This window comes from Phyllobates terribilis, unplaced genomic scaffold (assembly GCF_046119375.1).
Source record: "Phyllobates terribilis strain yellow unplaced genomic scaffold, ASM4611937v1 Scaffold_3__8_contigs__length_932513732, whole genome shotgun sequence".
Classification (NCBI taxonomy): domain Eukaryota; kingdom Metazoa; phylum Chordata; class Amphibia; order Anura; family Dendrobatidae; genus Phyllobates; species Phyllobates terribilis.
In genome coordinates, this window is record NW_027362763.1 from 223848072 (window position 1) to 224418220 (window position 570149).

At 45.6% G+C, this 570149-nt stretch overlaps 5 protein-coding genes across 8 annotated transcripts; 3 read left to right on the forward strand and 2 right to left on the reverse strand.

Annotated features, from left to right (window-relative positions):
- The first annotated feature begins 40944 nt into the window (after window positions 1-40944).
- Window positions 40945-60013, forward strand: TM4SF18 (transmembrane 4 L six family member 18). Its single transcript, XM_073673047.1, has 5 exons — window positions 40945-41236; window positions 54271-54366; window positions 54584-54726; window positions 57853-58033; window positions 59804-60013. The coding sequence occupies exons 1-5, from the start codon at window positions 41060-41062 to the stop codon at window positions 59816-59818; spliced, it is 612 nt and encodes a 203-aa protein (XP_073529148.1). The 5' UTR covers window positions 40945-41059; the 3' UTR covers window positions 59819-60013.
- Window positions 60014-74439: 14426 nt separating this feature from the next.
- CP (ceruloplasmin) lies at window positions 74440-197481 on the forward strand. The gene is made up of 20 exons (XM_073674642.1): window positions 74440-74576; window positions 123486-123735; window positions 126645-126889; window positions 138455-138667; window positions 138798-138968; window positions 144490-144744; window positions 149827-149998; window positions 152312-152451; window positions 166378-166524; window positions 168235-168446; window positions 170363-170513; window positions 171877-172089; window positions 174859-175063; window positions 178589-178728; window positions 179649-179777; window positions 186179-186285; window positions 191388-191607; window positions 193203-193342; window positions 195800-195956; window positions 197316-197481. Exons 2-20 carry the CDS (start codon window positions 123536-123538, stop codon window positions 197390-197392), a joined length of 3294 nt encoding a protein of 1097 aa, XP_073530743.1. The 5' UTR covers window positions 74440-74576; window positions 123486-123535; the 3' UTR covers window positions 197393-197481.
- A 3266-nt stretch (window positions 197482-200747) lies between these two features.
- HPS3 (HPS3 biogenesis of lysosomal organelles complex 2 subunit 1) lies at window positions 200748-270342 on the reverse strand. Of its 3 annotated transcripts, XM_073674644.1 has the most exons (19): window positions 270300-270342; window positions 258653-258803; window positions 250762-251084; window positions 245749-246228; window positions 243343-243523; window positions 243047-243132; window positions 241442-241640; window positions 230611-230692; window positions 227497-227648; window positions 226599-226707; window positions 223035-223216; window positions 220211-220385; window positions 217804-218034; window positions 211975-212160; window positions 210748-210939; window positions 210536-210640; window positions 210048-210254; window positions 203156-203246; window positions 200748-201648 (listed from the first exon to the last, which is right to left on the reverse strand). In XM_073674644.1, exons 3-19 carry the CDS (start codon window positions 250976-250978, stop codon window positions 201521-201523), a joined length of 3003 nt encoding a protein of 1000 aa, XP_073530745.1. In that variant the 5' UTR covers window positions 250979-251084; window positions 258653-258803; window positions 270300-270342; the 3' UTR covers window positions 200748-201520. The 3 variants fall into 3 exon arrangements, with proteins under 3 accessions (XP_073530745.1, XP_073530744.1, XP_073530746.1); XM_073674643.1 differs by lacking the exons at window positions 258653-258803; window positions 270300-270342 and adding an exon at window positions 251155-251447; XM_073674645.1 differs by lacking the exons at window positions 210048-210254; window positions 258653-258803; window positions 270300-270342 and adding an exon at window positions 251155-251446.
- A 290-nt stretch (window positions 270343-270632) lies between these two features.
- On the forward strand, window positions 270633-374476 carry HLTF (helicase like transcription factor). Its single transcript, XM_073674646.1, has 24 exons — window positions 270633-270770; window positions 278643-278853; window positions 286310-286476; window positions 289044-289177; window positions 291934-291995; window positions 295426-295500; window positions 300751-300942; window positions 302038-302127; window positions 302218-302272; window positions 319201-319252; window positions 321087-321160; window positions 321282-321380; window positions 334306-334400; window positions 338754-338897; window positions 340624-340756; window positions 349049-349184; window positions 352832-353011; window positions 355181-355305; window positions 357298-357476; window positions 358097-358216; window positions 359121-359233; window positions 361726-361906; window positions 363806-363886; window positions 366573-374476. The coding sequence occupies exons 1-24, from the start codon at window positions 270754-270756 to the stop codon at window positions 366723-366725; spliced, it is 2868 nt and encodes a 955-aa protein (XP_073530747.1). The 5' UTR covers window positions 270633-270753; the 3' UTR covers window positions 366726-374476.
- A 34838-nt stretch (window positions 374477-409314) lies between these two features.
- On the reverse strand, window positions 409315-422629 carry GYG1 (glycogenin 1). Of its 2 annotated transcripts, XM_073673048.1 has the most exons (8): window positions 422470-422629; window positions 415841-415973; window positions 415572-415746; window positions 415306-415468; window positions 413147-413273; window positions 411779-411998; window positions 410222-410275; window positions 409315-409985 (listed from the first exon to the last, which is right to left on the reverse strand). In XM_073673048.1, exons 1-8 carry the CDS (start codon window positions 422474-422476, stop codon window positions 409812-409814), a joined length of 1053 nt encoding a protein of 350 aa, XP_073529149.1. In that variant the 5' UTR covers window positions 422477-422629; the 3' UTR covers window positions 409315-409811. The 2 variants fall into 2 exon arrangements, with proteins under 2 accessions (XP_073529149.1, XP_073529150.1); XM_073673049.1 differs by lacking the exon at window positions 410222-410275.
- Between the last annotated feature and the right edge of the window lie 147520 nt (window positions 422630-570149).

A 570149-nucleotide genomic window follows, 5' to 3' on the forward strand; every position in this document is an offset into this window, starting at 1 on the left:
CCCTGCAGTCCGAGGGTACAACAGTGTCAACCCGTACTATCCGTCGGCGTCTGAATGAAAAGGGACTGTATGGTAGGATACCCAGGAAGACCCCACTTCTTACCCCAAGACATAAAAAAGCCAGGCTGGAGTTTGCCAAAACTTACCTGAGAAAGCCTAAAACGTTTTGGAAGAATGTTCTCTGGTCAGATGAGACAAAAGTAGAGCTTTTTGGGAAAAAGAATCAACATAGAGTGTACAGGAAAAAAAAAGAGGCATTCAAAGAAAAGAACACGGTCCCTACAGTCAAACATGGCGGAGGTTCCCTGATGTTTTGGGGTTGTTTTGCTGCCTCTGGCACTGGACTGCTTGACCGTGTGCATGGCATTATGAAGTCTGAAGACTACCAACAAATTTTGCAGCATAATGTAGGGCCCAGTGTGAGAAAGCTGGGTCTCCCTCAGAGGTCATGGGTCTTCCAGCAGGACAATGACCCAAAACACACTTCCAAAAGCACTATAAAATGGTTTGAGAGAAAGCACTGGAGACTTCTAAGGTGGCCAGCAATGAGTCCAGACCTGAATCCCATAGAACACCTGTGGAGAGATCTCAAAATGGCAGTTTGGAGAAGGCACCCTTCAAATATCAGGGACCTGGAGCAGTTTGCCAAAGAAGAATGGTCTACAATTCCAGCAGAGCATTGTTAGAAACTCATTGATGGTTACCGGAAGCGGTTGTTCGCAGTTATTTTGGCTAAAGGTTGTGCAACCAAGTATTAGGCTGAGGGTGCCTTAATAACAATGCCAGTTCAGCGCCACCACTGTTTCTGTAGGTGGAATTAATATCTCCCTGAATCTATTCATGACTTTTCTCTCTCTCCCAGGATGATTGGATTCTGTAGATTTGGATTCTATGAGGTTTGCTTGTGTAGTAGAGGGGAAGGAAGTAGCTTCCCTCTGGCACTAAAAAGATTAAAGAGAATGTTCCCGACAGTTAGATCACTCTCGGCTGCTGTTAGGTCCAGTTATGGGGTTAGCTGTGATAATCCAGCACAGTAGAGGAAAGGGGAACCCAGTGCTATGGCTGAGCATAGAATGTGAATAAGGTTTTGTTTCTAATATGTTTCCTTGTGGGCTGTAGTATTGGTAACCAGCCACAAGATGCCACTGTCCCGGATACAGATGACAGGTTAAGTCTGCCAGTAGTATTGCAGACATTTAGGACAGTGAGAGAGTTAATTGTGTGTGAGGACAGCCCATAGAGGGTGGGCACTTTAGGAAATTTTTGGTTAGTTTCCAAAAGCAGGAAGTGAAGAGTCAGTGAGAGATAGTTCTTGCGACAGTACGGGCAGCCTCAGTATAGTGGCTGCTAGGGCAGACGTGAGCCCCATACCCCAGACTGTGGATCCCCAATGAGAAGAGTCCCTTCACAAGAGTCCCCTTAGCCGGCCTGGGAACCTCAAACTCAAGAGAGTCATTGAGGACCCGGGGCACATTCTGTCTGCAGGCTGCAGAAGAAGATAGGACTCAAGTCTAGGACGTGGGGAGAACTACAATCCAGATATACTGTCACTGGTGAGGAAGATTCTCTAGGGCTAGAGAATAAGGCAACAGAGATGCTTAACCTATAGAGGGAACCAGGGCTGAAGTTGTATCAAGTACCTGTGGGAAAGATGACAACCCGTTGAGCCTTATCCATTATATCTGCCTGTAAATATTGTACATAATCCTCTTCCCAAGTAAAGTCCCAGTTATTGTTATGAACCTCGTGTCCTCTGAATTTATTGCTCCCCTGGTTCCAGAAGAGAAATGCCTGGATTCAGACGCGACCGGCTGGTCTGAAGTAAGTGGAAAGCACCACATACACTGCAGCACATCAGAGGAAGGACACACCTTGTCTGTAGCGTGCCAGAGCAAGCAGGTAAAATCCCTTTGTCCTTTACAATATCTCTACTGGCATTTGTGAAAGACTTCCCTGCTTTCCCCGCATCGATCATACACCATCTTGGCAAGAAATATATAGTCAAGACTGTTTGTGTGTAAATGTCAACATATCATAATTTGCAATGTAAATATATGGGGCAAATGAAAGTTACCTTTTAAAGGTATACAAAAATATAATCCAGTCTACTCCACTCCTGATTTATAATATGATTCCTGCAGATTGGACTACATTTTCATGGTGACAGGTTCCCTTTAATCTCTAGGAATGGAACCATTCACAGTGGTCTAATGGAAGGCAGGTCTGAGACAGATACTTGGGATTAGCACTACAGCTCTTAGAATTGCTTTCAAGGAGTAGGCCTAAGCAGTGGGAGTGGGAAGTGGACATTTCTCTGACCCAGCAGCGCCAGCACTCCAAGCTTGAAGACCACTGTACCCTGTGTTAAAGGAATTCTGTCAGAAGGGTTTTCCTATGCAATCTGAGAGCCGCATGTTGCGGGAGCAGAGAGCCTGATTCCAGCGATCTATCACTTACTGGACTGCTTGGTGCAGTTTTGATAAAATCCTTGATTTCTCTGCTGTAGATGTAGCAGTGCTCAGAATGCTGAGCTGTGTATTGTCAGCAAGCTGTAAATCAGTGGTGGGGGTGAGTTTATGACGCGCCCCCTGGGACATATTCCTTTTTGAGGGGAATACCCGGCACCGGATCAGATGGGGGGTTGTAGTCTCCGAGCGGCTGTGACCCGGCCCCGTGCCCAGGGCGTCAAGCTCAGTGTTATGTGGCAGCTTTACAGATGTTACTAAAGTTCTTTTGTGTCGACTACGCCACCCGTTGTGATGCGGTCACTGTGGCCGCCGCTGCAGCAGGGTCCGCTGAGGCTGATGGTGGATGCGCAGCTTGGTGGGATAACCCCCAACGGGAGGGGTATAACCTCAGAGGGGACAGGCGCAGAGGATGGGGGTTGTGGTGGTGCGGTGCAGCCGGCAATGAAGACAGACTCGGGTTGTGCAGTTAAGGGTGTTTACTTACTGCTGATGTTCCAGTCACTCCAGCTGCTAGTGACCACCCGAGCCGTGCTGCGTCCACCAGGTCCTGGATCCAGCCAACCCCCAAACAAGTCCGGAGCGTGGCCCTGAGCTCTCCCTCTGTCCTTTCTTCAGCCGTCCCCACCAGGGATTCACCTAGGTCCAGCTCCCTCGGGCCTTCTTTTGGGACACCCTTGGCCCTGGGTTCCCTGACCCTGCATGTGGTGTGCCTTCGGGGTGAATATGGTGGGTGACCGTGGCAAACGCTGCCCACGATCTCCGGTCTCTGGCTGGGGATTGTTTTTACCCCCACCAGCTTGGGTTCCGGTACCCTGATGCTGACTCCTCACCCGGTGCTCTAATTTGGGTTCTTGGGTCCCTTCAGTCTTCCCCCTCTGGGTATTTCTCTGCTCCACTCTCTCTCTCTCCAGGGCTGCTGTTTCCTGCTCTCTGCATCAGACTTGTCCTCTGCAGCTGACTGACTCTCTGCGTCTGACAGGCTCCTCTGCGTCTGACCCTGATTCTAGTTGGTGCCCTCCTTATATATCCCTCTATGTGTGAGCTCAGGTGACCAGCACCCAATGAGCTCCTATCACTACCCAGACTGCTCCCCCTATCTGCCCCTACACTACATGGGATGTACCACCCCCCTCCCACTCCAGCCAGGAACAGGCTCGGTTGTACCTGCACATTTCTAAGTGGGAGTACCGTCGGCCTGCTCCTCTGAAATGGGATGTATGTAGTGCATGCAGTCTATCTGAGCTCAGTTCCACACTCCATCCTTACCCGGGAGTGGAATATCACACCTCTGGGTTGAGGTGCAATACCCCTGTAGCAGCCGAATCCTCAGGGTGCTACATTTACATAGAGCAGGAGGACTACATGGCAAACAAAAGCTAGACCTCTAGTGAAAATATCCTGTTTATAAAACACTGATTGTATTGAAACTTCAGCACACAGCCTAATAAGTGCCACATCCCTATAATCAGGGTATCTGCCCCTACATTATGCTGCTCTCAGATTAAATAGCAAAAAAGCTTCTGAGAGATTCTCTTTAAGTAACTTGTTTACTCACATTCAGAGACCCACCAGCCTCTGTGTAAGGTGGCGGCCCCACTATCGGTATTTGGTCAGTATTCGGTCAGTATTTTTTTCTCAGGAGTGGGAGACAAAACCAGGAGTCGGTGATAAATACAGAATTGGTGACTTGTTTCTATTATACCTTTTCTCTGATTGTTCCTCACCTGGTTTTGGCTTCCACTCCTGAGAAAAAATACTGACCGAATACTGACCAAATAATGATAGTGGGGCCGTGGCCTTACTTGGTTCCTGAGGGTGCTCATTGCCTATCTGCAATAGTAAAGGGCACTATACTACTAGTATGGCTTCTTATCTGGGGGGGGGGGGGTTGCTCTTAAACTTTTTTTTGCACCACTTTGTAAACACTCCTGTACACAATCGTTCATGGTGCCCTGTCCATTTTGAGCACCTGTTGTATTTTATAACAACTTGTTTTCGTCCAGACATAAATGCATAACAAGAGATGTGAATGGTTAATGCTTGACTGTTACGCATACTAGGTGTAATATGAAACAATGGATATCTATTCAACATGTGTATAAAAGTCTTGTGATTGCACCAATATTCTGCATTTTCCCACTTGTATGCTTGACAAAGCATAAGTCAGTAAAAGACCGAGGGAAAAAGGGATTTGACATGTTGAAATCCCACAGGCCTGATTTTTGTAGTCAATGATGGCTGAAATTCGGGATAGTCAGGCTGCCCTAATGCTTTATAGATTGCTGACTGCAAAACCACCAGAATCCATAGACATCAATGAATGTACATAGCCATGTTTAGGCCAGTCTCACAAATTGGGGGAAGTTTATGCAGCGAAGTGTCCCAGAATTCATCACAATTTGTGCAAGAAATACAACAACTTGTCTTTCACGATGTAGACAGTTTCTGTGCCTTGTCAGATAAGGCATGGCTTCCAAGAAAGAAGCATGGCTTATTGGCTAGGGACAAAACAGAAATCAAGAAAGGGGTATGTACACTACTCAAAAAAATAAAGGGAACACTTAAACAACAGAATATAACTCCAAGTAAATCAAACTTCTGTGAAATCAAACTGTCCACTTAGGAAGCAACACTGATTGACAATCAATTTCACATGCTGTTGTGCAAATGGAATAGACAATAAATGGAAATTATTGGCAACTATCAAGACACACTCAATAAAGGAGTGGTTCTGCTGGTGGGGGCCACAGACCACATCTCAGTACCAATGCTTTCTGGCTGATGTTTTGGTCACTTTTGAATGTTGGTTGTGCTTTCACACTCGTGGTAGTGTAGCACCCCGAGGGTTTGGTTGCTACAGGGGTATTGCACCTCAACCAGAGGTGTGATATTCCACTCCCGGGTGAGGATGGAGTATGGACCAGGGCTCAGATAGCTGCATACACCACACACACCCCATTTCCGGGGGACAGCTCGACGGTGCTCCCATTGATAAATATGCAGGCACAACTGACTATGCCCCTGGCTCCCGTGGGGAGTAATACTATTCTCTGCTGCACCCACAACACCAGCCTCAGCGGTCTGCCCTGCAGCGGCGGTTCACTCTGACCGCAATCCACGGGTGGCGTAGTCGGACATTCACAAAACACTGATAAATAGACTGCCACCACTTTGGTCTGACCACCCTGAGCCACGGGATCGGGTTGCCACTACTACCCCCAGCATTGCACAGAAGCCCGGTTCCGGGTGCCCCACGGCCCAGGGGACGAGTCAGCTTTGGCGTGGTCAGCATGATTGTGACCAACCCGCCACAAACGGGTATTGCGTGCCTCAAAAGACTGTATACGAACCTTAAAAAGAGATTTCCCGCCATCCGGAGCCATTTCCCGCCATCTTCAGCCATTTTACCGCCATCGGACGCCATCTTCAGGACGCCGCGCGGGAAGAAGAGGGGCGTGGACGTCAAAAACGCGCGAAGTCCGAAGCCCCGCCCCACGCGCTGACGCCGCACAAAGTCCTGGAAGGAGCCCAGCGAGCGCTGACGTCAGCAGCGCGCGACGCCAGGTCCTCAAGGCAGACCATCATCAGCGGAGCCGCGGCCTACAGAAGAGGATCGCCGGAAGGTAGGCCATGGTTAACCAGGGGGGAGGAAGACATCAGGAACGGAGAGCAAGATGGTGGACCGGCAGCAGACTAAGTTGCCCAGCATCAGCAGTGCCCCAGCCGTCGCGGGTCCCGACCAGCTCCAGGAGAAGACACGTGACGCAGGAGCGGTCGCGGGAGCAGGTAAGAGGGCCCCCTGGTGGAGCCGCCGATCCCAGGCGTCATCAACCGTGGCCCTCTCCAGGCCCCGCCGCAAGGCCCACTGTACCGCGGCGCAAGGGGCTGGTATGCCGTCAACATCCACCGGGTGGGCGCGGAGAGTCACACTTCAGAGGACCCGGACGGGTCTGAAGAATATGGCGAGGAGGAAGAAGGTGCGCAAGGAGGACACCGCTACTGAAAAATGGCAGCGCACAAATGTACATAGTTGCCCGTCAGGGCAAAAGGAACTGTTTGTGTGATACAGAATTGATCCTGATTGAACTGTTACCAGGCTGAGGACTGAGAGCAGCCATTCCCCTTTCCAACCGGCCGAGGACTGGGAGCTGCCAATCCCCTGTAAATAGTTGCACTTCCTAAAGCGCCCCCTATTGGTTTTATAAAAGGACTACAACGTTTATCTTAGTTAGACTTTGGCACCCTTAAGAAGAATGAACAACTGGTCGCAAGTTGCACCACGGCCAGTGCACAAGAAAATGTTTTACTTGAAAATGTTTTATATGACAAAAGAGTTCCGGTAGTATTAACAATGTCTTATACAGAAAAGTGTTGGGAAAGAGAACGAGGTTTCCCATAAAGGGAAGTGAACCATGTCGTCTGTTTTCTAATGTAAAAAAGTTTTGAAAAAGTTTTGCATGTCTTGTAATCAAATGTTTTTGCTCTTTTCCAGCCCGAGGACGTGCTGTGGTTTACCAGGGGGGAATGTAGCGCCCCGAGGGTTCGGTTGCTACAGGGGTATTGCACCTCAACCAGAGGTGTGATATTCCACTCCCGGGTAAGGATGGAGTATGGACCAGGGCTCAGATAGCTGCATACACCACACACACCCCATTTCCGGGGGACAGCTCGACGGTGCTCCCATTGATATATATGCAGGCACAACTGACCATATCCCAGGCTGGAGTGGGGAGGGGGGAGAGAACCCAGTGGTGTAGGAGCAGAAAGGGATGGTTTCTGGAGCATAGGAAGGAGCTCATTGGTTGCAGGTCACCTGAGCTCAGACACAGTGAAGCAGATAAAAGGTGGGGGCCATCTTAGGAGGGAGTTCAGTGAGTGGAGAGAGAGAAGGAGTTCAGCCAGAGAGGGCTGACAGGGAGCTGTGGCTCAGCCTGAGCTCAGCTCCACGAGGCAGGCCTAGGGTGAAGGCCGGAGCCAGAAGGGAGAAGAGGAGAAGGAGAAGGAAGAAAGGTGGAGAGAAAGAGGAGTAGAAAGGCTCCAGAAACAAGAAGGCAGAATGGACCCTAAGAACCCACGAGAGAACGGGTGAAGGGTCGGGCAGAATAAGGGTACCGGATTCCCAAGTTGGTGGAGGTAAATCATCCCTCAGCCAAAGACCGGAGGTCGTGATCATCTATTGGTGTGACCCCCTGCTACACCCACTAGGAAGGCATCACATAGGGTCAGGGAAACCGGTGACAGGTTTCACCCAGAGAAGGCCCGAGGCAGCTGGACAGAAGTGTGGTTACTGGTGGGGCACGGCCAGAGAAAGGATAGAAGGGAGTTCTGTGCCCTGCTCCTGAATTGCCTGGGGGTTGACAGAGCCCCTCACCTGGTGGACGCAGCACGGCTTGGGCAGTCATTCCCTGCAGAAGTGACTCGGATAACAACTGTTAGTAAAAGTCCCTGGACTGCATCACTGACTCTGTGTTTCTTACCGCGCTAGCACTAACGGTACTGGGACGCCCGGCACCACAACACCCACCATCTACGCTCACTGCGCTGAGGCTACACTCCTCCCATGGGGAGTTATACTATTCCCTGCTGCACCCACAACACCAGCCTCAGCGGTCTGCTCTGCAGCGGCGGTTCACTCTGACCACAATCCACGGGTGGCATAGTCGGACATTGCAAATCATATAAATAGACTACCACAATTTGGTCTGACCACCCTGAGCCACGGGATCGGGTTGCCACTACTACCCCCAGCATCGTACAGAAGCCCGGTTTTGGGTGCCCCACGGCCCAGGGGGCGAGTCAGTAGCATGAGACGGACTCTACAACCCACAGAAGTTGCTCAGGTAATGCAGCTCATCCAGGATGGCACATCAATACGAGCTGTGGCAAGAAGGTTTGTGTGTCTGTCAGCGTAGTGTCCAGAGGCTGGAGGCGCTACCAGGAGACAGGCCAGTACACCAGGAGACATGGAGGGGGTCGTAGGAGGGCAACAACCCAGCAGCAGGACTGCTACCTCCGCTTTTGTGCAAGGAGGAACAGGAGCAGCACTGCCAGAGCCCTGCAAAATGACCTCCAGCAGGCCACAAATGTGTATGTGTCTGCACAATCGGTTAGAAACCGACTCCATGAGGGTGGTATGAGGGCCCAATGTCCACAGATGGGGGTTGTGCTCACAGCCCAACACCGTGCAGGACGCTTGGCATTTGCCACACAACACCAGGATTGGCAAAGTCGCCCTGGCGCCCTGTGCTTTTTACAGATGAAAGCAGGTTCACACTGAGCACATGTGACAGACGTGACAGAGTCTGGGGACGCTGTGGAGAGCGATCTGCTGCCTGCAACATCCTTCAGCATGACCGGTTTGGCAGTGGGTCAGTAATGGTGTGGGGTGGCATTTCTTTGGAGGGCCGCACAGCCCTCCATGTGCTCGCCAGAGGTAGCCTGACTGCCATTAGGTCCCGAGATGAGATCCTCAGACCCCTTGTGAGACCATATGCTGGTGCAGTTGGCCCTGGGTTCCTCCTAGAGCAGGACAATGCCAGACCTCATGTGGCTGGAGTGTGTCAGCAGTTCCTGAAAGATGACGGCGTTGAAGCTATTGACTGGCCCGCCCGTTCCCCAGACCTGAATCTGATTGCGCACATCTGGGACATCATGTCTCGCTCCATCCACCAACGTCACGTTGCACCACAGACTGTCCAGGAGTTGGCGGATGCTTTAGTCCAGGTCTGATATGGTGTTCTATCATGTAGCATATAACTTACCTTAACAAGCAGCAGTTACAGTGCACAAATAATAGTTATAATAGTTTTACATTTTGACTGAATAGTGCTTCTATACAGTTGCCTCAATAACAATGCCAGTTCAGTGCCACCACTGTTTCTGTAGGTAGAATTAATATCTCCCCGAATCTATTCATGACTTTTCTCTCTCTCCCAGGATGATTGGATTCTGTAGATTTGGATTCTATGAGGTGTCCTTGTGTAGTAGTGGGGAAGGAAGTAGCTTCCCTCTCACACTAAAAAGGTTAAAGAGAATGTTCCCGACAGTTAGATCTCTTTCGGCTGCAGTTAGGTCCAGTTATGGGGTTAGCTGTGATAATCCAGCACAGTAGAGGAATGTGAATAAGGCTTTGTTTCTAATATGTTTCCTTGTGGGCTGTAGTATTGGTAACCAGCCACAAGATGCCACTGTCCCGGATTCAGATGACAGGTTAAGTCTGCCAGTAGTATTGCAGACATTTAGGACAGTGAGAGAGTTAATTGTGTGTGAGGACAGTCCATAGAGGGTGGGCACTTTAGGAAATCTTTGGTTAGTTTCCATAAGCAGGAAGTGAAGAGTCAGTGAGAGATAGTTCTTGGGACAGTACGGGCAGCCTCAGTATAGTGGCTGCTAGGGCAGACGTGAGCCCCATACCCCAGACTGTGGATCTCCAAGAAGAAGAGTCCCTCCACAAGAGTCCCCTTAGCCGGGCTGGGAAACTCAAGAGAGTCATTGAGGACCCGGGGCACATTCTGTCAGCAGGCTGCAGAAGAAGATAGGACTCAAGTCTAGGACGTGGGGAGAACTACGATCCAGATATACTGTCACTGGTGAGGAAGATTCTCTAGGGCTAGAGAATAAGGCAACAGAGATGCTTCACCTATAGAGGGAACCAGGGCTGAAGTTGTATCAAGTACCTGTGGGAAAGATGACAACCCGTTGAGCCTTATCCATTATATCTGCCTGTAAATATTGTACATATTCCTCTTCCCAAGTGAAGTCCCAGTTATTGTTATGAACCTCGTGTCCTCTGAATTTATTGCTCCCCTGGTTCCAGAGAAATGCCTGGAGTCAGACGCGACCGGCTGGTCTGAAGTAAGTGGAAAGCACCACATACACTGCAGCACATCAGCGGGAGGACACACCTTGTCTGTAGCGTGCCAGAGCAAGCAGGTAAAATCCCTTTGTCCTTTACAATATCTCTACTGGCATTTGTGAAAGACTTCCCTGCTTTCCCCGCATCGATCAGACAACATCTTGGCAAGAAATATATAGTCAAGACTGTTTGTGTGTAAATGTCAACCTATCATAATTTGTAATGTAAATGTATGGGGCAAATGAAAGTTACCTTTTAAAGGGAACCTGTAACCATGAAAAAGTAGTCCAATCTGTAGGCACCATGTTATAAAGCAGGAGGAGCTGAGTAGATTGAGATGTAGTTTTGTAAGAAAACATCCTGTATAACTTGTGTTTTCATCATTTAAACCTCTGATCTTTCTGAGATTATCGGCCCTGTGGGCGGTCCTCTCAGTGACTGACAGCTACCTCTGTAAGCACACTTATACAAAGAAAGCTGTCAGTCACTGAGAGTCCTGCCTACTGGACTGAAAATTATTCAGAGTGTAGAGGTTTAAATGATTAAAACACAAGTTATACTTAAGCTTTTGATACAAAACTATAATCCAGTCTACTCCACTCCTGATTTATAATATGATTCCTGCAGATTGGACTACATTTTCATGGTGACAGGTTCCCTTTAATCTCTAGGAATGGAACCATTCACAGTGGTCTAATGGAAGGCAGGTCTGAGACAGATACTTGGGATTAGCATTACAGCTCTTAGAATTGCTTTCAAGGAGTAGGCCTAAGCAGTGGGAGTGGGAAGTGGACATTTCTCTGACCCAGCAGCGCCAGCACTCCAAGCTTGAAGACCACTGTACCCTGTGTTAAAGGAATTCTGTCAGAAGGGTTTTCCTATGCAATCTGAGAGCCGCATGTTGCGGGAGCAGAGAGCCTGATTCCAGCGATCTATCACTTACTGGACTGCTTGGTGCAGTTTTGATAAAATCCTTGATTTCTCTGCTGTAGATGTAGCAGTGCTCAGAATGCTGAGCTGTGTATTGTCAGCAAGCTGTAAATCAGTGGTGGGGGTGAGTTTACATAGAGCAGGAGGACTACATGGCAAACAAAAGCTAGACCTCTAGTGAAAATATCCTGTTTATAAAACACTGATTGTATTGAAACTACAGCACACAGCCTAATAAGTGCCACATCCCTATAATCAGGGTATCTGCCCCTACATTATGCTGCTCTCAGATTAAATAGCAAAAAAGCTTCTGAGAGATTCTCTTTAAGTAACTTGTTTACTCACATTCAGAGACCCACCAGCCTCTGTGTAAGGTGGCGGCCCTACTATCGGTATTTGGTCAGTATTCGGTCAGTATTTTTTCTCAGGAGTGGGAGACAAAACCAGGAGTCGGTGATAAATACAGAATTGGTGACTTGTTTCTATTATACCTTTTCTCTGATTGTTCCTCACCTGGTTTTGGCTTCCACTCCTGAGAAAAAATACTGACCGAATACTGACCAAATAATGATAGTGGGGCCGTGGCCTTACTTGGTTCCTGAGGGTGCTCATTGCCTATCTGCAATAGTAAAGGGCACTATACTACTAGTATGGCTTCTTATCTGGGGGGGGGGGGTTGCTCTTAAACTTTTTTTTGCACCACTTTGTAAACACTCCTGTACACAATCGTTCATGGTGCCCTGTCCATTTTGAGCACCTGTTGTATTTTATAACAACTTGTTTTCGTCCAGACATAAATGCATAACAAGAGATGTGAATGGTTAATGCTTGACTGTTACGCATACTAGGTGTAATATGAAACAATGGATATCTATTCAACATGTGTATAAAAGTCTTGTGATTGCACCAATATTCTGCATTTTCCCACTTGTATGCTTGACAAAGCATAAGTCAGTAAAAGACCGAGGGAAAAAGGGATTTGACATGTTGAAATCCCACAGGCCTGATTTTTGTAGTCAATGATGGCTGAAATTCGGGATAGTCAGGCTGCCCTAATGCTTTATAGATTGCTGACTGCAAAACCACCAGAATCCATAGACATCAATGAATGTACATAGCCATGTTTAGGCCAGTCTCACAAATTGGGGGAAGTTTATCCAGCGAAGTGTCCCAGAATTCATCACAATTTGTGCAAAAAATTGCACCTCAACCAGAGGTGTGATATTCCACTCCCGGGTGAGGATGGAGTATGGACCAGGGCTCAGATAGCTGCATACACCACACACACCCCATTTCGGGGGACAGCTCGACGGTGCTCCCATTGATATATATGCAGGCACAACTGACTATGTCCCAGGCTGGAGTGGGGAGGGGGGAGAGAACCCAATGGTGTAGGAGCAGAAGGGGATGGTTTCTGGAGCATAGGAAGGAGCTCATTGGTTGCAGGTCACCTGAGCTCAGACACAGTGAAGCAGATAAAAGGTGGGGGCCATCTTAGGAGGGAGTTCAGTGAGTGGAGAAAGAGAAGGAGTTCAGCCAGAGAGGGCTGACAGGGAGCTGTGGCTCAGCCTGAGCTCAGCTCCACGAGGCAGGCCTAGGGTGAAGGCCGGAGCCAGAAGGGAGAAGAGGAGAAGGAGAAGGAAGAAAGGTGGAGAGAAAGAGGAGGAGAAAGGCTCCAGAAACAAGAAGGCAGAATGGACCCTAAGAACCCACAAGATAACGGGTGAAGGGTCGGGCAGAATAAGGGTACCGGATTCCCAAGTTGGTGGAGGTAAATCATCCCTCAGCCAAAGACCGGAGGTCGTGATCATCTATTGGTGCGACCCCCTGCTACACCCACTAGGAAGCACCACATAGGGTCAGGGAAACCGGCGACAGGTTTCACCCAGAGAAGGCCCGAGGCAGCTGGACAGAATTGTGGTCACTGGTGGGGCACGGCCAGAGAAAGGATAGAAGGGAGTTCTGTGCCATGCTCCTGAATTGCCTGGGGGTTGACCGAGCCCCTCACCTGGTGGACGCAGCACGGCTTGGGCAGTCATTCCCTGCAGAAGTGACTCGGATAACAACTGTGAGTAAAAGTCCCTGGACTGCATCACTGACTCTGTGTTTCTTGCCGCGCTAGCACTAACGGTACTGGGACGCCCGGCACCACAACCCCCACCATCTACGCTCACTGCCCTGAGGCTACACTCCTCCCATGGGGAGTTATACTATTCCCTGCTGCACCCACAACACCAGCCTCAGCGGTCTGCTCTGCAGCGGCGGTTCACTCTGACCGCAATCCACGGGTGGCGTAGTCGGACATTGCAAATCATATAAATAGACTGCCACAATTTGGTCTGACCACCCTGAGCCACGGGATCGGGTTGCCACTACTACCCCCAGCATCGTACAGAAACCCGGCTCCGGGTGCCCCACGGCCCAGGGGGCGAGTCAGTAGCATGAGACGGACTCTACAACCCACAGAAGTTGCTCAGGTAATGCAGCTCATCCAGGATGGCACATCAATATGAGCTGTGGCAAGAAGGTTTGCTGTGTCTGTCAGCGTAGTGTCCAGAGGCTGGAGGTGCTACCAGGAGACAGGCCAGTACACCAGGAGACATGGAGGGGGCCGTAGGAGGGCAACAACCCAGCAGCAGGACCGCTACCTCCGCTTTTGTGCAAGGAGGAACAGGAGGAGCACTGCCAGAGCCCTGCAAAATGACCTCTAGCAGGCCACAAATGTGTATGTAGAAAAACCGACATATGATCCATTTTGAAAAGAGGAGATTAGGTGTGAGGGAAAACCAACCCTAATTACACCTATAGTCTCTGCCCACTAGTCAGTAGCCCAAAATGACAAAAAGGGATTAAGTATCGTAAAATATATAAATTTTATTAGACAATATTTGTAAGATCATACATATATAAAGGATAAGATTGAAGAGTATATAAAAAGAGTGGGGAAAGGGGTTTGAAAAGAGAGGACAGCTATAAAGCAGGATGAGGTGGAAAAAATCCTGCAAAGAGACTACACCCCTAATCAGCATTAATAGAATATCTGGTGTAAATATCAGTAGCCAACTAGGAGATGCAAAATAAGAAAGTCCTAGCAAAGACCAAATTAGTCCATGTATCGAAGATCTATGACATGAAAGAACAGAAGAGAGATAGTCAATTTAGAATAAATGCCATAGTGAATTCATTCTCATGTCATAGAGGTAACAACTCTATGAGAAAAATCATTTACAATAAGAAATCTGTATATTAATAGAGTTTAAGTTACCTTGAGTCATGTTAAATGTGGTCAGGAGCGGCACAAACTGAAATGCTGGGGATGTGAAGCGGCCTAGACGCGCGTTTCACCTGGAATGGCTTCGTTAAGGTAACTTAAACTCTATTAATATACAGATTTCTTATTGTAAATTATTTATCTCATAGAGGTGTTACCTCTATGACATGAGAATGAATTCACTATAGCATTTATTCTAAATTGACTATCTCTCTTCTGTTCTTTCATGTCATAGATCTTCGATACATGGACTAATTTGGTCTTTGCTAGGACTTTCTTATTTTGCATCTCCTAGTTGGCTACTGATATTTACACCAGATATTCTATTAATGCTGATTAGGGGTGTAGTCTCTTTGCAGGATTTTTTCCACCTCATCCTGCTTTATAGCTGTCCTCTCTTTTCAAACCCCTTTCCCCACTCTTTTTATATACTCTTCAATCTTATCCTTTATATATGTATGATCTTACAAATATTGTCTAATAAAATTTATATATTTTACGATACTTAATCCCTCTTTGTCATTTTGGGCTACTGACTAGTGGGCAGAGACTATAGGTGTAATTAGGGTTGGTTTTCCCTCACACCTAATCTCCTCTTTTCAAAATGGATCATATGTCGGTTTTTCTAGTTATATAGGGATTACGGACCATATATCATATGGTTGGCTGATAGGTTTTCACAAATGTGTATGTGTCTGCACAATCGGTTAGAAACCGACTCCATGAGGGTGGTATGAGGGCCCAATGTCCACAGATGGGGGTTGTGCTCACAGCCCAACACCGTGCAGGACGCTTGGCATTTGCCCCAGAACACCAGGATTGACAAAGTCGCCCTGGCGCCCTGTGCTTTTTACAGATGAAAGCAAGTTCACACTGAGCGCATGTGACAGACGTGACAGAGTCTGGAGACGCTGTGGAGAGCGATCTGCTGCCTTCAGCATCCTTCAGCATGACCGGTTTGGCAGTGGGTCAGTAATGGTGTGGGGTGGCATTTCTTTGGAGGGCCGCACAGCCCTCCATGTGCTCGACAGAGGTAGCCTGACTGCCATTAGGTCCTGAGATGAGATCCTCAGACCCCTTGTGAGACCATATGCTGGTGCAGTTGGCCTTGGGTTCCTCCAAAAGCAGGACAATGCCAGACCTCATGTGGCTGGAGTGTGTCAGCAGTTCCTGCAAGATGACGGCGTTGAAGCTATTGACTGGCCCGCCCGTTCCCCAGACCTGAATCTGATTGAGCACATCTGGGACATCATGTCTCGCTCCATCCACCAACGTCACGTTGCACCACAGACTGTCCAGGAGTTGGCGGATGCTTTAGTCCAGGTCTGGGAGGAGATCCCACAGGAGACCATCCGCAACCTCATCAGGAGCATGCCCAGGTGTTGTAGGGAGGTCATACAGGCACGTGGAGGCCACACACAATACTGAGCCTCATTTTGACTTGTTTTAAGGACATTACATCAAAGTTGGATCAGCCTGTAGTGTGTTTTTCCACTTTAATTTTGGGGGTGACTCCAAATCCAGGCCTCCATTGGTTAATAAATTTGATTTCCATTGATGATTTTTGTGTGATTTTGTTGTCAGCACATTCATCTTTGTACAGAACAAAGTATTCAATGAGAAAATGTCATTCATTCAGATCTAGGATGTGTTATTTAAGTGGTCCCTTTATTTTTTTTGAGCAGTGTATATATGGAGGATCACTAATAATATGTAACAGATAATTTGTTAAATAAATCTAGAGACAAATATTTATAAAAATACTAAATAAGTTCAAAAGCTAAACAGGAATGAAAATGGCATATGTAAAAATTAGTGTTGAGCGAGCACTAAAATGCTCGGGTGCTGGAAGCTCAGGCCGAGCTCACCGTGATACTCGGGTGCTCGACCAATGTTAGTCTATGGGAGACCCGAGCATTTTAGCGGCTGCAGTCTGTAGAAAGCCTAAAAAGTGCCCAAAACGATAGTGACAGTGCTCAAATGACATGGGGACAGCATGGGGATCGCCCCAGGAAGCATTTCTGACCCCCTGGTCACTGTTGTCAAAAACGTGGTCAGAGGTATTAAGCCACTTTTACGGGCTCACAATAAAACGTTCAAAAACTAAACTGAAACTGTTTTCCTGTGAAATATGTTAAGGAAGTTCCTTTCCAGGGTAAAGACTTGTGTATAAGGTAAAATAAATAACCAAAAACAAAAATACTCCTCCACACCTTGGGCTATGTTCACAAGTAGCATTTTTTATGTGTTTTTGCACTTTTGTATTGCTTTCAACCGTGACAAATGCATTCACCGGGAAATGTCATTTTAACATTTTACAACCTTATCTGGCCATGTGCTGTGTGACACATGCATACAGTGCTGAAAAGACATGGGAACGGCATGGGGAAGACCCCTGGAAGCATCTCTGACACCCAGGTCACTGCCTAAAAGTGAGGCGCGCTATCAGCTCTCTCCTGACAGCATCTACATACCGCAATTAACATGTCACAAGGTAATTTAATATTGTCATACATGTGAACATGTTAACAAAATAGGCTTATGCGGCCCCAGTCTATGCATGCACCCTACATGGATTTAATTGAATGCATGTTTAGAATAGAGCACCTTTTGATCTTATGCACAGGGACTCATTGGCAGTAGTTGTATCAGCAGATTATATATGTCCCTTATTTATAGGCTCTGCTATTATTTTCAGAATATCTTTTATATGCGATACTATGATTTGATCATATCATAATATCCAATCTAAATTGTAATCTGCTAATTATTCCCTCTGCAGACTTTTTCTATCTATATATATATATGTTGGTGCAGCAGTTATTACCTTCCCTATGGGTATTGTGGATTTTTTTGCCATGAGGGATATGGTCTTGTTTCTCCCTGGTGTTTTCCACCTGCCAATTTGGTCATATCTCTCACACTAACCAACACCTATTTAATATAATGTCTTATCCTTTCTATTTATAGCTCAATAAATATATATTTTCATTAAGAGCTTTTTCTCTGGCTACTTTTTGGGGGACTTGTGCTAAGTAAAAGCATAGCTGATATTTTTGCTACAATTCTCTTTCCTTGGGTTTAACACTGCCTAAAACTGTGCCCATCACAAGTGATCCTTGCCGCATCAGAAGATGCAGACTTGCAACTGTCCATAAATGGCCTTTTAGGCATGAGGAGGCGGAATCTGGCCACCACGCCATGGCTGCGTCGGCGGCCTGGTATCCATACTCAGTCCCCAGCCGCACGGCAGCCGTGTGTCCACGCTTAGTCCCCTGCCGCCAAGGGGCGGCCGGGTGTCCATACTCGGTCCCCAGCCGCCCAGCGGCCGGGTGCCCACACACGGTCCCCAGCCGTCTGGGGGCGGCCGGGTGTCCATAAACGGTCCCCAGCCGCCCCTATTTGTCCCGGTGCGCCTTATACACAAGCGCGCATACCAAAACATTACCTGTGCCCTCCCCAGTGCATTTAGTGGCAAGGACAGCCTAACCACAAACACGTGGACCAGTGAATGTGGCCAGGGATGGTCCATCTCACTGACGCCTTCACACTGGGTTAATATTGTGGAAGCCAGGACACAGTTGGACACTGGGATGCAGCACGTCCTCCAGACATAGAGGATTGCGGGTCCTGGGTCAATCAGGCTTCAACACAAAGTTTAGAAGGTAGACAGCAGCAGTTGTCGGCCTCCTACACAACGAGTAAATTATTCATGATCATGAGGCCATCCATCTCCTTAGCTTTCTGTTCCTTGGAATGCAAGCGCATGTATGTAGTAGCGGCTAGGCCTGAGGTGGTCAGCGTTTGGCGCATATCCTACCTCCTCCGAGGATTGCTGGATGTTTTCCTGCTACTATCCCAGTTCTATGACTCCTGTTAAAACATAGCTTCAGGTGATGAATGATGGATGAGGTGGTGGCAAAGGAGAAAGAGCAGGAGGAAGAGGGACCATTCACATCAATATCAGGCCAGTCAACCACACATGTCTTGTAGGATATGTTTCTGTACCAAAAGGAGCAGTTCGGCTACACAGTTATAGGGCATACAGTGAGTGCAATGCCTACCAAAAATTTCGAGGCACTCCAATGCCCCTTGGAAGTGACATGGAGGTCAGAGGGCCTTAACTAAACCGTTTTTTCCATTTATAGCAACTGGGTCTCCTGTACACTATTGGCCTAAGCAGTGAATGGAAGGCTTTCCAAAAACACTGGAACTGCAATGCCCCTTGAAACAGACGTGGATTACAGCGTACTAATAACCTTCTACCCATTATTGGGGAGTGGGTCTCCCTTAGTGTTCGCCTATGCATTGAAAAGCAAAAGCTGACTAAAATTAGGAGGAAATGCAATGCCCATTGCAAGAGTCGTGGAGGTTAGAGGTAATTAAAAACAACATTTCAATGCCCCTTGGAAGAGCTGTGGAGTTCAGAGTGGTTTAACCAGACGGTTTTAATGCCCCTTGGAAGAGACGTGGAGGTCACAGTAGCTTAACAGGACGGTTTTAATGCCCCATGGAAGAGTGGTGGAGGTTACAGTGGATTAAAAAGACAATATAAATGCACCGTGGAAGAGACGTGGAGGTCACAGTAGCTTAACAAGACGGTTTTAATGCCCCTTGGAAGAGTGGTGGAGGTCGCAGTGGAATAAAAAGACAATATCAATGCCCCTTGGAAGAGTCCTGGAGGTTAGAGTGGAATAAAAAGACAATATCAATGCCCCGTGGAAGAGACGTGGAGGTCACAGTAGCTTAACAAGATGGTTTTAATGCCCCTTGGAAGAGTGGTGGAGATCGCAGTTGAATAAAAAGGCAATATCAATGCCCCTTGGAAGAGACGTGGAGGTCCCAGTGGAATAAAAAGACAATATCAATGACCCTTGGAAGAGACGTGGAGGTCACAGTAGCTTAACAAGACGATTTTAATGCCTCTTACAAGAGCCATGTAGTACAGCATATTAAAAACATTATTCCCATTATTGGGGAGTGGGCTTCCCATAGTCTTTCCCTATGCCTTCCAAGCAAAAGCTGCCAAAAATTAGGACGGAGGAACTTGCAATGCTGGCAACACGGACATGGTCACCCTGGTGGTATAGTGGTGGTGGAGGCTGAGGATAAGGAGAAGAGCAAAAAACAGCCGAAATGAGGAAGCGTATACCCATGTGTGGGTGTGAAGTGGTGCGTGGGAATACACCTCCCGAAATAACACAGTGGATTTGACTTTATGTTACTCTGCTGTCATTTGATGGTGATGAGAAGTCTGGCCCAATCCAGCCCTTGTTCATTTTGATAAGGGTCAGCTTGTCAGCATTGTCAGTTGACAGGCGAGTGCGCTTATCAGTTATAATTCCCCCAGCGGCACTAAAAACTCGCTCCGATAACATGCTAGCGGCAGGGCAGGCCAGGACCTCCAAGGCGTACAGAGCGAGTTCATTCCAAGTGTCCAGCTTGGATACCCAATAATTAAAAGGCACAGAGGAATCACGGAGGACACTGGTACGGTCGGCAAGGTACTTCCTCACCATCTTTTGAAACTTTCCACTCCTTGTGAGAGTACCCCGCGCCTCAGGGCCTGTAAGCTGGGCGGGTCTCAGAAAACTGTCCCAGAATGTTTACAGTGTTCCCTTTCCTCTGCTGGATTGGAGTTGCATCTCTATCGCCTGTACACCTTGGTTGGGCAACAAACTGTGACCTCTGCCACTAGCGTGTTCAGATGGGAATTTTTTTTAACAGGTCTGCAGCAAGGGCCTTCTTGTACTGCCCCATTTTTGTAGACCTCTCCACCTCAGCAATAAGACAGTAAAAGTTCTCCTTGTAGCGGGGATCTAAAAGCGTCATTAAACCAGTAATGACTGTCACCCAACATTTTGACAACGCAAGGATCACGGTTAAGGCAGCGTAACATAAAGTTAGCCATGGTAATGGGCAAGACTTCCGTGTCCTCACTAAGATGACAACTGACCATGCTCTCCGCCTCCTCCCCCCTGTCCTCAGGCCACCCAAGCTGAACCGACGGTATGACAGTTGTACAGGTACTACCGTCTACAGCGCATGATACCAGCTCTTGTTCTTCCTCCTCCTCCTCCTCTCCCTCATTGTCCCCTAATGCACGTTGGGATGAGATGAGGCTGGGCTGTGTGTAATCGGCTTCTTGATCCATCTCATCATACTCTGGCTGCAATGCCTCCTCTTTAATTCTCTGCAGAGAGCGTTGCAAAAGACAGACAAGTGGGATGCTGACGCTAATGATGGCGTCATCGCCACTCACCATCTTGGTGGACTCCTCAAAGTTTGTCAGGATGGTACATATGTCAGACATCCAGGTCCACTCCTGAGGTCTTATGTGTGGAGTCTGACCTGAATATCGACGGCCTTCTTGCAGCTGGCACTCCACAACTGTTCTCTTCTGCTCACAAATCCTTGGCAACATGTGGAGGGTAGAGTTCCAACGTGTGGGGACATCACACACCAGTCGGTGTGCCAGAAGCTGCAAATGCTGCTGCAACACAGCAAGGGAGGCGGAAGCTGTAGCCGACTTCCGAAAATGAGCTGACAGGCGGCGTACTTTGACGAGCAGATCTGGCAACTCGGGGTACGATTTAAGAAACCGCTGAACCACGAGGTTAAGCACATGAGCCAGACATGGTACGTGTGTGATCTCACCTCGCCTCAGAGCCGCCACCAGGTTATGGCCATTGTCACACACGACCATGCCTAGATGTAGGTTCAGCATCTCAGCCACAGATCTGCCTGCTCTTTCACAGCTGTCCACAACTCACAAGCAGTGTGAGGTTTATCACCTAAGCTTATGAGTTTCAGCACAGCCTGTTGCCGCTTGGCTTAGGCAGTACTGCAGTGCTACCAGCTTGTAACTGATGTGGTGATTAGAGATGAGCGGTGTTCGACTAGAACTGTTCGCCAATCTCAAATTCGAGCTGTTTTGGGCGGTGTTCGAGTTGTTCGACGAACCCGAACGATTTGCAAAAAATTCGGCTGTTCGAGGTTATGTTCGATAACTGTTCGTGCACCAAAAGCGTGTCCTGCATGTCTGGCGCTATTTAGAGCACCAATCATGCAGGGATTGTCTGCCACTCACTGTAATGCCACAGCCATGGTGGTTGTGGCATTACAGTGATTGCCCAAATCGATGGGAACAGTGCCAACAGTGAAACATGAAAAGCCGGCAATTCAGCAGCGGCATACACCGGTACCCGACAATTTAGAACCGAAAGAATAGAGCTTCACACATAGATTAGATAGACATAAACATGTCAGCCACATATATACGAAGTACAGTGACAGTGTTGCTTACTGTACTTGTCATTTAGCGTAAAGGATTTATCAAAAAAAATAATAGTGTTTTCATGCACCGTCTCTTTAAAAAAGCCGGCCAGCAATTCAGCATCTGTACCCGACAATTTATAACAGACAGAATAGAGCTTCACACATAGATTAGATAGATAGAAACATGTAAGCCACATATATACGAAGTACAGTGACAGTGTTGCTTACTGTACTTGTCATTTAGCGTAAAGGATTTATCAAAAAAAATAATAGTGTTTTCATGCACCGTCTCTTTAAAAAAGCCGGCCGGCAATTCAGCAGCGGTACCCGACAATTTATAACAGACAGAATAGAGCTTCACACATAGATTAGATAGATAGAAACATGTCAGTCACATATATATGAAGTACAGTGATAGTGTTGGTTACTGTACTTGTCATTTAGTATTAAAATAAAGGATTTATTATTAAAAAAATTGGCGTGGGGTTCCCCTTAATTTTAGGCTCTAGCGGAGGTTAAGCAGACGGCTGGGGCAGATGTTTGAAGCCTGGGAAGGGGGCAATACCCACGGAGCTTCCCAGACTACTAATATCAGCCCCCAGCTGAATACATAGCCTTTACTAGCTATTAAAATGGGGGACACCCCAAAAAAAATGACGTGGGGTCCCCCCTAATTTAATAGCTAGCAAAGGCTAGGCAGACAGCTGGGGGCTGATATTAATAGCCCAGGAAGGGAGCCATGAATATTGGCCCCCTCCCAGGTTAGAAACACCAGCCGTCAGCCGCCCCAGAAATGGCGCATTCATAGGATGCGCCAATTCTGGCACTTAGCCTCGCTCTTCCACGCTGCCCTGGTGCGGTGGCAGGGGGTAATAGGGTTGGGGTTGATGTCAGCTTATAATGCCAGCTGACATCAAGCCCAGGTTAGTAATGGAGAGGCGTCTATAAGACACCCCCATTACTAACCCCATAGTCAAAGTTAAAAAAAACACAAACACCCAGAATAAAGTCCTTTAATTGAAATAAAGACACAATCCTTTATTGTTCTAAATTAAACCATACTTACCGTCACGCCCATTCCAGCTGAAGCCAACGATCTCCTGCAATAAAAGAAAAATAATAAAGCAACCTCATCCTTACCTTTCCATGGTTCCCACGACAGCTTCAGCTCTGCTACATCGAGATGACAGGCTGGACCGCAGCAGAACGCTGCCATCCAGCCTCTCATCCCGCAGACACTGAGAAGCGCAGGCTTGCTTGCGCTGCTCAGCGTCTCTCTGTGACGACATCCAGATGAGCCGAGTTCATGTCCAATGAACTCGGCTCACCTCATGCACGTCACTGACAGCGTGGGAAAATTCTCACGCTGAAGCGGTGAGTGCAGGAGAATTCTCCCACGCTGTCAGTGACGTGCATAAGGTGAGCTCATGTCCAATGAACTCAGCTCACCTCCTGCACGTCACTGACAGCGTGGGAGAATTCTCCTGCACTCAGCGCTTCAGCGTGAGAATTCTCCCACGCTGAAGCGCTGAGTGCAGGAGAATTTTCCCACGCTGTCAGTGACGTGCATAAGGTGAGCTCATGTCCAATGAACTCAGCTCACCTCCTGCACGTCACTGACAGCGTGGGAGAATTCTCCTGCACTCAGCGCTTCAGTGTGAGAATTCTCCCACACTGAAGCGCTGAGTGCAGGAGAATTTTCCCACGCTGTCAGTGACGTGCATGAGGTGAGCCGAGTTCATTGGACATTAACTCGGCTCATCTGGATGCCCTCACAGAGAGACACTGTGGAGCGCAAGCATGCCTGCGCTTCTCAGTGTCTGCGGGATGACAGGCTGGATGGCAGCGTTCTGCTGCGGTCCAGCCTGTCATCTCGATGTAGCAGAGCTGAAGCTGTCATGGGAACCATGGAAAGGTAAGGATGATGTTGCTTTATTATTTTTCTTTTATTTCAGGAGATCGTTGGCTTCAGCTGGAATGGGCGTGATGGTAAGTATGGTTTAATTTAGAACAATAAAGAATTGTGTGTTTATTTCAATTAAAGGACTTTTTTCTGGGTGTTTGTGTTTTTTTTAAATACTTTACTAGAAATTCATGGTGGTCATGTCTAATATTGGCGTGACCCCATGAATTTCGGGCTTAGGGCCAGCTGATAATGCCAAGCTGGCCCTAACCCCTTTATTACCCAGTGAGCCACCGCATCAGGGCCCTGGATGAGTTGGGTACAGCGCCAGAAGATGGCGCTTCTATGAACGCGCCATTTTCCGGGGTGGCTGCGGACTGCAATTTGCAGCGGGGGTGGCCCAGAAAGCTTGGGCCTCCCTGCGCTGCGGATTCCAGCCCCCAGCTGCCTAGTTGTACCTGGCTGGACACAAAAACAGGGCGAAGCCCCACGTCAATTTTCTTTAAATTATTTCATGAAATAATTAAGAAAAAAAGGGCTTCCCTATATTGTTGTGTCCGGCCAGGTACAAATAGGCAGCTGGTGGTTGGGGGCAGCCCGTTCCTGCCTGCTGTACCTGGCTGGACACAAATATAGTGCGAAGCCCCACGTCAATTTTTTTTAAATTATTTCATGAATTTCCTGAAATAATTTAAAAAAATTGAAGTGGGGCTTCGCACTATATTTGTGTCCAGCCAGGTACAGCAGGCAGGAACGGGCTGCCCCCATCCACCAGCTGCCTATTTGTACCTGGCCGGACACAACAATATAGGGAAGCCCTTTTTTTCTTAATTATTTCATGAATTTCATGAAATAATTTAAAAAAAAGTACGTGGGGCTTCGCCCTATTTTTGTGTCCAGCCAGGTACAACTAGGCAGCTGGGGGCTGGAATCTGCAGCGCAGGGAGGCCCAAGCTTTCTGGGCCCCCCCCCGCTACAAATTGCAGTCCGCAGCCACCCCGGAAAATGGCGCGTTCATAGAAGCGCCATCTTCTGGCGCTGTACCCAACTCATCCAGGGCCCTGGTGCGGTGGCTCACTGGGTAATAAAGGGGTTAGGGCCAGCTTGGTATTATCAGCTGGCCCCAAGCCCAAAATTCATGGGGTCACGCCAGTATTAGACATGACCGCCATGAATTTCTAGTAAAGTATTTAAAAAAAACACAACACCCAGAATAAAGTCCTTTAATTGAAATAAAGACACAATTCTTTATTGTTCTAAATTAAACCATACTTACCATCACACCCATTCCAGCTGAAGCCAACGATCTCCTGCAATAAAAGAAAAATAATAAACCAACCTCATCCTTACCTTTCCATGGTTCCCACGACATCTTCAGCTCTGCTACATCGAGATGACTGGCTGGACCGCAGCAGAACGCTGCCATCCAGTCTGTCATCCCGCAGACACTGAGAAGCGCAGGCATGCTTGCGCTCCTCACTGTCTCGCTGTGACGGCATCCAGATGAGCCGAGGTCATGTCCAATGAACTCGACTCACCTCATGCACGTCACTGACAGCGTGGGAAAATTCTCACGCTGAAGTGCTGAGTGCAGGAGAATTCTCCCACGCTGTCAGTGATGTGCATGAGGTGAGCTCATGTCCAATGAACTCAGCTCACCTCCTGCACGTCACTGACAGCGTGGGAAAATTCTCCTGCAATCAGCGCTTCAGCGTGAGAATTTTCCCACGCTGTCAGTGACGTGCATGAGGTGAGCCGAGTTCATTGGACATGAACTCGGCTCATCTGGATGTCATCACAGAGAGACGCTGAGCAGCGCAAGCAAGCCTGCGCTTCTCAGTGTCTGCGGGATGACAGGCTGGATGGCAGCGTTCTGCTGCGGTCCAGCCTGTCATCTCGATGTAGCAGAGCTGAAGCTGTCGTGGGAACCATGGAAAGGTAAGGATGAGGTTGCTTTATTATTTTTCTTTTATTGCAGGAGATCGTTGGCTTCAGCTGGAATGGGCGTGATGGTAAGTATGGTTTAATTTAGAACAATAAAGGATTGTGTCTTTATTTCAATTAAAGGACTTTATTCTGGGTGTTTGTGTTTTTTTTAACTTTGACTATGGGGTTAGTAATGGGGGTGTCTTATAGACGCCTCTCCATTACTAACCTGGGCTTGATGTCAGCTGGCATTATAAGCTGACATCAACCCCAACCCTATTACCCCCTGACACCGCACCAGGGCAGCGTGGAAGAGCGAGGCTAAGTGCCAGAATTGGCGCATCCTATGAATGCGCCATTTCTGGGGCGGCTGACGGCTGGTGTTTCTAACCTGGGAGGGGGCCAATATTCATGGCTCCCTTCCTGGGCTATTAATATCAGCCCCCAGCTGTCTGCCTAGCCTTTGCTAGCTATTAAATTAGGGGGGACCCCACGTCATTTTTTTTGGGGGGTCCCCCATTTTAATAGCTAGTAAAGGCTATGTATTCAGCTGGGGGCTGATATTAGTAGCCTGGGAAGCTCCGTGGGTATTACCCCCTTCCCAGGCTTCAAACATCTGCCCCAGCCGTCTGCTTAACCTCCGCTAGAGCCTAAAATTAAGGGGAACCCCACGCCAATTTTTTTAATAATAAATCCTTTATTTTAATACTAAATGACAAGTACAGTAACCAACACTATCACTGTACTTCATATATATGTGACTGACATGTTTCTATCTATCTAATCTATGTGTGATGCTCTATCTTTCTGTTCTAAATTGTCGGGTACCGCTGCTGAATTGCCGGCCGGCTTTTTTAAAGAGACAGTGCATGAAAACACTATTATTTTTTTAAATAAATCCTTTACACTAAATGACAAGTACAGTAAGCAACACTATCACTGTACTTATTATATATGTGACTGACATGTTTCTATCTATCTAATCTATGTGTGAAGCTCTATTCTTTCTGTTCTAAATTGTCGGGTACAGATGCTGAATTGCCGGCCGGCTTTTTTAAAGAGACGGTGCATGAAAACACTAATATTTTTTTTAATAAATCCTTTACACTAAATGACAAGTGCAGTAACCAACACTGTCACTGTGCTTCTTATATGTGTGACTGACATGTTTATATCTATCTAATCTATGTGTGATGCTCTATTCCTTCTTGTCTAAATTGTCGGGTACCGGTGTATGCCGCTGCTGAATTTGCCGGCCGGCTTTTTTAAAGAGAGTGTCTTCTGAGCAGTTTGTCAGCTTTTGGACACCTTTGCAGGTGTTTTCTATGTGTTTCTATGTGTTTTTGTTTGCCTGCCATTGGTTTTAACGGTGTTCGACAGTGTTCTAAGGTGTTCGACGAACAGTTCGACGAACAGTTCCTCGAACATCCCGGTGTTCGACGAACCGAACCGAACCCGAACACTACGGGGGTGGCTCAACACTAGTGGTGATATCTGAGATGGAGGCTGAACATGAGGAGGAGGAGGAGGATAATGCGCAGGAGCTGTACACTGTGGGGGGCAACTCTGACTGACATAGGGCCTGCAATCCTCGGTGTGGGGAGGATGTGTTCCGTCCCAAGGCCCGTCTGGGTCCTGGCTTCCACTATGTTTACCCAGTGTGCCGTCAGGGAGATGTACCGTCCCTGGCCACAAGCACTTGTCCACGTGTCCGTTGTCAGGTGGACTCTCCCAGTAACTGCGTTGTTGAGGGCACGGCAGATGTTTTGGGACACGTGCTTGTGTAGTGCGGGGATGGCACACTGGGCAAAATAGTGTCGGCTGGGGACAGAGTACCGAGGGACGGCCACTGCCATAAGGTTGATGAGGACGTGGACGTTGATGCTGTTTCTTGAGAAACTGCCATAACAAGTGAAGACTGAGAGGAGGGGGCATCTTTGCATGCAGTATGGACAGGGGATTGCCTTGCACGCACAACAGGGGGTTCTCTTACACGCACAACACCGGAAGAAGCAGTGGTGACACCCGCTGACACTGGTTGTGGACCCTGGGGTTCGCCCAACAAAGTCGGGTTCTTTGCTGCCATGTGCCTGATCATGCTGAGGAAGGTCAGGCTGGTAGTTTTGTCACCCCTGCTGATGCTGGCCTGGCAGGTGGTACAAATGGCCTTTTTGGGGTTATCAGCAGAGTCTTTAAAAAAATTCCAGACTCTGGAAGACCTACCGGTTGTACTGGCAACGTCCCTCGTGTTGGTGTTACGGGGAACGGTTGCCCGCCTTCTGTCTGTGGCCACCACACTGCTTCTTCCTGCCTGTTGGGGTACTCTGCCTCCCTCCCCCTGTGTGCTGCTGGCCTCGCTCTGCCTGTGCTCCTGCCACGTTGGGTCAGTTACTAGATCATCCACCACCTCTTCCACTTCCGCACCACTGTCCTCCTCCTCACTTCGTGGCAATTGTGTCTCGTCATCGTCCGCCTCTTGTGACAAATTGCCAGTGTCGCCTTCCTGTGGCCGTGGCTGTTCAAATATTTGGCCATCTCTACATGGGATCTCCTCTTCTACCACTTCAAGCGGAGCAGGCGAGGGGCCCAAATATGGAAATGTACAAGTGAACAGCTATTCAGAGTGTCCAACTGTGGGATGAGTTGCTGTCTGACGACACTCGGCATGGTGGGAGGAAGGAGCATCAGGGTGAGGAGGAGTATGCGGTCGAGACTCACTGCTACTAAGACTTGACCGTGTGGAAGACAGACCGGAGGTGGTGGTGCCCAGGTGACTGGAAGTATTATCTGCTATCCAATTAATAACCTGTTCACACTGATCAGTTCGCAATACTGGTGTTGTTGTGTGCTTCCATAGTAATTCGGTCAAGAACTGGGAGCAAGAAGATGTGGCTGTTGGTTGTGGCACATTTTCACCTTGGCCACGGCCCCGTCCTCCGCACGCACCATCACCAGAACGTCCAGTTCCACGTCCCTTGCCACGCGCCTTGCCCATTGTAAATGAAGTAAAATAGCTTACATTCGCACTATCAATGGCAAAAGGGTAATAAAAAGGAGATTTGAACCGTGGAAGAGGAAAACCACAGTTCTAGTTCTTTGGCCTACACCAGAATCTTTTAAACAGATATATTTGTGTCTGAACAGTCAGCGAGACACTCAAACTGTTTTTTTTTTATGTAAAAAAGGCAAAAAGGTGGATTACACCCAGATTTGAACCGTGGAAGAGGAAAACCACAGTTCTATTTCTCTGGCCTACACCAGAATCTTTTAAACAGATATATTTGTGTCTGAACAGTCAGCGAGACACTCAAACTGTTTTTTTTATGGAAAAAAGGCAAAAAGGTGGATAACACCCAGATTTGAACCGTGGAAGAGGAAAACCACAGTTCTAATTTCCTGGCGTATACCAGACTTTTTTAAATAGATATATTTGTGTCTGAACAGTCACCGAGACACTCAAACTGTTTTTTTTATGGAAAAAAGGCAAAAAGGTGGATAACACCCAGATTTGAACCGTGGAAGAGGAAAACCACAGTTCTAATTTCCTGGCGTATACCAGACTTTTTAAAATAGATATATTTGTGTCTGAACAGTCAGCGAGACACTCAAACTGTTTTTTTTTATGGAAAAAAGGCAAAAAAGTGGATAACACAGAGATTTGAACCGTGGAACTGCAAAACCACAGTTCTAGTTATCTGGCAAAAACCAGACTCTTTTAAACAGATATACAGTGGTGGCCAAAAGTATTGGCACCCCTGCAATTCTGTCAGATAATACTCAGTTTCTTCCTGAAAATGATTGCAATCACAAATTCTTTGGTATTATTATCTTCATTTAATTTGCTTGCAAGGAAAAAACACAAAAGAGAATGAAGCAAAAATCAAATCATTGATCATTTCACACAAAACTCCAAAAATGGGCCAGACAAAAGTATTGGCACCCTCAGCCTAATACTTGGTTGCACAACCTTTAGCCAAAATAACTGCGAACAACCGCTTCCGGTAACCATCAATGAGTTTCTTACAATGCTCTGCAGGAATTGTAGACCATTCTTCTTTGGCAAACTGCTCCAGGTCCCTGATATTTGAAGGGTGCCTTCTCCAAACTGCCATATTGAGATCTCTCCACAGGTATTCTATGGGATTCAGGTCTGGACTCATTGCTGGCCACCTTAGAAGTCTCCAGTGCTTTCTCTCAAACCATTTTATAGTGCTTTTGGAAGTGTGTTTTGGGTCATTGTCCTGCTGGAAGACCCATGACCTCTGAGGGAGACCCAGCTTTCTCACACTGGGCCCTACATTATGCTGCAAAATTTGTTGGTAATCTTCAGACTTCATAATGGCATGCACACGGTCAAGCAGTCCAGTGCCAGAGGCAGCAAAGCAACCCCAAAACATCAGGGAACCTCCGCCATGTTTGACTGTAGGGACCGTGTTCTTTTCTTTGAATGCCTCTTTTTTTCCTGTACACTCTATGTTGATGCTTTTTGCCAAAAAGCTCTACTTTTGTCTCATCTGACCAGAGAACATTCTTCCAAAACGTTTTAGGCTTTCTCAGGTAAGTTTTGGCAAACTTCAACCTGGCTTTTTTATGTCTCGGGGTAAGAAGTGGGGTCTTCCTGGGTATCCTACCATACAGTCCCTTTTCATTCAGACGCCAACGGATAGTACGGGTTGACACTGTTGTACCCTCGGACTGCAGGGCAGCTTGAACTTGTTTGGATGTTAGTCGAGGTTCTTTATCCACCATCCGCACAATCTTGCGTTGAAATCTCTCGTCAATTTTTCTTTTCCGTCCTCATCTAGGGAGGTTAGCCACAGTGCCATGGGCTTTACACTTCTTGATGACACTGCGCACGGAAGACACAGGAACATTCAGGTCTTTGGAGATGGACTTGTAGCCTCGAGATTGCTCATGCTTCCTCACAATTTGGTTTCTCAAGTCCTCAGACAGTTCTTTGGTCTTCTTTCTTTTCTCCATGCTCAATGTGGTACACACAAGGACACAGGACAGAGGTTGAGTCAACTTTAATCCATGTTAACTGGCTGCAAGTGTGATTTAGTTATTGCCAACACCTGTTAGGTGCCACAGGTAAGTTACAGGTGCTGTTAATTACACCAATTAGAGAAGCATCACATGATTTTTCAAACAGTGCCAATACTTTTGTCCACCCCCTTTTTTAGGCTTGGTGTGGAATTGTATCCAATTTGGCTTTAGGACAATTCTTTTTGTGTTTTTTCATTGAAGACAAATTAAATGAAGATAATAAGACCAAAGAATTTGTGATTGCAATCATTTTCAGGAAGAAACTGAGTATTATCTGACAGACTTGCAGGGGTGCCAATACTTTTGGCCACCACTGTATGTGTGTCTGAACACTCACAGACACACTCAATTTTCTTTTGGGGGGGGGGCACCAAAAGGTTAATAAGACGGGTATTTGTATAGTCTGACTGAGGAAAAAAAAAAAAAAAAGAGGATTTAGATGAAAAAAAAGAGGATTTTTCCAGGCCCCTGAGACCTGGGGCAATTGAGCAGCAGCAGCACGCAGGACTGTAATGCCTTGTTTGTTGGTATAACCACTGCATCTCCTATACAGCATGCCTGCCTGATATCTGGGATGGATTTTAGTCCTCAGAAGGACTGTTTGTTTGATTTTGCAGGCTTTAGAGACCCTACACTACCTATTTCGCAGTATAAATCTCTCCCTAGCTCAGCAGCACTCTCCCTACACTGTCTGATCCGGAGCAACTGTGTCCAAGATGGCGGCGCCTGGTTTTAAATACTCCAGGTGACGCTGTGCGGCCAGCCAATCACTGTAATGCCCACAAACAACATGGCTGCGGCATTACAGTGACTGGCTGGCAATCCCTGCATGGTTATTGGCTCTGTAAAGAGCGCCAAACATGCAGGGCGGAGACCCGAGCTCCCGCCCGAGTAACCCGGAAATGCTCGGTGCTCGCCGAACATCCCGAGTAGTGAGATGCTCGGGCGAGTACCGAGCAGTGTCGAGCATGCTCGCTCAACAATAGTAAAAATGTATAAAGGATCATGCCAACACCCACTCTGATGAACAATATTAGTGATAAGGTACAAACTCTCTCTCATAAAAACAGATCTTTGTAATGAATGACTAATAGAATAATAGAGAGTGAGAGTAGTGTGAAAACAGTGCAAAAAATAGTCTAAAAGTGCCAGCATGTAAACAGCGTATACATTTTTAATTATCTCACTTATAAAGCACCATTAATTCCACAGCGGCTAAGAGACATAATCATCACTTTCCCCATTGGGGCTCACAATCTAATTTCCCTATCAGTATGTCTTTGGCATGTAGGAGGAAACCCACACAAACACAGGAAGAACATACAAACTCCCTGCAGATATTGTCTTTGGTGGGATTTGAACCCAGGACCCCAGCACTACAAAGCTACAGTACTAATGTAGCACCCTGAGGATTCGGCTGCTACAGGGGTATTGCACCTCAACCCAGAGGTGTGGTATTCCACTCCCGGGTAAGGATGGAGTGTGGGACTGAGCTCAGTAGGCTGCATGCACTACATACATCCCATTTCCGGGGGACAGAACAACGGTACTCCCACTAAGTAAATGTGCAGGAACGACAGCGTCTGTCCCTGGCTGGAGTGGGAGGGGGGTGGAACATCCCAGTAGTGTAGGGGCAGATAGGGGGAGTACTCTGGGTAAAGCTAGGAGCTCATTGGGTGCTGGTCACCTGGGCTCACACATAGAGGGAGTATATAAGGTGGGCACCATCTTAGATCAGGGTTCAGTTCAGGCAGGAGGAGAAGAGGAGGGGAGCTCAGCCAGGAGGGCTGACAGGGAGCTGTGGTTCCGGCTGGGCCCAGCTCCAGAGCAAGGCCTGCAGAGAGAGAGGAGTAAGAAGGACCCAGAGAGAAAGACAGAGGGAACCCCAAGAACCCAGAAACAGACCAGAAAGGGTGAAGGGTTGGCGGACACGGGTACCGGAACCCGAACTTGTGGAGGCCACTAATCCTCAGCCAGGAACCGGAGGTCATGGTCAAGATTTGCCACGACCCTCACCAAATCCACCAGAAAGGCACACCAAGCATAGGGTCAGGGAACCCAGAGGAGGTTTGACCACCAAGAGACCCGAGGGAGCCGGCCAAAGGTGGATCCCTGGTGGGAACGGCCAGGAGGAAGAGAGAGAGACAGGGAAGCTCAGGACCATGCTCCGGACTGCCTGGGGGTTAGCCGAGTCCAGGACCTGGTGGATGCAGCACGGCTCGGGTGGTCACTCAAGGCCAGAGTGACTAAAGCAACATCAGTGAGTAAAAACCCTGAAACTGCATCTCCTGACTCTGCCTCTCCTTCCTGCATCATCACAACCCCCATCATCCACACCTGCTGCCCTGAGGCCATACCCCTCCTGTTGGGGGTTATACCATCACTGCTGCACATATACCACCGGCCTCAGCGGACTGCTCTGCAGCGGCGGCTTCAAAGCCGCACTCAACGGGTGGCGTAGTCGACATCCAAGTTAACATCTATTGTCATAGACTGCCACTTAGTTTGACACCCTGGGCACGGACCGGGTCACCGCCACAAGGACTACTACCCCCATACAGATCCGGCTCCGGGTATCCCTTGAACATGGCCCAGGGGGCGCGTCAACTTTGGCGTAGTCGGCAGGATAACGTGCCCGCAACCACCGGGTACTGCGTGCCTGAAGAAAAGTTCGCATTTACCTCAAAAAGAAGTCTCCCGCCGATTCCGGAGGGTCCCCGCCATCGGACGCCATCTCGGATCGGTTCCCGCCGTTTGCCCGCCATCTGCGGTCTTTTCCCGCCGTCCACAGAGTTTCCCGCCATTGGGAAGCGGTTCCCGCCATCTGAGAAGATTTCCCGCCTTGGCAGAGCGGACGCCATTATGGGCGTGCCAGAGGGTGGCAAGAGGCCACCTCCCATCGTGGGCCAGGACCAAGAATGGCGCCAAAAACGAAGACCGCCCCCACCAGCAGAGACTGTGATGCTTGAGATGTCCATCAGCGTGAGGGGACTGCCCCTGGGACTGACAATCACCAAGTTGCCCCGGGACCACCCTCAGTGTGGGCGGACCAAGAACAAAAGAGAGAAGATGGGTGCAGCCTGGAGGAGTCTGGAGAAGCCGTACCCGGAGATGGAGGGAGAGTCAGGCAGCACCGACCCTGTGGTCAGGAGCCTGTTGCAAGCTGCCACTCCACAAGAACTGGTGGAGATCCTGGCACAGCTCCCCCGAGACCGGGAGTGTGCGCAGACCGAGCTGGAGCGCCTCGCACGGAGGATGGCCCAGGTGCAGCGAGAAACGCTGACGGAGTGGAGCAGAGAGATGGCCCTGCAGGCTGGAACCCGCCAACGGAGCACGCCACCCAAGACGAGGAGTCAGACCGCCTCTGAGGATGGTGCAGGAGGAATTAAGGCCGGAGACGACGCCGAGGAAGGAGCTAAAGAAACGGAGGCAGGTAAAGGGGACGTCACTACCCCGAGCCGAGAAGCCGTGAGCCTGCCCCAGCTCCCCGTCGCAGAGCCCGAAATTTCCCCTGCCGTGCCCGTCGTTGCACCGTCACCGCTCACGACTAGGCCTCAAACAGAAGCCGCGGCCACGCCCCCTGTGACGTCACGCGCCTCAACCCTGAGTGCGGCCAAGCAGGAGACGCCACCGGCCTGGTCGCAAGGTCAAGTAACCCCGGGCGCCGCCGTCTTCACGGTGCCCTTTACGTTCAGGGTGCCCCAAGCCTGGTCGCAAGGCCTGGTAAACCTGGGTGCCGCTACCACCACCGTGCCCTCAACTTCCACTGTGCCGCACCTGGGTGAGGACTTGTTGGCCCAGCACACTTGCCCGGATGGGCAGCCCTTTGTGTGGCCACCGGAGTACCACCATCCCCGACTCCGGAAAGAAAGACCCCTGTGCGAACCCCTGATCCCGGCTCCGGCGCCCGTCAAGATGACCCCGCTCTTGTTAGAGGAGGCGCAGTTTGAGTGGGACCCCGCAGGAGGAGACCTCATCGGGTTCACTCAGGAGACCCGGGCGGCCGCAGCTGAGCGTGCGGAGTGCTGCCGGCAGCAGCTAGCGGTCTTTGACAGAGAGAGGAAAGAGAGACGGGTCCGCGAGGAGCGGCTGCAAGTAAAGAGTGCAGAACAAAAGAGCCGGACCCGAAGGAACCCCCGTGCAGCCCACGGTCCCCGTGCCACCGGGACTGTAATTAAATTCCAACTGCTGCACGGTTGGGGCTTCATCAGAGATCATCACACCCCCGGCGACGTCTTCGTGACCAGAAGAGATGTCGAGTCCCACCTGCCGGAGGGACACAGAGGTCGTGACCTGTACCTGGGTGACGAGGTCACCTTTACCCGGCACCAATGTGCCAAAGGACCCTATGCCCTTCATGTACACCGGCTGACAGAGGAAGAGCTGAGGTGTCAGGAGGAACAAGAGGACCCGGACGGGTCTGAAGGGTACACGGAGGAAGTATTAGGAGGACGCCGCTACTAAAGTACGGTAAATGGAACTGTAAAATAGTTACCCGTCAGGGTACAGGAACTGTTACCATTATAGTCCCCGTTGGGACCAGCAAATTAAACTGTTGCCCGTAAGGGTATATGCCATGCTGCTTAAGTAAGATATAGTCCCCGTTGGGACCAGTGAACTGTTCCAGTGTGTCCCATCTCCCCACAGGCTGAGGACTGTGAACAGCCATTCCTTTTCCCCACTGGCCGAGGACTGAGAGCGGCCACCTCCCCTTGTATATAGTTGCGCTTTCTAAGGCGCCCCCTACTGGTTTTATAGGAAACTGTTGTTTTTGAACTGACTGTTGCACTTCTACCTGGTCACAAGCGCACAGTGGCCAGTAACTCAAAGAACATTATTATGAAAGAGTTTGATATGAAAGAAAAAGTTTATCTTGTTTAAATCTGATAATGTTTAATGTTTGATATGTTCTTGTATGTTTTGAAAAAAAAAAAATTGTATGTTTTTGGATATTTTATTCTTTTACAGCCCGAGGACGTGCTGTGATTTACCAGGGGGGAATGTAGCACCCTGAGGATTCGGCTGCTACAGGGGTATTGCACCTCAACCCAGAGGTGTGGTATTCCACTCCCGGGTAAGGATGGAGTGTGGGACTGAGCTCAGTAGGCTGCATGCACTACATACATCCCATATCCGGGGGACAGAACAACGGTACTCCCACTAAGTAAATGTGCAGGTACGACAGCGTCTGTCCCTGGCTGGAGTGGGAGGGGGGTGGAACATCCCAGTAGTGTAGGGGCAGATAGGGGGAGTACTTTGGGTAAAGCTAGGAGCTCATTGGGTGCTGGTCACCTGGGCTCACACATAGAGGGAGTATATAAGGTGGGCACCATCTTAGATCAGGGTTCAGTTCAGGCAGGAGGAGAAGAGGAGGGGAGCTCAGCCAGGAGGGCTGACAGGGAGCTGTGGCTCCGGCTGGGCCCAGCTCCAGAGCAAGGCCTGCAGAGAGAGAGGAGTAAGAAGGACCCAGAGAGAAAGACAGAGGGAACCCCAAGAACCCAGAAACAGACCAGAAAGGGTGAAGGGTTGGCGGACACGGGTACCGGAACCCGAACTGGTGGAGGCCACTAATCCTCAGCCAGGAACCGGAGGTCGTGGTCAAGATTTGCCACGACCCTCACCAAATCCACCAGAAAGGCACACCAAGCATAGGGTCAGGGAACCCAGAGGAGGTTTGACCACCAAGAGACCCGAGGGAGCCGGCCAAAGGTGGATCCCTGGTGGGAACGGCCAGGAGGAAGAGAGAGAGACAGGGAAGCTCAGGACCATGCTCCGGACTGCCTGGGGGTTAGCCGAGTCCAGGACCTGGTGGACGCAGCACGGCTCGGGTGGTCACTCAAGGCCAGAGTGACTAAAGCAACATCAGTGAGTAAAAACCCTGAAACTGCATCTCCTGACTCTGCCTCTCCTTCCTGCATCATCACAACCCCCATCATCCACACCTGCTGCCCTGAGGCCATACCCCTCCCGTTGGGGGTTATACCATCACTGCTGCACATATACCACCGGCCTCAGCGGACTGCTCTGCAGCGGCGGCTTCAAAGCCGCACTCAACGGGTGGCGTAGTCGACATCCAAGTTAACATCTATTGTCATAGACTGCCACTTAGTTTGACACCCTGGGCACGGACCGGGTCACCGCCACAAGGACTACTACCCCCATACAGATCCGGCTCCGGGTATCCCTTGAACATGGCCCAGGGGGCGCGTCACTAACCACTAAGCCACCATGCTGAATATAAGAATACATAGTAAGATAAATGGAAAAAGTGAAAAGCCAAACTTAGGAAAACAACACAATAAATACAAATGAATGAGGTTGCTGAGATTTTGATCAACTAAGAAGTAAATCAAGTCAAAAGGTGTTAAGGTAAAGACCTCTCACGTATCGCAACCTGAACAGTGGCTTCTTTAGAGGCGAAGTGTCTGCTGGATATTGCTACTGATTTATATAGAGGTTAAATAATAAAGCAATGGCTGTATGAAGAAACAAGGGATGCATTAAAACAAAATGTTCGACTATGGATGGAAGAAGGTGTATGACGTATGCTCTGCTGGAGGGGAGACTTCACAAGGTATGCGCAAATGCTTGTATTACAGGCAGGCATAAAAAGTCAGTATATGACCTTAGTGCATGTTATAAGCAATACATCAAGTCCACTGAATCAAGCCAAGGTGTTTCAAATGTTTAGTTCTGAATCATGGCCTATGTGTGCCAAAGAATGCACCAACATTTTAGCGCAAGTTTCTGGCACAAAATAAGCTAACAGGTGAAGTAAGTTATGATAATCTAAAAATGTACTAGGTTTATCAAACACCATAAGCCAGTATGATAAATCTGCTGCACTTTAAAGGGAACCTATCATATGCAGAAAACACTATTTACCTGCAGATATGGGGTTAATCTGCAGATAAAAGTGTTAAAATGCTACCTGGCCGCCTTATCTGAAAGTGCGGCTGCTGGGTGGAAATGAACTTGTATCCTCCCAGGAGCCCTGATGCGGTTCATTACAGAGAAGATACAGGGAGCGCTTAGGCTATGTGCACACTATGCGTTTTTTATGCGTTTTCGCAGCGTTTTTTTCCGTGTGGAAATGCACCAAAACCGCTAGGTAATCCATCTGCCAGCTAATGCAATGACAATCCTGATGTGCTGTGCACATGATCAGGAATTTTCCGCTCAGGATTGTCATTGCGTTTAAATCCGCAGCATGTCCATTCTTTGTAGCATTTCTGCAGCGTTCCCTGCCCATTGAGGTCAATTGAACCGCAGCAAACCCGCAGGTATAAATATATCTGCGGATTTGCTGTGGATGTTTGCTGTGCATTTGACTGACTCAATTCAAGTCAATGAGTCAAATATGCCACAAAAACACACAAAAAAATGGTACCCGGGTCGGGGAAGAAGACTACTCCTCCCATCATCTGACCGCTGCTCCCACTGATAACAGCGAGAGAAGCGCAGCTGAGGGGAGAAGTAGTCTCTTCAGCCGGAGTCTGTGCGCGGTGGTTAAAAAAAAAAGTAAAAATCTACATTAAAATAACAAACACCTTATTCTCACCTGTCCGCCGCCCTCCCGATGTCCCCCGGTGACCCGATCACCTGGTGGCCATCTGTACACTGACGGGAGCATGCTCGCTCCCGGCAGTGTACATAGCTGCGCTGCTGGCAGAGTTCACCGGAGCTCATCAGCTGGAAATCAGCTGAGACCTCCGGGACCTCACTTTACGGCACGGGTGCTGTGTGGGAATATTCCCACGCAACACTGATGCAGTAAATGAGGTAACCAGAGTTGATCAGCTGATCTCCAGCTGATGAACTCAGGTGAACTAAGCCCCGGCAGCAGCTACGTACACTGACAGGAGTGATTACCCTCCTGTCAGTGTATAGTGCTGTCTTCTACAGCAGTCACATCAGTGATTGATGTGGCTGCTGTAGAAGTGACCCCGATCTCCGTGGGACACTGGGATTAAGTCATGACGGCGGACAGGTGAGGGATATGGTTGTTTTTTGTTTTTTTACAGGAGACGAGAGATTCGGGGATCAGGCAAATAATAAATAAATTATTAAAACCGTGTGTAATTTTATTTCGATAAAATACTTTATTTTGGCTGTGTCATTATTGAAAAACCGTCGAAAACCTTACTACGGGGATAGTAATGGGGGTGTGTTATAGATGCCTCTCCATTGCTAACCTGGGCTTCATGTCCGCTGCCAATACAAGGCTGACTTAAACCCCAACCTTATTACCCCACTTGCCACCACTACACGGCAGTGGGAAGAACGAGGCTAAGTGCCAGATTTGGTGCATGTTATGGATGCGCCATTTCTGGGAATGCTGAGAGCTGATATTAGCTGTGGAGCATCCTAGTATCCATGGCCCCTTCCCTGGCTATTAATATCAGCCCGCAGCTGTCCGTTTAGCCTTTGCTGGTTAGATTTTATAGGGGACCCTACGTAAATTTTTGTCGGGGGTTCCCCAGTAATCTAGCCAGTAAAGGCTAAGCAAACACCTGTGGGCTGTTATTAATAGCCAGGGAACATTTTGGGCTAATGGCTGCTTCCCCGACTACTAATATCAGCTCACAGCGATCGGCTTTCCCTCTGCTGGTTATGAAAATGACGCGGGAGCCCATGCCATTTTTTTTAATATTAGGCTATTTGCCCACGATCCGGACGTAGCAGCGCTTTGGAAGCAGCATATTTTTTCTGCGTCCAAAACACTGCGTTCTATTGAATGCAGGTAAATCTACGTGTTCACTGAACCATGTGGATTTACCGCATTCAATACATTCTGGTGGTCAAATTTCTGTTGTGGTGACTAGCGACACCGCAAGAGAAATCCTGAAAGACGCACCGCATGTCAATGTCCGCGGGTGATCTGCAGCCTCAGATGCACTGATAGTGGACATACGATTTCTAGAAATCCCATCCACTGTGCTGTAACATCTGGACACTGCAGGTTCAATGCTGTATAAACATGCAGCTTCAAACCTGCAGCAGCTCCTGATCGTGGGCACATACCCAATCTCACTCGCAGCATGTCAATTTCTGTAGCAGAGATGCAAGTCTCCGCTGCAGATTTTGACCAATTGAAGTGTCATTACATGCAGTGGATCCGCATATATTGACAACAAAAGTGCGGCATTAGAACACAGCGTTTTGGACGCAGCTAAGATACGCTGCATCCAAAGCGCTGCTGGTTGCTGATAGTGGGGACGTAGCGGCTAACAAAACAGCTGTGAGCTGTTATTAATAGCCAGGGAACATGTTTGCCTAATGGCACCTTCCTAGGCTAAAAATAGCAGCTCTCAGCTGCCCCAGAAATTACATGAATGGGAATGTTAATGAGATTGGGTTTAGCTGACACCTAGCCCTTTTGTTTAGTAATGACAAGACCCTTTCATTACTAAACCTAATTAAAGTAAAGTAAAGAGTTAAATAAACACACGCACTGATAGTAAAACACTTTATTTGAAATACAACAGACTCATTCTTTAATCATTTAAATTAACCAATATACTAGCCCCACGTCTGACAGTAATCCAAGGGTTAAAGTGATGTCACACTTTTTTTCAAATATCTTTATTTAGCTCCAAAAAGCATTCATTGATGTACAAAAACGCATAAAAAAAAAACACATTAAAAAATGCATCAAAAAACATGACAAAAATGAGTCAAAATCGTGGCAAAACACAGGGTTTTTTTCTGCCGCATTTTTCCTACCAAGAGATGCAGAAACATTAAGGAATTTTCTGCATTCAAATCCAGCACGTGCGCACATAGCCTTACATTCACCGGTCACTACACTATGAGCGCCGGTTCTAATCACTTCCTGACACTTTGATTGACAATTGACTAAAGCACTGAGGCCATATGTACAGTAATTTACATGTCTATAGTAGTAAATATTTTTAATTTCCAGTAATAATGCGTCAATTTGGAACAGGCATTTTCCTGACATTTTTACAGTTTTATTGAAATCCTATAAAATCACCAACAACACATACTTTACTACACGTATCAAGTTCTATGACAAAGAGGAGAGGTTTTTTTTACAACTTTTGATACATTTCATTATGCAACTATTTGAACCACAGCTTTGTGTGAAACGCTGCATCATGTGTGAATCCACACTAGGAATTATTTCACTTTTAAGCATTTGCAGTTTCTTCCAGAAGTCTGACCGCCTTCAGCCCAAATCTCCATAAATACTGCTGTCACTTATGTGTCCTCAAGTCAACAATTGTGTGTACTGGTTCATCTCCCAGCAACTTGTCAGTTCAGCTGCTGCTTTGTCCACTTACTCAGCCACTTGCAGAAACCATAGTGATGTTATACAAGCCCAGCCGCTCTCTCTATTAGTTACTTGCTATTCAAAGATGTTTCTTAAGAATTGCTCAGAATATTCCATTCTTGCTGTTATTCCTTTGGCCGTATGGAGCATTGTTGTGAATATCCTGCTATACTTTCCAAATGGGGAGAACACGTACGCTGCCAACAATCAGCTCACAAATTATGTCTGGTATTTCCAAGGGATCTGTTTTGGGGGCATTATGGTAAGTATCGTATTATGTGTCTCATTGCGTTCAGTGCGGGGTACACTTAATAATGTGAAACTATGTGGGGATATAGAAGGTAGGGAAGACTAGTGAGCCAGCCGGGAAGTTTTCTATAAGATTAAGACATTACACATACCACTGCTACCAAATAACATGCACTTGTTGGCCTCTGTCTATCTATCTATCTATCTATCTATCTATCTATAAATCTATCTATCTAGAGAATGTCAATGTCAATGCTTAACATTCTAAGGTTCTGTTCACATGTCTGTGTGGGAGTTCTGTATTTCCCTTCTGGATCCTTTAGGAATTCATTGCCTAAAATGCATCTGCTTACTAACTGATGCAAAAGGAAGCAGAAGGTCTTTAGCACGTTGGGGGGCATTCAAGAAGGGTTGGCCAATAGTAAACAAGCCCTTTAACTCCTTTGCGACTTGCCAGTTTTTCATTTTTGTAGTTTAGTATTTTCTTCCCCCTCCTCCAATAGCCAGAACTTTTTTATTTTTCTGTTAAAATAAAAAAATGAGGGCTTTTTTTGCCAGGATGAGTTGTTAATGCAATGAACCATTAATTTCTGGAAAAACAAGTAATGAATTCCAAATGCAGTAAACTTGTAATAAAAGAAATGCTATTTCCCCATTGCATTATGGGGGATTTTCTGGCGTTCATTGTGCAGTAAAAATGACCCAACATTATGATTCTCCAGGACAGTGTGATTCAGGCAATACCAAGTTTGTATAGTTTTTTGTTATTTTTTAGCATTATTGTCTGTGTTGCCATTTACTGAGAGCTGTAGCGATGGAGCCGTGTAAGGGCTTCTTTTTTGCTCACCGAGTTTACAGTTTTATTGATATCATTTCAGAGTACATACAATATATTGATCGCTTTTTATTGCATTTCTTGGGGAAAGTGCAGCAACTTAAAAAAAAAAGGAAATCTGTTTTGATGTAATTTTATTTATTGGTATTTAATGTATGGTTTAAATCAGGGATGTCAAACTAAAAGACACAGGGGGCCAAAATGAAAAACTTGGACAAAGTCGCTGGCCAATCAGTATACAGTATATTGGGCCCCACAGAGTCCTCCATGCAGAATAATGGAACCCACAGAAGAGTGGTGGTTCTGGTGTCGCGGGCCAAATAAAACTACCCTGGAGGGCAAATTTGGCCCACGGGCCACAGTTTGCCATATATGGTTTAAATAATCAAATATGTTGATTTTTATACACTGGGAAAAGGGGGTCATTTAAGCTTTTAATTTGTTTTTATTTGTTTAATATATAAAAAAAACATTTTTACTTGATTTTTTTCAATTTTCTTAGGATATTTGAAAATGCATCTGCCCACTATGCTCAGTGTAGAGCTTGCTCCATACATATACATAGAGGCAGGCTGGACCAGGGAGCAGAACAGCATATACCCCTGGGCCGCTCCCCCAGTAGCTGTGCAGGGTCGGAAGATTGTCTGCCTCTTCTCTGGCTGTCAGTGCGCCTTTAACCCTGTTTGTGCGCCGGCCCAGTTGTGACATCCTGTTCTATGTTCTATCTAGTTATCTCTTAGGTAAATGACTATTAATATCTTTCTGCCTTAGCTCGACAGGCATCACTCCCAACAATAGGCCCGTCACCGTAATATGCTCTCCAAGCGCTTTTGAATGTTATGCAGGCACTAACCGGGGTCACCGGTATTTCCCGCTAGGCCGCAAGTCCTAAACAAGCAAGTCACCCTTCTGGAGCGTGGTCACTCTCTGTACCGTACGTTTACGCTGGAAGTAATGGTCCGGTTTACTCGGGTCTCCTCATCACCACGACAGGTGTCCGACCTTCAAAGCTTGACCTACGGCATTCCGGGTGTCGAGTCTTGACTGGTGAAGGCTGGGCTTGGGGTCTTAACCAACGTAGTCTGGGTCTTGGGTCTTGAACAGCGAAGTCTGGGCTTCAGTCACTCTTCGGATGCTCTGCCTCTGCGTTCCACCACTCACATGTCCTCTCTGTCTCGCTAGCTGTTGCCAACTGCTTTCCCACCTTACTACCATGTCATTTTATATTTGATAACTGCGCCACAGCTACCACCTGACCCAGCATCCCCTTCAAGTTCTTCCCTTCAGAAATGCTTTCTTCATCTTTTGGTTCGAGCCTACTCGGTTCACTCAGCAGATGGTGACATTTGGTCGTAAGTGCTGTAGGATGTTGATGAACCACATCTTCTGCTCTCCACTACCTTACATATATTGGTGCATATGTTTATTTTATTAATTTTTTTGTGTATGTCTTCAAACATGTATATGACTGTATGGGTATATATCTGTTTGTGTCTTTGTACATGTATGTGTGTGCCATATGTATGCCTGTCTGCGTACTGTATGTGTGCTTGTCTGCGTACCCTATGTGTGTGTACTGTATGTGTGCACGTCTGTGTACCGTATGTGTGCATGTATGTGTGCATGTCTGCATACCATATCTGTGCATGTCTGCGTACCGTATGTGTGTGTACTGTATGTGGGCATGTCTGCGTACCATTTGTGTGCATGTATGTGTGCATGTCTGCATACCATATCTGTGCATGTCTGCGTACCTTATGTATGTGTACTGTATGTGTGCATGTCTGTGTACCGTATGTGTGCATGTATGTGTGTATGTCTGCATACCATATCTGTGCATGTCTGCGTACCATATGTGTGTACTGCATGTGTGCATGTCTGTGTAAAGTATGTGTGCATGTCTGCGTACCATATGTGTGCATGTCTGTGTATAGTATGTGTGCATATTTGTGTACTGTATAGCTGCATGTGTGCTCATGTCTGCATGTGCGCACTTGTCTGCGTACCGTATGTCTTCCTGTTTATGCATGACTGCGTGTGTATGCATAACTTGCATGAGTGTGCATGTCTGCATATTGTGTGTACATGTTGTAATGCAGCGGCTTGCTTGGCATTACTGTAATGGTCCAGGGTGTGTTCTGGGCCGACCATGTACCTCCCCCGCAGGTGACTGGTCACATGACTGTGACATAGCAAAGGTCCTGTGACATAGCACAGGTCCTGTGCACACAGAATGTCTGATCACATGACTGTGACATCAGCACAGGTCCTGTGGGTGTGTACTACAGGATATATAAACCCTGGTAGTCTTGAGACAGGGTGTGTAAGGCGTGAGGCCTGCTCCTGTGTGGGACACCGCTAGAGTGTGAGGCCTAGTGAGGCCTATTGAAGCCTGGTGAAGCCTGAAAGGCAGAGGCTGGATCCTTAGCTGTGTAAGCGATCCCAGTAGCCTTGGAGGGCCAGAGGCTTGGAAGGCAAGAGCCTGAAAGGCAGAGGCGGGATGTTGGCTGTGTAAGCATACCAGTAGCCTTGGATGGTACGAGGGCTGGAGACCCCCAGTGGTGGCAGAATAAGTCTGAAGCAGCTAAAACCCGGCGAAGGTAAAAACACTGATTGATGTGGACATTTCTATAAGTGACTTTGCTTGGGGCTGTAACTGGAGCCAAGTGGGCCTGTCTGCCACTTGAGAGGCTCCTGGACATTATATGTAATATGTCGGCGAGTCACTGAGTTGGACTCGATTATAGCAGTTATGATGTATAATAAACTGCTGGAGTGTGAAAACTGGAAAAAGGTGGCTGGTGTGCTTTAATTGACCTGGTGCAGCGAGTATCCCCCAGTATGATGACTAGCGCTGCCTTACATATGGTTGGAGAATGCGGGCAACTGCAGCCCGGTTGCTAGGGGCAACTGCAGCCCGGTTGCTAGGGGCAATGGCACAGGACGACGAGTGTGGATACAAGCATCTTGCTGTGACTCGGCGGGGTCACGAAAATTAAAGCGTCTTGCTGTAACTCGGCGGGGTTACGAAAATTGTCTTCGCACTCAAACCTGGTTTGCTGTGGCTCGGCGGAGTCACGAAAGTTAAAGCATCTGGCTGTAACTCGGCGGGGTTATGAAAATTGTCCTCGCACTCAAACCTGGTTTGCTGTAACTCGGCGGGGTTATGAAAATTGTCCTCGCACTCAAACCTGGTTTGCTGTGGCTCGGCTGGGCCACGAAAATTTTTCCGGGGAAAGCAGTGAAGTGTCTAGTGTGAATAGTGTACCGCGATGGCTGTGAACGGAGCAGCAAAAGCAAATGAAGCTATTGAGCGATTAAAGTGCCGGTTAGGACAGGAGCAGGTATTTGGGAAACTTCTACTGGACATGGTGCAGGAACCACCGGAGCTGTGGGCACCGTATAGAGTGGCGGCAGTGGACCATTCTGTGAACTCTCCGGGGGCGCCAGTGTTGTCCCAGAGTGCCCGGGGAGGTGGTAAGAGATGTTGTGAACTGAGTCCTAAGACTATTGCTGATTTTTTTTTTGTATAAATCCCCCTACAGGTGTGGGTGTCCAAAAGGGGGTGGAGTCCCAAAAGGGGCGGATTTTCACAAGAGCGTAGAGTATGGAAAACCAAAATTTGTTACTGGCTGTGGGTTGGTAATGCCTAAAAATGACGATTTGACCGTTAATAACGGGGTAGCTCCAGTAGAAGGGGTTGACGTCAAAGTGGGAGGTGACCTGTTAGTCCACAAAACCATGGGAAGTGACACAGACCCCGTAGCTGACGGTGACACTATGAAAGTAGAAAGAGAGGTCAGTCAGGAGGGGCTAGACGAGGGGAGAGAGTCCCCCTCTCGTCATCGTTGGCGCAAGGGCCACAAAAAGGTTGCTCCTGTAGTCTTTGCTGAAAGTGAAAATAAAGAAAATGTAGTACTGTGTGCCTTTGCTTCAGGTATGGATCCTCCTTTAGAAGCAGAAGAGGAGGTAGTAGCAACCTCCGGTAAAGTATCAGACAACTATGAAGAGTTGGATGCAGTTCTGCAGATTCGTTACAAGCAGGATGATCTACTGGGACAGAAGGATCAGGAACCGACAGCCCTGAAAGAGGAGGTGGCCAGTCATGACCAAGAGCTGGAGCCTGTCAGGCAGCAGTATCAGTGATGTACAGCAACTAAGGAAAAACATGGAGAACGGGTCCTCAGACCAGCGGAGTCTGGAGTCTGAACGGCAGAAAATAAACCGTGTTGTAAGGAACTTGCAGCGAGACCTGGAGGGAAGCAGCAAGGAAGTCAAAAATTGGAAGGAAAAGTTCCAGAAAAATAAAGAGGAGGTTTTTCAGTTGGAGCTTGACAAAGCGGAGTTTGGAGATGAGCTGTGTGAGTTGAAAGATCGGTTCTCCCTGGTACACGTAGAGCTGATGCAGGTGAAGCAAAAGCTGGATGAGGGACTACACCAGAGGGATAGAGAGCTGTCTGCCTTAAAAGAGGCACTGTAGGATGAAGTTTCCAGACGTGACCAAAACCTAAAACGACTGCGCGAACAGTTCAACCGGGAGCTGTGTGACTCCAAGAAGGAATATGGTGAACTCATGAGGGAGCTGCAGCAATTCCAGGACCAAGTAAAGCCTCTAATGCAGGAGAAGGAGCGGCTGGTGGACTCTCTGTACCAGCGAGACCGGGAGCTATCCGCCCTGAAAGAGGCAATAAAAGATGAAGTGTCTGGTCACGATCGTGAGGCAGAAAAGAGGCATGAAAAGTTTAATAGGTAACTGCAACAAATCAAGAGAGACTATGAGGATCTCCTCAAGGTTAAGGAAAAACTAGAGGATGATAAAACTGATGCAGAGCACATGCGCCAAGTGTTTGAGACCACTCTGCAGGACACCCGTGATGAAAATGGTGATCTCCGCAGAAAAACCCTAGGTCTGGAAGCTCAGGTGAAGGAGCTGCAGACTTTCTATGTTAATCTCCAGAGGGCAGAGATGTGCCTTAAGTAAAGAATTAGCAAGATGGAAGCTGAGTGGAAAAAGTTGGAGTCTATCAGAGAAGCCACAGACCAGGGCCAGGAGTTGGCCACTGGAGATGGGAGGTAATGAAATAGATACCTCCTCGAATAATACGAGCTCGGGTGATTCGGTGGAAGTAAGAGCCGAGATTAAGGAGCTCAAGGAGTTGCTACAAGCCCATTGGAAGCAAGAGAAGCTTCAGAGACTGGCTGTTGAGAGCGGAGTGGGCGCATTGGAGACATAGAGGTCTGAGAGAATTCTACTGTTAAAGGAGCAGCTGAAGCAGGAAGAGCTTCAGAGATGGGCTGCTGAGAGGCGAGTAGCTGAGCTAGAGGAAGAAGTTTTCGGGCTCAAAAGTCGCCTGGCAAGGTATCACTCAGTGAACAAGGCCTCCTTGGAGAAGGAAAAGGAAAAACAAGTTGCACTCATTCCCTTATACCATGAGAAGGTGGACCTGAAGAGAGTGTCAACCGAAGATAAATATGAAATGGAAGTGGTCAAGACGAAAATTCTTGAGTTTGTAGCTGTGAGTCAGCTCAGGGGAAGCATACAGGGTGAGGAAGCTGAAAGTCAGTTGCACCTGAAACCTGAGCTAGATGATCTTTTGGAGACCACTGGTGAGACAGAAACATCTCGGTACAAATGCCTCATAGATGTACCGGAGGATTTGAGAGAAGAATGCACCAGTGAGTCCGTGCATGTAGAGTTTTAGAAGGCCGTGGGAGCCTGTAAGGTGTACTCGACCTCAGAAGCTAAACAGCTGGTGGTCCTGTCCACAACCAAAGTCACAGTGAAGAGGGTGGCTATCCTAAGTGACATACACTGGCGATGTATTCACATAAAGCCGTTTCTCCGGTTGAAGACGGAACAAGCCGTTAGACAACTGGAGCTTATGAGAAAAGCTCACAGTCTGCGGGAAGAGGTCATCCGGGTGCCTCATGTTCTGGTGAGAATGGTCATTGGGAGAAATGGCCGAGCCATGCAGATGATGGTAAAGAAGTCTGGTGTGATGAGAGTAAGCAGTCCACGTGATCGTCAGGACTGGATACCAGATGAAGACGGCATGGTGTCATTCTCCGCTGTAGGAACGGAAGAAGGTCTTGCATCTGTACGCATGCTGATGGAGTACCGAGTGACCTACCTGCGAGAGGTAGAACAGTTGAATCTTGCCAGACTACAAATGGAAAGGCAGCATCGCCTGAGCAGCAGAAGGTGGCAGCCGTCTAGAAATTGTGAGACCAGACAGACAAAGGGCCCCCTAAATAACAGAACAGCTACAGCTGAAGTTAGTGACCTTTCAAGATGTCCTAAGAGTAGTGGGCGTGGGTTTAGAGGTAGTGAGACCTCCAGTAACTCAGATTTGAGAGGCCCATACAAACGACCCAATAGAGTACGAGACAGCACGGAGTCTAACCGGACCTTAGATACCAGGGCGTGTGAGTCATCCTGTTGTATTGACTTCTGGGAGCGGGGGAGGTCTGACAAGGTTACGACTGACCGCTGGGAGCGGGGGAGGTTTGACAAGGTTACGACCCGGAAATGTGACTTGACTAGGTCAGTGACAATGACGAATGGTAGGTCCCTAAGGAATGGGCTAATGTCGATGACTAATGTTCCAGGCGCTGAACAGCGCAATTGTCAAGTACATGGTCTCGGTGTGAACTGTGGGTTATGAGGTAATTGTGTATACTATGTGTTCAACCCCACAAGTTTGAACAGAGGGGGGATATGTAATGCAGCGGCTTGCTTGGCATTACTGTAATGGTCCAGGGTGTGTTCTGGGCCGACCATGTACCTCCACCTCAGGTGACTGGTCACATGACTGTGACATAGCACAGGTCTTGTGCACACAGAATGTCTGATCACATGACTGTGACATCAGCACAGGTCCTGTGGGTGTGTACTACAGGATATATAAACCCTGGTAGTCTTCAGACAGGGTGTGTAAGGCATGAGGTCTGTTCCTGTGTGGGACACCGCTAGAGTGTGAGGCCTAGTGAGGCCTATTGAAGCCTGGTGAAGCCTGAAAGGCAGAGGCTGGATCCTTAGCTGTGTAAGCGATCCCAGTAGCCTTGGAGGGCCAGAGGCTTGGAAGGCAAGAGCCTGAAAGGCAGAGGCTGGATGTTGGCTGTGTAAGCATACCAGTAGCCTTGGATGGTACGAGGGCTGGAGACCCCCATCTGGGAAGCCGTAAAGCCACAGTGCTGGCAGAATAAGTCCGAAGCAGCTAAAACACGGCGAAGGTAAAAACCCTGATTGATGTGGATATTTCTATAAGTGACTTTGCTGGGGGCTGTAACTGGAGCCAAGTGGGCCTGTCTGCCACTTGAAAGGCTCCTGGACATTATATGTAATATGTCGGTGAGCCACTGAGTTGGACTCGATTATAGCGGTTATGATGTATAATAAACTGCTGGAGTGTGAAAACTGGAAAAACGTGGCTGGTGTGCTTTAATTGATCCGGTGCAGCGAGTATCCCCCAGTATGATGACTAGCGCTGCCTTACAATGTCTATATGTGTGTGCATGTCTATGTATTGTATGTATACATTTCTGTATAGTGTATGAATACATGTCTGCATGTGTGTGTGCATGTTTGCATGTCATCGTACTGTATGTGTACATATCTGCGTATGTGTGGACATGTCTGTGTATACGAAACTGTATGTATTTTTTGTAAGATGCATGTATCTGAAGGGTGCTACTGGTGGGGAAAGCTGGGCAATTGCTCTGTGCGCCGCTGGCAGATGGCGCCATCGGGCCGCCTGATGCGGCGGTCAGAGATGTTTCAAAGGTGGCTGCATCTTTACGCCCCCATAATGGTATTTATCCGTTTTCTAAACCGGCTGTCAAGCTGACAGCTGGCTCAGTGGTGTAACACGCCCGCTCCCAGCAATCAATTTTACTTGCGTCTTTCAGGGGCACGTACAATTGAAGCCCTGAATGCCAGCACTACCGGGTCAAGCGCTGTAGAGGCATGAAGAATGTTAATTTGCCTCTATACAAGTCACTAGTGCGGCCACACTTAGAATACTGGGTACAGTTTTGGTGTTCGGTGTATAAGAAAAACAGAGATGAGCTAGAGAGGGTGCAGAGAAGGTTATTAAGCAAATGGGTGAACTGCAATACCAAGACAAATTATCAAACTTAATGTTGTTCAGTCTAATAATTTTTACACCAAAGTTTGTGACGCGCCCCCTGTGCCGTGGGGTACCCAGAGCCGGGCCTGTAGATGCTGGGGGTTGTAGTCACTGTGGCGGTGACCCAGTCCGTGACCCAGGTGGTCAATCCAAGGGTAGTAATTATATATACACTGTGTTCCAAATTATTATGCAAATAATATTTTCTCAGATTTTCCCAAATTACCTATATGAATTGCAGTCATTGTAATTTTCCAGTCAAATAACTATTAGAGTACAATTGAAAGGTTTTTGTACAAACTGCCTATGATAACAGTATATTTAAAAAAAAATTAAAAACTCATACTGCACTCAAAATGCATGTTCCAAATTATTATGCACAGCAGAGTTTTCAACCTTTTCATTTTAATAAAGAGCAAAAAAATGGTCATTTTTTAAATTATAAGCATTAGCAGGTTATTACAAACTGAAATCAAACAGTTTTCAACTCAAAACTTTATTCTAGATGATGTTACATTTGCACATAGGACCGCTTGTTCGAAAGGAGCTTCTGAACTCTCTCGTCCATTGAATTTGTCAGGTTTTGGATGGTTTCTGCTTTAATTGTTTTGCATGAGGATAGAATACCCTCCCAGAGCTGTTGCTTAGATGTGAACTGCCTCCCGCCATCATAGACACTCCTTTTGATGATGCTCCAGAGGTTCTCAATGGGGTTGAGGTCAGGGGAGCATGGGTGCCACACCATAAGTTTGTGCCCTTTTATGCCCATAGCAGCCAGAGATGCAGATGTGTTATGTGCAGAATGAGACGGGGCATTATCATGAATGAAAATGATCTTGCTGCGGAATGCACGGTTCTTCTTCTTGAACCATGGAAGGAAGTGCTGTTTGAGAAACTCAACATACATTATGGAGTTCATCTTTACCCCTTCAGAGATCCTAAAAGGGCCGACAATCTCTCTCCCCATGATTCCAGCCCAAAACATTACTCCACCTCCTCCTTGTTAGCGCCGTAGCCGTGTTTGCATGGGGTGTCCATCAACCAGCCATCCTCCACTCCATCCATCTGGACCATCGAGATCATTTCATGCATGATAATGCCCCGTCTCATGCTGCACATAACACATCTGCATCTCTGGCTGCTATGGGCATAAAAGGGGACAAACTTATGGTGTGGCACCCATGCTCCCCTGACCTCAACCCCATTGAGAACCTCTGGAGCATCATCAAAAGGAGTGTCTATGATGGTGGGAGGCAGTTCACATCTAAGCAACAGCTCTGGGAGGGTATTCTGTCCTCATGCAAAACAATTAAAGCAGAAACCATCCAAAACCTGACAAATTCAATGGACGAGAGAGTTCAGAAGCTCCTTTCGAACAAGGGGTCCTATGTGCAAATGTAACATCACATAGAATAAAGTTTTGAGTTGAAAACTGTTTGACTTCAGTTTGTAATAACCTCCTAATGCTTATAATTTCAAAAATGACCATTTTTTTTTTCTTTATTAAAATGAAAAGGTTGAAAACTCTGCTGTGCATAATAATTTGGAACATGCATTTTGAGTGCAGTTTGAGTTTTTTATTTTTTTAAAAATATACTGTTATCATAGGCAGTTTGTACAAAAACCTTTCAATTGTACTCTAATAGTTATTTGACTGGGAAATTACAATGACTGCAATTCATATAGGTAATTTGGGAAAATCTGAGAAAATATTATTTGCATAATAATTTGGAACACAGTGTATGGGTGTAAATGTCCGACTACGCCACCTGTGGAATGAAGTTATTGGGAACCGCCACTGTGGAGCAGTCTGTTGAAGCTGGTGGTATGTGCAGCAAGGTGATGTAACTCCCCACAGGAAGAGTGGAGCTTCAGGGCAGCGTGTATGGATGATGGTGGTGGTATTGCAAGGTATCAGTAATGACAACACGGAGTCTTTGCAGTGCAGTCCCAGGGTCTTTACTGTTGCCAATTATATGGGCCCCAATGGGAGTACTGGCTAGTGATGAGGGCCTGATCAGTCTGGGAACAATCCTAGAGTCCTCCTGGCCAGGTGAAGTTGTAGGCCTGCCGTTCTGACTATACTCTTTGGCTATCCCTCTTATAGTCGTGTTGTAGCCCACGTCCCTGAGTGTAACGTGCTGCGCTCACCCGTATGACTGGCAACTCAGTCCTTGTTTATTCCTCGCTCCTCTGTGGCGGTACGGGTCCTTTCGTGTGGCTGAGCCTCCGGGCTTCTGTTGGGCCAGGAGACCTGCAATCTCCTGCCCTGCGGTATCTGCTGCTCAGTATCCAATCCCCACAGCCTCAGACTCCGGCGTCCGGTCCTCTGTGGATACTATCCAGGATGGGCTAGCTCCAGCTCCAGTCACTGGCTCTTTACTCTGACTCCACACACTGACTGCCCTAACTCCACCTCCAGATCCAGTTATAAAGGGCAGGATCCTCCCCTTTCTGGTCTGGGGCAGGAGGTGTTGTAGGTAATGTGTCCCTGACCAGGAAACTCCTGTTTTGCTCCCAGACATGGTATTACTACCACTGTGGCAACCAGACCCTCTGGGGTGCCACATTGGCAACAATGACAAGTGGGCGTCTTCTATGTTTAGAGGAAAGAAGGTTTAATCATCATCACATATGGTGATTCTTTACTGTAAGAGCAGTGAGAATACGGAACTTTTGGCCACCTGATGCTGTAATGGTTGATTAACTAAAACAATTCATGGAGGGCCTTGAGTGCTAGATTGCATGATTGGATCTTGATCCAGGAAACTAATATGTATAGTTGGGAAGAATTTTTTTCCCTAATATGAAGTAATTATCATCTGTCTCGTGGGGTTTTCGTTTTCCTCTGGATCAATATGTTAGACTATACAGTTGTGCTCAAAAGTTGACATACCCCGGCAGAATTTTTGCTTTCTTGGCCTTGTTTCAAAAAATATGAATAACAAAAACTTTTTCTCCACTCATGGTTATTGGTTGGGTGAAGCCATTTGTTGTTAAACTACTGTGTTTTCTCTTTTTAAATCTTAATGACAACCAAAAACATCCAAATGACCCTGATCAAAAGTTCACATACCCTAGTTCTTAATACCTTTAACATCAATAACAGCTTGAAGTCTTTTGTGGTAGTTGTGGATGAGGTTCTTTATTTTCTCAGATGGTAAAGCTGCCCATTCTTCTTAGCAAAAAGCCTCCAGTTCCTGTAAATTCCTGGGCTGTCTAGCATGAACTGCGTGCTTGAGATCTCCCCAGAGTGGCTCAATGATATTGAGGTCAGGATACTGAGATGGCCACTCCAGAACCTTCACTTTGTTCTGCTGTAGCCAATGACAGGTCGACTTGGCCTTGTGTTTTGGATCGTTGTCATGTTGGAACATCCAAGAACAGCAAATACTGGAGGCAAATTTGCACTCATCAGCCTGGAAGCTGCGCATGGGACGTACTTGGACGTTACAACATGACAACGAGCTGAAACACATGGCCAAGTTGACCTGTCATTGGCTACAGCAGAACAAAGTGAAGGTTCTGGAGTGGCCATCTCAGTCTCCTGACCTGAATATCATTGAGCCACTCAGGGGAGATCTCAAGCATGCAGTTCATGCTAGACAGCCCAGGAGTTTACAGGAACTGGAGGCTTTTTACTAAGAAGAATGGGCAGCTTTACCATCTGAGAAAGTAAAGAATCTCATCCACAACTACCACAAAAGATTTCAAGCTGTCATTGATGGTAAAGGGGGCAATACACGGTATTAAGAACTGGGGTATGTGAACTTTTGATCAGGGTCACTTGGATGTTTTTGGTTGTAAATTAAGATTTAAAAAGAGAAAACACAACAGTTTGACAATAAATGGCTTCACCCAACCAATAACCATGAGTGGAGAAAAAGTTTTTGTGTTATCATTCATATTCTCTGAAACAAGGCCAAGAAAACAAAAATTCTGCCGGGGTATGTAAACTTTTCAGCACATCTGTAGGTTGACCACAAAGGACTGTTGCTTCTTTTCAACCTTAAAACTATAATGTCTTTAATAATAAAAATAATCTTTGAAGTACTTTTTATGCATGATTTATTCTCATTACAGATGATTATTTTATCCACTGTCCTCCTGTTGGTGGATTTCTATAAATGCAGCTCAGCTTGCTGTGCTGGGAAACACGTGTATCGCATTCATTGTTCTGTGAGTATAACCTGATTTATTCTATGTCTGCCTTGTACATGATTGGACAATTCATTTCTATGGCATCCATGTAAGATATGTGATTGCATATTGAGTACTATTAACTAGATGTGACGATGCTAGATTCAGCTACTATTTTATTCATTATATACTCTGTTGAGGGGAATAAAGCTTATTGTAAGCCCCCATAATATGTCAATTATTTTCTTTATTTCAGAGACTGGGGTCTGCAATTTTTGCTCTTCTGGGTGTGTTGTTTTCTGGATATTCCTTGATTATCTCCTCGCTGGGATTGTCTCAGGGCCCATACTGCAAGACGGAAACTGGATGGAGTTACCCCTTTGTGAACACAGCTGGAGGGTACGTTCCTTTTCTAATTAAATGTGTAGAAAGAGGAGAATAATGTCCCCTTTCAGGAAATCTTGGTTCCCAGGTGACTGTTGTAAAAAAAAACTGTGCTTAAACCCTCCCCAAGTCTGGCGCTGAGTCTCTGCTGCTTCTCCCAGAGTCTGGAGTTGGCTGCCATGCTGGTGTCACATCAACTGCGCCTAGGAATGGGTTTTAGGATTTTCTGAAAGGGGACAACCCTTTTAAAGGCTTATTCTCAAGTTGTGTCTTGAGCAGCACCCAGGTTTCAAGTCTCCTTACTTCTTTATAACTGGGGGCCGCTACTCCTAACTGAGTGCCACTTCTGATGCAATTTCTTCATCATTCTGTGGAGCACATTAAAGGCCCCGTCACACTAAGCGACGCTGCAACGATCCCGACAACGATACGACCTGTCAGGGATCGTTGCTGCGTCGCTATGTGGTCGCTGGTGAGCTGTCAAACAGGCAGGCTCACCAACGATCAGGGGAGCAGCGACATCATGGAAAGAATCTTTCCACGATGTCCTGCTCCTGGTTACGAGCCTGCTGAAGCAGGAGCAGGCTGGTAACTATGGTAAACATCGGGTTACTAGGGGCACACACGCTCCTAGTAACCCGTTGTTTATCATGGTTACCACTCTGCTACAGTGAGCGGGAGGTTACCGCTCACTTTAGCAGGCTCGTAACCATGATAAACAGCCGGTTACTAGGTGCGCGTGTGCCCCTGGTAACCCGATGTTTACCATAGTTACCAGCCTGATCGCTGCTCCCGCTGGTCACACACAGCGATGTGTGTTGACCAGCGGGAGAGCAACGACCAAAAAATGGTCCAGGACACTTTGCAGCGATCAGCGACCTCACAGCTGGGGCCTGATCGTTGCAAAGTGTCACACATAGCAACATCGCTGGTGAGGTCGCTGTTACGTCACCAAAACCATGACACAGCAGCGATCTCGCTAGCGATCTCGCTATGTGAGACGGGGGCTTAACAGTCAGTGCTTGTTCTTAAGTCTACATTACTATATTTGCATCTAGAGATAACAGTGCCATTGAACAAGCACTCATTGCATAAGTGAAAACTGCTGATGGTGAGGGCCAGGAAGGGGGGGGGAGCTTGGGATTTTTCAAGACTGATAAGGTTAGTAGCTTAGAGGAGGAAGGTGAGCAGCTAACTGCTGTATAAAAATTAGTGGGCTGGACAGAGGTGTCAGGTATGTCAGGAGTTAACTCCTCTCTTGGAATGTAACATCTGTGGAGATTTGGCCAGGCTTTGGTGGCAGAGCTCCTTTTCAATAAGCTGTACACTACGTACGATAAAAGCTTTTCCAGCAGGAGAATGAAAGCATATAGAAAAGCAAGTCAATTGAGAACTTTCTTAATGTGATGTTGTTTATCTAACTATACCAATTTCATAACATAAGAATACCTCTTTAAGCACCTGACAATGCAGCCTGGCATTTACAAGTAATACACAGTGTGACAGTATCACTGGTTTTATATGTGAGGGGAGGTATGTGTCACTCAGGATGCTCTCCTGTGTAAACTAAGACCTACTTTATTTCTGCCAGCATGTTATATGCTGGTGGGTTTACTCTGTTAAAGGGTGTGCGGTTTTATGGGAATGGCAAAGAGGGCAGTACGCGATTCCCCCTACCTCCCCTCAAGGTGTGGCTGAGCAATGTGTAAAAGCTCAGTCCCTTTTTTTTTCTCTGGAGTGTGGTCTGGAGAGTGAAATCTCCAGACAGTGTTGTGGAAGCTACAGAGCTTTTTACAAGGACTTTGTTGTGTAGTTTGTGCTACCGAGAGCAGGCGGAACCCACTCACCTATGGACTGAGCTATATTCTGTTTTGTTTTCCCGTTTAACCCAAAGGGGTCTTGTTTATTTTTCCTGTGGAACCCTGAATGAGTTTATGCCATAATAAACGAGCAGAACGGAAACCTGAGAACGTGTGTCCTGAGTCTGCATCCGGGAGAGCCGAGCGAGTCGTCTTGCCACAACAGCTACAATCCTAATCTAATGGACCAAATCAGAAGAACCTCTACAGGTTAACGCTACAAATGCCACAACCTTGATCACTGCATTCAAATGGAGAAACTCAATGGGACCTCCCTTTGATCGTGTAACACAAAATCTGTAATGTCATTGAAAGCCGTACCTACCATAGGCAAAAAGCTCAGGGTCCACCAAAAGTCCCCTTGGCTACCTGACAATATTTACTTGTGTTAGGGCAGACAGTTGTCTGTGTACTTTTAGGAGATAATGTGAAGCAAGAAACATAAAAGTTATGATTCGTGAAAGGAAAAATTAAGAAAATATTGTGCTCCTCAAAACTGGCAAATTTGCCTAGTCTGTAAGAGTCAAAGGAGAGGATTTTTAGTGTAAACACAGTGAAGTCTTTGAGTAGTAAATAATACATTAATTTTCTGATTGTATGATTAAATGCTCAGCTATGTGCACACAGTGTGGCTCATAGATCAGGAAATGGAGTGAATTAATCTCCATGCATTCAGAGTGAGCAGAGCTGACAAGATAACTCAATCATTTGGCAGCAATCATTTTGGATTGTAATAACCATATAAAACGTTTCAGTATGCTTACCTGTAGTCCAAAGTAAAACTGAACCTACATGATCATGGTGTCACCAAACAATGTTCCACATGACATGCTCAGCTTAGCTGTACTCAACTCTCAGCTCTGCTGTGCCCAACTCTCAGCTCAGCTGTGCCCAACTCTCAGCTCAGCTGTGCCCAACTCTCAGCTCAGCTGTACCCAGCCCTCCGTTCAGCTGTACCCAACCCTCGGCCCAGCTGTACCCAACCCTCGGCTCAGCTGTGCCCAATTCTCATCTCAGCTGCGCCCAATTCTCATTTCAGCTGCGCCCAACTCTCATCTGAGCTGTACCCAACTCTCCGCTCAGCTGTACCCAACTCTCTGCTCAGCTGTACCCAACCCTCCGTTCAGCTGTACCCAACCCTCAGTTCAGCTGTACCCGACTCTGAACTGAATGCTGACCATCTACTTAAAATTGTAAATTAATAGGCAAGGTGTCATCCTGGCATTTTGTGTATGCTATATATATTCTGTGCTGTGAGTGATATAATAATGTTTAATTCCAGGTATCTTGTGGATTATTCCTCCTGGTCTCAGTGTCTGGAACCAAGCAAGGTTGTGGAGTGGAACGTCATTTTATTCTCCATCCTAATTGCACTCAGTGCCCTTCAAGTGATAATTTGCTTCTGTAAAGCCATACATGATTGTATGATCGCGTTGTGTGGGACGCATAAGATTTTAGCACAGGTAATAAAATTCATTGAATCACCAGCATCAACATCAAGTATTAAATTAAAAGGCTTGTTCACTTTAGAATAAAAAAATGGTTAGTACGGCCAAAAAAGATTATACTCACCTCATTGCTCCCTCCTTGCTCTCATTCTCCCATTCTGATGGTTTTGGTGTCCCCCTCTGGTCTTTGCTTCTTTTTACTTCTTATATGATTGCTCAGCCAATCACAGCCATTCTGTGGCGCCCCTGAGGGTTCAGTCGCCACAGAAGTACTGCATCTCACCCAGAGGTGTGGTATCTCCTTTTCTCAGGTAAGGAGGGAGTGCTGCCCGGAACCCCAACACCTGCATCCAACACTACACTGCTCCAGGCCAGCTGGAAGGGCAAGATGCAATGTGTTTCCTGCTGAGCCCTGTCCCTGGCTGGAGTGGGGGGAACCCAAAGGTAGGGGGAACCAGTAGTGGGTGTGGGTGGAGGAAGTAGAGTAGGGGAGCACCATTGAAGGAGGTATATAAAGGGAAGCCATCTTAGGGTGGCAGATCAGTCAGTTCAGTAGGTCAGTGAGTGAAGACAGTCTGGGAGCAGAGTCTCCTTAGGAGGGTTGCCCCACCAGTGGGGCCTAGTGCTAGAGGCCCAGGAGGGGAGCAGAGGAGGAAGGCTCCGTTCTATTGAAGGGATCCTAGGGGGTACGGCGAGTGCAGGACGGTACCCGTACGCCCCGAATCTGTCAGAAGACAGAGGGATCAGGCCGCAAGAAGGGGACCGGCCCCTGGACCAGCAGTGTTACTTCAGGTCTCGGCTGGAAAAACCGGAGGCTTCTGGCTTTTATAGTGCAGTTGCCAAAGCCTCATCCTAGTCACCGTGGGGGTCAAGCAGGTCCGGGAACTCCAAGTTGCCCAGAGGGACTTCAGAGCACCCGAGCGGGACTGTGTGTGGGAAGCGCAGGGCAGGAGGGAGAAGACCCAGCGCGGGAAGTCGGTCTAGAGAGGAACATAAGAAAGCGGGGTTCCGTCAGGTGCTCCTTATCTACCTGAGGAAGAGCTGAACCCCCAGTCTGGTGAACGCAGCGCGACGTGGGAGGCTGGCACCCGCGCAGTGTATCAGTGGAACGTACATGAGAACTGTGAGTAAAGACTCGGATGACTGCACCGCACTGCCTCCGTCCATTATTTCAGCTGTGCCATCACTATCTCCTGCACTACAAGCCCCAGCATCACCACCCACCACCAATCTCCACACTGCCCCGGGGGCCCGCTCCACCTGTGGGGAGCAGAAACACCTCAGCTGCCATCCCATCACCCCCCGGAGGTCTGCAGCAGCGCTGGTAAACCTTACCAGGTACCACAGGTGGCGTCACGAACTATTTACTTTATTTTTATTTTCTATCCAAGTTACAATCCCCTTTTGGTTGACCGCCCTGGGTCACGGACCGGGCCAGCCACTGTGACATACCCCCCCCCCCCAGCATCCATAGGCCCGGCTGCCGAGTACCCCATTGCCCCGGGGGCGCGTCAACTTACTGACCTATCTCAGCCATTCATTGGTTGCTGCTGGTCACATGTTTCCGTGTATGGATTTCATTGCTGCAGTATGAAGTAAAGACTGGCAGCACATCAGAACTGAAAAAGTAGGAAAATCAAGGAGGTTAATATAACTTATTTTTCTGGAGGGGTGGGATGGGGGGGGTTCTCAACCTTTAATAAAAAGCAAGGTGGACAACTCCTTTAAGATCTATGTATTTAATATGCAATAAAAATAATAATAATAATAATGTTTCTTTTGCAGCCTGATCACGAATAAGAAAAAATGAAGGAAATGTATTCTTCAAGATTTGAACCAGATATAATAGAAAGTATAAAGAGCATAAAAAATAACAGCCGGACTTTTTCCTAAATAAATGAAAAAAGACTTTTACTGCCAATTGCCTGTATGTGGTGTTCAATTTGCTCCCTCTTGTGGTTACTTCTGTTTATTACGGTTTCATTGCTAATTTGTGGATTCTTCTGTCTACATTAAAGTGATTACACAGCACATATTTTGCATTACCGGTTCATTTCCTTCTGCTTTTTCTAAATTATCAGAATAGTTATCATCACAAATATACAAAAGGCAAAAACCTTTAATTCACCAGGTTCCCTGAGTTGTAAAAGTCCATAAATTAAAGGCATGGAGAGTCATACAGTGTGATGGGGTTAATATTTCAAAATATACTATACACTTTACAAGACCTATACTGATTAATGTATAATTGTGCTGTACCTTTAGGGAAAATAACCCGTGGATGTATGTTTGGAAAGTAATACAATTTTCTTCCCTGTATGGAATCTTAAGCATTACATTTTGTGTGTCGTCTATATATGTGACCATATACTGTAGCATTCAAAGATGGAAGAAAGGGAAGGCGAATGGGTTTAATGTATTAAAATCCCCAGCACAGACATTAGTAATATGAGTCACACAATTGCCTATAGGAGTTTTCTACTTTCAGGAAAGTGGACCCCAAACACTATAAAATAAACAAACTGAGCAGGTATTCACACTCCAAAGGTCCAGCGCCAATTCCCCTCCACTGCTAGGGTATCGTTGTTTTGGCTGCAGTGTTAACATGACATCATATCACCGCTGTAGCCAATCACTGAGTTCAGCAGCTTGTGCTGTATACCTCGGCACAGCCTTTGAGCTCAGTGATTGGCTACAGCGGTAGTGTGCACTGTCGATGTGATGTCACCACTGCAGCCAAAACATAGAGATTCGAGCGGCAGAGGGGAGCTGGTGCTGGACCCGGGGAATGCGAGAACCTGCTCTGTTTGTTATTTTAGAGTGTTTGGGGTCCATTTTCTTGAAATTAGAAAACCCCTTTAAAGTATCTTTTAATGAATGTGAGAGGTGAGTGTACAGATAATATTCATCCAACATTTTGACCAATCTTGTCTTTTTCGAAGATATCTGAGCAGAAAGTTATAGAGTAACAGTTACTCAATGTTACATATACATGAAAAAACACATGACAATCCAAGAAAGGATTTTTGGTCGTTCCTGTTCTTACCAACCCCCTTTCTTAACGTCCCTTTAAAGAAATACACGACTGCGTGCAACATGGGTTGAATGGCCATAGCACCCTGTTATTAAACAGAGCACACAATCTGAGCAGCCACAACAATACCGCCACAGAACATTATAAACAATATAAACAGTAACCTTGCAAACATTACATATATATATATAATAACAACAGATAAGTCTGGTCCAGAAGCACCCCCAACGGATATCCCTGGCCGCAACACACCAGCACAGGGATGAGGTATTAATATCCCGTGATTAATACCCCTACACCTTGCAGGACCTACGCCCGCAAGTTACCTAGACCTGTAACAGAAGCCACTATTCCCCAATAGTGACTTCCGACCAAAACGGACATTACCAAAACCAGCTTCTGAACCAGACCTATCCCTCACCACAGACCCGGCCGGACACGTGACACCTTACGTGGCCTGGGCTCGCCACACACCCAAAGCTTGCTCGATACCATCCCTTAAAGGGGTTTTCCCACGAACAAAAGTTCATTTCAATCAATAGATCTTGGAATGATAATTGCTTCCACAATTGAATGTATTTAAATAAAATGTTCCTGTGCTGAGATAATCTTATAAATGTTCCCCTGTGTAATGGCTGTCTTACTGTGTACAGAACATGGTCTGCTCATACCACATCTCCTCGGCAGGGGAGGACGCAAAAGACTATACAGATATTACAACAGGGGATCACAGTGATTCTTTCTTTGAAATAAAACATTTTTTAAAAACAGGCAGGGAAATGTTTTTTCTCACAAAAACAATCAGCTGTGATCCCGTGCTGTAATGTCTGTATACTTTCCCTTCCTTCCTCCCCTGCCCAGAAGCTGTGGTATGATCAGACCATGTTCCTGCACGGTCAGACACGGCCATTACACAGTACACAGCAGGGGCACATTTATAAGATTATCTCAGCACAGGAACATTTTATTTAAACACATCCAATCATGGAACTTATTATTATTCCAAGATCTATTGATTAAACTTAACTTTCGTTCATGGGAAAACCCCTTTAAGCCCAATGACCATAAGTCAATACCAATCTCAATGGGATGAACACTGTCCAATCTCAAGTGCTCCCTTGATGACATCTCCAAGTCCTTGTACCTCACTACTACACCACCATTAATTGCCATGAAATGAGCCACTGTTTTGTTTACCTTGATCATGGTCTTGTTGATACGCGCCACTGATTTTGCGTACCTCCAGCTCAACCGAGCCACAATGTGCGACCATACAATGATAATTCCTGGATAATTTAATGTCCCTGATCAACTCCCGAAACAATCTGACATCGAGGTCATTTCCTCCCACATCCAAAACGAGTATATTCGGTGGCTGAACCACTCTTCAATAGTATGCCACTTCCGTCAAACCCCCCCCCCTCCCAAGGTCATATCACGACGAATACCAAGCCACTTGATCAGCCCCGTGGACCTAGCCTGCCTGAGTTGTCGACCATCCAGGCGAACATCGGCCCATAACGCACCCCACAATACATATGAATGACCCAGGATCCAAATCAAACATGTACCTTAGTAAAACAAAAACAATCACCGCATTAATACACATAATACTATAGACCAAACACAACGGCTCCAGACCCACTGAACCTTACAAAGCCTCTAGGTGAGGGCGGACATAAGAGCGAAACCATGCTGATTCCCACCGACCACTACGCCGGACCATATCGTCACCCAAGCCCCAACAAGAAGCCTACATCACCGCCCCAATGAAGTACGAATGTGACTCATATTCTTCAGGCCTTTCTCCCATCTACAACAAACTTGAAATTGCTTGAAAACTGCCACAAATTGATACCTTGACAGTGAAGAGCCGTTATCATGTCTTGGGAACGAACCCCGAACACCACCACCAACTTCCACAAAACGTTTTACCTCAGCAATAGGGCAGGCCTCATGACCAGGAATCGCATAGAACACCACCAACCTACCTCTGCTATTTTGATCCATCTTAGAATGTCTTAATACACATTCCACCATCATCCAACAAGCGAACATCACCCAAATTTAAAACCCCTTCAACCAAACGTGAAGGACTAACTAGTTTGCTAAGGCGAAATGCTCCAAAAAAGGCTAAAACAAAAGTCGCTGAAAACAAAGCCAGGGAAGCAAAAGGCCAGAAAAAGCCATACAGCTGACAAATACTATTGAGATCTCTGCTACTGGAAGTGGAAAGGAAGAACAAAGACAAAACAATTTAAATAATAAAAATATGGGAGGAAGAGAAACCAATCACAAACTAAAATGTTTTTATACAAATGCACAAAGCATGGGCAACAAACAAGGAGAATTGGAACTACTAATGCAGGAAAAGGAATATGATGTCATTGGAATCACTGAAACTTGGTGGGACGATACACATGATTGGAATAAAAGGCTAAAAGGATACAACTTATTTGCAAGAAACAGACTTGATAAACGAGGAGGAGGTGTCGCATTGTATGTTAGAAAAGCGTATATCTGCACAGAGATTGAAGCTTCAGAGACTGGGAGTTCTGTGGAAACTGTTTGGGTAAGAATACAAGGAGAGAACAACGGAAAGGACACCATTGTAGGCATTTACTACAGGCCACCTGGGCAAGCTGAAGATATGGATGAACTCTTTATGCATCAAATGACCAAGTTCTCCAAAAAATATGACGTAGTGGTCATGGGAGATTTCAACTATCCAGACATTTGTTGGGAATCTCTCTCAAGTAAAACTAACAGGTCAAGCAAATTCTTATCCTCTCTTGCTGACAACTTTATCTTCCAAAAGGTAGGGGAGAAAACAAGGGGATCTGCTACTTTGGATCTAATCCTTATAAACAGGGAGGAAATGGTTGAGGAGGTAAAGGTGGCTGGGACCCTAGGAGGCAGCGATCATGCTATTATAGAATTTTGGATAACTAGAGGAGGAAGACATGTGAAGACTCAAACTTCAAGGTTAGATTTTAGAAAGGCAGATTTTAAGAGACTCAGAAAGAGAATAGGAGGGATCCAATGGCTGGATGTCCTTAAGGACAAAAATGTCCAGGAAGGATGGGAAATTTTTAAAAATGAGATTCTCAAAGCACAATCGTTAACAATCCCGAAAAGTAGGAAGAATGGGAAGCATTTAAGGAAACCAGGATGGATGAACACAGAACTTAAACACATGCTAAAAAGAAAGAAAGAAATGTTTCTTAAATGGAAAGAGGGAGGCATATCTAAAGAAGATTATAATGCAGTCTGCAGATCCTGCAGGGCACGTATCAGGTTAGCTAAAGCTGACAATGAATTAAGGCTTGCAAGAGATGTCAAAAGCAATAAAAAAGGATTTTGGGGGTATGTCAAAAGTAAAAGAAAAGTCAAAGATGCTATAGGATTTTTACAGGATGAAAATGGAGAAATGGTAAGAGAGGATGTTGAGAAGGCCAAACTTTTTAATTCCTATTTTGCATCTGTTTTCTCTCAGAAAGAAAATGTAACATCAACTGATCTTCACTGTCCTTTTAAAGGAATAGAAGAATCCAAGTTATCTGTAAACAGAAAGATTGTGAGGGAATATTTAGCTAACATAAATGAGTTCAAGTCTCCAGGTCCAGATGAATTACACCCCAGAGTACTGAAGGAGATCGTAGAAGAAATTTTAGAACCACTCTCCATAATCTTTGAAAATTCTTGGAGAACAGGAGAAGTCCCAGAAGACTGGAGAAGAGCAAATGTTGTTCCTATCTTCAAAAAGGGGAAGAAGGTGGACCCAGGGAACTATAGGCCGGTGAGTCTGACTTCTATACCAGGAAAGATCTTTGAACAAATTAATAAACAACATGTATGTAAGTACCTGGATAAGAATGAAGTGATTAACCAGAGTCAGCATGGGTTTGTAACTAACAAGTCATGTCAGACTAACTTAATTTCCTTCTATGACAGAATCACTGACTGGGTGGATCAGGGAAATGCTGTAGATATAGTATATCTTGACTTCAGCAAAGCATTTGACAAAGTACCTCACACCATCCTTATTGAAAAAATGACCAAGTATGCAATGGACCAGGCAACTGTTAGGTGGATTCATAACTGGCTTAGTGATCGGACTCAAAGGGTGGTTGTAAATGGCTTCACATCCAGCTGGATGAATGTCTCAAGTGGGGTACCACAGGGCTCCGTCCTGGGACCTGTATTGTTCAACATCTTTATCAATGATTTAGATGAAGGAATTGAGGGTAAACTGATTAAATTTGCTGATGACACAAAGCTAGGAGGGATAGCTAATACTAGAGAAGAGAGAGAGAGGATTCAAAAAGACCTAAATAAACTGGAGCTGTGGGCAGCAACCAACAGAATGATTTTTAACAGGGAAAAATGCAAAGTACTACATCTGGGCAATAAAAATGAAAAAAGCATATACAGAATGGGAGGAATAGAGCTAAGCAACAGTACATGTGAAAAAGACTTAGGTATACTAATAGATCATAGACTGAACATGAGACAACAGTGTGATGCAGCAGCAAAAAAGGCAAATACAATTCTGGGATGTATTAACAGAAGCATACAGTCTAGATCACGTGAAGTCATTATCGGTCTTTACTCCTCTTTGGTCAGACCTCATTTGGAATACTGTGTACAGTTTTGGGCACCACATTTTAAAAAAGACATAGACAAACTGGAGCAAGTTCAGAGAAGAGCGACCAGAATGGTGACTGGTCTGCAAACCCTGTCCTATGAGGAACGGTTGCAGGATTTGGGAATGTTTAGCTTGCAAAAAAGAAGACTGAGAGGAGACTTAATAGCTGTCTACAAATATGTCAAGGGCTGTCACATTGTAGAAGGATCATCTTTATTCTCATTTGCACAAGGAAAGACTAGAAGCAATGGGATGAAACTAAATGGGAGGAGACACAGATTAGATATTAGAAAAAACTTTTTGACAGTTAGGGTGATTAATGAGTGGAACAGGCTGCCACGAGAGGTGGTGAGTTCCCCTTCAATGGACGTCTTCAAACAGAGGCTGGACAGACATCTGTCTGAGATGATTTAGTGAATCCTGCTTTGAGCAGGGGGTTGGACCAGATGACCCAGGAGGTCCCTTCCAACTCTACCATTCTATGATTCTATGATTCTATGATTCATACTGAGAAGGACAAACCAAATTCACACAATATAGTAACTTACTCAACTGTTCAAAGGAGACCGGTCTCCTTCTATCCCGACTAGCCAAGCCTTTCCGAAAACCTTTCATGGCCTGACTCACCAAAAATTCCTTTGTGACATCCCTCACACCTTCCAATTTAAGGAAAAATGCCAATGCCGCTAATCTCTGCAACACTGCTGACACTGATCTACCAGCAACAAAATCCTTCCCCAAAAAGGATAACACTAAAAACAACCTAACCCTATCAGAAGATTTCGCCTCCGCACACACACTAAAAGAATCCCATTCTACCCATACTTTATGATACCGACTCCACGTAGTCGCAGTCACCGAGTTCCTGATTAACTCAAACACTACACCTTCACCAGGTTCCACAGCACATTGGGACATTCCGCTCCCACTTCGTCTGCCCATGGCACCAGATAACGGAACCTGCTGAACTGAAAACGAGACAGAGAGTCAGCCACTTCATTGGATACTCCTGGAACATGCCTCGCTACTATGCACACATTCCCTTCCAAACACTGCAAAAACAAATGACGCAGGTAAGCTACTACAGGAGGAGGTTTTGCTGACAGAGAATTTATTGCATGAACCACCGACAGGTTATCACAATAAAAACACACCGTCTTCTCACTAAATTCAGACCCCCAAAGCTCCAGGGCCATTACAATTGGGAATAGTTCCAACAAGGACAAGTTTTTCACCAAACCTACTGCCTGCCATGACACCGGCCAACGACCAACACACCAATGTACCTGAAAAAATGCACAGAAACCCAATGAAGCGGCAGCGTTCGCGTAAAGCTGCAAGCAATCATTGGACACCACCTTTCCATCCACAACGTGCGACCATTGTATTCCATTAAAAAGGAACCTCAAATGACCAGATCAGCCTTGATCTCCTGATTAATGTGAACAAAATGATGCAGTGAAGATTTTCCTGACATGGCTGCCGACAACAGCCTGGAAAACACCCTAACTATTGGCATTATACGGCAAGCAAAGTTAAGCTTGCCCAGTAATGACTGAACTACCCTCAACTTCACTTTCTTGGCTCGCAGCACAGCCGCTACCACCAGTCGCAAATCCACCAATTTATCCTCCGGAAGCATATACTCCATGGTCACGCTGTCAATCTCTATTCCCAAAAAACACATCGCCGTGGCTGGGCCCTCGGTCTTGTCTTCGGCTAATGGAATATCAAACAATGCCGCGACCTTCTTTAATGTTACCAATGAAACTGAACACACTAACGAATCTGAAGGACCAACACAAAAGAAATTGTTCAAGTAATGAATTATTGAAGGAACCCCTGACAGATCCCGCACTACCCATTCAACAAATGAACTAAAAGCTTCAAGTACGAACAAGAAATAGAGTAGCACATGAGCAAAAACCGATCTAGAAAAATGTCCCCATCCTACATGCACCCTAACAAATGAAAACTGTCAGAATGCACTGGGAGCTGGCAAAATGTCGCTTCAATGTCAGATTTTGCCATCAAAGCCTGCTGCTCTTGCCAAATAATATGCCTTATTAAACAAGATGTATGACACTGACAATAACTCTGCTGGAATGCCATCATTCACCGAGTTCCCTGCCGGATACTTATTACTATCTTAACTTATTAGGTTCCCGATTGGGGACAACACCCAAAGGGGTAATTCTTAACTCCAGTCATGGCGGATCCCGAAATGGGCCCGTGATGCGCCCCAAAGTCACTTCCTTATTCAACTTCTCCATAACTACCTCAGGATGCTCTTTTGCCAATTTTAAATTCCCCAACCGAAAATTAGGAGCTCCAGGATCAAACGGGATATTGAAACCTTCAGAAAAACCCAACTCAATTACTTACCTGCCTCAGCATCCGGGTATCTATTTAAAAACTGAAGCACCGCCCCGACCCTCACCAGAGTTCTCCCTCTTTCCAGAATCCTCACCTGCCTTTCCTTTTGTTCGTTTAAAGCATTTACTGAGCCGGTGACAGCCCCTACAACCGGAACACTCGTGCTTAAATTTAAATGTTTCCCCAAACTTGCAATGCCCCTCGTTGAACTGCCAACAGAAGCCTTTTTTTGGGAAGCCAAAGATCCACTGGCTGAGCCAGAACCTCCGGCACTTCATCGAAAGGACTGAGACGTGGGGACTGTCATCAAATGCATCCACAAGGAAATATCCTTGTGGTCCCACCGCGTGCCATTCCTCATAGCCTTCTTTTGCTTAAACTGCTCATCATATCTGAGCCACCCCCAAGCCACCATAAACCATATGTGCTTCCCCTAACCAAGTATAACACCTGGCGATGGAGAGCCCAGTGTACTTCAGAGGTCTTATTTGCATAAAACTTCCATTTTATTGAAAAAATGTAAAAAATGTGTAAAACACAGTTACAAGCAGTCAGATCAACTAATGAACATCTAGAGCAACGTGGTTCGGCCTAAAGCGAAGCCTTAGTCATGATCTATGTGCTTCCCCTATTGCATCCATATAACCGGAAAGAGCTGAGCAATGCTCAGGCTCCTTCTCCCCAATGACACTCGCCAAAATTGCGAACGCCTGTAGCTAAATTACAAATGTTCATGGAATTAACCGGTACCTACGATTCTCTTCCTCATCCTTTTCTTTTTTAGAATCACTAGGTTTGACCTTTTCAAGGTTACACTTCTCCAACGGGAGCAAAAAATTTCCACATATACCCCCTTCCATCACCTCCTTCTTCAAGTGCATCCCCAACGGGCCCTCAAAATATGCATACACCTCACTCCTGGATCTATCATCCAATCGGACCACCTCATTCTCCTTCTTTTTTTCATATACCGGAAGAACAACTCTGTTGCTGTCCCACTACCGGATTCTGAGGTATGATGCCAGACTGCCCAGTTCCCAGCCCAGAACCCACAGGAGCTACCCATGCCCCTGCCGGAGACCTCACCTCACTGGCTACTGCCCGCTGAGATGCTAAGCCCGGCAAAACTCTTATCAACTAACCCCATAAGTCGTGCCCCTTGACTATTTCCCGCAATAACCCCAGAATTACAAACCCTGACACACCCTGAGCACGCCCCACAACAGGTAAATTATCAAAAATCGACGTCTCCTCACGAGGCTGACTCGGAGAAATTCTCTGACCAATCGTGACATCTCCAGGTGGAACTTGCTCGTTGTCGGACGATTCCGGTGAAATCTCGCCTTCAACTCCGGTATATTCCCAGCTTTCCAACACGTCATCAGGCCTTGATAAGGCCACAGAAGGGCCTGCTCAACGCAGCCGCCACTCCATGGATAAGTCTCCCTGATCAAGTTCAGTCACCAGTCGCTTCTTGCCCCTAACCAATGGCCTCATAAGGGCCCTGCGGGACAGCTTGCCCCCGCGATCCCTCGCAGCATCCCAGGACCCCTGGGCCTCCTCAGTCACATTCGGCCCATCAGCAGCCACGGATCCACCCTGCCGACTGCTGAAGGGCCGCTAGTCTCCCAATTCTCCAGGCTCCCCTGCTACTGTGTTGATATATGCAACAGTTGTGGACTTCTTTGTTTATGTGAAGGAGGACTTTATGCTGATCTGACAGTAGATGGCGATGTTGTGTAAAGTTTCCTTGTTTACTGTATTGTAGAAGAAAAAAGTCTCTCTTGTACTTTCTGTTTTGTTCTTACTTCCTGTTGCAGTACTGTGTGACTGTGCATTTTTTCCTTTACCTCATGTTCTGAGAAGTAAAAGCTTGTTATCACATGTAATCTGCTCTGTGAAGTTTCTACCGCAACTGTGGGTATCCAGAAGCTGTGCAACAGGTTATGGGCCCAGGCACAGAGGACACCGGAACTCTCAGCAAGACCCTGGTGAATGCAGAAGAATTCTTCAGTTCAATTCTCTCCAAACAAGTAAGACAAATTAAAGATGACAAGTAGCACAGAGCTAAAACTCACAGTAGCTAAGCTGAATTATGAGAATTATCAGTTATGGAAGTTCAAAGTAGAAATGTTATTGTCTAAAGATGATTTATGGGAAGTAATCACTACAGATAGACCTGATGAGGATAATCAGACATGGGATAAGAAAAATAGACAAGCAAGAGCTACCATCAGCCTATTAGTGGATGATGCTCAATTAATTCACATAAGGAATGAGGATACAGGAAAGGAAATGTGGAAAGCACTAAGAAAGCTACATGAAAGACCCAGCTTAAATCACAAGTTATTTCTGCTAAGAAAGCTTTACAGTATGAGACTAAGTGCAGACAATGACATGCAGAAGCATATATTCTCTATTATGGAAGTGATATCACAGCTGAGATCAATTGGTGAAGATATTAAGGAAAGCCATGTAGCAGCAATATTATTGTGCAGTTTACCGGATTCATATACTGCTTTGATAAATGCACTTCAGAGACAAGACCTGAAACAGACATTACATTAGCGTTTGTGAAGACCAGACTCATAGATGAATATCAAAGAAGGAAAGAACAAACAAATGATTCTTCTACTGAAAAAGATAATGGAAATGCTCTTAAAGCTACAGAATCAAAAAGACCCTATAATAAAGAGACAAGAGAATGTTCCAGATGTAATAAAAAAGGACATTTAAAGAAAGACTGTACTATATGGAAAGCAGAACAACAGAAATTACATCATAAAGAGAATACAAAGAAGGTGAAAAACACAATTTCTGATTCATGTGAAAATAATTGGAATGGCACATTTAAAGTGACTGATAAGAAATCATCATTGGGTTGGCGTATTGACTCAGGAGCAACAAGTCACATGACAAGTAATAAAAATTTCTTTACTGAACTTAATTTAAATAAGAAGGAAGCCATTTATCTTGCAGATGGAAGCAAAATAGCTGCAGAAGGTGTTCGACAAGGAATGCTAAACTGTTCTAACAAGTTTGGGCATGATTCAAAAATACTTGTACAAGATGTGTTATATGTTCCAGGATTAGTAGGAGGATTGCTATCTGTAAAACGTCTAACAGCTAAAGGACTTACTGTAAAATTCAAAGATGTTGAGTGTACAATCCTAGCAGGAAACAAGGTAATAACCAATGTCAAGGCAGATGAACAATTATATCATCTAGACACATTAAAGGAACAGATAAAGTTGTGTACACATGATCACAAGAATTGTATTCACATGTAGAAGAGACATCTAGGACACAGACATCCTGAAGGTATAATGGAGCTACAAAGGAAAGAATTGACAAAGTATCTATTGATATCTGATTGCTCAATTACCGTAAGATGTGAATGTTGTATAAAATCCAAAGCCACAAGGCTATCTATTCCTAAAGAAAGTGAAACGAAAAGCACAAGACCACTTGATTTGGTGCATACTGACATATGTGAACCCATGAAAGTGACTACATCAGGAGGCAATAGATATATGGTGACTTTTATAGATGACTACTCAAGATACACAGTCACATACTTGATCAAGAACAAAAGTGACATTTTCAATAAACTAGTAGACTATGTGACAAAGTCGAATAACAAGTTTCAGAGGAAGCCAATTGTCATTAGAAGTGATAATGGAGGTGAATTCACAGGACACCGAATAGAAAACTACTTAAGAAAAAATGGTATAGAGCATCAAAAGACTGTTCCATACACACCTGAACAAAATGGAGTAGCAGAAAGGAAAAACAGAATTCTGACTGACTGAAATGATAAGGTGTATGCTGACAGATTTCAAACTATCAGAGAAATATTGGGGTGAAGCAGCAATGACAGCTACATATCTATAGAACCGACTTTTTTTCTAGAAAACTGAAAAAAAACAACATATGAACTGTGGCAAGGTATGAAACCAAGTGTAAATCATTTAAGAGTTTTTGGTTGTAAAGTTTTTGTATTCATTCCAACGGAAAAACGTTCCAAACTTCAAAATAGGTCCATGGAAGGAATATTTGTTGGATATAGTGAAAATTGCAAAGGATATAGAATCCTAGATCCCAAAACAGACAGAGTTATGGTGAGTAACAGTGTGACATTACATTCATTGAGGATCTAAATGAAGACACTATGATTTCACTGGAAACAAAAAATGAGAAAAACATCAATCTTAAACTGAAACTGCCTACAAGTGATAAATGCATTTTAACTGTATACGTTGATGCAGATTGGGCTGGAGATCCAACTTACAGAAAATCTACCAGTGGCTATCTTTTCTTTCTCTCAGGTGAACCAATTAGTTGGACTAGTAAAAAACAATCAATAGTAACGCTGTCGTCAACAGAAGCATAATATGTTGCAGCAGCACATGCGAGTCAAGAAGTTCTATGGTTAAGACAATTGCTAACAGACCTAGGACAAGCACAGTTGGAACCAACAAAAATAAATGAGGACAATCAGGGATGTCTTGTTCTTGCTCAGATGGAAAGAGTTAACCCAAGAACCAAGCACATTGATGTGAAGTATCATTTCTTGAGGGACCATCAGGAACAAGGAATCCTGAAATTAGAATATTGTCCAACTGAAGATATGACAGCAGACATTTTCACAAAGGCATTGAATGCTGAAAAACATCAGAGACTAATGAAGAAATTAGGTTTGACTGAATAAGTCCTTACTGTTGAGAAAGGGTGTTGGTATATGTAACAGTTGTGGACTTCTTTGTTTGTGTGAAAGAGGACTTTATGCTGATCTGTTTACTGTTGTCCTTGTTTACTGTACTGTAAAAGAAAAAAGTCTCTCTTGTACTTTCTGTTTTGTTCTTACTTCCTGGTGCAGTACTGTGTGACTGTGCATTTTTTCCTTCACCTCATGTTCTGAGAAGTAAAAGCTCGTTATCCCATATAATCTGCTCTGTGAAGTTTCTACCGCAACTGTGGGTATCCAGAAGCTGTGCAACATACTGCAACTCGCTGCAGCACCTGCGCCACCCTTAAACCTGCTGCCACAATCCTCCCTGCCGACAGTAGGAAGGTTCCACCTGCTCCCTCCAATGCCAGGCTAGGTCCCTAAACGCGACCGGGGCCACCGCTGACTTCCTCCGCTCCCAACCAGGCCTCCGACCGGATGATGGGAACATCCCCCCTGCTGACCACAATGGGGCCCACAGGACTTTCTCCCCTCTGGGTACTACCACCACGCTGGTCCGGGGCCTGGCAGGCCGCGAACCGGAAGTAGGCCGCGCCTAGGACACGCCCACTTCCGGTAAGCTGCGGCTTTGGAGAGGATTCCTCTTGGGGACCGGAGGAGCCACAAACTTGGGCTGTTCCCCTGGCCCCAGAGGGTCCCAGAGTGGGCTCCTAGAGTGTCTCCTGCCCTGATTCTCACCTGCTGGTGAGTAACACTCTGGCGGTTGGGACCGCGGAGTGCACGCTGCAGGCTCAGACTGGCTGTATTCCTCTGCAGATATGGGGGACGGCGGCGCAGGCCGTCCACAGCTGCTCCTACACCAGCTCAGCCCCATGAATTGTCGAAGTAGCCCGAACCAGTTCCAAAAAGGCCGCAAGATCTGCCATGGCTCCTCTGACAGTGTTCAGGATGTGTCCAGTTGCGTTCCAGGAAGCAAGAGGAGGTAATTGACCCCTCCTCATCCTTTTATCCCCTCTTAATCCTGCCCCCACCTCTTCCCCTCCAATCACAAACCCCCACACGTATCCCTAATCACCCATTCAAATTCTTTAACCCCTCCACTCCCCCCTCTGTATTGTCATGTGGCCTGTACGCCCTATGGGGCTCCCTAGCCTTTCTAATCACTTGGTGATATATACAATATGTGCCTAATATACAGTGTATATATATATTTTTTAAAAGTGTTCATATTCGGATGGTGTATTCTTTCCTATCTCTCTTATGTGTCCTTCCTTTTTCTATATTCATACAAAAAAAAAGAAACATAATCTTTCTAATAAAATAAAATTCCTAATCTCTAAATGCATTATTATATAATATTAGGTCTTCACAAATGACATATCTCTTTTAATACAATACTAGAATAATTTTGACAATGTACTTTCATTGTTTTTAATTAGTTTTAACTCATCATTGGTATCTATAGGACACATATAATTTAAATGTTCATGGAACACAAATGGTTAAGCATCAACCCTGCATAACTTTATCTAATTAACATCTGACATGCCAGTTTTGGGAGGAGAAAATGTTTAAAGACAAACTTTTGTTTTAATCTCTAAGCTTGATAAAGAACTACATTTCGAAATGAATGGCCTGCCAGCAGACGCAGTGATTCATGGCTCTTTTTATATTGCTTCACATATCAAAATTAAGAAGATATACACCTCTTCACCAACCGGATGTGCTGGTTATATTATTTTGTTCTATGTGTATGGTGATTACTATCTGCCGTGCACCCGTCCCAGAGGAACACTTGCATGCGATTGTGGTGAGCTGATTATATGCTTTTATATGAGCATAATATATTTATATACAGTACAGTATTATTGACTAGTACATTGGGTATAAATTGGATCACAATTTCGAAGGCAATCATAGAATATCCAGGGACTAGCATCTTTGTGATAGTACTGTATGTATAGAGAATAGTAAACATAGGATCAATATTCTTATGGAACAAACATACATCGAATGAGTATCATATAAAATATCGCGGGACACCAATATGGGGACAAGGGCGCCCAGGGAATGATATAAAAGCAAATTTGTAAAACCCATAGTGGCAGATCAAGCTACCGATATGGGGCCCTTGAGCTGGGGCCAGGGCACATTCTCCCACCTTCTGCCGGTCATTCCGAATTCAATGATATCTGCATCCTTCCATAGTTGAGCATTATGGTGGAGGAGCGAGCCATCAGCTCTCTCTTCCACTATTCAGTCTGTACTTCTGAGACTCCGTGTAGCAGGACAGAAGATGTCACTAGACTCTGCCTGCTCTGCTGAGTCTCAGTCTATATGCTGCATGATAACCATAATACTGTGTGGGGGAGGGTGTAGTGGCAAACATGCTGTGTTGAGGACTGTGTGGTGTATCATACTATGTGAGGAACTGTGGGAGTAATCATACTGTACGGGGGCTGTGGTGGCCATTATACTGTATGAAGGGGGCTGTGAGGCCATCATACCATATGGGGAACTGGGGACATTATACTGTGGGGGAAATGGTGGGGGAATCCTACTGAGTCTGTTGGGTCTTCATACTGTGGTGGGTCTGTAGCGGACATTATACTGTGTGGGGGTGCCTATGGGGACCATCATACTCTGTGGGTTTGCCATTATGTGTGGGTGAATCCTACTGTATGGGGGACTAGGGAAATCATAAAGTGGTGGGAACGAGAGGAAATCATATTGTGTAGGTTGTCTGTAGGGGCCATCATACTATGTGGGTGTCATCATACTTTGTGTAGGGCTATCATACTGTGTATGTTGGTCATCATACTTTGTGGGGCCATCATATTGTGTGGGGGCCTGTCGGTGTCATCATACTGTTTGGGGTGATTTGAGGGACCATCATATTCTGTCCAGGCCATCATACTATGTGACAGACTGTGGGGGCTATCATACTATGTGTGAGGACTGTGGGGGTCATCATACTATGTGGGGGGACAGTTAGGTCATTATATTTTCTGGGGGAATTGTGGGGGCCATCATACTGTGGGAGATTCACTGTGCTGGCATTATATTGTAGGGGCTTGCTGTGAGGTTATCATACAGGCATGTGAGAGATACTGTAGGGACAAATTGTTTGTGGGGAATTCACCGTGGAGTATCATATTGTGTTTGGGGGCATTTATCATATTGTATTAGGGCTATGAATGGGATACCATAGTGGGTGAAAACACTAAATTACATCAATAGGGAACTATTTGTGTGTACATGCTGCAATATACGGATGTCCCTCTCCCAGTGTTTAAATGTTGGGAGGTATATCCTTTTGGGACTGCGCTTATATTGCATGACCCCTCATACGCCACCAAATTTAGTATTTTTCTTGCCCAAAATGAATTCTTCCTTTGAAACTCCATGATTCCTATGTGCACCCCTGTATAAAAGTGTCTATACATGAATGAGATAATATGCATATTATGGATAGTAGATAGAAATATAAGATAACAAGATGAATGTATTTAATATCATGGTTTTGGGACTCAAGAATATACAGTATTTCAAAAAGGAAGAATTGTAGTTGTCCAATTGCAATCCAAAAATAATGTTTTTTTCCACCATGTGAGATGTTTTAACCCTAAAAGGTTTTTTTAAGCCTACAAAGCCTTCTTATGTTAAAATGTTGCACACAGTGAATAAATTGCCTTTTTTATGTTGTTTACTGTGGTGCTGCTGTTCTTTATTGAAATGTGCTTTCAGTGTCTTCCATATTGCATATTCACACAACCTTAATCACTAATGTGGTTATCTGCATGAGCTTTAATAGTGTTGTAGAACAGGAAATGTGAGGAATGACAATTATGCAGATACATTTTTAAAATATCCTAACTATATCAGCAGAAAATATGTGTAATGTTTGCTAATGTCTCAGTGTTGAGTCTAGGCTGCTTAGCTAATACAACATTGCCTATATTGGATATAGTCGTATCCATTTCTTACCTTGGAGTAGGACTGCATGTGTAGGTATTTGTAGCTACTGAATGTAAAGAAGAATGTTCTTATCCACTAACATCAAAAAGAAATTTAAAAAATTGTGAGCAATTTTTTCTATTACACGGTTATTGAATTTTTCAACATATAGTGATGAGGATTTATTTGCATAAAAACACAAAACACTTTTAAATCCATATAACAGTAATTCAATAGCGTAGTTGGCACATTCTAACATACCATTAAGGTAATCATGTTAGGTGGCACGGTGAGATCACTACATGCATTTATACACTTAAGGAGAGATAGAGGCTGCTGTGGACCAGGACTCAGGATCAGGTGAGCATAATCTTTATTGTTTTCACATTATGGGGACTGTGAGAGAGTGCTGTTCTCGGCATCATACTGTGTGAAGGGAGCTGTGGGTCATCATACTGTTATAAAGGAGTTGTGGGGGGCCATCATATTGTGTATAGCAAAGCTATGTGGGTCATAATACTGTATATATGGAACTGTTAGGGCATCATACTGTGATAGGGAGCTGTGGGAGAATCATATTGTAGATAAGGAGCTGTGGGGCCATCATACTGTCTATAAGGAGCTGTGGGGACATCATACTATATATAAAGGGGCTTTGGGGCCATTATATTGCATATAAAGGAGCTATATGGGTCATAATACTGTATGTATGGAACTGTTGGGCCATCATACTGTAAATAGGGAGCTGTGGGAGAATCACATTGTATATAAGGAGCTGTGGGGCCCTAATACTGTATATAGAGAGATCTGGTGGGCATAATACTATACATAGGAAGCTATAGGCGCATCATGCTGAATATACGGAGCTGTTGGGTCATTATATTGTATATAGGGTGATGTGGTGGGCATCATACTGTAAATAGGGAACTCTGATGGGCATCTTACTGTATATAGGGAACTTTAAGGTGCATCTTACTGTATGTAGGGAGCTATGGGGGGCATCACACTGTGTATAGTGGAGCGATGGGAGCCTTAATATTGTACACAACATAACTTGAGAAAACACATGGATCACATGTCAAAAATGTATACATTGATCTATTGCAGCTATGCCAAATTTTAAAAAGCACATGATTCTTAAGTAACATCTGATCAGACTGTATGAATCCCACTGCCACATCACGGCGAACCTTTAAGTGGGTTGGTAGGACTGCTAACTACCACTGGTCACCGTATGGAGGTAATATTGGTATTTTTAATTTTGCTTTTATTTATTTATTATCAGTTTGCTGATATTCAGTCATTATGTAGTGGTGGATGTATGGTGGTTTTATTAGTAATATTGGTCTTTGTACAGTCTCTGTTGTTCTGTTGAGGTATGGTAACATTTATTCACTGTATAGTGGTAGTGGTAATCAGTATTATTTGGCCCTTGCACAGTGGTGATTGTGATAATATTGGTCTTTTGTCAAGTATATTTATGAACATAGGTAATACTTATTACTGACATTGCTGCAACAGTGGTATATGATATGCTGTTTCTCCTGGATCTCTCTGCTGCTTTTGACACTATGAATCACCAACTCCTCCTCATTATGCTCCGCTCTATAGGCATCAAGGACACAGCTCTCTCCTGGTTCTCCTCCTATCTCTCTGACCGCTCCTTCATGGTATCTTTTGCTGGCTCTTCTTCCTTGAATATTCCCCTTACTATCGGGGTTCCACAAGGATCAGTCCTAGGTCCCATCCTCTTCTCCTTGTATAATGCTCCTATTGGACAAACCATCAGCAGATTTGGTTTCCAGTATCATCTCTATGCTGATGACACCCAACTATACCCCTCTTCACATGACATCACCTCCACTCTAATACAAAATACCAGTGATAGTCTGTCCGCTGTCTCTAACATCATGTACCCCTTCTATCTGAAACTGAATCTCTCCAAAACTGAACTCCTTGTTTTTCCTCCCTCTACTTACCTACCTATACCTGACTTTTCAATTTCTTTGGGTGGCGCCACCATAACTCCCAAGCAGCAAGCTCGCTGTCTTGGAGTCATATTTGACACACAACTTTCCTTTATTCCCCATATTCAATCACTCACTCGCTCATGTCACCTGCGCCTTAAAAGCATCTACAAAATCTGACCTTTTCTCACCTTTGATACTGCAAAAACTCTTACTGTCACTCTCATTTACTCTCGTCTGGACTACTGCAACTCTCTTCTAATCGGTCTCCCTCTAAACAAACTGTCTCCTCTCCAATCCATTCTGAATGCAACAGCCAGGGTCGTATTTCAGGCCGCTTCACCGACTCCTCTACCCTGTGCCAGTCATTGCACTGGTTACTAGTGATGGGCAAGCACTAAAATGCTCGGGTGCTCGATGCTCGGGTCGAGCACATTGGAATACTCGGGTGCTCGACCCAAGCAACGAGCCCAATGTAAGTCTATGGGAAACTCGAGCATTTTTCAGGCGGCTCCCCCAGGCGGTCTGTAGAGGGCCTAAAAATTGCCCAAATCGATGGGAAGAGTGCTCAAATGGCATGGGAACAGCATGGGGAAGACCCCTGGAAGCATTTCTGACTCCCAGGTCACTGCTGTCAACAATGTTGTCAGAGGTATTATGCCACTTTTATGAACTCACAATAAAACATACAAAAAACAAAACCAAAATGGATTTTCCTGGGAAATATGTTAAGGAACATCTTTTCCAGGGTAATGACTTGTATATAAGGCAAAATAAATAACCAAAAACAAAAATACTCCCCCACACCTTGGGCTATGTTCACACGTAGCATTTTTGATGTGTTTTTGCACTTTTGCATTGCTTTCAACAGTGACAAATGCATTCACTGGGAAATGTCATTTTAACATTTTACAACCTTATCTGGCCATGTGGTGTGTGACAAATCATCAGACACATCCTGTTTCATTTATGAAGGAGGGACTCTGAAAGTCACAAAGCCTATTTTTATAGGGCCATTAGGCGGCCTTTACTACTCTTAAAGGGCCAGCAGTCGGCCCTCGCTATTCTTAGAGAGCCATCAGCCGGCTATGCTTTGTTGTTCCCATTACTAAAGATTGGGTCTCCTATACTGTTATAGCGTATGCAGTGAGTGGCAGGTCTGCCCAAAATTTAGACGCACCCTAATACCCCTTCGAAAATTTCGACACACCTCAATACCCCTTTGAAAATTTGGATGCACCCCAATACCCCTTTGAAGAAATTTAGAGGAGGGCCTCCCAAAAACAATGTTCCCATTATTAGGAAGTGGGTCTCCCATACTGTTTGCCTATGCAGTGAATGCAAGGGCTACCAAAAATTTGGACCTATTCCAATGCCCCTTGGAAGAGACATAGAGGAGGGCCTCCTGAAAAAAAATGTTCCCACTATTAGGAAGTATGTCTCCCATTGTGTTTGCCTATGCAGTGAATGCAAGGGTTGCCAAAAATTGGGAGGCACTCCAATGCCCCTTGGAAGAGATGTGGAGGTCAGAGGGCCTCCTGAAAATAATGTTCCCAATATTAGGAAGTGGGTCTCCCATCGTGTTTGCCTATGCAGTGAATGCAAGGGTTGCCAAAAACTGGGAGGCATTCCATTGCCCCTTGGAAGAGACGTAGAGGGCCTCATGAAAAAATGTTCCCATTTTTAGGAACTGGGTCTCCCATAGTGTTGGCCTATGCAGTGAATGCAAGGGCTGCAAAAAATTGGGAGGCACTCCAATGCCCCTTGGAAGAGACGTAGAGGGCAGTGGCGTACCGCCAATGGCGGCAGGCCACGCGACTGCTATGGGGCCCGTGAGCTGGGTGGGCCCATAGCAGTCGGCCCCCTCCTGCACTCCCTGCTCAGCTGCTTGATTGCCGCCGCCGCCCACCGGCACTGTCTTCAGGCATGGCCGCGCGCAGTGCGCTGTGCGGCTGTGTATTGTAGCAATGACACGGCAGGGGCGACACTGCGCCTTTAATTGTGCTTGTGTCGCCCCTGCCGTCATTACTAGCAGACACAGCCACACAGCGCACTGTACGCGCCATGCCTGAAAACAGTGTCGGGGGGCAGCGGCGGCAATCAAGCAGCGGAGTGGGGGGTGCAGGAGGGGGGCCCCAATGAAGAAGGGGTCCTGATGATGGAGGCCCTGATGTAGGAAGGCCCCGAGGGCGGCCCTGATGAAGGCAGGCCCCGAGGGGGGGTCCTAACGAAGGGAGGCCCCGAAGGGGGGCCCTGATGAAGTGCCGTCAATTAAGCAGTGCCGGTGGAGCAGGAGGGGGGCCCTGATGAAGTGCCGGCAATCAAACACCGCCGGAGGTCCTCCCTGCAGAGATGCTGGGGAAGCGGTGTGGGCCCCAACGGCAAGTGGGCCCCTCTGATGGTCCAGGGCCTGTGATGGCCATCAGACAAACCGGAGGCCCTGCACAGCTGGACCGGACACAGGTCAAGGGGCAGGTGAGTGAGGCTTGTCGCCAGATTCCCCAATCCCCATATTAAATATATTTCTAATGTGTCTTGTGTGTATGTCAGTGTGTGTGACTGTGTATATACAGTACAGTCCAAAAGTTTGGACACGCCTTCTCATTTAAACATTTTTCTTTATTTTCTTGACTATGAAAATTGTACATTCACACTGAAGGCATCAAAACTATGAATTAACACATGTGGAATTATATACTTAACAAACAAGTGTGAAACAACTGAAAATATGTCTTATATTCTAGGTTCTTCAAAGTAGCCACCTTTTGCTCTGATGACTGCTTTGCACACTCTTGGCATTCTCTTGATGAGCTTCAAGAGGTAGTCACCGGAAATGGTCGTCCAACAATCTTGAAGGAGTTCCCAGAGATGCTTAGCACTTGTTGGCCCTTTTGCCTTCTCTCTGCGGTCCAGCTCACCCCAAACCATCTCGATTGGGTTCAGGTCTGGTGACTGTGGAGGCCAGATCATCTGGCGTAGCACCCCATCACTCTCTTCTTGGTCAAATAGCCCTTATCATTGTGTTTGGGGTCATTGTCCTGTTGAAAAATAAATGATGGTCCAACTAAACGCAAACCGGATGGAAAAGCATGCCGCTGCAAGATTCTGTGGTAGCCATGCTTACCGTGTGCGTGCATGTCCGCGTACCATATGCGTGCATGTCTGCGTACCGTGTGTGTGCATGTCTGCTTGTGCGCGCATGTCTGCATACTGTGTGTGCATGTCTGCGTACTGTGTGTGTGCATGTCTGCGTACTGTTTGTGTGTGCATGTCTGCGTACTGTGTGTGTGTGCATGTCTGCGTACTGTGTGTGTGCATGTCTGCGTACTCTGTGTGTGCATGTCTGCGTACTGTATGTGTGCGTGTCTGCGTACTGTGTGTGTGCATGTCTGCGTACTGTGTGTGTGCATGTCTGCGTACTCTGTGTGTGCATGTCTGCGTACTGTGTGTGTGTGCATGTCTGCGTACTGTGTGTGTGCATGTCTGCGTACTGTGTGTGTGTGCATGTCTGCGTACTGTGTGTGTGCATGTCTGCGTACTGTGTGTGTGTGCATGTCTGCGTACTGTGTGTGTGCATGTCTGCGTACTCTGTGTGTGCATGTCTGCGTACTGTATGTGTGCGTGTCTGTGTACTGTGCGTGTGCATGTCTGCGTACTGTGTGTGTCTGCGTACTGTGTGTGTCTGCGTACTGTGTGTGTGCATGGCTGCGTACTGTGTGCGCATGTCTGCGTACTGTGTGTGTGCACATGTCTGCGTACTATGTGTGCGCGTGTCTGCGTACTGTGTGTGCACGCGTGTCTGCGTACTGTGTGTGTGCGTGTCTGCATACTGTGTGTGCATGTCTGCGTACTCTGTCTGTGTGCATGTCTGCGTACTGTGTGTGCATGTTTGCATATATGAAGGATGAGGGGACGGCCTGGGCCCTGTGTACTATACCTATATTTCTCCGCCGTATCTGTGCATCATGTATGGGCCCACTGAGACTCTTTCACCCGGGGCCCACGAAAACCTGGAGTCGGCTCTGGTTGATAGCAATGATGGAGGAGGGAACGTCATGTGACACTCTCTCTCCCATCATTCCTCCTCTGCGTCTGACGCAGCGGTGTGATGACGCTCCACGCTCTGTCAGACAGTGGAGCTGGCAGCTGCTGAGATGATGACAGAGACGCGCTGCAGAGATTGAAGCAGCGGGGAACGAGGAGCGGTGAGTATGTATTTATTTATAAATAAAAGAGTACTGATAAAACTGGAGGACTGGGGGCTGCATTTTACCCTATGGTGGGGGGAAGCTGCATTTTACCATATGGGGGGCTGCATTATACTGCATACAGGACCATGGGGTGCATTATACTGTGTTGAGGACCATTGGGAGTGCATTATACTGCATGGAGGACCATGGGGAGTGCATTATACTGTGTGGAGGACCATGGCGAGTTCATTATACTGTGTGGAGGACCATGGCGAATGCATTATACTGCATACAGGACCATGGAGAGAGCATTATACTGCGTAGACGACCATGGCGATTGCATTATACTGCATGGAGGACCATGGAGGACCATGGCGAGTGCATTATACTGTATGGAGGACCATGGCGAGTGCATTATACTGTGTGGAGGACCATGGCGAGAGTCTTATACTGTTTTGAGGACCATGACGAGTGTCTTATACCATGTGGAGGACCATGACGAGTGTCTTATACCGTGTGGAGGACCATGGCGAGTGTCTTATACCGTGTGGAGGACCATGGCGAGTGCATTATACTGTGTGGAGGACCATGGCGAGTGCATTATACTGCATAAAGGACCATGGGGAGAGCATTATACTGCGTGGAGGACCATGGGGAGTTCATTATACTGTGTGGAGGACCATGGCTAGTGCATTATAGTGTGTTGAGGACCATGGCGAGTGTCTTATAGTGTGTTGAGGACCATGGCGAGTGTCTTATACTGTGTGGAGGACCATGGCGAGTGTCTTATACTGTGTGGAGGACCATGGCGAGTGCATTATACTGTGTGGAGGACCATGGCGAGTGTCTTATACTGTGTGGAGGACCATGGCGAGTGCATTATACTGAGTGGAGGACCATGGTGAGTGCATTATACTGAGCGGAGGACCATGGTGAGTGCATTATACTGTATGGAGGATCATGGCGAGTGCATTATACTGTATGGAGGATCATGGCGAGTGCATTATACCGTGTGGAGGACCATGGCGAGTGCCTTATACTGTATGGAGGAACATGGCGAGTGCATTATACCGTGTGGAGGACCATGGCGAGTGCCTTACACTGTATGGAGGACCATGGCGAGTGCATTATACTCTGTGGAGTGTGGAGAGGTGTGGGGCCATTATATTGTATGTAGGCCCATTATACTGCATGGAGGACTGTGTGGTGGTCACAGTTGGGGGATCATACTGTGTTGGGTTCATGATACTTTGCCTTGGGAGTTGAGGTGGGGTACAATAGGGTCATTATACTGTGAATGTGGAGGAATTCACCATGGGGGTATCATACTGTGTTTGGGGACACTTTTGTTGGCATTGTTGGCATCACACTTTACAGGGCAATGAAAAAGGAATCTAGGACTTCAGCAGAAGAAAAATTACTATGTAAAGGCTGGAAAGTTGTGAGATCTGCTCTTCTGTGACCCCGACAATTATTTACTTTTTTTGCGTGGGGGGGTCCAATTAGAACTTCTGCTATGGGGCCCCATGATTCCTATGTACGCCCCTGGTAGAGGGCCTCATGAAAAAATGTTCCCATTATTAGGAAGTGGGTCTCCCATAGTGTTGGCCTATGCAGTGAATGAAAGAGCTGAAAAAAAAATTGGGAGGCACTCCAATGCCCCTTGGAAGAGACGTAGAGGGCCTCATGAAAATTTGTTCCCATTATTAGGAAGTGGGTCTCCCATAGTATTGGCCTATGCAGTGAATGCAAGGGCTGCCAAATATTGAGAGGCACTCCAATGCCCCTTGGAAGAGACGTGGAGGAGGGACTCATAAAAAAATGTTCCCATTATAAAGGATCGGGTCTCATATACTTGTAATGCCCATGCACCAAGTGTATGTGCTGACAAACATTTACTCCTGGGGGGTGTACATGAACATACTGTATAAAAAATTTTTTTACGGGCATCATAAACACCCTTTAAAAAAATTAAGTGGGTGTTGCATCACGGACCACGGTCACCCTGGTGATATGGTGATGGAGGATGAGGATGAGGAGAAGGAGGAGTACAAGAGCAAATAGCCAAAATCAGGAAGCGTATACCCATGTGTGGGTGTGAAAAGGTGCATGGGAATACACCTCCCAAAAACAGACACTGAATTTGAGTTTATGTTACGCCGCTATCATTCGGTGGTGTTGAGAAGTCTGGCCCGATCCATCCCTTGTTCATTTTTATAAGTCAGCCTGTCAGCATTTTCAGTTGACAGGCAGATGTGCCTATCAGTTATAATTCCACCAGCGGCACTAAAAACCCGCTCTGATAAAGCGCTAGCGGCCAGGCAGGTCAGGACCTGCAAGGCGTAGAGAGCCAGTTCATTCCACGTATCTAGCTTGGATACCAAATAATTATAAGGCACAGAGGAATCACAGAGGACGTTGGTACGGTCGGTAAGGTACTCCCTCAGCATCTTCCCAAACTTTGCACTCCTTGTTAGAGTACCCCGTGCCTCAGGGCCTGTGCAATGGGAGGGGCTGAGAAAATTCTCCCAGAACTTTAACAGTGTAACCCTGCCTCTGCTGGATTGGAGTTGTGTCTCTCTCGCCTGAAATCCTTGGTTGTCCAACGAACTGTGACCTCTGCCGCCAGCGTTTTCAGATGGGAATTTTTCTAATAGTTCTGCAACAAGGGCCTTCTGGTACTGCCCCATTTTTGTAGATCTGTCCGCCTCAGGAATAACAAATATAAAGTTCTCTTTGTAGCGTGGGTCTACAAGTGTCACCAACCAGTAATGACTGTCACCCAAAATTTTGAGAACGCGAGGGTCATGGGAAAGGTAGCGTAACATAAACTCAGCCATGCATGCCAGACTGCTAAGAGGCAAGACTTCTGTGTCCTCACCAAGAGGATGAGTGACCATGCTCTCCTCCTCCTCCTCCCTGTCCTCAGGCCATCCACACTGAACAGACGGTATGACAGTAGTGCAGGTAGTACCGTCTATAGCGCATGAAACTAGCTCCTGTTCTTCCTCCTCCTCCTCCTCCTCTTCCTCATTGTCACCCAATCCACATTGGGATGAGATGAGGCTGGGCTGTGTGTAATCACCCTGTATGGTTCCTTGCTAAATCTCATTGTGCTTCGCCTGCAATGCATCCTCTTTGATTGTGAGCAGAGAGCATTTCAGAAGACAGAGAAGCGGGATGGTGACGCAATTATGGTGTCATCGCCGCTCACCATCTTGGTGGCGTCCTCAAAGTTTTGGAGGATGATACATATGTCTGACATCCATGTCCACTCCTGAGGTCTTATGTGTGGAGTCTGAACTGAATACCAACGGCCTTGTTGATGCTAGTACTCAACAACTGCCCTCTTCTGCTCACAAATCCTTCCCAACACCTGCAGTGTAGAGTTCCAATGCGTGGGGACATCACACACCAGTCTGTGAGCCGGAAGCTGCAAACGCTGCTGAAACACGGCAAGGGCGGCGGAAGCTGTAGGTGACTTTCTAAACTGAGCACACAGGCGGCGTAATTTAACAAGCAGATCTGGCAGCTCCGGGTAGGATTTGAAAAACCGCTGAACCACGAGGTTAAGCACATGGGCCAGGCATGGTACGTGTGTGAGCTCGCCTCGCCTCAGAGCCGCCACCAGGTTCCGGCCATTGTCACATACGACCATGCCTGGCTGTAGGTTCAGCAGTGTGAGCCACAGATCTGCCTGCTCTCTCAGAGCTGTCTACAACTGTTCAGCATTGTACGGTTTGTCACCCAAGCATATTAGCTTCAGCACAACCTGTTGCTGCTTGGCCAAGGCAGTGCTGCAGTACTTCCAGCTTGTGACTGATGTGGTCATTTCGAAGATGGAGGCTGAAGAAAATGAGGCTCAGAAGGATGAGGTGCTGGAGCTGTAGACTGTGGGGGCAACCCTGATTGACCTAGGGCCTGCAATCCTTGGCGTGGGGAGGACGTATTCCATCCCATGGTCCGACTGGGTCCTGGCTTCCACTATGTTAACCCAGTGTGCCATCAGCGAGATGTACCGTCCCTGCCCACAAGCACTTGTCCACGTGTCGGTGGTTAGGTGGACTTTCCCGGTAACTACGCTGTTGAGGGCACGGCTAATGTTTTGGGACACATGCTTGTGTAATGCGGGGACGGCACACTGGGAGAAATAGTGGTGGCTGAGGACCGAGTACCGAGGGACGGCCGCAACCATCAGGTTGCGGAATGCTTCCGTCTCCAAGAGCCTAAAAGGCAACATTTCGAGCGCAAGCAGTCGCGAAATGTGGGAATTTAGTAGTGTGGCCTGTGGGGCGTTGGCTGCGTATTTGCGCTTGCGTTCCAAGAACTGGAGTATGGACAACTGAACGTTGCGCTGGGACAAGGAAGTGGACGTGCTTCCTGATGCTGCTGCTTGAGAGTGTGCAATGACAGGTGCAGGGCAGAAGGCATCTTCGCATGCACCATGAACAGGGGATTGGCTTGCATGCACAACAGCGGAAGAAGCAGTGGTGCCACCCGCAGACACTGTTCCTGGACCCTGGGGTTCGGTCCAAAGTCGGGTGCTTTGCTGCCATGTGCCTGATCATGCTGGTGGTGGTCAGGCTGGTAGTTTTGCCACCCCTGCTGATGCTGGCCTGGCAGGTGGTGCAAATGGCCTTTTTGGGGTTATCGGCAGAGTCTTTAAAAAACAACCAGACTCAGGAAGACCTAACAGTTCTACTGGCAACTTCCTTTGTGTTGGTGTTGCAGGGAACAGTTGCCTGCCTTCTGTCTGCGGCCACCACATTGCTTCTTCCTGCTGGTTGGGGTGCTCTGCCTCCCTCCCCTGAAATATTTGGGCATCGCTACATGTGATCTCCTCTTGCCCCGCTGTAAGTGGCCCGGGCGTGAGGCCCAAATCTATAAATGGAAAAGTGTGGGATCAGTTGTCTCTGGGCACTCGGCATGATGGGAGGAAGGAGGTTCAGGGTAAGGAATATAGGGTCCAGACTCATGGCTACTGAGACTTGACCGTCTGGAAGACAGGGTGATGGTGGTGGTGGCTAAGTGACTGGAAGCATTATCTGCTATGCAAGGAATAACCTTTTCACACTGCTCTGTGTTCAATAGTGGTGTTCTGCGGTCCCCTATTAATTGGGACAGGAAGGTCGAGCAAGAAGATGTGGGTGTTTGTTGTGGCACAATTTCAGCTTGCCCACTGCCTCGGCCTTTGCATGCACCATCACCATCACGTCCAGCTCTCTGTCCCTTGCCACCTGCCTTGCCAATTTTAAATGGAGGACAATATCTTCCATGCTCACTACAAATGGCTGAATTTGGAGCGAACTTATATGTGATCCGTGCGACGGACAAACCACAGTTTTAAATAGCTGGCCTGTAGGTAACTATTTTCAACAGCAAACTGGTGTCAATAGCTTCACTGACACACTGAAACAAATTTTTAATGGAGGCCAAAAATGGCAGTATTTTCAGCGCAATTATATGTGATCCGTGTAACGGACAATCCACAGTTTTAAATAGCTGGAATTTTAGCCCTGTATACGGAAAGGACCTGACTGTATTCTGCAGTGCCAACAAGCAAATGGTGCAGAAAAACGGTGTTCTCTGGATTGCTTTTTAAGCAAATAATGAGGATTAAGACCCAAAAAAAATTATTCCTGGCCCCTAAGACCTGGGCCTATTTCCAGAAATGTCTAACAGCAGCAGCAGACAAAACTGGAATGTATATGCACTGCAGTCTGCTATATACAATGCCGCCCGCCTATGTACACTGCCTGCCTGATATCTCTGCAGATGGATTAGTTCTCAGAAGGACTGTTTGTTGAGATGGATATGTGTCTCTAATATAGTTTGGTATACCTATACTAACTAGAAACAAGCAAATCTCTCCCTATCTCAGCAACAGCTCTCCCTACACTGTCTGATTCTGGAGTGACTGTGACGAGCATGGGGACGCCAGGTCTGATATAGACCTGATGACGCTGTGCGGCCAGCCAATCACTGTAATGCCACAACCAACACGGCTGTGGCATTACAGTGAGTGGCAGGCAATCCTTGCATGTTCATTGGCTCTGTAAAGAGCGTCAAACATGCAGGGGGAGAACCAGAGCTCCCGCCGAGCAGCTCCAGAAATACTCGGCGAGCACCGACCATCTTGAGCAGTGAGATGCTCGGGTGAGCACTGAGCAGTAGCGAGCATGCTCGCTCATCACTACTGGTTACTAGTGCTGAGTGAGCATGCTCGACACTGCTCGGTACTCGCCCGAGCATCTCAGTACTCGGGATGCTCGGCGAGCACCGAGCATTTTTGGGTTACTCGGGTGGGAGTTCGGGTCTCCGCCTTGCATGTTTGGCGCGCTTTACAGAGCCAATGAACATGCAGGGATTGCCAGCCAGTCACTGTAATGCCACAGCCATGTTGGTTGTGGTCATTACAGTGATTGGCTGGCCGCACAGCGTCACCTCGAGTATTTAAAACCGGGCGACGCAATCTTGGACACAGTCGCTCCGAATCAGACAGTGTAGGGAGAGTGCTGCTGAGCTAGGGAGAGATTTATACTGCGAAGAAATAAGTAGTGTAGGGTCTCTAAAGCCTGCAAAATCAAACAAACAGTCCTTCTGAGGACTAATATCCATCCCAGACATCAGGCAGGCATGTAGGCAGGCCGTATAGGAGACGCAGTGGTTATACCAACAAACACTGCATTCCAGTCCTGTGTGCTGCTCCTCAAATTGCTAGACTTAGCCCCAGGTCTCAGGGGCCAGGAAAAATCCTTTTTTTTTCATCTAAATCCTCTTTTTTTTCCCTCAGTCACACTGTACAAATACCCGTCTTATTAACCTTTTGGTATTTCCCCCCCCCCCCAAAAAAAAAAATTGAGTGCGTCTGTGAGTGTTCAGACACAAATATATCTGTTTAATAGAGTCTGGTTTCGGCCAGATAACTAGAACTGTGGTTTTGCAGTTCCACGGTTCAAATCTCTGTATTATCCACTTTTTTGCATTTTTCCATAAAAAAAACAGTTTGAGTGTCTCGCTGACTGATCAGACACAAATATATCTGTTTAAAAGATTCTGGTGTAGGCCAGAGAAATAGAACTGTGGTTTTCCTCTTTCATCGTTCAAATCTGGGTGTAATCCACCTTTTTGCCTTTTTTACATAAAAAAAAACAGTTTGAGTGTCTCGCTGACTGTTCAGACACAATTATATCTGTTTAAAAGATTCTGGTGTAGGCCAGAGAAATAGAACTGTGGTTTTCCTCTTCCACGGTTCTAATCTCCTTTTTATTACCCTTTTGCCATTGATAGTGCGAGTGTAAGCTATTTTACTTCATTTACAATGGGCAAGGCGCGTGGCAAGGGACGTGGAACTGGACGTTCTGGTGATGGTGCGTGCAGAGGATGTGGCCATGGCCAAGGTGAAAATGTGCCACAACCAACAGCCACATCTTCTCGCTTCCAGTTCTTCACCGAATTTCTAAGGAAGCACACAACAACACCTCTTTTGCGAAATGATCAGTGTGAACAGGTTATTAATTGGATAGAAGATAATACTTCCAGTCACCTGGGCACCACCACCTGCGGTCTGTCTTCCACACGTTCAAGTCTTAGTAGCCGTGAGTCTCGACCGCATACTCCTCCTCACCCTATTGCTCCTTCCTCCCACCATGCTGAGTGTCGCCAGACAGCAACTGATCCCACAGTTGGACACTCTGAAGAGCTGTTCACTGGTCCATTTCCATATTTGGGCCCCTCGCCTGCTCCACTTGAAGTGGTGGAAGAGGAGATCCCATGTAGCGATGGCCAAATATTTGAACGGCCACGGCCACAGGAAGGCGACTCTGGCAATTTGTGACAAGAGGTGGACGATGACGAGACACAATTGCCATGAAGTGAGGAGGAGGACAGTGGTGCGGAAGTGGAAGAGGAGGAGGTGGTGGATGATCTAGTAACTGACCCAACGTGGCAGGAGGACACGCAGAGCGAGGCCAGCAGCACACAGGAGGAGGGAGGCAGAGTACCCCAACAGGCAGGAAGAAGCAGTGTGGTGGCCGCAGACAGAAGGCGGGCAACCGTTCCCCGTAACACCAACATGAGGGACGTTGCCAGTACAACCGGTAGGTCTTCCAGAGTCTGGAATTTTTTTAAAGACTGCTGATAACCCCAAAAAGGCCATTTGTACCACCTGCCAGGCCAGCATCAGCAGGGGTGACAAAACTACAAGCCTGACCACCACCACCATGATCAGGCACATGTTAGCAAAGCACCCGACTTTGTGGTGCGAAATCTAGGGTCCACGACCAGTGTCAGCGGGTGTCACCACTGCTTCTTCCGCTGTTGTGTGTGTAAGAGAACCCCCTGTTGTGCGTGCAAGGCAATCCCCTGTCCATACTGCATGCAAAGATGCCCCCTCCTCTCAGTCTTCACTTGTTATGGCAGTTTCTCAAGAACCAGCATCAACGTCCACATCCACGTCCCACCACAGCGTTCAATTGTCCATATCCCAGACCTTTGAATGAAAGCGCATATTCGCAGCCAATGCCCCACAGGCCACAGTCCTAAATTCACACATTTCATGACTGCTTGCGTTGGAAATGCTGCCTTTTAGGCTGGTGGAGACGGAATCCTTCCACAACCTTATGGCGGTGGCCATCCCTCGGTACTCGGTCCCCAGCCGACACTATTTTGCCCGGTGTGCCATCCCCGCACTACACAAGCACGTGTCCCAAAACATCTGCTGTGCCCTCAACAACGCAGTTACTGGGAGAGTCCACCTGACAACGGACACGTGGACAAGTGCTTGTGGCCAGGGATGGTACATCTCCCTGACGGCACACTGGGTAAACATAGTGGGAGCCGGGACCCAGTCGGACCTTGGGACGGAACACATCCTCCCCACACCGAGGATTGCGGGCCCTATGTCAGTCAGAGTAGCCCCCACAGTGTACAGCTCCTGCGCATCCTCCTCCTCCTCATGTTCAGCCTCCATCTCAGATATCACTACATCAGTTACAAGCTGGAAGCACTGCAGTACTGCCTCAGCCAAGCGGCAACAGGCTGTGCTGAAACTCATAAGCTTAGGTGATAAACCTCACACTGCTTGTGAGTTGTGGACAGCTGTGAAAGAGCAGGCAGAATTGTGGCTGAGACCGCTGAACCTACATCCAGGCATGGTCATGTGTGACAATGACCGTAACCTGGTGGCGGCTCTGAGGCGAGCCGAGATCACACATGTACCATGCCTGGCTTATGTGCTTAACCTAGTGGTTCAGCGGTTTCTTAAATCGTACCCCGAGTTGCCTGATCTGCTCGTCAAAGTACGCTGCCTGTCAGCTCATTTTCGGAAGTCGGCTACAGCTTCCGCCTCCCTTGCAGTGTTGCAGCAGCGTTTGCAGCTTCTGGCACACCGACTGGTGTGTGATGTCCCCACACGTTGGAACTCTACCCTCCACATGTTGCAAAGGATTTGTGAGCAGAAGAGAGCAGTTGTGGAGTACCAGCTGCAACAAGGCCGTCGATATTCAGGTCAGACTCCACACATAAGACCTCAGGAGTGGACCTGGATGTCTGACATATGTACCATCCTGACAAACTTTGAGGAGTCCATAAAGATGGTGAGTGGCGATGACGCCATCATTAGCGTCAGCATCCCACTTGTCTGTCTTTTGCAATGCTCTCTACAGAGAATTAAAGAGGAGGCATTGCAGCCAGAGTATGATGAGATGGATCAAGAAGCCATAGCGGGCGATTACACACAGCCCAGCCTCATCTCATCCCAACGTGCATTGGGGGACAATGAGGGAGAGGAGGAGGAGGAGGAAGAACAGGAGCTGGTATCATGTGCTGTAGATGGTAGTACCTGTACAACTGTCATACCGTCGGTTCAGCGTGGGTGGCCTGAGGACAGGGGGGAGGAGGAGGAAGAGAGCATGGTCAGTCGTTATCTTGGTGAGGACACGGAAGTCTTGCCCGTTACCAGTCTGGCACGCATGGCTGACTTTATGTTACGCTGCCTTAACCGTGACCCTCGCGTTGTCAAAATGTTGGGTGACAGTCATTACTGGTTGGTGACACTTTTAGACCCCCGCTACAAGTAAAACTTCCACTCTCTTATTCCTGAGGTGGAGAGGTCTACAAAAATGGGGCAGTACCAGAAGGCCCTTGCTGCAGAACTGTTAAAAAAATTCCCATTTGAACACGCTAGTGGCAGAGGTCACAGTTCGTTGCCCAACCAAGGCGTACAGGCGAGAGAGACGCAACTCCAATCCACCAGAGGCAGGGGAAGACTGTCAACGTTCTGGGACAGTTTTCTGAGACCCGCCCAGCTTACAGGCCCTGAGGCGCGAGGTACTCTCACAAGGAGTGGAAAGTTTCAAAAGATGGTGAGGGAGTACCTTGCCGACCATACCAGCATCCTCCGTGATTCCTCTGTGCCTTTTAATTATTGGGTATCCAAGCTGGACACTTGGAATGAACTCGCTCTGTACGCCTTGGAGGTCCTGGCCTGCCCTGCCGCTAGCGTGTTATCGGAGCGTGTTTTTAGTGCCGCTGGTGGAATTATAACTGATAAGCGCACTCGCCTGTCAACTGACAATGCTGACAAGCTGACCCTTATCAAAATGAACAAGGGCTGGATTGGGCCAGACTTCTCATCACTACCAAATGACAGCAGAGTAACATAAAGTCAAATCTATTGTGTTATTTCGGGAGGTGTATTCCCATGCACCACTTCACACCCACACATGGGTATACGCTTCCTCATTTCGGCTGTTTTTTGCTCTTCTCCTTATCCTCAGCCTCCACCACCACTATACCACCAGGGTGACCGTGGTCCGTGTTGCCAGCATTGCAAGTTCCTCCGTCCTAATTTTTGGCAGCTTTTGCTTGCAAGGCATAGGCAAAGACTATGGGAGACCCACTCCCCAGTAATGGGAATAATGTTTTTAATATGCTGTACTGCATGGCTCTAGTAAGGGGCATTGCAAGTTCCTCCGTCCTAATTTTTGGCAGCTTTTGCTTGGAAGGCATAGGCAAAGACTATGGGAGACCCACTCCCCAATAATGGGAATAATGTTTTTAATATGCTGTAGTGATGAGCGAGCATGCTCATCACTACTGCTTGGTACTCGTCCGAGCATCTAAGTACTCGAGATACTCGGAGCTCGCCGAGTACTGTCGAGATGCTCGGGCGGGAGCTCGCGTCCCCGTCCTGCATGTTTGGCGCTATTTAGAGCACCAATTATTCAGGGATTGTCTGCCACTCACTGTATTGTCACAGCCATGGTGGTTGTGGCATTACAGTGATTGCCCGAATCAATGGGAACAGTTTTCACAGTGAAACATGAAAAGCCGGCAATTCAGCAGTGGCATACACCGGTACCCAACAATTTAGAACAGAAAGAATAGAGCATCACACATAGATTAGATAGATAGAAACATGTCAGTCACATATATAAGAAATACAGTGACAGTGTTGCTTACTGTACTTGTCATTTAGTGTTAAATAAAGGATTTATTAAAAAAAAATTGGCGTGGGGTTCCCCGTAATTTTAGTCTCTAGCGGAGGTTAAGCAGATGGCTGGGGCAGATGTTTGAAGCCTGGGAAGGGGATAATACTCATGGAGCTTCCCAGGCTACTAATATCAGCCCCCAGCTGAATACCTAGCCTTTACTAGCTATTAAAATGGGGGACCCCCCAAAAAAATGATGTGGGGTCCCCCCTATTTTAATAGCTAGCAAAGGCTAAGCAGACAGCTGGGGGCTGATATTAATAGCCCAGGAAGGGTGCCATGAATATTGGCCCCCTCCCAGGCTAGAAACACCAGCCGTCAGCCACCCCAGAAATGGCACATCCATAGGATGCGCCAATTCTGGCACTTAGCCTCGCTCTTCCCACTGCCCTGTAGCTGTGGCAGTGGGGTAATAGGGTTGGGGTTAATGTCAGCTTATAATGCCAGCTGACATCAAGCCCAGGTTAGTAATGGAGAGGCGTCTATAAGACACCCCCATTACTAACCCCATAGTGAAAGTTAAAAAAAAACACAAACACTCAAAATAAAGTCCTTTAATTGAAATAAAGACACAATTCTTTAATGTTCTAAATTAAACTCTACTTACCGTCACGCCCATTCCAGCTGAAGCCAATGTCTTCTGCAATAAAAGTAAAATAATAAACCAACCTCATCCTTACCTTTCCATGGTTCCCAGGACGGCTTCAGCTCTGCTACATTGACATGACAGACTGGATCGCAGCAGAACGCTGCCATCCAGCTTGCCATGCCGCAGACACTGAGAAGCTCCTCAGTGAAGCTCCTCAGTGTCTGGCTGTGAACAATGGCTGTGTCCAATGAACTCAGCTCACCTCATGCACGTCACTGACAGCGTGGGAGAATTCTCCTGCGCATGCGGTGCCGGCAAATCACGTCACCGCTTGAGCAGGAGAATTCTCCCATGCTGGGACGGCATTGAGATGGCAGGCTGGATGGTAGAAGAACGCTGCCACCCAGCATGCCATCCTTCAGAGAGACTGCAGAGCGCAAGCATGCCTGCGCTCCTCAGTGTCTCTGAAGGATGGCATGCTGGATGGCAGCGTGCTGCTACATCCAGCCTGTCATCTTAATGCCGTCCCAGCGTGGGAGAAGACATTGGCTTCAGCTGGAATGGGAGTGACGGTAAATAGAGTTTAATTTAGAACATTAAAGAATTGTGTCTTTATTTCAATTAAAGGACTTTATTCTGCGTGTTTGTGGGTTTTTTTAACTTTCACTATGGGGTTAGTAATGGGGGTGTCTTATAGACGCCTCTCCATTACTAACCTGGGCTTGATGTCAGCTGGCATTATAAGCTGACATCAACCCCAACCCTATTACCTTACTGCCACCGCTACAGGGCAGTGGGAAGAGCGAGGCTAAGTGCCAGAATTGGCGCATCCTATGGATGTGCCATTTCTGGGGTGGCTGACGGCTGGTGTTTCTAGCCTGGGAAGGGGCCAATATTCATGGCACCCTTCCTGGGCTATTAATATCAGCCCCCAGCTGTCTGCTTAGCCTTTGCTAGCTATTAAAATAGGGGGGACCCCACATCATTTTTTTTTGGGTCCCCCATTTTGATTGTTAGTAAAGGCTAGGTATTCAGCTGTGGACTGATATTAGTAGCCTGGGAAGCTCCGTGGATATTACCCCCTTCCCAGGCTTCAAACATCTGCCCCAGCCGTCTGCTTAACTTCCGCTAGAGACTAAAATTATGAGTAACCCCAAGCCAATTTTTTTTTTAATAAATCCTTTATTTTAACACTAAATGACAAGTACAGTAACCAACACTGTCACTGTACTTATTATATATGTGACTGACATGTTTCTATTAGTTTTGAGCGAGCATGCTCGACACTGCTCGGTACTCGCCCGAGCATCTCACTACTCAGGATGTTCGGCGAGCACCGAGCATTTTCGGGTTACTCGGGCGGGAGCTCGGGTCTCCGCCCTGCATGTTTGGAGCTCTTTACAGAGCCAATGAACATGCAGGCATTGCCAGCCAGTCACTGTAATGCCGCAGCCATGTTGGTTGTGGGCATTACAGTGATTGGCTGGCCGCACAGCGTCACCTCGAGTATTTAAAACCGGGCGCCGCCATCTTGGACACAGTTGCTCCAGATCAGACAGTGTAGGGAGAGTGCTGGTGAGCTAGGGAGAGATTTATACTGCGAAATAGGTAGTGTAGGATCTCTAAAGCCTGCAAAATCAAACAAACAGTCCTTCTGAGGACTAATATCCATCCCAGATAGAAAAGGACTTGCACGGGGATAGTTGCAAGTCTGCATCTTCTGATGCGGCAAGGATGACTTCTGATGGGCACACTTTTAGGCAGTGACCTGGTTGTCAGAAATGCTTCCAGGGGTCTTCCCCATGCTGTTCCCATGTCTTTTCAGCACTGTATGCATGTGTCACACAGCACATGGCCAGATAAGGTTGTAAAATGTTAAAATGACATTTCCCGGTGAATGCATTTGTCACGGTTGAAAGCAATACAAAAGTGCAAAAACGCATAAAAAATGCTACTTGTGAACATAGCCCAAGGTGTGGAGGAGTATTTTTGTTTTTGGTTATTTATTTTACCTTATACACAAGTCTTTACCCTGGAAAGGATGTTCCTTAACATATTTCACAGGAAAACAGTTTCAGTTTAGTTTTGAACGTTTTATTGTGAGCCCGTAAAAGTGGCTTAATACCTCTGACCACGTTGTTGACAGCAGTGACCTGGGGGTCAGAAATGCTTCCTGGGGCGATCCCCATGCTGTCCCCATGTCATTTGAGCACTGTCACTATCGTTTTGGGCTCTTTTTAGGCTTTCTACAGACTGCCGGGGGAGCCGCCGCAAAAATGCTCGGGTCTCTCATAGACTAACATTGGGATCGGTGCGCGGGTCGAGCACCCGAGTATCACGGTGAGCTCGGCACGAGCTTCGAGCACCCGAGCATTTTAGTGCTCGATCAACACTACTGGTTACCCATTCACCACAGAATACAATACAAACTCATCTCTCTCACCCACCAAGCTCTCCACAGTTCTGCACCGCCCTATATCTCATCCGTCATTTCTGTCTATCGCCCCTCCTGAGCCCTCCGTTCTGCAACTGATCTAAAACTAACATCCTCCTTAATACGAACCTAACACCTCGGTCTCCAAGACTTCCCTCGTGCCGCGTCAGATTTCTGGAATGCACTGCCCCAAACGATCCGACTGATATCTATCTATGTCTTCAAACGTGCTTTAAAAACACATCTGTTTAGACAAGCCTATCACCTCAACTCACCAACCTAACTCTTCCATGTTCCCTCCTAAATGTTAATCTTAATCTGCCCCTGCGTATTCATCTGTCTCCACATCCTCCATGCACCAAATACCACACGGTAACTGCCCTTAGAAAAATACTGGCTGATGAGCATGTTCTACCTATTGTCTCCCCTCTTTTCCATATAGATTGTAAGCTTGCGAGCAGGGCCCTCAATTATCCTGTAACTGTTAAAATGTGATACATTGTATTGTTTATATTGTCTGTATATGTCTCTAATTAATTTTAAGTGCTGCGGAATATGTTGGCGCTATGTAAATAAAAATTATTATATTATTATTATTATTTACATAAAGATTTTGGCGGAGACGTTCATATAGGGGGACATATAATTTGGGGCTTGGGCCCCTGATCTCTTAAGACCCATGGCTCTATTATCAGTCACAGTCCAGCTACAATTGTCGGGGTCTGAAAAATCTCTGATCCTGGCACCCACTCCAGTTTGCAGCCAAGCCATATCAAGGCAGTATTCAAGGAGCAAAAAAAAGCTAAAACTTTGTGTGTACCAGAAGGTCTGGTCTCCATGATATTAACAGAAATAGTTTCCACCTTCAGGTCTGCCACATATTAGTTGGAGGAGAGCATGAGACTCAGCATCCTTTGCCATGTAGATTCAGTACATTTGTGCATTATACTGCATTTGATTGAAGTAGCCAGAAATTATTGCAGAATTTAATATTAATACCTGGAACCCCAGTAATAAGCAGATGAAAAAAGCATTGTCCCTCATAGAAACAGTAGAGCACCTTCACAGAGTCAGCACATCTAGAAAAAGAGATGTCTGGTTGCAGCTTATCTCCAGTTAGAACAAAGGATTGGCCATGTTGAAATCCAGATTATACAGTCAGCTGGTCCTGCTGAAATTGTCGAATTCCCCCAACTTTTCTCTTAAGTATGTGAGCTTAGTGTGCCTCTCAAGTCCAGAATCTCTATTTATCTGCAGATAAATTGTAGGTAAGTAGGAATAAAATCATGTTAAGTTGTCTTACTCGAGCAGTGGCTGCAGGAAGAAAATGAACTTATTTCATCACTGTGGCCGCTTGTTTCCAGTCAATGGGGCGGTACAGGGAGCGGTTACAGTCACTGGTCACTACGCAGTGAGCACTGTAATAATGCCCAGCATTTGATTAAAAACGTGAGCAGCGTGTGTGTGCAGTGCAGGCTGTCAATCAAAGTGCCAGGTAGTGATTACAGCGCACTCACAGCATAGTGAGTGGTGACTAATTGCTCTTGAACTGCCCTGATGACTGGAAGTGTGTGACTGCAGGCAGAATAAAATTTAATTTTCTCCCTGAAGCCGCTGCTCCAGTAAGGCCTCATTCACACATCAGTTTCTCACTTATGAGTGTGATCCGTTTCCTATGTGTTCCTATGACAGTCTTTGGAACTGTTCATGTGTCAATTTTTTTTCCTCAGACTGAGCGGTCCGTATAAGCACGGCGAAGATTGAAAGGACGTCCAATATAGAATTGTGTGGATAAAACAAATCGGTTTAATGTTCATTTAAAAGTGGTTACAAATAACTTCATAGCACACAAAAATAAGTATTAGGTTACAAAATAGAAAACAAAACATTCATTGGTTCTTACAGATGATCCATGAGGATCAATGTGGTCCTTGGTGAAGATTCCCAAAAAATGAGAGATCTGACCTCCAACATTTTCTAGGCCAGTGTAAATACCATTGCCTTCCATAGACTTACATTAGTTACCATTTTTTTGCTGTTTCGTTGCCTCATATGGTGGCATGCTTCTGTCCTGGTAGCTTCTACCGTATTAGAAGAACTCCACTGACTTGTGGAATATGTTTTTTTAGTTATTTGCATATTTCCTCATTTTGGGACACTTTAAACCTATAGCTATGACATTTGAGTACTGTACCAGACACTGAACAATGTGCATGGATGTCTCTTTGTCGGGTACTACAGTGACGGGAAGTTGGTGATCCAGTGAGCCCAACAACTCCTTAATCCAGCTTATCCTAGCATCATAGCTATCCCAAGGCTAAGACCCACACAGATCACACATATAAATCCACCGTATACATCTTTTCTAGTGACCTCTAGACTGAAGCCGTAATTTCCAGTCTCTGTTATTCTTACTTTTACCTATCGAAACATGAAACCATTGCAGAGAATTCTGTGGTTTATAATGATCCCTTCCTGACCCCTAAGATATTGCCAAATATTGGAATGTCCCTTGCACAACATTAGAATGATTAACAAGTTCAACCTCCAGGGCCCGTTAGGTTGCTGAGCTTTGCCACAAAACCTTTTCTTATTTTTTACAAAGACATTGTATATTTGAAGAGTAAGGCCATTGTTAACAGGTACATGCAGACAATGAGGAGACAGTGGTACTTAACAAACAACTATTTACAGTGGGGGAAATAATTATTTGATCCCTTGCTGTTTTTGTAAGTTTGCCCACTGACAAAGATATGAACAGTCTATAATTTTAAAGGTAGGTTAATTTTAACATTGAGAGATAGAATATCCCCCCCAAAAAATAAAAGAAATCACATTGTATAACTTACATAATTTTTTTTGCATTTTGCAGTGAGAAATAAGTATTTTATCCCCTACAAGCCATTATGAGTTCTGGCTCCTACAGACCAGTTAGACGCTCGTAATCAACTAGTTACCTGTGACGCGCCCCTGGGCCTGCTGTGTCGCACAGCGTCTCGCGCACGGGGGCTTACCCGGAACCGGATCAGATGAGGGTTGTAGTCTCCGAGTGGCGGGGACCCGGTCCGTGCCCAGGGAGTCAGACTCAGTGTGTGGCAGTCTTGATAGATGTTATTTGAGTGTCGACTACGCCACCCGTTGATTTGCAGCTATGGAGCTGCCGCTGCAGGGCAGACCGCTGAGGCCGGTGTAGAATTGTGCAGCGTGATAGTATAACCCCCAACGGGAGGGGTATGGCCTCAGGGCAGCAGACGTGGAAGATGGGGGTAGCAGGAACCACTCAGAGACGGTGCGGTGTAATTCAGGGTCTTTACTGGTAACAACGATAGACCCTCCCGGAGTACTTGCTAGCGAACGGGGCCTGGTCAGTCCTTGAGCAGATGGGATCTCCCCTGGCCAGGCGGAGTTGTAGGCCTCCCAAACTGACTGTACTCTTCTGGCTACCTTGCTAGAAGCGGATATAAGTAGCCCACGTCCCTGAGTGTACCGTGTGGTGCTCACCCGTATGGCCGGTGACTCGGGGCCTTCTATTGGCTTCCGCTCCACGATGGCGGTGCTGGTCCCACACGTGTGACCGTGCCTTCGGGTTTCTGGGCCTGAGGACCTGAAATCCCCTGCCGGTCGGCTTCTGCTGCTGGGTAAGAGTTAGTCCCCACAGCCTCGGACGCCGGGTCCGGTAAGAAAGCTTCTCAGTCAGGGCGAGCTCTGCAGCTGCCAGCCCCTGACTCGTAGTAGTATTGCTCCCACTGAGCTCCAGCTGTTTCTTCCTATGACTGTCTCTTGTCTCTACTCTCCTTGACTCCTAACCCTGCTTCAGCCCCGGGTTTTTATATAGGGGAAGTTCTTCCCCTCCCAAGACTGGGCAGGAGGTGTGGCATGCACAGGATCCCTGACCAAAGGACCTCCCACCTGCTCTCAGACATAACATCTCTATCACTGTGGCAACCAGACCCCTGGGGTGTCACATTCCCCCCTAGTGAAATTTAGTACTCCGGGACTAAACATATTTTAGAAAAACATAACAAGATAAAAACAATAATAATACAATGAGAAAAACATATAAAGATGGTTACGGCATGTCCGTAACCGGGTGCAGTCTTTGAAGAAAAGCAAGGTGTCCATTTCACCAAAACAGGGAGACATAACCAGGTAGGGGTTTGTCCTACCCCGAGTCCTTAACAGTCTTTAGTCCGTCCTGGGTTACGCTCCAACTATGTACAAGGATTCCCGGTAAATCCGCCAAGGACTCCTACAAATAACTAGAAACACAAAATTATACACAAGCAACAATACACAGGTAAACATAAATAAAACAATTTATACACTTCAAATCCTCCACCGTGCGGGTAACTGGCCTCTAGTGGCCCTAGTGGACCTACGGAGCTGACTGCCTAGCCCTGAACTACAGGGTGTAGGAGCTGTCAAGGGTAAACTGGGCAGCTGTCTACCGGCTCTTTGGCTCACTAGGGATATGGCAGGCTCACTGCAAGCAGAGGGTTGATCCTCCTGGTCTGCGGGTGTGGGGTCTTCTGCCTCCTGGACCGGCTGTTCTTCCAGCTCTACCTGTTGCTCCGTAGGTGCTTGGGATGCTGGTTGGAGGAAGGTGAGTATGGGTACCACAACTGCACCATTGACTTGAGTCCAAGACCGAGGGAAGTCCCCGAGCACAGTACTAACCATATCTTCCCTTTCCTCTACGGGTCGATGGTCTTCTTGTTCCTCTTCAGGGTTCCTCAGTTGTTCGGGACACTTCTTCAGGTGGTCCCGGGATACAATAGCTGTGGTTTCCCCTCCGTCTTTACTGATGGTACAAACCTTCGGGTTCTCGTGGCTTGAGGGCAGTACGGTGTACGGGTCCTTTTCCCACTGGTCGTCCAACTTGTGGAGCCGTCTCTTCCTCTTCAAGACCTGCTCTCCGGGTACCAGGGAAACAGCGGGAGCATACTGGTTGTAAGTTTTCTCTTGTCTTTCCCTAGCCTGACAGAGACTTCGCTCCACGCTCTCCTGTACTCTCCGGTACTGCTGCTGCCTCTCTGTGTCCCAGTCTGTTTCTGGTGAAGTGTCCTCGGGTGTCAGGACTCCCATTTCCAGGTCAACAGGTAACTTACCAGGTCTTGCCCTCATTAGGTAAGCCGGGGTACAGTTGGTGGAACCTACCGGGATGTGGTTGTATAGGTCCACCAGATCGGGCAACTTCTCAGGCCACAGACTGCGTTCTTCCAGGGGCAACGTTTTTAAAAGATCCATTACCACCTGGTTCATTTTCTCACAAAGTCCATTAGTTTGCGGATGGTAGGGTGTCGTCCTTATCTTCCGGCAGCCATACAGATTGCAGAATTCCTGGAAGACCTCCGCTTCAAAGGCAGGTCCCTGGTCCGTCAGCACTTGGTCCGGGTACCCGTGTGGACGGCAAAAGTGCTGCTGGAAGGCTCTAGCTGCTGTTTGAGCCGTTAAGTCCTTGACGGGGACGACAACCAAGAACCGGGAGTAATGATCCACGATGGTTAACGCGTAGACGTAGCCACTTCTGCTTGGGGTCAGTTTTACATGATCCAAGGCTACCAGTTCCAACGGTTGCCGGGTGACGATGGACTGCAGGGGAGTCTTCTGGCTGGCACGGTCCTTCCTTCTCAGGTTGCACGGGCCACAGTCTCTGCACCACTTCTCAATGGTTCCCCTCATGCCTACCCAGTGGAATCGCTCGCGCAGCAGGAACTCCAGCTTCTTCCACCCGAAGTGTCCAGCTCCGTCGTGGTATGCCTCCATCACCATGGCTGCGTCTCTTCGTGGCACCACTACTTGCCAGAGTAGTTCATGCGTCCGGGAGTTAACCATTCTGCGGCACAACTTCCCCTTGTAAAGGAACAGTCGACTCTTCTCTGCCCATAGTTGTTTGGCTTCCTCCGGAGCGTCTGGTTCAAGGCAAGGCTCCGGGCGAGTCAGCATCTCCTTCACCAGTCGGACGGCAGGGTCGCTGTCTTGCGTTTCCGCCCAGTTGTAGTGAGGTAAGGGGTTCAACGTAGCAGCCTGCTTACTCCTTACCCGGTGGGAATACTGGATAGTCCCATGACGGTGGAAAGCAGGGAGTTCAACTTCTTCCAGTCCCTCCGGATCTTCTCCTTCGTCCGGCAGGTTGGGCATCCTGGACAGGGCATCCGCGTTGGTATTGGAGCGTCCGGCCCGGTATTTGATTGTGAACTCGTAGTTGGACAGACGGGCCATCCACCTCTGCTCCAGGGCACCGAGTCTTGCCGTGTCCAGGTGTGTCAACGGGTTGTTATCCGTGTACACGGTGAACCGGGAAGAAGCGAGGTAATGCTTAAAGCGCTCGGTGACTGCCCATACTACGGCCAGGAACTCTAGCTTAAATGAGCTGTAATTCTCGGGGTTCCTTTCGGTGGGTCGCAGTTTTCGGCTGGCGTAGGCGATTACTCGTTCCTTCCCCTGCTGGATCTGGGACAGTACGGCTCCTAGCCCGATGTTACTAGCGTCGGTGTAGAGGATAAAGGGCTGGCTATAATCCGGGTACGCCAGGATTTCGTCCCCCGTGAGGGCCATCTTCAGCTGGCGGAAGGACTCTTCTTCCAGCTCCTCCCATTTGAAGGGCGGCTTCTGGTTCTTGGCCTTCCGGGACTGGCCTATCAGGAGGTCCTGCATAGGTGCTGCCTTTTTGGTGAAACCGGGAATAAACCTTCGGTAGTAGCCTACCAACCCGAGGAACTGCCGCACTTCTTTTACGCTGGAGGGGCTTGGCCATTCCTTAATTGCGGTGATCTTATCAGGGTCAGGAGCCACTCCGTCAGCGCTCACCACGTGTCCCAGGTACTGCACCTTTGGTTTCAGGAGGTGACACTTGGAGGGTTTCACCTTTAGGCCGTAACTCGCCAGAGCTTCGAACACTTCCGCCAGGTGTTTCAGGTGGTCTTCATACGTCTTGGAATATACGATGACATCGTCCAGGTACAACAGGACCGTCTCGAAGTTTCTGTGGCCCAGACAACACTCCATTAGTCGTTGGAAGGTTCCTGGTGCGTTGCAGAGTCCGAACGGCATGCAGGTGAACTCGCTAAGTCCCATCGGGGTGGTGAATGCGGTCTTCTCCCGGTCCGCCTCTGCTACAGGAACCTGTCAGTACCCGCTAGTGAGATCCAAGGTAGAGAAGAAGTTAGCAGATCTTAAAGCAGCCAATGACTCCTCTATCCTTGGTAAGGGGTACGCATCCTTGTGTGTGATACGGTTGATTTTCCGGTAATCTACACACATCCTCATGGTGTTGTCTTTTTTTCTGACTAAGACTAGTGGAGCTGCCCAGGGGCTACAGCTATCCCTGATCACCCCAGCCTCCTTCATGTCTCTAAGCATCCCCTTGGCGTGTTGGTAGTGGGCAGGGGGTACGGGTCGATACCTCTCTTTTATAGGAGGATGGTCTCCCGTGGGGATGTGGTGTTCTACCCCCTTGACTCGCCCGAAGTCTAACGGGTGTTTACTGAACACTCTCTCGTACTCCTGAACCACCCGATAGACTCCTTGTTTCTGGTGTGAGGGAGTGGAGTCAGTACCCAGATGTAGTTGCTGACACCAGTCCTCCATGTTTTTCTTAGAGCCGTTACCTTCCTCCGGGTGAGATGGAGGCAAGGGTTCCACAGATTGTATAGAATTTTGGTTAATGGTATATAATTTGGCTAGCGTGGCATACCGGGGCAGGTACACTTCCCTCTCCCCGAAATTTATTATGCGAACGGGCACCCTCCCATGGCGTACATCAACCACCCCCCGTGCTGTCAAAATGGTGGGCCTACTGTCTGAGTAAACTGGTTCTACCATTGCCTGGTAATCCCTACCTCTCAGACCAATAGCTGCCCGGCACCAAATCATCATTTCACTTTTTGGGGGCATGGCAATAGGAAAAGGGTCACACATTCTTACGCTACCAATCTCACCGCCGGAGAGTTCCACCTGTTGCCGTCGCATCAGTGCCCGGATCTCTTTCTGGAGCACCCGCTGCTCGCCGGAGCTGGCGTTCTTGGCAACCTGCTGTAAAAGGAAAATCACCTCTGCAAGACAATTTTCAATTACATTAGTTCCTAGAGTTATTTTTGGGTGACTCTCATGTTTGTCAATATCTACAATGATCAGTCCCTGTGCTGCCAGTTCGACTCTACCGATTTTGATGGTCACCTCTTTAAATCCGATCTGTGGCACGGGCTGGCCATTGCTGGCGATGATACTCAAGTCGTCGTCAGGGTAGCGGGTAATATCCGAGTCATTCCAGTACTGCTTAAAGAGCACGTACGGGATGGTGGTGACCTGCGACCCGGTGTCCAGTAGGGCACTCATGGGAATGCCATCCAGTACCACAGGCAAGACTGGACGTCCTCCCACATATCTGTCGCGCCAGTTCGATGGGCCTGGTGATCTTTTTCCTGGGGGTTGGCCCTCTACCCCAGGTTGTGCCCGTTTAAAGAACAGTACCTTGCCATATGTCCGGGTTGATTGCAGCGGCGGCAGATGGGTCGTCCGTCCTCGCTGTATCGGTCACTGGGTCTTCCTCTGGCCGGTGGGGTCCTCCTTGGTCGACGCCACGGGATGTCCTCCGGTCCGGATGCCAGCTGGATCTTCCCTGGGGTGGAAACCTGTAAAGACTGCACAGTTCGGGTTAGCGCAGCAACGCTCTTAGCTAGCTCTTGGACCTGATGGTGTAGGTCTGGAGCCGGGTCATTGTCCAAAGCCTGCGCATCAGCTCCCACAGGCCCTGCCGACAAGGGCGCCGCCTCCTGGTGGTAAGTAATAGCTGGGCGCCTGTGGGTCATAACGCCACCCGGTGCCGGTTCTCGGAGCACCCGGATGGCTCTGTCCTTGAACTGTGCAAAGCCCAGATGGGGATCCTGTAAGGCCATCGCCCGCAACTGGGTTCGGTGGGCATTACAATACAGTCCCTCTATAAATTGTTCAGTCAACAGCCTGTCCTCGTTTCCCACTCCATCAGGGTCGGTCTGCTTAATGGCCCTCAGGGCCTCTTGTAGGTTTAGTGCATAGTCCCTTATACTCTCATGCGCTCGCTGCTTGCACCCGTAGAATCTAAGCTTAATCTCGGCTGAGGTGCGGGTATCAAAGGTATCCTTCAGCCGGGTTAGTATCCCTGCGACAGTCTTCCTCCCAGGTGGCCAGGATTTTACTTCCCTTTTAGCTGCCCCGGTTAGTTGGGCCACCAGGATGCTCACTTTTTGCTCTTCTGTGAGGGGGTACACCTGGAAGAGGCTATCCAGCTTTTCTCTAAAGTCATGCAGGGTATGTGACTCCCCTGAGTACTGGGGTAGCCAAGCTGCTCCCGGGATATAGGGCATGGTGAAGGGCATAACTGCAGCAGCGGTGGCGCTGGCGGGGGTTGAGGCAGTGAAGCTCTCCTCCGTATCCGACATCTTCCTCCCCCCTAGTGGACCGTGGCCTACCTTGCGATGATCCTGTTCCGTAGGCCGCGGCTCCGCAGTAGATCGTCAGGGTTGAGGACCTTCCGTCGCGCTCCGGTGACGTCGGCGTCTGCTGGGCTCCTTCCAGGACCTTACGCAACGTCCGGACGTGAGGCGGGGCTTCAGTTCTCGCGCGCTTTCCAAGTCCACGCCCCTCTTCTTCCCGCGCGGCGTCCTCAAGATGGCGTCCAATGGCGGGAAAACTCCACGGATGGCGGGAAGAAGGCCGAAGATGGCGCCGGATGGCGGGAAAACTTCGCGGATGGCGGGAAGAAGGCAGAAGATGGCGCCGGATGGCGGGAAACCTCACCACTGGTAAGTTTGAACAGTCTTTGCTTTTCAGGCACGCAGTACCCGGTGGTTGCGGGCACGAAATCCTGCCGACTACGCCAAAGTTGACGCGCCCCTGGGCCTGCTGTGTCGTGCAGCGTCTCGCGCACGGGGGCTTACCCGGAACCGGATCAGATGAGGGTTGTAGTCTCCGAGTGGCGGGGACCCGGTCCGTGCCCAGGGAGTCAGACTCAGTGTGTGGCAGTCTTGATAGATGTTATTTGAGTGTCGACTACGCCACCCGTTGATTTGCAGCTATGGAGCTGCCGCTGCAGGGCAGACCGCTGAGGCCGGTGTAGAATTGTGCAGCGTGATAGTATAACCCCCAACAGGAGGGGTATGGCCTCAGGGCAGCCGACGTGGAAGATGGGGGTAGCAGGAACCACTCAGAGACGGTGCGGTGTAATTCAGGGTCTTTACTGGTAACAACGATAGACCCTCCCGGAGTACTTGCTAGCGAACGGGGCCTGGTCAGTCCTTGAGCAGATGGGATCTCCCCTGGCCAGGCGGAGTTGTAGGCCTCCCAAACTGACTGTACTCTTCTGGCTACCTTGCTAGAAGCGGATATAAGTAGCCCACGTCCCTGAGTGTACCGTGTGGTGCTCACCCGTATGGCCGGTGACTCGGGGCCTTCTATTGGCTTCCGCTCCACGATGGCGGTGCTGGTCCCACACGTGTGACCGTGCCTTCGGGTTTCTGGGCCTGAGGACCTGAAATCCCCTGCCGGTCGGCTTCTGCTGCTGGGTAAGAGTTAGTCCCCACAGCCTCGGACGCCGGGTCCGGTAAGAAAGCTTCTCAGTCAGGGCGAGCTCTGCAGCTGCCAGCCCCTGACTCGTAGTAGTATTGCTCCCACTGAGCTCCAGCTGTTTCTTCCTATGACTGTCTCTTGTCTCTACTCTCCTTGACTCCTAACCCTGCTTCAGCCCCGGGTTTTTATATAGGGGAAGTTCTTCCCCTCCCAAGACTGGGCAGGAGGTGTGGCATGCACAGGATCCCTGACCAAAGGACCTCCCACCTGCTCTCAGACATAACATCTCTATCACTGTGGCAACCAGACCCCTGGGGTGTCACACCTGCAATAAAGACAGCTGTCTTATATAGTCACCTGTATAAAAGACTCCTGTCCACAGACTCAATCAGTCAGACTCTAACCTCTACAACATGGGCAAGACCAGAGAGCTTTCTAAGGATGTCAGGAACAACATCATAGACCTGCAAAAAGCTGGAATGGGCTACAAAACCATAAGTAAGACGCTGGGTAAGAAGGAGACAACTGTTGGTGCAATAGTAAGAAAATGGAAAAAATACAAAATGACTGTCAATTGACATTGATGTGGGGCACCATGCAAAATTTCACCTTGTGGGGTATCCTTGATCATGAGGAAGGTGAGAGTGCTAAGCATCTCTGGGAACTCCTTCAAGATTGTTGGAAGACCATTTCCGGTGACTACCTCTTGAAGCTCATCAAGAGAATGCCAAGAGTGTGCAAAGCAGTCATCAAAGCAAAAGGTGGCTACTTAGAAGAACCTAGAATATAAGACATATTTTCAGTTGTTTCCCACTTTTTTGTTAAGTATATAATTCCACATGTGTTAATTCATAGTTTTGATGCCTTCAGTGTGAATGTACAATTTTCATAGTCATGAAAATACAGAAAAATCTTTAAATGAGAAGGTGTGTCCAAACTTTTGGTCTGTACTGTATATATATATATATACACTGACCTCTACATCTAGCAGTTAAAAGACTGTTTATCAATAATGCCTAGTCCTAATGCCCCAGCCTAACGGGCGTCACTCTCACTACTGGTCTCTTCACCGTCGTTTTTTTTTCCAGACAGCTCAAAACGTCACACAAGCCCTAATGGGGGTCACTCATATTTCCTGCTAGACCGCAAGTCCTGGATTGATGAGTTACTTGGTACATAGTACACTCGTCACATTGGCCGCCTTCATTCCCTGAATCACGGCCCTGGCCCACACTGTATACCGTACATCTATGCTGTAAGTAAAGGCTTACACGAATGTCCCTTTCTGTGGCCTGGTCATCTTCCTCAGCCCTGGCTCGGCTCACTTGGTTTGGATCTCTCAGCCCTGATCTCTGGTCTTTCAATCCTTGTCACTCAGTCACTCAATCCTTCTCCCGCAGTGAGTACTAGGTCCTTCCCTCACAGCTGGTTACTGGTAATGGCCAACTCCGCTGCACTGCACGTCCGTCCTGCTACAGGTTCAGGCGCCGAATCCTCCCCTTCACTGCCCTCCTGGGCCTTTTATAATTACTTACTGTGTCACAGTTATCACCTGACCTTGTATTTTCTCCAATATATTCCCTGCAGGAACATGCACTTCAGTCCTGGATTTCTACTAGTGATGAGCACAAGTGCTTTTTACTCGCGTTCGCCTAGGGTGCTCAGGTATGCACCGAGTAGCGCGGAGGCTCGAGTGAGATGTTCGAGTCCCAGTAGCCTCATGTTTCGTGGCTGTTAGACAGCCACAAAACATGCGGGGATTTCCTGAAAAACTCGGCCACAAAACATACGGCCGCGAGGACACTAACATCTCACTCAAGCACCCACGATACTTGGTGCATATCCGAGCACCATAGGCAAACTCGAGTAACCAGCACTTGCCCTCATCACTAGTTCCTACTGATACTATTCTTTCTGCTTTCAGTTTCTCTTTCATCTTTGACAAGCAGATGACGGTGTTCGTTGCAGACGCTCGGCTTCAAACACCACTCCAGCGTTTTTTTATTGCACCGCTTTAGTGGTGCTTTGAATGTAAGTCCCCTGCCCCCTGTCTGATACTCATTTCATTCGTTTCAATGTCGCTCCAGTCGTTCTCCAGCGAAAAGTGACCTGAGCGCAGCTCCAGTGTTTCATGGAGCTATGCGGAGGTCACTTTTCAATACAAGTCTATGAGAGCATCGTTCTGGCCCTCATACTTGTATTGAGAGCGTGTGACATAGCTTCTGACTTCTGGCCAGTCAGTATTCTACTGTCACAAGATGTCGCAGTGGGACCGGAGCGGCACTGAAAAAACTATGAAGATACCGGAGGGTGAGTATATGACCGGGGGCAGGGGGCTTAGATTTAAAGCGCCACTCCAGTGGTGAAGAAAAAAATGCTGGTATGGTGCTTTAAACACTGTTATGTATGTCTCTTCACTCCTTCATCCCCTTACCTCATCTCCATTTTAAATTTGATTTGTGACTGATAGATTCTTCATATCAGTTTTTTTAAGGAGGTAAATTGTTGCTATTGTGGAGACACTGGTTCTCTGTACATCATCATTGAAAAAGTGAGAAATTGATAGATACATGTAACTTTGTCTCCAATCCAAAAATATGATTGGCATACAGATACTGTTTGTAGGCTTTGTAAGTTATATGAGCAGGTTTGGATGGGCTGAATAGAGTACCAATGGGCCCTGGCCCTGATACAAAGGTCCAGCAGAAGACTGGTCATTAGATAGCTATTGGCTAAGTATTTGGCCAGCAGCCATTCCTCCTAACTAGCCATACACATGCACATTCTGCATGGATGAATACCAGGTCCTTCTTTCTTCTGACATCTTAAGTCAAGGAGGCGTAAAGTTCCCCCTCTCCATACTCATAAAATAATTTCCCTTGACTTTGGAACCCATCAGTTGACTTAAGGTCATTTTTATTGATTAATACACAAATACCATATTTAAATTTTGATTGATCATATGCCTTGCACTTGCAATCATAACAAGGGTGTTTTCAGGGTTGGTCATGTTGGGACCAAGTTCTGAAACTGTAGCTAACTTTTCAGCACAGTATGTCAGATTAAAACATCTTTTTCAGAACAGAAGCAGTGCATTTGCTGTTGCCATTGTCATTCCTGGGTACTGGATGTAATAATAGAGGTACTGCCAGTGGTGCACTAGGGTTTTACACTATATCAAGTTAAGCTGAGTCATGAGTTAGTCTGCTAAGTGTGTGTCTGCACGGCCTTTATAGTATCTCAGAGAGCATAGAAGAGGTGGCTTGTTGTGTTAAGCCCCCGTCTCACATAGCGAGATCGCTAGCGAGATCGCTGCTGTGTCGCGGTTTTGGTGACGCAACAGCGACCTCACCAGCGATGTCGCTATGTGTGACACTTTGCAACGATCAGGCCCCTGCTGTGAGGTCGCTGATCGCTGCAAAGTGTCCTGGACCATTTTTTGGTCGTTGCTCTCCCGCTGGTCAGCACACATCGCTGTGTGTGACCAGCGGGAGCAGCAATCAGGCTGGTAACCATGATAAACAACGGGTTACTAGGGGCACACGCGCACCTAGTAACCCGTTGTTTATCATGGTTACGAGCCTGCTAAAGTGAGCGGTAACCTCCCACTCACTGTGGCAGAGTGGTAACCATGATAAACAGCGGGTTACTAAGTGCGCGTGTGCCCCTAGTAACCCGATGTTTACCATAGTTACCAGCCTGCTCCTGCTTCAGCAGGCTCGTAACCAGGAGCAGGACATCGTGGAACGATTCTTTCCACGATGTCGCTGCTCCCCTGATCGTTGGTGAGCCTGCCTGTTTGACAGCTCACCAGCGACCACTTAGCGACGCAGCAACGATCCCTGACAGGTCGTATCGTTGTCGAGATCGTTGCAGCGTCGCTAAGTGTGACGGGGCCTTAAGAGAGATTTTGGGCCGTCTGATAGCGAGCAGTGGGGGTGAGTAAACACATGCTATCAAGTTGGACAACCATAGGTCTCAGACACAATTGTACCTCAGAGAAGCAATACAACGCTCAGCTTGAGCTGAAGCATACAAGGTCTGATGTATGTAGAGCCCTTCAATGTAGAAGGCACCAAAAGTAGAGGCAGAGGATCACTACAGTTGATGGGTTCTATAGAGGTATACTATCTGTTTGTAGAGAGTACATCCACCTGTAAGTGGCCAGGAGACCTGTGAAGGGTGGGGTGTAGCCTGTGCTGTTCCTCCAGAGATAATTGCCGTTCAGATGTTTGTTTTGCATATATTAGAAAATGAGTTCTGAATTTGTTATCTGCTAAAAGTACCATGTTACGTCGTCATCTGCTGGTCAGTATTTATTCACCGCTCACTCTCGTTCGTTCCAATTAATTTGGTTCAAACTTGGCGTGGCTTCGCATGGCAGTTGGTGGGTCTCTTGATCTTGGCAGCCATTTTATTGCCAGAGCTGCTGTGAGACAGGAACCACTTACTGGGGTAACAAAGTCATCAATTTCTGACCAGCAGCAACCAACGTCAGCGGCTTCAGAGAAAACGACAGTATTGTACCATCAAGTATTATTTCTGTATCTGGTTTTCAATAAACCAAGTCTTCAATTGCACCCCCGCTGTGGTTCTACATTCAAGTCTATGGACGCCGAGTCTGCGCTGGTCCTGTCTGCTTCCCATCTTGGATACAGCGGTAAGAAAAACAAAATCTCACAGCATCTTATCTATCAGCTACACCTTCAATCGCATTATGTGGAGACAGAACAGTCAAAAGTTGTTTTAAGAGTCCAGTCATCATGTCTGCATTATGCCTGTACATCAGAGCACAGCTGCATCTCACACAGGAATCTCCCTAGTAACAGGCAAGTCAGATGAGCGTGTCTGCATTAATCTACAAATGTCACCAAGGCGTTTTCACATTTAAATTAACCCCTTGCTTGCACAATTAAAGAACAGTTTATGTTATGCGCAGTTTCACCTCAGACCACACCTTTTAAAAGAGACTTTCTGCGTATTTTTGTCAGAACCTTGCTCTTAGGTTTTTTTTTCCTTTGCTGGTCACATGACCTTGTTGGCCTATTTAATCCTGCTCCGCCCTTCTGGCTTTGCTGGACTTCATTGTATATCTACTTTCTAGCTAGCCTGTGCTCTGTGTCTTGCTCTGTTAGTTTGCTTGGTCTACTGACCTCTATGTTCTATATATTTTGTTTGTTCGTCTGTCTGCTACTATTTCTGTTAGGAGGTGTCCCATATTCCTCCCAGTCCTTAGTACTTGTAGGGATTCCTTCCCCACATCTATAGGTCTCCGTACAGACTAGCTTAGGACTTTAGCAGGTCTGATCGCAGGATCAGGTCCCCTGTTACATCGTAGGGATTAAGCTGAGTTCTATCGTAGGGACAGATCTCCTCTCTTTCCTTAGCTCTGGTAGCAGAACATAACAGTAAGTCCAGCCAGCAAATTCTCTAAGGAAAGATTTTTCTGTTCCATCATGGTGTCGGTTCAGGATTTGGTTCATCGCCTGCAGGGACTCTCTCTGGAGGTGGCCGAGCTCCGTCAGCACGTGAGTAACTGTCCTGGAGCACATTTCTTGGAGCCTAAGGTATGTTTGCCGGATTTATTTTTTGGTGAACACCGAGAATTTTTTTCATTTAAAAATGCTTGCTTATTGTATTTTCGTTTGAGACCTAAGTCCTCTGGGGATGAATCCCAGCGCGTAGGGTTCATAATGTCACTTTTGCGCAAAGAGCCTCAGGAGTGGGCCTTTTCTTTGCAACCTAGTGATACATGCTTCAGATCAGTGGATAGTTTTTTTTCTGCTTTGGGACTATTATATGATGATCTTGACCGTGTCGCATCAGCTGAGACTGAGTTGAGACGTTTAAAACAGGGATCAGGTAATGTGGAAAAATATTGTACTCATTTCCGTCGTTGGTCTACTCAAACAGGGTGGAACGATTCTGCTCTGAAAAGTCTATTTCTTGCTGGGCTCAGTGAAAGGGTTAAAGACCTGCTAATTGCTTATCCTACACCTGAAGATTTGCAACAGGCTATGCAATTAGCTATACGGGTGGATAGAAGACTGCGTGCAAGGGTTAATGAGAGCAAATCCTCTGCTATGTCAGTTTCTGGTTATGAGAATGTGTGTACTAATAGTGGTGAACCGATGGAGATTGGATCGGTGGCACCTCGCTCTCAAGAAAAAGACCGTCGATTTTCTGAAGGCTTGTGTTTCTATTGCGGAAAATCTGGTCATTTGAATAAAGGCTGTGAGCTTCGTATGAAGAAAGAAAAAAAAATGGTCAGTCACGCCCGTATTGCCTGTTTAAATTCCAAGGGTATATTTTTAGCTGCTTCCACGATTGCTCAGAAAAAATTAATGGAATTTCGGGTGTTTGTTGATTGCGGGTCTACTCTGAATGTAATTGATGGGGGATTCGTGGAAAGACTCAATTTAAAACCTGAACCTTTATCATCCCCCATTGCTGTGGTTTCTGTGGATGGTTCCCCTTTGAAGAATATTACTCTCAAGGTCTGTGAATTTCCTCTCACTATTAATGGTGTTCACCATGAGAAATTGGATTTGGTAGTGTTGAATAACTTGCCTTCTCCAGTAATATTGGGATTGCCCTGGTTAAAATTTCACAATCCTGTACTGGATTGGTCTACCAGTGAAATTAAATCCTGGAGCCATAAATGTTATGACAAGTGTTGTAACGGGCGTATTGCAGCTTTGGATAGGGGAGAATTGCCTGTTCCTATTCAGGATTTTTGGAGAGTTTTTTCTGAGAAGGAATCGCAGGTTTTGCCTCCCCATAGAGACTATGATTGTTCTATTGAATTTGTCCCTGGAGCGACTCTTCCTAAAAGTCGTTTATTTAACCTTACTATTCCTGAGAGGAAGGCTTTGGAGGAATACATACAGACAAGTTTGGCCGCCGGTCACATTAGGCCCTCTAAGTCTCCTGTGGCGGTTGGATTTTTTTTTGTAAAAAAAAAGGACGGCGGTTTACGTCCTTGTCTGGATTTTCGTGAGATTAACAAAATTACTGTACGCAATCCTTACCCACTGCCATTGATTCCTGATCTGTTTAACCAGTTAATGGGGGCCAAGTGGTTCTCTAAAATTGACCTTAAGGGGGCATACAATCTGTTGCGCATGAAGGAGGGTGACGAATGGAAGACTGCTTTTAATACTCCTGTGGGTCATTTTGAGAATCTGGTTATGCCTTTTGGTCTTACTAATGCTCCTGCATTTTTTCAGAATCTGATTAATGACATCCTTAGACCTTTGATCGGCAAAAATGTGGTTGTGTATTTGGATGACATTTTGATTTATTCGCCGGATCTGGAGTCTCATTGGCGGAGCGTGCGTGAGGTATTACAGTTATTAATGGACAATTCGCTTTTTGCTAAGCTGGAGAAATGTGAGTTCGCTGTACAGAGAATTAGTTTTTTGGGCTACATTATCTCCAGCAAAGGTTTTGAGATGGATCCGGTTAAGGTTCAGGCTGTGCAGGAATGGCCTAGGCCTATTGGTTTGAAATCGATACAGAGGTTTTTGGGTTTCGCCAATTACTACAGAAAATTCATAAAAAATTTTTCTAGTATTGTCAAACCTCTGACTGATCTCACCAGGAAAGGTGCTGATGCGGTTCAGTGGTCTTCTGAGGCCATTGAAGCTTTTGTGTATCTCAAGGAGAGGTTCACCTCTGCTCCCATCCTTATGCAGCCTGATGTTACTAGGCCGTTTTTGGTTGAGGTTGATGCTTCCTCTGTGGGGGTTGGCGCAGTATTGTCTCAGGATAACGGGGATGGATTACATCCCTGTGCCTTTTTTTCAAAAAAATTTTCGGAGACTGAACTGAATTACGATATTGGTAATCGGGAATTATTGGCTATTAAACTCGCATTTGAACACTGGCGCCACTTCTTGGAAGGTGCGGAATTTCCCGTTCAGGTTCTTACGGATCATAAAAATCTGATTTATCTTGATGCTGCCAAGCGCCTGAATGCCCGTCAGGCTAGGTGGGCACTGTTTTTCTCGCGGTTTAATTTCTCCGTTACTTACATCCCTGGTACTAAGAATGTTAAGGCGGATGCCTTGTCTCGCAGTTTTTCTCCCATAGTCGGTGCTGAGAAAGAGGAGAACATTTTACAAGAAGGTGTTGTGATAGCTGCTTTGGACTCCGTTTTGGAAGATGAGATTCTTAAAGCACAGGAGAATGCCCCATCTAACACTCCTCATGGGAGGTTGTTTGTGCCTGGGACCTTTAGGAGAGATTTGTTTGTTGAGTGTCACGAATCTCGGTTGGCAGGTCATCCCGGAATCTCTGAGACCAAGAGACTGGTGGGTCGCAGTTTTTGGTGGCCTGGATGGCAGAAGGAAGTCATTAAGTGGGTGCGTCAATGTACTATATGTGCTAGATCTAAGTCCTCACATACTCCTGCTGCGGGGTTGCTTTGTCCTTTGGAGGTTCCCAGTGCTCCTTGGACACATTTGGCTATGGACTTTATAACTGACCTTCCCCCCTCTGAGGGTTTTACTGTCATCTGGGTGGTCGTGGACCGTTTTAGCAAGATGTGTCACTTGGTTCCTTTCGTCAAACTGCCCTGCGCTAAAACTCTCGCTAAGGCCTTTGTCAAGGAAATTGTCAGACTTCATGGCGTTCCTACTGACATTGTTTCTGATAGGGGTCCTCAGTTCGTGGCTCGTTTTTGGCGTGCCTTTTGTGATAGGTTGGGAGTTCATTTGTCGTTCTCGTCCGGATATCATCCTGAATCTAATGGCCAGACAGAAAGGAAAAACCAGGATGTTGAGCAGTTCTTGCGTTGTTTTGTGGCAGACAATCATGAGGGGTGGTCTGAGTTTCTGCCACTTGCTGAATTTGCTCTGAACAATCATCTTCTTCTGCTGGTTGTTCGCCTTTTTTTTGTTGTTCTGGGAGACATCCGTCGTTTGGGTCGTTCTCCAAGTTGGGATCTGCCGTGCCTGAGGAGGAGAATTTTTCCGGTGATTTGGAGAGAGTTTGGACGGATGTGCGTGGTAATCTTCAGGAGGCCAACAGAAAATCTAAAGACTACTTTGATAGGAAACGACAGGAGGTTTTGTTCGCTGTTGGTGACATGGTTTGGTTGTCCTCTAGGAATCTGCGGTTGAGGATTCCTTCAAAGAAATTGGGTCCCAAGTTTGTAGGGCCCTTTAAGGTGCTTCAGGTTGTCAACCAATCTGCTGTTAGGTTGGAGGTTCCTACCTCCTGGAGAATTAATCCGGTATTTCATGTCTCTCTGTTGAAAAAAGCTGTTGTATCGGATTGTGACACCTCTGCCTCTGTTCCTCCGGTGGTGGAGGACGGGGAATATGAAATTTCTCGCATCCTTAACTCTAGACGGTATAGAGGTAGTTTGCAGTATCTTGTGGCCTGGAAAGGTTTCGGTCCCGAGGATAACTCTTGGGTGAGGTCGGATGATGTTTCCGCGTCCAGACTTATCAGAGCGTTTCACAGGAGATTTCCTGATAAGCCTGGTCCTAGGGGATCCGGAGGATCCTCTTAGAAGGGGGGGTACTGTCAGAACCTTGCTCTTAGGTTTTTTTTTCCTTTGCTGGTCACATGACCTTGTTGGCCTATTTAATCCTGCTCCGCCCTTCTGGCTTTGCTGGACTTCATTGTATATCTACTTTCTAGCTAGCCTGTGCTCTGTGTCTTGCTCTGTTAGTTTGCTTGGTCTACTGACCTCTATGTTCTATATATTTTGTTTGTTCGTCTGTCTGCTACTATTTCTGTTAGGAGGTGTCCCATATTCCTCCCAGTCCTTAGTACTTGTAGGGATTCCTTCCCCACATCTATAGGTCTCCGTACAGACTAGCTTAGGACTTTAGCAGGTCTGATCGCAGGATCAGGTCCCCTGTTACATCGTAGGGATTAAGCTGAGTTCTATCGTAGGGACAGATCTCCTCTCTTTCCTTAGCTCTGGTAGCAGAACATAACAATTTTAACTCAGACTGTTATAACAATTTTATACATAGCAACGGTCAACAGACTGGAAACCCCATAATTCACTCAAAGTATTTTGGGAATCTAATTGGAGTGACCCATAGGAACTGTGCAGTAATTTTCGCACACAAAAAAATCAAAATGGCCGAAAAACGTCCCACCCAATATCCCTGCACTGAAATACAGCAAGTGCAACCCGATTCTGAGCATTATGAAGAGCAGGAAGCAGAGCACACACTTGCAGCAGACAAAATCTCACGACCAATGCGCTCTCTCAAACCATGAGCTCTGCGATAACCTGGAATGTTTATGGAAACGAGTCGCCTCCTTCATGTCGAGTTTTCAACGCTACAAAAGTACTGCAGCGAGTTTACAACATGTTATTAGATGGCTGAACACAGCTCACATAATATACAAGAGACTGTCTGCAAGGTATGCGCCCTTTCTAAAAGACTCTAATATCGATGAAACCTTGTCTGAGCTAAGCAAAGCAGAATTAATCGCCAGAGAAAGAGACTCCATGGTGCAGAGTGTTATGGATAAAGCAGAACTCCGTATTACATATTTGCAAGAAACCAAATCGCATAGATCAAATTCATCTAAACATTCTGCTCAGTCATACAGATTATCTTGCTCAAGAAGTTCAGTCATAAGAGATAGAATACTAGAAGCCTGCATAAACGCAGAGGAATCCAAAATAAGACGTTCCTTCGCAAAAAAAGAAGGCAGACACAAAAGCTGAAGCCAAAAAAGCAGAGGCAGATGCAGAAGCCAAGACAGCAGAAGCTGAAGCCAAGAAAGCAGAGGCAGATGCAGAAGCTCAAGCTAAGAAAGCAGAGGCAGATACAAAAGCCAAGAAAGCAGACACAGAAGCTCAAGCCAAGAAAGCAGAAGTAGAGGCTCAGACAAAAAGAGAGAGAGCAGAAGTAGAGGTTCGGATAAAGATTCTTCAGACAGAGATGGAAGAAGTCTTGATCCAGTTTGCCTATCTCCACGGGAAGAAGACGACCCAGTTGATCGTACCAGTGACAATGTGCTGCTGCAGTCATCTGCAGCGCTCCCTATTTTCAGCACTGTTCAAGCTGACAATGCTAAAACTTCCAAGTCAGCTCTACATGCGGTGCCGGTGTCGCCCAAAGCACCTGCACAAACTCAAACCAACACTCCGACGTACCCAATTAAGGACAGTTAATGCAGCAAGATGACCACAAAATGCTTTCTGGCCTGTTTCCACAGCTCAAGCAGCAGTCATCAGAATCTCCAGAGGTTAAACCACAGCTCAACCCTGCAGCAACATCATTTTACCTGGGAACATCTCACCCCTTCACGCCAGACAGCTTATACACCCAAGGGGCATCACAAGTTAAAACAGCAACAAGGAGTGAAAAATCAGACATGTCTGAGTTTGCCAGGTTCATGGTGAGCAGGGAGCTAATCAACACAAGTCTCAAAACGACTGTGCTGAGAACTACAGAGCCTGGAAAGAAACCTTCAAGGCTGCCATTGCCGACCTCAACCCATCTGCAGAGCAGGAGTTCGATCTCATGATCAAATGGTTGGGCCCAGGCTCTACAAATCGTGTGAAGAGCCTTAGGACTGTCTGTGTGAGACAATCAGGAGCAGGTCTCGCTGCGAGACTTGAACGAACCTTTGGCAGTGCTGAAGCCATTGAAAGGGCCTTATTCAAGAGACTGAAGACAATCCCAAAGATCAATCTTAAATAAGTCCACAAGCTTCTGGACTTAAGTGATCTGCTCACGGAATTTGAACTCACAAAAAGACACCCTCGTCTGTCTGGACTGTGTTATCTGGACACTGCCCATGGAGTGAACCCAGTTGTCACAAAGCTGCCACATAGTTTGCAAAAGAAGAGGGCAGTGTGGGTCTCAAGACACAAAAGAGCACACAATGTCACTTTTCCTCCATTTATCCATTTATGCAGGTTCATCGATGAACAGGCCCAGATGAGGAATGACCCCAGCCTCGATTTCCTGGAGTCTAACACTGCAGCTGAAGCAGCATCATCATCAAGGTATGAAAGAGTCAAACCTAAACACAGAGACTTTAACAACAGTGTGAGCGTTAGAAAGACTAACCTACTACCACCTGCAGTACCTACAGGTAAACAATACACTACCACGTCAGGAGACAAGTCTTTCAATCTTGAATGTCCTATTCATAAAAAAACACACTCACTGAAACAGTGCAGGAAATTTAGGTTCAAAACAATATAGGAGCGCAAGAACATCCTCAGTGAACTTGGGTTATGTTTCACATGATGCACCTCATTGGAAAATATGGCCAGGGACTGTAAATCTGCCATTAAGTGTGAGGAGTGTTATAGCGACAGACACGCATCAGCTATGCATCCAACCCCACCTACCAGCGATGCACCGGCCGCAGTCTCCACTAGTCCCGCTCCAAGCCATAGCGGGGAGCCACACGCAGACTCTGTTACAGCTGTTTCATGCTCATGCTTGGAGGTATGTCGAGAGGGCCAGAGCACGAAATGCTGTACCAAGATATGCCTAATCAGGGTTTACCCAGAATGACAACCAGAAAAGACAGTGAAAATGTATGCTCTCTTTGAAGAACAGAGCACCGGTCCCTAGCTCAACCTAAGTTCTTCAAAGCTTTTGGAATCAAGAGGCAAGAAAAACCCTACACTCTGAACACCTGCTCCAGCTGCATACAGACTAGTGGCACAAAGATTCATCACTTCTCCTATTAATGAAGATGAGGAAATACCCTTAACCAACGCTGATAGAATGTGATCAAATACCTGACCGTAGGTATGAGATCCCTATCCTGGAAGCTGCGTTTCACCAACCACACTTAAAGCACCTAGCCAGCGTTATCCCCCCTATGGATATGGACACTGAGATTTTACTCCTGCTTAGCATAGATAATTTAAGGGTACGCAAGATGCGTAAACAGTGTAATGGTCCTGACTCTGACCGATACGCTCAGAGACTGGACTTGGGGTGGGTAGTCATAGGAAATATATGCTCTGATTGACCAGGAGTTGACTATTTTAAGACTTACGTGCTTGGGGACGGACGTCATAAAGTCGCGTCTGCGCCGTCATGGAGTCACTAATCTGAGACCATCCGGATCATCACCGGCAACCTGATCTGGGACCTAATCGTGCCCTCCGAAGACCTCTCCTGTCTGTCCCTGATCATGACCAACCAGAACTGCCGTTGCATTAAGGACCGGGCGCGAATGCTGACCAAGGCAGAACAAGAAAAGTCAATGCACGCTATGAAAGAAGGAAAAGAGACGGCCATTGACCCCATTAATGATCGTAAGACCTTCATGAAAGAGGAGGAGATGCTCAGCAAGAAAAACGAGAAGAAGAATACGAAGCGGAACAGGAAAAGATGGAAAATGAGACAATATCTTTAAGTGTTTATTGTTGCATGCTAACTTGCCTTTATCATTCCAGGTTTTAAGGACATTAGTTCAATAGTGAAATCCCTAATGGAATTTCAGACGAGGAGTGTGCTGTTCCCCCAGAGATGATTGCTGTGCAGATGTTTGTTTTGCATATATTAGGAAATGAGTTCTGAATTTGTTATCTGGTAAATGTACCACACTACGTCGTCATCTGCTGGTCATTATTTATTCACCGCTCACTCTCATTCGTTCCAATTAAGTTGGTTCAAACTGGGCGTGGCTTCTCATGGCAGTTGGTGGGTCAATTGCTCTTGGCAGCCATTTTATCGCCAGAGCTGCTGTGAGACAGCAACCACTTACTGTGCTAATGAAGTTATCAACTTCTGACCAGCAGCAACCGACGTGAACGGCTTCAGAGAAAGCGACAGTATTGTACCATCAAGTATTATTTCTGTATCCGGTTTTCAATAAACCAAGTCTTCAATTGCACCCCCGCTGTGGTTCTACATTCAAGTCTACGAACACTGAGTCTGCGCTGGTCCTGTCTGCTCCGCATTTTGGATACAGAAGTAAGGAAAACGAAATCTCACAGCATCTTACATATCAGCTACATCTCAAATAGCCTTATGTGGAGACAGAACATTGCAACAGCAGAAGAGTCAGGAAACTGATACCTAAAAGTAAAGTGGAATAGTGCACATAGAGAGGTGATGTCAGAGGTGTTGTGACCAACACAGAAAAAGTGCAGTACAGCTGCACAGAGACTGTTGTTGGGTGCAAGCGATGATGCTGAGAAAAGTGCCAGAAGACTGTCGTAAGTATCAGCAAATTGTCTCAAGTGCCAAATGTTTACCTTTGTTCAAGTCAACCTGTTGCCTTATGTAAGACTGTTGAAACCAAGCTGGTTGCCTCAAATAAAACTGTGTAAAACTAAAGCTAAGTGAACACTGTGTTTAGCAGTACTTTGATGGGTCTTCTGTCTGAATCCCTGAAAAATGGAATTCAGACATGCCTCTGGTAGAGGGGTTAAGATGGACTCTATTTGTACTGATTTTGGGGGTGTCCATGTTTTCATAGGGACACAAGAACGTAGTCACAATTGACAGTGGTATCTAACTGGTCAAACTGCTTTGATCAGGGCTAGCTTCGATCACAGCCTTTAAACTTGGGTGCTGGCTGTACAGAATAGCCGACTTCAGCACTGTATGGAGCAGCCTTCGGGACCTGCTCCATACCTGTAGTGGACACCTACACTTGACATTTGGTAGTTACTCACCCTTAACATTTTGTCTATCCAGTTATTATTTGCTATTAATTGCTATTTCTCTGTTCATTAGAAGTTTGTTTAATGCAGACGGTTTATCTGATAAAAAAAAAATTCTGTGCACAATGATTATTTTGATGGGATCTGTCCATCACAGGTTTTTGGTGGCTGAACAAAGATTTCAATTGTATGCTTCAATTGTGTGCTTCAACTAATGGCTTCTTATGCTGATGTATGGATGCAGCTACTTGCTTCACTTTCCTCCTATCAATGATTCCTGGCTTGTGATTGAAAGACAATGGTTGTTTTTCTGTGTCCCAACCTCTTATTCCCATCTCATTAATAACTAACAAACAATGATGCACATGATACATTTATCCCAAATGGTCTGGTATCCATAGTTGGACTTAGAATATACTAAAAGAGGATATGTCACCAGATTTCACAATACAAACCACATACATTATTAAACATGTCCCTTAAGCCTGGTGATACTGGTGTACTTATACTGAAATTTCTTATCTGAATGGCTGTATAATCCTTATAGAAAAATGAGCATTTTATGAATCCAGCTAGAACTGGTCTCAAAAAATGCTGTTTTTAATAGCAGACAGAAATAAATTTCAAACATTTGCAAAGTAAATAAACCAGCCTCATCATGTCCAAATGAGCTACAGTATTTACTAAATGATGCAGTCTGTATTTTGAAATATGGCAGCAGATCACTTTTAATCATGTATATGTTCACTTCTAGAGTCCCAAATATAATTTCTCATTAATCATTACTCTTGTTTTACCATAAAGCAGCTGAATACACTTTGATGGTTTGTATCATTCATGTGTTCTTATATCACTTAGGACATTGCAGGCTTTCTGCCATCTGACTTTACTGGAATCACTGTTTGCTCTCGTTTATAAACAGATCTCGGTTACGAAACTCTTGCACTACATATTGTTTAGAGACACCAGTGAATGAGGGCACGCTGCTCGCCACCGAGACGGACCTGTCCCCGGATAATGAAGCTCCTAGCAATATGCCTGCTCGCCACCTTGAAGTGGGCACATGTGGAGGCGGCAGAGAGAACATACTACATAGCAATCAGAGAAGTAAACTGGGATTATGCCCCCAGTGGGATGAATATCATTTCTGGTAAATCGATTGCTGAAGATGAGTAAGTAATTCGTATTATACAGTATTATACAGTATGCATGCAGCACTGCAGAGAATTGTAAAGGTTGCTCTATTTTAATACATTCAGCATGATTTTAAAATTGTAATCTTTGCATCCGTTTGCATAGAACATCAGTCAAAAAGCAGTGGAGGTAATTCTCTTTTGGGTGCTTTATTCCATACTTTGACTAAAAGAATCCTACAGTGTCTTCTGTTTGGACCATCAGTCTCTCTATCCCTTTTTAAAGGGGTTGTCTGGTCTTAAGCCACAAGTCTGCAGTCACTCTCTGTGACTGCAGACTTGTGAATCTTTATAACGCACACACTGCATGCAGTGAGAATTCTCCGGTGCCGGCGCAAGTATGCGATTTGCAGACTTCCGGCCACATTCCGACTAGACTGTGTCTGGCCTCGCTCAATACACTTGCATTGATTGAGGCTGCATCCATCTAGCCAGTGCATGACCGCCTGTATGCAAATCACATACTTGTGGTCACACACCCGCTGCTCCTGGTGCTGGCATCAAAGTCCTCAAAGTGTGCAGTGTGTGCGAAATGGGGATTCACAAGTCTGCAGTCACAGAGAGTGACTGTAGGCATGTAGCTTAACACCGGACAACCCTTTTAAGCTTCTATAAGAATGTATATAAAGATTGACTTCCTTTCCACACCAGATGCTGTGGGATTTAGTTAGGGTACTTCACACAACCATATACTGTATTTGGTCTGAGTGCTGTCCGTGAAAAAGCTGACCTTGCATGGACAGCACTTGGACCAATGTTATTCAATAAAAATTGCAGCAAGCACTAGTCTCTCCTGTATTTTGAATGAGACTTGCCTATTCAAGTCTATTGGCACTGTGACAAAGTCACTGGCAGTGTGTCGGAAGGGAGATATGTTTTAGCCTCAGTGATGTGATTGTGGAGCCTACTGAAACAGACTAAGGGGCATTTTTAAATTCTTAGGAAGCCTTTGCAGGTGTTTTTTGTTAATTATTCTAATTTACTGAGATAATGACTTTTGTGTTTTCATTGGCTGTAAGCCATAATCATCAACATTAACAGAAATAAACACTTGAAATAGATCACTATGTTTGTAATGACTATATAATATATGAGTTTCACTTTTTACATTGAAGAACTGAAATAAATTAACTTTTGGATGATATTCTAATTTAGTGAGATGCACCTGTGTATAAGCTGTGATTATATGTGACCATTCACAATTGACAAAGGCTCTGGATGAGCTGAAATGTTTTGAGGTGTGTGGAATAAAGAGGCTTAATTCATCACACGTGAGTGTCGGGATTTGTCTTTTCTCTTGGTTGTTTACAATGGCAGGCTGAAATCCATCATGATCATGGTTCACTAACCATCGCATAGGACTTTTTACACACTTATCACAGTTCTCTTTCATAACAAGCCATAGAATTCCATAGGATACGGGATAACTAACTGATCATTGGGGCTCCAATAGCTGGGTACCCTAATTGATTCAATAATAGGGTTCTGGAACCCTTCAACTGGGCATTTTTTAGTGAATCAGATTGAAAATTGTTTGAATTGTTTGAATTCACCAGAACCAGCAAAATTCTGGAAATTCGACTAAAAGTTGATTCACAGTGGATCAGTCTGCTTATCTCTACCACTGACTTCACAAGGCTGAAACACAAAGGTGATTTTACAGTCAAGTGGGGAATAGCCCCTCACCATCACAAGGCACTCACCTACAATCATCAGGCTCTATCAGGCCAAAACTTACACTGGCACCTTCTCCTGCAAGCTCTCCTGAAAGCTAACATGCGAGTATGAGGTTTACCCACCTTACATAAGCCCTGCCGGAGGAGAATGCCAATGGTTTTCTGTATTTAAATATACCTGAAATAAAATGCCAATCTTGTCATGTCCTGAATCATATATTTGCCTGGGCCCGAGGGGCTTGTTGGACCTCCGAAACCTGTGCGATGGTGGATACCTACAACAGTGAGCTTATCTCATGTCCCAAATCACGGCTGATCCCAGTGGGCCTGTTATACATTCAGCTATTCCATATGCATGACCAATGTACCTGTCTCCTTTAAAGCTATTAAAGATGTTCCCAAAAAACAGCTTGCCAACTGTTTTTAGTTGTGAACAGAAGAACTGTGAATGCAGCTCTGGATCTTAATACAATTGCCAAAACATTATATATTATATGACTCAAAAAGATTTTTTTCACAAGCGCCCTTAAGATAGGGATATAGAGGCTACCACAAAAAAGAAGCTGCAGATAGATATGCAGATCTTGTGTGCAAATCTGCGTGACATCACTCAGTACGGGGAGTCTGAAGGGCCAAAAAGCAGACAACGCGTTTCGGGGAATCCTCAGTCCCCCTTGATTTTCTCTAAAATCTGCTATTGGACTATAATAAAGAGTTTGGACTATATATACCAATGAAATATTACTATGGATCTTTCTCTCTGGTGTATTAATATTTAGTATTATGATACCCAAGTAATGTGCAACTTTACTGTTGATTTGTGCTGATAACCATCAGGGGGTGTTTTATATAAATATTTAGATTCATGTTTTTTATTTCCTGTATCCACCACACCAACTGAAAGTAGCGCGATAGATTTCTCTTATTATAATTGACATTATATATTGTACATTTCATGCATTGTGATGCATTTAACATACAGCTGTCCATTTCATTTTCCAATTTTCTCAATATTAAAACATGTATGCTATGTAAATGATTTTTTGAGGGGGGGGGCATATCATTTTCCTCACATTTTTTTCACACTGATATCAAAGAAATATGAAGCAGGCAACAAATTTAACGCCTTCAGCACATAAGTACGTACAGACTAAGAAAAAAAAAAAACTAGTGTGAATACTCTCTAATAATTGCTGTCTTCTTTCTATGCAGGCATGCCAGCACTTATCTACAATCTGGCTCCAATAGAATAGGCAAAGTCTACAAGAAAGCTTCTTACCTACAATATACAAATGATTTATACACAGATGAAATCAAGAAACCAGACTGGCTGGGATTTCTGGGCCCGATTATGACAGCTGAAGTTGGTGACACAATTACAATCCATCTCAAGAATTTTGCATCCAGACCTTATTCCTTACACCCACATGGAGTGCAATATACAAAGGAAAATGAAGGTAAACTACTGCACATATAAAACCAAGTGAAAAGAGGAGACGTAAACCGCGCTAACATAAATAAAATCAATATTTACGGTCACAAGGTTTTACCTTAAAAACTGTATCAGGTCAATTATTAGAAGGTGTCCCAATAATAATGAAGAAATTAAAGGGGCTGTCCAAAACATGGCAAAAAACTGCAAGGAGCTTATAATAACAACCTAATAAAAGAAGCTACATGTGCACATGTGCCCAGAGCTGAGTATGAATGGATCATATAGATGGAAACATCATGTACCAGTGTTATCTGCCGAGAAGCGTGAGTAACCAACTGTGCCTACCTACTTATTGATAGGATGAATTGCACTGTGAAGATCCCTGGATTGATGATATTTTTAGTCAATAAGTCACTTAGGTAAGGAATAGTTCTTCAGTCCAAAGTCCGTTGTGTGGTGTCCCTAGAGCCTCAGCTCTATCTATTTATCTATATCTATTTACTGCAACAAGCCCATCTTCAGCCATCAATGCCCTCACTGCTCACTGCCAGACCAGATTCATAATGACGGTGCTGCACACTGCCCAATTACACTAACTACATGGTTGTTTAACTCCATGCCTTTCCCACACTGATCACAAGGTGCTCACTGCATCTTGTTTCATGATCCCAAACCACCTAGAACAGAGTATTACAGTGGGATGCCCACCGTCCGGACATTTGACTATGACTTACATCCGTCTGTGTGCCTATGAAAACCATTAAAGCCTTAAAGGCACAGTATAAGCATAAGAATAGTTATTGCAAGAAATAAATGTTGGACAACATGTATATAACTTGTCAACTGAAATGACATAACATGCAATATAGTCTGGAACCACTACAGTCATAAACAGGGCTGCTACCAGGAATTTCAGGGCCCCATACTGGCAAAATTTCCGGGCCCCCTTGAGATTCCGCCCAGACTCCACACCAGCTCCGCCTCCACCCCTTGAACCTTCCACAGTCCCAACGCCTACTCTTGGAAAAACTCCACTTCCGCACCGGGTCCTCACCAATCACACATTAACAGTTCCCATCGATCACCAGATCACACACATAGCCAGCAGCTTTTGTTTCGGCCAAAAGATTTTTTAAACTGCTACCATGACAAAGAGACTCTTCTGGCCGTGCCCTACTCTACTCTAACCTATTAAACATTTCTTATAATACCCAATACTGTTTTTGATATATTTTTCTTTATGGGAATGTGTCACATACATTTTTTAAAAATGACCAATAATACCACATACAAGGGCCAAATACCGTCACACCATGACCAGACCACATATTACCATCACATAGTGACTGAATACTACAATGCTGATAATTAATAAAAAAAAACAGAATACTAATATTACCATAAATGCCATTATGCACAGGAGTTCTGTACATAGTATACAGTGTATAGTGTAAGTGTTCAAGTAATACAGGGATCACCAGTGACATTATACACAGGAGATCAGTATATAGTGTCAGTGTACTGGTAATACAGGGATCATCAGTGACATTATACACTGGAGCCATGTGTATAGTGTAGTGTATAGTGTACAGGTAATACACCGAATCACCAGTGACGTCTCTAGTTGAAGTCCTTCATCTTCGCTTTTCTCCTTCATCCAGCACAGACCGTAATTCACCCCTTCCAGCCACCAGATGAAGAAAAAAAGTGACGTAGCGCCGCCCTGCACAGTAACCGGACCCCCTCACTGAAAACAGTATCCTCAGAAATAAAATACATCCTGCCCCGGTGTGTCTCATCCTCATCACCATCCTGCCTCCATGTGTCTCATCCTCATCACCACGCTGCCCCCATGAGTCTCATCCTCATTACCACCCTGCCCCCATGTGTCTCATCACCATCTTGCCCCCGTGTGACTCATCTTCATCACCATCCTGTCCCCGTGTCTCATCCTCATCACCATCCTGCCCCCGTGTGTCTCATCCTCATCACAATCCTGCCCCCGTGTGGCTCATCCTCATCACCATCCTGCCCCCGTGTATCTCATCCTCATCACTATCCTGCCCCATGTGTCTCCTCCTCAGGGTTCTGCCCCATGTGTCTCCTCCTTAGCGTTCTGCCCCCATGTGTCTCCTCCTCAGCATTCTGCCCCATGTGTCTCCTCCTCAGCATTCTGCCCCCATTTGTCTCCTCCTCAGCATTCTGCCCCATGAGTCTCCATAGCATTCTGCCCCCATGTGTCTCCTCCTCAGCATTCTGCCCCATGTGTCTCCTCCTCAGCGTTCTGCCCCCATGTGTTTCCTCCTCAGCATTCTGCCCCATGTGTCTCCTCCTCAGCGTTCTGCCCCCATGTGTCTCCTCCTCAGCATTCTGCCCCCATTTGTCTCCTTCTCAGTATTCTGCCCCATGTGTCTTCTCCTCAGCATTCTGCCCCCATTTGTCTCCATAGCATTCTGCCCCCGTGTGTCTCCTCCTCACAATCTGCCCCCATGTGTCTCCTCCTCAGCAATCTGCCCCCATGTGTCTCCTCCTCAGCAATCTGCCCCCATGTGTCTCCTCCTCAGCATTCTGCCCCCATGTGTCTCCTCCTCAGCATTCTGCCCTCAAGAAAGGGGCTGGAAGCAAGGGAAGCTGGATGGAAGCCCCACATGACAGGGATGGGCCACGAGGGTGGAATTTTTGAGATAAAGGATCAGGATTGGGTATTAGAGCTGAGGGGTGGGCAGTTGGTGGTGGGAGGGTGAGTATATCAAGAAAAAGTGCGGGAAATTAGTCCTCATCACTATCCTGCCCCATGTGTCTCCTCCTCAGGGTTCTGCCCCATGTGTCTCCTCCTTAGCGTTCTGCCCCCATGTGTCTCCTCCTCAGCATTCTGCCCCATGTGTCTCCTCCTCAGCATTCTGCCCCCATTTGTCTCCTCCTCAGCATTCTGCCCCATGAGTCTCCATAGCATTCTGCCCCCATGTGTCTCCTCCTCAGCATTCTGCCCCATGTGTCTCCTCCTCAGCGTTCTGCCCCCATGTGTTTCCTCCTCAGCATTCTGCCCCATGTGTCTCCTCCTCAGCGTTCTGCCCCCATTTGTCTCCTTCTCAGTATTCTGCCCCATGTGTCTTCTCCTCAGCATTCTGCCCCCATTTGTCTCCATAGCATTCTGCCCCCGTGTGTCTCCTCCTCACAATCTGCCCCCATGTGTCTCCTCCTCAGCAATCTGCCCCCATGTGTCTCCTCCTCAGCAATCTGCCCCCATGTGTCTCCTCCTCAGCAATCTGCCCCCATGTGTCTCCTCCTCAGCATTCTGCCCCCATGTGTCTCCTCCTCAGCATTCTGCCCTCAAGAAAGGGGCTGGAAGCAAGGGAAGCTGGATGGAAGCCCCACATGACAGGGATGGGCCACGAGGGTGGAATTTTTGAGATAAAGGATCAGGATTGGGTATTAGAGCTGAGGGGTGGGCAGTTGGTGGTGGGAGGGTGAGTATATCAAGAAAAAGTGCGGGAAATTAGTCAGTCCGGCAGGGAAGTTACAGGAGAAAGTTCACCAAAAAAAAAAAATTTTAATATCCGCTCACCCATTGTTCTGGACACTGACCGGGCGTAATGGAGACCGTGGAATCTCTTTTTAGCAGACTGTGGGATGCGGCTCAATCCAGGCGTGGAGGGTGGCTGGAGGCACAGCTTTAAGGGTTGCTGCATGGCTCATCCGAGGAATCGGCGGTGGGGTCAGGAAGGAGGGCAAGGAGAACGCGGCCCCCCGAGAGGCTTTTGCCAGAGACTCCCACGTGCTGCAGATGCAGGCTGCGGAGCCCCTCATGGGACCCTGAGCCAGGTGAGCCCGGCGGCGGAACCCCCCTGCCGCTGCGCCCGCCGCTGCAGGAATCCGCCCAGCCGGCCTGTGGGCGCTTCCGTCAGCGGATCGCTAGCAGGGTCTGGACCGAGGGCCCCACCGGAAGTGCGGCCTGCTCCGTCGGCGCGCCTCAGTAATAGAGCCCGGGCAGAGCCAGAAGCAAGGCCCGCACTAGAGCCGCGTCACCAGTCAGGGGGTGTGGCTTCGCCGGAAGTTCGGCCCGCGTCACTTCCTGTGCACGTGACCGGGCCGGACAGCGATGACGCTGGCCCCCGCAACCAGGGCCAGTAGCGGTTCACGGCGGCGGACGGCCGTGATATAAAAAAAATATATATATATAAAGGGGCCAGGAGGAGCAGCAGCACGGCAGGCACACCTGGCGATGCACCAGTCGGGGTGCCTGCCAGTCAAATCGACAGTGGAGGACAGTATGGCGTTTTTCGGGCAGGCAGCGGCAGTTTGTAGACCTGTTGCCTGGCCCCAGTCACCGGAGTCACGGTAGCAGAGCGGCGGGCAGCAGCATGGAGCTGCCTGGCAGCCCCCCCCACAGATCAGCACGGACTGGGCTGGGGGGCCCAGGTCCAGAGGTCGTGCTGGATCACGGACGGCAGGAAGGATCGGTGCAGAAACGTGCAGCGGACGAGCTGCGGGGGCATCAGCACGTGCGCAGGTCCCCCCTGGTGACGAGGAGGCCAGGGGCGCGGGCCTTGAGCAACAGCGAGAGGGAGGATCGGAATACGGAGAGGATCAGGATGACCCAAGGAATCGGCAGGACTCAGGACGTACGGCTGGCGGGGACACAGCACCTGCGCAGCTCCGTGAGTATGCGTCTATGTATGTTTTGTCACCCACGGGGTCTGTAGCGGATGGGGTAGGGGATAGGCAGTTGGCAGGGCCCTGTGGTGTAAATGTTAGGGGGAGGCGTGGTTAGATGTCGTGGGGCTCAGGGATAATTTGGCAAACATGTCACAAACTCTGGCTAGTTTAGGCACTGGTAGAGCCAGTGAGGCAGGGTTATCTCCGATGGGGGCTTGGCACCCGGTCGACTTGTGGCGTCGCAGGTGGGGAGTGAATCGGCAAGGGCGGCGGTGTGTACTGAGGGGGACTTTAGGGGGTATCGGTTTCTGTACAGACAGAAAAGGATAAAGCAGATGTCGTAAAACTGGATGATAGGCCGAAAGGGGAGGTATACGTGTGCTTTGAGGGGCAGCTGGGCACATTTAAAAAAAAAAAGAAAAAAAAAAAGGTTAAGGAAAAAATTGGGCGGGATGAATTTGTAGAAATTTTTTCCCTACTTTCTCTTGAAAAGTTTAATTTGGACAAGGGAAAAAAGGACGACAGCAAAAAAAAAAAAAAAAAAAATGGAGGAAGAAAAGCGTAGGTGGAGGTTCATTCCTCAGACGTTTGTTACTTGGTTGCAAGCTTTTGCAATAATGGCTAGTGTCATTGGGAAAAAAGCTCCGGATAATTGCGCAGGTTTATTTTGCTACCTGGATGCTTTAGGGGAGGCTCATCGCACTTAGGGGGGCCAGACATGGTTTCGATAGACGAGCAATATCGGCAAAGGAAGGCAGTCTGCCTGGAGATTAGATGGGATCAAAGAACATCGGGTTGTGGCTGAAAGTTGTGGCTCCGGTGAGGTATGGGCAGTCCTTTCACGGGAGCAGCGATAGTGGGAACTAATCGGCAGGACACGGGGGATTTAGCCAGGGTGCACAAAGCACTAAGAAGGAAGCGGGATCTTGCTGGCAATTTAATGATGGCCAATGTTAGTACGGGAACTCCTGCAAATTTAAACATGTGTGCTCCCATTGCAACGGTATTTTCACACGGAGCATCTAAATGCTTTAAGAAGGGTAATGGAAAAATGCCAATGGGTACCGGTCAAGGGGGTGACTCCGGTGAGGGTTCACGAGATGGCCCCCTTTCTAAGTAGGTATCCAGATCAGTTGAAGGCTAAGGTAATTTCAGATGGTCTTTTTTGGAAGGTTTTAGAATTCCTCCTCCTGATCATTAGGTCCCCTTTTCTCTTAAAAATTTGATGTCGGCTTCCCTTCATCCGGAAGTGGTTAGCTTGAAACTGGCAAAGGAGGTGGAATTGGGCAGGATGGCTGGTCCGTTTCAGGAATTACCTAGCAGCAGGGTGATTGTTTCGCCGTTGGGGGTCGTGCCCAAAAAGAGGCTAATAAGTTTCGTTTGATTCAGCATTTGTCATACCCTAAGGGGTTTTTTCGGTGAATGATGGCATTGCTCAGGAATTATGTTCGGTGGAGTATTCAGTATTCGATGCGGCGGTGGGATGGGTGTGGAGATATGGGCCAGGATCGTTGCTAGCTAAAACTGATATCGAATCGGTTTTTGGATTGCTGCCAGTACATCCGGATAGCTTCCCATTGTTAGGTTGTTTTTGGAAAGGGGAATACTACGTGGACAGGTGTTTGCATATGGGCTGCTTAATTACGTGTTCCCTGTTTGAAACGTTTAGTACGTTTTTGGAATGGGTGGTGAGGGACCTGGCATCAGTTCAGTCAGTCATTCATTATTTGGATGACTTTTTGTTTATAGGCCCTCCGCAATCGTTGTTGTGTAGGACTTTGTTAGGAACTATGGTGTGGGTAGCGGAGCATTTTTGGCATACCTTTGGCAGGTAATTTAAAAAAAAAAAAAAAAACAGAGGGACCTTGCACCTTGTTAACTTTTTGGGCATCCTAACTGATACAGAGAGGATGGAGTGTCGGTTACCTGATGATAAATTGAGTTTGCTCAAGCAGGAGGTCGATAGATTCAGGAGGTTGCGTAAGGTGACGCTGAAGGAGCTACAATCCCTGTTAGGTCGTTTGAATTTCGCATGCAGCATTATGCCAATGGGCAGGATATTTTGTTGCGGGTTGGCAAGGGCGACAGCAGGAGTGCGCGCCCTCCATCATTTCATTCGTTTAAATAAGGATCACAAGGAGGATTTGAAGGTTTGGAAAATGTTTTTTGGAAAATTATAACGACAGGTTGTTAATTCAGCACGAGTTTTTGAGCAGTCGTGATTGTGAGATTTTTTACAGATGCTGCAGGAGGTGCTGGTGTAAAAATTCCATCGCAGATGCCTTGTCTCGTTTTCAGTGGGATCGTTTTTTCGGGCGCTAGCACCAGAAGCAGAGGACGTGGGACAGGAATGCCCTTCGCATTTGTGGCAGCTGATTATGGAGGAGTGGGGACGTTTAATACGAGAGTCCATTAAGAGGCTGACCTGGTCCTCATACGAGGCATCGTAGCGAGTATGGAAAAGTTGGATAATGCAGTGGGGTTTGGTGGAGAATGTCGGTGATAGGGAGATGGCGGTGTTCTTTCTTGTAGGTAGGGCAGCGGAGATTGGATGGTCTGTTTCAAAAGTGGGGATAAGAGATGTTACAAAGTCCTTTTTAGTGTAGCAAGCACTTAGGGGCTTTAGGAGAGGAGATAAGGTGCTAGATAAAAGAAGACCGGTGACTTTTAACATCTTGAAACATTTGGGTTTAGTGTTAGACGAAACTTGTTGTTCAGTTGTGAAGCTACATTGTTTAGGTTAGCCTTTTCGTTAGCGTTTTTTGGTGCGCTGAGATTGTCTGAATCGGTGGCACCAAGTAGACTGGCAATTTTGGCCTTGGCGAGTGGGTTCCTTATTATGTCATGAAAATGGGGACTTTTCTTAAATAGCAGTATTTAAGAAAGGAGTTCAGAAGTTGGGCCTTCGCCCGGAGGTGTACGGGTCACATTATTTTAGAATTGGCGCGGCGTCAGAAGCTAATGGCTTGGGCTTAGGCAGGGATGTGACAAAGCGGATAGGGAGGTGGAGTTCTGATCGTTATTTGTCCTTTGTGCGGCATTAGGTACGGGGGGCTGAGGTTGTTTTCATATTGTTAAGTATTGAATACATTGTGGTTGTTTGTTGCAGTTGGTGTCCCATTGTTAGCGTGGTTTCTGGGACATTCCTTTGTCCACTGGGGGTGTTGCGAGCGGAGGCTAGACGGTAGGCAGTTGGGTTTTAGGAGAGAGCAAGTTGTGGTTTGGTGGCTCGTCTCCAGAGGCATGGTATGGAGAAGGGTGCTGCCTGAATTTCATAAGGGAGCCCATTTGGTTCGGACGCTGGATATTTTGGTGGTGCATATGGGGGGGAATGACTTGGGGGCTCGCCCGGTCAGGGAACTGATGAGGGACATTCGATTTAATTTTTAAGGTTATGGACATCCTTTCCTGTGGTGTTGTCGGTCTGGTCTGACATTGTGCCAAAAAAAAAAAAAAGGTGGAGGGAGGCTAGATCTTTGAAGGGGATTAATAGGGCGAGAGTGAGGTTAATTAGAGCCATATCAGCCTTTGTGTCAAGGAACGGGGGAGTAAGCGTTCGACATTTTGAACTCGAGGCGGGAGTTGGAAATTTTTGGGCAAAGGATGGTGTACATTTGAATGACATTGATGCAGATTTGTGGGCATTGGCTATACAGGAGGGGAATGAGAGGGCTTTGGCGGTTTTTTTGGGGCACTCACGAGCCTGAGGTGGTCAGGGCTGTTCGTTTGTGGCGTGGGGTAGGGTTCTTGGAGTTGGCACAGAAGTGTCGGTGGGAATAATTTGGTTAAGAAAGGGGCTGGAAGCAAGGGAAGCTGGATGGAAGCCCCACATGACCGGGATGGGCCACGAGGGTGGAATTTTTGAGATAAAGGATCAGGATTGGGTATTAGAGCTGAGGGGTGGGCAGTTGGTGGTGGGAGGGTGAGTATATCAAGAAAAAGTGCGGGAAATTAGTCAGTCCGGCAGGGAAGTTACAGGAGAAAGTTCCCACCCACCCCTTTTTTCTGGTTGCATCTGTTCAAGTATAAGTGGGAAGTGGCGGTGGTACGGTGGAAAACGTTAAGGAGTAAGATGGACATATGTCTATTATAATTGTTTAAAAAAAAAAAAGTGAATAAAAAATAAAGAAAAATGAGGTAGAGTGTTTGTCGCAGTGGCTTGGCGGGGGGTGGGGTTCTTGGAGTTGGCACAGAAGTGTCGGTGGGAATAATTAGGTTAAAATTACAGCCAATTGGTTAATTGAGCGGGGTGATCTGGCATTTGGTTTTTGGGCTCTGGACGGGGTTTTACCCTGGGAGCTTTTGGTGCCCTTGAGCTGGTGATGGACGGCTGAGGGTAATATGGTGGTTCCAGTTTGGTTTAATTTATGCCAGATCTAATTTTTAACTCCAAGAACCCTCCCTTCTTATTTATTTATAACACTGTTAATGTGCTAATGTTGTTTGTTAATAAAATGGCCGCTGTGGCCAAATTTATCCAAAGAAATTACAGGTGCAGTGTTTTTATTTGTGGGAAAAGGTGAGTGCTGGAAAATGGGAGGAACAGGTTAAACGGTGGAATCCGGGTTGGCCGTACACGGTCATGTGTCTCCTCCTCAGCATTCTGTCCCCATGTGTCTCCTCCTCAGCATTCTGTCCCCATGTGTCTCCTCTTCAGCATTCTGCCCCCATTTATGTCCTCCTGAGCATTCTGTCCCCATGTGTCTCCTCCTCAGCATTCTGTCCCCATGTGTCTCCTCCTCAGCATTCTGCCCCATGTGTCTCCATAGCATTCTGCCCACATGTGTCTCCTCCTCAGCAATCTGCCCCCATGTGTCTCCTCCTCAGCAATCTGCCCCATGTGTCTCCTCCTCAGCGTTCTGCCCCCATGTGTCTCCTCCACAGCGTTCTGCCCCATGTGTCTCCTCCTCAGCGTTCTGCCCCCATGTGTCTCCTCCTCAGCGTTCTGCCCCCATGTGTCTCCTCCTCAGCGTTCTGCCCCCATGTGTCTCCTCCTCAGCGTTCTGCCCCATGTGTCTCCTCTTCAGCGTTCTGCCCCCATGTGTCTCCTCCTCAGCGTTCTGCCCCATGTGTCTCCTCCTCAGCAATCTGCCCCCATGTGTCTCCTCCTCAGCGTTCTGCCCCATGTGTCTCCTCCTCAGCATTCTGTCCCCATGTGTCTCCATAACATTCTGCCCCCATTTGTGTCCTCCTGAGCATTCTGCCCCCATGTGTCTCCTCCTCAACAATCTGCCCCCATGTGTCTCCTCCTCAGTGTTCTGCCCCCATGTCTCCTCCTCAGCGTTCTGCCCCCATGTGTCTCCATAGCATTCTGCCCCATGTGTCTCCTCCTCAGCAATCTGCCCCCATGTGTCTCCTCCTCAACAATCTGCCCCATGTGTCTCCTCCTCAGCATTCTGCCACTATGTGTCTCCTCCTCAGCATTCTGCCACTATGTGTCTCCTCCTCAGCATTCTGCCCTCATGTGTCTCCTCCTCAGCATTCTGCCTCCATGTGTCTCCTCCTCAGCATTCTGCCCTCATGTGTCTCCTCCTCAACAATCTGCCCCCATGTGTCTCCTCCTCAGCATTCTGCCCTCATGTGTCTCCTCCTCAACAATCTGCCCCCATGTGTCTCCTCCTCAGCATTCTGCCCCTATGTGTCTCCTCCTCAGCATTCTGCCCCTATGTGTCTCCTCCTCAGCATTCTGCCCCTATGTGTCTCCTCAGCATTCTGCCCCTATGTGTCTCCTCCTCAGCATTCTGCCACTATGTGTCTCCTCAGCATTCCGCCCCCGTTTTACAAAGTAAAAATAAAAAGTTCTCCTTGCCGCCGCTCCACCGACCACTCTCCTCCTCATCTGAGGCGCGAATGCCAGCAAGTCACAGGCCGGCAGTGACGTCAGATGCCGGCGACGTGCGCACTGATGTCAAGCAGCTGCCGGCCTGTGATTGGCACGGTAATAATTTGAAGTGAAACTGCATCCGAGGACGCCAGTTCAGGCTCACTGGGCCCCATTCGCCAGCAAGTGCAGTAATGCCCTGATGGCGGCCCTGGTCATAAAGGCTATATTATAGGCAAATTACAGTGGCAGAATAAAGTTCAAGAATAAGCATGTAAGCAGGGGTTGTCCAGTGCTTAGAGAGTTCTCTCCAGGGCAACCTCTTACAAGCAAAAGGAACACCTACATTGCATTCAGAAAGATAGGTGGAATTATTTGTATAGCACATTTTTCTTATTCTAAAAAGTAAGTAAATTTTTTTTCTTTAACTTTCCTCCAGGCATTGCAACATTTTTGTAATATATTTCATTTGTTTTATTTTGCATCGTTCTCTCCCAAACACCAAGCAAAAGTGATTTTACAATGCTCAATTCATTATTTTAGAAGTTCCTTTCAACTGCTGCTCAGCAAGATCCATACACTATATTAAAGCATTCTGTGTCTGTGTGCAGGACATTCCTGACTAATCCTATCTGTTACCCACTCCCATATATAGTGGAATTCCTGATACAGTATATTGGAATATAGTCTGTAGCTTTGCTGAGGAGCAGTTGAAAGCAGCTTTTAAAGTAGCATAAACTGAGCATTGACACTGCACTGTAAAATATTGTTTTGAAGAGAAGGAGGAATAAAAAGGTAATGAAGTATATGAAAAAAAAATCATATCTTTGCAATGCCTTGAAGATAATAAAATAAAGATAATGTTTAGTTACTCTTTAAACTGTTCACAGCCTCCTGATGTCGACAATATTTTTAGTACACATTTTTCAGAGACTTTGGCTCAAGTGTGTTGCAAACAGGGACCTGATAAGTGGAATCTTCTGCTGCTTTAGCCCATTGTGTGTTCGAAAACGCTTTTCTAGGCACTGTTGCAACAATAAAATGATCATCCATTGGACTAGTGTTAAGTATAATTGTACATTTCTAATTGAAAATGCATTTTATCTACAGGAGCATTATACCCGGATAATACCTCCGAATCACAGAAAAAAGACGACGTTGTGAAGCCTGGGGAGTCATACACATACAAATGGGATGTTGTTAAGGATCAAGGTCCAATTGCTAGAGATGAAGACTGTGTGACCAGGCTTTATCACTCCCACATTGATGGCCCAAGAGATGTTTACTCGGGACTTGTTGGACCTTTAATTATCTGTAAAAAAGGTGAGCAAAGGAGTTAGCTTTTGCTGTTTAATTCAGCAATTACCTTTTACTATATCCTTGGTATCTTCCTTTTTTAGAATCTTTAAAAAATCCAGACTTTCCACCAATGATAACAACAATTTATTCTTAGGTAAAATAGAAGAAGTAGGGAAGAACCAGTACGATAAGTTCATTACGATGTTTGCTGTGATAGACGAAAATTTTAGCTGGTATCTGGATGAAAATATCAATATTTATTGTACTGATCCTGGCTCAGTTGATAAAGAAGATGAAGATTTTCAAGAAAGCAACAAAATGCATTGTAAGTCTACTATACATTACTGTAAGTCTACAACATTCCATTCTTGTAAGTCTACCACATTCCATTATTGTAAGTCTACCACATTCCATTCTTGTAAGTCTACCATATTCCATTATTGTAAGTCTACCATATTCCATTATTGTAAGTCTACCACATTCCATTATTGTAAGTCTACCATATTCCATTATTGTAAGTCTACCATATTCCATTATTGTAAGTCTACCATATTCCATTATTGTAAGTCTACCATATTTCATTATTGTAAGTCTACCACATTCTATTATTGTAAGTCTACCATACATTATTGTAAGTCTACCATATTCCATTACTGTAAGTCTACCACACATTATTGTAAGTCTACCACATTCCATTATTGTAAGTCTACCATATTCTATTATTGTAAGTCTACCATATTCCATTATTGTAAGTCTACCATACATTATTGTAAGTCTACCACATTCCATTATTGTAAGTCTACCATATTCTATTATTGTAAGTCTACCATATTCCATTATTGTAAGTCTACCATACATTATTGTAAGTCTACCATATTCCATTCTTGTAAGTCTACCATATTCCATTATTGTAAGTCTACTATACATTACTGTAAGTCTACCACATTCCATTCTTGTAAGTCTACCATATTCCATTATTGTAAGTCTACCATATTTCATTATTGTAAGTCTACCATACATTATTGTAAGTCTACCACATTCTATTATTGTAAGTCTACCATACATTATTGTAAGTCTACCATATTCCATTATTGTAAGTCTACCACACATTATTGTAAGTCTACCACATTCCATTATTGTAAGTCTACCATATTCCATTATTGTAAGTCTACCATACATTATTGTAAGTCTACCATATTCCATTATTGTAAGTCTACCATATTCCATTATTGTAAGTCTACCATTTTCCATTATCGTAAGTCTACCATACATTATTGTAAGTCTACCACATTCCATTATTGTAAGTCTACCATACATTATTGTAAGTCTACCATATTCCATTACTGTAAGTCTACCACACATTATTGTAAGTCTACCACATTCCATTATTGTAAGTCTACCATATTCTATTATTGTAAGTCTACCATATTCCATTATTGTAAGTCTACCATACATTATTGTAAGTCTACCATATTCCATTCTTGTAAGTCTACCATATTCCATTATTGTAAGTCTACCATATTCCATTATTGTAAGTCTACTATACATTACTGTAAGTCTACCACATTCCATTCTTGTAAGTCTACCATATTCCATTATTGTAAGTCTACCATATTCCATTATTGTAAGTCTACCACATTCCATTATTGTAAGTCTACCATATTCCATAATTGTAAGTCTACCATATTCCATTATTGTAAGTCTACCATATTTCATTATCGTAAGTCTACCATACATTATTGTAAGTCTACCATATTCCATTACTGTAAGTCTACCACACATTATTGTAAGTCTACCACATTCCATTATTGTAAGTCTACCATATTCCATTATTGTAAGTCTACCATACATTATTGTAAGTCTACCATATTCCATTATTGTAAGTCTACCGTATTCCATTATTGTAAGTCTACCATATTCCATTATTGTAAGTCTACCATTTTCCATTATCGTAAGTCTACCATACATTATTTTAAGTCTACCACATTCCATTATTGTAAGTCTACCATACATTATTGTAAGTCTACCATATTCCATTACTGTAAGTCTACCACACATTATTGTAAGTCTACCACATTCCATTATTGTAAGTCTACCATATTCTATTATTGTAAGTCTACCATATTCCATTATTGTAAGTCTACCATATTCCATTATTGTAAGTTTACCATATTCCATTATCGTAAGTTTACCATACATTATTGTAAGTCTACCATACATTATTGTAAGTCTACCATATTCCATTATTGTAAGTCTACCATATTCCATTATTGTAAGTCTACCATTTTCCATTATCGTAAGTCTACCATACATTATTGTAAGTCTACCACATTCCATTATTGTAAGTCTACCATACATTATTGTAAGTCTACCATATTCCATTACTGTAAGTCTACCACACATTATTGTAAGTCTACCACATTCCATTATTGTAAGTCTACCATATTCTATTATTGTAAGTCTACCACATTCCATTATTGTAAGTCTACCATATTCTATTATTGTAAGTCTACCATATTCCATTATTGTAAGTCTACCATATTCCATTATTGTAAGTCTACCATTTTCCATTATCGTAAGTCTACCATACATTATTGTAAGTCTACCATATTCCATTATTGTAAGTCTACCATATTCTATTATTGTAAGTCTACCATATTCTATTATTGTAAGTCTACCATACATTATTATAAGTCTACCACACATTATTGTAAGTCTTCCATATATTATTGTAAGTCTACCATATTCCATTATTGTAAGTCTATCATATTCCATTTTTGTAAGTCTACCACATTCCATTATTGTAAGTCTACCATATTCCATTCTTGTAAGTCTACAATATGCCGTCACTGTATGTCTACCATATGCCAATGTTGGCTGATTTGTGTGGGTCCCCTCCTTAGGACCTGAATCTATCTCTGCGGTAACCTCATGTGGTGTACGGCAGAGGTTGTGTTCCCAGCGGTCTATAATGTGCCTCATGGTGGCCCAGCTTTCTGTCATGATGAGCCTCCTTTATTTCCCAATTACACACACAGAAAGTTCCACAATATATAAAAGGAAAGGGGATATAACAGTGGGTATCAGACCATTTGAGACGCGCTCCTGGACATAGGACTGATGGTGAATCCCAAACCTGTGCACATCAGAATGGGCAATGTGGAGAATGATGATTTGCACAGCAGCTGCCTCTTTAAGTAGAGGATGATGGTGGTTAGTGCAATTAATCCCCAATCATGAAGAAGCCGTGATAACCTGAAAAGAACATTCTCTTTACTAATGATAACAGGGCAAATAATTATATACAAACATTAGGGAATTGGTGTCAGGTTTACACTCACAGTTGAAGACTGACTTATACAGGCAGATCTCTGTGGGACAATTGTTTCATCAAATCAGAATATTTCTTCCTTAGGGCTGAGCTATTCTTATGCCCTGAGACAGCTTTTCCTCCTAGAAGTGCAATAGGAATCTTCCTAATATGTAGGCTGTCAGCCCCTTCTAGACCCAGCAATCAGGGGGAGGAAACTCCCTATCCTGCAATCTGCCTTCCTCTTCTAACTCCTCTCACATAATGGCTGACCATTTACACAGGACTCTATTCTCACAGCAGTTAGCTCCTCCAACTCTCATGTGACTCTTACAGCTGCAGTCATTGGCTGACTGCCCAGGGGAGTTTGTTCTAGAAGCTTTTCAGAAGCTGCATACCAAGCAGAGCTGGGTCACATGAACAAGCCTTTGTGGGGAAGATTAACCCTTTTTTTGCGCTGCCTGCCAGCAGTTCCCACAATATGCAACAACATACAGTTTACACAGAAATCATAATATTTGCATGGATCACACTATATACATCCGGTGTCTCATGGAGATGGCCACTTTATGGGACACCACATCTCCACAATGATGTTACTCGTCACACCACTGGAAATGGAGAGGTGGTCGCATAAAAGTGTCTCTCTCCATTCGCATATATGGTAGTACCAAAATTGGCAAGCAAGTTTGCTCATAATTTTCTTATTTCCTATTAAGGATTCGCTTACACTGGTGATTAGACAGTGTATAACTTGGACGTGTGCTATGTGATGTTTCATCGGATAGCACTCGCTCCAATGTTATACTATGGAGCAGTGCCGACTAGCATTTTTTTTGCTTATGCCGAGTTGGCAGGCTGTGATTGGCAGCATAGCTTGGACGGAGCGCACCCATACAAGTCTATGGGTGTGTGCAAAACATCGGACTGCACTCAGATGTCATCCGAGTGCAGTCCGATATACGCCAAATCACACAATGGAAAAGATAGAGAAATTAAGTTCTCCATCTTCTCCGCACCTCACCTGTGATCCGATTCTCGCATGGGAGAATCTCAGTAAAATGAAACTTGGATCACGCTCGCAGCAGAGTTTCAGCCGGGGGTCATTTGCATATAGCATTGGATTCTCTCGCATGAGAGAATCATCGAATGCTATTCGCTAGTGTGAGTGAATTCTAAGGGTACGTGCAGACGATCAGTAATCACTGCAGATTGGATGCAGCGGACAGATGTTACAGCATAGTGGATGGGATTTCAAGAAATCCCATGCCCACTATGCGTCTCCGTGTATCTGCGGATCACTCGCGGACACGGACATGCGGCGCGTCTTTCCACACTGCAGAATGTCAATTTCTCTTGCAGAGCCTCTAGTCTCTGCAAGAGAAATTAGATCAATACAATGTATTGATTGCGGTGAATCCACATGGTTCAATGAACACATGCAGATTCACCTGCGTGCAGCGCTTTGGACGCAGCATAAAGTATGCTGCGTCCAAAGCGCAGCCAATACCGACCAAGTGCACATACCCTAAGAGTGAATAGAGAAGCCATGCATGTGCATCCACCTTTACATTCCCAGTAGCGCGAGGCAGGGTCCCAATTTCAAGACAGATATGGGTTCTGCTAGTGGTTCCGTGTCTAACAGACATGTTTGAGTGTTCAAGATAGGGTTAGCCTCTTAAGACTCGGATCACACTTATTTTGTCGCTTTCTTTCAGATGCACCAATGCCCCATGAATCCTATTGACTTATATTAAAGCCCATTATGTGCAGGCATGGTGAATATCAGAATCTATGATGAAGGGTCTGACCTGAACACTCAGTGCAGATGTGAACAGAGTATAGGGGTATGTTCACACATTGCAGTGTTTTTGCTGCATATTGCACGCCATGTATTTGGTGCGTAAAATATGCAGCGTTTTACAGCACCAGCATAATCAATGAGATTTCTGAAATCTCATGCACCTGCTGCTTTTTTCATGTGTATTTTGAGCCAAGATTCAGTATGTCAATTCTCTCAACATCCTTGCAGTGATTTTTACCCGTTCCAATTAAATTTGTAATCCGAGGAAAAGTATAATAAAAACATATGCGCCACTTCTGCATTTTTCACATACGTCTTGTTTTTTCGCTTACTAATACTGATGTAAAATACTGAACTTGGCCTTAGTGAGGACATAGCTGCTGACCCTTTCACTGCCATCATCTGTACTGTAAATGAGTATGTTCTGATATCAATGCAGCTAAAGGCAGGTAAATAGACTGGGGAAACGCAGGGGTTTGGAAGACACTTCCTTTTTTTCTTTTCAGGAATGAAGATAAATCCCCAAATAAAGTGTTTTGCAAATTCCCATAACTTTTCATGCTGGACAATCTTTAATGCATTTATGTTACAGATAAAAATATAAAATCCCATTAGCCTATCAGGAGGAGTACTGGCACAATTATGTAGATATTAAAGACAAGACTTTGTGATCACTCCACAGAGAGTTATGGTTTCCACTGTACTCTTACATAATTTCTTTCTATATTATAGCTATCAATGGATACATGTACGGGAACCTCCCAGGCCTCTCCATGTGTGAGAACACGAAGGTGAAGTGGTACCTGTTCGGTATGGGCAATGAGGTGGATATTCATTCAGCATTCTTCCATGGTCAGGTGTTAACACAGCAGCGGCATCGTGTGGACACTATTAGTCTCTTCCCAGCTACTATGGTCGAAGGTACAATGGAGACCAAGAACAGTGGGAAATGGCTCCTCAGCTGTCAAGTTAATGACCACTTGGAAGGTTAGTCATGTCAAATGCTTGCCAAGAGCACAAAACTATCTCACTATGTGACCTGTGAAATAATAGTTACCGTATATTCCGGCGTATAAGACGACCTGGTGTATAAGACGACCCCCCTACTTTCCTGTTAAAATATACAGTCATGGCCAAAAGTTTTGAGAATGACACCAAAATTATATTTTCACATGATGTGCTGGCCTCTGGTTTTTATTAGTGTTTGTCTGATGTTTATATCACATGCAGAAATATAATTGCAATCATATTATGAGTACCAATAGGTTTTATTGACAGTTAGAATGAGGTAATGCAGCAAGTCAATATTTGCAGTGTTGCCCCTTCTTCTTCAAGACCTCTGTAATTCTCCCTGGCATGCTCTCAATCAACTTTTGGACCAAATCCTGACTGATAGCAGTCCATTCTTGTATAATCAATGCTTGCATTTTGCCAGAATTTGTTGGTTTTTGTTTGTCCACCCGTCTGTTGATGATTGACCACAAGTTCTCAATGGGATTAAGATCTGGGGAGTTTCCAGGCCATGGACCCAAAATCTCTATGTTTTGTTCCATGAGCCATTTAGTTATCACCTTTGCATTATGGCAAGGTGCACCATCATGCTGGAAAAGGCATTGTTGGGCGTCAAACTGCTCTTGGACGGTTGGGAGAAGTTGCTCTTGGAGGACATTCTTGTACCATTCTTTATTCATGGCTGTGTTTTTAGGCAAGACTGTGAGTGAGCCGATTCCCTTGGCTGAGAAGCAACCCCACACATGAATGGTTTCAGGATGCTTTACAGTGGGCATGAGACAAGACTGGTGGTAGAGCTCACCTCTTCTTCTCCGAATAAGCTGTTTTCCAGATGTCCCAAACAATCGAAAAGGGGATTCATCAGAGAAAATGACTTTGCCCCAGTCCTCAGCAGTCCACTCCCTGTACCTTTTGCAGAATATCAGTCAATCCCTGATGTTTTTTCTGGAGAGAAGTGGCTTCTTTGCTGCCCTCCTTGAAACCAGCCCTTGCTCAAAGAGTCTCCGCCTCACAGTGCGTGCAGAAGCACTCACACCAGCCTGCTGCCATTCCTGATCAAGCTCGGCACTGCTGGTAGTCCGATCCCGCAGCTGAAACAGTTTTAAGATACGGTCCTGGCGCTTGCTGGTCTTTCTTGGGCGCCCTGGAGCCTTTTTGACAACAATGGAAGCTCTCTCCTTGAAGTTCTTGATGATGCGATAGATTGTTGACTGAGGTGTAATCTTTGTAGCTGCGGTACTCTTCCCTGTTAGGCCATTTTTGTGCAGTGCAATGATGGCTGCATGTGTTTCTTTAGAGATAACCATGGTTAACTGAAGAGAAACAAGGATACCAAGAACCAGCCTCCTTTTAAAGTGTCCAGTGATGTCATTCTTACTTAATCATGACTGATTGATCGCCAGCCCTGTCCTCATCAACACCCACACCTGTGTTAATGGATCAATCACTAAAACGATGTTAGCTGCTCCTTTTAAGGCAGGACTGCAATGATGTTGAAATGTGTTTTGGGGGTTAAAGTTCATTTTCTGGGCAAATATTGACTTTGCAAGTAAAATAATTGCTGTTAAGCTGATCACTCTTTGACATTCAGGAGTATATGCAAATTGCCATTACAAAAAATGAAGCAGTAAACTTTGGAAAAATTACTATTTGTCTCATTCTCAATACTTTTGGCCATGACTGTAGAGTTTAGGATATATTCACCGTATAAGACTACCCCTTTTCCAACGCATACCAAACACCGGTAAAAATTAAAAAAAAACAGATTTGAATTTAACATGGTCCTTTTTTAATTTAAATTCTTATGACATGCAGGTATATAGCAGGAAAACTGTCACTCATAAACATATTAAAATAGGGGGGACCCCACGTCATTTTTTGGGGGTGTCCCCCATTCTAATAGCTAGTAAAGGCTAGGTATTCAGCTGGGGGCTGATATTAGTAGCCTGGGAAGCTCCGTGGGTATTACCCCCTTCCCAGGCTTCAAACATCTGCCCCAGCCGTCTGCTTAACCTCCGCTAGAGACTATAATGATGGTGGATCCCACGCCAATTTTCTTTTTAAAAAATCCTTTATTTTAACACTAAATGACAATTGAGGGGTTAATAAAGATGCAGTCCCTAAATTATTATTAATTTTGTAATTAATTTTTCCCAAAAATGTTGACGTGGGCTTCGCCATATTTTTGTGTCCAGTCAGGTACAGCAGGCAGGAACGGGCTGCCCCCAACCACCAGCTGCCTATTTGTACCTGGCCGGACACAACAATATAGGGAAGCCCTTTTTTTTTAAATTATTTCATGAAATAATTAAAAAAAAAAAGACGTGGGGCTTCGCCCTATTTTTGTGTCCAGCCAGGTACAACTAGGCAGCTGGGGGCTGGAATCTGCAGCGCAGGGAGGCCCAAGCTTTCTGGCCCCCCCCCCCTGCTGCAAATTGCAGTCCGCAGCCACCCCGGAAAATGGCGCGTTCATAGAAGCGCCATCTTCTGGCGCTGTACCCAACTCATCCAGGGCCCTGGTGCGGTGGCTCACTGGGTAATAAAGGGGTTAAGGCCAGCTTGGCATTATCAGCTGGCCCTAAGCCCGAAATTCATGGGGTCACGCCAATATTAGACATGACCGCCATGAATTTCTAGTAAAGTAATTAAAAAAAACACAAACACCCAGAATAAAGTCCTTTAATTGAAATAAAGACACAATCCTTTATTGTTCTAAATTAAACCATACTTACCATCACGCCCATTCCAGCTGAAGCCAATGATCTCCTGCAATAAAAGTAAAATAATAAAGCAACCTCATCCTTACCTCTCCATGGTTCCCAGGACCGGTCCAGCTCTGCTACATTCACATGACAGGCTGCACCGCAGCAGAACGCTGCCGTTCAGCTTGCCATGCGGCAGACACTGAGAAGCGCAGGCATGCTTGTGCTCCTCAGTGTCTGACTGTGACGGCATCCAGATGAGCCGAGATCATGTCCAATGAACTCGGCTCACCTCATGCACGTCACTGACAGCGTGGGAAAATTCTCCTGCTCCCCGCATGCGCAGTAGAAGTTTCCCACGCTGTCAGTGACGGACGTCCAGGAGGTGAGCTGAGTTCATTGTCGGCTCATCTGGATGCCGTCACAGCCAGACACTGAGGAGCGCAAGCATGCCTGCGCTTCTCAGTGTCTGCGGGATGACAGGCTGGATGGCGGCGTTCTGCTGCGGTCCAGCCTGTCATCTCGATGTAGCAGAGCTGAAGCTGTCGTGGGAACCATGGAAAGGTAAGGATGAGGTTGCTTTATTATTTTACTTTTATTGCAGGAGATCGTTGGCTTCAGCTGGAATGGGCGTGATGGTAAGTATGGTTTAATTTAGAACAATAAAGAATTGTGTGTTTATTTCAATTAAAGGACTTTATTCTGGGTGTTTGTGTTTTTTTTAACTTTTCCTATGGGGTTAGTAATGGGGGTGTCTTATAGACGCCTCTCCATTACTAACCTGGGCTTGATGTCAGCTGGCATTATAAGCTGACATGAACCCCAACCCTATTACCCCCTGCCACCGCTACAGGGCAGTGGGAAGAGCGAGGCTAAGTGCCAGAATTGGCGCATCCTATGAATGCGCCATTTCTGGGGCGGCTGACGGCTGGTGTTTCTAGCCTGGGAGGGGGCCAATATTCATGGCACCCTTCCTGGGCTATTAATATCAGCCCCCAGCTGTCTGCCTAGCCTTTGCTAGCTATTAAATTAGGGGGGACCCCACGTCATTTTTTTTGGGGGGTCCCCCATTTTAATAGCTAGTAAAGGCTATGTATTCAGCTGGGGGCTGATATTAGTAGCCTGGGAAGCTCCGTGGGTATTACCCCCTTCCCAGGCTTCAAACATCTGCCCCAGCCGTCTGCTTAACCTCCGCTAGAGACTAAAATTAAGGGGAACCCCACGCCAATTTTTTTTTAAATAAATCCGTTATTTTAACACTAGATGACAAGTACAGTAACCAGCACTGTCACTGTACTTCATACATATGTGACTGACATGTTTCTATCTATCTAATCTATGTGTGATGCTCTATCTTTCTGTTATAAATTGTCGGGTACAGATGCTGAATTGCCGGCCGGCTTTTTTAAAGAGACGGTGCATGAAAACACTATTATTTGTTTTAATAAATCCTTTACACTAAATGACAAGTACAGTAAGCAATACTGTCACTGTACTTCATATATATGTGACTGACATGTTTCTATCTATCTAATCTATGTGTGAAGCTCTATTCTTTCTATTCTAAATTGTCGGGTGCCGGCTTATGCCGCTGCTGAATTGCCGGCTTTTCATATATTGTCACAGAAGCGATGCGAACTTCCCTGCTCCGGACACAGCGCAGCGCTTCTGTGACAAGTGAAAGCTGTCGGCACAGAAGCCCTGCGCTGTGTCCGGAGCTGGGAATACGCAGCGATGTGTCAGTTTCAGCACAGAAGCGCTGACTGTCTGGACCTACCGCCGCCGTATTTTAACTCCCTCCACCTTATATTAACTCCGACATGGCAGGGATACGGCCACGGCAGCTTATTAACACCCCCAGAGTATCCCCGCATGTCAATTTCTGGAAGTTCAAAAGCATTACCGGCGTATAAGACGACCCCAGACTAGACAGAAGATTTTTCAGTCTTCAAAAGTCGTCTTATACGCCGGAATATACGGTATATATGTACCATGAAGGCCTTATCAAGAAGTCAGGGTTTTTTATTTGTACTAGAAAAAAATAGATCGTTTTAACCCAGTGTGCTGAATCCTATTTTAATCCATCTTTGGTCCTCCTGTCTGTTTTTACCATCAGTCTGGCATCAGTTGTCCTCCTATGCAAAAAAAAATCCAATCTTCTCCGACCCATCAAACAGTAAAACATGGAAATCACTTGGATGAGACGTGGATGGCATTCAAGTTTTTTTTTCTTAATTTTTTTTTAAAAAGACTCATTCACTTAAATTTGAGTTTTGACCCACAAATCAGATAAATTAGAAGCATATTTCCATTTTGAAAAACGACATCTGAATGAACCTCACATATTGTTTTGTAGGTGGCATGCAAGCAATGTATGAAGTTAAGAACTGCACAAAAAAATCCAAAATGCCATGCAAGTTGTCATCAATGATAAGACGTTATTATATAGCTGCTGAAGAAGTAATTTGGAACTATGGACCAACATCTGTCAATCAGTTCACTGGACAAAAGCTAGATAATCCTGAAAGGTGAGATGAGTCTCATTATTGGTGCTGGTAGAGCATGTGCCTAGGAGTTGGGTGCCAGGTAAGTGCCAACAAGCCCTCTCTTTTTGGTCACGGTAATTGTAACCAAGGCTAAGGCTGGTAATTGATGATGCCACAAGTGAAGGAAATAAGTAAATCATTTCTAAACTTTGCCTTAATCGCCAGTTCTAGCAATAATACCGTAGTAATAGTCACTAAATAACACATCTGAGAGGCACTTCTAATTGACCAGAACCTAATTATAGGGGTTATCCCACAAATATTTATACATGAAATAAATTAGAACAAGTACAATTCAAATGATTTTCCACTACTAGGACAAACCCTTCTAAATTACTATATTTCCCCTTTTAAAATAATAACAGCCTGTACTCGCCTCCGATGCCGGCGTGATTCCATCTATGTTGGTGCCGTTTCTCCCGGAGCTTGCATGACATTGCTATGTTACGTGAGCCCTGCAGCCAAACACTTCTTTTGGACAAAACTGAAATCCAGATGAAGTCAGAGCAGAGCAGCAACTCTCTCTCTTCTTCCAGATGTCAGTTTCATTTGAAAGAAGTGAGAGTAAAGCAGCCAATTAGCAGCAGCTAATTGGCTGCAGGGCTCACGGGACATAACAATATCATGCTAGCCCCAGGAGACGTGGCGCAACATCGATGCAGGCATCAAAGGTGAGTACAGGCTGTTATTATTTTACAAATAGCAATTGAAGAGGGGTTTTCTGTGTAGTGGACAACCCCTTTAAGTGACTTCTGAATTTAAAATATGTTAAAAAGATTACCTGACCAAAAATTTTATAAATTAAGGTTTGTAGTAGTGCCCCCTTGCTTGTTTTTCTCATTACATCCTTGTACTGCAAGCGGTGGTGAGCAGGCTTTCCCATAATCCGCAGCATCCTGTTTCATACTAGAGGGGGAGATGGAAAGCATGTACAATGCATTCTCCTCCTCCTCCTTACTGGTGCAGATATTGCATTTTCACTGTATCTCATTGTTATTTTATAATTATAGCATAGCTGGGCCAGCAGTAACATCATAAACGCTGAAGTAACTTTGCAGAGTGTCAGTGCAGGTATGTTGTCATCGCCCTCTCATTTCTCACTGCACACAGGACCACCCAATAGCCGGTGGCTGATACGGACAGGAGGGAGGGATGCGAGCGTGTCCGCACTGCCACTGTGCGTGCATTTGCTGGGCTATTTCAGTGTCAGTGACATGCGGGGCCGGGGATTCAATTCATACAGCACTGACTCTGGGCAAGTGAGAATTGTCAAACTGGCTAAGGGGATATGCATGGAATGTTGATTGAGGGACTGGAACTGTGCACTGAACCCTTTTCCACATCAAGGGTACTCCAAGGAGCCCTCATTTGCATATGCAATAAAATATCTTTTCTTTCTAGAAAACTAAAAAAATGAAATTTATACAGGTATAAGTAGGAGCTAAGTTCCCCATAGGACTGTGTAAGTAGGTTTAATTGAGTTTTGGGGTGACAGATTCCCTTTCAGCCATATGTAAGCTTTCTGAAGTGCGGTAAAAGCAAAAACGTATCCCCAATGTGAGGGTGGTCAAACTTATGTAGGGTGTAGCATATGCCCCTCTGCTCCATGGCCCAGCGAGCCCCTGGACAAAGGGGTGTTAAACTGCCCTGCTTGTTTGTAGACTATCAAGAATGAAAATAAATGTATTGTTAAGGTGCTATACTGTGGTATAGCCCGGATCAATCAATTCTCAGTCACAGACACTGCAGGTCCTGCACCTCCCTATCACTTGAACCTTTGCATTATTATTCATAAACTGAGACAACCACTCCCATTTTCTGTGTTCTTCAGCGTTGCAGTAATGCAGCACATTATCATTAGTATTGTTGGTCACTATCGCATGGTTTACATACCTCCTAATCTCTGTTCTCTGGACATATTCAAGGCACATCCCCATTAAAATATTCAACTTTCTACATCATGCAGCTCTTCATAAATCTCCCCAAATATGTGCTGCTGCCATTCCTTGTAGATAATTTTCTATAGATTCATAGAGATTGCAAATATTGCGATGTAGACCAGATCCATGATAATAGATTATTATATAAATAAAAAACGATTGTTCTATAATAATAATAATAATAATAATAATAATAATAATAATCTTTTTATTGTCTTTTATTCTGAGGGATATTGATCCCAATCCTGGCCTTCTCCACACAAGTGTGTTACATAGTTGCTAAATATTTTGTATACGATCACAGCATTATTCTATTATCACATACAAAATAAAAAAAATCTCTCCTAATTTATAGTGAATCCTCCACATTTTTCAAGCAAACTGAAAACAGAATTGGCGGCTCTTATAAGAAAGTGGTTTATATGGAATACACAGATTCATCGTTTACAAAAAGGAAGGAAAGATCCAAGGAAGAAGAACATCTTGGAATTCTAGGTAATTTCTTCCTAATCATACATTTCAATAGAAATGCAGGTGGCATTACTATAAAGGTATGTGCCCACGATGAGGAGCCGCTGCAGCCCCGACGCTGCAGAACAGACGCATGACTTCTGTCCTCATGCAAATGAGCGTCCGTGCATTTTTTTTTTTCACATGCAGATTTTCCTCATTGATGCAAGTCTATGGGGAAAATCCACATGCGGACCCACAGGAGAAATTGTAATGCTGTGGATCTGAAAGCCGCGACACATGCCAGTTTCCGCGAGTGAACCGCAGGTGCACAGAGACGCATAGTGGACATGGGATTTCTTGAAGTCTCATCCACTAAGCTGTAAAATCTGGCCGTTTCGGGTTTGACGCTGCATAAACACGCAGAGTCAAAACCGCAGCAAATCTTGAACGTGGGAACGCACCCTTATACTGCATTAGTAAATTATATAACATATCAGTCTGATTTTAATAAAAGGAAAAATCATACTCTATTACAGTATATTGGAGCTATGACAACTATGATGGGTAATTTTTAAAGCAGATCTCTACAGAGCCTGGAAAGGATTAGTCCACAAATAATATTTATCACCTATTCGCATAATGGGAACGGAGCCGTAATCTGTATGTGTGATCACTGATCCTTTCACCTCTGTGGCTCTATAGGAGCAGTACTGCGCATGTGTGAGCATTACTCCCATAGACAGTGACAAGTATAAAGCTCATTGCCTAGGTTATCAGCCACCACTACAGTCTATCAGAGGTGGCCTGTTGCTAGGCGAGGAGCGCATGCTCATGTTCCTAGGCAAGTTCTTTACTATAGAGCTTGCAAGTGCTGCTCTGGAGTTGGCTCTGGGCAGTTTCAGTGACCCTGACCTCCTCCAGTGCTGCAGAGGCGAAGTTGCCTCTTCTAGCCGTATTTGAGAGCATAGTGTTTGGCCAGCAGTACTCTAAATCAGTTGCTCAAACGCTGATTCATCAGCAGTGCACCTCTCCCTGGCACATAGGAAGCATGGAGGCAGGAGACTGGGGCACTCCATAAGAATGAAAGTAAAACAACCCCTTTACTTATAATAGGGTCTGCCAGGTGTAATGCACACGCCCGGACTGACTGGCGTGTGCGTGTATATGTAGTGATTCCACTGGACCGTACCGGAGAGTGAATGCCTGGAGGGGCGTAACTAAGTATCCACCACGACGGCATACGACGCCAGTGCACCAAGGAGGAACCGAGCAGAGGGACCAGGGGCTACTTCAGGTCAGACCCCGGACACGGCTGTTGACCCACACTGGGGAATACAGGAACAGGCAGGTTAGGCTGGCACACAGACGGGTGGCTGCTGGCAAGCACTACTGGTATGCAAACAGGGAGGTACTGACAGGTACGGCCGGTATGCAGGCAGGTGGATGCTGGTAAGCACGACTGGTATGCAGGCAGGGAGGTACTGGCAGGTACGACAGGGTGGAGCACAGAGTGGATAGGTCCCAGTACAGACTGGGACTCAGGAACAGAACCGCAGATGCGGTGAACAAACACAGCAGAGTGAGGCCGCCCGGAGCAGTGAGCAAGAGCAGAGCAAGACGAGGCCGCCTGGAGCGGTGAGCGAGAGTAGAGCAGGACGAGGCCACCTGGAGGGGTGAGCGAGAGCAGAGCAAGACGAGGCCGCCTGGAGCGGTGAGCGAGAGTAGAGCAGGACGAGGCCGCCTGGAGGGGTGAGCGAGAGTAGAGCAGGACGAGACTGCCCGAGCGGTGAGCAAAGGGTCAGAGCAGAGCGAGGCTGCCAGAGCAGTGAGCAAAGGGTCAGAGCAGAGCTAGGCTGCCGGAGCAGTGAGCAAAGGGTCAGAGCAGAGTGAGGCTGCCAGAGCAGTGAGCAAAGGGTCAGAGCAGAACGAGGCTGCCGGAGCAGTGAGCAAAGGGTCAGAGCAGAGCGAGACTGCCGGAGCAGTGAGCAAAGGGTCAGAGCAGAGTGAGACCGCCGGAGCAGTGAGCAAAGGGTCAGAGCAGAGCGAGACCGCCTGGAGCAGTGAGCAAAGGCAGAGCAGGCAAGAGCCGCCGGAGCGGTGAACAAGGCAGAGCAGGCAGAATCCGCCGGAGCGGCGAGCAAGGCAGGGCAGAGGGGACAGGGCTCTGTTCACACGGAACAGACAGGAAGGGAAAGGCAGAAGCAGATAACCACAGGGTACTTGCAGTGAAGTAGCGAGTGGACCACAAACTCACAAACGGAAGTACAGTGACAACGAGCAGGAGTTAGGTACGAGTTCAGACTCTGCAGAAAAAGGGAAGATATGGGCATAGAGAGAGACAGGAAACAGGCTGGAAGATAGTTAGGGCAGGAACAGACACTGGGAAAAGACACAGACAACAGATCTAGGTATGCGGCCCCTAGAGGGCAGAAGGAACAGGCTAAAAGCGTGTTCACACGGGCCTGGAAATACAGCCTCCAGGAAAGGCAGAAAGACAGTTGGCTAGAGTACACAGACAGGACACAGTTCAGACACGGGAACTGATACCGCAAGGCAGGAAACATAGACAGGACCTGGCACATCAGTGACTAGAAGCCAACTGACAGAACAAGATGCTCAGGCAAGGATTGCAAGGAGGAGCTGGTTTAAATACCAGTTGACAGACAGCAATAGGCTGATGACGCATTAGGGATGTGTCTGCAGCAGCTACAAGAAACAGGAAGTTCGGCGGGCGTCGCCCTAAGCAGCCAGAGCAGAGCAGAGCAGACAGTATGGAAAGAAGCCAGAGTGGCAGTCTGGACTGGAAATCAAGTGCGCGCTCTTGCACAGTGGGAGGTGGACCACTATGCAAGGACGCCGCCAGGTATGTTACAGTACCTCCCCCTTACGCCCCCTCTTCTTCAGGCCAGCCAGAATCTTCCGCAGGGAATTAGAGGGCCAATCCTTCTCTTCAAGGAGATTACTTCTACTGTCCACAGGAAGAGACAAAACTGGTCTCATCTGAGTAGCTAGGATGCTACCTCCTATCCAGCCATCCTCAGCAACAGATGAAACGGGTGAAGTACCAGGAACAGCACACAAGGAAGTCTCTCTCCACTTATTATCAGGTAGCACCCCAGAGGGTTCAGGAGACAACTGGAAGTCCTCCGCCGGGTTGGAGGGGTGCAAAGACTCGGGGGTAACCTCTGCTTCGTGGTACCTCTTGTCAAGCTCACAGGATGAAATGGGCGAGGTATCAGGTACAAGGTGTAGAAAAGTCACTGTCCCTTTGTTATCTGGTGGTACCCCGGAGGATTCAGGAAACAACTGGAGGTCCTCCGCCGGGTCAGAAGAGTGCAGAGACTCGGGGGTAACCTCTGCTTCGGAGTACACTAGGTCGGACTCACTGGACGAAGCGGGCGAGGTATCAGGTACAGAGTATAGGAAAGTCTCTGTCCATTCGCTACCAGGTAGCACCCCAAAGGGTTCAGGAGACAACTGGAGGTCCTCCGCCTGGTCGGAGGGGTGTAGAGACTCGGGGGTAACCTCTGCTTCGGAGTACACTAGGTCGGACTCACTGGACGAAGCAGGCGAGGTATCAGGTGCAGAGTATAGGAAAGTCTCTGTCCATTCGCTACTAGGTAGCACCCGAAGGGTTCAGGAGACAACTGGAGGTCCTCCGCCTGGTCGGAGGGGTGTAGAGACTCAGAGGTAATCACTGCTTCGGAGTACCCTTGGACAGGCTCACCGGGTAAAGTGGGCGAAGTATCAGATACCGGGTGCAGGAAGTCCTCCTGTGTGGATTCTGGGTGGGCAGCAGTCTTTTCGAGCAGCCGAACTGGTGCGCTACCCACGCACATTACCCGTCGGGGCTGCTCCGGGATACTGGGAAGTGAAGCTTCAGCAGGGACTTCAAGGTTGGGGTCAGGAGGTCTTTGGGAGGACAGACCCTGGCGTGACGGCTTGCCTCTACGCCTAGCACGTCTGTGTAACATACCTGGCGGCGTCCTTGCATAGTGGTCCATCTCCCACTGTGCAGGAGCGCGCACTTGATCTCCTGTCCAGAATGTCTCTCTGGCTTCCCTCCATGCTGTCTTGTTTGTGTCTGTGTCTGTTTCTGCTGCTTAAGGGCGGCGCCCGATCACTTCCTGCCTTTTGTACCTGCTGTGGGTCACACCCCTTGTGCGTCCTCAGCCTATCGCTGTCTGTCTCTTGGTATATAGCTCAGCAGCTCCCTTCTATCCCTGCCTGAGCATATGTGTTTCTTTCAGTGTGTGCTTGCACTCTGAAGGTGCCAGGTCCCGTCTTTGTTTCCCTGTCCGCCCTTCCTGGAGGCTGTATTTCCAGGCCTGTCTGAACTAAGTCCTGTATGTCTCCTGCCTTGCGGTGTCAGCTCCCGTGTCTGAACTGTGTCCTGTATGTCTCCTGCTTTACGGTATTAGTTCCCGTGTCTGAACTAAGTCCTGTATGTCTCCTGCCTTGCGGTGTCAGCTCCCGTGTCTGAACTGTGTCCTGTATGTCTCCTGCTTTACGGTATTAGTTCCCGTGTCTGAACTAAGTCCTGTATTTCTCCTGCCTTGCGGTGTCAGCTCCCGTGTCTGAACTGTGTCCTGTATGTCTCCTGCTTTACGGTATTAGTTCCCGTTTCTGAACTAAGTCCTGTTTGTCTCCTGCTTTACGGTATTAGTTCCCGTGTCTGAACTAAGTCCTGTATTTCTCCTGCCTTGCGGTGTCAGCTCCCGTGTCTGAACTGTGTCCTGTATCTTGTCTGTCCTGTCTGAACACGCTCCTTGCCTGTTCGTCCCGCCTCTCTGGGGGCAGTATTCCCAGACCCGCTCCTGTATCCCGCTGCAGTGTCGGTCTCCTCCGTACACTCAGTTCCAGTCTGAACTCTCTCCTATCCTTTACCTGTTTTGTCTATGTCCATTCCCTTCCTTTTCCTGCAGAGTCTGTACTCGTACCTAACTCCTGCTTGTTGTCTCTGTACTCCCGTTTGTGAGTTTTTGGTCCACTCGCTACTTCACTGCAAGTACCCTGTGGGTGTCTGGCTCTGTCTTTCCCTTCCTGTCTGTTCCGTGTGAACAGAGTCCTGTCCTGCCCTGCTTCTGCCCGCTGCTCCTGCAGTCCTGTCCTGCCCTGCTTCTGCCCGCTGCTCCGGCAGTCCTGTCCTGCCCTGCCTGTACCCTATCCTGCCTGTATTGTTCCTGAGTCCCAGTGTGTACTGGGCCCTATCCTGCCTGTATTGTTCCTGAGTCCCAGTGTGTACTGGGCCCTATCCTGCCTGTATTGTTCCTGAGTCCCGGTGTGTACTGGGCTCTATCCCGCCTGTGTTCCTACCTGCTAGTGCCTCCCCGTCTGCACTCTAGCTGTGCTTGCCTTTACCCGCCTGCCTGCATACCCGCCTGCCTGCATACCCGCCTGCCTGCATACCCGCCTGCCTGCATACCAGTCTGTTCCTGTATTTCCCTGTGTGGGTCAACAGCCGTGTCCGGGGTCTGTCCTGGAGTAGCACCTGGTCCCTCTGCTCGGTTCCTCCTTGGTGCACTGGCGTCGTATGCCGTCGTGCCACCTTGGTCGGATCGGGTAGATACTTAGTTACGCCCCTCCAGGCATACACTCTCCGGCACGGTCCAGTGGAATCACTACCAATCACATGCACACGCCGCTCTAGCCCGGGCGTGTGCATAACAGCATGCTCAGGCCATGGTTCCCGTTGAGCCCCACGGCCTTCGCTCTCTGAGAAGTTTCCAGCGAAGACTTGCATTAAAATAAATAAATAAATTTTTTTTCCCTTAGCTGAGTTCCAGGCGAATTACGCTCCGTCCAGATGGATCTATCAGCTCTCGTTCCTGCGGATCCGCCACGTTACTATGGGGATCCAAGACAGTGTCGTGCATTTGTGGAGCAATGCATGCTACACTTTAAGGCCTACCCTCTTTATTTTCCTTCCGATTGGGCTAAAGTGGCCTTTATTATGTCTTACCTGGCGGGGGATGCCTTGGAATGGATCAACCCCCTATATGAGACACAGGATCCGATCCTCCGGGACCTAATGGCCTTCCTGGTGGCCTTTCTAATGGTCTTCGATGATCCTAACCCGGAGGCTCCAGCTGAAGCTTCACTTCCCAATATCCCGGAGCAGCCCCAATGGGTAATGTGTGTGGGTAGCGTAATAGTTCTCCAGCCCAATGAGACTACTGCCCACCCAGAATCCTCACAGGGTGACTACGCTTTCCGGAATACTTCTTCCAACCTCAAGAGGCAGTCCAGACGTGCTAGACTTAGAGGCAAGCAGTCACGCCTGGGTCTGTCCTCCCTGAGACCTCCTGAACCCTTCGGGGTGCTACCTGGTAACGAAAGGACAGAGACTCTCCTATACTCTGTACCTGATACCTCGCTCGCTTCGTCCAGTGAGTCCAACCTGGTGTACTCCGAAGCAGAGGTTACTCCCGAGTCTCTACACCCCTCCGACCAGGCGGAGGACCTCCAGTTGTGTTTAGAACCCTTCGGGGTGCCACCTGGTGGTGAATGGACAGAGACTTTCCTATACTCGGTACCCGATACCTCGCCTGCTTCCTCCAGTGAGTCCGACCTAGTGTTCTCCGAAGCAGAAGTTACTCCCGAGTCTCTACACCCCTCCGACCAGGCGGAGGACCTCCAGTTGTGTTTAGAACCCTTCGGGGTGCCACCTGGTGGTGAATGGACAGAGACTTTCCTATACTCGGTACCCGATACCTCGCCTGCTTCCTCCAGTGAGTCCGACCTAGTGTTCTCCGAAGCAGAAGTTACTCCCGAGTCTCTACACCCCTCCGACCAGGCGGAGGACCTCCAGTTGTGTTTAGAACCCTTCGGGGTGCCACCTGGTGGTGAATGGACAGAGACTTTCCTATTTCCTGTACCTGATACCTCGCCTGCTTCCTCCAGTGAGTCCGACCTAGTGTTCTCCGAAGCAGAAGTTACTCCCGAGTCTCTACACCCCTCCGACCAGGCGGAGGACCTCCAGTTGTGTTTAGAACCCTTCGGGGTGCCACCTGGTGGTGAATGGACAGAGACTTTCCTATTTCCTGTACCTGATACCTCGCCTGCTTCCTCCAGTGAGTCCGACCTTGTGTACTCTGAAGCAGATGTTTTCTCTGAGCCTCAGTACTCTTCTGACCCGGCGGAGGACCTCCAGTTGTTTCCTGAATCCTCCGGGGTACCACCAGATAACAAAGAGACAGTGACTTTTCCTCATTATGTACCTGATAACCCGTCTATTTCTTCCTGTGAGCTTGACAAGATGTACCTCGAAGCAGAGATTACCCTCAAGTCTCTGTCCCCCTCCAACCCAGTGAACGACTGGTCCTCGAATTCCCTGCGGAAGATTCTGGCAGGCCTGAAGAAGAGGGGGCGTAAGGGGGGAGGTACTGTAACATACCTGGCGGCGTCCTTGCATAGTGGTCCATCTCCCACTGTGCAGGAGCGCGCACTTGATCTCCTGTCCAGAATGTCTCTCTGGCTTCCCTCCATGCTGTCTTGTTTGTGTCTGTGTCTGTTTCTGCTGCTTAAGGGCGGCGCCCGATCACTTCCTGCCTTTTGTACCTGCTGTGGGTCACACCCCTTGTGCGTCCTCAGCCTATCGCTGTCTGTCTCTTGGTATATAGCTCAGCAGCTCCCTTCTATCCCTGCCTGAGCATATGTGTTTCTTTCAGTGTGTGCTTGCACTCTGAAGGTGCCAGGTCCCGTCTTTGTTTCCCTGTCCGCCCTTCCTGGAGGCTGTATTTCCAGGCCTGTCTGAACTAAGTCCTGTATGTCTCCTGCCTTGCGGTGTCAGCTCCCGTGTCTGAACTGTGTCCTGTATGTCTCCTGCTTTACGGTATTAGTTCCCGTGTCTGAACTAAGTCCTGTATGTCTCCTGCCTTGCGGTGTCAGCTCCCGTGTCTGAACTGTGTCCTGTATGTCTCCTGCTTTACGGTATTAGTTCCCGTGTCTGAACTAAGTCCTGTATTTCTCCTGCCTTGCGGTGTCAGCTCCCGTGTCTGAACTGTGTCCTGTATGTCTCCTGCTTTACGGTATTAGTTCCCGTTTCTGAACTAAGTCCTGTTTGTCTCCTGCTTTACGGTATTAGTTCCCGTGTCTGAACTAAGTCCTGTATTTCTCCTGCCTTGCGGTGTCAGCTCCCGTGTCTGAACTGTGTCCTGTATCTTGTCTGTCCTGTCTGAACACGCTCCTTGCCTGTTCGTCCCGCCTCTCTGGGGGCAGTATTCCCAGACCCGCTCCTGTATCCCGCTGCAGTGTCGGTCTCCTCCGTACACTCAGTTCCAGTCTGAACTCTCTCCTATCCTTTACCTGTTTTGTCTATGTCCATTCCCTTCCTTTTCCTGCAGAGTCTGTACTCGTACCTAACTCCTGCTTGTTGTCTCTGTACTCCCGTTTGTGAGTTTTTGGTCCACTCGCTACTTCACTGCAAGTACCCTGTGGGTGTCTGGCTCTGTCTTTCCCTTCCTGTCTGTTCCGTGTGAACAGAGTCCTGTCCTGCCCTGCTTCTGCCCGCTGCTCCTGCAGTCCTGTCCTGCCCTGCTTCTGCCCGCTGCTCCGGCAGTCCTGTCCTGCCCTGCCTGTACCCTATCCTGCCTGTATTGTTCCTGAGTCCCAGTGTGTACTGGGCCCTATCCTGCCTGTATTGTTCCTGAGTCCCAGTGTGTACTGGGCCCTATCCTGCCTGTATTGTTCCTGAGTCCCGGTGTGTACTGGGCTCTATCCCGCCTGTGTTCCTACCTGCTAGTGCCTCCCCGTCTGCACTCTAGCTGTGCTTGCCTTTACCCGCCTGCCTGCATACCCGCCTGCCTGCATACCCGCCTGCCTGCATACCCGCCTGCCTGCATACCAGTCTGTTCCTGTATTTCCCTGTGTGGGTCAACAGCCGTGTCCGGGGTCTGTCCTGGAGTAGCACCTGGTCCCTCTGCTCGGTTCCTCCTTGGTGCACTGGCGTCGTATGCCGTCGTGCCACCTTGGTCGGATCGGGTAGATACTTAGTTACGCCCCTCCAGGCATACACTCTCCGGCACGGTCCAGTGGAATCACTACCAATCACATGCACACGCCGCTCTAGCCCGGGCGTGTGCATAACAGTCTGGACTGCCTCTTGAGGTTGGGAGAAGTATTCCGAAGAGCGTAGTCATCCTGTGTGGTTTCTGGGTGGGCAGTAGTCTCTTCGGGCAGGAGGACTAGTGCGCTACCCACACACATTACCCATCGGGGCTGCTCCAGGATATTGGGAAGTGAAGCTTCAGCAGGGGCTTCCGGGTTAGGGTCATCGAAGACCATTAGAAAGGCCACCAGGAAGGCCTGCAGGTCCAGGACGATAGGATCCTGTGCGTCCCATAGGGGGGTGATCCATTTCAAGGCATCACCCGCTAGGTAAGACATCATGAATCCCACCTTAACCCGATCGGTGGGAAAATAAAGAGGGTTGAACTTGAAGTGTAGCATGCATTGCTCCACAAATGCACGACTCTGTCTTGGATCCCCATAGTAACGTGGCGGATCCGCAGGAACGGGTGCAGAAAGCTCCATCTGGACGGGTGCGAAATTCGCTGGAACTCAGCTAGTAGCAAAAAAAAAAAAAAGAAAAAAATTTCTTCTAGATGCACGTATTCGCTGGAAAACGTCTCAGAGAGCGAAGGCCGTGGGGCTCAACGGGAACCATGGCCTGAGCATGCTGTAATGCACACGCCCGGACTGACTGGCGTGTGCGTGTATATGTAGTGATTCCACTGGACTGTACCGGAGAGTGAATGCCTGGAGGGGCGTAACTAAGTATCCACCCGATCCGACCAAGGTTGTACGACGGCATACGACGCCAGTGCACCAAGGAGGAACCGAGCAGAGGGACCAGGGGCTACTCCAGGTCAGACCCCAGACACGGCTGTTGACCCACACTGGGGAATACAGGAACAGGCAGGTTAGGCTGGCACACAGACGGGTGGCTGCTGGCAAGCACGACTGGTATGCAAACTGGGAGGTACTGACAGGTACGGCCGGTATGCAGGCAGGTGGATGCTGGTAAGCACGACTGGTATGCAGGCAGGGAGGTACTGGCAGGAAGACAGGTTGGAGCACAGAGTGGATAGGTCCCAGTACAGACTGGGACTCAGGAACAGAACCGCAGATGCGGTGAACAAACACAGCAGAGTGAGGCCGCCCGGAGCAGCGAGCAAGAGCAGAGCAAGACGAGACCACCTGGAGTGGTGAGCGAGAGTGGAGCAGGACGAGACTGCCGGAGCGGTGAGCAAAGGTTCAGAGCAGAGCGAGGCTGCCGGAGCAGTGAGCAACGGGTCAGAGCAGAGCGAGGCTGCCGGAGCAGTGAGCAAAGGGTCAGAGCAGAGCGAGGCTTCCGGAGCAGTGAGCAAAGGGTCAGAGCAGAGCGAGGCTGCCGGAGCAGTGAGCAAAGGGTCAGAGCAGAGCTAGGCTGCCGGAGCAGTGAGCAAAGGGTCAGAGCAGAGCGAGGCTGCCGGAGCAGTGAGCAAAGGGTCAAAGCAGAGCGAGGCTGTCGGAGCAGTGAGCAAAGGGTCAGAGCAGAGAGAGACTGCCGGAGCAGTGAGCAAAGGGTCAGAGCAGAGCGAGACTGCCGGAGCAGTGAGCAAATGGTCAGAGCAGAGCGAGACTGCCGGAGCAGTGAGCAAAGAGTCAGAGCAGAGCGAGACTGCCGGAGCAGTGAGCAAAGGGTCAGAGCAGAGCGAGACTGCCGGAGCAGTGAGCAAAGGGTCAGAGCAGAGCGAGACTGCCGGAGCAGTGAGCAAAGGGTCAGAGCAGAGCGAGACTGCCGGAGCAGTGAGCAAAGGGTCAGAGCAGAGCGAGACTGCCGGAGCAGTGAGCAAAGGGTCAGAGCAGAGCGAGACTGCCGGAGCAGTGAGCAAAGGGTCAGAGCAGAGCGAGACTGCCGGAGCAGTGAGCAAAGGGTCAGAGCAGAGCGAGACTGCCGGAGCAGTGAGCAAAGGGTCAGAGCAGAGCGAGACTGCCGGAGCAGTGAGCAAAGGGTCAGAGCAGAGCGAGACTGCCGGAGCAGTGAGCAAAGGGTCAGAGCAGTGCGAGACCTCCGGAGCAGTGAGCAAAGGGTCAGAGCAGAGCGAGGCCGCCGGAGCAGTGAGCAAAGGGTCAGAGCAGAGCGAGGCTGCCGGAGCAGTGAGCAAAGGGTCAGAGCAGAGCGAGGCTGCCGGAGCAGTGAGCAAAGGGTCAGAGCAGAGCGAGGCTCCTGGAGCAGTGAGCAAAGGGTAAGAGCAGAGCGAGGCTGCCGGAGCAGTGAGCAAAGGGTCAGAGCAGAGCGAGGCTGCCGGAGCAGTGAGTAAAGGGTCAGAGCAGAGCGAGGCTGCCGGAGCAGTGAGCAAAGGGTCAGAGCAGAGCGAGACTGCCGGAGCAGTGAGCAAAGGGTCAGAGCAGAGCGAGACTGCCGGAGCAGTGAGCAAAGGGTCAGAGCAGAGCGAGACTGCCGGAGCAGTGAGCAAAGGGTCAGAGCAGAGCGAGACTGCCGGAGCAGTGAGCAAAGGGTCAGAGCAGAGCGAGACTGCCGGAGCAGTGAGCAAAGGGTCAGAGCAGAGCGAGACTGCCGGAGCAGTGAGTAAAGGGTCAGAGCAGAGCGAGACTGCCGGAGCAGTGAGCAAAGGGTCAGAGCAGAGCGAGACCTCCGGAGCAGTGAGCAAAGGGTCAGAGCAGAGCGAGACTGCCGGAGCAGTGACCAAAGGGTCAGAGCAGAGCGAGACTGCCGGAGCAGTGAGCAAAGGGTCAGAGCAGAGCGAGACTGCCGGAGCAGTGAGTAAAGGGTCAGAGCAGAGCGAGACTGCCGGAGCAGTGAGCAAAGGGTCAGAGCAGAGCGAGACCTCCGGAGCAGTGAGCAAAGGGTCAGAGCAGAGCGAGACTGCCGGAGCAGTGAGCAAAGGGTCAGAGCAGAGCGAGACTGCCGGAGCAGTGAGCAAAGGGTCAGAGCAGAGCGAGACTTCCGGAGCAGTGAGCAAAGGGTCAGAGCAGAGCGAGACTGCCGGAGCAGTGAGCAAAGGGTCAGAGCAGAGCGAGACTGCCGGAGCAGTGAGCAAAGGGTCAGAGCAGAGCGAGACTGCCGGAGCAGTGAGCAAAGGGTCAGAGCAGAGCGAGACTGCCGGAGCAGTGAGCAAAGGGTCAGAGCAGAGCGAGACTGCCGGAGCAGTGAGCAAAGGGTCAGAGCAGAGCGAGACTGCCGGAGCAGTGAGCAAAGGGTCAGAGCAGAGCGAGACCGCCTGGAGCGGTGAGCAAAGGCAGAGCAGGCAAGAGCTGCCGGAGCGGTGAACAAGGCAGAGCAGGCAGAAACCGCCAGAGTGGCAAGCAAGGCAGGGCACAGGGGACAGGGCTCTGTCCACACGGAACCGACAGGGAGGGAAAGGCAGAAACGGATAACCACAGGGTACTTGCAGTGAAGTAGCGAGTGGACCGCAAACTCACAAACGGAAGTACAGTGACAACGAGCAGGAGTTAGGTACGAGTTCAGACTCTGCAGAAAAAGGGAAGATATGGGCATAGAGAGAGACAGGAAACAGGCTGGAAGATAGTTAGGGCAGAAACAGACACTGGGAAAAGACACAGACAACAGATCTAGGTATGCGGCCCCTAGAGGGCAGAAGGAACAGGCTAAGAGCGTGTTCACACGGGCCTGGAAATACAGCCTCCAGGAAAGGCAGAAAGACAGTTGGCTAGAGTACACAGACAGGACACAGTTCAGACACGGGAACTGATACCGCAAGGCAGGAAACATAGACAGGACCTGGCACATCAGTGACTAGAAGCCAACTGACAGAACAAGATGCTCAGGCAAGGATTGCAAGGAGGAGCTGGTTTAAATACCAGGTGACAGACAGCAATAGGCTGATGACGCATTAGGGGTGTGTCTGCAGCAGCTACAAGAAACAGGAAGTTCGGCGGGCGTCGCCCTAAGCAGCCAGAGCAGAGCAGACAGTATGGAAAGAAGCCAGAGTGGCAGTCTGGACTGGAAATCAAGTGCGCGCTCTTGCACAGTGGGAGGTGGACCACTATGCAAGGACGCCGCCAGGTATGTTACACCAGGTTTGTTTACAGTCCCATCAAAATTTTTATCCTTTTAATATACATCAGAAGAATTAGTTCAGTAGAAAGGCAAAATGAGCAATTGTAGGTACAGTGTCATATAATATGATGATTGAAATAAATTAAAAGGGTAAAAATTTTGATGGAAAGAGTGCTTCTTTAAAGGGAATCTGTCACCTCATGTGACCTATCTAAACTATTAATATCGGCATACAGCTTATAGACTGCTGAGGAGAGTGATTCCTGTATGCCTCATATCAGATGCCTTGTTGTGGATAAATCATCTTTTATCACTTTATGTAAATGACCTATTCCAGACTCTGGGGAGGACACTGCCTGGAAGATAACTCTGCCTCCAGAGATTATTTTACATGAAGGGGGAGTTACCAGTGTGATGTGTGATGGCCGCTCTCTGCTCTCCTGATCTCACTGCAGAGTTGTGTGTGATTATACCTGACACATCTGCAGGTTCCTCTCAGCTTCCAGGTCACAGGCAGACAGGGCTGTAATATTGTTACAATACAACAGAGCTCAGAGAGAAGCAGAAAATGTGTTTTCAAGAAGTTCTACTGTCTGGTGTTAGTTACTTGTCTCACACTGGTAACTCCCCCTTCATGTAAAATAATCTCTAGAGGCAGTCTATAAACTGTATGCCCATATTAATAGTTTACATAGTTCAAATGTGGTGACATTTTAAGATTCTCTGATATTGAAAAACAAGGGAGTAAAATACTGTGTTTGCATGGATGACCTGTGCTGTCTGTTTCTTTCCATGGGAAAGCCAGGAGTCAGGGGTCAATAGACACTAGAAGACATCTCTACTGGCACTATATCAGTGGTGTGACTTAGCAGTCAAAATATACTAAATTATATGTGATTACAGTGTATAATAACCTCTAATTTTGACATATTATTTATTAGGGCCAGTACTTTTGGCAGCAGTAGGAGACACCTTCGAGGTCACATTTAAAAACAATGCGAGTCGCCCATATAGCATCCAAGCTCATGGGGTGAGCTATCAAAAAGCCATGGAAGGCGCTCTCTATAACACGGGCGACACTGCTGAAGGTGAATATAACATGCATAAGTATTGTTAGGAATCATTTCTGTGTCTCTTCCACTTTTCTTAGTTATGGTGAGCTTTGCCTAAAGTGAATAAAAAGCATGTAGATATTAATTTTCATTGATGAAATAACAATGATAGATATTGCAATTGTTTGACTATTTCACTGCTTTCACACTTATCTGGGTCACTGAAAAGCAGTGATTTCCAACTTAAAGGAAACATGTCAGCAGGATTATTGATGTTAAACTAAAGGTATGGGCAGTATATCGCTATTATACTGATTTAATACAAACCTTTAGGCCATGGCCCCACTATCAGTATTTGGTCAGTATTCGGTCAGTATTTTTTCTCAGGAGTAGGATCCAAAACCAGGAGTGGGTGATAAATGCAGAATTGGTGACTTGTTTCTATTATACCTTTTCTCGGATTGTTGCTCCTCACCTGGTTTTGTCTCCCACTCCTGAGAAAAAATACTGACCGAATACTGACCAAATACTGATAGTGGGGCCATGGCCTTAGTGTAAAAATCTGCAGCCTGGTTTTCCTTAAATTAGAATGAGAAATGTTGGTCTCCTCCATGCTTCGTGCTTTGGGGCGGGATTTGTGGGCAGGACTGTGGGTAGGGTTTTCAACTCAGGGGGCTCAGCCACGGCCCCGCCGCTGCCTCTGTTGCATTCATTTAAATTTAGGGCCAGTGCCGTGTTAGCTATGGGTGTCACTTTTGCAGGTGGTGGTCTTCATGAAAATGGCGCCGCTACATGTGCAGATCAACCTCCGGCAGTCTTCAGGAAAATGGCGCCGGAGGTGTCACATGCGCAGAATGAGATCTTGGCTCCATGACTTAAAGTGGTGGTCCAAAGTTCAAAGTAATTTTCATTCTAAAGCCCTATCTATTTATTGCCATAATCTAAACTATTTTCTAATATACTTGAATTAAAATGTCCCTACTGTTCCTTAACTACAGTATCTAACGGCCTTTTTTGCCTACTTCCTTCTTGATCATGCTTTGTTTGAGAATCCCAGTGCATGCTAGGATACTCAAATGAGGCATGGTCAGGGGGAAGAGACTGCGGTCACTGCTGCAGCCCCTGCTTTGAAATGAAGAGTCATCAGTGACACATGTTTCAGGGGCTGGGCTAGTCCCTGCATAATATGCACTGTGCGATGAGCACAATGACAGCACACTCTCTGCTGTTAGCTTAGGTCAGCAGTAATGAGTTCACAGGAGAGCGCATTGTCAGAATACCCGGCATGCAGAGACCAGCACCGCACCTGCAAGTGACATTACTGGTCTCTGCACGTCGTGTATTCTGGAAACCTGCTCTGTTGCCGGCTCATTATTGCTGATCTGAGCTGGTAAGAGAGCGTGTGCTGTCATTGTGCACATTACACAGTGCACACTGAGCAGGGACTAGCCTAGCTCCTGAAACAAATGTCACTGATGACGCTTCGTTTCAGAGAGGGAGCAGGGACTGCAGCAGTGACCGCAGCCTTTGGCCCCAGATAACGCTTCCTTTGAGTATCCCAATTTAGATTATGGCACTAAATAGATAGTGATTTAGAATGAAAATTACTTTGAACTTTGGACCACCCCTTTAATATATTATCTATTCTTTTAGTTCATACAAAAAAAAATATTTTTCTCTAAGTACAATTATTTGAAAGAGAAATGTAGAAGTAAAAGTCACTGACTTGTATTTTTATTTTTGCAGTTATTAACACTGCAGAGTCTCAGGCTTCCCATGTAGCCCCTGGAGATACATTCACTTATAGGTGGGAAGTACCCGAGAGTGTGGGGTCAACTATCCATGATCTAAACTGCTTACCATGGCTGTACTACTCATCGGTTGATATGGTCAGAGACACAAATTCGGGACTGGTGGGTCCTCTGCTGGTGTGTAAGAGTTTAATTGATGGCAAACAGGTTAGTACTGGTTTCTTTGACATTTTTACATATCATACTTTCATTATAGTGTTAACATTATAGTATATAACTTTATTGACTTTACAATGTGTGTGACTATGATCTGCTTTACAATAGAAGAAATCATAATTTATATATTCTACAAACACACCAGCACAATATAAAAAAATTAATTATTTTTCAGACTATGAATCAACAAGTATATTTCAATGGGGATATGCTCTGTTTGGTCATATAAGCTGGCTTGAGAGCCACTATAAGAAGCAGCTCTGGTGCACTTCTGATTTTCCTATGGTAACTGATTATCAGGGGTTAGGTAAGGTCAGATCAGACAGTGAAAGTTTAATTGAAGTATTACTAAATAAAGTTGGCATATAGTAGATCAAAATCAGTGGGATCTAGATACAAATTTCTGTGTAGAGCCTTTATATCCAGGGATGTCAAACTCAAACACACAGTAGGCCAAAATTAAAAACTTGAACATGAACTTTATTGAAAAAGTCGCTATAAGGGAGAAAAATAAAGTTATCGGAAAGTGCTGTACAATATATTTAAATATACATATATATATAATAAATAATAATGACAAAAAGGATAAATTCCAGTAAATGTGATGAAGACATGTAAAGTAGTAACATTAATCGCGACAGAGGAAATAAAGGGGTGAGGGAGAAAATGGGTTGGGGGACTGCCTAGGGTAGGGAGAACCCCAATACTGGAGGAGAAGTTAGGGTTGTGGGGATGGTAGATAGCAGTATATAGGGGAATGCAAAGGATGCAGTGACTCTCAAATAGAAGGAAATATAGGGACGTATAGAACATCAGAAGTACATAAACAGCACGGAAACAATAATGTTCGCAGAGTCAAGATGGTAGGGAGTGAACAAAAGGGGTAAGATCTCAATACAAAGGGAAAGGATAACAATGTACAAAAAAGAAACTGTAGAATACATGACCAAACAGAGCAATAAAATTAATCATGGCATTAGCGCAGCGGCTCCATGGCATACCTGCACCCACCTTGTGGAGGAGATAGAGGGTAGCAGGCGCTATGAGATGTATGGAGAGCATAAGGGGAGCGCTCGCTGATGAAAGAAGAGGAGGGAACTTCCGGCTCAGGTGAATGCCGGTCGAGAAGTGCATAATAGCTGGGGACCACGTTCCTATGGGGCGTGTTGTAAACAGCCTTGTAGTAACCAAAGAGCATGCCGGACCAGAAACACGGGATTTGTAGTATTAGCCTGTGCTGTCTACCGGCAGGCCAGCTCTAGTAGACATTTGGTATCTTCTCACGGGCCAAATATAATTACATTGATTTGTGCTGTGGGCCTGAGTTTGACACCTATGCTCTACCACAATCAACATAAATGAGCACATGGTCGGAACATTGAGGGATGGTCCATGCAAAGTTACAGAGTGGAGTGACTAAGTGAACTGCATAAAAGTTGCTAACCCTCTGACTCAATAAAAGCAGAGTGCAATCCTTTTCTGACATTAACATCAGCACAAAAACTGCACTAGGAAAGTCATGGCTGAGTAATGGCATGCAAGCCTTACATCACCAAGCACAATGCTAAGTGTCAGATAGAGTGGTGTGAAGTACGATACCTCTGGACACTGGAGCAGTGGAAACGTGTTCTGTGCAGTGATGAATCACACTTCTCCATCGATCTGATGGATGCGTTTGGGTTTGGCAAATGTGAGGAGAACTTTACCTGCCTAATTTCTTTGTGCCAATTGTAAAGTTTGGTGGTGGAGGAGGGATAATGATGTCGAGTTAGTTTTCAGGGGTAGGCCAGGCCTTATAGTCCCATTTGGGTTTCTGATTTCTTCTAGCACCCCAGTACATTACTATTTTGTAAAATAATTTTAGATTTTGTTCAGATGTGATTGTAAAGAAGTCCATGTGATTGCAGAGAGGAGTGGCTCACAATTACTTCGTTATGCCTAATGTATTTGATGAAAATAAGAGCTGGTATCTGGAAGAGAACATTGAGCATTTCACAAGCAGCCCTCGTAGTGTGGACCAGGAAGATCCAGATTTTCAGGAATCTAATATGATGCACTGTGAGTGTTTACTAAGCGTTATTATTAACCTGCTTTATATCAACTCATTTTTCGGAAGATCTGATAAGAGAAGTGGACATTTTTTAGGTCTGAAGAGAAATTTATGTTTTTTTTCTATTTATAATTTTTAATATCTTACAACTGTCATAATAACATGCGAACTCTTTAAGGCTACTGTCACACTACGTTAGTGCCTCTTTTGCTGTCTCCGTCAGGGAGTTCTGTCTGAAGCCCAGAAAAACGAGATTCAGATGAATCCCCGATGGAGCCATTGAGTATATGAGGCAAACAGAGTCTAATGTCAGCAATATTTGACTTATATTCCACCAGTATCCATCTTTTATGCCGGATATAATGGTGTAGCAGACTGTGTTTTAGTGTCCGGCAAAAACTTTGGACTCTGCCTCATTATACTCAATTGTTTTTCCACATACCGTCTGGATACTGTTTTTCTTAGCTTTAGAAAAAAGACTCAGACGAAGACAGCAAAAAATGCATTAAGATACTGTGAAACTAGCCTCACAATAAAGCCACGGGCCCACTATCAGTATTTGGTCACTATTTTTTCTCAGGAGTGGAAGCCAAAACCAGGTGAGGAACAATCAGAGAAAAGGTATAATAGAAACAAGTCACCAATTCTGCATTTATCACCCACTCCTGGTTTTGGATCCCACTCCTGAGAAAAAATACTGACCTAATACTGACCAAATACTGATAGTGGGGTCATGGCCTTATATTTGTTCCAGTTCAAAAGTTAACACCTCACCCAAAATAACATCCATGATAAATGAATAAATGAGACTGCCGCACTAATAGATTGGATAGGAGCTGAAAATAAGGAAGAGGCGCACACAATATAGAAATTAGTATACGTAGCAATTCTCTGTATAGTAGGGAATGCACTTGGACAGTAAAATTATTCTTCCTATAGAGACAAATTATATATACACAAGAGGGTTAAAAGATATAGTGCTTCTCTATATAGTTGGAAGTCCGTATGAACAGTTAGATATACTGGAGCTACTAAACAGCCTTTGATATACCGCCAGGTAGTTCATAGTCTGTAAAATATTAATAAACGGTACTTTGTATAGAATATGAAATAAGGGGTTAATAGGCACCAGTCTTCACAGTATTGTTGCAGGCTGGTACTTTGTATAGACATGCAGTTAGTAGGGCAGTATCATTTATTCATGTATCATAGTTTTCCTCATTTATGGGCCATCACACAGCACAGGATCCGTGGATCTGCGCCAGCAGTTTATACTATCTTCTGCCCATCATCCCCTTGGGCACTCGTGTATTTTTTATACTTTATCTACTATCTTCCACCTCTAATGGTTATATTGTGCCTTGTGAATAGCAATCAATGGATACATGTATGGAAATCAGCCGGGGCTAGACATGTGTAAAGGAGACTCAATCCGTTGGCATATGCTGGGACTGGGCACAGAGGTCGACATGCATGGAATACACTTTACGGGAAATACCATTCGCCTCCATGATACCACAAGGGATGTTGCAAGCTTATTTCCACACATCTCATACTCAGTAATAATGACTCCGGACAATGAAGGTAAGTTACAAGGAATTATTGCATTAGTAAATCCATGGTATATGCTCCTCTGCTACAAATTGTAATTATATATTACAATTGATATTTTTTGATAATCTTGAAAATAATCATACCTGGAAATAATGCACTGGGAGGTCAAATGTCTAATAAGATAACAAGATTCCAAAAGGAAGATAATCACACAATCTATACATTGTATATTTCAGGTCTCATTCAGACAGCCATAATTTTTCACGCCTGCACAAAATGGTCCGAGTTTCACCAGTATTTGATCAGTATCAGTTTATACCATCAGTGTTTCATCTGTGATTTCCACGTGACTCACAACTTTCTGAATGAGGTCTTAGTTGACGTTTTTCTAAAGAAAGATGATATACAATAGATCAAAGTCAGCTATATCAGCCAACAAATTCCTGTATACAGCCACTTTATACATTGGCAGGGCTATGTTCACACAGGTTTTTCAGGAGATTTTTTTTTCCAGAATCCTCCTCAAAAAGTACCTCCAAAACACTTGAAAAACTATTCCTATTCATTATTTTGAAAAAAACATTTTTTGATATTAACATTAGGAGCTGATTGAGCTGTATTTTCCTGAAGAGGTTTTGTAAAATGCTTGGTGAAAAAAATGCATGCCATTTCTTTGAAATAACCTGAAATAAAATGTTTGCAAGCTACGCACTGTTAAAAAAGACTGCAAAGAATGCATCAGGAAAAACTCTTCAAAACTGCTTCAGGAAAATAAAAACTCTCCCCAGAAAGGAATGTTTCCTGACTCAATTTTTGCTTGAAAAACATGTTGGTTTTGAACACCTGAGTGGTGTGAGTCTGAGTGGTGACACCACCTTGAACTAATTTTACACTTTAGTTTTTTATTTCTTCGTACCCCAAAAAACCCAACCAATTTTCATCTTAGTAGTGGATAAGATTTTCATCCATTTTTTTGTCCTTGTGCCATAAGTTTTTCTCATATGATAAAAAAACTGATGAATAAGTCAGTGAAAATGGATAATACATTGATGCAACATAAATGGCATTTGTGTACTTTCCGAATTTTTTTTTTTTGCGCTGACCCGTTCACATGAATGGGCGAGTTTGGTCAACAAATAAGAACCATACTTGGACAAGTCTTTGTCAAATGAAAAGGCTCATAGACTAAAACAGGTCCATGCAACCTTTCGGGTTAGCTCACAGCACTCTTCAAAGGACAAAAGAGCAGATCAGGGCATTCTCCCGTATAAAGACGCAAGTTCCAAAATCCAAGGAACCCACTTGGATACAGCATGCGCAGGAAAATAGTAGATAGCGTCCAGCAGGTGATGAAGTTGAAAACGTGTTTACTCTGCTACACACGGGATGTGACGTTTCTACCTGTCAAGCTTGTGATATGTTGAAACGTTGCATCCGGTGTTTGGCAGAATAAAGATGTTTTGAACTTCATCACTTCCTGGACGCCGTCTACTATTTTCCTGAGCATAAAATAGGTGCATGTTCTATGTGCAAAAAAATGGAGGTCTAAGGTCTGCGTTGAAAAAAATGCAGTGTGAACTAGTCTAGCCCATTTTACAGTGTGCACTAGTCTCACTTTACAGACAAGATACTTGACAAGCAGTTTGCAGACGTCACCGGCAATTTGCAGACATAAGTGGCTGATAACTCCAATGGTCTTCTCAACCCGGCCTAATGTTGATTCTTCTAGAATATACGCCTATAGGCTACTCCGATGAGGTAGGAACTGAGGTCGACAATGCCATTTACCATGGATACAAATAATGTAGCTTATTTATTTTCCCATCATTTAAAGAGAACCCGTCAGCTGTTTCATGCTGCCCGAACCACAGGCCGCATGAATCGGAGACCGACTCTTTTTGCTCAGACATGTCACTCTGAAGTGCTGCGGTGTTTCAGAGAAGACAAACTATGAAAGGGTGACCGGAGACTATGAGACTAGGATGACTAGGCCAAAAGGCGCATCTGCAGTGGCTTTTTTCCTGCTCTGCTCCCCCTGATTTGAAAGGTCTCTACCTATACACATTCCGGGAAACAGGGTGGGGAGAAGCCACCCGGTACCTTCTTATTGGACTAGTCATCCAAGTCGCTTCGATCCCAGATAATATTTCATGGTATGTTTCCTATGTCACACTGCAGTATTTCAGAGTGAAATATACTTGGCTGCAATCAATCAGCCGCTCTCGGATTCATGCTGCCCCTGGTTCAAGCAGACAGTGTCAGCTGACTGGTTCCCTTAAGGACTCGTTTAGACGACCATATAATATGGATGTGCTCCACGGACCGCATGTGAAGAGTGCACGCACCTATTATAGCCAATGTGCCAGTGCACATGGCTGATTTTCCACATAGACCGACTATCTGTGTGGAAAGCAGCATGTTCTGATTTATGGACCAGACTAGGACACTTAAATGGCAGGCAGACATGGCACTCGTCCGATATGTGTAGAGAACTCAGAGCTGCACATCCGCAATTACTGGATACTGAGATTTAGAACAGCCGTCTGAACATGGCCTTAGGCCACAGCCCAACTATCAGTATTTAGTCAGTATTTTTCTCAGGACTGTGAGCCAAAACCAGGTGAGGAACAATCAGAGAAATGGTATAATAGAAACAAGTCACCAATTCTGCATTTATCACCCACTCCTGGTTTTGGCTCCCACTCCTGTGAATACTGACCAAATACTGATAGTGGGGTCATGGCCTTAATGTCACAATACACCTGCAAGAACTATACTTGTCTGTTTTTGTCTTCTCAGGTGTTTTTAATGTTGAGTGTATGACTACAGACCATTACACTGGAGGAATGAGACAGCGCTACAGGGTTCAGTCATGTGGCAAACAGGAGTCTTCAAAAGCCCTTTTCTATACACACACATATTACATTGCCGCAGAAGAGGTTGAATGGGACTATTCACCAAATCGGACCTGGGAACATGAGAGGCATGCGAACAATGAGGAGAGGTAATTGATTTCTACTTCCACAATCATGTTTTCTTTGCCAAACACCTAAATACTAGATAATAAAAAGCTACTGCATTAAAAGGAGCCTGTTTTGACCCATGAAGACAGCAGACAGTGCTCTACTGGGGATTGGAGAGCAGATGAAACATTTCTACATGCTTAGTCATGTAGGTTGTATGATTGATGACTCAAAGTTTCAATCCCTCCGACCCTGTGACCACAAATGCCCTGGTGCAACGTCCTTCATTCATTTTCAAATGCTCTCAACCCTTCTTCTCTGCCAGCTGTATCATCCAGAGATGGCTGCAACATCTAATTAGGAGACTGCTACAACCATCACTAATGATTAGAGGTGGAGAGATTAGGAGAGTGAATTAAAACTTTGACTCCTCAGTCATGCAGTCTACAGGACCATAGGACCATGCACATACAGTAGGCATGGTTCAACCTGAGGCGCACACAGAAATCATGAGGCCCCATAGCAAAAGTCCTAATTGGGCCCTCCCATCTCCAAAGCCATGGTATTCTTCAAGAGGTGCTACATTTAGTTTAAGGCCACGGCCCCATTATCAGTATTTGGTCAGTATCTTTTCTCAGGAGTGGGATCTGAAACCAGGAGTGGAACAATGATAGAAAAGGTATAATAGAAACAAGTCTCCAATTCAGCATTTATCACCCACTCCTGGTTTTGGCTCCCACGCCTGAGAAAAAATACTGACCGAATACAGACCAAATACTGATAGTGGGGCCATTGCCTAACTCCTTCACTCGAAGGCAATTTTTCAGTTTTTGCGCTTTTGCTTTTTTTCTCCATTTCATCCAAGAGCTATAATTAGTTTTGAATGACACCCTGCACTTTAGCATGTAATGTCCAGAAAAATAGGAAAATAATCCCAAGTTGGATGCAATGGCAAAAAAAATGCAATACTGCGATCGTTTTTAGGCATTCATCGTACGGCATTCATCGTACGGTAAAAATGACCTGGCCATAAGATTATTCACATTAGGCCACGTTCACATGTTCAGTATTTGGTCAGTATTTTACATCAGTATTTGTAACCAAAACCAGGAGAGGAACAATCAGAGGAAAAGTATTATAGAAACACGTCACCACTTCTGTATTTATCACCCACTCTGGGTTTTGGCTTACAAATACTGAGGTAAAATACTGAACATATGAACATAGCCTTAGTATGAATACAGCTGTATAAAACTTGAATAGTTTTTTTACATTTTATTAGTGATTAAAAAAAATTCTAAACTTTGTAAAAAAAAAAATTAAAAAAGGTAACTTTTTTATTTCTCTTCCAAAGAGCTGTATGAATGCTTCATTTTTGCGTGGCAAGCTGACATTTTTATATATACCATTTTGGAGTACATACATTGTTGTGTTCACTGTTTTTAGCATTTTTTTAGAGACTTGTGACCTTTAAATAGTTAACCAGCAACGATCGGAGCTAGCTCCGGTCACTGCTGTTGTAGACAGATGCCAGCTATGCTATGTAACACAAGCCGGTATCTGCCGCATGAGGCGTGAGTCCAGCTCTTGAGTCCACACCACACCTATGGACACAGCACTGATGTACACATACATCTTTGTGCGCCAAGGGGTTAAAGAGACCCTCGCAGTTCTAATGTCAGTGTTGGTTAATACTAGTATTGCCCATCAAGTAACAATTCTGGATCATCTTTTCTCAGAAACTCTATGTTGTGTCATTCCTCTATTATATAAATGTTAATATATAAATAGACAACTGGGTGTTACCAATCCCCTAGAAAAAAGGGGTGTGTCACTACTCATTGGACAAGGTCAGACTGTGCAGGGACACACCCTCAAGTGGTAAAATCTAGTTATTAATTTATTTATACATTTCAAGGAGGAATAACTGAGGAACAACACAAAACAGAGTTATAAGAAAATATATTCCAGAATTGCAAGGAGAGTGAATGGTCCTCTTTTATATTTTGTATAATTAAAAGTGTAACAAGTTACTAATATATTTTCTGTATCACTTTCTCATGCTTGTCGCCATTTCCATGTAAGCTGTATGGCTCGTTACAGTATCAGCACAGTCATCAAAGCCGTGTCTTGAAGCCGTACACCTGTGAAATCATCAGTTGAGCGGACCCATGGAAGTTCAGGTTCTGGTACCCAACCCAAACTTTATTCCAAAGTTTGGTTCAGGTACCAGACCTAAAACCAGATTCCGAACGTCATTGTAAACAATGAGGACACAAACTTTTGAACTGAAAAATTCTCTCTCACTCTCCCTCTCTCTCCTTCTCTCTCCCTCTCTTTCTCGCAACCTCTCTCTCTCTTTCTCTCTCACTCTCCTTCTCTCTCCCTCTCTCTCTCCTTCTCTCTCCCTCTCTTTCTCTTAACCTCTCTCTTTCTTTCTCTCTCACTCTCCCTCTCCTTCTCTCTCCTCCACCCGGACTTTCCCCAGAACTCCAAATATTGCACACAATGAAGTCCCATAGTGACTACAAGCAGAGATCTTGAAAATCTAGAGTGACTTCAAGCAAAAATTGAAAACTGCTAAAAATGTATCTAGAAAATATTTTAAAAATTGTATAACTTTATTATGTGATCTGTACCCCTTATTTCTTACAGCTGTAGTAGCTCCTTAGTATAACTATAAAGGGTTATATTTACTAAACCTGTCTAATGTGTAGGCATCATAAACCTGTGACAGATTTATCATAGTAGTTCATGCCAGGTGATAAATTTGGCAAGTCTTTAGTTGATTATGTCTAACTTTACACCTTCTTTTGGTTGGCCCAGTTTAAGGCAATATTGTTGAATTTTATTCATGACCCTTTCCGGCAAAGCAATGGCCTCTTCCTGCACTCTATCTAAGGGCTCCTTGAGACGTCCCGAGCGGGATAGCTTCATATATTTCTATGAGGCTGTCACGCTCGGAGTCAGGAGACGCGCGGCCAGTCCGTGCATTGCGATCTGAGATCGGACCAATGATCACATGGCATCTGTGAGCCCTAATACTCGTAATAAAGGTGACGTAAGCTTTTACACAAAATGAGGCCAAATGGTGCAAATTAGGCAAATACTCTGGAGCTTTTATCTTAGTAAATCTCTATGTATTTCGACATGTGTGGGAAATTGAAGGTTTGGGGGGCTCAGATCTCATAGTAAGGCCACGGCCCCACTATCAGTATTTGGTCAGTATTCGGTCAGTATTTTTTCTCAGGAGTGGGAGCCAAAATCAGGTGAGGAACAATCAGGGAAAAGGTATAATAGAAACAAGTCACCAATTCTGCATTTATCACCCACTCCTGGTTTTGGGTCCCACTCCTGAGAAAAAATACTGACCGAATACTGACCAAATACTGGTAGTGGGGCCGTGGCCTAAATGTTGAAAGCTAAAGATCCATCTATGTCTTTCACTAATAACCAAGGTGGTTGTTGGTGGCGTTCCCTTCACTTTCTCGGCTACATTTGACTTTGATTTGTTGGGCGTACGCAGTAACCAGTATATATCATCTAATCTCTTGGTTTCCCTAAAGCCCAGGCGATGTATTTTTAAATAAATCCAGAACTTCTATTGGTTCCAAGTACAAAAAAGCTGTATACCGGGAATACACAGACAAGACCTTTACGGTACAAAAGGAAAGAACAGGAGCCCAAGAGCATTTTGCTATCCTCGGTAAGTAATATGCCTTTGGTTTTAAAGTAGATCTTTATTGCTTCATTATTCGAGTGAGAATCTCTACACCTGTCATAATATAATAAAGTATGGATGAAATCTGGCAACAATATGATCCAGCAAACCAATACTGGTAATGAATCCTGGGTAACAATGAAAACACATCTCATTATATGGTTTAGCACGTTCTCCAAGTGACTTTTGTCTAATAGTAAATCAATACGGTCAGTTGGCTCAGATTGGTGGTACTGTATCAATAGGATGGGGACAAGGTGTGAGTCCGTATGATGTCAAGTCGCCCTGCTTACCTGCAATGCCTATTAATTAATTCTGAGTTAACAGACAGGATGCATCTGACCCTCATTTAGCAGCTACAAAACAGAGCCATGGAGGACCTAGTATATACTTGTGTTAGACAATCTGACCCTTGATTTCAGTGAGAGCTGTGTAACACTTGTTTCTCTTTATGGTGGTCTTGCAAGAAAACTGGACACTTTTTCCAAGTTCTTCCACAGATTACAACTCATTGCTGAAGGTCTCAACAGGAGAACACCCTATGATCAGCTTATAGTAGGGCAATTCCATACAGAGAAGTGCCAGAGCATAAAGAAGTGTGGAAGACACTTGAAAATCCTAGGATACATATTTTTAATATATAGACATTGACATGGTCATCACACTGTTTTTTAAGTGTAAGGCTGCATTCACACATCCATGTGTCGCGGTCCGTGATGCATTGACCATACGTGGTTCTCCTGACCGGAAATCAACAGGCTCACAACACGACTCACAGATGTATGAATCTGGTCTAAGCTGAATGCAACAAATAACCACTATTCTATAGTTTATTATACTATACTAACTAATAAAGTCTGTGGTCAAATACCAACAATATCTACGTCAATTTTTTTATTTAACAGGTCCACTAATAAAAGCAAATGTTGGTGATAGAATTAAAATAATATTCAAGAACAAGGCAAGTAGACCGTATTCAATATATGCACATGGTGTTAAACTGGAAAATAATGAAGTAAAGGCGACAGAACCTGGTAAGATTACTTGTCACAATGTGGGTATGAATGTGTATAATATAAACATTAATATATATATTAATTTGCCATGTGTGCAAAAAAGCAACGTTTAAGCTCCAAAGAGCCTTTGTCAAGCCAAAATACTGTCTTTTTGCACACATGGCAAATTAAACGTTTGTCAACTTTTTTTTATATTACTACTGTGCTACCTGCTGTTTTTGCATTTATTATTAGGATATTGGACTACAACCTGCAGGCTGGCACCTATCAACTGCATTTTGTCTTAGCCTTTGCTGCCTCATTGTTTATATATTATATACAGTGCATTGTGAAAGTATTTGACTCCCTTGAACTTTTCGACCTTTTGCCACATTTCTGGCTTCAAACATAAAGATATAAAATTCAAATTTTTTTGGGTCTAATCAACAACAAGTGGCACACAATCGTGAACTGGAACGAAATTTATTGGATATTTTAAACTTTTTTAACAAATTAAAAACTGAAAAGTGGGGCGTGCAATATTATTCGGCCCTCTTGAGTTAATACTTTGTAGCGCCACCTTTTGCTGCGATTACAGCTGCAAGTCGCTTGGGGTATGTCTATCTGTTTTGCACATCGAGAGGCTGAAAACCTTGCCCATTCTTCCTTGCAAAACAGCTCGAGCTCAGTGAGGTTGGATGGAGAGCATTTATCAACAGCAGTTTTCAGCTCTTTCCACAGATTCTCGATTGGATTCAGGTCTGGACTTTGACTTGGCCATTCTAACACCTGGATACGTTTATTTTTGAACCATTCCATTGTAGATTTTACTTTCTGTTTGGGATCATTGTCTTGTTGGAAGATAAATTTCCATCCCAGTCTCAGGTCTTTTGCAGACTCCAACAGGTTATCTTCCAGAATGGTCCTGTATTTGGCTCCATACATCTTACCATCAATTTTAACCATCTTCCCTGTCCCTGCTGAAGAAAAGCAGGCCCAAACCATGATGCTGCCACCACCATGTTTGACAGTGGGGATGGTGTTGAGCTGTGTTGCTTTTACGCCAAACATATCGTTTTGCAAAAAGTTTGATTTTGTTTTCATCTGACCAGAACACCTTATTCCACATGTTTGGTGTGTCTCCTAGGTGGCTTGTGGCAAACTTCAAACGAGACTTTTTATGGATATCTTTGAGAAATGGCTTTCTTCTTGCCACGCTTACATAAAGGCCAGATTTGTGCAGTGTACGACTGATTGTTGTCCTATGGACGGACTCTCTCACCTGAGCTGTAGATCTCTGCAGTTCATCCAAAGTGATCATGGGCCTTTTGGCTGCATCTCTGATCAGTCTTCTCCTTGTTCGAGATGAAAGTTTAGAGGCACGGCCGGGTCCTGGTATATTTGCAGTGATCTGATACTCCTTCCATTTCAATATGATCACTTGCCCAGTGCTCCTTGAGAAGTTTAAAACTTGGGAAATCTTTTTGTATCCAAATCTGGCTTTAAACTTCGCCACAACAGTATCTTGGACCAGCCTGGTGTGTTCCTTGGTCTTCATGATGCTCTCTGCACTTGAAACAGAACCCTGAGACTATCACAGAGCAGGTGCATTTATGCGGAGACTTGATCACACACAGGTGGATTCTATTTATCATTACCAGTCATTTTGGACAACATTGGATCATTCAGAGATCCTCACTGAACTTCTGGAGTGAGTTTGCTGCACTGAAAGTAAAGGGGCCGAATAATATTGCACGCCCCACTTTTCAGTTTTTAATTTGTTAAAAAAGTTTAAAATATCCAATAAATTTCGTTCCACTTCACGATTGTGCCCCCCTTGTTGTTGATTCTTCCCCCCAAAATTTGAATTTTATCTTTAGGTTTGAAGCCAGAAATGTGGCAAAAGGTAGAAAAGTTCAAGGGGGCCAAATACTTTCACAATGCACTGTATATACAGTACAGACCAAAAGTTTGGACACACCTTCTCATTTAAAGATTTTTCTGTATTTTCATGACTATGAAAATTGTACATTCACACTGAAGGCATCAAAACTATGAATTAACACATGTGGAATTATATACTTAACAAAAATGTGTGAAACAACTGAAAATATGTCTTATATTCTAGGTTCTTCAAAGTAGCCACCTTTTGCTTTGATGACTGCTTTGCACACTCTTGGCATTCTCTTAATGAGCTTCAAGAGGTAGTCACCGGATATGGTTTTCACTTCACAGGTGTGCCCTGTCAGGTTTAATAAGTGGGATTTCTTGCTTTATAAATGGGGTTGGGACCATCAGTTGTGTTGTGCAGAAGTCAGGTGGATACACAGCTGATAGTCCTACTGAATAGACTGTTAGAATTTGTATTATGGCAAGAAAAAAGCAGCTAAGTAAAGAAAAACGAGTGGCCATCATTACTTTAAGAAATGAAGGTCAGTCAGTCCGAAAAATTGGGCAAACTTTGAAAGTGTCCCTAAGTGCAGTTGCAAAAACCATCAAGCATTACAAAGAAACTGGCTCACATGAGAACCGCCCCAGGAAAGGAAGACCAAGAGTCACCTCTGCTTCTGAGGATAAGTTTATCCGAGTCACCAGCCTCAGAAATCGCGGGTTAACAGCAGCTCAGATTAGAGACCAGGTCAATGCCACACAGAGTTCTAGCAGCAGACACATCTCTTCAACAACGGTTAAGAGGAGACTTTGTGCAGCAGGCCTTCATGGTAAAATAGCTGCTAGGAAACCACTGCTAAGGACAGGCAACAAGCAGAAGAGACTTGTTTGGGCAAACGAACACAAGGAATGGACATTAGACCAGTGGAAATCTGTGCTTTGGTCTGATAAGTCCAAATTTGAGATCTTTGGTTCCAACCACCGTGTCTTTGTGCGACGCAGAAAAGGTGAACGGATGGACTCTACATGCCTGGTTCCCACTGTGAAGCATGGAGGAGGAGGTGTGATGGTGTGGGAGAGCTTTGCTGGTGACACTGTTGGGGATTTATTCAAAATTGAAGGCATACTGAACCAGCATGGCTACCGCAGCATCTTGCACCGGCATGCTATTCCATCCGGTTTGCGTTTAGTTGGACCATCATTTATTTTTCAACAGGACAATGACCCCAAACACACCTCCAGGCTGTGTAAGGGCTATTTGACCAAGGAGGAGAGTGATTGGGTGCTACGCCAGATGACCTGGCCTCCACAGTCACCAGACCTGAACCCAATAGTGATGGTTTGGGGTGAGCTTGACCGCAGAGTGAAGGCAAAAGGGCCAACAAGTGCTAAGCATCTCTGGGAACTCCTTCAAGATTGTTGGAGGAGCATTTCCCGTGACTACCTCTTGAAGCTCATCAAGAGAATGCCAAGAGTGTGCAAAGCAGTCATCAAAGCAAAAGGTGGCTACTTTGAAGAACCTAGAATATAAGACATATTTTCAGTTGTTTCACACTTTTTTGTTAGGTATATAATTCCACATGTGTTAATTCATAGTTTTGATGCCTTCAGTGTGATTGTACAATTTTCATAGCCATGAAAATACAGAAAAATCTTTAAATGAGAAGGTGTGTCCAAACTTTTGGTCTGTACTGTATATTTATATGGAGAGAAACCAAAGACAAGAAAAATACCCTAATAACTGAAAGTAAATGTATAAATCGCACAGTGCAAAAATAATAATAAATAATAAAGGGTATTTAGTTAACATAATTTTGATCAAAATAATGTGAAAGCCATCCCGCCACTTCACGGCAACCCTTATGGGACAGTCCTAACTCTAATATTAAAAACCTTACCATTTGTCAAGTGACATACATATGGACAAGGGCAGAGAGGCTGGATCCCTGGTGTAAGAATAAAGCCGAAGCAGAATGAGCGTCTCAGCCCAGACAAAGGGCGGCCACACCCTTTTATATGCACTAAAGCATACTGACTGCAAAGAAAAAACCTGAAGGTCTGAACTGAAACGTAAGTTGATGTGCATGCAAAATGTAAATGCATGTTCACACAAGGCCATTAAACAGAGAGAAACCAAAGACAAGAAAAATACCCAAATAACTGAAAGTAAATGTATAAATCGCACAGTGTAAAAATAATAATAAATAATAAAGGGTATTTAGTTAACATAATTTTGATCAAAATAATGTGAAAGCCATCCCGCAACTTCACGGCAACCCTTATGGGACAGTCCTAACTCTAATATTAAAAACCTTACCATTTGTCAAGTGACATACATATGGACAAGGGCAGAGAGACTGGATCCCTGGTGTAAGCATGTATATTTAAATGTATATGCACAATAAGGTCCAGAAATGACAGTGACACAAGTTTTAACTGTTTACCAAAACATATTCAAGATACAGTTATATAATCAATGTGGGCTTAAAGTGCAAGCCTGCGATCCAGCCTGTCATGTGAATGTAGCAGAGCTGGAGCCGTCGTGGGAACCATGGAAAGGTAAGGATGATGTTACTTTATTATTTTACTTTTATTGCAGAAGACATTGGCTTCAGCTGGAATGGGCGTGATGGTAAGTATGGTTTAATTTAGAACATTAAAAAATTGTGTGTTTATTTCAATTACAGGACTTTATTCTGGGTGTTTGTGTTTTTTTTTTTTTTAACTTTGACTATGGGGTTAGTAATGAGGGTGTCTTATAGACGCCTCTCCATTACTAACCTGGGCTTGATGTCTGCTGGTATTATAAGCTGACATCAACCCCAGCCCTATTACCCCACTGCCACCGCTACAGGGCAGTGGGAAGAGCGAGGCTAAGTGCCAGAATTGGCGCATCCTATGGATGCACCATTTCTGGGGCGGCTGACGGCTGGTGTTTCTAGCCTGGGAGGGGGCCAATATTCATGGCACCCTTCCTGGGCTATTAATATCAGCCCCCAGCTGTCTGCCTTTGCTAGCTATTAAAATAGGGGGGACCCCACGTCATTTTTTTGGGGGGTCCCCCATTTTAATAGCTAGTAAAGGCTAGGTATTCAGCTGAGGGCTGATATTAGTAGCCTGGGAAGCTCCGTGGGTATTACCCCCTTCCCAGGCTTCAAACATCTGCCCCAGCCGTCTGCTTAACCTCTGCTAGAGCCTAAAATTACGGGGAACCCTACGTCAATTTTTTTTTTAATAAATCCTTTATTTTAACACTAAATGACAAGTACAGTAAGCAACACTATCAACACTATCACTGTACTTCTTATATATGTGACTGACATGTTTCTATCTATCTAATCTATGTGTGATGCTCTATTCTTTCTGTTATAAATTGTCGGGTACCGCTGCTGAATTGCCGGCCAGCCTTTTTAAAGAGACGGTGCATGAAAACATTATTATTTTTTTAAATAAATCCTTTACACCAAATGACAAGTACAGTAAGCAACACTGTCACTGTATTTCTTATATATGTGACTGACATGTTTCTATCTATCTAATCTATGTGTGATGCTCTATTCTTTCTGTTGTAAATTGTCGGGTACCGGTGTATGCTGCTGCTGAATTGCCGGCCAGCCTTTTTAAAGAGACGGTGCATGAAAACATTATTATTTTTTTTAATAAATCCTTTAACGCTAAATGACAAGTACAGTAAGCTGAGCGCTGCCATCCAGCTTGTCATCCTTCAGAGACACTGCAGAGCGCAGGCATTATGGGAACTTCCGATTCCGGTATTCGATATTCTAAAAGTATCGGAACTCAGTATCGGAACTCCGATACCGCGAATATCGGTCGATACCCGATATTTCAGTATCGGAATGCTCAACACTAGTTGTAATACATAATAAGTAGAAAATAGAAATAAATGTCCCCTTTTTGTCTCTGAAGAGATAACTAAGGGGTTATCCAGGACTATTTTATTTTTTTACTATGGACCTAAGAATTAACAGGCAGATAGTTGCTAATTACTTGCCCGTTCTGCACGCCGTCAATCTCTTGTAGCTCATGGTCATGGACTTCTCTTGCCAGCGATTCTGCAATAAGGTTATATATACAGAGCAGCTGCTTCTCTTCCGCTCTGTTCTGTTAATGGGGTGTGACTGCCAATATCGTACTGATTGACAGCCAGCTCCCCACTGCTTAACTGCGGGAAGCTGGCTGTCAGTCAGCATGATGCCAGCAGTCACCCCCCCCCCCCATCAACAGAGCAGCGCGGAAGAGGAAAAGCTGCTCTGTTGATGCGAAGCAGCAGAATCGCCGGCAGAAGCGGTCTGTGACTGTTCTGAGACGGCACTGGGTAGAACAGGCAGGTAATTAGCAACTACCTGCTGTTAGTTCTTAGGCCCATAGCAAAAAAAATAAACTAGTTTGGGGCAAACTCTTTAATTAGTGCACATATACTGTAGTTACTGTATGTACCTATATTTCACATGTAAAAAGCCATGGAATGAATGGTGCTATAATAATAAATAATAATAATGGTGTATAAACTGTCTGAAATTTTCCAACAGGAAACATAGAAACATACGTATGGAACATTCCTGAAAGATCTGGCCCTTTAACGCAGGAAAACAATTGTTTGACTTGGGCTTATTACTCAGCAGTTGATCAAATCAAGGTAATATGTTTTGTAATTATTTTACTATATTTAAAGAAGCACTCCTCCCATCAAAATTTGTATCCTCTTAATATATTGCATTCATCATATTATATAGCACTGTGTACTTACAATTGCTCATTTTGTCCTTCTACCCAGCTAATTCTTCTATTTTCCATTAGGTCTATGACATCACAAAATTAAAAATTGACTAGCTGAATCCTTCTAAGCTTTATGTAGAAACAGGAGGTCAATTTTCCCTGTATAAGTCATCAGTCACTGCAAAAGTCCCTGGCAGGGGGAAGGAGGGAACAGCTGGGTCAGGAGTTTAAAAAGGGAACGATAAATGCTATAAATGCAGAGAAAAGAGACTTCCTGTTTCTACATAGAGCAGAGATAAGAGAAGAATTAACTGGGTAGAAAGACAAAATGAGCAATTGTAAGTACACAGTGCTTTATAATATGACTGCAATATATTAAAAGGATAAAAACGTTGATGGAAGTGCTTGTTTAACAAGGTTTAATCTGGTCTATTCCATGAAGATAACATACAGAGAACACAAAAACACCTAGGTCACATACACTCTCAAATTAATAGTACATAAACCACTGATATGAACATATGTTTCAAATAGCAGCTATCAATACCCACAAGTCTAAAGACGTAAGACAAAAAAAAATCAAATACACCAATAACATACACCTGAGACTAAGTCACATCTCCAGCACCATTGAATCAGTGGTAGTGTACATGAATTGTCCCAAAAGACATGGACAGTGATGCATTAAAACAAAGCACAAAACTAGGATACCTGTAGTGGTTTGTCACTACCAAAATAAGCAAAAGAATCAACAAGATGGCAGAATATACCTTTAACACCTGTTTGTTACCCAAAAGTTTGATGTGAAACTGCACTACTAGTCTAGTGATAGGGAACCAGGGAAAACATCCAGAAGGAATGAACCAGACACAATGGAAATAGATGCTTCGTCTTTCTACGGTTATCAGCAGACTAACTCCATAATAACTCATGACGAAAATGTACATCACTGTTGACTGTTCCCACACCATGACATATAGGTGCTTCTCACAAAATTAGAATATCATCAAAAAGTTAATTTATTTCAGTTCTTCAATACAAAAAGTGAAACTCATATATTATAGAGTCATTACAAACAGAGTGATCTATTTCAAGTGTTTATTTCTGCTAATGTTGATGATTATGGCTTACAGCCAATGAAAACACAAAAGTCATTATCTCACTAAATTAAAATAATTAACAAAAAACACCTGCAAAGGCTTCCTAAGCATTTAAAAATGCCCCTTAGTCTGTTTCAGTAGGCTCCACAATCATGGGGAAGACTGCTGACTTGACAGATGTCCAAAAGGCAGGCATTGACACACTCCACAAGGTCCCAGAGTTCCAATTTTCATTTGGAAATCAAGGTCCCACAGTCTGGAGGAAGAGTGGAGAGGCACACAATCCAAGCTGCTTGAGGTCTAGTGTGAAGTTTCCACAATCAGTGATGGTTTGGGGAGCCATGTCATCTGCTGGTGTAGGTCCACTGTGTTTTATCGAGACCAAAGTCAGCACAGCCATCTACCAGGAAATTTTAGAGCTCTTCATGCTTCCCTCTGCCGACAAGCTTTTTGGAGATGGAAATTTCATTCTCCAGCAGGACTTGGCACCTGTCCACACTGCCAAAAGTACCAATACCTGGTTTAAAATCACTGTGTTTGATTGGCCAGCAAAATCGCCTGACCTTAACCCCATAGAGAATCTATGGGGTATTGCAAGAGAAAGATGAGAGACACCAGACCCAACAATGCAGACGAGATGAAGGCTGCTATCAAAGCAACCTGGGCTTCCATAACACCTCAGCAGTGCCACAGGCTGATCGCCTCCATGCCACACCACATTGATGCAGTAATTGATGCAAAAGGAGCCCCGACCAAGTATTGACAGCATTTACTGAACATACATTTCAGTAGGCCAACATTTCGGATTTTAAAATCCTTTTTCAAGCTGTTGTTATAAAGTATTCTAATTAACTGAAATAATGACTTTTGTGTTTTCATTGGCTGTAAGCCATAATCATCAACATAAACACTTGAAATATATCACTGTTTGTAATGACTATATAATGAGTTTCACTTTTTGTATTGAAGAACTGAAATAAAATAACTTTTTGATGATATCTAATTTTATGAGAAGCACCTGTACATTGTCATCATGGTGGTCTCACAGGTGCTACCAAAGCTCTACAACAGTGTTCCCCAACTCCAGTCTTCAAGAGCCACCAACAGGCCATGTTCTCAGGATTTCCTTAGTATTACACAGGTGGTGGAGTTATCCACTGTGGAGGTGATGCAATTATCACCTGAGCAATACTAAGAAAATCCTGAAAACATGGTCTGTTGGTGGCTCTTGAGGACTGGAGTTGGGGAACACTGGTCTACAAGATCAGCCACAGTGATCTGCTCCTGCTACAACTCACTGAATCCAGGATAACTTGTTGGTTTACATGCCTCGGCATCTAGCGTTACAGAGATAACTTGATCGCAGGGCACTAATGGGTTGATATGGCAGCCAAAGGTACAAAAAAGATCCCAAGCCTGTAATAAGTCTTGGTCTATGTGTCAATAAAGCTGCAGATAGGTTTGGCCCCAAGCAGCGCAAGAGAGTAACATTTTTAGAATTAAAGTTTCATTATCAAATAAGCCTCCCACAATATTTATAGATTATATGTCATTTATGTGTGTACGCTTGTCAATATCAGGGGGATGTTCTTATCATGTACCTTACTTTGAGATTCAAAGTCAGGGAGAAGCGGGATGGACATTTTTTTGGAATGACGGGAAAGGGGAGAGGAGTCTGGTTTCTTTCAATGTAGTTTGTATTGTGTGTACACTTAAAACTTAATACCGATTATTGATTTAAACCCCCTAAAATAAATCCCCCTTTATTATCAAATATGACACTTCATTTAAGATTATTCATTTACCCATATACTGCTACTCTACAGGTTTAAAGGGAACCTGACATCTGCACTAGCCCCTCTAAACCGCCATCATGACTGTATTGCACCCTTTTCCTACATTTTAATAAGCCCTTTTACGTTGCTTAGTAATTGCTAAATAAATGTAAAATTAACTTTAAACCCTGCACTCGCGCAAAGTAAATCAGTGAGTGACCAGTCTGGGGGGAGGGGAAATGATTTCCCCAAACTAATCCTCCCTCTCATTGTATGTGACATGATTTGCAAGAGCGGCGTCACCGCCGACTCCTTGCAAATCTCCTACAATCACAAGTCCTCCCTGGAAATGTGAAATGAAGTGGGGTATGTGCTCCCCAGCTTCATCAGCGCAGTGTGCATGCCCAGGGAGAAAGTAGTGACGCTAGACTCAGCCAGCCACGAGCTTCACAAAGAACCAGCGGTAACATCACTCTCGTAAAGCATGTCACTCACGCCCACCGGGGCTAGGTTACACAATGAGAGGGAGGAATAGTTAATCAACGACCCCCCCAACACAGATTACATAGCGCAAGTGCAGGGTATAAAATTAACTGTTCATTTATTTAGCAATAATAAAAATTCTTAGAATGGAATTATTACAGTATAGAATTAGATTATTCTTATTAGACTATAGGAAAAAGGTGCAATACAGTCATGGTGACGGTTTAGGGGCCAGGGCAGCTCTCAGGTTCTATGCAGACTTGTGAATCCTCACAGTGTGCACGGTGCGTGCTGTCAGGATTTCCCAGTGGCAGGAGCGGGCAGTCATGTGACCGGAAGTATGGAATATGTATACTCCTGGCCATACTCCAAATAGACATGCGCGGCCTCGCTCAATACAAGTGAATTGAGTGAGGACGCGTGCGTCTAGTCAGAATGTGGCTGGAAGTATGCACATCACAGGCTTGCTGTCACATGACCGTCCGGTTTCGTAGATGGCACTGGAGAATCCTAACAGTGCACATGGGGCGCGATGTAATGAATCACATGTCTGCAGTCACACACAGTGATTGCAGACTTACTAGTGAAATCTGAACAACCCCTTTAAGAGGTTTTCCCACAAACAAAAGTTTATTTTAAAAATGGTCTGTGTCTGACTGTGTACGGAACATACCACATCTCCTGGGCAGGGGAGGAAGCAAAAGACAATACAGACATTACAGCAGGGGATCGCAGGGGATTCATTTTGTGAGATAAAATGTTTGACTGCCTGTTTTTAAACATTATTTTACCTCACAAAATGAATCCCTCTTTTGCATCCTCCCCTGCCCAGGAGATGTGGTATGTTCCGTACACGGTCAGACACAGACAATTTTTAAAATGAACTTTTGTTCGTGGGAAAACCCCTTTAATTTCTTTAGGGGGGACTAAAAAGTATGGAATAAAAACAATGTAAAATGCATTTAAAAGGAGTGAAATGTTACAAGGTAGTTCCGTAATCAGAGAGGCAGGCGGCGAGTATAAGAAGGGGCGATGTCTGCGGGAGGAGCATTATGGGAATTGTAGTCCTATACATGGTATTCCCACTCACAGCCAGCCTTGGCAGTATAAAGGCATAGGGACAGTTCAGAGCCGGGCAAGATAATGAAAACAAAAGAGAATTACTTTTGCAATTATATTCAGGCATATGCTGGTTGTTTTCTGTGTTTTTCACAGAGAACTACTTTACGGGGTTAAAGTCATTCTTAAAGTCATGTGAATGCTTTCTCTTTTTTACTAATAGACATGGAATAAAAACAATTGGCCCGTGGTGCCATGGACAAATGCAACTTGTCCTGCAAAAATAAGCGCCATGTTGGCAAAAAGAACAATTTTATGGCTCTTGTAGTGTTGGTTACTGTCATTTGTGAAAGTTTCCTAACTTTGCAAACTTTCCACAAATCCCTAAATGGCAAAGTTGACTTTTAATGGAACAAATGGGTTATCGATATATAAGAATATGCAATGTCCCGTGTGCTGCCTGGGGATCCTTGTGCTCCTTTAAGAACTCACAGACAATTTATTGGTCCATGTAGTTTCCAAGTCGTCATTCTTTTTAAAGGAGTCAGGACGACATTGATTCATTCCTCCATGTAGTGCACTGAGGTAACTGCCTTCTCTCTTAGGACACATACAGTGGATTGGTTGGGCCTCTTGTGATTTGCAAAAAACCCTTATTTCTATTGAGCTTACATAAGGAGACGATCTTGCGATTTTTTCTTCTTTTTCTGATATTTGATGAAAATAAATCCTGGTATCTAGAAGAAAACATTGAAACATATTCCCTGCATCCTGAAGAAGTGAAGAAAGACGATGAAGAGTTTATTGAAAGCAACTTGATGCATGGTACGTCTCCATCTCAAAGTTCTCGTGCCTCTTGAAATGTTTAACTAAAAGTTTAGAAAGGTAAAAAAGAACAAACTGAACGGGTGCCTGATTGTGAAAACACCCTGACAGTATGACGTCTGTACAGGAAATACACAAGAAACCTACACTGGTTGGGTATATAAAATACAGCAGTGTGGCTCCCCTTTAAATAAACTACAGTAATAAAGGGGGCATTAGAGTTACAAAAAAGGAAAATTACCTTTATTTAATACTGCACATCACAATTAGATAAAAATGTACACACAATGTAAAATGGAATATGCCTACGGTGAAAAAAAGAGGCAAAGCTGCGCCACAGTCTGTAATAGTAATGTACCTCTCCTAATTACTGGGTATAGAAATTACAGGACCTACATATAATACCTCCATCAGTAATATTTATGCACCACATCAATAGCTGCCTGACATTACACAGTGAAATATGTGTGGCCTACAGTGTCCATTTTAGGACATGATCAGATATCAAAGTCAAACATCAGAATAATGTCAGTTTGAGGCTAAATACCCTGTCTGAGAACTGACTTTGCTAAGTGACATTGATAAATGACATTGACATGTGACTTTGATAAGTGACTTTGACATGTGACTGATGCCTACAATGGTCAGTGGTATCTGGTAGCCTGATGATACCGACCAGATGATGATACCCCCCAATTGTGGAGCATCAGGAAGCACGTGGTACTCAAATATTGATGTGGTGCATATTTATTACTGAATGTATTTATATGCCCATTAAGTGTGTCATGATATTCTAATATACAATACTGTCTTTTTTTTATCCAAAACATTAGTGTTTAACTCAAATTTTTTCTTTAAAAGGGAATTTGTCACCAGGTTTTTGCTACTCCATCTGAAAGCAGAATGAAGTACGGGCGGATACCCTGAGTCCAACAATGTATCACTTACTGAGCTTCTTGCTGAAGTATTGATAAAATCCCTGTTCTTTCTGCTGCAGATCTCTCAGTACTCTGAAAGCTGAACTCAGAAAACCCCGCCTTCACCACTGATTGACAGCTTTCTATATATACTGTGCATAGGCAGAAAACTACCAATCAGTGATGGAGGCGGAGTAATACACCAATCATGAATATGGAGGACTACATGGAAGCAGGTTGACTAGTCCTCTAGTGATAATTTCCTGTTGCGGAAACTGAGATTTTACCAAAACTACAGCAAGTAGCTCAGTAAATGACACCGGCTGGAATCAGGGTCTCTGTCTCCACATTATGCAGCTCTCAGATTAGATAGAAAAATCTTGATAACAGATTTGCTTTAAATTATTTCAAATTTTTATTGAAATAAAATTTGTGTATTCCTTTTAATTCTTAAGGCTAAAAAAAAAGTCTACCTGACTGCTAATTATCCTGTTACCCATACAAAACAAGAATGCCTTACACAAAAGACATTTATTGAACATATATAATATATATCATACAAATGTAGACAAAAGATCATTGGTACATACTAATCCTGTTTATGAATATGTGCTTTGCTCAAGCCTCGGTGACGTCACTTGCTTTAATGCACATGGTCTGTGATCACTTGTATTTCAGCTATTAATGGTAAATTATATGCCAACTTACAAGGCCTTACTATGCACGTCGGGGACCATATAAACTGGCACCTCATTGGCCTGGGGAATGAAGTGGACATACACACAGTGCACTTTCACGCACACAGCTTTGAATATACGGTAATGATTTTAATAAACTTGTTTCTAATGAAGACAGGGCTCTGAATTACATGGAATAAACTATGCCTAAAAGTGATCTCCTGTCAGGGGTAGACTGAAGAGTTGAAAAACTTGAGACCTCTTACTAGAACTGACAAAACCTAAGAAAAACAAAGTGAGAAAATAGCCTGCAGTACGAAAATAAATAGCAATAGTGCATGGAAATAACATAGGGCACTTAATGTAATTTTGATTAAAAAAAAACCCCTAAAAATCATCACACCACGCCAAGGTGACCCTAATCCGGACAGTCTTTCTAGAACGGCCTGATTATTTTCTTCTCCATTGAGAGCTATAGATATACTAAGCATTTCACAACAGGTAGCCTGGCAAAGCCCTATCCAGTGTCCCTGTGAGGAATAATGTGACAGTCTCAGCCCAATAGAAGTACATCTTATTATTTAATTAATTGTATTTATCTATTTAGATACCCGAAAAAGTTTCATTAACTGCTCTTCACACATATACAGTATGCCTTTTTAATAGCATAAATAGTGTGCTTTAAGTCTTACAAGTGTTAGTAGATGTATTACATTGAATTTAGGAAAATGTTAAAAGGTTTGTTTTAGGAAGAAAACCTCTGTTATATGTCCTGTTGCATGTCATAAAGGGGGATTTCTCTGCTCGAGACCCCATCTATGAATCAGAACGACAAGCCTCCCATTCTGGTGGATTTTTGCCTTCATCTAACAAAACAGGTTAAATGCCTGGCTGGGCATGGATTTTCCTGCAAAATCAGCTGTTTGCCGGTAGCGAAACTCAGCCTGATCCCCCAAGGTCTGAATAGTATGATTATTTCTCTCCAATGAGAATGTTCCTTGAGGCTTCATTCAGACGCCCATTTTTCTCACATACGTATTTTGATAAGACTTTTATCAGATTATGGTCCGAGAGTCATCAATTTTTCTCATTTATGGAGGGGGAAAAAAAAAAAAGTTTCTCCACCTTCTCCTCTCTGACAGTCCATGAAAATTGGACCGCACTCAGATGGCATCCGAGTGCAGTCTGATTTTTTCCCAGATCCATAGACTTGCATTGCTGATTTTGATCTGACGTCTCCGCAACTTTCTGTGGACTGCTCAGTCTGCGAAAAATCACAGACTTGTTGATGGCCACATACCCTGGTATGAGTGCTATCTATGTCTAAAAGGTGATGTCAAACTCTCTCTCTCTGAAGACTCCTTATGCATTATCTTGTGTGACCTGTATATTATTGTGTATTTTATTCTCGTGTAGGTTGAAATTTACTGTATTCAGTGTTAATTGTAAGGCCAGCCCCATGGTTGGGGAGGAGTAAATGGGCACTAGGAGCTTAGTTCCTGTTGTATAGTCAGTTCAAGTTCAGCTTCAGAAAAATGAAGATAATCTCAGCAGCGTCAGCCATTTTGGGTGTGTGCAAGAAAAGCAGTCTCATGGAAGGTAGATCAATACCAAGTAACAGCAATGGAAGTTCTCCTCTATCATCCAAGTTGGGGCACCTAGTGAAAGACATTTAAAGCGAATCTTAGTGATTGCCGGACCTGGAGGTCTTTGTGAAGGAATACGGGGTCAGCCAGTCTGGGACACATCCATAAGGTATAGCACCTGGAAGAGCTCCCTTATATTGTCCACATAGTGTAGTACTGGGTGCAGTAGTCACAGCGAAACACATCGACCCGTGTGGCCATGTACTGGGAAGATGGAGGTCCTCAGTTTAACCTGTTGTACTTCAGCAGTGATCTTCACAAGTTATGTGCAGCTATCCACAACCGATATGTTTGTGCCTTTGTCATGTACTGCAGATGAAGGATTCAAGTGTTTTACCTAGTACCTATTGTACATCGTTCCAAAATCAAGTAAACAAGTGTATTTTATTAATAATGTCTGGCTCATTCATGACAACAAAGGGCCCCAAGTTACGGCTGCCTGAGGAGGAGAGCAATTCAAACGGATGCGAACACACACCCCCAGGGACACCTGTATACAGGGTTTAGGGTCTCCAAAATAGATGGAGTTCCCTTACCAGTGAAAAGCATGGCTAGCACTCGGATGCGAAGAACAGACATCTGAATGAAGCCTTTAGAGGCCAGAGTTTTGGCATAGATTACAGCGCCTGGCATCCATTATAATCTCGGGGACAGAACTCACCAACTATAGCGCTGGTCTGCCTACATGGAGCAGTGACTTTTTGGGCCCCATCATTCTCCAAGTCCTAGGTGCAACCACCATCTCTTTAGGCCTTATAGTTAAGTAGATGAGCTGAGGTGGGGTAAATTCATGTAGTTTTATGTTTGTCTCAGTGAGTGCACATTGATATGAAACAGAGCAAAGGTCTTAAAATAATGGACGATTTTGAGATTTATATCCCAATCTACGTTTACCTACATAAAATGAGAATATCAGCAGCCACTAACCCGTCACTTCTCTTCTTACTTTTAGATGGGTGATGATTATCACTCAGATGTTTTTGATCTTTTCCCTGGAAAGTTTCAGACGGTTGGTATGGTTGCAAAGGCCCCAGGAACGTGGTTGCTTCATTGTCACGTGGCTGACCATATACATGCAGGAATGGAGACTGTGTACACAGTATTGGAAAGTAAGTGATCAGCATTGCAGGCTAGTTTTGATAAAATCACTGTTTTATCAGCATGAGATTATCATTGTAACTAGTAAACCTGCTGCCATGTGGTCTTCGTTATTCATGAGCGCAGTATAACGCCTCACCCACTACTGATTGTCAACTTTCTGCCTATGCCCAGTAAAGACAGAAAGCTGACAATCAGTGATATGGGTGGGTTTATACAGAGCTCAGCATTCAGATAAATAGTAGATATGCAGCAGATAAAACAGGGATTTTATAAAAACTACAGCAAGTAGCCCCTGCATTATGCTACTTTCAGATGGGGGTAGCAAAAACTGGTGACAGATTCGCTATAAAATATTCTGGTGCTGTCTAGCAAATGGAGGTCAAATGCATATGGCCACATTGCAAATTCACATTACGGTACACTTAGCCACTATGGGTCCATACGGTGTCTCCATGTGCATTTTAGTTACATAGCGGCACAGCTTATTACAATATTAATTTATGAAAAATAAGAATGGCTTAATCAGATACCATTCTGTAAGGGTGCTCAGCTAGAAGAAGGAAGAATACGACTCACAGGAGAACCATTCAACGGGCACATTGTTTGTCTGCAGCCCTGTAATATGGACCCGTACTGCCTTATTGTAAGGATCTGTGATCACACATTTGCTGTACAGATTTGGAATAAAATAATTAGTTTTTGCTTTGTGGGGATTTCAGTTGAATTATTTTTAAGAAAACCATGCAACTTTAGCAAGTATGTGATGTTATGGTTAATTTTGAGAGCTTATTTAATTTCCTGGGAGACAGAGATCCTGATCTAAGCCTGTTTGAAGAAGCACTCCTCCCATCAAAGTTTTTATCCTCTTAATATATTGCAATCATCATATTATATGGCACTGTGTACTTATAGTTGCACATTTTTCTACATAGACCTAATGGAAAAGAGAAGAATTAACTATAACATCACATGATTAAAAACTGACTAGGTGAATCCTCCAAAGTTCTATGTAGAAACAGGAAGTCCATTTTCCTGTACGAGTCATAAGTCACTGCAAAAGTCCCTGGAAGGGAGGAGGAGGGAGCAGCTGGGTTCAGAGCTGAAGCGGGGAATGATTTTTGCAGGGACAAGAGACTTCTTGTTTCTACACAGCAGAGAAAAGAGAAGAATTAGCTGGGTAGAAAGGCAAAATGAGCAATTGTAAGTACACAGTGCTGTATAATATGATGACTGCAATATAGTACGAGGATAAAAACTTTGATGGGAGGAGTGCTTCTTTAACCAGAGGCATTATCCACGCAAATAATATATTTCTATCTTGTGATTTTTGCCTAATTGAGTTGCATTTTTCTTATATTCCTGTACAGAAAAAGAAACTTTAATTCACAAGTTTATTAAACACCTTCCGGGGGTTACAAAGCAAGTAGAAGACGACTCAGCTTGAGCCAAATCTGAATAACAATTGTTACATCTCCCATGAAATATTTGTACCAGAAAATAACCTATTCTACAAAATAAAGAATATTAGCAAAACACCTCACCAACATTAGAGAATTTTATTTATTTATTTTTCTGGATATCCAGACCAAAAACCATGGATGGCCTCCAAATTTTTCAGACATTAACCACGCCCTTTTAAAAAACCATGATACATTCACTGTGAAGTTGTAGATATCGGCAATGCAGCTCCGGTGGTGATTTGAGTATAAGACATAATGTAACAGCGGAATAGTGACGCAGCTCTAGATGGGACTGGAGTATAGGACATAATGTAACACTGAATATTGACTGCAGCATAAAACATTATATCAACAGCAGAATAATGACTGTGGGCCCACTCCTTCCTCTTGTGGTCCTCCTGAGTCCCTGACCCATGTCCCACCATACTGTCACCTGCCAGTGATGCTCAAAAGATAAAGATTACGTAAACTTGCATCGATATAGTGAAAATACAATCGGGAAGATATCACAGGAAAGACTTCGTATGACATCCTGCCCCTCACCTGTCCAGCATTTAGCAGAAGCCCAATAAGGTGTCTAGGTCCTGTGTAACTGAGCAAAAAGTGGTGCTGTTATAGGGCACCTCGCCACGATTTGTGCATTACGGCCCCAATTCTTCAATACCAGCATCTTTCACCTGGTCTTGATGGCAGGGTATGCTGGAGTCAGACACTCCGAATCCATTAAGAGCACACGCCTCAATGAATTAGGCGCGCCTAAAAAGTGTTATGCGCCTCGCCACAGACCTTACTCCAGTCGAGTACTGAAGTAAGATTTGTGCCGTACAGAACACTGCTTGTAGTTATGAATGAGTGGGAGTTGCTATGACCCCGTCCTGCCCACTTTGTTGGAGCTAGGCGAAAATGGTGTAAGAACGCTAAGGCTGCGTGCCCAATATGCGTTTTTCAAGCATTTTTGCAGCGGAATTTCCGCAGCGAAAATGCTTAAAAAACGCTTGGTAATACGTGCCCCATGGTCCCCAATGACAATCCGCATGTGCTGTGCACATGCTGCGGAAATTTCCGCTGCGGATTATCACTGCGGAAAAATACGCAGCATGTCCATTAATTTTGCGGACACGCAGCGTAATTTCAGCCATTGACTTGCAATGAATTGCTTAATATCCGCATGAGTACATGTGCACACACGGATATTAAGCGATTCAATGTGCGGATGGTACCCGGGTCTGGAGAAGAGGAGACTCCCGGGTTCCCTTTACCTGTTAAAAAAAGAATTTAAAATAAAAAATAAAGATTATACTTACCTTCCGATGGCCCCCGGCCTCCTCAGCGATGGGTCCGGTGTGTTGGGCAGCTCGCGATGGTCTAAAAGGACCTTCTATGACATCATTTAGTCATGTGACAGGTCACACGACCGCGACCCGTATAAGAGACCGGACGCAGCGGAGAAAAGACCGGGGGCCATCGGAAGGCGAGTATAATCTTTCTTTTTTATTTTTTACCATTCTTATTCTTTTTTTTTAACTATTACTTGATCACACTACTATAAATCCATGCCGGTTGCATGAATTTATATTGTGTAACCAAGTTGTCAAGCACTTTTCCAAGTGATGCTAAAATCACTTGGAAAAACGCTTGACAAACGCTTCTCCCTGGCAGGAAAAACGCATGCGGATTTTACATGCGTTTTTCCTGCCAGGTAGAAGCGGAAAAAATATGCAGCATTTCTGCATCGTGGGCACATAGCCTAAAAGTTGCAAAATTTAGGAGCAGATTTGAGTTGCGCCAACATTTTGAGCCTTTTCAAAAAATTTTACGCCAGATTTCTAATCTAAAAGCTTAGATAACTCAGGCCCTACGTGTCATTGTCCTGGCAATTTATGCGCACAACGCATGAATTAGTATGTTTTTCTCCAGAACATTGCAAATTACAGCGCATTTACATCATACTTTGCTACTTTTTTGCCACTCACGGCCACTTTTTAAAAAAGTGGACTGAGTATACAGGAGGCGGATGGGGCCATGTGCAGCCTAAGAAACTTACTATAGAAAGGTGGCAGGCATAAATCATAGCGCAACTCTACCTAGTACTTGGCCGGCGTAAGCTTAATTTTCTAGGGATTTTCAAGGGATTAACCAAATTACTAAAAAACACCTGAAATAAGATGCACGGATTTAAAAGCGGCAGTGTTACAGGGAACCAGTCAGCAGGTTTTAGACCGCAAACTAACGTCATTTATGGAGAGTCCCAGCAATGTTGTTATTGTCCATACCTTTGTTTTAGGAGCCTGTGCAACCGATTTATAGAAATCCATCAGCAAATTTTCATGCAAATGATCAACAAGTGCAGAAAGGTCCTGATGACCTTAGAGCCGGACTATCAATCTGCACATGCACCTGGGAATGATGGTGTTCGCAAAAGATCGCGGGCAGACGAGCAGGTCACAGGGAAGGGTGACGGAGGTCAGCGACAGAGGAATGGGGGAGAAAGGCCGGGGACCTGTAAGTGCAGGCGAAAACTGAAAATATGCCATTTTAGTACACAATACATAGTGCCCAGCTTGTGCTTCTGGAAACATGTGCCGCATAGATTGTTAAAATGGTTGTCCAGGACCTAACAAGTGACAACGTATTGCCCATACTATATGAAGATCCTATTTTCTTCTCTATTTTGGAACCTGGCTGTTCTATTGTATCAAAGAGAGCAACTGCAAGTGGAAATATTGTGTCTCAAAGTTATGTTTCATCCTGTAAAGAATCTGAGACATGGTCATGCAAGGTACTGTATAAATGCGGTAGTAACCGCTGTAGAACTTGTTACCAAAACATTCCATAATCATAATACATGTAACTACAATATTAAAGATGACACCATTTGCAATACTCAAGATGTTAATTATATTATTAGCTGCTCTCTTTGTCACAAGATGTATGTGGGTTGCACTTGACGCAAACTTAAAGTTCGTATATCTGAACATATTACGGATATTGGTGCTAGCCGCAATATATCACATGTATCAAATCACTTTATGGTTCACCACCATAGGAAATTTCTTCTCTGCAAGTGTATGAAATTGAGAGAGTCAAAAGATCTAATAGGGGAAGAGACCACAGGAGACTATTACTTACCAGGGAAGCGTTCTGGATTTATAATTTAGGTACACGTATCCCTGATGGTCTCAATATGCGTAGGGAAATTAGGTTTATTATAATTTATAAAAGGACATTTTTATGCTTGTTTTATTTGCCATTTGTGATTTCTTTTTTAATGTTTTTAACACATATACGTCTGCGTCTTTTCTTGCTTTGTTGAGGTAAATGCGTACGTTATTATATAGCAGACTCCTGCTGCTGATTTTGCCAGCTCTGCTAGCGAGCCAACGCGATCGTCTTGCCGTACATGTATGGCGGATGTCGTGAAGAGGTTAATATAATTTCCTCTAGGAACCATGACGTGGTCCCAAAATGTCAAGGTTAGAGTTTGGCAGCTTATTAAATGGACCAGTAGCTCAACACATGAACAGAGTTACCGTATTTTTCAGACTAGAAGACGCATTTTTTAACAAGAAAAACTCTTGTTAAAAATTGAGTGCATCTTATAGCCCGAATGCAGCGTCCTGTGATGGAGGAGAATGCTGACACTGCGTCCTCCCAGCTTACAGAGAGCGCTGCCGGGACTAAACGGAGGCTGCAAGAGAGGAAACAATTCTTTAAATATCCAAATTAGAGTTTTTTCCTTCTTTAGAGCTGTTAAAAGTGCATGTACAAAAAAAAAAACAAAAAAAATAAATAAAAATGTGCCTGTTCAGGAAGGAGGAAAATAGCCCAGCCCTGAACTAGTTAAAGAGCGGCTCGTGTTCTTATGTCAGAATTTCAAGATAATGCTGAAAACTGAAGTATGAAGGTCACTAATGATCATAAAGGGAGCGGTTTTGCCAGACACCAGTATATCCGATGCATTTTGCACATACACCTCTGAGATGTAATTGTCGCCATATTTTCAGAATAAACTTAATTTGCAGCCATTTTACCTTTTTGTATGGTTTATTGGACACAGCAGATTTTGGAGCGCCATCTATGTGACGTTAAGTTCACCCAAGAAACAAAAAAGTTTACGTTACAAGTTTTCTTTGGCTTTGACATAAAAGGTAAGGCAAGAAAAATGCTGCATTTCCATCGTCGGGCAGCAGGTTGAGGAAATCTTGAAGGTCAAGTTCTGTGGCGATAACATCTAAAGTTTCTAAAATGAGACAAACATAAAATGAATAAAGGATTCTGACATCTGGTACAATGTTATTTAGTGACCGCTCATTCCATGTAACTCATCTACATTGAAATATACCCGAGCCCTGATTCCAGAAGAGCAGACGTGGGTAAAGCGCGGCCCATGGGTCACATCTGGGCCTTTGTCTTTTCCTGTCCGGCACGGCACAGACAAAAAGCTGAAGACCGTGGAATACTGCACCACCTAGCCCCCTTTCTCCCACACCGCCAGCATCTCAATTTACCAGAAAACTCAGGATGCAGATACCATTGAATACAATGGTCGAAGAGGAGCTCCATATGCCATCATTCAGCTTGTGCGTATGTGTCTCATTGCAGCAGGCGTGACAATATCACTAGTTTGTGCCTGCAGTGCGGATCCATACTCTACATACACCGGAGCAGCACATCGGAGAACGGGGTTAGGTATGCAGTTTTATTTTATGTCAGTACTTAGTAAAAACTGTGGGGGCCAGTGTGTGTGTGTGTGTGTGTGTGTGTGTGTGTGTGTATGTGTGTATGTGTATATATATATATATATATATATATATATATATATATATATATATATATATGTGTGTGTGTGTGTGTGTGTGTGTGTGTGTGTGTGTGTGTGTGTGTGTGTGTGTGTGTGTGTGTGTGTGTGTGTGTGTGTGTGTGTGTGTGTGTGTGTGTGTTAGATGAAGGTACATTATACTTATTATTTATACTTAAAGTGAATCTGTCACCAGGTTTTTCCTTCTAACGTGAGAGCAGCTCAAGACAAAGATGCCAATTTCAGCGATGTGTCACTTACTGGGCTGCTTGCTGCAGTTTTGATAAAAATCACAGTTTAAATCAGCAGATTATCACTAGAGGACTAGTAAACCTGCTGTCATAGTCCTCCATATTCATGAGCTGTGTATAACCCCGCCCCCACCACTGATTGGCAGCTTTCTCTGTACACTGTGCATAGGCATAAAGCTGCCAGTCAGTGGTGAGGGCGGGGTTATATAGAGCTCAGCAGTCAGAAAACTGTTAGATCTGCAACACCAGCTCAACATTAGGTGATGGAAAATAATAATGAGCAGAATTAAACTTGGCCTGTTGTTTGGTTTGGCCTTCCACAAGAATTCGAGAAATTAGCTAAAACAATCTGTGGTATTAATTAGAACCAGTCATCAGAAAAGGTTTCCTTCAGTTTAGTAATTCTGAATAATAAAAATGCTATGGCAAGTAACAGAGTCAGTAAGTGTGCGAAGTAAAGAGACTCTTTAAAAAAAAGACTTCAAAATGTAGCCCCTTTTAGACTGAACAGAGGGCTATCAGAATGTAACATCATGTGCGGCATGTAACTTTTTCGTCCCCAATTTGTCACCTCAATGTGTGGCTCAGTTTATGATTTGCCGCACGGCATTTGTAAGTGCCATTCCTGCCCAATCATAAATTGTAGCTTAGAGCGCCAGAATCACATACAGACGACCTTACAGACTAATAACCTTTACCTTTTAAAGAGGAAATAAATACTTCATTAGTGTTTTCACTCTCACGAACCCTATTGCAGAGCTCAGGTAACAACTTGTTCCACCACAGAGCCTACAATTCAAAAACAGAGAAAATAATGATATTACAAAGATCAACAGGAAATCTAAAAATGAAAATCAAGTGAGAAAAATCAGTAAAAAAAACAAACAAACCAGTAATACCATGAAGATAAACGTGATAAAAAAACAAAAAAAACCCATTAATATAAATATTAAGTGGGAAACCTCTTTAAACATTGATAAAGCTGCAAGCCTTCATCCACGAGTATTTAGGAAACTGAGCTAGGTAATAGACAAATGTATCTTACTTTCTTAGTGGCTTGTGTAACAGAGGCAGTGCCACAGGATTTCATGGTGACTAATGTAACATATTTAGAAAGGGTGCAAAAGGTAGAGCCGTGTAAATATTTGAAGGTATTATACGAGTAACGGGATTTCTCAGAGCCCATGACGGCACTACGGAGAGAGGGGATCCGCCCTTCAAGGACAGGAAACCTACAGATAAAAGGGCGGTACCTATCTCCCGCATCAGTTGTTTACAGAGCATGAGAGGACCACCAGGTTAGTAACACAAAATTTTACAATTTAAGACCTCGCTAGACACACCACGTGGCTGCAATAATTAACTAATAAGCGTGCGCACCCAAACGTGAAGGGAGGGAATCTACGGGTGCCGTCATGGGCTCTGAGAAATCCCGTTACCGGTAAGTAACTACGTCTTTCTCCTTCCCCCATGACGGCACCACGGAGAGAATTGCAGAGAAGTGACTCATTAGGGGGGGGGACCACAGCTTCCAGAACCCTTCTCCTGAAAGTAAGGTCTGAAGAAGAGGTTAAGTCTAGCTGGTAGTGATTAAAGAAGGTAGAGGGGGAAGACCAGGTTGCCGCTCTATCGTAGCACCGGCCTTCTCCGCCCAGGAGGCTGCCACGGCTCTTGTTGAGTGGGCCTTCAGTTTCTCCGGGGCAGCTTCTCCACGTGAGGAGTAAGATAATGTGATGGCCTCCCTTATCTATCTGGCCAGCGTGCCCTTAGAAGCTTTCTTCCCCTTACGAGGACCCCGAAAGCAGACAAAGAACTATCCTGCCTACACTCTTGTGTTGCCTCTAGATACTGGATTAGGCACCTACTGACGTCTAGTGTATGCAGGACCCTCTCTTTCGTGTTCCTAGGGTTAGGGCAGAAAGAAGGGAGGGTGATTTCCTGGGACCTGTGAAATCTTGATGCCACTTTTGGTAGATAGGCAGGGTCAGTTTTCAGAATAACTCTATCCTCCAAGATTTGTGTGAAGGGGGGGGGCCTGCCGATAGGGCCTGAATATCACTAACCCTCCGTGCGGATGTGAGAGCTACCAAGAGTGCTGTTTTTAGAGACAGAGTTTTTAGGGACGCTTCTGACAGAGGTTCAAAAGGTGCCTCAGTTAGGGCTGAAAGGACCAAGTTCAAATCCCAGGGTGTAGTATTTCGGGATGGGATAGGGCAGGATATAGCTGATGCCTTAATAAACCTAGATACCCATCTATCCCTGGCTAGTTCAAAGTTATAGAGTGCTCCCAGGGCCGCAACTTGAACTTTTAAAGGTACTTGTGGCCAGGCCCTGCTCCAAACCCCTCTGTAAATATTACAGGATAGCTGTCAACGGAACCTCCCCACCCAACCTGAAACCTGGAAGGAATTTCTTCCAGGTTTTCCCGTATAGTTTGGTGGTGACTGGTTTTCTACTTTGAAGTAGTGTGGTGATCAAATTTGGGGAGAAACCTTTGTCTTTCAGAAGAGCCCTCTCAAATTCCAGGCTGTCAAGTGTAAGCTTGACACCTGAGGAAGGACGACCGGACCCTGAGAAAGAAGGTCCGGGAGAATCCATGGATCGGAGATTGACAACCTCCTCAACAATGAAAACCATGCTCTCTTTGGCCAAAAGGGGGCTATTACGATTACTCTTGCTTCTTCTTCTCGGATTTTCCTCAGAACAGCTGGAATCAGAGCGGTCGGAGGAAAAGCGTAAGCTAGAGGGTAATTCCAAGGGATCATAAAGGCATCCACGGCTACCAGGTTCCCTTTGGGATCTAGGGAGCAAAAAGAGCTTTTTTTTTGTTCCGATTGTTGGCAAACAGATCTATGGAGGGACGGCCCCACCTTTGTACAATCTGCCGAAAAAACGCCTGACTTAATTCCCACTCGCCCTGCTTCAACTGAGTCCGACTCAAAGTCTGCGGTGCGGTTTTCTACCCCTTTTATGCGTAGAGCGGATAGGGATTGCAAGTTCTCCTCGGCTAAGTGAAAGATGACCTCTGTCGTCTGCATTAGGGAATGGGACCGTGTACCTCCCTGGTGGTTCAGGTATGCCACTACTACTCGGTTGTCTGAGAAGACCCTCACGTGATGTCCTTGTAGTGTGTGCATGAACTCCCAGAGTGCCTGCTCTACTGCTAGGAGCTCCTTCATGTTTGAGGACATTAGTTTCAGGCGTTCTGTCCAGACCCCCTGAGCTACCAGGTTGTTGAGGTGGGCCCCCCAGCCCCCGGGGCTTGCATCTGTGGTCAGGACTTGTGGTGTCGGGATTGTCCAAGGAATCCCCCGGGCCAGATTGTGTATGTTCCCCCACCACTCTAGGGAAAGTGTGGTTTTTACAGATAGACTTAACAGCCCTTCTAAACACCCTTTTAGTGCCTTTTCTGCCTCTAGGATTTCCCACTGAAGGGTCCTGGTATGTATTTGAGCCCATTGAACGGCCAGAAAGCACGCTGTCAGGGAACCTAGCAGGGACATGGCCTTCCGAAGTGACATAGACGGGTGGGATTTCGCCCGTGATAACAGGTTTAAGATTTTTTGAATTTTCCCTGAGGGGAGACGACACTCCTGAATTTTTGAATCCAGTATGACGCCTAGGTACTCCTGTATCTGGCATGGTTCTGTCTTGGACTTTTCCAGATTCAAAAGCCACCCTAAGCGAGTCAAGGAATCCATGACCTTTCCTAGATGGGATTTGCAGTCTAGGAAGGAGCTGCCCATTATCAGGAAGTCGTCTAGGTATGGGACGACCAGGGTGTTCTGCTCCCTTAGATGAGCCATCACCTCTGCAACCACTTTGGTGAAGACCCTTGGGGCTATGGCGATGCCGAATGGGAGGGCTGGTATATTGGTAGTGCTTGACCACTCCACCCATAGGAACAGCTACCCTGAGGAACTTCTGGTAGTCCTTGTGTATCGGGACGTGATAATAGGCGTCTTTTAAGTCCAGGACGGCCATGAAACAACCAGGAAACAGCATTTTTATTGAAGATTTTATTGTTTCCATTTTGAAGGGTTCCACCTTAAACAGCTTGTTCAGCTTTTTCAGATTCACAATCGTCCTGTATGTCCCATCTGTTTTTTTTTCTCAGGAATAGTGGAGAATAGAAGCCCATGCCTTCCTCCTCCCCCCCGGGACCTCCTGGAGGACTGCTTTCCCTACTAGTCCCCGGATTTCCTGCTCCAAGGCTAGTTGCTCCTCGTTTGAAGATCTTTCGGGGGTTATAATAAAGTTTCTCTGAGGGACTTTGAAGAACTGGAGTTTCAGGCCCGATTGAATTAGGGTCAGAATCCATGAGCTGTTGGATATTAGCACCCAGGCCGGGAGAAAACTTGATAGCCTTCCCCCAACCCGGGGAAAATCTTCATTGGGGGGCCTTTCTATTATCACTGGAGGGCTTGTTAAATAGGAATCCCTTGGTCTTCCTTCTCCCACCTAGCCTGCTCTTTAGGGGGGTTTCCTACGCATAAATCTTCTACTCCGAAAAGGCTTCCTGTAAGCAGCATTAGACGGGACAGGAAACCGTTTCTTATTATCCCCTGCTTTATCCAGGAGGTCATCAAGGGCAGGCCCAAATAGAAACTCGCCCTCACAGGGGATGGAGCACAATCTGGATTTAGTTTGTAGGTCCACGGGCCAACATTTCAGCCAGAGGGCTCGTCTAGCCGCGTTGGCAAGCCCAGCCGCTCTAGAACTTAACCTGGCGGAGTCCGCCGAGGCGTCTGCCAGGAAGGCCACTGCCCCTTTCATTATCGGGATGGCTTCAAGGATTGTGTCTCTGGATGTCTTCTGCCTCAGTTGTGATTCTAGCTGGTCCAACCAGACCATTAGGGATCTGGCCGTACACGTGGCAGCTATCGCCGGTTTTAACCCCACCCCAGCGGCTTCCCAGGTACCCTTTAAGAAGGTGTCTGCCTTTTTATCCATGGGGTCTTTCAAGACACCCATGTCTTCAAATGGAAGGGAGTATTTTTTTGAGGCTTTGGCAATAGCGACATCCAGTTTCGGTGCTTTCTCCCAAAAGGAGCATACGGGGTCCTGAAACGGGTACTTTCATTTAGGGGAAAGGAAGCCCTTCCTCTCCGGTCTTTTCCACGCTTTCATAATCAGCGAATGAACATGTTCATTGAGTGGAAAAGATCTCCTTTTTTTCGGTTCTAGGCAGCTAAACATCATGTCTTGTATGGATTTTTTGGGCCGGGGATCTGTTAGACCCATAGTAGACCTGATAGACTTATCAAGGCAATCTGTTTCCTCAACGGGAAAACAGCTCCGACCTCCTCTAACTGTAGACAAGGAAGAGGAGGAGGAAGAGGTAGAAGTGTCCGAATCCCCGTCATCCTCAGAACTACTAGACGTGGACTCTGGGGATATGTTTTTAGTTTTCTTTAATCTTTTGCCCCGAAAAGATTTAATAGTGCTTTCAACTTGCGACTTGATTAGATCTCTAAGATCAGAGGCAGATCTCGGGGTTCCCTCGAATATGGTCTGCTCAATGCAGGAGCTGCAGAGCCTCTTTTCCCAAGTAGTGGACAAGGCCTCAGTGCATAATGCACAAGTCCTATTTTTTGTTTTCCCTTTACTCTTTTTTCCCTACGGGAGACAAGAGAGAGAGAGCAAGGGCCCCTAGTTACAAATTGGACTTTCACGAAGTTTACTTACCAACCAGACGGAAGAGCAGGTATCGGTTCAGGAGGTGGAGCCATCTTTGTAGCCAAGGTCCTCCTGGAAGATGCCGAGGTGGAGTCCTTGCTGCGCTGCAACGATCTGCCAGAGCGCCCGCTTCCACTCCGGTCCTGGCCTTCCGGTCCCTTTTTCCGTTGGGTTGGCGGTGGTGGTGGCGACTGAGGATGTAGCTGATGCTCCTCAGGTAGGTCCTGGTCACTCATTGTTACAGTTTTTTTTTTTTTTTTTCTTCACACAGCGTGCCAGAGCCCAGAAGAGCAAATACTGGCGTGTGTTTTAAGGCACTGGAAGTGCCTCCCATAGTGCCTGTAGTGACCTGGCCACCCCTTCCTCCCCCGCACCCGTGGGAGGACGCCCCTGCCTGCACAGACTGGATACCCAGTCATGCATTGCGGCGCCGCGTCATTCGGGGGCGCCCGCGCATGCGCGGTGAACCCGGAAGCTTAAATGCATGTTGCGGGGCCACGCGCGTTCTCACCTCCGCAACTAGGGGGGTCTAGCACAGTCCTGGCAGCCTCCTCTTCATCCAGACCCCCCTCCGCACACCCTAAATGCCCACTGACCTCAGCGGTGGCACTTCAGGACACCGCACCAGCCGAGGCAGGGGGACCCCCACTGCCTGGATCGGACTGGCCGGGCCTGGCATCCCACAGCGTCCATCTTCTGGCACCCCGCAGGTATGCCTCCTCCGGACTGTAGGGTCCCGTCAAGGACAGGAAACCAACTGATGCGGGAGAGAGGTACCGCCCTTTTATCTGTAGGTTTCCTGTCCTTGAAGGCGGATCCCCTCTCTCCGTGGTGCCGTCATGGGGGAAGGAGAAAAAAGAATGAATTAATATAGGATTCTTCCAATAGATTCAGTAAAAGAAGGTCGTGCCTGATCAACATGCTTTGGTTGTAACAAGGTGGTAAGTGCAAGTCTGGATGCTTGTCACCATGAACTAAAGTCAGAAGTGGGGACCACAGGGATCAAAGTTACGCCTAATTACTTTTAATCACTTGTGGAGTGGATTGAAAGTAAAAAGTCATCTTTTGCTGATGATACAACACTTGGTAGGATTCTTAAACTCAGCTAGATTGTACAATATTACAGAAATAACTGAATAAGCTGGCCGCATGGGCAAAAACATGGCAGTTGAAGTGTAATGTTGATAAATGTAGAGCACCTGATCCAGAGTAATTGTATTGCATTGTACACATTCAATGGAAATATACTAGCGATTACAGAACAAGACAGACTTCTATTCTGCTACCAGTAAGCTAAGCAGCAGTACTCAATGTCAAGCAGCAGCTTCAAAAGCAAACGATTTTTTTGTATGTACAACAAGATAAACTCTTGTAATGCCAATGTAATATTACCCCTCCAACTCCTCACATTGTAAAACGATATAGGAAAGCTGAAGTGGGTCTCTTATTTTTGATTCTGAAAAGTAAAAATGGCAGATTCTGGCTACATAGTGGCCTCAATAAATCAAAGCTTTTGCTTAATCTAATGAAACCCATCAGTTGAGTGTCAGTGATTTACGTTCCATATACATGGATAGTGGTGTTAATAGCAAATAACAGAGCATCACAGTGGCTCAGTGGTTAGAACTGTTACTTTGCAGCACTGGGTTTCAAATCCCACCAAGGACAACATCTGCAAAGAGTCTGTATGTTCTCCCAGTGTTTGCATGGGATTCCTCTCACACTCCAAACTCCTACTGATAGAGAATTTCAATTGTAAGCCCCAATGGGGACAGGGATGATGTCTGTAAAAGCACTGTGGAATTAATGGCGCTGTACAAGTAAAACAAGTAGAAAGAATATACGGTGTGTAATATCAGTGAAGGTTCAGGTAATGACTGGTCAGGATTTTCATCTGATCCGTGCTCTTACCTGGCTTCCATCTTTTATCTCGTGGTGTGCATACAAGGTAACGGCTTCTGGACACCGATCTAGAAGTTTCTCTATGGACCCCTCGTAATTCAGGAGCCTTGTTGCACAAATTATGTGAATGCTCAGATATGAATTGTTGCTGTCGGGTATGGAGTCCAGAAATGGAAGAAACGACACAATATCCAGTGAAGGGCCACACAGGAGAGACTTCATGCAAATTAAGAGAAAATTGGAATAAAAAAACCCAAAAAAAACAGGGTTTACATTATATTCTTACTCGGGGTATAGCTCCTTCAGTCCAAAATGTCAGTACTGGAAGTCCTAATAAGAGCTTCAATAGTGGAAGCAAGATGCAAGGATGAAAGGGTAGAAGAGAGAACGAAAGGAAAGACTCAGTCCACCCCCCAATGTCATCCCTATTAGTACAGTAGCAGTAGAATGGGATGAAGACTGGGGTGTCCTTCTCTTACAAAGAGATTAAGACAAACCTGTAATTTCACCAAGTCCCCACAGGCCGCACATGATGCAGGTTCTGAAGACATCATCTTGGTTATCCAAGGGCTGATCACTCCAAAATGGCTGCAGGAATTCCTCTAAAAAGACAGATTCCCTTATACAGAAGGCACATTGAAAGTGCAATAAAACCAGCGGCGGGCTAAAAGGGTATAGATGGCACGCATGGACGGATCGCGACACCTACCAGATCTTCTGGGCTCCGGAGAGACGCGACACATACATGCTGTGGTTGGCATATCCTGCACACATAGTGAGATGTCAGCTTGGACAGTACGTCTTGCAGTATGGATTCTGGAGGATACGATGACAGAAGGGCTTCCCAAAAATCTACAAGTATTTGGGGATCATCATCATCAACTGTCTTGTTACATAAAGACTAGAGAAAAATAAAAGAATGAAAATCTGTTTCCTATCCGTGGAAAAATGTTATCCTTACTCTGATAACGATGTAAATTCATTTTGCTACCAAGCTCTTAATTAGTGAATTATAAAGTTGGCTCCGGTCCATCCAGTGTCCTGCATGACTGCGTTCGGACTCTCAGAATCATAAGGCATCTTCATTGAGTCTGCGTCTGTACGCGCTCCTATGAAAGTCACACCGAGCCTCGGATGGGAATGAAGAAAGAAACGGACTTCTGCCGCATACAAAAAGCGTTAGAGCGCTGTCATGCAGGATAACAGGAGGATGGGAAGAAGCAAAATAATTCACTAGTAGAGTACTAGGTAAGAAAGCTACTACTTATATCATCATATATATTACTATATTATTAGCAGAGGAATCAATAACATCTTTTCTGCAAGTCCGACTTTAAAGATGACATGTCACCACCAAGTCAAAAGTGACCAGTTTGTGCTCATTTTATTCTCGCTGCTTCCGAGTATTCCATTATTTATTTTTTTTCATTTTATAAATCTGCCATATGCTTCCAGGGATATGCGCCGCAGCTGTTCAGAGTAATACAAATCTGGCTGCAATCGTGCAGATATCTGTTTCTTGTCTGATTCTAACTACCTGTGCTTGAATCTGAAGACCGAATCCCTTTAAAAATTTTTAGTAAGACACAAAATCGGATTAAAGTTTTAAAGTCCATTAGGGAGGCCATAAAAATTGAAGAAGTTTGTAAAAGTGCAAAAAAAAGAAAAAAGAAAAAAAAAAAGTTATAGCTCTTGGAAGAAAAAAATGAAAATACAAAAAAGAAAATTGGTCATGGAGGTAAGGGGTTAAGGGTAGTCAATGACATTCAAGCGTGATAACAGTCAAAAGTATGATAATAAGCACAATATAATAAGGATGTACAAAAAACTGTATATGTGAGACATTTGCTCCCATAGATGTCAGGATGTGAGGCTGATAACTGGGAACAAATAGTTTCAGCCTGCAAGATCACTAAAAATTAATCAAGCATAGAACCTTTAAGAAGGGCTTCACTTCTTTCAGCATAATTTTACTGTTTTCATGAAAAGCCACCAGAATCGCTACAAGTAGTCCAGGTAGTGTCTCTCGTAAATGAAGCGCCATTTCAGTGGGTATGATCTCTCTTTCTTTACGTCTTATAATAAGTCTTGGTTCATCCAGGAAACCGTACAAAAGCTGCATCTGAAAGCAGAAGAATCATAAATTGTACATGTACATCTCTAGGGCAATGGATAAAGAGATTGTCCACTACACTAACACATTACTGTTTTTGCCATAAATGCCCAAAGATAATACCCCTAAAGGCCTCCATACACCTTTACTGCCCATGTTCATGATGTTTTGTACCTTTCTGCCTCACTTCCTCTGTCCTAGCACCAGCTCTGCTGTCACAGCCATAACTAGCTCTGCAGAATCATCTGCTCCTTTCTGACTACAACTTCCATCATTCCTTGTGCTGGGCTGCAAGCCAGCAGTGAGCACAGACCTGTAACTCCGCCTAAACCCTGTCACTCCTCCCCCAGAGTCACGAACAGCATCAGCACATTCTCCTGAACTGGATACTGTTACAGGGTCTAAAAGAAATGTGCAAAGTACCATAACAGCAGCTCTGGCAAGAAAGACTGTAGCCTACTCCACCTCACTGACTGATGTAAGAGAGGATGGGGCTAGTGGGATGAGAGATATGAATGTATTCAGATAATAGAGGGAATACAACAGTGTGTATATACACTACACACAGTATAGAGCAGTGTGTGCGCATAAATATACAACCTGTTATGTACATACAGATAGAGAAAGCTGTGTCTGCTATATATCTTACTCCCAGAAGAAGAAATTGCGCCAAAATACGTGAAAGGGCTTTGCACCACGCACTGCAGGAGGTAATATTTTTTTGCCATTATAATCACTTGCCATAGATTCGTCGTCATTATACTCCCGTGTCCTTTGAGGGCATGCTTTATTCCCTGGCGTCTCCTTTACTATACTGTAAAGCAGATAGCATATTTTTTGCATTATTTATTAACCCCTTCACCCCCCCAGGTTGTTTTCAATTTCCTGACAAGGCCAATTTTTTCAGTAAATTTAAGCCAACATTTTTTGCGTTTGCGAAAATATCTGAATTTTTATGTGAAAATTTGGACAATCAAATTTTCAATTTGTATATCCTTAAACTAGTCAGTCATGCTGTACAAAATAATTAATAAACATTCCCACTTATCTACTTTACATCACCATCATTTTTTATTTTTTTTTTAGGGATCACATCACATTTGATATGACTTTGAGGGGCCTATGCGACAGAAAATACCCAAAAGTGACCCATTTTAAAACTTGCACCCTCAAAGAGCTCAAAACCACATTCATTCAAGAAGTTTATTCACCCTTTATGCACTTCACAAAAATTAAAGCAATGTGGAAGGAAAAAATTAACATTTTAATTTGTCCCACAAAAATTTTAATTTAGCCTAAAATTTTGCATTTTTACAAGAAAAACAGGAGAAAATGGACCGTACAATTTGTTGTGCAATTTCTCCTAAGTACGCTGATACCTCATATGTGGAGGAAAAGTACTGTTTGGGAAGGCTTGAAAGGGAAGGAGCACCGTTTGACTTTTGGAATGCAAAATTTTCTGGAATGGATACACTACCGTTCAAAAGTTTGGGGTCATTTAGAAATTTCATTATTTTTTAAAGAAAAGCACATTTTTTTCAATGAAGCTAACATTAAATGAATCAGAAATACACTCTATAACATTGTTTATGTGGTAAATGACTATTCTAGCAGCAAACGTCTTGTTTGTATTGCAATGTCTACATAGGTGTATAGAGGCCCATTTCCAACAACCACCACTCCAGTGTTTTAATGGTACATTGTGTTTGCTAACTGTGTAAGAAGGCTAATGGTTGTTTAGAAAACCCTAGAAAAACCTTGCACAAGTATGTTAGCCCAGCTGAAAACGGTTTGGCTGATTTGAGAAGCTATAAAATGGACCTTCCTTTGAGCTAGTTGAGAATCTGGAGCATTACATTTGTTTGTTCTATGAAACTCTCAAAATGGCCAGAAAGAGAGAACTTTCATGTGAAACTCGACAGTCTATTCTTGTTCTTAGAAATGAAGGCTATTCCATGCGAGAACTTGCCAAGAAAATGAAGATTTCCTACAACGGTGTGTACTACTTCCTTCAGAGGAGAGCACAAACAGGCTCTAACCAGAGTAGAAAGAGAAGTGGGAGGCCCCGCTGCACAACTGAGCAACAAGACAAGTACATTAGAGTTTCTAGTTTGAGAAATCGACGCCTCACAGCTCCTCAAAATGCCAATGTCAACGTCTACAGTGAAGAGGCGACTCCGGGATGCTGGCCTTCAGGGCAAAGTGGCAAAGAAAAAGTCATACCTGAGACTGGCTAATAAAAGGAAAAGATTAATATGGGCAAAATAACACAGACATTGGACAGAGGAAGACTGGAAAAAAGTTTCATGGACAGACGAATCAATGTTTGAGGTGTTTGGATCACATAGAAGAACATTTGTGAGACGCAGAACAACTGAAAAGATGCTGGAAGAGTGCCTGACGCCATCTGTCAAGCATAGTGAAGGTAATGTGATGGTCTGGGGTTGCTTTGGTGCTGGTAAAGTGGGAGATTTGTACAACGTAAATGGGATTTTGAATAAGGAAGGCTATCACTCCATTTTGCAACGCCATGCCATACCCTGTGGACAGCGCTTGATTGGAGCCAATTTCATCCTACAACAGGACAATGACCCAAAGCACACCTCCAAATTATACATGAACTATTTAGGGAAGAAGCGGGCAGCTGGTATTCTATCTGTAATGGAGTGGCCAGCACAGTCACCAGATCTCAACCTCATTGAGCTGTTGTGGGAGCAGCTTGACCGTATGATACGCAAAAAGTGCCCATCAAGCCAATCCAACTTGTGGAGGGGCTTCATGAAGCATGGAGGGAAATTTCTCAAGATTACCTCAGCAAATTAACAGCTACAATGCCAAAGGTCTGCAATGCTGTAATTGCTGCAAAGGGAGCATTCTTTGACGAAAGCAAAGTTTGAAGGAGAAAATTATTCTTTCTAATAAAAATCATTAATTTCTAACCTTGTCAATGTCTGGACTATATTTTCTAATCATTTTGCATCTCATTTGATAAATAAAAGTATGAGTTTTCATGGAAAACACAAAATTGTCTGGGTGACCCCAAACTTCTGAAAGGTAGTGTAGCTGATGCCATGTTCTGTTTGGAGAGCCCCTGATGTGCCTAAACAGTGGAAGACTCCCACAAGTGACCCCATTTTACAAACTACACCCCTCAGAGAACTTCTCTAGAGATGTGGGGAGCACCTTGAACCCACAGGTACTTCACAGAACTGTATAACGTTGATGGTAATCTTCCACTTTCGAATGTTATACAATTCTGTGAAATCGCTTGAGAGTTAAAAACGCTCACTACACTGTTGGAGGAATTCCTCAAGGGGTTTAGTTTTCAAAATGGGGTCACTTGTGGGAGGGGGGGGGGTTGCACTGTTTAGTCACATCAGGGGCTCTGCAAACATGGCACAGCATCAGCTCTCAATTCCAGCCCAGCCAATTTTGCATTCAAAAAGTCAAATGGCGCTCCTTTCCTTCCGAGCCCTGCCATGCGCCAAAACAGTAGTTTTACACCACATGTGCGGTATTGGTGTACTCAGAACGAAATGGACTGCACAATTTGTTGTGCAATTTCTCCTGTTACCCTTGTGCAAATACAAAATTTGGGGCTAAATCAACATTTTAGTGGGAAAAAGTAACATTTTCATTTCTTTCCTTCCACATTGCATTAATTCCTGAATTAATAACCTAAAGGGTTAATAAACTTCTTGAATGTGGTTTTGAGGACTTTGATGGGTGCAGTTTTTAAAATGAAGTCACTTTGGGGTATTTTCTGTCATATAGGCCCCTCAAAGTCACTTCAAATATGATGTGGTCCTTAAAAAAAAAAGGTTTTGAAAATTTTGTTGGAAAAATGAGAAATTGCTGGTCAACTTTTAACCCTTATAACTAGCTAACAAAACAAAAAAAATATGGTTCAAAAATGATGATGATGTAAAGTAGACATGTGGGAAATGTTATTTATTAACTATTTTGTGACACACAACTCTCTGGTTTAGGGGCATAAGAATTAAAATGTTCTAATTTTTCGCCAAATTTTTGATATTTTTACAAACAAAAATATCGGCCTAAATTTACCACTAACAAAGTACAATGTGTCACGAAAAAAATCTCAATCACTGGGATATGCTGAAGCGTTCAAGAGTTGTCTCCTCAAAGTGACACTGGTCAGAATTGGGAAACTTGGCTTGGTCAGGAAGGTGACTACAGGCTCGGGGGGTGAAGGGTTTAAGTGTAAAAGTTAATAAAATTATGGTGCTTTAGTCTAAATTTTGTGATATAAATTTATCCTAAACAGAATGCCCGTTCTGTCCTTACATCACCATTGTTGAAGGCTGTGAATAACTTTGGCATGGAATTTTTTTTCTGCACATATTAGCAGTCACCTTGTGTTGCAGGCTACAATCTCCTTTCCTTCATTCACTTTCAGCCCTCAGGTAAGCTGCTCTTAATCTCAAGACTTTTCTCATGAGTCCCTCCAGTGAAACATGCTGGAGGTGAGGTCTGTGTCTCCAGTGTATGCCACCTTCACTCGCTCATGTATCAGCAGGGCTTCATTCTCAGGCAGATATCCACTTCCACAGCTCAGGAAAGATCTCTTCTCCCCTGGGCAGTCACTGTGCTGAGTATGTGATTTCCCCCTTCCTTCATAGCATAGTCTTCCAGAGATACTCATTTCTCTTTACATGGCTACACAGTATGCAGGATTCAACTCCTCCTTGCCAGACTTCTGCTTTTCTTCCTATCTACACTCAGATGCTGCACACTGATTACACTGTAATCTTCACTCCCAGGAAACTAAAGCCCCCGTCTCACATAGCGAGATCGCTAGCGAGATCGCTGCTGTGTCACGGTTTTGGTGACGTAACAGCGACCTCACCAGCGATGTCGCTATGTGTGACACTTTGCAGCGATCAGGCCCCTGCTGTGAGGTCGCTGATCGCTGCAAAGTGTCCTGGACCATTTTTTGGTCGTTGCCCTTCCGCTGGTCAGCACACATCGCTGTATGTGACCAGCGGGAGCAGCGATCAGGCTGGTAACCATGATAAACATCGGGTTACTAGGGGCACACGCGCACCTAGTAACCCGTTGTTCATCATGGTTACGAGCCTGCTAAAGTGAGCGGTACCTCCCGCTCACTGTAGCAGAGTGGTAACCATGATAAACAACGGGTTACTAGGTGCGCGTGTGCCCCTAGTAACCCGATGTTTACCATGGTTACCAGCCTGCTCCTGCTTCAGCAGGCTGGTAACTGGAGCAGGACATCGTGGAAAGATTCTTTCCACAATGTCGCTGCTCACCTGATCGTTGATGAGCCTGCCTGTTTGACAGCTCACCAGCGACCACACAGCGACGCAGCAACGATCCCTGACAGGTCGTATCGTTGTCGGGATCGTTGCAGCGTCGCTAAGTGTGACGGGGCCTTCAGATGCTTTCCCTCCTCTTGTTCTGCCAAGTGCATCCTTCTACCCCTCCCAACTACTCACTATGATCGTAGATTCACAATTATAGGTAGAACAACCTTCTAATAATTTGAAAATAATCAGTTATCGGGTAAATGCAGCAAAACTTCACTACAATATTAACCACAACATAACAAAAGTTTTTTTTTCAGTCTTAGAAAGTAATCAGATGATTTCTTTATATAAAAGAGCATCATACCTCTGAATGACGCTTCATCGCTGTCTCATAAGCCTGGAGATCTTGCATTTTCAGAGCCATGTCTGCCTTTGTTAGAGAAATAAGAGCTGAAGGTTCTGATGCCTCTAACGTTTCCAAAAAGCCCATTGCTTTTTTGGGGCAAGCATTATTCATACAAGGACTGCACAAAGCATGAGGCAGCTGGTTTGGTTCTGTAGCAATAAAAATCTGCAATACTGTGTGCGCCACCGTCTGGGAAAAGAAAAACAGAGCAATTATCCATGATAAAAAGTCAAACACTAAGATAAGCAGAGCAAAAACACATCCCACTTATTTCGCTGAATGAAAGCACATGTAAATGATGTTCTACGGCCAAAATTGCAGCCGGCTGCCACTTTTACATTTTTGGGATTTCAGACCAGAGAATTCTGGAAAACATTAGGTATATAATTCCAACAGGGTTATTAGTTAAATAGATTATTGTAGGATTTAGCGTATAGGATAACTGTACTTTCAAGTAACTTCATAACTTCACAATAATCTGTCCTGTGTGTACATGAGGAATAATAGGTCTTGTATCCTGCATTTTCACCAGTTTTTTCCCCGTATATGCTCCATTTTTAATTTGCTCTGAGCATGTAGGAAGAGACAAGCTACTATGAGGTCTCCCATACACTTCACAGAAAAAGGATTCTTGTTCTTCATTCCTTTATAGCACATGGAGAGAACCAAAAGTAGCACTATGAACATTGTACAACAGTACCGAGCTGTCTTGATGTGAATCAACTCTTGAGTGATGTAAAAGACTTGTGGAGAAAGCTCAGTACAATCTTTCTATGTCTCCCTCTGCCTGTTGCCTCTCCCTGCTCCTCACTCTTCATAGAATATAACAACCTGTGGCACATGACACTACACGAAGCTGGCAGTTCGTTTTGTCTGAGCTAGACATATCTGAGGTGGATTTTCAGAGTGGATGACAAATTTAGAAGGCAAGCGAAGTGGCTGATAAGTGGGGATAAGGTATATTATAAAGTCTCATTTTCCTGTACTACTGATTTACACATAGTTTGTTTAAAGTACATTTCCTTTTTAAATTAACAAGATTAATACTAGCAGTAATCTATACATAATGACATAATGGATCATGTCAAGTCTGCTTCTACCCGTCTACTACCACCAGCTCCGGTATAAAATATTACCCATTATAAAAAAAGACAGTTCACATAGTTCTCTTCTCAAAATAAATCAGCACTAAGACTTGTATGGACGCTCACCACGCTTGCTGGAATTTAGAAGCCAAGATCCCGTAGCTTGGAGGGAACCAGGTTCCGCTGGTGAAGCAGAGCAAGACGCAGACGAAATGGAAACGTTCGGCACTACCATCCAGCAAATAAAATCTTTCCGTTTATGATCATAGGATGACTAAGGGCTTTGTATTTCCAGAAACGCATCAGTTTTAATTCACTTTGAATGGATACAACTTTTTAACAAGTTGATAAACTTCAAGATTTTATTTTCCGAATGGTAGTGCCCAAAGCTTCCATTAGATCTATATGTCAGCACTATATTTGGCTTGATTACAACCATTATTAAAAGCAATAAAGGACAATTCACTATTGTTAAGCAATGTTCTATTTTTTTTCCCAACATCTTAAAAGGGCTTGTCCACCTTTGTAGCCAATTTTTTCTTACTTAAAAATGCATGCCATTTGTGCTAAAATAAAATACTTTTGGATTTCATTAAAAATCTAGCATCATTTGCCTTGGATAGCCTCTGTATTACACAGTCTATTGCTGGCGGCAGAATAAGGTAACAGGGTCAGCCACACTATTTTATCAGATGTGTTGGAGACATGATTTTCTGGCTCTCAGTTATATAGGCGACAGGTTCTCCTGCTCTTTTAGTGCAGCTTTCCTCATAGGCTGCACAGATCTCCAGGCCGTACAATGGCTACTGATGGACGAGCATGTGACCAGACTGGTCCTTTGGTCTCCTCCAATAGAAAAGCAGCTTTATCATGTGAGGTTTTCTATTTGATGAGACTGATGGACCGGTCTGGTCACCTGCAAATCCGCCAGCAGCCATTGTATGGCCCGGAGAGCTGTGCAGTCTGTGAGGAAAGCTGCACTAAAAGAGCAGGAGGAGAACCTGTCACCAGTATAATAGGAAGAGCCACAAAATCATGACCCAACACATCTGATAAAATAATATGTCCGACCCAGTTACCTCATTCTGCAGCCAGCAATAGACCGTGTAATAGAGGCTATGGGAGACAAACTGTACAAGATTTTTAATGAAACCCAATAGCAAAAATGATTTTTAGCTTTAATTGCAAGCATTTAAGAAAGAAAAATGGCCCCAAAGGTGGACAACCCCTTCTAAGCAGCACAACTCGTGAAAATGCAGGACATAAATAAAGGCGCATACGTCACTGAGCTTCTCCTCCAGTTCTTCATAGAGTGAATGTTTGAGGTAAAACATGAAGCCTTTCCCGTAGCCCTGCTGCGAGTCTTTAGACAGCACACGCTCTATCACATCGGACATGGACAAGCAGGACATTTTGTAGTAAGGAAGAGCAAGGTGGGAATTCTTTGTGTCCAAGCTGATGACCAAAAAAAGTGGTAAAATAAAAGAAAATTAATGGGATATATAAAATAACATTCTACTATGTTATGAAACCACATGCATCAGTAAAGACCTTCAAAACGATGGTTTCTTTCATGTCTTACAGGGGTTGTCCTCAACCTAAAAAAAAACTGGATGGTTGAAGAAGACACCACTTCTTAAACAGTGGGAGTCCGACTGCCACAACCTGCACAGATTCTCAGGATGAAGGGGTATGAAGTGATGCAGCCTTCACAGGTTTTTAGGTTTTGCCATCACAGTGCCACCCTTATGCACCAGCTGCATGGAGAACTGCTGGATATTCCCAATCACCTGGATAAAGCGATGTGGTATTATTGGACAATCTCTTCAACCCCTTCACGACAAGTGATGCACACATACGTCACACTCAGGTACAGGGGTATGGAGTGGAGTCAGGTTCTCTAACAGCAGTGAATTGGGGTGTGCTCTGACCGTTGCTGTTACCTACATGTCACTGCGAATTTCTAACACTGGCATTGAAGAAATGAATTCAAATGTCGTGACCGTTCTGGAGCCCATCAAATCTTCCTCCACCCCGCAATGCAATTCCAGGGTGCTGATGAGCTGAAACAGTAGCCAGGGGCCTTCTGAAAGCCCCCCATCGTCACCATCTTTGTACTTGCTGGGCTGCAGAAATCATCATTTCTTTTATATATTGCAGCATATGGTTCGAGAAATCAAGGCTCAAGAGATTGCAGATTTAGGTCACATGTTGAGATTGATACATATACATAATTATTTATATATTAATATTAGATATACAGTACAGACCAAAAGTTTGGGCACACCTTCTCATTTAAAGATTTTTCTGTATTTTCATGACTTTGAAAATTGTACATTCACACTGAAGGCATCAAAACTATGAATTAACACATGTGGAATTATATACTTAACAAAAAAGTGTGAAACAACTGAAAATATGTCTAAAATTCTAGGTTCTTCAAAGTAGCCACCTTTTGCTTTGATGACTGCTTTGCACACTCTTGGCATTCTCTTGATGAGCTTCAAGAGGTAGTCACTTCACAGGTGTGCCCTGTCAGGTTTAATAAGTGGGACTTCTTGCCTTATAAATGGGGTTGGGACCATCAGTTGTGTTGTGCAGAAGTCTGGTGGATACACAGCTGATAGTCCTACTGAATAGACTGTTAGAATTTGTATTATGGCAAGAAAAAAGCAGCTAAGTAAAGCAAAACGATTGGCCATCATTACTTTAAGAAATGAAGGTCAGTCAGTCCGAAAAATTGGGCAAACTTTGAAAGTGTCCCCAAGAGCAGTTACAAAAACCATCAAGTGCTACAAAGAAACTGGCTCACATGAGGACCGCCCCAGGAAAGGAAGACCAAGAGTCACCTCTGCTTCTGAGGAGAAGTTTATCCGAGTCACCAGCCTCAGAAATCACAGGTTAACAGCAGCTCAGATTAGAGACCAGGTCAATGCCACACAGAGTTCTAGCAGCAGACACATCTCTTCAACAACTGTTAAGAGGAGACTTTGTGCAGCAGGCCTTCATGGTAAAATAGCTGCTAGGAAACCACTGCTAAGGACAGGCAACAAGCAGAAGAGACTTGTTTGGGCTAAAGAACACAAGGAATGGACATTAGACCAGTGGAAATCTGCGCTTTGGTCTGATGAGTCCAAATTTGAGATATTTGGTTCCAACCACCATGTCTTTGTGCGACGCAGAAAAGGTGAACGGATGGACTCTACATGCCTGGTTCCCACCGTGAAGCATGGAGGAGGAGGTGTGATGGTGTGGGGGTGCTTTGCTGGTGACACTGTTGGGGATTTATTCAAAATTGAAGGCATACTGAACCAGCATGGCTACCACAGCATCTTGCAGCGGCATGCTATTGCATCCGGTTTGCGTTTACTTGGACCATCATTTATTTTTCAACAGGACAATGACCCCAAACACACCTCCAGGCTGTGTAAGGGCTATTTGACCAAGGAGAGTGATGGGGTGCTACACCAGATGACCTGGCCTCCACAGTCACCAGACCTGAACCCAATCGAGATGGTTTGGGGTGAGCTTGACCGCAGAGTGAAGGCAAAAGGGCCAACAAGTGCTAAGCATCTCTGGGAACTCCTTCAAGATTGTTGGAAGACCATTTCCGGTGACTACCTCTTGAAGCTCATTAAGAGAATGCCAAGAGTGTGCAAAGCAGTCATCAAAGCAAAAGGTGGCTACTTTGAAGAACCTAGAATATAAGACATATTTTAAGTTGTTTCATACTTTTTTGTTAAGTATATAATTCCACATGTGTTAATTCATAGTTTTGATGCCTTCAGTGTGAATGTACAATTTTCATAGTCATGAAAATACAGAAAAATCTTTAAATGAGGCGTGTCCAAACTTTTGGTCTGTACTGTATATACACACACAGAATTGCTGTTTCTTGGTCACCATACCTCCCGCAAAATAAATGCAGTTAAAACTGATTAAAGTATGCTATAAAAACACGAGTTCCCCATGCAAAAATAAGCCAGTGACATTGATGGAAAACTGACTGGATCTCTAAAAAATTACGTGTAATTTTTTTCCTTCCCTTTATTTCTTGGAATAAGGAGAAGAAAAAATTTAGTGACTTCATTTCCGAATTCTCACCTGCTGAAGCAATCTCCCAAGTACGCACAGCTCTCTCTGAATGCCGCCATCAGCTCCTTCTGGGCTTCAGAATCCACCAAATTTGGGTTTAATAATGCCGCTCTCAGCAAGAGGTGGGCTTCACTCAGGAGGTGAATACTGCCATGGGTCTTCACCGTCTCATATCTCTTGCTGTACTCTACCTGATAAAGACAGCAGATAGAATGGATGACCAAGAAAATTCAGTATAGTATGTAAATCCTGGCCAGAAAGTATGGTAACAAAACAATCCAACACGTTTCACAATGCTCTAAATGCAGACTCCTTATAGTCATCCATCTGCCAAGACTTAAGGCCCCGTCACACATAACGAGATCGCTAGCGAGATCGCTGATGAGTCACGGTTTGGTGACGCAATAGCGATCTCGCTAGCGATCTCGTTATGTCTGACAGGTAGCAACGATCAGGCCCCTGCTGTGAGATCGCTGATCGTTACAAAGCTTCCTGGACCATTCCTGGGTCGTTGCGCTCCCGCTGGGCAGTGTGCATCGTTGTATTTGACACCTTGTCAACGACCTCGCTAGCGATTCAGAACTGAGACACATTGAGGTGCATAAATTGGACTTTTCTGCGTTCATCGTCCCTGATTGGTGGTCGCTACTGCGTCCTTGTTTTTTTCAGATCCCACCAGCGTTCTCCGGCTGTGACTCCACTTTGAACAAATCAGACATCTTTAGCGAAGTAGGTATTGTTTGGGGTCTCAAATGAGTTTCCATTTTTAATTCATTTATAGGACATCTACCAATTATCTGCTATCATTGCTCTTCAGGGAGGGAGGGAGGGCTTGGCTTCTATCTGTATATATATGCTTTTGCATGGGCAGATATTTTAGGGGTCTCGTGCACACACACCCACACAGCACGTTTTCTGACACGCTGTCGTGGCCAACCGCTTCAGAGTTTTTCATACGCCAATTAACATGAAGCTTAAATCAATAGACTGTTCTTTTGGCCTGTTGCACGCTTCAAAACTTTCTTCGTCGACGTGATGCAATTACGTACTGTCCGCCTGGCTTTGTGGACTCTGTGGACCGAGCCAATGGGGAAGTGGAGCTCGGTGAATAGCGTGCAAACGATCCTGCAATTGCAGGCCTTCAACCAGTGGGACATGGCAGAAACACCCATGATGCGAAGACCTGCCGCGACAACTGCTGCCAGTATTTTAACGGTCCTGGTGCCCCGTCACACATAACGAGATCGCTAACGAGATCGCTATTGAAGCCAAGCCCTCCCTCCCTGAAGAGCAATGATAGCAGATAATTGGTAGATGTCCTATAAATGAATTAAAAATGGAAACTCATTTGAGACCCCAAACAATACCTACTTCGCTAAAGATGTCTGATTTGTTCAAAGTGGAGTCACAGCCGGAGAACGCTGGTGGGATCTGAAAAAAACAAGGACGCAGTAGTGACCACCAATCAGGGACGATGAACGCAGAAAAGTCCAATTTATGCACCTCAATGTGTCTCAGTTCCGAATCGCTAGCGAGGTCGTTGACAAGGTGTCAAATACAGCGATGCACACTGCCCAGCGGGAGCGCAACGACCCAGGAATGGTCCAGGAAGCTTTGTAACGATCAGCGATCTCACAGCAGGAGCCTGATCGTTGCTACCTGTCAGACATAACGAGATCGCTAGCGAGATCGCTATTGCGTCACCAAACCGTGACTCATCAGCGATCTCGCTAGCGATCTCGTTATGTGTGACGGGGCCTTTACAGTTTCTGCAGTTGTTCTTACTGTTTAACTTCTAATTGCTTTACAGGATGCCCTTGAATGTCTTATTTGCACAGCCACTTCTATCCTAACAATGTGGAAAAGAACATCCAAAGAGAGGATCACACTAGACTTTAATTAACAGGGTTTTGTAGCTTTAGATATTAAAGGGCCCATATGAGCAAAACAGCGTAATTTAATTATGGTACTTTATTAATTTTACCATTTTATTGTTGACTCTCTTCCTTAGGTAGTCTATACAGAATATCACGTGATGTGCTTGTTTTCCATCTACATACCAACAAGGCTGTAAATGTGGTGGAAGAGAGGAATTCTGGAGGACATTCTGCGTGTTACAAAGATCATGTTTGTGGTATAGATCAATCTACTACTTTAATCTTATGGAAGTGTTTGCGCTGTTTCTTTGAACTATGTCTGCACCAGTCTCATTTTTACATCTGTTAGGTGGGTTTGTGTTTTTGCTATTTTTTAATCAGTAGAATATCAAGAGACATTTCAAGCACGTTGTGGTCAAATAGCATTGATTGGCAGGCGCCGTCATGTGTGAGTGAGACCACGACACTGTGTATACTACGCACACAGAAGACGACCGGAGAGGAGCAGTGGTGAAATGTAGGTGAACACTAGTACTGGGGGAGATTGCAAAATAAGTTATGCATCATACACAGAGACAGCAATTAAAGGGTTTATTTATAAATCAGAAAAATTTGATCCGGCCCGCTTACTAGATACAGACGGTGCCTGCACATAAGATGCTTGGCACAGGGGCACCCGCCACAGTCACATATACAACACAGAATGTAGAATTCTCCCTGCACCAAGTTTCTTTGTGGTTGGAATAGGAGGAATTATTCCTGGTGATAAAACATTTTTTTAGGGGTTCACCCATGTTATCAATGCTTGATATCATAGATACAGGGAGACATATGGAAGGCACAGATCATATATTACATCATGATCCCTGAAAATGCAGCCCAGGACCAAATAAGTGAACACTACAGGGATTCTGCATAAAATGTAAATCTTTATTAGTCAATTACTATAATGGAAAGATTAAAATAGGATATGGTGCCTCATGCCAAAACAGACAGTAACTAAAACCTAATAAGCAATGTATAGGACAAACCAAGCTAACTGATTTCATTAACAATCTAGGTACAATCATACACCCTTTGTGTGTCATATGAATAACCGTGATACCAAGTTATGCATATAAATGCCCAGACTGGATCCACCATAACAATAAATACATGGTAAAAATATTTTCTTTACCCATGAAAAAGTGCTGGTGGTATCAACGATAGGTAAGATACTGCATTCCTCCACCCCGACGCGCGTTTTGCCTTGCTTTTTCTGGGGGAAATTAAATCAGTGAGCTATGTTTGTCATATACACACTGCTTATTAGGTTTTAGTTACTGTGTCTGTTTTTGGCATGAGGCTTCCCAACTGTGGGAGCAGCAGTGCTGGAATGAAGGAGGTTGTATCAGGTATCTACTGCTCCTATTCTTTAAGCACACTTTTTCTCTTGCCTATTTGTTATGAGATGTACAAAATTAGAAAAATCTAGCCATTCTATTCAAATGCAGCACCTCACGTGTCCACGTGCTGTGTCTGGTATTGCACCTCCGCCTCATTTACTTCAATGAAGCCGAGCTACAATACCAGACAAGGCATGGATGGGAGTGACACCGCAGATCAGCCATGTTCTACTAATCTTGTACCGCCCCTGTAAGATGAATACATTACACCATGCACACATACTTGTACTAAATGTAATAAAAATGAATACCATTTCTTTGTAGAGCTGGAGAGTAGGTGTAGTGCTCACAACATACAGATTCCAGCCATGTTCAGACACACTGGGGGTCTTGTCCTTCACACTGCTCGCTTTTCTTGGGCTACAATGAAATGTAAACTAGCATGAAACATACACACCAGTTGTTACTAGATCGCTTTGGGAAAAAGTGTGGATTTAGTAAAAACTGGCTAATCTTTCCCTGTTCTTGTGAAAAGGGTTGTCCGGTGTTTGATGAGGGACCAACGGCTGGGACTCTCACCAATTGGCAGAACGGGAACTTATACCTGCTGAAATGGAGCGTCAGTGTCCAAGCACGACTGCGGCCCTATTCACCTCCTATGGGACTGCCGAGCGCTGAGCTCTGCTTTTTCCAGCAATCCCATAGGGAATGAATGGAGCTGCGGTCGAGCATGTACACTACGGCTCTATTCTAACAGGGATAAAGAGTTCCTCTTTCTGCCAATCGAAGTGGGTAACAGTGGTTGGACCCCCACTGATCTATAAGTTATTACCCATTCTATGGATAGGTGAAAACTTGTCTTCACCGGACAACCCCTTTAAGGCATTTTCCTACCGATCTACAGGCTGGGTTATAAGTGTCTGATCACAAATGGCCCCTTTGTGCAGGGACCACCACCAGTCAGAAACCAAGTTCCACCACACTACAAGCCCTCAGATACAAGGCGCTTTGGTGGAGTGACAGTGGCACGTGAGCGGTGACGCTCAATTTAAATTTTTCCAGACTTTTTCCTGACTTGGTTTGTCCAGTATGGAAGAATGGGGGGCTCAAGACCCTCGCCCATGTGATCAGCGCTGTATTTTCTATTTTTATATTACAGTGTTCTCCTTACCAATCAATAAGAAACAAGGTATAAAAGGCAAAAATTACCTCTTGGCATTTTTTCTTTTTTTATTTGCCCCATCCTCAATATCCGCTCTTGTCAAGATGATTATGTAGTTATTAAAGTGCTGGATGGCTTTTAATCCAATAAATAGTTGCATCCTTAGTGTACTGACATTGAGGGATACCGGCGGGCAAGTCTGGGAACGAAAAAGGGTAAAGTTCATAAACGCTAGAGAAGAACCTAAAGCCAACTGGCTCCCGGAAATAAAGAGGTGTATACAGCAAAGTGAAGCGGACAGGACAGCGCCTGAAATCTGATATATGTAAATCGTTATCCAATAGCCCTCAATATTACTGAACAATTCACAACCAGATGAATTGTACGCTCTGGTCTGCTGCACGGGCCTGGTCATACTACGGCTTTGGGTCTGATCTCCCATACACGCTTGCATCAGTCTAGTCTGCATGTTTATTGCTTTAGAGGAAGAGGAGGGTGCAACTGCCTGTGATTTATAAGAAAAACTACAACATGCCTAAAGTTTGTGTCCCCTGACACATCTCAGAGGAAAAACGGCCCCAACACACATTAAATTGTCAGGGGATCTGACTTCATTAATCTAATGCATGTGGACAGCATATAGGGAACGTAAAATTATTTTTTTATTTTTTTTTTAAATTAAACACAGGAGTTTTTCAGGATTTTGATCAATCAAATCAGATTGATTGAAGTCCGACTCCCAGGAGCACTGCTGATCCGCTGTGTACCAGGCACAGCTCAGCACATTTAGTAGATACTGTGCTTGGCATTGCAGATCAATCCCAACACTACACCGGGTAAATAGCATTAAACCTCAATGACCCACCACATACAGTTGAAACCAGAAGTTTACATACACTATATAAAAAGACACATATGTATGTTTTTGTCAATATCTGACATGAAATCAGAATAAACCTTTCCCATTTTAGATCAATTAAGATTACCAGAATTTTTAATATTTGCCAAATGCCAGAATAATGAGAGAGAGAGAATGTTTTAAGGCATTTTTATTACTTACTGTAAAGTCAAAAGTTTACATACACTAAGATTACTATGCCTTTAAACAATTATGAACTGCTCAAATGATGATGTCATGTGTTTGGAAGCTTCTGATTTTTGTGCAACATGTGAGTTAGAGACACACCTGTGGATGTATTTTAATGCACACCTGAAACACACTGCTTTCTTGTGTAGCATCATAGGAAAGTCTAAAGAAATCAGCCAAGATATCAGGAAGACAATTGTAGACTTGCACAAGTCTGGCTCATCCCTGGGCACAATTTCAAGATACCTGAAGGTGTCTCGTTCATCTGTACAAACAATTATATGCAAGTACAAACAAGATGGGAATGTCCAGTCATCATACCGCTCAGAAAGGAGACGGGTTCTGTGTCCCAGAGATGAACGTGCTTTGGTCCGACATGTGCATATCAATCCAAGGGCAAAAGCAAAAGACCTTGTGAAGATGATGGCGGAAGCTGGTAAGATTGTGTCAATAACCACAGTGAAAAGAGTACTGTATCAACATGGGTTGAAAGGCCACTCTGCCAGGAAGAAGCCATTACTCCAAAAGAAACAGAAAAAAGCCAGATTAATGTTTGCAAATGCACACAGGAACAAAGACCTTTTTGGAGACCTGTCCAGATGAAACTAAAATTGAACTTTTTGGGCATAATGACCAGCGAGACGTTTGGAAGCGTAAGAACACCATTCCAACTGTGAAACATGAGGGTGGCAGCATCATGTTGTGGGATTGTTTTGCTGCAGGAGGGACTGGTGCACTTCACAAAATAGATGGCATCATGAGAAAAGAAGATTATGTAGCAATACTGAAGCAACATCTGAAGACATCAGCCAGGAAGTTAAAGCTTGGGCAGAAATGGGTCTTCCAAATGGACAATGACCCAAAGCATACTGCCAAAATGGTAACAAAGTGGCTTAAGGATAACAAAGTCAATGTTTTGGAGTGGCGATCACAAAGCCCTCATCTCAATCCTATTGAAAATGTATGGGCAAAGCTAAAAAGGCAGGTGTGAGCAAGGTGACCTACAACCTGGATCAGTTACACCAGTTTTGTCAGGAGGAATGGGCTCAAATTCCGACCAACTATTGTGAGAAGCTTGTGGATGGATATCCCAAACATTTGTCCCAAGTCATTCAGTTTAAGCGCAATGATACCAAATATTAATGAAATGTATGTAAACTTCTAACTTTGCATTAAGTAATAAAAATGCCTTAAAATATTCTCTCTCTCATATTATTCTGGCATTTGGTAAATATTAAAAATTATGGTAATCCTAATTGACCCCTAAGCTCTGTATAACTTCGCCCTCACCACTGAGGCAGCTTTCTGTGTACACTGTGCATAGGCAGAAAGCTGCCAATCAGTGGTGGAGGCGGGATTGTACAGAGATCATGAATAAGGAGGACTACATGGTAACAGGTTTACTAGTCCACTAGTGATAAAATCTGTTTTATCAGGAGATTATCTAAACTACAGCAAATAGCACAGTAAGTGACATATCGCATGAATTAGGGTCTCAGTATTTACATTAAGCTGCTCTCAATAAAACAGAACTGTACTTTCAACAAATGTTGCATAAATCAATAGTACAGGTGATAAGAAACGTTGTAATGTATCTCATCAGAGAAAGCAGCTTCCTTCCCCACCTCCTCCTGAAGTCACCATACACTGTGGAAAAAGTAGCACAAGTCCGTCTTGCTCTGAAGAGGTGTTTCTATTATACTTTTCCTCTGATTGTTCATCTCCTGGTTTCAGATTAGCAATACTGATGTAAAATACTGACCAAATACTGAATGTGATCTTAGAGATACTTTTCTTATTTTTTTTTTTTATCAGCATCTCTTCTAAAAGGAACTGAACACTAAATTACATTTCAAAATATCATGGTCATGACTTAGAGTGACCGTCATTTTAATTTTTATTTCATAAATCAATAGTACACATGAAAATAAGCAACTTTGTAATATATCTTATCAGAGAAATCTGTTTCTTTCTCTGACAGGACTGATCAGTCATGATCAAAATTCTCAATTCTAAGGTAAAATCTGTATTCAGTGAAGATAGACTTTCCCATTACAGAGATAGGGTCATATACCTTCATAGTTGTATCAATATAGGGGTCCTCTTCCCGAGCTGCGGCTGCGCTGCACCTGACTGTGAAGCACTGCAAATTGTTACTGTAAAGAGAAAATTGGAAAAAATATTATTTTATTAATAATTACTTATATGCAGACAACTTCCCAATTCTTGTAATGTGCATGACAGCTCTAAAGGCTCTGCACAAGTAATGTCTAGATAAGGAGATTTTTGTGTACTCACCGTAAAATCTCTTTCTCTTAGCCTCTAATTGGGGGACACAGGACCATGGGTTATGCTGCTGTCCACTAGGAGGCGACACTATGCTTAATCTGAAAAAGATTAACATTGGCTCCTCCCATGCAGTATACACCCCTGGACGGCGTCAGCCATCTTCAGTTTTGTGCAAAAGACACAGATATCATAGTCATACCTATAAAAAGGCAACTATAGATAAATAATATAGTTATGCCTATAAAAAAGGTAACTATATAAGAACTCAAAGGAAAACCAATATGAGAACTCAACTTTAACGGCCCTGAAGGGCAACAGGGTGGGTGCTGTGTCCCCCAATTAGAGGCTAAGAGAAAGATTTTACGGTGAGTACACAAAAATCTCCTTTACTCTGTCGCCTCATTGGGGGACACAGGACCATGGGACGTCCCAAAGCAGTCCCTGGGTGGGAAGCAATGGACGAATATCATGTGGGCGGTTCCCTAGGATTGGGATACCGCCGCTTGTAGCACGCGTCTGCCCAGGCTCGCGTCTGCTGGGGACTGGGTATGAACGCTGTAGTGCTTGGTAAATGTGTGTAGGCTGGTCCAGGTGGCTGCCTTACACACTTGTTGTGCCAAGGCCTGTTGGCGATTGGCCCAGGAGGCCCCTACCGTACATGTAGAATGGGCCTTAATACCAGCGGGAAGGGGAGAATTTTTGAGGCGGTAAGCCTCTTGTATGGAGGACTTAAACCACCTGGCAAGGGTAGCCTTAGAGGCTGGAAGACCCTTGCGACCACCTTCCAAAAGGACGAAAAGAGAGTCCGATTTTCTGAAGGGCGCATGCAAAGCCTTTTCCACTCTATGAACCGGAGCCGGACAGAGGGATGGTAAGGAAATCTCTTTGTTGAGATGGAAGCCTGAGACAACCTTTGGGAGAAAGGATGGAACCGTACGAAGGACTACCTTATCCTGGAGAAAATTTAGGAATGGTTGTCTGCGGGAGAGTGTCGTGAGCTCAGACACTCTTCGCAGTGACGTGATCGCAACAGGGAAAAACCACCTTCTGAGATAGAAGACGGAGTGGAGTTTCCTTAAGTGGTTCAAAGGGTGCTTCCTGTAGTATTGTGAGCACCAGGTTAAGGTCCCACGTTTCTAGTGGTCGATTGTAGGGTGGAATCAAACATGAAACCCCCTGAAGAAAAAGCTCTGACTTGCGGTCTGTGTGCAATGCTTTTCTGAAAAAGTACAGACCAAGCTGATACTTGGCTTTTAGGGGAGGCCAGAGATAGTTTGGCTTCCAGGCCGGATTGAAAAAAAGCCGAGTACCCTAGGAAAGGAATAGGGTAGTGGGGCATGGTTACAAGATTCGCACCAGGTAAAGAAGGCTTTCCAGGTACAGTAATAAATCTTGGCAGAGTTTGGTTTTCTTGCTCTGAACGTGGTTGTAATGACGTCTGGCGAAAAACCTGCTTGTGTTAACACCCAGGTTTCAATGGCCACGTCGTCAAACTGAGGGCTTCAAAGTTCTGATGGTAGAACGGACCTTGTGACAGAAGATCCGGGCGGTCGGGAAGACGCCAGGGAGCGTCTGCAATGAGCCGTACTATGTCGGCGTACCATGTACGCCTGGGTCAGTCCGGAGCGATTAGGATGGTTGGAACTCCTTCCTGTTTGATCTTTCTCACCACTCTGGAAATCAGAGGGAGAGGCGGAAAAAAATACAGAAGTTGGAACTTGGCCCAATCCTGAACCAGGGCGTCCGCCGCCAGAGTTCGCTGACCGTGTGATCTAGCCATGAAGTTGGCGACTTTGGCATTGAGGTGAGATGCCATTAGGTCCACATCCGGAGTGCCCCAACGATGGCAGATCTACTGGAGGACTTCGGGGTGGAGAGCCCATTCTCCAGAGTGTATTTCTTGTCGGCTGAGGAAGTCTGCTTCCCAGTTGTCTACACCCGGAATGTGGACTGCAGAGATAACAGAGTCCGTTGTCTCTGCCCAGTGGATAATGTGTGTCACTTCTCACATTGCTTGAGCGCTGCGGGTCCCCCCTTGGTGACTGACGTATGCCACGGCCGTGGCATTGTCCAACTGGACTCTGATGTGGGAAGCTGCCAGTAAGTGCTGGAATGCTCTCAGCGCCAGGAGGATGGCCCGAATTTTCAGAATATTGGTGGGCAAGGTTGCTTCCGCTGGAAACCATTTGCCCTGTGCTCTGTGGAGTAGATATACTGCACCACAACCCGTCAGGCTTGTGTCGGTGGTCAGGATCTTCCATTGACCTGGGAGAAAGGATTTTCCTTTTGTCAGAGAGGACCGGTTGAACCACCAATGAAGGAACTTCTCGGCTGACGACTTCCGTTGTAATCTACTGTCGAGGGAAGAAGGATTCCTGTCGCAAGACCTGAGAATGTCTAATTGGAGAGGTCTGAGGTGAAGCTGAGCAAATGGAACTGCTTCTATTGACGCCACCATCCTGCCAAGGACTCTCATGGCGAATCAGAGAGATCGGGAGGATTGAATAGCATTCCTGGAATGTCAAGGATTGGGTTGGTGTTGGTGACGGCTTTGCAAGTTCACTAACCAACCTAGGCGGTTCAGAGTGACGATCGTGATTGAGACGCTGAACTCACAGTCCCTGAAGGTGGGAGCCTTGACGAGGAGATAGTCTAGGTATGGGATGACTACTATATATCTGGAGTGTAAGACCTGCATGGTGGTTGCCATGACTTTGGTGAACACTCTGGGAGCTGTGGCGAGCCCGAACGGGAGAGCCACGAACTGGTAGTGGTTCTGATTGATTGCGAACCTGAGGAATGTCTTGATGAGCAGGTGCAATTGTATGTGCAAGTACGCATCCTGAATGTCTAGGGATGCGAGATATTCTCCTTTTTCCATGGATGCTATGATAGAGCGAGGCGATTCCATTCGAAAATGACGTACTCTTACATACTTGTGGATGTTTGAGATCTAAAACGGGCCTTGCTCCGCCTCCTTTCTTGGGGACTACAAAAAGATTGCAGTAGGACCCGTGAAAGCGCTCGGCTGTTGGGACAGGCATTATGACTTGCGCTTGAAGTAGTGAGAAGACCTTCTGGTGAGAAGCCTGGGCTTTTTCTAGCGGCTTTGGGGGCACAGAAATGATGAATCTGTTTGGAGGGGATTCTATTTTGTATCCTGAAGATACTAGCTCCCTGACCCGCCTGTCTTTTGTAACAGGCAGCCAGACTTGGCAAAATAGCGAAAGTCGGTCGCCTACTGGTGGGGACTCCTTTAGAGACCACGAGCGTTTGATTGGCCTGTCTTTGACCGCCATGTCTTGTCCGACTTTTGGGTCGACCTGGAGACTTGCTTGCAGGTGAAGCGGCTGTTAGTCTGTGCTGGACGAGAGACGGACCAGCCGGAAGAGTTCCGAAAGGACCGGAACCTAGTTTGGTTACGTTTATTAAAATTGCGTTTTGACTTCAGTTGGGGAAGAGAGGTACTCTTACCCCCTGGGGCGTTGGATATCATTGTGTCCAACCTTTCACCAAACAGTCGACCTCTGAAATATGGAAGATATGTGAGAGACTTATTTGAGGTTGCATCCGCTTTCCATTCACGTAACCAGAGAATGCGTCCAATAGTGACGGAATGTGAATGCTACCGCTGCGCATCTTTCTAAATCAAGAGCCGCATGGATTAGGAAATCTGCCACAATTGCTATTTGAACTGCTTGTTGAGACAGTTCAGGGGCAGAAGCTTGAAAGCTAGTTTGTAAATTGTCAGCCCAAGCTATTATGGCTTTAGATGCCCAAACCGAAGCGATCTCGGGAGCTTGCCAAACTTTCTACCTGCCGATCTGCTGCATCCCTGAGGGTTGAGCTATCTGGCGGAGAAAGAAGTGTCTGTGCTGCCAGCCTGGATACTGGAGGGTCCACTGCTGGGGGTTTGTCCATTCCTTGAAAGTTTCCTGAGGAAAGGGGTATCTGATTCCCACAAGCTAGCGAGTGGCGAGCTTCTTGTTAGGCTGTAGAAATTGAACTTAGCCGGTTTTGGAGGTCCCTGAAATGAAATTGTTTCTTGAGTGTGTCGGATCAGAAATGTTCAGTACCCAATGTATGGACGAGATTATGTCCTCCGGTAGCGCCGCATTGCTAGTTGGAGATGGCGTTAGAGATTCGTCAGTCTACTTATCTGAGTCGGAGTCACAAATGCCTTGTGACTCCTGTGTGTCACTGATGTGTCTGCTAGGCGAGTCAGGATATTTCTCTGGCCGGTGAGTGGAAAGGAGAAATATAGTCCCTGTTCCTATTAGGGGACTGTCTAGAAGATCTGGGACTACGGTCTCTGTCTCTGGACATGGATGACCGTGTACTGTGTGAAGACGCAGAACAGCGTGATTGGGTACGCTTGGGTCCTAAGTCTGACCTGGACGTGCCTGGGCCAGAGTGTGGATGGGAGAGACCTTCTGTTTGTGCATGCTTCATAGAAGAAATATGACTTAGCATAGCCTGAAGCAGTTGGATTTTATAGACTGTGACATAGATTGTGACAGTTGAGTGACAGATTCTGGCGTGGCAACATGATATAGTAGGGGCTGCTTGGGACTCTGGCACAGTAGCCTGTATGCAATCCTTACAATACGGATACGTGCTACCGCTGGGGAGAGCAATGTTACAGGCTGTAGGCAAGTGTAGAAGCTGTCCTGCCTGGTTTCGTAGGCTTTGAGCCCAGCATAGTGCACCTCGAGTGGCTATGCCGAGGGGCTGTCTGTGCAGAGGATGCAGTATATGCAGAGTTTCACAGCTGAGGTAAACACAGGCTGTGCACTTACCCCACCCTTAGTGTGCCCCTGTGAGCGCTGATTAAACCTGGTCCTGTGCCTCCCCGGAGAGCTGGCAGGTCTCGTTCTGCGTGCAGCTAAGATGGCCGCCGACAGTGTGAAGGAGAAGGGGGCGGGGCGCTGAAAGGGCGCGTGCATCCATAGGGATGCGCGCCCTGCAGTTCGGCTCCGCCCTCTGTATGAAGCCTGATAGTGTCAAAAGCATCTCCGGGGGGCGTAGTGGGCGGCCTAAATTTAAGATAGTGCCCGAAAAGGGCTCCAGGATAGCGCGGTGGACCGGGGGGAGGTCGGATAAGCACCGGACCCCCCCCCCCCGGTTCCATAGGCAACATGGCGGTGGGGAGATCGATAAAGGGGGGGGGGGCGACTCTGAGGAGGACCCCCTTTTTACATAATAAAGTTGTCGCTGGGGCAGACACTGTGAGGGCCTGCACCACTTGAGCCATGGATGCCTGCACCTTCCCCGGCTTGTACTGGAGCCTCCAGTGAAAACTGTGGTTCCTGTATGTGCTGCTGGATGACGGCTGCTATGTGCTGCTGGAGGGGTCTGAAGCTGCAGCTCACCGAAGCCTACCTGACGGTGTCTCAACCTAATACCCCCCGAAGGGGGATTAGGGAGGGTGCCGCTGTCACCTTCAGGGGCTTTATCCAACCTCAGCTTCTGACCAAGTCGTGGAGAAATGGAGAAGGAGGGGGTTCTCAACCTCGTACCAGACCCTACGGGCCCGGCGAGGGAGCAGTATGGTGGCAGCGCCATCTCCACTTCAACCGTGCCCCACAGACGGGGGCAAAGGAAGGAGCCATACCGGGGGTCTTTGAAAAGAGACCCTCTTTTCTTCATCTGTGATCCTGTGCTTGAAGCGAGGAACGAGTGAAGATGAAACGGTGTGCCTCCTACTGACACTAAGCTAAAACTGAAGATGGCTGACGCCGTCCAGGGGTGTATACTGCATGGGAGGAGCCAATGTTAATCTTTTTCAGATTAAGCATAGTGTCGCCTCCTAGTGGACAGCAGCATAACCCATGGTCCTGTGTCCCCCAATGAGGCGACAGAGTAAATAGATTTTCCTTCTGCAGAACATCTCAAGCACAGAACATCTCTGGAAGTATGATCAATTAGCTTTACAGTTTTTGTACCAATTTTCAGTCATTTTACATTTTTATGATCATATATTGCTCTGCATATAAATTAGATCCTAGTAGATAACATACTCGGGATACTTGTAAAGAATTAAACATACATCTGACGAGTGCACACATATCACAAATATACAGTAGCAGCCCAACATTTTTTTTTTTTTTTTAAAGTGTGATTACTTCTGTCTGGTTGTTGTGAGGCCATTTCCCTTGTGATGAATGAAAGTCCATGAAGTTGTCATCATGCAAGACCTTAATTTTAACCATAATGATTTTGAATACAGGTATGGTCATTTAGTTAAAGAAAACTGACGGCCAAAAGTTTTGCATTTATTGATCACAACATAGAGAGTAGTTCATTATTTACAATGCCATAACTTAGTATTTTGTAGCATAACCTCTTGCTTTAATTTCTTCACCACACTGAGGGGGCATTGAAGCCACTGGGGTATTCAAGACATCTTGAGGGATCTTGCTCCATTTCATTTGTAGATCTGCAAACAATTCATCTTTATTATTATGGGTATGGGCACCAACTAGTCTCCCTAACTCATCCCAAAGGCGCTCTATAGGGTGTAAATCAGGTGATTGGCTCGGCCATTACAACAGTCGAACATTTATTCTTTGCTAACCAATTTTTGACTAAATTGGATGTGTGCTTAGGATCATTGTCTTGCTGGAATTTTCTCCCCTGTCTACTTTTGTTTTACCATGTGGCAGCATTACATTCTCCAGTATATCCTTGTACATGGTAGCATTCATATTTCCATCAATTCTATACAGAGGGCCAACGGCAGATGCAGAAAAGCAGCCGCAAACCATGACATGGCCACCACTATGTTTCACTGTAGGTGTTTGGTACCTTACATCATTACATTTTCCAATTGGGCAGTATATATAGTGCTTGCAATCACTATAAAAGAGATTGAACTTGGATTCATCCAACCACAACACCTTAGACCAATCTATCTCTTTCCATCGGCTGTGTTCTTTGTCAAACTCAAGTAGGACCTTTCGGTTCTTTGCGGAGATGAAAGGCTTCTTGACTGGAACTCGTGCATTCAGCCCTACTGCTCTTAGCTGTCACACCACAGTTTGGCGACTCACTTTGACCTCATATTCTTTGTTCATTTCATGTGAAGTCTGTACAACACTTTTAAGAACATCAGATGCTGACTTTTTCTTAATAATGTGATCAACTCTGGAGGAAGTTTTCCATGGTTGCCCACCCTAGGTTTGTCAGCTGTTCCATAACCTTCTTTTTCTTTCTTTAATATACGTGACACTTGGCTCTGAGAGAAGCTGAATGCTATAGCTACCTCTTTTTGGCTTTTGCCTGACTTCACTCTCAGAATAATAAGCTTCCTGAAGTCTGGTGATAAATTTGGCTTAGTCTTTGCCATGTTATAACTTAAAAACACAGACATAAAAACATAGGCAAAATTCGACTACCCATGACAAAATATGCAAAACATTTGGCCCAGAAAATGTTGAAAACTAACACATGAAGGGATAAAACAATGACAAACACAATTGTCTTTATAGCTGACAACCATTTGCTTCCGGTTTACTAAAATCACCAGGAAAATGGCATCACAACAACCAGACAGAAGTAATCACACTTTTATATATAAACAAAAAAAAAAAAACAAAAAAAACAAAAAAAAAAAAAAAAAAAAAAGCAAAACTTTTGGTTTCTGCTGTATCTGTCAGTGAAATCCATGGCTCTTCACCTTCCGGTTTTCTATATTTTTGGCTGTGGAAATAAACTCTAACATAGCATCAATCACCCTAATCACCGCTGCTCTCTGAAACAGACTATCCCTATGTTATCGCTCATATTCTTACATGCAGCATTTTCGATAAGTTATTAGATATTTGCTGAATAAATCAACATAAGGGAAAAGTTAACTCAAAACTGTGCAACACTTAAAAGGCTTGTGCCACCATTTTCTCCAGCGTCCCCCCTTCCTGCTTGCTGGGGGGGCTGGTGTGATTTTGCGTCACCGGCAATTTGGACCAATGGCATGGTTGTGCTGTGCACCCCAAGTATGTGATCTCAATGTTTGCACGGGGCAGCTTTGCCTGTGCACCAGCAGAGGACCACAGCGGCCCCAACACTGGCCGGATCGGGAGCCAAGTGTGTGATCACAGCCAGTTTCAGTGCAGTGCTTACAAGCTCAGGAGAAAAGAGCACTGTGCATGTCCAGCCATCAGTGCTAGGCCGCAGCGATGGCCGGTGACCTAGGCAATGAGCAGTACATTTTAATAAACCGTAAACTGGAAAGTTCTGTGTTTCACAAGTACCATCAGTACAGTGGCTCGGTGGTTAGCTCTGTTGCTTTGCAGCGCTGGGGTCCTGGGTTCAAATCCCAAGGACAACATCAGCAAGGAGCTTATGTTCGCGCATTGTTTTTATGGGTTTCCTCTCACACTCCAAGGACATACTCCTAAAAATTTAGGTTGTGAGCCCCAATGGGGACAGCGATGATGTCGATAAAGCACTGTGGAATATGATGGTGATGTATAAGCACAGCATAATAAATAATAATTCTGCCCATCAATGAAGATAGGAATAACCCTTTAAAAGGGGTATTCTCATCAGGAATGTGGAGTCGGTAAACCAAACCTCCCACTCGGACTCCTAATTTCCCTCGCTCAGACTCCCTCATACATGGCTCATGTTTAAGTGATACATTTGCTGTAGTAAAATGGTAACATCAGGCTTATCATCACCATTATGATACAATAATGAAGCTATTTAGATATATTTTATGTTATATTTATTGGAATACAACTTTAGAAGACAAAAAACGTTAATAAATTGTAAATGTGCAATACACTATGCAGTAAGTGTGGGGGGGGGGGGCAGTTTTCAACAAATGTACTTAATATTTGTGCAGTCTATGAATTTGTTCTGAGAAATGTATCGCCTCCATCAGATCCTCCTTCATAGATGACCTCAAATCTGACCTAATTATTTTAAGGCTAGAGAACAACCTCTCTACACTAACTTGGGCTGGTGCAAAGCAGTAACCACATGGGTAACATCTCGAACAATTTCAGGGTATAAAAGGAATTTCCTTATAAATATTCAGCACATACCGGATGGCAAAACTGTACCCAGTTTATTATATACTAGATGGTGGCCTGATTCTAACGCATCGGGTATTCTAGAATAGGTATGACGCCGACCGGGCGCAATCAGCAGAGCGGTATTTAAATTTGGCGCCAAAATCGCTGATTGGTCTAGGCGGGCAACCGTGACCAATTAGCAAAGCGGTGTTAAAATTTGGCGCCAATAATGCTGATTGGTTGCGGCCGCGACCAATCAGCAGAGCGGGGTTTAAATTTGCCGGCCATCTCGCTTATTGGTCGCGGTGGCCGGCCGTGACCAATCAGCGAGATGGGCGGCAAATGTAAACGCCGCTCTGCTGATTAATCGCGGCCGGCCACCGCGACCAATCAGCGTCGTATTAGTGTGGGCCCGGGAGCGGCGCTGCCTGTGCGGTTCCTTCTGCTGCGAGAAGCCGGGAGATGAGCGGCTGCTCGCAGCAGAAGCATCCCGACCAGCGGCGCCGCTCCCCGGTCCTCCGTTCACACTTGCTGTCAGGAGATCAGTGGGCCAAGCCGCTGATCTTCTGACGTTAGCCACATGGAGGTCAGCAGCGCCGGTCGGGGTAGTTGTGCTGCTAGCGCCGCTCATCTCCGTCCGCCAAATGAGCCGCTAACGGCCGCCATCTTTTTTCAGAAATCCCGCGGCGCTGAGACAGACAGACAGAGACAGACAGACGGGATAAGACAATTATATAGTAGATTTTAGGAGCTGGACCATTTTATACCGACTCCACCACACCAATTCCCATCTCTAAGATCCAATCCCAATATGTAGTAGGTGCAATAATAATATTAGCAAATGCCTCCAATTAGAAATGTAGTATAGTTCATCTGATTTGCTGATGTACAGGGAATTTCAGCTGCTTAGGTATCCATGGTTACAACCACTAACCGCTAACTGTCACTATTAGCTGTTGTAACTATGGATACCTAAATTACTGCAATGCGCTGCACATGGAGTAAGCGACAGCGAATCAAAATAACTATACTACAATTCTAATCTGAGGTATTTGCTGATATTAATATTACATCCACTACATATTGGGATAGGATTTTGGGAGATCGGAATACCCCTTTAAAGGTTTTTACAGCTTAGACAGCTGACTATTTATGCACACACTGCTAGGCCAGCCATGGAGGTATTTAGTAGGGAAAGAGAAATACGCTGCTGTGAAACTCATCTTCCTGGAGAACAAAGGATCAGGCATATTGACATTTAACATGCGTGGCCATTCTCATAGAATGGTAGAGTTGGAAGGGACCTCCTGGGTCATCTGGTCCAACCCCCTGCTCAAAGCAGGATTCACTAAATCATCTCAGACAGATGTCTGTCCAGCCTCTGTTTGAAGACGTCCATTGAAGGGGAACTCACCACCTCTCGTGGCAGCCTGTTCCACTCATTAATCACCCTAACTGTGATATATTGAATATCTGGGCCTTTTTGAACAATGAGTATAACTGTATATGTTTTCTTATTAGAACCCTTATTGTAGTACCATATGGAAAACAACAAACAGCTCATCCAAACTGCGAAAAATTTTAATAAAGGAATACCTTGTAATGACGTGCAGGAACTCGGGAGTGAGCACCGCCTGCTGTGACCTCTCCGGATACTGGTAGACCGATATCAGCTCTACAGCGCTGACGAGAGTGTACAGGTAGCCAGTATGCGGCATGGAGAAGAAGCAAAAAAGGCTCAAAACTTCCTTCCGAGAAACTGTGTTTCTGGCTTCAGTAGGAAGAACATGGTTTTCTAAAAGGAAAAAAGGTGAAACTGAAATTCTTGGCAACTCAGAGCTGTCCGATTCACAAACCACCATAGATCAGAAATCATACTACAGGACTACCCGGGTATTATTTATATGACATAACCTATTGTTTATGAAATAGGTTTTTTTCTTTATGACCACAGAGGGTGACAAATACTAGTCCTACTAAGTTAAGTGTAACACCAACTTAGATTGACAGTGGCATTTTTTATATACTTAATTTTTAAAATCTGCTGCCACCAATAAGGTCATAAAGAACCAATGTGGGAGGGGTAGGGAAATTTAAAAATTGAAACATCTTTATTTTCATCTTATTTCCCTTGTAACTTGGGCTGGTATATTAGCCCGAGTTACAGGGGAAATGCTGCCTGCATTTGTCTCCTGTCCTCCTCTCACAGCAGCTCCAGCTTCTCCTCTATACACAGCCACACTGTGCATGGCATGGAGGAGGAAGCTTCGCCAGCCTTTCCTATTACTGCACACTCAGCGCTTGTTTAGCTCCGTGTATACAGCGATAAAGAACACAGAGTAATAAACCGTATTTGCCTTCTCTGTGGGTCTCTGATAGATGGATTCTCACTTCCACAACTACACTATTTCCTTTAGCTGAGCTCTTATGCAGTGATGTTTTAGAACGTAACGGCAGAGTAGGAGCCAAATGTTCGAAGTCTATGGGCGGTCCTGAAGCAGTTAAAAAAAACAACCACATACGACCATACTGGGTGAGTAAAAGTTGTAACTCTTCGTGAAAATAGTGATCTATGCAGATATTTAACCCCTTCAAGACGGCGATTTTCCAGTTTTTTGGGGGGTTTTTTTGCTCTTTTGTGTTTCTCCCCTCCCCTGCTTCCAAAGAGTAATAACTTTTTTTTTTTTACTTTTCCGTCAACAGATGTATAATGGCTTATTTTTTTATGGGATGAATTGTAATTTTGACTGATACAATTAATTGTACCACATAATATACTGGAAAACGGGAAAAAATCCCAGCTCCAGCCAAAGGGTTATCATTTAACTTCATTGCAGAGGATTTGCCGCTTTGAATGATAAAAACCATTTCTGGTCTCTACGACAATAGATTATATAAAATAATAGGTTATATAAAAAGGACATGGTGTTAAGATGGATAATGAGGTAGTCCTTGATTAGGACAAAAAAAAAAAAAAAAGGTAGTACTCTTCTAAAACTTTCTCCAGTATGATCATCCCCACGTTCGTGAATTAGGATGAGATACAACAGTGAACAATTGGCTGGTAGTATGGATGGGCAGTGGTGACAGACACAAAGTACGTTAGTCCGGGGCTCTGGTCCTTAAGGTTTTAGGAGCCTGAAATCCCTGAATGTAATAGACATTTGAGATCATGCATTTCCCAGCAGAGTATTTTTGTACCTGTCCTATATAGAGGTAGCAGCTGTAGAGAATGCAATCTTGTACTTTCCACATTGAAGCCATCAGTGAAGTCTGGAGCAAATCTCCTAAATAACGACAAAGCGTAACATTAGAAATACACACACATACATACATGCATGTATCATCGCACCCTCAAATTGTATATGCTGGACCACAATCACAGATTCATTGTTTATAAAGGGAAGAAGAGTATAGTATGTTATATAAAAACTACAATACCAGACAGGCTATTTAGTGACATTTAGCTGTGGGCAATCAGATATCCATTTTATTACCTGTACAGCATGTACTTCACACGGCAATGACTGGGGGCATCTAGACCTGTTGACTCCGGTGTCACCACTATGTTACAAGATTCGCAGTCTTCTCCAATAAGTTCCACAGGCCTCTGACACACGACAAAGTCCTCGCACTCCAACGGGTGGGACGCTGTCACAATCATACTAGTCTTACCATCTGGGAAAAGGAAGTAGATATCAAGCACCTGTTAGATGACATTACTAAAGTTTGCTACTGATTGTGTACTTTTGAGTTATTTGCTACTATTGCCGAGTATATACAGTATTGTGCCCATATGTGAATAACACAATAGCAGCGGTTAGTCAATGGACTTCGTACTACAACCATTTTATAATGCTATTTCAGAAGGAGATCGCAACACTAAGCATTGGACAACAATGACCAGGCTATTGCTAATAGTCTCGGGCATCAGGCACTAAACGGCAACCAATAGAGATGGGCTTAAATACTTTACTCCCTTACATGCCACAGTCATAGTGATCATGGGATCTAGGGCGACATACAGAGGGCAGTGGCTCACTCATCCTGCCCATGGGCCACACGCAATGCAATCTCAGGGAGCTCATGTTTTCCTATGGCATGGTAGATATGAACCTGATAAAGCGTCCGAGTATTCTATAATCCTATAACTGGCTACATTTACACAGTCGTGAGTGTTACCATCTGAGAGAAACAGACATTTGTTTTTTCAGGTGTGATCCGAGTCACTTCTATTTTTCACATACTTTTTTTTTCTCTTCAATGAACCAGGTAAACTATCTGAACTTTTTCTTTTTATCCACTGCCCCTTAATGTATTGGATCAAAACAGCGAAACTCAGATGTAACTCTCAAGTACAACGTTTATCAGTGTGCCATCCGTTTTACATGGATCCCCGTAGACTTTAATGACAAAACTGATGAGAATAGGACATGCCCAGAGTCTCATGGACTGGAGACATGGACCAGGTTTTACAATTGATGCATTTAGGAGTCATAGGTTAGCATTGTCCAAATAAAAAAACGGACAACTGTAGTGCATATCATATGGATGTGTGCATGCAGCCTTAGCCATGCCAGGTGTATAGCAGTGGCTTCTTCCTGTCTCCATTGAGAATCAAACGTGCATGTGTTTGAAGGTGGGGGATCGGGAGGAATAGCTAGGAATAGCTAACAGATGCAAGCTTTCTACTGACAGACATCTGATAAATATGGCCAGCTTCAGCAAAGGATAGTCAGGGATTGTTTTTAAAACACATCAAAGAAAGCCAACAGGGTCATGAAGAAAAGAAGTAGAAAATATCCTTACATCTCACACCAAACCTTAAAGAGGTTCTCCACTACTTTTACATCGATGGCATATAGTTAGGATAGAACAATGTATGACCTGCCAGGGTCCGACACCCAGCACCGATATCACTTGATCGGTGAGGGTGCAGTATAGGACACCAGCCAATCAGACATTGATGACCTATCCTAAGGATACGCCATCAATGTAAAAGTAGTGGACAACCTCTTTAAAGTGTTCTTCACAAGATCACAATGTAGTCTTAATAATGTACACATTTATTTGTGCCAATATATCCCATTTTATTTACCCTCCAGTTCCCAGTGGAACCATCCAGTAGTAATTCCAGTTCATGGTTAATCATGCGCAGTGCAGCCTCTCTCAGCGGGCATCCTGTCAGAATAGCTCTGCTCTGGGACATGTTTAAAACAGAATTTCTTCAGCGAGAGGATGATTTCATATATTGCATGATTGGGCTCTATATAGACATGCCAAGATTAGTTCAGCTGTGTTTGTTGCCTGCTGCTGAGAGTTCAGTGATGTGAAACAGCAAACGGCATTCTATAGATGCATATGACGAAGGATTATCTTCTACCCAATGCTTCAATAGAGCAGCGTTTGCAGTTTCATATCACTGATCTGTCAAAAGCAGGCATCAAACTTTGCACTGCCATTTTGGAGGAGTGTAGAAGAGTTGAGCTCTGTGAGAACCTGCTAATGATGTAAAACCGCACTGCAGATATACTGACGTAGATGTGAGAATATAAAATCGGCCAGGCAGGGAACTGTACAGGAGCAGAGAGTGCACAGAGGCACAACGTGAATTAATGGTAACCCTAAGTCAGGAGGACAGAGGACAGGTGGGAGGGGTCTGCAGCACTGAAGAGAAGCAAGTGCAGCTGGGAAATGTAGTTTTAGGAGTTAGTATCAGACATTCAGCTATGTGAAGCTGGATGCACAAAGGAGCAGATAGAGATGAACAGGGGACAAGAAAAATTTATGGTGGGCTTAGTCTGTATAATAACATGTATTTACTGTGCTTTTTGAAAAATAATTGAAGCAACGCTCAAGAACTGCCCTAGACTCGCAATTGAAAATACCTATTAACTTCATACCTTTTTTTGGCAATGTTTCGTCATCCACGGTTTTTACAATAGCTCTGGTTTCTTTTGGGGACTCTGAGCTCACACTAAACACCAAAACTTCCAGATCATTTGTGATGCCAATATGCCAAGAACAGAAGCTCAGCTGACTGGGTACAATGCCATTTATGTGTAAAACCAAGGATCGCTCAAAATCCAGCACGGTTGTATCACGTGTGGCAATGTACTTCAGACTGAAGACCATTAGTTTATTTTTGCAGCCGACCAGAAGATCTCCTCGCACAGGACAACAGGAGAGGCACAGCGGGATTTCAGAGAGAGGAATCTCTATGATTTCCATCTGGTCCTTTGATATTCCACTTTGTAGAGATTCTTCTTGGAGGCCAACCATCCGTACACTGATCCGGTTGCCTGTAGTCTGACATCTCCAGTTCACATAGGCTCTCAGGGAGAAAATATTGTTCTTCTCTTCAATGGTAACCAGATAGTCTCCTAGGAATGAGGACAAGCTTTATTAGATCACATGCAACCAAAACTGGAAGACACAAGTTTTGAATGGATAGTGGTTTGGGCTGCAGGCATGACTGTATGATTGCTGGGATCACTATATGATGGAGCCCGAGGTTCTTTTTCCACTGTGTTTTTGACCCCTTTGTAACGCATATGCTGAGAAAGCTCCCCACGTATGTGGAAGCCTGCGACAAAGTCACTTATGGGATGTTTCTATGGCTGCACGGACAAGCCCTTTACATCTATAGCATTTTATTTAGTTGCACATTTTCACGCTTTTCAATGTGGTGGGTAAAATCCATTGTAAATACTAATAAAACATTTGCAGATTATGGATCCGGCTTAAAGGGAACCTGTCGCCAGGTTTTCCCCATATAAAAGTACCGCCACCACCATTAGATCCAATCCAGTCTGCAGATCCCAAAAAAGAGCTTTTATTATAATTACAGATGGGGCGGCCTGGTCAGATGGGCAACTCTAATTCTACTAAGGAGGATTAGAAAATATTACACAGGATGATAGGGACAGACATCAATCAAACAGTGGCATGTAAAAAGTTTGGGCATCCTTGATAATGATCCTAAACACATGTCAAAATCCACAAAAGACGACCTCAAAAGGCACAAGCTGAAGGTTTTACAATGGCCCTCACAGTCCCCTGATCTGAACATCATTGAAAATCTGTGGCTAGACCTCAAAATAGCAGTGAATGCAAGACGACCCAGGAATCTCACAGAACTGGAAGAATTTCCCAAGGAAAAATGGATGAAAATCACTCAAACAAGAATTGAAAGACTCTCGGCTGGCTACAAAAATCGTTTACAAGCTGTGATACTTTCAGTATGGGGTGCTACTAGGTACTAACCAGGCAGAGTGCCCAAACTTTTGTATCGGCCCATTTTCCTTTTAGTAATTTTTAAAATGTAAAAGACAATGTATTTTTTTGCCTAAAATACAAAGGAGATGAGTTATCTTTAACTTTAGGCCTTTTAGAGATCATTTCATCTTCAACTTGCTTAACCGTTTACAATAGGAGTAATTTTGACCAGGGGTGCCCAAACTTTTACATGCCACTGCACTTATTGATCTAATATTAGAAATGGTGCACAGCTCCATGTCTCCTCCTCTGTGGCCAATGGAAGAGCACAGCTAATGATATCTGTTCAGGGGTGAGCATGAAGGAAACAGGGGCTTATGGCAAATGTAGTTCACAGTGGTCACGTGTGGCACTGAAGGACCAGCCACTGAGCAAAGAGTCACAAATATGGAGGAACAGGAGCTGGAAAACGATGTAAGATTATCCAGTGGGGGTTTGAAGGCAACAATACGTTACTTTAAAGTGCTCATTAGGTTACAGAGAAATAAAAAAAAGAAATTCTAGGATAATCCTGTTAACTGTTATTCACTCTGGACAATCTACAAGTGGGTGTTTGGGTAAGAGCAGGAGCTGCTGGTTTTCATTAGATTGGTGTCCGATATCGCGGTAAGCTCACCTGAACTCCAATCCCTGCAGTTTAATCATTTACATGCTGCTGCCAATCTCTGACTGTGGAAGATAAATAACAATGGCTCCCAGACATTCGGGATTCCCCCAATGGGTTACCATGAGAGGCGGGGGCCTTCTGCTGCCACCTTGGTACTCCGGAGAAGCCCAGCTGTAGAGTGGGCTTCATAGGAGACAGTGATCAAATGTTTGACTGCAAGTTCAAGCCCCTGTGTGAACTAAAAAAAAGGGTAAAAATATATATATAAAAAAAAAAATTGCCTCACTTTTTTCCCAGTGAAAAATAAAAAAATAGTCAATCATTCCGTACAACTGTGCCCAGAAAAGCTGATCTATGAAATATAAAATTATTTAAAGGGAATCTATCAGTAGGATCCCCCCCACCTAAGCCGTCTATGTGGGCACTCAGGTCATAGGAAGCTGAATAAAGTAATATCAGATCACAGATATCAAGGTGTCTTATTCCCAATGAAAGCTATGTCTTTCTTATACTTAGATGAGCTGTTTCAGACTATGGGGTGGACACTGATCTGCATGAGCATCTGCCTACATTTTATTTTCTATAAAATGGAGAGTTACCAGTGTGAGACAAGTAACTAACATAGAACAGGAGAAATGAACTTTGTCTTTTTACAAACACATTTTTTGCAGCTCTCTGAGCTCTGCTGTATTGTAACAGTATTACAACCCTGTCTGCCTGTAAGCTGGAAGCTGAGAGGAACCTGTAGATGTGTCAGGTATAATCACACACAGCTCTGCAGTGAGATCAGGAGAGCAGAGAGCGGCCATTACACATAACACTGGTAACTCCCCCTTCATGTAAAATAATCTCTAGGGCAGAGTCTCTGCAGATCAGAATCCGGTCCATAGTCCTGAATAGCTCATTTACATATTTCAGAAACATGGATTTCTCTGGTGCTGTTTAATTGGAGCGGATGATCGATCTCTGCTCTATTAAGCCCTCAAAGACTGGTGGGGGGCCATGGCGGTCGGAAAGTTATGCCCTATCCTTTGGACTGGAGAAAACTTTCAAACTTAAGAACGCTCCTTTAAAAAACAAAAAGTTGCAAGTCATTAAAATAGTGGGAAAAGAAAAAAGATATATATATCATTAGAGAAAACAATGGTGGAAAAAATGATGGCTCTTGAAAGAAAAAAAAAAATACAAAAAGGAAAAATAATAGCAGCACCCTCAAGGGGTTATTAGGCTGTGTGCCCACGATGCATTTTTAAGCGTTTCTGCAGCGGCAAAAACGTTGCAGAAACGCTTAAAAAACGCATGGTAGAAGGCCTGCCATGTTTCCGTATGATGCGGAAATTTCCGCTGCGGATTATCATTGCGGAAAAAAACGCAGCACTACCAATTATTTTGCGGAAGCGCGGCGTTTTTGCCGCCATTGACTTGCACTGAATTGCTTGAATTCCACATCACTGCATCTGTACATATGGAATCCAAGCGTTTCAATGTGCGGATGGTACCCGGGTCTGGAGGACAGGAGACTCTCCTCCGGACCCGGGTACCATAGAACCTGTAAAAAAAAGAATAAAATAAAAAATAAATATGATACTTACCTTCTGATGGCCCCTGCTGTGCTTGTCTTCACTTGCCGGCAGATCGCGGTGGACTGAAGGACCTGCGCTGACGTCATTTAGTCATGTGACGGCAGGTCCTTCAGTGTAGTGTACCGCGAGCTGCCGGCAAGCCAGGACGGAGCGAATAAAGACTCCGGGGGCCATCAGAAGGTAAGTATAGATTTATTTTTTTATCTTTTACCATTCTTTCGGTCACACTATATAAATCCATGCTGGTTGCATGGATTTATATAGTGTGACCAAGTTGTTAAGCACTTTCCAAGTGATGCTAAAATAGCTTGGAAGGCTATGTGCCCACGATGCAGAAATGCTGCATATTTTTTCCGCTTCTCCCTGGCAGGAAAAATGCATGCGGTTTTAAAATGCGTTTTTTCCGCCAGATAGAAGCGTTTGTCAGGCGTTTTCACATGCATTTCTGCATGAGGGTTATCAAGCGCTTTTCCAAGCGATTTTAGCATCACTTGGAAAAGTGCTTGACAACTTGGTTACACTATATAAATCCATGCAACCGGCATATATAGTGTGACCAAGTAATAGTTAAAAAAAAAAAAAAAAAAAAAAAAAGAATAAAAATGGTAAAAAAAATAAAGATTGTGCTCACCTTCCGATGTCCTCCCAGTGTTTTCTCCGCTGCGTCTGGTGTCTTGGGCGGCTCGCGGTGGTGTGAAGGACCTGCGGTGACAGGTCACATGACTCAATGACGTCATGGCAGGTCCTTCACAACACCGCGACCCATACAGAAGACCAGACGGAGGGGAGAAAACACCGGGAGGACATCAGAAGGTAAGTATAATCTTTATTTTTTATTTTAAATTATTTTTTTAACAGTTTCTATGGTACCCAGATCTGGATGAGAGTCTTCTCTCCTCCAGACCTGGGTACCATCCACACATTGAACTGTGTGCTATCCGCATGTGCAGAATCAGTGATGCGGATGTCATGCTGTCCAATGCAAGTCAATGGCGGCGATTACGCTGCGTGTCCGCAAAATTAACGAACATGCTGCGGATTTTTCCGCAGCGGAAATTTCTGCAGCATGTGCACAGCACATGCGGATTATCATTGGGGACCATGGGGCACGTATTACCGAGCGTTTTCGCTGCGGAAATTCCTGACAAAAACGCTTGAAAAACATAGTGGGCACGCAGCCGAAAGCGCTTGACAAACCCACATGTGGAAACGCATGTGGAGAATGCTTCACATCCGCATGTCCCTGGCAGGAAAAACGCATGTACAATCCGCATGCCAGGGAGATGCAGAAACGCTCAGAAAAAAATCCGGATCATTTCTGCATCGTGGGCACATAGCCTTAATATCTCATAGGAACACAACTTGACAAGTCTCATAAGGGGGTGCAGAATCTTTAGGGCCAAAATATCAAAGTGTCACCGCCCCCCAGCGGCCGGCAGCGCTCTTACCCGCGTCGCTGTAGCTGATGTGCACCACTCTCCCCAGCGTGCTGAAGCTGCAGAGCGGCGCGCACTGCTCCGGGCCCACGCTGAACACTTCCACCTTACAGCCGCCGGCGCTGGTCACGAACACGCTGTCCCGGCCACAGGAGAAGAGCTCCGGCGCCTGGCGGGTGGGCACGATCCTCTGCGAGCCGAAGGGGTGGCAGTTGTACAGCTGCACCATGGTGTCAGTGCGGGGGCAGCACGAGCCTCAGCAGACCCTCATGTCCGGCTGTACAGGGGATTATTTCCGACCCTGGAGATGATGAGAGGCGTAGTCCTCCGCAGACCTGTATGGACACACAAGGACAGTGTTAGGGCTGCGCTGCCGGGAGCAGTGTCCGTGTGCCGCGGCCTCACCTGTCATTATACCGCAATACAGCACAACACAGCGTCCAACTCCCCCCTTCCTCCCAGCAGACATGTGACGCTCATTACCAGATCACATGCTCAGGGCACTGGGCGCGTCCATTACAGACGGGAGAGGGGGGTGTAGCAATGTACAAACTAATAGTAAGGCTGGACTGCGAGCAGCTGAGCGTGCAGTGCCGGCGGGTGAGGATTCAGCAGCACCACACTGCGCAGTGCCGGCTGTGTGCAGAGGGGTATAGCTCACTACACTGCGCATAGTACACACAAGTCATGTGACAGGAGCCGCTGAGGCTCAGGAGCGTCAACATCACGTGACAGGGAGGAGTCAGGGAATAATCTGCCAGATGGACCCAGCCTGGAACTGTCAGGCTGTGTGCCCACGTAGCATTTTTCAAGCGTATATGCTGCGGAATTTCCGCAGCGTAAACGCTTGAAAAACGCATGTATATCCGCACCCCATGGTCCCCAATGGGATTCCGCAAGTTCTATGCACATGCTGCGGATTTTTCCGCAGCGTTTATGCTGCGTTCAAAAATCCGCAGCATGTCATTTAATTTTGCGTTTCCGCAAGCGGAATTGCCTTTGTCCAATGTATAAAAAACGCAAGGCAATTCCGCATGTGGAAAACGCGTGATAAACGCGCGAAAAATGCGCGATAAACGCGTGCGGAATTCCGCATGCGTTTTTCCGGGAGAGGACTTGCATTTATGCAGCAGAAATTTTCTGCTTCATAAATGCAACGTGGGCACATAGCCTCAGGGTATGTGCACACGATGCAGAAATGCTCAGGATTTTTTCCTGAGCGTTTCTGCATCTCTCTGGCAGGAAAAAACGCATGCGGATTGTACATGCTTATTGTACATGCGGATTGTACATGCATTTTCCTGCCAGGGACATGCGGATGTGAAGCGGTCTTCACTTTCATTTCCACATGCGGGTTCACAAGCGCTTCCCAAGCGATTTTAGCATCACTTGGAAAGTGCTTGACAACTTCACACTATATAAATCCATGCAACCGGCATGGATTTATATAGTGTGTGAATGTTAAAAAATAAATCTATACTTTACCCTCTGATGGCCCCCGGTGTCCTGCTTCATCGGTCCCGGCTGCCGGCAGTGAAGACTTTAGGACCTTCCGACGTCAGCGTCACGTGACCCGTCACATGACTCTGACGTCAGCGAAGGTCCTTCATTCAACCGCGAAGTGCCCGGGAAGCCGGCAGGACGCAGCGCGGGACGCCGGAAGGTGAGAATATATATATTTTTTATTTTATTCTTTTTTTTTAATGGTACCTGGGTCTGGATGAGAGTCCTCTCCTCTAGACCCGGGTACCATCCGCACATTAAACCGCATGAAAAGCGCATCAACATATACAGTGATGCGGATTCCATGCGGTCTAATGCAAGTCAATGGCGGCAAAAGAGCAGCGTTTCCGCAAAATTAATTGACATGCTGCGGATTTTTGACCGCAGCGTTTACGCTGCGGAAAAATCCGCATCATGGGCACAGCACATGCGGATTTCCATTGGGGAACATTGCTTCCCTTCTACCATGCGTTTTTCATGCGTTTCCGCAACTGCAAAAACGCCGCGGAAACGCATGAAAAACGCATCGTGTGAACTCAGCCTCAGTGTAGACTCCAGACTAGTGATGAGCAGCACTAATGTCAGGGGCGGATTAAGAGAGCACCGGCCTCCCCCCCTCAGGTACCCAATGTATCGGCGGATTAAGAGAGCACTGGCCTCCCCCACCTCAGGTACCCAATGTATCGGCGGATTAAGAGAGCATCGGCCCCCCCCCCCCTCAGGTACCCAATGTATCGGCGGATTAAGAGAGCATCGGCCTCCCCCCCTCAGGTACCCAATGTATCGGCGGATTAAGAGAGCACCGGCCTCCCCCCCCCCTCAGGTACCCAATGTATCACGTGACATGTCACATGATCCCCTTTGATAGATCATGTGAGTAACACACAGCTGCTCTGGTGTAGAGCTGTAGATGGAGAACAGCAGAGATAGCGGTGCGCAAATCTTACCCTTATGTACAGCACTATAGATAATACAGCAGGGGAGGGAGATTCATTTTCCCAAGGGGCACAGAGAGATGGTGACTGTTGTGGAGGCCGCACCAATAGCCTGAAATTAATTCTACTCAATATTAATATTAACAAAATATTTTTTTTTATATTAATTGTGTGACTTAATATTGAGCAGAATTAAGTATGCTGACATCCCCTCATATACAGCATGAGCCCGCACATAGCCTCCTTATACACAGTATGAGCCCGCACATAGCCTCCTTAGACACGGCATGAGCCCGCACATAGCCTCCTTAGACACGGCATGAGCCCGCACATAGCCTCCTTAGACACGGCATGAGCCCGCACATAGCCTCCTTAGACACGGCATGAGCCCGCACATAGCCTCCTTAGACACGGCATGAGCCCGCACATAGCCTCCTTAGACACGGCATGAGCCCGCACATAGCCTCCTTAGACACGGCATGAGCCCGCACATAGCCTCCTTAGACACGGCATGAGCCCGCACATAGCCTCCTTAGACACGGCATGAGCCCGCACATAGCCTCCTTAGACACGGCATGAGCCCGCACATAGCCTCCTTAGACACGGCATGAGCCCGCACATAGCCTCCTTAGACACGGCATGAGCCCGCACATAGCCTCCTTAGACACGGCATGAGCCCGCACATAGCCTCCTTAGACACGGCATGAGCCCGCACATAGCCTCCTTAGACACGGCATGAGCCCGCACATAGCCTCCTTAGACACGGCATGAGCCCGCACATAGCCTCCTTAGACACGGCATGAGCCCGCACATAGCCTCCTTAGACACGGCATGAGCCCGCACATAGCCTCCTTAGACACGGCATGAGCCCGCACATAGCCTCCTTAGACACGGCATGAGCCCGCACATAGCCTCCTTAGACACGGCATGAGCCCGCACATAGCCTCCTTAGACACGGCATGAGCCCGCACATAGCCTCCTTAGACACGGCATGAGCCCGCACATAGCCTCCTTAGACACGGCATGAGCCCGCACATAGCCTCCTTAGACACGGCATGAGCCCGCACATAGCCTCCTTAGACACGGCATGAGCCCGCACATAGCCTCCTTAGACACGGCATGAGCCCGCACATAGCCTCCTTAGACACGGCATGAGCCCGCACATAGCCTCCTTAGACACGGCATGAGCCCGCACATAGCCTCCTTAGACACGGCATGAGCCCGCACATAGCCTCCTTAGACACGGCATGAGCCCGCACATAGCCTCCTTAGACACGGCATGAGCCCGCACATAGCCTCCTTAGACACGGCATGAGCCCGCACATAGCCTCCTTAGACACGGCATGAGCCCGCACATAGCCTCCTTAGACACGGCATGAGCCCGCACATAGCCTCCTTAGACACGGCATGAGCCCGCACATAGCCTCCTTAGACACGGCATGAGCCCGCACATAGCCTCCTTAGACACGGCATGAGCCCGCACATAGCCTCCTTAGACACGGCATGAGCCCGCACATAGCCTCCTTAGACACGGCATGAGCCCGCACATAGCCTCCTTAGACACGGCATGAGCCAGAACATAGCCTCCTTATGCACGGCATGAGCCAGAACATAGCCTCCTTATACACAGTATGAGCCAGAACATAGCCTCCTTATACACAGTATGAGCCAGAACATAGCCTCCTTATACACAGTATGAGCCCGCACATAGCCTCCTTATACACAGTATGAGCCCGCACATAGCCTCCTTATATACAGCACGAGCCCGCACATAGCCTCCTTATATACAGCACGAGCCCGCACATAGCCTCCTTATATACAGCACGAGCCCGCACATAGACTCCTTATACACAGTATAAGTCCACACATAGCCTCTTTATAAACAGTATGAGCCCGCACATTAACTGCACCTGTTTGATCTTGTTACCTGTATAAAAGACACCTGTCCAGACACTCAAACTCCAGCCTTTCTACCATGGCCAAGACCGAGGAGCGGTCTAAGGACACCAGGGACAAAATTGTACAATATGAGCCCGAACATAGCCTCCTTATATACAGCATGAGCCCGCACATAGCCTCCTTATATACAGCATGAGCCCGCACATAGCCTCCTTATATACAGCATGAGGCCGCACATAGCCTCCTTATACACAGTATGAGCCAGAACATAGCGTCCTTACATACAGTATGAGCCCGCACATAGCCTCCTTATACACAGTATGAGCGCAAACATAGCCTCTTTATATACAGTATGAGCCCGCACATTAGCTGCACCTGTTTGATCTTGTTACCTGTATAAAATACACCTGTCCACACACTCAATCAAACTCCAGCCTTTCCACCATGGCCAAGACCAAGGAGCGGTCTAAGGACACGAGGGACAAAATTGTACAATATGAGCCCGAACATAGCCTCCTATATACAGCATGAGCTCAAACATAGCCTCCTTATATAAAGTAAGAGCCCGTATATAGCTCCCTATACACAGTATGAGCCTGCCCATCAGGGCTGTGGAGTCGGTAAGCCAAACCTCCGACTCCTCAGTTTCCATGCCACCGACTCCATGACTCCGACTCCACGACTCCCTCATACATGGCTCATAAGTGATCAATTTACTGTAGCATAGATTAATCTCAGCTTAAAGTTTAGACCCTTAGATCAGGACTAGGACAGACATTTATAGGACATTTCATAACTTTCCCAAATTCTTATGAAAAAATATTTCCCACAAACTGCATTGAACTACTGTACCCATTTTATTATATATTTTAGGAGTCGGAGTCAGTCCATTTTATACCGACTCCACAGCCCTGCTGCACATCGCCTCCTTATATACAGAAGATCACATTGTATGATTTTTACATAATTAATTTGCATTTTATTGCATGAAATAAGTATTTGAACACTTATCAACCAGCAGGAATTCTGTCTCTCACAGACCTGTTAGTTTTTCTTCAAGAAGCTCTCCTACTCTGCACTCATTACCTATATTAATTGCACCTGTTTGAACTCGTTACCTGTATAAAAGACACTTGTCCACACACTCAATCAATCACACTTCAACCTCTCCACCATGGCCAAGACCAAACAGCAGTCTAAGCACACCAGGGACAAAATTGCAGACCTGCACAAGGCTGTGATGGGCTAAAGGACAATAGTGATGCAGCTTGGTGAGAAGGCACAAGAAAGAAACACAAAATGACTGTCAATCTTCCTTGGTCTGGAGGCTCCATGCAAGATCTCGCCTCGTGGGGTAAGGATGATTCTGAGAAAGGTCAGGAATCAGCCCAGAACTACATGGAAGGTCCTGGTCAATGACCTGAAGAGAGCTGGGACCACAGTCTCAAACATTATCGTTAGTAGCACACAACGTTGTCATGGATTAAAATACCTCAGGGCAAGCAAGGTCCCCCTGCTCACGCCAGCACACGTCCAGGCCCGTTTGAAGTTCACCTATGACCATCTGAATGATCCAGAGGAGGCATGGGAGAAGGTCATGGGGTCCGATGAGACCAAAATAGAACTTTTTGGTATCAACTCCACTATCCATGTTTGGATGAAGAAGAAGGAAGAGTACAACCCCAAGAACACCGTCCCAACCGCGAAGCATGGTGGGGGAAACCTCATACTTTGGGGGTGGCTTTCTGCAAAGGGGACAAGACGACTGCACTGTATTGAAGGGAGGATGGTCGGGGTCATGTATCGTGAGATTTTGGCCAACAACCACTTTCTCTCAGTAAGTGCATTGAAGATGGGTCGTGGCTGGGTCTTCCAGTATGACAATGACCCGAAACACACAGCCAGGGCAACTAAGGAGTGGCTCTGTAAGAAGCATTTCAAGGTTCTGGAGTGGCCTAGCCAGTCTCCAGACCTGAACCCAATAGAAAATGTATGGTGGGAGCAGAAACTCAATGTTGCCCAGCGACAGCCCCGAAACCTGAAAGATCTGGAGAAGATATGTATGGAGGAGTGGGCCGAAATCCCTGCTGCAGTGTGTGCAAACTTGGTTAAGAACTACAGGAAACGTTTGACGTCTGTAAATTGCAAACAAAGGTTTCTGTACCAAATATTAAATTCTGTTTCTCTATTGTATCAAATACTTTTTCATGCAGTAAAATGCAAATGAATTAGGTAAAAATCACACAGTGATTTTCTGTTTTTTATTTTTAGATTCTGTCCTCACAGTTGAAGCGTACCTTTGATAAAAATTACAGACCTCTCCATTCTTTGTAGGTGGGAAAACTTGCAAAATCTGCAGTGTATCAAATACTTATTTTCCCCACTGTATATACAATATGAGCCTGTACATAGCCCCCTATATATAGTAGGACTCCGCATATAGCTCCCTATATACAGGATGAGCCCCCATATAGTCTCCCATATACAGCATGAGCCACAAATAGCCACCTGTATACAGTATGAGCCCTCAAAGGCTCCTATACAGTACAGGCCCTCACATATATCTCTCAGTACAGTATGAACCCCCCACATAGCAACCTATATACAGTAAGAGTCCTCATATAGCCCATATATACAGTAAAGGCACATATCCCATACACATATTAATAAAAAAAAACACCACATAGTCACCTCGCTCCCATTACCCTGGTGCTCTGCTTTGGTCCCCGGGTTCCACTTGTACTTGTGGCGCGTACAAGCTGGCGCGCGCTGGCAGATGACATCATTGCAGTAGCACGTCACAGCAGAGGTGACAGGAGCTCCCCTGGAACTGCACTGCTATTCTGTATCAGGAAAGCTCCCTGCAGCGATGTGTGCCGCCGATGGCACACAAAACATAGAGGGCAATCTGGCCATGGGCTCCCCGGCAGTAGCCCAGATTGGCCTTATTATAATCCGCCTATGACTAAAACGCTCCAGTGTTCGGTACTCGAATCGAGCAGGTTGGACGCTCTGACGGGCTCGAGTAACAAGTATAATGGAAGTCAATGGGAAACTTGAGCATTTTTCTAGAAAATCCTACAAGGAGGGCTGGGGGGAGGCAGGACAAGGGTCTAATGAAATTGTCCCAGACCTTTCATAGTGTTCCCCTGCCTCTGTTGGACCTGGTGTGTGTCTCCCTTGTCTCTCCTCCTTGTTTGCCCAAGAATCTATGACCTCTGCCCCCAGCGTTATCAGATGGGAATTTTTGTACTAATTGTTCGACTAGGGCCTTCTGGTATTGCACCATTTTACTAGCCCTCTCTGCCGCAGGAGGGAGAGATGAAAAGTTATCCTGGTAGCATAGGTCGAGAAGGGTGAACAACCAATAATCATTGTTGGCAAAAATAGATATAACGCAAGGGTCACGGAAAAGGCAGCGGGACATAGAGTCAGCCATATGTGCCAGACTAACAGGCACCCACCAAGAGGACGACTCTCCTTCTCCCCTTCAGCCCATCCACACTGAACAGATGGGATGAAGCTGGTCTGGGTACTACCCTCTGTAGTGCAAGCAACCATCTCACCTTCCTCCTTCTCTGCCTCTTCCTCCTACTCATTATCACCCAATCCAGACTGAGAAGATGTGATGAAGCAGGGCTGGGTAGTATCACACTGTGTACTTTCCTCCTCCATCTCCACCTGGTCCACATGCAAAGCTTCCTCTTTAAAGGGAACCTGTCACCAGAAAAAACATTATTAACCTACAGATATTATTATTTATTATTATAGTGCCATATATTCCATGGCGCTCTACATGTGAAAGGGATATATATAGCGCAAACAATTACAATAAATCTTGAACAATACAAGTCGGCGACTCGTTCAGGAGGAGCGAGGACCCTGCCTGCGAGGGCTCACAATCTACAGGGGATAGGGGTAATCTGCAGGTTAATAGCGTTATTATGCTGCCCGGTGCCTGCAATTAGCTGCGGGGTGAAAATTAACTTTCTCACCTGCAGCATTCCCGTTTTAGTCACAGGGGCGGTGCTGGTTTAGCCACTGCTCTGAGAGTATTGAGCAGCAGCTGTAACCGTGCCCCCGGCCCTGACTCACGGCTGCGCCCCAATTCAGAGCCAGGGCACGGTTTCAGTCACGGGGGCGGCGCTGGTTAATCTGCAGGTTAATGGCGTTTTTTTATGGTGACAGGTTTCCTTTAATTGTGAGCTGCGAGTTTTTGAGTAGACACAGAGGCGGGATGGTTACGCGGATTATGGCGTCATCGCCGCTCACCATCTTGGTTGATTCCTCAAAGTTTTGTAGAACCTCACAGATCAGGGTTGCCAACTTTTTTTCTTTACAACTTGTCAAAAAATCACGGACAGCCAACTTTATTTTTACGGACACATTAGAAGACCATAATAAATCATTATGATTATAAGTGATATACAGTACAGACCAAAAGTTTGGACACACCTTCTCATTTAAAGATTTTTCTGTATTTTCATGACTATGAAAATTGTACATTCACACTGAAGGCATCAAAACTATGAATAAACACATGTGGAATTATATAAGTGTGAAAGAACTGAAAATATGTCTTATATTCTAGGTTCTTCAAAGTAGCCACCTTTTGCTTTGATGACTGCTTTGCACACTCTTGGCATTCTCTTGATGAGCTTCAAGAGGTAGTCACCGGAAATGGTTTTCACTTCACAGGTGTGCCCTGTCAGGTTTAATAAGTGGGATTTATTGCCTTATAAATGGGGCTGGGACGATCAGTTGTGTTGTGCAGAAGTCTTGTGGATACACAGCTGATAGTCCTACTGAATAGACTGTTAGAATTTGTATTATGGCAAGAAAAAAGCAGCTAAGTAAAGAAAAACGAGTGGCAATCATTACTTTAAGAAATGAAGGTCAGTCAGTCCGAAAAATTGGGCAAACATTGAAAGTGTCCCCAAGTGCAGTTGCAAAAACCATCAAGCGCTACAAAGAAACTGGCTCACATGAGGACCGCCCCAGGAAAGGAAGACCAAGAGTCACCTCTGCTTCTGAGGATAAGTTTATCCGAGTCACCAGCCTCAGAAATCGCAGGTTAACAGCAGCTCAGATTAGAGACCAGGTCAATGCCACACAGAGTTCTAGCAGCAGACACATCTCTTCAACAACTGTTAAGAGGAGATTTTGTGCAGCAGTCCTTCATGGTAAAATAGCTGCTAGGAAACCACTGCTAAGGACAGGCAACAAGCAGAAGAGACTTGTTTGGGCTAAAGAACACAAGGAATGGACATTAGACCAGTGGAAATCTGTGCTTTGGTCTGATGAGTCCAAATTTGAGATCTTTGGTTCCAACCACCGTGTCTTTGTGCGACGCAGAAAAGGTGAACGGATGGACTCTACATGCCTGGTTCCCAACGTGAAGCATGGAGGAGGAGGTGTGATGGTGCTTTGCTCGTGACACTGTTGGGGATTTATTCAAAATTGAAGGCATACTGAACCAGCATGGCTGCCACAGCATCTTGCAGCGGCATGCTATTCCATCCGGTTTGCATTTAGTTGGACCATCATTTATTTTTCAACAGGACAATGACCCCAAACACACCTCCAGGCTGTGTAAGGGCTATTTGACCAAGAGGGAGAGTGATTGGGTGCTACGCCAGATGATCTGGCCTCCACAGTCACCAGACCTGAACCCAATCGAGATGGTTTGGGGTGAGCTGGACCGCAGAGTGAAGGCAAATGGGCCAACAAGTGCTAAGCATCTCTGGGAACTTCTTCAAGATTGTTGGAAGACCATTTCCAGTGACTACCTCTTGAAGCTCATCAAGAGAATGCCAAGAGTGTGCAAAGCAGTCATCAAAGCAAAAGGTGGCTACTTTGAAGAACCTAGAATATAAGACATATTTTCAGTTGTTTCACACTTTTTTGTTAAGTATATAATTCCACGTGTTAATTCATAGTTTTGATGCCTTCAGTGTGAATGTACAATTTTCATAGTCATGCAAATACAGAAAAATCTTTAAATGAGAAGGTGTGTCCAAACTTTTGGTCTGTACTGTAGTTCTACAGCCCATAAATCAATCATTTATGAAGACTTCGCTGCATTCACTGTGAACTGTTAAAGGATGATAAATACAGTCATAAAAATCTGTACAGGTCTCTCACACTTTAAAAAAAAAAAATCACGGAAGCATCAAATTTTTTTTTTACGGATGGTGGAAAAGAGTGCCTTATTTTTACAGACTGTCCGGGAATTTCTGGACGGTTGGAAACTCTGTCACAGATGTCAGACATCCATGCCCACTTATTGGTTGTCATGTGCGGTGGCTGACCAGAGTACCGACGGGCATGTTGTAGCTAATATTCAGCTACTGCCCTCTGCTGCTCACAAAGTCTTGCCAACATGTGTAATGTGGAGTTCCAGAGCATGGTCACATTGTGCACCAGTTGATGAGCTGGCACTTGCAAGCGCTGCTGCAGCAGTGCCAGAACGGCAGCAGCTGTAGTTGACTTGTGGAAATGGGGGACACATGCTGCGTACCTTCTCAAGTAGTTATGGCAAATCTGGGTACGTTTTCTGAGATCGCTGAACCACTAAGTTGAGCACGTGGGCCAGGCATGGTACGTGTGCGAGCTTGCCAAGATCTGTCTGGTCTGTTATATCTTTCCACAACACTGCAGCGGTGTGCAGTTTGTCACCTAAACAATTTTGTTTCAGCAGAGCCTGTTGCCGCTTCACCGAGGCAATGCTGCAGTGCTTCCAGCTTGCGACTGATATGGACGACGTGCTCCAAGATGACAATTCAGAAATGGAGGAGGAGGAGGAGGGCTGCAGGAACTGGTGTAGGAGGTGGAGGAAACTCTGATGGAACTAGGGCCCGCCCTCCTTGGAGTCGGTAGCACATATGCCGTCCCAGGGTCCGATTCGGTCCCAGCGTCCACAAGGTTCACCCAGTGTGCCATCAGGGAAATGTAGCGTCGCTTGCCACAAGCACTTGTCCATGTGTCGGTCGTTAAGTGGACCTTCCCAGTAACTGTGTTGGTCAGGGCATGGGTGATGTTATGGGACACATGCTGGTGTAAACCAGGGACGGTACACAGGGAAAAATAGTGGTGGCTGGGGACGGAGTACCATGAGGTTGCGGAAAGCCTCAGTGTCCAAAAGCCTAAACGGAAACATTTCCAGGGGAAGCAGTCTGGAAATATGTCTGTTTACTGTATAGACCTGTGGGTGGCTGGGTATTTTCATTTGAGTTCCAAGGCCTGGGGTAGGGAAAGCTGAACGCTGCGCTGGGTTGAGGAATTGAATGTGGTTGCTGATGGTGCTTGAGAATGTGCAACAACAGGTGCAGGGTGGGAGGCATTCGTGCCTGCCTCGTTGACAGGGGATTGGCAAGCACATAGCACAGGGGAAGAGGCATTGGTGTCACCCGTAGACACGGATTATGAACCCAGGCATTCGGCCCACCTAGTCAGGTGATTTGATGACATGTGCCTGAGCATGCTGGAGGTGGTCAGTCTGGTAGTAGTCAGGCCCCTGATCTTGGCACGGCTCAGGTTACAAATGACCATTCTTTTATCGTCCGCACTTTGTTTAAAAAAAAAACGCCAGACTGGGGAACACCTAACCCTTGGCCTGGGAACTTGCCACATGCAGGTACTTTGGAAACAGTTGCCTGCCTTCTCCCTCTGGCCACCCAACTGTCTCTTCCTGCCTGTTGCGGTGCTGCGGATTCCTCCCCCTCTGTGTTGCTGGCCTCGCTCTGCATAGCACCTTCCCAGGTTGGGTCAGTGACTTCATAGTCCACCACCTCATCTTCCACTTCCGCATTCTGGTCCTCCTGACTTGTTGACTTAACATCACTTGTTAGCAACTGTGTCTCATCATCTACCTCTTGAGACACTAATTGCCGTTCCCCACCCGATGCAGCTGGACAATCACAGTAATTCCAGTATCCAACGTATGTGTATGTCTGGCAATCCCCGCATATTTATTGGCTGCCTAACAGGCTCGAGCACCCGCGATACTCGATCGAGTAACGAGCACCCAATGCTCGATCGAGTATCGAGCACGCTCGCTCATCACTAGTAGTGAGGCCATGAGGAGATTGGTGGGAAGCTGGGCTGGCAGTTGGGGGAAGTGTCAGACTGGGGTGCCCCAGTAGCACTGCGTCTAGGGGCCCACTGTACAATGCTCAGGCTAGGTTCACACTAGTGTTGTAGTTGTTAGGGGGCTCAGTCCTAAGTTCCATCACATTCACTAGAAGAACAGGAGGTACGTGCTGCAACTTTTTTTCCCACTTAAAAAGATACAGCCCCTAACAAAAAGAAAACCCGTTTTTATTCATCTGTTTCTTTCCATCACCATTTGTGTCTGTCATGTAACAGCTCCATCTCTTTCAGGAGTTAAATTTTTCTGTTCCTATCACAATACAGACAAAATAAAAAAGACCTCTGAACGCTATGTGATCCCAGCTATAACTGTTCATTTTTTAGGCTTTCAGACTACAGTATCGTTTTTAGTTTCCCAGAGCCATGTTTTATTTTGGGTTCATGTAAGGGCTTGATTTTTTTCAATGCAATGAACTGAGGGTGCGTATCATTTAAAGGGGTTGTCCTGTATCAAGGATTATAACTACTGGGGAACAATTTTGAACATAATTTTAGTTGACTTCGATTTTTCTGCTGATTTAGACTAAAACTGACACGCTGATTTCAAAACTGCGGTTATTTTCTTCCATCATGTCAGTTTTTTTCGCTACAGTTCATCTTAATGTGATTACTCTGGGCTGGATTGAGGGTAGCACTAGTGCTCTACTATTGGCCAAGAGTGAACTGCCCTTGAGTGGGGAGGGGTGGAGGACGATCTTGGCCTCAGGCAACAGGTTGTAATTTGTCTAGGCCAGAGGCGGGTGTGACGACACCGCGTTTATTCTTAATTATGCCAGACGTATTATTCAGTAGGCCCGGGGGCATGAGCTATTGTTCATATGAGATTGAATGTTCACTCTTATTGTAGGTTGAATGGTTGCTGACGACCTATTGTATCAGTCCTTGCAGCTTATTGTTCTGCTACCCTTGAAGGACAAATATGCAGGTTAATTGAACAATTGATGTTTGTTAATATGTTGATTACCCATCGTATCAGTCCATGCAGCTTGTTGTTCCGCAAACTTTACAGGACAAAATATACTGGTTAAATGAACACTCAAACAACAAGTTATGACCTCCTCCCACCTTCCCTTAATCCTGTTGAAAAATGCCTAAATAAGAGCTGTGAACTGCCTCTGTTTCCAGACAGACTCTACGGAAAAGCAGCCAGGGAATCACGGCACCAACTGGAGGAATACAGATTTGCTCCACTGACCATCATTGAACCCTCAAAGACATTTGGGGGAACCTGGCCACATACATCAATGTACTCTGTCAGCTTCCCGCTATCTCCTCTCTCTGGGTGCCCCCAAAAGAGGGTTGTGCGACGGGTTGGGGTAGTTGGCTCCGGAAGCCCCAAAGCTGTAGATGTTCTAATTCACAGCGAGCCAGCTGAAGGGTGAGACTATGTAATTTGTACCATCTTGTATATTTGCTGGGACTGTACTATTTGTTATTGTCTGTTGGTGGTTCAATAAAGTATCACCCCATTGTGTTACCCTCAACCTGTGTTGTCTTAGTATTCTGCTCATAGGGAAGTAGTGCAGGCGTTCAGTGAGATGAGCTCTGGTCCATGCGGTCTTTCTTATGACAGCCAGACCAGCAGATGGGAGCACCCTCTGACTCTCGTGTCTTCATAGTGGGCAATTAATTTTTCTGGTAAGCCACATGAGAGACCGTAACAGTTGTGGAGGACCAAACCAATAGGCTGAAATTAATTCTGCTCAATATTAGTATTAAAATTAATATAAAATAATTATTAATATGTTATGACCTAATATTGAGCAGACCTTAAGTATCCATGGTTAAGAACACTAGCAACTAGATAACTGTCACTATATCTGTGGTCGTAACCATGGATACCTAAGGTTTTGCAATGCCTGAGGAAAGGCATAGGGAATCATAAAAACGATACTACATATCTAAATGGGGATATTTGCTAATATTATTATTATTACACTTACTTCATATTGGGAAAGGATTTTGGAGAAGGAAATACCCCTTTAAGCTAGGGTTGCAGAGTGGAACATAGAAATGTTAATTGTATTTTGTTACTTGATAAAAAAAATATTTGAAAACAAAAGAAAAATGTAAATCAAATCAATATTTGGTGTGACCACACTTCCTCCTTTGCCTTAAAAACAGCATAAAAACATCAATTCTTCTAGGTACACCTGCACAAAGTTTTTGAGGAAACTCGGCTGGGTGGTTGTTCCAAGCAAACTAACCACAGATCTCTCTTCTGTCTCTTCATGTCATCCCCGTCACATTCACCGATTTTGATATCAGGGCTCTGTGGAGGCCATAGCATCACCTCCAGAATGTCCCTCACCTTCCAACAAACCGCCACTACATCATACACTGTCAGAACATGATATCTCATTAGTTAATGCAAGATGAGCTCTCATGTCTGTGACTAAAAGAGTGCCATCTCCTGCATTATTGCAACAAGTACGCTATATTTATCTAATACCAGTAATATCATATTACATACAGTGGCATAACTATAGTCTGATGGGCCCCGGTGCAAGATTTGGACCGGCACCCCCATCCTTAATACATTTTATGTATGCATCCTATATTCTGGTATAAATGTCCCCCGTTCTGCTGCTGTTCTTTAACGTATAGAAAAAAATAAGCCATTATACTCCCCAGGGGCGTACATAGACGTCATGGGGCTCCATAGAAGAAGTATAAACGCACTCCCCATAGTCATCCATGTAGTATAATGCACAGCTCATAGTCCTCCATAAAGTATAATGCACACATCATAGTCATCCATAAAGTATAATGCACCCCCATAGTCATCCATAGTAGTATAATGCACCCCATAGACATCCTATAAAATATAATTCACCCTCATAGACATCCATAGTAGTATTATGCACCCCCCATTGACACCCATAGTAATATGGCCAATATATATTTTTTTAAATAAATAAAATGCTCACCGTTCCTTCGCTCCTGCGCCGGGCGCATCCTCTTGTGGTGCCAGCATGACTCTGCGTGTGACGTCACTGCCATGCGCCCTGTCACATGCACGCCGAAGTCAGCTGCTGGCCTTTGATTGGCTGGCAGTGTGTATTGTGGCGCATGAACCCATGCGCCACAATACTTCAGCAGTATGTGCCATCACCCGCCAGGCCCAGTCGCAGCGGCGATCGCTATGCCCCTGGTCACATATCTACGTTTGCAGCATTATAGCACTAGATACCTCTGTGCAGTAAACTACAGCACACCTCCATTTCAGGGCTACTGTACAAGAACAAATTTCTCAGGAACCCTTGGTGTTCTGGCAGTCCTACCAATGAAACGTGATGGCTCCTCCAGACAATATACCATCGCTCTTTTTAATGGTAAAATCTCCATTAAAAGATGTCACAGATTAAAACAATAAGATTTGCTGTGGATTTTATGTTTAGATTGCAGACCTAAATGCAATATTACCTAAAACAATATAATGCATAGTATTAGGATATCAGCAAGCCCCAGGCACAAACCAATCAGAATGAAGCTCAACCTCTTCGATTCATGGTGTTACGCACACACCCGGACTGTCTGGCGTGAGCATGATTAGTGATCTCACTGGACCATGAACCGAGGAGTGCCTGGAGGGGCGTAACTAAGTATCAACTCGGTCCGACCAAGGTCACACGGCGGCTCAGTCGACTCCGTGAACCAGGGAGGAACCGAGCAGAGGGACCAGGTGCGATTCCAGGTCAGACCCCGGTCACAGCTGTTGACCCACACCGGGGAATGCAGGAACAGGCAGGTTAGGCTGGCATACAGACAGGTGGGTACTGGCAGGCACGGCTGGTATGCAGACAGGTGGGTATTGGCAGGCACGGCGGGCATGCAGACAGGTGGGTATTGGCAGGCACGGCTGGCATGCAGACAGGTGGGCACTGGCAAGCACGGCTGGCATGCAGACAGGCGGGTGCTAGCAGATAGGAACACAAGCAGGATAGGGACCAGTACAGACTGGGACACAGGAACGGAGTAGCAGGTGCGGTGTCGCAGGTGCAGTAGACAAGCAGAGCAGAGCAAAACCCGCAGGTGCGGTAGACAAGCAGAGCAAAACCCGCAGGTGCGGCAGACAAGCAGAGCAGAGCAAAACCCGCAGGTGCGGCAGACAAGCAGAGCAGAGCAAAACCCGCAGGTGCGGCAGACAAGCAGAGCAGAGCAAAACCCGCAGGTGCGGCAGACAAGCAGAGCAGAGCAAAACCCGCAGGTGCGGCAGACAAGCAGAGCAGAGCAAAACCCGCAGGTGCGGCAGACAAGCAGAGCAGAGCAAAACCCGCAGGTGCGGCAGACAAGCAGAGCAGAGCAAAACCCGCAGGTGCGGCAGACAAGCAGAGCAGAGCAAAACCCGCAGGTGCGGCAGACAAGCAGAGCAGAGCAAAACCCGCAGGTGCGGCAGACAAGCAGAGCAGAGCAAAACCCGCAGGTGCGGCAGACAAGCAGAGCAGAGCAAAACCGAAGGTGCGGTGAACAAGCAGAACCAGATACACACAAGGTACTTACAATGAAGTAGCGAGTGTACACAAAACTCACAAACAGAAGTTCAGAGACAACGAGTTGGAGTTACGTGCAGGTTCAGACACTGCAGGAAAAGGGAAGGTTCGGACATAGAGACAAACAGGTAACGGGCTAGGACACTGTTCAGACAGGAACTGAACCAGGAACAAGATACAGGAACGAGCCTGGGAACTCAGCCCCCAGGGTGGCGGAAACAGACTAGAAGTCACAGATACAGGCCTGGGTATACAGCCCCCAGGGTGGCGGAAACAGACACGATACAGGACAGGACCTGGCAACTCAGTTGCACAGAACAAACTGAATGAAAGTGTTGATCAGGCACCCCCTACTGGGTGGAGGGGGTTTAAGTATCCAGTGACTCACAGCAATAGGCTGGGGAGGAATTAGGAGTGCGCACACAGTAACTATAAGTATCAGGAAATAGCCACGCCGCCGCCCTAAGCAATCAGACAAGAGACACAGCAGGTAGTGGAGCAAAGTGTGCAGCCTGGATTGATAGGAAAGATGGCGGTCTTGCATGGTGGGAGGGGGTAAGCCATGCTAGCACACCGCCAGGGATGTTACACATAGCCACTGCATGCTCTGTACACCTCAGTGTGACCACCTCTCCACTGTAGTACATGGAGAATGGAGCAGTCGGGAAATGGAGATCTCTGGTCAGCAGACCTCTGTTCTCTCAATATGCGAGTTATGCAGCTATCATACATTTATAGGCCGGATTCACGACCAAACTCAGCCTTACAGTAAATACTCCAGAAAAGAAACTATCGGCAGAAGTAATGAGCATGTTTCTTATTCTGTGAGGATTCCACGTGGAAAAGCCAGTTTAATGACACATTATTGTCGGCCTTCGATTCCTCTTGTGGGTCCCTATTGAATGTTAGATTTGCCATAGTTAAATCCTCAATGTATGACCTGTGCCCACTTGGGAAATCTCCACAAACGTCCGAGAGGCTCCCAGAAAAAGTGGACACTTCCTTGACTTCTGGAAGAGTTAGCAAATTACTTGGGCACCAGAAAAACTATGTATGACACTTGGATGTCTGTCAGCTTCAGAGCCGGATGTCCAGTTTATGAAGGCAGAAAATGGGGCACGAGGGGGCATGACATGTAACAGGTGCCGTGGTTACAGGCAGAAATTATCATCAGCACAATTCAATGATGGCCTCCATGATAAGCCTTCTGTTACTGTCAATCTTGAAATTAAGAGGTCAAACTTCCCCACTTCTCTTCTACAAGATGGCTCCTCAAAGCCCCTCCTCCATCGCACACTGCTTCCCACGGGCCCCCTCCTCCATCGCACGCTGCTCCCCACGGGCCCCCTCCTCCATCGCACGCTGCTCCCCACGGGCCCCCTCCTCCATCGCACGCTGCTCCCCACGGGCCCCCTCCTCCATCGCACGCTGCTCCCCACGGGCCCCCTCCTCCATCGCACGCTGCTCCCCACGGGCCCCCTCCTCCATCGCACGCTGCTCCCCACGGGCCCCCTCCTCCATCGCACGCTGCTCCCCACGGGCCCCCTCCTCCATCGCACGCTGCTTCCCACGGGCCCCCTCCTCCATCGCACGCTGCTTCCCACGGGCCCCCTCCTCCATCGCACGCTGCTTCCCACGGGCCCCCTCCTCCATCGCACGCTGCTTCCCACGGGCCCCCTCCTCCATCGCACGCTGCTTCCCACGGGCCCCCTCCTCCATCGCACGCTGCTTCCCACGGGCCCCCTCCTCCATCGCACGCTGCTCCCCACGGGCCCCCTCCTCCATCGCACGCTGCTCCCCACGGGCCCCCTCCTCCATCGCACGCTGCTCCCCACGGGCCCCCTCCTCCATCGCACGCTGCTTCCCACGGGCCCCCTCCTCCATCGCACGCTGCTTCCCACGGGCCCCCTCCTCCATCGCACGCTGCTTCCCACGGGCCCCCTCCTCCATCGCACGCTGCTCCCCACGGGCCCCCTCCTCCATCGCACGCTGCTTCCCACGGGCCCCCTCCTCCATCGCACGCTGCTTCCCACGGGCCCCCTCCTCCATCGCACGCTGCTTCCCACGGGCCCTCTCCTCCATCGCACGCTGCTTCCCACGGGCCCCCTCCTCCATCGCACGCTGCTTCCCACGGGCCCCCTCCTCCATCGCACGCTGCTTCCCACGGGCCCCCTCCTCCATCGCACGCTGCTTCCCACGGGCCCCCTCCTCCATCGCACGCTGCTTCCCACGGGCCCCCTCCTCCATCGCACGCTGCTTCCCACGGGCCCCCTCCTCTATCGCACACTGCTTCCCACGGGCCCCCTCCTCCATCGCACGCTGCTTCCCACGGGCCCCCTCCTCCATCGCACGCTGCTTCCCACGGGCCCCCTCCTCTATCGCACACTGCTTCCCAAGGGCCCCCTCCTCTATCGCAGACTGCTCCCCATGGCCCCTCATTGCCCTCTTCTTCCACTTATATCTCCCCATGCTCCCCCTTATTCTGGACCATCACTTTACCCCCAGACACCGCTGTCAGGCCTCACGCCTCCCTCTCAGCTGATTCCCCTTTCCCTCTGCACATGATTACCTTCCATGCCCTGTATTTATTAGGAGTAAACCCCGCCCTTTCTAGTCCAGCCATGTGACCTGTAGATCACGTGATTTATCATAACCAAGGCCCAGTTTATCTAGTCTAATGAGAGAAGCAGTGCTGCCCGTCACCCTCCGCTCTCACCCGGGAAGAGGCGGATACTTGTAGTCTCAGCCCCGTGTACCGCGCCGTGACTAGGACTCAACTACACCGGACAGCTCCATTGTAAACACTACTCGCATCACCCCGTGTTCTCTCATGACTCCGCCCTCGCTCGTTTCTTATTGGGTAGCATTGTATCCCCGTGACTTTGATTGGGTTCCGGGACATTTGCTGAGCCCTGATTGGCTGTGACTTGAGGCGTGTACCAGGAGCAGTGTCGGGGTGTGAGGGCGGGAAAGGCGGCTTGTACCGGCTCAGTGCGGACGCTGCGGCTCTCCTGCGTGTCGCCATGTGGGGATTCCAGAGGTAACGCTGTGTGTGTGTTATGTGCAGCGCTGTGCCCGGAGCTTTGTACACTGCGGGCGGGGAGTTGTGATCTCATCATTGGAGTTGTGAATGGCGTCAGTCACTATACCGCACGGAGTGCACCTAGTGCAATGCTGAAAGATACATGCCATGCCGCCATTGTTTTTATAGCGTTCATTGTGCAATAGAAATTACCTGGTTATTCTCCAGGACACTACCATTGTGGAGAGGGCAAACTTTATTTCTTTGTACAATATAGCGGAAGCCCGGCAGGGTCAAACCACCGCAGAGGCTGCAGCATCTGAACGGTTAAACGGGTTATCCACTACTAGGACAATCCCTCCTCATACCCCACGCTTGGCCCCGAAAAATAATAAAGCCTATAGTCCTTTCCCGTGCCGAAGCCGTTCCAGCACTCACAGTCCCAGGACTCTCGTGTGGTTGTGGTGTCATGTGACCCTGGTGCCCAATCAGCGCTGGCGTCACTGTCTCCGCCTGTGGAAGTTTTGAACATGAAGAGGAGGTCAGAGATCAGCCTCAGCCTGGACTTCCTCTTCATGTTCAATTTGACAGGAGGTGGGAACAGTGACGCCAGGCTGACGTGTCACCACAACCACACAGGGACCCCGGAACCGCTCCAGCACGGGAGAGGACTATAGGTTTTTGTATTTTATCAGGGCCAAGTGTGGAGTATGAGACGGGGTTGTCCTAGTAGTGGACAACTTCTTTAAACAGTGCTAGCTCCAATCCCAGCTGCATAACTCAGCCGACACCTGCACTGTATGGAGCGAGCACAGCTCCTAACCTCACCCCCTCTTTGATGGATAGATGTGCGTCATGGAGGGGAAGGGGTTATATACTCTCTTAATCAGAGCCCCATTATGGGGGTCCCAGCAGGCACCTAAGAATGTTTAGCAAGTGCCAGGATCATCTTCAAATGAGGATTGGGTTACGGGATTGGTTTAACTCCAGCGCAGACTTTGCTCAGGAATGGCAGCAAGCCGGTGTCAATGCATCTGCGCACAGTGAGGTGGAGGCTGGCCAGGTGTCAAGGACGGCAGCTAAGAAGCCACTTCTTTCCAAGAAAAACATCACAAACAGATTGACATTTGCATGAAGTACAGGGACTGGACTGTTGAAAAATGAGGTAGAGAGACCTTCTGTGATCAAGCCCCCTTCAGACTATTTGAGACATCTAGAATGATTGTGCAGAGAGTATATGGTGAACGCTACCGTGAGTCTAGTGTCATACCAACAGTAAAGCATCCCGGCACCACTCATGTGTGGGGACTTTTCATCTATGAAGTAGGCTCACACATGATTTTGCCTGCGAACTCTGTCATGTATAAAGAAAGGCATCTAAACATCCTTCAAGAGCAACTTCTCCCAACGATCCCGGAGAAATGTGCTGATGGACAATGCATCTTCCAGCATGATGGAGACCATGTCACAAGGCAAACGGGATAATTAAGTGGCCCAGTGAATAAAACATTGGAATTGTGGATCCATGGCCAGGAAATTCCCCAGATCTCAATCCCACTTTAGGACAAACAAAAAAATAATTGTGATAAACTACAAGCACTGATTTGGTAAGAATAGGTTGTAATAAATCATAATCAGAAGCCGGTATCTAACATGTCAGGGAGAAGTGCAGAAGTTTTAAAAAAAATAAATAAGGGTCAAAACTGTAAATGTTAAAGGGGGTGTTCCCCTCTAGGATAGCCCCCTTCTCAATCTGAATGTCTGTCCCTGTTAAATTACTAAGTTATACTCCCCTCTGGTGTCGGCACTCGCCTTCCTGGGGCTCCCATGTGATGATTATGTCACCTGAGCCCTGCGCCCAATCAGCTCTGGCATCACTGTCTCTGCCTCCAGACATATCACACACCAACAGGAAGTCCGGGCTGCGAATGATCTCTCACTTTCTCTTGATGTTCAATTTGTTGGAAGGCCAGTGACGCCAGAGCTGATTGGGCGCCGGGGTCAGGTGACGTAACAGCCGCACGAGAGCCCCAGGAACAAGAGTGCAGACAGCATCAGAGTGGAGTATAAGTGTTATTATTTTAATGTGGCCAAACATTCAGATTGAGAAGGGTTTTCCTAGTAGTGGGCAACCACTGTAAGTATTTTTATAAACTTATGTATTTGTCAATAAAACTTTAAAAACATATGGAATGGTTATAATTGTGATTTAGTTACCACAGAAACAGTGCAAAATTTGTGTCAGTATCAAAACTTTAGGCCACAGCTTTAAGCATAAGTCATGAATATTAACCCCTTAATAACATCTGACGTACTAATACGCGTCTGTGCCCTGGGAGTTAAGAGCCAGACCCGTATTAGTACGTCATCGCGATCGCGCGCGCACACAGGCTGTGCGGGCGCGATCGCCGCCGGGTGTCAGCTGATTGTCACAGCTGACACCCGGTACTATGTGCAGGGAGCGGTCACGCACCGCTCCCAGCACATTAACCCCCGCGATGCTGCGATCGAAGTCGATCGCGGCATTGCTGGGGCAAGGGGAGGTGATCGGCGATACTCACCTCCTCTTCCGGCTTCCAGCGCAGTCTGCAAAGGCTTCCCGGGTGTTGCCATGACGACCCGATGTCGTCATGACAACATCCGGGTCACCAGAGAGCAGGAAGATTGCTTGGACATGCGCAGTGCATCTCCAAGCAATCTTCACACTGTGCACTTCTGACAGCCTTCATGGCATAGGGATGGTGCTCCATTCCTGTGCCATGCAGGCGATCAGAAAAAAAAAAGTGAAAGTCCCAGAGTGGGACAAAGTAATAAAGTGTATAAACTGTGTGAAAGTGGAAAAAAAAAAATGTGCAAAAATATTATAAAAAAATAAAAAAAATAATACACCAAAAATAAAAATATAATGTACCCATCAATAAATATTATTATAAAAAAAATTAAAAAAAAACAATAAAAGTACACATATTTGGTATCGCCGCGAACGGAACAACCTGACCTATAAAACTGTCCCACTAGTTAACCCCTTCAGTGAACACGGTAAAAAAAAAAAAAAAAAAAAAACAAGCAAAAAACAATGCTTTATCACCATACCGCCAAACAAAAAGTGGAATAACACACGATCAAAAAGACGCATATAAATAAAAATGATACCGCTGAAAACGTCATCTCGTCCCGCAAAAAACAAGCCGCCATATAGCTCCATCAGCCGAAAAATAAAAAAGTTATAGCTCTCAGAATAAAGCGATACTAAAAAATATTTTTTTCTATAAAATAGCTTTTATTGTGTATAAGCGCCAAAACATAGAAAAATGATACAAATGTGGTACCGCTGTAAACGTACTGACCCGAAGAGTAAAGCTGCCTCATCAATTTTACCACACGCGGAACAGAATAAAAAAAAAACAAAAAAAAAACAATTCCTGAATTGTTGGTTTTTGTTTATTCTGCCTCCCAAAAATCGGAATAGAAAGCGATCAAAAAATGTCACGTGCCTGAAAATGGCACCAATAACAACGTCAAGTCATCCCGCAAAAAACGAGCCGTCACATGACTGTCTGCCAAAATCTGGAAAAATTATAGCTCTCAAAATATGGCGATGCAAAAACTAGATTTTACAAAAAATGCGTCTTTTAGTGTGTGACAGCTGTCAGTCATAAAAACCCCATATGATTCTGGCATTGCTGTAATCACACCGACCCGAAGAATAAAGTCGTCTAATCACTTATACCGCACAAGGAACGGCGTCAAAAATAAACTCTTGAGTTAGGATTGGGCTAGGGTTAGGGCTGGGTTTGGGGCTAGGGTTGTGCTGGGGCTAGGGTTGTGCTGGGGCTAGGGTTGTGCTGGGGCTAGGGTTGTGCTGGGGCTAGGGTTGTGCTAGGGCTAGGGTTGTGCTAGGGTTAGGGCTGGGGTTGGGATTTTTTTCAAAAGTAAGAAAAAAAGATGACGATATGGCGACTAGTGTTGAGAGCAAGTGCTCGCTACTTGAGTTTGCATCGGGTGCTCTGGTATGCATTTAGTATCGTGGGTATTTGAGTGACATGCTCGAGTCTCTGCCCCATATGCTTCGCGGCCAAAAAACTTTACGGGGATTGCCTGCCATGCACGAGCGATCCCCGCATGTTTTTTTTTGGGTGTCTAATAACCGTGAAACATGCGGAGCAGGGACTCGAGCATGTCACTCGAGCACACGCTGTACATGGTGCATACCTGAGTACCCGATGCAAACTCAAGTAGCGAGCACTTGCGCTCAAGAATAATGAAAACTTATTCAATATGATGACCTAATGTAAACAAATAATGTGCCGTACCTCTGGGTTCAAAATGTTCACTATACACCTTAATAAAATCTTTGAGGGGTATAGTTTCCAAAATGAGGACACTTGTGGGGGAGCTCCACTGTTTAGGCACATCACGGGCTCTCCAAACGCGACATGGTGTCCGCTAACAAATTGAATGGAAAATCGGCTCAAATTGTTAGCGGACGCCATGTTGCGTTTGGAGAACCCCTGTGTGCCCAAACATTGGAGCTCCCCCACAAGTGACCCCATTTTGGAAACTAGACCCCCCAAGGCACCTATCTAGATGCATAGTGAGCACTTGGAACCCCTAGGTGCTTCACAAATTGATTCGTAAAAATGAAAAAAAAAACACTTTTTCATTTTTATGAATCAATTTGTGAAGCACCTGGGGTTCCAAGTGCTCACTATGAATCTAGATAGGTGCCTTGGGGGGTCTAGTTTCCAAAATGGGGTCACTTGTGGGGGAGCTCCAATGTTTGGGCACACAGGGACTCTCATGCAACATGGTATCCGCTAACAAATTGAATGGAAAATCGGCTCAAATTGTTAGCGGACACCACATTGCGTTTGGAGAGCCCCTCTGTGCCCAAACTTTGGAGCTCCCCCACAAGTGACCCCATTTTGGAAACTAGACCCCCCAAGGCACCTTTCTAGATGCATAGTGAGCACTTGGAACCCCCAGGTGCTTCACAAATTGATTCGTAAAAATGAAAAAAAAAACACTTTTTCATTTTTATGAATCAATTTGTGAAGCACCTGGGGTTCCAAGTGCTCACTATGAATCTAGATAGGTGCCTTGGGGGGTCTAGTTTCCAAAATGGGGTCACTTGTGGGGGAGCTCCAATGTTTGGGCACACAGGGACTCTCTAAATGCAACATGGTATCCGCTAACAAATTGAATGGAAAATCGGCTCAAATTGTTAGCGGACACCACATTGCGTTTGGAGAGCCCCTCTGTGCCCAAACTTTGGAGCTCCCCCACAAGTGACCCCATTTTGGAAACTAGACCCCCCAAGGCACCTTTCTAGATGCATAGTGAGCACTTGGAACCCCCAGGTGCTTCACAAATTGATTCGTAAAAATGAAAAAGTGAAAAAAAAAACACTTTTTCATTTTTATGAATCAATTTGTGAAGCACCTGGGGTTCCAAGTGCTCACTATGAATCTAGATAGGTGCCTTGGGGGGTCTAGTTTCCAAAATGGGGTCACTTGTGGGGGAGCTCCAATGTTTGGGCACACAGGGACTCTCCAAATGCAACATGATATCCGCTAACAAATTGTCAGCTCAAATTGGATATCATGTTGCACCTATCTAGATGCATAGTGAGCACTTGGAACCCCTAGGTGCTTCACAAATTAATTCGTAAAAATGAAAAAGTGTTTTTTTTTTTCACTTTTTCATTATTACGAATCAATTTGTGAAGCACCTGGGGGTTCCAAGTGCTCACTATGCATCTAGAAAGGTGCCTTGGGGGGTCTAGTTTCCAAAATGGGGTCACTTGTGGGGGAGCTCCAAAGTTTGGGCACAGAGGGGCTCTCCAAACGCAATGTGGCGTCCGCTAACAATTTGAGCCGATTTTCCATTCAATTTGTTAGCGGATACCATGTTGCATTTAGAGAGTCCCTGTGTGCCCAAACATTGGAGCTCCCCCACAAGTGACCCCATTTTGGAAACTAGACCCCCCAAGGCACCTATCTAGATGCATAGTGAGCACTTGGAACCCCTAGGTGCTTCACAAATTGATTCGTAAAAATGAAAAAGTGTTTTTTTTTTCACTTTTTCATTATTACGAATCAATTTGTGAAGCACCTGGGGGTTCCAAGTGCTCACTATGCATCTAGAAAGGTGCCTTGGGGGGTCTAGTTTCCAAAATGGGGTCACTTGTGGGGGAGCTCCAAAGTTTGGGCACAGAGAAGCTCTCCAAACGCAATGTGGTGTCCGCTAACAATTTGAGCCGATTTTCCATTCAATTTGTTAGCGGATACCATGTTGCATTTAGAGAGTCCCTGTGTGCCCAAACATTGGAGCTCTCCCACAAGTGACCCCATTTTGGAAACTAGACCCCCCAAGGCACCTATCTAGATGCATAGTGAGCAGTTGGAACCCCCAGGTGCTTCACAAATTGATTCATAAAAATGAAAAAGTGTTTTTTTTTTTCACTTTTTCATTGTTACGAATCAATTTGTGAAGCACCTGGGGATTCCAAGTGCTCACTATGCATCTAGATAGGTGCTTTGGGGGGTCTAGTTTCCAAAATGGGGTCACTTGTGGGGGAGCTCCAATGTTTGGGCACACAGGGACTCTCTAAATGCAACATGGTGTCCTCTAACAAATTTAACGGAAAATCGGCTCAAATTGTTAGCGACACCATGTTGCGTTTGGAGAGCCGCTGTGTGCCCAAACATTGGAGCTCCCCCACAAGTGACCCCATTTTGGAAACTAGACCCCCCAAGGCACCTATCTAGATGCATTGTGAGCACTTGGAACCCTCAGGTGCTTCACAAATTGATTCATAAAAATGAAAAAGTGTTTTTTTTTTTCACTTTTTCATTGTTACGAATCAATTTGTGAAGCACCTGGGGGTTCCAAGTGCTCACTATGCATCTAGATAGGTGCCTTGGGGGGTTTAGTTTCCAAAATGGGGTCACTTGTGGGGGAGCTCCAAAGTTTGGGCACACATGGGCTCTCCAAACACAACATGGCGTCCGCTAATTATTCAAGCAAATTTTACAATCAAAAAGTCAAATAGCGCTCCTTCCCTTCCGAGCCCTGCCGTGCGCCCAAACAGTATTTTTTCCCCAAATATTGGGTATCTGCGTGCCCAGGGGAAATTGCACAACAAATTTTGGGGTCCATTTTTTCTTGTTACCCCTGTGAAAATAAAAAAAATTGGGTCTAAATTAACATTTTTGTGAAAAAAGTTAAATGTTCATTTTTTTCTTCCACATTCAAAAAATTCCTGTGAAGCACCTGAAGGGTTAGTAAAGTTCTTGAATGTGGTTTTGAGCACCTTGAGGGGTGCAGTTTTTAGAATGGTGTCACTTTTGGGTATTTTCTGTCATAAAGACCTCTCAAAGTGACTTCAAATGTGATGTGGTCCCTAAAAAAATGGTTTTGTAAATTTTGTTGGAAAAATGAGAAATCGCTGGTCAACTTTTAACCCTTATAGCTCCCTAACAAAAAAAAATTTTGGTTCCAAAATTGTGCTGATGTAAAGTAGACATGTGGGAAATGTTATTTATTAACTCTTTTGTGTGACATATCGCTCTGATTTCAGGGCTTAAAAATTCAAATTTTGAAAATTGCAAAATTTTCAAAATTTTCGCCAAATTTCCGTTTTTTTCACAAATAAACGCAAGTGATATCGAAGAAATTTTTCCACAATCATGAAGTACAATATGTCACGAAAAAACAATCTCAGAATCAGGGGGATCCGTTGAAGCGTTCGAGAGTAATTACCTCATAAAGTGACAGTGGTCAGAATTGTAAAAATTGGCCCGGTCATTAACGTGCAAACCACCCGCGGGGCTTAAGGGGTTAAAGTCCTGCACAGCCATTTAACTGTTCCTCTTGCAATCTCCCCAGGGGCTCAGCGTGGAAGTTCCTGCAGTCTCCGCAGTATAACAGACGAGGCAACCGTGTGGTATATGCTTCTCCCAATATATTTTTTGATGAAGTACAAGACCTTACGTCTTCAGCGGATGATTCTGCATCCGGAGAGGAAGATCTGGATTCTCTGGTTTTATTTGGTGTGCTGAGAGGCAATGTAGTTGGATTGCGTTACTATACAGGAGTGGTATGTATAATTATCTAAAGAAAAATTGCCAATCGCGAAGATCTGAGTTTGTGGGTTTTTAATAATCACCTATGCAGGTTAACAATGCAACAATATTGTATTCCTGTCATCCATGGTAATACAGCAATTCCAGGTAAATGTCCAAAATAAAATTGTCTCAGTCCACAATCGTCCATATGACAGATAAAACGATAGAAGCACAGGTATCCAGTAGCACGATTATCCAGCCAAGTCGGTCCTCAGAATAGATCCTCTCCCTTCAGCACCATTCCACCAACTCCCCACTAAACATGTGGCTTCTTTACTCCTTCACTGGGATCAGCCCCCTGAATCGGCAGAACTGCTCTCCCCTCCCCCCCCCAAAGCTAAATGTGCATTAGTGGAGGTATTTTTCTCAGGTGGGACCCATCACCTGGGTCTGCATGTGAGACTCCCTGTGGTGACAGCTCTGCTGGATCTACCTTCAACACTCTCACAATGGGCCTAGTCACTGTTTGAACAATGGTTTAAGACCCCAGAGATATTAACGAGATTAACAGAATTTACCTTTGGCAATCTCTTGTCAGGCCTTATGTATACATAAGTTCCAGCCAGCATGTCTTCCTCAGCTTACTGTCACTGAATGGGAACATTGATTCTTGAAGCACATTACAAGTAAAATTAGTGTACGTAAACTGACGAGCAACCAGAACATTAATAAAACACAGCAAGCAAATCTGTAATAAAACGCTAATAATATTGACAGAAACGGAGCACCGTGATGGAAAAGTCTCAGGCTTTAGTAAGTGGGCAGCTCGTCACACCAATCAACACCAAAACTTCCATATACTGGTAAATCATAAGATGAACAATATTCAAATGATATATTATACAGGTGCTTCTCACTAAATTAGAATATCATCAAAAAGTTATTTTATTTCATTTCTTCAATACAAAAAGTGAAACTCATATATTATATAGAGTCATTACAAACAGAGTGATCTATTTCAAGTGTTTATTTCTGTTAATGTTGATGATTATGGCTTACAGCCAATGAAAACACAAAAGTCATTATCTCAGTAAATTGGAATAATTAACAAAAACCACCTGCAAAGGCTTCCTAAGCGTTTAAAAAAGTCCCTTAGTCTGTTTCAGTAGGCTCTACAATCATGGGGAAGACTGCTGACTTGACAGATGTCCAGAAGGCAGACATTGACACTACTTAAATGCAAAGTAAATTTTGCATTTCATTTGGAAATCAAGGTCCCAGAGTCTGGAGGAAGAGTGGAGAGGCCACAATCCAAGCTGCTAGAGGTCTAGCACAATCAGTGATGGTTTGGGGAGCCATGTCATCTGCTGGTGTAGGTCCACTGTGTTTTATCAAGGCCAAAGTCAGAGCAGCCGTCTACCAGGAGATTTTAGAGCACTTCATGCTTCCCTCTGCCGACAAGCTTTTTGGAGATGGAAATTTCATTCTCCAACAGGACTTGGCACCTGTCCACACTGCCAAAAGTACCAGTGCCTGGTTTAAAAACAACAGTATCACTGTGCTTGATTGGCCAGCAAACTCACCTGACCTTAACCCCATAGAGAATCTATGGGGGATTGTCAAGAGGAAGATGAGAGACACCAGACCTAACAATGCAGACGAGCTGAAGGCTACTATCAAAGCAACCTGGGCTTCCATAACACCTCAACATTGCCACAAGCTGATCGCCTTAAGAGTTCTTAAGGATAACATTTGATGGCCTATCCATTAGATGGGTGGGAATGCCGTCCTACACGGCCTGTGACCAGCACACCAGGTCTTCTTCATTGCCTACATAGGCACGTCGCCTCGTCCAATTTAAAGGGGTTTTACAAGAAATGTAATAAATAAAAATACATTTAAATATTTATAAGTTTTACTAAATACCTTTATTTAGCAAAAATGAAAGCTTTATATAGTGCACTGTCAGGATTTTAAATATGCCAGCTGACATATGTAGCAGTTTCCGAACTGAGACGTAGTAGGATGGTTTGTGTAAAGACATCTGCTCAAGGCAGAGGTCGGGTGAGAACAGCGTCCTTTTGGGGATTATTGAGCGCGTATTCTTCTATTCACTGAACCTGACAGGACTCCATGGAGGAGCAGAATGGACTGAAGCAGAAGAAGATAACCTTTCTTTAGCTGACTGAGATTAAACATTTTCCTCAGCCAGCCTGACAGGTTTAGGGGAGGCACAAATAATCCCAGATCAGGCATTATATATGCAAATACTTGGGGGCACAGCCGGATCATCACGGCCCTGCAACCCCATCAAACTCCCAAGTTATGACATTAGTTAATCAGGAGGAATACGGAGTATTATTGACTCAAATAAAATCAATTTTTATTAGGTATATGTTAAAAAGCGTTGATTCATAAAATACAGACAGGACAGACAAAAAAATATACAAAAAGTGTGTACAGCACTGCATATACCTGTTAATTTATATATGATACAATCCTGCAAAAACCCCTGCTGGAAAGATTTTTTTGAAATACATAGGTGCATATATGGCAAAGACAGGCTATGACTAACAAATTAGCACCACAATGGGTGGTAAATCATAATAGCACACCTGTGTATCATAAATGAAATAGACACAGCCAGGTCATTATTAAACACTAGATGATGGCCCGATTCTAACGTATCAGGTATTCAAGAATATGTATGCGGCCGACCAGGCGCAATCAGCAAAGCGGTGTTTAAATTTGGCGCCAAATTCGCTGATTGGTTGCGACCGCGACCAATTAGCAAAGCGGTGTTTAAATTTGGCGCCAATATTGCTGATTGGTCGCGACCGCCGACCGCAACCAATCAGCGAACTGTGTTAGTGAAGATCGGAGAGCGTGTTTAAATTTGGCGCCAAAATTGCTGATTGGTCGCGGCCGGCGACCACGACCAATCATCAAAGCAGTGTTTAAATTTGGCGCCAATATCGCTGATTGGTCGCGGCCGGCTGGTTTATCTGAGGGCATTGGAGGGTTGCGGATCTGTCTCCAGATTTTACTATACACACTGTATGCATCTTTGAATAGATCTCTTAGACTTGATGAGACTGATTTATTTTGAAAAACCATGTCAAAATCGTCATATAACGCTCATGTTAAAATGAGCATTTATGGGGTCCAGCTATAGATTGAAATAGCTCATTAGTCCAAGTGTATTCAGTCTGCGCCCACCCATCCTGACTGACAGCAGATGCTTGTACTGAGCAGTGTGAGAACTCAGCAGCAGGAGGGACACTGAGGAGCTGTCAATCAGACAAGGTGGCCACTTCATTATGACATGGAAGTAACTCAACCAGCCTCATCAGGTCTAAGATCTATCTAATAATGTATTCAGTTTGTATTGTATAATCTGGTGACCTGGGCTGTGGAGTCGGAGTTGTGGAGTCGGTGCCCATTTTGATGGAGTCGGAGTTGGAGTCGGTATAAAATGAACCGATTCCGACTCCTAAAATATATAATAAATTTGGTACAATAGTTCAATGCAGTTTGTGAGGAATATTTTTTCATAAGAATTTGGGAAAGTAATGAATTGTTCTATTCCTGATCTAAGGGTCTAGACTTTTAGCTGAGAAAAATGTGTCCTACTGTAAATTTATCATTTAAACATGAGCCATGTATAAGGGAGTCGGAGTCGTGGAGTCGGTGTCATGGAAATTGAGGAGTCTGAGTCAAAGATTTGGCTTACCGACTCCACAGCCCTGCTGGTGACTGCTCCTGCAGCTTAAAGAGAACCTGTCCCCAGGATTTCCCCATATACACTGTGTGCAGAATTATTAGGCACATGAGTATTTTGATCACATGATACTTTTTATACATGTTGTCCTACTCCAAGCTGCATAAGCTTGAGAGCCAACTACCAATTAAGTAGATCTGGTGATGTGCATCTCTGTAATGAGGAGGGGTGTTGACTAATGACATCAACACCCTATATAAGGTGTGCTTAATTATTAGGCAACTTCCTTTCCTTTGGCAAAATGGGTCCGAAGAGAGATTCGACGGGCTCTGAAAAGTCCGAAATTGTGAGATGTCTTGCAGAGGGATGCAGCAGTCTTGAAATTTCCAAACTTTTGAAGCGTGATCACCGAACAATCAAGCGTTTCATGGCAAATAGCCAACAGGGTCGCAAGAAGCGTGTTGGCCAAAATAGGCGCAAAATAACTGCCCATGAATTGATGAAAATCAAGCGTGAAGCTGCCAAGATGCCATTCGCCACCAGTTTTGCCATATTTCAGATCTGCAACGTTACTGGAGTATCAAAAAGCACAATGTGTGCGATACTCAGGGACATGGCCAAGGTAAGGAAGGCTGAAAAACGACCACCTTTGAACAAGAAACATAAGATAAAACGTCAAGAAATATCTTAAGACTGATTTTTCAAAGGTTTTATGGACTGATGAAATGAGAGTGACTCTTTATGGGCCAGATGGATGGGCCAGAGGCTGGATCTGTAAAGGGCAGAGAGCTCCACTCCAACTCAGACGCCAGCAAGGTGGAGGTGGGGTACTGGTATGGGCTGGTATCATCAAAGATGAACTTGTGGGACCTTTTCGGGTTGAGGATGGAGTGAAGCTCAACTCCCAGACCTACTGCCAGTTTCTGGAAGACAGCTTCTTCAAGCAGTGGTGCAGGAAGAAGTCGGTATCGTTCAAGAAAAACATGATTTTCATGCAGGACAATGCTCCATCACATGCATCCAACTACTCCACAGCGTGGCTGGCCAGTAAAGATCTAAAAGAAGAAAAAATAATGACATGGCCCCCTTGTTCACCTGATCTGAACCCCATAGAGAACCTGTGGTCCATCATAAATTGTGAGATCTACAGGGAGCGAAAACGGTACACCTCTCGGAACAGCGTCTGGGAGGCTGTGGTGGCTGCTGCACGCAATCTTGATCGAAAACAGATCAAGCAACTGACAGAATCCATGGATGGAAGGCTGTTGAGTGTCATCATAAAGAAAGGTGGCTATATTGATCACTAAATTTTTTTGGTTTTGCATGTCAGAAATGTTTATTTCTAAATTTTGTGCACCGATATTGGTTTACCTGGTGAAAATAAACAAGTGAGATGGGATTATATTTGGTTTTTCTTAAATTGCCTAATAATTCTGCACAATAATATTTACCTGCACAAACAGATATCCTCCTAAGATAGCCAAATCTAAAAAAAAAAACACTCCAACTTCCAAAAATATTAAGCTTGGATATTTATGAGTCTTTTGGGTTGATTGAGAACATAGTTGTTGATCGATAATAAAAATAATCCTCTAAAATACAACTTGCCTAACAATTCTGCACACAGTGTAAAGTACGGTCAGCACTTGTAAGCCCTGTGTTATAGCATACCAGAATGCTGTTATATGTCCTCAATCTGCTCTGCAAGGCACTAAATATAACTTTTATTATACTTAGACGGTCCGGTCTGATGGGCGTCTTTGGTCTTGATCCAGCGCATCCTCTGTTCTTGCGATCATCGTCTTCCTTCCCTACTTCGTGTTGATAACCCGTCTTGCATCATCTGCACAGTGTCCTCCATCGCACTCCTGCGCAGGCGTATATCTCTCTGCCCTGCCGAGGGCAGACCAAAGTATTGTAGTGTGCATGTGCTGGCTCTACCCAGGTGTCATCAGCGCTCGCTGACCTTTCCATGCGCCTTGCAGTACCTTTCTCAGCTCTCGGCAGAGCAGAGAGGAGTGCGCCTGCGCTGGAACACGATGGAGGACACTGGATGACGTAGGACACATCATGCATACGAAGCTGGGAAGGAGGCACTGAATCAAGACCAGAGACGCCCATCAGACCGGACCTCCCCATCTGTAAGTATAATAAAAGCTATTTTTTGTGCTTTGCAGAGCAGATTGGGGCCATCTATACAGTATTTTACAATGCTGTAACATAGGGCTTACAGGTGCTGGCTGTACCTTATATGGGGAATACCTGGTGACAGGTTCCCTTTAAAGAGGATCTAACATATTTATATTTCAAATAATATTACATTTTTTGCAACTTTACCGTACATTTATTGATCTTCTCTCATACAGAATGTCAGCACTGTCAGGGTATGTGCACACTGGTGAACCCGATGAGTTTTCCAAGCACAGGACGCTTCAGGAAACTGGAGTTTTGTTCCTAAAGTGTCTTTTATGTTGTTTTTTTGGTCATTCCTCAGCACTTGTTTACGGTTTTGACCACCAGTGTTTTTTTAGAGGGTTCACTTACCCATGGTTTTTGTGACATCTATACTGTCTTTTTAATTTTTATGCGGCATTTGAATAATGAAGACACCAGTAGTGAATTTTAAAGCAAAAATGATAGAAAAACGCTGCTATAGACGTCAGGACATATTTTGAGCTTTCCAATTGACATGTATTGTGAAGTACAGAGCATCTTCCATGCGGAAAACAGCAGAAGAATGGAAATGTCACTTCTTTTAACCACCTGGTGGCGTTCAGTTCCTCGGGATGTTAACACATTCCAATGCCTGATCATAATATGCACAGCAAGTCGCTTTTCCATTGAAATGTAGATTTTCATCCTTTTGGAGCGTTTTCTGATCGACTTTTCAGGCCGTTCCTTGGCAGAATCCTCCAGAAAAAGACGTGATGTGCACATACACTGAAAGGAGAACACTTCTGTCCCTCTGATGATTCTTGTTTTTTTTTAAACAAAAACACTGTTTTACTCGCTTTCCATGGGTCCAGGGTGTGTTAGGGTAGGTTCACACGAGCGTATAAAAAATTGTTTAGAGTTTCATCCAGAAAAGCCTGAAGATTTTTTTTCCCCTCACTTGTCATCTGTACCATTCTTTTTTTTTTTATTTACAGCAGTGGCTATTAATCATTTACAAAACCATTCACAGTTTCCTTATGTTACAGAATTGCAATGTATCCTTAAAAATCGGATGCTATAATGTGGCGTCTTTATTTATTTTTGATTTATTTATTTTTTTAATGCACCCGTAGACTTGAATGGATGAGTCTCATCTGATGTACAGAAAAAACTAGTAAATGCTGTGTTTTTTTTTTTTTCTTCAAATGCCGATTCGTTCTGTGAAAAATATCACTCATCTGCACTGCCCCATTGAATAACATTAGTCTGAATGCGGTCCGTTTTTTTTGACAGATAGTAGCACTCGGACCATATATACAGTCTTGTGAACCAGCCTTTATTTTGTACAGCCAATAAGTGATCTCATTGGCTGTGCCCTAGTACACTGCATAAGCCTCATGGAGCCACTGGCTCCGGCACTGTCTGCGCTGCAAGCGAAAACGACACTGCCTCAGTGCCGGACCCAGGGAGGACAAGTAAGGCAGTGCGGGTTTTTCTTTTAAACAAATTACAAAAGCAGAAGAGATTTTCAGAAACCGGAAAGCTCCTTTTAAGAACATTTTCTAGCTGGACAGCCATATTTTCTAAAGAACACATTATGTCAATGTTTGCAGGTAAACAATAATGAAATGGTAGCCCTCCAGCGAGAGCCAAGCAATCCATATGATAGGAACGCCGTCAAAGTGAATAACATTAATGGGGAACAAGTTGGTCACATCAGGAAAGAACTTGCTGCAGCTTTGGCACAAATTATGGACCGGAAGATGGTGAGAATTGAAGGGTAAGTTACAGCTTCACAGAATGCAAGTCTTGTGTTTCTAGAATCATGGTTTTATTGTCCTAATCTGTTCATTTAGCTGTTAACTTACGGTAATTGTCAAATTAAAAGCATTATTAAATTTAATGCTGGACAAATTGGTTCAAATGCATAGATCATAGATGAAGTAGTGTGTGTGTGTGTGTGTGTGTGTGTGTGTGTGTGTGTGATATACACACGTGGTCAAAATTGTTAGTACCCCTCGTTTAATAAAATAAAAACCCACAATGGTCACAGAAATAACTTCAACCTGACAAAAGTAATAATAAATGAAAAATCTATGAAAATGAACAAATGAAAGTCAGACATTGCTTTTCAACCCTGCTTCCACAGAATTTAAAAAAAAATTAAACTCATGAAATAGGCCAAGACCCCGGTACCATAGAACCTGTTTAAAAAGAGAATTTAAAATAAAAATGATACTTACCTTCCGATGGCCCCCAGTGTTTTCTCTGCTGTGTCCAGTCTGTTGTATGGCTCGCGATGGTCTAAAAGGACCTTCCATAGCGTCATTTAGTCATGTGACAGGTCACGCGACCGCTGACGTCTGCGCTCGCGTGACCTGTCACGTGACTAAATGACGTCACCGCAGGTCCTTTTCACAGTTTAAAAATTCTAGATTTAAGTGATGAATGTGCCTATGGTATCAGTCTGCAGGGTTTGTTAGTAACACTGGTGGGGTGTGCTTATTGTAAACAAGATAAAGCGGGGAGGCTCCTTCTGCACTCAGGTATGATACAGAAAAGGAAGGCAAATAGCTGAGCTCCTGGGAGATGGAGAAGAAGTTTTATAATTTTATTGCTACATGTTATAAAACACTGGAGATGGAGACTTTAAAAGTGAGCTTATATTATCAAATATGTGCAAGTTGAGAATATAGTGCATAAAGTATGTTTGGGCAGTGTGAATCCAGGGGAACCCTACAACCCAGTGTGTATATAGAGTATAACGTGGCGGTGACCATGTAATAAGATGTGTGCATCACTATAAAGCTGTAGCCAAGGAGTGTGCAACGACAGTGAAAACCTAATCATTATATGCAGTCCTGGGAAAGTTCAGTGGGGTCATCATGCTTGATGCTCGTTTTCAGGAGTTCCTCTGTGCAGATAATCAGTTACAGGGTAGGGGGTTTTGTGGCTTAGAGATTTCTTTAGTGTGTTGTCAGCCCTGAATATTGGCTGCAGCCCCAGAGTAGGTGGTTTGGTCAAAATTTAGGCAACTGTCTTTATATTTTGGGATGATCCAGGTGTAGTGTGGCGACATAGGCACTATGGATTGTGTAAATTGGTCGTGATTTTTATTAGGAACACACAGAATTTCATCCCAATCTTCCTGATCGATTACTTTTACATCACTTTCCCCATTGTTCTTACTGCTGGTCACTGTCTGATCTATGGAAAGGAGGCATGAAAAAAACAAAACAACTTTCCCCTTACCTTTGGGACTACCTTCTACCATTGGAGGGTGAAGTTTGAATAATGTATAGCATTATGGTGATATAGAAATCATATATGTTGTTGGCAGCGCTTCCCCTGCCGATAGTAATGAAATTATATGGGTGGGAGGTTGATCTGGTGTACGACTGAGTAGAGATGAGCGAACCTGAACAGCTAGTGTCTGGTGATAAAAGCCGATAGAGATCTCAAAACTCGGGTCCTCATTGTTTTCATTGGGGTTCTTGATCAAGTTCTGGTACCCGAAGTGAACTTTGGAATAAAGGTCGGATACCAGAACCTGAACTTTCACGGGTCCACTCATCCCTACGAGTGAGGCCTCATCTGCACATTCTGCTGACTATGGCTCCTTGTAAAAGGAAACAAAATCCAATACATCTACTTGCTGCAAATCAGAAAAAAAAGAACGTATTACGAACAATATCTAAAAATATAATACATTTTCTTGATGTAAGTAAATAAAAACAATAAACATACAAAATTCCAATGGCAACAAACACATTAGTGTTGGGCCAAGTAAGGCACCACAGATAGGCATCCACATGAGGGGAGAGCATACAAATAAAGGTACAGACAATAGAGAGGGGTATAATAGAATATCCACTCATAAATTAGTGTATACTTCCTATGTCTGGACCATAAATAGGTGTTAAAGTGCACAGTGCATTATAGAATTTCATAAAGGAAGCATCCCACACCTAAGTACATAGAAAAGATATGCTCCAACTACTCACATGTGTAGGTCAGTCTATGGTGCCGCCTCCCCTACGCGCTTTTCGGCCCTGTGCCTTCTTCCGGGGATGTCACATCTACTTGCTGTATGATCAATTTCTCTCATTGCTGGCAAATTATTTGCCTCGGTAAATCAGCTTTAGCACATGTATCATGATCCCAGTGTGAATGCAGGACCTACAACTACAGAGCCGCAATATGGGTGACATTGCCCTAAAACCAACACGATGCAGAGTGAACTTTTTACCTCTATGTTATCAGTCTTACACAGTGTATAAAGCAGACATGTTCTATTAATATTAAGAGATTTCTCTGGAAGTAACGTACCTTTTCCCCTCTAAACAGTGTAGTTCCATATGGTGCAAACAATGCATTCACAATGCCGGTCAACCTGAGTTTTTGGGGAAGTGATGAAAACAAGCAGCATGTTTTAGACCATATGAAGAAACATGGTTATAAGCTTGAACCAGTTTCCAAAAGTGAGTAGTAGAAGTGGTGTTATTGTGTTTTGTATTAACGAAAAAGAATAATGTAATGTAAATATGACTTGATTGATGAACAAGTGTGGAGATGAGTAGGAATTGGTCACGAAGAGTAAGTTGCCCTATATGAGGAGAGCAGGAGTCCGAGGTGTCCTGCAGGCGCACACAGCTTCTGCCCTCCTGACTGACACCCGACCTGTGCACTCTGACCCTGCAGGCAGAGGAAGCGTTCCCTCTGCAGCATTGAAGAAGTGCAGAGATGCTGAAGCCGTCCAGATCCAGCCAGATTCGCAGTAAGGTAACCAACCTGTCAGCCTTGCGCTCCTTCTCTAGGAGACTTAACCTCTAATTTACTGTTTAGGTGGCTGATCAAATGAAATATCCTTATTTTCTTGAGAATGGAAAAGATTTCTAATAATAATTAACATTTCAAAGTTGCTTTCTTTTACACGACCTATGCAATCTTTAGTATTTTCCATCACGAGAATATCCTTTTAAAGATCTAGTTCTTAGTGTGGATTCCCATGTTATGCATTTTGTTTGAAAAGATTTTCTATCAGATAAACTAGTTAATTTGCCTGAAGCGGGCTGTTTCAGATAAATAGGACAATTTCAGAACTTTTAGTGACAAAATGAGCAGCAAATAAGCAACTTGTGAACAAATCCTAAATCATCTTTTCTGGTCAGATTGTGCGTAAAGTGTTGCACTTCAACTCCTTAGTGACCAGACCAATGTTTTTTGAAATCTGACCAGTGTCACTTTATGTAGTAAGAACTCTGGAACGCTTCAACATATCCCATTGCTTTTAAGACTATTTGTTTGTTTTTTTGTGACACATGAAACTTTTATAATAATGGTAAATTAATTATTATAAATAACATTTCCCTCATGTCTGCTTTACATCAGCACCATTTGTAAAGTGTTGTTTTATTTTGTTAGTATTTTAGAAGGTTTAAAAATGTAGCAGTAATTTTTCATTTTTTCATGGAACTTTACAAAACTTATTTTTATAGGGACCTGTTCATTTTTTAAGTGACTTTGGGGGTCCTATATGTTGGAAACCACCCAAAAGTCATACCATTTTAAAAACTGCACCCCTCAGCGTATTCAAAACTGCTTTCAGGTAGTTCATTAACCCTTCTGGTTCTTTTCAGGAAGTAATGGAAAATGGCATGACAGGAATGAAATAGTTTATTTCTACCACCTAAATTTTGCTAACTTCTGTACAGGCCGTTATAACCGGCAGACTCTAAGGCTGTGTGCCCACGTAGCGTTTTACAAGCGTTTATGCTGCGGAATTTCCGCAGCATAAACGCTTGGGAAACGCTTGGTAATCCGCCCCCCATGGTCCCCAATGACAAGCCGCACTTTCAATGCCCATGTTGCGGATTTTTCCGCAGCGTTTATGCTGCGCTCAAAAATCCGCAGCATGTCCATTAATTTTGCGGACACGCAGCGTAATCGCCGCCATTGACTTGCATTGGACCACGTGACATCCACATCACTGCATTTGCACATGCGGATATCACACGGTTCAATGTGCGGATGGTACCCAAGTCTGGAGGAGAGGAGACTCTCATCCAGACCTGGGTACCATAGAAACTGTAAAAAACAGAATTTAAAATAAAAAATAAAGTTTATACTCACCTTCCGATGTCCTCCCGGTGTTTTGTCTGCTCCGTCCGGTGTCTTGCAATGTTCGCGTTGATGTGAAGGACCTGCCATGACGTCACTGAGTCATGTGACCCATCACATGGCTCAATGACGTCACCGCAGGTCCTTCACACCACCGCAAGCAGTGCAAGAGACCGGACGGAGCAGACAAAACACCAGGAGGACATCGGTAGGGGAGTATAAACTTTATTTTTTTTATTTTTCACCATTCTTATTCTTTTTTTTAACTAACTTGGTCACACTACTATAAATCCATGCCGATGCCGGTTGCATGGATTTATATAGTGTGAACAAGTTGTCAAGCACTTTCCAAGTGATGCTAAAATCGCTTGGAAAAGTGCTTGATAACCCGCATGCAGAAATGCATGTGAAGAACGCTTCACAAAAGCTTCTACTTGGCGGGAAAACGCATGTAAAAACCGCATGCGTTTTTCCTGCCAGGGAGAAGCGTAAAATATATGCAGCATTTCTGCATCGTGGGCACATAGCCTAAGGCCATTATTTGGCCATGAACTGCCAACGCAAACATCAGGACCACACGATCAAGATCTCAGGGTGCCGATGAGATTAAAGAGGGAGCCCCCACACTCTGTTAACTATTTAGATTCTGTAGTCACTATTGACAGCAGAATCTAAGGGGTTAAATGTCCATGGTTGGTGCCAACACTGATCATGGCTGATGCAGCAAGTTGTCAGCTGTAGTGTACAGGTGACAGCTACAGTATTGTCACCTGTCGGGGAACGCTAGTCTCTTATATCGCAGGTCAGTAAAAAGACGTCTATTTGTCACTAAGGGGTTAATATCCTAATGACCAAATCATAGCGTAATAGAAATAGTTTTGTTCTTTCAGTTGTTTGGCGTGTAAGATTTGCATTAACAAAGGACTCAGAATATGTTGAAAAATAACAATTGAAGTAATACCTCCCCCCCAGCAGTCTTTCCCTCATGCTGCAGCAATGACACCCCAGCAGAGGGATGTGTGACCAGCACCGCAGTCCATAACATCTATGGTGATCTGTCTGAATCCACACATCGTAATGTTTCTCACATGGCTTCATATATATATTTTTTCACTAGGTAAAGCTGCTGGGTCCAGTATCAGTGCTTCTCTTCCAGCTGTACAGATGACAGTCGAGCAGGTCTGTATTGCATGCTTCTCATTCAGAGAGATTGTCCCAAAATCCTAATTTTTCACCTTTGCATATATATATATATATATATATATATATATATATATATATATATATATATATATATATATATATATATATATATATATATATATACACACACACACACAGAGGCAGGTAAATAAATAACTGGTAGGTAACATCCATCTGCCAATCACTTAACCTTATGCAGATGAATGGAATTAATTTTCAGTCAATACATGTTCATAATACAAATATACTGCATGATGCAGGCCCTGGTGGTGTATGGGGCAGGATGTGGAAGACAGGCATCGGTGGTGTATGGGGCGGGATGCGTAAGGCAGTATGCAGACGGGCGGGCCCTGGTGGTGTGGGGCGGGATGTGAAAGACAGGATGCAGACGGGTCCTGGTGATGTATGGGGCGGGATGTGGAAGATGGGCGTCGGTGGTGTATAGGGTGGGATGTGGAAGGCAGGATGCAGACGGGTCCTGGTGGTGTATGGGGCAGGATGTGGAAGACAGGCGTCGGTGGTGTATGGGGCGGGATGCGTAAGGCAGTATGCAGACGGGCGGGCCCTGGTGGTGTGGGGCGGGATGTGAAAGACAGGATGCAGACGGGTCCTGGTGATGTATGGGGCGGAATGTGGAAGATGGGCGTCGGTGGTGTATGGGGTGGGATGTGGAAGGCAGGATGCAGACGGGCCCCTATTGGTGTATGGGGTGGGATGCGGAAGCCTGGATGCAGACGGGCCCCTGTTGGTGTATGGGGCGGAAGGCTGGATGCAGACGGGCCCCTGTTGGTGTATGGGGCGGGATGCAGAAGACTGGATGCAGACGGGCCCTGGTGGTGTATGGGGCGGGATGTGGAAGGCTGGATACAGACGGGCCCCGGTGGTGTATGGGGCGGGATGTGGAAAGCTGGATGCAGACGGGCCAAGCTGGTGTATGGGGCGGGATGTGGAAAGCTGGATGCTGATGGGCCCCGGTGGTGTATGGGGCAGGATGTGGAAGGCTGGATGCAGACGGGCCCTGGTGGTCTATGAGGCGGGATGTGGAAGGCTGGATACAGACGGGCCCCGGTGGTGTATGGGGCGGGATGTGGAAAGCTGGATGCAGACGGGCCAAGCTGGTGTATGGGGCGGGATGTGGAAAGCTGGATGCAGATGGGCCCCGGTGGTGTATGGGGCAGGATGTGGAAGGCTGGATGCAGACGGGCCCTGGTGGTCTATGGGGCGGGATATGGAAAGCTGGATGCAGACGGGCCCCGGTGGTGTATGGGACGGGATGTGGTAGGCTGGATGCAGACGGGCCCTGGTGGTGTATGGGGCGGGATGTGGAAGGCTGGATGCAGACGGGCCAAGCTGGTGTATGGGACGGGATGTGGAAGGCAGGATGCAGACGGGCCCCGGTGGTGTATGGGGCAGGATGTGGAAGGCTGGATGCAGACGGGCCCTGGTGGTGTATGGGGCGGGATGTGGAAGGCTGGATGCAGACGGGCCCCGGAAAAAAATCTGGTGCACTTCACACGGATTAAAACTACCATGGTAATAGAAAAATGTGGAGGCGTTAATGTCACTAACATTGGTTATCCAGGCCTGTGCCTCATTTCTTCCTGCGCTAGGGAAGAAGACCCTAGGATACCCTCTGCTGTGCAGGCAGTAGGCTGAAAATCCTCTGTAACCGGGACTAATTTAGGTGACCCAGTTGTAGGGAAAATCGCCAATAAAAAATGTATTAATATGTTAAAATGTCCCCTAAAGGTCTTTTAAGATCTTATTGGGGGGGGGGGGGGGCACAATGTATAAAATAAATGCAATAATAAAATAGAAAGAAAAGCAACAAAACTTAAAAAATAAAAAAGACCCTGCCAGTGTCACTGTTTCCTACCCCGCCCACATTGAAAAAAAATATGTCCAACATTTAAAAATTCTACAAAAAGGGGAATGCAATTTTAAAATTGTTTTTAGACGCTACAGCATAGGTAGATGAATAAAACATAACTTTTTAATCAAAGTAATATCTAAAAAGTCTCCTGGCTATAACAGAACAAACACACATACATATAAAAAAATCTCTAATTTTGGCACAAATTACTAGATATGACCTGGAACGTCCTATTACACCGGTCCATGCAAACGCCAAAATAATGCATTAACGAATTGATAAAGACAAATAGAAAATGGGACAATTTGTGCTTTATCAACTCATTGCATTAATGCATTATTTTGGCATTTGCATGGACCGGTGTAATAGTAAGTTCCAGGTGGTTCTATTTATCAATTTGTGTCAACATTAGGGATTTTTTATATGTATGTGTGCTTATACTGTTCTAGCCAGGAGGCTCTTTAGATATTACTTTAAATAAAAGTTATGTTTTATTAATCTACCTATGCTGTATACCTATTTATCCTTCATCATTGGATGTTCTTTGAATTTATGCTTAAAATGTTTTCAGCGGTCCTTTGTGGTCGTAATAAAAAGTGAAAAATGGACCCGTGTTTCCTATTTTTCTTGTCATTTTTTGCCAATATTGAGTGGAAAATGTAATCATTAAACCGCATGTATGTCAAAAAGAAAAGTGCAAAAATTAACTTTAATATCCGAACAATAATTTTTTTTTAAAGTTGTTAAAAGCGCATGTATAAGTAAAGGGGTATTCCCATCTGTAAGATCCTACCCCAATATGTAGTGGGTATAATAATAATATTTTTATTATTTGTTATTATTATTAGCAAATACCTCCAATTAGAAATGTAGTATAGTTCTTCTGATTCGTTATGTCTCTTTCCTCATGTGCAGGCATTGCAGGATCTTAGGTATCCATGGTTACGACCACTAGCAGCTAGCTGTCACTATATTAGTGGTTGTAACCATGAATACCTAAGGTCCTGCACATGAGGAAAGAGACATAGCAAATCAGAAAAACTATACTACATTTCTAATTGGAGGTATTTGCTAATATTATTATTATTTTTATTATTACACCTACTACATATTGGGATAGGATCTTGGAGATGGGAATAACTCTTTAAGTTAAAAAATGTGCCTGGACAGAAAGGGGAGGATGATGGACCAGTCATGAACTGGTTAAGGAAGCAGTCGGGGAGGTCTGGCCCTGCTGACTAAAATGCACACAATTTTGTAGCAAGATGTTACTTTGCTAAGTGCACTAGTCAGAAAAACACAGTAGTTAGTAAAAATAAGCAAAGAACTTATTTTTCTGGCAGAAACTGATTTGCTATTTGTTTCTAAATATACTGCCATATTAGCGTTTTAATTATCATGGATATTTTGTCCTTAATTAAAAAGAAATTGCATTATGGCTCATGAAATCAGATTTTTGTTTTGTGGAAACTGGATAATTAAAGCGGTTGTTCTCTTGTGCTCTAACCTATGTTTTACTTGTTTCCATTTTAGTTGAAATCTGAATTTGATAAATTATTTGAAGATTTGAAAGAAGATGACAAAACACAAGAATTGGAGCCGGCAAAGGTGAATTTCTGTTATTGTGTGAATTATTCATTAAATACCCTTTTGTTGTTTCTCATATGAAAAAACAAATTGCACAGCTTCTCCTATCCATTACAATGTCAATCATGGACTGCATTGACTTACACATGCGTATACAGGATGTGCAAAGCATGGGATATCTCACTGCCCTACTAAATAACACAACCGAGCACAATGCACCCAATATGTGGTCAGGGGGCCCAGATCGCCTCAAAGAGACTATTAACCCCGTTACCTCCCAAGGTGGTTGGCACGTTAATGACCAGGCCAATTTTTACAATTCTGACCACTGTCATTTTATGAGGTAATTACTCTGGAACGCTTCAACGGATCCCCCTGATTCTGAGATTGTTTTTTTCGTGGCATATTGTACTTCATGATAGTGGTAAAATTTCTTCGATATCACTTGCGTTTGTTTATGAAAAAAAACGGAAATTTGGCAAAAATTTCGCAATTTTCAAACTTTGAATTTTTATGCCCTTAAATCAGAGAGATATGTCACACAAAAGAGTTAATAAATAACATTTCCCACATGTCTACTTTACAAAAGCACAATTTTGGAACCCAAATTTTTTTTTGTTAGGAAGTTATAAGGGTTAAATGTTGACCATCAATTTCTCATTTTTCCAACAAAATTTACAAAACCATTTCTTTTAGGGACCACATCACATTTGAAGTGACATTAGGTCATCATATTGAATAAGTTGTCATTAGTCTTGAGCGCAAGTGTTCGCTACTTGGGTATGCTCAAAGTATCATGGATGCTCGAGTGACATGCTCAAGTCCCCGCCCACATGTTTCACGGTTATTAGACACCCAAAAGAAAAAAACATACGGGAATCGCTCGTGCATGGCAGGCAATCCGTGCAACTTTTTTTGGCCACGAAGCATATGGGGCGGAGACTCGAGCATGTCACTTGAGCACCCGCGATACTCAATGCATACCCGAGCACCCGATGCAAACTCAAGTAGCGAGCACTTGCGCTCAACACTGGTCGCCATATCGTCATCATTTTTTTTTTCTCTTTACTTTTGAAAAAATCCTAACCAAAACCCTAGCACAACCCCAACCCTAGAGTTTATTTTTTACGCCTTTTCTCATGTGGTATAAGTGATTAGACGACATTATTCTTCGGGTCGGTGCGGCTACAGAGATACTTGATTCATGTCGGGTTTTTATGATTGACAGCTGTCACACTAAAAGACGCTTTTTTTTTTGTTGCAAAGACTAGTTTTTGCATCACCATATTTTGACAGCTATAATTTTTCCATATTTCGGCCGACAGAGTCATGTGATGGCTTGTTTTTTGCGGGACAAGTTGACATTTTTATTGGTACCATTTTTGGGCACGTGACATTTTCTGATAGCTTTCTATTCCGATTTTTGGGAGGCAGAATAAACAAAAACCAACAATTCCGGAATTGTTTTTTGTTTGTTTTTTTATGCCGTTCTGCGTGTGGTAAAATTGATAAGGTAGCTTTATTTTTCAGGTCAGTACTTTTACAGCGGTAACACATTTATATTGTTTTTTTATGTTTTGCCACTTTTACACGATAAAAACTATTTTATAGAAAAAAGAATGCTATGCAGCCTGTCAGGGCTGCACAGGGAGAAGTTACTTTGATCGTGCGCTGCGCATGACCAAAGTAACTTCCTGCTGTCTGGTGACCCGGGAGCCGCTGCAGACAGCTCGGGACACTGGCAGAGGAGGTAAGTATCGGTCGATTACCTCCCCTTGCCCCCGCAATGCTGTGATCAACTTCGATCGCAGCATTTCGGGGGTTACTGTGCCACTCCTGGCACATAGCATCGGGTGTCAGCTGTGACAATCAGATGACCCGGCGGCGATCGCCCCGCGACGCTTGTGTGCAAGCTCGATCGCAGAGCGCGTAATAGTACGTAGTTGGTCCATAAATCCCAGGGCACAGCTACGTACTATTACTGACAAGGTCGTAAATGGGTTAATGAACACAGTTACGAAAAGTAGGTTATGTAGTAGGTGTTGAACTAGAATTGCTCTTCAACACTTCTCCTCCCATCCATCCTTTGGTGTCAGTCTCCTGTCCGGTTATTATCCATGAAAAATGTAATAAAAATTCATATATATACATATATATGTGTGTGTATGTATGTATATATATATATATATATATATATATATATATATATATATATATATATATATATATATATATAAATATATAAAACATGGATGCCAGCCCTGTGCTGTCCGTGATTTTTTTTTTTTTGATGGACCTGCATGGGTAATTGTAATCCACGACTCGGATCATGTCTCCTTGTTTATTTTTGCAACTATAGTGGTATTCAAAAAGATCACTGACGTGTGAACATCTCAATAGAATATAATGAATACGTGTTTTATCCATGAAAAACACAGAACACATAGGTGACTCACGGACATTTGAATGAGGCCTAAGAAATAATTATATGGATGTCGCACTTCATTTGCCCTCCCCGTCTTAAATTTGCTTGTGATAGAATGAATTGGATTGCAGAAATTGTCGCATGATCTTGATCTGTAATCCAAGAGCAGCATGCTAAGGGTAGGGTCATATGCCTATTGCCGGCCTCTACGGCAGGGGTCACAATGGAAGGGTTCACCAGCTGGTAACGGCTTCACCTGTGTACTTAATTTCTGGCTTTCATGTTGCTCGATATCTGCAATCTGTAGTTTAAGAGCTTCTTGCAAGGCAGTGGATGTTGTCCGTGCTGTTTGCAGGTTGCCACTGAGCCCCAAGTAAGTGCTGCCACAGTTTAATTAAAGGCAACCATATCGGGTCTTCGAAGTCTCAGAAACAACACAATTACAATTTAGATTGCAAATACAGCTTCCTAATAATGTCTTTGGTACCTGTGACAATAGATTTTTTTAAATGAACAGTTAATGCTGTCCTCAGCGTATCTAAGTGGACCGACAAGTCTGGGGGTTTCACTGAGAGCAGTCTGACATTACACTATGTGCAGAATTATTAGGCACATGAGTATTTTGATCACATGATACTTTTTATACATGTTGTCCTACTCCAAGCTGCATAGGCTTGAGAACCAACTACCAATTAAGTAAATCTGGTGATGTGCATCTCTGTAATGAGGAGGGGTGTTGACTAATGACATCAACACCCTATATAAGGTGTGCTTAATTATTAGGCAACTTCCTTTCCTTTGGTAAAATGGGTCAGAAGAGAGATTTGACGGGCTCTGAAAAGTCCAAAATTGTGAGATGTCTTGCAGAGGGATGCAGCAGTCTTGAAATTTCCAAACTTTTGAAGCGTGATCACCGAACAATCAAGCGTTTCATGGCAAATAGCCAACAGGGTCGCAAGAAGCGTGTTGGCCAAAAAAGGCGCAAAATAACTGCCCATGAATTGATGAAAATCAAGCGTGAAGCTGCCAAGATGCCATTCGCCACCAGTTTTGCCATATTTCAGAGCTGCAACGTTACTGGAGTATCAAAAAGCACAATGTGTGCGATACTCAGGGACATGGCCAAGGTAAGGAAGGTTGAAAAACGACCACCTTTGAACAAGAAACATAAGATAAAACGTCAAGAATGGGCCAAGAAATATCTTAAGACTGATTTTTCAAAGGTTTTATGGACTGATGAAATGAGTGACTCTTGATGACCCAGAAGGATGGGCCAGATGCTGGATCAGTAAAGGGCAGAGAGCTCCACTCCGACTCAGACGCCAGCAAGGTGGAGGTGGGTTATTGGTATGGGCTGGTATCCTCAAAGATGAACTTGTGGGACCTTTTCAGGTTGAGGATGGAGTGAAGCTCAACTCCCAGACCTACTGCCAGTTTCTGGAAGACAACTTCTTCAAGCAGTGGTACAGGGAGAAGTCGGTATCATTCAAGAAAAACATGATTTTCATGCAGGACAATCACATGCATCCAACTACTCCACAGCGTGGCTGGCCAGTAAAGGTCTAAAAGAAGAAAAAATAATGACATGGCCCCCTTGTTCACCTGATCTGAACCCCATAAAGAACCTGTGGTCCATCATAAAATGTGAGATCTACAGGGAGGGAAAACAGTACACCTCTCGGAACAGTGTCTGGGAGGCTGTGGTGGCTGCTGCACGCAATGTTGATCGAAAACAGATCAAGCAACTGACAGAATCCATGGATGGAAGGCTGTTGAGTGTCATCATAAAGAAAGGTGGCTATATTGATCACTATTGTTTTTGGATTTTGTATTTGCATGTCAGAAATGTTTATTTCTAAACTGGTGAAAATAAACAAGTAAGATGGGATTATATTTGGTTTTTATTAAGTTGCCTAATAATTCTGCACAGTAATAGTTACCTGCACAAACAGATATCCTCCTAAGATAGCCAAATCTAAAAAAACCCCACTCCAACTTCCAAAAATATTAAGCTTGGATATTTATGAGTCTTTTGGGTTGATTGAGAACATAGTTGTTGATCAATAATAAAAATAATCCTCTAAAATACAACTTGCCTAATAATTCTGCACACAGTGTAAATGCTGTAATCAGCCCCCAGCCGTGACTGACATTTTCTTGACTTGCTCTGTCTTCTCTTCTGTGCTTGAAGCTTTGCGCACGCACATTGTTCCTGGGCACAGAAGAGAAGACTCGACGAGTCAGGAGGATGTCCATCATGCCTGAGGGACCGTGGTTACAGCCTGTAAAACCGGAGTGCTCTTGTTGAAGAAATGGTTTTCTAGTTCATTTTCATATGGCAAGGATGGCATTAAAAGTTAATTTTTCATAAACGTCTGTTGTCTCATGTATCGAGGAAATAATTGGGAAACTGCATTCACAATCTAAATTTTACTGCAGCGGTTTAGGTAAAGTGATATGTTGAGGCTTATCACTTTATGATCACTGTTAGGCCACGGCCCCACTATCCGTATTCGGTCAGTATTTTTTCTCAGGAGTGGGAGCCAAAACCAGGTGAGGAACAATCAGAGAAAAGGTATAATAGAAACAAGTCACCAATTCTACATTTATCACCCACTCCTGGTTTTGGCATTTTAGGCCGTAGCCTAAGAGTCAGGGGGTCTGGTGCTGTCGGTCACTCCGACTTTGGAATATAAGGCGTGGGCATTTTTATTTCTTCCAAAGTGTGTCTTGTTTTGTATAGAATATAGTATATTCTCTTTGAAGCATAAGAGAACTGAATGTAAGAAAGTTGACAAAATTCCACTGTGGGCATCCTAATAAAATGATGTTTCTTTTCTGTATAGGCCGTACAAACGGTGTTGCTTCCACATCAGAAGCAGGCTTTGGCATGGATGGTTTCACGAGAGAATAATAAGGAGCTGCCACCCTTTTGGGAGCAGAGAAACAACCTATACTACAACACTCTTACGAACTTTGCTGAGAAAGAAAGACCTGAAAGTGTAAGAGGAGGAATTTTGGCAGATGACATGGGCCTGGTATGTATTTTTGAGTTCTGATTAATTTGACTAGTAAGCATAATTTTATCAGTGGTGATTGACATAAATATGTAAACTATACCTTTTGAAACTGCTATTTAAATGAGTCTTGAATGCAAACTCTGAGCTGCATCAAAAGAAAAAAAATGGTAAACTAACCCGGTTTTGATCAGGGCTGTGGAGTCGGAGTCGTGGAGTCTGAGTCAGTGTACATTTTGGTGGAGTCGGAATTGGAGTCGGTATAAAATGAACCGACTCCAACTCCTAAAATATATAATAAATTGGGTACAGTAGTTCAATGCAGTTTGTGGGGAATATTTTTTTCATAAGCATTTGGTAAAGTTTTGAAATGTCCTATTCCTGATCTAAGGGTCTAGACTTTTAGCTGAGATGAATCTGTGCTACAGTAAATTTATGACTTAAACATGAGCCATGTATGAGGGAGTTGGAGTTGGTGTCGTGGAAATTGCGGAGTCGGAGGTTTGGCTTACCAACTCCACAGCCCTGGTTTTGATGATGCTTTGTATCAGCCTTAAAACCATGGGTGCCATATCCCACTGTTGAAAAACAGCAGTAGTAAGAAAGAGGGGATTATCGGCACATGGTAAGATAATTAATCAATATTCATTGTAGACACATTAAAAAAAGTAATCCCATATGGAAATAAATATTACCAATGGATGTGCCAATAACGCTTTCTTTACCACTTCTGAGCTGCACCCTGATCCCTTGCCATTCTTCCACTCTTCTTTGTCAGCTCTCACCTACATACTGAATGATTTCATGCAGAGGCTGCAGTGATCACAGGACCAGGTTTTCTATCTTTATTACCCCCGTGCTCTGTCTGAGCAGAGCCATGCATGGTAACATAGGCACACAGAGAATTATTTTCTGCCTTTACCTGAACTCATGGGCGGAGAAGTGGCTCAGCACTCCAGAGTATGGCAATGCTTCCATTGTAACAATTGGTGATTCATCCTTGTTGGCTAAAAAATGTAACAACCTAACTAGTAACTATAAAGTATTTAGTGGGTAAACTTTTCGATGCGTATGCTTGTTTTAACAGTTTCTTTGCTCATTCTTTGTTTTCTATAGGGGAAAACACTGTCAGTTATTGCATTAATTCTCACAAACTTTCATGATGGAAAGCCATTGCCAACTGTGAAACTCCAATTGGGAAAACAGGTAAAGTTTGTGTTTATCATCATGCAAATAGTATGGCTATTTTTGATTATTAATAGTGGAATGTGCCATGATTTCACTCTTTTTATTCAGAATACTAGTTCGGCTGCCCAATCAAGAAATAGTGAGTCACAGGAACTGTATGGGGGTAAGTTTATTAAGATACCATTATTTTTGTCTATATAATAGATAAAACTGAGGATTTATCACTGTATTACAAATCCTAGGTTGTGTCCTTATTTTAGTAGAAGACATTCTAAATCAGGGGTTTCAAACACGCGGCCCTAGGGCCGCATGCGGCCCCTGAGGCTGCTTAATGCAGCCCGCAGGCACCGGAGGCCCCATAATGATTGCGGCCTGGTCCTGGGGGCCGCCGATGTCCGTAATTCTTTTAAGTTGAATGTTCTACAAGTTAGGGACCAGCATGGGCCATTACTACAAGATGAGAACCTGGATGGGCATATTACTACAAGATGAGGATCAGGATGGGCACATTACTACAAGATGAGAACCTGGATGGGCACATTACTACAAGATGGAGACAAGGATGGGCACATTACTTCAAGATGGGAACCAGGATGGGCATATTACTACAAGATGGGGACCAGGATAGGCACATTACTACAAGATGGGGACCAGTATAGGCACATTACTACAAGATGGGGACCAGGATTGGCACATTACTACAAGATGGGGACCAGGATAGGCACATTACTACAAGATGGGGACCAGGATTGGCACATTACTACAAGATGAGGACCAGGATGGGCACATTACTACAAGATGGGGACCAGGATGGGCACATTACTACAAGATGGGGATCAGGATAGGCACATTACTACAAGATGGGGACCAGGATGGGCACATTACTACAAGATGGGGACCAGGATAGGCACATTACTACAAGATGGGGACCAGGATGGGCACATTACTACAAGATGGGGATCAGGATTGGCACATTACTACAAGATGGGGACCAGGATAGGCACATTACTACAAGATGGGGACCAGGATAGGCACATTACTACAAGATGGGGACCAGGATGGGCACATTACTACAAGATGGGGACCAGGATGGGCACATTACTACAAGATGGGGACCAGGATGGGCATATTACTACAAGATGGGGACCAGGATAGGCACATTACTACAAGATGGGGACCAGGATAGGCACATTACTACAAGATGGGGACCAGGATAGGCACATTACTACAAGATGGGGACCAGGATTGGCACATTACTACAAGATGGGGACCAGGATGGGCACATTACTACAAGATGGGGACCAGGATGGGCACATTACTACAAGATGGGGACCAGGATGGGCACATTACTACAAGATGGGGACCAGGATTGGCACATTACTACAAGATGGGGATCAGGATGGGCACATTACTACAAGATGGAGACAAGGATGGGCACATTACTTCAAGATGGGAACCAGGATGGGCATATTACTACAAGATGGGGACCAGGATAGGCACATTACTACAAGATGGGGACCAGGATAGGCACATTACTACAAGATGGGGACCAGTATAGGCACATTACTACAAGATGGGGACCAGGATAGGCACATTACTACAAGATGGGGACCAGGATGGGCACATTACTACAAGATGGGGATCAGGATTGGCACATTACTACAAGATGGGGACCAGGATAGGCACATTACTACAAGATGGGGACCAGGATAGGCACATTACTACAAGATGGGGACCAGGATAGGCACATTACTACAAGATGGGGACCAGGATGGGCACATTACTACAAGATGGGGACCAGGATGGGCACATTACTACAAGATGGGGACCAGGATGGGCATATTACTACAAGATGGGGACCAGGATGGGCACATTACTACAAGATGGGGACCAGGATAGGCACATTACTACAAGATGGGGACCAGGATTGGCACATTACTACAAGATGGGGACCAGGATGGGCACATTACTACAAGATGGGGACCAGGATGGGCACATTACTACAAGATGGGGACCAGGATTGGCACATTACTACAAGATGGGGACCAGGATGGGCACATTACTACAAGATGGGGACCAGGATGGGCACATTACTACAAGATGGGGACCAGGATGGGCACATTACTACAAGATGGGGATCAGGATGGGCACATTACTACAAGATGGGGATCAGGATTGGCACATTACTACAAGATGGGGACCAGGATAGGCACATTACTACAAGATGGGGACCAGGATAGGCACATTACTATGAGATGGGGACCAGGATAGGCACATTACTACGAGATGGGGACCAGGATAGGCACATTACTACAAGATGGGGACCAGGATTGGCACATTACTACAAGATGGGGATCAGGATTGGCACATTACTACAAGATGGGGACCAGGATAGGCACATTACTACAAGATGGGGACCAGAATGGGCACATTACTACAAGATGGGAACCAGGATTGGCACATTACTACAAGATGGGGACCAGGATAGGCACATTACTACAAGATGGGGACCAGGATGGGCACATTACCACGAGATGGGGACACTACTACAAGAAGTTCGTCAGAATTACTATATGGTGCAAATTGTAAGAAAAAAAATCACTGTATGTGGCCAATTAGGGGACACAAAAAGGAAATACAAATTGTAAAAACTGTAAACTTGTAAAAACTGTACCATAGCCCTTAAAATGAATGCCATGTAAAATAATAAAATAAAAAAGCCAAAAATGTTCAAACAATTATCCAAAAGGTGTATAGAAAAAAACAATATGATATCATTAAAAATTTCACATCATCCTGCAAAGAATGCGGCCCTTCAAATTCACATTTTTTCTATGTGCGGCCCATATACTTAGCCGAGTTTGAGGCCCCTGGTCTAAATCATATGTATTCTGGGGTACAAACTAAGTTGATTGGTCAGAAAAGCAGCACGGTGGCTCAGTGGTTAGCACTACAGCCATGCTGTGCTGGGGTCCTGGGTTTATATGCCATCATGAACAACATCTGCAAGCAGTTTGTATGTCCTCCCCATGTTTGCGTACTTCTGGGTTCTCCGGTTTCCTCCCACACTTAAAAGACATACAGATAGGGAATTGAGATTGTGAGCCCCAATGGGGACAGTGCTGATAATGTCTCTAAAGTCCTGTTGAATATGATGGTGCTGTGAAAGTGAGAAAAATAAATAGAGGCAATTTTTATGTTGGAGGATGAAATGTATGATATATAACTAGTACAAGGAAAGTGAAGTACTTACCAACAACACTAATTTTCCAGAGGCCCTCCTGGAAATTGAACGCTGTAACCTAATTGGGTTCTAAGTGCAACAAGTCCACCTTTGTCATGCATACGTTCTGCAGTGTTTATTAAGTGCATCTCTAGTGATCTGCCTAAAGCCCTTAGTATTTGCATCTTATTTAATAAATTCAGGTTTCTATTTTCAGAATAAATCTCAATCTTTTGCTTTACTTTGATCCTATTTTATCTCCTATATACTTAAAGGTAGTCTGTGATCACAAAATGACTGTTCAAACCAACACAAGCACTGGATGCATCCTCTCACCCACTTGTTTAACCGCTTCGCGACGGCCAACTGTAGATAAACGCCGGCGCTTGCTGGGCTCTGTGCAGCGCCGACATTTAAAAACGGTGGGTGGTCTCGCAGCGCTCAGGACCCCCAGGGTCCTGCAAGCGCTGCGATTCCGGTGCAGAGCGTTAGCTCTGACAGGGAACATCATCGGGACCTGATTGGATCAGGTCCCAGTGATGTTAACCCTTTGCTGTCTTCTATATGCCGCGATCTATAGTGATCGCGGCATATAGAAGACAGCAGGAGGAAAGGGGGTCATCCACTTACCTCTCCGACGGCCCCCTTATACCTTCCAGGACCTGGCGTTGCTATGGCAGCTGGAGGTCACATGACCGCCTCCAGATCTGCCATATATGGTGTCCTGCCTGGCTCAGCCTGCAGCTGAAGCCTGGCAGGAGACACTGACTGTGAAACAGTCAGCAAAGATCTCATGTAATGTAATACATGTCTATGACATTAAATGAGATCAGTGATCAGAAAAATAAAAATTAATGTCCCATACAGGGACTAAGTAAAAATGTAAAAAAAAAAAATGTTTTTAAACTGTTAAAAAAAATATCACAAAATAAATAAAAATAAATAAAGAAAATATTAAACCAATAAATCCGTATATTTATGCAAAACCAAAAAAAGTACACATATTTGGTATCGCCGCGTCCGAAACAACCCGATCTATAAAACTGTCACACTAATTAACTCCTTCTGTGCACACCGTAATAAAAATAAATAAAAAACGATGCTTTTTCCTCATATCGCCAAACAAAAAGTGGAAAAAAATGCGATCAAAAAGCAAAATGGAAATAAAAATGGTACCGCTGAAAACGTCATCTTGTTCCGCAAAAAAATAGCCGCCATACAGCTCCATCAGCCGAAAAATAAAAAAGTTATAGCGCTCAGAATAAAGCAATGCAAAAAAAATATTTTTTCTATAAAATTGTTTTATTGTGTAAAAGCGCCAAAACATAAAAAAAAATACAGTAAGTGTAGTATCGCTGTAAATGTACTGACCCGAAGAATAACGCTGCCTGATCACTTTTACCACACGCAGAACGGCATAAAAAAAAAACTCAAAAAACAATTCCTGAATTGTTGGTTTTTGTTAATTTTACCTCCCAAAAAACGGAATAGAAAGCGATCAAAAAATGTCACGTACCCAAAAATGGTACCAATAAAAATGTCAACTCGTCCTGCAAAAAACAAGCCTTCACATGACTGTCGGCCGAAATATGGAAAAATTATAGCTCTCAAAATATGGTGATGCAAAAACTAGATTTTGCAAAAAAAAAAGCGTCTCTTAGTGTGTGACAGCTGTCAGTCATAAAAACCCGATATAAATCTGGTCTCTCTGTAATCGCACCGACCCGAAGAATAAAGTAATCTCATCACTTAAACCGCACGTGGAACGGCGTAAACAATAAATAAAACCAATTCTTCACCTGCTACTGATTTGTTTATTATGTCTCCCAAAGATCGCAGTAAGGCTCTGCTCACATTTATCCTGCGCTCTGCGCTGAGCACTTACACCAGAGTTTCCGTGTAAATCTCTGAAATACGTGATTCAGACGGAACCCATGACAGAAGATTCCCTGTAATGAGGCAGATATAGGCCACTGTGGATGCTGTCTGGCCTGTGATCCCACGGTGTCATTTGTTTTAGGCGTGCATAAAAGTGCGGTTGGCCACAGTTTTGTGCACTTCTGAAAAAAAGGACACCGCTAAACAGAGGCCAGACGGAGTCCAGAGTAACTCTGCTGCCTCATTACAGTGAATGGATCCCGCAGGGGTTTCACCTGAATTACATCACTTGGAAATTTAGATGGATATCCCGATGTAAGTGCTCAGCCTAGAGCGCCGGATAAATGTTACGTAAAATGTTCCCAATAAATGCTTCAACTCAGTCCTCAAAAAAAGCTAGTCCCCACTCAGGTCCGTCATCTGTTAAAAATATAAGGGACTTCCAAGTTACTGGTAGCAGAAAGGCTCTGGAAAAGCGAAATGGCCCTTGCCCCCCAAAAGAAATTCAGAAAATTTTGTTCTCCCAAATCCAAATGCCTATTCTACAATAATTTGTTCTCCAATTGTCAAATAGCGCTCCGCCCCCCCCAGATCTCGCCGTATGGCTGAGCGGTACGATACAGCCACATATGGGGTATTGCCACTTTTAGAAGAAATTGTGTGACACATTTCGGCACCATTTTTACCCATTGCTCTGTGTGAAAATGTAAAATCTGAGGGTAAAACATTTTTTTGTGGTAAAAATATAATTATGCTTTTTTCACTGCCCAATGTTATAAATTAAAAAATTTAAAAAATACTCACTACTTCCCTAGATGAATTCCTTGAGAGGTGTAGTTTACAAAATGGGGTCACTTGTGGGGGTTTCTGCTGTTTTGGCATGTCAGCGACTCTTCAAATGTGACATGGTGTCTGCAACCTATCCCAGCCAACATAGCGCTCCTTTCTCTTCCGAACCCTGCCGTACACCAAAGCAGTTTTCCCCCACATATAGGGTATCGGCGTACTCAGGAGAAATTGCACAACAAATTTCATGGTGCAATTTATCCTGTTACCCTTATGATAATGCAAAATTAGGGAATGAAAAACATTTTTTGTGGGAAAAATGTGAAAATTTTATTTTTATGGCTCAATATTATAAACTTCTGTGAAGCAGGTGGGGGTGCAAGGTGCTCACCACACATCTAGATAAGTTCCCTAAGGGGTCTAGTTTCCAAAATGGTGTCACTTGTGGGGGGTTTCCACTGTTTAGGCACATCAGGGGCTCCCCAAATGCAACATGGCGTCCGCTAATTATTCAAACAAATTTTACATTCAAAAAGTCTAATGGCGCTCCTTCCATTCTGAACCCTGCAGTGCGCCCAAAGAGTGGTTTTCCCTCACATATGGGGTATCGGCGCGCTCAAGAGAAATTGCACAAAAAATTTTTGGGTCCATTTTTCCTGTTACCCCTGTGAAAATAAAAAAAATTGGGTCTAAAGTACCATTTTTGTGAAAAAAGTTAAATGTTAATTTTTTTCTTCCCCATTCCAAAAATTCCTGTGAAGCACCTGAAGGGTTAATAAAGCTCTTGAATGTGGTTTTGAGCACCTTGAGGGGTGCAGTTTTTAGAATGGTGTCACTTTGGGGTATTTTCTGTCATAAAGACCCCTCAAAGTGACTTCAAATATGATGTGGTCCCTAAAAAAATGTTTTTGTAAATTTTGTTGGAAAAATGAGAAATCGCTGTTCAACTTTTTAACCCTTATAGCTCCCTGACAAAAATGTTGGTTCCAAAATTGTGCTTTTGTAAAGTAGACATGTGGGAAATGTTATTTATTAACTATTTTGTGTGACATATCTCTCTGATTTAAGGGCATGAAAATTCAAAGTTTGAAAATTGCGAAATTTTCAACATTTTTGCCAAATTTCCGATTTTTTCACAAATAAATGCAAGTGATATCGAAGAAATTTTACCACTATCATGAAGTACAATATGTCACGAAAAAAACTGTCTCAGAATCAGGGGGATCCGTTGAAGCGTTCCAGAGTAATTACCTCATAAAGTGACAGTGGTCAGAATTGAAAAAATTGGCCCGGTCACGAAGGCAAAAACAGGCTCTGGCGCGAAGTGGTTACCATCTTCCTTGTGGCTTTACAGGAGTCAGAAGGGTAGAGATGGATGAGAAAAACATGACCAGCAGGAGGAAAGGAGCACTGAACTGCTTGACCACGCTAAAGGTGCACTGTGCTCCTCTGCTTGGTTTGAATTGTAATTTTGTTCTTACAGACTCCATTTAAAACTAAAAATATATATATATGTGTGTGTACAGTACAGACCAAAAGTTTGGACACACCTTCTCATTTAAAGATTTTTCTGTATTTTCATGACTATGAAAATTGTACATTCACACTGAAGGCATCAAAACTATGAATTAACACATGTGGAATTATATACTTAACAAAAAAGTGTGAAACAACTGAAAATATGTCTTATATTGTAGGTTCTTCAAAGTAGCCACCTTTTGCTTTGATGACTGCTTTGCACACTCTTGGCATTCTCATGATGAGCTTCAAGAGGTAGTCACCGGAAATGGTTTTCACTTCACAGGTGTGCCCTGTCAGTTTTAATAAGTGGGATTTCTTGCCTTATAAATGGAGTTGGGACCATCAGTTGTGTTGTGCAGAAGCCTGGTGAATACACAGCTGATAGTCCTACTGAATAGACTGTTAGAATTTGTATTATGGCAAGAAAAAAGCAGCTAAGTAAAGAAAAACGAGTGGCCATCATTACATTAAGAAATGAAGGTCAGTCAGTCTGAAAAATTGGGAAAACTTTGAAAGTGTCCCCAAGTACAGTTGCAAAAACCATCAAGCGCTACAAAGAAAATGGCTCACATGAGGACCGCCCCAGGAAAGGAAGACCAAGAGTCACCTCTGCTTCTGAGGATAAGTTTATCTGAGTCACCAGCCTCAGAAATCGCAGGTTAACAGCAGCTCAGATTAGAGACCAGGTCAATGCCACACAGAGTTCTAGCAGCAGACACATCTCTTCAACAACTGTTAAGAGGAGACTTTGTGCAGCAGGCCTTCATGGTAAAATAGCTGCTAGAAAACCACTGGTAAGGACGGGCAACAAGCAGAGGAGACTTGTTTGGGCTAAAGAACACAAGGAATGGACATTAGACCAGTGGAAATCTGTGCTTTGGTCTGATGAGTCCAAATTTGAGATCTTTGGTTCCAACCACCGTGTCTTTCTGCGACGCAGAAAAGGTGAACGGATGGACTCTACATGCCTGGTTCCCACCGTGAAGCATGGAGGAGGAGGTGTGATGGTGTGAGGTGCTTTGCTGGTGACACTGTTGGGGATTTATTCATAATTGAAGGCATACTGAACCAGCATGACTACCACAGCATCTTGCAGCGGCATGCTATTACATCCGGTTTGCGTTTAGTTGGACCATCATTTATTTTTCAACAGGACAATGACCCCAAACACACCTCCAGGCTGTGTAAGGGCTATTTGACCAAGAAGGAGAGTGATGGGGGGGCTATGCCAGATGACCTGGCCTCCACAGTCACCAGACCTGAACCCAATCGAGATGGTTTGGGGTGAGCTGGACAGCAGAGTGAAGGCAAAAGGGCCAACAAGTGCTAAGCATCTCTGGGAACTCCGTCAAGATTGTTGGAAGACCATTTCCGGTGACTACTTCTTGAAGCTCATCAAGAGAATGCCAGGAGTGTGCAAAGCAGTCATCAAAGCAAAAGATGGCTACTTTGAAGAACCTAGAATATAAGACATATTTTCAGTTGTTTCACACTTTTTTGTTAAGTATATAATTCCACATGTGTTAATTCATAGTTTTGATGCCTTCAGTGTGAATGTACAATTTTCATAGTCATGAAAATACAGAAAAATCTTTAAATGAGAAGGTGTGTCCAAACTTTTGGTCTGTACTGTATGTGTGTGTATATATATATGTATGTATGTATTTTACAGACACTTTCCACCTTCTTCCAACAATCCTGTGTGTGGTTGTATGATTGGCTCAGTAATGGCCACCCTCCTCTGCCCTGAATGCTAAGCCCCTTTTCCTCAGCTTGTCTCCAGCAGAGACTGAAATGGATCAGCAGGATATTAACTCCTATGGTCTACAGTACTCCTTCAGAGACAGAGTATTTGGCAGGGTTGAGCAGGTGGGACTTCATAGGAGAGCGTTCTGTTCCTAATAAACCACTGGTGTGTAAATTACAAGGGAATCTGTCAGCAGATTTTTTATGTGTAATCTGAGAACAGCATGATGTAGAGGTTAAAACACAGAATTCAATGATGTCACTTATCAAGCTGTGTGCTGTTGTTTACTAACACTGAAGGTTTTATCACAAGGCCCTTATCATTGCTGTGAGTGACTGGTGAGTGCTTCCTGATCTGACTCCGCCCCCTCCTGTGATAAGCAGCTCACTTTCTATAGACAATGTACATACAGAGCCTGATGTGGGTGGGGTTAGCTTTTTCGCCTCTTCTGCATCCTACATCTAAAAACTCTGTCAGAACTGCTAGATCTTCTCAATTTTTATTTATTTTTTACAGCTTCACTAATCTTCTGGTCCATGTGACTGCTGTCTGCTCACACAGGGACTACAGGGAGGGCAGCATCAACATTCCTAATGTGAGTTTACTAGACTCGGAATGAGACTATACAGACTTACATTATGAAAGCGACTTCCAGCCGCCCCTTTGAGAGCCGACTAGTCTGATTTTAGGTCATATGTTCCAGAAGATGAAATTAGCAGTGCTTGAAACCAGAGAAGAATGTGATTTCTAAGTATTTTAATTACGGATCCGAGTGGTGGAACCGCTGTGCTGTGATACAAGGAGGAACCAGAGGGGCGTAACTAAGTGCCTACCCGGACCGACCCTGGCCTCACGGTGGCTTAGTCGACTCTGTGAACCAAGGAGAGACCAGGAAGGTGAACCAGGTGCCACTCTGGGACCGACCTTGTGTGAGAGCAGGCGACAGGCACAGCAGATGAGCACGGCTGATAGACAGGCTGGTGATGCGGGTAGACAAGCAGGCGGGCACGGCCGATTGACAGGCAGGCGGGCATGGCTAATAGACAGTTTGGCGGGCACTGGAACCTGATAACTGGGGAGATTGTTAGCACATAAACAACAATCTTGCACAGGCACCTCCATTTTGGAGGAGGTGCCTTATATGAGGGCAGTCCTCCGGCCATTGGCCGGGGAATCTTTAGGACGGCACGCGCGGCCCCTTTAAGAGGGAGGGAGCGCACACGCTCGCGCCCTAAGTACAGTGCCCGGGGAACTGCGCACCCTGGGCAGACGCGGTGAGGGGATCGGCGTCTCAGCCCGGCAGGAGGCAGAGATGCCAACGCTACAGTACCCCCCCTCCCCCCTTTACGCCCCCTCTTCTTTAGGCCCGCAATAAATTTCTCTAGAAGACGAGGAGCATGAATGTTCTCCCTGGTCTCTCAAGACCTCTCCTCATGACCAAACCCCTTCCAATTCACAAGAAAGAAAGTCGTTCCTCTTACTCTCTTGATGACCATAATATTCTCTACCTCAAAGACGTCCTTAGCGGAGACTGGAGCTGGAGTGGTAACTGGATCGTCAGAGAAAGGATTAAGGACAACAGGCTTGAGGAGAGACACATGAAAGGAGTTTGGAATCCGTAAGGAGGCAGGGAGTTTCAGCTTGTACGCCACTGGATTTATTTGGTTCAAAATCTTGAAAGGACCGATGAACCGTGGACCCAACTTGTATGATGGTATCTTGAGACTTACATATTTGCAGGAAAGCCAAACCTTATCTCCCGGACGAAATAGAGGCGGATCCAGAAGTCTCTTATCAGCATGCTTCTTCATCCATTCGGAGGACTGAAGAAGCGCAGCTCTAGTGTCTTCCCAAATCACGAAAAGTCACTGACGAGAGACTCCGCGGCAGGATTGTCCACTGAAGAAGAGACGGGAAACGAAATTCGGGGTTGTCGACCGTAAACCACAAAGAACGGAGACTTAGCAGAAGACTCACTCACATGGTTGTTATAAGAAAACTCGGCCCAAGGCAGAAGTTCTACCCAATCGCTATGGTGAGTGTTGACAAAGTGCCAAATAAAACTGGTAAGGATCTGATTAATACGTTCCACCTGACCATTGGACTGAGGATGATAAGCCGAAGAAAAGTCCAAAGTGACATTCAGAAGCTTGCACGTGGCTCTCCAGAATCGAGAAGTGAACTGAACTCCTCTGTCCGAGACAATGTGGAGGGGTAGGCCGTGGAGATGAAAGATGTGACGGATGAAGTCCTTAGCCAGCACAGGTGCGGACGGAAGACCAGGCAAAGGAATGAAGTGAGCCATCTTGGAGAAGCGGTTAGTGACCACCCATATGACAGTAGAACTGGAATATCAGGGATGAAGTCCAAAGCAATGTGTTGCCAAGGAGCAGAAGGCACGGGGAGAGGAAGAAGACGACCAGCTGGAAGGTACCTAGGTATCTTGTTACGGGCACAGGAGGAGCAAACTGCGACAAAATCCGCAACATCCTTGCTCAGGGTGGGCCACCAATAATGTCGGGCAATGAGCAGAAGCGTCTTCCTCTGGCCGGCATGACCAGCCAGTTTGGACAAATGACCCCAGAGTAAGACCCTCTTCCAATCCTGAGCCGCTACAAAGGTCTTACCAGGAGGTAGATGAGACAGGTCAAAGGGAGCAACAGTCATTATTCTGGAGGGGTCAATGATGTGTAGAGGCTCCTCCTCTTGGTCGGTAGACAGGAAAGAGCGGGATAGAGCGTCAGCTTTAAAATTCTTGTCTGCCAGGCAGTAATGGAGAGTGAAACTGAAACGAGCAAAGAACAAGGACCATCTGGCCTGACGCAGATTTAGTCTTTGGGCGGTCTGCAAGTAAGCGAGGTTTCTGTGGTCAGTGTACAGTACAGACCAAAAGTTTGGACACACTTTCTCATTTAAAGATTTTTCTGTATTTTCATGACTTTGAAAATTGCACATTCACACTGAAGGCATCAAAACTATGAATTAACACATGTGGAATTATATACCTAACAAAAAAGTGTGAAACAACTGAAAATGTCTTATATTCTAGGTTCTTCAAAGTAGCCACCTTTTGCTTTGATGACTGCTTTGCACACTCTTGGCATTCTCTTGATGAGCTTTAAGAGTTAGTCACCGGAAATGGTTTTCACTTCACAGGTGTGCCCTGTCAGGTTTAATAAGTGGGATTTCTTGCCTTATAAATGGGGTTGGGACCATCAGTTGTGTTGTGCAGAAGTCTGGTGGATACCCAGCTGATAGTCCTACTGAATAGACTGTTAGCTGTTTTTTTCTTGCCATAATACAAATTCTAAGTAAAGAAAAACGAGTGGCCTTCATTACTTTAAGAAATGAAGGTCAGTCTGTCTGAAAAATTGGGCAAACTTTGAAAGTGTCCCCAAGTGCAGTTGCATCAAGCGCTACAAAGAAACTGGCTCACATGAGGACCGCCCCAGGAAAGGAAGACCAAGAGTCACCTCTGCTTCTGAGGATAAGTTTATCCGAGTTACCAGCCTCAGAAATCGCAGGTTAACAGCAGCTCAGATTAGAGACCAGGTCAATGCCACACAGAGTTCTAGCAGCAGACACATCTCTTCAACAACTGTTAAGAGGAGACTTTGTGCAGCAAGCCTTCATGGTAAAATAGCTGCTAGGAAACCACTGCTAAGGACAGGCAACAAGCAGAAGAGACCTGTTTGTGCTAAAGAACACAAGGAATGGACATTAGACCAGTGGAAATCTGTGCTTTGGTCTGATGAGTCCAAATTTGAGATCTTTGGTTCCAACCACCGTATCTTTGTGCGACGCAGAAAAGGTGAACGGATGGACTCTACATTTGACCAAGAAGGAGAGTGATGGGGTGCTACGCCAGATGACCTGGTCTCCACAGTCACCAGACCTGAACCTAATCGAGATGGTTTGGGGTGAGCTGGACCGCAGAGTGAAGGCAAAAGGGCCAACAAGTGCTAAGCATCTCTGGGAACTCCTTCAAGATTGTTGGAAGACCATTTCCAGTGACTACCTCTTGAAGCTCATCAAGAGAATGCCAAGAGTGTGCAAAGCAGTCATCAAAGCAAAAGGTGGCTACTTTGAAGAACCTAGAATATAAGACATATTTTCACTTGTTTCACACTTTTTTGTTAAGTATATAATTCCACATGTGTTAATTCATAGTTTTGATGCCTTCAGTGTGAATGTACAATTTTCAAAGTCATGAAAATACAGAAAAATCTTTAAATGAGAAGGTGTGGCCAAACTTTTGGTCTGTACTGTAGATGGCCACCGAGTGCAGAGCCCCCTCAAGCAAATAGCGCCACTCCTCCAGTGCTAATTTTATGGCCAGCAATTCTCGATCTCCTATGGAGTAATTGCGCTCGGACAGAGAAAAGAGTTTGGAGAAGAAACCGCAGGTCACCATTCGCCCGGACGAGGATTTCTGGGTGAGCACTGCTCTGGCCCCGGAGGAAGAGGCATCAACCTCCAAAAAGAACTGTTTATTGCAATCTGGACGATGTAGCACTGGAGTGGAGGAGAAGGCTTGTTTAAGAGAGACAAAGGCACTCTCCGCCTCGGAAGTCCATTCCCTGGGATTTGCTCCTTTACGGGTGAGAGCAGAGATGGGAGCAGTCTGGAAGGAGAAATGAGGAATGAAGAGGCGGTAATAGCGAATCCCAGAAACCGCTGAATAGTCTTCAACCCCTCAGGTCGGGCGCCACTTTAAGACGGTAGACACCTTCTCGGGATCCATCCACAGTCCGGTTTCAGAGATGATATACCCAAAAAATGATAGGGAGGTCTGCTCAAAGAGGCATTTCTCGTACTTTGCATACAGGCGATTCTTCCGGAGCCTCAGCAGTACCTGACGAACATCCCTCCGGTGAGAGGGCAGATCAGGAGAGAACACCAAGATATCGTCCAGGTACACCACCACGCAGGAATACAGGAGATCTCGGAAGATGTCGTTCACTAACTCCTGGAAGACGGCTGGAGCATTACAGAGACCGAACGGCATCACGTGGTACTCGTAGTGACCATCCCGAGTGTTGAATGCCGTCTTCCACTCGTCTCCCTGGCGAATCCGGACCAGATTGTACGCCCCACGAAGATCGAGCTTAGTGAAGATCTTTGCGCCTTTTAGGCGGTCAAACAGCTCCGAGATGAGAGGCAGGGGGTACTTATTTTTGATGGTGATCTGGTTTAGGCCCCTGTAGTCGACACATGGACGAAGAGAGCCGTCTTTCTTTTTGACGAAGAAGAATCCTGCTCCAGCCGGAGAGGCTCCCAACGGAGCACCTTACCCGAGCTCCAATTCAGGACGGGCTCATGTCTCTGTAACCAAGGCAGGCCAAGCAAAAGGGGATGAAAGAGACTAGGCAGCACGTAAAAGGAGATCCTCTCCGAATGTAACGTTCCCACCTGAAGAGTTACAGGCTCAGTGACAAACAAGGTGGTCTCATAGAGAAGCTTTCCATCCATGGAGGAAACCGCTAAAGGATCAGCCAGACGTATGGTAGGAATCTGATATCGCTCCACAACGGCTTGTTGAATGAGGTTCCCAGCGGCTCCGGAATCCAGATAGGCAGTCTCGAAGAAGCGGGTCTCACCACTGGTAACTGAAACAAACAGAGTCAAGGGCGAAGAGGAAGGAAGAACTTTTGTCTAGGACGACCTCTCTGAGCGGTCCTAGACACTGGAGTTTCCCAGTTTTACCGGACAGGAGTGGATAAGATGCTCTGTACTGCCACAGTAGAAGCAACTCCCCTTGGCGCGGCGGACCTCCTGGCGAGACTTGACCATCTAAACTTGGTCTATTTGCATAGACTCTGGAGAAGACACCGGAGGGGATGCTGGTTGCGAGACTGGCGTTTGGAAGGTTGGTGCGAGGCACAGGGGTCTTTTCTCACGGGTCGCCTCCTTAGAACGCTCCTGAAAACGGATGTCGATCCGTGTAGCTAATGACACCAGGTCGTCCAGAGAGGGAGGTATGTCACGGCCGGCTAGCTCATCCTTGATCCGTCCGGAAAGGCCCTCCCTAAAGGTGGACACCAGAGCCTCGTTGTTCCAGGCAAGTTCAGATGCGAGGGTGCGGAAACGCACGGTATACTGTCCCACAGAGAGACTCCCTTGGCGGAGTTGGAGAAGAGAGGAGGCAGTCGAAGATTTTCGTCCAGGCTCATCGAACACCTTCCGGAAAACCGCGAGGAAGGCCTGGAGATCAGACACCAGAGGATCCCCTCTCTCCCACAGAGGGTTAAGCCACGCCAACGCCTCTCCGGTGAGGTGAGACATGATGAATGCCACCTTGGCCCGGTCGGAGGTGAACTGGTGTGCCAGGAGCTTAAAGTGCAGCGTTTACTGATTTATGAAGCCCCGACATAAGGCAGTGTCACCACCAAAACATGGAGACTCAGAAATCCGGGGTCCTAAGCCGGATGCCACAGCTCCACTGCATTGAGGTGCCGCCGGACCGGGTACCGCTTGGTTAGAGGTGGACACAGTCTGGGTGGACAGCACGTCCAGGCAGGAGTTGACTGGCGAGAGACCTCATGGTACAGGTCTGAGAGTGAAGGAGCCTGGGAGCCACTGGATTCCATGGCCTGTGCAAACTGTTACTGATCCGGGTGGTGGAACCTCTGTGCTGTGATACAAGGAGGAACCAGAGGGTCATAACTAAGTGCCTACCCTGACCGACCCTGGCCACACGGCGGCTTCATCGACTCCGTGAACCAAGGAGTGACCGGGAAGGTGAACCAGGTGCCACTCTGGGACCGACCTTGTGAGAGAGCAGGCGGGACTGATGGCCGAGGCCGACAGGCACAGCAGATGAACACGGCTGGTAGACAGGCAGGTGATGCGGGTAGACAAGCAGGCGGGCACGGCCGATTGACAGGCAGGCGAGCGCGGCTGATAGACAGGCTGGCTGGCACTGCAACCTGATAACTGAAGAGAGTGTTAGCACACAAACAACAATCTTGCACAGGCACCTCCATTTTGGAGGAGTTAACTTATATGAGGGCAGTCCTCCGGCCATTGGCCGGGGACTCTTTAGGACGGCGCACGCAGCCCCTTTAAGAGGGAGGGAGCGCACGCGGCCTAAGTACAGTGCCCGGGGAACTGCACACCCCGGGCAGATGCAGCAGGGGAGCCGGACGACGCTGGACCGGGACCGCGGCGGTGAGGTGATCAGCGTCTCTGCCCGGCAAGAGGCAGAGATGCCGACGCAACATTAATACACTTACAATGCATTATATACATATTTAGAGAGGATTAGGGAAAAAAAGATTTACTGGGGGAGCTTCTGTAGCTCTACATCTGAAACCTGCATAACTTCTTTTTTGTCAAATTATTTCTTTCTTCACCATGCAGCAAGTGTGGACTTGGCTTCAGCAGCAGGCTTTGTGCATAGAAGACTACCGTTTCCATCTTGCATTGGTGGCTCCAGTGGACCCTGAGCTCCTATGTCACAGACTTGATTTATGTTGAGCTCAGAGGGCTGGAGACGTGACAGAAACACTCATTCCTGTGATAAAGCAGATGGGGAAATGTGTTATCTTAGAAAGCAGCAGCTGTGAGCCCCTGCTTTTTTGTCTGTATAATTTCTTGTTATAAGTGATTTATGCTCCCACCACCCTCTCTGTCCTGGAGCTGTGGTATGTGTCAACCATTACACAGTACACAACTGGTGCACATTTATAAGATTATTTCAGCACAAGAACTTTTTTTTTTTCTTTTTTTTTTTTGCTGTGTTGAATTTAAGTAGCAGAATTAGCCGGCTGAAGTGGTCCATGAGCCCAGTAGAACAGTTAGGTAGTTGGAAACTACCTGTCTGTTAATAGAACTACAGTATTTAAGATTAAATAGTCGCAGATAACGTTTATAAACTGCATTATAGGCATCAAACAACCCCTTATAAATTTTTGCTTCTTTTTTTTAACTAAAGAATCATCTAAGAGTGGTTGCAGACAAAAAGCTACAAAGGCAAGCCTTAAAAGGTATGTATTAAATAAGTATTCTATATATTAACTATTTTTTCCATCAATTGATAGTGTACGTGAAGATAAGATATGCTACAATAGTTTATTAGCATTATCTTAACACAGAAATATTCTTCTTTCTCTACTTATCAGTATTTTTAATCCCCTGTACTGCTCATTTAATCTCAAAAATTGTTTAAAGGGAATCGGCCACCCCCTGGCACTTATCTGACCTCTAATATGGGCGATAACAGGTGATAGAAATGTGAATCTATACTTACCTGTCTGCCTCATATTAGAGGTCTGGTTGCTTTGAAATGCCTTTTTATTCAATCCGTTTTCTGACGAGTTGGGGGACGGGAAGAAATTCCCGCCTACTTTGTGACTTGCAATGTTCCTCCCAGGGCCCTGTGACGTGCAGTCTCGTCTTCCTAATCCCGCGCATGTGCACCTTCCCTTTAACGCACGGCGCACTTTCTGCTCCCGGCTATGTTGTTTTCAGCAGTGATCTTGTGCGCAGGTGCCGGGGAGTCACAGAATTTTATTTTCTTTACATTTTGCATCCTCTAACACAGTATTACCAAAGAACAAATTCTCAAAAGAATTAAAAATATAGTGGTAGTATTCATTGGTTCACTTGACATGGAATGACCCTTTGACTACATGTTGGAGTATTGTCGCACTCAGAAGAAAGTGGGTAACAAACTGTGGGGTCCTCTTTTTCATGTTACCTCTTGTAAAAGGGAGAAATGAAGGGCTAAAGCAACATTTTCATGAAAAAAAATTAAAATTTTCAATATGATGACCTAAAGTTATCAAATTCTGTGTAGTATCTGTGGGTTCAAAATACACACAATGCTCCTGTATAAAATTCTTGTGGGGTTTAGTTTCCAAAATGGTGTCACTTTTGGGGGGGGGTTCTTTTGTTTTAAGCACATCAGGGGCTCCCCAAACACGACATGGCATCTGATATCTATTTCAGTCAAATTTGTGTTCCAAAATTCAAATGGTGCTCTTTCCCTTCTGAGCCCTGACGTTTGTCTGAACAGAAGTTTCTGACCTCATGTGGGGTATCTGTGCGCTCAGAAGAAACTGGGTAACAAATTTTAACTTTGATTTTGTCATACTATTCCTTGTAAAAGTGAAAAAAAATGGGACTAAAGCAAAATTTTAGAGGTAAAATTTAAATTTTGTTTGTTTGTTTTTCATTACACTTTGCATTAATTTCTGTGTAGCACCTGAAGGGTTAAAAAAAAAAAAGTTTCCTGACACCAGTTTTGAAGTATTTGAGGGGTGCAGTTTTTAAAATGGTATCACCTGTGGGTAGTTTCCAATATATAGACTCATATAAAGCTGAAAAGGTCCCTAAAGAAACAGGTTTTGTACATTTCTTAAAAAAAATTAAATTGCTGATAAAGGTTTAACCCCTGTAACATCCTAACAAAATAAAATGAAAACTGATGGAGATATGTGGGAAATGTTATTTATTAATTATTTTGCACAGCATGACTAACTGGATTAAGGATATCAAAATTGAAAGTTTAAAAATTGAGAATTTTTCAGAGTTTTCACCAAAATTCTGATATGCTTTCTGCTTATTTGTGAAAATATCTTCCTAAATTTACCACTAACATAAAGTGCAATATGTCACGAAAAAACTTTCTCAAAATCACTGGGAAACGTTTACGCGTTCCAAAGTTATTACCACATGAGGTGACACTGGTCAGAATTAAAAAGTTTGGCCTGGTCATTAATGTCAAAATTAGCTCCGTCACTAAGGGGTTAAGGCATTACTAACTGTTTTTGTGATCCTTCATTTGTGGCAGATTTATATTGAAGTTTTATGTTTTAGAAGGCAGAATCCCAGAAAAGCCAAGTGCGATTTGAATGATTCTGAAGAAGAGTGGCTTCCACGAAAAACTAAATGTGAGTGTGACATAGAGCCAACATGATGAATATGCTAAAAATGGCTTAATCACTTATGTTTTTTTTGTTTGTTGTAATGATATTGAATTAAGTTTCCATTTATATTTTGTATTATATTTAGCGTCTCCGGCCTGCAGTCTAGTTGATGATGATCTTTTCGCTATGGCTCTGTCTGGTGCATCTACCGGGGTGAATAAAAAATCTAAGAAAAAAGTCACAGGTTAGTATTTTAAGAGACAATGCATAGTGTGTAAAGTTATTAACATCTTAACCCCTTCATGATATTGGATGTATTGAGAAGTCCTATTTTGCAGGGAGTTCCTGCAATTGGACGTACTGCTATGTCCTGATGTATTCACATCGGCTTACCAGGTGACCGGTTATCCACCTTGCATAATTTAGAAGTAACTACAAGAATAAGGAATAAAATATAATTTTATTAGGAACAATTAAAACAAATTAAAAAGAAAAAAATACCAACAGATTGAAGACTTGAGGAACCTATTACTACATATGAAGCGTGACTGGTGTATCAGAATTACTATATTCATGCTGTATAGTTCAATCAATAAATCAGGGAACAGCCTATCACTGCTCTGGTATAATGCAGCTATCATATGAAAGAAGTATCCTAGGTGCTCTGTGACCATATAATTACAGAATTAATAATTTAGATAGAGAATTACTAGTGTCAAGAAGGTGCATCAGTGCATTTCATAGAATCATAGAATGGTAGAGTTGGAAGGGACCTCCTGGGTCATCTGGTCCAACCCCCTGCTCAAAGCAGGATTCACTAGATCATCTCAGACAGATGTCTGTCCAGCCTCTGTTTGAAGACGTCCATTGAAGGGGAACTCACCACCTCTCGTGGCAGCCTGTTCCACTCATTAATCACCCTAACTGTCAAAAAGTTTTTTCTAATATCTAATCTGTGTCTCCTCCCATTTAGTTTCATCCCATTGCTTCTAGTCTTTCCTTGTGCAAATGAGAATAAAGATGATCCTTCTACAATGTGACAGCCCTTGACATATTTGTAGACCGCTATTAAGTCTCCTCTCAGTCTTCTTTTTTGCAAGCTAAACAATCCCAAATTCCCAAATTTGGACTAGATCAACCAGTCAATTTTAGCAAGCAGCTTCATGTATATTATCATGGTATCAGACATCATCTACATGTAGCTCAAAAAACTGCAATGCACATGGTAACCAAGAGGCTAGGTACATGAGAATAATAAATAATAATCATCAATAATAATCACCTCAATATGTAGCATACATGAAATACAGAGTTAATGACATAAATAGGAACTAGCTAATATCAGGAATATGCTTCAATGCATTTGGACTGGAACACCCAGTCTGCTTTAGCAAGCAACTTCATATGATAACAAAGAGGCTAGACACATGAAAAATAGTGAATGCTGCATTTTGCGGGGTGCCAACGGTTGTTATGACACTTGGAGGTCGCACAATGACCTCTGGGTTTACCAGGTACAGTGTCATTGTGACACTGACAGGTCTAATCCTCTACAATGCAAAAGTAGTGCAGGGTATTAAAAAGTAATCAGATAAATGAAAGTTCACGTCTCGTAGAAAGTCACAAAAATTGTAAAAACATAAAAAATCCCTACAAAACAAAGAACAGATATAATATATATTTGCACATGTGTCAGTGTGCAAATGGTTAAGAACAATTGTATACACTAAATGGGATCACCTCCAAATTAATAATACAGATTGCTTTCCAATATCAGTAGGTATCACTGTAGGAGGGACTCCCTGAATAAGGGATAAAGCCATAAAACTTAGAGTAACCGTTGTTTTAATTAATATTTCATAAATCAATACTACACATGAAAATAAGCAATTGTATAATATATGTTGTGATAAAATGGCACCAGAAAAACCCTGCAGAATCCCACTGTCGCCACCACTTGTCAGGCGGGTGTGGATGCATCACGTCACAATTACATCAGACGGAGCACAATGTACAAACCTGCCCTCTGCACCTACGTGACGTTCCGCACCCCCTTGAGGACGCGTAAGGTCAGATTGGTACAGTTCTACACGGACACCCCCTGTCCACACGGGTACAGGAAGGCACAAGGGAGTGAGAAGAGGAGACCCACTCAGTCACTGACGTGGCACCACACTCGCCCACAACCCTGACAGGCTGAGAGGCTCCTTCAATAGCTCCAGTGAAGCAGAACCTGGTCGGCCTGGGAGAGCTGCCACCAGTTTCTATTAGATGTAACGGACTTATATCGGACTAGAAACCCGCCTGGTAGCGTGTTTGTTGGACTGAACAATGGACGACATTCGTGGATCGAGATAAAAGAACAGCCCAAGGTTAAATTATATATTTAATCGCCTTAAGGGCACACTAGACAAACCACTATATACATAAGGGTTATACATACACAATGGTCAGGGTTGCAAGTACAATAGTAGTGGTACAACAAGTATAAGTAGAACTTAAGAGTCCGTTACCGATCAGATGAACGACCTGGCTTTCGGTGGAAGGGCTGCCACATGGGAAGCTTGCTGGTCCTCTCTTTGTTGTTGCCAGACTTGTCACATTGTGGGGGGAAGTCACGACCTCCCAAGGAAAAAAGCCACTGGGCTCTGGCAGCAGGGACTGTTAAACTCTCTGGATCACTCCCACTCCTGGCTGTGCGCAAATCTCCTCCCCTTGTCTCTCAGCTAAAACGCCCCCAAAAAAGTGGGCCATACCTCCTTCCTGGACGGTCCTAGGGAGCCGATTCTGGTGTCATCAGACCCAACCGGGCCCCTGCTACGCATGGATACCAAATACCGGGGCCCTGAGGGTCCCCGCAAGGCTGTGCTGGGTATCTCCTTTTCCCTACACGCTAAACTGTGTTGAAAGCCTGGCTGACATTCTCCCGTTTCGGGCGTTTCCAAAGATCTAGTTGGTTTGTCACTGGGATATATCGTATTACCATAACTCGGTGTTGAATTATCGTACCTTACACAAAAGAAGCACATTGCCGGGGGGAGGGGCAGTCCTATGCCACTCACAATTGCTGAAAGATAATTGTCACTCACTGTCCCTCAGCCCCCTCCCTTCTTCTTGCTGCAAAAGGTGTCAAATTACACTGCATTGGAGTTCACTATAAAACCCGCCAAACTGCACACTGATTGTCATGAGATTATCTTGAATAGTCTTCACATATCTTATCAGAGAAATCTGCTTCTTTCTCTGCCAAAATTGATCAGTCATTATAAAAATTCTCATTTCTGAGGTAAAATCTGTGTTCAGTGAAGACTTTCGCATTACTGAGATAGGAGATGGCCGCTGCTGCTAATAAGATTGTATGTAGATAGTAGGGGAAGGAGCTAGAGGCAGAGCTCCTCCCCTCTATCGATATGGAATTACCGTATTTTTCGGACTATTAGACACACTTTTTTCCTCCAAAATTTTGGAGGAAAGTGAGGGGTGTGTCTTATAGTCTGAACCTTCTAATTTAATGTCTTGTTGCTGTGGGGTGTGGGGGGAGTGGCAGCGGAGGAGGAGCGGGTCACAGGAGGCTGGAGCGGCTGCTGCAGCCTACCCTGTCGCCGCTGCTAAAGAAAATGAATATTCACTGCTCCCCACTCCCATGGGCGTGGTGAGCACTGAATATTCATTCTCCTTAATCGCAGCATACAGTGTCTGCAGTAGCTGCGGCTCCTGCAGCGCTCGGTGGTCATTTGTGCCTGCTACTAAAGAGCATGAATATTCACCCCCTCTCCACGCCCATGGGAGTGGAGAGGGGGTGAATATTCATGCGCTTTAATAGCGGGCCCACACGATCGCCCGGCAGCTGCAGGAACCGCGGCGTGGCTACAGTGTGTGCCCGCTATTAAGGAGAATGAAGTCACTGCTCCCCACGCCAATAGTCCCGGCGTGGGGAGCAGTGACTATACCAGCAGCTGATCTCACTGTGTGAGCGTGGCTCACACAGTGAGATCAGTGCTGGCAGCAGAGCAGGACGCGATGCTGGAGCAAAGGGAAGAAAAGTGAGTAGGATTATTTTTTTGTATGAGGGGGATGGAGTTGCCATACATATCAAGAAGTGGGGGTGCCATACATATCAGGATGTGGGGGTGCCATGCATACCAGGATGTGGGGGTGCAATGCATACCAGGATGAGGGTTACCATACATACCAGGATGAGGGGTGTCATGACCTAGGTGCGCCTTTATAGTCCAAAAATATGGTATATCAGTAGCAGCTGCCATCTCCTATCTCAGTAATGGGAAAGTCTTCAATGAACACATATTTTACATCAGAATTCAGAATTTTTATAATGACTGATCAATTTTGACCGAGAAAGGTGCAGATTTATCTGATAAGATATATTGCAAAAATGCTTATTTTCATGTGTACTACTGATTTATGAAATAAAAATTAAAACGATGGTTACGCTTTTTAACTTTTGTTAAAACATTTTTTAAAAACCATTACATTGCTACCTAGAGTAACGTGCACTAAAGTTTTAATGGAATATTGTGTGTCTATTCAAATTAAGATTGGGTCTGAATATACGAGTCCCCTGATGGTGGTGGTGATGAAACGCTAGATTGTTCTAATTGTGGTATCTGTATTTATGTTGTGTGTAATCTAGTCATTTCATGTAGTTTTATTCAGGATTTGAATTACTTTATTGCACTTTAGATAGTAATGTTATGGTTGTTTAAAAAATGTTTTAATGAAAGTTAAGTTTTATGCCTTTATATCCCTTATTCAGTGATATCCGGGCTAGAATTTGTGATTACCGTATATTCCGGCGTATAAGACGACCTGGTGTATAAGACGACCCCCCTACTTTCCTGTTAAAATATAGAGTTTAGGATATATTCACCGTATAAGACTACCCCTTTTCCAACGCATACCAAACACCGGTAAAAATTAAAAAAAAAACAGATTTGAATTTAACATGGTCCTTTTTTAATTTAAATTCTTATGACATGCAGGTATATAGCAGGAAAACTGTCACTCATAAACTTATTAAAATAGGGGGGACCCCACGTCATTTTTTGGGGGGGTCCCCCATTCTAATAGCTAGTAAAGGCTAGGTATTCAGCTGGGGGCTGATATTAGTAGCCTGGGAAGCTCCGTGGGTATTACCCCCTTCCCAGACTTCAAACATCTGCCCCAGCCATCTGCTTAACCTCCGCTAGAGACTATAATGATGGTGGATCCCACGCCAATTTTCTTTTTAAAAAATCCTTTATTTTAACACTAAATGACAATTGAGGGGTTAATAAAGATGCAGTCCCTAAATTATTATTAATTTTGTAATTAATTTTTCCCAAAAATGTTGACGTGGGGCTTCGCCATATTTTTGTGTCCAGCCAGGTACAGCAGGCAGGAACGGGCTGCCCCCAACCACCAGCTGCCTATTTGTACCTGGCCGGACACAACAATATAGGGAAGCCCTTTTTTTTAAAATTATTTCATGAAATAATTAAAAAAAAAAAGACGTGGGGCTTCGCCCTATTTTTGTGTCCAGCCAGGTACAACTAGGCAGCTGGGGGCTGGAATCTGCAGCGCAGGGAGGCCCAAGCTTTCTGGCCCCCCCCCCCCGCTGCAAATTGCAGTCCGCAGCCACCCCGGAAAATGGCGCGTTCATAGAAGCGCCATCTTCTGGCGCTGTACCCAACTCATCCAGGGCCCTGGTGCGGTGGCTCACTGGGTAATAAAGGGGTTAGGGCCAGCTTGGCATTATCAGCTGGCCCTAAGCCCGAAATTCATGGGGTCACGCCAATATTAGACATGACCACCATGAATTTCTAGTAAAGTAATTAAAAAAAACACAAACACCCAGAATAAAGTCCTTTAATTGAAATAAAGACACAATTCTTTATTGTTCTAAATTAAACCATACTTACCATCACGCCCATTCCAGCTGAAGCCAACGATCTCCTGCAATAAAAGTAAAATAATAAAGCAACCTCATCCTTACCTCTCCATGGTTCCCAGGACCGGTCCAGCTCTGCTACATTCACATGACAGGCTGCACCGCAGCAGAACGCTGCCGTTCAGCTTGCCATGCGGCAGACACTGAGAAGCGCAGGCATGCTTGTGCTCCTCAGTGTCTGACTGTGACGGCATCCAGATGAGCCGAGATCATGTCCAATGAACTCGGCTCACCTCATGCACGTCACTGACAGCGTGGGAAAATTCTCCTGCTCCCCGCATGCGCAGTAGAAGTTTCCCACGCTGTCAGTGATGGACGTCCAGGAGGTGAGCTGAGTTCATTGTCGGCTCATCTGGATGCCGTCACAGCGAGACACTGAGGAGCGCAAGCATGCCTGCGCTTCTCAGTGTCTGTGGGATGACAGGCTGGATGGCAGCGTTCTGCTGCGGTCCAGCCTGTCATCTCGATGTAGCAGAGCTGAAGCTGTCCTGGGAACCATGGAAAGGTAAGGATGAGGTTGCTTTATTATTTTACTTTTATTGCAGGAGATCGTTGGCTTCAGCTGGAATGGGCGTGATGGTAAGTATGGTTTAATTTAGAACAATAAAGGATTGTGTGTTTATTTCAATTAAAGGACTTTATTCTGGGTGTTTGTGTTTTTTTTAACTTTTACTATGGGGTTAGTAATGGGGGTGTCTTATAGACGCCTCTCCATTACTAACCTGGGCTTGATGTCAGCTGGCATTATAAGCTGACATCAACCCCAACCCTATTACCCCACTGCCACCGCTACAGGGCAGTGGGAAGAGCGAGGCTAAGTGCCAGAATTGGCGCATCCTATGGATGCGCCATTTCTGGGGCGGCTGACGGCTGGTGTTTCTAGCCTGGGAGGGGGCCAATATTCATGGCACCCTTCCTGGGCTATTAATATCAGCCTCCAGCTGTCTGCCTAGCCTTTGCTAGCTATTAAAATAGGGGGGACCCCACGTCATTTTTTTGGGATCCCCCATTTTAATAGCTAGTAAAGGCTAGGTATTCAGCTGGGGGCTGATATTAGTAGCCTGGGAAGCTCCGTGGGTATTACCCCCTTCCCAGGCTTCAAACATCTGCCCCAGCCGTCTGCTTAACCTCCGCTAGAGACTAAAATTAAGGGGAACCCCACGCCAATTTTTTTTTAAATAAATCCTTTATTTTAACACTAGATGACAAGTACAGTAACCAGCACTGTCACTGTACTTCATATATATGTGACTTACATGTTTCTATCTATCTAATCTATGTGTGATGCTCTATTCTGTCTGTTATAAATTGTCGGGTACCGCTGCTGAATTGCCGGCCGGCTTTTTTAAAGAGACGGTGCATGAAAACACTATTATTTGTTTTAATAAATCCTTTACACTAAATGACAAGTACAGTAAGCAACACTGTCACTGTACTTCATATATATGTGACTTACATGTTTCTATCTATCTAATCTATGTGTGATGCTCTATTCTTTCTATTCTAAATTGTCGGGTGCCGGCTTATGCCGCTGCTGAATTGCCGGCTTTTCATATATTGTCACAGAAGCGATACGAACTTCCCTGCTCCGGACACAGCGCAGCGCTTCTGTGACAAGTGAAAGCTGTCGGCACAGAAGCCCTGCGCTGTGTCCGGAGCTGGGAATACGCAGCGATGTGTCAGTTTCAGCACAGAAGCGCTGACTGTCTGGACCTACCGCCGCCGTATTTTAACTCCCTCCACCTTATATTAACTCCGACATGGCAGGGATACGGCCACGGCAGCTTATTAACACCCCCAGAGTATCCCCGCATGTCAATTTCTGAAAGTTCAAAAGCATTACCGGCGTATAAGACGACCCCAGACTAGACAGAAGATTTTTCAGTCTTCAAAAGTCGTCTTATACGCCGGAATATACGGTATTTTTTTCAGTGACTCTGGCATCACTGTATGAGAACTGGCCTAGTTTGAGTGCAGATTCTAGTTTGCACAAGTTTGTATGATGGTCAAGACTGAGATCCATGAAGGTTGAAATCCTCCTTCCTAAATAAAGTGCCTTTATGTCCGGTAGTTGTATAATGGCAGGTATAGTTGCGCTCCCCAGCCGAGACCTACAGCTGCCGTTGTACTATTGATCTTCATGTACAATAGTAGCAAAACTTATATAAATCTATCTCTGTAATTGTACTGGCCCGAAGAATAAAGCGTTCTTATCACTTATGCTGCACAATGAACAGCATAAAAGAAAAAAAAAAATCTTGAATTGCTGTTGATTTGTGGTCGGCGTAATCAGGAGAAATTGTGTAACATTATGTGGTCCTTTTTCTCTTGAGTACGCCAACAACCCATCATTGGTCAGAAACTTGTGAGGTGTGGGGTTTCTGCTGTTTTGGCACATCAGGGGCTCCCCTAATGCAACATGGTGTCCGCAATCTATTACAACAAGGTTTGTGCTCAAAAAGTCAAATGGTACTCTTTCTGCGGTCTGTCATGTGCTCAAACAGTAGCTTCCAACCTCAAGTGGTAGACTGACGGACTCAGGAGAAAATGGACAACACAATTGTGCAATTTCTCTTGTTAACTTTGTGAAAACTAGAAATTTCTGACTAAAGCAACATTTTTATGGAAAAATAAAAAATGTAACATTTAAATTTAAGATGCACATCACCCCCTGATGGGGGTGTAGTTTTCAAAATGGGGTTAATTAAGGGGAGGAAGGGTTCTGCTTTTTTGGTCTCTGCTTTTTGATGAAGATGACCTAGCGATCTTTCTGCGTCCTCCTCCACCTGTTTCCTGATCGCAGCCTTTTTGGCTTTGCCCTTCTTGATGCCTGCGTGTTTAGGCGCCTCCAGTATAGCTCCAGCTGTCGCTGCAGTCCTGGTGTGTTGCACTGGGGTTGCGACACATTTTGGGGGTGACAGTGCTCAGGGTGCCGCGTCATCGAGCGAGTCACTTGAGGTGTTGGAGGCCTGCACGGGGGATGGGACGGTTGCTCTTAGTCATTAGTGTGGGCGTGGTGGCAGATTGTGATAGAGTAGGGGGACATGGGGTATGGATTTTTAGTATTTGCATGCTCTGTCTACTAGAGTGGACCAGCACTACTAGACATTGGGTATTTCCTCGCAGTCCAAATATAAGTGCAGTGCGGGCTAGAGTTTGACATCTGTGCTCTAGACTAGTGGTTCCCAACCTCTCTGACCTTGAGAGCCACATCCAGCTCCCACCCCCTTCACAGTAGTGGCAACCAAAGCCCCCATTATGGGTATAATGATAACCACAGAAATCACCCCAAAGCAGTGTACCCAGATCCAGGGGTTCCCATAATACCCCCATTCAGTATTCTCCCATCAAGCACTCCCAACACAATATTGCATCCAGCTTGAAGCACCTCCTCTGACAGGTAGTATCATCCTGTCTCCAGCGTACCATACATAAGTTATCTCAACACCTACAGTGGTGGCCAAAAGTATTGGCACCTCTGCAATTCTGTCAGATAATACTCAGTTTCTTCCTGAAAATGATTGCAATCACAGATTCTTTGGTATTATTATCTTCATTTAATTTGTCTTCAATGAAAAAACACAAAAAGAATTGTCCTAAAGCCAAATTGGATACAATTCCACACCAAACCTAAAAAAGGGGGTGGACAAAAGTATTGGCACTGTTTGAAAAATCATGTGATGCTTCTCTAATTCGTGTAATTAACAGCACCTGTAACTTACCTGTGGCACCTAACAGGTGTTGGCAATAACTAAATCACACTTGCAGCCAGTTAACATGGATTAAAGTTGACTCAACCTGTGTCCTTGTGTGTACCACATTGAGCATGGAGAAAAGAAAGAAGACCAAAGAACTGTCTGAGGACTTGAGAAACCAAATTGTGAGGAAGCATGAGCAATCTCAAGGCTACAAGTCCATCTCCAAAGACCTGAATGTTCCTGTGTCTTCCGTGCGCAGTGTCATCAAGAAGTTTAAAGCCCATGGCACTGTGGCTAACCTCCCTAGATGTGGACGGAAAAGAGAAATTGACGAGAGATTTCAACGCAAGATTGTGCAGATGGTGGATAAAGAACCTCGACTAACATCCAAACAAGTTCAAGCTGCCCTGCAGTCCGAGGGTACAGCAGTGTCAACCCGTACTATCCGTCGGCGTCTGAATGAAAAGGGACTGTATGGTAGGATACCCAGGAAGACCCCACTTCTTACCCCGAGACCTAAAAAAGGCAGGCTAGAGTTTGCCAAAACTTACCTGAGAAAGCCTTAAAACGTTTTGGAAGAATGTTCTCTGGTCAGATGAGACAAAAGTAGAGCTTTTTGGGAAAAAGCATCAACATAGAGTGTACAGGAAAAAAAAGAGGCATTCAAAGAAAAGAACACAGTCCCTACAGTCAAACATGACGGAGGTTCCCTGATGTTTTGGGTTTGCTTTGCTGCCTCTGGCACTGGACTGCTTGACCGTGTGCATAGCATTATGAAGTCTGAAGACTACCAACAAATTTTGCAGCATAATGTAGGGCCCAGTGTGAGAAAGCTGGATCTCCCTCAGAGGTCATGGGTCTTCCTGCAGGACAATGACCCAAAACACACTTCCAAAAGCACTATAAAATGGTTTGAGAGAAAGCACTGGAGACTTCTAAGGTGGCCAGCAATGAGTCCAGACCTGAATCCCATAGAACACCCGTGGAGAGATCTCAAAATGGCAGTTTTTAGAAGGCACCCTTCAAATATCAGGGACCTGGAGCAGTTTGCCAAAGAAGAATGGTCTACAATTCCAGCAGAGCATGGAAACTCATTGATGGTTACCGGAAGCAGTTGTTCGCAGTTATTTTGGCTAAAGGTTGTGCAACCAAGTATTAGGCTGAGGGTGCCAATACTTTTGTCTGGCCCATTTTTGGAGTTTTGTGTGAAATGATCAATGATTTGATTTTTGCTTCATTCTCTTTTGTGTTTTTTCCTTGCAAGCAAATTAAATGAAGATAATAAGACCAAAGAATTTGTGATTGCAATCATTTTCAGGAAGAAACTGAGTATTATCTGACAGAATTGCAGGGGTGCCAATACTTTTGGCCACTACTGTAAGAGCAGTATATGGGCAGCCAGATCTGCTCTTCTGTGCAGGGCTACTCACAGAACTCACCGTTTTGAGATGTGCTCTTCATACCTGTTTGCTAGACTTGAAGCTAATTCACCAAGCTGGCAGACAGCCGCGAGCCACAATTCATGGGACCACGAGCCACAGGTGGCTCCTGAGCTACAGGTTGTGACCCCTGCTGTAGACAAACCTTCCACCTGAGCTGCCTGTAACGTCTCATGACCGACACGTGTGATAGATCTGACTGTTATTGCTGCCATATGAAGCCTCAGTCCAGAATAAAAGTAGTTGTTTCAAACAAACATGTATGCATCCTCAATTCTAGAAAATGAGATTATTTCTTCTGCTCCTCTCCTTTGTGTTTCCTTTTTGATTTTTAGACTGCTCATTTGTGCTACCCCACTTCTCTGAGCGTTCCCTTGCTCCGTTGTTCTTTCTTCATGTCTTCTATTACAGAATAGCTTACAACCCCTGTAGACCGGCTTACCAGAAGTCATGCTGACAGTATCACACTGCATGTGTGGTATCCCACAAAGTGGCCATTTCTATGGGATACCGGATATATAGTGTGTTTCATATAAATGCTGTGATTTTTTTGCGTGAGCTGTGCATTGTGAATACATTGTGAGACCTGCTGAAAGGCTGCCCAAAAAGGGTTAATCTCCCTCGCATAGGCTTGATCATGTGACCCAGCTCTGTTTAATATGCAGAAGCTTCTGGAACAAACGCCTCTGGGCAGTCAGCCAATGACTGCAGCTCTAACAGTCACATGGGAGTGGGAGGAGCTAAATCCTGCAAGGTAGTTAAGGGTTGAAGTGGCAGTTGGTGGTCAGACATTTTGAGAAGAGGAAGCCATTTTGTAGGTGAAGGAGTTACTTACCTGCTCCCTGACTGCTGCGCTTAAAAAGGGGACAGACACAATAAAGGGAACTAATGGTCTTCACGTTAGGAAGATTACAATTACACCTCTAGGAGGAACAATTACCTCAGGGCAGGAACAGCACAGTGCTGAGGAAGAAATATTCAGATTTAATGAAACCAGAGGTTACCAAGATCTGCCTGTCTGTAGGTACACAGCAGTCCTAAACCGTGAGGGTAATCCTGTACCTCAGTTCACTACCGTTTGCCACATTATCTTCAGTAAAGAGACTTCTGTTTAAGTTCTTAAGGCTTCTTTATGACTGGGGCTCGGGTGCACAGACTACTACCACCATCATCACCCTCTACCTGGAGGCATTTACTGGAAAAACATTATATTGTGGAGTTTCATGTGGGTGTGTAATTTCTGAAGAGAGGACTCTTCTCCTGACAGAAAACTGGCCACAGCGAGAAACATTGTATACTGCGAGGAGTACAGCACCCTGCCATACACCACATGAGATTACCAAACATGCTTCAGTTACTCCTGCACTTGGCCATAGACTTTGCATTAAATGTAGGTACTGTCCATGTTTAACCAGATATACACTGGACTATGGGTTTACTAAGTGAATTCCAAAAAAGATGAGTATAATGGTCCGTTTATCAACCCCCGATCAGTATCCGCTAATAGCCTTTCTACACAGACCAAAGAGAACGCTGCGCACTGAGCCATCTATACTAGGACACTCAGTTCTCATAGGCTGCCATTGTTCTCGGCAGTGAGTCCCGTTTACACAGGACGATGCACCGCTGAGAATGATGATCTTTTATGCACCGCTGAGAATGACTATCTTTTATGCACCGCTGAGAATGACTATCTTTTATGCACCGCTGAGAATGACTATCTTTTATGCACCGCTGAGAATGACGATCTTTTATGCACCGCTGAGAATGATGATCTTTTATGCTGCATAAAAGATCTTTTCACCCAATGAAGGAGCATTTTTTTTAAATTTACACAGCAAAATAATCTTTAAAGAGCGTTTATAACAACGCCCATTCACTATTATCTTGCAATGTTAATGCCACTTAAGGGGTGCTCAGCAGGCATTAAAACAAAAGGTCCAAAGCGTCTAATCACATTGTGTTGCAAAAAAGTATATTATACATCGATCTTGGCAATAAAATATAACTCTGCATATTCCCTTTACCATAACATATTTTGAATATCTGCAATATTTTATTGTTTTTTTTATTTTTTTCCTGCAGATAAAACTACATCGCGGAGTCTTTCCCAGTGTGATGGAAACCTTCCTAGACCAACCCTGATTATTTGTCCCCTATCAGTGATGAGTAACTGGATTGTATGCAGAATTAAATTTTTTTTGCTCTGTATATGAAAATTGTTTGTCTGTTCGGGTGTATTTACACTGAAAGATTATTGTGCATGAAGGTTCATAAGAACACTCGTTTTGTGATCATCTTTCTGCGTCAGCAAAACACTCGTTCATCTGGTGAAATGATCCTTTGTGCAGTGCACAGCGGAGCATCGACCTGTGTGAACAGGTCTCAACCTGCTGAGAACAATGGCAGCCTACTTGCACTGAGCGATCTATTACAGATCATTCAATGCGCATCGTTTACTATGGTCTGCCTGTATAATGGTATTAAACGACCGCAGATCGGTAAAAGTTTACCAATCTGCGGTCATATATCACTGTCAAGCGGTCTGTGCAAATGGACCCTTGCAAAGTAGTTTTTGATTTGTACCAGACGTGTGGTTCATGTCTGATGTGGAAATCAGCATATATTATAAGTCTCTGTTCATGCTAGAATTTATTGTTTTAATATAATATGTTTTGTCAAAAATATTGGAATTCCTTAAAACAATATTATAGAAAGAGTTACTATCTGGATCTGTCAGAAGGTATGATGCTATTGTGATCAGAGCCTAAATATTTCACTTTAGGGGATTCTGCTTCATCCTTTACCAACATCCATAGGGGTGAGCCTGCCCCATACCTGGGAGATAATGTCTGTGGCACAAAGCCAGGACCGGCCTCTAACATCTGCCCCCTGTTAAATGCCGCAATCCGTCTTTGACACTGGCAGTAGCAGAGCGCTGGCACAGGGGCGCAACATTGTAATCTCTCATTATCGGCTGTGTGTCGGGATGAGTTGGTATTGCAGGTGGGGGCCTGATGAAGAGCCTGTGGCTGGACTTCAAAGGAGACCATGATTTTTACTATATGCAGTAATACTGTGGTATCCCTCACACAGCTCTATCCACCAAAAATGAAAACGTTCTGGATTTTGGAAAATGGTGACACAATGGTCACAATTTAAAATGGTGAGACCGCTAAAATAATTAACCCCTTTCCGACATGTGCCTTACATGTACTGCACCTGTCGTGTCTCTCCCTGTAGCGCTGGCTCCGGCAATGAGCCCACACCTTTCCTGGGATATGACAGCTGATCTGTACAGCTGTCATGTGCCCCTAATAGCCGCAGGTGGAATCGCCATCCACCTCAGCTGTTAACATGTTAAATGCTGCTGTCAATCTGTGACAGCGACATTTAACTTGGCCGCGGCTGAAGGACGTCATAAGTTCCAACCATGGGCGCCCGTGTGTCATGACCGCGGGTCGCAGATGGGTCGGCATGACAACCCGGGATCTGCAGGAGACCCTTGCGGTTGTCATTGCCGGGAGGCTATGAGCGCCGCCCAGCTGTCAGCACTCATAGCCACTGAGCATTTCTCCTACACACAGCCACTCGGACAATCGCAGCTTCTAGTCTCCCATGGAGACTATTGAAGCAAGTGAAAAGTAAAAAAAAATGTTTTTAAAAATATTAAAAAAGTAAAAGAATATCAATGTTTAAATCACTCCCCTTTCGCCCCATTCAAAACAACAACAAAAATCAAATGTACCCATATTTGGTATCGCCGCGTTCAGTATCGCCCGATCTATTAATATATAAAAAGAATTAATCAGATTGGTAAACTGCGTAACGAATTAAAAATCAAAACGCCAGAATTACGTTTTTTGGTCGTCGCAGCATTGCAAGAAAAGGCGATCAAAACATCATATCTACCCCAAAGTACCCCAAATCGGTATCAATAAAAGCGTCAGCACCGCGCGCAAAAAATAAGCCCACACCCAGATCCCGAAAATTGAAGACACTACGGGTCTCAGAAAATGGATTTTTTTTTTCACCACTTAAATAAAAAGAACCTATACATGTTTGGTATCTGCAAACTTGAAATGACCTGGGGAATAATAATGGCAGGTCGGTTTTACCATATAGTTAACGTGTTATAAAAAAAACAAAAAACTGTGGAATTGCACTTTTTTTTTGCAGTTTCACCACACTTGGATTTTTTTTTCCTGTTTTCCAGTACTAGATATGAGATATGGTAAAACCAATGGTGTCGTTCAAAAGTACAACTTGTCCCGCAAAAATAAGCTCTCACGTAGCCATATTGACAAAAAAATAAAAAAGTTATGGCTCTGGGAGGAAGGGGAGCAAAAAGCGAAAGCGCAAAAAAGGAAAATGGCCCGGGGGGGGGAGGGTGTGTGAAGGGGTTAAAAAAAAAAAAAAAACCTACGCAACTTTGGCATCGCCGTAATCTGACTGATGAGGAGAATCATATTGCCTGCTTATTTTTTTTTACCTAAGAATGCACATTGTAAAAATAATTCCCCAAAAATCATTGTCAGAATTGCTTTTTTTTTTTTTTTTTGCAATTTTACCGCACTTGGAATTTTTTCCTGATTTACGAAACGCTATGTGGTAATATGAATGGTGTCACTCCAAAGCACAACTAGTTCCCCCAAAAAAGCTCTCACACGTATGTGGCCAGAACAGTAAAACCATTATGGTCCTTGAAAGAAGGGGAGGAAAAAATTAAAATGCAAAAACAGAAATTGGCCATTTCACAAAGGTGTTAAAAAGATTTTGCGCAATCAAAATTGTTCCAATGCTGTCACTCCTAGTTGAGATAAGTGTAACTTTAACAGAGGTTCTAGTACCTGAGGTTTTAGTTCCAAAAATATTGGGACACTGTAAAATGTAAAGGAAACAAAAATGCAATGATTTGACAATCTCTTATAGCCATATGTTTTCCACAATAGAACAGAGATAAGGGGAACATTAGACATTTCTCAGTTTCATTTAAAGAAATGACCTCATTTAGAAATTGGCAGAAACACATCTTTAAAAAAGATGGGACAGGGCCTTGTCTACCATTGTGTAGCTTCACCTCTTCTCACTTCCCAGATATTTACACTGTTGTAAAGAAGAGACCAATTTCTGGAGTTTTGGGTGAGGAATATTGTCCCATTCTTGTCTGATGAAGGATTCTAGCTGCCCCACAGTCCAGGGTCGTCTTTGCCGGCTTTTTACTTTCATAATGTGCCAAATGTTTTCTACGGGTGAAAGGTCTCTACTGCCGGTGGTTTGTTTATCACCAGAACTTTTCTCCTGTAATGCCATGCTGTTGTGATGGCTGCAGTATGAGGTTTAGCATTGTTTTTCTGAAATATACAAGGTCTTCCCTGAAATAGAGGTTATCTGGATGGAGCATATGTTGTGCCAAAACCTCAATATAATGGTAATTGCCTTCTAAGATGTGTAAGCTGCCCATGCTATAGCTGCATACCATCAGAGGTGCAGGCTTCTGAACTCGACCCTGATAAGCTGGATGGTTCCTCTCCAGTTTATTCTGCGGAGCACGGCTTCTGCGCTTTGCATGAACAATTTCACATTTTGCTTCATCTGACCAGAGAACAATTTTCCATTTTGCCCCAGTCCATTTTAAATGAGCTTTGGCGAGGGATGACGGCAGAGTTTCTGGATTATGTTGATATATGGCTTCTTCTTTGCATGATAGAGCTTTAATTTGCATTTGTGGATTGCACAGCAAACTGTGTTCACAAACATTTCATTTCTGTAAGTATTCCTGATCCCATGCAGTGATTTGCATGTGTTTAATCCAGTGTCTCCTTAATGCCTGTAGATCTTGGAACATCCAGTGTTGACCGTTGGCCTTGTCCTTGGTGCACTTGGATTTCTCCACAATCTCTGAATCTTTTGATGATTTTCTGTACTGTAGGCCGTGGGTTATACAAAGTCTTTGCAACTTTATGTTGAAGAACAGTTTTCTGCTGTCTTTCAACAGTTTTTAGAATCCTTTCTTCATATTGGTGAACCTCTAACCATCTTTGCTTCTGAGAGACACTGCCTAATATTTTTTTTTTAGTTATGTGACTAATTTACCCTTCCAGTTGTTTTTCATTAGTACAACTTATTTTTCCAGACTTTTGTTAACCCTGTCCCAGCTTTTTTAAGATGTGTTGCTGCCACCATTTTCTAAAGGAGATAACTTCTTCAAATGAAATAGAACACATATTAGAAGTTGAAAGTTAGATAATTTTCCATTTTCTGTTGTGAATAAAATATGACTATGAGATTGTATGCGAGCAAGAATGCGATGATTTGGCAAACTCCCTGCAGATGTTATACTTGGTGGGATTTGAACCCAGGGCCCCAGTGCTGTGATTCTGGTCATGCCACATTTGCACAACCTCTCCTCAGTTTAACAGTCTTCTGTGGCACAACTTTCTCAGTCACATTTTAGATTACAAAAAATAATGTATCATATTTAACAAAACTCTAACAAGTTAATGATTTTATTCTTCCATTTTCTTTTTCAGGATCAACTCGAGCAGCATGTAGAAAGTGAAGTGGATCTAAACATCTATGTGTATTATGGACCTGAACGAAGCAGAGATACAAATACCCTTTCTCAGCAGGATATTGTGCTGACCTCCTATAGTACTGTCACACATGATTATGGGGTAGGTGCAGTATATGTCGCCTGTCTGTAAAGTGTGATCATTACACGTAATGACAGTAGGGAAAGTTACGGCATGCATGGTTTTATATGACCAGTTTCCTCAGCCTTGGGTGCTAAAGCGACTATCTTTCCTCAGTATAAAGAGCTCTTATATGGTGACTGTAGCAAAGATGAGAAGGAAAAATACTTGGGCTGCACTTCACACAAGTAGGGGAATGATGGAGGTAGTTAAGAACGTTTCATCCATTTACTGGTCTGGGTGTATGCAGCCAGTTTCATTTCCAATCTGCGCGTGCTTCAAAAGCTTCCTAAATATACAAATTATGGGTATGAGGATAGGCAAAATGTCCAGGTGACCAATACGTCTGCACAGCATACATTGGGAAAACTAAAATAGAGGTTAGGAAGTGCGACACCTGCATACTTACAGTGCAAAGAACCAAGGAGTCCTAAAAAAAAAACATACGTAGCTTAACGCGCCTTTTGATCAACACCGTGTCGGGAAAACTTAAACCGGTGAGTGCCCGATCCTGCTAGTGGGGCACAGCAACAATTTGGAACACGCAAAAGAAAATCGTCACTTCCACCCAGTAATGTAAAAACTCCATAATCCTTTATTAATGATCCATTTAAAAACAAGGATAATGGGAATGGGTGATCAATAGCACTGCCCAGGAACTGATGCCACAAAGTAGTGATCTTGAAAATCTATATTTATTTGCTACATGTTTCGAGGCTGGCAAAAATATATATAAAAAAGCATCTTACTTATAGGCCATTATATACATCCACCAGGGTGTTTCCTCACAGATCAGGTGCTGACATTCATTAATTGGCAGCAATTTTTGTGACTTCATCTAGCTGCTATATATCAAAATTGTGTACGTGATACGTTATTGCCCAGTAGTTAGTTTATTTGTAATATGTGTATTTGTATACCGTACAGACCAAAAGTTTGGACACACCTTCTCATTTAAAGATTTTTCTGTATTTTCATGACTATGAAAATTGTACATTCACACTGAAGGCATCAAAACTATGAATTAACACATGTGGAATTATATACTTAACAAAAAAGTGTGAAACAACTCAAAATATGTCTTATATTCTAGGTTCTTCAAAGTAGCCACCTTTTGCTTTGATGACTGCTTTGCACACTCTTGGCATTCTCTTGATGAGCTTCAAGAGGTAGTCACCGGAAATGGTTTTCACTTCACAGGTGTGCCCTGTCAGGTTTAATAAGTGGGATTTCTTGCCTTATAAATGGGGTTGGGACCATTAGTTGTGTTGTGCAGAAGTCTGGTGGATACACAGCTGATAGTCCTACTGAATAGACTGTTAGCTGCTTTTTTCTTGCCATAATACAAATTCTAAGTAAAGAAAAATGAGTGGCATCATTACTTTAAGAAATGAAGGTCAGCCAGTCCGAAAAATTGGGCAAACTTTGAAAGTGTCCCTAAGTGCAGTTGCAAAAACCATCAAGCGCTACAAAGAAACTGGCTCACATGAGGACCTCCCCAGGAAAGGAAGACCAAGAGTCACCTCTGCTTCTGAGGATAAGTTTATCCGAGTCATCAGGCTCAGAAATCGCAGGTTAACAGCAGCTCAGATTAGAGACCAGGTCAATGCCACATAGAGTTCTAGCAGCAGACACATCTCTTCAACAACTGTTAAGAGGAGACTTTGTGCAGCAGGCCTTTTTTGTTATGTCCTTTTTGTTTTTGCAGCATGACAGCCCACTGCATAAAATAAAATGGTTGCGAGTGGTGTTGGATGAAGGGCATACGATCCGAAACCCAAATGCACAGCAGACGAAAGCTGTTCACAGCCTGGAGGCAGTAAGAAGATGGGTGCTAACAGGTACCAAGAAATTAAAATCTAAATGTTAACTTTGTGTGCTGTTAGTATCTCCTGAGTTAATGGACTTTTGAATATAAATCTGATCTGTTGCCCTCACATGCAACCCTTGTCGGACGTTATGATAGTAGGACATTTTCGTAAAAGGGTTATCTTTGTTTAGTGAATGGTAAGGAAACAATATATACAGTGGGTACGGAAAGCATTCAGACCCCTTTAAATTTTTCACTCTTTGTTTCATTGCAGCCATTTGGTAAATTCTAAAAAGTTCATTTTATTCTCATTAATGTACAGTCTGCACCCAATCTTGACTGAAAAAAACAAATGTAGAATTTTTTGCAAATTTATTGAAAAAGAAAAACTGAAATATCACATGGTCATAAGTATTCAGATCCTTTGCTCAGACACTCATATTTAAGTCACATGCTGTCCATTTTCTTGTGATCCTCCTTGGGATGGTTCTACTCCTTTATTGGAGTCCAGCTGTGTTTAATTAAACTGATAGGACTTGATTTGGAAAGGCACACGGCTGTCTATATAAAACCTTACAGCGCATGTCAGACCAAATGAGAATCGTGAGCTCAAAGGAACTGCCCAAGGAGCTCAGAGACAGAATTGTGGCAAGGCACAGATCTGGCCAAGGTTACAAAAGAATTTCTGCATTACTCAAGGTTCCTAAGAGCATTGTGGCCTCCATAATCCTTAACCCCTTTAATGCCCAAGAAGTACTAATACGTATCTGCGCCCTGGGTCTTAATAGCCAGATACGTATTCGTACGTCATGGCGATCGCGCCCGCCCGAGCAATGTGCAGGGAGCGGTCACGCACCACTCCCCGCACATTAACCCCCGCAATGCAGCGATCGAGGTCAATCGCAGCATTGGGGTGGCAAGGGGAGGTGATCGCGATACTCGCCTCTCCTGCCGGCGTCCAACCCTGTCTGCCGCGGCTTCCCAGATGTTGCCATGATGACCCGATGTCTTCATGACAACATCCGGGTCACCAGACAGCAGGAAGATACTTTGGTCATGCGCAGTGCATGACCAAAGTATCTTCTGCATCTGCAGCGCTGACAGCCTGTATAGCACAGGGATGGTGCTCCATCCCTATGCTATACAGGCGATCAGAATAAAAAAAGTGAAAGTCCCATAGTGGGACAAAAGATAAAAGTAAAAAAAAGTGTTTAAAAATGAAAAAGAAAAAAAAAAATTGTTAAAATATATAAAAAAAAATAATCCATCAAAAATAAAAATATAATGTACCCATCAATAAATATTATTAGGAAAAAAAAAACAATAAAAGTACACATATTTGGTATCGCCGCGTCCGGAATGATGACCTGACCTATAAAACTGTCCCACTAGTGAACACACGGTAAAAAAAAAAAATCGAAGCAAAAAACAATGCTTTATCATACCCCCAAACAAAAAATGGAATAAGGCACGATCAAAAAGACGAATATAAATAAAAAATGGTACCGCTGAAAATGTCATCTTGTCCTGCAAAAAACAAGCCGCCATGCAGGTCCATCAGCCAAAAAATAAAAAAGTTATAGCTCTCAGAATAAATCGATGCAAAAAAAATGTTTTCTATAAAATAGCTTTTATTGTGTAAAAGCGCCAAAACATAGAAAAAACGATATAAATGTGGTACTGCTGTAAACATACTGACCCAAAGAATAAAGCTACCTTATCAATTTTACCACACGCGGAACAGAATAAAAAATTTAAAAAAAAAAAAAAAACAATTCCTGAATTGTTGGTTTTTGTTTATTCTGCCTCCCAAAAATCGGAATAGAAAGCGATCAAAAAATGTCTTGTGCCTGAAAATGGCACCAATAAAAACGTCAACTCATCCCGCAAAAAAACAAGCCGTCACATGACTCTGTCGACCAAAATATGGAAAAATTATAGCTCTCAAAATATGGCGATGCAAAAAACTAGATTTTACAAAAAAATGCGTCTTTTAGTGCGTGACAACTGTCAATCATAAAAACCCGATATGATTCTGTAATCGCACCGACCCGAAGAATAAAGTCGTCTAATCACTTATACCGCACGAGGAACGGCGTAAAAAATAAACTCTAGGGTTAGGGTGGTGGTAGGGTTAGGGTTGGGCTAGTGTTAGGGTTGGGGTTAGGGTTGGGGTAGGGCTAGGGTTGGACTAGAGTTAGGGTTGGAGTTGGAGTTAGGGTTGGGCTAGGGTTAGGGTTGGGATTTTTTTCAAAAGTAAAAAAAAAAGATGACGATATGGCGACTAGTGTTGAGCGCAAGTGCTCGCTACTTGAGTTTGCATCGGGTGCTCGGGTATGCACTGAGTATCGCGGGTGCTCAAGTGACATGCTCGAGTCTCCGCCCCATATGCTTCGCGGCCAAAAAAACCTTGCAGGGATTGCCTGCCATGCATGAGCGATGCCCACATGTTTTTGTTTGGGTGTCTAATAACATGTGGGCGGGGACTCGAGCATGTCACTCGAGCACCCGCGATACATGGTGCATACCTGAGTACCCAATGCAAACTCAAGTAACGAGCTCTTGCGCTTCCACTATTTAGGCACATCAGGGGCTCTCCAAACGCGACATGGCGTCCACTCTCTATTCTAGCCAATTTTGCGTTAAAAAAGTCACACAGTGCTCCTTCCCTTCTGAACTCTGCCGTGCGCCCAAACACTGTATTTTCCCCACATATGGGGTATTGGCGTACTCAGGAGAAATTGCACAAAAGTTTAGTTTTTGGGGTCCATTTTCTCCTCTTACCCTTGTGAAAATAAAAAAATTGGGGCTAAAAGATCATTTTTGTGGAAAAAGTTTGATTTTTTTATTTTCACGGCTCCATGTTATAAACTTCTGTAAAGCACTTGGGGGTTCAGGGTGCTCACCACACATCTAGATAAGTTCCCTGAGGGGTCTAGTTTCCAAAATGGTGTCACTTGTGGGGGTTTTCCACTGTTTAGGCACATCAGGGGCTCCACAAACGCAACATGGCGTCCGCTAATTATTCAAGCAAATTTTACATTCAAAAAGTCAAATGGAGCTCCTTCCCTTACGAACCCTGCCGTGCGCCCAAACAGTGGTTTTTCCCCACATATCTGCGTGCTCAGGGAAAATTGCTCAACAAATTTTGGGGTCCATTTTTTCCTGTTACACCTGTGAAAATAAAAAAAAATTGGGTCTAAAGTAACATTTTTGTGAAAAAAAGTTAATGTTCATTTTTTTCTTCCCCATTCCAAAAATTCATGTGAAGCACCTGAAGGGTTAGTAAAGTTCTTGAATGTGGTTTTGAGCACCTTGAGGGGTGCAGTTTTTAGAATGGTGTCACTTTTGGGTATTTTCTGTCATAAAGACCTCTCAAAGTGACTTCAAATGTGATGTGGTCCCTAAAAAAATGGTTTTGTAAATTTTGTTGGAAAAATGAGAAATCGCTGGTCAACTTTTTAACCCTTATAGCTCCCTGACAAAAATGTTGGTTCCAAAATTGTGCTGATGTAAAGTAGACATGTGGGAAATTTTATTTATTAACTATTTTGTGTGACATATCTCTCTGATTTAAGGGCATAAAAATGTAAATTTTGACATTGCGAAATTTTCTAAATTTTCGCCAAATTTCCATATTTTTCACAAATAAACGCAAGTGATATCGAATAAATTTTACCACAATCATGAAGTACAATATGTCACGAAAAAACAGTCTCAGAATCAGGGGGATCCATTGAAGAGTTCCAGCGTAATTACCTCATAAAGTGACAGTGGTCAGAATTGTAAAAATTGGCCTGGTCATTAACGTGCAAACCACCTTGGGGGGTTAAGGGGTTAAATGGAAGAAGTTTGATACCACCAGAAGTCTGCCTAGACCTGGCCGTCCAGCCAATCTGAGCAATCGTGGGAGAAGAGCCTTGGTGAGAGACGTAAAGAAGAGCCCCAAGATCACTGTGGCTGAGCTCCAGAGATGCAGTAGGGAGATGGGAGAAAGTTCCACAAAGTCAACTATCACTGCAGCCCTCCACCAGTCGAGCCTTTATGGCAGAGTGGCCCGACAGAAGCCTATCCTCAGTGCAAGACCTATGAAAGCATGCATAGAGTTTGCTGAAAAACACAAGAAGGACTCCCAGACTATGAGAAATAAGATTCTCTGGTCTGATGAGACAAAGATAGAACTTTTTGGTGATAATTCTAAGCGGTATGTGTGGAGAAAAACAGGCACTGCCCATCCCCTGCCCAATACAATCCCAACAGTGAAACATGGTGGTGGCAGCATCATGCTATGGGGGTGTTTTTCAGCTGCACAGACAGGACGACTGGTTGCAATTGAAGGAAACGTGAATGCGACCAAGTACAGAGATATCCTGGATGAAAACCTCTTCCAGAGTGCTCTGGATCTCAGACTTGGCCAAAGGTTCACCTTCCAACAAGACAATGACCCTAAGCACACAGCTAAAATAATAAAGGAGTGGCTTCAGAACAACTCTGTGACCTTTCTTGACTGGCCCAGCCAGAGCCCTGACCTAAACCCAATTGAGCATCTATGGTAAGACCTGAAAATGGCTGTCCACCAACGTTTACCATCCAACCTGACGGAACTGGAGAGGATCTGCAAGGAAGGATGGCAGAGGATCCCCAAATCCAGGTGCGAAAAACTTGTTGCATCATTCCCTAGAAGACTCATGGCTGTACTAGTTCAAAAGGGTGCTTCTACTCAATACTGAGCAAAGGGTCTGAATACTTATGACCATGTGATATTTCAGTTTTTCTTTTTTAATAAATTTGCAAAGATTTCTACATTTCTGTTTTTTTTTCAGTCAAGATGGGGTGCAGAGTGTACTTTAATGAGAAAAAATTTAACTTTTTTAAAATTTACCAAATGGCTGCAATGAAACAAAGAGTGAAAAATTTAAAGGGGTCTGAATACTTTCCGTACCCACTGTAAGACTCTTGTGTGTTGGAGGAAATTTATCTAAATTGGTGCAATAAAAGTGGTGCAGTTACCCATAGCAACCAATCAAAATCATCAATCATCCTAAAACAATCCTTTGGTGGGCTGAATAGGAGGAGTGACCAGCAGGGAGAGAAAGAAGCAGAGGGAAACCATAAAGATCATTCTGAGCTTTCCAGCAAGTCTCTTGACTCACCTCACAGCTGATTCACATCCAGACAGCTCAGCACTGCTGCGTAACCTCTTAGTGAAGGAGCAAATTTTGATCTTAGACACAGGGCCATATTGCTGATCTGACGTGTCACTTTTGTGATAATAATTGTCTGGCGTGCTTCAACAAATCCAAGCTATTCAGAGATTTTTTTAAACCTCTTCTTTAACTTCTTTTAACCACATAACGGTTTCTCAACCCTGAAGTGGTTAAAAGTGATAAAAGACAGAACATGTGCACAGGAAGGTCGTTTTGACATTACTTTGCCTTACGTTCATTTCATGGGGAACTTTTCTGGAGCTTTTTAGAAGTGGATTCCGAGTGGAATACACCTGAAATAAAACAAAATGTGTAAGTAGCCTGGTAAATAACATGTCCCATATGTCTACTTTTCTTTGATATTATTTTTCAAACATCAGTTCATTTTATTAGGATGTTAGAAGGTTTAACATTTTGCAGAAATTTTTCATTTTTTCTTTTTAAAGAAATTTTACATACCGTATATACTAGAGTATCAGCCTACCAGAATATAAGCCAAGGAACCTAATTTTACCACAAAAAAACTGGGAAAACTTATTGACTCAAGTATAAGCCTAGGGTGGGAAATGCAGCAACTACTTGTAAATTTCCCCATCATAGTAAGCATTGCCCCCTCATCGCCAATCCTGGTATGCATTGCCCCCTCATCGCCAATCCTGGTATGCACGGCCCCTCATCGCCAATCCTGGTATACATGGCCCCTCATCACCAATCCTGGTATACATGGCCCCTCATTACCAATCCTGGTATACATGGCCCCTCATCACCAATCCTGGTATACATGGCCCCTCATCACCAATCCTGATATGTAAGGCCCCCCCATCACTGTACACATGAAAAAAATAAACCCTTCTACTCGCCATCCTTCCCTCCTCTCCAGCGCTGCGTCCTTTTCTGCCAGCTGCTGATTTCAGCATTTGAGCAGCGCATGACGTCTCTGCCGTGCGCCCTCAGACGGAGGTGAGCTGCGGGGCTATTCACTCCTCTCCACGCCGAAACTATGGGCGTGGAGAGAAGTGAATATTCATTCTCCTTAATAGCGCACACTATCAGTCGGAGCCACTGGCTCCTGCTGCTGTTCAGTGATCCTGTGTGCCCACTAATAGAATGAATATTCACTCCTCTCCATGCGAAAAGGAGTGAATATTCATGCTCTAATAGCGGGCACACAGGATCGCTGAGCTGCTGCTAGAAGCCGGTTGCTGCGACTAATACTGTGAGTGCTATTAAAGAAAATTAATATTCACTCCTCAATTCCCATGGGCGTGTGAATATTCATTATCTTTAGCGGGCACACATGGTCGCTGCAGCAGCTCCTACTGCCTGTACATCGCTCCTCCGCTGCAACTCCCCCATCCCCCTCACTCACCACCATCTTCCACAGCCGGAATGTAAGTATATACTCGAGTATAAGCTGATAAAAAATGTGCTGAAAAAGTCAGCCTATACACGAGTATATACGGTATGTTATTTTTTATAGTCCAATTCAGTTTTGAATTGACTTTGAGGGGCCAATTATATTGGAAAACATACTGAAGAGATACAATTTTAAATACTGCACTCCTCAAATTATTCTAATCTGCTGCCATGAAACTTGTTAACTACACAAGAATTAAGGCGAAGTGGAATGAAAAAAAAAAAATTACATTTTTTCACACTAAAATATTGCTTTAGCTGCAAATTTTATTTTTCATATTCATGAGGGGTAATAGTAGAAAATGGGCCTCAAATTTTATTACGCAACTTTTCCCATGCATGGTAATGTGGTTAAAAACTGCTGTTAGGGCATGTGACAGGACTCAGAAAGGAAGAAGCACTTTGTGGATTTTGGATCGCAAATTTGACTGGAATGGATTGCGAGCTCGACATCTCATTTGTACAGCCCCTGAGGTGCCAAAACCGCAGAAACCCCCAAAAGCGAACCCATTTTGGTAACTAGAACCCTCAACATATTTAGCTAGTGGTGTGACACTCATTTTGTACCCACAGGGGCTTCACTGAACTTTATAACATTTAGACGTGAAAATTGAAATTATTATTTTTTTCCAGTAAAATGTAGTTTTGGCCACAAATTAGTAATTTTTACAAGTGGGAACAGGAGAAAGTGGACCACATAATTTGTTTTGCAATTTCTTTCAAACGTGGCAGTACCCCATACTTGTTTGCACACAACTGTTGGAGCACACGGTGGGGCTCAGAAGGGAAGAAACGTAATTTGGCTGTTGGAACACAAATTTTGTTTGAATACGTTGTGGGTGCAGTTAGTAGAGCCCCTGAAGACAAGACAGCTCAGGATCGCAGCTGATTCTTTCACGTAAACAGCCTGCGACAATGGGGCTGGAGACCACCAGAACAGCCTGCAACAATGGGGCAGGAGACCACCAGAACAGCCTGAGACAATGGGGCAGGAGACCACCAGAACAGCCTGCAACAATGGGGCTGGAGACCACCAGAACAGCCTGAGACAATGGCGCAGGAGACCACCAGAACAGCCTGAGACAATGGGGCAGGAGACCACCAGAACAGCCTGCGACAATGGGGCTGGAGACCACCAGAACAGCCTGCGACAATGGGGCAGGAGACCACCAGAACAGCCTGCAACAATGGGGCAGGAGACCACCAGAACAGCCTGCGACAATGGGGCAGGAGACCACCAGAACAGCCTGCAACAATGGGGCTGGAGATCTCCAGAACAGCCTGCGACAATGGGGTAGGAGACCAACAGAACAGCGTGTGTCAATGGTGCAGGAGACCACCACAACTGCCTGTGCTTACCGATTGTGATATAACTTTGAATACGTTAGATTCTCGACAACCCATTTTGTGTTATTAATATTTCTATTATTTTGCAATGTATATAAGGACTAAAAAATGTGTTTAAAATTATGATAAATTTCACTCAATTTCGTTCAAGTTTCTCTAATGCCAGCTTCTGCTTAGTCTCCCAGTGAAGTTTGGCTGCTGCCGTTGTGTGTGTGTGTGTGCGTGCCAACAGATGATTGGAAAGGGACTTTGTTATATTAACCCATATCCATGTGATATATGTGTGGGGACAGAAAGCCCCTATGGTTTTTTTGTTCCTTGGTAATTGACATGCTTTGCCACTTACACCCCAGGTACTCCTATTCAGAATTCCCTGAAGGATTTATGGTCCATTCTGTCTTTCTTGAAACTTAAACCGTTCACTGACAGGGAGTGGTGGCACCGTACGATTCAGAGACCAGTCACCACTGGAGATCAAGCTGGATTAAGGTAACAGGCAGCGGTTATTAGACCTCAAATGTGTTTGTTTTATGTTGTGTTATTACAAACTTTATATTTGCTTTCTTTTAAAAAATTTTCAACGATTTTACGAAACAAACAGTACAAATTCCAGCCGGCTCTCTGCCTTCCTTGTTTATTGTGCACAGTCACTTTAGAAAATGCATAATATGTATAGAATTACATAAGGCTTACAGTAATGAGCAGAAAATGACGTATAACATGTTTGCACCCAGGCCCGCCCCACCCCCTCTCATCTACCCTCCAAAGTGCCTGGAACATTTGATAGGCCGTATAGGATGACTAGATCAAATATATCCTGCAGAACAACATTTTCTCCATCAGTGGGGGACACGGGTACCCTGTTATTGCACATCTTAACGCAGTCCTCTAATTCTCTAGATGCCATTCCTGAGGTATCTAACCACAGCGCCACAGTAGAATATGAGAATCTGCTGAGTTTTGTGATGCCAGTTATTAGTACTGTCCTTAACAATAATAGCTATTCGATGTATAAAAGGGGATTTATATTAGAATATGGGTACAAGAAAGGGTGGTAGGAGAGAGTAGTGGAACACGGGAAGTGCCTACCCAGCCTTGTGTGCATCCTTCATATATCAGACACACACAACATAGCCCATAAATTTTCCACCCCTTTCAAACCGCCACATAATGGTACAATCCTATCTGGTCACTGTCTTTCCGGAACATATGTATAACTTTCTCCTGAAGGTGACACTTTAAGGTTCAAAATGGATTAGAGGTTCAAAGGTCATTTACTAAAATTGTTAAAGTTGTCGTTCATCTTCCTGTGAATGGCAACATTGCACCCCAGAAGAGTCTATATGATGGGCCTGAGGTCAACTGTCTCTTCCAAGCACAACAAAGCCATTTACCACCTTGTAGAAGTATTTTTGACAAAGTTTTGAGAGAATCTGTCTATCCCAAACACAGGTGCGCCAACCTTTTGAGATTGGGTGGTGCTAGATGGCTAACAATGGAAAACGCCCCAGGGGTTGAGTACAGGGTTTCCTGTTACTTCCAGATATCCAGCCTTCTGTAGACCATTTATTCCTTTACCACCCGGCTTAGACCTTCTAGTTGACAAGATTTGGAGTAATCCAATGTCAATGATCAGTTTTATTTGACCGCTGCTTTATATTACAGATATTGCCGATGCTGGCTTCCAACACCCACAGTTTCATAAATTTTGCAATGGAGTCTAGTTTTGTGTATGCTCCTTTCTCTAAAAGTAGAAGCCGATATATCTTCTCAATAAGTTCTCATACAGTCGGAGCCTTCTCACCTTCCCAGTGTTGTGCTAACAGCTTCCTTGCCACATAGAGTGTTTATCAGCAGCATGGTCTTCCATATACCCCAGGTTACATGGGTGCTGAGAGAGAAATATTTACAGAAGAAACATTGTTAATTATATCTGTTGTCTTCCAAAACCTTCCCAGATCCGGGCAGGTTACTCCTCATGTGTAGCAGATCCGTGGGTTGTGATTTACTTCCAGGATACGGAGTCACCCCTCAGCCCTGTATCACACAGGGACTCAGTGCTTTCCCACAGAGGAGCAGATACAGATGTGACAATCTGGGTGTCACTCAATCAACGTTGAGGACACAGAATTTCTCTCCATTATTCAATAGGGCCTATATTCCCTCCCCATTTTTCTTCGAACTGGGTATTTTGATATCACTAATGCTATCAATGAGTGGTTTGCATTTGGGGGGCCCCTGCTGAATTGCTTGCCAGCAATGCGGTGTATTATTTAATTCAGGGGTAGTCCACCAGTCTCGTCCAGTGACTGTGCATAATAAGCATGTTGGTGTGCAGCAATTCATATTCATCCTGCAACTGTATGCCCTGCTCTCCTTATGTTTTATTGTTTCCAAACGTCAAGGCTTTCTAGATGAAATAGGTTAGAAAGCCACATTGTATCCCTCAAGAAGTGTACTATGTAATTCCATTTATCTCCTGAAGTTCTCTCACTTTCCACCAAATGTTATTGATCAAGATAAGTTTGCTCATTCTGTACGGTGTGATTCTTAAGTTATGGGCTGGCCATAATTTTCAGAGAACATCAAGATATAGTTGGTTTCTGATAAGGGGCTGTTGAGGAAAAATAAGCTCTTTCTGCCGACAACACGCTGCTTTTCTTGGCAAACGCCTCCTCTATCTTACCAATCTCTGTTACTAAATTGGACGATATTAAGGTTGACCATTAATTGGTCTAAATCCAAATTAACTCCTGTGGATAATAGACAAAATAAAGTAAACTACGAAAGTCCAACTATCTAGGTGTTAGAGGAAACCTGTCCTGTCCAAGAACACTTTATCTGACTTCAAATCCCACCAAATATAACATGCAAGGAGGTTGTATGTTCTCCCCGTGTTAGTGTGGGTTTCCTCCGGGTTCTCCGGTTTTGGAGCAGTTAGTGATTAAACCTCAATGCTGCAAAGCAACAGCATTAACCACTGAGCCACTGACCTGCCCAAATAAGCCACACAATTCTCTGCTTTTGGTCTCTCAGAGGCACTTTTACCAGATAAACACTATTTTCAAAGAACTTCCATGGAACAGGCGTCCACCTCGCTGAGAGGAAAAGATGATGGGGGTTTGGCGGTGCCAAATCCCTGTTGTATTTTCTGGTGGTGCAGATGCAGTGTATCTGTGGATGGGAGGACAAAAGAGGAGGGGGAGCCCAGCATTTACTACTATAATAGCCACTTGGTGCATACAGTCTCTGCAAAGCATTGGAAGCCTAGTATGAAGCCGGATCAGCTCCTGAGCCCGCTTCAAACATTCCTTATCAACCTAAGGAAAATGTATGTCACAGGTCATTAAGGGGTTAATACAGATCATGACATGAAAGAAAATTGCCATTTGGATAAATACATTTATCACAAAAAACTAATTATCCAATTTAAACAATTGGTCATTCTCTGATGATATTATATATTAAAATGTTGGCTCTGAGGACCGGGGCTGCATTCAAACATACACTGTCTGATACCTCAGAGACTCCCCCAAATATTGTCTTCTGGGCTTTTTGTCTTTTCACTTGTGGAGATTGGGAAATTGTTCTCAGTATAGTCATTCTTGTCCTGTTACCTGGCAAAGGTGTGTAATCTATTGCTGGATGAGTTATTCTTTCCCATATTATTAATTTATTATGCCCTCATATTTCGCAGCGCTTTAAAGATATTGTCATCACTGTCCCCATTGGGGCTCACAATCTAGATTCCCTGTCAGTATGTCTTTGGAATGTGGGAGGAAACCGGAGAACCCAGAGGAAACCCACACAAACATGGGGAGAACATACAAATTCCTTGCAGATATTGTCCTTGGTGAGATTTGAACTCAGGTCCCCAGCGCTGCAAATATACATTGATAACCACTGAGCCACTGTACTGGCAACTGTCCTGTACTACCTGCACAAGTAAGGGGCCTTTCTTTCTTTCTTTCTTCTTTCTTGGAAGACATTGTACCAAGGCCAACTTCTACAAGGGATGTTTAGGAAGTAAACTTGCCGACTGGTCACTTATACTCTGATGTTAGTTTTTCATGTTTAAGCTAAATTCATTAATGTCATATCGGTTGGATTTATGTTGTTTTTTTTTTTTTCTTCAGACGCCTTCAAGCACTCATTAAAAGCACCACTCTGAGAAGGATAAAAACAACTAAAGTCAAAGGGAAACCTGTGCTTGAATTACCAGAGCGCAAAGTTTATGTCCAATATATCAAATTATCTGCTGAAGAGCGGAAACTATATGAATCTATGAAAAATGAAGTAAAAGCTGTTATTGGAAGGTAATGTGTAATGTTGTCATTTTGATCCATGTGGATACAATAGTAGAAGCCCCCCACCCCTTTGGAGTCCAGTCTGTTGGTCACAACAGGGGGTATCTGTAAGGCCGGAAGTCACATTGGCTTATAACATCGGATGCGATATGCTAATGACACTCGGCTGCTGCGAACGTGAGCCGAGTGTCAGTGCTCTGAGCTCCTATCCTCTCGCATGAGAGAAACGCAGCACAGGTGTGGAGGAAACTGATAAATTAATTTCTCCATCTCCTCCATTGTCGGCGTCCATGGGAATCGCACTGCCTTCGGTTGTTCTCCGAGTGCAGTCCGATGTTTCAAACGCACCCATAGACTTGTATGGGTGCGTGCGATCCGATTCTCTGATGCAATCACAGCATGCTGTGACTGTTTTCACATGCCGAATCAGCTTGAGAAAATAATCGTAAATGTGAGCTGCCCCATAGAATAACACTGGACCAAGTGCAATCTGATTTTTTATCGGATTGCACTCTTCCGATTTCATCGCAAGTGTGAGTGAACTCTAAGGCTGCTTGCCCATGGTGCGGATTTAATGTGTTTCCGCGCCTGCATTTCCGCCGCGAAAACACCTTAAAAACGCATGTTAAGTTGTCTGCCATGTTTCCCAATGATAATCCGCATGTGCTGTGCACATGCCGCGGAATTTTCCGCTGCGGATTATCATTGCGGAAAAATCCGCAGCACGTCCATTAATTTGGCGGAATTGCGGCGAAATTGCCGCCATTGAACTGCATGACATCCGCATGCATACAAGTATGCATGCAGATGTTATGCGATTCAATGCGCGGACGGTACCCGGGTTTGGAGAAGAAGAGACTCTCCTCCAGACCCGGGTACCATAGTACCTGTAGTTAAAAAAAGAATTAAAATAAAAAAAATGTATAAGCTTCTGATGGCCCCCGGTCTCCTCAGCGATGCGTCCTGGCTCCCCAGCGATTTGCGATGGTGTAAAAGGACCTTCCATTACGTCATTTAGTCATGTGGTTGTCACGCGACCGCTGACGTCGGCGGTCGCGTGACCTGTCACATGACTAAATGACATCACGGCTGGTCCTTTTACACCATCACGAGCTGCTGAGGAGACCGGGGGCCATCAGAAGGTGAATATCATGTTTTTTTTATTTTTAACATTTTAATTCTTTTTTTTTTTTCTATCGATGCTGCATTTAAAGCAGCAGATGGTCACACAATATAAATCCATACCGGTTGCATGGATTTATATTGTGTGACAAAGTTGTCAAGCACTTTTCCAAGTGATGCTCAAAATCGCTTGGAAAAGCGCTTGACAAAACGCATGGGGAAATACATGTTAAAAACGCTTGACAAACTCTTCTACCTGGCTGAAAAACCGCATGTAAAATCCGCATGTGTTTTTTCTGCCAGTGAGATGCAGAAACGCTCAGGAAAACTCCCGAGCATTTCTGCATTGTGGGCACATAGCCTAAATAGCATCTCTGCTTCTGATGTGTTCAGTGTCTGAGGCTGATGGGTGTAGCCGAATACAGCGCTTGGCCACCTGTCAGTCCAATAGACATAAATGGAGCAGCAATGGTCATGCACCACTATGACACTGCATTGATGAGAGCCATCTTCTGGATTAGTACCGTACTTTCCTGTATCAAACAAAAATAAATAATAACAAAAAATAGTTTTGCAGTTTGTGACTGGCTTATCTCATGGCAAGCCAATTTACCTAGATGGATGAAATAAAAAAAAATACATATTTAAAAAGGTACTATTCTCAAGTTTGAAAGCTATCTCCTTTTCCATGGGAGAGGGAATAACTTCCCAATCTCTGTAACCCCGACTGATCCAGAAAACTGGGGCTTTGAAGAGTCCTGTGTAAATGAAGTGGAGATCGATCATGTCCACTGTCGCTCCATTCATTATTAATGAGAGTGCCGGGCCGAGGTCAGCACTTGACTGTCTCCAGCAGTCCAATTAAGAATAAATGGCGCAGCAGTTCGCATAATCAACTTTTTCAGGGGAGCGGGAAGTTCTCACCTATACCATCTATAAGGAGTAACTTCCAAACGTGAGAATACTGCTTTCAAGTTAACTTAGTATACCGATTTATTTCCTTTATATTGTATTTAATACCACGTTCACGTCATGTTTCTGCGTCTTGTCATCCAGGCACTTTCAGGAAGGAACCACCCTGACACATTTCGCAGAAGTGCTAGTTGTGCTGTTGCGGTTAAGACAGGTTTGCTGTCATCCACATCTTGTCTCAGGCGAATTCTCTTCCATTTCTCCTGCAGGTGAGAAAAAGATTATGATTGTATCTACAATGTTAATCCGCAGATAGAAAATATAAATATCGAATCACCTGTAGTTGATATTTAATGGCTAAGGGCCAGGTTGGAGGCATGCATCGGTACGATCTGTCCACATAAGCCTCAGGTGTGTGCCATTCTATAGCCATAACATGGCTTTTCTTTTTGCATCAGTTGAGCAACTGCAGGCCTATAAATGTTTGATATATGTGCTGGAAATATTTGGATGGCAAATGGACACAGCCATTATCTTTTAAGTTAGGCTCAATCTCACTGTTTTTGTATATGGCAAGCGTTCAGGACTGCTATATACACAATGGCAGATGAAGACGCACATCTTTACACAAGAGCAGACCACCGTGTAAGGCGAAAATGCTGACCATCCTTATCTGTGAACTACAGTCCTCTCATATTCATCATTTGCCTTGTGTACTGCACTATTCCCATGTCTGAGCATGTGTACATATGTGACTCTTCAGATTTTGTGTTATGCTATGTCTGATGAAGAGATCTAAGTAGTCCGTATCAAAAGCTTGCCACTAGTTATCATCTGTTCAGTTTGCTATTGTAAGGAATTGGCTACAAGCCTCTAGGCTATGAAAAAATGACTGTGTCCTTAAAGAAACTCTCCTACAAAATGTTTTTTTTGTCTAAATATATATGTAGAGCAGTGAAAAAGCTGTAATATACTCCCCGATCGCAGTCTTCCCCATTTTCCAGCACTGCTCAAGTCCTCTTTTGGGTCACGTGACTTCTGTTCCAACTATCCGGCTCACCCTATGCTCTGTGTGTGAGCTGCAAGTTTCTTTTACAATATGGAGACTCATTCTGACGCTCCATAGACTTACATTGTAAAAGACACTTCCGGGTCACACAGAGCGCAGCGTGATCCAGAAAGTCGGAACTTCAGTCACATAACCCAGAAGAGGATCCGAGCGGCCTAGAAACCGGGGAAAGACTGCGATCGGTGCGTACATTGCCATACTTACACTACATTACATACACATTTACACAGATTTAAGCAAAAAAAAAGTTTTGCAGGCGTGCTTCTGTAAGATCCAAAATGTCCTTTTAATATCATGTTCTTTGACCCCTCTATGACCCTTGCCCTGTTCCCTAGAGTGCCCACTGCTGTGTCCACTGTAGGAGAGCACTCAGCAGCACTCCATAACTAAGGCGCTAGTTTAATAGTCTGAGACAGACTGCACTTGCCCGTGAGCGTTAATGTATTTACACAGGTCGCCACACTCCACCCTCCACTCTTCCCAAAAGATGCAATAAAAAGCAACTGAAACGTCATATGTGCCCCCAAATGGTAACAATTTAAAAGCTAGAACTCGGTGCACAAAGTAAAAACATCCTCACATCGCAGAAAAGTTATGGGTCTTGGCAATACAAATAATCTTTTTTGTTATAAAGTTCTGATTTTTTTTTTATTTTAAACTACTAAAATATTTAAAAAAAATCTTATGAGCTTGGTATCACTTTACTCCTACTGGCCTAGAGAATCGTGCTGCCAGGTAATTTTTACTTTTCAGTGACAGCTGTGAAAAGAAACACCAAAAAACAATGGCAATTCTTTTTTATTGTTTGTTCCAACACTCCTCCCCCCATTTCACCCTACCTAAAGTTTTCAGTTTTTCTGTATATTACGGTATATGATAAAATGAATGGTGTCGTTTAAAATTACAACATGTCTCAAAAAAAAAAAAAAAGTCCTCATATTGCTATGTCGATGGGAAAAAAATGTTATGGCTTTTGAAAGAACAGGAGGAAAAAAATGACAAGCGCTAATGTGAAAAAGTATTAGGGAAGTTTTTGTTCCATTTACTTCATTTATATAATTAGCGTTCATTTCGGCTGCAGTTGTACAGTTTTGTAGATGTGAGTAGTATGAGGGCTGTTCTTCTTTGGGCTAAACAGTGTTGACAACAGTCACATTTTTACTAAAATATGTATGTCTTTTCTATTCCATAGCAAGCTCCACCGCAGAAGAGTTACGGGAGAAGCTTATCCATAAGATAAAGCTGGTACTGAATTCTGGGTCGGATGAAGAATGTGCAATATGTTTGGACTCTCTGAACATCCCGGTTATCACTCGCTGCGCCCATGTATTCTGTAAGCCCTGCATCTGTCAGGTTATCCACAGTGAAAAAGTAAGTTAATGTTGTTAACCACAAGGGAGACATTTGCCTGTTCTCTGGTTATTTGTTTATAGCACTGGTCCCCAATCTTTGATACCTGGAGAACTACATTAAACTCTGAGACATGAGTGTTAGCCATATGCACCTGCCCTCACCAGTAGTGACACTCAGAGTCCCAAATTACTGCTATAACAGCCGAACTCCCAGCAAGATATTTTGCCGCCCTCTCTTATAGGCAGTATACTTACGTCAAGGGATTTCAACTTTATCTCCATTCGATATTCTCGCATCAAGCACACACCACACTATTGCATCCAGTTTTAAACACTCCTCTAACTAGCAGTATCATCCTTCCTCCAGCTTACCATATTTATCCCCCCCCCTCCATTTGTCCTGTGTTAGAATATGGGCATCCAGATCTTCTGTTCTGTGCAGGGCTACTCAAAAAAGTCACGATATGGAGACCTCTTCAGAGCTGTTCGCTAGACCTGGTGCTAATGCACCGAGCTGGCAGACGGCAACAAACCACACATCATGGATTTCCGAGCCACAGGTTGGAGACCGCTGTTGTATAAAGTACATTTTATGGCTGCAGAAAAAGCTAATATTGTTAACTCTGTTCTCCACCCCAGCCAAACGCCAAATGCCCCCTCTGCAGAGGTGAGATACGTCTGGAACACTTACTGGAGTGTCCTGAGGAAGAGTCGGACTCCAGCACAAAAAAGAATCAAAAGTGGATGTCAAGTTCAAAAGTAAGAAACATAATATATATACTGTATGTTCCTGCCTGAGAATACAGACATTTTGATATTTCAACATTAGTTTCCAGCAAAAGGACTAAATATTGAATCAAACGTAATAATGTGTCTTGTAAGATGTTCAAAGACATAAAGGCATATTTTCTAGTAGTTCTCAAAGACAGACCAGCATTTATAACTAAACAGCCTCTCTTTATTTTAATCCTTTGAAATTGAAGAAACAACCAGACAGGAGGATTCCCTTGCCTGTTTTCAGGTGGTGATTACACCCTTGAGCCTAGTTCAGATGTCTGTTTTTCACATATAGAACACGTGGCCATTAGACTCTATGGAACTGTTCACATGTCGATGTGTTTTTTTTTTTCCAGAATGTGGGTCTGCAGAAAAATTCCCTAGACGTGTGTTTTATCAAAATTGCCCATGCAAACCTATAAAAATCACTGACAGCCCACACGTGCCATATGTGTGCTCTGTTATTAAATATTGTAATGTAGGTAGTTGAAGCTTTGCAGTTAATTTTTTCATATGACAAAATCACTGCTTAAACTGATGGTAAAAACTAAAACACGTACAAAACAGTGATGAAAATCTGATCCCAAACATTGATGATGAAAATCGTACCTTTATTATGCATACGTGAAAAATCACTGACGTCCGAATGAGGCCTTAGTGATGGCTATGACTACGGGCTGGATAGAAGCTGGACTTTCTCTCTGATCTATTCTACGTATCAGCAGAGCCCGCCGTCTTTGTGCATACACTTAATTGCTGCAGGGAAGCTGGAGTATTGCTTATTCTTCCATATTATATTAGTAGTTTATTCTGGGCAGATAATTCACCATTATTTCACATTAATGCGGAGTTTAATGTACTTTACTGTATGTGCTTAATATTTCAGGTAGATGCTCTTATAGCTGCATTGGTAGAACAGAGAACTAAAGATCCTTGTGTGAAGAGTATCGTCGTTTCACAGTTCACTTCATACTTATCTTTGATAGAAACGGCTCTTAGGTAAGACTGCTATATTAAGTTGTCAAAAAAGTTGTATCGCAATGTCCTATATAGCTCATATTACAAAGAGGGCAGTTACCTTATATACCAGTCTGCTGTTCAGTTTATGAAAGTAGAATTTATTGTGTTAATCGTTTCCTTATCAGAGCTTTAGCAATTATGTAGGGATTCATTTCTTACCTTACAATCTTTTCACATGCTTAAAGGAGCACTCACTTTAAAATGGTTATAGCCTAAACCTGAGTGACTGTAAATGTAGTGTGGTGTTTTGCTTTAGTTCCTTGTACTTTGTACATACAGGCGCGCGGCGCGGCTCCCTTTTTTGTGCTGGGTATCTTGTCTATTTAGCTCTATTCCGGCAGGTGTGAAACAGTCAGGTCTAGGTTTTGCTCTGATATACTAGTGTTAGGGTCCATCCTGATTGAGTACAGCTTGTCGCGGTGGGATGGCTTTTACAATTATTTGATCAAAATAGTGTTAATTAAGCACCCTATGTTACTTGCATGTACTATTACTGTTCATTTACTGCAGGGTATTTGCTCATTGTTTTTATCCTAGGTTATGTTTGTCAATGGCCACAGTGTGACTGTGCACTTATACCAACTGGTGTACTGGCTAATTTCATCAGTTTTGTTGTAGTGTAAGTGTATTTATATGGTCACCGGTTGCTTTCTTCTCTAGTGTCCAGTGCTACACCAAACCTTTTTGGAGTCATGTGACTCTCCCGGTTGTACTGTGCTCTGTGTGAACGGGAAGTGGCTTTTACAGTGTAAGTCTAGGGAACTCCAGAACGAAGCTCCATAGACTTACAATAGGAAGGTCGATCAGTCGGCCGTATGTTCTCTCGTGAGAGAATCGGGTCTAGTATGCTAGTCATATTCAGCTTAAACTGTGTCGGAGTTTGAGCCAAGTGTAATCTGATTCTCTCGCATGAGAGAATCGCAGCACAGGTGCCTGCAAGACTTAATTTCTCCATTGTCTCTGTCCCTGTAAATTGCCGTATACACTGATGCCCACAGATGAGCCTGCATGTACACTGAGACAGGTGGCCTTTAGATAAAGGCATTCTTGCCACACGCACACCTCCTTAGTGGAAGCATTTATTGTACTGCATTATAAAGAAGTGCCTAAACTGCTCCTAGTAGCGGTTGCAGACAGACTGATGGTAGATGGTTACTCCACCACTTTGATATTGATGACTCAAAGATAGGTCATCAGATTGGTTGGGGTTCTGTTCAAATTAAAAGGAGTGGATCTGGCTGCGGCCACTGTACAGGCGACGGAGCTGTGCTGTTTATCTGCGCAAGAACTAACATCGAACTCCCACCGATCTAATGTTGATGACCTCTCCCAAGGATAGGTCATCTACATAAAAGTAGTGGAACAGCTCTTAAATCCTACTGAAGCTGGCGTTCCCCTTTCCCCCACACAAACTTTTATAAAGTCTCTTGTTATTTAATGGTAAAACTGCAAATTGCAATTTTCTTGATTTTAAAATTCCGTTCTGTGATTTTTTTTTTTTGTTTACGGCTCTGTATTCAGCTAGCACTGCTAGACTGCGGCAGTGGCTGGTAATCTGGGCACACAGTGTTGACTAGCTCTTTCCAATTGTTCTTGAGTGCTGCTCTAAAGCCGGCCAGATCGCTGGAGCTCGATGTTACCTGCCGATCCGACCAGCCTCAGTGCAACCGAAGCTGCCTCCGTATAGCAGCACACTGCTGGTCGGATATGTCAGTCAAGCAGGGGCACTTCCCCTTCCTGCCCCTCAGCAATCACAAGTCTGGGACATGCTGTGCTGCTCCTGCCTGTGATGATAGACAGCCCCTTTAAAGTAGCACCAACTGATGGTGATTGAGGCCTACAACTTTTAACACCGTAAATAATTTTTGCCTATCTTGTTCTCGCCTCAACTCCTTCTTTGGCTCTCTTATGGCTTTACATTTTAGAGCTGGGGCCATGAAAATATACATGTTCAGCACAGCAACAAAGTATCTGGTTGGCTTGGGGTGGTTGTAGCCACCGTGTAGCTCCTTCAGCAGCTCCGTGCCAGAACCAGATCTTCTCTGGTATCATAAACTTGCACATTTTCGCTGTAGCTTAATGGCTGTGCTAAATAATAGAAATGAAAGGTATGTTCAGGTAGGAAGACGTTCTGCTCCGCACACTGGATAGCGATCACCTCTAGATTAGTGGGTTTGACTGCTGAGTGATTGTGTGATGTAAGCAGGTTTTCTGTACTGTAGGCTAATGTGATTTGTGTGAATACGGGCTTATTATACAGTATAAAGCTGAGCATGGGGTCACATGTTTAATAAGGATGTATAAATCCAGCCATATTTCAGCCTTCTGCCCTCTTGTTTCTTCCCTTTAGCAGTTATGTAACCTATTTTTCTTTTTGCGTAACAGCACAGGCTTGATGCCAAGTCAAATTTTTCCATCCATGCGATATCTGTTGTCATAGAAACTGTACACTGTCCTAATTTTGTGTGTAGATCAACTGGCTTCATGTTTACATGCTTTAACGGCTCGATGACACAGAAAAAGCGAGCCGAAGTAATTCAGAATTTCCAAAGCACTCATGAGGGCTCTCCGACCATTATGCTGCTGTCATTGAAGGCTGGAGGAGTGGGTCTGAACCTGACAGCAGCCTCTCGTGTGTTTTTAATGGATCCTGTAAGTAGCTGAATTAAAATATGGATTTTTTTTCATGTGGATGCATTCTACAATGTCTCTTCCTCTGCTTTTATGAACTGAATTCTCAAGAAGTTATTTGCAGAGTCAGAGAACATGTGCACAGAAAATTGTACAAATTTTGCTGCAGATGTTCTGAACATTTCACCCTTTGCAACCACCGTGTAAATCCGCAGCATAGATTAACATGCTGTGTAGGGTCACAACTGCAGCATCAGTCAGTTTACTCTGAATTTTATCTGCAATATAATTGTGGAGAGTATTTTGTCTGCACATTGCTAGTTCTGTAATTCTGAGTTTCTGATCTGGAAGCTTGTCCAACCTGTGTGGACATACCCTAAAAGGGTTCTCTGAGAATGCAATATTAATGTCTTATCGGCTGTGCAAGGAACAATGAGGGACAGGGGGAGTCTTGACGCATCAAACTCTGCCCATTATCACTTTATCTAATGCATACATAGGAAACAAGACACAATCAGGCCCTAAGGCTACACAGCAACGCGTGTCCTGCATAGAAAGAATCAGTTGTGCAACCAAAAGAATTTGTGTAGTGTGTCTGCAACTTGCTTTTATGTGACTACATCATAGCTGCAATTTGTCTGTAGTATAAAAACAAACGAAACAAAAAACCACAACTAAAAAGCAGACTGGTCACATGCAGCCTGCATTAAAGTCTATGAAGGCAAAGTCTTGTGGGACATGCAATATGTGTAAAATAAATCCATCTGCATTCAAACTTTTGCAACAAACGTATCCCTATCCCAACACGACTCTTTTGACCAACATTAGATGCAATGTCGTGTGACCCGAACATCGCAGTGTTGCATTGCAACATATTCACAGTTTAGCCCCAGCGTCAAAGAGAACCTGATATCTGCCCTAAACCGCCACCATGACTGTATTGCTCTCTTTTCCTACATTCTGATAAGCCCCTGTACGTTGCTTAGTAATTGATAGTTTTACATTTATTTAACGTTAAACCCTGCACTCTCGCAAAGTAAATCAGTGAGTGACCAGTCTGGGGGCATTGATTTCCCCAAACTAATCCTCTTTCTCATTGTGTAAGCACACCCTTGTCTGTGTGAGTGACAGAATTTGCCGACTCTTTGCACATCTCGCGTCTGGCTGAGTCCAGCGACACTGCTGCTTTCTCTGTGGATGCACGGTGTGCCAAAGACGCCAGGGAGTGTACACTCGACTTCATTGCGCATTCCCAGGGAGGCAGAACATTGCACAAGATTTGCAAGGAGCCGGCAGTGACATCACTCTTATAAATAATGTCACTCACACGCAGGGGCTTGCTTGCACAATGAGAGGTAGGATTAGTCCTAGATAATCAGTGCTCCCCAGCTGGTCACTCACTGATTTACATAGTATAGGATTAAAAGTTAATTTTACATTTATTTAGCATCCAAAAGGGGTTTAGTATAATGTAGGAAAAGGGTGCAATACAGTCATGGTGGCGTACAAGGGAGACCAGGACAGCTGCCAGGTTTCCTTTAAAAACTCTTTTCTGATTCATTTAGGCATGGTCTCCCTTATGACTATATATCCAATAAATCTTTAGCTGGTTTTGTCCCCAAGGGTTGCCCATTTACAGTGCACAATGATTCTTGGCCATTGTAAGTATGTTTTACACCATTACTTGAACTACATTTTCCTTACTCAATAAGTATCTGTCTTTAAAAGATATCAACTCTGGAGCATCTGTTCTTACATATAGGTGTTATGGGGTTGGTCTCTTTCATTGAATTTCCTTACATCAGAAATCTTAAAATTCTTCATGTATTTTTGAATATGGCAATCAGGTGTTGTTTTTGGTGAAATCTGGCCTCTACTATTGTGACCATTCTGTTCCCTTCTGCACCCACTCATTGATAGGCCTGGAATCCAGCCGCCGAAGAGCAGTGCTTTGATCGTTGTCACCGTCTTGGACAGACTAAGGAGGTGATCATTACTAAGGTAAACCTGATTAATATTAGTATAAAGTGACAAGCCCTGATCATGTGAAGGCCTTCTCTACTCAGCATCATATCGACAATGATGACTGTGAATTGCTCCTAAGACAGTGAGAGAATGTGTGTGGTGACTTATTTTCTGTTGTAAATTGGACAGACGTGGCCTGCGGCCTGTGATGACTTGATGACCTCTCGCAGTGGCTGCAGTTATCCTCCAGAAATGAATATATAGAAACCACTAGGTGCTGGGTAGACTGGCCATAAATCTAGCTGATGATGTGCAGATGCAATTCTACTGCCAGCACCATTCCACAACCAGTATATGGTGACTGACAATCTTTACTATGCACTATAACATCTCCTTGCTGTGGGATAAATAGAGCATTATCAGTCCAGACTAACGTCAGCTGCACCCGCTGATATCGACAACTTTGACTGACACTCTATAGTGTATGGGGCACCAGGCAACTGATTGCCGGGGGAGATATTGATCGGGCATATCCAATTTCAGATGGTTAGTCACTCTGTTCTCCCGGAGCTAAAGCGCCGGCATAGAGAACACAGATGTGCTCGGCCTAGCACATTTTTTTTTCTTTTTTCCAACCACAAAGGATTACATTAATGTATTTTAAATTATATTCCTCTTTCTATAACAAAATGTTGTTTATATATTTGTGATGAATTCATTATTTGTCTTTTTTTCATTTATTTTACACATTGTGCCCTGCAGAAATGAGTTCCCCACTAACTGGGACTGGCATATTGGCCCAAGTCACAGGGCTAAATTTCGCCTTTTTCTTGCAGAGCAGAGCTGATGTGGGTCTCCTAGGACCTAGCAGCTCCTTTACAGCACCCAGCAATCACATAATCATTGTGATCGGAGGAATAAGAGCTGTCTGCCCTTCCTTTACTGTACATACAGCACTTGTTCTTGTCACAAATCATCTCTGTCTTCCCTAGCAGAGTCTGGTGGTCTCTTAGGCTATGTGCCCACGATGTAGAAATGCTCCAGATTTTTCCTGAGCGTTTCTGCATCTCCCTGGCAGAAAAAAACGCATGCGGATTGTACATGCTTATTGTACATGCGGATTGTACATGCGCTTTTTCCTGCCAGGGACATGCGGAAGTGAAGCGTTCTTCACATGCATTTCCGCATGTGGGTTGTCAAGCGCTTTCCAAGAGATTTTAGCATCACTTGGAAAGTGCTTGACAACTTGGTCACACTATATAAATCCATGCAAACGGCATGGATCTATATAGTGTGACCGTGAAGAATGGTAAAAAATAAATCTATACTTGCCTTCCGATGGCCTCCAGAGTCTTTATCCGATGCGTCTCGGCTTGCCGGCAGCTCGCAGTACACTAAAGGACCTCTCGACGTCAGCGGTCGCGTGACTTGTCACATGACTAAATTACGTCACGGCAGGTCCTTTTCAGAGCATCGCGAGTTGCCGGCAAGCCAGGACGCATCGCTATGGAGACCGGGGGCTATCAGAAGGTAAGTATAATATTTATTTTTTATTTTATTCTTTTTTTTTACAGGTACTATGGTATCCGAGTCTGGAGGAGAGTCTCCTCTTCTCCAGACCCGGTACCATCCGCACATTGAAACGATTGGATTTCGCATCTGCAGATGCGGTGATGCATAATCCATGCGTTCCAATGCAAGTCAATGGCCGCGTTTACGCAAAATAATTGGTATTGCTGCGGATTTTTCCACAATGATAATCCGCAGCGGAAATTTCCGCAGCATGTGCACAGCACATGCGAATTATAATTGGGGAACATGGCAGACCTTCTACCAAGCATTTTTTAAGCGTTTCTGCTGCGGAATTGCCGCTGCAGAAACGCTTAAAAAACGCATAGTGGGCACACAGCCTTACAGTCGGCTCCCTGCTCCTGCACTATCTCAGTGCAGCTGCTTACATTGCAATGATTCAATGGCGTCCTATAACATCATTAGAGAATAGCATTGGGACCTTCTGAACGTTTAGGCGTTGGATGGTCTGCAGGTAGCTAACAGCAGTGCTGGAGCTGTCACATGATGGGAATGAGCAGCACCTGGTGGGCCCCATTGACAATAATGGGATCAGTTGGATCTCCGTCATGATGTCCGGTATTTTACCCAACAAAACATTGCCCAACAACATGATGTGCTACTACGTCTGCTATTTATGTTAAAAAAAATTGCCGCGGCAGCAGATGTGAGCAGCTCCTAGGCCTGTGCTGTGGCACATTGTGAATCCAGCATGTCACCAGTGATCAGACCACAGATATTGTACTGAAGTTATCATTCTCTGAACATTATTATTTTGGGCTTTCATTTTGTAAATGATTATTGCAAGCCAATGTTTTCTATTCTCAAAACCTGTTTTCTGGCTGACATCAGGCAGGCCATACCTTCACGCTGATTTCTTCGAATTTAATAACTTACAATCTTACCAATGTGTTATGTTTTCTGACATCTTGAACTAAACTGAATCCTTTAGTGTGCCTGGCTCTGCACATTCTAGCTTATTGCAAATACATTTAAAGAAGTACAACCTGAGTGATGTGCACCAATGTATTTCAAATGTGACTGAACACTATGGATAACACTAGTGCCTTTTTGTCATGCATAGTTATGTACATTAAACTTTTTGTAGTCAAAAGTGATATGTTGTTAAAATTATCTTATTATTTTTCCTTAGTTTGTTATAAAAGATTCTGTTGAAGAAAATATGTTAAAGATCCAGAGCAAAAAGCGAGAGCTTGCTGCCGGAGCCTTTGGAACTCACAAGCTAACTGCACGTGAAATAAAAGAAGCTCGGATTAAAGAAATAAGGACACTCATGGATTTATAAAGTCTGCTGTATGACTACAGAATAATGCTACATTCACACATCCCTGTATCACAGTCTGTGATGTACAGATGGATCGTGGGTCTCATGACCCGAACTCAACAACCTCATGGGCATAAATGAGGACGCTGAGTTCAGGGCAGGAGATCCACTGCCTATCCGTGCCCGGACGGTGACACAGATCTGTGAATTTGGCCTTAATGCGTTATTGAAATGATGCTTCCATATAAAATCAGTAAAACAACCTTACATTCCTGAAGCAGCAGGTGAGCTGATGTTCTGGGACTTAGCAGTTGGTACACTTGACATAAACAATAAGCTTAAAAGATGGAAGAATTATTTCCCCTAGTTTCTGGATTTTTAACTTTTAATTTCATTCTATAGCTGCAATAGTCAAGTTTGCTCTGTCACCATTTATGTGTGAGCGTTTTTATTTATTCTTTCGTAGTTTCCGTCTGTAAAACCAGATTTGCTAGTCCCCGCTATCGCATGTTTTGTGGCTGTCTAACAGCCACGAAACATTTGGCCATGGGGGCTCGAACATGTCCCTTAAGCACCCGCGATACTCGGTGCAAACTCGAGTAATGAGCATTTGCGCTCATCACTAGTACTGAATTCTGTCCAATATGGAGGAGTGCTCCTCCATAGCGACGCAGGTCGCCTCCACACACACGCAGCTTTCAGTTCCTCCAGGCATTCAGTTCTGATGAAGGTCTGAGTTAAGACAGAAAACGTTCAACGTATTTTGAATGAAAATAAACTAAGGAACTTTATTTCTTTATCGCTTCATTGGGGGACACAGGACCATGGGTGTATGCTGCTGTTGCTAGGAGGTTGACACTAGGCAAAAAAAGAAAATGGCTCCTCCTCTGAAGTATACACCCGCCTACAGGCATTAAGCTCATCAGTTTCAGCTTAGTGTCTGTAGGAGGTAGACCTGGATCCTATCAGATCCACCCGTGTGGTGTTTTATTAATCTTTCTACTTTCTTTTTCAGATACAGCTCTTCAGGGTTAACAGGGAACACTGCGTCCCCTGTTACCCCCTTTTCACAAGCGACCGAGAGAGCAGTGTGCTTTCTCCACATTGCCCACTCTCGGACCCGCTGGGCAGGACTTATTCCCTGTCACCTCCAGATGTCTCAGGGTGATTCCCCGTGGCCAGTCCTTGCCTGTTCCCCACCCCAGCCCCCTGCTCGGAGCGGCCTGGGAGGGAGATGGTGGTCCCTGCGGGTGACCTTCCCCCAGATTCTGGGGTCGACACCGTCTCCTGCACTGACCAGGACCGGACAGTGCAGGAAGGAGTAAGAGCCAGGATCCCCCTTATCCACAGAGGACCTCCTGGGACCATCCTCAAAGGTGAGAATAAGAAGAGGTGTCGGGACCTTAGAAAAGGTGCAATCCCTCCCCCTCCTGCTGCATCAGCCGGCTCCTCAGAGCTCTGACATGGCTTTTCTGACAAGCGTACATTCCTCCCCCCTCAAGGGGGGATGTAATTTTCTCAGCGCTCCCTGCCCACACGCCAGCTGCAGCCTCCACTTCACCTCACCTCTCCCCTTCACATCAGCGGCGAGCGCATATACAACACAGCACTTACTGACAGCAGCACTACCCGAGCCACGCCCCCTCTCCTCTTTCTTTGCGTCCCCCGCAGCCCCCTGCTTCTTGCCCACTATGCGCGGCAAAACTGCCCGCTTTTTTTCCCTCTCTGGGGGGCTTTCCTCTTACCGGTGGGTCCACCCCTTCCAACAATCGGCCTATTAGGGGCGAGGATCATGGTGATGCTTTCGTCACGCCCAACAGCCCTTCCGTGGACCTATCAGCGGCGGGTCCTTTAGCCCGCCCCCCCTTCCTTCTCATATCAGACCCTTGGCGCCCGCCCCCCTTCCTTCTGCATATCAGAGCCTCGGCGCCCCTTGTCACTCAGGGCAGCATTCTCTGCTTCCTACTCCGCCCTTCTATGCCGTTATGCTCCAGCGGTATCACTGCCTAGCATCGCTGTTCTGATAACAGCTCGCTCCAGCCTCAGCTTCGGATCTTGGACGGGGGTCTCAGGACCGCGGCTACATCCAGGACCGGGTATGCCCTGTACTGACATACACCTTTTCTACCCTCAGGCTCCCTCCTCTACAGTATCCCTGTCAGGCACATATGCCCAGACCCAGGGAGCTCTCTGCCCGTCCCTCCCACACAGTCACATACTACGCCTGTGCACTTTGCAGAACTAAGTGGCCAGTAGGTCGGACAACGGCTTTCTGCTCGTCCTGCAAACCTCCCACCATGCTGCCACCCCAAGAACCCCCCGCCGCTCAGGAGAAAGAACTTTTCTCCTCCGGAGAGGGCTGTTGCTATGTCCCAATCTGTCTCTGACCTCACCAAAGTATCCCAATCTCTGGTTCAGGTCCTAGAACGCTTGCCTATGTTATCCACGACCACCAGTGCTCCGAACGTTCCCCCCCAGACGATTCGCAGGCACCCCTGCCCCCTCCTCACAAGGGTGGAATGAGAGTACGTTCTCAGAAACGGACTCACGCAAGCTCCTCGTCCAGCTCTCCAGTACCATCGACATCCTCCAAAATGCTCCCTGCATCCCACACCTCCCCAGAGGTCGCCTTGGGATCTGACTCTGCGTCAGATTCTGATTCTGGATCCGACACAAACCAATATTCCAAAATCCAGGACATGGTTGACAGCATTATTTCGGCCGTCAATCAGACTCTGCACGTCAAGGAGAACGAGGGCCCTTCTCAGGACCACTCTGTCTCTTTCAAGAAAATTAAACACCCAGCACGCACCTTTTCTAACCATACAGAATTTGACAGTGTCTTTCAAAAACAGTGGGAGCATCCAGAAAAGCGTTTTTCTCAGGAAAGAAGCAGCTAGACATGCTATATCCGTTTAACCATGACCTTGTCACCAAATGGACGGAGTCCCCAACTGTGGATCCTCCTGTCTCTCGTCTCTCGGCCAAGACGGTTCTGTCTCTCCCAGATTGCTCCTCCCTAAAGGACACTACGGATAGACAGGCTGAGGCTTTGGCTAAGTCAGCCTTCTAGGCTGCTGGCGCCTCCCTTTGTCCTTCCTTTGCCTCAACTTGGGTATCAAAATCAGTGTCCACATGGGCCAAGCAGCTTAGGCAGGGCATCTTAACGGCGGCTTCCCCGGTTGATCTGGCTGATCTAGCGGATCAGATCGCCCATGCAGGGGAAATATTTGCTCACAGCATCCCTCAACACTGCTGCCTGCTCAGCCCGCGTCTCTAGCAATATTATTGCCATACGTAGAATTCTTTGGCTGAAGGCTTGGAACGCCGACCCAGCCTCCAAAAAATCTCTAACAAATCTCCCTTTTCAGGGCTCCAGACTGTTTGGGTTTAAGTTAGACCAAATCATTTCGGATGCCACAAGGGGCAAGAGCACCTACCTTCCCCAGCCGAGGCCCAAACGTCCCTTTCCTAGGAGACGTTCCCTTCAGTTCCGGTCCTTTCTTCAGTTCGCCCAACCGGGCTACTCCTCTCAACAGGACCGTACCACAACGCAGAGGGCCAGACGTAAGCCATCCTTTAGGCCCACCCCCAACTGGCACGCAAAGGGTCGCTCCACCAAGCCCTCTGAATCCAGATCACGATCCAATAGATTTTCTACAGTATGACTGGTCACTCCCACCTGGGACCTCTCCCAGGGTGGGCGGCTGTCTACTTCTGTTCCAAGACGCTTGGGTCTCGGCAATAGAAGACGCCTGGGTCAAGGAGATTGTGACCTCCGGCTACAAAATCGAATTCAACACCATGCCAGGAACACGATTTCTCAGATCCCGCCCCCTTCAACCACCATCTCTGCTTCCCGGCTTCCATCAGGCCATTGCCTCCCTTCGGCTCTCAGGAATCATAGTACCCGTCCCCTGTCAGGAAAGGTTTTCCTATTTTTACTCTAATCTTTTCATTATTCCAAAAAAGGACTTCTCACTGCGTCCGATCCTGGACCTCAAACAGCTAAACCGACAAGTACGCATCCGTCACTTCAGAATGGAGTCCCTCATGTCGGTAATTGCCTCAATGGAAGCCGAGGAATATCTATGTTCAGTGGACATTCAGGACGTGTATCTCCACATCCCTATCTGTGCATCACATCAGAGGTTCCTTCGATTTGCCTTCCAGAACGCACATTACCAATTCACTTCCCTCCCCTTCGGGCTTGCCTCCGCCCCAAGGGTTTTCACGAAGGTAATGGTGACGGTCATGGCCATTCTAAGAGCCAGGGGGATTGTAATTATCCCTTACCTCGACGACCTATTGATCAAATGCCCCACGTTCAAGGACTGTCTCCACAGCCTCCAGATCACCTTGAACACGCTCTCTCGGTTAGGCTGGCTGATCAAGACAGACAAATCCTCCCTGGTCCCATCTCAGTGTGTGACCTTTCTGGGAATACAGTTTGACTCGACCCTTGCCCGGGTCCTTCTTCCAAGAGAAAAGATAAACTCTTTCCGTCTGGGGATCCACCTTCTCTCCAACCCAAGTCCATACTCGCTTCGCTTATGCATAAGTGTCCTGGGGAAGATGGTGGCTGCTATGGAGGCAGTACCGTTTGCCCAATTCTATACCCGGCCTCTTCAACTGGCCCTTCTGTCAGCATGGGACAAGAACCCATCATCTCTGGATCGATGTATCAGGTTACCTCTTCAATTGAGAAGGTCATTGACATGGTGGACTCGCCTCTCTTGCTTCAGACCCGGGAGATCATTCCTTCCGCTTTGCTGGCAGGTGTTCACGACCGATGCCAGCCTCATCGGTTGGGGGGCAGTCTTTCTTCACCACACGGTACAAGGCCGGTGGACTCCCCACGAGGTCTCCCTACCGATCAATATCTTGGAGATGAGGGCAATTTACTTGGCGTTACATCACTGGCAGGATCTTCTAGCAGGGTTCCCAGTCCGCGTACAATCTGACAACGCCACGGCCGTGGCGTACTTAAACCATCAAGGAGGAAAGCGCAGCAAGTCTGTCTTGAAAGAAGTGGCAAGAGTGCTAGTTTGGGCCGAAAAGACAGTTCCGGCAATTTCAGCAGTCCACATTCCGGGGGTCGACAATTGGGCGGACGACTTCCTCAGTCGGCAGGGCCTTGCCTCAGGAGAATGGTCTCTCCATCCCGATGGCGATTTGCCTACAGTGGGGCACGCCGGACGTAGACCTCATGGCGTCTCGATTAAACCACAAAGTGCCATCCTTTGTAGCCCGGTCCCGCGATCCTCTAGCGATCGCTCAAGACGCGCTAGTCATACCATGGTCTCAGTTCCAGCTGCCCTATCTCTTTCCCCCTCTACAATTGATCCCTCGAGTCTTCAAGAAGATCAAGACAGAGGGAGTACCGGTAATCCTAATAGCTCTAGACTGGCCCAGACGGGTCTGGTATGCGGAGCTAGTAAACCTGCTCGTCGACTCCCCCTGGAGACTACCAGACCATCCAGATCTCCTTTCACAGGCTCCTATCCTTCATCAGAGTTCTCGTTCTCTGAATCTAATGGCATGGCCGTTGAGGCCGCAGTGTTGAGGAAGGCAGGTTTTGCTGACAACATCATTCAGACCTTAATTAGCGCCAGAAGACCCGCAACCTTGCTCATATATAACAGAACCTGGAGAGCCTTCTTTCGTCACTGTGAGGGAGATCCTGTCTTTTTCGTGACCGGTCATCCTGGCCTTTCTTCAGTCTGGCCTAGAGGCGGGTCTCTCCTTGAGCTCCCTCAAAGGTTAAGTGTCGGCCTTGTCTATCCTCTTCCAACGTAACTTGGCTGCCCGTCCTCAGGTCAAGACATTTCTACAAGGGGTGGCGCACCTGGCGCTGCCTTATCGCCCCCCGGTGGATCCATGGGACCTTAACATGGTCCTAAGCGTCCTCCAACAGCCTCCGTTCTAACCCATTCAGGACATCTCAGCCTCTCTTCTCTCCTGGAAGGGGGCTTTTCTGGTGGCTGTTACCTCGATTAGGAGGGTTGCGGAACTCGCAGCCCTCTGTCGGTCGCCCTTTCTGGTCTTTCATCAAGACAAAGTAGTTCTCAGGGCGGGGCCTTCCTTTTTGCCGAAGGTAGTTTCCTCCTTCCACATCAATGAGGACATTGTTTTGCCTTCTTTCTGCCCTGCTCCAGTGCATCCATTGGAAAAATCTCTGCATAAACTGGATCTGGTCAGAGCTCTACGCGTGTACCTTTCTAGAACGTCCTCCTTTCGGCGTTCGGACGCCCTCTTTGTCATTCCTGAGGGGCGTCACAAGGGTCTTCCTGCTTCCAAGTCAACCATTGCCCATTGGATACGTTCAACCATTTTGGAGGCATATCGCTTCTCAGGCAAACCTCCCCCTCCGGGGGTAAGGGCTCACTTCACCAGGGCGGTGGGGGCCTCCTGGGCGGTTCGCCATCAGGCTTCGGCTTCACATATCTGTAAGGCCGCAACCTGTTCTTCACTACATACATTTTCAAGGTTTTACAAGGTTCACACTTACTCCTCGGCTGATGCCAGTCTTGGATGGAAGGTTGTGCAAAACATAAAATACTATAGAAATTTGGTGCCACTGTTCTCCTACTGTCCTGGAAAATAAAGCGGTTTTATCACTTTTACGACACTGTGAGCGGCATTAAAAAAATAAAAATCCTAAATTGCTAATTGAATATGGAATAAAAAGTTGTCAGAAAATATGTACCCAATAATGGTACCAATAAAAACTCCAACTCATCCCACAATAAAAAAACAGCCTTCACATAACACTGTCGATAGAAAAATTATAGCTCTCAAAAGATGGTTCAAAAACGTCTTTTTTTTTGCAAGAAAAGTGTTTTCTAGTGACAGTAGCAAAATGTAAAAAAAAGATACCAATCTGGTAATTCTCTGATCATACTGACTCAAACAATAAAGTTGTCTTCTCACTTATACAACACGGTAAATGGAGTAAAACTAAATCCAATTCTTCACCTGCTGTTGATTTGTTCATTCTGCCTCCCAAAGATCGCAGTAAGGCCAGGCTCACATTTATCCTGCGCTGAGCACTTACATTGGGGTTTCTGTGTAAATCTCTGAAATATGTGATTCACACAAAATCCCCAACAGTACATTCCCTATAATGAGGCAGTTGGAGTCATTTTGTACTTTCTAGCCTAAGATCCAGCGGTGTCCGTCTTTTTAGGCGTGCGCAAAAGCGCTGTCGGCCACAATTTTGTGCACTCTGAGAAGATGAACACTGCTGAACAGAGGCCAGATATTCAGAGTAACTCCGCTGCCTCATTAGTGAACAAAGCCGTTGGGGGTTTCATATGAATGTATTTTGGAGAATTAGATTGAAATCTTGATGTAAGCGCTTAGTATAAGGCCTCGCTCCCACGTGTATCTAAATACGCCGAGTGCAATGCGATAAACACAATATAATGAGCACTGCAATGGCATACTTGAATTTTCACTCTGCAAAGTCCACTGTGTGCTTGTTTCTGGAAAACAACCATGGAGTCAAAATTTTCACTACCCTCGTAGATGAAATCCCAGGGGTTTCTGCTGTTCTGGCACTTGAGAACTCTGCAAATGGAGTCTGCAACATATTCTAGGAAAATCTGCACCCCAAAAGTCAAATAGCGCTCCTTCCATCCCGAGAACTGCAGTGTAGCCAAACAGTACTGTACAGCCACAAAAGGAGTATTGGCACATTCTGGAGAAAATGTGTAACAAATTATTACCTATTTTTCCATGTGAAAATGAAAAATCTTGGTCTAAAACAACATTTTGTCAGTAAATGCAATTTTTATTTCTTCACCTCTTAATTTTTTTTAATTTTGTGACACACCTGTGGTGTCAATATGCTGTCTGCACCCCTAGATGAATTAACTGAGGGGTGTAGTTTGTAAAATAGGGTCACTGATGGAGGTTCTGCTGTTGTGGCACATCAGGTGCTCTGCTAATGTGGCATAGCACCCGCAAACCATTCCAGCAACATCTGAGGCCACGTGAGAGATAATGACTGTTGTGGCGGGCTGAACAAATACGTTGAAATTAATTCTTCTCAATATTAACATTATTTATTACTTAATATTAAGCTGAATTAATATTAATATAAAGTGATAAGATTATGTATGACACCTCCCTATATGCAGTTTGAGGACCACATAGCCCGCTACATACAGTATGAGCCCTCACAGTCCCTCTATATGCAGACACACATTCATTCATAAATATGTATTAAAAAAAAATCCCTCTACTCTGGTCTTGCTGTGTGCATTGATTCACCGCACACCAGACGTGATGTATAGTGATGAGTGAGTATGTTTTGTTTCTTACACATTCCTCACATGTATTAAAGCTGTCAAACAGTCGCAAATCATGCACACGGGAGTGATTCAAACATAACACCGAGCAGCTGTAACTACTCGGTGCTCGGCCCGAGCATACTCGGCGAAAGGGTTAGCAAAAAAAAACATACTCGCTCATCACTAGTGATGTAGTGATGTCATATCGTCTGCTGTATTCATCCCACACACCGAATGGTGGAAGGAGGAGTTGGCGGCTCCCTCCTCCACCTTTATATTCACTGCTGTTTGCATCCTGAAGTTACAAATAGTGGTGACATCGGGCAGCCACATAGTGCGACTTGTAGGCCACTGTTTGTAGTCCTTTGGCCACAATTTGACCATGCCTGCTCTATTCCTACTCCAAATTATTATTCAAATTGGTTTTAAGGGTCATAAAGATGTCGTTTTTTTGTTTTTTAAATAAACTCATGGATGGTATAGTGTCACAGGGCTCTTTGGATCACTGAAATTAATATGAGATGCCTGTGATCATTAGTTTTCAATGTGAGTCTGATTAAGGGAAAACAACTTAAGAAGGATGTTCCACATTATTATTAAGCAGGCCACAGGTTTCAAGCAATACTGAAATGAAAATAGATCTTGCTGAAGATATGAAATATGAAAATTGCCTCTTCATAAAAAAAAAGAGGACTTGAACTCTATAGCGCCACCTATTGGAAGCAGTAATCCAACAAGAAGATATGAAAACATTCGATATTCACAAATACTTAAGCATGGTCATTGTACTGTGAATAGATTTGTGCAGATAAAGGCAAAATGAGGAAGGTTTCTGACCACAAATGAATTTGATTAAGAGAGCAGCTGCTAAAATACTATTGCAAAACACATATGTGCCTCTGGAGTTTTGTGAACTTCAAGGCATAGGAACCTCTAGAGGCTTGCAGTTACGCATAAACCTAGTATTTGGCCACACCTAAACAGTGCTCACAAGCATAAATGGTTGCAGTGGGCCCATACATGGAGACTAATATTAAAACAGTCTTGTTTACTGATGAGTGCCTTGCAACCTTAATGGTCCAGATGGATGGCCACTATATCCCAACAAGGCTGTGACATCAGCAAGGAGGGGGGTGGAGTCATGTTTGGGGTTTTAGGCCACTTTAGGGTCCCTGAAAGTGTGAAAATGACCTCGGCAAAGTATATAGAGTTACTGACTGTCCACTTTCTTCCATGATACAAAAAGAACGGTAGAAAAATCATCTTCATGCATGATCATGCACCATCTCATGCTGCAAAGAATACCTCTGAGTCATTGGCTGCTAAGGGCATATAAGATAGAAACTCATGCTCACCATCCTCCCCTGACCTCAGTCCTATTGAGAATCTCTGGAGTATCTTCAAGCAAAAGATTGATGAGGGTAGGAGGCAGTTCACATCAAAACATCAGCTCTGGAAGGTTATTCTGACATCCTGCAAAGAAATTGAAGCAGAAACTATCTAAAAACTCAAGTTCAATGGATGCAAGAATTGTGAAGATGATATCAAAAAAGAGGTCCTATGTTAACATGTAGCTTGGCCTGTTCAGATATTTTTGATTTGAAAAAGCTTTTTACTTCAGTAAATGTGACTTCTTAATGTAGCAAATTCAACAAATGACCATTTTCAGTTCTCTATAAGCAATAAAATGTAAACTGTTATGCATAGTAATTTGGAAAATGCATTTTGAGTTGTTTTAGTTTTGAAAAAATTATAATTACCTTTAATTTGATTTTCCTGAAACCCATGACCGTACCTGAGAGAGAGATTTGCCCCTATCACTGGACAATGGTCCAAATTGAATAAAAAAGCGGTCAATAGGGCACTAAACGAATGAACACTGGAGGTGAAAAAAATTTTTTAGGGCTAAAAAATAAATTTAATGAGCCCTTTTCACAACGCGTTTCGATAATAAACCATCTTCCTCAGGTGGTGCCCAACTACCTGTACCTTGGCGGTGAGACGTGCCTGCTCCTTCCATTTTCATACTAACACCGGAGTTGTGCAGGGGTGCACAACTCCAACAGGTGAGTGGCCTTTTAGCTGTTTCCGTCACATCTACCTATCAGGTCCTTCACATAGCGCGCTTTTTCTCCCTTTCTCTTCCTATCACTGGACAGGAAGCCAAGAGCACAAAATAAAAAGGTAACTCCTACTTCTTCCTTCAATATGGTTTCCAAGAAGTCAAGTAGAAGTCACCCAATTTATTAGCATTATTCTTGTGATTATTTTTACATTCACTCAAGCCAATTCTTCATTCTGAGGAGAAGATTGAGAACCACCACCAACCAAAGGCCAGAGGGAGGGAATAAATAGTGCTGTCATGGGTTTCAGGGAAATCAAATTAACAGTAAGTAATTACTTGGTAATTATAATTTCTCCTCTCACCCATGACAGCACCTGAGAGACAATGACTAAGGAATCCTCTGATAGGAAGGGGCACCCCAGTAAGATCTTACATCTGAATAAAGATCCCAAGAATATCCTAGGTCAACAGATAGTGCTTAACATTGTCTTGATTGAATGATGTCTAAAACTTTCACACTGTGGCTCTTGATTTGGAGTTCCAACAAGAGTAAAAAAAGGAATTCTTTTACTGGTTACCATAACTTTTTTTTGTGAGGGTCTATATTTATAGACTTCACTTATATGTATAGTTGGTTGTCTTTGATTTAATTAGATATTCTATACTTGCTAAATCACCTAACCAACAACTATATTATATAGGAACTGATACTAAGACTTTGCATGTTAATGGAAGCAGAAATCAAGTGATTCAAAGAACCTGATAACCCTAACAAGGCCATGAGTAGGGTTCCTTCCTAGTGGCCAATGGGCCCAGCAACTGTACCTGCTTAAAATATGACTTAATATCAAACCTAATATTGTTGATATTTTCATTGAAATAAGGCCATGTTCAGTATTTGGTCAGTATTTTACATCAGTATTTGTAAACCAAAACCAAGAGTGGGTGACAAATTCAGAAGTGGTGCCATGTTTCCATTATAATTTTCCTCTGATTGTTCTGTGGCACCCCAGGGGTCTGGTTCCCAATGTAATAGCAATATTACGTCTGTGAGCAGGTGGGAGGTTTCCTGGTCAGACATCCTATGCATGCCACACCTCCTGCCCAGTCCTGGGAGGGGAAGAACTTCCCCTATATAAAGCTGGGGCTGAGGCAGGGTTAGTGAGTAGAGAAAGAGCAGAGAACACAGACAGAGACACAGTCTGGTCTGTAGTGGAGCAGCTATAGGAAAGAAAGATCAGGAGCTCTGTGGGAGCTGTGCTAAAAGAGGTCAGGGGCTGGAAGCTGTAGAGCTCGCCCTGATTGAAGAGTTCTTACCGGAGTCCGAGGCTGTGGGGACTAATCCTTACCCAGCAGCAGAAACCGCCCGGCAGGGGATTTCAGGTCCTCTGGCCAAGAAACCCGAAGGCACGGTCACACGCAAGGGACCAGCACCGCGACGTGGAGCGGAAGCTACCAAAAGGCCCCGAGTCACCGGCCATACGGGTGAGCACCACACGGTACACTCAGGGACGTGGGCTACTTTTACCCGCCTCTAGCAGGTAGCCAGAAGAGTACGATTAGTTGGGGAGGCCTACAACTCCGCCTGGCCAGGGGAGATCCCATCAGCTCACGGACTGACCAGGCCCCGATCGCTAGCCAGTACTCCGGGAGGGTCTACTTTGTCACCAGTAAAGACCCAGAACTACACCGCACCGTCTCTGAGTGGTTCCTGCTACCCCCTTCAAACACGTCGGTTGCCCTGAGGCCATACCCCTCCCGTTGGGGGTTCTACCAGCTACACTGCACGACCTTACCACCGGCCTCAGCGGTCTGCCCTGCAGCGGCGGCTTCATAGCCGCATTCAACGGGTGGCGTAGTCGAACACCGTACCATCTTCTGCTAAACTCTGCCGCTCAGTTTGACTCCCTGGGCACGGACCGGGTCACCGCCACGAGACTACTACCCCTATCAGATCCGGCTCCGGGTAGGCTCCCGCGTGCGCAACGCTGCGCGACTCAGGCCCAGGGGCGCGTCAACTTTTGGCGTAGTCAGCAGGATTCCGTGCCCGCAACCGCCGGGTACTGCGTGCCTGAAAAAGAGACTTTTAAACTAACCTGTGGTGAAGATTCCCGCCATCTTCAGCCTTCTTCCCGCCATCCGCGAAGATTCCCGCCATCCGGCGCCATCTTCAGCCTTCTTCCCGCCATCCGTGAAGTTTTCCCGCCATCCGGCGCCATCTTTTGCCTTCTTCCCGCCATCCGTGGAGTTTTCCCGCCGTTGGACGCCATCTTGAAGACGCCGCGCGGGAAGAAAAGGGGCGTGGACTCCGAAAGCGCGCGAGAACTGAAGCTCCGCCTCACGTCCGGACGTTGCGTAAGGTCCTGGAAGGAGCCCAGCAGACGCCGACGTCACAGGAGCGCGACGGAAGGTCCTCGACCCTGACAATCCACTGCGGAGCCGCGGCCTACGGAAGAGGATCATCGCAAGGTAGGCCACGGTCCACTAGGGGGGAGGAGGATGTCGGATACGGAGGAGAGCTTCACTGCCGCAGCCAGCGCCACCGCTGCTGCGGTCATGCCTTTCACTATGCCCTATATCCCGGGGGCAGCCTGGCTACCTCAGTACTCAGGGGAGTCACATACCCTGAATGACTTTAGAGAAAAGCTGGATAGCCTCTTCCAGGTGTACCCCCTCACCGAAGAGCAAAAAGTGAGCATCCTGGTGGCCCAACTAACCGGGGCAGCCCAAAGGGAGGTAAAGTCCTGGCCACCTGGGAGGAGGACTGTCGCAGGGATATTAACCCGGCTGAAGGACACCTTTGATACCCGCACCTCAGCCGAGATTAAGCTTAGATTCTACGGGTGCAAACAGCGAGCACATGAGAGTATAAGAGACTATGCTTTAAACCTACAAGAGGCCCTGAGAGCCATTAAGCAGACCGACCCTGACGGCGTGGGAAACGAGGACAGGCTGTTGACTGAACAATTTATAGAGGGACTATATTGCAATGCCCACCGAACCCAGTTGCGGGCAATGGCCTTACAGGATCCTCATCTGGACTTTGCACAGTTCAAGGACAGAGCCATCCGGGTGCTCCGAGAACCGGCACCGGGTGGCGTTGTGACCCACAGGCGCCCTACTACCGCTTACCACCAGGAGGCGGCGCCCTTGTCGGCAGGGCCTGTGGGAGCCGATGCGCAGGCTTTGAACAATGACCCGGCTCCAGACCTGCACCATCAGGTCCAAGAGCTAGCTAAAAGCGTAGCTGCGCTAACCCGAACTGTGCAGTCGTTACAGGTTTCTGCTCCAGGGAAGATCCAGCTGGCATCCGGACCGGAGGACATCCTGTGGCGTCGACCAAGGAGGACCCCACCGGCCAGAAGAAGACCCAGCGACCGATACAACGAGGACGGACAACCCATCTGCCGCCGCTGCAATCAACCCGGACATATGGCAAGGTACTGTCCTTTAAACTGGCACAACCTGGGGTAGAGGGCCAACCCCCAGGAATAAGATCACCAGGCCCATCGAACTGGCGTGACAAATATGTGGGAGGACGTCCAGTCTTGCCTGTGGTACTGGATGGCATTCCTATGAGTGCCCTACTTGACACCGGGTCACAGGTCACCACCATCCCGTACGTGCTCTTCAAGCAGTACTGGAATGACTCGGATGTAACCCGCTACCCTGACGACGACTTGAGTATCATCGCCAGCAATGGTCAACCCGTGCCACAGATCGGATTCAAAGAGATGACCATTAAAATCGGTAGAGTCGAACTGGCAGCACAGGGACTGATCATTGTAGACATTGACAAGCGCGAGAGTCACCCAAAGATAACTCTAGGAACTAATGTGATTGAAAATTGTCTTGCAGAGGTGATTTTCATTTTACAGCAGGTTGCCAAGAACGCCAGCTCCAGCCAGCAGCGTGTGCTCCAAAAAGAGATCCGGGCACTGATGAAGCGGCAACAGGTGGAACTATCTGGTGGTGAGATAGGTAGCGTGAGAATGTGTGACCCTTTCCCAATTGCCATGCCCCCAAAAAGTGAAATGATGATTTGGTGCCGGGCAGCTATTGGTCTAAGAGGTAGAGACTACCAAGCAATGGTAGAACCCGTCTACTCAGACAGTAGGCCCACCATTTTGACAGCACGGGGGGTGGTTGATGTACGCCATGGGAGGGTGCCCGTTCGCATAATAAACATCGGGAAAAGGGAAGTGTACCTGCCCCGGTATGCTACGCTAGCCAAATTGTATACCATCAATCAGAATTCTGTACAGGCCGTGGAACCCTTGCCTCCATCTCAACCAGAGGAAGGTAACGGCTCTAAGAAACCAATGGAGGACTGGTGTCAGCAACTACATCTGGGTACTGACTCCACTCACACCAGAAACAGGGAGTCTATCGGGTGGTTCAAGAGTACGAGAGAGTGTTTAGTAAACACCCGTTAGACTTCGGGCGAGTAAAGGGGGTAGAACACCACATCCCCACGGGAGACCATCCTCCCATAAAGGAGAGATACCGACCCGTACCCCCTGCACACTACCAACACGCCAAGGGGATGCTTAGAGACATGAAGGAGGCTGGGGTAATCAGGGATAGCTGTAGCCCCTGGGCAGCTCCACTAGTCTTGGTTAAAAAGAAAGACAACACCATGAGAATGTGTGTAGATTACCGGAAAATCAACCGTATCACACACAAAGATGCGTACCCCTTACCAAGGATAGAGGAGTCTTTGGCTGCTTTAAAATCTGCTAACTTCTCCACTTTGGATCTCACTAGCGGGTACTGGCAGGTTCCTGTAGCAGAGGCGGATCGGGAGAAGACCGCATTCACCACCCCGATGGGACTTAGCGAGTTTACCTGCATGCCGTTCGGACTCTGCAACGCACCAGGAACCTTCCAACGGTCGATGGAATGCTGTCTGGGACACCGAAACTTCGAGACGGTCCTGTTATACCTGGACGATGTCATCGTCTACTCCAAGACCTACGAGGACCACCTGAAACACCTGGCAGAAGTGTTCGAAGCCCTGGCAAACTACGGCCTAAAGGTGAAACCCTCCAAGTGTCACCTCCTGAAACCAAAGGTGCAGTACCTGGGACACGTGGTGAGTGCTGACGGAGTGGCTCCCGACCCTGATAAGATCACAGCAATTAAGGAATGGCCAAGCCCCTCCAGCGTAAAGGAAGTGCGGCAGTTCCTCGGGTTGGTAGGCTACTACCGAAGATTCATTCCCGGTTTCACCAAAAAGGCAGCTCCTATGCAGGACCTCCTGATAGGCCAGTCCAGGAAGGCCAAGAACCAGAAGCCACCCTTCAGATGGGAGAAGCTGGAAGAAGAGTCCTTCCGCCAGCTGAAGATGGCCCTCACGGGGGATGAAATCCTGGCGTACCCGGATTACAGCCAGCCCTTTATCCTCTACACCGACGCAAGTAACATCGGGCTAGGAGCCGTACTGTCCCAGATCCAGCAGGGGAAAGAACGAGTAATTGCTTACGCCAGCCGAAAACTGCGACCCACCGAAAGAAACCCTGAGAATTACAGCTCATTCAAGTTAGAATTCCTGGCAGTGGTGTGGGCAGTCACCGAACGCTTTAAGCACTACCTCGCCTCTTCCCGGTTCACCATGTACACGGATAACAACCCGTTGACACACCTGGATACAGCAAGACTCGGTGCCCTGGAGCAGAGATGGATGGCCCGCCTGTCCAACTTTGAGTTCACAATCAAATACCGGGCAGGACGCTCCAATACTAACGCGGATGCCTTGTCCAGAATGCCAAACCTACCGGATGTAGGGGAAGATCCAGAAGATTTGGAAGAAGTTGAGCTCCCTGCGTTCCACCGTCATGGGATTACCCTGTATTCCAACCGTGTGAAGGACAGGCGCTCCGCGACGTTCAATCCCTTGCCCCACTACAACTGGGCAGAAACGCAAGACCGTGATCCCGCAGTCCGTCTGGTGAAGGAAATGCTGACCCAAGCCGATGCCAGTCTTGACCCAGACGCTCCGGAGGAGACTAAGCAACTGTGGAAGGAGAAAAGTAGGCTGTTCCTCTACAGGGAGAAGTTGTGCCGGAGAATGGTTAACTCTCGAACGCATGAGTTGACCTGGCAGGTAGTGGTCCCCAGACGAGACGCGGCTATGATTCTGGAGGCGTACCACAACGGAGCAGGACATTTCGGGTGGAAGAAGCTGGAGTTCTTATTGCGTGAACGGTTCTACTGGGTAGGCATGAGAGGAGCCATCTAGAGGTGGTGCAGAGACTGTGGACCGTGCCACCTAAGAAGGAAGGACCGTGCCAGCCAGAAGACTCCCTTACAGCCCATCATCACCCGACAGCCACTGGAACTGGTAGCCCTGGACCATGTGAAACTGGCTCCAAGCAGATCTGGGTATGTCTACGCCCTCACAATCGTAGATCATTACTCCCGGTTCCTGGTGGTGGTCCCGGTCAAGGACTTAACGGCTCAAACAGCAGCTAGAGCCTTCCAGCAGCACTTCTGCCGTCCACACGGGTACCCGGACCAAGTGCTGACAGACCAAGGGCCAGCCTTCGAAGCGGAAGTCTTCCAGGAGTTCTGCAACCTGTATGGCTGCACGAAGATAAGAACAACGCCCTATCACCCTCAAACCAATGGACTCTGCGAGAAGATGAACCAGGTGGTGATGGACCTCCTGAAAACATTGCCCCTGGAAGAACGCAGTCTGTGGCCTGAGAAACTGCCTGATCTGGTGGACCTATACAACCACATCCCGGTAGGTTCTACCAACTGTACCCCGGCTTACCTAATGAGAGCAAGACCTGGTAAGCTTCCTGTTGATCTGGAGATGGGAGTCCTGACACCAGAGGACACTTCACCAGAAGCAGACTGGGACACAGAAAGGCAGCAGCAGTACCGGAAAGTACAGGAGAGCGTGGAGCGAAGTCTCTGTCAAGCTAGAGAAAGACAGGAGAAGACTTACAACCAGTATGCTCCCGCTGTTCCCCTGGTACCTGGAGAGCAGGTCTTGAAGAGGAAGAGACGCCTCCACAAGTTGGACGACCAGTGGGAGAAGGACCCGTACTGCCCTCAAGCCATGAGAACCCGAAAGTCTGCATAATCAGTAAGGACGGAGGAGAAACCACAGCCATTGTCTCCCGAGATCACCTGAAGAAGTGTCCCGAACAGCTACGAAGCCCTGAAGAAGAACAAGAAGACCCTCGACCCGCAGAGGAAAGGGAAGATATGGTCAGTACTGTGCTCGGAGACTTCCCTCGGTCTTGGACTCAAGTCAATGGCGCTGTTGTGGTACCCGTCCTCACCTTCCTCCAACCAGCATCTCAAGTACCTACGGAGAAACAGGTAGAGCTGGAAGAGCAGCCGGTCCAGGAGGCAGAAGACCCCACACAAGCAGACCAGGAGGATCAACCCTCTGCTTATAGTGAGCCTGCCGTACCCCTAGTGAGCCAAAGAGCCCGTAGACAGCTGCCCAGTTTACCTTTGACAGCTCCTACACCTGGTAGCTCAGGACCAATCAGTCAGCTCCGTAGGTCCACTAGAGGCCAGTTGCCCGTACGTTGGAGGATCTAAGTGTTTAGACTGTTTATTTGTATTTACCTGTTTTCTGTTACCTGTAAATAATTGTGTATTTTTAGTTATTTTATAGGTGTCGTTTATGGATTATCCGGAATCCTTTGTACATATGTTGGAGCGTGACCCAGGAAAGGACTAAAGACTGTTAAGGACTCGGGGTAGGACAGACCCCTACCTGGTTACGGCTCCCTGTTTCTTGGTGAAATGGACACCTTTGTTTCTTCAAAGACTGCACCCGGTTGCGGACATGCCGTGACCATCCTAATGTGTTTTTCTTTATTGTACTGTTTCTGTTTTTACTTGTTGTGTTTTACAAAAATATGTTTAGTCCCGGAGTACTAAATTTCACTAGGGGGGAATGTGGCACCCCAGGGGTCTGGTTCCCACAGTCATAGCAATATTACGTCTGTGAGCAGGTGGGAGGTTTCCTGGTCAGACATCCTATGCATGCCACACCTCCTGCCCAGTCCTGGGAGGGGAAGAACTTCCCCTATATAAAGCTGGGGCTGAGGCAGGGTTAGTGAGTAGAGAAAGAGCAGAGAACACAGACAGAGACACAGTCTGGTCTGTAGTGGAGCAGCTATAGGAAAGAAAGATCAGGAGCTCTGTGGGAGCTGTGCTAAAAGAGGTCAGGGGCTGGAAGCTGTAGAGCTCGCCCTGATTGAAGAGTTCTTACCGGACCCGGAGTCCGAGGCTGTGGGGACTAATCCTTACCCAGCAGCAGAAACCGCCCGGCAGGGGATTTCAGGTCCTCTGGCCAAGAAACCCGAAGGCACGGTCACACGTAAGGGACCAGCACCGCGACGTGGAGCGGAAGCTACCAAAAGGCCCCGAGTCACCGGCCATACGGGTGAGCACCACACGGTACACTCAGGGACGTGGGCTACTTTTACCCGCCTCTAGCAAGGTAGCCAGAAGAGTACGATTAGTTGGGGAGGCCTACAACTCCGCCTGGCCAGGGGAGATCCCATCAGCTCACGGACTGACCAGGCCCCGATCGCTAGCCAGTACTCCGGGAGGGTCTACTTTGTCACCAGTAAAGACCCAGAACTACACCGCACCGTCTCTGAGTGGTTCCTGCTACCCCCTTCAAACACGTCGGTTGCCCTGAGGCCATACCCCTCCCGTTGGGGGTTCTACCAGCTACGCTGCACGACCTTACCACCGGCCTCAGCGGTCTGCCCTGCAGCGGCGGCTTCATAGCCGCATTCAACGGGTGGCGTAGTCGAACACCGTACCATCTTCTGCTAAACTCTGCCGCTCAGTTTGACTCCCTGGGCACGGACCGGGTCACCGCCACGAGACTACTACCCCTATCAGATTCGGCTCCGGGTAGGCTCCCGCGTGCGCAACGCTGCGCGACTCAGGCCCAGGGGCGCGTCAGTTCCACTCCTGATTTTGGCTTACAAATACTTATGTAAAATACTAACCAAATAATGAATGTAGCCTAAGGCCAAGATCTAGACCGTAAGAAACCCTTCCAGTGTCAATGATCATTTAATGGTTCAAAAATATTTACCCAACTATGCTATCAAAGGGGTTCCAGTGTTGAGCAGAGCCATAGGATCAAATACTTAATTAAGACATAGGAGATTGCGAGAAAAGACCTACAAAGTATATTATTTCACCTTACATAAGCTTGCCATTTCCTGTTTCATCACACCATGCTCTATTCTGGGAGAAAGCTGCATTCTATAGAAGGACTAACCAACCACAGAGCGACACATCGCTTGGAGAAACCCACACTGCTGACCTCATGGACCACGCCCCTGATGACCTCATGGACCACGCCCCCTGATGACCTTATGGACCAAACCCACCCTGATGACCTCATGGATCTGCCCATGGACTAACCAATGAATACATCTGGTTACTCCCTTTCTAGGGCTAACCGAGCCCCTATTTACAGTTTATACAAGTATGTTTGGGTTGAATAAAGACACTTGGAGCTGTGCCATAGCTGATCAAGGAGAGCTTACATCCAACTGTGTGTGTGTGTCTGATGTTATTCTTTCTTGCATGCACTTGATCATATCCATTAGGCCAGGAGCAGGCAACTAGTGAACATATCAAAGTGTTCACCCTAACATTTTTGGCTGCCCAACGTAGGGCCAGCAGAGGAAGAAGCCCTACACCCTGAGGACCGGCGAGTGGAATGGCAGGACGCACTGAATACCCCGAGCCAGGAGACTGATCACCTCCATAACCAAACACGGTAAGTCTGCTGATTTTTATAATCTGTAGTCTTTTCCTGCGTCCCGCGGGGTATCATGTGCAGATTGCCTGACTGTGTCCGGTTTTCGAGGTATCTGTAAGACGGCAGAAGGGTCTCTCCACTGCTGGCCATTTAATTGCGGAAGAACCGTCGTGTGCTCAGTTGCCTGTTGAGGGGAGATTGGTATTAAAGAAAGCAAGTTAGTTTTTGAGCGGTGTCTGGAGTAGTAAAGGATATTGTCTGTGGTACAGTTCACGTTTGTCGCCTGTGATACGATTTTCAGTTCTGATGGAGAAAGTAGGGGTGCTTAGCCTGAAGTGAGTGACTCGGTGTGGCCTAGAGTGAGTGACTCGGCCGGGTATTGGCACGGAGCCTGGAGCGAGTGACTCGGCCCGGAGCCTAGTAAATTGAGTTTCGGCACGTAGCCTAGAGTGAGTGACTCGGTACGGGGCCTGGTAGTTGGATTAGTAAATTGAGTTTCGACACGTAACCTAGAGTGAGTGACTCGGTACGGGGCCTGGTAATTGGATTAATACGAGGTGTTTTATTTTTTTTTATACGGAAATCAGATAGGGACCACGTGGCAGGACGGAGACGGATAGAAAGTGTGTGCTGCAGACTCAGTTTTCCTTTAGAATCTCAGGTTTGAGTCATTCTCCCCCGTCTTATTGTTTGTTTTGTGTTTGTTATCTTGGTCTATATAGAGAAAGATGGAGATATTAATGCAGTTTTATTGTATTGGCACTAAGCCAAATTCAGATGGCAAGTTAGACCCGTGTGCATTAGTCGCGACTCGTGAAGGGAAAAGTCATGTTAAACAATGTAAAAAGCTTATGAAGTTGTGTGGAATGCCAGAAGGGGGGAGGTTACAGCCCCTGGAGTGGAAGACTGTCTTAAAAGAGAGAAAAGGTACTCTAGAAGATAATGGATTGTTGTCTACTGCTAGGGCATGGGAAAGAGTCTCTGAAAGTTTGTATAGTGAAAATTGGGTAGAAGAGGAAAGGAAAAAGGACAGAGTTTTGAGTTGTGTATTACAAAAATGTATCCTGTGAGCGGCCACCACCGTATAATGGTGGTGATGGTGGCACATTGCCATGTGCTGCTTCTGGCGGCAGCCATGTTGTGGATGGCAAATGTGCTCCTCCTGGCGGCAGCCATTTTGTGGATGGCAAATGTGCTCCTCCTGGCGGCAGCCATTTTGCGGATGGCAAATGTGCTCCTCCTGGCGGCAGCCATTTTGCGGATGGCAAATGTGCTCCTCCTGGCGGCAGCCATTTTGTGGATGGCAAACGTGCTCCTCCTTCTAGGCAGCCATTTTGTGGATGGCAAACGTGCTCCTCCTGGCGGCAGCCATTTTGTGGATGCCAAATGTGCTCCTTCTGGCGGCAGCCATTTTGTGGATGGCAAAAGTGCTCTTTCTGGTGGTGGTCGTTTTGTGGATGGCACATGTGCTGCCTCCGGTGGCGGCCATCTTGGAACGTTGCCCCAGATCATACAAACTGAGCCATATCATCATGTAACTGACATAGATCTGGCTAAATCGAGTGAGGCACAATCCAGGAATATACACAACTTTCGGTGGTGAACATACTAGGCAAATGCTACACACCACAAGACCAGATCCTTTTTACCCAGTAATGACCACTAATGGCCAGTACTATACTCCTTTGGGAAGTGAACAGGCTTTACCCATGTTCCCTGTCACAACGGTGTCCAGCGGGCCACCGACCCTTTCACCTAACACTCCCATTGTGAGCCCAGCTATTCTCCCACCTGGATCATCCCCAGCACCGACCCTTTCCACTGGCAACTCAGCCGCACGTCCACATGAGCTACTTCAAGCAGCGACCTCTCCTACCAACACTTCTGCTACAACAGCACTCTCACGCAGTCTACTTAACTCTATTCCCAGTACCTCACAGCCCCTCTCGCAGCAAAGAATTCAAATAATCAAGGAGGGGCTCAATCCAAAAGTAGAGAAGTACGAGTATGTACTGGTAGTGATTGACATGTTCTCTGGATGACCTGAAGCCTATCCAGTAACCAACATGATTGCCAGAGTGACTGTTAAGAGACTGATGACTGAGGTAGTGTGCAGATATGGAATCCCAGAGGTAATTGAGAGTGACCAAGGACCCGCATTCATTGCAGCACTGACTAAGGAACTTTGGACATTGGTAGGGGCCGATTTGGGTTTACATACTCCATATCACCCCCAGAGCAGTGGTAAAGTAGAAAGGCAGGAGGTCAAACTTCTTTGGACAGACATTTTGACCATTGCCTTATATTCAGTCAGAAACACTCTGAGGGGTCCCACTAAACTTACACCATATGAGATTCTTTTTGGGGGGCCTCCAAGTTTGGGTCAATATTTTCCACAACATCTAGCCTTAGGAAGTGATACTCTTGTAAATTATGTCATTGCCCTTACTAAAGAATTGTCAGTAACACATGCACGAGTTTTATCATCTATTCCAGATTTCAGTGAAGGTACTCACACTTTACAACCTGGTGACTATGTGCTGGTAAAAAAGTTCACCAGAAAGACATCCCTGGAGTTGAGATTTGAGGGTCCCTACCAAGTGCTCCTGACCACTGCTACTTCAGTCAAACTTGAAGGAAGACCGACGTGGATACACGTCTCCCACTGCAAGAAGTTTGTGCCTCCATCAGAACCTTCTACATAATGTTGCATATCCTTTACTTTGTGTGTTGTGCCATTCTATACTCATTTGTAGGAGCACAACAGGTCGCAATCACCCAAGCAAGGGGGGGTGATCATGTTCTGGTATAACACCACAGCACCCGTTGCTTCTTTTAAATTCGATTATTGAGATGTAGTACAGTGTAATACTCAATGGGTTTCCTCACCCTCCGCAATGAGTCAACCGGCACAGCTGAGATCAGGGCAACAATATATATGTGTTACGGGAGATGGATGGGGACAAACTTGTAGTTCATGGAAGGCGGTCGGGTGGAACACTGGTGAAGATTGGGGGTATAGACCAAACACAGCCTTAAATAAACAAGATCCACATGGTAAATCCCTACTCACTAGGATGACACTTTCTCGTACAAAAGTTCTTAAGCCTTGTGATACCATCGTCCAATGTAATCCTTTAGTCCTCAACCTGGAGAACCCTCAACCTGGCGATAAGGGCATCTATCTGCTGGGTACATATGTATATGGTGTGTGTGTGCCTGTTGTGCCCAGCTGGGTATGTTCAAATTAGCGGACATAAAAGAAATGTCAATGAAAGATAATAATACACACTCAAACTCCATAATGTTCCGTATCCAAAAATTTAACAAAATGATAGCCGTTGCAAATCCCACATTTGAAGATATTCTTGCCGTTGAAACGGGGTACACTGAGACCAACTTATGGTTGAAGTGGATGAAATATACAGCCAATCAATATAATAAATCCAATTGCTTTGTCTGTGCAGGAGCTAGACCCCATTTGGGATCTGTCCCTCTAGACTTACCCGCAGATGTGGAAAAATGTTTTCTGAGTCTGTTCACTAACAAATCCCTTGACGGAATGAATTGCGAAAACTGGAAAAATAAGTACCCCATAGCTACAGAAACACCTAACCCGGGTCAAGGCATTACCATATACCCGGTAAAATACACCTGTTATACCAGTACCAAAGGGAGCACATTTTTGGGTAATTTCACAAATGGATATTGCAGCAGATATAGTAATGCAACCAAAGGAGACCTGATCAACAAAACCCAGTCTATTTCTGATGTTTTCTGGTTATATGGAGACATGAAGATCAGAACTCATTTAGAAGGAGAATGGATAGGAGAATGTACACTAGCCAAAGCCATAATGCCCTTCTACATAGCAGCAGAAGGTAGGGAAGCCCTAACTTCAGAAGATCTCCACAGAACAAAAAGGGAAACCATTTCGGAACCAAAAGGCAGTTTCAACCCCCACATTTATATTGATGCTATAGGGGTTCCAAGGGGGGTTCCGGATGAATTTAAAGCCAGAGATCAAGTCAAAGCAGGTTTCAAATCATTTATCTTACCCCTAATGACCATAAATAAAAATGTAGACTGGATCAATTACATCTATTATTATCAAAAGAGATTTGTCAATTACACTAGAGAAGCTCTTCAAGGTTTAGCAGACCAACTAGGCCCTACATTGATAATGGCGTTTCAAAACAGAATGGCCCTTGACATGATATTAGAAGAAAAATGAGGTGTTTGCAAAATGGTGAAATCTGCATGTTGTACCTATATTCCAGATAATACAGGTCCCACCGGGAAGGTTACAGTAGCCATAAAAAAAGCTGAATTCTCTACAAAAAGAATTAAAAAGGAATTTCGGTGCAGAAGATCCTTGGGATCAATACTTTTTGTGGATGAATGGATGGCAGAGGTGACTAGCTTAGATAGGCGTTGTTATCCTTGTCTTAATTATTGCAGCTATTATTGTTTGTTGTGTTTTTCCTTGTGTAAGGAAGATGATCGAGAAAGGAGTAGAAGCATCAATGCCCACTTTCCTAGAGCAAGAGGTTAGTTATTCTGCAGATATAGAACAGCTAGGCCCCCTTCAGTCTTTTACAGTCCCTAACTAGGCAGTCAGAGTAGGTGTATGCGAGTTTGTGTTTGTTGTGTTAATTTCCTTTGGATATTCTTCTGATATGGCATGAAATGTTAATCAGCGATGCACAAACCATTATGCTATTATCAAGGTGCTTAGGTTCATCTATAAAGGGAAATGTTACCAAAGAATCCCTGGTGGTATAATATGGACCAGAGACAAGAAGGTCCACTAGTGTTGTGATAAAATTGTGAGTATCCAGGTAGGGAACTGAGGTGAAGCAGGTAGGAAACTCCCGAGGACGTGGGTAGCACGCTTCTATATACATACTGAAATACCCATAATTGGTCACACATTCTCTGAAGTCCATAGCATCCATATTGCCATGAAGCCTCTGATGTCATAGTGACACTTAACACTGAAGGGTGAGGGAACCACAGTAGGGACAGAAGGTTAATAAAGTATTTAGGGGGGACTGTTGAGGAGAGCCATAGGATCAAATACTTAATTAACCTCAAGACATAGGAGATTGAGAGAAAAGACCCACAAAGTGTATTATTTCACCTTACATAAGCTTGTTTAGATCAAAAGATGGCTGCCATTTCCTGTTTCATCACACCATGCTCTGTTCTGGGAGGAAGCTGCATTCTAAAGAAGGACTAACCAACCACAGAGCGACACATCGCTTGGAGAAACCCACACTGCTGACCTCATGGACCATGCCCCCTGATGACCTCATGGACCACGCCCCCTGATGACCTCATGGACCAAACCCACCCTGATCTCATGGATCGGCCCATGGACTAACCAATGAATACATCTGGTTACTCACCTTCTAGGGCTAACCGAGCCCCTATTTACAGTTTATATAAGTCTATGTTCGGGTTGAATAAAGACACTTGGAGCTGTGCCATAGGTGATCAAGGAGAGCTTACATCCGACTGTGTGTGTCTGATGTTATTCTTTCTTGCTTGCACTTGATCATATCCATTAGGTCAGGAGCAGGCAACTAGTGAACATATCAAAGTGTTCACCCTAACACCAGAAACCATAAGAAATATTTAGTACTTTATTTCAATCTGACTTCACCAATTTTTTTGGGGGGGGTGTCCCTTATAGCTTAACGTTAAGTCCTCCCAAGAAATTTATTTAAGCTGAGACGGAACAACTATAATTCGAGATTTCCATCTTAGAACTTGGCTAAGATGCAGTAACCAGAAATTCTCTTAGAGCTGATACAACAAGAATAGGCAAAAAAAGAGGTCTAATCTATTCAATATAAAAAGAGCCATGATCAAACGTTCACTTAGAGACTTTAAGTAGCCATATTTTAAAATGGCGGCCAAATACGTTTTTGGTTTTTTCACCTGTAACTTTTGAATGCATGATCCAATAATTTTCTTTATTGTAAAGATCTATTCAAACTGATTTTTTTTATACTGTACTATTTTTTCTTCTTTCCTAAACTCAATGGTTTTCTCAAATTGCCATATTTTGAATGACCTTTGAACTTTTAATTGTTTTCTGATTTATTTAAAAGTTCACACTGAAATGAATCCTTTTCTAGGTTGTGAGATGTTCCTAAACTTTGGTATATCAGGTACTTAAGAATTCACTAAGCTTTCAAGATGAAAAGGAGATTTAAGTTGGTGGAAGGTAGCCCATCGAATTGCTCATCCTGTACCTCAGAAACAAACTGGGAGCAGTGCATCTTTTGTCAGACCATGAACAATGAGAAACTCTCTTGTCCTGCTGAGTGGGAAACACAGAATGCAGCAGCTGGGTATGAGTCTGTTGAGAAAAGTCTTTTGCCTCTTCAAGCTGTAGAGCCTTTCTGCAGAAATCGCATCACTGCAAAGATTTGAAGATGGCAGTGGCTTAAAAGAAACTTAAAAAAGCAAAGTTTCACAAAAAATATAACTTGTGTTACAATCAAAAGCAGGTTGATTGCGCAACTCAGCGATGGGAGAAGAGAAAGAACTTGGGCTTGTTCATCAGAAGGAGATAGTTCACACCAGTTAGAAGTGGATGTTGATAGTCAGCAGTGGATATTGATAGTCAGCCTTCAACAAGTCGTTGCACTCTCTGATCCCTACGTAGCCAAGCCACAAAGGAAAAAGTATGCTTCTTTTGTAATAATGACGATCCCCAGATGAGGAACAACCCCTTTCATTAGTCACAACTTTTAAAGTTGACAGTCAAGTAAGGCTGTGTGCTGCTAACCTGAAAGATGATGCTTTTATAGCAAAGTTGACTTACAGCACACCTGTCAGCAGGATTGTGCTTAGTAAACTACACACAGTCAGGTGGGCAACATTATACTCATTAATATGATACCTTGGTTGATTAAATCCATCCTGTGGTTCTTGTGTAATCTTTACTTTCAGTTCATACAAGAGAAATGAAAAGTTGCAAAGCTCTTATTCCGCCCAGTTTGATTTGCAGACAGGAATACATAAGACATAGCATCCAAAAAAGGGGGAGCAGGAGAATCTATATCCAAAATGTCAGCCACATCTATATTGACACGAATTTCCAAAGAAGGGAGCCAGAGAAAGAGCTCTTAATGAAAATTTATATTTATTATTTTATAAATAGACAACCATAAAAGAGTTTACATAATATTAGTGGTGACTGGTGAAAGAAGCAGAACCAGATAGGCAGATGAAAGAAGCCAATAAAAGGAGACCATCCCCCCCATAGAAGAGTGTCACAGAAATCAGTAAATAATTATATATAAAGATATCTATATATACCCAATGACAGATTGCCAACAGAATGATAATCTAGTAGTAAGATACTGTCAAATCCTGATCTATTTGACCATGGAGTATAATATAGTCAAGCGCTGATCTCATTAATGCAGAGTATATCAGTATTTGAAATGCAGTCTGCAAATAAGCAAGCAAATGTGTTAAGTTCCTATATAGAGGAAGTGGAAGAGCTATCAGGGATAGACAGTCATGAGGCAATCGTTATGCAATACACGTTTAGATGCATGCACTAGAACCATATGACTCTAATATAATACATAGATATAGTGATAATTTTTACCTTGTGACATGTTCTATGTGCTATGCACGCTCTGCCAGGAGGGGGCTGATAGCGCGCCTCGACGCGCGTTTCGCCTGCGTGGCTTCGTCAGGAGGCGTGGCTATGAGTGTGTGGGTGGGAGTATAAATATGATCCAACTATCCAGTCCAGCCAATCAGCGTCCTGCATTACAAATGCTCTGCCCTTTCCTGCAGCCGGGCGTGTTCTGGGCAAGCCGTGCATAGCAGAGAGTGAATGACTCATCCTGCTGCCCTGGCAACCCAGGCCTGTCCCAGACGCTAGAGGTATGCAGGTGTAGAATGCTTAGAGGAAGTGCCGATTAGAGGAAGCAAGTCTGACAGAAGCGGAGATCAGGGACATACATCCCAACAGCAGATGGGTGGCCAGTCCGGTGGTATTGGGGACATCCCTGGTCTCCCCTCTGTCAGGCTAGTCAGAAAGATAAATCCATAAGGGTAAGTAAGCTTCCAACTATCTAAAAAGATGTGTACAAGAATAGTATGACATACTGATCTATTCTAATGGTTCAAATAGAGCCACAGGGTAATTGGCAGATCTAATACTGCTGCCTAGATTTATAAAAAATATCCTAAGGTAGCAGTAATACGTATGTAGCACCCCGAGGATTCGGCTGCTACAGGGGTATTGCACCTCAAACCAGAGGTGTGGTATTCCACTCCCGGGTAAGGATGGAGTGTGGGACTGAGCTCAGATAGCTGCATGCACTACACTCACCCCATTTCCGGGGGACAGAACAACGGTACTCCCACCAAATAGTTGTGCAGGTACGACAGCGTCTGTCCCTGGCTGGAGTGGGGAGGGGGGAGGAACATCCCAGTAGTGTAGGGGCAGATAGGGGAGGGGCTTTGGGCATAGAGGTAGGAGCCCATTGGGTGCTAGTCACCTGGGCTCACACATAGAGGGAGTATATATGGTGGGCACCATCTAGAGACAGGGTGAGTTCTGAGAGAGAGTTCAGCCAGGAGGGCTGACAGGGAGCTGTGGCTCCGGCTGGGCCCAGCTCCAGGGCCAGGCCTGTAGTGGAGAAAAGGAGGAAGAGAGGCCCAGAGACACAAGACAAGAGGGAACCCTGAGATCCCAGAAGTAAACCAGAAGGGTGAAGGGTTGGCAGAAAAGGGTACCGGATCCCAAGCTGGTAGAGGCAAATCATCCTTAGCCAGGAACCGGAGGTCGTGGACAAGTTTTGGCGCGACCCCTCGCCATATCCACCAGGAAGGCAGACCACGAATAGGGTCAGGGAAGCCGGGACAGGTTTCGCCACCAAAAGGCCCGAGGGAGCCGGACATAGGTGGGTCCCTGGTGAGGACGGCCAGTAGGAAGGAAGAGAGGGGAGCTCAGGACCACGCTCTGGAACTGCCCGGGAGTTGGCCGAGTCCCGCACCTGGTGGACGCAGCACGGCTTGGGTGGTCACTCTTGGCCGAAGTGACCGGAGCAACACCTGTGAGTAAAAGCCTTGAAACTACACCGCACGTCTCTGAGCTTCCTTGCTTCACCATCACCACCACTATCATCGACATCTGCTGCCCTGAGGCCATACCCCTCCCGTTGGGGGTTATACCATCTACGCTGCACAATCCCATCACCGGCCTCAGCGGTCTGCCCTGCAGCGGCGGCCTCATAGCCGCAATCAACGGGTGGCGTAGTCGAACATTTTAACATCTACTGCGAAACGCTGCCGCCTAGTTTGACTCCCTGGGCACGGATCGGGTCACCGCCACGAGACTACTACCCCCATCTGATCCGGATCCGGGTAAGCCCTCCCCCGTGCGCGCGATGCCGCGCAATGAAGGCCCAGGGGCGCGTCACGTACAGATCATAGTAATAACAGTGCAGCTGCTGGCTATAGAAGTTGTAACTTGTAAAGTACTTACACCATGCAGTATGTGCAGATCATGGTAGTATCAATATAGCTGCCAGTTATAATAGTCATGATCTGTGAGGTGCTTACACAATACAGCATGTGCAGATGCCAGTAATACCAGCACAGCTGCCAGCCATAATAGTTACGATCTGTGAGGTACTCACACCATACAGTATGTGCAGATCACAGTAATATCAGCATAGCTGCCAGCTATGATAGTCATGATCTGTAAGGTATTTATACCATGCAGCATGTGCAGGTCACATTGATATCAACATAGCTGCCAGTCATAATAGTTATAGCCTGTAAAGTGCTTATACTCTGTGCATATACATACGGTGGTCTCTTATATAATCATTAAATATACATATAATATGTACATTCACAGGTTCTGTACAGTAGGTGGAGTTGTCTGATACATGCCAGGAGCCAATAGCAGTACAGTAGATTCTTGTATAACGATATTAGTATTAGATGTTGTAGATCGGCATATTCCCATCGTCTTTGAGGCCGGATAACATCAGATGAATCATAAGGTCTATGATGAAGAAGACAATGCAGTTAAAAAACATAGACTAGTATGTACAGTTTTATACCAAAACCCACTGTTAAAATAAAAATATTTGAACTCTTTAGACTAAGAAGGGCTTGAAACTCACGCTTTCGTTAAGTCCTCTAGGGGCTATTGTATCCAATATTATTATCCATCGTGTTTCCCTCTGCAGTAGCTTTTGCTTTAGATTACCTCCTCTAATTCCGAGAGATATGTGATCGATACCGCATACCACCGTGCCCTTGGGATTGCTTTGATGAACTTCATAATAATGTTTCGGGATGGTTTTCAATAGGAACAAATCCGAGCATGTACTTGCATTTTTAATATCTCGGATATGTTCCTGAATGCAAATTTTTAACGATCTTGTGGTCATCCCCACATAGATCAATCCACAAGGGCAGGTGAAGTGGTATACTATTGCTTCAGTATCACAGGATATATGATGTACAATCTTGTAGGTTTTATCACTACTGGAATTCTGGAATTCCATAGTTTTGGGAATATATTTACAGACTGAACATCTGCCGCAAGAGAAGCTACCCCATGGTGGGCCTCTGCTGCCGAAGATAAACCGATTTCCTGGGGGTATGTAATGACTGTTGCAAAGTAAGTCTCCCAGGAATACATAAGAGTGTGATGCCAGAGCTCATGGCCTTTATTGAATCGAGTCTAGAGAATGAAGATTGAACTGAAGCATTTTTATAACAGAAGCGTAGAGTAACTTGGAGGAATGAAAGCTAATATTCACTCAACTAGACTGAAAAAGCAGATTTCTCGAGCTTGAAGCATACCCAGAAGGTCGTGACATATTAATGGTTCTAAATAAACATGTTGCGCACTCTGTAAAATATGTATTGTGGATAATGAATCTGAAGCAGTTATACTCTCTTCTGCTGCAAGCATACTGCAAAGAGCTATCATTCAACACAAACATTTGCTTTTCTCTAGAAAATTGCCAAGAAAATTCAGTTCCATCTATAGGCACTACTTTCTTTTCTTTAGTAACTCATGAGCCAAGATTCCAGTCCTGATGCGAGTAAAGTACTGCAGGCAAATCTAACTTGGCACAGCTTGCAAGTCATCACATATTCAAAGACCAGCAGCAAGTTTAGAAAGGAAAGTACACTCCCAAAATCAAGAGACCCCATTCCCTTTGTTTTTGGGGAATTACATTCATTCAAAGATATGTTCAAAACATGCGGTTGACCTCATGTTCAACTTGGGCTTATCAATGTCATGATAGAGTGCTGACCTTTTCTACTGATTTAGGCAACTCTGCCACTAATCATTTTCATAACATCAATGCTTCAGTACCTCCAAGCTTGAGGCTTGGTGTCTTCACAACTGCGGCAGTTGACAATTGATCATAATCTCAGTGCTATGAGTGCACAAGTATAATTTTATGCAACTGGGATCTCCCTTTTCCAGCATCCAGATACGCATAATGTCCGTTCAACCCAAAGCGCAAAATTTGTCAATAGAGCTCGTAAAACAAAATTGCCAACAAGCTACACAATTCCTCAAATTCCCATCAAAATTAAAAGCTCTCTGCAAAAACAACTTGCCTCATAGGCTTCTCACCTGAGTTTGTGTCCACAAATGGTGACAGTGAATACACTTGGTGTGATCATGCAGCCAGACTTACAGATATCAAGGGAACTGAAGAAGAAAAGGGCAATAATGCAACCTCAGCTGCATTTCACAGCTAAAATAAATCACCAGCAACAACTGCTCTTCTCTTCAAAGATGACTCCAAGTATGTTGCTGTGTTACAGCACACGATGAACTTCATTAAGGAAGAAACCACCATTACTAATGCAGGACAGACACCTGTTATAATATGCAACCAGCCACAATTTAAAATAATTAAACAAATATAGTGGACCTTGCCTGAAAGCTATGATGAGGACAAATTAGTCATTCTCTTTGGAGCATTGCACATCAAGATGTCTGTCCTAAAATGCTTAGGCAATTTGTTCGAGAACAGTGGATGGGCTGCAGCATTAGAAGAAGCCAAAGTGGCAACTATAGGGACTGCTGTTTCATTTGTGAGTGCTACCCATGTAATGAAGGCCTTACAAGCTCACTATATAACAGCGTGTGCTCTGTTCTAGCTTAAGCTGGAAGCACACAAAGAATTTTGTGAAAACCATGAGACTGATGTTACGGAATGAGATTGGTGTTTGTCTCAAGAAGAAAACCATCCTCAATTTAATTTTTGGAACCTAATTTTCCAAACACAGTTGGCGTGGGACCAAGCAATACATGATTGCAATATAAAGAACTATAACAAATTTGAACAAACTGCAGTGGCTGTTTTATACAATAGATCACCATAACTATGCAAGGTATGTTGCGATGCACATCCGGAATATGATGCTTCTGGAGAAGATGCAACCAAAAGTTTGGCAAGTGTTCCTTAGAGGAAAAATTGCTGTTAACAAGACAGGTCGATAATTTTCCAATATGCCCATTGATGAAGTACATGAGCAGAATAATGCTGTAATCAAAGGCACTGGAAGAGCTATTTCTTAGAAAGAGTTCATAATCTTGCAGCCACATTGAGAAAAAAATATTTTAATATTCAAGTGAAAATTTATTGATTCTGGACACAAGGGATATTGTGGGTAAGGATATTGAGCAATCTCTTAAACAGAAAAGAATGGAAACATTTTGAGCATAGACTTCTTCAAAGAACGGCTAGTCAACTGTGCAAAACGCATTGATGCACCCATCACCCAAAACAGGTTTCTGATATTTAGCTCGAAGCAAGTGAAAACAAGTTCTCAAACTGCAGGACAACTAAAGACCTTAAAACCTAGACTGTAATTTGTTTCTAAAGTTGTACATTGCTTGTCAAATTCGAGATGGAGACATAGAAAGTGACAAAGTTCATTGACAGCCAGTTTGAAAACTAACAGCATGCAGAGTCGATATAGTGTTTGATGTACACAAGCCAGACAGCCTCAAGCAAACTGAAAGAGCAAAGAGAGGGGAAGGTTTCCGTCATTGAGTTGAGCTCATAAAGACTTCATAAGAATTGGCCTGACTTTCTCAAAGAAAATGATGATGGAAAAAAAAAAAAAGCAAGAACTTTTTAACTTGCTAGCTACCCTGACAGCATAAGCACCATACAAAGGAGAGGTCATTGTTACTTTGAATGAAATATTCCTTTGTTCTTCAGATCCTCAAAAATGTACATTGGCAGGTTTGGCACTCTACACAAGACGACGACATCAGAATTTTCTTACATGCAGCCCATGGTGTGATGCAAGGACATAAACAAATTCTTGTTAGGAATGTACACACAGATGCCATTGTTTTAGCTCTGCACTATTCGACTGTCCTTAAGGCTGTGTGCACACAATGCGTTTTTAATGCGTTTCCGCAGCGTTTTTGCAGCTGCAGAAACGCATTAAAAACGCATTAAAAACTCATGGTAGAAGGGCAGCAATGGTCCCCAATGATAGTCCGCATGTGCTGTGCCCATGCTGCGGATTTTTCTGCTGCATTTATGCTGCGCTCAAAAATCCGCAGCATGTCCATTAATTTTGCGGAAACGCGGCGTTTTTGCCGCCATTGACTTGCATTAGACCGCATGGATTACACATCACTGTATATGTAGATGCGTAATCCACGCGTTCTAATGTGCGGATGGTACCCGGGTGTGGAGGAGAGGAGAGTCTCATCCACACCCAGGTACCATTAAAAAAATCTGTAAAAAAAAGAATAGAATAAATAAATGTATACTTTCCTTCTGTCGGCCCGCGCACCGCTCCTGCTTGGTTCCCGGCACTTTGCAGTGAGTTGAAGGACCTGCGCTGACGTCAGAGTCATGTGACGGGTCACGTGACGCTGACGTCGGCAGGTCTTTCAATTCAATGTTGCCGGCAAGGGAGAAAGTAGTGAGCGGGACACTGGGGGCCATCGGAGGGTAAGTATACATTATTTTTTTATTTTTACCACTCTCTCGGGTCACACTATATAAATCCATGCTGTTTGCATGGATTTATATAGTGTGACCTAGTTGTCACAAGCACTTTCCAAGTGATGCTAATCGCTTGGAAAGTGCTTGTCAATCCGCATGTGGAAATGTCAGTGGGTACCGCTCCATTTCCGCTTGTCCCTGGCAGGAAAACGCATGTACAATCCGCATGCACAATCCGCATGCGTTTTTTCCTGCCAGGGAGATGCAGAAACGCTCAGGAAAAAATCCTGCGCATTTCTGCATCGTGTGCACATAACCTTATTGTAATGTGTGGGTTGCCTTTGGGAAAGGGAAAAGCTTCAGGAAACTTGATATAAATGCCTTGGTCAAATCACTGGGAACAGAAAAACATAACGGTCTGCCAGCTTTTCATGCATTAACTGTGACGCTACTTCCAAGTTTTCAGGAAGAGGTAAAGTCAATTGCCTGGCAACATGGAACAGTTACCCAGAAGTAACAGATACTGTCTGTGTGCTTTCAAATGCCCCATCAGTTGAGGCGGTCCAAGCTGTGATGCCATCCATTGAAAGATATGTCATTTTACTGTATGGCCGATGTAGTCAAGAGACAATCGTGTGGATCACGATTCCACCTGCGGCTGGTAGGGACACATGACAGCTGTCATGTGCCTGAAAAGATGTGGGCTCAATGCCAGAGCCCGCATCAAAGGGGGAGCCACGACACATATACATGTGTGCTGTGAAGGGGTTAATATTGGTATTTTACACTTAAGTCTTAAGAGGCATTTTGAAGATGCGCCTAATTCATTAAGAGGCACATTCCACTTAAAGGGAATCTCACCAAGATTCCACCCCCAAACTATGGTAGATTTGAAGCTCTCAGTCCAGCTCTATTCCCCGAAGCGTTGCATATACATATTTACATATAGTTTTGGGGGTAAAATCCTGCTGATAGATTAACTTTAATCATTTTGACGCAGCTTGTCAGTGGCGTGCGCCCCCGTGCATTTTGTCAGAAATGTTTTTCAGTCAGTGACTGGAGAAACATTTCAGCTGTAAGAAATGCCAGCATTTTTGATTAATTTGGCGGCTCCTCTTCAGCTCTGCCCATTTTGGGATAGCTGCTTCAAACTGGAAAAACTGAACCACAAAAATTTAGCAACTATTCAGTGTTTTCTGACTAAAAACACTGATGTATTGGCCAAACAGTGTCTATTCATATTTTTTTTTTTTTTTTTTTTTTTTTTTTTTTTACCATAAGTGGATAGGTAGATGAGGACTGGTTGTTTGGCCACAAGTCACCAACTCTTACCTAGATAGACTTTGACTGCAGCATACAACATTCATAGACCATAGTCACCTCTCACTGGCAAGTGGATTTTCTGTTACTGTAAAATCCTTTTCTTGTCAAATTCATTAGGGAACACAGACCTTGGGTGATTTCTGCCATTAGGAGGCTGACACAAAGAACTTAAGTGTTTGTTCCTTCCAATCGGTTATACCCCTTCAGCTACTGAGCCGATTCTATTTGTAGCAAGGAGTTAGGAGGGGAGAAATACCTCAAGCTTAAGCAAAACTAAAACAAAAAATCAGCAATCCAGTGAGGTGGGGAAAAAACCCTTGGATGAAATTGGCGACACCAATTGTGATAAAAAGAATTTTATGGTTAAGAAAAATAAATATTCTTGTGCTTGTGGAATACATACCTTGGGACGTTCAAAAGCAGTACCTAGGAATGGGAAAAAGTGATCAAAAGATCACTGCTGTCCTGAACTACAGGATCTGGAAATACACTGCTCAAAAAAATATAGGGACCACTCAAATAACACATCCTAGATCTGAATGAATGAAATATTCTCATTGAATACTTTGTTCTGTACAAAGTTGAATGTGCTGACAACAAAATCATACAAAAATCATCAATGGAAATCAAATTTATTAACCAATGGAGGCCTGGATTTGGAGTCAACCACCAAAATTAAAGTGGAAAAACACACTACAGGCTGATCATACTTTGATGTAATGTCCTTAAAACAAGTCAAAATTAGGCTCAGTATTGTGTGTGGCCTCCATGTGATGAGGTTGCGGATGGTCTCCCGTGGGATCTCCTCCCAGACCTGGACTAAAGCATCATTACTGACCCACTGCCAAACCGGTCATGCTGAAGGATGTTGCAGGCAGCAGATCGCTCTCCACGGCGTCTCCAGACTCTGTTACGTCTGTCACATGTGCTCAGTATGAACCTGCTTTCATCTGTGAAGAGCACAGGGCGCCAGTGGCGACTTTTGCCAATCCTGGTGTTCTGTGGCAAATGCCATGCGTCCTGCACGATGTCGGGCTGTGAGCACAACCCCCATCTGTGGATGTCAGGCCCTCATGGAGTCGATTTCTAACCGTTTGTGCAGACACATGAAAATTTGTGGCCTGCTGGAGGTCATTTTGCAGGGCTCTGGCCGTGTTCCTCCTTGCACAAAGGCAGAGGTAGCAGTCCTGCTGATGGGTTGTTGCCCTCCTACGGTCCCCTCCACGTCTCCTGGTAGCGCCTCTGGACACTACGCTGACAGACACAGAAAACCTTGCCACAGCTCGCATTGATGTGCCATCCTGGATGAGATGCACTACCTGAGCAACTTCTGTGGGTTTTAGAGTCAGTCTCATGCTACCACGAGTGTGAAAGCACAACCAACATTCAAAAGTGACCAAAACATCAGCCAGAAAGCATTGGTACTAAGATGTGGTCTGTGGCCCCCCACCTGCAGAACCACTCCTTTATTGAGTGTGTCTTGATAATTGCCAAGAATTTCCATCTATTGTCTATTCCATTTGCACACCAGCATGTGAAATTGATTGTCAATCAGTGTTGCTTCCTAAGTGGACAGTTTGATTTCACAGAAGTTTGATTTACTTAGAGTTATATTCTGTTGTTTAAGTGTTCCCTTTATTTTTTTTGACCAGTGTACATAGCAAAATGCTAATTTATGCACCAATATGTGGATTGGATCATATCTATACAGACTGTAGAACAGCTCCATTTAAGCAGATGAGAACAAACAACTTGCGCAATACTGAAATGGGCCACTCTGGGGAAACGCTGTGTACTGTAAAAAAAAAAAAATAAATAAACCTACCAGACTAAACTTGAGAAGGAAAAAAGGTCAATACTCAATACACTTCTCAGAGAGGACAAAGGGAACAGGAAAGAAACAGTATCTCGTGGTGTTCTGTTCCAGGAAGCTCACTCACATTGAGGTATGGATTAGGGGTGAGTGGGATAAACTGGCATAGGTTCCTAACATTATCAGACAATGTTGTAAGGAGAACATTTTTCTTAAGGAATGGTTCTGGTCGGTACTGTGGTAAGAAAAAAATAAATTGCAGGATAGATACTATGTGAGAATAGCTGGATCTCGAATGAACTTAAAGACACCCTTCTCATGAAGTCCAGGTATGGAAAAGGATGGAATGCATTTGTGCCTACCCATTGTGACACTGACCATGATTAGATTACAAGGGCTAGAATAGGAACAGCTGTATTTGTTTGCTCCTTTTAGGCAGGACAGCTCTTAATACAACCCCCCACTGTATAACAAACTCTGGTAGGACAGGATGAACTTCCCAGAAAACTTTGCAAATTCTGACATTAAACCTGGGCAGGGATGCCCATATATATTAAAAAAAAGTAGTGGAAATCTTTTGTAGTTCAGAAATAAACGACATACCCAGACATTGAGGGGTTGCACATTAAGAAATGTAGTCATTATAAAACCATTGCAGACATTTTCCCCACAGTGCTTCAGCTTCTGTCTCACAGGCAGCCAGGGTTAGGGAGCAGTATAGCTGACAGCACTGAAAACATCCACTGTGTATGTAATAAAATTACTGTACTTGTTCTAATCATACACAGCTGCCAGCACTATAAGGCTACAGTCACACCATCAGTATTTGATCAGTATTTGTAAGGCAAAACCCAGAGTGGGTGAAAAATACAGAAGTGGTGACGTGTTTCTATGATACATTCTCTGCTTAAGCCAAAACCAGGTGAAGCACACAAATACTGATGTAAAATACTGACCAGATACTAGTAGTGTGACCATAGCCCAAGATGACAGTGTTAATTCCTGCTGAATGGTGTTAGTTCTGATCTCCGTGCAGAGCTGTTGTAATTGAGAACAGACTTTCAATCATTACTTGGTTCACATTGGCAACTCCCCTTTATTTAAAATATAGCTCTGCCTCCACAGATTGTGTCCTAGCCACAGTCCTGAGCAGTTAGTTTACATAAGTTGAATTGCATGTATCATTTTATTCAGCTTCCCATGACCTATCTGCCCATATAGATGGTTTAGGAGCATTTATCCTACTGACATGACAAATATCCTTTTATGCCTTTTCCTGAGACAATAGCTGTCCAGCTAGGTGAGAAAGCCAGGCCTTTAAACAGTCAACCAAAAATCAGACTGGCAATTTTACAAAGTTGCACAGTTCTACTTTAGTGTCAGACAGCTCAAACCTTAAGTGTGTGTATGAATGAGAAACTGGGAGAGACTGTAAGGCCATGATCCCCACTTACTGCAACATCTAGAGTTTTGTGTGTCAAGTTCACAATTTTGTATTGGGTTGCAGATTTTACTTGTCTGCAGGTTAACTCATGAGGTTACTCTGCAGAATAGTGTTCCGAACCTGCCCAGCACCCAGCGTCCCGCTGCTGAGGAAATTAACTCGACTCCAGTCTCTGGAGTGGTGTAGGATCAGCATTAGAGCTGGCTGTCAGTGCAAGGGAGGGTGGGGGTTTACGGCCACATCTATCCACACGTGACTGAACCAGCATCAGCCTTATGACTGGAACCTGAATGTTACTGGGAGAATAAAGTTAGAACCCTGCTGTCAGGAAGTTAAGGGTGGGGGTGTTTCCCCACAAATTAAGACATTAATAGATCTTGGAATAACTAACAATTAGATGCTTCAATAAAATGTTCCTGTGCTGAGACAATCTTATAAATGTGTCCCTGCTGTGTACTGTGTAATGGCTGTGTCTGACCGTACAGGAACAGGGTCTGATCATACCACAGCTCCTGGGCAGGGGAGGAAGTAGAAAAAAAAAAAGTGTACAGCATGGGATCACAGCTAATTCTTTGGAGGTAAAACTTTTTTTTTTTTTTTTTTTTTTAAACCAATAGGAAAGTGTTTTTACCCCACAGAAAAAAAAACAGCTGCAATCCCATGCTGTAGTATCTGTATACTCTTAATTCCCCCCTGCCCAGGAGATGTGGTATGATCAGACCATGTTCCTGCACGGTCAGACACAGCCATTACACAGTACACAGCAGGGGCACATTTATAACATTATCTCAGCACAAGAACATTTTATTTAAACACATCCAATTGTGGAAATGCCAAGATCTATTGTTTAAAATGAACCATGGGAACACCCCTTTAAGTGCTGGGCAGGTTCAGAATGCTTTTAACTCGATATCTACAAGTTAGGCTTTTCATGTGCTAGGGTACTTTTGCACCATGGCAGCACCTCACAAGTTTCCCACGTGAACAGCCAGCTGCCTTGCATAAGTCAAGAAAGCCATGCTTTCTTTCAGAGTGTGTTCTAAATAAGAAGAGCTTTGCTCCAAATTTTACTAATTCCACAATTTTAAATAAATTTAATCTGTCCTGAGGAGCACACTAACTGCACTCTGAACAGGCATACATACTGCTTTACTTGGAGCTGAATGGTATGGTGGCCTACACAACTCGTGTTAACTCTGGCCCACTAACTGGGGGAGCACTAGGTAAATCCTGTTGGACAGCAGCTATGGAAGGAATCACAGGAGGCCCTAGACAGTGAGTGGAGATTTAGAACAGCTGATTATTCCAGTCTGCCAGTCCATACGTAGGGGCCAGGAACGTGTGCAGAGCCATGGAGGAAGTGAAGCACAGAAAGGCAGACTGAAAACTAAGGCGAAAGCAGGTGAAGTAATGAGAGTGTTTGTACTTGCCATGACCTACCTGTATGGGAGAGGAAGGGGGTTAGCAGGACAAAAAAATTTTAGAAAAGTATGACAACTTGGTCACACTATAAATCCATGCAACCGGCATGGATTTATATAGTGTGACCAAATTAAGATTCTGCAAATGCAACATCAATAGAAAAAAAAAAAAAAAAAAAAAAATTTATACTCACCTTCAGATGGCCTCCTCAGCGATGTGTCTGGTGTCTTTGGTGGCTCCTGGTGCTCTAAAAAGAAAGGACCTTCCATGATGTCAGTCATGTGATGGTCACATGACATCAGCAGTCACGTGACAGTCATGGAAGGTCCTTGCAGACCACTGCCGGAAGCCAAGGAGACCTTAGCGCTGCTCCTCTTCTCCAGACACTGGTACCATCCGCACATTGAACTGCATGTGCAGTCATGTGGTCCAATGCAAGTTAATGGTGGCTAAAACACTGCAATTCTGCAAAATTGTAGTGCTGCGGGTTTTTCTGCAGTGATAATCCGCAGCGGAGATTTCTGCAGCATGTGCACAGCACATGCAGATCATTGCAGACCTTCTACCAAGCGTTTACGTGGTGGAATTGTCGCTGCAGAAACACTTAAAAGTGCATAGTGGGCACACAGCCTAACTATTACAGCAGGAGCTGACACTAGGAGTCATTGTGAAGCCCTAGGGAGATGGAGAGCCAAATCCATTAGGAACACCAATCTACAGATCTTGGTAGCCTTATGGCATTGGGCAGTGTTGAAACCTGTCCATTAGGCAGTATGTCATGTGAGCATATAACAAAAGGGTAGTCAACCATGTTATTTTAGGAGAAAGTTTGGACAACTTGTCTATATACCGGAAGACTGCAGCTTATTTTTAGTCTTCACATTTTAAAATTAATCCAATTAAAAATGTGGTGCCCCTGAGGGTTTGATCGCCACAGGGATGCTGCACTTGTCTAATGGTGTAGTGTTCCTCCTCTGAGGTAAGAACCGTGTTATAGTCGTGACCCAACCTTTGTATCCAACACCACATTTCTCCACCAGAGGGGGCTAGTATGCACTAGGTGCTGCTCCCCTGGTTACAGGGAGACTGGGGAACCAGTTAGTGGGTGAGGGTGGAGGACTAAGTTAGTTACACTTTAGATTTCATATTTAATACAAAGCCATCTTTGGTTTTGGTCTTTGATCATTCTTTTGACTGTCAAGTACTGTGATCTCCCACCCTGATAGTGGATGCTGTGTTGGCCTGCAGGGGAGGGAGACACAGCCCTCGTACCCCGGCCTTGGGGCGAGGGGCAGGTTGCAGACGGGGAATGTCTCAACCTGGCCAAGGACCAGGAAGGCCCGGAGCTTAAGAGTGTGGCTCCACAGAAAATGGATCCTAGGCAGGATGCAGATTGAGCGGTGTACGCCACCTGTCCTCGCCAACCTGATATATTCAGAGGGAGTCTGGCTACAAGAGGGGTACCAGCCCCTGACCTTGCTACTCCACGTCCTGGTCGGGAAAGCCTGGTAGGCCCTGAGGATCCCACCAGGTATCGGATGGAGCGGAGCTGCCACCCGAGCCCTAGTTCTGAGAGGAGCTCAGAGCGAGTCCCGGCCTATTTGCACACACAGGAAAGGATTCGGTCTGTAGTTCAGGAACACTCTGGTGTGGGGTCCCAACTGAATGCTGGACTTGCTCGGAGGTTGTCGGACCCCTGTCTCTGGCGACTCTGCGGGGAGCAGGGAGTCACCTTCCTTCTGCCATCTATGTGATTAAAGCCTTGGAAGTTCACCCCTATGGCCTCCGGACTGTTTATTCTGCGCCACACTGTGCGATGTGGAGCCTGTACTCCTCTACTACTACCCCCATCCTCCCGTCTCTCTGCCCTGAGGCCATGCTCTGCCTGTGGGGAGTAGTAATAACTTTGGCCGCCATAACACCATGCCTCAGTGGACTGCAGCGGCGCTGCTGGCCTTCACCAGGTGCCACAGTCAAATCAGCCACTCAACCCAGATAAGCCCACACCATCCTTTTAATGTGACGGCCCTAAGCACGGGTCGGGTCTGGGCCACGGCCGGCTGCACCCCCCCCAACCCCCCCCCCCCCCCCATCATCTCCCAGGGTAAACTAAAGGGCTTTTTTGAACAGAGGTGTCACAACCAGATAGTGTGTAATGGCATCTGAACTTGTATGGCATAGAATCAGCAGTTACCTGGCAGATGAGCATTCAGTCAGATTAATGGTCCATTTACACATCTAGAAAAATGCCAACTGACTGTATGTTACTGATGATCTACAGGGCCTCATGCCTAGTTCTCTTATAGAACACCAGTTATAAGGTCAAGTTGTGTATTGATTAACACCCCTCTACTATATTCACACCAATCATGAAGATGGGCAGCTGTGTTAGCAATGTCACATCACCCAGCAGGTAGTGTGCATGGGTCCTAGTCTGGGTAAACAAGACCTGATCAGCAAAGTGTTAAGGGATGAAGAAAAAGTTACTGACCAAAACCAGTTTATTTCTTTGAAGTGCCATATTACAGTAGGTTTGAAAGAAGCATTACATTAGCCCTCTGAGGTACAGAACAGGAAGGGAGTTGTAGGCATTTACATTGTGCTTCTAGTTTGCTGTGACCAGTCATATCTGTACAATGTTGATATCTATGAAGAGGCAAACAGAAGAGTTAGGTCCTTCACCATCCAGGACAACGAAGTAGTGGGAACAAGAGCATCAATTGTTCAAATATTGGAAGGTAAAATGACCAGTGCCATTTACTGGTCAAGTTGGTAACCAGTAAAGCCATTTACCAAGAACCCTGGAGAAATGGCACATAAGTGATGCTTATTTTACATATCCCACTTACGAGTGGATGAATCCACCAACTGAGGTTTAGTAAAGCTTCTAGCAGTTTAGTAAACATTGTGGTAGAACAGTCCTAGATGCCAAACAGCAAAGTCCATTTAGGTTTGTGTTCTTGTGGAAGACATTACAATCCTATTGGAGATAGGTGTCCAGCTTCTTCTTGATGTTATCATATGAATCTGCTCCCATGTAGTCAGCCTGGCCCTGTTCCCACCTTTCCCTGCGTTCTTCTGAAGATATAGAAGGTGGTTGTGGAGGTGATGCTACCGCTATGGACATCTGTGACATTGCTTCTGTAACCTCCTCCTAAAAATGTAAAGAAAAATTTATAAGTCAAGACATTTTCACTAGGAGTTAGATCACATCTAAACTGGAAAATGAGGAAACCAATGGATAGCTTCCATGCAAGGAGGCAAGCAAAGCAGAACATAGAGCTGGCAAGAAGATCAAAATTAAAGAAACCCAAGTGGGAAAAATAAAAGATGAACTGCATGAGGTCTGCAAATTGTACATAGCAGCTTGACAACTTTTGACGTTCATACCTCATCTCTACATAAGCGACAGGAGAAAGCCAGTGAGCAGACCAAGCCCGACAGCTGTGAACAGTTATAGAAAAGTGGAGAGGTTGAAGAATTATGATACCCCATTAGGAAGGAACCCTCTGCGGCAAGAGGAAACAACGCCCGTGCACATAAGATGCAGCAAATGCCAATATGTTATACAACACACCCCACTGACCACCAAGTGACTGATATGTGCTACAAGGTCAGGATTTGGCATCCAAATAAAACTTTGATGTGTGCAAGTAAAATACTAGTGTACAAGAAAACCTTAAGACCTCATGGATATAGAGACAGATCCAGGCTGCGCACTATTCTGCAGTTTTTATAATAGGTTTTACCAGCAGACCACCACTGATCACTAGGAAACCTGAAGAACTGCAGTCAATGTTTGAGCTTAGCAAGATGTTGGGGATGGGGAGAACAGACAGCCATCAGTGGGTGCAGTTACGAGCAGGGCTGTGGAGTTGGTATAAAAATGGAGCAACTCTGAATATAAGGTACAGCATTTCAATGTAGAATGTGATGTAAAGGTTTTCATACGATTTTGGGAAAGTTATGAAGTGTCCCATTAGTGTCTGTTCCGGATCTAAGGATCTTGGCTTTTAGTTGAGACGAATCTGTGCTGCACTTTATGTACATGCTCAGTAGTGAGGCCGGGCTGTGGAGTCAGGAAGCTTGAGTCAGGTTTGGCTTACTGATTTCCCAGCTCTAGTTATGAGCTCTCTCCTGCTGCAGAGCTAAGTGATATAATCTTATCTATTACATACATTCTGTGTGCACAGCTTGTAGTGCAACAGTTTACATGCCACAAATCAAAATGTATATCAAGTGGCAAGTCTTATTTCAGTATAGACTTAGAATCTAACTGGAGTTTTTAGGGCCAGAACTACCGTGACTACTAATCAAGCATGTCTTCCTTCAAAACAGATTTGCCAAAAAAAAAAAAAAAAAAAAAAAAGCAAAGTCAGGTTTTTTTTTTGCACTTGATCTTTAAGAAATGTTCAAGTTCTAGAAGGTCACAGGAGTTTAGGACTACAAATGTGCTGCATGGACTAATCTAAAATATGTTGGCCAATTGCTCATGCCACCCAATGAAAGTTCTTAAAGGACTCAGTGCAGAATGACTGTACCAAGTACAGGCACTTCATGCCTCTGTGTGGCCAAACAGTTAAGTGCACCTTACCACCCATCTCTAGGAAGCCAGAGGAATGGGAAGCTGCACTTGAAGTCACTCACTGCTCAGATGACTAGTCTTAAAAGGACTGTTGGGACACCAACTCTTGAAGGCTTTAAAAAGCTATGGAGACTTGTGTAGTGTGGATGTACTGGAAACATGGCTGCTCTTGCAGAATGCTAGCTGATATCTGGTACCCAGTAGTGCCCATTTCCATACCCGCCACCATGGGATGCAGTTCTATTCAAGTTAAGTATTGCATTAAACAATTCAGCTGTACAGGCAAGTTTTTCAAGGAGGGTGAAGTCACTGTTTTTGGATATTAAAGTTGCAGACAATTAGGAACAGCTAGGCAGACATACCGCTTTTAAGCCAGTTGAAGTATCTTTAACCACTCCATGTTCTGTTAGAAGTGGTAGGATTCTAGATGTGTAAATGTCCCACCAAAGGCTGAGGAACTCAGGATGAATGAGCGTTTGGTCATGTACATCTCCTTTCACAGTCCGTGTTTTACTGTCATAGGTGTAATTCCATGGCTTCACTTTACCAAGGAAGTGCACCACTTTTGCATCAGCACCAAACCTGAAAAAGACAAGAGGCATATAGAATATTTTTCTAACATTAAGAGTTCCTTCTCAAGTCAGTCATCCAGGCTTTAGGACTTCATTGGTTTTACTCTATTGGTCAAGTCTACAGCTCTGATGGAGAAGTATTTCTTGTGAAAGTTCTTGTTTGACATTCCTTTAGAAACATTGCTGAAACTTTTACAAGCCGGGCTGATGTGCCAGGTGGCCAAGTACAAAACCTGATCTGACAGCATTGATGGTGAAACATGAAGTGTCCACTTATACATTGCTACTGGAAGCCTACATCATTTTATTGCACATTACAGATTTAGAATTCCAGCTGTAACTTTTATTAAGTCACAAGACACAGCCTAAAGCTTGATACTCTTGAATTGTTCACACAATGAGATTCCACCATGATTGACAGGGGAGGGGTGACTGACCATTCACAGACCTGCTGCAGGTCTCCTGACCTCAGCCACACAAGTATATTTGAGACTGTCAAGTTTGGGTCATGAGACTTGTAGCCACTCAAGGTCAGATTCACAAATCTGTCAGTTGCAGGCACTAACAGCCATCACCAAATTGCTCATTCAAGGGATGCAAGTCCCTTTCATTTCCAAGTGCAAATTATATTCTGACATTCTATAGGTTACATTGTAAAAGCCACTTCTGGCTCAGTGCAGTGTGACCTGGAGAGTCTTGAGAGGTGATGTCACTGAGTGGAGTGTCACTGAAGGTGGTAGGCGACTTGACACTATACAGAGCGAAAAGGTCACAGGAGGGCCTCTAAATAAAGATACTCCAGTTTGAGTAGTAGGATTTGTAGGTGCTACTTAATTTCTCAATATTAAGTGAGAAAGTGAACCAAGTTTGGCCCTCCATAGTCTGTTTTGTGTGGCCCTGGGGAAAGTTCCCCTCTAACAAGGGTTGGCAACTTAAGTCTGCACCCTGGTGGGGAAAGCCTGAGAAAACTACAAGATTAGAAGCAAAGTTTAGTCATGCTTATGTTAGCAGTTGCAAGGAGTCCATGTAACTTGATGTTGCAGTGCGTGGGGATGGAATTCTCATGTGATGTCTCGTCACTGACAGAGTAACCAAGTCCCCATACCTCCAATACCAGTGACCCTGCACAATCACAGCTTCCTGAGGCTATGTACTTACGCTTTAAATGCTGGAAGATAGGAGTATATAGAGATACTGCTCAAGTTATAAATAAAGGGTAGGTGCTTGTGGATATCTTTTGTTGCCCAGGTACTAAAGAATGAGTTCAGTAAGCCTTGGTCACCTCCTGAAATAGAAAAGTGTATGTACAATTTATACTTCATAGAGAAAGTTACACATTAATCTGCACAGAATGTTTATCCAACAGGAGAAGGCCTTTGATGACGTGTCAGCAAGCAACCTCTTGGTAAAGCTTGAAGTTACCAGCAGATAAGATTATGGGTGGTGGTGGTGTCATACATTCTACATAAGCAAGCTACAAGGATTTGTTAAGGTGCTACTCTGGGGCCTCAGTTTGGAATGTGTGGTAAGCAGCCAGAGGCAGGTCTTGTCTTATGTGGCATTTTGATTTGCTGCCAGCCACTACAGTATTGTGGCTGACATTTGATGGAGGGCAGCCCCAAGTAATCCGTCCCTTAATGGACCCAGCCAAGCAGCAATACTACTTCATTCCTGTCTTAGTAAGTTGGCAACAATGATGAACTATCAGTTCGGATTTTGTTCATGTACATACCAGTCTACTACCCAAGCAAAGTCAGGATTTTGAAGCTGTAAACTTGCCATATACTTGGAAGGCTAGTTCATCAGCACTCTTCCAGCACTATAGGGGCTTGACCTCTCCTTCACTTACTAGCATACCATGCTCTTGCCTTTGTCCAGTGGCCTGCCCCAAACAGCCAATGAGCAACAGAAGCACCAGCCTTTTCTGTAATCAATCTCTACTGCCAGAGGCAATTCCATCTGCTACCGGGCAGTTGACAGCAAGTTAGGCAAGACACCTAGCAGCTGGGATCCAAGCAATTTTTTTTCCTGGTACAAGACAACTTATTTGATGTGCCAAATCTGAATCCTTTAAAGTAGTGAACAGTAAAAACACCAAGCTACAAAATAAGAATAAGGCTGATCACTCTCCAGTTGCACTGCATTTAAAGTTCAATTCTTCCCCATTCCCAAAACACTGTCTAGACCGTTTGCTAGTAACAGCGTCCTCTGTCAAAACAAATATCAATCACCTTTTGATATGAAGTCATGTGTGATAATTAATAGAGGAAACATCTATTATGCCCCAGTCACATCCATGTCACCAAACAGAAGGCAACCTATAATAAGAGTTCAGGCAAACATCTGCATCAGTGACTACTTGGACACTAGATTCCAAATGCAACAGGGTGAACTTTGTAGTTCCAGTGATGTATGATCCTAGCCTTATGGGCAACCTGTGTCACTTAACCAATTGATGCTTTGGGCCTTGTATACTTTATCAAGTTCAGCAATTAAGCAAATTAGAAAATTTTCTACAGAAAGTCACAAGGAACAATATACAGTCAAATCTTCTCAGCATTAGTTTATTTTATAGTAAATCTACAGCTAGAAGCATCACCCAAGTGTTATCAGGCAGCACCAAGTGGAACAGCCAATACTCCATTTTACAGCAGTTGTGTGGGAATTAAAAGGATGTATAAGAGTACCAGTTTGCATTAAAGATGAGAATTTTAATATTTTGCCAAGATCTTTTGAATTTGCAGGGTCACATTTGTCAGTTTGTTAAACTACATGTTGGTTTAATAGCTCCATGTGAGCCCATTGCTGTGGTATTCAGGACAGTCCCTTGTATTAGGTCTGGAATGTCGGCAGATTGACAGGATTTAAGACCAGAGTCTTTAAGTCCTGACAGAATGCTGAATGTCCTGGCCTTAGGCTGAATAATAAGAGTCACATGTTTTGGGTAGTGTCATCATGGAGGCCTTGTGTGGCTTTAAGTCATAAAAGACTGATATCTGCATGCTGTCTGGGATATGTAGGGACATTAGGAGGCATTATCCCTGGTCTCCATGTATACTGCATTTGACAGGAATTAGGAGATTGTATGGTCTTAGTTGAAAGGTGCTTTAGAGAAAAAAAAAAAAAAAAAAAAAAATTATATAAAATATATATATATATATATATATATATATATATATCTCTCTCTCTCTACACGTTTCTAGCACAGTCTGCAGTTTGAGCCTTAGTACTAGAGTCTGTACAAGTTAAGAGCTTGTCTGCTATATCTGGGGTAGCAAGATTAGTGCAAAGATACCAGCATCTTCTGTACCACTTACCATCAAAGCTGCCTTCTTCTGTGGCCTTATGTAATAACTGCTTGTAGGTTTCTACAGATGGCTGGAATACAAACACTCCAGAGTTAAAGCAGTCAGGCCAGCCGGGGTCTGGGGCTGCGGACAGCTCTTCTCGCTCAAATAGGTCATCAATGTTCTGTAAAACCTAAATAGTACAAAAAGGAAAATCTGTAACAATCAGCTCCTACCTTTGGGATCTTATCAAATGGCATTCACATGAGGTCCAACAAGTATCAGATTTGCTTTACCACCGTATCTGCATCCATAAAGACACATTTGGTATATTGTGTCAGTGTCCAGCAATGAAGTTTTGTTAATGTGACACCGAGCTCCGGTCTCTCCAGTAAAGCCAGATGGGCAGAATCCTTACTGTCCAAGACATCCACAACTCTAACATCATCGTAAACTTTGTCAAGTACTTTTCTGTAGAGAAAAAAAAAATAAAATAAAGAAAGTGTGCAAGACATTTTCACTACATCACCATGCTCAGTGAAGGCAAAGGAAGAGCACAACTTACCTCATGGAGTCTGAGACTTGAGGAGTTATGAGCACAGCCAGCTTGTGTGACGTATATTTCCGTAGAGATGAGCCCAACACCAATGCTCCTTTTCCATAGGAGTCATTTGTAGCAAGGGTGACAAAAGCATAGTCTAGGAGAGGGAAAAAAAAAAAAATAAATTCCTCAACATTTACCCAAATACTGAACACAAGTTTACATACGAGCCAGACATTGTTGGATCTTTACAGATTTGTATATAGCTCAGACACTGAAGTCCCCCCAAAAATGCAGATTTCAGAGAGTGATTGCAATGCCCATGTATGCAGCACATCCATTTATTCAGTCCTTGCTCTGCCAGGCTCATTCATACCTATAGGAGGTAGTATGTAGTTGCACCTAAAATTAGAAGTGGCAGAGGAGCCACCAAGCCTGTGTTCTGTGGCACATTGAGTGGGGGTCCTGTTATAGATATTGGGGGCTTACATCACTGCAGTTTGAGCAAACACTACTGGGACACTTCTGGTGACATGAGCTGCATACTGAAAATGGAGGTATATTTAATGCACAATAAGGGCCCATAAGACCACCATGATGTTCTTAAATTCAAGGAGAAAGGCAAGACAGAAATAGGCGAGCGTTTGCAGAGACCTTTTGAACTGCATGAGTGTTACCATCTCTTGAACGAGCCATATACTATGGGTGCCATTTTTCAGTGTTGTGATACTTGGCAGCGGTCACTTCCTCTACGTACTATGAAGCTCCAACCGTTTCTCACCACAAGCATCAGTGCCAAGTAGGTCTTGGTTTCCCCAGGAACTGCATTAAACACTTCTATACACCAACAGGGCCACTGTGCCCACCATCTCCCAGAATGTCTACAATAAAGCCTTACAGACTAACAATGTGGACAGTATTTTAGTGTATAGTCTCCATGTTTGTGCATCAAGACCATAAAATCAGTTATGAGATGGCAGAACATTGTTACCAATTATACAAGCTTGTCTGTGCATTAGAGATGCCAGGACAGAGGCAGTGGCATGTGCAGGGCACAATGTTCTATTTTTTATTTTCTAGACATTGGGCATAGTTGTCTTGTCCCTGCTGAACTAAGGCAACCATTCTGTATGGTATGATGCTTCCTCTAGCCTAGGATGGCAGTGTAGATGCATGACAGCCATTGTCACCTCTTGTCCTTTATGAATTACTATGCCAAATGTCTAAAAAAAAATAAATCATTGACATGCTGGTGAGTGACTCTTCAAAATATTGTGCATTGAATTTTAACTTTGAAGTGTAAGCAGCTTTGCCAGTTCTGGTGTCCCTGGCTGTACACTGAATGAGCAGCAGTGTAGGGCCATCTACTCTTGCTTGGGACCTCAGTGGATTGGCTTTTAAAACCCCTGTTGGACCACAGGGTGGCAACTCAGTTCCTGTATTTTATTGTTGATGGGGAGAAGCGATCAGTCTAATATGGGGAAATAAGCAGTGAATGGTAAACTAGTGAACAGTTTCTCAGTATATTCCCCAAGGAATATGGCATGACGCAAGTTAGTATAGCAGGAACACAGCAGACCAGTCCTGTGATCAAGAAAGGCCCACAGCTCAAGAACAAGCATTCACAGATTCAGCCAGATGCAACAGTATCCAATTCATCTAGGAACAAGATCAGTCCTATATTACATGCAAGCATGGCGTCCCGTTACATAACCTGCCCATGCACAGGAAACAAGACGACAAAGGAGCACTGTGGACAACAGTGTTCTTGGCAGAAGTGGATCTAGAAAGAATGCTGAGGTGAGCCTGAACACAATTAGGAGACTTGTGCTTACACACCTACCACAGAAGCCAGTAACATGCACCAAGTTAGACAATTCAGTCAAGAATTGACTGACAGTATATAGCTTCAGGTTCCTGATTATATCACATTGAGTGTAAGCAAGTCATGTGCCATCTCCATATTGCAGTTCATACCATCTTCAAGGAATATGAAGCCAACTGTCTTTTCCAGTGGCCTCAATGGTCAGATTCAGCAGCCCAGAGTATTGGTTTCATAAGGTCACACTGATTAGTGAAATTTGTGTTGGAAATTGGTAAAAGTCAGTGACTAGCTGCATCATGATAGTATACATCTTTACAGGAGACACTGCACAAGATGTAATGCAAGCAAGAGTCTAGAACTCTTCCTGGACCAAACTGTATAGATCAGGGGTTCTCAGCTAGATGCAACCCAGCTACAACACAAAAACACCCCATAAGTTAAACATTTTTTAGGGTCACTAAGGTATAACCACTTGGAACCCCAGTGATCCTGACACCAGGGTCCCATCTGGATGGAACATGCTAGACTTGCTGCTCCATTCATTGAGTGCATTCAGACCATGAACTAAGCAGAGGAAGAGCATGTGCATTGCTGCTCCATTTAGATAGGGCTCTGCTGTGGTCAGACCCTCAGTAATTCTGGCCTTTATGTACCTCCTGGCATGAGGTTTATTGTATCAGCATGCTTTCGCTAGACTGGCATCTTTTTTGGCCACCATTCACACAACCCTTCATGTGAGCAGGTAAGCCTGCTACTCTGAATAAATAATGATCTGCTCAGGGAAAATGTGCTCTACTTTGCGAGAGAATGCAGATGTAGGTCATGACTCTGCAAGTATCTGAGGCTTTATAGTCCTGCTACTAAAACTATTTACAGACTGGCATTTGTGGGTTGAGTGGGAGATCAGATTAAACAAACTAATGCCATCCCCATCATTGTGACCTGTCTGAGAAGTGGGTTACAATGTCTAGTGACAGATGAAACAGTCCTCACATACCCTGGTTCACCCATATGCCAGACTACTGGTCGTGCCATCAGCACAGTATTGCATTATCTTGTTTGCTCTGTATCCATACAAACTAGTACTCCTGCAAGATTAGGGTTTGCTCACTATAAATTATGTTTTTTTTTGCCAATTATACACAATAGACTAAGAATTGTGAACAAACTACTTGAGTGGGTTCACAACCATTTCTAGTCTTAGGTCCACTGTAAGGTCAAAATCTGGTCTAAATGCAGCTCTTCAGTTTGGCCTCCTAATTTCTGAAATACAACCCCCAATTCCCTGTACATAGTGTTATCAACCTTTGTAGGAGTTACTTAATCTATCCTGACTCCATTTTGATTTTTGTACTGAATCTCCTGCTTACCAGAATGGAGTTTGAGCCAGAATGTGTGAGATAAGGAGTCTGTCTAAAGACTTGGAGAAACATAAGGAAGAAACAAAACTAGAAAGTGAGATTCCTAAAATCCAAAAGCTGGGTGTAGACAGAATTACCTTTAGCCATTGAGATGTATGCTAATGTTAACACATTTAGAGATAAGCTGAGCCAAATTATATTGTTACCATGTATGACTTAACAAGCTATAAAGCCTTAACCGATGTTGTAATAAAGTCAGATCTGCCCTGATGCTCAATGTATCAGATGTGGTTCTTCCATGCATGCATTTGAATTTTACAATTTAATTTGGAACAGGCACAACAACTCACATTACATGGCAACGACAGTCTTGAGGATCACACCTCCTTGGATAACAAGACTAAGTTTCCAAACAAGTGAAATCTCAATATCAGAGGTGCTGGGACACTGAAAGCAATATCTGATTCAGGAGAACAGTGGCATTTAAGCTAGGTAAAAAAATATTAATGTCTATGACATGTAGAAGGGCCTCTTAAAGAGCTAGTCCCATCTAACATACATTTACAGACTATGGATGAGGATCCCAGGGATGTAACCCACCCCATGTCTGCTTGCAGCCCTCACTACTGGAATTGAGACTTAACCATTTCCAGCTTTATTCTAGAAGGTACAGAGGCAGATAAGACTACCCTGGCCAACAAGCTCAAGACAATGCATAGCTGCTGTGGCAAGAACCTGAACACTCAGTCCTTCACAATCCAAAGCTTACAGGGATTGTGAGTGCTACAACCTCACAGTGAGGCCTTCGGACCAGAAGATGCTGGGCACTGCTTGTAAAGTAGAAGTCTCACCTTCACAGATGGACAATGATAAGATCTTAAACAGTAAATTGCTAAGATGATTATTCTCTACTACAGATCTGCAGCTGTTCTTGAGATAACACTTTATTTACTGTTTATTGCCGACCACTGCAGCTTTTAAGCACTGCTGGGCACCAGTGATCCCATTAGCCTCAGTGCTTACAAGCTCAGAGGAGCTTGTAAGCACTGCACATATTTGGTCACTACAGCTAGAGTGTAAAGGTCGGTCACTAGAAAAAAGTTCATCACAACAGCTAGAATATTAATAAACAGTACATAAGATGTGTTTGTTTTCTGCAGTCAGTGACCCATTTATGAAGACAGGCATAACCCTTAAGAATCTATCACTGCTGTCACCACCAGTAATAGGAATCTTAGTCCTCGAAAGACCTGCCTATCTAATGTGGAAATATCGTAGAGTAAAGACCTGGGCTTAGTGTGACAGCGAGGAAGAGGAGCTAAAAATAGGAGCGCTGGAAGCATCAATAAGCCAACAGCTGGCGAGAGGGAGCATTGGCCTGTATGAAGGAGTCTTATACAGATGCCCAGGGCTCTCCATGGACCTAGTACTTCCAAAATATGAAACCAATTCTATCATGAGCATGAATATTGTAAGTGAATCTAGAGAGATGTAGCCTTCTGATCATTCACAGCATTGCTGCCTACAAGTCCCTTCCACCAAGAGATGCACTGAAGAACTATTCACCCCATTTCTTAAAGATGGAAAAATGCTCCACTAAAGCCAAGCATGCAAGTGTTAAGTTACTGGAAGGAAGCACTAGCTGCACTGCAGGCCTGTACCACCTGACCATCAGCAAGCCCCTCCATGGAGCACACTCAAGGACACTTCAAGTACCCTGCATTCTAGGACTCATCAGTACTATATGGGTTTGTGTTACACCTCCCATCCACAGGCTCATTAACAAAACTACATTCAGCTTCTGGGTGAGAAGTGTCACAACTAGATGACATGTGCCAGTGAAGGAATGCAGCCAGGTATGGCCACCTATGGACATGCAAATAAATACTGTATAAACTCATGTGGGAATGGCATAATCAAGGCAAGACATTAGGAACCTGAAAAAGATTTGAGGATAAACGTGCATGATCACATTATGCATTTGTGGGTTTTTTTTGCAGATTTTCCAAGAAGGTGGCAAGCTGCATTTATCCTGCAAATTCAGCAAACCCTGGCCAAAGATAAAGAAAGAGTTGTAGTGTGAACACAGCCTAAAAGGGCCATCCACTGTCAAGCATTTTACTTACCCCTCTCCCAGGCCAGTGCCATGTCTCCACCACTGCTGAAAGGACAGTTAAATACCCAAATACTTTACTGTTAGGAGACATTGGGTACAAGCCCTCATGCCTGGCTCAGGGCATGTTCACACATGACAGCTATGCCATGGATTTCGCAGGAAGACTGTCAGGTATTACAGTACCAGCAGTGTGGAAGATTCTAAGAAATCTCAGAAAATACACAGCTGTGAACAACTGCCAACAGTCACCTTAGTGCAGCATTCTCTGCAAAAGTTAAACAGCAGATATGCGTGTGTGAACGCAGACTAAGGGTATGTATGGTCTGTTTCCTCCCATCAGGATTTTGAAGCAACTCAGCATAAAACTCTGATCATAACCTAGAGGTACAATACCTTTTTACAGTGACCTTATCTAAAGTAACCTGCAGTCTGCTCCAGTTTCCTGTAAGGAGGAACACTGACCAGGTGGGGGCCTAAGAGGGCATCTGGTGGGTGAGGCCTGGAAGAGGCTACACAACCAACTCTACCCCTCATTGGCATTGGGGAGCCATGGCCCAGCCTTCCTGCACTTCTCATGCCACCAGGGCTATCTGAATCTCAGTCACAAGCTAGATTGGCAATGCCCAGAAGACACCTTTAACCTAAACTCTAGGGAATGGGGGAGGACAGAACATCCACAGTTTGCTAAGGATGGGGAATTGCCAATCACAGCTCATTGATCAGTTGCTAGCAGCCGCCATCAGTGGTTTAGCATTGCTCATTAGACCAGTGTGGCCCCCACACTTTCTAGCAATCCTGGTGGCCCAGCAGTAAAGATTAAGTACCATGGCCCCTCAGTGCAGACTACCAGGTGAGGCAGGCCGGTAGTTACTGGTCAGATAGCCATGAAGGCTCACAGCTGGAGTAACCCTTCCATTACCACATGCCAACAAGGGCCGCAGTCTGGCTGTACACTCCCTGCAGGTCATTTTAGGATTGTGCCCCTGCTCGGGTCCCCACACGTCAGTATCTGACATGGCAGTGCCATCCTCCAGGTGGTTAGAGCTGCAGGCTGCCCCCAGAGCACGTTTAAGCATTGCACTCCTGGAGCTGTAGGTACAAGTGACCATTCCCGGCCGTATCACTGTACAGGAGGAGGAGGAGGATCGGGCATCATGCAGGCAGGAAGGGGTTAACGAGCGCTGCAGAGCGGGAGCACGGTCACTTTCGCTCTTCTATAGAGAAGTAATGGAGGCAGAGAGCGAGCACCGGTACAGGGGAGGGCGCTGCACAGTACGTGCCCGATAAGGAAGGAGGCAGCACAGCTAACGCCGCCGGAATGCCCCGCACCGCCCGCCACAGCAGCCCCTACCTGCCATCTCTGAGCCGATGTGGATCACTGCGCGGTGCCGGAGCTGCTGTCACGTCTTCCCTGCCCCAGCTGCACAGATGCTGCCGGTCATGCATTCGTACCGTGACCTCCCCTTATATGCGGCCCATGTGACCAGGCCCCGCCCCCTGCACAGCAGAGAGGGCGTGTCCGGCTGAGCGCTGCACAGTCCCGGTGTGCTGACACTGACAGCCATCACTGCTGATACTGGAGGGGGCAGCACGGCGAAGAGCGGGTTAATGGACTTAAAGGGGACATGCAGTCCTGGTGATTTCCAGCTATGTGGCAAATAATGTGTGATCCGGGCTCAGTGCGTCCTTACAGCAGAGTTCCCAAACTCCAGTCCTCAAGGCCCACCAACAGGCCATGTTCTCAGGATTTCCTTAGTATTACACAGGTGGTGGAGTTATCCACTGTGGAGGTGATGCAATTATCACCTGAGCAATACTAAGAAAATCCTGAGAACATGACATGGTGGTGGGTCTTGAGGACTGGAGTTGGGGAACCCTGCCTTACAGAATGCAGACCCCTTTAGCACAGCGCAGAGCTATCTGATATAGTTACACTAATCTGCGGCAGTAGAGTGGATGACATCTCCCCGGGGGATGTGTGACATAGCGGCTGACATTGCCCGTGCAGCCGATTACCCATCTCCATGTTCGCTGCCATGAAGTCTGGAGCAAAACCGCATCAAAATGTGTAAAAAAAATCCATCTAGAAAACAGATAATCTGAGGGAACTGCAACAAAATCAGGAATGGAAAATCCTCAGCAGAAAATGTGTGTGAACGTGTCCTTAGGCCTCATCCAGGCGTCCGTGAGTCATGCACACGGTCCGTCTGTGGTATTGATAGAGCATGGGTCTATTGAAGTCTGGTGCTGTTCACATAGCTCAGGTTTTTTTTACCGACTGTCCTTAAAAAAGTCATGGAGACATATCTGATTTTGCTTGGAGTCACGTATCAAAATCCGCCATACAAGTCTACAGGTCTGGATCAGTGTCCTGTCCATGATAACAGTGTAATGGAGAGACGTTTTGTCATTTATATATTTTTCCATCTGTGAAAATCACTGATGATAAAAACAGACATACGGGGCAAACACTGAAACTTGGATCAACAACTGCCAGTGTTTTGCGTCTCGGATATCTGAATGAGGCCTAAGTCTCCATTCACATTAGCATCAAGGCCTCCACGTGGCCACGGGCGGGAGTCTGATCCTTCTGACGCCACGTGTGCTGCTATTATTGTCGAAAGTGGCACAAAAATGATGAAACCAAATGGCGTTGGGAACTTATGCCGGCTGTAATATAGATATATATCTCTAGAATCCAGTGTTGGATAAATAATTGTTTGTTGAGTACCGCTGTCTCCTCACTGCGCTGTCGCATCTGCGTACCTGTGTACACGGTTCCAACAGCACCCGCCCCTATAGTACACTTGTCTGAAAGAGCCCAAGCCCCAGTCTGATACAAGACACAGAGACAATTACATTGCTGTTTGTAACTAGTATTGTCTAATGTCAGGTCCTCCAGACTCTGGAACAGGTCATGTTTTCAGGCTTTCCTTAGTATTACACAGGTGATAACACCATCACCTGCACAGGTGACCTAAGGAGAGACGGAAAACATGGTCTGCGGACCTAAGGGGTTGAAGCCCTATATCCATCCTTCACCCACAGGTGGTCTCAGATCACAGACTTCACCGCTCAAAAGAGATACACTTACACTATATGGATGGAAGTATTGCGCCAATTTCCGTTTTTGTGGTTTAATTTTTTCCTCTCCTTCTTCCAAGAGCCATAACTTTTTTATTTTTCTGTCCACACTGTACTGGAAAATGGGGAAAAAAAATTCAAGGTGTGGTAAAATTGCGGAAAAAAAGCAATTCTGACATTGTTTTTTGGAAATTGTTTTTACAAGGTACATTGTGTGGTAAAAATGACCTGGCTATATGATTCTCTTCATCACTACAATTACAGTGACATGAAACTTGTACAGTTTTTTTTAATTGTTTAATAGTGAAAAAATTAATCAGAAATTTGTAAAAAAAAAAAAATATATATATATTTTTTTTGATTGTGTTGCCATTTTCTGAGAGCCGTAACCTTTTTCATTTTTCGGCTGATGGAGCTGTGTGACGGCTTTTTTTTTGCGGGGCGAGACAATGTTTTTATTGATAACATTTTGGGATAGATATGACATTTTGATCGCCTCGTACAGCATTTTTTGCGACCAAAAAAATGCAATTTGGGCATTTTGAAATTTTTTTATGTTTACAGTGTTTACTGATTGGGTTAATTATTTTTATATTTTGATAGGTCAGACTTTTATAAATGCGGCAATACCACATATGTGTATTTTTTTATTATTATTATTTATTATTATTATATTTATTTTTAATCGGGGAAAAAGAGAGGGCCCTTGAACTTTTATGTGTTTTTCTTAAAATTTTTCATACATTTTTAAACTTTTTATTGTATTATTTATTAGTCCACTTTGGGGACTTGAACATGCGATTGTCTGATCTCTTGTACTGTACACAGCAATACCATAGTATTGCTGCATATAGGAAAAATCACGGCCTCCTTTGAAGCCCGGCACTGAGGTATTCAACAGACCCCCGGTTGTCATAGCAATCCATCGGCATCCCACAATCGCGTCACGGTATTGCATAGGATGGCGCACCCCATGTCGGCGCGCTGGTAATGCCGCTGTCAGCGTTTGACAGCAGCATTTAACAGGGTAACAGTTGCGGGTGGATTCCACTCCACACGTGGCTGTTAGAGGCAGGTCCTGGCTGTGTGTTACAGCCATTATCCGCTGGGTATGAGGCACTATCTCCTACATTCTCCATACACCCACTACCGACTTGCGTTGTACATGTAGGGGTTAATCAGGTTTTTCTTTCAGTCCCAGTGCCACAAGTGTAGAACATATAACCCTTAGCCATGTAGTCTGCTTTTAGGCTATGTTCACATGCAGCGGCTTTAGACTTCAGCAGTCCTTTTCCACTGCCGTCTTTCCTTGTACATTCACTTAACCTTGCAGGGAAACAGCTGTTTCACTTGCAAAACCCCTCGGCCATTATGATCGGCTGCAGTTGACGCGCCCCCTGGGCCGTGGGGCACCCGGGACCGGACTTCAGGGCAATGCTGGGAGTAGTAGTGGCGACCCGGTCCCGTGGCTCAGGGTGGCCAGACCAATATTGTGGCAGTCTCTGTATCAGTATAATGCAATGTCCGACTACGCCACCCGTGGATTGCGGTCAATAAGAACCGCCGCTGCTGAGCAGACCTCTGAGGCTGATGTTGGAAGGGCAGCAGTGTAGTATAACTCCCCACGGGAGGAGTATAGCCTCAGGGTAGTGAGCGTGGATGATGGGAGTGATGTTGCACGAGCGCAGTAGGAACGACTCAGAGGCTTTGCAGTGCAGTTCAGGGTCTTTACTGATGATGATAAGGCAGATCCTCCCTGGAGTACTGGCTAGCATAAGAGGCCTGGTCAGTCTGTGAGCAAACTGGAGTTCCCCTGGCCAGGTGGAGTTGTAGGCCTCCCCATCTATCTGCACTCTTCCTGGCTACCTTGCTGTAAGCGAGTGGAAGTAGCCCACGTCCCTGAGTGTACCGTGTGGTGCTCACCCGTATGGCTGGTGACTTGGGGCCTTCTGATAGCCCCCGCTCCTCGATGGCGGTGCTGGTCCCTTGCTCGTGACTGAGCCTACGGGCTTCTATGGCCAGAGGACCTGAAATCCCCTGCCGGCAGGTTCCTGCTGCTGGGTATATATAAGTCCCCACAGCCTCGGACTCCTGTGTCCGGTTTTTAGCGTCTTCTGCCAGGACGAACTCCGCTTAGCTCAAGTCCCTGTTCTTCAGCTCCTGCTCCTACAGAGCTCCTCACTGTTACTTTCCCTGTGTCTGGAACAAACTCCAGGCTCTGACTGAACTAACCCCACCCCAGATCCAGTTTATATAGGGCAGGTTCCTACCCTATCTGGTCTGGGACAGGAGGTGTTGCATGTTTAAGGGCTCCTGACCTGGAAACCTCCCACTTGCTCTCAGACGTAATATTTCTATTACTGTGGTAACCAGACCTCTGGGGTGACACACAGTCTTGTAGGTGACATGTCTGTTTCCCTGAAATGTTAAGTGATTGTGCTGGGAAACAGTGGAAAGTCCGCAGCGGCACAGGGCTGCTGCGGTTTAAAGGTGCATTTACAGTGTAAGATTATCATGAACGTGCGTTCCTAGCAGACCTTGTTTCATGATAATCTTGAAGTTGAAGCAGTTTGTCCATCACCCGATGAAGGAGAAACACACTTGTCCGTTGGGTGAAATGATTTTTAATCGGGATTAAAAATGATCCTTCTCAGCGGTGCCTCGTCCTGTGTAAAGAGGACTCCCACTGCCGAGAACAATGGCGTCTACCGCTGTCTTTCTGTATTTACCAATCATTGGCCGTTTAATATTCCCGATGGGTTTGTGTAAATGGAATCTAAAGCCGCAGTACGACTTCTGCTTGTGATCACAGCCTTACAAATATTGGTCACAGAATGGGTCGTACTAAAGAGCTCACTGAATTAGAGCCTGGTACTGAAATAGGATGTCACCATACAAGTCAGTTCATGAAGTTTCTTCCCTTCTAAATATTCTGCAATTGACTGCAAATGGTATTATTGACAAGTGGAAGAGTTTAGGAACTACAGCAACTCCGCCTCGAAGTGGAGACTGCGTAAAATTACAAATTGAGGTCGCCGAGTGCTGAAGTGCATGATGTTTAGAAGTCACCAATTCTCTTGTGACTCAGTAACTGCAGAGTCCAAACCTCCTTTGGTAATAGCATCAGCAAAAAACTGTATCTGAAGCTTGATGACATGGGTTTTCATGGCTGAGCAGCTGCATGGAAGCCTTACATCACCAAGCACAATGCTAAGCTTTGGATGGAGTGGTAGAAATCATGCTGCCACTGGACTTACTGGAAAAGTGCAAATGTGTTATGTGGAGCTATGAATCACTTTCCTCTATCTGTCAGTCTGACGTAACAGTTTGGTGAATACTAGGAGAATGCTACCTGGCTGGATTTATACATTTCTACGCCCTGGGCCAAAGCACATAATTCTGTGCCCCCCCTCCCCCTTAAAAAAAAAAGTTGAATAGAAATGTATTGATTCGAAAGTTGTCACGCCCGCTTAAACAGACTTCACCATCACGTCTCGTCAGATTGAAATTTCCTGAGAATCAAACGCTTTTCATCCCAATCATATACCGTACTTTCTTTTCAGAAATGTTGAGAGCTTTTTCCTTATTTAAATCAAGCTGTTCTTGCAGTTCTATCAAGAACTTTGCTAGTGATTGGAGAACTTCGGCAACTTCCAAAATATCAGTTTCCGCATACTCATTCACTCGGTGTAAGCAGGGCCGTTCCCCAAAACTGTGCCATGAACGCTGTTTCTAGTCTTCGAGGCTTGATGAGGATACCTGTAGCTGTTGCACGAGTTCCTGATTTTTGGGTTTTGTCACTTTCAAGATGATTTATAGCATGTATGATGGCCGTAGATATGTAGAAGTCAGGAGATGTGTGTGTAATGAATCATTTGGAATCACTATTGGAACGCCAAAATTGGAATTTTCCTTTAACACGTGCTTCACGCTGTGTGAGAAAGACATAGCGCCTGAGGAAAACAGCGCAAGCTGTAGAGATGGGCAATATAAATGGACCGCTCAATTTATTTAATGTATGTGGATGTAAATGTAAAAAACAGCATTTCATAAGGCCTTTTCAAAATAATACTGAAACATATATAAATATTTGGTTGTTATTTCTTCTGTATATATGCCCCCCTGACTGCTGTGCCCCATGCCATGGCCTAGGTTGGCCTTGCGAAAAATCGGCCCCAGGTTACTTGCTTGACTACATTGTGCCCACTGTAAAATTTGCTACTGGCTTGTTTTTCAGGGATTGGCCTATGCTCGTAAGGACCAGTAAAGGAAATCTTAATGCTTTAGCATGCAAGACATTTTGAACAACTGTTTGCTTCCTAGGACAGTTTGGGTAAGGCCCTTTTCTATTCCAGCATGACTGTGTCACGGATGTGTCAGATGTGACTGACAGTCTCCCTGCAGTTGCTTGCAGAAGGTCTCTTTGTTTGGCATTACAAACGCCTTCTTAGATCTGTATCACTCTAGGACCCAGCAGCTACCTCTCTCCTGCTAATTGACACCCAGGCCTGGGTGTTTAAATACTTTCTGTTTGCTACAGGGAGGCGCTGATGATATTCACATGTTTTCTTGTGAAGGCTTGGAGCTACTGCAGTTTGTTTACTTCCTCTCTGGTGCTAGGAGGACGTGTGGTGTAATCTCTCTGATGTCGGCTCAAGCTAAGTTACTTTCCCCCTTGTTTGTCTCCCTTGTTGTCTTTAGTTGTTAGTGGGGACTGACAAGTGCTCATCCCGCCCCTTCCGTATTTAGGGCCAAGCTCTAGGGAAATACAGGGTTTAGGTTCCTGTGCGGCAATTGGCGAGGAACCAATATAAGGACGATAGTTGAGACAGGGTGATATCAGATCAGCCTAGGAGGTCTCCACTCCCGCTCCCTTCCCTCTTCCCTTCGTGTTGCACTTAGTCTATCGCACACCTTGCGTGACGTTATCACCGGCCGTGCACATTTTGAGAAGAAAAAAACACCTGACACTTGGGTTTATTTGTGTTTTTGTTTGTTTTTTCGGGCGTGTTTTTTTTTTCCTTTCTCCCTTGGTCTAGGTTCAGTTACAGAGCTCGCAGAGCGGCTGCGCAGTCTGTCTCTGGAGGTGAATGACCTCCGCTGTGAGGTTCAGCAACAACATCAGTGGCTACAGGTTGCTAATGTGGGGGTCTCTGCAGGTTGGCCCGTCCAGCCTCAACCAAAGGATGCCCTCCCGGACAGATTTTCAGGTGGTAGGGACAAGTTTTTTGTGTTCAAGGAGGCCTGCCAACTGTACTTTAAACTTCGTCCTTTCTCCTCCAGAAGTGAGGAGCAACAGGTGGGAATTGTGATCTCACTGCTTCAGGGAGTTCCTCAATCCTGGGCGTTTTCTTTACCACAGGATTCGGTTTGTCTCCAGTTTGTGGAGGTTTTTTTGGGGGTCCTGGCCCTCATCCATGATGACCCTGACCGAGTCGCCATGGCTGAGTCTAGGCTACGTCACCTTCAACAGAGGAATCGGTCAGTGGAGACGTACAGCTCTGAATTCTGTAGATGGGCTATGGATTCAAAGGGGAATGACTCTGCTCTTAGGAGCCAATTTTGTGAGGGTCTTACTGAAAGGTTAAAAGATACTTTGGCAGTATATGAAACCCCTGAGTCCTTGGAGGCTACCATGTCAGTAGCTATACGTATTGATAGATGCCTTCGGGATAGGCGGGTGAGACCACCTTCTCCGGGGCCTTCTTGTCGGGGTTATAAACCACCTGGAGGAGGTGGAGGAACCCCTGCAGTTAGGGGGTGCATCTGCATCATACATTTCCCCGGAAATTCACAAGAAAAAAGGCTTATTTTTTTTTTCGTGGGAAAAAGGGACATTTTATTCAGGTCTGTCCTTCGATTCCTAAGCAATGAAACTCGATTAACCCTTGGTAGTCTAGGGGGGCATTTTTCGCCAACCCACAGTTCCCGGTTTGTCCTGACAGCAAAGGTGGTGCTAGAGAGTAAATCCGAGAAAATTTCTGTGTTTGTTGACAGTGGAGCTGGAGTCAGCATGGTTGATGCTGAGTTTGTGAAAACTCATGGTCTTGCTTGCTGTACTTTAGTTAAACCTATTTCCATTTTTGCCATCGACTCGGCGCCACTTGCACAGAAAGCATTAACTCAGATTGTACATAATGTAAAACTGAGGGTGGGGTTTAGTCATTGTGAGATAATCCCTTGCTATGTCCTGGACAGTCTTCCCACCCCAATTGTTTTGGGTCTTCCCTGGTTGGTGAAACATAATCTGTTGGTGGATTGGCAATCCATGGAGATCATGGAATGGGGAGATTACTGCCATGAGAACTGTGTAGATATTTCCCTTGCTACAGTCTCTATGGAAATATTTCCTGCTTCTCTGTCTGGTTTTGAGGACCTTTTTTCTGAGAGGGGGTGTCAGGATTTGCCTCCTCATCGTGCATATGACTGTCCTATTAATTAATTAGCTACAACATGCTTGAACTTACGGCAGCGAAAAACCTCAGTATTAACAATATATAACAGCCAAGAGGAATCTCTTAAAATATAACTTTTATTACATCTCTAAAATAATTTGTACCTCCATTGTACAATATAAACTACTCATTAACCCCTATTGAAGTCAGGACACCACAAAAGACCCTTATATAGCAAATTGGGAAGGGCCAACAATGCTAATTACTAATCCTGTAAGTATATATATGTAGCATCTTTTGTTGAAATCAGGGCACAACAAATGACCCCTTGCATAGCATGTTGGTAGAAGCCAGCAGTATTAATCCAGTCCTGATCCATATATAACTTAAACAAAGTGATATAAAACATTAACAAAATGTGTGGATCTCACCCATTCTTTTGCCTGTGGACATCCTCCAGTTTTTTTTATCCAACTCAGTTAGTTTGTTTTTCTGAGAATAAAAATCTACCCTGTCATGCCCCTGATATTTGCTCTTGCCCTAACAAGGGCAGTACGCAAGTGTATCTAATACCCCACAAAAAAAGAAAAGAAGTCCCTCCCGACGCGTTTCTTCCTCCTCATCAGGTGAGTGTAACTGGTATTTTGAGGAGAACTAAAAAAAAAGCACAAAAAGTGACTCTGTGCTGTAAAGTACCAAGTGACTTAAAAACATAACCTAACGGACCTCATAGTGGTGGGTGTCCATATTTGTGGTACAGAGTGCTGTTACCACCTTCAAAAATGCAACAAAAGTGTCCTGATTTCATTTGTTGTGTCCTGATTTCAACAAAGGTTGCTACATACAGTTATATGAAAAAGTTTGGGCACCCCTATTAATCTTAAGCTTAATGTTTTATAAAAATTGGTGTTTTTGCAACAGCTATTTCAGTTTGATATATGTAATAACTGTTGGACGCAGTAATGTTTCTGCCTTGAAATGAGGTTTATTGTACTAACAGAAAATGTGCAATCTGCATTCAAACAAAATTTGACAGATGCATAAGTATGGGCACCTCACCAGAAAAGTGACATTAATATTTAGTAGATCCTCCTTTTGCAAAAATAACAGCCTCTAGTCGCTTCCTGTAGCTTTTAATGAGTTCCTGGATCCTGGATGAAGGTATTTTTGACCATTCCTCTTTACAAAACAATTCCAGTTCAGTTAAGTTTGATGGTCGCCGAGCATGGACAGCCCTCTTCAAATGATCCCACAGATATTCAATGATATTCAGGTCTGGGGACTGGGATGGCCATTCCAGAACATTGTAATTGTTCCTCTGCATGAATGCCTGAGTAGATTTTGAGCAGTGTTTTGGATCATTGTCTTGCTGAAAGATCCATCCCCTGCGTAACTTCAACTTTGTCACTGATTCTTGAACATTATTGTCAAGAATCTGCTGATACTGAGTGGAATCCATGCGTCCCTCAACTTTAACAAGATTCCCGGTGCCGGCATTGGCCACATAGTCCCAAAGCATGGTAGCAAGTGTTTTTCTTGCAATGCTGTGTTTTTTTGCCGCTATGCATAATGCCTTTTTGTATTACCAAACAACTCAATCTTGGTTTCATCAGTCCACAGGACCTTCTTCCAAAAAGAAATTGGCTTCTCCAAATGTGCTTTTGCATACCTCAGCCGACTCTGTTTGTGGCGTGCTTGCAGAAACGGCTTCTTTCGCATCACTCTCCCATACAGCTTCTCCTTGTGCAAAGTGCGTTGTATAGTTGATCGATGCACAGTGACACCATCTGCAGCAAGTTGATGCTGCAGCCCTCTGGAGGTGGTCTGAGGATTGTCCTTGACTGATCTCACTATTCTTCTTCTCTGCCTTTCTGATGTTTTTCTTAGCCTGCCACTTCTGGCCTTAACAAGAACTGTCCCTGTGTTCTGTGTTCTTCCATTTCCTCACAGTGGAAACTGACAGGTTAAATCTCTGAGACAGCATTTTGTATCCTTCCCCTGAACAACTATGTTGAATAATCTTTGTTTTCAGATCATTTGACGGTTGTTTTGAGGAGCCCATGATGCCACTCTTCAGAGGAGATTCAAACAGGAGAACAACTTGCAAGTGGCCACTTTAAGTAGCTTTTCTCATGATTGCATACACCTGGCTATGAAGTTCAAAGCTCTATGAGGTTACAAAACCAAAAAAAGTGCGTTAGTAAGTCAGTAAAAAGTAGGTAGGAGTATTTAAAACAAGAAAATGATAAGGGTGCCCATACTTATGCACCTGTCAAATTTTGTTTGAATGCAGATTGCACATTTTCTGTTAGTACAATAAACCTCATTTGAAGGCAGAAACATTACTGTGTCCAACAGTTATTACATATATCAAACTGAAATAGCTGTTGCAAAAACACCAATTTTTATAAAACATTAAGCTTAAGATTAATAGGAGTGCCCAAACTTTTTCATATAACTGTATATATACTTATCGGGACATGACTAGGAAAGGGTTTGATTTTTCCAAATGGTCGGATGCCTCCCTCCAAGCTTTTTCTTCCTTAAAGAATTGTTTTGCCACAGCACCTATACTCAGTCAACCTGATGTTTCCCAACCCTTTATTGTTGAAGTTGATGCAGCAGATGTGGGGGTTGTAGCTGTGTTGTCTCAGGGTCCGTCCCCTGGTAAATGGCGTCTATGCACTTTCTTTTCTAAAAAATTGTCTTCAGCTGAGAGAAATTATGATGTGGGTAATAGAGAATTTTTGGCAATCAAATTGGCGTTCGAAGAATGATGACATTGGTTGGAAGGGGTTGTCCATCCTATTACTGTTATTACCAACCATAAGAACCTGTCATATCTCCAATCAGCTAAACGTCTCAAACCTAGGTAAGCCAGATGGTTCCTGTTTTTTACTATGTTCAATTTTGTTGTCACTTCTCATCCAGGAGTCAAAAATGTCAAGGCTGATGCTTTGTCCCGGATCTTCTCTGGTGGTGGTGACCATGAGAACCCTGTCCTGATATTACAGAAGGGGGTAGTCATTTCAGCATTATATCCTGAACTGGAGGGTGTGCTGTTGGAGGCTCAGGGGGATGCCCTGCCTCCTGCCTTTTAAGAAGGTTATTTGTACCATCTAATATGTGCCGCAAAGTAATTAAGGAACATCACAACTCTGTGTTTGCTGGTCATCCAGGTGGTAAGGCAACCGTGGACCTCCTCTCTTGTCATTTTTGGTGGTCGGGATGTAATTGAACACGTATCTGCTTGTAGTATTTGTGCGCATTCTAAGGTTTCACCTACCCATCCGTCTGGTACTCTTCTTCCGCTACCTATCCCTAGCAGGCCATGGGCACAATTGTCCATGGATTTTATTACTGACCTACCGGCATGCTGGCATGGCTTACCATCTCCCACCATGCAAGACTGCCAACTTACCTACTAGTCCCTCTGCTCTGCCTGCTCCGCTTGTCCTCCTCACCTGCGGCTCTGCTCTGCCCTGCTCCGCTTGTCCTCAGCACCTGCGGCTCTGCTCTGCTCTGCTCCGCTTGTCCTCTGCACCTGCAGTTCTGTTCCTGTATCCCAGTCTGTACTGGTCCCTATCCAGCCTTTTTACCTACCTGCCAGTCCCCGCCTGTCTGTATACCAGCCGTGCCTGCCAGTACCCGCCCGTCTGTATACCAGCCGTGCCTGTCAGAACCCGCCAGTCTGCATACCAGCCAAACCTGCCTGTTCCTGCATTCCCCGGTGTGGGTCAACAGCTGTGCGACCGGGGTCTGACCTGGAGTAGCACCTTGGCCACCTCCCTCATCCCTCCTCAGACCACAGAGTCCATTAAGCCGCCGTGCGTCCGTGGTCAGATCTTGCGAGGCCCCTAGTCACACCTCTCCAGGCACTCCTCGGTTCGTGGCCCAGTGGGACCACTAACCACGCTCACGCCAAACAATCCGGGCGTGAGCGTAACAAGGTGTTTATAAATGGGATCGTGAAGCTTCACCGGGTTCCCTCTGATGTGGTGTCAGGTCTGGGGACCCAGTTTGTTTCCAAGTTCTGGAAAGCATTCTGTTCTTGACTGGGGGTGCAGCTGTCCTTTTCCTCTTGCCAGGTCCGGACCTGAATGTGAATGACTTTGTGTGGTTTTCTACCAGGAATATCAAGATAAAAGTAAAGTCCCTTCTTGGAAGCTGGGACCTAGGTTTCTTGGTCCCTATAAAATAACCACCACCATTAACCCAGCAGCATTTCTTCTTGAGCTTCCTCAAGCCTTTAAGGTCCACAATGTTTTCCACAGGTCCTTACTCAAGAAATATATGAAACCTCTTGAGCCCTCACTGCTACCGCCGCCCCCAGTAATGGTTGGTAATCTGGAGATTCAGATTTCGAGGATTATAGATTCTTGGCTCCAACGTCGTTCTCTACAATACTTGGTGCATTGGAAGGGTTATGGTCCAGAAGAGAGAATGTGGGTTTCAGCAACAGAGGTGAACGCTCCCAGGTTTGTTCATTGATTCCACATTTCTTATCCTGAGAAACCTGGTCCTAAGTGTCCGGAGGCCACTCGTAGAGAGTGCGTACTGTCACGGGTGTGTCAGATGTGACAGTTTCCCTGCAGTTGGTTGCAGAAGATCTCTTCCTTTGGCATTACAGATGCCTTCTTAGATCTGTTTCACGCTAGGACCCAGCGGCTACCTCCCTCCTGCTAATTGACACTCAGACGTGGGTGTTTAATACTTTCTGTTTGCCACAGATAGGCGCTGGTGATATTCACATGTTTTCTTGTGAAGGCTTGGAGCTACTGCAGTCTGTTTACTTCCTCTCTGGTGCTAGGAGGACATGTGGTGTAATCTCTCTGAAGTTGGCTCAAGCTAAGTTACTTTCCCCCTTGTTTGTCTCCCTCGTTGTATTTAGTTTGTGAATGTTTTTCCCAGCAATATGCGCTCCTGAAGGATGATGATGGAACTTGATATTCGGATTCAAAGATAATTTTTATTTCAAACTAAAATAGAACCGGTTTCGACTTCTTTCAGCCTTCCTCAGGTATAATATCATGCATATAAACAGATCTATCTACACACATTTTATAGCAAATATCCCTGCTTGTCATTTTGGGTGGAGACTGAAAGATCTGTTTTTCAGATGTGACACCCCAGGGGTCTGGTTGCCACAGTGATAGAGATATTATGTCTGAGAGCAGGTGGGAGGTCCTTTGGTCAGGGATCCTGTGCATGCCACACCTCCTGCCCAGTCTTGGGAGGGGAAGAACTTCCCCTGTATAAACCCGGGGCTGAGGCAGGGTGAGTCAGACAAGGAGAGTGGAGAAGAGAAGCAGCATAGGAAACAGCAGAGTTACAAGGAGTCAGGGGCTGGCAGCTACAGAGCTCGCCCTGACTAAGAAGATTCTTTACCGGACCCGGAGTCCGAGGCTGTGGGGACTAACTCTTACCCAGCAGCAGAATCCGTCGGTCAGGGGATTTCAGGTCCTCTGGCCCAGAAGCCCGAAGGCACGGTCACACGCGTGGGACCAGCACCGCCATCGTGGAGCGGAAGCCATTAGAAGGCCCCGAGTCACCGGCCATACGGGTGAGCACCACACGGTACACTCAGGGACGTGGGCTACTTACATCAGCTTCTAGCAAGGTAGCCAGAAGAGTACAGTCAGTTTGGGAGGCCTACAACTACGCCTGGCCAGGGGAGATCCCATCTGCTCAAAGACTGACCAGGCCCCGTTTGCTAGCAAGTACTCCGGGAGGGTCTGTCGTTGTTACCAGTAAAGACCCTGAACTACACCGTACCGTCTCTGAGTGGTTCCTGCTACCCCCATCATCCACGTCGGCTGCCCTGAGGCCATACCCCTCCCGTTGGGGGTTATACTATCACGCTGCACAATCCTACCACCGGCCTCAGCGGTCTGCCCTGCAGCAGCAGCTTCCTGGCTGCACTCAACGGGTGGCGTAGTCATCAACTATTTACTACTAATAGACTGCCGTCTAGTTTGACTCCCTGGGCACGGACCGGGTCACCGCCACGAGATTACAACCCTCCACGTATCCGGCTCCGGGTAAGCTCCCGCGTGCGCACCGCAGCGCGACACAGGCCCAGGGGTGCGTCAACTTTGGCGTAGTCGGCAGGATTTCGTGCCCGCAACCACCGGGTACTGCGTGCCTGAAAAGCAAAGACTGTTCAAACTTACCAGTGGTGAAGGTTTCCCGCCATCCGGCGCCATCTTCTACCTTCTTCCCGCCATCCGCGAAGTTTTCCCGCCATCCGGCGCCATCTTCGACCTTCTTCCCGCCATCCGTGGAGTTTTCCCGCCATTGGACGCCATCTTGAGGACGCCGCGCGGGAAGAAGAGGGGCGTGGACTCCGAAAGCGCGCGAGAACTGAAGCCCCGCCTCACGTCCGGACGTTGCGTAAGGTCCTGGAAGGAGCCCAGCAGACGCCGACGTCACAGGAGCACGACGGAAGGTCCTCAACCCTGACGATCCACTGCGGAGCCGCGGCCTACGGAAGAGGATCATCGCAAGGTAGGCCACGGTCCACTAGGGGGGAGGAAGATGTCGGATACGGAGGAGAGCTTCACTGCCTCAACCCCCGCCAGCGCTACCGCTGCTGCAGTTATGCCCTTCACCATGCCCTATATCCCGGGAGCAGCTTGGCTACCCCAGTACTCAGGGGAGTCACATACCCTGCATGACTTTAGAGAAAAGCTGGATAGCCTCTTCCAGGTGTACCCCCTCACAGAAGAGCAAAAAGTGAGCATCCTGGTGGCCCAACTAACCGGGGCAGCCAAAAGGGAAGTAAAATCCTGGCCACCTGGGAGGAAGACTGTCGCAGGGATACTAACCCGGCTGAAGGACACCTTTGATACCCGCACCTCAGCCGAGATTAAGCTTAGATTCTACGGGTGCAAGCAGCGAGCGCATGAGAGTATAAGGGACTATGCACTAAACCTACAAGAGGCCCTGAGGGCCATAAAGCAGACCGACCCTGATGGGGTGGGAAACGAGGACAGGCTGTTGACTGAACAATTTATAGAGGGTTTATATTGCAATGCCCACCGAACCCAGTTGCGGGCAATGGCCTTACAGGATCCCCATCTGGACTTTGCACAGTTCAAGGACAGAGCCATCCGGGTGCTCCGAGAACCGGCACCAGGTGGCGTTGTGACCCACAGACGCCCCACTACCACTTACTACCAGGAGGCGGCGCCCTTGTCAGCAGGGCCTGTGGGAGCTGATGCGCAGGCTTTGGACAATGACCCGGCTCCAGACCTACACCATCAGGTCCAAGAGCTAGCTAAGAGCGTTGCTGCGCTAACCCGAACTGTGCAGTCTTTACAGGTTTCCACCCCAGGGAAGATCCAGCTGGCATCCGGACCGGAGGACATCCCGTGGCGTCGACCAAGGAGGACCCCACCGGCCAGAGGAAGACCCAGTGACCGATACAGTGAGGACGGACGACCCATCTGCCGCCGCTGCAATCAACCCGGACATATGGCAAGGTACTGTTCTTTAAACGGGCACAACCTGGGGTAGAGGGCCAACCCCCAGGAAAAAGATCACCAGGCCCATCGAACTGGCGCGACAGATATGTGGGAGGACGTCCAGTCTTGCCTGTGGTACTGGATGGCATTCCCATGAGTGCCCTACTGGACACCGGGTCACAGGTCACCACCATCCCGTACGTGCTCTTCAAGCAGTACTGGAATGACTCGGATATTACCCGCTACCCCGACGACGACTTGAGTATCATCGCCAGCAATGGTCAGCCCGTGCCACAGATCGGATTTAAAGAGGTGACCATCAAAATTGGTAGAGTCGAACTGGCCGCACAGGGACTGATCATTGTAGATATCGATAAACATGAGAGTCACCCAAAAATAACTCTAGGAACTAATGTAATTGAAAATTGTCTTGCAGAGGTGATTTTCCTTTTACAGCAGGTTGCCAAGAATGCCAGCTCCGGCGAGCAGCGGGTGCTCCAGAAAGAGATCCGGGCACTGATGCAACGGCAACAAGTGGAACTCTCCGGCGGTGAGATTGGTAGCGTAAGAATGTGTGACCCTGTTCCTATTGCCATGCCCCCAAAAAGTGAAATGATGATTTGGTGCCGGGCAGCTATTGGTCTGAGAGGTAGAGATTACCAGGCAATGGTAGAACCAGTTTACTCAGACAGTAGGCCCACCATTTTGACAGCACGGGGGGTGGTCAATGTACGCCATGGGAGGGTGCCCATTCGCATAATAAATATCGGGGAGAGGGAAGTGTACCTGCCCCGGTATGCCACGCTAGCCAAATTATATACCACTAATCAAAGTTCTATACAATCTGTGGAACCCTTGCCTCCATCTCACCCGGAGGAAGGTAACGGCTCTAAGAAAGACATGGAGGACTGGTGTCAGCAACTACATTTGGGTACTGACTCCACTCCCTCACATCAGAAACAAGGAGTCTATCGGGTGGTTCAAGAGTATGAGAGAGTGTTTAGTAAACACCCGTTAGACTTCGGGCGAGTCAAGGGGGTAGAACATCGCATCCCCACGGGAGATCATCCTCCCATAAAAGAGAGGTATCGACCCGTACCCCCTGCACATTACCAACACGCCAAGGGGATGCTTAGAGATATGAAGGAGGCTGGGGTAATCCGGGATAGTTGTAGCCCCTGGGCAGCCCCATTAGTTTTAGTCAAAAAGAAAGACAACACCATGAGGATGTGTGTAGATTACCGGAAAATCAACCGTATCACACACAAGGATGCGTACCCCTTACCAAGGATAGAGGAGTCATTGGCTGCTTTAAGATCTGCTAACTTCTTCTCTACCTTGGATCTCACTAGCGGGTACTGGCAGGTTCCTGTAGCAGAGGCGGACCGGGAGAAGACCGCATTCACCACCCCGATGGGACTTAGCGAGTTCACCTGCATGCCGTTCGGACTCTGCAACGCACCAGGAACCTTCCAACGCCTAATGGAGTGTTGTCTGGGCCACAGAAACTTCGAGACGGTCCTGTTGTACCTGGACGATGTCATCGTATATTCCAAGACGTATGAGGACCACCTGAAACACCTGGCGGAAGTGTTCGAGGCTCTGGCGAGTTACGGCCTAAAGGTGAAACCCTCCAAGTGTCACCTCCTGAAACCAAAGGTGCAGTACCTGGGACACGTGGTGAGCGCTGACGGAGTGGCTCCCGACCCCGATAAGATCACCGCAATTAAGGGATGGCCAAGCCCCTCCAGCGTAAAAGAAGTGCGGCAGTTCCTCGGGTTGGTAGGCTACTACCGAAGGTTTATTCCCGGTTTCACCAAAAAGGCAGCACCTATGCAGGACCTCCTGATAGGCCAGTCCCGGAAGGCCAAGAACCAGAAGCCGCCCTTCAAATGGGAAGAGCTGGAAGAAGAGTCCTTCCGCCAGCTGAAGATGGCCCTCACGGGGGACGAAATCCTGGCGTACCCGGATTATAGCCAGCCCTTTATCCTCTACACCGACGCCAGTAACATCGGGCTAGGAGCCGTACTGTCCCAGATCCAGCAGGGGAAGGAACGAGTAATCGCCTACGCCAGCCGAAAACTGCGACCCACCGAAAGGAACCCCGAGAATTACAGCTCATTTAAGTTAGAGTTCCTGGCCGTAGTATGGGCAATCACTGAGCGCTTTAAGCATTACCTCGCTTCTTCCCGGTTCACCGTGTACACGGATAACAACCCGCTGACACACCTGGACACGGCAAGACTCGGTGCCCTGGAGCAGAGGTGGATGGCCCGTCTGTCCAACTACGAGTTCACAATTAAATACCGGGCAGGACGCTCCAATACCAACGCGGACGCCCTGTCCAGGATGCCCAACCTGCCGGACGGAGGAGAAGATCCGGAGGGACTGGAAGAAGTTGAACTCCCTGCGTTCCACCGTCATGGGACTATTCAGTATTCCCACCGGGTAAGGAGTAAGCAGGCTGCTACGTTGAACCCCTTACCCCACTACAACTGGGCGGAAACGCAAGACAGCGACCCTGCCGTCCGACTGGTGAAGGAGATGCTGACTCGGCCGGAGGCTCGCCTTGAACCAGACGCTCCGGAGGAAGCCAAACAACTATGGGCAGAGAAGAGTCGACTGTTCCTTTACAAAGGGAAGTTGTGCCGCAGAATGGTTAACTCCCGGACGCATGAATTACTCTGGCAAGTAGTGGTGCCACGAAGAGACGCAGCCATGGTGATGGAGGCATACCACGACGGAGCTGGACACTTTGGGTGGAAAAAGCTGGAGTTCCTGCTGCGCGAGCGGTTCCACTGGGTAGGCATGAGGGGAACCATCGAGAAGTGGTGCAGAGATTGTGGCCCGTGCAACCTGAGAAGGAAGGACCGAGCCAGCCAGAAGACTCCCCTGCAGTCCATCGTCACCCGGCAACCGTTGGAACTGGTAGCCTTGGATCATGTAAAACTGACCCCAAGCAGAAGTGGCTACGTCTACGCGTTAACCATCGTGGATCATTACTCCCGGTTCTTGGTTGTCGTCCCCGTCAAGGACTTAACGGCTCAAACAGCAGCTAGAGCCTTCCAGCAGCACTTCTGCCGTCCACACGGGTACCCGGACCAAGTGCTGACGGACCAGGGACCTGCCTTTGAAGCGGAGGTCTTTCAGGAATTCTGCAATCTGTATGGCTGCCGGAAGATAAGGACGACACCCTACCATCCGCAGACTAATGGACTTTGTGAAAAAATGAACCAGGTGGTAATGGATCTTCTAAAAACGTTGCCCCTGGAAGAACGCAGTCTGTGGCCTGAAAAGTTGCCCGATCTGGTGGACCTATACAACCACATCCCGGTAGGTTCCACCAACTGTACCCCGGCTTACCTAATGAGGGCAAGACCTGGTAAGTTACCTGTTGACCTGGAAATGGGAGTCCTGACCCCCGAGGACACTTCACCAGAAACAGACTGGGACACAGAGAGGCAGCAGCAGTACCGGAGAGTACAGGAGAGCGTGGAGCGAAGTCTCTGTCAGGCTAGGGAAAGACAAGAGAAAACTTACAACCAGTATGCTCCCGCTGTTCCCCTGGTACCCGGAGAGCAGGTCTTGAAGAGGAAGAGACGGCTCCACAAGTTGGACGACCAGTGGGAGAAGGACCCGTACACCGTACTGCCCTCAAGCCACGAGAACCCGAAGGTCTGTACCATCAGTAAAGACGGAGGGGAAACCACAGCCATTGTATCCCGGGACCACCTGAAGAAGTGTCCCGAACAACTGAGGAACCCTGAAGAGGAACAAGAAGACCATCGACCCGTGGAAGAAAGGGAAGATATGGTTAGTACCGTGCTCGGGGACTTTCCTCAGTCTTGGACTCAAGTCAATGGTGCAGTTGTGGTACCCGTACTCACCTTCCTCCAACCATCATCCCAAGAACCTACGGAGCAACGGGTAGAGCTGGAAGAACAGCCGGTCCAGGAGGCAGAAGACTCCACACAAGCAGAACAGGAGAATCAACCCTCTGCTTATAGTGAGCCTGCCGTACCCCTAGTGAGACAAAGAGCCGGTAGACAGCTGCCCAGTTTACCCTTGACAGCTCCTACACCCTGTAGTTCAGGGCCAGACAGTCAGCTCCGTAGGTCCACTCGGGCCACTAGAGGCCAGTTACCCGCACGCTGGAGAATTTAAAGTGTATAAATTGTTTTATTTATGTTTTTCTGTGTCTTGTTGCTTGTGTATAATTTTGTGTTTCTAGTTATTTTTAGGAAACCTTGGTGGATTTACCGGGAATCCTTGTATATAGTTGGAGCGTAACCCAGGATGGACTAGAGACTGTTAAGGACTCGGGGTAGGACAGACCCCTACCTGGTTACGTCTCCCTGTGTTGGTGAAATGGACACCTTTGCTTTTCTTCAAAGACTGCATCCGGTTGCGGACACGCCGTAACCATCTTATGTGTTTTTCTTATAGTATTGTTATTGTTATACTTTGTTATGTTTTTCTAAATGTGTTTAGTCCCGGAGTACTAAATTTCACTAGGGGGGAATGTGACACCCCAGGGGTCTGGTTGCCACAGTGATAGAGATATTATGTCTGAGAGCAGGTGGGAGGTCCTTTGGTCAGGGATCCTGTGCATGCCACACCTCCTGCCCAGTCTTGGGAGGGGAAGAACTTCCCCTGTATAAACCCGGGGCTGAGGCAGGGTGAGTCAGACAAGGAGAGTGGAGAAGAGAAGCAGCATAGGAAACAGCAGAGTTACAAGGAGTCAGGGGCTGGCAGCTACAGAGCTCGCCCTGACTAAGAAGATTCTTTACCGGACCCGGAGTCCGAGGCTGTGGGGACTAACTCTTACCCAGCAGCAGAATCCGTCGGGCAGGGGATTTCAGGTCCTCTGGCCCAGAAGCCCGAAGGCACGGTCACACGCGTGGGACCAGCACCGCCATCGTGGAGCGGAAGCCATTAGAAGGCCCCGAGTCACCGGCCATACGGGTGAGCACCACACGGTACACTCAGGGACGTGGGCTACTTACATCAGCTTCTAGCAAGGTAGCCAGAAGAGTACAGTCAGTTTGGGAGGCCTACAACTACGCCTGGCCAGGGGAGATCCCATCTGCTCAAAGACTGACCAGGCCCCGTTTGCTAGCAAGTACTCCGGGAGGGTCTGTCGTTGTTACCAGTAAAGACCCTGAACTACACCGTACCGTCTCTGAGTGGTTCCTGCTACCCCCATCATCCACGTCGGCTGCCCTGAGGCCATACCCCTCCCGTTGGGGGTTATACTATCACGCTGCACAATCCTACCACCGGCCTCAGCGGTCTGCCCTGCAGCAGCAGCTTCCTGGCTGCACTCAACGGGTGGCGTAGTCATCAACTATTTACTACTAATAGACTGCCGTCTAGTTTGACTCCCTGGGCACGGACCGGGTCACCGCCACGAGATTACAACCCTCCACGGATCCGGCTCCGGGTAAGCTCCCGCGTGCGCACCGCAGCGCGACACAGGCCCAGGGGTGCGTCACAGACACACCCAGATACTCAGATATGCAGTTTTTTGCACTCTGAGGAATCTAACAAAACCCATGTACTAAATGACTTTTATACAGTTTTTTTTTCTTCAAAAATTTTTTTTCTTTTTTTCACACAGAAAGTATTTTCCTTTCTAAAAACACTATAAATATAATTTTACTATATATAAAATGTATTTTAAAATGTTATTAAACATACTAAAAGTAAAATGTAAAGTCCTACAAACATATACATTATGACAAAATGTCCCTACGATCCCGTATGAATGGCCACAGGCACAATACCAAAAATGGGTTTTTAAAACAGAGCTTATCTCGGCACTTATGTTTGAAGCATAATAAAACATTCAATATTTCCGTGACCCCGTTGGAGCAAATACCTGAGAATTGCACTAATAGGGTACAAAAGTTAAACCGGAAAGAATCATATTGGATCTTCCGTCTGGGTACATTATACCCAGATGGATTAAACGATATTATAGAGGGTATATGACATATAAAATAGATATCGACAGGTATATAGATATATACTGTATATATATTTTTTGTTTATTCATTTATTTTTATTTATTTATTTTTTTAAATATATGAATGAAATATAAAAAAAAAGTATTTGAAAATGGCTATAATATGAAGAAAGAAAGTGTTTTAAATTTTGTCATAATGTATATGTTTGTAGGATTTTACATTTTTGTATGAAATCACACTTTTAGTATTTTTAATAACATTTTAAAAGACATTTTATCCATAGTAAAATTATATTTATAGTGTTTTAGAAAAGAAAATACTTTCTGTGTGAAAAAATTTGTTGTGCGGAGAAAAAAAAAAAAAATTTTTGAAGAAAAAAAAACTGTATAAAAGTCATTTAGTACATGGGTTTTGTTAGATTCCTCAAAGTGCAAAAACCTGCATATCTGAGTATCTGGGTCTGTCTGAAAAACAGATCTTTCCGTCTGCTATAAAATGTGTGTAGATAGATCTGTTTATATGCATGATATTATACCTGAGGAAGGCTGAAAGAAGTCGAAACCGGTTGTATTTTAGTTTGAAATAAAAATTATCTTTGAATCCGAATATCAAGTTCCATCATCATCCTTCAGGAGCGCATATTGCTGGGAAAAACATTCACAAAGTGGTATTGCCCATGAAAGCTCTGTCCAGTGCTCTCATCAGCTCCCAGATTTCTGCAGCAAACTGAATGGAAAGAGGAATGGAGTGATCCACTGATTGGATTTACAGGCAGTATCTCAAGACACCAAATAGGTGAGTGGATTTATATTGAGTATATACCCTTGGAATCTAACTGCTATACTTAGAAGCCTGTGCTTCTTATTTTCTCTCCCTATAATCCCCTCTTGTTTCATTGTCTTTAGTTGTTAGTGGGGACTGTGTAGTGCTCATCCCCCCTTACCTATCCAGGGCCAAGCTCTAGGGAAATACAGGGTTTAGGTTCCTGTACGGCAATTGGTGAAGAACCAATATAGGGACAATAGGGGAGACAGGGTGATATCAGATCAGCCTAGGAGGTCTCCACTCCCCCTTTCCCTAGTGTCTGGGCTCCCTTCCCTCTTTTCTTCGTGTTGCACTTAGTCTTTCCCTCACCTTGCGTGTAATTCTATGTACAAATCAAGGTCTTTGAAGGTATGTTTGGGTGAGTTTGGTGTGGAAGAACATGACTGGCCGCATAGAGCCCTGACCTCAACCCCATAGAACCTCTTTGGGATGAACTAGAACCGACATTGTGATCCAGACCCTCTCATCCAGCATCAATGTTTGTCCTCATAAATATGTGGTGCCCCTGAGGGTTCGGTCGCCACAGAGTTATTGCATCTCATCCAGAGATGTGGTACCTCCCTCTCAGGTAAGGAAGGAGTATGGCTCAGGACCCTAACACTACATTCACTACACCACATTTCCGGGGGACAGGGCGAGATTGCTCCTACGGGAGAGCACAGTCCCTGGTCCCTGGCTAGAGTGGGGAGGAACCACTTAGAAAGGGGGAACTATGTAGTGGATGGGTGGAGGACGTAGATCCTGGGAGCGCTGGAGTAGGAGTATAAGTATGGGAGCCATATTAGATCAAGGGAGTCCCGACAGAGAGTTCCAGTCCAGACGGACTGAGGTGAAGACAGGGAGCAGGGGCTCTGTATGAGCTCTGCTCCACAGGCGGGCCTAGTCAGGAGGCCTGAGCCTGAGAGGAGTGGGAGCAGGAAGGCTCCAGGAACAGAAGGGACCAGAGGGGTACGGGCCATGCAGCAGGCCACCCGTACGCCCGCCGCTACTAGCATAGTAGGGGGGTCAGGCCAGAAAAAGGGAACCGGTCCCTCAACTAGCACGGAGCTACAAGGCACAACTAGGAAACCGGAGGCTGCAGCACTTCAAGTACCGCAGGCAACAAGTCCACACCAGTACACTAAGAAGGTAGCCGCATAGGACCCAGGGGACGGAACACACGTCGCCCGCCAAGGCCCGAGGATACTGGATAGAAGTGCCACTGGGTGTGAGGTGCAGGGTGCATGCCAGAGAGAGGACACACAGAAGGGGGTCCTGTAAAATGCTCCGGAGTTACCTGAGGGTCGGCTGAACCCCTCACTGAGTGAACACAGGACGCCATGGGCCTTGCACTGGCACCTGTAACTGGAACTGCTATAATCGTGAGTAAAGACCCTGGGACTGCACTATCTGACTCCGTGTCATTACTGACTACCTGCACCATAACCACCATCATCTATACACGCTGCCCTGGAGCTACACTCTTCTTGTGGGGAGTTACACTACCTTAGCTGCTATACCACCAGCTTCAGAGGACTGTTCCACAGCGGCGGTTCCTATTGACCGCATTCCACAGGTGGCATAGTCGGACACTAAATACCTTTACACATAGACTACCCTTGGTTTGACCACCCTGGGTCACGGACCGGGTCGCCGCCACGGTGACTACAACCCCCAGCGTCTACAGGCCCGGATCCGGGTACCCCACGGCCCAGGGGGCACGTCAAATACACTTCAGGCTGAATTACCAAAGACACTCCAAACTCCTGTAGAAAGCCTTCAAAGAAGAATCGAAGCTGCAAATAGGGAACCAACTATGGATTTAGAATAGATGTCATAAAAGTTCCCGTAGTGTCATGTGTAGGTGTCCCAATATTTTTGTCCATACAATGCAACTATAAATAATAGAGAAAAAGTGGATTGGCACATCCAAGAATCGATAAAATCTTCAAGCTTTATTCTATATAAGTTATAAAATTTAAAACCACATCCTGGTGGGAGAAAAAAACGCTCTGATGCGTTTCTGGCGTTGGTTGCACTTCAGTCGTAGATTGTCTAAGAGTATCTTTTTTATATGTATTCTCTTCCTTTCAGCTGTTTCTGATCGGAACCCACTACGGTAAGGACAGGTTCATTTTTTTGTGCATGGTCAGCAACATACTGTATCTGTTTTCATAATGCATAATACATCAGATGACTTTGTTTAATTTTTCCTATATGGCAGTGATATAATTAAAGAACCCAATAAATCGCTTCGGCTATATCTCTGCTGCTTCCCACCACTCCTCTCTATTTGCTTTTCTGAAGAAGTCATGCGCTATCTACCCACGTGACGGTTTCAAGCAATCACTGAATTCAGTGGTCTTGTGCCATCCGTGACATTGTGTAATTACAGGGTTAATTCTAGGAGACATATATCCTCACCTGACTGTACCATTTTATGGGAAATCCAATAGCTACATGTGAGCTATCATTAATGAATCCATACTTTGATTTATGGACAATGGTGCTTGGAAATCCAATTACTGTTAGTAAAAAAAAAAGGTCCTAAAAGGTCCTAGAAACAAAATTATATTTTTTTGCATTTAATTCCAGCCAAGATGGACATAATTTATTAAATGCATAACCACAAATCTGCAGCCTGTTAGTGTAGGCTTTCAACAGAGTCAAGAAAATTGATTCCCCCAGTTCAAGGTTCACACTGGAAAACCAAAATTGTTATTGACTGCAGCATCCCATCGTTCCACTAGATACCAGACATCACATTTTCTAAAATAAAGATGCATGAACAAAATATGATTATTCTTTTTTTCGAAAAAAGGGGTTTTCTAACTTTTTCACATTTTTTTTTATTCTGTTGAGTGGCTTTTGAGTGATTGGTTGGGGTCTGAAGACCCGACCCCTCTTGATTTCCAATATGTGCTAAGTAGTACCTATCATTTAAAAAATAAATAGATAGATGATAAGTTCTCTTTAAATAACCACTTCTAAGCTAAGTTCACACATTACATATTTGGTGCTGATTTTTCTGTAACTGACTGTATTTGCAGCAGAATCCAAATGTGTTACATGCAGATTTTGTTGCTGATTTGGTTTATGATCTTGCTCCCTATGAGCAGATCTGACAAGTGAGCACAAAAATAATGATCTGGATTTAAACCTATTTTTTATACCACATACAGTATAGAGCAGTAATGTTTGTGGCTTTTCTGAAACAGACACATAATTGTACTCATGTAATTATTTATCTTGTTGTCTTCAGTGTTATACAAATATTTTAGTAAATATGACACCTTTTTACTTCTCAATTGTCTATATACACACATGGTCAGAATTGTTGGTACCCCTTGTTTAAAGAAAAACCCACAATGGTCACAGAAATAACTTGAATCTGACAAAAGTAATAATAAATGAAAAATCTATGAAAATGAACAAATGAAAGTCAGACATTGCTTTTCAACCCTGCTTCCACAGAATTTTCAAAAAAATTAAACTCATGAAATAGGCCTGGACTGAAATGATGGATCTTCTTAACTTAATATTTTGCTGAACAACCTTTTGAGGCAATCACTGCAATCAAACAATTCCTGTAACTGTCAATGAGACTTCTGCACCTCTCGACAGGTATTTTGGCCCACTCCTCATGAGCAAACTGCTCCAGTTGTCTTGTGTTTGAAGGTTGCCTTTTCCAGACGGCATTTTTCAGCTCTTTCAAAGATGCTCAATAGGATTTAGGTCAGGGCTCATAGAAGGCCACTTCAGAATAGTCCAATGTTTTCCTCTTAGCCATTCTTGGGTGTTTTTAACTGTGTGTTTTGGGTCATTATCCTGTTGCAAGACCCATGACCTGCGACTGAGACCAAGCTTTCTGACACTGGGCAGCACATTTCTCTGTAGAATCCTTTGATAGTCTTGAGATTTCATTGTACCCTGCACAGATTCAAGACACCCTGTGTCAGATGCAGCAAAGCAGCCCCAGAACATAACAGAGCCTCCTCCATGTTTCACAGTAGGGACAGTGTTCTTTTCTTGCTATGCTTCATTTTCCGTTTGTGAACACAGAGCTGATGTGCCTTGCCAAAAACTTCCATTTTTATCTCATCTGTCCATAGGACATTCTCCCAGAGGCTTTGTGGCTTGTCAACATGTAGTTTGGCAAATTCCAGTCTGGCGTTTTTATGATTTTTTTTCAGCAATGGTGTACTCCTTGGTCGTCTCCCATGAAGTCCACTTGGGATCAAACAATGACGGATGGTGCGATCTGACCGATGTTCCTTGAGCTTGAATTTCACCTTTAATCTCTTTGGAAGTTATCCTGGGCACTTTTGTTACCATTCATATTATCCGTCTCTTTGATTTGTCATCAATTTTCCTCTTGCGGTCACATCCAGGGAGGTAGGCTACAGTCCCATGGATCTTAAATTTCTGAATAATATGTGCAACTGTAGTCACAGGAACGTCAAACTGCTTGGAGATGGTCTTATAACCTTTACCTTTAACATGCTTGTCTATAATTTTCTTTCTAATCTCCTGAGACAACTCTTTCCTTTGCTCCCTCTGGTCTATGTTGAGTGTGGTACACACCATGTCACCAAACAGCACAGTGAGTATCTGTAGCCCTATATACAGGCCCACTGACTGATTACAAGATTGTAGACACCTGTGATACTAATTAGTGGACACAACTTGATTTAACATGTCCCTTTTGTCACATTATTTTCAGGGGTACCATCATTTCTGTCCAGGCCTATTTCATGAGTTTAATTTTTTTTTTATAAATTCTGTGGAAGCAGGGTTGAAAAGCAATGTCTAACTTTCATTTGTTCATTTTCATAGATTTTTATTTTATTATTACTTTTGTCAAATTCAAGTTATTTCTGTGACCATTGTAGGTTTTTCTTTCATTAAACGAGGGGTACCAACAATTTTGACCAAGTGTGTATATGGACTTCCTGTTTAATTTTATCATGTATTAACCCACCTTTACCACCTTGGGTTTTCTGTTTTTGCATTTTTGTTTTTTTCTCCCTGTCTTCCCAGAGCCATAACTTTTTTTCCGTCAATATGGCCATATGATTCTTGTTTTTTGGGCGATGAGTTGTACTTTTGACCGACACCATTGGTTTTACCATATCATGTACTGCAAAATGGGAAAAAAATTCAAAGTGCAGTAAAATTGCAAAAAAAGGGCAATTTCACAGTTGTTTTTTATTTTTATCATGTTCACTAAATGCTAAAACTGACCTGCGATTATGATTCCCCAGATCACTATGAGTTTGTAGACACCAAACATGTATAGGTTCTTTTTTATTTAATTGGTGAAAAAAAAATCCAAAGTTTGCAACAAAAAAAAAAGTCACCATTTTCCGAGACCTGTAGCGTCTCCATTTTTCGGGATCTGGGGCCGGGTGAGGGCTTATTTTTTGGGCGCTGAGCTGACATTTTTATTGATACCATTTTGGGGTAGATACGATCTTTTGATCGGTTGTTATTGCATTTTATTGCAATGTTGCGGCGACCAAAAAAAACGTAATTCTGGCGTTTTGATTTCTTTTCTCGTTACGCCGTTTACTGATCGGATTAATTCTTTTTATGTATTGACAGATCAGGCGATTCTGAATGTGGCAATATTAAATTTGAGAGGCGAAGTGATCAAAAGAATGCAATTTTGGGGTTTTGATGTTTTTTCTCGTTATGGCATTTATGGTATGGGTTAAACAAATGTATGTTGAAAGATCGGCCTTTTACAGATTAAGCAATACCAAACATACTTTTTTTCATTTTCGGATTTGAAATGATAATTTTTTTGTTTTTTTTTATTTGTTTAATATATATTTTTTAAATTTGTAACTATTTTTTTTCACAATCTTAGGGCTCCTATTCCCACATTGTAAAGGCTGTTTCACACATCAGTGTTTTCAGTACGTGTGGTGACCGTTTTCACATGTACCAGAGACACTATCAATTGAATGGGTCTGTGCACATGTCAGTGTATTTCCATTGACCATGTGTCCGTGGGCAAAACACGCTGACATGTCCTTTTTTTGCACACTGCACGGGCCGCAAAACGTCCCACAACTGATGACACACGGATGACATCCATGTGCCATCAGTGTGACATGTACCGGTGCCTGGGAATCAGCGATACAGGGTGCTGAAGGCACCTGTTATCATTGTCCATTGCATGTGCTGCGATCAGCTCCAGCAGGGGACATTGTTGGGAGTTTTATTGTGCCCCTGCTGTGTCCAGCAAGTGTAAAAATAAGAATAAAATACTAAAAATCATTATACTCACCTGTCCGAAGTTTAAAAAATCCAGTATCCCACGCTATAATCCATCTGACCAACAGGCGTCCGCACATGCTCAGGAGAGGGCAGAATGACTCGCTGCAGCAAGCAGTCCCCTGACCTGCGCTGCTCAGTGAGCAGTGTACTGTTACTCACTGAGGTCAGAGCAGGTCAGGGGCCCGCGAGTCATTCTGCCCTGCTCCTGAGCCTGTGCGGTCGCCTGTCAGTCAGATAGGTTACTGTGTAGGACACTGGATTTTTTCAACTTTGGACAGGTGAGTATAAGGATTTTTTTATTTTATTCTTATTTTTACACTTGCACACACACAGCGGGGGCACAATACAACTGTCAGCATTTTCCCCTGCTGGCGCTGATCACAGCGCCTGAAGGGGACAATGCTGAGAGATTCTTTCAGCCCCCGGTGCCTGGGAACAGCGCTAACTGTACCGCTGATTGCCAGATGCCGGTACGTGTGCTCCTGATGCGGCACATGCTTGCCACACGTATGCCACACAGGTAGACACGGACACAGATGTCTCCAGTACTGGTTTTTCCAGTACCGGAAATATCAGGACGTGTGAAAGAGCCCTAAGAGCTTGAACCTGAGGTTGTTTGATCACCTGCATTTTGTATTGCATATACAGTGTGTATGGAAAGTATTCAGACCCCTCTAAATTTTTCACTCTTTGTTTCATTGCAGCCATTTGGTAAATTCTAAAAAGTTATTTTTTTTCTCATTAAAGTACACTCTGCACCCCCATCTTGACTGAAAAAAAAACAGAAATGTAGAAATTTTTGCAAATGTATTAAAAAAGAAAAACTGAAATATCACATGGTCAAAAGTATTCAGACCCTTTGCTCAGACACTCATATTTAAGTCACATGCTGTCCATTTCCTTTTGATCCTCCTTGAGATGGTTCTACTCCTTCATTTGAGTCTAGCTGTGTTTAATTAAACTGATAGGAATTGATTTGGAAAGGCACACACCTGTCTATATAAGACCTCACAGCTCACAGTGCATGTCAGACCAAATGAGAATCATGAGCTCAAAGGAACTGCCCAAGGAGCTCAGAGACAGAATTGTGGCAAGTCACAGATCTGGCTAAGGTTATAAAAGAATTTCTGCATTACTCAAGGTTCCTAAGAGCACAGTGGCCTCCATAATCCTTAAATGGAAGAAGTTTGGAACCACCAGAAGTCTTCCTAGACCCGGCCGTCCAGCCAAACTGAATAAAATAACAATCTCATATGAAACTCCCTCCACACTCCAAAAAAACAGCATAACTCAAATGTTTGTAATTGACAGCTACATTTCAGTGGTTAAGTAGTAACAATTGGAGCTAGCTCTGATCGCTGCTATTAGAGGCAGGGGGCAGTTGTGCAGGATGCCCTAAAGGGTGAGCCATAAAAAAACAGCCTGTTTCCCTTGTGTGGTTTCTGCAGAATAATACTGTCAGTAAAACTGTCTTTTTGCCAATTGCAACCATTCAGAGCTCTGCTTTCATTCCACCAGAGCAGTGTAAGAAATGAATGAATCCCATATATCCTCCAAGCTGAGTGGTACTCTCTGTAGAGGGTAGTTGTGACTTGTCTGGTGTCAGCAACATATTGTATTCAGCCCAACAAAGTATTATGATAATGGAGGTCTATGTACACACAGGCTCAAACACAGAAACACGGGACTGTTCTGTTGGTCAATTTGCCAAATTTAGGCCTCGATTCATCATTGTAGTTTTCTGAAGTAATTGGCTCCTTTTTAGTGCCTTTGTATTTGCAACTTATTCTCTACATGTTTTGCGCCACTTTACAAAGTTGTCTTTCCCTTTTGAGTCTATTTTGATTTTTCCTCAACAGCTTTGCTTAAAGGGAATCTGTCAGCAGGTTTTTGCTACCTCATCTGAGAGTGATGTAGGTAAAGAGAAGCTGAATCCAACAATGTATCACCTAGATTACTGGGTGCAGAGGTTCTGACACAATAAGAACTTTTAGATTTAAAATGAAGCAGAGCTGAGAAAGCTAGCCCCGCCCACACCAGTCTCTCCATGTACAAAGTACATAAACAGTGAGGTGTTTAGTTGCCTGACTAGTCGGACAATGTTAATCTCTTAGTAATTAATCCTTCAGAGTTGGCAAACAACAGCACACACTTTGACAAGTGACACATCCCTGAATTGTGTGTTTCAGCCTCTATCTCCTGCTGTCTTCAGATTACATAGCAAAAGCCTGCTGACAGATTCCCTTTAACCAGATATTTTAAACAGATGTACGAAATTTAACTTTTTCCCAATGTTGCAATTTTTTTGCCCATCTCACTCCAGTCTCTGCCAGTAGTAAGGTTTCTGGAGGAGTTTCCCATTTGGCACACTTTTGTGTTGTGACTTTTTAAAGGATTTGTAACTTTTGGTGATAAAAAGTTACAAAAACTGGTCAAAGACAAAACTAAACAGCATTTTTAATTTATGAACTGCTTGTACCATTTAGAAGCAAAAAACATCAGCGAATGCCACAAGACAAATAAGAAATAAATCGCAAATATAATGATAAATACACTGTGCTCCAAATTATTATGCAAATAATATTTTCTCAGATTTTCCCAAATTACCTATATGAATTGCAGTCATTGTAATTTTCCAGTCAAATAACTATTAGAGTACAATTGAAAGGTTTTTGTACAAACTGCCTATGATAACAGTATATTTTTAAAAAAATAAAAAACTCAAACTGCACTCAAAATGCATGTTCCAAATTATTATGCACAGCAGAGTTTTCAACCTTTTCATTTTAATAAAGAACAAAAAAATGGTTATTTTTGAAATTATAAGCATTAGGAGGTTATTACAAACTGAAGTCAAACAGTTTTCAACTCAAAACTTTATTCTATGTGATGTTACATTTGCACATAGGACCCCTTGTTCGAAAGGAGCTTCTGAACTCTCTTCCATTGAATTTGTCAGGTTTTGGATGGTTTCTGCTTTAATTGTTTTGCATGAGGACAGAATACCCTCCCAGAGCTGTTGCTTAGATGTGAACTGCCTCCCGCCATCATAGACACTCCTTTTGATGATGCTCCAGAGGTTCTGAATGGGGTTGAGGTCAGGGGAGCATGGGTGCCACACCATAAGTTTGTCCCCTTTTATGCCCATAGCAGCCAGAGATGCAGATGTGTTATGTGCAGCATGAGACGGGGCATTATCATGCATGAAATGATCTCGATGGTCCAGATGGATGGAGTGGAGGATGGCTGGTTGATGGACACCCCATGCAAACACGGCTATGGCGCTAACAAGGAGGAGGTGGAGTAATGTTTTGGGCTGGAATCATGGGGAGAGAGATTGTCGGCCCTTTTAGGATCCCTGAAGGGGTAAAGATGAACTCCATAATGTATGTTGAGTTTCTCAAACAGCACTTCCTTCCATGGTTCAAGAAGAAGAACCGTGTATTCCGCAGCAAGATCATTTTCATGCATGATAATGCCCCGTCTCATGCTGCACATAACACATCTGCATCTCTGGCAGCTATGGGCATAAAAGGGGACAAACTTATGGTGTGGCACCCATGCTCCCCTGACCTCAACCCCATTGAGAACCTCTGGAGCATCATCAAAAGGAGTGTCTATGATGGCGGGAGGCAGTTCACATCTAAGCAACAGCTCTGGGAGGGTATTCTGTCCTCATGCAAAACAATTAAAGCAGAAACCATCCAAAACCTGACAAATTCAATGAACGAGAGAGTTCAGAAGCTCCTTTCGAACAAGCGGTCCGCCTGGAGCGGTGAGCAAGAGCAGAGCAGGACGAGACCGCCTGGAGCGGTGAGCAAAGGGTCAGAGCTGAGCGAGACTGCCGGAGCAGTGAGCAAGGAGTCAGAGCAGGACGAGGCCGCCTGGAGCAGTGAGCAAGGAGTCAGAGCAAGACTGCCGGAGCAGTGAGCAAAAGGGTAAGAGCAGAGCGAGACTGCCGGAGCAGTGAGCAAAAGGGTCAGAGCGGAGCAAGGCTGCCGGAGCAGTGAGCAAAAGGGTCAGAGCGGAGCAAGGCTGCCGGAGCAGTGAGCAAAAGGGTCAGAGCGGAGCAAGGCTGCCAGAGCAGTGAGCAAGGAGTCAGAGCAGGACGGACAGGGCTCTGTTCACACGGAACAGACAGGAAGGGAAAGGCAGAGCCAGACACCCACAGGGCACCCGCAGTGAAGCAGCGAGTGGACCACAAACTCACAAACGGGAGTACAGAGACAACAAGCAGGAGTTAGGTACGAGTTCAGACTCTGCAGAAAAAGGAAAGGAACGGACATAGAGGCAAAACAGGTAAAGGATAGGAGAGAGTTCAGACTGGAACTGAGTGTACGGAAGAGACCGACACTGCAGCGGGATACAGGAGCGGGTCTGGGAATACGGCCCCCAGAGAGGCGGGACGAACAGGCAAGGAGCGTGTTCAGACAGGACAGACAAGATACAGGAGCGGGTCTAGGTAATCGGCCCCTAGAAGGCGGGAGGAACAGGCTAGGAGCGTGTTCAGACAGGACAGACAAGATACAGGAGCGGGTCTAGGTAATCGGCCCCTAGAAGGCGGGGGGACCAGGCTAGGAGCGTGTTCAGACAGGACAGACAAGATACAGGAGCGGGTCTAGGTAATCAGCCCCTAGAAGGCAGGAGGAACAGGCTAGGAGCGTGTTCAGACAGGACAGACAAGATACAGGAGCGGGTCTAGGTAATCGGCCCCTAGAAGGCGGGAGGAACAGGCTAGGAGCGTGTTCAGACAGGCCTGGAAATACAGCCTCCAGGACAGGCAGACAAGAGAAACACAGAACGGGACCTGGCACCTTCAGAGTGCAAGCACACACTGAATGAAGCACAATGCTCAGGCAGGGATTGATTGGAGCAGCTGGGTTATATACCAGGTGACAGACAGCAATAGGCTGAGGACGCACAAGGGGTGTGACCCACAGCAGGTACAAAAAGCAGGAAGTGATCGGGCGCCGCCCTTAAGCAGCAGAAACAGACACAAACAGACAGCATGGAGGGAAGCCAGAGAGACATTCTGGACTGGAGATCAAGTGCGCGCTCTTGCACAGTGGGAGATGGACCACCATGCAAGGGCGCCGCCAGGTATGTTACAAATAGTTATTTGACTGGAAAATTACAATGACTGCAATTCATATAGGTAATTTGGGAAAATATGAGAAAATATTATTTGCATAATAATTTGGAACACAGTGTAATAATAAATAAATCGCAGAGGTGTTGTAATATAGGATCCATGGACGATGCCAAAAAAAACAACAACCAAGTGGTCGAACATTTGTTGTTGCTGCAGACATCCAGGAAAGGATTATGAAAAGCTAAAAGTCCAAAAATTATTTCAACAGGCGCAGAACTATAGAGACTGGCACACCAAAAATTCCCACAATAGCCTCTTTTTGTTCCTGGTGTTTTTGTATGGGTTACATAGGTTGTTGGTCTGATAATAATAATAATAATTATAATTTTTATGTAGCACCAACATATTCCCCAGCACTTTACAATTAAGTGGGGACATGTACAAACAATAAATTCAATACAAGGAAAGACAGTTTAGACAGTTACATTAAGAGTGAGGATCTTGCTCACAAGCTTACAATCTACAAGGAAATGGGGGGACAAAGTAGGTGAAAAGTGCTTGTTATTTCAGGTCTAGCAATTATAATAAATAGGGATTTTCATATAAGGCTGCATGATCCGGTCATCAGCACGTTTGTTTAAGTGCAATTATCAAGTATCAAGTGCAGTTATTGTGTGTATGGAGGGTGTGGAGACAGATGAAGAGGAAGGAGTTGATTCTGAATAATATTTAGAAGGAGGGAACAGGAAAAAGTTAGAGTACTGAGTTGAGGTGGTAGGCTTGTTTAAAGAGATGGGTTTTTAAAGCACGTTTGAAGACGTGGGGGCTAGGCATCAGTTGGATCGTCTGGGGTAGTTCATTCCAGAGAACTGGCGCAGCACGAGAGAAGTCTTGGAGACGGAGGTGCGAGGTTCGGATTATGGGGGATGTTAGTCTTAGGTCATTCTTAGAATGGAGGGCACGTGTAGGGTTATAGACAGAGATGGGAGAGGAGATATAGGGCGGTGCAGAACTGTGGAGAGCTTAGTGGGTGAGAGAGATGAGTTTATATTGGACCCTGTAGCGATGAAATATATGGTATTCTTTGATGAAATATGAAGACAGCATTGTACATGGACTTCGTCCAGAAATTCTGTGCATAGGTAGCAATCACACCCGAGCATTGTTTCTTTCAGTAAGAATCATGGTTCTGTTTTTCGAGGCCCACACTATATAAGAATATCATAATTTTTAGACTCACAAAAATAGCTAATTATTGCTGACAAAGTTATCACTTCAACGTTAGGACTGTCATTGACAGAGCTAAAATGGATGAAAAAAAACAACACGTTAGTGAAAGTTGATGACAGGTGTCAGTTGACAAAGCAGCATCGTCTATATCTGTGCTTCAATGCTGGCGTGATTGTAAGTTGGGAGGAAGGGTTTGTATTGACATGCCAACTTCTAGTAATAACTTGGACTGTGCCAGTGACTATTCATAGCCGCAGTGATTCAGTTACCATTCACCAGATTCTCAGCAGGCAACAATAGCTTCACAATAAATATATCTTGAATAATTGATTAGGTGTCCAAGTAGGAAAGATTTACTTTTTGATGCTGCCACCAAATTTTTCAGCAGAAATGTCAGACATATTATAACATCACACCAATTAATTAGTGCTATTGGTCAGATTAACTGGTTGTCACAAATGCCAGAGAGATATGAACTCCAAAAAGGAAAAGTATTCCAGAAATGTACTACACAACATATGCCTCAGGTCATATGAGCTTGTTCCAATGGCGATAACTTTAGATGGAGAACCCATTTTATCGACAAAACATCCACTAAATAGATTAAGCAATGGACCAAAGAAAATACTTGAAGCGAGCCTGTACACACGTAGTCAAAATTGTTGGTACCCCTCGTTTAATGAAAGAAAACCCCACAATGGTCACATAAATAACTTGAATCTGACAAAAGTAATAATAAATTAAAAATCTATGAAAATGAACAAATGAAAGTCAGACAATGCTTTTCAACCCTGCTTCCACAGAATTAAAAAAAATTAAAGTCATGAAATAGGCCTGGACAGAAATGATGGTACTCTTCTTAACTTAATATTTTGTTGAACAACCTTTTGAGGCAATCACTGCAATCAAACGATTCCTGTAACTGTCAATGAGACTTCTGCACCTCTCGACAGGTATTTTGGCCGCTCCTCATGAGCAAACTGCTCCAGTTGTCTCGTGTTTGAAGGTTGCCTTTTCCAGATGGCATGTTTCAGCTCTTTCCAAAGATGCTCAATAGGATTTAGGTCAGGGCTCATAGAAGGCCACTTTAGAATAGTCCAATGTTTTCCTCTTAGCCATTCTTGGGTGTTTTTAGCTGTGTGTTTTGGGTCATTATCCTGTTGCAAGACCCATGACCTGCGACTGAGACCCAGCTTTCTGACACTGGGCAGCACATTTCTCTTTGGAATCCCTTGATAGTCTTGAGATTTCATTGTACCCTGCACAGATTCAAGACACCCTGTGCAAGATGCAGCAAAGCAACCCCGGAACATAACAGAGCCTCCTCCATGTTTCACAGTAGGGACAGTGTTCTTTTCTTGATATGCTTCATTTTTCCATCTGTGAACATAGAGCTGATGTGCCTTGCCAAAAACTTCCATTTGTGCCTCATCTGTCCATCGGACATTCTCCCAGAAGCTTTGTGGTTTGTCAACATGTAGTTTGGCAAATTCTAGTCTGGCTTTTTTATGATTTTTTTTCAACAATGGTGTTCTCCTTGGTCATCTCTCATGAAGTCCACTTTGGATCAAACGACGACGGATGGTGTGATCTGACCCTGATGTTCCTTGAGCTTGAAGTTCACCTTTAATCTGTTTGGAAGTTATCCTGGGCTCTTTTGTTACCATTCATATTATCCGTCTCTTTGATTTGTCATCAATTTTCCTCCTGTGGCCACGTCCAGGGAAGTTGACTACAGTCCCATGGATCTTAAATTTCTGAATAATATGTGCAACTGTAGTCACAGGAACGTCAAACTGCTTGGAGATGGTCTTATAACCTTTACCTTTAACATGCTTGTCTATAATTTTCTTTCTAGTCTCCTGAGACAACTCTTTTCTTTGCTTCCTCTGGTCCATGTTGAGTGTGGTACACACCATGTCACCAAACAGCACAGTGAGTATCTGTAGCCCTATATACAGGCCCACTGACTGATTACAAGATTGTAGACACCTGTGATACTAATTAGTGGACACAACTTGATTTAACATGTCCCTTTTGTCACATTATTTTCAGGGGTACCATCATTTCTGTCCAGGCCTATTTCATGAGTTTAATTTTTTTTTAAATTCTGTGGAAGCAGGGTTGAAAAGCAATGTCTGACTTTCATTTGTTAATTTTCATAAATTTTTATTTTATTATTACTTTTGTCAGATTCAAGTTATTTCTGTGACCATTGTGGGTTTTTCTTTCATTAAACGAGGGGTATCAACAATTTTGACCACGTGTGTATGTATACACTCTGTTGTGCCTGTAATCTAATCGGAGCCGCACTGTTTGCACTTCTGATTGACAGGGCAGCAGGCACGGCTCATTGTGATCATTGCAAGCATTCAGGTCAAGATAATGATATTCACGGCACAGACCTATTCACTTGGGCCTTAACACTGACAGAATGTAATGTGTGACCCTGGATTGAGTCAGGAGACAACTGTGCTGAAGAGAAATAAGGTGCAGTCTTGCATATAAAGGTAAATGTTAACAGGCACAAACTGGTTTTAGGTTATTGGGCGAACATTAGTGAGGTTACACTCACATCTGTGTGACTCGTCCAAGTGCTCTACTATTTTTTCTCGTACTGCTCTTGGACCCATAGAATAGAATGGATCTATTCACACATCCGTTAAAATCACAGATCTGAGAGTGAGATCCGTGAGACTCAGAGCAGGTCCTATTCTCTTCCGATCTGCAGATCTGACTTTCAAGTGTATATGAGGATTTGTGTGACATGGATGAAAATCGTAAAACTTCCGAAACGTTTCCATTTTGCATCCAATCTGTGACTTGGTGATAAACTGTAATAAAAATGTGACAATCCAAGGGGTTTTTAATGGTATGGAAGCAAGAACACTTCAGTGGAAAAAAAACGAAGAGAAGAAAAGGAAAGCAACTAAGATGACATCAGAGAAAAATTCAGTTTCTCGCAGCCCAAGCATTGTATGCTCTATCAGGATATTTGATCTAAGGCCACGTTCACACATTCAGTATCTGGTCAGTATTTTACATCAGTATTTGTAAGCCAAAACCAGGAGTGGGTGATAAATACAGAAGTGGTGACGTGATTCTACTATACTTTTCCTCCGATTGTTCCACTCCTGATTTTGGCTTACAAATACTGATGTAAAATACTGACCAAATACTGGATGTGTGAACGAGGTCTAACAGACACACTTGATCAGTAATTGAACTTTTTGCTTTCAGACGTAGTATAATGATAAGGTTTATGGATCACAATGAATTCCTTTTCCTTTGTTGTCCTTTGCCTCCTTCTTATGGCCGCGGTGTCACTTGGATGCCTTTGTAATTCCTTCTCCTGTGAGTGATTGACACACAGATACAAAGCTTTTGACCCTTCTTCTCAGGACAGCATCCAAGAACACGATAATCCACAGCATGAAATCCACATCTCAGATTAGCCAACAATATCTTTGTAAAGCACATGAAGATACTACAGGTGTCACAGTGGTTTACGTGGAATCTTTACAACCTTATTTTAGTTTATTTTATGACCTTTGTATCATTTATTTACTATAATACTAATGCAGGAGTTTTATATAAGTGATAACATTTTGCTCAAAATAAAAAAAACGATCACAGCTGTAAATATATTCTCATGGCAGACAACAGCTTGGCCATAAACTTTTACATAGAATATCGGCCAATGTGAAGGGGTGAGGAATATATAAAATGCACTTGAAACTGTGCACAATATCACTGCCACTTTAGTGTAGCTTGTCTTTATCACTAATGTGATGTAAAACTTTTATTTAATGAATGTTATCTTGGAATAATGCTATCTTAAATAGTTGAATGTCACTTAAAAAGTGGAGAAAAGTTTGGCGATCTCTGACCAACAGTTAAGCTTCTTGGTATATATCAGTGAACTCTAGGGTTTATTTGCATGATAAGAACAAACCCCAATAAAAGCTTTACTGCATTCTAGTACAGTCCACATATAGCACCTGAAGGAATAGATGGAATAAATGTGTATGTACGTCCGATTAGGCACTAGGCATGCAGAAGGCAGAAGGAAAGCTGCAGGGCGTGAGCCACAACCGGTAAGTCTGCCTATTTTACCTGCTGGTTTCTTCCTCCATGCAGGCACCAGGCAGTAACCTAATAGTAACATAGGTTGAATAAAGACCTAGGTCCATCAAGTTCAACCTTTCTCCCCCAGCTGTACTAGGCTGATACCTGAATCAATTTAGCTCTTTAGTTTCTGTTTCTATATTGCAATGTTATAGGGCTTTCAATGATGTCCATGACTACAGTACTGCAGTACTTGTGTACTAGTCACACATTTAGAATTTATTTCTCTTTGTTTTCAACAGTAACATAATAAAGCAAAAGATGCAAATTGCCTCTTCAGAGAGGAAGAAGACTAGAACTCTATAGCGCCACCTGTTGGAAGCAGAAATCCTACAAGTCATTATCGATCCTTTAACTTTCCCAGAGGAGCATTTCATGGTGAATAAGCCTCCTTACTTGACATGCCAGGGCCGGTATTTCACTCTCCACAAGGAGAAACATTATCCCTTAGGCCTAAAATAAAAGATAAATAATAACCAAAATCCCATATAAATAATGGTGGCTGGTACATCAACAAGTAAAATCGTGTGTTTGCTTCCACAAAAGAACCATTCCAAGAAACATGGAAAATTATATAAAGAGAGGAGGAGTTTTAAGGTTATAATAAAAAATGTGAATCTTTATTAAATTCATATGGTAAAATTAATACATAATAATAAATAGACATGTGCTACATTATGAAGGTACAGAGGTAAGTATAGCGTCACAGTCGGGGAAGCCAGATAATAGATGAGATAAAAAAGGCCAAATATGAGAGAGGCCAAGGACTTTCCCTTGAGAAAGCCTCCTACAATCCACGCGAAACGCATGTTGGGAAGTTGGGTACTCCTGTACCACCCTCTCTGTGTGGTGCCAGTCCCTAGCCGGGTAAGCAATATTGTTATGATCTGCGACAAGTACTAAGGAAAGATAAGGGAAAGCTGTCCCTACCGTAAGACTAAGCTGAATCCCTACGATGTAGTGGGCTGCCTGTTCCTAGCGAACAGACCCGCCTTTGTCCTCGGCTAGTCTGAACGAAGACCTATAGCATAAGGGGAGGGGTCCCTAAAAGAACTAAGGACTGGGACAAAAATGGAACACCTCCTAAACAGAGAAGTTGTTGCAGATCACAAAAAGACAAACTGACAAAAAGGTACTAGAGGTCCCAGAAGGACCAAGCGAACAGACAGAAAAAGGCACCGAAGCACCTGGCTAGAGAAAGAGTCAAACACTGAAGTCCAGCACAGCCAAAAGGGCGGAGCTGGAATATAAAGGCAGATGGTCACGTGACCGCAAAACACAAGATGGAAAAAAACAAACATGAGGGTTCTAACAGTACCCCCTCTTTTATGAGGATCCTCCGGATCCTGCAGGCCCAGGCCTATCCGGAAACCTCTTGTGGAAAGCTTTAACAAGCCTAGGAGCAGAGACATCATCCGTCCTCACCCAGGAGTTGTTTTCAGGACCGAAACCCTTCCAGGAGACAAGATACTGTAATCTCCCTCTATGCCTTCTAGAATTCAAGATACGAGAAATTTCATATTTGCCGTCTTCCACCACAGGAGGAACTGTGACAGTGGCATCCCTATCTGACATATCAGCCTTTTTCAACAAGGAAACATGAAACACAGGATTAAACTTCCAGGAAGTAGGGACAACCAACCTAACAGCAGACGGGTTAACAACCTGAGGCACTTTAAATGGACCCACAAACTTAGGACCCAGTTTTTTAGAGGGAATCCTCAACCGCAAATTCTTTGAGGACAACCAAACCATGTTTATGGTATAATGTGTCTGCTTGCTGTATCTGACCCTTCCTGCACAAACAACTACAGACCAGTCTCCAATCTTCCCTTCATCTTTAAACTCTTGGAGCACCTGGTCTACTCCCGCCTTACCAGTTACCTCTCCACTCACTCTCTTCTAGACCTATCACAGTCCGGCTTCCGCCCCCTACATTCTACAGAAACTGCACTCATCAAAGTAACCAATGACCTTCTGACAGCAAAACGTAATGGTGACCACTCTCTGCTCATTCTTCTTGACCTCTCTGCAGCCTTTGACACCGTTGACCACCACCTCCTACTCTCCACGCTCCACTCAATTGGCATAAAGGACACTGCTGTCTCCTGGTTCTCCTCCTACCTATCTGACCGCTCTTTCAGTGTATCGTTCGCTGGCTCCACTTCTTCCTCTCTTCCTATCACTATTGGGGTTCCTCAGGGTTCAGTCCTTGGCCCTCTTCTCTTCTCTCTCTGCACAGCCCCAATTGGACAGACCATCAGCAAATTTGGTTTTCAGTACCATCTTTATGCTGATGACACACAACTATACACCTCATCCCCTGACCTTACCCCCGCTGTACTACAGAACACCAGTGACTGTCTGGCCGCAGTTTCTAACATAATGTCCACACTCTACCTGAAACTCAACCTTTCCAAAACTGAACTTCTTCTGCTCTCGCCGTCTACTCACCTCTCGAAATCTGACATCTCTGTCTCCGTGTGTGGTACCACAATAATGCCGAGCCAGCAGGCGCGTTGTCTGGGCGTTGTGTTTGACACCAATCTCTCCTTCACCTTCCACAGACAATCTCTTGCCCGCTCTTGCGCCGCTTGCACCTGAACATCTCTAGAATCCGCCCCTTCCTCACCTTGGAAACAACAAAAACCCTCACTGTTGCTCTGATCCACTCCCGCCTCGACTACTGTAACTCTCTATTAATTGGCCTCCCCCTCACTCAACTTTCCCCCCTCCAGTCCATCCTTAATGCTGCAGCCAGGGTCATCTATTTGGCTAACCGTTACTCAGACTCCTCCGCTCTGTGCCAGTCATTGCACTGGCTGCCCATGAATTATAGGATCCAATTTAAATTGCTCGTTCTCACCCACAAAGCTCTCCACAGTGTGGCACCCCCCCCTACATCTCTTCCCTCATTTCTGTTTATCGGCCTACCCGTTCTCTACGCTCCGCAAGCGACTTTCGACTAACATCCACACTAATCTGTACCTCCCACTCCCGGCTTCAAGACTTCTCCCGAGCTGCACCTATTCTTTGGAATGCTCTACCCCAAGAAATTAGGATGAACCACAATTTACACAGTTTTAGGTGCTCCCTAAAAACACACCTGTTTAGGGCAGCCTATCACCTTCTCTAATTGATGTCCTTTTATCTTCTTATAGCCCATCCCTTATTTCTCCACACATAACTCTCCACTGAACCAAAAAGCACCACAAATACTGGCTGGTGATGAGCTCATGCAGCCTTTATCTATCCCTCATCCCCTCAAGATGGCTGGACCATCCTTGTAAATAAGCCATTGCACTTTGTGTCACCCCCACCTCATTGTAGATTGTAAGCTCTTGCGAGCAGGGTCGCCATTATTTTTGCTGTAATTATTGTATTATCTTTAGCTATGTTACTTATGACTGTTGTATATGAACCTGTGAATTGTTAAGCGCTGCGGAATATGTTGGCGCTATATAAATAAAGATTATTATTATTATAAACAAAACCTCCTTACGTTTCCTGTCAAAATACTTCTTGGACTTCTTGTTAGCCTCTTGAAGGTTGCAACGTGCATTAGTCCAAACTCTCTCCAAATCACCGGAAAAATTCTCCTCCTCTGCACCGCCGACCCCAATTTGGAGAACGAACCAAAAGACGGATGTCTCCCAGTACAACAAAAAAAAGGAGAACACCCAGCAGAGGAGGATGTATGATTGTTAAGAGCAAATTCCGCGAGAGGCAGAAACTCAGACCACACCTCTTGATTGTCTGCCACAAAACAACGCAAAAACTGTTCTACATCCTGGTTCTTTCTTTCAGTCTGTCCGTTAGACTCAGGATGATACCCAGACGAAAATGACAAATGGACTCCCAACCTGTCACAAAAAGCACGCCAAAAGCGAGCCACAAACTGAGGTCCTCTATCAGAAACAATATCCGTGGGAACGCCATGAAGCTTGACAATCTCTTTAACAAACGCCTTAGCGAGTGTCTTGGCGCAGGGCAACTTAATGAATGGAACCAAATGACACATCTTACTATAACGGTCCACGACCACCCAGATGACAGTAAAACCCTCGGACTCAGGAAGATCAGTAATAAAATCCATTGTGAGATGCGTCCAAGGCGCACTAGGAACCTCCAGAGGGCAAAGCAACCCCGCAGCAGGAGTATGTGAAGCCTTTGACCTAGCACACACAGTACATTGACGCACCCACTTGATGACTTCTTTCAGCCATCCAGGCCACCAAAAACTGCGACTGATAAGTCTCTTAGTCTCAGAAATTCCTGGATGACCTGCCAACTGAGACTCATGACACTCCACAAACAAATCTCTCCTAAAGGTTCTAGGCACGAACAACCTCCCATGGGGAGTGTTAGATGGGGCATCATCTTGAGCTTTCAGAATCCCATCCTCCAAAACAGAGTCCAATGCCGCCACCACAACTCCTTTCTGTAAAATGCTCTCCTCCTCCTCAGCACCGACCGTAGGAGAGAAGCTGCGAGATAAAGCATCGGCTTTTACATTCTTAGTACCAGGGATATAGGTAACAGAAAAATGAAACCGAGAAAAAAAACGTGCCCACCTAGCTTGACGGGCATTCAAGCGCTTGGCAGCATCCAGATAGATCAAATTCTTATGATCTGTGAAAACATGAATAGGAAATCTAGCGCCTTCCAAAAAATGACGCCAATGTTCAAATGCGAGTTTAATAGCCAGCAACTTCCGATTTCCAACATCATAATTCAGTTCGGTTTCCGAATTTTTTTTTCGAAAAGAAGGCACAAGGATGTACTCCATCCCTGTTCTCCTGAGACAAAACTGCTCCGACCCCCACTGATGAAGCATCGACCTCGACCAAAAAAGGCTTGGTCTCATCAGGCTGCATAAGGATAGGGGCAGAACTGAACCTCTCTTTGAGATACTTAAAAGCTTCAATGGCCTCAGTAGTCCACTGGACCGTATTCACACCTTTCCTGGTGAGATCGGTTAGAGGTTTAACAATTACAGAAAAATTCTTAATGAATTTCCTGTAATAATTGGCAAAACCCAAAAATCTCTGTATAGATTTCAAACCAATAGGCCTAGGCCATTCCTGCACAGGCTGAACCTTCACAGGGTCCATCTCAAAGCCCTCGCTGGAGACAATGTAGCCCAAAAAACTAATTTTCTGCACAGCGAACTCACATTTCTCCAGCTTAGCAAAGAGTGAATTATCACTCAATAACTGCAAAACTTCACATACACTCTGCCAATGGGACTCTAGATCTGGTGAATAAATCAAAATGTCATCCAAATACACAACCACATTCTTGCCAATCAAAGGTCTCAGGATGTCATTAATAAGGTAATGAAAAAATGCAGGTGTATTGGTAAGACCAAAAGGCATCACCAGATTCTCAAAATGACCTACTGGAGTGTTAAGAGCAGTTTTCCATTCATCACCCTCCTTCACTCGTAACAAATTGTATGCCCCCCGGAGATCAATTTTAGAGAACCACTTGGCCCCCACTAACTGGTTAAACAAGTCAGGAATTAATGGCAATGGGTAGGAATTGCATACGGTAATCTTATTAATTTCACGAAAATCCAGACATGGACGTAAACCCCCGTCTTTTTTTTTAACAAAGAAAAATCCAACTGCCACAGGCGACTTAGAAGGTCTAATGTGACCAGCAGCCAGGCTAGTCTGTATGTACTCCTCCAAGGCCTTTCTTTCAGGGATAGTCAGATTAAACAAGCGACTCTTGGGAAAAGTAGCTCCCGGAACAAACTCAATGGAGCAATCATAATCCCTATGAGAAGGTAAAACTTGCGACTCCTCCTCCGAAAAAACCCTCCAAAAATCTTGAATAGGTACCAGTAATTCCCCTTTTCCCACAGCCGCAATGCGACAATTACAACATTTATCATAGCACTTCGGACTCCAAGACTTAATCACATTATTAGACCAGTCCAATAAAGGATTGTGCAGTTTTAACCAAGGCAATCCTAGAACAACCGGATAGGGTAAATTATCTAATACAACCAAGTCCAAAATTTCTTGGTGAACTCCATTGATAGTGAGGGGAAATGCAGCAACCTTGTGAGTAATACATTTCAAGGGAGTATTATCAATTGGCCTTGGACCCGTAGAAGCACCGGAATGTGCGAAAATGCCGTAGTCCTCTGCGCTGCTCCCTTGCCTGCTCCTCCCAATACCTGCCGCACGCTATGAAGTCCCTTGCACAGGAATAAAGAAATTTTTATTTATGATTCGGTGAGTGCTGCCTTTCATTTTTCTTATTGTATTATTTAGACTATATATGGCCTATACATTATTGAGACCTGTTTCCAAGTTGATATTATTTACCAGACACTGTGTCTTATGAATTATAGAATTTTCTGAGCTAGCTCTTTAACAGCGTCTCTCATATTTGGCCTTTTTTATCTCACCTATTATCTGGCTTCCCAGACTCTGTGACGCTATACTTACCTCTGTACCTTCATATTGTAGCACGTCTATTGTCTATTTATTATTATGCATTAATTTTACCATATGAATTTAATAAAGATTTACATTTTTTATTATAACCTTAAAAGTCCTCCTCTCTTTATATAATTTTCTAAAATAAAAGATGCATATCTATTTATTTATTTTACTCACTTATATACTGCCATTAATTCCACAGCGCTTTACAGATATCATTATCGCTGTCTCCATTGGGGCTCACAAACTAAATTCCCTATCAGTATTGTCTTTAGAGTGTAAGAGGAAACTGGAGAACCTGGAGGAAACCCACACAAACACAGGGAGAACATACAAACTCCTTGCAGATGTTGTCCTTGGTGGGATTTGAACCCAGGACCCAAGTGTTGTAAAGCAACAGTGCTAACCACTGAGCAACCGTGCTGCCCATATATGTGTAGATATGTACATAGATTTACATTTTTGGAGAAATAGTCTGATCAGCAGTGTAAATTCTCCATTCTGTACTGTAAGTAAAATTGGACATCACATACCAAGTCTAAGATATCACCTGCATCTAAAAAGCATCTGCAGAAACTGACTTTTGCTCACCATTGAAGCTGCGAAAACTCTTAAAGCTGCTCTTATTCATTCTCTTCTGGAATACTGTAACTCTACTCTACTACTCTACTCTAATCTCATCAGGAATTCTGTTGCCTTCTACAGTTTGACCACCAGTGGCCGCTATCGTTCACTTTAATAATTGTGCTGCAGTTTCACTCCTTACCACTGGAGGCTGCTGATGTGTTCTACAATTGCCCTTTTCCAAGATGGTGGATTCTGAATCTATGGAATCCATCTTGTTTCCTATTGGCCTACTTAAAGCCACATGCATCTCTCACTCATTGCTTGAGTATTGTGTCTAGCTGTTAGCTTAGCTTCAGTCTCCAGGTCCTGAAAATTCTTACCCAGTCTGTTCTAATTTATCTTCGGATTGTTTTCTACAACTCCTTGCTATCTCCAAGAACTTCTACTGCAGCTTGCTGTTCCTGCTTGTGCTCCACGCCAGTATCGTAACATCTCTGCTGATTGGTCTCTCTCTTACCAAACTTTCTCCTCCGTCCTGAATGCGGCAGCCAGGTTCATATTTCTGTCCAGCCGATGCTTTGATGTCTCCACTCTGTGCCAGTCATTTCACTGATTATATCTATCTGCTATAGAATACACAGTAAGTAGAGCTGTAATTTCTCCTCAGGACATTGATTAACAGCAGCTCTGCACACATATTCCGTAGAGTAGGCTGTCAATCAAGATGCATTGGAGTGATAACAGTCACTGAATATTGAGCCATGACTGTAACCACTCCGTGACTGGAAGCAAGCGACTGCAGGGAGAATATAAGTTAATTTTCTCACTGTAGCCACTGTTCTAGTAAACCTGTCAGACATGATTTAAATGTTATTTACTTGCAGATTAACCTTATATTTACAGGTAAATAGTGTTTTTGTAGGTGACATGTTATATTTAGGTCTTTCTTGTGATAATATAAAACTGAAACATTTTTTGTAGCCTACCTGTAAGGGGGTGGAATGCAGAGGCAGAGCAATCGGGGAGTGGCTGGGGACCGAGACCAGTGGGACATTGTGGGTCAAGCACGGAAGTTCAGACTACGTCACTAAAGACCCGAAGCCCAGACTATGCCGGTCAAGACCCGATGTCTGGACACGGCAGATCAAGCACAGAAATTCGAACTCTGAACATTGTACTGAGCCGGACATCTGCCGTGGTGACCAAGAGACGTGAGTGAAACAGGCCATTACTTCCAGCGTAGATTCACGATACAGGGTGTGGGCTAGGGCCGTGCTATGAAACGGACCAGGGCTGGTCAGTGTGAAGAGCACACATAGAGTATGAAGTCACTGGCTACTAAAGACTTGTGGCCTAGTGGGAAAGACCAGTAACCCCCATTAGCGCCAGTATAATAATAAAAACCGCTTGAAGGACTATTGTAGTGATGGGCCTATCGTTTCGAGTCCTGCCCATGAAATTTAAAGCGGAAAGATATTAAACTGCTGTTCCCGCTCAATATAGTTAGATAGAATGGAGAATAAGATATCAAAATTGTTGAATTGTTGTTATCGCTAGTGACGCGCCCCCTGGGACATATTCCTTTTTGAGGGGAATACCCGGCACCGGATCAGATGGGGGGTTGTAGTCTCCGAGCGGCTGTGACCCGGTCCCGTGCCCAGGGCGTCAAGCTAAGTGTTATGTGGCAGCTTTACAGATGTTACTAAAGTTCTTTTGTGTCGACTACGCCACCCGTTGTGATGCGGTCACTGTGGCCGCCGCTGCAGCAGGGTCCGCTGAGGCTGATGGTGGATGCGCAGCTTGGTGGGATAACCCCCAACGGGTGGGGTATAGCCTCAGAGGGGACAGGCGCAGAGGATGGGGGTTGTAGTGGTGCGGTGCAGCCGGCAATGAAGACAGACTCGGGTTGTGCAGTTAAGGGTGTTTACTTACTGCTGATGTTGTACTGGTCACTCCAGCTGCTAGTGACCACCCGAGCCGTGCTGCGTCCACCAGGTCCTGGATCCGGCCAACCCCCAAACAAGTCCAGAGCGTGGCCCTGAGCTCTCCCTCTGTCCTTTCTTCAGCCGTCCCCACCAGTGATTCACCTAGGTCCAGCTCCCTCGGGTCTTCTTTTGGGACACCCTTGGCCCTGGGTTCCCTGACCCTTCATGTGGTTTGCCTTCAGGGTGAATGTGGTGGGTGACCGTGGCAAACGCTGCCCACGATCTCCGGTCTCTGGCTGGGGATTGTTTTTGCCCCCACCAGCTTGGGTTCCGGTACCCTGATGCTGACTCCTCACCCGGTGCTCTAATTTGGGTTCTTGGGTCCCTTCAGTCTTCCCCCTCTGGGTCTTTCTCTGCTCCACTCTCTCTCTCTCCAGGGCTGCTGTTTCCTTCTCTCTCCTCTCCAACTGACTTGTTCTCAGCGTCTGACCCTGATCTAAGTTGGTGCCCTCCTTATATATCCCTCTATGTGTGAGCTCAGGTGACCAGCACCCAATGAGCTCCTATCACTACCCAGACTGCTCCCCCTATCTGCCCCTACACTACATGGGATGTACCACCCCCCCTCCCACTCCAGCCAGGAACAGGCTCGGTTGTACCTGCACATTTCTAAGTGGGAGTACCGTCGGCCTGCTCCTCTGGAATGGGATGTATGTAGTGCATGCAGTCTATCTGAGCTCAGTTCCACACTCCTTCCTTACCCGGGAGTGGAATATCACACCTCTGGGTTGAGGTGCAATACCCCTGTAGCAGCCGAATCCTCAGGGTGCTACATTCCCCCCTGGTAAATCACAGCACGTCCTCGGGCTGTAAGACATAAAACACCAAAACATACAAAATTTTTATATGAACATATAAAACATATAAACATTATATATATATAAAACTTTTTATATAAACATTCTCGTAGACTTCTCTTGTCTCTGGTTCTTCCTCCGGACACTGTGCAACGTGTGTCCGGGAAAAGTGCGACAGTCCCTTAGAAAAATCTGGTTTTCTTATAAAACCGGTAGGGGGCGCTTTAGGACGCGCAACTATATACAGGGAGAAGTTGGAAGTTGGCCGCTCTCAGTCCTCGGCCAGTTAGAGGAAAGGGAATGGCTGCTCACAGTCCTCAGCCTGTAGGATGAAGGGGTTAACGGGTAAACAGTTCCCTGGTCCCAACGGGGACTATTTTAGCAGCAACAGTTTCAGTTTCTATATACCCCGATTGGGTAATTATTTACAGCTCCTGCTCTGCCGCACTCAACGGCGTCTTCCTCCTGCTCTTTCTTGATATGATGTTTCTTCAGACCCGTCCGGGTCCTCTGGCTCCTCCCAGATGCGGCACTCTTGTTCTTATGGGCGCGGTGGTGGTGGCGCCCGGGTTGCCCAGGCCTTGCGGCCAGGCCTGGGGCACCTGGAAGGTGAAGGGCACCGTTAGGACGGCGGCGCCCTGGGCTACCTGGCCTTGCGGCCAGGCCGGAGGCTCCGCGGAGGTAGGGGGCGCTGTTGGTGATGCGGCGCCCGGGGGTACTAGGCCTTGCGACCAGGCTGGTGGTAATTCCTGTTTTGTCACGCTCCGGGTCGAGGCGCGTGACGTCACAGGGGTCGCTGCGGCGGCTTCCGGTCGGGGCCTAGTCCATGGCGGTGACCTGGCGGCTACGGGCACAGCAGGGGGACTTTCGGGCTCTGCGACGGGGAGCTGGGGCAGGTGGGCGGTTTCTCGGCTTGGGGTATAAGCGTCCCCTTTACCTGCCTCCATGCGTTCGGCTCCCTCCTCGGCGCCGTCTCCGGCCTTGGGTCCTCCCGCGCCATCCTCAGAGGCGGTCTGCTTCCTCTTCCAGGGTAGCGTGCTCCGTTGACTGGTCTCTGGTTGCTGGGCCATCTCCCGACTCCACTCCGCCAGTATCTCGCGCTGTACCCGGGCCATCCTCCTTGCGAGGCCCTCCAGGGCAGTTTGTGCACACTCCCGGTCTCGGGGGAGCTGCGCTAGGATCTCCGCTAGACCTAGCGGGGTTGTGGACTCTAGCAGGCTCCTGACCATCGGGTCGGTGCTGCTCTGCTCGGCTTCCGGCAGGCTCCTGGCCAGCGGGCCGGTGCTGCTCTGCCCTCCTTCCTCGGTCTCTAGCAGACTCCTGGCCAGCGGGCCGGTGCTGTTCTGCTTTCTCTCCATCTCCGGGTGAGCTCCTTCGCTACTCCTTGTTAGACCTCTTGCCTCCGGGTGCGCTCGCTCTAGACTGCTCCAAGCGACACCCATCTTTGTTCTTCTCTTTCGTCTCCTCCCACTTCGAGGGCGGTCCCGGGGCAACTCGGTGACTGTCAGCTCCAGGGGGAGTTCTTTCACGCTGACAGACACCTCCAGCATCACAGTCTCTGTTGGTGGGGGCGGTTTCCACTTTTGGCGCCATTTTCTGTCCTGGCCCACGATGGGAGGTGGCCTCTTGCCCTCCTTTGGCACGCCCATAATGGCGTCCGCTGCTCTTCCAAGGCGGGAAATCTGCGGTTTTGGCGGGAAGCGTCGCCCAGTGGCGGGAAACTCTGCAGATGGCGGGAACAAGTTGGAAATGGCGGACAATCGGCGGGAAACGACTGGTGATGGAGTCCGATGGCGTGGACCCTCCGGAACCGGCAGGAGTCTTCTTTCTGAGGTAAACTTGCACTTTTCTTCAGGCACGCAGTACCCGGGTGTTGCGGGCACGTAATCCTGCCGACTACGCCAAAGTTGACGCGCCCCCTGGGACATATTCCTTTTTGAGGGGAATACCCGGCACCGGATCAGATGGGGGGTTGTAGTCTCCGAGCGGCTGTGACCCGGTCCCGTGCCCAGGGCGTCAAGCTAAGTGTTATGTGGCAGCTTTACAGATGTTACTAAAGTTCTTTTGTGTCGACTACGCCACCCGTTGTAATGCGGTCACTGTGGCCGCCGCTGCAGCAGGGTCCGCTGAGGCTGATGGTGGATGCGCAGCTTGGTGGGATAACCCCCAACGGGTGGGGTATAGCCTCAGAGGGGACAGGCGCAGAGGATGGGGGTTGTAGTGGTGCGGTGCAGCCGGCAATGAAGACAGACTCGGGTTGTGCAGTTAAGGGTGTTTACTTACTGCTGATGTTGTACTGGTCACTCCAGCTGCTAGTGACCACCCGAGCCGTGCTGCGTCCACCAGGTCCTGGATCCGGCCAACCCCCAAACAAGTCCAGAGCGTGGCCCTGAGCTCTCCCTCTGTCCTTTCTTCTGCCGTCCCCACCAGTGATTCACCTAGGTCCAGCTCCCTCGGGTCTTCTTTTGGGACACCCTTGGCCCTGGGTTCCCTGACCCTTCATGTGGTTTGCCTTCAGGGTGAATGTGGTGGGTGACCGTGGCAAACGCTGCCCACGATCTCCGGTCTCTGGCTGGGGATTGTTTTTGCCCCCACCAGCTTGGGTTCCGGTACCCTGATGCTGACTCCTCACCCGGTGCTCTAATTTGGGTTCTTGGGTCCCTTCAGTCTTCCCCCTCTGGGTCTTTCTCTGCTCCACTCTCTCTCTCTCCAGGGCTGCTGTTTCCTTCTCTCTCCTCTCCAACTGACTTGTTCTCAGCGTCTGACCCTGATCTAAGTTGGTGCCCTCCTTATATATCCCTCTATGTGTGAGCTCAGGTGACCAGCACCCAATGAGCTCCTATCACTACCCAGACTGCTCCCCCTATCTGCCCCTACACTACATGGGATGTACCACCCCCCCTCCCACTCCAGCCAGGAACAGGCTCGGTTGTACCTGCACATTTCTAAGTGGGAGTACCGTCGGCCTGCTCCTCTGGAATGGGATGTATGTAGTGCATGCAGTCTATCTGAGCTCAGTTCCACACTCCTTCCTTACCCGGGAGTGGAATATCACACCTCTGGGTTGAGGTGCAATACCCCTGTAGCAGCCGAATCCTCAGGGTGCTACACTAGTGATGAGCGAGCGTGCTCGTTTAACCCTTTAACCGAGCATCCTCGGGTGCTTACCGAGTATCTTTGGCGTGCTCATTTATTTTAAACAAGCACGCTCGCTCATCACTAGTTATCGCTAAATATTGTGTGACTTGATACCCTGTACCCAAACAACAGACTGTTTCCATAATTAACACCTTCATTTCTGTGTTAGGAAAATAAATAGCTTAGTTGGTTACTTTGGCCTCATTTCTCTCTGCGTGTTTCATTCTAGTAACCTGTTCATATACAGTACATCGAAAGCGATTATAGTAAAACGTGTGCATAATAATGATTTTTACAAATATATCAGATTCTGTCTCTAAATAGCAGCATGGACCATCCACTGCCTGTGCTGTGGGCTGCCCTTATCTATGCTGTAGCAGACATAGGATTCTGTATCCACAGTTTGGCGGCCAATGCTGTAAAGTATAATATGATCCTATAACGCTGGCTTCCCTACTGGATATGAAAGCCGAGGAAACAAAGCAGTATGCTGTGTGCACAGATATAAGCAGCCCACAGTATGGTTAGCAGCGGATGGTCCATGCAGCTGTGTAGGTACAGATCGTACACACTCCACACATTGTACACACTCCTTCAGTATAACGACTTTTCTGTATGATTGTGTGCACACTTAAGCATATCCTAATCGAATTCACCCTATACCCCGGCTCTGATGGCTCTTGTCCCTTCTACTTGTCTGGGAGCTGTGCTTGTTAGCTGAAGAAAGACAATATATTTTCCTTTGTTCTGTTGAAATGACAATAGTTAATATTTTATCAGCCTCCCAGCTACTTTCCACTAGTAATGACAATTCCCAGCTGGAGCCTTATGTGGTTAGAGATGATTTGCTCTGAGGACGGGATGAGAACTCAGAAGGGTTTCTCATAATAGGTCAAGTTCAATTTGGGCAATGATTACCTGGTATAGATGTAGCCTGAGAATGTGTTTACAGTTGTGTCTGTGGGTATGATGACTGAAGGGTGCTCGAAGCTCCTTGTATTGTGATGATATCTCTATACAATGACATTATTATTATTTATTTATATAGCACCATTGATTCCATGTTGCTGTAGATGAGAAGAGGTTACATATAAGTATTTGTCTCATAAGCAAATGTCTCATAAACATGAGACATGAGAAAAATATGGTGGAGGGGGTCAACCAGTGCCTCTTTGATCCTAATAAAGAGCATTACACAGATTGTGCCTCCCAAAGAGCCAGCTCCATATAAAACTGTGCCACGTATCACCGTAAGTGCCCCACGTAAAGTGTGTCCATTAGTTGGTTTATTCCATTTAGAAGAGTCTCCAAAATGACTAGCAAGTTGAGATAAGTTTATCATATCACTAATGGGGAAATGTTTCTCAATTCACCATTTTTGCATATTAAAAAGTTCTTTCTCCTATCAACATTATTCATAAATCACCCCTATTATCCGAATCCAAGGTAGTGTGAAAACGTGTGCTAATTGTGCAGCAACACTTGTCATCTCTGCTCCATCCTGTTTTCAAGTACAGGGTTAAAAACATACCGTATATCTGGGTTCATGGCTTCGTCATAAGTGTTGAATCCGGATTCCCAATCAAAATTACCTCAACCCATGATTGTGAAAGAAAAATCACAAACACTTTTATTGGCTCTTGAATGGACCCAATTTTATTTAATTTCAGTGTCTGAAATTTAGAATCAGACCAATTACTATGAAGAAGACACTGGAAATAGCAAAACCTCAGACACACAAAGAATTATCCTTCAGCACTCAAGAGACGAAAAACCCCTGTGGAGGAAACCTCTAGGGAACCATGGATAAAGGACTATCCTTCCCTTGGGCTTAGACGGTTAATGCCAACATGTAACAGCAAATTACATCAGAATTTGTACATTGTATAGATAGGATGTACGTCACTCTGTATAAAAATATGGTGTCACGATAGGATACCACTCCGTATACTCAGTGAAGAAAGAATCCGGCACTCATGGAGTTGCAGAAAAATAATATCAGTTTTATTAGCAAAGCAATCCAAAAACAGTGATGTTTTGGTCGAAAAGACCTTCTTCAGACAGATTGCATATGGTACACTACATTTAACAGCGCTGTGGGGAATGGGGATTCAATGGGATTCATGGCCCATAGGATTTGCTCCCTTACTTCAATTAGGATATAAATATCCTCAAATTAAAGCTGAGTGTTTGCACTTCAGGCCCATATTGATTATATAATTGTATCTCAAATATGTGTTGGTAAAAAGCCTAAATGCCAAAACTTGTGTCACTGTCCAAATATTTCTGAACCTACTGTGACTGTACATCCACTATAGATATGATAGCAGCAACAAAAAACAGTCACACAGGTCACACAGCCGCATAACCAGATACACAGTAAAGACGATGGTCAAAGCAGGAGTTTTGTGCGAGTGCCTTATGGAGAAAGCCTAATGCGACCTCTCTAGGCCGTACACATAAAGGTGAAGACAGCTAGTCCTGGAAGAGAGGGAAATCTGGCTGCAACATCTGTCACCAAATTAATCGCTAGACTTAATTTGGATGATCTGGGTGGCTAGGCCATAAGATTGATCTGGCTGGCTAGGTAGATAGGACTGATCTGACTCACTAGGCGGCTAGGGCTGATCTGGCTGCCTAGGGGGGTAGGACTGATTTGGCTGGCTAGGCGGATAGGTCTGATCTGGCTGACTAGGCTGATAGGACTGATCTGACTGACTAGGTGGATAGGGCTGATCTGGCTGGCTAGACAAATAGGGCTGATCTTGGCTACCTATATGATGTCCTCTTGTTCCCTTACAGATTGAGGAGTGATGAAGCTCCAGGTCTCCAGACACATCAAGTATGGCGCTTCTTATTGCTGTATGCCCTTTTGTTACGAAACCTTCCTTTATGTCACAGATGTATGTAGACAAGAGAAGCCTAGATTTCCCGTTGTTCCGTCCCAGGGATAAGGTCTGGCTGTCATCCAAGTATGTGTCTCTTCTCAAACCCATCATCCTCAGTCCTTTCTTCAAAGAACCTGGTACCATTCCCTCTCCAGTCTGCACTGAAGACGTGTTAGAGGTAGAGAACATTCTGACCACCAAGAAGGTAAGGCTGTGTGCCCACTATGCGTTTTTTAAGCATTTCTGCAGCGGCTATTCCGCCGCGGAAACGCTTAAAAAACGCTTGGTAGAAGGTCTGCAATGGTCCCCAATGAAAATCCGCATGTGCAGTGCAGATGCTGTGGAAATTTCCGCAGCACGTCCATTAATTTTGCGGAAACGCGGTGTAATTGCTGCCATTGACTTGCATTGAATCGCATAATATCCGCATGACTACATGTACACATGCGGATATTAAGTGATTCAATGCGCGGATGGTACCCGGGTCTGGAGAAGAGGAGACTCTCCTCCAGACCCGGGTACCATAGTAGTTAAAAAAGAATTAAAATAAAAAAAAACATTATACTCACCTTCTGATGGCCCCCGGTCTCCTGTACGGAGCGTCTGGGGTCTTCGGCGGCTTGCGGTTGTTGTAAAAGGACCTTCCATGACGTCATTTAGTCATGTGACAGGTCACGCGACCGCTGATGTTGGCGGTCGCGTGACCTGTCACATGACTAAATGATGTCATGGAAGGTCCTTTTACACCACCGCGAACTGCCGAAGACACCGGAGAAGTCGACCGGGGGCCATCGGAAGGTGAGTATAATGTTTTTTTTATTTTTCACCATTTTATTCTATTTTTTACTATTGATGCTGCATTTGCAGCATCGTAACTTGGTCACACTATATAAATCCATGCCGGTTGCATGGATTTATATAGTGTGACCAAGTTGTCAAGTACTTTTCCAAGTGATGCTAAAATCGCTTGGAAAAGCGCTTTACAACCCGTATGCGGAAATGCATGCAAAAACGCTTCACAAACGCTTCTACCTGGCAGGAAAAACACATGTAAAATCCACATGCGTTTTTCCTGCCAGGGAGATGCAGAAAAAATGCAGAGCATTTCTGCTTTGTGGGCACTTAGCCTAAGAGGAAAAAGTTTTTTTCTTGTGGATTGGAAGGGGTTCGGTCCTGAGGAAAGGTCCTGGGAACCCAGGGAGATCATCGATGCCCCTCTCCTCATGGAGAGATTTCTTGCAGGCTTGAAAAAGAGAGGGCATAAAGGATGGGGGGGGGGGTATTGTAATGTCGGTGCCTCTGCCTTCTGCCTCTCTCCCCAGGCAGAGGCGCCGACTCTGTCACTGTCGAGGCCACCAGCCTGAGTGTCCCGCTTCTCCTTCCTCCTCTCTCTACACGCATGGTGCACAGATCCCCAGGCACTGTGAATAGGGCGCGCGCTCCCTGCCTCTTAAAGGGGCTGCACACACCGTCCTAAAGTGTCCTTGGCCAATGACTGGAGGACACTGACTATTTAAGACACCGCCTCTAACATGGAGGTGCCTATTCAACATTGTAAGTTTGTTTCCTAAACACTCTTGTTACTTCTCAGGTCCCAGTGTTTATATTTCCATATACAGTGGGTACGGAAAGTATTCAGACCCTTTTAAATTTTTCACTCTTTGTTTCATTGCAGCCATTTGGGAAATTCTAAAAAGTTCATTTTTTTTTTCATTAAAGTACACTCTGCACCCCATCTTGACTGAAAAAAAAACAGAAATGTAGAAATTTTTGCAAATTTCTTAAAAAAGAAAAACTGAAATATCACATGGTCATAAGTATTCAGACCCTTTTCTCAGTATTGAGTAGAAGCACCCTTTTGAGCTAGTACAGCCATGAGTCTTCTTGGAAATGATGCAAGAAGTTTTTCACACCTGGATTTGGGGATCCTCTGCCATTCTTCCTTGCAGATCCTCTCCAGTTCCGTCAGGTTGGATGGTGAACGTTGGTGGACAGCCATTTTCAGGTCTCTCCAGAGATGCTCAATTGGGTTTAGGTCAGGGATCTGGCTGGGCCAGTCAAGAATGGTCACAGAGTTGTTCTGAAGCCACTCCTTTGTTATTTTAGCTGTGTGCTTAGGGTCATTGTCTTGTTGGAAGGTGAACCTTCGGCCAAGTCTGAGGTCCAGAGCACTCTGGAAAAGGTTTTCATCCATGATATCTCAGTACTTGGCCGCATTCATGTTTCCTTCAATTGCAACCAGTCGTCCTGTCCCTGCAGCTGAAAAACACCCCTATATCATGATGCTGCCACCACCATGTTTCACTGTTGGGACTGTATTGGGCAGGTTATGAGCAGTGTCTCCACACATACCGCTTTGTGGAACTTTCTACCATCACCCTACTGCATCTCTGGAGCTCAGCCACAGTGATCTTGGGATTCTTCTTTACCTCTCTCACCAAGGCTCTTCTGCCACGATTGCTCAGTTTGGCTGGACAGCCAGATCTAGGAAGACTTCTGGTGGTTCCAAACTTCTTCCATTTAAGGATTATGGAGGCCACTGTGCTTTTAGGAACCTTGAGTAATGCAGAAATTCTTTTGTAACCTTGGCCAGATCTGTGCCTTGCCACAATTCTTTCTCTGGGCTCCTTGGGCAGTTCCTTTGAGCTCATGATTCTCATTTGGTCTGACATGCACTGTGAGCTGTGAGGTCTTATATAGACAGGTGTGTGCCTTTCCAAATCAAGTCTTATCAGTTTAATTAAACACAGCTGGACTCCAATGAAGGAGTAGAACCATCTCAAGGAGGATCACAAGGAAATGGACAGCATGTGACTTAAATATGAGTGTCTGACCAAAGGGTCTGAATACTTGTGACCATGTAATATTTCAGTTTTTCTTTTTTAATAAATTTGTAAAAATTTCTACATTTCAGGTTTTTTTGCAATCAAGATGGGGTGAGTGTACTTTAATGAGAAAAAAATGAACTTTTTAGAATTTGCCAAATGGCTGCAATGAAATAAAGAGTGAAAAATTTAAAGGGGTCTGAATACTTTCCATACAAACTGTACCAGCCTGTCCATCAGCCGTGCCCTCCTGTCTGTCCATCAGCCGTGCCAGCCTGCCTGTCCATTAGCTACCCCGCCTGCCTGTCCATCAGCCGTGCTAGACAGCCTGTCCATCAGCCGTGTCAGCCTGCCTGTCCATCAGCCGTGCCTGCTGGCCTGTCCATCAGCCGTGCCTGCCTGTGCCTGCCTCCTGTCCCTCTGGGGTCATCTGCCACCCACCCGAGATCAGTCCCGGAGTAGCACTATTTCCACCTTCCTCGTCCCTCCTCGGATCACGGAGTCGTCAAACCGCCGTACATCCAAGGTCGGATTAAGTGAGGTCCCTAGTCACACCCCTCTGGGCTCTCCTCGGACCACAACACAGTGGTTTCACCACCAAGTCTGTAACAGAAATAAAGAAGGCAGTCACGTAAATATACTGAATCTTTTCATGATTTATTTACATGTTCATCTTATATCGTGAACGTGAACTCATTTGGCTCTACAAGTTTTCCAGCATTTAGGACGACAGCGGCCTTTAAGTGATCGCCAATCAGCTCCCTACAAGCCGACATAGATAGGTACCACAATTTTATGTGAACAGAATGATCATTGTAAAGATCCAAGGTTGTGGGTTGTAAGTAATTACCTAGGCAAATTAACAATGCAACAATATTTTATTGATCACAGCCATGGTAATAAGCAATTCCAGGTAAATGGCCAAAAAAACAGTTCTCTCAATCCTCAAATTCCCAATCTGGGTTCAGTAGTTCCACTGGCTTTGTATAAGGCCATACTCACTGTCTCCCAACTTTTGGTTGGTCCACAGATTTCGTATCTCCAGCCAGTATAGTCTGTAGCCACAGTCCATGATCCTCTAGACGGCAGATAAAACGATGAAAGCACAGGTATCCAGTAGCAGCAGTCCTTTTAAGAAAGTGTAAATCCAAACAACATAATCCATAATGGTAACATGTTTATCCATTCATCCTTCCAAGTCCACGGTCTCCATCCTCTTCCTTCAATCCTTCCACACAACTCTCCTAAAACATGTCTGTCCTTTCTTCCACTGGGCTCAGTCCCCTCCCAGGTCAGAAGTGATCACACCCTCCCCCTTAAACACTCACTGTTTGCTAAACAATGAAGAATATTCTAGAAGCCTTCATCTGAGACTGCATGTAAGACCCCCTGTGGTGACGGCTCCATTGTGTCTACAATCTACACACACATAACGAAATTATTGGCTATTGGAACAATGGTTAGATACTACTGAGATACAGATTAGTGGAATGCTGGACATTTTACAAGTGAATCTAGTGCACATACTGACAAGCTAGCAGAACTATATAAAACATAACAAGTAAATCACTAATAAAACAATAATAATATTAACAAAAATGGTGGTCCGTTGCTGGAAAAGTATCATAGACTTTAGAAAGTGGGCAGTTACTCACATACCTCCCCCACGGACACGAATGTAAAAGGTCTCGCCTTTATGAGAACGAAACTTTGTATCATCCAGTTTCCTCAAAGCATATTCTATGTCGTCCTTGCGAATATACTCCACAGTCCCCATTCCACCCTGGCATACGTCAGTGTAATAGACATCTCCAGCTTCTCTCATATGGACTTTCAGATCCTGCCAACTTCCCGATGGGGAAAGCCCGGAGACAAGGACTCTGTGTTTAGTTCGCTGGATCAGGGGTCTGTCCTTTCTGCGGGGTCCTCCATATCCCCCCCCTGATCCCTAGTTTGTCCTGGGAAACTCCACACGTGCCCAATGAGAACCAAACTTGTATCCATTGCGACCAACCCCAGAGTGCTAACACCCAGTTAGGGGGATGGTCACTTGGCGGCCTGATAAATAGTGTTCTGGGGGGACAATACCTGGGCTGACCAGAGTGATGGTAGAACCAGTGTCCCGAAGTCCCTGGCCCTCCTCCCTGATGTCATTTCCCTCCCCCAGGTCACATTCCTTCATGGTAGCAGTTATTGTATTTTGTGTATTACTCACCACAGGTGGGGGGTTAGTCTGCAGATAGTGCCGCTCCCTCTCGGCTGAAGCATTGAGAACCGGTCTTTGGGTTGCGACATTTGCCCAGTGGCACACCAATCCTCGTCCTAGGTTGTGATGTGGGCTAGAATGTTCCCAGATTTCCCTGGCAAAATGCCCCATGCGTCCACAGTTATGGCAGTTAAGCCTTCCTCGCCCCAACACGGGCCGTACTTGGGGGCTTGGGCAACCTCCCCCTCTTTGTGAAGTCCGAACTCCCTGCCGTTCCTCCTCTGGCCAGTCCATGGGTTTCAATGGCCTCCCTGTAAGCTCCTGTTCCCGACTCACTAGGGCTGTACTTCCACATTGCCCTGGTCGATTAGCAGACCAATCATCAGCCAATCTTGCAGCCTCATCCAGGCTGAGTGGTTTTCTATCTGCCACCCATTCTTTTAAATTACCTGGGAGCTTTGACATAAATTGTTCCAGCATGATTATATCCATTACATGTTCTGCTTCCCGAGCCCTCAGTCCTTCTATCCACCGAGTACATGCCGTACGTAGTGTGTTGGCAAACTCCCCATGTGTGTGCAGCGGGCTTGTCAGTCTCCTGAAACTTCCTCCGGTAGGTTTCTGTCGTGACGGCATACCACTCTAGCAATGCACTGCGAATGGTAGAGTAACATCTTTGATCCACCGAAGACAAGTTATTAAAAGCTTCTCTTGCTTTTCCGGTCAGGCCAACACTCAAATATCTGGGCCAGTCACTGACTGACACCTCATGCAGCAGGCAGAGGTTCTCAAATAACGGGAGATGTTCATCAATATCCGAGGTGTCCTCATTGAACTGTGGTATATCCCGGTACCTTAAAGATGTAGGCCCCTCTCTCCTGTTATCCATTGTCCTCTGCACTGGGGCGGGTGGGGGTATCGCTACATGCACACCCAGAAATTTGTTTAACACCGCCACCCACTTCATCTCCGTGGCCCACTCTCCTAGAGCGTCCAGCATCCTCCTCAACTCAGTCGGTCCATCCTCCGTCATCTCTTCTGCCAAGTCACTGCTCGGTAACTTTCCCTGGTATGCTCTCCAAAGATAGGTGATCCCACCGCTGCCACCACTTGTAAAGATCCAAGGTTGTGGGTTGTAAGTAATCACCTAGGCAGATTAGCGATGCAACAATATTTTATTGATCACAGCCATGGTAATAAACAATTCCAGGTAAATGGCCAAAAAACAGTTCTCTCAGTCCTCAAATTCCCAATCTGGGTTCAGTAGTTCCACTGGCTTTGTATAAGGCCATACTCACTGTCTCCCAACTTTTGGTTGGCCCACAGATTTCATATCTCCAGCCAGTATAGTCTGTAGCCACAGTCCATGATCCTCTAGACCGCAGATAAAACGATGAAAGCACAGGTATCCAGTAGCAGCAGTCCTTTTAAGAAAGTGTAAATCCAAACAACATAATCCATAATGGTAACATGTTTATTCATTCATCCTTCCAAGTCCACGGTCTCCATCCTCTTCCTTCAATCCTTCCACACAACTCTCCTAAAACATGTCTGTCCTTTCTTCCACTGGGCTCAGTCCCCTCCCAGGTCAGAAGTGATCACACCCTCCCCCTTAAACATTCACTGTTCGCTAAACAATGAAGAATATTCTAGAAGCCTTCATATGAGACTGCATGTAAGACCCCCTGTGGTGACGGCTCCACTGTGCCTACAATCTACACACACATAACGAGATTATTGGCTATTGGACAATGGTTAGATACTCATGAGATACAGATTAGTGGAATGCTGGACATTTTACAAGTGAATCTAGTGCACATACTGACAAGTTAGCAGAACTATATAAAACATAACAAGTAAATCACTAATAAAACACAATAATAATATTAACAAAAATGGTGGTCGGTTGCTGGAAAAGTATCATAGTCTTTAGAAAGTGGGTTGCTCCTCACAATCATTTAGAAAGTGGGTTGCTCCTCACAATCATTAATATGATCGTTCTATGCTTAAAAAACATCATGTATTTGACAGCACATATACAGGATGATGAGCTGCCGAAAATATTGATTTTTACGTTTCCTTAAAAAATATCCTACCTGAGGAATGAGCGTTTTGTTCATTCATAGGTGATTGCCGGCCTGTTTAGGATTGCTCATCCATGATTATCAGCCTGTCTAAATGGCCTCTTTTTGAAACATTTATTTATTTTACTTGCTTATATAGCACCATTAATTTCACATCACTTTACAGAAGCCATTATCACTGTCCCCATTGGGGCTCACAGTATGTCCCAATTGAGGCTATCAGTATGTCTTTGGGGTGTGGGAGAAAACCCACGCAAACACAGAACATACAAACTCCTTGCAGATGTTGCCCTTGGTACGATTTGATTCCAGGACTCCTGCACTGCATGGCTACAGTGCTAACCACTTAGTCACTGTGCATATATACAAACAAATTTCACAGATAAGTATAATACAATGTCTTGCACATGTTAATTACATTATACCGCTATGACAAGATACAAACTGTTATGAGCCTGGTGGTGGAACCACTGTGACGTGAATCGAGGAGAGCCCAGAGGTGCGTAACTAGGAGCCTGACCAAATCTGACCTCGGCTGTACGGCGGCTTGACGACTCCGTGTTCTGAGGAGAGACAAGGGAGGCGAACCAGGTGCTACAAATCTGAACTCGGGTGGATGGCAGCTGACTCCCAAAGGGACAGGAGGCAGGCACAGGCAGGCTGACACGGGTGATGAACAAGCAGGCTGGCATGGCTGATGGACAGTCGGGCTGGCACGGCTGATGGACAGGCTGGCAGGCACAGCTGATGGGTAGGCAGGTAAATAGAGATACATGTGACTCGCCCCCTGGGCCGTGGGGCACCCGGAACCGGGCTTCTATGCGATGCTGGGGGTAGTAGTGGCAACCCGATCCCGTGGCTCAGGGTGGTCAGACTAAATTGTGGCAGTCTATTTATCAGTGTTTTGAATGTCCGACTACGCCACCAGTGGATTGCGGTCAGGGATGACCACCGCTGCAAGGCCGACCGCTGAGGCTGGTGTTGGTGTGCAGCACAGGGATAGGATAACTCCCCACGGGAAGAGTGTAGCCTCAGGGCAATGTAGGTGGATGCTGGGGGTGATGGTGCAGGCGCAGCATAAATCACACAGAATCCAATGGTGCAGTTCAGGCCTTTTACTCACAGTTGATATCCAAGTCACTTCTGTCAGCAATGACTGCCCAAACCATGATGCGTCCACCAGGTGAGGGGCTCGCTCAACCCCCAGGCAACTCAGGAGTGTGGCACAGGGCCTCCTTCTATCCTTTCTCTGGCCTCTCGTGCCCCACCAGTGACCACGCTTCTGTCCGGCTGCCTCGGGCCTTCTCTGGTAAAACTTGGCGCCAGTTTCCCTGACCCTATGTGGTGCCTTCCTAGTGGGTGTAGCAAGGGGTCGCACCAATAAATGATCACGACCTACGGTTCTTGGCTGAGGGATGATTTACCTCCACCAACTTGGGAATCCGGTACCCTTCCACGGCCTGACCCTTCACCCGATATAACGCGGGCTTGCAACGGTTTCTGTCCGTTCTGCTCTCTTAGGGTTCCTTCTGCCTTCTTGTTTCTGGAGCCTTTCTACTCCTCTGTCTCTCCTCTTTCCTTCCTTCTCCTTCTCCTCTTCTCCTCTCTGGCCCCGGACTTCTCTCGAGGCCTGCCTCGTGGAGCTGAGCTCAGGCTGAGCCACAGCTCCCTGTCAGCTCTCTCTGGCTGGACTCCTTCTCTGAACTGAACTTCTAAGATGGCTCCCACCTTTTATCTGCCTCTCTGTGTCTGAGCTCAGGTGACCTGCACCCAATGAGCTCCTTCCTATACTCCAGAAACCGTCCCCTACTGCTCCTACATCACTGGGTTCTCTCCCCCCTCCCCACTCCAGCCAGGGACATAGTCAGTTGTGCCTGAATAAATGGGAGCACCGTCGAGCTGTCCCCCGGAAATGGGGTGAGTGTGTGTATGCAGCTAACTGAGCCCTGGTCCACACTCCATCCTTACCTGGGAGTGGAACATCACACCTCTGGTTGAGGTGCAATACCCCTGTGGCAACCGAACCCTTGGGGCGCCACACATGCACTGGGACCTGAGAACTAACCAGAGTATTTAGGAAACAAACTTACACATTGCACAGGCACCTCCATGCTGGAGGAGGTGCCTTAAATAGTCAGTGTCCTCTGGTCGGGGGCCGCGGTGGTAAGCGTATCAGTGCCTCTGCCTGGGGAGAGAGGCAGAAGGAAGAGGCGCCAGCGTTACACAAAGGCCGATTCATCAAAGCTTTTACTCCAGAACTTAAAAGCTTTGAAAAGTGGCTAAATGTTAGCGAAACACAAGGTTGTGCTAAAATGTAGTCACTTTTGATGTTCTCAGGTCATTTTCACTCAGCTCTGACCTTTGGAAATTTTTGGAAGGTGTTTAAATCCCCAGTTCCAGCTGCCAAAAACAACCTCAAGGCATAATTCTATATCCACCATGCCTCATTATGGGTAAGATGTTCTTTTAGTGAAATGCAGTGTTGACTTTGTGTGATGATACAGCGTAAAATCTTAATTATGGCAGACATACTTTCTGATGGCAAGAGCAGTATACCTTTATTTTTATGTTGACTTTTTATCCTGTGATCTTCTTTGGTTGATTAACACAGACTATTGTTTGAATAATCCTGAATGTTGATTTAAAGAGCCCCCTACTATACCAACTATGTAAATAGATTAGCTCAAACAATGAGAGCTGAGCCATGTGAGTAATGCCCTCCCTAACCCCGACCAGTGACTGATGACCTTTATATGTAAATAGAAAAAAGGGTTTATCTATCCTGCTGAAAAGAGACTTGGGACAAAGAATCAAGGAGAAGCAAGAGGACACACAGACTCTGAGACCATCACATTGGAAGCATGGATTTTACCTAAAGATACACAGATTTGGATTCAACATGATTCCGGCCTAAGGGAATCGGCCCTGACTGGAAAGATACGGATCTGCTCCATTATCCATCAGAGAGACCATGGACATGTTGTTTGGGGTTGCCAGGGGGGACCCACCGGTTGCCTGGAACCCATGGAGACATTCGGAGAAGCCAGATTGGGACCCACCGGTCACCTGGCCCCATGGAAACCCTCGGAGAGGCCAGGGTGGGACTCTCGGGTCTCCTGGCCTTGTACCTCGATGGACTGCTAGCTTCCTAAGCTTGCCGCTACCTTCTCTCTGTGGGGGCCCGCCAGAAGCGGGGGGCCACTGGTTGAGGTAGTTGGCTCTGGAAGTCCCAAAGTCGCAGCTGTTCTATCCCAGGCAGGCGGAAGGGTGAGACTATGTAATGTTGTACCATCTTGGGTATTTGCTGGGACTGTTCCCTGTGTTTATTGTCCGTTTTCTGGTTCAATAAAGCATTGACACGCTGTTTTACCATCACTCTGTGTTTTCTGTTACGCCCACGGAAAACCCCGGGTCTTTACATTTTGTAACAATCATTTCCCTTTAAATTATGGCCAAACATTGTCCACCTTTGTCTCATCAGACCATATCACATTTTATCACATGCTTTTGGCAGACTTGATGTAGATTTTGGCAAAACATAGCCAGGCTTGGATGTTTTTCTTTGTAAGAAAAGGCTTCTGTCTTGCCACCATACCCCACAGGACAAACATGTGAAAAACACAGGAGATTGTTGTTGCATGGAGTACACAACCAGTACTTGCCAGAAATTCCTGCATATTCCTTTAATGTTGTTGTTGCCCTCTTGGCAGCTTCTTGGATCAATTTTTTTTCTTGTCTTTTCATCAATTTTTGAGGCACATCCAGTTCTAGGTAATGTCACTGTTGTGCCAAATTTAAGTCACTTCTTTTTGGCCATCTTCATAGTATTCCATGGTATATCTAATGCCTTTGGAGAATTTTATGGACCTCCTGCTGACTGATAACTTTCAACTCTGAGATCCCTTTGCTGTGTTGTAAACTGTTTACAGACCATTGCTTTTACTGTAAAATGCAGCAAATAAATGTAAAGGAAATTCCACTAGAAGAGCTACACTTAAAGAAGTTGTCCAGTACTTTATATTACACCCCCCAATGTATCCCCCCGGGGCCCCTAAGACTTTTTGTAATTACTTTACGTTGCTGTTTCTGCCTGTGAGCGACGCTATCGGTGGCCGCTCACAGGCATCACGTGACCCAGCATTGATGTCACGACAAGTGAGGCGTGACTCAGCGCTTGGGTCCCCGCGGTGGCTGCTGGGTTGTGGGCGGGGTTACCCCCGTATCACACCCAGCATCCACCGCGCGCTTTCCCAATGAACGGGAAGAGGTAGAGCGGGCGGTGGATGCCGGGTGTGACGCGGGGGGTAACCCCGCCCACAGCCTGGCATCCACCGTGGAACGCAGAAGACAGAGACCCCCAGCTGCTGCCAGCACTTGTCGTGACATCTGCGGATGTCAGAGCCGGTTGCAGCCGGGGGTCACGTGATGCCTGTGAGCCGCCAGTGATAGCGCCGCTCACAGGCAGTATCTGCAACCTAAGGTAATTACAAAAATCCTTAGGGGCCCTGGGGGCATACATTGGGGGATGGGGGGTAATATAAAGTACTGGTCAACCCCTTTAATATGGAGTTAATCAGAATCAAAGTAAATGATTGCATATGTGTACTGACTACTATTTAACATGAGTTTAGATGTTGTGGCACCCCAGGGGTCTAGTTTCCACAGTAATAGCAGTATTACGTCTGTGAGCAGGTGGGAGGTCTCCTGGGCAGGAATCCTAAGCATGCCACACCTCCTGCCCAGTCCTGGGAGGGGAAGAACTTCCCCTATATAAACTGGGGCTGAGGCAGGGTTAGAGGAGAGGAGTTCCAGACAGAGACGGAGTCTGGTCTGGACACGCAGAAACAGGGACAGATAGACATCAGGAGCTCTGTAGGAGCCAAGGAGAAGCGCCAGGGGCTGGAGCTGTGCAGAGCTCGCCCTGGGAGAAGGTACTAAAACCGGACACAGGAGTCCGAGGCTGTGGGGACTAAGATATACCCAGCAGCAGAATCCATCCGGCAGGGGATTCCAGGTCCTCTGGCCATAAAAGCCCGGAGGCTCAGTCACAACGAAGGGACCAGCACCGCCATCCCGGAGCGGAGGCTAACAGGAGGCCCCAGGTCACCAGCCATACGGGTGAGCACCACACGGTATACCCAGGGACGTGGGCTACTTGTAACCGCCGAAAGCAGGGTAGCCAGGAAGGGTACAGACTAACGGGAAGGCCTACAACTCCACCTGGCCAGGGGAACTCCGGCTTACTCGCAGACAAACCAGGCCCCAACTACTAGCCAGTACTCCCGGGGGAATTTGCCTTGTACCATCAGTAAAGACCCTGAACTGTACCCTCGCGTCTCCGTGCTTCCTTGTCGCACCATTAGTGCTGGGACATCCACACCATCACTCCCAACATCAACCTCATCCTCTGCCCTGAGGCCATACCCCTCCCGTTGGGGGTTATACCTTCCACGCTGCACATCCGTACCACCGGCCTCAGCGGACTGCCCTGCAGCGGCGGCTTCATAGCCGCATTCAACGGGTGGCGTAGTCGGACACTAATACCATCATACCAATAACTGCCACTTAGTTTGACCACCCTGGGCACGGACCGGGTCACCGCCACACGAAGACTACTACCCCCATCGGATCCGGCTCCGGGTATTCCCCGCGCGCACGCGCGCCGCACTACAGCACTGGCCCAGGGGGCGCGTCAACGTCATTGGCTAATTCTGAGCACAAACACATCCCCAATTATGAGAGGGCACTCAAACTTATGCAACCACATTATTTTGGTTTTATTATTTTTATACCTATACCCCCCCCCCCAAATTTCAGTTTTTTTCTCACTGGATTTGTACAGATTATGAGTGACATTAAACATGGAAAAAGTTCTGAAATGATTTTCCTTGGTGTGATTATTATCTCATTTGCTGATATATCATGTTGATATATATATATTGATATATATAGTATATTAACAGGAGCGCGAAGACTTTTTATATCCCCTGTATGTCTATCGATCCTAAGATTTTCATAATTCCACATAATTCTATGTTAAAGGAAACCTGTCATGTGATATGCCAGCACCACACCTATAAATGGAAGCCAGACGCTGCTAGGGGAAAAAAAGTTAATTTCCTCTTGGCAGCGGGGCTCTCACTGCCGGCGCTGCCCGGTGTCAGAAAACTATTAAACTGCAGATTAACCCCATATCTGCAATAGTGTTATTTTGCATGACAGGTTCTCTTTAAGGAGTGTGTGTGCATACTATATACGGTGTGTATATATATAGATATATATATATATATAACAAAAAACTGACCACCACCTCTGAATGAGCTAATAAAGAAAATGTGTACAGGTGTACAGGTGCAAGCTGTTACGACGGTATAAGATGTATGCAAAGATTGAATATACAGTATGAAACTTGGACTGAATTACTGCTATATAAAATATACTTATAAACTCTAAGGTACTTAGCGCATAAATTGGCAAATTCATGGCATACCTTTCTTTGTTGGGCCTAATATTTGTCAAACATGCCTAAAAAAAGCCTGTATATTATGCATTCATAACAGCTTGTACCTGTTCACACCGGCTTTATTCTGTTCAGAGGTGCTGGTCAGTTTTTTGTAGTATACTGTAGGAGGTGGTGACTGCCTCCATAGTTGGCTGAACACTGCTCCTCCCTCATCCTATGGCTGTTTTTAATTAATGCTGGATCCTTTCTGCCCTTTTAGTTGGGAGAGTCATGTTTTTTCTAATGACACTTTACTTAATTACCCAGTGTTTCATTAGAAAATGACGTATGGTTTAAATACTTCATGTTATATTTTTATTTTAAATATACGTTAATATAAATTTTATATCTCCCCATATTCTCTATTCCTTGAGATCAAACCATTGGTTTAAGACACCTTTAGTTTTAGCCACTTGTTACTACTTGCCGTCATACACTGCAGTTACTGAAAACAAAAATTGCTGTTAACAAAACACTTATCTGCTTAGTCACAATTTTTGGCCTTCAGTTGTAAAAAGGGAGGGCTCAGTTGACCTAACAACCTGGTACATCTCCTAAACGTGTGCTCAGGGGGACCAGCGACTTACCTAGAATTCTCATAATATGTATGAGATATTGCTTATGGTATAATTAACCACGGTGGTCAGTGGTATTTAATCCCTTTCCGACGTTGTCAGTAATAGTACGTAGCTGTGCCCTGGGCCTATATACGTACTATTACTCGCGCTGCAATCGCATCCGCACACAAGCGGTGCGGGGCGATCGCCGCCGGGTGTCAGCTGATTGTTACAGCTGACACCCGGTGCTATATGCAGGGAGCGGTCCTTGCACATTAACCCCCGCAATGCTGCGATCGAAGTCGACATGACAACATCTGGGTCACCAGGCAACAGGCTGCATGTTTAAGGGAGCTGCTGCTCTCTATGCCATGCAGCCGATTAGGCTCCAAAAAGTGAAAGTCCCATAGTGGGACAATGTGTAAGAGTAAAAAAAAAAGTAGAAAAGTGAAAAAAAAAAAAAAAAAAAAAAAATTATAAAAATATAAAAAAAAAATGAAAAAAAATAATCCCCAAAAAATAAAAATATATTGAACCCATAATATTTATTTATTATGGAAAAAAAAATAAACCAATAAAAGTACACATATTTGGTATCGCCGCGTCTGGAAAGACCTGACCTATAAAACTGTGAACACGGTAAAAAAAAAAAAAAAAAAAAACTAAGCAAAAAACAATGCTTTATCATCATACTGCCAAACAAAAAATGGAACAAGACGCGATCAAAAAGACGAATGTAAATAAAAATCATACCGCTGAAAACATTATTTTGTCCCGCAAAAAAAAGCCGCCACATAGCTCCATCATCCGAAAAATAAAAAAGTTATAGCTCTCAGAATAAAGCGATACAAAAAAATTATTTTTTCTAGAAAATAGTTTTTATTGTGTAAAAGCGTCAAAACATAAAAAAACTATATAAATGTGGTACCGTTGTAAACGTACTGACCCGAACAATAACACTGCATTATCAATTTTACCACACGCGGAACGGCATAAAACCCCCCCCCAAAAAATAATTCCTGAATTGCTGCTTTTTGTTTATTCTGCCTCCCAAAAATCAGAATAGAAAGCAATCAAAAAATGTCACATGCCCGAAAATGGCACCAATAAAAACATCAACTTGTCCTGAAAAAAAACAAGCCATCACATGACTCTGTCGGCCAAAATATGGAAAAATTATAGCTCTCAAAATATGGCGATGCAAAAACTAATCTTTGCAAAAAAAAGAGTCATTTAGTGTGTGACAGCTGTCAATCATAAAAACCCAATATGAATCTGGTATTGCTGTAATCACACCGACCCGAAGAATAAAGTCGTCTAATCACTTATACCACACGAGGAACGGTGTAAAAAAATAAACTCTGGGGTTAGGGTTGTGCTAGGGTTGGGGTTAGGGTTGTATTAGGGTTGGGGTTAGGGTTGTATTAGGGTTGGGGTTAGGGTTGTGCTAGGGTTAGGGTTGGGCTAGGGTTAGAGTTGGGGTTGGGGTTAGGGTTGGGGTTGGGGTTAGGGTTGGGCTAGGGTTAGGGTTGGGCTAGGGTTAGGGTTGGGCTAGGGTTAGGGTTGGGGTTGGGGTTGGGGTTGGGGTTGTATTAGGGTTGGGGTTAGGGTTCGGATTTTTTCAAAAGTAAAGAAAAAAAAAATGATGACAATATGGCGACCAGTGTCGAGCGCAAGTGCTCGCTACTTGAGTTTGCATCGGGTGCTCGGGTATGCACTGAGTATCGCGGGTGTTCGAGTGACATGCTCGAGTTTCTGCCCCAAATGCTTCGCGACCAAAATAAAACTTTGCTGGGATCGCCTGCCATGCATGAGCGATCCCCGCATGTTTTTTTTTGGGTGTCTAATAACCGTGAAACATGTGGGCGGGGACTCGAGCATGTTACTCGAGCACCCGTTATACATGGTGCATACCCGAGTACCCGATGCAAACTCAAGTAGCGAGCACTTGCGCTCAAGACTAATGACAACTTATTCAATATGATGAATTAATGTTATCAAATTCTGTCGTACCTCTGGGTTCAAAATGTACACTATACCCCTTGATAAAATCCTTAAGGGGTCTAGTTTCCAAAATGGTGTCACTTGTGGGGGGTTTCCACTGTTTAGGCACATCAGGGGCTCTCCAAACGCAACATGGCGTCCGCTAATTATTCAAGCAAATTTTACATTCAAAAAGTCAAATGGCGCTCCTTCCCTTCCGAACCCTGCCGTGCGCCCAAGCAGTGGTTTTCCCCCTCATATGGGGTATCTGCTTACTCAGGAGAGATTGCTCAACAAGTTGCATTGTGCAATTTCTCCTGTTCCCCTTATGAAAATGCAAAAGTGGGGGCTGAAAAACATTTTTGTGGGAAAAATGTGAAAATTTTATTTTCACGGCTCCATGTTACAAACTTCTGTGAAGCATCTGGGGGTTCAAGGTGCTCACCACACATCTAGATAAGTTCCCTGAGGGGTCTAGTTTCCAAAATGGTATCACTTACGGGGGGTTTCCATTGGTTAGGCACATCAGGGGCTCTCTAAACGTAGCATGGCGTCCACTAATTATTCAAGCAAATTTTACATTCAAAAAGTCAAATGGCGCTCCTTCCCTTCTGAGTCCTGCCGTGCGCCCAAACAGTGTTTTTTCCTAACGTATTGGGTATCTGCGTTCTCAGGGGAAATTGCACAACAAATTTTGGGGTCCATTTTTTCCTGTTACCCCTGCAAAAATAAAAAAAATTGGCGTCTAAAGTAACATTTTTGTGAAAAAAGTTAAATGTTCATTTTTTTCTTCCCCATTCCAAAAATTCCTGTGAAGCATGCGAAGGGTTAATAAACATCTTGAGTGTGGTTTTGAGCACCTTGAGGGGTGCAGTCTTTAGAATGGTGTCGCTTTTGGGTATTTCCTGTCATAAAGGCCCCTCAAAGTCATTTCAAATGTGATGTGGTCTCTAAAAAATGATTCTGTAAATTTTGTTGGAAAAATGAGAAATCGCTGATCAACTTTTAACCCTTATAGCGCACTAATAAAAAAAATTTTGTTTCCAAAATTGTGCTGATGTAAAGTAGACATGTGGGAAATGTTATTTATTAACTATTTTGTGTAACATATGTGTCACCCTGGCCTGGATGCCACAAATGTATAATAAAGCTGTGTCTGAGAGCAAAGGGGAGGTTCTCTGGTCAAGGACCATTAGCATGCAATACCTCCTGTCCCAGGTCAGTAGGGGGAGCAGGCTGCCCCTATAAAAGCTGGAGCTGGGGGCAGGGTTAGAGGAGAACTGGACAACCTGTCTCTGGATTGAGAGGTGTCCCAGAGCAGGGACAGACAGTTGTGTTGCAGCCTAAGAGGCCGTGTGGCAGTAGGAGAGCCACAAGCAAGGGACAAGAGGCGAAGCAAGCCTGTCCTGGAAAATAGAGAAACTAATCTACCAGACTTTGGTGTCTGAGGCTGTGAGGATTCCAAGTCCTACAGCAAATAACCAGTCCGCAGGGGATTGTATGTTCCCTGGCCTAAGAAGCCCGGAGGTTCCGCCACAGCAGAAGGGACCAGCAAAGCCGTACCAGGCCGGGAGTAGAAAGGGACCCAAGTTGCAAGCCATACGGGCGAGAAGACACGGCAAGCTCAGGAGCGTGGGCTATTACACCACGAGGAGGGAAATAGCCAGAGAGAGCGCAGAGAGCACGGTAGACCTACACCCTCACCCTGATCAGGGCCAGCTTCCCACTTGTTCTCAGACATCCAGGCCCCCTCCTAGCCGGGCCTGTTTTTGGGTCATCTCACCTGTTCTAATAAAGACCCTGAACTGTTTAAGAGGCCTCCGTTTCCTGGCTATTGCGGTCGGAATCATCCCCTCCATCATCCATTATATACTGCCCTGGGGCCATACTCCTCCCGAGGGGAGTTGTACTATTCAGTGCTGCACATTTACATCTGCCCCAGCTTTCTGCACTGCAGCGGCGGTTAGCCCTGACCGCAATCCACGGGTGGCGTAGTCGGACATTGCAAAACATATAGAAGACTGCCACTGGTCTGACCACCCTGAGCCACGGACCGGGTTGCCAGTACTACCCCCATTATTGCCCTGTTGCCCGGATCCGAGTGCCCCACGGCCCGGGGGCGAGTCACATATATCTCTGATTTAATGGAATAAAAATTCACATTTTGAAAATTGTGAAATTTTCTAAATTTTCGCCAAATTTCCAATTTTTTCACAAATAAACGCAATTGATATCGAAGAAATTTTACTACTATCATGAAGTACAATATGTCACGAAAAAACAATGTCAGAATCAGCTCAATCACCTCATAAAGTGACAGTGGTCAGAATTGTAAAAATTGGCCTGGTCATTAACGTGCAAACCATCCTGGGGGGTAAAGGGGTTAATACACTAAAAATTTGTGTTGACTGTCGAACACAAACAGTTCAAAAGGATATTGATACAGTGTCACATCCCTACCTGGACCCGCACCAGCAATGTCTGCCTCTGTCTTCTGGGATCTTCCAGACCAAATGGTTAGTGCCAATGTAGAGGGAAGCACACAGGGCCGTTATCATCACGCTGTGTACTGAAACTCTATTCTCTTTGCCAAATGGCCCTTCTGCTATTAAGGACTGAGATAGGAGTGTGTGCTGCATCGGAGGATTTTCTGTACTCACTGTTACACTGTCCATGGGACCGGAACCGACTTCAAACAAGACAGGAGATCGTAGATCCGGGTTAACAGACTCACTTTTATTTATTTATTTTATTTTACTCATTTATACTTTTACTGTGCAATTCTTCCATACACGGCTGCAGTATATGTGGCACCCCAGGAGTCCGGTTGCCACAGTGGCATTGCCTCCCTCACAAGAGGTGATGCCATGCCTGGAAGCAAGCAGGGGTCCCCTAGTCAGGTATACTAACATGCAACACGTTCCTGGCTCCAGACCAGCAAGGGGAGCTCCTCCCCCTAGCAACTGTATCTGGAGGCGGGGTTAGTTAGTGTCAGGAGAACAGACAGGAGTTGAAGTCAGGACTTTGAAGAGGAAAGACCTAGGGAGTGGAGCTGCGTGGCAGTTCACCCCTGAGGATAGGAGCACGGAAGGACCGGACACCGGAGTCCGAGGTTGTGGGGCACCGAAGGCCCAGCAGCAGAAACCGGAGGGAGGAGACTGCAGGTCTTCTGGCCCCATCAGACGCCCGGAGGCTCAGCAGCACCGCAGGGCCCAGCACCGCCATGTGGGAGCGACGCATCAGCAAGGCCTGAGCTGCCTGCCATACGGGTGAGCACAAGGACGTTGTACTCAGGGACGAGGGCCACAGCACAGCTACAAGCAGCAGGGCCAGAGAAATTAATGCAAAAGGGAAGGCCTACAACTCCACCTGGCGGGGTGGATTCCTTACTTGCTTCCAGGCTGCCTGGACTTCCACTTCTAGCCAGCACCCGTGTCCCCGTCTGCCTAATCACCGCAAGTAAACCTAAGAGGAAACCGCCATTAAGTTGTGGACTGATTATTAACTGCGCCATCACCCCTGCACTACACCGCCCAGCATCATCTACTTCACTACAACATCTACACTGCCCTGGAGCTAAGCACTACCTGTGGAGAGCCAAACCAACTCTGCTGCATTAAACACAAGCTTCAGAGGACCTGCGCTGCAGCGGCGGCTATCTATAGCCGCATACCACAGATGGCGTCACGAATTTCATACATAAAAACTATAAAATCCCCTTTTTACTGACCGCCCTGGGTCACCGCCACTGTGACATCTCCCCTAGCAACGACCGGCCCGGCACCGAGTACCCCACGGCCCAGGGGGCGCGTCATATACAGATCAAGGCAAGTTCTTTAGTTAGTGAAGTACCCTTGGCAATGTGCTTTTCCAGTGTTCATTCACATCCTGTCCTCAAACTCAACATCATCCATTTCTTCTGCGACCCAACTGAGAATCTCCCCTCTAGGGATATGGAGGCCTCACCTTGAGCACCTCTAACAGGCTGTGTGCCTAGGACTGTAGTGGCATCCAGATTCAGTATCAACATGCCCTTATTCTGTTCTGACAACTTGCACCATTAAAACACTTCTTCTTCACTACTGTAACTGCTAATGGAGTCTGTTTCCTGTCTGCTCAGTCTTCCTCCACACTCCGCTCTTTCTCTCTAGTACGGAACAGGACCTGCACCGGTCCTGTACATTCAGGTTGTGAGCCCAGTACTGGGGTGGCCTTGCCACAGGCCTCCCCTATTGGCAGTCTCACTGCCTAAGTCTCTCTGACTAAACCTCTAGCCGACTGACTGTAACCCGGAATTGTTTTCTGTAAAAACTATTCTAAACCCCTCCCAGTTGATGATGCAACCCCCGAATTAACTCTCTAGTATTTAAGCAGTGTAGTGTAACTAAATCCCTATCTATTGTATGGTTCCTCCTCTGGGCAAACCTCCCGCATCCCAGGGACAGGCTTACGCAGAGCCTGTAGGAGAACCGGCATACAATAATGGCCACAGGGATTACACACAGCAAACATTTCTTTATTATAAATAACATAAACACATAACAGATATAACACAATTAACAGCCCCCTTTGTTGCCTCGGCGTCTTCTTCACCAGCTACCCTCCTACACCAAGTCTGCCCGAAATAGCTTTTTCGAGCTGATCACCTCCAACAGACTTTACAGAAAGCAAAGATACTTGAGATTTGTTGTAGATATTTTGTCATTTTGACGCGTGCAAGGCTAATCTTAGATATTAGTTTACATAGCTTACATTTTAGCTGTATATAGAAAATTCCTGACTGATTGCACAGTTATTATTGAACCCGTTCACCTTAGGCACCTCTAGCTTTCTTAAGAAGGGTATCCCCCGATGACTGTTCAGCAAGCCTATCCAGCCAAGACAATGGGAAGATGAATATTTCACTTGTTGATATGTCCCTATAACTCCCATAAACTTCAATGTAAATGGTCATGAACATGCACAGCTACCTGTAATATATGTCGCAGTGATAGGGGGCCTAATGAAGACCAGGTCTCAATGGTGAGATGAGGGCTATCATCAATTTTTAGCATGGGGTCTCAATTAATCATAATTGGATACAATAATTCTGGGTATACTAGCGTCTAATGTCTCAAATAAAGTGAAAAAGTTGCAGTAAAACAACTAATTAAACAATTAAAGCAAATGAGAAACTCCAGGATTGTATCACATGTTTGTTATCATTTTCATTTTTTTAAGTCATTCTTCTTTTTTTTTAATTTGGTACTAGTTGCTATTTTTTTTACTTATTTTTTCCCTCAAAATTCTTCAAAATGCTGCACACAATTTATGAATTTTGTTCAAAGTAAAAATGGTGTAAATTTAGCGAGGCCATGTACGTCTAGTCAGAATGTGGTTGGAAGTATGCATAACGCATACTTGTAGTCACATCACCGCCCAGTCTCTTGACAGCTCACACTGTGTGCACTGTGAGTATTCACAAGTCTGCAGTCACGTAGAGTGACAGCAGACTTTCATTCCAAACCACCTAACTTTTTTGTGGCACTTTAGCTCAAAAAGTCACATGTTTTTCAAAAAGACACAAAAATTGCTCTAAAATAACTGGTGTACATAAAATCACTACACGGAGGACAGGAGTACATTAGCAACAAATTTTGAGATTTTTCAACAAGTTGCAAATGATGATGATTCAGGTGAAAACATTTGGAAACCCTAACCTCTGTCCATATCGGTGAATTAAAAAAAAAAACACTAAAATAGGCTAACATGTATAAAATATACTTCAAATAAGGCGCAAATGGAAAGGTGAATATGGAGCAAACAAAAAAAAGAAGCGCAAACCAATAGAAACTTGTCAAAAAACCCCAGCAGAAATGCAATAATGAATCGGCACAGGGTTTATATATAGATTACATAAGAGTAGATCAGTCTGTTGAATAGACAATGACAGTCTCCGGTGCTAAAGATTTGTCCATAGAAATATTCATTACTGGTAATGTCCCATTCTTTCCAGCAGCATTCCTCTTTTTCCTGATCACAGATTCAATTCTTACAAATCATTGACATTTCCCAGGCTTTACAATTTAATATTCATTGAATAAAATAATTTAAAATGGAAAAAATATTTTGGTATAGTCTTCCTCAACAAATTAATCCGTAATAGTCAATGACTCGTAATTAGTGATGAGCGAGCACTAAAATGCTCAGGTACTTGTTGCTTGGGTCGAGCAAATTGGAATGCTCGGGTTCTCGGTCCGAGCAACGAGCCCAATGTAAGTCTATGGGAAACTCGAGCATTTTTCTGGCTGCTCCCCCCGGCGGTCTGTAGAGGGCCTAAAAGTTGCCCAAATCGATGGGAACAGTGCTCAAATGACATGGGAACAACATGGGGAAGACCCCTGGAAGCATCTCTGACTCCCAGGTCACTGCTGTAAACAATGTTGTCGGAGGTATTACGCCACTTTTACGGACTCACAATAAAGCATACAAAAACGAAACTAAAATGGATTTCCATGGGAAAAATGTTAAGGAACATCCTTTCCAGGGTAATGACTTGTATACATTATAAGGCAAAATAAATAACCAAAAACAAAAATGCTCCTCCACACCTTGGGCTATGTTCACACGTAGAATTTTTGATGCGTTTTTGAACTTTTGCATTGCTTTCAATGGTGAAAAATACATTCACCGGTGAATGTCATTTTAACATTTTACTACCTTATCTTGCCATATGGTGTGTGAGACATGATCAGACACATCCTGTTTCATTTATGAAGGAGGGACTCTGTAAGTCACAAAGACTATTTTTATAGGGCCATCAGGTGGCCCTTACTATTCTTAAAGGGCCAGCAGTCAACTATGCTTTGCTGTTCCCATTATTAAAGAGTGTGTCTCCTATACTGTTTTTGGGTATGCAGTGACTGCAAGGGCTGCCAAAAATTTAGACGCACCCAAATATGAAGAGACATAAATGAGGGCCTCAGTAAAAAAAAATGTTCCCATTATAAAGGAGTGGGTCTCCTATAGTGGTAATGCATGCAGTGACTGCAAGGGCTGCCAAAATTTGGGAAAGACCCCAATAACAATTTTAAGACACATAGAGGTGGGCTTCAGTAACGACATGTTCCCATTAGAAAGGAGTGGGTCTACTATACAGTTATAGGGTATGCAGTGAGTCCAACGGCTGCTAAAATTTAGCAAAAACCCCAATACCAATTTAAAGACACATAGAGCTGGGCCACAGTAATGACATGGTCCCATTAGAAAGGAGTGAATCTACTATACTGTTCTTGCTTATGCAGCGACTGCAATGGCTGGCAAAAATCTGGAGGAACTCTAATGCCCCTTGCAAGAGACATAGAGGTCGGAGGGTCTCCTGAAAACAATGTTCCCATTCTTAGGAAGTGGGTCTCCCATACTGTTTGCCTATGCAGTGAATGCAACAGGTGCCAAAAATTTGGAGGAACTCCAATGCCCCTTGCAAGAGACGTAGATATGGTGAAATGGTAGCTATGGTGGTGATATGGTGGTGGAGGATGAGGAGCAAAAAAGAGGACAAGAGCAAATAGACGAAATCAGTTAGACCTCTCAAAAATAAGACACTGTATTTAAGTTTATGTTACGCTGCTATCATTCGGTGGTGTTGAGAAGTCTGGCCCAATACAGCCCTTGTTCATTTTTAAAAGAGTCAGCCTGTCAGCATTTTCAATTGACAGGCGGATACGCCTATCAGTTATAATTCCACCTGCGGCACTAAAAACTCGCTCTGACAAAACCCTAGCAGCAGGGCAGGCCAGGACCTCCAGGGTGTAAATAACCAGTTCATGCCATGTGTCCAGCTTGGATATCAAATAATTATAAGGCACAGAGGAATCATGGAGGACGTTGGTACGGTCAGCAATGTACTCCCTCAGCATCTTCCGAAACTTTTCCCTCCTTGTGAGAGTACCCCGTTCCTCAGGGCCTGTGCGATGGGAGGGATTGAGAAAACTGTCCCAGAGCGTGGACAGTGTTCCCCTGCCTCTGCTGGATTGCATTTGTATCTCTCTCGCCTGTGCTCCTTGTTGTCCAACGAACTGTGACCTCTGCCGCCAGCGTTTTCAGATGGGAATTTTTTTAATAATTCTGCAACAAGGGCATTCTGGTACTGCCCCATTTTATTAGACCTATCCGGCGTGGGAATAAGAGAAAGTTCTCCTTGTAGTGTGGGTCTAAAAGTGTCACCAACCAGTAATGACTGTCACCCAAAATTTTGACAACGCGAGGGTCACAGAAAAAGCAGCATAGCATAAACTCAGCCATGTGTGTCAGACTGCTAAACTTCCGTGTCCTCACCAAGAGGACAACTGACCATGCTCTCCTTCTCATCCTCCTCCTCCTCCCTGTCCTGAGGCCATCCACCCTGAACAGACGGTATGACAGTTGTGCAGGTAGTACCGTCTATAGCGCAGGAAACTAGCTCCTGTTCTTCCTCCTTCTCCACCTCTTCCTCATCGTCACTCAATCCACATTGGGATGAGATGAGGCTGGGCTGTGTGGAATCACCCTGTATGGTTCCTTGCTCCATCTCATCGTGCACCGCCTGCAATGCATCCTCTGTAATTGTGAGCAGAGAGCATTTCAGAAGACAGAGAAGCGGGATGGTGACGCTACATCTTGGTGGAATCCTCAAAGTTTTGGAGGATGGTACAGATGACTGACATCCATGTCCACTCCTGAGGTCTTATGCGTGGAGTCTGAACTGAATACCGACGGCCTTGTTGATGCTGGTAGTCAACAACTGCCCTCTTCTGCTCACAAATTCTTCCCAACATCTGCAATGTAGAGTTCCAATGCGTTTGGACATCGCACACCAGTCGGTGAGCTGGAAGCTGCATATGCTGCTGAAGCTGTAGCTGACTTTCTAAAATGGGCACATACGCGGCGTACTTTGACAAGCAGATCTGGGTAGGTTTTGAGAAACCGCTGAACCATGAGGTTAAGCAAATGGGCCAGGCATGGTATGTGTGTGAGCTCGCATCGCCTCAGAGTCGCCACCAGGCTCCGGCCTTTGACACACACGACCATGCCTGGCTGTAGGGTCAGCGGTGGCAGCCACAGATCTGCCTGCTCTTTCAGAGCTGTCCACAACTCTTCAGCTTTGTGTGGTTTGTCACCTAAGTAGATTAGCTTCAGCACAGCCTTTTGCCGCATGGCAGAGGCAGAGCTGCAGTGCTTCCAGCTTCTTACTGATGTGGTCATTTCGAAGATAGAGGCTGAAGAGAAGGAGGAGGAGGAAGTGCAGGCTCTGTAGAATGTGGGGATAACCCTGATTGACCCAGGGCCCACAATCCTCGGTGTTGGAAGGACATGTTTCCTCCCAAGGTCTGACTGGGTCCCAGCTTCCACTATGTGTGCTGTCAGTGAGATGTACCGTCCCTGCCCACAAGCACTTGTCCACGTGTCTGTGGTTAGGTGGACTTTCCCAGTAACTGCGTTATTGAGGGCACGGCTAATGTTGTGGGACACGTGCTCGTGTAATGCGGGGACGGCACACCGGGAGAAATAGTGGCGGCTGGGATCCGAGTACCGAGGGACAGCAGCCGCCATCAGGTTGTGGAAAGCTTCCGTCTCCACGAACCTAAAAAGCAACATTTTGAACGCAAGCATTAGCGAAATGTGTTAATTTAGTAGTGTGGCCTGTGGGGCGTTGGATGCGTATTTGCACTTGCTTTCCAATGACTGGGGTAGGGACAACTGAATTCTGCGCTGGGACAAGGACGTGGACGTGCTTGCTGATGATGCTAGTTGAGAGTGTGCAACGACACGTGCAGGGCGGGAGGCATCTTTGCATGCGCCATGGACAGGGGATTGGCGTGCACGCACAAAAGCGGAAGAAGCAGTGGTGTCACCCGCAGACACTGTTCCTGGACCCTGGGGTTCGGCCCACAAAGTTGGGTGCTTTGCTGCCATGTGCCTGATCATGCTGGTGGTGGTCAGGCTGCTAGTTTTGCTACCCCTGCTGATGCTGGCCTGGCATGTGGTGCAAATGGCATTTTTGGGGTTATCGGCAGAGTCTTTAAAAAACAACCAGACTCAGGAAGACCTAACAGTTGTACTGGTAACTTCCGTCGTGCTGGCGTTACAGGAAACGATTTCCCGCCTTGTGTCTGCGGCTACCACACTGCTTCTTCCTGCCTGTTGTGGTGCTACGCCTCCCTCCCCCTGTGTGCTGCTGTCCTCGCTCTGCATGTCCCCCTGCCAAGTTGGGTCAGTTACTATATCATCCACCACCTCGTCTTCCACTTCCGCACCCTGGTCATCCTCCTGAATTTCTGGCAATTATGTCTCATCATCATCATCCACATCTTGCGACAGTAATTGTACTTTCCCACCGTTGCCTTTGTGTGACCGTGGCTGCTCAAATATTTGGGCATCGCTACACATGTTCTCCTCTTGACTCTCTTGAAGCTGGCCGGGCGAGCTTCAAGCGAAAAGTGAACAGTTCTTCTGAGTGTCCAAGTGTGGGATCAGTTGTCTCCGGGCACTTGGCATGGTGGGAGGAAGGAGGATCAGGGTGAGGAATATGCAGTCCAGACTCACGGCTACTGAGACTTGACCGTGTGGAAGACAGGGTGGTAGTGGTGGTGGCAAAGTGACTGGAAGCATTATCTGGTATCCAACCAACAACCTTTTGACACTGCTCTGTGTTCAATAGTGGTGTTGTGCTGTCCCCTAGTAATTGGGACAGGACGGTCGAGCGACAAGATGTGGGTGTTTATTGTGGCACAATTTCAGCTTGCCCACGGCTACGGCTTCGGCCTCTGCATGCACCATCACGTTCACTTCCCCGTCCCTTGCCAAGCACCTTGCCCATTTTAAATGGATGACAATATTTTCCACTTTCACTAGAGACAGAGAACCACAGTTTTAAATAGCAGGCCTGTAGTTTACTAATACTATTCTTCACAGAGACCTAGTGTGAATAGCTTGACCGACATACTGCAACGAAATGAAAATGGAAGCCAGAAATGGCTGATTTTCTAATGCAGTTATATGTGATACGTCTGACAGAGAACCAGGGTTTTAAATAGCAGGCCTGTAAATTACTAATGCTATTCTTCAAAGAGACCTGTGTGAATAGCTTGACCAGCACACTGCAACAAAATTAAAATGGAAGCCAGAAATGGCTGATTTTGGAACACAGTTATATGTGATACGTCTGACAGAGTACCACGGTTTTAAATAGTAGGCCTGTAGTTTACTAATACTATTCTTCACATGTGAATAGCTTCACCGACACACTGCAGTGCTAACAAGCAAATGGAGCAGAAAAATGATGTACTCTGGATTGCTTTTTAAGCAAATAACCAGGATTAAGATAAAAAATAAATTAGCCCTGGCCCCTGATACCTGGGGCTATGTCTACAAATATTTGTCACAGCAGGTTCAGTCAGAAGTTGTACATGCAATGGACCCTCTTGTGCTGTATCATGCACTGCAGTCTGTCACATACCCTGCCAGCCTAACTCCTACTATCACCTTCACTACTGAATATATGATATATGCACCTGGATTAGTCCTCAGAAGGACTTTTAGTTCAGATGGATACATATATATATATGTATATATATATATTTTGTGGAATACCTATACTAAGTATAAACAAGCAAATCTCTCTCTGACTCAGCAGCAGCTCTCCCTACTCTGCCTGATTCTGGGGTACACTGTGACGAGCATATATAGACCTGATGATGCTGTGCGGCCAGCCAATCACTGTAATGCCCACAACCAACATGGCTATGACATTACAGTGCGGGGCAAGCAATCCCTGCATATTCATGGGCGCTCTAAGGAGTTCCTGCCCAAGCAACTCGGAAATACTCACTGAGCGCCGAGCTTGTCGAGCACCGTGATGCTCGGGCGAGCACGTTCGCTCATCATACTCGTAATAAAGACAAGTTCTATGTTTATGCTCTACCTATGGGTGAATATATTAAATCTGTGGGTCCAGCAGATATGCCACACTGACAGTCGCCTCTTTTTATGTTAGCCTGCTGTGTAGCATAAGGTGGTCTTACACTTAAATGGGCCCACTGTGCCCAGTACTGCACGCTCAATTTGATAATGCATCTTCCTATTCAAGCAAGGGTTCCTTTATGATGTTGCTGGATGGGGGGGTGCTACAGTATGGCATCGGCCTCTGCATTCGTAGTAAAAGGTTGGCTTTTTATGAAATGCACCCAATATACACAGATGGCTGCATTGAAATTGGCAGTGTTAGGGCGTCGTTCGGTGCAAAAGACGCCTAAAAAATCACGTGAAAAAAAAAAGCTTGAAACGCTTTTCCTGTTAATTTCTGTTGTAAATTGTCATTTGAGTGTTTTTTTTCTGCTTCAGGTTTTGTAAAAAACGCCTGCTGAGCAGAAAGAGCCTGCTAAAAACATGTACGCCACAATATACTTTCTTTTAATAGATGCACATGTTGTAATAGTGCAGTTTAATATGTTATTCCATGCGTTGAAAAAAATCGATACACTATATAGAGGAACTATATGCATATAACTAGAGCAGCTATCACAGCGCCATTTCCTGTCTGCTTACATAGAATGGACCAGGAACCAGATCCAAAGTGTTTCGTTTTTGCCCTACTTTTCTTCTCACTGCTCCCGTGATTATTCAGTTTTTTTGAATCCTCCATACAGTTCCAGTGATATGGGCCTTTTTCTTTAGTGATAATTTTTTATAATCTTTCGGAGGGGATGTGGCTCACAGAATTTTCGGAGGGTGTGACTTTATGCTGCCCTGTATCATTACCTGTGAGCCACGCCATAAAAATTAGCACTAAATTAAAAGGCTCATAATTCTAGAATTGTACAGTGGATTTAAAAACAATCAAACAAGCAAACACCATACTCAGGAGCAGCGGGAATAAAATAAGAACAAAAACACTTTTGACCTGATGACAGGTTTTCTTCAAAATAGTCGCTTCTAGCATAAGCCTGCAGCTGTTGTGTACTAAGCAGTATTAATATAGTATTAACTGCAACATTTTTTGATGATGTGACTCTGTATTTGGACACTTTCATAGTACACGTTTTTTTAGCCCTTTTTACTGCTGACTTTATAATTCTGCGCAGCATTGCTGTACCAATTCTATGGAAGAGGCAGTGATTCGCTACAGGCTGAAAGCTTAAACTATTTCTCCTACATTTCACTGTGCACTGCTCTGTGGAGTCATCCTTCTTTTTCTTTCCTTTTTATGCGTGATGGAGCCATGATAAAGAAGCTCTATTTGCTATGCATGTACCAATGTATATTTATGGGGCAGTGAGAGCCAAGCTGATATTTTACAGGGGACCCAAATGCATCTCCTGTCCATCAAAAGACACATACAGCCAGGAATGGAACACGAGCAAAGACTGGACACACTGCCCTAAAAGCAGTGCTTGGATCATACACAGAGCCTATACTTACATTAAAGAAGCACTCCTCCTCCTCCCATCAAAGTTTTTCTCCTCTTAAAATATTGCAATCATCGTATTATATCTTACTGAGTACTTACAATTGCTCATTTTGCCTTTCTACCAAGTTAACTTCTCTTTTCCATTAGGTCTATAATATCATATGATTAAAAAGTGACCAGATGAATCCTTCTAAGCTCTATCTAGAAACAGAAAGTCGGTTTTCCTGCATGAGTCATCATTAGAACTACAATTTTACATCACTGCAAAGTCCCTGGCAGGGGGAAGGAGTGGAGCTGCTGGTTCAGGAATTGAAGAGGGTGTTGTTACATCCCGTGAGCTCTGTGCCCAATCAGCGCTGGCGTCACTGTCCCCGCCTTTGGCGTATGCGTAATAAAAAGCTGCGCTGGCCGCTCACTTCCTCTTGATTACTAATACGTCTGAAGGCGGGGACAGTGACGCCAGCGCTGATTGGGCATCGGGCTCACGGGATGTAACAACCTCACATGAGCCCCGGGAACGCGATGCCGACACCGCTGGAACGGCACCGGCACGGAAGGTGAGTATAGGTGTTTTTATTTTCATGGGGGCAAACATTCAGATTCAGAAGGGATTGTCCTAGTAGTGGAAAACCCCTTTACTGCATCAATGACAATTCTTGCATTTATTAATATGCTCATGTTTAATGATCTATCCAGACACAGCGGAGCTGTCCATGGGGCTAATGTGAGGACATTTGCAGTTTAATTCTCAAATTCTCTGGAGAATTGCAGCACACTACAAAGGAAGTGGCTTTTCATTTCCTTGCTTTCTTAGCTAGGATCTAAAGTAAGACACCCAGGCTTTTACGGTTACACACTGCGGTTCATTACAGTAATGATGTTGATCAACGCCATTTCCTATTAATGATTGTAGTAAGAAATGTCTGAGGAAATGCAGCAATGAATGTAATCGTGACTGTTATTGACGGCGTAAGCGATGCCCCAGACCAAAGGATAAATCCATTGTAATCTGCTATTGCTAATGCGGCAACCATTCCCATTGGAAGCTTTGTTTTCAACAGATTGCCTGTAATTCAGTATGTGCACAGTCTACAGCTGGGGATGCGCCAAGACAAATGTGCATTTATAAAAGACCTGTTCGTTCTCCTCACTGCTTTGTTTTACTAAATATATGTATTCCTTATAAAATAGCACATTTCCAGGAGGAACAACATAAGAAAGAGTTCTAAGAGGAAGTATTTCAGAATTCTTTTTTCATGGTGAAGCAGTAACTAATGGTGCATTTAGACGTGTCGATTTAGGCCTATCAATGCACCTTACAAGGAATTATGACCAGATTTTTTCTACTCCATCTAGGTGCAGCATGATGTAGGGGCAGAGACCCTGATTCCAGCGATGTATCACTTACGGGGCTGCTTGTTGCAGTTTTGATAAAATCACAGTTTTATCTGCTACAGATCTACCAGCTCTCTGAATACTGAGCTCTGTATAACCCTACCAATGATTGGAAGCTTTCTGTGTACACTGTGTATAGGCAGAAAGCTGCCAATCAGTGGTGGGGGCGGGGTTACACAGAGCTCATGAATATGCATATGGCAGCAGATTTACTAGTCCTCTACTGATAATCTCCTGATAAAACAGTGGTTTTATCAACACACCACACAGTAAGTGACACATCACTGGAATCAGGGTCTCTGCCCCAACATTATGTTACTCAGTGGCAAAAAAATGGCACCAAATTCTCTTTGAGCTGTTCTGATCATCTGTTTACAGGTTGCTCGGTGCTCATTTCCGGCCTGTTTACCCAGGCAGCTGTACAGTGATGGGGACAGAACAATCACTAATACGGTCATTCTGTCCCCATACAGTATCAGCAGCACATCACTTGATTAAATGGGACCATGTGCTGTCAATAATAATGACTTTTTAGCATAAACGATTTAATCACCTGACTAGTGATGAGCGAGCACTAAAATGCTCGGGTACTCGTTGCTCAGGTCGAGCACATTGGAATACTCGGGTGCTCGACCCGAGCAACGAGCCCAATGTAAGTCTATGGGAAACTCGAGCATTTTTCAGGCGGCTCCCCCCGGCTGTCTGCAGAGGGCCTAAAAATTGCCAAAATCGATGGGAACAGTGCTCAAATGACATAGGAACAGCATGGGGAACACCCCTGGAAGCATCTCTGACTCCCAGGTTACTGCTGTCAACAACGTGGTCAGAGTATTACGCCACTTTTACGGACTCACAATAAAACATACAACAACGAAACCAAAATGGATTTTCCTGGGAAATATGTTAAGGAACATCCTTTCCAGGGTAATGACTTGAATATAAGGCAAAATAAATAACCAAAAACAAAAATACTCCTCCACACCTTGGGCTATGTTCACACGTAGCGTTTTTGATGCGGTTTTGCACTTTTGCATTGCTTTCAACCAAGACAAATGCATTCACTGGGAAATGTCATTTTAACATTTTACAACCTTATCTGGCCATGTGGTGTGTGACATATCATCAGACACATGCATACAGTGCTGAAAAGACATGGGAACAGCATGGGGAAGACCTCTGGAAGCATCTCTGACTCCCAGGTCACTGCCTAAAAGTGTGCCCATCATAAGTGATCCTTGGCGCATGCGAAGATGCCTTCCGCCATGCACCTGTTATTGCAGACTTGCAACAATCACCGTCCACGTTCTTGTCCCAATGCAGCATTCAGTTGTCCCTACCCCATTCCTTGGAATGCAAGCGCAAGTATGCAGCCAACCACCCACCCACAGGATGCAATACTATACTGCCAAATTTTTGACAGCTGCTTGCACTTGAAATGTTGCCTTTTAGGCTCGTGGAGGCAGAAGCTTTTCATAACCTCATGCCGGCGGCGGCCGGGTGTCCATACTCGGTCCCCAGCCGCCACTATATTTCCCGGTATCGCCTCCGCCTTCCACAAGCACGGGTCCCACAACATTACCCGTGCCCTCCCCAGAGCACTTACTGGGAAGGACCGCCTAACCACAAACACGTGGACAGGTGAATGTGGCCAGGGACGGTACGGAGCCAGTCCACAACTTTTTTTTTGCTGAGAGTTGTATTTAGCTCGGTGAAAGGACTGGCATAGAGGGAAACAGTATCTACCCTGCGTGTCATTTCTCCCGGGAAGTCCTCTAAAGCTGCTTGCACTTGAAATGTGGCCTGAACATTACTGCTGGTACTTTTCTGTGGGAATTTGCTTGCCTCCTACCAGCCTGGAATATTTCCAGCAAACTATGGTACGACGCCATTGTATTAGCACTGCCCCCAGTACCAGTAGTGAAGCCATCCCCAATTTCCTTCTCAGGAATTTTATTTGGTAGACTGAGTGGCTGCCCAAATACATTTTCTCACAAAGGAGCTGAAGATAGAGTGGCAGTAGGTACAAGTTTCTCCAGCCTGTTAGATATTAGAGGGTGAACGGCAGCACATTGGATCAGTAGTTAGCACTGAAGCCTTGCAGCGCTGGGATCCTGGGTTCAAATCCCAGCAAGGACAACATTTGCAAGGACTTGGTATGTTCTCCTCGTGTTTGCGTGTGTTTCCTCCTCAGTAAAAAGCAGCCATAGAGTGTCCGGGAACCTTCACACACACTTTTCTTAGCCAGGACTGCTTCTCGGCAGGGTTGGACGGTCCCACCAGAGAATCCTCTGGTGTGCCTTGACTATCATGAACTCAGGAGAGTTCATGATAGCGCTAACTTTGCAGCTGCTATGGGGCTCTTGAGCGGGTGAGAAAGGTTAGCCCTCAGAATCAAATCCTCTGGTGGGCACAATGTTTTTCAATCTGAAACAGCTTCTCAGTGGGAGTTGTATTTCACCACAGCCATATTCTTAGCTCGGTGAAAGGACTGGCATAGAGGGAAGCCGTATCTACCCCGGCTGTCATTTCTCCGTCACCAGGTTCCGCCCATTGTCACACACAACCATGCCTGGCTGTATGTTCAGCGGTGAGAGACACAGATCAAGCTGCTGTGTTACAGCTTTCAACAACTCTGCAGCGCTGGGTGGTTTGTCAATTAAGCATTAAGCATGTTATCTTCAGCACAGCCTGTTGCCGCTTGGCCAAGGCAGTGCTGCAGTGCTGTCAGTTTGTGACTGATGTGGTCATTTCGGAGATGGAGGAGGAGGTGCATGAGCTGAACAATGTGATTACATTGAGATTAAATTGGTGACGCTTTTTTTTATACTAAAGAAAGATCCTATTGTTTTGTTTTTTTTACGTTATTTTTTAAGACGAATGCATTCACCGGGAAATGTCATTTTAACATTTTACAACCTTATCTGGCAATGTGGTGTGTGACACATCATCAGACACATCCTTTTTTATTTATGATGGAGGGACTCTGAAAGTCATAAAGCCTATTTTTATAGGGACATCAGACGGTCCTTACTATTCTTAAAAGGCCAGCAGTCGGCCCTAGCTATTGTTAGAGAGCCTTCAGCCGGCTATACTTTGTTGTTCCCATTATTAACAAGTGGGTCTCCTATACTGTTATCGCGTATCCAGTGACTGCAAGGGCTGCCAAAAATTTGGACGCAACCCAATACCCCTTTGAAGAGACATAGAGGAGGGTCTCAGTAAAAATAATGTTCCCATTATAAAGGAGCAGGCCTCCTATAGTGGTAATGCCCATGCTGTGACTGCAAGGGCTGCCAAAAATTGGGAAAAACCCCACTAAGAATTTAAAGACACATAGAGCAGCGCCACACTAATAAGGTACGACATTTTCCCATTAGAAAGGAGAGGGTCTGCTATACAGTTATAGGGTATGCAGTGAGTCAAACAGCTGACCAATTTTAGGAAAAACCCCATTAAGAATTTAAAGACACATGGAGCAGGGCCCCAGTAATGACAAATTCCCATTAGAAAGAAGGAGAGAGTCTCCCATAGTGTTGGCCTATGCAGTAAATGCAAGGGCTGCCCAAAATTTGGAGGCACTTCAATGCCCCTTGGAAGAGACGTGGAGGAGGGCCTCATAAAAAAATGTTCCCATTAGAAAGGAGCGGGCTTCCTATACTTGTAATGCCCATGCACTAAGTGAATGGGCTGACAAACATTTACCCCTGGGGGGTATACTGTACATGAACATACCGTATAATTTTTTTTTTACGCATCATAAACACCCTTTAAAAAAATTATGTTGGTGTTGCATCATGGACCACGGTCACCCTGGTAATATGGTGGTGAAGGATGAGGAGAAGGAGGAGGACAAGATCAAATAGCCAAAATCAGGAAGCGTATACCCATGTGTGGGTGTGAATAGGTGCATGGGAATACACTTCCCAAGAAAAGACACTGGATTTGAGTTTATGTTACGGTGCTATCATTCGGTGGTGTTGAGAAGTCTGGCCCAATACTGCCCTTGTTCATTTTTATAAGAGTAAGTCTGTCAGCATTTTCAGTTGACAGGCGGATGCGCTTATCAATTATAATTCCACCAGCGGCACTAAAAACCCGCTCTGATAAAACACTGGCGGCAGGCCAGGACCTCCAAGGCATAGAGAGCCAGTTCACTCCACGTATCCAGTTTGGATACCCAATAATTATAAGGGACAGCGGAATCATGGAGGACGTTGGTACGGTCAGCAAGGTACTACCTCAGCATCTTCCTAAACTTTGCACTCCTTGTGAAAGTACCCCACGCCTCAGGGCCTGTGCAATGGGAGGGTCTGAGCAAACTCTCCCAGAACTTTGACAGTGTTCCCCTGCCTCTGCTGGATTGAAGTTGTGCCTCTCTTGCCTGTACTCCTTGGTTGTCCAGCGAAGTGTGCCCTCTGCTGCCAGCATTTTCAGATGGGAATTTTTTTAATAGTTCCGCAACAAGGGCCTTCTGGTACTGCCTCATTTTTGTACACCTGTCCGCCTCAGGAATAAGAGATATAAAGTTCTCCTTGTAGCGTGGGTCTAGAAGTGTCACCAACCAGTAATGACTGTCGCCCAAAATTTTGAGAACGCGAGGGTCATGGGAAAGGCAGCGTAACATAAACTCAGCCATGCGTGCCAGACTACTAACAGGCAAGACTTCCGTGTCCTCACCAAGAGGATGACTGGCCATGCTCTCCTCCTCCTCTCTGTCCTCTGGCCATCCACGCTGAACAGACGGTATGACAACTGTGCAGGTAGTACCGTCTATAGTGCATGAAACTAGCTCCTGTCCTTCCTCCTCCTCCTCCTCTTCCTCATTGTCACCCAATCCACGTTGGGATGAGATGAGGCTTGGCTGTGTGTAATCACCCTGCATGGTTCCTTGCTCCATCTCATCGTGCTCCGCCTGCAATGCATCCTCTTTGATTGTGAACAGAGAGCGTTTCAGAAGACAGAGAAGCAGGATGGTGACGCTCAGGCTCGGTCTGGCCTGGCGGGGCGCCGGGAAATTTCCCGGTGGGCCCCGGGCCCCATGCAGAGGGAACTGAAGAATTTAAAAAAAAAAAAGTGGTCGTGGGCCCTTTAAGGGCGCGCGCACGCACTTTCACCGACGCGATGCCCAGGACAGTAGCGGGAGGGGCCTGGGAGCAGGAGAGCAGGGGCTGCACTGCAGCGTCACACTCAGCAGACAGGGAAGCACGTCTGCTAAAAGTGACGTCACAGCGCGCCCTGCACTGCAGTCTCCCACATTAGGAGCGTGTCTGTGGGCTGGAGACAAGCCAAGGTACTGTAATATTTGTGTGTTTGTATGGATTTTTATGTATATGCTGCCTGCATGTGTGTGTGTACAGTGTGTGTATATGCCTGTGTGTGTACAGTGTGTGTGTATATGCCTGTGTGTGTGTGTGTGTACAGTGTGTGTGTATATGCCTGTGTGTGTGTGTGTATATGCCTGTGTGTGTGTGTATATGCCTGTGTGTGTACAGTGTGTGTGTATATGCCTGTGTGTGTGTACAGTGTGTGTATATGCCTGTGTGTGTGTATATGCCTGTGTGTGTGTGTACAGTGTGTGTGTATATGCCTGTGTGTGTACAGTGTGTGTGTATATGCCTGTGTGTGTGTACAGTGTGTGTGTATATGCCTGTGTGTGTACAGTGTGTGTATATGCCTGTGTGTGTGTATATGCCTGTGTGTGTGTGTACAGTGTGTATATACCTGTGTGTGTGTACAGTGTGTGTATATGCCTGTGTGTGTGTGTACAGTGTGTATGTGTGTGTGTGTGTGTACAGTGTGTGTATATGCCTGTGTGTACAGTGTGTGTATATGCCTGTGTGTACAGTGTGTATATATGCCTGTGTGTGTACAGTGTGTGTATATGCCTGTGTGTGTACAGTGTGTGTATATGCCTGTGTGTGTACAGTGTGTGTATATGCCTGTGTGTACAGTGTGTGTATATGCCTGTGTGTGTACAGTGTGTATATGCCTGTGTGTGTACAGTGTGTGTATATGCCTGTGTGTGTATATACCTGTGTGTGTGTGTACAGTGTGTGTGTGTACAGTGTGTTTATATGCCTGTGTGTGTTTATATGCCTGTGTGTGTGTTTATATTCCTGTGTGTGTGTGTTTATATTCCTGTGTGTGTGTGTTTATATGCCTGTGTGTATATGCCTGTGTGTGTGTGTGTGTGTGTGTATATATGCCTGTATGTGTGTGTGTATATGCCTGTGTGTGTATATGCCGGTGTGTGTGTATATGCCTGTGTGTGTCCATTGTGTATGCCTGTGTGTTTATGTGTCTTCACACATACGTGTGTGTGTGCTTCCCTGCGTGTCTGCATTTTTGTGTGTGATTGTCTGAGTGTGTCTGTGCATTTCTGTGTGTGCTTGCCTGTGTGTGTACTTGTCCCCATTTCTGTGAGTATGTGTATCTGCGTGTGTATATTAGGGCTCTTTCACATGTCCTGATATTTACGGGACTGGAAATATCCGTGTCCACCTGTGTGTCATCCAAGTGACACATACTGGCGCTTGGGAATCAGTATACAGTTAGCGCTGTTCCCAAGAGCCGGGTGCTGAGCGCTGCCCTCATCATAGATCCCTGCAGGCGCTGTGATCAGCAGCAGCGGGGTCAATGAGGAGAGTAGTAGTCTACTCCCACCGTGTCCGTGTTCAACTGTAAAAATAAGAATAAAATAAAAAAATCCTTATACTCACCTCTCCTAAGTGTCACCTGCTGTAATCCGTGCGAGCGCTCACGCCGAGGAGAATGACTTCTGCAGCGAGCTTGCTCCAGAGCTGCGCTTAGTGAATGACAGGGCACCGCTTGTTGAGCGCAGCTCCGGAGCCCACTCACTGCAGGAGTGATTCTCCTCGGCGTGAGCGCTCGCACGGATTACAGTGGGTGACACTTAGTAGAGGTTAGCATAAGTTTTTTTTTATTTTATTCTTTTTACAGTTGGACACAGCTTGTATAGACTATTACTCTCATCATTGACCATGCTGGTACTGATCGCAGCGCCTGCAGGGATCTATGATGAGGGCAGCGCTCAGCGCTCTTCCCAAGCACCGGGTGCTAACTGTCATCAGTGTGCGGGACTTTTTGCGGTCTGGACAGCAGGTAAAAAACAGACATGCCAGCGTGTTTTGCCCACGGACACCACATGGTCTGTAGAAAGTGGAAACACACTGACATGTGCACATACGCATTCATGTGAATGGGTCTACGTGTGTCAGTGTCTCTGGTACGTGTGGAAACGGTCACCGCATGTACTGACGTGTGAAAGGGCCCTTAGTATGTGTCTGTGTGCGCTTTTGTGTGTGTAAGCGTGCTTCTGCATGTCTGTGTGCTCTTCCGAAGATTTATTATATTTGGAGAGAGATGGGAGAGAAATTTTAGGAGACAGAATGGGGAGATGTGTGAAGAAACAGTATGGTGAACTAGGGAAGGGGTGGGAATGGGTGCGGGAACAGAATGGGGATGTATGAGGAAACAGCATGGAGAGTAGGGGAATAGTGTGAGGAGACAGTATGGCGGGAGAAAAGTGTGAGGTGACACAGCACAGAGACTAGGTAGTGTGGGGGAAGGTATAGAGATGCGGCAGTATGGGGGGAACAGTGTGAGGGCACAGCAAGGAGGGAACAGTATGCTGAGGAGGGGGAGTGTGATGAAGGGGCACAGTATAGAGACTGGGCAGTTTAGGGGGGGCACAGTGTGAGAGGACAATGTGAACAGGGGGCCCAGTATGGTAAGGAGAGGACAGTGTGGAGAGCAGGTACCATAAGAGGGATACAGTGTATGTCATTTTTTTGTGCAGGGAGTATTGTAAGAGTTAGGTTTATTCAGGGGCTCAGTGTAGATATTTTTATTCAGGAGCATTATAATGACTCTGCTATCTTTAAGGGCATCGTGTGGGGATGATCTGCAGAAGACCGGAGAAGATGGAAGTCTGCAGAGACGAGCTGTGGATGAGAAAAGTCATCATGGAGACTGGACAAGAGGGAGACGAAAAGAGAGAGAACGACTCTAATCAGAGAAGACGTCTCAGGTAAGATACCTGGATGTAAATGTTCATTTGTGATCCTGCCTGCGTCTCATCAGTACTGTGGTTCCTGTATGGTCCGCAGTCTGATGATGACTGATAACAACTCCCAGTATCTCTATTGTTAGTTACATACTGGGAGTTGTAGGTTTATGTGATACGAAGATATATGGGTCTGACCTGACATTACAAATGATGGTGGTTCAGATGATGTATTCATGTACTGATGAGTTTGTGCGCGTCTGCGTGTTTGTGCGCGTCTGCGTGTGTGTGCGCTTCTGCGTGTTTGTGCGCGTCTACGTATCTGGAATAATATGTATTTTGTAAGATGCGTGTATGTAAGAGTCCATTGTGGTGTGTAATAACATTCATATGCTTGAGGCACCTTTACTAAATCTATTAGGACTCACTCACATGTGTTAGGGAATTCCATTTGTCTTTCCACATTTAGGAACAGACAAGTGAAATTTGCTAACCTTGTCATAACCATAGGGTTGTACTTGTATGGAGCGGGTTCAGGAGCTGAGCCTGCTCCATACCAGGCAGATGTCGGCTGTGTTACATAGCCGGCGTCTGCTTGTAACAGCAGTGATCAGAGCTCGCCTTGATTGCTGCTGTTTTGAGTATTTAAGTGCCCTTGTCAATCACTGACAGCAGCATTTAGCTAACCGGTGCATGCAGTCACCTCCTCCCTTCTGCCCCCTGTGACGCAGTTGCAGGTTGCTGATGGGTTGCCAGTAGTGCTGAGTGAGCGTGGTCGGACAAGGTGTTATCTCAGCATGCTCGGGTGTTATCCAGGTATCTTGTAGTGCTCTGCTAATATGCTCGAGTCCCTGCGGCAACATGTTTTGCGGCGGTAGACAGAAGCAACATATGCAGGGATTACCTAACAAACAGGCAATTCCTGCATGTGTTGCGTCTGTCTACCGCCGCAAAACATGCTACCCTGGGGACTCGAGCATATTAGCAGAGCACTACAAGATACCTGGATAACACCTGAGCATGCTGGGATCACACCTTATCTGACCATTCTCGCTCAGCACTAGTTACCAGGTGCTGCTGCCATGTTAGTCGTTCAATGAAGCTCAGCCTGGGGTTGGGCTCCATGGAAGTGTCACAATCCAGGTGCCGGACGTTATTGCAGCACCCTCACTTTGTAGTTCGCAGTGAATGTAATGTCTCCCTCCTTGCACCAATCCTATGACAGGAAGCGAGTGGCGGCAGGGAGAATAAAACGTAATTTTCTCCATGTAGCCAACGCTTTTCCATTAAGCCGTCTAACCAGGCTTTAAACCCTATTTACCTGCAGATTACCCCTATATCTGCAGATAAATAGCGTTTTTCAAGGTGACAAGTTACCATTAAAGGGACTCTGGCAGTACGGAATGACTGTTCGAACAAAGTCCTGCCGCTCAGTGCTCCACAGCGCAGCCAATCATGTAACTATAGTGCATTATAGACAAGCATAACAAGTAATAAAACCGTTTATGGTGGGCTGTAGTGTGGGCCCCTAGAGTCAGTTCCCCTGGTGGGCCCTAGGCACCCCAGTCCGACCCTGGTGACGCTAATTATGGAGTCATCTCCGCTCACCATCTTGGTGGAGTCCTCAAAGTTTTGGAGGATGGTACATATGTCTGACATCCTTGTCCACTCCTGAGGTCTTATGTGTGGAGTCTGAACTGAATACCGATGGCCTTGTTGATGCTGGTACTCAACAAATGCCCTCTTATGCTCACAAATGCTTCCCAACATCTGCAGTGTAGCGTTCCAACGCGTGGGGACATCACACACCAGTCTGTAAGCCGGAAGCTGCAAATGCTGCTGAAACACTGCAAGGGCGGCGAAAGCTGTAGCTGACTTTCTTAAATGGGTACACAAGCGGCGTACTTTAACAAGCAGAACCGGCAGCTCCGGGTAGGATTTGAGAAACCGCTGATCCACGAGGTTAAGCACATGGGCCAGGCATGGTACGTGTGTGAACTCGCCTTGCCTCAGAGGGGCCACCAGGTTCCAGCCATTGTCACACAAGACCATGCCTGGCTGTAGGTTCAACGGTGTGAGCCACATATCTGCCTGCTCTTCCAGAGCTGTCCACAACTCTTCAGCATTGTGCGGTTTTTCACCTAAGCATATTAGCTTCAGCACAGCCCGTTGCAGCTTGACCGAGGCAGTGCTGCAGTGCTTCCAGCTTGAGACTGATGTGGTCATTTCGGAGATGGAGGCTGAAGAGGAGGAGGAGGCTGAGGAGGGTGAGGTGCAGAAGCTGTAGACCGTGGGGGCAACCCTGATTGACCTAGGGCCCACAATCCTTGGCGTCGGGAGGACGTGTTCCGTCCCAAGGTCCGACTGGGTCCCGGCTTCCACTATGTTAACCCAGTGTGCCGTCAGCGAGATGTACTGTCCCTGCCCACAAGCACTTGTCCACGTGTCCGTGGTTAGGTGGACTTTACCGGTAACTGCGTTGTTGAGAGCACGGCTAATGTTTTGGGACACGTGCTTGTGTAATGCGGGGACGGCACACCGGGAGAAATAGTGGCGGCTGGGGACCGAGTACCGAGGGACGGCCGCTGCCATCAGGTTGCGGAATGCTTCCGTCTCCACGAACCTAAAGGCAACATTTCTAGCGCAAGCAGTCATGAAATGTGAGAATTTAGTAGTGTGGCCTGTGGGGCGTTGGCTGCATATTTGCGCTTGCGTTCCAAGGACTGGGATATGGACAACTGAACACTGCACTGGGACAAGGACATGGACGTGCTTCCTGATGCTGCTACTTGAGAGTGTGCAACGACAGGTGCAGGGCAGTAGGCATCTTCGCATGCACCATGGACAGGGGATTGGCTTGCATGCACAACAGCGGAAGAAGCAATGGTGCCACCTGAAGACACTGTTCCTGGACCCTGGGGTTCGGCCCACAAATTCGGGTGCTTTGCTGCCATGTGCCTGATCATGCTGGTGGTGGTCAGGCTGGTCGTTTTGCCACCCCTGCTGATGCTGGCCTGGCTGGTGGTGCAAATGGCCTTTTTGGGGTTATCGGCAGAGTCTTTAAAAAACAACCAGACTCGGGAAAACCTAACAGTTGTACTGGCAACTTCCTTCGTGTTGGTGTTACGGGGAACGGTTGCCTGCCTTCTGTCTGCGGCCACCACACTGCTTCTTCCTGCTTGTTGGGGTGCTCTGCCTCTCTCCCCCTGTGTGCTGCTGTCCTCGCTCTGCATGTCCTCCTGCCAGGTTGGGTCAGTTACTACGTCATCCACCACTTCGTCTTCCGCTTCCGCACCCTGGTCCTCCTCCTGACTTTCTGGCAATTGTGTCTCATCATCGTCCACCTCTTGTGACTCTTTCTCACCGTCACCTTCGTGTGACCGTGGTTGCTCAAATATTTGGGCATCGCTACGCGTGATCTCCTCTTGCCCCGCTTCAAGTGGACCGGGCGAGAGGCCTGAATCTATAAATGGAAAAGTGAACAGCTCTTCAGAGTGTCCAAGTGTGGGATCAGTTGTCTCTGGGTACTCGGCATGGTGGGAGGAAGGAGGATCAGAGTGAGGAATATGCGGTCCAGACTCACGGCTACTGACACTTGACTGTGTGGAAGAGAAAGGGAGAAAAAGCGTGCTATGTGAAGGACCTGATAGGTAGATGTGACGGAAACAGCCAAAAGGCCACTCACCTATTGGAGTTGTGCATCCATTCACAACTCCGGTGTTAGTGTGAGGATGGAAGGAGCAGGCACGTCTCACCGCAAGGTATAGATAGGTAGCTTGGCACACCACGTGCCGTGTGCTGCACACCGCCGTTCGTGCTCACCGCTTCCAGGTTCCAAAATTGCAGGCCACGTGTCCGCCCACAGATCACGTGACTCAGGATCAGATGTGCATCACCACAGGTCCTGAAAGTTAGGAGAGTGCAGCCCCCAACTGCAGGTCCTGAGTTGAGCAGCCAAAGGGGAATTTTATAGTGGGGGTATTTGAGAATGATTAACTAGAAGCTGCTCCTGCCGCTAACCCCCAAAGGGGGACTGAAAGTGGTCCAAATTGAATAAAATAAAAAAGCGGTCTATAGGGCGCTAAAAGAATGAACACTAGAGGTGAAAAATTTTTTAGGGCTAAAAAATAAATTTAATGAGCCCTTTCCACAATGCGTTTCGATAGTAAACTATCTTCCTCAGGTGGTACAAGAGTATGAGCACAAACATAAAATATATATACACAAAGATTCACAGTGATTGGTTGATACTAATTCGTTAACCTGGGTCCAAACAAAGGAAACCCTTCATGTGCTGGTGCGAAGTGTCCACATTGGTTTCACATAAGCCACCTTCACATGAATACAAAGTATCAAAAACACATTGGATAAGGTATAGAATATGGCAATACATGTTGATAAACAGTTTTACAAGAATACATCTGTAGTGCCTACATCAATTTCATAGAAATCACCTACACATAAATACAAAAAAATCTAAACATATTAAGTGAAATATAGAATGAAGTGATACATGTTAAAAAACAGTTATTCAAAACTGCATCATAAAAAAAACAAAACAAACAAAAAAAACACTTTTAAAACATAGCAATAATAATTCCATTAGAAAGGAGAAGGAAATGACCTTAAGAGCTGATTACAGCTCTTAAGGTATCCAATGCTAAAATGTTTGGATACGCTGTGTAATTGATAACCTATCCGAATGTTATACGTGGGTTTAACGATACAAACTGTGCACGCACGTCTAAATAAACATAGACATAACATTCGGATAGGCTATCAATTACACAGCGTATCCAAACATTTTAGCATTGTTCATCAAAAAGATCCAGGAGATATGAGGCTTACTATTATAGACCAAATACCTGATACTGTCCCCAACCGATTAGTGAGTTTGATTAATAAAGAACGTTTTTGGATCTTCAAGTTGGGCACGTTGGCCCCTGAGGGTCTGAATTTGGCCCTTGAAAATGTAACCAGCTCTTAAGGTCATTTCCTTCTCCTTTCTAATGGAATTATTATTGCTATGTTTTAAATGTGTGTTTTTTTTTAATGATGTAGTTTTGAATAACTGTTTTTTAACATGTATTATATATTTCACTTAATATGTTTCGATTTTTTTGTATTTATGTGTAGGCAATTTCTATGAAATTGATGTAGGCACTACAGATGTATTTTAGTATAACTGTTTATCAACATGTATTTGTGACGCCCAGCTGCACTTGGTATCACAGATCCTAGAAGGGTGTATTGATGGATTCCTCCACAAGAGGCCCCCATAACCATTCACACATCTCCACCTTCCACCTCAGACCGGCAGAGGAAGCCCGTTAGGGATAGATAAATAGGGAAGGTGGAGCCAGGCAGCAGGCAGTCAGAGTCTTTAGTCTATTCTGGAGTCTAGTTGAGTCTGGTTTAGCCGTGAGTCCAGTACAGTCTGAGAAGAGTTACCTCAGAGGACAAAAGCCTGTTCCAGCTCCTGCAATTGCTATCCTGCAGTGGAGCTTATCCAGATCAAGACTCAGTGTAGCTCAGAGAAGTGAGCTTTAGGTGTGCCCGCGCCATAAGATCGGTGAAGCGCGGCAAGCTGCCGTTAGTGTGAGTGTTAGTGAGGGCCTGAGTAGGCCGAAGGCGAGTGGAGAGTTAGTACATAGGGGGCAGAGGAGCTTAACTAGCTCACCCCGACGCTTTTACCGGACACCGGGTCCGAAGTTTACTGGGATCTCTATGACCCAGTAAGACATAACCGGAATCCCTGGTGAACTACAAGTCCCAGGATCGCTAAAGTGCTGATACGTAACAGAACCAGGAGACACTTAGGCCCCGCAAGCTGAGGAGCGTGTACTCCAAGGAAAGGCCCTACCACAAGGTCAGCCAGCGCAGGACAGAGACAAAGTTAGGCCTAGCTCCAGGCAGGTCAGAAACTTACTACGCAGAGGCAAGAAGCAGGAGGCCCAAAGCCCGCTCATTGGGGAGGATCCTGACATGCACCGGGACGTGCCTGAACTTCCATCAGTAAAAGGTACTGAAGTGACTATCGTGTCAGTCCTTGTTCTTGCTCTGACCCGGCTGGGTCTCGCCTGTCCTGCATTCCCCGTCATACACTGTCCTGAGGCCTAGTTCCACCTGTGGGGAGCTATACCACCCAGCTGCCTTATCACCGGCCTCAGTGGACTGCGTAGCGCTGGTGATTCTCACCAGAAGCCACAGGTGGCGTCATGAACTTTTATAACCTTAACAAATTTTCCACCCTTTTTAAGGAGAGACCCCAGGGTACGGGCCCGGGAGCCGACCACCGCGACATCCCTTAAGGCCAGGCTAAAGGCTCGGGTACCGAGTCATCCCCATTCCCCTGGGCGAGTCATCTCTGACTGGCGTCACGAACAGGATACCGTGCCCGCTGCAACGACGAAGTGCTATGCCCATTGCTACCGGGTACTGTGCGCCTTTATCCTGAACTGTGTACGTAAAGTTGTGGTGAAGATAGCCGCCATTGTTGGGCCGCCGAGCGAGAAGAAGGGCGTAACCGCGGGAAAATAAGGGGCGTACCTGCAAAAGAGCGCGAAGCTTCGGACACGCCCCACGCCTCGACGTCAAACCAAGAAGCGCCAGGTCCTGTAAGGAGCGTCGCGAAACGCTCTGACGGACGCAAGTGACGCAAGGTCCTGAAGACGACCTACATCTGCGGCCTACCGGAAGAAAAATTAGAAGGTAGGCCACGGTTAACTAGGGGGGCGCCAAGATGTCTGACGAACAGCAGAACGCCGACCTGCCGGTCAACGTCCCTGAAATTCAACCCACGCCCGATGATGAGCAGGCCGAAGCCGCCGCTCCACCAGCAGCGCCTGTAACACCAGTCATTCCTATGACTTTACCGTACATTCCTGGAGCAAAGTGGCTCCCCCAGTACAACGGCAAACCAGATACCCTGTCTGGATTCAAACAGAAGATATGTGGTATCTTGGACATGTACTCCATGAGTGGTAAACAAAGAGCAGCCGTTGTATTAGGACAACTGATCGGTGCTGCGGAGCGGGAAGTGGAAACATGGTCGGCCAGAGACCAGGAGTCAGTGTCCGCAATATTCCAAAAACTACAGACTGTCTTTGAGGACCTTACTGAGGCGGACTTCCGGATGAGGTTCTACAGCTGCTCCCAACAACCGGATGACAATGTTCGGGACTACCCCTGGCGTCTTCAAGGGGCCCTGCGGGCTCTAAACCAGGTTAGTCCAACCAGCATTGAGAACGAGAACAAAATGCTGAAGGAACAGTTTGTCCGGGGACTGAGGTCTCCAGAGGAGAGCAGGACTGTGCGTTGGTGGTCCCTGGATCATCCAGATGCCACCTTTGACAATCTAAAGGACATGGCTATAAAAGGACTGCAGCCCCTGGAAACAAATGCCATCCAACGTTACCAGGGTGGGGCTACCCCAGTGCCTGCTACACCTACCTTGTCCCCAGTGGCTGCTGAAGCTAAGGTTCCAGCAACGTCCCCTAAAGAACTGGACAGTCTGCGCTCTGAGGTGCGTCAGTTGAGCAAAACCCTGACCGCTGTGCTGAGTGCTCTGCAGCTGCGGACGGAGCCCGAGGAAGGAGGGAAAATCCTGCTAGCCGATAGCCCTGAGGATGTCCCCTGGATGCGCAGGAGGAGGCCAACACCACCCTCTACGAGGACCAGTGACCAGCGCTGTCCACAGAAGGACCCTACCTGCTACCGCTGCCGCAAGACCGGACACATCGCCCAGAATTGTCCTTTAAACGAGAAAACCCTGGGTCCGAGGGCCGACACCCAGGAGTAAACTCACCAGGCCCATCAGACTGGTACAACAGGTTCGTCGGAGGAAGACCTTTCCTGTCCATTGTACTGGACGGTATCCCGACGCATGCCCTGCTGGACACAGGATCTCAGGTAACCATCATGCCTGACGTCCGGTTCTGGTCCATGGACGACCTACGTCCGCCAGCTCCAAATTTGACTGTATATGCCTCAAATGGACTCCCCCTTAACCTACTAGGGGTTAAGAATGTGACTGTAAAGGTGGGGAGAGTGGAGCTGAAGGACCAGGGACTAATTGTAGTAGAGACCAATCCTGATGACACCAACCCGTATATGGTATTAGGCACTAACATTGTTGGTAACTGTTTGGGAGAGGTTGTGCTCTTACTCCAACTGATAGCTGACACTGCCAGACCAGGACAGAGGAGGGCGCTGCAGAAGGAAATCCGAGTCCTGATGTATCAACAGCAAGTGAGGTTAACAGAAGGCAAAATCGGTAACGTGCGGGTAACAGACCCCATACCCATTGTCATTCCCCCAATGAGTGAAATGCTCATCTGGTGTAGAGCTGCTATATGTCTTAGAGGACAGAGCTACCAGGTGGTAGTAGAACCCCTTTGCTCCGAGCACAGACCCACGCTCTTAACCGCCAGGGCAGTGGTAGATGTACGTAATGGGAGGGTGCCCGTCCGTCTTCTCAACTTAGGGGAAGACGAGGTCAGACTGCCACGTTATGCCACTGTTGCCAAATTACATGCTGTCAATAACAACTGCATCCATGAGGCGGAGTCCTTAACTTCCCCAGACGAAGTGAAGGATAATGACCCTGCAACCCAGGTGGAGGATTGGTGTCAACAGCTCCATGTTGGGACAGACACCACTCCTGCCCATCAAAAACAGGGTGTACACCAGGTGGTACAAGTTCAGAGGACAAAAGCCTGTTCCAGCTCCTGCAATTGCTATCCTGCAGTGGAGCTTATCTAGATCAAGACTCAGTGTAGCTCAGAGAAGTGAGCTTTAGGTGTGCCGGCGCCATAAGATCGGTGAAGCGCGGCAAGCTGCCGTTAGTGTGAGCGTTAGTGAGGGCCCGAGTAGGCCGAAGGCGAGTGGAGAGTTAGTACATAGGGGGCAGAGGAGCTTAACTAGCTCACCCCGACGCTTTTACCGGACACCGGGTCCGAAGTTTACCAGGATCTCTATGACCCAGTAAGACATAACCGGAATCCCTGGTGAACTAAAAGTCCCAGGATCACTAAAGTGCTGATACGTAACAGAACCAGGAGACACATAGGCCCCGCAAGCTGAGGAGCGTGTACTCCAAGGAAAGGCCCTACCACAAGGTCAGCCAGCGCAGGACAGAGACAAAGTTAGGCTTAGCTTCAGGCAGGTCAGAAACTTACTACGCAGAGGCAAGAAGCAGGAGGCCCAAAGCCCGCTCATTGGGGAGGATCCTGACATGCACCCTTCACCCTACAGTGCTCCAGGACGTGCCTGAACTTCCATCAGTAAAAGGTACTGAGTGACTACCGTGTCAGTCCCTGTTCTTGCTCTGACCCGGCTGGGTCTCGCCTGTCCTGCATTCCCCGTCATACACTGCCCTAAGGCCTAGCTCCACCTGTGGGGAGCTATACTACCCAGCTGCCTTATCACCGGCCTCAGTGGACTGCGCAGCGCTGGTGATTCTCACCAGAAGCCACAGGTGGCATCACAAACTTTTATAACCTTAACAAATTTTCCACCCTTTTTAAGGAGAGACCCCAGGGTACGGGCCTGGGAGCTAACCACCACGACATCCCTTAAGGCCAGACTAAAGGCCCGGGTACCGAGTCATCCCCATTCCCCTGGGCGAGTCATATTGCCATATTCTATACCTTATCCAATGTGTTTTTGATACTTTGTATTCATGTGAAGCTGGCTTATGTGAAACCAATGTGGACACTTCGTACCAGCACATGAAGGGTTTCCTTGGTTTGGACCCAGGTTAACTAATTAGTATCAACCAATCGCTGTGAATCTTTGTGTATATATACTTTATGTTTGTGCTCATACCCTTGTACCACCTGAGGAAGATAGTTTACTATCGAAACGCATTGTGGAAAGGGCTCATTAAATTAATTTTTTAGCCCTAAAAAATTTTTCACCTCTAGTGTTCATTCTTTTAGCACCCTATAGACCGCTTTTTTATTTTATTCAATTTGACTGTGTGGAAGACAGGGTGGTGGTGGTGGTGGTGGCTAAGTGACTGGAAGCATTATCCGCTATCCAACCAACAACCTTTTGACACTGCTCTGGGTTCAATAGTGGTGTGCTGCGGTCCCCTAGAAATTGGGACAGGAAGGTCAGGCGAGAAGATGTGGGTGTTTGTTGTGGCACAATTTCGGCTTGCCCACGGCCTTGTCCTCGGCCTCTGCATGCACCATTAGCATCACGTCCAGTTCCCCCTCCCTTGCCACGTGCCTTGCACATTTTAAATGGAGGACAGTATCTTCCACGCTCACTATAAATGAGTTTGGAGCGAACTTATATGTGATCCGTGTGATGGAGAAAACAGAGTTTTAAATACCTGGCCTGTAGATAAGTAATTTGAACAGCAAACTGCTGTGAATTGCTTCACTGACACCCTAAAGGAAATTTTTAATGGAGGCCAGAAATGGCAGTATTTTCTGACAGCGTATATGTGATCCGTTTGACGGAGAAAATACAGTTTTAAATAGCTGGATTTCTAGCGCTGTAATATGGAAAGGACCTGGCTGTATTCTGCAGTGCCAACAAGCAAATGACGCAGAAAAAATGGTGTTCTCTGGATTACTTTTTAAGCAAATAATGAGGATTAAGATCCAAAGAAAAGTATTCCTGGCCCCTGAGACCTGGGCCTTTGTATAGAAATATTAAACAGCAGCAGAAGGCAGAATTGGAATGGAGCCTCTTGTGCTATATGCACTGCAGACTGCTATATACACTGCCTGCCTGCCTATATACACTGCCTGCCTGATATCTCTGCAGATGGATTAGTCCTCAGAAGGACTGTTTGTTAAGATGGATATGTGTAATGTATGGTTTTTCTCCCTACACTACCTAATACACAATCAAATCTCTCTCTAGCTCAGCAGCACCTCTCCCTACACTGTCTGATCCGGAGTGACTGTGACGAGCATGGCGGCGCCAGGTTTGATATAGACCTGATGATGCTGTGCGGCCAGCCAATCACTGTAATGCCCACAACCAACATGGCTACGGCATTACAGTGCATGGCAGGCAATCCCTGCATGTTCATTGGCTCTATAAAGAGTGCCAAACATGCAAGAAGAGGACCCGAGTTCCCGCCCGAGCAGCCCGGAAATGCTCGGGCGAGCACTGAGCAGTAGCGAGCATGCTCGCTCATCACTACACCTGACTAATAATTTGAACTGGGGGAAAATTGGCAACAAGCGTTCCAGATAAGTTAATTTCTAACGCTCGTTTGCAGATTACCTGCTTGTCTAGATGCATTATAAGCCCTCATTCAGACATCAGTGATTTTTCATCAGTGTTTCTGTGCCAAAGTCAGGAGTGGAACGTACAGAGAAAAACTATAATAGAAAGACTGACAACTGTTCTGTGTATTGGAGACACTCCTGGTGTTGGTATACAAATACTGATAAAAAATCACTGACGTATGAATGGACCCTAATTGATCCGATTGTCATCACTGTTTGTTCAGTGTCAGTTTTTACCATCAGTGTTTTATTAGTGATTTTCACTGATCAAAACATGAAATAATTGGAAAGCTTGTCGTATCCATTACAATGTTAATCAGGACGAGCAGCACACGGATTGCACACACATGGCATCGATGTGCAGTCCGTGGTATTCACAAACCCATAAATCTATATGGGTAAATTTATTCCGCAATATGGATCAAAAACAGACATGTCTCCGTGACGAACACACGGTGTGCAAAAAACACGGATGTGTGAACCATTCCATAAATTATTATTATTATATAGATTAGATTAGAATGGATACGTGTTGTATCTGTGAAAACAATGGATAGAATACTTACTGGACTCATGGACATCTGAATGAGGCCTAAAGCTCAAATGTCATAAGAGATGTTAAATCCCATTTCAGTTCGGACCTTACAATAACACAGAATATATATGTAATATATTTAGTTATTACTTGCCAGGAAATTGATTTATTTTAGAGGTTGTCAGATGGTTGTAGTAGTAGTCTTCTTTATAAAAAAGGTGTCTGTTGGTAGAAGGGTATTATAATTATTATTATTATTACACATGAGAAAGGTGTCAAAAGCATTTGTTGTGTATTGTTGTCCCTTGCATCATAAGAACATGTTATTTTTTTATCTTGTTTTGGTAGAATTCTTCAGCAGATTCAGTAATGTAAAAGACCCTAGCTGTGTGTTCTCTCTTATAATGCATGTCATAGAAAAGCCCTATATCATCATCGTATCCCTGCATAGTGATGGAGGGGACGGTTCTTTGTGCAGTGTCAGCCATTACTCTGTTTCAGGGTTATGTAACACAGTGGTCCCCAACCTTTTTTGCACCAGGGACCGGCTTGAAGCAAGATCATTTTTCATGGCCCAGCAAGGAGGGGGTGGGGTGGGCGGGGCTTTGGTCATATGGGGGCGGGGTAATGGAGGGATTTGGAGTTTAGTGCATACTTATCATATAGTGTAGACCAGGTCCCCGCCAGGAGCTATGCCAGGAGCCCCACATAATGTGCTGTGCCAGGAGCCGCATCACTGAGGCCCCATCACGCCCTGCAGCAGGACAGGGCAGCTGTCCTGACAGCTGCTGTTCAGCTGCATTTACTTCATCCCAGGGGCGGACACAGACTGTAGTGGGCCCCTGTGCAAGAAATTTTTGGGGGCCCCCCCCGCCCTTCATAAGGCAACAAAGTTATGTAAACATAACCCCCCCATGTGCATCTCTCACCCCCCCATGTGCAGCTCACCCCCGTGCATCTCTCATCCCCCTCCGTGCATCTCTCATCCCCCTCCGTGCATCTCTCATCCCCCTCCGTGCATCTCTCATCCCCCTCCGTGCATCTCTCATCCACCCCCCGTGCATCTCTCATCCCCCCCGTGCATCTCTCACCCCCCGTGCATCTCTCATCCACCCCCCGTGCATCTCTCATCCCCCCCGTGCATCTCTCACCCCCCCGTGCATCTCTCATCTCTCCCCTCCCTCCCATGTGCATCTCTCATCTCTCCCCTCCCCCCATGTGGATCTCTCATCTCTCCCCTCCCTCCCATGTGCATCTCTCATCTCTCCCCTCCCCCCATGTGGATCTCTCATCTCTCCCCTCCCCCATGTGCATCTCTCATCTCTCCCCTCCCCCCCATGTGGATCTCTCATCTCTCCCCTCCCCCATGTGCATCTCTCATCTCTCCCCTCCCCCCATGTGCATCTCCCATTCCCCCCACTCCTAGTTAATTGTATTTAAAAAAAAATAAAACTTGTTATACTTACCCCCATGCGATCCCTGCAGAATCCTGGCGCTCGTCCAAATCGCTGACACCAGGTTCTCCTGACTTCCGGCCATGTGACGGCGCCGTCACATGACCGGAAGTCAGGGGAATCATGAAGGTGCTGCCGCAGCAGCGCAGCGCTAAGATGTCCCGGACCCGGCGCTTAGCATGCGGCCGGGGGCCCCATGAGGAGAGAGACGCACAAGAGGGGGGCTCCGAGGGGGCTCCTACCGGCCGGGCCCCATACTGGAGTCAGGGCAGTCATGCCCTGATGGCGGCCCTGCTGGAGGCTGGAGGGGCCCCCTCTCCCCGCGGACCGGCTGAAAAACCCCAACGGCCCGGCCCTGGTCCGCGGACCGGCGGTTGGGGACCTCTGATGTAACAGTGTAGCACCCTGAGGATTCGGCTGCTACAGGGGTATTGCACCTCAACCCAGAGGTGTGATATTCCACTCCCGGGTAAGGATGGAGTGTGGGACTGAGCTCGGTCAGCTGCATGCACTACATACATCCCATTTCCGAGGAGCAGACCAACGGTACTCCCACTTAGAAATGTGCAGGTACGACCGAGTCTGTTCCTGGCTGGAGTGGGAGGGGGGTGGTACATCCCATGTAGTGTAGGGGCAGATAGGGGGAGCAGTCTGGGTAGTGATAGGAGCTCATTGGGTGCTGGTCACCTGAGCTCACACATAGAGGGATATATAAGGTGGGCACCAACTAGAATCAGGGTCAGTTGTAGAGAACAAGTCAGCTGGAGAGGAGCCTGTCTGATGCAGAGAACAAATCAGCAGAGAGAAGGAAACAGCAGCCCTGGAGAGAGTGAGAGAGGAGCAGAGAAGGAGTACCCAGAGGGGAAAACAGAAAGGACCCAAGAACCCAAATTAAAGCACCGGGTGAGGAGTCAGCAAAAGGGTACCGGAACCCAAACTGGTGGGGGTAAAAACAATCCCCAGCCAGAGACCGGAGACCGTGGGCAGCGTCTGCCACGGTCACCCATCACATCCACCCCGAAGGCACACCACATGAAGGGTCAGGGAACCCAAGGCCAAGGGTGTCCCAACAGAAGGCCCGAGGGAGCTGGACCTAGGTGGATCACTGGTGGGGACGGCTGAAGAAAGGACAGAGGGAGAGCTCAGGGCCACGCTCCGGACTTGTTTGGGGGTTGGCTGGATCCAGGACCTGGTGGACGCAGCACGGCTCGGGTGGTCACTAGCAGCTGGAGTGACCAGTACAACATCTGCAGTAAGTAAACACCCTTAACTGCACTACCCGACTCTGTCTTCATTGCCGTCTGCACTGCACCACCACAACCCCCATCCTCTACACCTGTCCCCCTGAGGCTATACCCCTCCCGTTGGGGGTTATCTCATCAAGCTGCGCACCCACCATCAGCCTCAGCGGACCCTGCTGCAGCGGCGGCCACAGTGACCGCATCACAACGGGTGGCGTAGTCGACACAAAAGAACTTTAGTAACATCTGTAGAACTGCCACATCACACTGAGCTTGACGCCCTGGGCACGGGACCGGGTCACAGCCGCTCGGAGACTACAACCCCCCATCTGATCCGGTGCCGGGTATTCCCCTCAAAAAGGAATATGTCCCAGGGGGCGCGTCAACTTTGGCGTAGTCGGCAGGATTACGTGCCCGCAACACCCGGGTACTGCGTGCCTGAAGAAAAGTGCAAGTTTACCTCAGAAAGAAGTCTCCCGCCGGTTCCGGAGGGTCCACGCCATCGGACTCCATCACCAGTCGTTTCCCGCCGATTGTCCGCCATTTCCAACTTGTTCCCGCCATCTGCAGAGTTTCCCGCCACTGGGCGACGCTTCCCGCCAAAACCGCAGATTTCCCGCCTTGGAAGAGCAGCGGACGCCATTATGGGCGTGCCAAAGGAGGGTAAGAGGCCACCTCCCATCGTGGGCCAGGACAGAAAATGGCGCCAAAAGTGGAAACCGCCCCCACCAACAGAGACTGTGATGCTAGAGGTGTCTGTCAGCGTGAAAGAACTACCCCTGGAGCTGACAGTCACCGAGTTGCCCCGGGACCGCCCTCGAAGTGGGAGGAGACGAAAGAAAAGAACGAAGATGGGTGCCGCCTGGAGCAGTCTGGAGCGAGCGCACCCGGAGGCAAGAGGTCTAACGAGGAGTAGCAAAGAAGCTCACCCGGAGATGTCCAGAGAGCAGAGCAGCACCGGCCCGCTGGCCAGGAGCCTGCTGGAAGAAGAGCAGAGCAGCACCGACCCGTTGGTCAGGAGCCTGCTGGACACCACGACCCCACTAGGCCTAGTGGAGGTCCTTGCACAGCTCCCCCGAGACCGGGAGTGTGCACAGACTGCCCTGGAGGGCCTCGCACGGAGGATGGCCCGGGTACAGCGTGAGATACTGGCGGAGTGGAGCCGTGAGATGGCCCAGCAAGCTGAAACCAAGACGCAAGCTGAAACCAACACCCGGAGCACGCCAGCCGAGATGAGGAAGGAGACCGCCTCTGAGGATGGCGCGGGAGGACCCAAGGCCGGAGACGGCGCCGAGGAGGGAGCCGAACGCATGGAGGCAGGTAAAGGGGACGCCTATACCCCAAGCCGTGACACCGCTTACCTGGCCCAGCTCCCCGTTGCAGAGCCCGAAAGTCCCCCTGCTGTGCCCGAAAACGCCATGTCACCGACGCGGACTAGGCCCCAACCGGAAGCCGCCGCCGCGACCCCTGTGACGTCACACGCCTCGACCCCGAGCGTGACCAAGCAGGAAGTACCACCAGCCTGGTCGCAAGGCCTAGTACCCCCGGGCGCCGCATCACCAACAGCGCCCCCTACCTCCGCGGAGCCTCCGGCCTGGTCGCAAGGCCAGGTAGCCCAGGGCGCCGCCGTATTAACGGTGCCCTTCACCTTCCAGGTGCCCCAGGCCTGGCCGCAAGGCCTGGGCAACCCGGGCGCCACCACCTCCGCGCCCGCACCCGTAAAACCAAGGGTGCCGCGTCTGGGAGAGGACTTGTTCAGCCAGCTCACATGGCCGGACGGGTCTGAAGTTACCACCAGCTACAAGCAAAGAGCAGGAGGAAGACGCCGTTGAGTGCGGCAGAGCAGTAGATGTAAATAGTTACCCGACCGGGTACCAAAGAAACTGTTGATACTTATATATAGTCCCCGTTGGGACCAGCTGAGTGAACTGTTCACCCGTTAACCCCTTAATCCCACAGGCTGAGGACTGTGAGCAGCCATTCCCTTCCCTCTACCTGGCCGAGGACTGAGAGCGGCCAACTTCCCCTGTATATAGTTGCGCGTCCTAAAGCGCCCCCTACCGGTTTTATAGGAAAACCAGTTTTTCTAAGAGACTGTCGCACTTTTCCCGGACACACGTTGCACAGTGTCCGGAGGAGGAACCAGGAGCCTGAGACGACGAGAAAGTTTTATCTGCTAAGATATGTTATTTATATAATGTTTTATATGTTTTATTATGTTTATATGAAAAATTTTGTATGTTTTGGTGTTTTTATCTTTACAGCCCGAGGACGTGCTGTGATTTACCAGGGGGGAATGTAGCACCCTGAGGATTCGGCTGCTACAGGGGTATTGCACCTCAACCCAGAGGTGTGATATTCCACTCCCGGGTAAGGATGGAGTGTGGGACTGAGCTCGGTCAGCTGCATGCACTACATACATCCCATTTCCGAGGAGCAGACCAACGGTACTCCCACTTAGAAATGTGCAGGTACGACCGAGTCTGTTCCTGGCTGGAGTGGGAGGGGGGTGGTACATCCCATGTAGTGTAGGGGCAGATAGGGGGAGCAGTCTGGGTAGTGATAGGAGCTCATTGGGTGCTGGTCACCTGAGCTCACACATAGAGGGATATATAAGGTGGGCACCAACTAGAATCAGGGTCAGTTGTAGAGAACAAGTCAGCTGGAGAGGAGCCTGTCTGATGCAGAGAACAAATCAGCAGAGAGAAGGAAACAGCAGCCCTGGAGAGAGTGAGAGAGGAGCAGAGAAGGAGTACCCAGAGGGGAAAACAGAAAGGACCCAAGAACCCAAATTAAAGCACCGGGTGAGGAGTCAGCAAAAGGGTACCGGAACCCAAACTGGTGGGGGTAAAAACAATCCCCAGCCAGAGACCGGAGACCGTGGGCAGCGTCTGCCACGGTCACCCATCACATCCACCCCGAAGGCACACCACATGAAGGGTCAGGGAACCCAAGGCCAAGGGTGTCCCAACAGAAGGCCCGAGGGAGCTGGACCTAGGTGGATCACTGGTGGGGACGGCTGAAGAAAGGACAGAGGGAGAGCTCAGGGCCACGCTCCGGACTTGTTTGGGGGTTGGCTGGATCCAGGACCTGGTGGACGCAGCACGGCTCGGGTGGTCACTAGCAGCTGGAGTGACCAGTACAACATCTGCAGTAAGTAAACACCCTTAACTGCACTACCCGACTCTGTCTTCATTGCCGTCTGCACTGCACCACCACAACCCCCATCCTCTACACCTGTCCCCCTGAGGCTATACCCCTCCCGTTGGGGGTTATCTCATCAAGCTGCGCACCCACCATCAGCCTCAGCGGACCCTGCTGCAGCGGCGGCCACAGTGACCGCATCACAACGGGTGGCGTAGTCGACACAAAAGAACTTTAGTAACATCTGTAGAACTGCCACATCACACTGAGCTTGACGCCCTGGGCACGGGACCGGGTCACAGCCGCTCGGAGACTACAACCCCCCATCTGATCCGGTGCCGGGTATTCCCCTCAAAAAGGAATATGTCCCAGGGGGCGCGTCAACAGCTTCCTCCTGTAGACAGTCGCACTATTCTGCATTCTCAGGATGTTACAGCCTGTGACATATTTCTAACAACTCAGCAGGACTGTTAGCTTCCACGTATCAAACAACCTCCAGACACAGAAGTGCTGGGGATAACTCCATTTACACCAGCCAATATTGTGGCATTAATAGCACTTTCCTTGTATACATTGATTGAGAGGTATTCTCAGGCAATGTGCAGGATTTTTCCATTTCAGCTGCTGTATATTGTGGCAGTATACAGTTGCAAAACAAGCTTCCATTTTTGTGTAAATATTATTTAGCATTGGCTCTATGTAACATTTTGCATTTTTTGTTAATTATTTCCTTTTTTTTTTTTTTCACTTTTTAGCTCCGCAGTCATTGGAAAACTGCTACACGGAAACCATAAGAAAGTAGGTTTGCTGTTATTTGTATCTCTTACACAATTATGTTAATTTGAACAGGTATATAATAATGAGATATGATATCAGGATATATTCATTTGTTTATGACCTATAGTGGCATCAAAAGACTTATAGGAGCCCTCGATAGCCTCTAGTTTATTCTGTGATGGTTTCCAATTAGCGGAAGGAGATCTCTAATTACATTCTTAAAAGTCTGTGACCTACAGTGGCATGTAAAAGTTTGGGCACCCCTGGTCAAAATTACTGTTATTGTGAACAGTTAAGTAAGTTGAAGATGAAATGATTTCTAAAAGGCCTAAAGTTAAAGATGACACATTTCCTTTGTATTTTAGGCAAAAAAAAATATATTTTTTCATCTTTTACACTTTAAAAATTACAAAAAAGAAAATGGGCCGATGAAAAAGTTTGGGCACCCTGCATGGTTAGTACCTAGTAGCACCCACTTTTGCAAGTATCACAGCTTGTAAACGCTTTTTGGAGCCAGCCAGGAGTCTTTCAGTTCTTGTTTGAAGGATTTTCATACATTTTCCCTTGGAAACTTCTTCCAGTTCTATGAGATTCCTGGGTCATCTTGCATACACTGCTATTTTGAGGTCTAGCCACAGATTTTCAATGATGTTCAGATCAGGGGATTGTGAGGGCCATTGTAAAACCTTCAGATTGCACCTTTTGAGGAAGTCTATTGTGGATATTGACGTGTGTTTAGGATCATTATTCATTTGTAGAAGCCAACCTCTTTTCAACTTCAGCTTTTTTACAGATGGTGTTATGTTTGCATCAAGAATTTGTTGAAATTTCATTGAATCCATTCTTCCCTCTATCCGTGAAATGTTCCCCATGCTATTGGCTGCAACACAACCTCAAGAGCATGATTGCTCCATCCCCATGCTTAATGGTTGGAGAGATGTTCTTTTCCTGAAATTCTGTGCCCTTTTTTCTCCACACATACCTTTGATCATTGTGGCCAAATAGTTCTATTTCAACCTCATCGGTCCACAGGACTTGGTTCCAAAATGCATCAGGCTTATTTAGATGTTGCTTTGCATACTTCTGATGCTGAATTTTATGGTGAGGACGCAGGAGAGGTTTTCGTCTGATGACTCTTCAATGAAGGCCATATTTGTGCAGTCTCTAAGGGGTTAATGGTGAGCTGAAACCTACAAAAAAGGCAACGACCACATTTGAAATGACTCATGGGACTTGATTTACCTAACCAATTCTTAGACTCCAATTTTAGTCAGTTCTGGACAAATGTGTCTTTGAGATTACCACTTTTTCAGTATGTAATTATGTTTTTGTGCTGCTACAACAGATAAATCCTTATCTTTTTCAAGTAGATGCCTGTTCTTGTCTAGGACAGTACGGATAACTCCATCCATCGGGCCGGGTTTGAAATGAAAAATAAATCTTATCTTTTTCTTTTTGTCTCCTAGTTCTATTTCTGTTCAATAGGTCCTTCTGAGTGAATGAATTTGCCATATCTAAAGCTTCCTCCAGCAGTGAACTCGGGTAATTCCCACCCAGAATCCTAGTTATGCCTTTGAGTAAGGGCTCGTTCAGGCATCTGTTTTTCTCTGAGTGCTAGCCATGTTTTTCACTGATAGAATTCGTGCCTATGATAGTTCACATGTCCGATTTCTTTGTCAAAGGGAGTGGTCCGCACAAAATCATGGAAATATGTCCAATATTCATCCAAGAGTCAAATCAAAATTGCCAATGCAAATCTATGGGTCCAAGAAAAAATCGGACAGCACTTGGATTCTATCCATGTGTTGTCTGTTTTTCATGGACTGTTATTTCTTTCTCATCTGAGAAAAACTGATGAAAATCAGACCAAGCTCTGATGGCTCTTGGATGAAACTCTGATCAAAAACATTAATGAAACTCGGTCCGTTTTTCCTGTATGTGAAAAAAACAGACGTTTGAATGAGCCCTAACTGTAAGGGAAATTATCCATGATGACACTGCATGCTCCACTCATCTATAGGCAGGGGCATAAATAGAAATCATGGGGTTCCATAGAGTCCTCATTGAGGAAAAAAAATATTCGTCAGGGTCACTGAAAAGCATATCTCACATCTTTGCAGCCCTTACAAAGCAATTTTGCTCCTATTGAAGCCCCTTAGTGTTCCAATGCACTAAGATGCCCCTTTCATGGCCCTAATAAAGTATGATGCCAACAAAAGTGCCCCCAAAACACAGTATGTTACCCCCACAGTGAATTTCTACACAGTATGATGACTCTCCACTACAGCACCCCCCTGCAAAGTATGATACACGCACAGTGACCCCAACACAGTACGATAGCCCCCACAGTCCCCCACACACAGTAGAAGTGCCCCAACACAGTCCGCCCACACAGTATGAGGCCCCCCACAGCCCTCCCTCTACATAATATGATAGCCCCCATACAGCACTCCATACAGCATAATGGCCATCCATACATTACAATGGCTCCCACAACCCTCCACACAGTATAATGGCCCCCACACAACCCTCCAGAGAGGATGATTGACCACACACAACCCTGCACACTATATAATGACCCGCACATAGTACAATGGCCTCCACTAGCCCTCCAAACAGTTTAATGACCCCCCACATAGCTCTCCAAACAATATAATGGCTCGCACATAGCCCTCAAAACAGTATAATAGCCCCCCACATAGCCCTGCAAACAGTATAATGGCCCGCATATAGCCCTCCGAACAGTATAATAGCCCCCAACAAAGCTCTCCAGACAGTATAATGTCCCACACATAGCCCTCCAAACAGTATATGGCCCCCACATAGCCCCCCAAACAGTATAATGAACCCCCACATAGCCCTACAAATAGTATAATGGCTCCACACATAGCCCTCCAAACTGTATAATTTCCCCACATAGCCCTCCAAACATATATTGGACCCCACAATGTACTCATTGATTTAAAAAAAAAAAAAATACTCATCTTTCCCCATTCCCCCAGTTTTCTGGTCTCTGCATCATGTGGTCTGAAGCTCTGCACAGTGGGCACAATGTAGTGACTTAATTACGCCCGCTGCGCTTAGACGTCAGAGCCCAGACGCACCGCAAGAATTATGATCCAGGATGCAGATACAGTTGAAAGTGTGATGCTGGGCAGGGAGATCCAGTGCCGGCGCTGGCACTGGCCCACCGACTCATGGGTCCCATAGTGGCCGTGTGGTCTGCCGCTCTTTGCAGTATGCCTCTGTCTATAGGCAAGTGTAAAGGAAACTTTGTGCTTGTCATTTGGATTTCTGTAGTCTTATGATCCACTTTAACCCTTTGGCCGTTGAGTCACGTAAGTCAGGTATTCCTGTTTGGATTTGTCATTTTCTAACTGGAGTGTGAATTTTCTGGCAGGTCTTCACATGTACATAACAGTTGCCAAGTTAGGCGTTTTCTTCTGCAAATAATCATTCTAATCTGATTTGCCATGATAATATATGTATCTGTGTGACCTGGAGCATTGAATGTACAGTCATGGGTCTTTATACACTCTTCAACCCTGAAGTTCCAACACCAAGAAGGGAAAGTTGTGGAATTGTGGAAATCACAGGATGGACTGACATGTTAGTTATATGTAAATGCTGAAATAATGGAAACAAAATTTTCAAAACATCTCAATTTAGTCAGTATTGAGTATGAGCATGACGTGCAGAACTACACGCACTTACATGCCTTCCTATGCTATCAATGAGGTTATTAATGGTTGTTTGAGAAATGTTCTACTACACTGAATGCACATGGGCACACAAATAATGAAAATCTGCTGCTGACAGCTCCCTTGGCAGTTGCCGACCAATGATGTCCCAGATGTGCTCTCCGGAGATGCTGCAGGCTGTGGCAGGCCATGGTTTAGGTTGCTCAGGCTGCTCAAAGTGGCAAGAGCAACATGTGACCTGACATTGTTGTGTTCAAAAAAGCTCCTAAGATGCTTTGGCGAAATGGCCATACCAATGGTTCCATGATTGATCAATTCTGTGTTGCAAGTGAATTTTGAAGTTATAGACCAAATCTAATGCATCATGAACATTTTCTACACAAACTTTGTCTACACAAACCATAAGAATGCATCTGCACAACATTTGGCTTTGAGCCAAACGTCCAGCTACATTTGTTCCCTTGACTTCATACCATCGCTCTCAAATACTATCATGGTGCAGAGCAAGATAGCAATGGAGGCTAGAATGGAGGGACATTGTCTTCAGTGATGAGTCTTTCTTTTTGTCTTAGTCACAATGATAGCCAGAAGTTGGTCTGGAGACCATGTAGAAAATGCCATGCGGCCTTCATGAGGGAACGTCCCACCAGTCCTACACCCGGGATTATTATGTGGGGTGGAATGATATATATTACCTGGACAACTCTAGTCATTATTCTAGGTACACTAAATAGCTCAGTGTGACATTGATTTGGTCATGGAAACACTGCTACGGCCATTTCTCCAAAGTGTCCCAGGAGTAGTTTTTCAACATAACAAGGCCACATGTTGCTTGTACAGCCGTGAGCAGCCTGCGTGGCATAAACATGCTACCATGGCATCATTGGTCAAGAATTGCAAATGGAGCTGCCAACATTGGATCTTGATGATTTGACCAAGTGCATTCCGTGAGGCAGAATATTTCTCAGACAACCATTTCTAACCTCATTGATAGCATTCCAAGGTGTGTAAGTGTGTGTATTTATGTGCATTGCCTCATACACAATAATGAATAACTCAAGATGTTCTGAAAGAATAGATAAATTAATAGTTTGGTGGTGCGTCTCTACACCCTGACTAGTCCTGGCTCAGATCATCCAATTATGTTCATTTGTCAATAACAACCAGGGAGATGTGATTAGATGATCTGAGCCAGGACTAGTCTGGAAGAGTCCTGCCTCATTAGCATATGCAGCACTGTAGAATAAATTTAATTTGAAAAGTAGCCAAAGTAAAAACAAAGAGCACTGTATTAGAAAAAAGAAATCAGCATGTATCTCCATGTGTAGCCCTGTAAGTCTCTCCCAAGGCGTTGTAGATTATAGGTGATCCAACTTAAGGAGTTGATCTTTTTTTAACTTACATGCATGTATTTTGGGATAAAAATCAAACTTTCCTGTTTAGACTGTCAGGATGAGCTCAGTGACAGATTGTCAGGTAAGGAGGTTGCCACTTTCTCTTGTTAGTGCAGCTTTCCTCACACACTTGTAATGGTGGTGGACTGGACTGTCGCGTTCCAACCCCTGAAGACAGCATCACATTGTGTGTACTATGTCTTGCGTCTTTTGTAAATATATATATTATGATATGTTCTTGTTTGATGTAGTAATGTTGATAATGTATAGTGTAGGTGTCATGCTAGGTATGGGAGGGACCCAGTGTATGACGATGGGAAAAGGGGGGCAGCCCAGCAACTAGGAAAAGGGAGCGTGGAGACCCCTAGGCAGATCTAACAACACCCTGACTCCCCTATCATCCCTAAATAGGTTCCGCACCTATCGCCAAGTAGGATATCTTAGCCCTGGCTGTCTCTAGAGCTAGGCCCTAGGAAGGGAGGGGGAGGGGTTAGCACTAGTCTGCCCCACTGCAACTAAAGACAGACAAGGGAAACAGAAAAGGGGGTACACTTAGCTTTGAGAAGACACCAGAGAGATCACGACTATAGTTCACAAAGGAACTCCAAGAAGAATCTATCCAACTGCTAGAACGCCAGACCTGAACAGAGGAATTTACTCTATCACCAGCGATTCTCTGGAGAAACTGAGGGTATTTAAAGATCCAGCAAGGGTGTATTAATTAGCAGCAGAAGGTGGAGATCACCGCTGGGTCCTAGAGAAGGAAGGATGATGAAAGGATCAAGAAGGTGTCTGCAAGGCCAAGCTCAGCGACCTTCTACAGCCAGATCCAGAATAACTATCTGTCAAACCTGATACACCCGTTACAGTAGGACATAGTATACAGCATACGGTAAGGCATAGTTTAGGGCTTAGGACATAAAATACATAGTGTAAGATAGTTGACGTAAGTTTAGGTGGTGATATTAGGGTAAGTTAGAGTTAATTTTGGGACTAACTAATAGTGGGACGGGATTCCTGTAGATAGTGAGATATGGTTTGGAGAGTGAAGAAAGCAGTTCTGTCATGGGATGATCCACAGTCAAGAGGAGACTTGATAACAGGAATAGTGAGATCCAGAAGAGAGGTGACTGACTAGTGGCTATCACCCGCAGCTCAGTGTCTCCTGGATGTATAGGCATCATGCCACCATTCAGCTATGTATCTAGATACAGCAGAGATGGATTTACATCGTGGTACATATGGATTATCTTATCTCCGGACAGGTGAGGAATATGGTTATTTATTATTTTTCCTTTTTCCATAATAAATAGGTAAAAGAGGGGGGTGTTTATTTCAAATAAAGGAGTCAGTGTCTTTATTTCTGTTACAGGACTTTATTCTTCCTGTGTTTTTTTACAATTTGACCATGAGGTTAGTAATGGGAGCGTCTTATAGATGCCTCTCCAATACTAACCCCTTGGGTTTGTGTCAACTGCCAATACAAAGCTGACATCAACCCCAATACTATTAACCCTCTTGCCACTGCACCAAGGCAAGTGGGAAGAGTGGAGGCTAAATGCTATTTCTGGGGTGGTTGAGAGCTGATGTTCCTTGTCTAGGAGGGGGCCAATATCCATGGCCCCTTCGTAGGCTATTAATATCAGCCCGCAGCTGTCTGCCTAGCCTTTGCTGCTTGTTAAAATATGGGGGACCCCACGTCCCTTTTTTGGGGGGGGGTACCCCATTTTAATAACCAGTAAAGGCTAAGTATACAGCTGTGAGATGATATTAATAGCCTGGGAAGATCCATGTTTATTACCCCCTTCACAGACAATAAACATCCGCACACAGCTGTCCGCTTTCCCTCAGCTGGTTAACAAAATTGGGGGAGGCCATGCCATTTTTTTTCACCTACCTATATATCTATTCTATTCTGCTGCTTCAATTGTGAATTTACTGTACGCGGCTGATGAAATGTCGGATTTTCTATGAGATGCATAAAAATTGGACAGCACTCGCATGTCCCTCGTGCCGTGCGATTTTTTTCTTGCACCCATTGATTTGCATTGGTGAGTCTCGTCCGATATATGTATGCAGCCACTGGCAGCATGCTGCGATTTTTTTCTCAATCCAATCCAAGCTGGGGAAAAAAATCACAGATGAGCAGTGAATCATTGAATAACAGTCAGAGTGCAATTTTATTTTCCATTGGATTGTACTCGTTCGTTTTTCAAGCAGATGAGTATGAGCCCTTAAACATACTTCCCTGCTATTGTGCAGCCAGACTGAGATTCATGCTGACTGTGGTTCAGGCAGCATGAATCTAATGACAGGTTCCCATTAACACCATAGTTAGTGATTTATCCACTAGCAGTATTTTTTTTTTAAATTTAATAAAATATTATAAATTGTAACATTTAGTACTGGAAGAATATTGGGGATAAAGAAATAAATTCAGCACTTTATTACCAGAATTTCCTTACTTGGAAGGTCTGGACATACCAGCGTCTGATATAGCACCCTGACAATGTTTGCTTAAGCAGTAAACTTTTTTTGACATGTTATAGAAGTTTTCATCAGTGGGGATCCTGGTCATGAAAAACACACCGATTACTGAAATGAAAGGGCAGAAGCGCTCAGCAGCACTGTCCCCCTTCATCTGTCCTTCATTTGTGTTCAGCTCTGCTCTGTTGATCCTTGGTAAGGGTTGTAAGTGGTTAATGGTCTAGTGCAGTGATGGCGAACCTTTTAGAGACTGAGTGCCCAACCGGCAACCCAAAACCCACTTATTTATCGAAAAGTGCCAACACGGCAATTTAACTTGGGGCTGAAGCAGACATCACAGGAGACTTGCAAAGTGCTCCCTACACACACTGCCCCTCTGCCAAATACACACACACACACATACTGCCCCTCTGCAAAACACACACACACACACTGCCCCTCTGCAAAATACACACACACACACACACACACACACACACACACACACACACACACACACACACACACACACATACTGCCCCTCTGCAAAACATACATACACATACTGCCCCTCTGCAAAACATACACACACATACACACACACACACGCACTGCCCCTCTACAAAACATACACACACACACACACACTGCCCCTCTGCAAAATATATACACATACATAGGGCCAGCTCCAGGTTTTTGTGGGCCCAGGGCGAAAGAGTCTGTGGGCCCCTTTAACACATACTACGATTCATGATGCACAGATACGGCAGAGAAATATAGGTTTACAACACAGGGCCCAGCCTGCCCCCTCATCCTTCACATATGCAGACATGCACACACACACATAGTACGCAGGCATGTGCACACATACAAAACGCAGACATGCGCTCACATACAGAATGCAGACATGCACACACACTCAGTACACAGACGTGCACTTGACTCGCCCCCTGGGCCGTGGGGCACTCGGATCCGGGCAATAGGGGAACGATGGGGGTAGTAGTGGCTACCCGGTTCCGTGGCTCAGGGTGGTCAGACCAGTGGTAGTCTGCGATGCGCTGTTGGTGTGTCCGACTACGCCACCCGTGGATTGCGGTCAGTGCGGACCGCCGCTGCCAGGTAGACCGCTGGGGCTGATGATGTATGCAGCTAGGATAGTGTGACTCCCCACGGGAAGAGTGCGGCCCCAGGGCAGTATAATGGAAGATGGGGGTGATGGTGTAGGGCGTCCCAGTACAGTTAGTGCTGGAGGAGCAAGGAGCACACAGACAACAGGTTGCAGTCCAGGGTCTTTACTAGAACAGGTGAACTGACCCACAAACAGTCCCGGCTAGGAGGGGACCTGGATGTCTGAGAGTAATTGGGAAATTGGCCCTGGTCAGGGTGAGGGTGTAGGCCTACCGTGCTCTCTGCGCTCCTTCTGGCTATCTCCTCCTGGTAGGGTAACAGCCCACGGTCCCGAGCTCACCGTGTCCTCTCGCCCGTATGGTTTGCAACGTGGGTCCCTTCCTACTCCCGGCCTGGTACGGCTCTGCTGGTCCCTTCTGCTGTGGCGGAGCCTCCGGGCTTCTTAGGCCAAGGAACGTACAGTCCCCTGCAGACTGGTTATCTGCTGTAGGACGTGGAGTCCTCACAGCCTCAGACGCCAAAGTCTGGTAAATTTGGTTCTTTATCTGCCAGGACAGGCGTACTTCACCTCTTGTCCCTGGCTTGTGGCTCTCCTACTGCCACATGTCCTCTTAGGGTGCAATACAACTGTCCCTCACTGCTCTGGGACACCTCTCAGTCCTGAGACAGGTCGTCCAGTTCTCACTAACCCTGCCCCCAGTTCCAGCTTTTATAGGGGCAGCCTGCTCCCCCTACTGGCCTGTGACAGGAGGTATTGCATGCTAATGTTCCCCTGACCAGAGAACCTCTCCCTTGCTCTGAGACACAGCTTTATTATATTTGTGGCATCCAGGCCAGGGTGACACATTCCCCCCTAGTAGAATTTAGTACTCCGGGACTAAACAGTAAACAAAGATAATATACATGACTATAAAACATTAGTAGACAAACGACGCACGGATTGAGTTCTTAAGATCACAGTGTGGTCTGTGACCGGGTGTCCATATCACCAATATAACGGGGAGCCTTAACCAGGTGGGGGTCTTTCCTACCCCAAGTCCTTTACAGTCTTAGTTCATTCCTTGGTTAGGCTCCGAACGCAGTCCATACAAAGTCCCGGTTATTAAAAGTCCATAACCTTTGAGTCCGTACGGTAACTGCAAGAAACTGAAATACACTGTTAATAATCATGCAGGTAACTTGGCAAACATTTCAACATTTGGCAACAGGGTTATTTATAATTTTAATGCACTCTATATTCTCCAGCGAGCGGGTGTCTGCCCCTTTGTGCTTCTGGTTGACCTCCTTAACCCACTGTCTGGTGGTGGACCGACCTGGCTTTCCCCACTAGCGTTAGGGGTACAGCTACCAGCTGGACTTACAGGCAGGGCAGGCAGCTGTCTGCGGGTCCTTTGGCTTACCGCAGGCATGGCAGTCTCACTGTCAGCAGAGGGTTTATTCTCCTGGGCTGCTGGTACAGGCTCTTCTGCCTCTGGAACTGTTTGCTCTTCTTCATCTTCCGGCTCCTGTGTAGGTTGTTGCTGAGCCGGTTGCAGGAAATGCAGGATGGGTACCACTATGGCGTCATTTATTCGAGTCCAGGACTGAGGGAACTCTCCGAGAACGGTGCTGATCATTTCTTCCTTGTCCTCTGCGGGTTCAAGGTCACTTTGATCCTCTTCTGCACTACGGAGTTGCTTGGGGCACCTTTTTAGGTGGTCTCTGGAGACGGTACTAGTGGTTTCTCCTCCATCCTTGGTGATCACGCACACCTTCAAGTTGTCGTGATCAGACTGCAGTACGGTGTAGGGTTCCCTTTCCCACTGGTTGTCCAACTTATGTAGCCTTCTCTTTCGCTTCAGGACCTGCTCACCAGGTTCTAGGGGACCAGCAGGGGCGAGTGGGTTGAAGAGTCTTTCTTGCCTTTCTCTCACTTGAGCCAGGCTCTTCTCCACACTCTCCTGTACCTTCTTGTACTGCAGTTGCCTTTCCGTATCCCAGTCCGCATCCGGGGAGGTGTCCTCAGGTGTTAGGACTCCCATCTCCAGGTCTACGGGCAGCTTACCTGGTCTAGCTCGCATCAGGTAAGCCGGGGTGCAGTTTGTAGTATTCACCGGGATATGGTTGTATAAGTCTATTAGATCCGGCAGTTTTTCTGGCCACAGGCTGCGTTCCTCCAGGGGCAACGCCTTCAGGAGATCAATGACTATATTGTTCATTTTCTCACACATCCCGTTGGTTTGTGGGTGGTAAGGCGTTGTCCGAATCTTCTTACAGCCATAGAGGTTGCAGAATCTTGGAAGATTTCAGCCTCAAACGCTGGACCCTGGTCTGTCAGGACCTGTTCTGGATACCTGTGTGGACGGCAGAAGTATTGCTGGAAGGCTCTGGCCGCCGTTTGGGCTGTCAAGTCCTTTACCGGGACCACCACTAGAAAACGGGAATAGTGGTCCACGATTGTCAGGGCATAGATGTATCCTGACCGGCTTGGAGCCAATTTGACGTGGTCCAGAGCTACCAGCTCAAGGGGCTGCGTGGTGACGATGGGCCTCAAGGATGTCTTCTGGCTGGCACGGTCCTTCCTCCTTAGGTTACAAGGGCCACAGTCTCTGCACCACTTCTCTACAGCCCCTCTCATGCCGACCCAAAAGAACCGTCCTCTTAGCAGGAACTCCAGTTTCTTCCAACCGAAATGCCCCGCTCTGTCATGGTAAGCCCCCAGGGCCATAGCTGCATCCCGCCTTGGGACCACGACTTGCCAGGTCAGCTCGTGTGTCCGGTGGTTGACAAGCCTTCTGCACAGCTTGCCTTCATAGAGGAACAGCTTGTTCTTCTCTTTCCATAGCTGCTTGGCTTCCTCTGGAGCATCCGGATCTATGCGGGCATCTTCCTGGGTCAGCAGATCTTTCACCAGGCGGATTGCAGGGTCACTATCTTGGGTCTCGGCCCAGCTGTGGTGAGGTAGGGGATGGATCATAACGGTTGTTAAATCTTCCTCCTTCACGCGGTGGGAGTATTGAGCGGCTCCGTACCGGTGAAACGCGGGGAGTTCTACCTCCTCCAGCTCTTCTGGGTCTTCGTCACCTTCAGGTAAGTGAGGCATTCAATAGGGCATCAGCGTTGGCATTGGTTTTGCCTGCCCGGTACTTGATCACGAAGTCATAATTGGAGAGACGGGCCATCCACCGCTGTTCCAGGGCACCCAGTCTTGCATTGTCCAGGTGTGTCAACGGGTTGTTGTCCGTGTACACAGTGAACTTTGCGGAGGCCAGGTAATCCTTGAAGCGTTCCGTTACGGCCCACACCACCGCCAAGAATTCTAGCTTGAAGGAGCTGTAATTCTCCGGGTTCCTCTCGGTGGGCCTCAGCTTCCGGCTGGCGTACGCGATCACCCTTTCTCTGCCCTGTTGGTTTTGTGACAGTACGGCTCCCAGTCCCACATTACTGGCGTCTGTGTGGAGAATAAATGGCTGGCCATAATCAGGGTAGGCCATGATCTCATCCCCTGTGAGGGCCATCTTCAACTGGCGGAAGGACTCCTCTTCCGGTTTATCCCACTTGAAGAGTGGCTTTTGGCTTCTGGTCTTAGACTGACCTATTAGGAGGTCCTGCATAGGAGTTGCCATCTTTGTGAACCCGGGGATGAACCTTCGGTAGTAGCCTACCAACCTGAGGAACTGCCTCACTTCTTTGATGTTCGAGGGGCTTGGCCAGCTCTTGATTGCTGTGACCTTGTCAGGGTCGGGGGCTACTCCTTCCGCACTTACCACGTGCCCTAGGTACTGGACCTTCGGTTTCAACAGGTGACACTTTGATGGTTTCACCTTCAGGCCGTAGCCTGCCAGGGCTTCGAACACCTCGGACAGGTGCTTTAGATGGTCCTCGTAAGTCTTTGAATAGACGATCACGTCGTCCAGGTAAAGGAGGACCGTCTCGAAGTTTCGGTGCCCTAGACAGCATTCCATCAGCCTCTGGAAGGTCCCTGGTGCGTTGCAGAGCCCGAAGGGCATACAGTTGAACTCGCTCAGTCCCATCGGGGTGGTGAAGGCGGTCTTCTCCTTGTCAGCCTGTGCCACAGGAACCTGCCAGTACCCGCTAGTAAGGTCCAAAGTAGAAAAGAAGTTAGCTGATTTTAGTGCGGCTAAAGACTCCTCTATTCTAGGCAGCGGATATGCGTCTTTGTGGGTGATACGGTTGATTTGTCTATAGTCCACGCACATTCTCATGGTGCCGTCTTTCTTTTTTACCAGAACCAGGGGGGCTGCCCAGGGGCTACAGCTATCTCTAATGACCCCAGCTTCTTTCATTTCTCTTAGCATGCCCTTGGCGTTCTGATAATGTGCAGGGGGTACAGGTCTGTGTCTCTCTTTTATTGGTGGGTGGCTCCCCGTGGGGATATGGTGTTCTATCCCTTTTACTCTGCCGAAGTCTAGCGGGTGCTTACTAAAAATTCTCTCGTACTCCTGGACCACCCGGTAGACTCCTTGTTTTTGGTGCAGGGGAGTGGAGTCAGCACCCACATGGAGTTTCTGGCACCAGTCCTCCTTTTGTTTCTGGGAGCCATTACCCTCCGCCTGTGGAGATGGAGGCAAGGGTTCCACGGCCCTGATAGCTTTGTGCTCAACAGCAAACAGTTTGGCAAGTGTAGCGTACCTGGGTAAATGTACCTCCCTCTCCCCAATGTTGAGAATGCGGACTGGCATGCTCCCATGACGGACATCAACCACCCCCCTGGCTGTCAAAATGGTGGGCCTGCTGTATGAGTACACGGGTTCTACCATGGCTTGGTAGTCTCTACCTCTCAACCCGATTGCAGTCCGACACCAGATCATCATTTCACTTTTGGGAGGCATGGAAATGGGGAATGGGTCACTCAGTCTTACGCTACCGATCTCACCACCAGACAGTTCTACCTGCTGCCGTCTCATCAGGGCTTTTATCTCCTTGTTGAGGACTCTCTGTTGGCTGGAACTAGCATTCACCGCCACCTGTTGTAGAATTACAATTACCTCTGAAAGACAATTTTCAATCACGTTAGTACCCACAGTTATTTTAGGGTGACTTTCACGACGGTCAATGTCCACAATAATCACTCCCTGTGCCGGCAGTTCAACTTTACCAATCTTAATGGTCATCTCTTTGAACCCCATCTGCAGCACGGGTAAGCCATTACTGGCGATGATGCTCAAGTTACTGTCTGGATACCGTGTGATATCAGCATCCGTCCAATACTGCTTAAAATGTACATAAGGGATAGTGGTTACTTGCGACCCAGTATCCAGCAAGGAGCTCATGGGGATACCGTCCAGAACCACGGATAAAACCGGGCGCCCCCAACGTACTTATCACACCAATTATAAGGGCCTGGTGATCTTATACCTGGGGGTCGGCCCTCTGCCCCTGGTTGGACCCGTTTAAATTACAGTACCTGGAAATGTGTCTGGGCTGGTTGCATCGACGGCAAATGGGCTGTCCATCCTCTGCGTAGCGGTCTGTGGGCCTCCCTCGGAACGACGGGATCCTCCTCTGTCGATGCCACGGGACATCCTCCGGACTTGAAGCCAACTCGATGAGTCTTGACGGGTCCACTTGCAACGCTTGGACGGTCCTGGTCAACGCCGCGACGCTCCTGGTCAGCTCCTGGACTTGGTGGTGCAGGTCTTTCGATGGGGCTTGGTTCAGGGCCTGTGCGTCAGCCCCCACAGAGTCCATAGGGGAGGGCGCTGCCTCCTGGTGGTAGGTGAGAGCAGGACGCCGGGGGTTTATAGCGCCACTGGTTGCGGGTTCACGGAGCACCCTTATGGCCCTGTCCTTAAATTGGGCAAAGGTCAGATCAGGGTTCTGAAAGATCATGAGGCGCAGTTGGGCCCTGTGGGCGCTAGACAGCAGACCTTCTATGAATTGTTCTGTTAGCAGCTGATCCGTTTCCTGCACGCTGCCAGGGTCAGTTTGTTTGATGGCCCTCAAGGCTTCCTGCAAATTTAGGGCATAGTCTCTGATGCTGTCCTGTGCCCGCTGCTTACATCCATAGAACCGCATTTTAATTTCTGCTGAGGTACAGGTATCAAAGGTACCTCGCAGCCGGGCCAGAATGTCCTTCACAGTCCTTTTCTCCCCAGCGGGCCATGACTTTACCTCCCGCTGGGCTGCGCCAGTTAACTGCCCTGTCAGTATGCTAACCTTCTGTTCCTCTGTCAGGGGGTAAACTTGGAACAAACTGTACAGCCTTTCCTTAAAATCAGTCAGGGCATGGGGCTCCCCTGAGTACTTAGGCAGCCAGGCCGCTCCAGGGATGTAGGGCAGGGAAAATGGCATCACCGCTGCTGCAGCTGCGCTGGTGGTAGTGGGCGCCTCTGTGTCCGACATCTTCCTCCCCCCTAGTTAAGCGTGGCCTACCTTCCGACGATCCTCTTCTGTAGGCCGCGGCTCCGCTGATGCTGCTCCGGACGAGGACCTTGCGTCGCGTCCTGGTGACGTCAGCGTCGCTTTCTCTCCCTTCCAGGATCTTGCGCAGCGTCGGTGCGTGGGGCGGAGCTTCGGGTCTCGCGCGGTTTGGACGTCCACGCCCCTCTTCTTCCCGAGCGGCGTCCTGAAGATGGCACCCGATGGCGGGAAAACGGCTGAAGATGGCGGGAACCGACGGAAGATGGCGGGAGACGGCTGGAAATGGCGGGAAACCTCTTTTCAGGTACGTGTACAGTCTTTTCTAGGCACGCAATACCCGTTTGTGGCGGGTTGGTTACAATCCTGTCGACTACGCCAAAGCTGACTCGCCCCCTGGGCCGTGGGGCACTCGGATCCGGGCAATAGGGGAACGATGGGGGTAGTAGTGGCTACCCGGTTCCGTGGCTCAGGGTGGTCAGACCAGTGGTAGTCTGCGATGCGCTGTTGGTGTGTCCGACTACGCCACCCGTGGATTGCGGTCAGTGCGGACCACCGCTGCCAGGTAGACTGCTGGGGCTGATGATGTATGCAGCTAGGATAGTGTGACTCCCTACGGGAAGAGTGCGGCCCCAGGGCAGTATAATGGAAGATGGGGGTGATGGTGCAGGGCGTCCCAGTACAGTTAATGCTGGAGGAGCAAGGAGCACACAGACAACAGGTTGCAGTCCAGGGTCATTACTAGAACAGGTGAACTGACCCACAAACAGTCCCGGCTAGGAGGGGACCTGGATGTCTGAGAGCAATTGGGAAATTGGCCCTGGTCAGGGTGAGGGTGTAGGCCTACCGTGCTCTCTGCACCCCTTCTGGCTATCTCCTCCTGGTAGGGTAACAGCCCATGGTCCCGAGCTCACCATGTCCTCTCGCCCGTATGGTTTGCAACGTGGGTCCCTTTCTACTCCCGGCCTGGTATGGCTCTGCTGGTCCCTTTTGCTGTGGCGGGGCCTCCGGGCTTCTTAGGCCAAGGAACGTACAGTCTCCTGCGGACTGGTTATCTGCTGTAGGACGTGGAGTCCTCACAGCCTCAGACGCCAAAGTCTGGTAAATTTGGTTCTTTATCTGCCAGGACAGGCGTACTTCACCTCTTGTCCCTGGCTTGTGGCTCTCCTACTGCCACAACTGTCCCTCACTGCTCTGGGACACCTCTCAGTCCTGAGACAGGTCGTCCAGTTCTCACTAACCCTGCCCCCAGTTCCAGCTTTTATAGGGGCAGCCTGCTCCCCCTACTGGCCTGTGACAGGAGGTATTGCATGCTAATGTTCCCCTGACCAGAGAACCTCCGCCTTGCTCTCAGACACAGCTTTATTATATTTGTGGCATCCAGGCCAGGGTGACACACACTCACAGTACACAGACGTGCACTCACATACAGTACACAGATGTGCGCACACACACACACACACACACACACACACACACACACACACAATACACAGACATGCACAACTGCTGGGAAGCAGCACGGGCCCCTTCCTTTGTCCAGGGCTCCGGCACTTGCCCGGGTGCTGACACCGGCCCTGAACATACACACTGCCCCTCTGAACAATATATATACAGTACAGACCAAATGTTTGGACACACCTTCTCATTTAAAGATTTTTCTGTATTTTCATGACTTTGAAAATTGTACATTCACACTGAAGGCATCAAAACTATGAATTAACGTGTGAAATAACTGAAAATATGTCTTATATTCTTGGTTCTTCAAAGTATCCACCTTTTGCTTTGATGACTGCTTTGCACACTCTTGGCATTCTCTTGATGAGCTTCAGTTCAGTTGAAAGTCTGAACTTCAACTGCATCTGAATTGTTTTGTTTAAAATTCATTGTGGTAATGTCTAGAACCAAAATTTGAAAAATGTTGTCTCTGTCCAAATATGTATGGACCTAACTGTACACATATACACACAGACACACACACACACTGCCCCTCTGAATAAAGCAGCCTCCCCATCCCCACACACTGCCAAACTCCTGCTGGAGCTCTTACCAATTTGACGCGCCCCTGGGCCTGCTGTGTCGTGCGGCATCGCGCGCACGGGGGCTTACCCGGAGCCGGATCAGATGGGGGTAGTAGTCTCGTGGCGGTGACCCGGTCCATGCCCAGGGAGTCAAGCTGAGTGGCAGTTTTTAGCAGAAGATGGTACGGTGTTCGACTACGCCACCCGTTGAATGCGGTCATGAGACCGCCGCTGCAGGGCAGACCGCTGAGGCCGGTGATATGGTTGTGCAGCGTAGATGGTATAACCCCCAACGGGAGGGCTATGGCCCCAGGGCAGCAGATGTAGATGATAGTGGTAGTGATGGTGCAGCAAGGAAGCTCAGAGACGTGTGGTGCAGTTTCAAGGCTTTTACTCACAGGTGTTGCTCCGGTCACTTCGGCCAAGAGTGACCACCCGAGCCGTGCTGCGTCCACCAGGTTCGGGACTCGGCCAACTCCCGGGCAGTTCCAGAGCGTGGTCCTGAGCTCCCCTCTCTTCCTTCCTACTGGCCGTCCTCACCAGGGACCCACCTATGTCCGGCTCCCTCGGGCCTTTTGGTGGCGAAACCTTTCCCGGCTTCCCTGACCCTATTCGTGGTCTGCCTTCCTGGTGGATATGGCGAGGGGTCGCGCCAAAACTTGTCCACGACCTCCGGTTCCTGGCTAAGGATGATTAGCCTCTACCAGCTTGGGATCCGGTACCCTTTTCTGCCAACCCTTCACCCTTCTGGTTTACTTCTGGGATCTCAGGGTTCCCTCTTGTCTTGTGTCTCTGGGCCTCTCTTCCTCCTTCTCTCCACTACAAGCCTGGCCCTGGAGCTGGGCCCAGCCGGAGCCACAGCTCCCTGTCAGCCCTCTCTGGCTGAACTCTCTCTCAGAACTCACTCTGTCTCTAGATGGTGCCCACCATATATACTCCCTCTATGTGTGAGCCCAGGTGACTAGCACCCAATGGGCTCCTACCTCTATGCCCAGAGTCCCTCCCCTATCTGCCCCTACACTACTGGGATGTTCCTCCCCCCCTCCCACTCCAGCCAGGGACAGACGCTGTCGTACCTGCACATCTAACTGGTGGGAGTACCGTAGTTCTGTCCCCCGGAAATGGGATGAGTGTAGTGCATGCAGCAATCTGAGCTCAGTCCCACACTCCATCCTTACCCGGGAGTGGAATACCACACCTCTGGTTCGAGGTGCAATACCCCTGTAGCAGCCGAGCCCTCGGGGTGCTACATTCCCCCCTGGTAAATCACAGCACATCCTCGGGCTGGAAAAGAGTAAAACATACCAAAACATACAAACTTTTTAAAACATACACTAACAGGTAAAACATCATAAACATTATCAGCAAATATAACATGACAGGTAAATTCTTATATATTATTCTAGCAGTATAAACTTTTGATATAAAACTTTTTCATATATAATGTTCTTGATCTTCTGGCCACGGTGAAACTTGTGACCAGGTAAAGTGCCACAGTCACTATTAGAAAAAAACAGTTCTCCTATAAAACCGGTAGGGGGCGCCTTAGGAAGCGCAACTATTTACAGGATATGGCCGCTCTCAGTCCTCGGCCAGTGGGAATAAGGAATGGCTGCTCACAGTCCTCAGCCTGTTTAGGGATAGGGACACACAGGAAACAGTTCACACTAGTCCCAACGGGGAACACACTTTAATTAGCAGTATGACAAGTACCCCTACGGGTAACTATATACAGTTTCAGTTTATGCTACTTCCCTTCAGCAGCGGTGTCCTCTCCTTGTCTCCTCCTGAGGGTAATCTTCAGACCCGTCCGGGTCCTCTTGTTCCTCCTCATACCGCAGCTCTTCCTCCGTCAGCCGGTGCACATGAAGGGCGTATGGTCCTTTTGCACACTGATGCCGGGTGAAGGTGACCTCGTCACCCAGGTAAAGGTCACGTCCACGGTGTCCCTCTGGCAGATGGGACTCGACATCCCTGCGGGTAACAAAGACGTCGCCGGGGGTTCTGTGATCCCTGATAAAGCCCCAACCGTGCTCCAGTTGGAACTTGATTACAGTCCCGGTGGCGCGGGGACCGTGGGCTGCACAGGGGTTTCGCCGGGTCCGGCTTTTCTGCTCCGCACTTTGGACCTGCAGCCGCTCCTCGCGGACCCGCCTCTCTCGCCGTTCTTTGTTGAAGACCTCTAGTTGTTGTCGGCAGCACTCCGCACGCTGGGCTGCGGCCGCCCGGGTCTCTTGGGTGAACCCCATGAGGTTTTCACCGGTGGGGTCCCATGCGAACTGCGCCTCCTCCAACGGGAGTGGGGTGATCTTGGCGGGCGCCGGAGCCGGGATCAGGGGCTCACACAGGGGCCTTTCCTTCCGGAGTCGGGGACTGAGGTACTCCGGTGGCCATTCAAAGGGCTGCCCATCCGGGCAAGTATGCTGTGCGAACAGGTCTTCACCTAAGGGCAGCACTGTGGAGGTCGAGGGCATGGTGGTGGTAGCGGCGCCCGGATTCACCAGGCCTTGCGACCATTCCGGTGGCACTCTAAAGGTGAAGGGCACTGTGGATACGGCGGCGCCCGGGGGTACTCGGCCTTGCGACCAGGCCGGTGGCGTTTCCTGCTTGGCCGCGCTCTGGATTAAGGCGCGTGACGTCACAAGGGGCGTGGCCGCGGCTCCTGCCGCTTGAGGCCTAGTTTGGAGCGGTGGCGGTGCAGCAACGGGCACGGTAAGGGGGATTTTGGGCTCTGCGACGGGGAGCTGGGGCAGGCTCACGGCTACTAGGCCTGGGGTGGTGACGTCCCCTTTACCTGCTTCCATCTCTTCAGCTCCTTCCACGGCGTCGTCTCCGGCCTTCGTCCCTCCCGCACCATCCCCAGAGGCAGACAGACTCCTCGTCCCGGGTGGCGTCCTTTGCTGGCGGGTTCCAGCCTGCAGGGCCATTTCTCTGCTCCACTCGGCCAGCACTTCTTGCTGCACTCGGGCCATCTTCCGAGCCAAGCCCTCCAGCGCAGTCTGTGCATGCTCCCGATCTTTGGGGAGCTGTGCCAGGATCTCCACCAGGCCTTCTGGGGTGGCGGCCTGCAACAGGCTCCTGACCAGAGGGTCGGTGCTGCCTGACTCTCCCTCCATCTCCGGGTGCGATCTTTCCAGACTCCTCCAGGCTGCACCCATCCTCTCTCTTTTGTTCTGGATCCGCCCATACTGAGGGTGGTCCCGGGGCCACTTGGTGATTGTCAGTTCCAGGGGCAGACCCCTCGCTCTGATGGACATCTCTATCATTGCAGTCTCTGCTGGTGGGGGCGGTCTCCGCTTTTGGCGCTCTTCTGGGATCAGGCCCACGATGGGAGGTGGTCTCTTGCCACCCTCTGGCACGCCCATAATGGCGTCCGCTCTGCCAGGGCGGGAAATCGTCTCAGATGGCGGGAATCGTCTCCTATTGGCGGGAAACTCCGTGGACGGCGGGAAAAGGCTGCAGATGGCGGGCAAGCGGCGGGAAACGACCCGAGATGGCGTCCGATGGCGGGGACCCTCTGGAATTGGCGGGAGACTTCTTCTTACGGTACATATAAGCTTTTCTTCAGGCACCCAGTACCCGTCGGTTGCGGGCACGTAATCCTGCCGACTACGCCAAAGGTGACGCGCCCCTGGGCCTGCTGTGTCGTGCGGCATCGCGCGCACGGGGGCTTACCCGGAGCCGGATCAGATGGGGGTAGTAGTCTCGTGGCGGTGACCCGGTCCGTGCCCAGGGAGTCAAGCTGAGTGGCAGTTTTTAGCAGAAGATGGTACGGTGTTCGACTACGCCACCCGTTGAATGCGGTCATGAGACCGCCGCTGCAGGGCAGACCGCTGAGGCCGGTGATATGGTTGTGCAGCGTAGATGGTATAACCCCCAACGGGAGGGGTATGGCCCCAGGGCAGCAGATGTAGATGATAGTGGTAGTGATGGTGCAGCAAGGAAGCTCAGAGACGTGTGGTGCAGTTTCAAGGCTTTTACTCACAGGTGTTGCTCCGGTCACTTCGGCCAAGAGTGACCACCCGAGCCGTGCTGCGTCCACCAGGTTCGGGACTCGGCCAACTCCCGGGCAGTTCCAGAGCGTGGTCCTGAGCTCCCCTCTCTTCCTTCCTACTGGCCGTCCTCACCAGGGACCCACCTATGTCCGGCTCCCTCGGGCCTTTTGGTGGCGAAACCTTTCCCGGCTTCCCTGACCCTATTCGTGGTCTGCCTTCCTGGTGGATATGGCGAGGGGTCGCGCCAAAACTTGTCCACGACCTCCGGTTCCTGGCTAAGGATGATTAGCCTCTACCAGCTTGGGATCCGGTACCCTTTTCTGCCAACCCTTCACCCTTCTGATTTACTTCTGGGATCTCAGGGTTCCCTCTTGTCTTGTGTCTCTGGGCCTCTCTTCCTCCTTCTCTCCACTACAAGCCTGGCCCTGGAGCTGGGCCCAGCCGGAGCCACAGCTCCCTGTCAGCCCTCTCTGGCTGAACTCTCTCTCAGAACTCACTGTGTCTCTAGATGGTGCCCACCATATATACTCCCTCTATGTGTGAGCCCAGGTGACTAGCACCCAATGGGCTCCTACCTCTATGCCCAGAGTCCCTCCCCTATCTGCCCCTACACTACTGGGATGTTCCTCCCCCCCTCCCACTCCAGCCAGGGACAGACGCTGTCGTACCTGCATATCTAACTGGTGGGAGTACCGTAGTTCTGTCCCCCGGAAATGGGATGAGTGTAGTGCATGCAGCAATCTGAGCTCAGTCCCACACTCCATCCTTACCCGGGAGTGGAATACCACACCTCTGGTTCGAGGTGCAATACCCCTGTAGTAGCCGAGCCCTCGGGGTGCTACAAATTCATCACACACAACGCGCTGTCTCTGCTCCTCTGCGGCCCCGGCACAGGCAGCAGTGTGATGAGGTCAGTAGCTGGATGACGTCATCACACTGCTGCATGTCGGACACGGGGCTGACAGGTGCTCTTCTTTCCCAATCCCGGCGCAGCACTGTTCAAATGTATTCCCGTCTAGAAGACGCAAGTGCATTTGAACATGGGAGGGGAGTGGCGTGCGGGCGGCGGTGGCGGGCCTGGCTTGCCCACAGAGAGGGCTCCGAGTGCCACCTCTGGCACACGTGCCATAGGTTCGCCACCGCTGGTCTAGTGTTTGTGCCCTTTGGGTCCATATACTGTGTTGCTTGCTAATTGTCAATGTTTTCATTCATTTCTAGGATGAATAACAGGGAAACTTAACAAAAATAGGAGCAAAGGAAAAATTATATAATTGTTATTTTAGAGCATTACAGGCATTTACAAAGAAGGCGAGATGATTCCTTTTAAGCCCTGACCATAGCCAGGAAATTCATTCTTCCAAGAATGCCTATTTTTGGGAGCAACATTCTTGGCAGCTTGTGGTGCACATATCTAAAGTGTATTTGGGAACCTTGCCGTAAGTCCACGGAGCTTTGCTTGTTTGGGTTTCCTCAAGTGATGCTGTAATATAAACACAAGCTTGAGACAATTGATTTTTATCACCAATCTCTTTACTATGTCATTGCTGTCATCTAGTGGTAAGTTTAAATAGACATTAATATTAGAAGAATGTGTATAATAAGCCTTGCAAATGCACTGCATTGTGGATATGTATCTCGATGTTCCATGAATCCAGTGTCCACAAAGTAGTAAAATAGAACATAACAGAGAGAACTTTTATCAACTAGTTTCAGTATCTTCCTTTACAGGGTTTTTTTTATTGATGGCTTATCCTTAGGTTGTTATCCATATTAGATCAGTGGGGGTGCGATCAGCTGTTCTTGGTGCCAGCGGCGGCCGAATGTGATCAGTAGAGGAGTGAAACAGCCAGTTGTCACGCTTCTGATGGAAGCAAGATGGTGCACGGCGAGACAGGTGGGAAAGGGAGCTCTGACACTAGGGAAGGAAACAATGGACACCCCTGATTCTTGATCTGGATGTTAGGCGTGAAAAGACTGGACCAATCTGATTGCATGAACATCAGACACTGGTACCCACATTCTCTCCTCAGGACCGTAACCTTTCCAATGGACCAAATATTGAATAGACCGGCATACAAAGCGAGAATCGATAATCTTAGCTATCTGAAATTCCAGATTCCCATTAACAATGAATGATGAAGGTGGTGGCGAAGATGGTTCGGAGGAAGCAATACATTTTTTGAGAAGTGATCGGTGAAACACATTATGGATCTTGAAAGTGGATGGCAAAGCAAGGCGAAACGCTACTGGATTAACAATGGCAGCTATCTTATAGGGGATGCTGAGCCTGGGTTCCAGTTTCCAAAAAGGAACTTTCGACTTAATGTTCTTTGAGGACAACCACACCAAATCACCAACACACAGGTCTGGACCCACCAAGTGTTTCCGATCAGCCATACTCTTATATTTGGACCCCATCCTCCTTAAATTATTAAGAACACCTCGCCACACCAAAGTAACAGACAAAGAAAACCGTTCCTCCTCGGGTACTCATGAAGGGCAATTCCTATTGAAGGTGCAGAATTGAGGATGAAAGCCATATGCCCCGAAAAACAGGAACTTGCCAGTAGATTCATGACAACAGTTATTCACAGCATGACAATGGTTATTCACAGCGAACTCAGCTAGAGGTAAATAAGAAACCCAATTCTCCTGATTTTCGGACACAAAGCACCTAAGATATGTCTCAAGATTCTGGTTCACTCGAGGATGAAAGGCTGACGAAAATGAGAGATGATTTATTAAATGAGCACAAAAAGCCTTCCAAAACTTTAATATGAATTGACCCCCCCCCGATCAGAAACAATGTCAAAGGGAATCCCATGCAATTTCACGATCTCCTTAATAAAAACTTGTTCCAAAGTAGTTGCATTTGGTATTGCGGGTAGAGAAATGAAATGAGCCATCTTGTTGAATCTATCCACTACCACTAATATTACAGTGTTACCTGCCGACACGGGTAGATCAGTGAGGAAATCAGCAGCCAGATGAGTCCATGGTTTACAGGGAATAATCAAAGGTTGAAGAACCCCGGACGGATGAGTATGATGGGTCTTACAATGCACACAAGTACTGTAGGCAGAGACATAATCCTGAACATCCTGGTGTAACACTGACCACCAAAAATGACTAGTGAGTAGATCCGCGGTGGCTCTACTACCAGAATGTCCAGCCAGGACCGAATCATGATGTTCACTCAAAATTCTAAGACAGAGGTTCACAGGGACAAAGAGCTTACCTAGAGGACATGTGGCTGGGGCAACACCCCTGGGCTTCTACGACCTCCTCCTCAAGATCAGAACATATAGAAGCAATGACTACCCCGTTATGTTAAATGGGAACAGGCTCACCACTACTTCCTGCACCAGGAAAACAACGGGACAATGCATCTGCTTTAATGTTTTTATCTCCCGGCCTATAGGTCACAAAAAAATTGAATCTGGTGAAAATAAATTACCATATTGCATGTCTAGGTGTAAGACGTTTAGATGGTCACTTTAGCTGGACTCATTGCTGGCCACTTCAGAACTCTCCAGCGCTTTGTTTCCATCCATTTCTTTATGCTTCTTGAAATATGTTTGGACTCATTGTCCTGCTGGAAGACCCAAGACCTAAGACGCAAACCCAGCTTTCTGACAGTGGGCACTACATTTCGACCCAAAATCCTTTGGTAATCTTCAGATTTCATGATGCCTTGAACACAGTCAATGGCATCCAGTGCCACAGGCAGCAAAACAACCCCAAAACAAAACGTGTTTTCCCTAAATTTAATAGCCCAATAAACATTGTAATAAAAGTGTAAAAAAAAGTAGAAATAACTCAGGGTGGCAACCCAGCAGGGTATGTGATCTTTTTCAGATGGATTCCACCTGGTACTTACCTGAAAAGTGCCGCTAAAACTCTGCAAAAAATGAACATAATACACAGCAATGTAAAAATGACATTGTTGTGCACATGTTCCGTCTTTTGTTACTTTTAATCACTTCATGGTTTGGAAACTTTGAAGTGGTTAAAAGAAGTAGAATGTTCATTAGTCTGACAGTTTCCACCAGAAACCAAAGTGTTCCTTCCTTTCTGCTCCTTGCTTGGGGTTCTGAAGGTCCTATAGGTCATCAGTTCATATACAGTACGTGAACATTTTGTAGCATAAAACATTTTGTAGAAATCTTTTTTGAAACCGTATAGTCATATAGTCATGCATATTGGATACAACTTGTCGAGGTGGGATGGCCTTTAGGCTATGAGCCCACGATGCAGAAATGAAGCAGAAAATTTCTGCAGCATTTCTGCATCCCCCTGGCAGAAAAAACGCATGCAGATTGTGCATGCGTTTTTCCTGCAGAATACATGCGGAATACATGCGGATTCACATGCGTATCCACATGCGTTAACGCATGTGTTTCCGCATGCGGACTGGCAAGCACTTTCCAGGCGATAGCATCACTTGGAAAGTGCTTGACAACTAGGTCACACTGTATAAATCCATGCAAATGGCATGGATTTATACATTGTGACCGTAAAAATTAAAAAAATAAAGCTATACTTACCCCCGATCCCCCGCCGCGTGTGCTGTCACGCTCGTCCTGGCTTCTTCCGGGTTGCCGGCATCTGGCGAGACAGCCTGCGGTCACATGACCGCGACGTCATCTCAGGTCCTGGAAGGAGAAGCGCTGCCGGCAAGCAGAGAGAAGCCGCCGGACAGGTGAATATAAAATTTATTTTTTTTTTATTTATTTTTTTTACAGGTACAATGGTAACCAGGTCTGGAAGAGAGTCTTCTCTCCTCCAGACCTGGGTACCATCCGCACATTGAGACGCATGTTATCCGCTTGTACAAATGTACAGATGCGGATATTATGCGTCTCAATGCAAGTAAATGGCGGCGCTTCCGCAAAATTAATGAACATGCTGCGGATTTATTTGCGCTGCAGAAACGCTGCGGAAAAATCCGCAGCATGTGCATTGACATTGCGGAATGCCATTGGGGACCATGGGGTGCGGATTACCATGCGTTTTTGAAGCGTTTCCGCTGCGGAAATTCCGCAGGGGAAACGCATGAAAAACGCATTGTGTGCACGCAGCCTAATGCTTCTTTTTTTGGAATGAAATTGTCAACTAAGTACCATATGTTTTTTTTCAAGTGTGTTTCTATTTATTTACTTACTGTAGGGTTTCTACACTTTGCTTTTATTTTAGGTCATATCTATCTATTAATGGCCACAGTGTATGTGCACCTACACATTACATTTATAGTAACAGGTGTTCTGGTCCATGTTTTTGGTTTTGCGTCAGTTACTTGTACTCAGTACATTTGGGATTGTGGCCGCCCCCTTGGGCTGTGCGCCTTACATACTTAGCTTACCACAGACATGTGTTAAACAAGTGAGGCACAGGTCCTGTTTTACCCGTCTATTAGAAACCTGCAGGCACAAAACAAGGTGAGATATGTTAGATAGTGACCATCCTAATTGTGTATACCTTGTCACGGTGGGATGGCTTTTATGATTTTTTTTTATAAAGAAAATGTTAATAAAGTATATAGTTTTCTATGTGTTACTATGTGTTTATTTCCTGCATTGTTTCTATACATCGTTTGTATCCCAGGTTATATTTACCTGTTAATGGCCAGTGTGTATGTGCACCTGCGCACTACATTGATGCTAACAGGAGTGATAGCCCTTGTTTTTTGGCTACGTGTGCAGATGCAGTATGAAGCTCCACAAGTGTTATTATAGTGATCCCCTACTAGAGGCAGATCATTAACACTGCAGAATTTATATTATGAATAAACATGCAAGCAACAAGTAGTATATACATGTTTGTTTACCCTGAGGTCTTGTTAGAGCACACAACTGCTGCAAGATGCAGTAATATCCCCGTGCATTAACACACGCGATATATTAGTCACCCGGTAACATTAATCCATCGCAAACTTGGATCATCTCTTATTACAAAGCTACCAGACAGCTGCAAGTTAATCACGGCCTGCGCATCATACAGTAATACGGGAACTCAGGCTAAAAGCAAAGCAGAATAGTTTGCTGATATCTACACGCAATGAACTAACCACGGACTTTACAACTTTTTATAAAGTCATTTTTAGTGCTTATGCTCCTGGCGGACTTGACACGGTTAGGGTTACATTTAGGTTGTCACCTTGTTACCCTCCAGTATGAAATGTCACTTCAGGAAAACATTCCCAGAACGTTTTATCTTTATATAAGGAAAGTATCAGACCATTACTCAAAATATTAACATGACCACATCAGCAGCATTTACTTTGAACTGAAAAATAATGATATCGCTGTTCTCATTTCATTACTGTCTTCGTTCCAGACTGGAACAATGCCCAATGTATACTTTTGTTAACAGGTACACAGATTCAACAGTGCAGATAATAAGGAAACAGTGGTACTTGAACCAACAACTATTTATTTCATTAACACAAGGGGTGCCTACGGCACAATATCAGGGGATAATGCAAATGGTGAAAATGAAGCAAATTATGTTCCAAGGAATATACACCAATTCAGATAAACAAGATATTAACACAATGCTACATACACACTATTACAATATTCTGTTATAACAATTAAACAGCTGTTATTGTCAGTGATGTCTTAGTTCTAATACCCCAACCTAAAGGGCATCACTGTCACTACTGGGCCCGTCACCATCGTCACTCTCTAGGCAACACAAGACGTCACACAGGCCCTAACAGGGGTCGACAATACTACCCGTTAGGCCGCAAGTCCCAGACTGATGAGTCACATGGCACACCCGCCCTGCTGGCCCTCTTCGTTCTCTGAAGCGCGGCCCTGATCCCCACTTTGTACCGTATGTCTACAATGGACTTGACGGCTCACACAAACGTCCCTCTGCTGCATCCTGGTCATCTCTTTGTCTCTCGGCCCTCACGCTGCTCACTTGGCTTGGATCTCCCAGCTCTGGCCTCTCGCCTCTGGTTCTGGCCACTCAGGTCCAGTCTCGCGGTTCCTCACTTGGATCTTGTCTCCCGGTTCCTTCACTCGGATCTGGTCTCTCAGTTCCTTTTGCTCAGGCCTGTGTTACACGCCGCTAGGTTCAGATAGGGTGAGACGGGTTTCATGAATTCTTTGGAATCCAGGGGGAGCCGTTACTCAGGGCAACCATAGGCTGCAGCTTCTCTCAGGCACACGATAGATTCATTTGCTGACCAGACACATCTAACAAAAGTCTTCATAAATGGTATAACAGTAACATTTAATGAGGCACGGCCAGTGCAATTCAAGTGTCTCTTTGAGCAACAGGCTCCAGTAATAAGAGTACAGTCTCCTTTGCAGCACAGCAGTACATAGTCTATTATCCGGTAGCACCGTACAGCACAGTTTTAATGCTTACACAGCCACAGGCTTTTCCTTCACAACGACCCAATAGTACACAGCATTCTTTATCCTACATGGAGATGGAGGGGGGGGAAGGGTGTGATGAGGGAGATGATCTCTATGAGAGGCTTCCTTCCAGTCCTTATCTTCCTGGCCCATAATACTCCACACTGTTAGCTCAGGGAGTATAACTGACCTTGGTTTAGCTTCCCTCCTGACCTGAATTCTGTTCTCTTGACTTTTGTGAGATACAGATCATAAGCCACCTTTCTCTTCGGCTCCGGCCAGACAGTAAACAACTTCCCCACAATCCCCCCGGGGCTCTGCTAAAACACTCCCTTTCTCCTGTGACTGTGTTAACCCCTCTAGTTGCTGGATGCTTCTGGAGCACAGCACTTCCTGTCTCCTCTGCTTGTGTTACTTCTAATAGTTGCTGAATGCTTTTAAAGCAACAGCACTACTTCTGCATGTCACACGTGGTCACTTGCAATGGCGGCTATAAGCCAACTCCGCTGCCTCACACGTCTGTCCTGCTACGAGTCCAGGCATTGGCTCCTCCCCTTGACTGCCCTCCTGGGCCTTTTATAATTATTAACTATGCACACAGCTGTCACGTGACCTTGTGTGTCCTCCAATCTCTCCCCCCTCAGGCACCATGTATTTTGTTTTGAAGTTCCTGCTGATGCAGCTCTTGCCACTTTATCTAGTCCTTCGCTATTTAACCAGCAGATAGCAGTGCCTGCTTGCAGACAGCCCGTCAGGCCTCACACTGTGGGAATCTCTCATCTGTCCACCTCCATACACCTTGGATGGAAAGTTCTAATATAGGAATATAGTAACATACCTATATGAGCACATAGTGGCATATAGTGGGGAAAACAAGTATTTGATACACTGCTGATTTTGCAAGTTTTCCCACCATACAAATTAATTATGTAAAAATCATACAATGTGATTTTCTGGATTTTTTTTAAGATTCTATCTCTCACAGGTGAAGTGTACATACGATAAAAATTACAAACCTCTCCATTCTTTGTGGGTGGGAAAACTTGCAAAATTGACAGTGTATCAAATACTTATTTTCCCCACTGTACATCACCCATAGGACCCTATATAAAACAAAATAGTGTAGTCTATTATGCTATTTCATATAGTGGCCAATATACACTGCTCAAAAAAATAAAGGGAACACTTAAACAACAGAATATAACTTCAAGTAAATCAAACTTCTGTGAAATCAAACTGTCCACTTAGGAAGCAACACTGATTGACAATCAATGTCACATGTTGTTGTGCAAATAGAATAGACAATAGATGGAAATTATTGGCAATTATCAAGACACCCTCAATAAAGGAGTGGTTCTGCAGGTGGGAACCACAGACCACATCTCAGTACCAATGCTTTCTGGCTGATGTTTTGGTCACTTTTGAATGTTGGTTGTGCTTTCACAATCGTGATAGCATAAGACGGACTCTACAACCCACAGAAGTTGCTCAGGTAGTGCAGCTCATCCAGGATGGCACATCAATGCGAGCTGTGGCAAGAAGGTTTGCTGTGTCTGTCAGCATAGTGTCCAGAGGCTGGAGGCGCTACCAGAAGACAGACCAGTACACCAGGAGACGTGGAGGGGGCGGTAGGAGGGCTACAACCCAGCAGCAGGACCGCTACCTCCGCCTTTGTGCAAGGAGGAACAGGAGGAGCACTGCCAGAGCCCTGCAAAATGACCTCCAGCAGGCCACAAATATGCATGTGTCTGCACAAATGGTTAGAAACCGACTCCATGAGGGTGGTATGAGGGCCCAATGTCCACAGATGGGAGTTGTGCTCACAGCCCAACACCGTGCAGGACGCTTGGCATTTTCCACAAAACACCAGGATTGGCAAAGTTGCCACTGGTGCCCTATGCTCTTCACAGATGAAAGCAGGGTTACACTGAGCACATGTGACAGACGAGACAGAGTCTGGAGACGCCGTGGAGAGCGATCTGCTGGCTGCAACACCCTTCAGCATGACCGGTTTGGCAGTGGGTCAGTAATGGTATGTGGTGGCATTTCTTTGGAGGGCCACACAGCCCTCCATGTGCTCGCCAGAGGTAGCCTGACTGCCATTAGGTACCGAGATGAGATCCTTAGACCCCTTGTGAGACCATATGCTGGTGCGGTTGGCACTGGGTTCCTCCTAATGCAGGACAATGCCAGACCTCATGTGGCTGGAGTGTGTCAGCAGTTCCTGCAAGATGAAGGCATTGAAGCTATGGACTGGCCCGCCCATTCCCCAGACCTGAATCCGATTGAGCACATCTGGGACATCATGTCTCGCTCCATCCACCAACGTCACGTTGCACCACAGACTGCCCAGGAGTTGGTGGATGCTTTAGTCCAGGTCTGGGAGGAGATCCCACAGGAGACCATCCGTAACCTCATCAGGAGCATGCCCAGGCCTTGTAGGGAGGTCATACAGGCACGTGGAGGCCACACACAATACTGAGCCTCATTTTGACTTGTTTTAAGGACATTACATCAAAGTTGGATCAGCCCGTAGTGTGTTTTTCCACTTTAATTTTGGGGGTGACTCCAAATCCAGGCCTCCATTGGTTAATAAATTTGACTTCCATTGATGATTTCTGTGTGATTTTGTTGTCAGCACATTCAACTTTGTACAGAACAAAGTATTCAAGGAGAATATTTCATTCATTCAGATCTAGGATGTGTTATTTGAGTGTTCCCTTTATTTTTTGAGCAATGTATATATTGACATATACCTTTTGAATAGGACCCTATAGATACATTCAGCGTCAAGACAGAGACCCCACTTTTCTTTTTTAACAATGTTTGATGGGATTTTAAGTCTCTATATGGCATCATTATCCAGTCATTGTATGGTGGTGATATTTAGTTTATGTATGACTATATTATGCAGTGACTCTATGGCAGTATTATGTCGTTTAAGTATGGCTGTATTATGCAATCACTGTATGGTGATGATTTTCAGCCACCTTATAGTTTCAGTTGTACTCATCCTGAGTATTAGGCCGGGTTCACACAAGCGAGGATTGTCTCATGCGACAGAATTGGATCGATTATATAAATGACTCTCGGCTCAAACTCTAATCAGAGTAAAGTGTCAGCTTACAGTGATCTGATTCTCTCGAAAGAGAGCATCATAGCATAGGTGAGGAGATGGAGAATAACATTTCTACATTTTCCCCTTTCTATGAGTCCGCGGAAATCGGACTGCACTCGGATGTTATCTGAGTGCAGTCCAATGTTTCCTACTCACCTATAGACTTGCAAAAAAGAAGCAAGACAAAAATATATCTCATACCCTACCATAATTATATATAAATGTAAAGCAAAATTGCATAATAAATATAGGGTACTTAGTGAACTATTTTTGATCAAAAAAAGTATACAAGCCGTCCCACCAGCGGCAAGGTGACCCTAAATTGGGACGGTACCTATACTGCCTATATTAAAAACCTTACTGTATATCAAAGTTGAAGTAATGCATATAAAAGGGTAGACAAATAGGACCGGGTCCCAACTCCAGACCACCTAGGCCCGTGGTAAGCTACATATATACCAATCAGCTCAACAAAGGGCATGCCACACCCTTAAATTGCACAGAATGCAAACAAGTCAAAAAACCAGACAATGTGAACTGAGGTCTAAGATGGCAGACATACAAGAAACAGAGGCATGTTCACACTAGCAAAAAAGAAGCAAGACAAAAATATATCTCATACCCTACCATAATTATATATAAATGTAAAGCAAAATTGCATAATAAATATAGGGTACTTAGTGAACTATTTTTGATCAAAAAAAGTATACAAGCTGTCCCACCAGCGGCAAGGTGACCCTAAATTGGGACGGTACCTATACTGCCTATATTAAAAACCTTACTGTATATCAAAGTTGAAGTAATGCATATAAAAGGGTAGACAAATAGGACCGGGTCCCAACTCCAGACCACCTAGGCCCGTGGTAAGCTACATATATACCAATCAGCTCAACAAAGGGCATGCCACACCCTTAAATTGCACAGAATGCAAACAAGTCAAAAAACCAGACAATGTGAACTGAGGTCTAAGATGGCAGACATACAAGAAACAGAGGCATGTTCACACTAGCAAAAAAGAAGCAAGACAAAAATATATCTCATACCCTACCATAATTATATATAAATGTAAAGCAAAATTGCATAATAAATATAGGGTACTTAGTGAACTATTTTTGATCAAAAAAAGTATACAAGCCGTCCCACCAGCGGCAAGGTGACCCTAAATTGGGACGGTACCTATACTGCCTATATTAAAAACCTTACTGTATATCAAAGTTGAAGTAATGCATATAAAAGGGTAGACAAATAGGACCGGGTCCCAACTCCAGACCACCTAGGCCCGTGGTAAGCTACATATATACCAATCAGCTCAACAAAGGGCATGCCACACCCTTAAATTGCACAGAATGCAAACAAGTCAAAAAAACAGACAATGTGAACTGAGGTCTAAGATGGCAGACATACAAGAAACAGAGGCATGTTCACACTAGCAAAAAAGAAGCAAGACAAAAATATATCTCATACCCTACCATAATTATATATAAATGTAAAGCAAAATTGCATAATAAATATAGGGTACTTAGTGAACTATTTTTGATCAAAAAAAGTATACAAGCCGTCCCACCAGCGGCAAGGTGACCCTAAATTGGGACGGTGCCTATACTGCCTATATTAAAAACCTTACTGTATATCAAAGTTGAAGTAATGCATATAAAAGGGTAGACCTCAGTTCACATTGTCTGTTTTTTTGACTTGTTTGCATTCTGTGCAATTTAAGGGTGTGGCATGCCCTTTGTTGAGCTGATTGGTATATATGTAGCTTACCACGGGCCTAGGTGGTCTGGAGTTGGGACCCGGTCCTATTTGTCTACCCTTTTATATGCATTACTTCAACTTTGATATACAGTAAGGTTTTTAATATAGGCAGTATAGGTACCGTCCCAATTTAGGGTCACCTTGCCGCTGGTGGGACGGCTTGTATACTTTTTTTGATCAAAAATAGTTCACTAAGTACCCTATATTTATTATGCAATTTTGCTTTACATTTATATATAATTATGGTAGGGTATGAGATATATTTTTGTCTTGCTTCTTTTTTGCTAGTGTGAACATGCCTCTGTTTCTTGTATGTCTGCCATCTTAGACCTCAGTTCACATTGTCTGGTTTTTTGACTTGTTTGCATTCTGTGCAATTTAAGGGTGTGGCATGCCCTTTGTTGAGCTGATTGGTATATATGTAGCTTACCACGGGCCTAGGTGGTCTGGAGTTGGGACCCGGTCCTATTTGTCTACCCTTTTATATGCATTACTTCAACTTTGATATACAGTAAGGTTTTTAATATAGGCAGTATAGGTACCGTCCCAATTTAGGGTCACCTTGCCGCTGGTGGGACGGCTTGTATACTTTTATTGATCAAAAATAGTTCACTAAGTACCCTATATTTATCATGCAATTTTGCTTTACATTTATATATAATTATGGTAGGGTATGAGATATATTTTTGTCTTGCTTCTTTTTTGCTAGTGTGAACATGCCTCTGTTTCTTGTATGTCTGCCATCTTAGACCTCAGTTCACATTGTCTGGTTTTTTGACTTGTTTGCATTCTGTGCAATTTAAGGGTGTGGCATGCCCTTTGTTGAGCTGATTGGTATATATGTAGCTTACCACGGGCCTAGGTGGTCTGGAGTTGGGACCCGGTCCTATTTGTCTACCCTTTTATATGCATTACTTCAACTTTGATATACAGTAAGGTTTTTAATATAGGCAGTATAGGTACCGTCCCAATTTAGGGTCACCTTGCCGCTGGTGGGACGGCTTGTATACTTTTTTTGATCAAAAATAGTTCACTAAGTACCCTATATTTATTATGCAATTTTGCTTTACATTTATATATAATTATGGTAGGGTATGAGATATATTTTTGTCTTGCTTCTTTTTTGCTAGTGTGAACATGCCTCTGTTTCTTGTATGTCTGCCATCTTAGACCTCAGTTCACATTGTCTGGTTTTTTCACCTATAGACTTGTATATGCTGCAATTTTTTTCTTAGGACAACATTACGCCAAGTGCTATCCCATAAAACATCGGATGGCACTCGTCCGATGTATACGCCCGTGTGAGCGAGCCCATATAGTATGAAGCTTCTCCATCTCACGATCTTTTGGCTTTTTTACAATTACAAGAACTGCAGCAGCTATTATCCAACAACAGGTAGAGAAAAACTCCAGCTGTTATAGTTCCTTGATATTACTTCATGGCAGTGAAGCATTGTAGTAGAGTGATGTTGCAGTCCAATTTTTTTTTTATTTCAGACAATCCCTTTAAATTTAAGACAGCAATTACTATTTTGTGCATGGGTGATACCTTTGGTCATTAAATAACATAAAATTATAAACTGTTTAATGGGCACCTGTTGTAGAGGATAACTGTTTTACATGCTATATATTTAGTACAAGTAAAGTATACATTCTCTAATACAATTAGAATTCCTTTATGTTATTTAGAAGACTCCAAACTGTGAACGATCACAATATAGTGCGGACCCCATGTAAAGCAACAATGCTCAGTCTTTTGAATGTGAACCATCATTGCCCTCTAGTGGACAACTTTCAGAATAGTCTCTACATCCAGCTTCTGCGATAAAACATTCGCAAATGATGAATCAGATAAAAACATTTGAAACCCCTAAACCCTGCCCACAGTGGTAAATTAAAAAAATAGCATATAAAATAAACTACAAAAAAGGCACAAATGGAAAGATGAATTTGGTGCAAAACATCATGTATTATAATTGGATTTTTTCTATGGCTAGATTTTCTTGTGTCACACTTCTTATGGAGCC

What these genes read in the sequence shown, in the direction of transcription:
- TM4SF18 (XM_073673047.1), top strand. Translation starts at nt 41,060, where the DNA reads ATGTTTCTTAAGAATTGCTCAGAATATTCCATTCTTGCTGTTATTCCT. An exon ending in TCTGTTTTGGGGGCATTATG is followed by an intron (nt 41,237 to 54,270) that starts GTAAGTATCGTA and finishes TTCTCATTACAG; the next exon opens with ATGATTATTTTATCCACTGT. An exon ending in TTTGTGAACACAGCTGGAGG is followed by an intron (nt 54,727 to 57,852) that starts GTACGTTCCTTT and finishes GTTTAATTCCAG; the next exon opens with GTATCTTGTGGATTATTCCT.
- CP (XM_073674642.1), top strand. Translation starts at nt 123,536, where the DNA reads ATGAGGGCACGCTGCTCGCCACCGAGACGGACCTGTCCCCGGATAATG. An exon ending in TTTAATTATCTGTAAAAAAG is followed by an intron (nt 138,668 to 138,797) that starts GTGAGCAAAGGA and finishes ATTTATTCTTAG; the next exon opens with GTAAAATAGAAGAAGTAGGG. An exon ending in CACACAGCTTTGAATATACG is followed by an intron (nt 193,343 to 195,799) that starts GTAATGATTTTA and finishes TCTTACTTTTAG; the next exon opens with ATGGGTGATGATTATCACTC.
- HPS3 (XM_073674644.1), bottom strand. Translation starts at nt 250,978, where the DNA reads ATGGTGCAGCTGTACAACTGCCACCCCTTCGGCTCGCAGAGGATCGTG. An exon ending in ATATTGATACAACTATGAAG is followed by an intron (nt 227,649 to 230,610) that starts GTATATGACCCT and finishes TTTCGTTCCCAG; the next exon opens with ACTTGCCCGCCGGTATCCCT. An exon ending in TCCAGCTCTACAAAGAAATG is followed by an intron (nt 223,217 to 226,598) that starts GTATTCATTTTT and finishes TGTCTTTATCAG; the next exon opens with GTAGAGTACAGCAAGAGATA.
- HLTF (XM_073674646.1), top strand. An exon ending in GGAGATCAAGCTGGATTAAG is followed by an intron (nt 349,185 to 352,831) that starts GTAACAGGCAGC and finishes TTTTTTCTTCAG; the next exon opens with ACGCCTTCAAGCACTCATTA. An exon ending in AGTGGATGTCAAGTTCAAAA is followed by an intron (nt 358,217 to 359,120) that starts GTAAGAAACATA and finishes TTAATATTTCAG; the next exon opens with GTAGATGCTCTTATAGCTGC.
- GYG1 (XM_073673048.1), bottom strand. An exon ending in CAAGTCTCAGACTCCATGAG is followed by an intron (nt 415,747 to 415,840) that starts GTAAGTTGTGCT and finishes TTTTCTCTACAG; the next exon opens with AAAAGTACTTGACAAAGTTT. An exon ending in AGAAGAAGGCAGCTTTGATG is followed by an intron (nt 413,274 to 415,305) that starts GTAAGTGGTACA and finishes TTTCTATTTCAG; the next exon opens with GAGGTGACCAAGGCTTACTG.